Raw genomic sequence first — 520,638 nt, 5'->3', positions numbered from 1 at the left:
TGGGAGCACGTTGAGAAGGCTTTTGAATAAGCAAGTACGCATTAATCTGGGTTCTCTACCTAAGATTGTCCATCGTGGGATGGGGGTGTGGGCAAGGCCAAGGCTGCTGTCGCCACCCTCTCTGGCCCCGACTCTACCCTTCCTTGGCCTGCGTTTAATATCAGAACCATGGACAGCGCCAACTGGGTTGGCCAGGAGGCGCTGTCGGCCGTGCTGAAGTTTCGCTTCTTTCCTGGCCCTGGTGGAGGCAGCTGTACGACAGGGGGCCCACGGGTGTCAGGTGCGTGCTCCGGAAACAGGAGCTCTGGTCGGTGAAGTGGATTCTGTCCTTCCTCTGCCTCCAGCCCGCTCATGCTCCCATCTCATTCCCAGTAGCCCACAATCGGCACCATCACCTCCCCCGCGCTCACTCCGCTCGAGCCTCACAGGTTTCCCCACTTCCCCGACCACAGCAGGCACGTTCCCACCTCAGAGCCTTCGTGCTTGCTCTTCCCTCTGCCTGGAACGCTCCTCCCTCCACCTCTGATGTTTGCAAGGCTCCCTCCCTCCTTCATGCCTCATCTCCGGGGCCATCTCCTCAGACAGAACTTCCCTGACCATCTTCTTTAAGTTGCAAACCGTGTCCCCATCCCATAGTCGTCCCATTGCCTTCTCTAGCTTGAGTTTTCTCCTTACCACTTATCAATATTTAACATAGCAGAATCTCAATCTCCGACCTAAATCCTTGATCTCAGAGTTTGGAAGTCAATCTTTTTCAGATTTTCAAAAGGTACCGTAATGTTAATACTGTGTATCGCATAACCCCCCGAGGGGGGCCTGGATAACATCCCCAAAATCAAGCAATTTATCTGCAGCGCAACAAGAATATTCACGTTAAATAAATAAGAGCTATACATAACCTCATGTCACTTGAATCAGATTTTTCCCCAAATGCATTATGAAAAAATTTTTGGTTTTCAGAGCTTTTTGGGATTTGGAGTTGTGGCTCTGTATAAAGTGTATTTATCTTTTTTACTGTCTCTCTCTCACACAGTAGAATGTGAGCTTCATGAGGGCAGGAATTTGTGTCTTAGCCCCTGTGCCTAAGGAAACAGCACCTGGCACACAGTAGGTGCGCCACAGTGTTTGAATGAAGGAATGAATGAATGAGGGGGGCAGGGAAGCAGACTCCCCTTTCCTGGTTCCTGGGTGACTCTGTGCCCTGATTGGCCTGTCTGAAGCCCCGGAGAACCCCAGTGGGGGGGGGGTGTCAATGACTCCCTGCCCCTCCTACCCTCCCTGGTCTGCACTGGGTCCTCAATCGTTGGGACTCAATACAAGCTCATAATCAGAACTCCTGCTCTCATCAATGGCTGAGCACCACTCTCTCCACTTTATTAAGAGGTGGGTTCTATTTTCATTTATTCCACAGCGCTGGGACAAGGTGGAGGTAAATAAGGCTGAGCTGTGCACGGGCAGCCAGGGGTTTGGCTAGAGGTTCTGATGCCCTCAGCATCCCCTTTTGCTATCAGGACCGTCAGGGCCCCCTCACCATATGCCCTGTGCCCTGGCTGTGGTCAGAAGCAGGCCAACTGCTGGGGGAAGACAGTCACATGAGGCCCCTCACCGTGTGCCTTACATGTGGCTTGTGGGGCTGTCCGCATTTGACAGATGAAGAAACAAGGGCACAGAAAGGGTAATTAACTTTCCTGAAGCCACACAACCAGGAAATGCCGAGCCAGGACTTAAACCCAAGTCGCTGGCCCCACACTGCATCTCCACAATCGCCCTCAGACACCCTGGGACAATACACCGCCACCCAGCCTCACCGACACCCAGACCCATGATTAAAGACCTCCACATCTCACCACCCAGGAGAGGAAGGCAGGTGGCCACACTTCTGTTACAAACAGGTCTTTATTAAAGAGGAGGAGAGGGCAGGAAGGGGGGGCAGTGTCTCTGCTGCCCACTGCCTTTGGCCGCCTGCGGTGAGGGAGCCCTCTCTGCCCCCCCGCCATGCCCCCTGGGATGGCACATCAGCAGGAGGCTGAGGCACGGGGGAGCAGTGTGAAGAGCACAGGGGGTCCCAAGAAAAAAAAGTCCTTTCCCACAGCCATAATAAATAATAGAAGGGTTTGGGGGGACTTGGGCACAGGCAAGAAGAGAGACAGCACCCTGAACCCCAAAACCTTTGAAGTGGGGCAAGCCCTGCCTAAGTAGGGAGTTAGGAGGGACGGGGGAAGAGGGTGCATGTCGGGGAGGAGCTGGGGGAGAGGGGTGCCCCGAGGTCCCTGCCACGGGGGAGCCTGCCCCCCACCCTCTGGCTGGACTCTCTGATGCTGAGGAGAGAGGATGAGATGACAAAGGATGACCCATCTCCCTACTCTCCTTTGCACAGGCTTAGACATGGGCGGTCCCCCATTGACTGGAATCATACCCACCCACCCTAAAAATTCTGAAAACCAACGACTCCTATTGGATGTTCAGATGCCCAACACTGGCTGGAGTTGCCCTCTTGCCTGAGGATTCTAAGAAGTGAGAGGGAGGCTCCCATTGGCTGCAATAAACTCCTTTTGGTTAGGATTCTGAGAACTGGGGGCTCCCATTGGCTGGGCGATGGCCAATGGGGTCAGGCTTTGGACTTTAAAAGGGCAATCCTAGGGGCAAGGGCCCACCTCCCAGTTATGCCCACTTGGGTGTCCCAGGGGGCAAGAGAGGCAGGGGGTCCCCCAGGTGTCCTGCCAACCATCCTCTTATGTCTGGGCCTGGCTGGTTTGGGGACAGGGGGCTTTGGCACTCACACGGCACACGCACACACACGTGTGGCAGGGAAGAAATGGGGCCGGGGCAGATTCTGGGTGGGCGGTCGGGCCTCACAGCAGGTGGTCGCGGCTGGCGAACAGGTATGGGCTGAAGTTGTCCCGGTGGAAGGGGGACGGATAGAGTCCACTAAGGGTGTACAGGTCCCGCAGGAGAGGTGTGGGCAGCAGCAGCTTCCGGCCACGTCCGCCACCCCCACCTGGCCCCCCAGGCCCAGGGGAGGAGGGCGAGGGGCCCTGGCTGGGGGTGGGCGCGGGCAGTGGCAGGGGCAGCGGCAGGGGTGTGGGCTCAGACCTCAATCGAGGGCGGGGCACACGGGGCGACGAACACATGGCTGGAGCCCTGGAGGACACGCAGCTGGGGATCAGGTGGCCACGGCGGGCGCAGTTCTGCGGCTCTAGGGGTCAAGAGTCAGAGGTCAGGGGATCAGAAAGCTTGGCAGGGGACCACGAGTCAGAGGTGAGACCCCTGCGGCAGTGACTGCCATCTGGAAGTCCCCCCGTTTATCCTCCCACTCCCTCAACACTCACTGGATGGGGTGAGCCGTGCCGGTGTCGAATGCGGCCTGCAGGCCTCGGGTTCCTGAGACAAAGAGGCAGAGGGAAGGGGCTAGTGGCCCCCTCGGGCCCCGCCGGCCACAGCCACGAGAGGTTCAGCGGGCAGTGAGCCCAGTGGAAAAAACAACCAGAGTTCTCAGGGTTAAGCATGTCCCCTTGGGAGGGAGAGAGAGCCACACCCTCCTATTCTGTGGGACTGTCCCCCAGGATGCATGTCCACAGAGATGAGTGACCTCTTCACCTCCCCAAGGCCCTGAGACCCCCACCTCTTGCCTGACTTCCTGCCTCCTTGGTCCCCCTCCACCCACCACCCTCTCCAGCCGGGAGCGGCCCCCGGCCCCCCTTACCTGGGCTACACTTAACTTTTCGAGGGGGTTGTCCATGGTGGGGGCTTGGCCCAGGTCCTCCCAGGGGGAGAGCCTTCGGCCAGAGGGTGGCCGGCTCTGGAAGTTGTGCACGACACAGGTGACCTGGGACAGAGGGAGAGGGGGCGTGTTGAGGCCCAAGGCCAATAAGGTAGGAGTTGTATAAATGCCATGCCCATTTTTCAGATACAGAAACTGAGGCTCAGGTTTTCAAAAACTTTTTTTTTTTTTTTTTTTGCTGAGGAAGATAGGCTCTGAGCTAACATCTGTGCCAGTCTTCCTCTATTTCATATGTGGGTCACCACCACAGCATGGCTGCCAACAAAGGGTGTAGGTCCATGGCTGGGAACTGAACCCCGGCTGCTGAAGCGGAGTGCACCAAATGTAACCACTAGGCCACTGGGCTGGCCTCACAGCTAACATTTTTACAGTGTTTACCACGTGCCAAGCACTATTTTCTCCACTTTACTAAGAGGTGGGTCCTATCATTGTTTATTCCACAGGGCTGGGATGAGAGGGAGGTAAATAAGGCTGAGTTGTGCAGGGCAGGATCTGAGCCTGTCTTTATTTAAATATTTCATATTTGGTACATTATGGGTTTTTTACATTAATTTTGATTTTTTTAAATGTTTCATGAAAATAGTATTTATCTTGATTATTGAGTGTTTGGGGGCACCCTTAAATTTGACACTCAAAGCAAGTGCCTCCCTCGCACGTGGTTCCAGTCCTGTTAACCACTTCACAGATGAGACCATCCAGGCAAGGTAAGCTTAAGGGACCTGCCCAAGGTCACAGAAAGTCCACACCCTTCACCATCATGCAGTCCTCCCTCTTGGGAGCTGATGGAGTGTCTCCCATACTGGGATGAGTGGGAAGAGGGCTCACCAGAAAGGTGGCGATGGCCGCCCCGGTCAGGAAGCCGGCCAGCACGTCGGACCAGTGGTTGCGGTACTCGGCCACGCGGACCACGCCCACCAGGAAGGCAGGGCACAGCAGGGCCAGGCAGAGTGAGGGTTTGACCAGGCGCGAGCCCTTCACGCGGAACACGAGAGTCACGTACATCTGCGGGAGCAGGACTGGTCAGGGGCCACGTGGCAGCGCAGTTGCTGACCCCAAGTGGCCACTGCATTAGGGGCCAGAATCCCCAGGAGCAGCATTGGGCTGGAGGCTGTGGCCAGGGGCTCCAGAGAACTGAGCCAGCGGGACAAGAGTTCAGAGGATGGAGTCACGGACTCCCAGCGGGCCCTTGCAGGGCTGGGGGCGTGGCTAGAGCACCAAATAGCAGTAGACAGGGCCTGGGGTCCAGGTCTCCCTTGGACCAGTCACAAATGGGGGAAAGATGCTTGTTGGGTTAGGGGTCGGCCAAAGAACCAGAGGGTGGAGTTACTGCCAAAGGGGCGGGTGCAGGAGCCCCAGGAGGTGGAATCCCCAAACCCCAGGGGACCACCGACAGGGTGAGAAGTCCCCACACCAAAAAAGAAGTCAAAGCAGCAGAAGATGTGACCAGCGAACAGCAGGGACAGAGTCAACAGTCAGGGGCGTGGCCAGGCCAACAAAGGGCGAGAATGGGTGGGGCGAAGACTCCAGGAGGCGGAGTTGAAAACCCATCAGCCCAGAGTCTCAGCTACTATCCAGGACCCTTAGCATCCTGGGGACGTGACTAGGCTCCAGGGAATGTATCCTGGTCCCACAGGGCGGAGCCAACAGCCTCCTGGGGGGCGGCATTACCGGGTCAGGAGGCATGGCCAGACACCAAGGCGCGCAGTCAAGACCACCTCAAACCAGACTCGGGGGCGTGGCCGAGGCCCGAGGGGAGGAGTCAGAGCCTCTAGCGGGCAGACTCCGCCCTCGGAGTGGTGTCACAGCGCCGGGGCGTGGCCTCGCCCCGCCGAGGATTGGAGGTTCCAGTCCAGGTGGCCTCCTCCCCGCCCCCCACCCCCACCGCCACGCCGCCAATTTGGGGCTCACCGCCGTGTAGGTGACCGCGTAGGCGCAAAGGGCCGCGTCCTTGCAGGGGAAGGCGCGGCGTGCAGCGGCCACCAGGCTGGGGCTGCCGGCGCAGGCACCCTGGTCGGTGACGAAGCGGTCGGGCCCCGGGCGGTCGGGTGAGGGCGGCGGGCAGCCTAGGGCCGTGTAGTTCGGGCGGCACACGGACAGGAAGTGCGGCGTGGGGTTGCCGGTCACCACCTGCCCCGCGTTGGCGAAGATGGTCGTGGTGAAGAGGCCGAAGGAGTAGACCCCTGGGGGTGGGGTGGGAGAGGGCGTTCATGCCCGGGGCCCTCATGTCCCAGTGACCCTCCTCCTGTGAGCCCCCTTAAGGCCCATCTGGGCCTCTGATTTACAGCCGTCTTCCCTTGGGACCACCACGTTGGCACTCTGGGCCTCTTGCCCCTGGGACCCTCATTACAGTACGCCGGGCCTCTGTTCCTCTGGGATTACCACTATGTCACCAGTGGGCTCTCCCTAGAACCCCATTTAGGTGGGCTGGGACCCCTCAACAGCATTACATCAGGATTGGGCCCATGCCAGGACCTCCTAGGACCACCCGATGGCATTTCTTGGCTTCTTTATACCTGCCCCTGGACTCGCTGTTACTGAGTTGACTACATTTCCCCTAGGTCACTGATCAGCCAGAGCTGCATACCCAGCCCGCTGCCACAGGGACCACCATTACGGATGAGCTCTGCCCCTCCCCTCCCCCATGGCCTCCCCTGGGGCTAGGACCACATCTGAAGCACAGCCGGGGTCTCAAGGATAGTCTCTCCATCTGAGACTGCCATTGTGGGAATTTAGGGCCCTCCTCTTACAGCTGCCGTCATAGTTGGTTTGGGCCCCTCCCATGTCCTTAGGACCCCAACTCTGCCTGGCCTGAGCCCAAGTCCCTCTTTGTCCCTTGAAGTCGCCATCACGGTAATTCTAGGCCCTCTTCCCCCTGGAATTCTTATTATGGCTGAGCCGGGCTTACAACCCTCTGACCCCTGGCTGCGTCACTCACCCAGAAAGCGGACCAGCCTCCGCAGCGGGGGGCTGAAGCGGCAGCAGGCCCCGGACACGATGGTGCTCTCCCCGATGATGGGGACACTGGAAGGTGGCGCAGGGAAAAAGGCACGGGCCAGCTCCCCCAGCAGGATCTGTGGGCAAGACCAAGGCGGGGTCTTCTGGCCATCCAGCCCAGCCCTCCGCCCAGTTCCACCTGGCCCTGCTGCCTCCTGGGAGGTGCTCCCCACAGTCGGACTCAGGCTACCCCCCATCTCACCGTGAGGGTGGGCCCCGCTGTGACCAGGGCGTAGATGAGTGCGGGAGGCGCTCGGCTGGCAGCCTCAGGCCCGGGGTAGGGCTTGGCGTAGGTACTGTCATAACAGAAGAAGCCCTGGGTGTGCACGGGAAAGGTGTCAGTGAACTCCAGACGGTAAGCCAGCAGGACCACGACGCCCAGCAACACCGACTGTTGCCCAGCGGAGGAGGGCGGAGAGAGACGGAGAGAGAAGAAAGAGGGTCAGGCCTGAGCTGGGGCCATAGAGACAGAGACACAAAGATGGAGAGAGACAGAGATGAGGGAGAGAGACAGAGAGAGATCAAGACTGAGGAAGAGCAACAGAGAGAGAGAGAGGTGGGGAAGGAGGTGAGAGAAGGGTCGGGGCCTGGGAGACACGAAGAAAGAGATGAAGACGGAAGGAGAAGAAAGAGAGAGAGGAAGAGAGGAGATGACATTGCGGAGGGAGAGCGAGGACAGCGCCAGGGCTCAGACCAGAGAGACAGACAGTGGGTGGTGGAGGGACAGACCAACAGGGAAAGAAATAAGGCTAATAGGAGAAGTCCTAGCAGCTCCCACAGGTACAACCCTTACTGTGCGTGGGGCATCAGCCTAAACCTCTGCGAATTAAAACATTTCACCTTCAGAACAGCCCTAGGAGAGAAGGACTCTATGCCCATTTGACAGATGAGGAAACTGAGGCTCAGGAGGGTATGTGAGGTGCCCTCAGTAAGGATGGGCAGAGCGGGTTTGGAGCCCCGGAGTGACACTTCTGAATGCACCTCTTCCCCCCTGGGGGTCTGGGGAGGGACCAGCTCCTCACCTCCACGAAGACGAAGCAGGGAATGATGGAGAAACTCCTCTTCAGCTGCGGTCTCCCTCCCGCCATGGCGAAGGCCGGGCCTGCGGAGGCGAGAGGGAGTGGGGCCACCAGGGCCCGGCCTAGGGGGAGGCTCGGGACACCCGCCCCTGTGGAGTCCTCTGGCCACACCCACTAGGAGCCATGGCCCCGCCCCCTAAGCCTTCTGGCCACGCCCCTGCCCATTGGAGGCTCAGGCCTCCCCTGAACAAGAAGCTCGGCTCAGCCTCTTCCAGGGACCCCACAGATTCTCTAGCAGTCTTCTGCTCTCACAGCCTACATCAGAGATTCCCACCCCATACCCTTCAGGAGGGTCTGTCCTCCTTACCAAGCGGGACCCCTCCCCTTGCCTTTTTTCTTTTTTCCTTAAAGATTGGCACCTGGGCTAACAACTGTTGCCAATCTTTTTTTTTTTTAAGGATGGCACCTGGGCTAACAACTGATGCCAATCTTTTTTTTTCTGCTTTATCTCCCCAACCCCCCCCCCCCCACACACACACACAGTTGTATATCTTAGTTGCATGTCCTTCTAGTTGTGGGATGTGGGACGCCGCCTTAACGTGGCCTGACGAGCGGTGCCATGTCCGCGCCCAGGATCCGAACTCTGGGCCGCCGCAGCGGAGAGCGCGAACTCAACCACTCGGCCACGGGGCCAGCCCCTCCCCCCCCCTTGGGCTTTTGAAGACCTCCAGCTTAATGGGGACCCCTCCTCCACACAGAAGGGTCCCTTTAAAAGGGTCCTCGCCCCCACTGGTGTTTAGGAGACCCCATCCTCTTTCCCCATGCATTTTACAGGGGACCCCATGCTGTGTCCCCCACCCCCACCAGGCCCCTCCCCCATGGCCCACAGGCGCCTCTCTCTCCAGTCCCCATGGGCTGTGCCTGACTGGTTTGGGCTGATGGCCAGGCCCTCCTTCTCTCCCAGCTGCCTCTCCCTCTCTCCCTCCCCCCCTCCTCCCAGCCCGTCTGCCTCCCTGGATCACGAGGGGGCTATCTCCCCCTCACGTGCTCCCCCCTCCCCCAAGTCCAGCAGTGAAGGGCCAACACAGTCACACCTGCTTGACCCATTCTCCCAGCTGCCCTCACCTGTGAAAGGGCCCTATGGCTTCCCACAGGCCACTGCCGCCACACCCACAGACTCACAGCTGCTCCTGGCGGCCAGCAGGACAGGGATGGTCACCCCCATTGCACAGACGTGCAACCTGAGGCCCGGGCAAGTGAGGGCAGTCACTCTGGGTCCAGTGCCCCATCCACGCAGCTTGCTCTGTGGCATGACATAAGCGGTGAGGGTCACCAGAGATCCCAGGTGCCCACCTGGCCACGGCCCCCTTACCCTCCCAGAGACACAATCACACACACTGACACCCCCAGAGTACACAACTCAGCCACAGCCTCCATCCCAAATACCACACTCACAGCACAGTGTGCACACAGCCTGTCACTGACACCCACACAGATCAAACAACTACCCCCCCACACACACACACAGTCACAGGGACACAACAAGAGGTCCTTCACACACCTCGCAGCCCCACATCCGGTCCCCACAAGCCCTCACCCCACCACCATGAGGGACATAGACTCAGGGCTGCCAACACACTTAAGAGTCACATCAGAAAGAGTCACCACACACAATGGGGGTCATAGAACTGGTCACAGTGTCACACCCCCCAATTACAAGACACTCAATGATAGCCACACACGTTAAGTCTCTCGTCCGCACTAATAGTCATAGGAGAGACACGGTGCCATCTACAACCACAGCCACATGGCCAGCCAAGGGCACATACGTGGACCATGACACCGACTCACACACAGAAGCCACCCAGCCACACGAGAAAGGTGCATGATCACAGGCATGCACTAGAACACAAAAACGGCCCCCCACCCTCAGAAGGAACACACAACAGCAGCCACATCACAACAGTCATAGGCACACAGCCACAGAGACACCAAGACAGCCACACAATCACAGTGAGAGCAGTCACACAACACAGACACACACACCAGCACGGTGACACCCACGGCGACAGCCACACAATGACAGCCACACACACACCACACGGACACCCCCCGAAGCCACACAATGACAGTTACACAACCACACACTGACACCTAATGACAAGCACATAATCACAGTCACCCTCCCCACCGCCGCCTGGCTTCTCAAGCCCAGGGTCCCCTCCGCACGCTCCCCTCCCCCAGCCCGGGGTCCCCAAGCCTCAGCTCGCCGCCTCCCCTCCCCCGCCTCGCGCTGGACCCTCAGGGGACCGACCCGCAGGAACCCAAACCCGGGCAGACAGACAGACAGACAGACCGGAGTCAGAAGCCCGCCAGAGGGGATAGGGGTGGCGCCCCAAGCCCCTCCCCCTCACCGGATCGAGGCTGCCGCCGCGGAGCCCCGACTCCGCCTGGACAGCCCCGGCGCGGCGGGACGGACGGACAGACAGCCGACCCAGCGGGCGGACGCGGACACGGAGACGCCGAGGGCCCGTCCGCCCGCGCCGCGCAGACTCCGCGGCCGCCCGAGGGGCGGGGCCTCCAGGCGCCTTATTTGCATAGCCCCGTGGGGCGGGGCCTCGCCGCGAGTCATTAGCGTAATCCGGGGCGGGGCCTCGGCTGCTCTGGGGGGCGGAGCGTGTCAGAAAAGATTCCGGTGAGAATGAAAGAACGGAGGTTGAGACGGAGGACCTTGGGTGGGGAGGAGGCTGAGGGGACGAGGAGGGCGGGGGCGGCAGAGCGAGACCTCCTCGGAGCTCAGTTTCCCCACTTGGGCAGTAGGGGCAACAAGCCAGATCGCCACGGCCCTCCAGAAAGGAAGGCTGGTGGCTAATGTGGAAGAGCCTGTCTGGTCCCTCATACCTGGACAGATTGCCCTCTGACCTTGTCACAGACTAAATCTGGCCTCACACTGTCCCTTGACCCTAGGCCCATGCATCCCAAACAGCTCCTGGGGTCTCTGCACGCTCCCCAACACTGGGGAGTAAACTGGGGGGAGGGGGGTCCTTCCCAGGCACAGGAAGCAGCAGGAGCAACGGCCCACAGGTGGAGAAGGGTCTCGGCTAGTTTATTTTCTCTCTGAGGGGTCTTCGGGGAGAGCAGTCCCGGCTGCTCAGGCTGCGGAGAGAGAGGGTGGGTCAGAGCCTGCCCGGTCCAGGGGGCCCCAGGGCTGGAGGTCAGGGAGCAGGTGCCCAGGCTGGGAGCTGGGAGGGTGCAGACTGGGATCCCAGGGTAGGAGAGGAGGGGCAGGTTGGGGTGGGGTGGAGGAGGCTGCACACCAGGCGGGAAGCAGCGGCTCTTGCTGAACGGCTGGGAAGGGTCCGGGTCGGAGTCGGAGTCGGAGTCCCAGGAGGGGCGTGGAGGGCTCAGGCAGCGGTGCCCCTTGTAACCTGCAGGAGGGGCAGGTGTAATTCTGACCCTGCACGCACTGACCCTGAATATGACCCTTGAGTGACCTCTGAATATAAACCAGTGTCCCTTGAATGTGACCGAGTGTGACACCCAAGTGTGACATCAGTGACCCTTGAATTTGACCCCACTGATCTTTAAAAAAGATCCTAGTGACCCTGAGTGAGCCCCGGATGAAGCCGCCAGGGACTCCGTAAAGTGATCCCAGAATAAGACCCAACAGACGTGACCCCCAATATGGCTTCTGAACAGGACCTCCGTGCATGAAGCTGGAGGCTGACCCCTCACCTCTGAGGCTCGAGGCCCTGGGGCGGCCCCCCGAGGAGAGGGTGAGGCCGTCAAAGGAGTTCTGCAGCACGTGAACAGCGGACCTGCGGACAGAGGGGGAGCTGGGGCCGAGGGGGAGACTCGGCTGTTGAGGCCTGGGGCAGGGGGCTGCGGTGGGGACAGAGGGGGAGGGGAGTCTTGGGAGGAGAGCGAGGTCTGGACTCCGATGGGTTCGTGGTCGCTGCTTGATCTGACTCGGGGGAGGGCAGGGCACATGAGGGTCAGGGGTCAGAGGTGAGGGTGGGAGCTGGGCATCACCATATGTCACTCAGCTCCTTCTTGAGGTCATCCCTCCAGGAGCCATTGCCTCCTGGCGGCGTCTCCTCAGTCTCCGGCCAGTTGGATGCCTCGTACCCCTGCTGCTTCATCTTGGTCAGGACCTGGGGCCCAGGGGATGAGAGAAGAGCAAGAGTAATGACGACGATGGTGACAGGTGACCATGCCATGCACTCGTTACATGCAGCTGCCCCTTCAGGTAGGGATGTGTCGTTATGCCCATTCTACACATGAGGACACTGAGGCCCAGAGATGTGAAGAGGCTTGCCCACAGTCACACAGCAGTAAGTGGCAGAGCTGAGATTTGAACCCAGGCCTTCTAGCTCCAGTCCGATGGTGGAGGCCGGCAGAGATTCCCCCCCTGCCAGCTCATGCAGGGTCCCCGTCCTCTCCGCTCACCTTGCGGCACTTCACCTGGTTCTTCTGCATCTTCTGGATGTTCAGCAGGTTCTCTGTGATCTCCTCCTCCTGCGTCTCTGTGGGGGGAGGGGACTCAGGGGGGCAGGGCCACAGAAGCACCCCCCTCCCGGCTGTTGGCTCCGGGCACTCACGAAGCTTTTGATAGATGAAGGTCACCTCCTCCCGCACCAGCTCCAGCTCCTCCCACAGGAACTTCTTGCTGAGGGGACAGTGCAGCCTAGACCCATCCTCCCAGCCCGGCCCCTGGCCTCCCACATCCTGGCCTCCTGGCCTCTCATTTGCCCACTTACCTCCTGAAGTCTCCTCCACCTCCTATGCTCCCATCTGTTCAACCACTTGTCCCCCAGGCTCTGTTTCCTCCTCCGACCTGCTCACCCACCTTTCCCCTCCTACTAGTATTCCTCCAACTCCAAACCCCCCAGCCCCCTGTCCTCGCCTCCTGACCTCCAGCCTCCTGTTCCTTTGACTCCCATCTCCCCCCGACCTCCCATACCCCCAGCCTCTGCCCCCCTCAACCTTCCCTCCCTCCAGCTTCCCAGACCACCCCCGGCTTCCTGATCCCCTGGCCTCCCTCCCCACCCCACCTCCAGCCTCCTGTCTTCCCTGCCTTCTGGCCACCCAGTCTCCCACATCTCACCCACTGCCTCCTGTCTCCCTCCATCCCTTCCTTGGCCCCCCTGGCTCCCTTCCCCAGGCCTCTCCCAGGTCCTCCATCCCGCCTCCCCCTCCCCCTCCCTGGCCTCCCTTTCCTGCTGCAACCTCCAGGCCGCCCTCCTGGAGAGGCCCACCTGTCCCGGATCTCCTGGGCCAGCAGCTGCAGGCAGCGCGTGGTGCGGGCCCTCTGCACCTCCTCGCTCTCTCGGAGGGTCTTCTGCAGCCCCTGCAGGCCTTGCGCCAGGGCCCCGTACAGCTCCTGCTGTCCCTGCTCCATGCTCCACTTGTGTCCCTCCTTGCCCGGCTGACGGATCGTGGCGCCCAGCACCTCTGCACATTGGGTAAGACCTTGCCTGAGCCCCAAGCACAGCCCGAGCCGAGCTTTCAACCTAGTCTGCCCTAACCCTGGCCAGACCCCGGCCCTGAACCCAGGCTCTGCCACTTCCCTCGCCCTCATCCGGCTGGCCTGGACAGGACCGGCCTCCAGCCTGCCCTCGACCCTCGGCAAGTGCTTACCTTCAAGCTGTTGGATCTTGATTTGCTGCAGACAGCTCTCTTTCTCCAACATGGTCACCGAGTGGTTGAGGAACTCGAAAGCCTTAGGGGAAGAGGTCAGGCCTGGGGGCAGGAGTGGGGTAGGGGGGGCAACAGGGGCAGAGGTTGCCAAGGGTGGGGCCCAGGCGGCTCACCTTGGTCTGGGCCTGTAGCTGGCTCTTGAGTGACTCCAGTTCGCATCGCAGGAGCTTCTGGGCATCAGGAATCATCACAGTGGACTTAACTGTGGGCAGAGGTGAGGGTCAACGGAGGCTGGGAGGGGTGGGGGCAGGGGCAACGGCAGGGCAGAGGTCAGCAGAGGCTCAGGGTAGGGAGCAAGTTTAGGAGTGAGGGTCCATTGAGGCTGAGTAGAGGCAGGAATAGGAGTCAAAGTCGGGGACAATGATGGAGGGCAAGGTCAGGGGCAAGAGTCAGCTGATGAACGAGTGGCAATGGCAGAGGCCTGCCAACATTGGGGCAGAGGGTGGAAGTAGGAACAGGCAGGCAGTCTTGTTGAGAGGAAGGGTCCTCACCTTTGATTTTGGAAGAGCTGCTCTCCAAGGGCTTCTAGAGAAGGGGGGCAGTAGAAATTCATCCCTGGCTGCCTCTCCACTCACCCCAACCCAGCGTGGGGCTGTTGCACAGGAGTTGGGGCTGCTGAGTTCTGAGTGTCTCAGACCCAGAGTGCCGCCAAAGCTGCCTCTAGGCACATACATGCACCCCCCCGGCCTGCACATGCTCAGAAGGGCACTTGTGTGGCTTGTCCCCTTTGTGTGTGGGCCTGTGGGCTGCCCATGACAGCACGCACCTGTGGAGCCCCATCTCTTATTTGGGCTCCTACTTAGGGGCAAATGACATCAACAACGTTTCCAGGGGACAGCAATAGCGCCTGACACACATCCACACATGGTCATTGAAACACAACCATCTCCACAACCTCAGACACAGCCGTGCAGGCTAAGTCATAAGACCCAGAGCATCCACTCACACCCATCTCAGACACACAATCACAACCACGCAGACACACAGACAGTGACACCCAGAGATCAGACACACGATCACACATCTGTTCTATTCATTCCTTCATCTACGCATTTAAGACATTTTCAATGCCGGCCTGCTGAGTGCTGGGTGCTGTTCTGGGCGCTGAGGACACACCATGTGAGGGTTCTTGAGGAAGACACCCCCCCCGGCCCCACACCCTCCTCCAAGCCCTACAGCAGTGGATTGTGGTGCAGCAGGAAAGGGTTTCGGGGTAGGGGTGACCTTAGCGACGACGCTGTGATGTCTCTTCAGAAGGTCCCGGTCATTAGAGTGCTCCTGTGGGTCTGGGTCGGGGAAGGGGGAAGCCTCACGTGACTGCGACCTCAAGTCCCTCCCTGGCTTCCAGTCTACGCTGGTCACTGTGTCCTCAGAAGCAGCCGGCCCCAAGGCCTCTGGCTCTGAGGTCCTAGACCAGTGGATGGTATAATCCAAGGTCTTGTCTGAGGAAGAACCTGGGGACGGGGGGCTTCCTGAAGGCCAGTGCAGAGGACTCCAGGTCCTCCCAGCTCCCCACTCCCCAGGGCAGTCCCTCAACGAACCCAAGTACTTGTCACACTTCCTGTTAGCAGGTGAACCCACGTTGGAGGGAGAGAGAGGGCAGCAGTAGAGAGGCCTGGAGAAGTCTGGGTCCTGCGGTAGGCCAGCCAGAAGGGGGTTGCTTCCAGTAGAGGGGACAGGAGGCTGCCCTGAGATGAGCCCCCATGTCCTGACACTCCCAGACCCTCCCTAGTGCCCCAGAGAGGCCTCGGCCCTCAACACTGGGCCTCCCAGTTAGGGTAGGAGCCCGAACTGAGCCAGATGGAAGAGGATCTCAGCCCCAGGGGTTGGGCTGGGCAGTTAGAAGGACCCAGAAGACCCCACAGGAGGAGGTAAGGCCTCAGAAGAGCCTACAAGAAAAAAGGGATCTTAACGTTGAGCCCGAAAGGAAGGGAGCTCCTGGCAGGAGGCAGCCTGTGCCGAAGCTGGTAGGTGTGGAACCACGTGCCCTGTGTTGAGAAATTCAGGATGGTTGGAGGCAGGGCCAAGAGGAAGTGGCAGGAGGTTTGCAGGCCAGCACAAGTGGGCAGTGAAAGCCAAGCTGGGAAGTCTGGCCCTGGCTCCCCAGGTAGATGGGAGCCATAGAGTGTGGGCAGGAGAGGTAGGACATAACTATTCAATAAATGTTAGCTGAATGGAGGCCCAGGCCTGTGCTAGGTGAGGCTGGGAACAGGAAAGAACTCAGCTCTGGGTCTCACGTCCATACCCCTTGCCCTTGTTGTGAGGGCTGGCACAGATGGACAAACCTGGGGCAGGTCTGCCTGGAAAAACTTTCATCCAGGTGAAGGGCATCTCACTCTAGGTCACAGTCAGTCAGAAAGGTCACACTCTAGGCCCTTCTCTTCTTCTTCCCTTGCTGGGCTCTCTAGTATCCTTCCCCTGGCCCAGCCCTCCTGGAAGACTCGTATGTACCCTTCAAAACCCTACTTAGCATCTCCTCGGTAAAATCTTCTAGGCTACCCCTTCAAGAGTCACTGCCTCAGGGAGGCCCTTCCTTTCAGTGAGCATGTACAGCATGATGATTAAGCAAGGAGACCCTCCAGCTGGCTGGCCTGGGTTCAAATCCTAGCTCTGCCCCTTCCTAGCTGTGTGATATTGGAGGAGTTATTGAACCTCTCTGATGCCTCCCCAACTAGAAAAATGGGATGTCATACTATCCACCTTACTGGGTTGTTGTGATTAAGTAAATTAATCCATGCCATCAATGTTTGTCCTTGTTTGTCACGCTGAGAACCTGGGACCTGGGGAGGATAAGAGCCCTGGGAGGCTTAGAGGGGAAAAGGGAAGGCGCATTTCTGAACGCCACCTGCAGGCAGGTCCCAGTCGAGACCCCCTCCTCGACCGGCATCCGCCGTTCCTCCCGAAGTCCCTCCCGGGGGAATTCGGGGAAGGGGGCGGGGTCATTGGCCTGGGCCCCGCCCCCGGGGCCGTGAGTCCTGAGCCCGCCAGGCTCCCCACTCCCTTCTACCCGCACCTACCACATACCACCTGCTCATGCTGTCCCATCAGGGACCGCGAAGCCAGCCCCCAGCTGTGACGCTGAAATTTGATCCCGTGGGGACACCATCGCATCGCGCGCGGAGCCCAAAGGCAGAGTCACAGAGAGGGGTGTGGCCGGCATTTTAGCTCCGCCCCCCCGATTGAGCCCCAGGCCTCATTGGCGCCTTCCCGCTTCCGCTGCTCTCAGAGCCGCGGTGTAATTGGATAAAAGCCCACGAGGGGGCGGGCCCCCAGGCTGGCTTCTGCTAGTCGATTCGTCAATATCTAAGAGGCGGTACAGGAGGTGGCAGATCTACAATCCGATTGGCTTCGGGCTTAGCTGGGAGGCGGGACGAGTTCTTGGTCCCACGAGGGGAGGTGGCGGAGGAGGGCCGCGGGCCACCCGGGAGCGCGGGAGTGAGGCCCCGAGCCCAGTCCGTCTGGCCCCCCGGATTCGGCCTCTGGTCTCGGACTCCTGGGTGCTGCGAGTTGAGGTCCAGTAGTGGGGTCGGGTCCCCGGCCTGAGATGTGGCGTGTCCCAGGATTGGATGGGGTCTCCGGGGGTGCTTTGGGGTCTTCGTGGCGATAGCTGCGATCCTGTTGGGAGAGCAGGGGTCTGTGCTGTTAGAACTGGGTCGCCGGGGTGATATTTGGGAGTCACTGGGGTGATCTCTGAAGACGTAGGGCTGCAAGCTTAAGTTTCTGGGGCTGAAATTGGGGGTTTCGGAGGTGGCATGGATGCTGGGGTCCAGAGAGCCTGAGATCTTGGGGGCTGCCATTGGGAGAGATGGGGTCGGGGGTTGTCACAGGACTGCTCTGGGTCTTTCCAGCCCCCATTCTTGGGCTGTTGTCCCTGGATCTCTGCTGGATTGGCCGCGACACTTGCAGGCTCACAGGGTCTGAAGGCCACGGGGCAAAGGTCAAGCTCTGAGCCAGCCGCTGCCTCCTTCCCAGGCCTGCAAGATGGAGGATGGCGGGAGCTCGGGGAGCCTGACTCAGGTGGTCCATCTACTGGTCTTGTCAGGGGCCTGGGGCATGCAAATGTGGGTGACCTTCGCCTCAGGTAGGGACCCTCGGCCTGGACAACATGGGTACCGGGGTGGGGGCAGGACTGAGAGGGGGACCTGGAATTATCCTAATAGGCGTGTGATCCCCTGCCCCCCACAGGCTTCGTGCTTTTCCGAGCCCTTCCCCGACATACCTTCGGCCTCGTGCAGAGCAAACTCTTCCCTTTCTACTTTCACATCTCCATGGCCTGTGCCTTCGTCAGCTTCTGCATCTTGGCTCCACAGCGAGCCTGGGCTCAGCTCACATTCTGGGAGGCCAGCCAGGTATGCGGGCTTAGGCTCCACTACCCTCTGGGGACTCGTTCCCAGGACCCCACTGAGCACTTCCCGCCACACCTTTGTGAGAATTAAAAAAACCAAAAAGTGCCCCTTCTCCCTGGTGGATGCAAAGCTGGGCTATGGATACCCTTGAGCAGTGAGCAGCCTGCACAACCATCCCCAGCAGCCATATCTGTCCCCCAGTGTCCGGCTGGCTGCTGCTCCCTCTCTTCCCTGTGGCTGGGCCTGCTGCCAAGCTGTGGTGACTCAGCTGGGCTGGGGCACTGATCCCGGGTCATTGTTTAAAAACCAGCCTGACTGGGAATTTACAGTTCCCTACCCCCATCCACACATTTTCTCGGCCACAAGGCAAGGACCCCATCTCTGCGTCTAGTATTTCTCTATCCTGCCCTCCCCGGTCCCCATTATATTCCTCAGATGTGGGCAGGGGAGGCCGTCAGGTGTTTTAAAAATAATCCCACAGGGACAGGAGAGGATTATGGGTAACTGGAACTTCGAGGACTTTTTATTCACTCCCTGGGCTCCCAGTGTCAGCTTCTGGGGTCAGGGCTGGGGCCCCAGAGGAGACCGGCCCTGCCTTAGGCTGTTTTAGGGGAACGAGGGGATGGTCATGGTGCTCTGTCTCAATTTGGGGAAGAGGTTCTGCCCTGAGATACCCTCAGTTTGGGGGAACAGAGGCAGGGAGGAGAAACTTCTAGTGTGTTCTGGAAACTTCTAGGTGGGCTATCAGAGGAGAGGATACTCAGCAGGTTTTGGGGGCTAAGAGGTGACAGCAATGACTCTGTTCGGGGCCCCTAGGCTGGGTTGGACCCAGTGCTGTCCCGCATCCCTCTCTGGGCTTTGAGGATGCAGAAGGACCCCCCCCAGGGCCCCTCGTGCCTCCCAGGCGTGGCTCACCTGTCCTCCTCCCCCACCCCCGCCAGCTCTTCCTGACGCTCCTGAGCCTCACGCTGGCCACCATCAACGCCCGCTGGCTGGAGCCCCGCACCACGGCCGCCATGTGGGCCCTGCAGACCGTGGAGAAGGAGCGCGGCCTGGGCGGGGAGGTGCCGGGCAGCCACCAGGGCGCCGACCCCTACCGCCAGCTGCGGGGGCAGGACCCCAAGTACGCTGCCCTCCGCCAGATCTTCTTCCAGTACCACGGGCTGTCCGCTGTGTGCAATCTGGGCTGCCTCGTGAGCAACGGGCTCTGTCTGGCGGCCCTGGCCCTGCGCCTTGGGAGCCTGTAGCAGCCACTGTCCGTCTGTCCCCCGATGCTGGGGCCCCCGACGGCAATAAACGCTTCTTTGGAAATGGTGCTGTCATTTTTCTCCAACAGGGAAGCACGGGGAGGGGCAAGCCAGGGTGGAACTGGGGGGTGGGGGGAGGGGCCTCGGTTTCCCTATTCGCCGCGCGAATATTTGGAGTTTCCGCTCTTCCAGCCCCCAAGCTCCTCCTATAACGTTGAGCACCTGCTGTGTGCTAGGCGCGGCGCTAACCACTGCACTGCCACGTAAATCAGAACAATAGCTAGTTCTGATCCCTAGGGGACAATCGGATTTCCTAAACCATGGATATCGGGGGTGGCCCTGTGACTTGCTTTGGCCAATGAGATGTGAGCAGAGGCAACTCAAGTCGCTTCCAGAGAGAAGTGTCCCAGCCAGCGCGGGATTCGCCACATTTTCCTTTCGCGACAATGACCAGTGTGAGGGACAGGCAAATCTTGGATGGGGGGGCCGTGGAAGCTTGGGGGCTGCTCGTCACTGGACATATGCTGGTCCTCCCTGACTGACGCCCGTCATCGCGGTTCATCCGCGCGCCAGCCCTCGGAGCGGCTACTGTTGTTCCCTTCCCATGAAGCAATGGGGCTCAGAGGAGCTCAGCAAGTGGCTTCAGGAGGAATCAGTGGATTGGAGCCCCAGCAGAGTCTACACTGTTATAACTGCAGAGCCTCTCCTGCTGGCTTGAAGGAAACCCTGGGACTACGGCTGGGCCTGAAGGCCAAATTTCCTTGCAGTGTGGCCTCAGGCAAGGGGCTGCCCTTCTCTGATCCTCAGTTTCCTTATCCATAAAAGGGGGGTTAATTCTAAAGACCTTTAAGATAATATTTGGCAAAAGGGTGTAGCCCATTTCCCTTTGCAAACATTAACTCAGAGCAGAATCCCCACACAACCCTGTGAGGTGGGGAATCTTGTTCTGGACCCCTTCACAGTTGGGGAAACTGAGGCCCAGAGAAGTTAAGTAACAAGTCCAAAGTTGCAGAGCCCTTAGAAACACTGCCCTTTGCAAACGGTAACTCAGATCAGAACCTCCACACAACCCTGTGAGGTGGGGGATCTTGTTCTGGACCCCTTGATAGATGGAGAAACTGAGGCCCAGAGAGGGTACATAACTTGTCCGAAGCGATCGAGCTAGAAAGTGGCCTAGCTGGGATTCGAACCTGGCTCCACAGTCCACGCTCTTAACTGCTGTGCACACAGGGGCTCTCCATCGAGTCCGGAAAAATGAAATGTTTGGGGGGCGGGCTACAGACGCTGCCTGCGCCCCGCCCCTCCAGCCCCGCCCCCGCCTCCCCAAGCCCCGCCCCCGCCCGGGCGGAGCCGGCGCGGGATCCGGGTGTCTGCGGCTGCGGCGGCGGCGGCTGCGGCGGCTGCGGGCTAGGGGTCGCGGCCAAGATCGGGCCGCAGCGAGTTCGGAGGCGGAAGGCCCGCGGGCAGCGCCCCCCACGCCAGGCGACCCCCAGGAAGGGCGCTCCCCCCGCCCCGCACCTCCGCATCGCAGCAGGTCTGGGGGGCAGGGGGCTCGGGGAGGGCCCGGGGCCTGGGAACAAAGGCGGGCGGCGGGGGACGCCTCTCCCCTCGCCCCCAGCCGGCTGGGCTCCTCCGGGAGCGTTCCTGGGGCGCGGGTGGGGCGGGGAGCGCAGCTGGGGACTGGAGACGGGACCATATGGTGATGGGAGCAGGCCCCTGCGCGCCCCTGCACCGGCTGGGGCGCCCCGGAGCCAGCGGAGGGGGACAGGGCCGGGCCCGCCGGGGCCCCTTCCTTAGGGCCAGGCGCGAGGGGGGTCGGCAGATGGTCAGAAAGAGGTGGGCCCGGCTGACAGGTGGGGTGGGGCGGGGCGCCCATCCTGGCGGCCCTGCCCAGCACGGGGAAAGTCTTCCTGCCTTTTCTCTTCCCCCGCCTCGAGCTCGTTCTCCCGGAACCCGGGGTGGGGCCAGGGCTGGGCAGGAAAGGGGGGCCGACTGGGTCCTCCTTTAAAATGGAAAAAAGCCCCACGGGCCGTGGAGAAAGAGCTTGGCCAGGGGTTCCTCTGCTGGGGTTCCCTCTGCGCACCCAGGCCTTCTGGAGCTTTCCTGGGTGGCTCGGGGAGCAGCCATAGATCAATGGGGAAACTGAGGCCTCGGGAGGTAGTGAGGGCTGAGGAGGGGGGTCCTGGACCCAGATGAAGCAGCCCAGCTGTGGGGACAGATGCCAGGAAGGGAAGGACCAGGGGTGGCCGTGGGGTTCATGGTCACTAGGTGGCTGTGGTGGTTTCCTTCCAGTCGAGGACCATCACTCCAGCCTCCATGGGCTGGAGCTGGGGTGAGTCAGCTCTGTCAGGAGGGAGACGGCCCGGCCCCTTTGACAAACAGAAGGTGGCAGTACCCATTGTCCCACTGTAGGGTATAGCTAGGCTTTATACTTGGGCTGTGTCCCCTGAAGCCCCCTCCCCATCATGGGGGTCAGGGAAGGGGTTAAACTTGGCTGGGGTGGGGGCAGGGCAGGCACCCAGGTGGCCCACACCTGCCAAAGTCAACAGGCAGGCCCCGAGGGGGGGCTCTTTCCAGCTGGCAGCCCCCCTCCCCCAGCTCACACCTGGGCCACGCCAGCTGCTCACCCGGCCAAAGTCCACACCGGCACCGTCTGCAGGGGCTGGTTCCTCAGCGGCCAGAGGAGGCACCCCATGCGTGACCCCCAATCCCCAACCTGGGTTCTTGCGTTTGACGAACATCCCCATTTTCCAGAGGCCACTGAGGCCCAGAGAAAGCAAGAATGTGTCCGGGGTCACTTGGCCTCCAAGTGGCAGAGCTGGGGTTTGAACCCAGGTCTGCTGTATCCCTTGAAGCCGTTTGGGGTGTTTTATCCTTCCCGGGGCTCCCCCCTGCGCCCCCTGAGCATTTCAGGCCTCCCCGCAGGAGGCTTCCTGCCAAGATGGCGTCGGCTGGAGACCCCCCGACAGGCCCCCGGGATGCCGCAGACCAGAACTTCGACTACATGTTCAAGCTGCTGCTCATAGGCAACAGCAGCGTGGGGAAGACGTCCTTCTTGTTCCGGTACGCCGACGACTCCTTCACGCCCGCCTTCGTCAGCACCGTGGGCATCGACTTCAAGGTCAAGACCGTCTACCGCCACGACAAACGGATCAAGCTGCAGATCTGGGTGTGCCGGGGGGCCTGCCCGTGGGTCTGTGGCTGCGGAGGGCCTGCGGTTCCCCCGGGGATGTCCACGTGAGGGCATGGGGCTGTGGGGAGGGGCCCCGAGTGAGGGAGAGCCGCCCGGAATTGGGGAGGGGGCTTGGGTTCCATGTGGAGAGTAGGGGGTGTTATCCACCAGGAGGAGGGCCTATGCTCTGCCCCCTGGGGTCCGAGGGGGACAGTGCTAGCCCAAGGCAGGTTAGATGTCCTGGTGACCATCAGGGAAGAGGTTTGGGTACCATCTCAGGGGCCCCATTGAGCCTGCCTTGTCTTCAGAGCCACCCCCTTCCCGACCCAGCTGCTAACTGTTGTCATGGTAACTAGCATCACTCCAGCTGCATCACCATAGCACCCTCTGGCCCAGGTGGCTCTTGTTTGTAGTCATTAAGTTCTTGGAAATGGGGTGAAGGGGGCTTATACGTCTGTGAGAGGCCTCTGACCCCTCAGCCTGGGACCCCCTCAAGGGCAAGGCCACCATCAGCCTGGGGCTGTGAAGACAGGTCCATGCCTCCACCCTCAGACTGGGGCTGTGGGCACAGGGTGGTACCCCCCTCAGACAGGGCCCTGCAGGCCAGGGGGGACAGAGAGGGTGGCTTCCGGCAGCCTGACCATGCTGTCTGCCCAGGACACGGCGGGCCAGGAGCGCTACCGGACCATCACCACAGCCTACTACCGCGGGGCCATGGGCTTCCTCCTCATGTACGACATCGCCAATCAGGAGTCCTTCACCGCCGTGCAGGACTGGTGAGTGCTTGCTGACCCCTGACCCCCTGACCTTTGTCCTTTCCCCCCAACCCCTAATTCTTGGCCTAACGCCCCTCCAACTCCACAGGGCCACGCAAATCAAGACCTACTCTTGGGACAACGCCCAGGTTATCCTTGTGGGGAACAAGTGTGACTTAGAGGACGAGCGTGTCGTGCCCACCGAGGATGGCCGGAGGCTCGCCGATGACCTTGGTTAGTGCCCACCCTGGACCTCCCAGAACCAAACCCCCATCCCCACCCTCGGGGCCCAGGTCCAACCACAGTCAACAGCCCTTTGCCCTTTGAGGATGTGCCCAGAGAAATAGCCACATGGAGGCCACCTTCTCCATTTAATTTCAGGGCATTCACCCACAGATAGCCCCCAACACACACTGCCCTGGGAACCCAGACTCAGCAAAACCATTTCTGGAAATTTGCGAACAGCCACACCCATGTGGGAAGTCGTGAATAAATCAAATTGCAAACTGTTAGTAGAAGGGAACCTTGGCAACCCCCCAGACATCTCGCAGTGGAGGAAGCAGCCAAGCATAAAGTATAGTTCCACCATGGAATACTACGCAGCCATGAAAAAGGACGAGGGTGTTCTTTATATTCTCCTATGGCAAGATCCCTGGGCTATATGGCTCAGTGGAAAAAGCAGAACAGAGGGTATGGCTGCTTCCTTTAGTCCAGGGGTCAGCAAACCTTTTTGTGAAGGGCCGGATAGGAAATATTTTCGGTCATAAGGTCTCTGTTGCAACCACTCAGCTCTGCCTGAGAGCAGCCGTAGAGAATGCATCAATGAGTGAGTGTGACTGTGAGCCTGTAAAACTTGATTTACAAAGGCGGGCAGTGGGCCAGGTTTGGCCTGCGGCTCAAAGTTTGCCAACCCCTGCATTAGTGTATAAAAAGGGAGTAAGAATGTATACTTAGATTTGCCTAAAGAAACTCCAGAAGGATACAGAAAGTTCTAGTAAGAGCAGTGACCTGTGTGTCTGAGAACTGGGAGGTGGACTTCTCAGTCCAAGTTTTTGAATCTAGTGAATGGATTATCTATTCAAAATTTAAGCTAAACAAAAATGTTATCCTGGAGTGTTCTAGTATTCTAGGCCCTTCCAGGACTTTCCTTGTGGGAGGTGGTGTAACCACTGCAGGGGAGGACGTGTTGAGGACCCAGGCTCTGGAGCTAGAATCCTAGTCTGCAACCCACTAGCTGTGTGACCTTGGGTACATCGCCTCCCCTCTCTGTGCTGCCATTTCTCCTTCTAGGACACAGAGGGGACACCAGCCTTGTCTGTTTCGTTGGGCATTTAGAAAGGTTCAGTAAGCTAATGGCGGCCCCAATGGAACGTTAACCCACATGATTTCTCGATCACTCTGTAATCTGGTACCAGTGATCTCAGCTCCCCGGGCCCGCACTTCCTCATGTGTGAAATGGAGATGTGCCCGGCCCCACCACCTCAAGTTGTCTTGAGGGTTAAATGTCCTCAGGGATAGCGAAGTTATAACCAAGTCTGGAGCATGTGTAGGTGACATCTAAGTGTCGCATGTTTGTGAACTCTTTTTTTTTTTTGAGGAAGATTAGCCCTGAGCTAACATCTGCTGCCAATCCTCCTCTTCTTGCTAAGGAAGACTGGCCCTGAGCTAACACCCATGTCCATCTTCCTCTACTTTATACATGGGACGCCTACCACAGCATGGCTTGCCAAGCGGTGCCATGTCCGCACCCGGGATCCAAACTGGTGAACCCCGGGCCGCCGAAGTGGAATGTGCGCACTTAACCTCTGTGCCACCGGGCCGGCCCTGTGACCTCTTTTTGATGCTGGCACATAAAACTCAAAGCTCCACGGGGCCCGCAGGCCTGAAATATTTAGTCCCTGGCCCTTTGCAGAGGAAGCTCGCTGGCCGCAGGGCTCCGGGACCCCTTTCCCTTTTTCTCTTGCCGTCCGCTTGTTGGAGGAACTGGATCCCTGTTCTGTGGAATGTCTGCCCTTTGAGGTTTGACTCTTTGCTCCCTCATGGTGTCATTTAATCTGCTCCACTGTCCCCTGTGTTTTCTGGGAACTCGAACCAGGGTGTCGTTTCCACATGTGCTGGGACAGGGCCTTGATCCCCAGTTTGCCCAGAACAGGCGAAGCCAGCCATGACCCAGCTGAGGGCATACTTGCGCATGTGGCCCCCAGCTTCTTACAGAGGACGTCTAGTGACGGGGGCCGAGGGGCACTTCCCACTCTTATTAAGTTTGAAATATCGGAATCCGAAGCAGGAGATAGAATTTGATCCCAGTTTTGTAGGAAAAAAGCCACACACATGCATACATACAACCCCCCCCTTCAAACCCAACCCCAACAATTGGGTGTTTTTAAAAAAGAGTATAAAGTGAAATACCAAAATTACCAATAGACGCTGGCCTGGTGGCATAGTGGTTAAGTTCATGTGCTCCACTTTGGTGGCGTGAGGTTTGCGGGTTCAGATCCCAGGCACGGACCTAGCACTGCTTGTCAGGCGATGCTGTGGGGGCGTCCCATGTAAAACTAGAGGAAGATTGGCACCGCACAGGCTCAGGGCCAATCTTCCTCAACAACAACAATAAAAAAGAAGGAAATTATCAATAATAATTGTTTCTGGGTGAGGAGACTACAAATCGCTTTTATGTCTGTCTTGATTTCTTTTAGTAATTTCCAGCTTCTCCAGTGAATATTTATCATCAGAAAAAAAGTGTTAAAAGAAAAAAGGACTCAGATTGTTTGAGGCAGAGCCCCACACAGATAAGGAGATGCCAAATTTGCCCAGGAAGATAGCGGATGATGATGATCCCTAGGCTCAGAGTAGGAGGTCTGAGTTTGTGCCTGCCTCTGTCATTCATTCATTCATTCATTCATTCGTTCGGTTAGTCAGTCAGCAAATAGTTTCCAAGAGCCTGCTCTGTGCCAGGCACGGGGCTGCAGTCCTGGCCAAGGGGGACAGAATTCTGCCCTCTTGGAGCTGATGGAGCGGTGGAGACAGTAAACGGATGGTCACACATAGAACTATTTAATTACAATTACATTTTTATAGTGGAGCCTGACGAGTGCAGCCGTGAGGCCCGTTGACCCTGTGCTGCGTCTGTCTGAATGTCTGACCCTTCTGGGCAGATGTGGCAGGTGGGGACACATCGGGGACCATTCAGGGCCAGCTCTCTGCAGCTAGAGGCTGAACCCCCGTTTCAGGGGCACGGGAAGGGTTGTCACGTTCTCCCTTATTTTTAGGTTGATGCGCCACTTTTTGTAGCCGAGGGACCTTGGGCAAGTCCCCAGAGCGTTTGTACCCCCTCCCACCTTTGGGAGGACTGTCATCACGTTAGGGTGGTCACGAAGATGCTGAGAATACCTTCCAAGCTACCTGGCGCCCCTCCTCCGCGGAAGGAGCCAGCCTCCCCTCCCTCCCAAGGCCCACGGTGGTCCCATAGGAATATTTGGGATTACTGATTTATATCTAAAATATTTATTTAATATTCGTTGTCTATTGTTATTCGAGCCAAGGCAGTGTGGGTGCGACTCCCAGCTCTGCCACGTGTCACCTCTGTGAAGCTGGATGAGTGGCCGTTCCTCTCTGTGAAATGGGCTCTCTTTGTAGGAACCTGAGAGCATCATTAAATGAGTTAATTTACGTAAAGTGCTTAGGAAAGTGCCTGCCACATAGTAAGCACCATATAAGCACCACTATTCTTTTTTTTTTTTGAGGAAGATTAGCCCTGAGCTAACATCTGCTGCCAATCCTCCTCTTTTTGCTGAGGAAGCCTGCCCCTGAGATAACATCCGTGCTCATCTTCCTCTACTTTATATGTGGGATGCCTACCACAGCATGGCTTGCCAAGCGGAGCCATGTCTACACCCGGGATCCGAACCTGCGAACCCTGGGCCGCCGAAGCAGAACATGCGCACTTAACTGCTGCACTACGGGGCCGGCCCCAAGCACCGCTATTCTTATTCCTACCATTTTTAGTGCATTCCCAAGGCCAGGGCCTGTGTGCATCGCATGCTCTCTGCGAATCTGGGAAACCCGCTTTCATCTGCTTGACAGGTCGCAAACTGGTGGCCCCCCGGGCCAAAGCCAGTCAGTCCTCAGTCCTCTGCCTTGTTTGATCTAGAGCATGTTTTCCAGAACATGTGAAATGCTTGGCTCCCTTTAAGAAGTCCACATAAATATCTGGCTTTATGGACTTTGGTGTGGCAGAAATTGGACGGAAGATGAGCTGCACCTGCCCGGGGGCACCGCCATCCCTGCTGGGCGCTGGAGTGTTCAGCCTGGACTCTTGCAGCCACTGCCCTGTGACCCAGAGGTTCTTAGGATAGTTCAGACCAGGGCTGCAGCCACAGGTTTTCATCATGCATGAGTGCCACTGGTCCCACTTACAGACAAGCAGACTGAGGCTCAGAGAGACTGAGGCACTCAGCCAAGGTCCCACAGCTGCAGCAAAGACAGACTGGGCTTGGAACCCAGACTTGGGTGATGTCACAGCCCCGGCTCTGCCCCTCAGGGGTCTCACGGGGGTCTGTCCCCACCTTATGTCCTTCCAGGTTTCGAGTTCTTCGAGGCCAGCGCCAAGGAGAACGTCAATGTGAAGCAGGTCTTCGAGCGCCTGGTGGATGTCATCTGCGAGAAGATGAATGAGTCCCTGGAACCCAGCTCCAGCCCAGGCAGCAATGGAAAAGGCCCGGCCTTGGGGGACACCCCACCTCCCCAGCCCAGCGGCTGCAGCTGCTAGAGATGCTCCCCAGCCCTCCCCTGCCCCCCGCTGCCTCAGCAGGGACTGTGACCGAGGCATGAGCCACAAGGGCTATTTCCAAGCTCAGGGTGCCCCCTGCCCCCGCTCAGCTGTCAGCTGCCCTCCTCTCCCGCATGGCTCATCCTCGCCATGGCCACCAGCCTGCTCATGCAGCCCCGTCCCAGGCTCCAGGCCCTGGGGACTCCGCACTGCAGGCAGGGTCTGGGGACACTGGCGTGCACGAGCTTGCTGCTTTTCAGGTGTTCTCATGGGGGAACATGGGCAGCACGCCCCGCCTGATGGAGGGGCAGCCACAGTGCCTTCTGGTAAGAACCACTCCCCACGTCCATTCCATGTCGGCGTCGCTTGGAGTTCACGGGCTGCCCGGAGATGCCTCGTCTTCTCCCTCATGCAGTGCGGCTTCCCAGAGTTCACCCCTGGGGATGGGGAAGGCGGCTGCTTTCTCAGGGTCCCTGGGTCTGCTCCCCGAGCCTGCCCGTGAACTTCCCCAGACCTCAGGGCTCCAGGGCGGGGTGATGATTTTGGCCCTCGCAGACCCCTCCCTCCTGGCCTGCAAACCCTCTGCCTGTGAACGCAGTATTAAAGTAGCTTTTCTTGTTGTAAGGGGACAGGGAGTCCGAGCCCCCCGAGATTCAGGGGCCCCAGAAGTGCCTTCTGAGTTTCCCCAGAATTCCGCATCCCCCACGACCTTGCCATGGTTTCGGCTTCTCCTCTGCATCCCAGGTCCATAATTGAATTCTGGAACTGTGCGCCGCGTCGGGCCAGGCAGAGCATCGCCCAACCCCTGGCATTCCTGCTTGGGGCTTTTTGCCAGGTTAGCCTCAGAGCCAAGGGCCTGGGCCCTCCTGCCCAGACCTGCCTCCCCGGGGCCCCGTTTGGCCGGTCCTGTTTGAAGCAAGGTCTTTCCACATCTCACATCCTGCTAGCAAAGGAAATGAAGCAATGTCCCCGTAGCTGGCGCTCACTGGCGACTTTCCAATGTAAAGACTTGGGCCCTTCTAACTGGGGGACCCAGTGTCCCCTTCCAGAGCTGTGTCATCGGTGAGGCCCCACCACATGACGTTTTCTGCTAATGGAGGAGGAATTTTCGGCTAATTTTAAGGAATGCTTTGGGGCTGGGCCGGAGGGGCGAGAAGATGGCATTGTGTAACTGCTGTTGTGGCTTGTGCTTCACAGAGGCAGTTCCGGGGGTACTGGCTGGTGGGGGATGGGCTAGGGTCAGGTTCGCTGGTTGAGTTACCATCGGGGAGCCCATGAGGCTGGGGTCCCCCAGCTGCCAGGGGCTCCCGCTGGGAGGTTATGTGCAGTTTGGGGATCTACATCTTGGCGACCCCCCACCCCCACCCCGGCAACCAGCTCAGGACCCTTCCTGCCCACCCAGCTCTCAACTCCAGGGGCATGGCCCAGAACCCTAACTGACACCCCATAACTCAGCAGACACTGTGAGGACATCCCCGGTGGATGCTTTGTGTTCCTAACTCCACTCTCCCAGCCTCCTCCCAACAAAACGACTTCCTGTGGCCTTGAAGATCTCAGCCTCTTCCTTCGGGAGTGGGGAAGCCCTGGTTCAAGTGTAATGTACGTCTTATCTTTGTAGGAGCTCTAGATTGCATTTGTTTCAAGAGGGTCCCATTCACCCCATGCCAGGGGCCACCCTTAGAGCTTTAGAATGAAGATATCTTTCTACGCCAACCAATTGGATGACGTGGTGAAATGGACAAATTCTTGGAAACAAAGTGGGGGTATCTGAGCACTTGGGGTGGGTGTCAGAAATGCTAGTTTCTTTGACATAAAAGTGAAATTAAGCAGCTAAAATAGGGCTTCTTAAGATGCACCATGGCTTGTCAAGATTCTGTTGGCCAGTCCGTTTCCCTTAAGCTGCTGCCAGAAATAATGGCAGATCAGAGAGCTATTCTCTGAGGGACCAGCTGACTTGTCATTGCCTGTGCAATAAAGAACAGCTTTGGCTGCATCTTGGACCTGACCCAGCCTCAGCTTTCTCTTTACACAGGATTTTTCAACAGTCGAGCTTCAAGTAGCGACAGAGACAGCTGCATCTGGGTTCTCGAGACTGGGAATAATGTGGGAGCATTTTGTTTGTTTGTTTCTTCTAAAAATAATGCAAGTTTTTATTGTATGATGTTTTGAGGGGAGGGTTCACAATGGTCTCTGGGGAACTGAAACCGATGTCCTTGAAGATGACTGGGGGGGGATGGAGGTATGTCGAGTTTGCAAACAAAAATTAAACCAAAGGCCGTGGGAAAATCACTTCCCAACTCCAGGGAGACTGAAGTCTGGAGAGATCGCCTGAGGCTGAGAGCCATCCTTTCTTACCATGCGCTTTTAGCAGCTTGTTTTTCCACGTTAGATTTGGTGGGAAATTGCCAGACCGCAGTGGTTTGGGGTTCTGTTTCTCTTCTTTCTTTTTTTGGCTTCTCTGGGGATCGTGTTCTTGTGTCTTACTCTCCTACTCCCCTTAAAGAAACAAATCGGGTGAATTTGGTCTCAGCGTTGAAGGCTAATTCCGTTAACTGGCTTCTCCCCAACGATCCCAGAACACTATGGAGCGAGCGCTCAACCTGGTCATTCGTATCCCGGATGTGGTTCTCCTGTGTAAGCCGTTCTCTGAGGTCCACTTGTAAAAAGATGTGCATTTTTCTCCACAAGAAAAAACAAGTAAAGTGGTTATACCCAAAGGCATTTGTTCTCTTATTTCCATTTGTGAAATGCGGTTTCCAGGAAGAGGGTGATTGCATTACGGCCAAGTAAATGGTTGGTTGAGGGCCATGCGTGATGCAGCAGAACCCAGATCATCCTGGGGAAGCTCAGGCCTGGGGCTGCCTCTAGACAGGGCTCATGGCCACGGCCTTGGCCCTGGAAACTTCTGTTGCATGGAGGGGCAGGGAGGATGATGTTGCCCCCACTAATCCTAGTAAGAAGGTCTGTCCCCACAGCAGCCAGAGGGCTCCTGTGAATACCCAAGTCAGGTCACTTGCCCTCCTCTGCCCAGCACCCTCCGTGGCTCCCACCTGACTCAGAGTAAACATCTTCCAGAGGCCCACAAGGCCCTGCAGGATCTGACCTATTACCTCCCTGCCCTCTCCTCTTCCCACTTGCCCCCCCCATACTTGCTCACTCTGGTCACATTGGCCTCCTTGCTGCTATTTGCACCTACCAGGCCCCTGTCTCAGGGCCTTTTCACTTGCTGTTCCCCCTGCCTGGAACCTTCTTATCCGAGGTAGTCACGTGGTTCCCCTCACTCACTCCCTTTTCCAGGTCTTTGCACAAAGCTCACCTCATTGGTCCTCCTGTTTAGTACTGCAACCCCTCCCCCAGCATTTCTACTGTCCCTTTCCCTGTGTCCCCTCCCCATAACCCCTGGAATCTAAAATACTATGCAATGTATGCATTTCGCTTAAACAAGTGTCTCCACTATAATATCAGCTCGTCAAATGCAGGGGGGTTTATTTTTCACTGCCACACCCAGCTCTTCCTGGCGGATACAATAAAAAAAGAAACATTTGGTCTTTGTCCCTGGCTCCTGGCACACAGCTCCTAAAAGCCTTGGACTCTGGAGAGATATGAATGTGTTTGTATGCTAATGAGAGGTCCGGGGCGCTGGGGGCCCCTGGGTAGCTTCAGGATGGGGGCTGATGGCTAGAAAAACCAAACCCTGATGAGAGGAACTTTCAGCCCAGAGGGGCTGGAGATTGAGTTAATTGACCAATGGAATGGCCAATGATTTAATCAATCATGCCTACATAATGGAAATTCCATAAAAACCCTAAACAATGAAGTTCAGAGAGCTTCTGGTTGCTGGGAGGGTGGTGCACCCACAGAGCGCCTGGGAGCTCAGGGCCCCTTCCCCAGACCTTGCCCCATGCGTCACTCCCAGCCTGCTGTTCCTGAGTTGGACCCTTTATCATAAGCTGGCAACAGTAAAGCACTTTCCTGAGTTCTGAGAGTCATTCGAGTTATCAGACCTGAAAGGGAGTGGGGTTGTGGGAACCTTGTAGTCGAATCAGACAGTGTAGGTCTCCTGCGGACCTGATCCTTGCAACTGGCATCTAAATGGGGACAGTCTTGTGGGACGGAGCTCTTGAACCTGTGGGGTCTGCTGCAAACTCTGGGTAGTTAGCATCAGAAATGAACGGTAGGACGCCAGTTGGGACCCACAGAAAATCACTTGGAAGTATTGTGAGTAAAAACAGTTCATTTCTGACATACAGCAGGCACTCAATAGATGTTTGTTGAGTGAATGTATGAACTGCAGAGGCCAAGAGGGAGCTAGGTCCAGGGACTTGCATACCATCCGGGATTCTTAACTCCTCTCTCTGTGCCTTCTCTCTGCAGCCTTGTCCCCATGAGGTGGCCCCCTCTGAACCAGGTGAGCTTCGGGGGAGCTGCTCTCTCCTGATCACTCTACCTAAAGTCCCAAAACCTTGGTCCCACGCCCATGCCTGACCAATGGCTGCGGTTAGAGAGATGGAACGTGCTGATTGGCTGGCTGGAATCATGAGCCCGCCACTGGCTGAGGGACGGAAATCTGAGAGGTGGGATGGTTCCCAAGAAAACTAGGTGTGTTCTCGCCGAAAATGGGAGATGATTGCAGCGACAGCAAATATGGCACGTGCCCATTTTATGCTCCTCAAAATCCCCCCAAAAGGAGAGAATTAGATGAACCACCGTTTTGCAATCCCCAATGATAGAATTGACTCAGGCCGCTATGGCCGTCGGATGAAGCCCTTGGTTTATTGCTTCTCAGCCGTGACCATGGCCACCGCTTAGAAGCGCCTGGGTAAAGGGAAGAAATCACCACGCCCAGGCCACAGCCCCGTCCAATTAAATCAGAAGATGGGGAGATGGGGTTCAGACCCAAGGGGTTCAAACGTACAGCCAGGGCTGAGAACAAGTGACGTAGAGGCGATATGGGGGGAAGAGGAACAAGGCAAAGGCGCCACAGAGAAGCAGCAGCAGGTCCAGAAGGCAGGGCACTCCCCAGCATTCCACACTCTTTCTGCAACAGATCGAAGGTAGGCGGGGTTGGGGAAGAGGAGAAAGAATCTGGAGCCGTGTTTCTCAAAGTGTGTTCCCTATACCAGCAACATCGGCTGGGAACTCGCTAGGAATGCAGATTCCTGGGCCCCCTCCAGGTCTGCCGAGCCAGAAGCTCTGAGGGTGGGGCCCGGACACCTGTGCTTTAACAGAACATCCAGAGGTTTCTAATTTATCCTCACCCCATTCCCTTGGGGGTTAGCTTTCAATGTCCGAATTTCGAGGGGGACGTAAACATTCCGTCAAGTGTGAGCATGGCATTATGCTTGCAAACATAATATGCAAATAAATAAAGATCCAAATATATACATTTTTAGAGATATGTGCCGAACAATGAGGGGGGGAAATGACATTGTGACTTGTTTGAAAATACTTCCTCAAGGGGGCAAAAGTGAGAATGAAACAAATATGTCAAACTTTTGGTGATTGTTGAATCTGGGTGATGAGTATGTGGGGGTTTCTTTGGATGAATTCTCTTGGCTTTTGTGAACCTTGAAGATTTTTTTCACAAAACAATTTATAAAACAAAAACGCTGCATGAGAAGGAAGGCTGGGTCATCCCGTTCAGGTACTTAGAACTGAAATCGTTGCCAGCTGGTGTGGAAAACAAAACGAAGGAGAAGGAGTCAGGATGACAGGGGTTCCCCTGATAATAAAAGCATTATGAATCTCCCTCCAAGAAGCAGGTGAGTGCCACAGAAAAGTAAAAATGAGACCACTGCTCCAGCAGCCAGGTGGGTCCAGGTGTCCTGTCCTCCCCAGGTCTGTCAGCCCAGCTTGGTGAACAGCAGCAAGGTGGCGAGAATTCCTGGCAGCTGAAATGGGAGAAGAAACACTGAACCAACTTGAGGGACCTCCAAACCCAAATCAAATCAGATACACAGAGAGGGGGAGCACCCTGCTCCGGAAAGGCAAGAGGCAAGGATTTACAGATGGCAGAATGTCCTTCAGGGCCAACTTGGAGAGAATTTGGACCTGTTACCACAATCAGTCTCAGCTGTGGGTAGAAGGTGGTGGCCCATCATGATGCCCATCAGTCATTCTCTCTTTACTTCCCCCAGATCCTGTCTCCACTCTCTTCTGCCCTCCCCCAGGTCCTGCAAACTACATTTCCCAGAATCCCCTGCTCGCTCACTTCCTGTTAGGTTTGGCCAATAGGAAGCACCAGCAGGCGATGGGTGGGCTGGAGGAAAGGTTGGGGTATTTCTCCATCAGTTGCTCCCACTCTTCTTCCCATCCTGAGCCCTCCATGACCAGAGCTGTGAGCAGATGACCCCTCCTCCTTGGCTCTTGCTGTCCTCACCTCTTCAGGCCTAGAAGTAAAAGGTCCCGTGTTGCTAGCCCCTGAGTGCCTCAACATCCCTCATTTTCCTTAACCCTGCCCACGCCTCTGGAAGGAGTTCCCTGGAAGCTTCTTAGAAGGACCATCTGGGGGCTGCATTCTGTTTCCTGCTGGGATCCTGACTGTTACGACCTCCTTGGGGAAGAGGGTGTTGTATAATTTGCATATACATAATCAATATTATAAATTTGTACAATGAAAAAAATACTCACTTTGAAAACACAAATCAGACTAATGAGAATGATCCATATTTCAGCTGGTGGTGATATAATGCGTGTGTATTCCTTACAATTCCCATATACAAGATCATGTCGTCTGTGAATAGATAATTTTCCTTCTTCCTTTCCAATCTGAATGCCTTTTATATCTGTTCCTTTTCTTTCTTTCTTTTTTTTTTTTTTTGAGGAAGATTAGCCCTGAGCTAACATCTGCTGCCAATCCTCCTCTTCTTGCTGAGGAACACTGGCCCTGAACTAACATCCATGCCCATCTTCCTCCACTTTACACATGGGACACCAACCACAGCATGGCTTGCCAAGCGGAGCCATGTCCGCACCCAGGATCCAAACCAGTGAACCCCAGGCCGCTGAAGCAGAACGTGCAAACTTAACTGCTGAGCCACTGGGCCAGCCCCTTATATCTTTTTCTTGCCCAATTGTCCTGGCTAGAATCTCCAGTACAATGTTCAATAGAAGTGGCAAGAGTGGATATCCTTGTCTTTGTTCTTGATTTTAGTTGGAAAATATTCAGTCTTTCACAATGAAGTGTGAAGTTATCTATGAATTTTTCACTGATGTCCTTTATGAGGTTGAGGACGTTCCCTGCTATTCCTGGATTGTTGAGTGTTTTTATTATGAAATGATGTGGATTTTGTCAAACGGCTTTTCTGCATCTATGGAGATGATCATGTGGTTTTGTCCTTTATTCTGTTACTATAGTGTGTTGCATCAATTGATATTTGTACGTTGAACCAGCCTTGCATTCCTGGGGTACATCTCACTTGGTCCTGGTGTATAATCCTTTCTATGTGTTGCTGGATTCAGTTTGCTAATATGTTTTTCAGGCTTTCTGCCTCTTTATCCACAAGAGTTATTGATCTGTGGTTTTCTTTTCTTATGATGTCTTGGAATAGCTTCATAGAGTAAGTTGGGACATAATGCTCCCTTTTTTATTTTTTGGAGGAGTTTTTGAAAAAAATGCTATTCTCCTTTCAATATTTGGTGGTATTCAACAGTGTGGCTATTTGGCCTGATCTTTTCTTTGTAGGAAGTCTTCTGGTTACTAATTTAATTTTTTTACTTTTTATAGGTCTATTCAGATTTTATATTTCTCCTTGAGTCAATTTTGGCAGTTTGTGTCTTTCTAGGAATTTGTCTATTTCATCTAGATTATCTAATTTGTTGGCATACAACTATTCACAGTATTCTCTTATAGTTTTTTTTGTCCCCCTAAAAGGCCAGTAGTGATGTCCCCTTCTTTCATTCCTGATTTTAGTAAATTGAGTCTTCTCTATTTTTTTCTTTTCTATCTGGTTCAACTTTATCATTTTGTTGACCTTTTCAAAGAACCAAATTCTGATTTCATTGCTTTTCTCTATTTCATTTATTTCCACTCTAATCTTTATTATTTTCCCTTTTGCTTGCTTTAGGTTTAGTCTTCCCTCTCTCTCTTTTTTTTAAAGACTGGCACCTGAGCTAACATCTGTTGCCAGTCTTCTTTTTTTTTTCTTCTTCTTCTCCCTAAAGACCCCCAGTACATAGTTGTATATTCTAGTTGTGAGTGCCTCTGGTTGTGCTATGTGGGACGCCGCCTCAGCATGGCCTGATGAGCGGTGCCATCTCACACCTGGGATCCAAACCGGCGAAACCCTGGGCCACCAAAGGGGAGTGCGCAAACTTCACCACTCGGCCACGGGGCTGGCCCCCTAGTTTTCTCTTCTTTGTCTAGTTTTGTAAGGTGAATGTTAGGTTATGTATTTGAAAACTTCATTCATTTTTTAATATAGGCATTTACAGCTATCAATTTCCCTCTAAGCACTGCTTTAGCTGCATCCATACATTTCGCTTTCAGGATTCTTTTTCTTTTTAGTTTGACTATACTATGTGTAGGTGTGGGTCTTTTTGCTTTATCCTCCTTGGAATTCATGGAGCTTCTTGGAGGTGTAGATCCATGATTTTCATCAAATTTGGAAAATTTTTGGCCATTATTTCTTCCAATATTCTTTCTGCCTTTTTCTTTCTCTCTTCCTGCCCTGGAATGCCATTCTACAGATGCTTGTGTGCTTGATTGTGTCCCACAGGCCTCCGAGGCTGTGTTCATTTTCTTCATTCTGTTTTCTTTCTGTTCCTCAACTGGATAATCTCACCTGACCACCCTCAAGTTCACTGATTCCTTCTTCTGAAAACTCAGATCACATGCTGAGCCACTCTACTGAATTTTCCGTTTAATTTTCCAGAATTTCTATTTGCTGCTTCTTAAAAAATCATTTCTGTCTCTATTGATCTTCTCTATTTGATCAAACATATTCTCATCTTCTCCTTTAGTTCTTTGAATATATTTATAACAGCTGATTTAAAGTATTTGTCTAGGAAATCCAACATCTGGGCTTCCATCTAGGGCAGTTTCTATTGACTGATTTTTTTTTTTTCCTGTGTATTGGCCACACTTTCTTGTTCCTTTGCCTGTCTCATAACTTTTTGTTGAAAACTGGACATTTTAAATACTATAATGTGGTCCTTTGAAAATCACTCTCCCCTGCCCCGACTCCCCAGGGGTTTTTTCGTATTGCTGTTTGTGGTTGCTGCTGCTGCTGTTTGCTTGTTCGGTGACTCTCTGGGACTGATTCTGCAAAGTCTTTGTTGTGTGCAGTCACTGAAACTCCTGCCTGGTTAGCCTAGTGTTTGAGGTGAGAGTTTTCCTTTTTCAAAAGGGAAACCTGACTTTTGAAAGTTCAGCGATATTCTGCCAATATTTATTGCGTCATCCATTCTGCCCATGAGAAACCATACTTCATTCTATCTTTACAATCTAGATAGTGAGTGTAAAAAGTAGGGCCAATTTAATTGAAAAGAACTTCCATTTACTGCCCTGGATTATCAGTTCATTCTTTTCTCCCTGGGGCCTGTCTGGGTGGAGCTCTGAGCCAAGATTCCTCCTCGGACAGGGTCAGGGATGAGAACAGCTCTGTACATAGTGTTTCCATGGTGACTGGCCTTTGAGCATCTCTGGTGGTGTACAGGACCACCTTTCAGCCACTCCCTCACTGTAATCCTTGCCTTGAGTGGATGACAATCAGGACCTCCCTGGAGCTGATGACGATAATTTCCCAGAGTCGGCTCATGCTTGCTGATTTCCCAGAATCAGAGCATTGTGCACAGCCTCTGACGTACTCCACCTCACGAATGACTCCCAACAATTGCACAGCCCGGTTTACAAATGAGGGAGGCCATGATCCTGACTCTCAGCCAGAGAACTAGTGCGTGACATAACAGGGCTGGAGTTCTGAGCCCCAGCACTTGCCCACCCAGGCCTCCTACCAGGTAAGAGTGGGCCAGACCTGACAGGTGGATGGAGAGGGCAGATCCCCAGACTAAGCTGTTCCTCATCTGAATCAGGTCTGAGGCCCCCAGCACCCTCATGCCTTCCCTCCTTTCTGGGGGAACCATTAGTGATCACAGTAATTAATCGCCCTGCTTAAAATGAGCTCCCCTCTCCTCTTCCCAGCTGTATAGTTCTCCTTAACACATATCACTATCATATAATATATTTGCCAATTTTAAAAATCATATTTCTTGTCTTTTAGAATGTCAGCCCCATGAAGGCGGGGATTTTTGTCTCTTTGGCTCATTGCTGTAGCCCCAGTGCCTACAACATTGCCTAGACACAGTAAGTTTTCAGTAAAGCTTGTGGAGTGCAAAAGTGAATGTTAAAACCCTTCTAATGGCTTTCCATCATTTTCAGAATACAAGCCAAACCCCTCCCTACAGCCCATAAGGCTTTGTATGATCTACCCCCGTCAACTCCCTGAACTCATCACCCCCTACCATCCTCCTTGCTCACCCTGTTCCAGCTACAGGGGCCTCACTGCTGGTCCTTGAATAAGCCAAGCTTATCGCTGCCTCAGGGCCTTTGCACCAGCTGTTCCCACTGTCTTCTCCCATATATATACATGGTTTTCCCTCACCTCCTCAGGTCAGTAGTCAAATGTGACCTCCTCAGAGTGGCCATCTCTTATTCCCTTCCCTATCCCATTGCCCTGTTTTACTTCCTTCCCAGCAGAAACCTTTAACTGAATGATCATCCATCCCCCCCATTTGAATGTCAGCTTCACCAGAGCAGGGAGTTTGTCTTTTGTCACTGCTGTGTGTCCAGTGCCCAGGACACTGCTTTACACACAGTGGGTGCTCAATAAAAGAGCTCAGTGTGTCCCAGAGGGGCTGGGCCTTACCTGGATCACTGCCGCCCCCAGTGAGCCCCCGCTTAGGTTGAAACTCTGAGTCTTGGTTATTTCCAGGAGCTTGGGCAAACAGCCCTGAGGACACAAACATCAAAGCAGGCGGGACCTGGTTAGGGGCCCGTGAACTCCAAGCCCCCGTCAACGCCCACCCATCGGGCCACCCAAACTCCTCTCGGATTCAGGGAGTACAAGAGGACAAAGACACAAGGACCTTGGCTCTTTTCTCACTTGACTGCCCCCCACCCCACCCCAGCACCTTCCCTGGTATCCTTGTTCCCCCTCAACTCCAGAACCTACCACTCACTCCTCTGTATCCATCTGTGCTGACCTCCAACTGTGGTGATTAAGAGTATGAGCAGATGCCCCAAGTTATTGCTACCTGCATGACCTTGGAGGAGTCACTAGACTTCTCTGTACCTCAGTTTCCTCAACGGTAACTGGGACCAAATGGATCTGCCTCACAAGACTTTTGTGAGGATTAAAAGAAAGAATCTATATGAAGCATAGCAGTAGCCTGACACATAGTCAGCATTCAGTAACTGTTAGTTATTTCTGAGTGCTCTTTACATATGAGCAGCACCTTCAAAGCCCTTTACATGTATTTTCTCACTCATTTCTTACTACACCCCCATGAGGTAGGTACTGTTTTTTTCTCTGGTTTATAGGTGAAGAAACTGAGGTTCAGAGAGTTAAGAGATCAAACAGTGGGTGGGCGGGGCAGCCACCCGCAGGTAATGGGGCCTCCACCTGCTATTCTGCCTTCACTGAGATACTCCTCCTCCCAGGCCCCTGGCACTTCTTGCTTCTGGAAGCTTGGGCTGCCTTGAGCTCACTGTTGACACAGTTCAGTGCTCCCCTCCACTCATTAGGCATTTATCAAGTGCCTACTGTGTTCTGGGCACTGAACTGGATGCTGGCAACCCAGCCATGTACAAAACAGACGAAATCCCTGCTTTGGTGGGGCTGACGTTTGGGTGGGGAAAACAAGTAATAAGCAAGTACAGCAATACCACTGTCAGGTGGTGATCAAGCCTGGGGCAGACGCTGAAGCAGAGTAAGGAGACGGAGCGTGATGGTGAGTCAGGGGGCGGATGCTTTTATGGAGAGGAGGTCAGGAACAGCCTCACCGAGGCCGTGACCATTAAGCACAGATTTGAAAGAGATGAGGTAGGAAGACATCTTGGGGAAAAGTGTTCCAGGCAGAGGGAACAGCCTGTGCAAAGGCCCTGAGGCAAGCATGTGCCTGATGTGTTTGCATATCAGTGAGGAGGACAGTGTGACTGGAACAGAATGAGTGAGGGGATGAGTGGGAGGAGGCAAGGTCAGGAGGTGACACGCAGGTTGTGCAGGGCACACTGGGCCAGCGTGTGGCCCCATGTCCAATTCTCAAGCCCTGGCCTGGGACTTGCCCCGGCCCATTCTCTACAGCGTCTGGCTCCCAGCAGGAGCCGTTCCATGTGAATGGCTATGTCATGAATGGTTCCTATTCTTCCCTCAGGGAAGATCCCTGTGGTCACTCACCTGCAGCAGGAGTTAAAGGGAAGCTGGGGGGAGGGTTGGAAGCCCAGCTCCACCACCCCCTGGCTGTGGAAACCTTTGTTTGCCTCAGTCTCCTCATCTGGAAAATGGGAGAAGAGCAGTCCCCACCTCGAGGGGTGCGCTGGGGATCAAACTCACAAAGCAAGGGGCCCGTCGTGTGGCTGCCATCACTATTGTGAGGATGATCATGTGTCATCATTGCTGCAACTCGATTTCTGTGTGTGGCAGGCGGTGTGGCCCAGGCAGTGGACTCAGACCAACATGGATTCAAATCCCAGCTCTTCTGAAGCCATGTGACCTTGAGACCATCACGGCCCCTCCCCGAGCCTCAGTTTCCCCATCTGGGAAGTGGGAATGGCAACCCTAACTCCTCAAGGCCGTGTGGTCGAAATGAGTTGAACACACCAGGAGAGCTGCTTTCTCTCTCCCCCAGACCCTTTTGCTGGGGTCCCTGAAAATATGCCATTTCTATAACAGTCCCCAGCCCTCGGGGTCTATCGAGGCGATGCCCAGCAAAATCTCCGGTTACCTCCTGGTGGATGATGTCTGTGGACACATTGTGCCCATCACAGGCCACGGTCTGGATGGATTTACAGCAACTCCTGGGGTAGGCGTGACCCGTCATCATTTCAAAGGAGGAGCCAGAAAAATCCGTGTAGTTTTGCACTCCACAGCACTTTAGCTACAGAAAAGACAAGAAACACTTGAAGCTCCCTTTCAAATATTAAATAATAAACACAATAGAAACCCCAGTCACCATGGCTACAATATTCCAGGGCCAGCTGTGCTACATGCATACCTTACTCCCCCCAGGTCATGGCTCAGAACCCTCCATGGCTCCCATCTTCCTTGGGGTAAAAGCTGAACTCACCATGGCCCACAGGCCCAGCACAATCTGCCCTGTCACCTCCAGGCCCTCATCTCACCCCACTCGCCCTTTTTCTCAGCTCCACCCGCGCTGGTCTCCTCGCTGTTCCTCAAACACACTTATCAGGCTCAGGCCACCAGCCTCAGGGCCTTTAGACAGGCTGTTCCCTCAAACATCTTCAGGGCTCCCCCCCTCGCTTCATTCAGATCTCTGTTCAAATGTTGCTCCTCAGAAAGGCCTGCCCAGACCCGTCTTTCCAAGTTAGCCGCAACCCCTGTATCAGTCAGGCTGGGGGAAGTGATGCTGCGTAACAAGCAGCCCCTGTATCTCGACAGTTCACTTCTCCCTCATGCCACACACCCGTCACAACTTGGCAGGTGAGCTCAGTTTCTCAAAGTCACTCGGGGACTCAGGCGGATGGAGCGGTCGCCATCTGGATGGTTCCACTTTGGTGGCAAAATGGAAGAGCTCTGGAGGGGCCGTGCACTGGCCATGAAATGTGCCAGTTTGGCAGGAAGTGAGACACATCACTTCTGCTCATAGCTCATTGGCTGGAACATGTCATGTGACCCCCAACCAACTATCTGGAAGCCAGGACAGGCCATCCCACTGTGTGCTAAAGTAGGTGACAAATAGCACTTATGAGTCAACCAAACCCTCCCCTCCTATGAGCTTGTTTTTCTTCACAGACTTATCACCCCTGACCAATGTCTACCTGGTGGTTTTTTGTCCATCTCCGCACTCAAGCGTCAGCAGCACAGGGCACGGATTTTGTTTTATGCCTTCCTGGGTGCCCAGAGCCCTGAACAGGGCTCAGCGTGGGCCCCTCTCGAGCCTGGACATGACCCCACGGCAGTTCCTGGGCCCAAGACTCACAGGTGAAATAGCCCTAGAAACAGGCAGAGGCTGTCCCCTCCCTGGGTCCCAGACCCCCTCCTCAGCTGCCTGCACCAAGAGCTCAGATGACACTTGGAGGTGCTCTTGCTCCTCAAACAGCAAGACTCAAGATGTGAGTCTCAGCACCTCCCACCCAAGAGGAGGGGTACTATCATAAAAATATAAAAAACAGAGGGGCTGGCCCAGTGGCATAGTGGTTAAGTTTGTGTGCTCTGCTTTGGCAGCCAGGGGTTCACTGGTTCAGATCCCAGGCACAGATCTACACATCGCTCATCAAGCCATGCTGTGGTGGTGTCCCACATACAAAATAGAGGAGGATTGGCACAGCTGTTAGCTCAGGGCCAATCTTCCTCACCCAACAAAAAAAGAAAGAAAAAACAAGTGTTGACAAGGATGTGGAGAAACTGGAACCCTTGTGCTTTGCTGATGGGAACGTAAAATGGTGTAGATGCTATAGAAAACAGTATGGAAATTCCTCAAAAAATTAAGCATAGAATTACCATATGATCCAGCAATTCCACTTCTGAGTACAGACGTATAAGAATCGAAAGCAGGGACTTGCACAGACATTTGCACATCCATGTTCCTAGCAGCGTGATTCACAGTAGCCAAAAGGTGGGAGGAACTCAAGTGTCCATTGATGGAAGAATGGACCAACAAAATACGACGGAATATTATTCAGCCTTAAAAAGGAAGGGAATTCTGACACAGGCTACATTGATGAACTTTGAGGACATTACGCTAAGTGAAAGAAACCAGTCACACAAACACAAATACTGTGTGACTACACCCATAGGAGGTCCCGGGAGGAGTCATATCCACAGAGACAGGAAGTAGGATGGTGGCGCCGCGGGATTGGGGGGTGGGGGGAGTTGGTGTTTAATGGGGCCAGAGCTTCAGTTTTGCAGGATGAAGAGTTCTGGAGATGGATGGTGGCGATGGTTGTGCAACATTGTTAATGTACTTAATGCCACTGAACTGGACACTTCAAAATGGTTAAAATGGTATATTTATGTTTATGTCTATTTTCCCATGTTAAAAAAAGATGTAACTCTCACCTTCTCCATGACCGAGTTCCAGTCCGTGGAATAGTCATCGGGCTCGTTGAAACCTTTATAGTTCATCCTCAGGGTCACAACGTTGTGCTCCAAGCCCATGTCTTGAACCTCAAAGATAAAACAGGAAGGCATACAAAATAGCCAGGCGCCCCAGGTGGGGAGGTTTCTTGGGGACAGAGAGGGCTGGTGTGGATTTCCTTTCGGCTTCCCTCATGTTCCCTGCCCTCAGCCATGGGTCTGCGCTGGAGGCAGGTGAACCCAGGCGACCATCGCCCCCGAGAGAGGGACCCGGGGGAGAGCGTGGGTCTGGAGCCCGTGGCATCTGGTAGTACTGATCAGAAATGAGTCTGAATCATTTGCTCTTTCCAATCGCCCACACACCCACCACGCCCCCGATTTGGCTGTAACTCGATTAAAGTCTTGAATAGCAACTTTAGCAACAGCAGCTCTCTCTCTCTGCACAAAGGAGCAAATTTAATTTTCTATTTTTTAAACAAAGGTCTAAATAAAAAAATGTTTTTCCGAAGAGGTGATGCAGGCACATGGTTCGAAATTCACAAAGCACAGAAGGGGAGCCCATGCAAAGGCTCCCTCCCACCTTTTTCTCCCAGCCAACCAAGTTCCTCCCCCTCCACGACGATGACTGTCACTGTTTCCTGTGTCCCAAATGAGATCTTCTATGTGTGCCAAAGCAAAGTCTATTCTCCTTATTTTCCTTCTTGCTTTCTACTACTCTCATTGTTCTGCCTCTGCCTGTTCTTAGCAAGAGCAGCAGAGGCTCCTGGGGGCCCTGCCCAGCGTGTCCCGGTGGCCTCTGTCATTTCTCTGCGCGCCGAGCCTGGGGGCCTCTCCGGCGCAAGCGCCCTGGGAGCAGCCCCTCAAGGGATAGTCATACCGCAGCTCCCTCGCCCCTTGCTGGGGAAACAGGCGCGCGTTCTGCGTTCCATCCCAGACATCCCTCAGCAGGACTGAATCCAGGTACCCACAGGGTCACCTTTTAAGGACTGCGCTCCCTTCTCTGCCTCACTTCCCTGTCCCCTACAGGTGTTTCTTGGGATCTCCTCTCAAATAAACCAGCCTTCCAAACCTTGTCTCGGGATGGACTTCTGGGGGGGACACAAATGTGGACATGGTTCTGTGCTGGAAAATGCACCATCTCGTGCATATGGGGCCTCTTTCCTCCTTTCCACCTGCATCAGACTCCCTGGTCTGGATTCTTACACATTCAGCTTGGATGCTCACTAGGCTGGCGGCAATCTGTTGCACGTGCTGGTACATACGTCATTCTGCACCCGACCAAGCTAATCTTTGGATGAATCCGCGAGATGGGATGGTTGGGTCAAAGTGTCCAGACTTTGTCATTTTGATGCATTTTGCTAACTAGCCCCCTGTTTTGAACACATTTCAAAGCTCCAATAACTTTTACAGCTTTTCCCATTACCTCCTCCCGACCCCTCACCCCAAAGGCGGGAGAGATGGTCAAACGGACTCGGCCAGTTTCTTGAGGCCTTCGAGGGCAGGGCTGAAGTTTTCGGCTTTCACATCGTCCAGGTGCGGATCTCCGGCCCTGGGGACCGGCGGGTGGGCCATCACCGGGTCCCCAGGAGAGGCGCCCAGCGTGGGCGGCTCCAGAGGGAGGGGCGGGGCGCCTATTGATTCTGTTTATTCCTAACGCAGAGGGGGAGAAGCACCGCTGTACTTACAGTGGGTAAGAACCCAAGGACCACCGAGGTGACCCCGATTTCCATGATGAGAATGAAAATCATGAACAACGAACACTGGAAGACACAGAGGGGGGTGGGGGGGCTGCTCAGCCGCTTCCGGGAGGGGGGGCTGCCCCTCCCCTACCCCCCCCCCCCCCCCCCCCCCCGCCCCGCTTCCCCCGCTCCCAGGCCATGTGGCCTCTGCAGTCTGAAAGGACTCACGCCTGGGGCTGCAGGTATTTCTTTCCTGCCTCGCCTTCCAGCAGGTGGTACAGGATACTGGCAGTGCGGTATTCTTAGGAGCCGCTCGCTGGGCGCCCATTTCTCGCCCAGCACTTTCTGGGCGTCCAGGAGGCCTCAGTGGGGATCAGTGGGGACCTCCCGGTGAAGTAAAGGCTGAATGTGCAGACAGCAGGGGCCGGTGGAGAACAGGAGGGACGGTGGGGAGGAGAAGCAGGCCAGGAAACCTCAGACCCGCAAATGGGGGGAGAGGGGATGGGGCTAAAGGGGAGATGCGGGGCCACAGGTCGGTGGGTGCCAGGGGAAAATGCCAACATTGGCTGGCTTCTGTTTCCGCTGACATTCACATGCATGGTGGAAGATAATGGGGCATACGGCAAGCAGAGGGGACGTCTTGAAGTCATCCATGAAGAAGAAACCGCCACCCAACCTGGGCCTCGGTTTCCCCACCCGTACAACGTGGGAGTGGGACCAGCTTAAGGGATCTCAGTGGGCTCTATGGAGCTTCTGGAAGCAAAGTCAGCTCAACTCCCGGCTCCCCTTGCATCTGTTTGCGTCTATGCCTATTATCATTATTGTTGTTGTTATTATTACTAAAATCTGCTTGATAGTTCAGGCTTTGAGTGGCTGGATTGGCCAATGGCTGTGCTTGTCTTGCTTTGACACCGAGAGGCAGGAGAGCACAGTGGATGCACACCTGGGGCTGTCCCCACAGCCCACAAGGGCAAACGTGCCTTTGGGGCTTAGCAGTTGTGGGACCCCAGACGAGTGGCTCATGTACCAGACTGTGAAGATTAATAACATTCCTATCTCTCTGCCTCTGGGTGACTGAGCCGGCCCGAGGACAGATATCCAGGCATTAGCAAGCCCTGTCTGCTCCATCTTCAGAATCTGTCCCAAATCTGCCCACTTCTCACCCGCTCCATGGCCCCACCGTGTCCAGCCATCACTCTGTCCCACCTGGACCAACACAGTCCCTCTGCCCATGTCCCTCCACATGCTGTCCCCCCCACAGCCACCAGAGGGCGCCTGTAAGCACCTGAGTCAGGGCCCTTCTTCTGCCCAGAACACTCTGTGGCTCCCACTGCCATCAAAAGGACTTTGGTTTTGAGTGAGGTCTTGGGGGCTCTGAAGGGACAGATGCTGAGGGTAAAGCCGATCAGACTTGGCGATGGGTTGGACGTGGGGTGTGAGAGAGAGGACGCCTGGATTCCTCCAACTTTGACTGTGGGTAAAATAGTGTCCACATCATATTGAAGATAAAATGACATATTGCAGGCACGGGACCTGTCTGATAAATATTTGCTGAACGGATTAATTAAGAAAGAAAACAAGAGATGATGGAGCTTCAGGTGTGTGTGTGGGCTGCTTCTAACAATGAAGGTCATTTGTGCTCTGGGAGACGAGTAGAGAAGATGCTGGTGACAGATGTGGGACAATCCCCTTCAACAGGATTCTAAGGGAAATGGGAATGGGGAACAAGCAGCTGGATTTGGGGGACCTGTGTAGCCGAAGCCGCATGTGAGAATGAGTAAGACGTATAATATCTGTGCCGTGCTGTCTGCACGGTCATGCTGGAAACTTTCACACCCCGTGTACTTGAACATGTACTCGTGCACACAGGGCAACTGCAAGTGTTGTGTTTGTGGGGGACATACACATGGAACAGAGAGCAGTGGAGGACTGGATGGGCCACTCAGTAATGAGGATGGTAGGTCACCTAGCTGGGAAAAAAATAAAATAGAACCAGACCCCTCCCTCACACCACACACACAATCAAACTCTGGAGGGCTACAAAGCTAACAGTGAGGAAGCAGAACTTAAAATTATGGGAAGAAAAACTAGGAGAGCATAATGGATGACGCTGGGCAGGGGAGGGGTTTTGAATGAGACACGTCCTAAAGGGAAAGAGGGACACATCTGATGCCATCAAGTGAGATGCCATAAACACTATAAAATAGTGGATGGCGGTGGCCGAGGGCTGCAGCCTCTGCAGTGAGGGCTTTGTATGTGATGAGGGAGTTTGGGGTCCGTGTGCAGATCCAACTTACAAACAGGAGCGTGCCTCTGTTCTCTTTGGTAACCCCGTACCACCCAGTGAAGCTGAGCAGGACCGTGATGCAGCCCAACACCAGACACAGGTAGCCAACGTGATGCAGGTGTGCATGGGAGAGCCCGAGGACCCTCGTTAGGGCAGCTCCTCTGAACTTGACATAGAAGCCCAGCCCAATGAGGACCACACCAGACACCTTCAGCACAGAAATCAGACAGGGAAAAGTGTCTGTTAGTTACACACGAGCAGAACTCTCCTGGGGGTCGGGGGAGGAGGAGCAAAGGCCAATAAAATCAGCAAAAACATTAAAAAAATGATAATACCCAGAGTGAGTGAGGATGCAGAGAAACATTCTCATACATTGCAGCTAGAAACAAACTTTTGTGGGGGGAGTGGGGAAGGACAGCTTGCAATTCATGTTTAAAACATTAAAGATTTTATGGTAAAAACCTTTACCTAGAAATTCCATTTCTAGATATTCAGACTAAAGAAAATAGTCACCTATGTGCCTCAGTACCAGGATGCCCAGGAATGTTTGTTAAGGACAAAACGTAAGAAATAACCTGAGCAACCAATAATACAGAGTCAGTAGGTAAACCGTGGCACAGCCATGCAACGGGATCCTAGACAGTTGTTTTAAATGATGCTATAGGACAAGGGTTGGCAATTTTTTTTTCTGAAAAGCCCCAGATATTGTGAGCTTTGCAAGCCACAGGTCTCTGTTGAAATGACTCAGCTCTTCTGGTGTAGCTCAAAAGCAGCCAGTCACAATCCCTAAACAAATTTATTTTATTTACCCAGAAGCTTTATCTATATTTCCAAGGCTGTAGGTTGCTGATCCCTATTGCAAGAGAATGTTTATTGATTTGGAAAGAATTTTTTTTAAGATTTTATTTTTCCTTTTCTTCCAAAGCCCCCAAGTACATAGTTGTGTATTTTTAGCTGTGGGTCCTTCTAGTTGTGACATGTGGGACACCGCCTCAGCATGGCCCAACGAGCAGTGCCATGTCTGCATCCAGGGCTCGAACCAGCAAAACCCTGGGCCGCCAAAGCTGAGGGCGCAATCCTAACCACTCGGCCATGGGGCCAGCCCCTGGAAAGATGTTTTTAATGCCTTAATAAGTTTTTGAAAAAGTAGATTGGGGCTGGCCCAGTGGCATAGTGGTTAAGTTTGGTGTGCTCTGCTTCAGCGGCCCACGTTCGGTTCCCGGGTGCAGACCTACACCACTCGACCGTCAGTGGCCATGCTGTGGCGGTGACCCACAAACAAAATAGAGGAAGATTGGCAATAGATGTTATTTCAGGGCGAATCTTCCTCAGCAAAATATATATATATATATATATATATATATATATATATAAATGTCTGGAAGGATATAATCATGATGCTATTTATTGAGCAATGTGCCCATGACAGGTATAAGCCGTTTAAATGCCCTGTCTCATTTAATTCCCATCAAAATGTTACAATATAGGTAATAAGATGAGGAGGAGGAGCAATATTTGGTATCCTTCTGCTTCGTGCCGGCCTTTCCTTATACTGTTCTGCTATAAGGAGACTTCCTTCTTGAACAATGCACATTCTGGGTTACTTGTATAGTAAGAGAAAAACGTTTTGAAAAATTTAAAGGACCAAGAAAACAACCACTCCCTCCTGTCTTTCCCCCAAACAATTTAGTTTTCTGCAGGATTTGACTGGGAGCCGAGCTCCTCCCCCCCCCCCCACCCCGGGGTCCCCCAGACCACACTCCTCTGGCTCCGTTTCAGCAGCTCTGGGTCGATGGAGGTTACGCCTGTTCCCGCGTCCTGCTCCTCGTCTGTCTGCCCTACATCCCTCTTCCCTGGGGACCACAGATCCGGATGCCAATGAATTTGGATCAACTTATTTCTGTCTTCGAGGGAGCCAGCCATGGAGGAAGGGCTGCAAAGCCCCAGGGCCTGGGTTGTGACATACTTACAGCGGTGATGCCATTGAAGAAAGATGATAGCTTCTTGAAGGAAGAATACGGAGGGTGTGTTTCAGCCATGTTGGCCAGACAGGGGTGCCCTGAACGTTTAAGTCAGCATCTTCTTAAGCCTCTGGGCTGCTGCTTCCCAAGGTGGTACAGGTCTGGGGTGGGGGCCACCAAAGCTGACTTGCTCTGTCCCTCCCTCTCCTGACTGCCTGATCGTCTGCCAGGGAGGGGACCCCGTGGCTGCCCCTCCTCAGTCATCAGCCTTTATCACATCACAATCGGATGTGGGAGCAAGGCTCACGGTGTCCAGGAAGCAGGTGCCCCAAACTGCCCTCTACTGGATTCTCACCCGCAAATAGGACCCACCAGGGGTGGAGAAAAGGCTGCGTGGGGACCCTCCAGATGCCCCCCAGGCCCTGTGGGCACAGTGCTCAGCACTGACCACTCATGTGGTTGATCCCGCGCCCCGCCCCCCGCCCACTAGCCTGGGGGCTCCAAGGAGGCAGGGGCCTGGGCTGTCCTATTCATGGCTGTGTTCCCAAAGCCTGGTACACAGTGGGTGCTCAAGCATGAATGAATGAATGAATCAAGAAGCTCTATGAAGCAGGAATCTAGCTACAAACCATTTGGTCCCCAAGCCCCTGCCTACACATTAGCCCACTTGGCTCATCTGTCTCACAGGGCTCAGAGAGGCCAAGGTAACTGCCTGGGCCCACACAGGAAGCAGGGTCAAGGCTGGGCTTTGAAGCTCCAAGAGTGACATGAAGATGGCAGCCTGGGACCTCCCACTCCAACCCCAGGAACCCATCCTTTCTCTCTCTGAGGCCTGCCAGGCAAAGCTAGTGAAGCAATCGTCCTTGAGCCCATGTGGCGTTGATCACTGGGCCTTCCTTGATGGGGACAGAGACACAGAGGGCATCTCAGTGGAAAATGTGTACGTGGGCACCGAGAGCCCCCAGGTCTGGCTCCTGCAGCCCCTAGCCCGCATGGTCTCCCCGCCCCCCACCCCGTCCAGGTCCTCCGATCAGCCCTACGGCGGAGTGTGACTGTGTCCAGGTCCCAGAGGGTTCAGGGCTTTCAGAATCTCGTGACCCCCAGGGCCCAGCTCAAAGAAAGAAATACTGTACTTTACACTTGAATTCATTTAAATGTTTGTCCAATTGTCTGCTTCTTGGAACATGTCGAATCAAGCAAGATATTCACGGAGGAGTGACGGTCTCCTCCCTGGACCAAAGGCCACGTTCACAGCTCGGAGTGTGTCCTTGCACGACTTTCTCTAAAAGGTCATTTGAAATAAGGAGCCTCAGAGCCAGGGCCTGAAGGCATGAAAACGGGGCGCAAAGGAGGGCGAGAAAATGGGGGTGCAAGGGAGCATGGGAAAATGCAGGGTGCAAAGGAGGGTGGAGAAAAGGGGGACACCAAGGAGGGGTGGGGATAGAAGCACAGATGCAAAAGAGGGCGGGAAAATGGGCACAAAGGACGGCGGGAAGATGAGGGACAGCAAAGTGCGGGGAGGGTGGGAGGCAGAGAGTGGTGTGGACTTGGGGCGCGGTGGCCAGAAGTGGAGCAGCCGGAATAGTAACCGGGGGACCGAGGGCTCTGTCCGCGCGACGGGAGAGGCCCCGCGGCAGCCTCACCCTCGCCAGCCCCACCCCTCCAGCCCCGCCCCCACCGAGGCCCCGCCCCTTGCAGCCCCGCCCCTCCAGCCCCGCCCCCACGGCAGCCTCACCCTCACCGCCCCCGCCCCCGCTGCGGCCCCGCCCCCTCCCCGCCCCTCCAGCCCCGCAGCCCCGCCCGGCTTCACGACAAGGCCGCGGCCCAGGTCCTGGCCTCGCACGCCCCCTGGCGGTCGTCCGCGGAAGCGCGGACCTACGTGCGCCCCGACTCCGGCGTCTCCCGGCCACACACCCCAACTGTGCCTCTGTCCCCGAGAGCCGCCGAGATGGAGGGACAGGCCGCCACCCCGCAAGTCCCCCCAACACACTCTTTGAATTGATGCGAAGAGACAGGATTGTGCACGCATCTGGCGAATTACAAATGCAAGACCTCTGGCCAAAAAGCGTGCAGAAAATCAGTGCAATTTGTCAGACACAGTTCAAAGGTTCGAGAAAACAGCGAAAAACTGCTCTTAAAGTGGCGCCGCAGAGCCGTGAGGAGGACGCTGACATACCACTGCAGGAACGAGGGAAGCGCCACTCCCAGTGTTTCCTTAATAACGGGGCTCACGGTGTGTTGAGAGAGGCCCAGTGTATTTCTCCACATTCTCAATCTCCTTCTTTACATTTTAGATGTTTTTAAAAAGCAGGATTTCCAAGAAAATCGAGTGTCTTAAACACACACACATAGACACGGAATTTATGTCAATAGTCCATGTTGGTCTATGAGCTGCCCTTCTTAAATTCCTGTATTTGTCATCAACTGGGACACCAGAGACTCAGGAGACAGGTTCATCTGGCCGACTGTTCATGGAAAATTTGCAGCCTTGATATATTTGTGTGTTTAGGCCCCAGAAAACCTGGATCCACCCCTGACAAGCGGGCACTTTGTGGTTTAAGGTATTTTGGTAACAATCTTTGGGGAAGGCAGTGACAAATCCTAATCCACCATCTACCAGGAAGGTCTGGAGTGCAGGAAAGAAAGGCGACTGTCCATGCTGAGGCTGGTCGACTTCTTTGACATCACTCACTCGCTCTGGCGTTCCCAGGCCACTGGCTTCAGCCCTCGATGGGGATGGGCACACAGGTGTCGCCAGGTTGTGGCAGCATGGGCTGAAATCTTTGGCGAGACAGTAGAGGATCATAGTGACAATCATTGCTGCCAACTGAAAAGGAAGCAGGCAGCATTTCCTCTGTTAGGGATTTTTTTTGTTTGGCTGGGTGGTTTGTAAAGTCCCATTTGTTTTATCTTTTTCACATTCTGATCTATTTTTGAGGCTTTGTGCTCTGAGTGCTGAGGGTTTGTGGGTTAAGGGGCGACAGGGAGGCCCCTGTCTTGTAGGGACACTGACTGTTCTCCTCAGGCCTTCTTGCTTGCCACATAAAAATCTGAAATTTCTACCTCTTTGGCCATGCAGGGTCTTAGCTTCTGGAAAGGAGAGGCATAAATTAAGGAGTACCAAGAGATACTAGATGGCTATTCAAAGTACTCAGCCACAAAGTACTGCCAGACAGCAATGAGCCAGACAGAGCAGAGCGTCTCAACCCTGTAGGGCTGGGAGCCCAGGGGGGTCCTGGCGAGGGCTCAGGCAGAAGCACCCGCCAGACCACTGGGTGCAGGTGACACTCCTCGAGGGGACTCCTGTTTTTGTCAGCACACGAGTCTTGGGTTGCGATGTCCTCTCTTGATGTGGCACCTGGTCCCGGGGTGACCAAGGCTTTCTCCGTCCCGAATTCCTCAAGTGTCTCAAACACACTGAAAAGCTCATAAATAACTTCCAGGGATTTCACACCTTCCGTGTCTCAGGGAGGATCTGTAACTGCAGCAAACGGGCTATTTAAAGCGCGTGGGGAGCATTCCCCCTTCTAGCAATTTCTGTGATGGGTTTATTCAAACACGTATAGACCAAGAGTCAAGAAGAAGCTTTCTCTGGAAAGGACAGGAAATTCTGACACAGGCTACAGCATGGGTGAACTTTGAAAATATCATGCCGAGTAAAATCAGCAAGTGTACTCGTCAGCAAGGGCTGTGTAACAAAGGACCCCAACTGGGTGGCTTCAGCAACAGAATTTATCTCTCACTGTTCTGGAAGCTAAAATTCTGAGATCGAGGTGTGGGCAGGGCTGGTTTATCCTGAGGCCTCTCTCCTTGGCTTGTGGGTGGCCATCTTCTCCCTGTGTCCTCACTTGGTCATCCCTCTGTGCATGTCTGTGTCCTAACCCCCTCTTGTTATATGGACACTAGTCGTATTGGATTAGAGCCCACCCTAATGACCTTATTTAACTTAATTATCTCTTTAAAAGTCTGTCTCCAGTGGCCGGCCCAGTGGCATAGCAGTTAAGTTCACCTGCTCTGCTTCAGCGGCCTGGGGTTCACAGGTTTGAATCCCAGGCGCAGACCTAGCACCGCCCATCAAGCCATGCTGTGGTGCTATCCCAATAAAACAGAGGAAGATTGGAACAGATGTTAGCTCAGGCCAATCTTCTTCACCAAAAAAAAGAAAGAAAAAGTGTATCTCCAAATACAGTCACATTCTGAGGTCCTGGGGGTGAGGACTTCAACATATAAGTTTGCAGACACAATTCAGCCCATAACAGCCAGTCACAAAAAGACAAATACTGTCCGATTTCACTCATAGGAGTTCCCTAGAGGAGTCACATCCACAGAGACAGGAAGGAGGATGGTGGGGGCCACGGGCTGGGGGAGTTAGTATTTAATGGGGACAGAGCTTCAGTTGGGGAAGATGAGAACGTTCTGGAGACGGATGGTGGGGATGGCGGCACAGCAATATGAATGTGCTTCATGCCACTGAACGGGACACTTGAAGATGGTAAATTTTATGAGTAGCAGGAACAGAGGCCTCCTGGTGGGAACAGAGGGAGCTGAGTGGGCTCAGCACCAGTGCCATCCTTGCAGCTCCTGTGGAATGTCACCTCCAGCACCGATCACGTGGGGCCGCGTAGTGGGAGGAATATGCCCCCCCCCAAATTCACGTCCACGGGGAGCCTCAGATCGTGGCCTCCTTTGGAAACGGAATCATGGCAGACGCGGTTAGTTAAGGAGCTTGAGAGGAAATCATCTGGATTGAGGTTGGGCCCTAAAGCCGCTGCCTGGGTGTCCTTGTAAGAGAAAGGACAGGGAGATTAGGACACAGAAAGAGAACAGACGCCCATGTGGAGGCGGACGCAGAGATTGGGGTGATGCGGCCACAAGCCGAGGAACGCCAGAAGCCGCCAGAAGCTGGAGGAAGCGTCCTCCCCTCGAGCTTTCGGAGGGAGTGTGGCCCCGCTGCCACCTTGATTTCAGACTTCCGGCCTCCAGAACGTGAGAGAATAAATTTGTTTTGTTTTAAGCCCGCAGCTCGCGGTCATTTACTAGCAGCCCTGGGAAATTAACACACGCGGGAGGGGCTGGGGGCGGGGCAGAGAGTGGAGCTGCCTGTTGCGGGACAACCACGAGGACAGGGAGAAAGGTCCGCGTTCTGGGAGGGGTCCTTTCTTTCTTTCTTTTTGTTTTTGTTTTTTTTTTTTTTTTTGAGGAAGATTAGCCCTGAGCTAACATTTGCTGCCAATCCTCCTCTTTTTGCTGAGGAAGACTGGCCCTGAGCTAACATCTGTGCCCATCTTCCTCTACTTTATATATGGGACGCCTACCACAGCATGGCTTGCCGAGCGGTGCCATGTCTGCACCCGGCACCCAACTGGTGAACCCCAGGCCGCCAAAGCAGAATGTGCGCACTTAACCGCTGAGCCACCAGGCCAGCCTGAGGGGGTCCTTTCTTAAGACCAAGATGCCGTTCAGATCTGGCTAGTCGCTTTGGCTTTGAAAAAATTAAAACATTTTCAAAGGAACATCTGGATTTGGGGTTTCACTTGGAAAATCCAGAGATGCGGCCATCCTTGCACTGCTCTCCTTCCCAGTGACCACATGTGGCTGAGCCGAGTGACTGCTGTCCGCTTCCTGGAGGGGTTGTGGGGTCACTTTCCAGTTCACAGGTATGCCCCCACCTCCCTTGAACTTGCCCGCCACGTAGGCCTCTGAGTTGCGGCCCCACAGACAAGACGACCTCCGGACTGGGACGTCCGATGGGTGTCTCCGCAGAGAAGGAGGGCCGGGCTGCAGCTAGTAGAAGGGGAGAGTCCGAAAGGCCCACAAGTAGATAGTCCGGGTGACTAGAATTGCCTTCGCTGGAGAGGAGATGGAGGGTGGGATCCAGTCACCATTAAGATCATTCAAAACCCAACCGCTTTGCACCACCTTCTGGGGCCAGCCCCTGTCATCGCCCACCTGGACCAACACAGTCACCTCCTCCCTGTTCTCCTGGCTCCTGCCCCCAGCCCCTACAGACTGTTTCTCTCACAGCCACCAGAGGGCGCCTGTCAGCCCCTGCATCATTTAGGTCCATCCTCTGTTTAGAATCCTCCATGGCTCCCACCTTCCTCAGCACAAAAACGAAAGTTGTCCCTGAGACCCACAAGGCCTTGCACAATCTTCCCGTCACTTCCCTGCCTTCCCCTCCTCCCATCCTCTCCCTCCATCACTCTGTTCCTGCCACACCATCCTCCTTGCCGCTTCTCAAACACACTGGGCTCCTGCCTGTCCTCTGTCCCTTTGTGCTTTTCCAGGTTCCATCTGCTTGTCACTGTGTTCCTGCTTCTAGCAAGCCAGTCATCAGAAGACAGACCCGCAGGCAGGCCAGGGTGCTGAGATTCAAAACCGAGGGTCATTCACCAGCCGAACAGAAAGTTAGGCAGGGATGGACATACTGGCCCCACTTCTTTTTGTCAGCAGTCTCTGAAATTTTGCAGGGCCCTGTCTGCAGCCTGTAGCAGGCCAAGAGATAGATTCGTACCTTCCACGAAGAAGGCAAAGCCATTAAAATCAGCATAGCTGTTGAAACCATAGCATTTCTTCCCAAAAAAGACGAAGACGTAGTTGTGAACTTGAACTGCTAAACTTTGCTGGACTGACTCAGCAGCTAGGGGTGTTGACTCTGGGGCTGCCCCCTTGAACAACTGTAGGGGGCGCTACTCCTGTAGAAAACAAGAGAAATGGCACCTCCTGGAGCTTTCAGGCCTTCCCCCAGACACTCCCCTCTCACGGCAGGTGGATGGGTTGATCTTGTCTTCTTCTGGAAGTCCCTGGAAACCTGTCCCTGGGGAATTAAAATGTGAGGTTGAGCAGGATGTAAGTTGGTACAACTGAGAGGAAGGCAGTTTGGCACCAGGTGTGGAAGTCAGTGCCCACCAGCACTTCACCTTTCAATCTCCATCTCTCCTAAGAGCTGTTCACTGCACCGTCACTTACAAACGTGGAAACGGGAAAGCAAACTAAATGTTGTCGACTTAAAAAGCAAATTTGCGTGTTATTTTATCTCAAAATGAGTGTATCCGGGAATACCCAAAAGAATTGGATTGCGGGACACACACGCTATTGGGAACCATAGGCAAACCCAGAAAACAAAGCAGGGGAGCTGCTTTTATAGAAAAAAGGGGGAGTGGGAGGGGCCGTTCTAAATGAAAGCTCATTGGAGGGAAGTAACAGCTCAGGGTGGAAATGGCTTCTCATTGGCTGAGCTGTGGCATTTCTCATTGGCTGGGCTGTTTCCGGGTGGGGAGAGAAATCTTCCTCCCCTGGTAGAGTGGTTTTACTCCCCGTGGATGATGCAAGCTCGGTCTCCTGTTTGGTGTAGTTGACGATGTGTCACAGGGCGTGAGAGCTCCCCCTACAGGCCTTCCCGGCTCCAGTTAGTTAAGGTTTCTTTCATCAGTTTCTATGACGTCCATCAACAGGGGCGTGGTTACCACTGGTGGTTAAAAAAAGAGACTGTGTTAATTCTAATGTTATTTCTGGGGAACAGAACCTGTTGTGTGACACCGAGGAACCTTAAATGCATATTACAAAGTGAAAGAAGCCAGTCTGAAGAGGCTGTGTACTGTATGACTCCAACCATGTGACATTCTGGAAAAGGCAAAACTATAAAATCTATAGAGACGAGAAAAAAGATCAGTGTTTACCAGGGATTCAGGGCAGCGGGGAAGGAGGAGCAGGTGGAGCACCGAGGATTTTTAGGGCAGCGAAACTGTTCCGTATGATTGCGTGATGCCGGATACAGGACTTTATGCATTTGTCAAAACCTGTAGAATTTTAGATCACCAAAAGTGAGCCCTAATGTAAGTAAGAACTTCAGTTAATGATAACGTCTCAGTATTGGTTCATCAGTTGTACCAAATTTGTCACATCAACGCAAGATATTAAAAATGGGGCAAACTGTGCGGGGGGGGGGGGGATATGTGGGAAGACTCTATACTCTCCACTCAGTTTCTCTGTAAGCCTAAAACTTTAAAAAATAAGCTCTATTAATTTTTTTTTTATTTTATTTTTCCTTTTTCTCCCAAAGCCCCCAGGTACAAAGTTGTGTATTTTCAGTTGTGGATCCTTCTAGTTGTGGTATGTGGGACGCCACCTCAGCATGGCCTGATGAGCAGTGCCATGTCCACACCCAGGATCTGAACCGGCGAAACCCTGGGCCAGCAAAGCGGAGCACGCGAACTTAACCACTCGGCCGTGGAGCCCACACCTCTACTAATTTTTTTTTGAAAACTTAGGGGTGGCTTCTATTTTTTGCTCCAAACTCATTGGCACTGTTTTGACATTTAAGTTACTTTTTAAATCTTTTCTTAGTGAGGAAATATAGCATAAATACAGAAAACTCTGTAAGACGCATATGCCTGATAAAATGAATTGTGACAAAGCGGACAACATTGTCAGCACGTTTCGCAATTTTATATAAATAATATAGTACTATAGCTGTGATTTTTATCACTTGCTGGGAAGGCAGTGTGGGGTGTTTGTGGGAATCAATAAAATAAACTTTTGGGATCAGCCCCATGGCTGAGTGGTTAAGTTCACGTGCTCCGCTTCAGCAGCCCAGGGTTTGCCGTTTTGGATCCTGGGTGTGGACCTACACACTGATCATCAAGCCATGCTGTGGTGCATCCCACATAAAAGAGGAAGACTGGCACAGATGTTAGCTCAGCGACAATCTTCCACAAGGGGAAAGAGGAAGATTGGTAAAAGATGTTAGCTCAGGGCCAATCTTCCTCACCAAAAAAAAAGAAAGAAAGAAAGGACGAAAGGAAGGAAGAAAGGAAGAAAGGAAGCAAGAAAGCAAGAAAGCAAGCAAGCAAGCAAGGAAGAAAGAAAGAAAGAAAGAAAGAAAGAAAATGGAGGGATGTTATGATTTTTGTAAAAGGGCACCCAGGGGAATCGGAGGATAGACGCCCACCCTGAATGGCCATCTTCAGCCGTGGCCTCTGCAACGATGCTCCTTGCTGAGCCTGGCGGGGAAATTGGAAACCACGACCTCATCTTGGACGACGCAAGCGAGAGAGAATTTGCGGAAACACAAAACAGCTCTGACCTGAAACTTGGCCGGGACCTGAGGGGTCATGGAAAACAATCCCGCCCGGCACAGGAATTTCCTTTGCAGGCTGCGATCAGCCTGTTTTCTGTGCTTGGCTCTTAAAAGATCTGAGAGAGCTGGTGTATGCATTCCTTGGAGCCCTTGCTCCACGCCATGTGCTTCACAAATGGGCTGGAACCTTCCCTCCAGTCCTTCAAAGGAGGCACTGTTGTTACACCCATTTTACAGAAGAGAAACCAGAGGTGCGCCGGGGGAAGGTTCATGCCCCAGACCACTCTGCTAAGATCTGAAGGCTGGTCTTCCGAGGCCAAAGTCAGGGCTTGTTTCTGATGGGTGGCATTTGCCCATTCACTAATTCGTTCAATTTTTCACTCAACCAACACCCACTGAGAGCCCAGGGTGCGCCAACCGCTGTGCCAAACAAGACAGACACAGCCCCTGCCATCCTGAACTCAGATATTTTAAGGACCTGCATGTGTAAAGAGCCAATTACAATATTAGACCTGGCTTCTTTCTGAGAACATCGGGTGACGGGGATCTCACTACCTGGCAAAAGAATTTCTTCCATTATGGGTGGACTCCAGTCTGATCCCCTTATTCCTTGGCTTGGGAAGTGCTCAGCCTTCCATGAGGCAAAGGGGACTCTGAACCCACAGCTGTCCCATTCGGAAGTCCTCTACGCCATCAGCTCCCCATCCTGGGCTCAGCTCACGGTAGCCTGTGGCCCGTTGCCCTTGGCCCTTCTAATCCCCGGGGACCGGAGAGGCAGCCCCTGACGCTTTCATGTGTGTCATATGGGCAGAGGGAGCCGCCGGCGCCAACGTCTAGCTTCATTATTGAAAAACAAAATGAAATCTGGCCAGTTTTCATCACAAAATTAGCCTGTGCTCTGACTCCACTCGTATGAGCTGTCTAGAACAGGCGAGGTCACAGAGACAGAAGGCAGAGTAAAGGTCACTGGGGCGGGAATAGGAGGGCGCGGAGTTCTTGCTAAACGGGCGCGGAATTTCTGCCTGGGGCGACGAAAAATTTTGGAAATGGATGGGGGTGACGGTTGCGCGACATTGTGGATATACTTAACGCCACTGATCCATACACTTAAAAATAGTTAAAACGGCAAATTTTGTGTTAGATCTATTTTATCACAATTCAAAAGAGCATATAAAAAGTAACCCATGCTTAGTGTTAAAACATCTAAATGGTGTAAAAATTGATAGCAACTGAAAGGGAGTCCCCTTTAACCCCACATAGTCCTCCAGAGTTTTCTACCTTATATTAACCTTTATAACTTATTATTATGATTTTTAACAATCTGGGTCCTCCATGCCCCGCCCACACACACAATTGCAAGGATTCCTGTCTGCTTTGTTCGCTGCATGTCTTCAGGGCCTGGTACACAGGAGGAGCTCAATGAAGACCCATTGACTCTTTATTCAAGTTTCAACGAAATGAGAAAACTGTGTGTCTGGAGTCTGGAAATCTGGGTGGCAGCCCTGGCTGTGCCCCTCGCCGGCTGTGGGATCCTGATCCGTCGCTTGGCCTCAGTCTACCTGAGTGTCGCCTGAGAAATGGGCTCAAGAAGTCTTTCCACGTGAGGATGTGGAGAAACTGATACCCTCATAGACCGCTGGTGGGAATGCACAACGGGGCAGCCGCTATGGAAAATGACCTGGCAGGTCCCCAAAAGGTTAAATGCAGACTTACCATATGAACCATCTCGATAGGCACCCACGAGAGATGAAAACACATGTCCACACAGATACTTGTTCTCGAACATTCCGAGCAGCACTACTCACAACAGCCAAAAGGTGGAAACAACCCAGATGTCCATCGATGGAAGAACCAGTAAACAAATTGTGGTATAGCCATACAATGGAATATTATTCAGCCACGAGGAGGAACGAAGTTCTGACACAGGCTACAACGAGGATGAAGCTTGAAAACATTACGCTGAGAGTTTGTGTGGCTTTTTAAAATTTGTGTGTTTTTTTTTGGTGAGGAAGATTGGCCCCGGGCTAACATCTGTTGCCAATCCTGCTCTTTTTGCTTAAGAAAGACTGTCACTGAGCTCACATCCGTGCCCATCTTCCTCTATTTTGTATGTGGGACACCTCCACAGCATGGCTTGGTAAACGGTGGTAGATCCATGCCCGGATCCAAACCTGTGAACCCAGGGCCACGAAAGCAGAGCACGCGAACTCAAACCACCACACCACCGGCCCTGCCCCGAGTTTGTTTTTTTTCTTTTTGAGGTAGTGAAAATGTTTTACAGCTGACAGTGATAAAGGTGGCACAGATCTGCAAATATGCTAAAACCCGTTGGACTGCACACTTTATATGTGGCATTATACAGCACGTGAATTGTGTCTCAATAAAGGTATTTTGTATTTTTTCTTAAAAAAAAGAGCAGTCTTTGCTTCTGAGCTGGGGGAGAGGAGACCCCGCAGGCCGCGGGTGGCCCCAGGTCAGCTGTCCGTCCACGGGAGTCACTCTGGGAGACTGAGGAGGGAAGAGACCAGAAGAAATCCCGAAGGCTGAGGTCAGCCCACCCTGGCCCCGAACCAGGAACCATTTCCTTTGTGGCCTTGAAGAAAAAGCTGTGACCTTACTTTGTGGCCTGAAACCACAGACGAGGTTCCTGTTGTGGGATCACCCCTCCCACGTCGGAAGGTCGTCCTCACGGGCTTTTGGGGAAGCCAGTGGCTTCTGTCGCTTTGAGGTCTGGCCCTGACCCCTCTCCTCTCTCATCACTCTCGCTGGCCTGTGAACCCCAGTCCCCTGGGACCCTCTTCTTTACCCAAACTGCCTTCTGGACCCCGACATGGCTACGTATTAACTGGCCCCCACTTTAACTCAGTCACCTCTTTAGTGCTCTGTCTCCAAATACAGTCCCATTCTGAGGGCCTGGGGGTGATGACTTCCACACACGAATTTTGGGGGGGACACAATTCAGCCCGTGGAAGGAGGTGAGGCCGGGAAGGGAAGGCAGCTGGTAAAGGGGGTCCTCGGGCAGGTGACCCTCCCGGGCAGCTGGGGGCTCAGTCCTGCTGGGGGCCTCTGGGAGACAGGGTGGGACATGCCTTCATCATCTCACCTGTGGGCAGGGGAGCTGGGGTATTTACCCACCACCCCCAGCGGCCATGGGCTCAGGGCTGCCCCCAGGGGGCGTTAATTCTTGGCACCTCTCCCTGGCTCTGTGCAGCCTCCAGAGAAAACCATCTGACAAAGGTGTCCGGATGTTGGAATGGAGCCTGCGAGGATCTCAACGGCAAGGTCGGAGTCTACCGCACTCCTATTCATCCCTCAGCTTTCTGAGTCACCTCCGCAGGGAGCCCTCCTTGCTTTTTCCACCTGTTTTTGTGTGTGTGTGTGTGTGTGTTTGCTGAGGAAGATTAGTCCTGAGCTAACATCAGTGTCAGTCTTCCTCTATTTTATATGTGGTCACTGCCACAGCACAGCTGATGAGTGGAGTAGGCCCATGCCTGGGAACCGAACCCGCGAACCCAGACTGCCGAAGTGGAGCAGGTGAACTTAACCACTATGCCATGGGGCTGGCCCTCTCCACCATTTTTGTACATGCTCATCAAACCCAGGCCTGTCTGATCCCAGAATCTGAGTCCTTAATCCTGTGCCACAATTGTCCCCAAGGTCACATCAGGGGACACGTGACCACTTCTCTGAGTCTTGGCTTCCTCCTCTGGGAAACGGGAGTGATGGGCCAGTGAGAGAAGGCAGCCGGGCTAGGTTCATGGCACAGGGCTGCTCGTGGCCAGGAGTGCCTGTGTGGGACCCAGGACAATTTGCTGCCCACTGCAAGGTCTCCCTTCTGCCTCGGGGGAGTGACAAGCAGGATGGTTATGAGCTCAGGGCCAGACTCCCACAGGACTGAGTTCAAATCCCAGCTTTGCCACTTACCTGCTGTGTGGCCTTCAAAAGGTGACCTCACCTCTCTGGGCCTTAGTTTGAACAACTACTTTGTAGCAGTCTCTGTTCTAAGAATGGGGACCCAGAGGTGAGCAAGTCAGATGAGCATCCCTTCCCGCCTGGAGCTGACATCCTCGTGGTTGCCATGGTGATGAGGGAGCTCGGGGGAGACGATAAACAGATGTGTAATAAAATATAAAATGTCAAGTGGAGGGATGTGCCACGAAAAAAAATAAAACAGAGGTAAGGGAGCACCATCCTCTACCAGGGGGTGGGGGAAGACAGATCCAGGGACATGACCTTGAGGTAGAGACCTGAAAGAGGAGGCGAGGGAGGAGCCCTGTGGATACCTGAGGGAAAAGCATTCCAGGCAGAGGGAAGAGCCAGTGCAAAGGCCCTGGGGCTGAATGGCGTGTGGAACAAGGAGGCTGGTGTGGCTGTAGCTGAGGGAGTGAGGAGGAGAGCGGGAGGAGGTGAGGGCAGGGAGGGGACGAGGCAGATCATGCAGGCAGGCCCTCGTGGGCTTCGGGGATGACTTTGGTTTTTACCCCGAGTGAGGTGGGAGCCATGGAGGGTTCTGAGCAGAGGAGGGACATGTACTGACTCAGGTGCTCCCAGGCGCCCGCTGGAGGCTGCAGGAGGGGCAGCATGTGAGAGGTGAGGGCAGGAGGTTGGGGGCAGGGCAGAGGTGACAGCGGGGCCAACTGTGCAATGAAAGAGGTTGGCCCAGGGTGGGGGCTGAAACATGGTTGATTGATCTGATACACGGTCAATTACAGGCGCCATCATCCCCCCCAGCTGTCCCCACAGCCTGCTCTCCTGGCTACAGAAAACTTCCAATGACATTATCACGAGCTTGTGGCTTTCACCCAGCACCGATCGAGCAGCCCAGTGGTTAAGTTCAGCTCACTCTGCTGTGGTGGCCTGGGTTCGCAGGTTCAGATCCTGGGTGTGGACCTACATCACTCATCAGCCATGCTGTGGTGGTGACCCACATATAAAGTGGAGGAAGATTGGCACAGATGGTAGCTTAGGGCAAAGCTTCCTCAAGCAAAAAAAGAGGAAGATTGGCAATAGATGTTAGCTCAGGGCAAATCTTCCTCAGCAAAAAAAATAAAATAAAAGGATGAACCTAAAAAAAACCCCCTCTGTACTCCAGTCAAATAAACGCCACCCAATTTCCTGAATGTCCCTCCTCTGGGCTTCTGCTCATGCCATTCCCACTGCCTGGTAGGCCGTTCACTACCTGACTCCAGCACAGACTTTAGGTCTCAGCTTGGATGCCCCATCTTGTGAGAAGCCCTCCAGCTGTGTTAGACATTGCCTCAGGGGTCCCCCCATGACGGCCGTGATTACTGGGTCATCATTGTCTGCTGTTCTGCCAGTCGGCTCCAAAACTCAGAAACACCCGCAAACTCTGGGGTGTTGCCCCTTTGTTGCCAGCCCTTCCCCCCCAGCCTCAGGCCAACGCTGATCTGCTCTCCCACACTAGAGCTCTGTCTTTCTGAGAACGTCGTATAAATGCAGCCATACAATATGTCGCCTTTAGGGTCTGGCCTCTTTCACTGCGTCTGAGCATAAAGCATTGTATCAACAGTTTGTTCTTATTTGTCGCTGAAGAATATTCCATTGTACGGATGGAAGATGGACCTGAGTTTGTTCCACATTCGCCCATCGAAGGACAATTGGATTGTTTCCAGCTATTGGTGATTATGAATAAAACTGCCAGGAACGTCCCGTGCAGGCTTTTACATGGACATAAATTTCCATTTCTAAATACAGCAGTGGGATCGCTGGGGCGGACGGTGGCTGCACGTTTATTGTGTTAAGAGCCCCCCGACTCTTTCCCAGAGCAGCTGCACCATTTCGCGTTCCCGCCTGCAGCCTCTGAGAGCTCCAGTTTCTCCGCATCCTCGTCAGCACTGGGCATCGTCAGTGTTTTTCGTTTAAGCATCTTAAGAGGCATGGAAAGCCTTTTAAGGCTGACGTTGGGAGCCGAGGTGCAGGATTTGACCCTGAGCGTCTAACCACTGTGTGGTGTGCCCCCTTTCTTGGCAGAGCTGGTTTCTAAAAATAAAAGGAGATGCTGGTGTCAACTTATAAGGCAAATTTGCCCTGCATTTTGCCCTTAAAATGAGTTTATTTAGGAAGAGCCAGAAGAATTGCAATTCGGATGTGCATGCTACAGCGAACCACAGGCAAATCCAGAAAACAAAGAGAAGGAGTTGTTTTTATAGAGGAAAAGGAGGAGGATGGAGGGTTGTTCTAAAGGAAACCACCCTGCAGGAAAGTAACAGCTCAGGGCAGCAACGGCTTCTCATTGGCTGAGCTGTGGCATTTCTCATTGGCTGAGCTGCGGTGTTTCTCATTGGCTGAGCTGCTGCATTTCTCATTGGCTGGGCTGTGGTGTTTCTCATTGGCTGGGCTGCAGCATTTCTCATTGGCTGGGCTGTGGTGTTTCTCATTGGCTGGGCTGCAGCATTTCTCATTGGCTGAGCTGTGGTGTTTCTCATTGGCTGAGCTGCAGTGATTCTCATTGGCTGAGCTGTGGTGTTTCTCATTGGCTGAGCTGTTGCCGGGTGGGGAGAGAAATCTTCCCTCGGTAGTAAAGTCGTTTTACTTGCTATGGAAGATGAACCCCATCCTCTCTTCCCTGGAGTATCGATGACGTGTGATAGGGTGTGAGAGCTCCCCCTCCAGGGCTCCCGACCCCAACTTAGTTAAGGCTTCTTTTCTTAATTTCCACAAGTTTGTAATTTTGAACCATCCAGCCAATCTGTCCTTCATCTGACATTTACCTAAGGACCCTCCTGCTAGTGATGGACATGAGAACTGGATTTTCCTGGAACAAACCAGAGGGCGCCCCTGCCCCACTCCGCACCCCTCCATGGCTCCCCACTGCCTGCAGGGCTACACCCGGGCCCCCACAGAGGCCCTGCAGGACCTGGCCTGGTGAACCCAGCACCCGCCAGTCTCACCCTCTCCTCGCTGCCCTCCACACAAGAGACCTCTACTTCTGGCCATCTTTGCTTTGCTGGTCCCTCTGCCTGGAACTCCCTCCCTCTCTGACTCAGCCTGGCCATCACCCACCTGAACTTCACATCTCAGCTCTGATATCACCTCCTTCCAGAAACCCCCATGCCTGACATACAGCAGGCGCTCAATAAATGCTGATGGAATGAATGAATGAATGAATGAGGCAGGAAAGGAGAGCGACCTGGCTTACGGGGCTGACAAGGGGGTCTGTAGGGCCCAGGGAGGAGCATGGCTTCCTCCTGGGGCAATAGGGAGCCACAGCAGGCTTTCAGCAGGGGAAAGGCATGCTGGAAAATTTCTCATATTTGCAGGGGCACCTTTTTGTGCTGTGGAAATTAGTAAAAGAAACCTGAACTAAGCTGGCAACAGGAAGGCCTGCACAGGGAGCGGTCACGCCCCACCACACATCCTCCATTACACCAAATGGCAAGAGAGGACTCGCACCTTCCACTGGAGGTGAAACTCCTTTACTACCGAAGGAAGACTTCTCTCCCCACCCAGCAACAGCCCAGCCAATGAGAAGCCACTGCCGCCCTGCGCTGTTACTTCCCTCCAATGAGCTTTCCTTTAGAACGGCCCCTCCCTCCACCCCCTTCTCTCTATAAAAGCCCTGCCCCTCCTTTCTTTCTGGATTTGCCTGTGGTTTTCCATGGCGTGCACTTCCTGAGCTGCGATTCTTTGGCTGTTCCTAAATAAACTCATTTTGATAAAATAGGCAAATTTTCTTTTCTCTTCTTTTCTTTTTTTTGGTGAGGAAGATGGACCCTGACCTAACATCTGTTGCCAATTTTCCTTTTTTTTCCTCCCCAAAGGCCCCGGGTACATAGTTGTATATTCTAGTTGTAGGTCCTTCTAGCTGTGGCATGCGGGATGTCACCTCAGTGTGGCCTGATGAGCAGTGCCGTGTACGGGCCCAGGATCCCAACTGGCGAAACCCTGGGCCGCCAAAGCAGAGCACGCGACCTTAACCACTCGGCTGGGGGCCAGCCCCAAATTTTCTTTTGAAGCTGACAGTGCCCGGGGCCCTATGGTGGGAAGTCTGTAGGCGCATAAAATAAACCACATCAGGTGGTGCAGGAAAGCCGTCACAGACCCGCTCGATTGGGACAAAGTCACTGACATAGTTTTGTTGTAATGGCATTTGTGCCTCTTTCCTAACACACCCCCTGGCGAGCCTCGCGCCAGGGCTAACGCCTGCGACCGTGACACGCAGGACTGAGTGAGGGGGATGCATTGTCCCCTCCAAGTCCCTGGACCCCCCGAATTCTAGTCGCAAACACCTCGGGTGTCTGGGAACCCGGGTGAAAACCCTGGACTTTGGGATGCGGCGACAGCACCCGGAAAACGAGCAAAATTGACAAAGGTGTCACCGACGGGGAGAAGGAATGACTTCCAGGGACGACGGACAACGTCCAGACAGACAAGCCTCCGGGGCTGAGCCATCTGTTCAAAGAAAAACAGGAAGCCAGTGGCCTGCCCTGCGGCCCCTCTGGGTCCCGCCTTTGTCTTTGTGACTTAAACTCCCAAAGGCAGCCTGGACCCCCCGCCGCTCCCGCTTCCTTCCCCGGCTCCGGAAGCCACAGGAGCAACAATCTGCCAGGACCCCTGTGTTCTCTGCTCTCCTGACACCGCGCTGCCCCATCGCGGCCTCAGGGGGCACCATCCCCGCTTGACGGATGAGGAAACTGAGGTTCAGAGAGGCCCCCAGCCCCCCAGCCTGGCTGCGGCATCTGAAGCACCAGGGGGAAGGTTTCCTTGAACACGACTGACCCAGGTTCAAGGCCTGCCACTCGAAGGTCGTGTGACTGGAGCCTGGCGGCTGTTCCTCTCTCAGCCTCGGTTTCCCCTCCGGGAGGTCGACGACCTGTGGGGTTAGCTGGAGCCTGCACACAGGAGGTGCTCAGGAGATGCTTGTGGACTGGATGTCCCTTCCTTCCTCTCCCCCTACCTGAGTACCCTCCCCATTCACCTGTCCTTGTGGCCAGAAGGTACCCTGCCCGTGGGCAGGAGAGCTGGGGGCAGGGCGAGTGGCCTGGGCCACAGGTCCCCCCATCCCGCTGTGGGCCCCAGGGGACAGCAGGCATCTGCCGTCTCCCCCTTACCCACCCTGGCGCCCTCAGTTTGGGAAGCTGACTTCTCCCAGCACAGGGGTGGTGGCAACAGTAGGTACCAGGGGACAGAGAAATGTCAGGGTCCCCCGGCCCCTGGACCCCTGGACCGCTCTGCCTCATTCATTCTCTTATCGAGCACCCACTGTATGCACAGCCCTGTGCTGAGCGCTGGGCAGGCAGAAGTGAACAAGGCGGAGAAAATCTTTGTCCTCGTGGAGCTGACACCCGAGTGGGGGAGACGGGCACCACGGAAGCCGGTGGTTATAAGAAAGGGGGTCGGGGCCATGGTGGGGAGACCCAGGGGCTGGGGAGGGGGCGCCCGACCCAGTTTGAACAGGGAGAAAGGAGCTAGGAAGCTTCCAGGAGGCAGGAGATCTGAGGACTGAATACAAGTTCGTTCAGGGAAAGAATGCTGTTCCAGGCAGAGGGCACAGCCTGTGTGAGGGTCTGAGGGCAGCTGCGCCCCCGACATACATGCAGAAAGAGACGACAGCGCGTGATAACACTGCGCTGATTCAGACGGTGTGTTTCTGGAGCAAGCTCTGAGCCGCAGATCCGGAAAGAGCAGAGAGAGGCCGGAAACGGATACTGACAGAGCGCCAACGATGTGCCAGGCGCTGGGGACCTCCTGGAGACGGGCCACCGGCCCCTGGGACACGGCGTGACGGGGGCCGTCAGGGGGACACGCAGGCAGCTGGGATGTCCAGGCTGAGGTTTAAGGGATGAAGGAGGTCCAGCAAAAGGAGGGGGTGGAACAGCATTCCAGGCGCAGGGAACAGCATTGGGCAGCGGCGTGGAGAGAGAAGGTCGTCAGCTCCCTTTCAGCGCTCGCACATTCAACGTGACAGGGAGTCAGTCCGCCCAAGCCCCACTGGCTTCTGGAATCTTCTCAGCCCCGTCTCTGCCCAGCACAGTCGCCTCCCACCTGAACCGCACAGTCCCTCCTCCCGCTTCTCACCCAGCAGGCTGTGCTCCCACAGCAGCTAGAGGAGGCCAAAGTCCCCGCCGGGCCGGGCCTGTCTGAGCAGCTGCCGGGTCACCGCGGCCCCACCCGGCTGAGGCCACCCGGCCAGACTGCAGAGGACCAGCCTCGCCCATCAGGTCTGGCGGCCGGGCAGGGCCTTTGCCTGGAGGCATCTTTGAAGTGGCGTCCCCACCAAGACGGGGCTCTGAGTCCCCTGGGTGGGATCCAATCCCACAGGGCCCAGAGCTGGGTGCTCCCCGGGGCCGCGCCCCCTGCTGTGACTGACCTCGAGCCCTCCTGGAGCAGCTGAGGGAGCAGAGACTCAGAGAGGTAGAGAAGTTTACGCTGGGTCACACAGCCTGGCCTGGATGGGGACCCAGCTGGTGTTTAGAGACAACCACTCTGGGGTCTGGTTCCCCAGGTGACAGATCTGACACCGTTTTGCTGGGTGAATGGGGCAAGCCGCTCTGCCTCTCTGGGCCTCAGTTTCCTCATCTGTAAAAGAGGAAGAGGATGGCACCCACGTGTGGGAAGGGGGACAGCGTGTGCAAAGGCCCTGAGGTGGAGCTGTGTTTGGAGGAACACTGAGGAGGCAGGCAGCTGGAGGGGAGTGATGGAGGGAGAGGGGGCAGGAGGGGAGGACAGGGAGGGGACAAGGGCAGAGGAGCCGGGAGACCCGGTTTGATGGGGGCTGGACCAGAAGGAGGCGAGGGGAGGGGAGAAAGCTGTCAGTCTCCAAGTTTCCTGCCCAGCCTGGCTCCCAACAGCCCGAGAAGCGAACAGGGACTTTAGCTTGGGAGGCCAGGGTGAGGGTGACTCGAGTGACAGGCGGGGTCACACCTGGCTGGACCACTCAGGCAGGCGAGCAGGCTGCTGCCACACCTGTGCACGTGGCACAGGCCAGGCCAGGAGCAGCCCCGTGTGCCCTCACTGGCCTGGGACGAAGTGGCAGAGTGGGAGGGTTGCTCCACAATCCAGGCCTCGGTCCTGTGGGTTCAGGGTCTGACACTGCTCCAGGGGGCCGGGGAATGGGAACAGCATGTGCAAAGGCCCTACGGTAGAGCCAAGCCCTAGGATCAGGCAGCTTCAGAGTCTCCCAGGGACATTTTCAGAGCAGGGCTGACAGGGCCATCAGGATGGGTCATCTGCCCGTGTGAGGGCTTGGAGGTGACCAAGAGGTTGGCACATCCAGAGGATGCGTGGGGGCTGGGAGAGGTACAACCGGGCAAAGATGAGACCACACATGACCCAAGACGTCCCCACCTCCTCCTGCCAGGGGAGGTGGCCCAGCCAGTCCAGCCTCCAGGACTGGCTCCCTCAGGTCCCACGACCAGGTCCTCAGTCATACCCCCCGGGGGCCTCAGAGCCCGACCCTTCCTCCTCCCTCCTCCGGGACAGGGGCGCATCCCCTGGAGGCCTCAGGGAACCCGGGGATCACTCAGGCCCAGACGAGCGCGCAGACACCCGTGCCTCAGTTTACCCATCTGGACAGTGAAAGACAAGAGCGCTCCCTGTGGGTGTCAGGGCCGAGCTCAGGAACGCGGGAGGTGCCCCGGATGGCGGTGACGACGGGGATCCCCCGGCAGAAGCGGCGCCCGCGGCCCGGGGCCCGCGCCTCTCCTCCCCGGCCTCGCGTGGGACCTCAGTTTCCCCGCCGGCCGGCAGGGGCAGCACGGAGCGGCCCGCGCCACCCGGAAGGGCCCCGCCTCCGGCCCCGCCCCGCCCAGCCGGGCAGCCCGAGCCGGGAGGAGGCGGCGGAGGCGAAGGCGGCGGCGGTGGGGACGGGGCGCGGTGACTGCGGTGGCGGCGGTGGCGGCGGTGGCGGCGGGACGCGCGGGGCTCCATGGCGGCCGCCGAGCGCCGCGCCTTCGCGCACAAGATCAACAGGTACGCGGCGCGTCCCCGGCCGCCCCCACGTGTCGCAGCCCCGCCCTGGGGCCGCCCTCCCCTCCCGTCCCCTCCCGTCCCCTCCCCTCCGGCCGGGGCGCCCCCGGGCCACCCCCGTGCCCCCCGCGGGGGGTCCCGAGCGCGGGGAGGGCGGCGGGGGGCGCGATGGCGGCGGGGTCCCCTCTGTCCCCCTCGGGGCCGGGGGCGTGGCCGGGGGGCCTTCCCGGAGGCGGCGGCGGCTGGAGGGCGGGTGGCGCCCCCGCCATCTGCGCGTCCCCAGAGCGGGGACCGGGGCGTCTGCGCCTCCGGGCGGGCGGGGCCGGGGTGCTCGGCGCGCCGGGAGCCCCCAGCTGTGCGGGCGCGGGGACAGCTGGGGACGCCCCCCCACCGCCCCCCGCCGGCGTCGCGCTGGCCCGGCGACTGCGTGGAGGCGGTGGGGGCGGGGACGGGGCCAGCTGGTGGGCGGCGGGGGAGGGGCGGGCGCCGGGCGCTGCGGGAGACTAGGGGACCCGGCCGCCGAGCCTGCGCCCCGCTGGGTCCGAATCTGCTCGGGGGACCTGCCCTGAGCACCCCCACCCGGCCTGTGGGTCCGGAGCTGGCTTGCTGGACACCCAAGAAGAGGGTTCCCCGCTTGGGGGACAGATAGAGCCGGGGAGACAGGCGGGAAGCTCCATAAAGTGGACGATATGGTGGTGATAGGTTATGGGGACGCACCAGACAGAGACAGGAGAGGGGACACTTTTTGGTGGGGAGGCGGATCAGGGAGGCCTGGGTGAGGAGGTGACATTTTAGCAATATCTGATGGAGGAGGCGAGGGAGCGGTCGGTGCCCACATGTGGGGGAAAAGCAGTTCAGACACAGAGAAGGGCGTGTGCAAAGGCCCTGAGGCAGGAGCAGATCCAGTGTGACCACGGATGGACCCGGGGAGGAGAAGGGGACGCTGGGGCAGATGGTGCAGGGCCTTGCGGGTTGTAGGGTAGACTTTCACTTTGCCCCTGAGTGAGGCGGGAGCCATGAAGAGTTCTGAACGGACGAGGGACGCGACCTGGTGTCTGGGCATAGCATTGGGCAATTTTACATTCTGTTATCTCTGCGTCTCTGTCTTGGATCTTTGGCATCTCTGAGCCTGTTTCTTGGCCTCTCAGTCCCTCTGTCGTTGGGTCCCGGCTTCCACTCAAATAAGAAAGAGGGGTCCTGGGTCCCACCTTGGGGAGCAGATGCTACAGAACCCAGGGGGAGAAGAGGAGAGGAAGATCCTGGGGCCCCAGTGAACCACAAGCAAATGGCTCCAGTCTTGCAGCCAGCCTCTGACAAGGTCTCCAGAGGCGTCTGTGTGCTCAGACCTGGGCCAGTCTTCACCTCTGCAAAGTAGCTGGGTCCCTCTCGAGGGTCTGTCATGGGGAGCCCAGGACATGGGCCCCAGATTCCAGAACATTCTGGGAAACCCTGCCTCTTCCTGCTCTCATATTCACAAATGCGTTTTTTAAAAATCTTTTTAAAAAAATCGTGCTGAGTCCCCTCCAGAGAGGAGAGCACGACGTTTACAGAATAAGGATAAAGCGCCCGGGTCAGGACGGGCTGGCCCCACCCTCCTGGGCTGCCACCGAGCTCTGCCCCTCAGAAGTGGGGCTGTTTGGGCTGTTTCGAATGTTCTATAAACGGAAGCTGGTGGGGTGTCGCACATGGCGGCCCAGCCTCGTGATGTCGGGAGAGGGCTCCTCTGTGGTCAGCTCGTCCTTTTTCGTTGCTGTATAATATTCCACCAGCTGTGTGTGTTTCCCCATCTTTTGTCAAGGAACATTTGAGTCCCTTCACTTGGGGGCTGTCGCAATCGGGGCTGCAAGAGACGTTCTGGGCCACGTGTTGCCTCTTGAGCATCTATGCCTCAGAGTGGAATTGCTGGATTGGCATAGCTTCAACTTTTTTGGGGTTTTTTTTTTTGGTGAGGAAGATTGGCCCTGAGCTAACATCTGTTGCCAAGCTTCCTTTTTTTGTTTTCTCCCCAAAGCCCCAGTGCATAGCTGTATATCCTAGTTGTAGATCCTTCTAGATCTTCTATGTGGGATGCCACCACAGCATGGCTTGATGAGCAGTATGTAGATCCGCGGCCAGGATCCAAACCAGGAACCCTGGGCCGCCAAAGTGGAGCGCGTGAACTTAACCACGGCACCACCAGCCGGCCCCCGTATCTCTTCAGCTTTGCTTGGTAACTACACAGTTTTCCCAAGGACGAGGGTTCCCGTGGCTCCGTGTCCTCGCCGGCGCTCGTGTTATCTGTCTTTCAAATTTTCTGCCTGTCCCGGAGCAGGAGGCTGGGGGATGAAGAGGAATCTCTTTGGGGTTTTATAGGGATTCATATTCTTCCCTCACTTTTTGCACGAGTGGGAACACACGGCATCTGAGGCTTCTGTCGTTCTTGTTTCTGGCTCTCTCGTCCTCCTCCCCTGCGAGGATAGACCTCTGTTAATCTGGCCAGCCTTGGAGTGAGGGCCGCCGTGTCACATGAATTCCCAGTGATGCCACAGCTTCGTCTTTTCCGTCTAAATTGTCACATGGTGGGGTCGATTTTTCATCTCCGGAGGGTTTGTCTCCTCAGGAGCTGAAACCCACCACGTCATGGTAATCCTAAGGTCGCCTCCTAGGAAAACCCACTCGAATCAGCTCAACGTTTTGCCTCTGTGTGGACGCGGATGCGCACTGCGGCGGGGCGTCTGAGAAAGACAGGGGCCTGGGGGATGCCCCCGGGGTGGGTCCCGAGCTTCCGAGAGGGTGGGGCTACCCTCAGTGACAGGGAAGCCGGTGGGAGGGCAGGTGTCCCCTGGGACGGACCCCCTGAGTTGTCAGTACCGAGATGCTCTTGAAGCCCCAAGACCCCTGGACCCGCTGTGGGGGTGAGTGTGGGGCGGGGAAGGTTCTGGAACCCCTGGTCCTGGCCCTGCTCCCCGTCATGGGCGCTGTGACGTGCCCAACGCCGAAGGGCACCGACTTCGACCACCAGCCGCCCAGGGTTCGGTTCTGGGCCCCACTGCGTTCGCTGTGTGACCCTGGGTGCCCCCAGGCCCTCTCTGAGCCTCACTCATCTCTGGTAGAAAAAGCAAGGCCAGAAACCCCAGCTTCCCAGGATCCTCTTGGGGGCAGCGTGGTGACAGCGAGCCTTAATTGAGCACCGACTGTGTGCCGGGTCCTCCCCTCAGAGCAGCCAATGAGGCGGGGGTGCTGCTACCTGCCGGGAAGTCCAGAGAAGGGGTGTCACCCAGCCACACCGTCCTTGTCCCACCCTCTCCAAGGCCAGAGGCCCCGCCCCTCCCCCTGCTCTGACCCCAGCAGCTGCAGAACAGCTGGCCCCAGGGCACAGCTGGGTCCCCTGTACCGGCATCTCAGGAGTCACCCCCTTAGCCCCCCTGCTTCCCGGCTCCCAGAGGAGGCAGCCCCCGCTTTGGGAGCTTGAGGACAAATCTCTAATTTTGAACACCCTTGGAATTTTCTAGAAGCTCCTCCCTCCCCCATCCTCCCCGCAGCCTAGAGAAGCGACACTCGGGGGACAGTTGACGAGCAAATAAGTGGAATACAGGGCGAGAGGAGAAGTGAGGCCGGGGTCTCAAACTGGGGGTCCCCGCGTCGCAGGGGCCAGGGGCCCGGTCAAATCCCATGTGTTCCACGTGGCTGTGACCTCGGAGGCTGCCCGGTGTCCCCAGTCCTCCGCCTCCATCTGGTCTCCCCAGACACACTGCACACGCCCATCCCGTGGGTGACCCGGCGGCCCGTGGGCCACCGGGTTTGCGGGTTTGCGATCCTCAGCATAGCAGGAAAGTGGGGAGGGGGAGGGAGGGAGGCCCAGAAAGGTGTGCCACCTGCCCAGAGCCACACAGCTCAGAGGTCAGGGGCCTCCCACAGCTCACAGTGCATTCAAGTAAGTGGGACCAGATTCACTCATTCCATCAGAAAAATGTTTATCGAGCTCCTGCTGTGTACGGGGGCTGGTGCTGGGGCCTCTGTGGGGACCACATGGTCCTCGCTCCTGCCATCCCGGAGGCCACCAGGAGCAGGGGTCCACGCTCCCAGCACAGGGGCTTTGCGCTTGCTGTTCCCTCTGTTGGGCACACTGTTCCCGCAGATTACAGCATGGCTGTCCCTCCTTCCCAGCTCAATAGAGGGTCCGAGGGGTCCCTGTCCCCCTGGACCTGCCCCCCGTTCCTGTGCTGGCCCGCCCCCTGCAGATCTTGCCCCCTCACCCTCCTCCTCACTGCCTTCGAAGGCCAGCGAAGATACGGGCGGCCCGGGAAGGCCACAGCCTGACCTTGGTGACCGGGCGTGCTGGCCTTAGACACGGGCAGCCTCTGACTCCCTGAGAACGCGCACGTGTGGAGCGCCCACTGAATGCCAGGCCGCTGCTCAGCTCCACACAGCAGCCCGGGGTGGGGGTGGGGGTGGGGTCAGGGCAGCTCCGGGTGGGTAAACTGAGGTTCAGAAGCAGGAGGCACTTGTCCAGGGCTGGCACAGGGACACTTTCCGAATGGGGTGCAGGGAGCAGGGCCCGTGTGTGGGGGACCCCAGGGTGGGCCGAGGTCCCCGAGATGAGGAAGGGAGAGCCGGGCGTGGCCGGGCAGGACTCAGACCCCTGGCGGGGACCAGGGGGGATGAAAACAGGGCGCTCTGTTCCCCCATCGGCGCTTAGAGGGGGTGTCGGGAGGTCCCCAGCTTGGAGGCGCTGGGGGCCTGTGTCTGTCGCAGCCTGAGGTCTGCGGATCCCGAAGCCCCTGTTCCCCTGGCCCGCCGCCCGCGTTTTCCTCCCGCCGCCCGCGTTTTCCTGCCCCGACGCTCCCTTCCTGTCCCCGCAGGACGGTGGCCGCCGAGGTGCGGAAGCAGGTGTCCCGGGAGCGCAGTGGCTCCCCGCACTCCAGCCGGCGCAGCAGCAGCTCCCTGGGAGTAGGTGTTTCGGGGGCGCCCCCCCCTACCCCGTCCTGTGGGGAGCGTCCCCACTCCTGTCTCCCTGTGCCCTCCTCTCGGCAGCTGCTTCCTGGGGGGAGGCGGCAGCCCTGTGGGTGGTCTGGGGGGGAGGGGTCCCAGCCCGATGTGGCCACGCCCCCTGCTGCCTGGACCACCCGGCGGGGGTGCGGGGAGGGGAGGCTGGGGGATGGGAGGACTTCCGGCCGGGGGGAGGGGCCGCTGGACACAGGGCCTTCGGGATTGTCGCTGTCAACAGGCCTTTCCTTCCACCCTCAGTCCAGGCCTCTCCCGGCACAGGGTGTGACTTCCTGCCTGGAAAGAGGGGCGGGGACAAGCCGAGGAGGGGGCGGGGCGGCGGCTGTCACCGGCATCCAGGGCCCCTCCGCAGCTCCAGCATCCTCCATGGCTCCCACTGCTCCGGAGGCTGGGACAGCACAGGCCCGCGCGCCCCCCTGCCGCCCCTCCAGGTCCCCAGCCCCCGGGCAGGGGTCACAGCCGCTTTGCCCCGCCCAGGTCCCCCTGACTGAAGTCGTGGAGCCCCTGGACTTCGAGGACGTGCTCCTGAGCCGGCCGCCCGATGCCGAGCCCGGGCCCCTCCGCGAGCTGGTGGAGTTTCCAGCCGATGACCTGGAGCTGCTGCTGCGGCCCCGCGAGTGCCGGACCACCGAGCCCGGGATCCCTGAGGAGGGGTGCGTCCGGGCCCCGCCCCGCCCTCCGCTCTGTCCCCGAGCCCCCGGCGACACCCCCCTCCCCATCACGCTCCCAGCAGTCCCCACATTCAGCGCCTCGCTCGGCTGTGTGACCTCGGACAAGGCGCCCTCCCTCTCTGAGGCTCCATCTCTGCATCTCTGAATGAGACAGAAGGGCGGGCCCCTGGAAAGGTTAACACGGGGCCCTGCCTTAGTTTACCCCGATTTCATTTGGCGCAGGAAGCTGGATGCCCAGGTGAGGGCGGCGGTGGAGATGTACACGGAAGACTGGATTATTGCCCATAGGAGGTGGGTCTGGCTCGGAACGGTGTGGGGGACAGGGGACAGGACAGGGGACAGGAGGTGGCCTCTGAACCCAGGAGAGCCAAGTGGGGGGGGGGGTCGGCGTCCGGTCCTTCTGCTTATCTGCCCACCGGCCCTGCACGGGCAGGCGGAGTTCTGCCGTGACGCGCAGGCAGGAAGGATGGGCTGTCAGGCACCCCGCGGGGCTTGTGGGGTGTCAGGCCACCTCGGGGGTCCCCGGGGAGCCCTCGTCCCCGCTCCCATCCCGCCCCGCCGCCTCCTAGGTACCAGCACCTGAGCGCGGCCTACAGCCCCATCACCACCGAGACACAGCGAGAGCGGCAGAGAGGCCTCAGCCGCCAGGTCTTTGAGCAGGACGCCTCCGGGGACGAGAAGGCCAGCCCGGAGGACGCGGTGAGGGACCCGGGCGGGGTCCCCCAGCCCCAGGGTCGCAGGGGTCGCAGGTGTCGCGGCTCCACGTCTCAGTCTCAGGTGGCGAGGAAGGACCCAAACAGCCTTGAACCGAAAAGGCAGTGAAAAGTTAAGGGCCTTCGCTGGCCTGCTGGGTCTGGAGCCTGTATTTTGTCAGCTGACACTTATTGAGCGCCTACTATATACCAAAAATAATCATCCGCAGAATTATTGTTTCCACTGTGACTATTTTGAGATGTAGGGGGGGAAACTGAGGCCCTTCGAGTGGGGCTCTGAGACCCAAGGCCACAGGGCTGAGCCGGGATTTGAACCACAGCCGGCCAGCTCTGACCCTAGCCCAGTCTCGGAGGTCAGAGAGGGCCCCGGGCCAGCTACAGCGCGGAGGGAAGAACTCTCCCGCCCCTAGCAACAGTGAGCAAAGCCACAAGGAAGGCTCTCATTGGCTCAGCCCAGGCGAGTCCTGATTTAGAGCCAATCCCTGGGGCCGCGGATGCTGTGTTCTGATTGGCCAGATGAGGGTCACGTGAAAACCAGAACTGGAGGCTGACCTCCCCCAACGATGATGGAGGGGGGCTCCCCAGACAGAAGTTTCTAGAAAGAGGGCCAGCAAAGCCCCCCAGGTGACCCTTGTCGTGGTGACCCCAGACCCCGACCCTCAGATTCCCATCTGTAGAATGGGCCTGAGCACAGTCTCCCCCAAGGGGGATGAAGATGCATCCAGCCGGCACTCAGTACTTGCGCATCCTCGCTGGCAGGATGACCCCCGGCACTGCTCGGGGTCCCCGGATGACACCCCGCGGAGCAGCGGCGCCTCTGGCATCTTCGACCTGAGGAACCTGGCGGCCGACTCTCTGCTGCCCTCGCTGCTGGAGCGCGCGGCCCCGGAGGACGTGGACCGGCGCAACGAGGCCCTGCGGAGGCAGAACCGCCCGCGCGCCCTGCTCGCCCTCTACCCGGCACCTGATGAGGTGGGTGCCCCCCGCGCAGGCTGGGAGGCCAGCACCCATTCAGCTGCCTCCTATCCCTGTATGTTATCCCACCAGCACTTATTGGGCGCCTACTGTATACTCTGCATTTTTATTCCCTGGCTTTTTATTGGATGCCTACTATAGACTCTTCTATTTATCCAACCAGCATTCCTTGGGCACTTACTGTCTATTTTTATATTTCTTCAACCAATACTTTTTGCACACCTACTGTATAGACATCTCTTTAATCAAATAGAGTTTAATCAACCAATATTGACTAAGCAGCTACTACATATGCGTGTATTTATCCATCAACATGTATTGGGCACTTAGCGTATACCCTGTATTTTTATTCAATGGCTTTTATTGGATACCTATTATATACTCCTATATTTATGTAAGCAGCGTTTATTAGGCACCTACTGTATACCCTGTATTTTTATCCAATGGCTTTTATTTATTTTATACATACCCCTATATTTATCCACCCAGCATTTTTTTGGTACCTACTATATGCTCCTATATTTATTTAATTAATATTAATTGTGTGCCTAGTGTATAGTCCTCTGTTCAAACAGCGTTTCAGCAACTGGTATTTATTCAGCACCTACCATAGTGCCTATATTTATGCAGGCAACTTTTCTTGGGGGGCGCCTAATGTATTCACCTATGTTTTCATTCAGCCATTTATTGAGTGCTGACTGTGTACTCCTATTTTTATTTAATCAGTACTCGTTGGGTGCCTCATATATATGCCTACATATGTCCAATCAGCATTAACTGAATGCTTTCTGTATACATCTATGTTGGTCCAACCAACTTTTAGTAGGTACCTACTGTGTACCTCTCTATTCAGCTGATGTGTTTGGGTGCCTGCCGCATGGCAGGCTCCAGGGACACAGCTGTGAACAAGACAGAGCCAGTCCCTGCCTTCTGAGGTCATAGTCTGGTGGGGCAGAGACCCTCTACTGGGGAATGACAACCCGGACAGAGCAGTGCAGAGGTTGTCCCTCCCACGGCCCTCCGTGTCCAGCCGCAGGGCCCATTGCGACAGGGCATTGTGAGCACCCAGGCGAGGTGCTGCCCAGGCCTTGGGGGTCGGGGAGGGCTGCCTGGAGGAAGTGCCAGCTAAGCCGCCACCTGAATGCGAGCAGCCATCAGCCAGAAAAGGCGGAGGGGCGAAGGGCGTTCCCGGCAGGGGGAACAGCATGTGCAAAGGCTCAGAGGCAAGGGGCTGCAAGCAGTTTAGTCAGGCCAGGGGAGAGCAGGTCTCAGGCCGCGCCTCCCAAGCCCTTCTTGGAGGACGTGTCCCAGCCGTCCCCTTGGCTCTTGGCAGGACGAGGCCGTGGAACGCTGCAGCCACCCGGAGCCGCCCCAAGAGCACTTCGGACAGAGGATCCTGGTCAAGTGTCTGTCGCTTAAGTGAGTGTCTGACCCGCCATCCCTCAGACGTGCGAGGGGCCACGTGGGGTACGGTGTGGCGCACACTTGGCGTTCACGCAAACCATGCAGTCACTGTGTGCGGCCAAGACCCACGAGGCCACCTGCAGGCTCTTAGGCCTGAAAATAAGACTCCCTTTTCATTATTCAAAGCCACCAATCCTTAAGTGCCAGCTGTGTACCAGCTCTGCTCTCAGCCCCGCGTGAACATTACTGCTCTGCTTCACCACAACCTTGTGAAGTGGGCGCAGCTGGGGAAACTGAGGCACAGAGCAGCGACGTCACAGTTCCCGAGATCACACGACTTGTGAGCCCAGAGTCTGGTACTCGCTCTGACGTGTGGACCCGGGCTGGAGGGGGCGCTGGGACCCTGGGCCTGGCTTCCAGCCGCCTAAGGCCCCTCCACACGGGCCTCCGGGGAGCAGCCCACAGTGCGTGGGAATGGAGCCGACAGGATGTGGCCTTGGCCCCCAGCCCGGCCTGCCCCTCCCCACCCTGGTTCCTGCCTGGACTGGGCTGGGAAAGGGAGGCCCCAGTCTGGCTCAAGCACACGGGTTGGGAACCAGCTCATCCAGTCACTCAACAAACACTCATTGAGCGCCTGCTGTGTACAGGACATAGAACCGTGGGATGACCACCCAGGGCCCTCTAGGTGGACAACACAACACACACAAAGGCCGGGAGACATGTGGAGAGGGGAAAATGAGGCCAAGAGGTGGGTGGGGCAGGCCACGCAGGATTTTGTTCTCAGGGCAATGGTGAGCCTTAAATTTTATGTTTTAAGATGCTTCCTTAAAAGGTACACGATGGGGCTGGCCCGGTGGTGTAGTGGTTAAGTTCCCGTGCTCTGCATATGCAGCCTGGGGTTTGTGGGTTCAGATGTCAGGTGTGGACCTACACACCGCTCATCAGCCACACTGTGGTGTCGTCCCACATACAAAACAGAGGAAGCTGGGCACAGAGGTTAGCTCAGGGCCACTCTTCCTCAGCAAAAAAAAAAAAAAAAAAACAAAAAACATGTGATGGGTGGGGGCTGGTAAGGCCAAGTAAGACAGGGAGGCGACTGCAGAGGCTGTTCAGGTGAGCAAAGACGGGCCTCAGCCCAGGATGGCAGGGGTGGCGGAGACACCCCAGAGAGGGGAGACAGTGAGGCCCCGGAGTCGAGAATTTCAAGATGGGGGTAATTCTTGTGCCAAAAGCTGCCTCCATGCCACCTGAACAAGGGCCACGGTTGCAGGGGGAGCAGCTCTGCGTGAGTTATTTACTGAGAGAAGAAGGGGGAAAGAAAAAAAACCTCGGTGCCTCAGTTTCCCCTTTTGCAAAATGGGACAAGCCTTTACTGCAAGGCTTAAGTGGCAGTTCCATATGGCCCCATGGGAATCAGGTGACCCTCCACGAGGCACCAAGGCTGGGCTGGGCCTCACCCGGGAGTGGGGTGTGTGGCCAGCACGGCCTCTGCCAGAAAGCCCCTTTCCCCTACAGGTTCGAGATCGAAATTGAGCCCATCTTTGGCATCTTGGCCCTGTATGATGTGCGGGAGAAGAAGAAGGTGGGAGCCCCTCCTTTTCCCTTCCCCCACCCTGCCCCCTCCTTGTCGCAGAGCAGCGGGCTTCCTGGAGGTGGTGTCCCAGGGCGGCGGGCTTCCTGGAGGTGGTGACCAGCTGCCTCTCGTGCCCCCAGATCTCGGAGAACTTCTACTTCGACCTGAATTCGGACTCCATGAAGGGGCTGCTGCGGGCCCACGGCACCCACCCCGCCATCTCCACCCTGGCCCGCTCCGCCATCTTCTCTGTGACCTACCCCTCGCCAGACATCTTCCTGGTCATCAAGGTGCCCGCTGGGGCTGGGCGGGGGGGTGATCATGGCAGACACCACAGGTGTGGTCCCTGCTCTCCTAGCGTGTCACCAAGGGGGGCAGATCAGGGCTGTCGTGGGGGAAGCACAGGCAGCTCTGGGCCCAGAGGAGGCCCCTGGCCCAACCCAGGTCGGGAGAAATCACCAAGGGCTTCCGTGGAGAGGTGGCCGCTGAGCCAAGACACATGTGTAGGGAGCCCGAGGAGAAATGGCGCCCTGGCACTTGCGGACCGCCGTCTAAAATGGCTTTTTAAGTTGAGAGTGTTCCAGTTTATCAGGAGAGGAAAGATCTCGTTGGCACATTTGTGTGGGATTTCTGTTTCCAGGAGTGAGCTCAAATTTCCTTTCCCAAAACATTCAGTCAGGTGACACCAGTGACACTAATGGAGCACATCCCGGCAGGCTTCACGGGGGTGTCTGCCTTTAGTCCTCACAGCAGCCCCGGGAGGTGGGGCTTGCCCTGGCCCCCATCTTACAGATGGGGAAACTGAAGCACAGGAAGGGTAAGAGACCTGTTCAGGATCCTACAGCCCCAGAGTGGTCAGGGTTGGGGTCCAGGCCTAGTGGCCTCTGTGCTAACAAAGGAAAAAGTAACTGTAGGGAAAATATATGGAGGCGTGGGTTTGGGGTGGGTTTCAAGGGTGGGTGGGGGCAGCCAGCTGGGCAAGTGGCTGGCAGTGTTCAATCCCAAGGACCGTGGGAGCCATGGGAGGCGCTGGAGCGGGAGCCCCAGCTGGACGGAGTGTCGGGGGTCCGGGGGCTTGGGGGGAGGGTGGGGTTCGCGGCATCTCACGGGCCTGCGTGCCCCGCAGCTGGAGAAGGTGCTGCAGCAGGGGGACATCAGCGAGTGCTGCGAGCCCTACATGGTGATGAAGGAGGTGGACACGGCCAAGGTACCGCAGGGAGGCTGGAGCGGGCCCCCGGCAGGGCGGGGCCTGGGGCGCTGAGCTGGGCGGTCGGGGGTCTCCCCTCAGAACAAAGAGAAGCTGGAGAAGCTGCGCCTGGCGGCCGAGCAGTTCTGCACGCGCCTGGGCCGCTACCGCATGCCCTTCGCCTGGACTGCAGTGCACCTGGCCAACATCGTGAGCAGCGCGGGGCCGCCCGACCGCGACCCCGACTCGGACGGCGGTGAGGGGGCGGGGCCGCCTGGGGGCGGGGACGCAGGGAGGGGAGGGGCCACCTGGGGGCGGGGCCTCGGGGAGGGTTGGGACCACCCGGGGCGGGCCGGGGGGCACTGGGAGGGGAGGGGCCACCTGGAGGGCGGGGCTGGGACTGGGCCGCCGGGAGGAGAGGGGCCGACAGGTCGGGGGAGGGGCTACGGGGAGGGGAGCGACGCCCTCTGCTGGCTGGACTCGGTACAGGCTGAGTCCCCGCCTCTCATCTCTGTCTCCTCCATCACTGACCCCGCCTCCCCTGGAGCACCGCCCCTCCCTCCCCACTTCTGTCTCTCATCTCTGTGCCCTCCATCACTGACCCCGCCTCCCCTAGAGCGTCGCTCCACCTGGACTGACCGCCGCCGTCGGGGGCCCCAGGACCGCACGAGTAGCGGGGACGACGCCTGCAGCTTCTCCGGCTTCCGCCCAGCCACGCTGACTGTCACCAATTTCTTTAAGCAGGTGTCGTGGCCAGGGGGAAGGGCAGCCAGGGACACCCCCCCATGACTCCTCTGTGGCCACAATAGGCCCCGGGGACCCCCAGCCCCTCAGCCCCGGCTGACGGGGCGGGTCTGGTGCAGGAAGCTGAGCGGCTCAGTGACGAGGACCTCTTCAAGTTTCTGGCTGACATGCGACGCCCGTCGTCTCTCCTGCGGCGCCTACGGCCCGTGACCGGTGCGTGGTGCACCAATAAATAAGAGGTGTCACTCATGCAGTCACTCAACAAACCCATTCTGATCACCTGCTGTGCAAGGCTTTGGGGATCCAATGGTGACCGTGAGAGACAAATTCCTGACTTTAGGGGCTGGATCGCTAATGGGGCCCACAGAGGACAAACAATAGATAAGATGGATCGGTGGTAAAATGGGGGATGGTGGCCACTGGGACATGGGTCCTAGGGCAGAGTTGATCCAATATGGGGGCAAGAGACACGAGTTGAGGGCATCTTCTGGCCTTAGCACCTAAAGGACAGAGCCACCAGAGGGCGTCTGACCCTGAAGCCCAGAGAGGGTGGGGCCTGGCCGAGGGGCTCCCAGGCAGGTGCTAACCAGCTGCCCCCTCCTCAGCCCAGCTCAAGATCGACATCTCCCCGGCCCCCGAGAACCCCCACTTCTGCCTCTCCCCGGAGCTGCTTCATGTGAAGCCCTACCCAGACCCCAGGGGCCGGCCCACCAAGGAGATCCTGGAGTTCCCGGCCCACGAGGTCTACGCCCCCCACACCAGCTACAGGTATGGCCTCGGCGGCCTAGCTGGGCGCTGGCATGGGGGGGTGTTCGGGTCTCATGCAGAGGGAGGTTCCCTTTGACACACACAGACACCCAGGGGTGCTGCCACTGCTCTGCTTTAATGGGTGTGTGGGCACAAAGGGGCACATGGCCTTCCTGTTCCCCTCCTCGATGGGGCATGTCCTCTGCCTGCGTCCCCATCTGCTCCCGTCTCTGCTCCGTAGCTGGAAGCGGGGCCGAGTGCCCTGGCCGACCCGCGGGCCCAGGCGGCTCCTCCCGTGTGGGGCCGCGTGAGACCTGGAAGCATCTCTTGGTGCATGACTAGTCCTCAGTTCCGCCTGGGCAGGCTCAGGCGGGGAGCGCCGCTGTGTGGAGCCTGAGGGGGAGATGAGGCTCAGCCGAGGCGAGGGGGCCCCCGTGCTCTTGCCCTGTGCACCCCACGCCCCCAGTCCCCGCCAGGCTCACCTCTCCTGGATCTGTCGCAGCCGGTGCTCCTGGGCCGCCATCTCCTGCCTCTGCCGCTGCACATGGCCCGTGAGGACCCACACGATGTGGCTCTGCTTATCGGCGCGGGCCTGTAGGGTCAGCACAGAAACCTCAGCTGGGGGCGTCTCACCTCCCATCCATCCCCCGACCCTGCCCAGCCCCCCCCCATTGTGTCTGCGTGACCCTGCAAGTCGCTGCCACTCTCCGGCCTCAACTTTTCTGTCTGTAAAATGGGGATGAAATAGGACTGGCTTCATGGGGTTCTCAGGAGCATGATAGAGATTCTCGAGGAGTACCCAGTGCTGGGGACTTATCGGTACTCAAGAAACGCTGCCAGTTACTCTAATCGTGCGCGTTTATTGAGTAACTAAGCGCATGCACCCTGCCCCAGGCTGACTGTTTTGTCTGCACTGAGTCCTTGGCTCTGCTCTGATGTCACGTCAGTTGTTGTCCTTATTTGCAAATGGGGAAACTGAGGCATGCAAAGGGGTGTGGGTTTTGCGATGGCGCTGGAAGGCTGACCTGGGGGAGAGGTCTGTGGGCCTCAAGGTTCAGAAGCAAGTTTTGGCTGGGAACCGGGGTCTCGACTCCCCCAGGGCTGGGAGCCCCTTACCTTTAAGGCCTCCAATTCTTGGCGGGCATGTCCCAGCTGGGCGCCCCTCAGCCGGGCATCTAGCCCCTGCATGCTCTCCCGCAGCTCCTGCTGTCCCTGGGCTGCCTCCCCCAGCGCCTGGGCTGCAGCCTCTGCTTGCAGCTGTAGAGCATTCTCTTCCGTCTGGTCGATAGTGGTGGGCGTTAGTAGATTGACCTACTTGTCTTTATTTGCCTGGGACTTGCCTGATTCTAACACTGAAAGCCCTCAATTCCAGGAATCCCCTCAGGCCTGGGCAAATTCAGACAGTGGGTCATCCTAGACATAACTCCACTGCAAGACTCCTACCCACCCCGCAACGCCCCAACTGCAATGCCCACCTGCAACTCTGACAGGCTTGCTCGTAGCTCCCGGGCTGCATCCCGGCCCTGGCTGACTTCCTGCCCCAGGAGCCCTAGTGCACGGCCATAGAGGCCCAGGCTGTGCCCGGCCTCCATCAGCTGTGCCTCCGTGGTCTTGAACACGCCGTTGAGGGCCTGGCCCAGCTGCAGGGCCCCGTGGAAGAGGAGGGTCAACTCCTCCTGTTGTGCTGGCTCCTGGCCGCCCCTGGGAGCCGCAGAGACAGGCCGAGCCACTGTTGCCAGGGCGCACAGCAGGCAGAGCATGAGCATGGGCATGGCTGAGGCTCCGGGGGCGCGGCCACAGTGCCACTGCCGCCACCTTTTATGTCCCCACAGCCCCCCCAATTCCTGGTCAATTGTTAACTGGACAACCAGGTGTCCGGTGTTGTGCAAGGGCCTGGTGGTGGCGCGACAGTTGCGTTAGGTGAATGTCCACTTGGGCCACGCTGGGATCACGCCGGCTGGGGCTCGGCCAGCTGTGGGCTGAGGGCACTGGGACAGCATAGCCCAGGCCCCTGGGACCCTGAGGCTCTGAGCCTCGGTTTCCCCCTGGTTTCCCCTGAGCTGTTCCAGCTGCCCGAATGGAACAGTTCCCTCCTACAAGCCTGTGACACTGGGGTCTTTGTTGGCCTGCTCGCGAGCTGGGGGAGCAGGTGCGGGTGGCAGACACTCCCCCAAGGCCACACGGCCTGACTCCAGGACCCACACATGCCCCAGGTCAGCGCTAACTACTCGTTTGCTTCCTGGATGACTGTGGGCTGGTGCCTCAGCTTCCCTGCCTGTCAAAGGAGGTGACATTAGTCCTGCCTCCCAGGCTGCTTGGGAGAAGTCACTGAGCTGTTTCACGTCGAGTGCTTAGAACAGAGCCTGGCACACAGTTGGTGCCACATTTGTGTTTGGTGCAACTATTGTGGTCATTTACCATCGCTGGTGTTATGAAGGCTCGGTACAGAGGCTCGATGTCCTCATTGTACAGATAAACTGAGGCCCAGAGGGAGGGTGGGGCTGGCACAGAGTTGCCCCTGGGAGAGGGAGGCAGAACTCTGGCTGCAGCCCGGCCCCTACCGCCGACTCTGGCCTCAGTTTCCCCACCTGAGAGACAGGCCACATCACTCTAGTGGCCTCTCCTGGGGGAAGAACGATCCGGCCCCTGAACCAGGTGAGGGTGCTCGGGCCTGACCGCTGGCCGCCTGGGTCACCTTCTTGGAGCCATGGCCCTGAGCACCCATCTCTCCCCTGCCCTCCACCTCGTCGTGCCCCTTCGTGCCCCCAGAGCCCCCCTCTGTGCTCTGAGGGTGCCCGTCTGTCCGCCACTCTCTGCCACTCCCGTCTCCCGCCCGGTGCCCATCCTCGCCCCTCACCCAGCCTCAGTGTCCCAGCCGCGTGGCCGCTGGCCCTCCCGCGTCCCAGGCGGGGCTGGTTCCAGGGACCTGCCGCTCTGATGCGCCCCCGTCCCCGCAGGAACCTGCTGTTCGTGTACCCGCACAGCCTCAACTTCAGCAGCCGCCAGGGCTCCGTGCGCAACCTGGCCGTGCGAGTCCAGTACATGGCGGGCGAGGACCCCAGCCAGGCCCTGCCGGTCAGTGGTGTGCCGGCCAAGGGGAGGCGGGCGGTGGGGGCGTCCCCGGCGGGCCCCTCATGCCACCACCCCCTCAGGTCATCTTTGGCAAGTCCAGCTGCAGCGAGTTCACCCGCGAGGCCTTCACACCGGTGGTCTACCACAACAAGTATGCGCGATGGGGGGACACGGGGACACGGTAGGGACGCAGGGATGCGGTGGGGATGCGAGGGGCAGGGAAGAGGGGAGGGAGGGGCAGGTTCCGGAGCACTAATGGGGGATCCCAGGCAGGGGGCAGAGACAGCACTGGGGGAGCACGTGGCAGAGGGGCTGGGGCACCCAGGAGGAGCCCAGCCCCCACAGAAGCCCTGGCCCGGCTCCCCAGGTCCCCCGAGTTCTACGAGGAGTTCAAGCTGCGGCTTCCGGCTTGCGTGACCGACAACCACCACCTGCTGTTCACTTTCTACCACATCAGCTGCCAGCCGCGGCCGGGCACGGCCCTGGAGACGCCCGTGGGCTTCACGGTAAGCCCACCCCCTGCCAGCCTGCACCCCCCAACCCAGCGCTCCGGGCCCTGCCCGGCGCCCCCTGACCCCCAGCCTGTCCCCAGTGGATCCCGCTGCTGCAGCACGGCCGCCTGAGGACCGGCCCCTTCTGCCTCCCTGTGTCCGTGGACCAGCCCCCGCCCAGCTACTCCGTGCTCACACCGGACGTAAGTACCCTGGACCCCTGCCTCCCATTGCCGTGGCCCCCCAGGAGCACTCCTGCCGCATGGTCCCCCATTCACGGCCCCGCCTTGCTCCCATCAATGCCCCTGGGAGCCGTGCTGGCCTCCATTAGGGCCTCCAGGGCCCTGGCTGCCTCATCACCCCATTATTGCCTCTGCGTGTCCCACTGCCCCCCGTGTGTCCCTCCCTGTCCTCACCGTCCCAGCCTTGTTAACACCCCAGCTACTGCGCTCCCCTCCCCCCACTAGGATTCCCACGGCCTCTGGCTCCAGGCCTCCGCAGCAGAATGGCCTTGCCTGCCCCCCAGTCACTGCCCCCCAGGAGTACTTCTGGGCTGATTGCCCCCATTCATGCCCTGTCACCCTCCCACTCGCCCTCGAGCTGTTCATTAATGCCCCTGGGACCTTGGGGCCTCCTGCAATGCTGTTCCCTCCAGGAATGTTTACACCGGGTCTCTGGTCTCCATTCCCTGTTAGCGTCCTGGGCGTCCAGCCTGCCCAGTGCACCCCCGGAGTGCTCTGTCCCATGTGCCCCCCCACCCTGGGCTGGGCCGGGGCCAGGGTGCCCGGCTGCTCCCCTAACGAGGCCGTGAGTAGCCCACAGTGTCGCAATGGCCAGCTGATCGGTCACCCCATCGGTGGGGGAGGACTGGCCAGCGCCCACCGGTGCGTCCCGCCCACAGGTGGCGCTGCCGGGCATGCGCTGGGTGGATGGCCACAAGGGCGTGTTCAGCGTGGAGCTCACGGCGGTGTCGTCCGTGCACCCCCAGGTAGTGGGGGAGGGGGTGGGAACCCCGGAGTCCGGCCCCGGGGTTGGGCAGCCATTCCCGCTCCCCAGGGAGGGCTGGCCTTCGGCCGCGGACATGACTTCGGTCAGCTGCTGGGCTCCCAGGGAAGCTGCTGACTCAGGCGGGGTCGGCCGTGTCCATGGCCATCCTGGCTGGGGCTTTGGCCCTCTGTGGCCCTCGTTCGTCCCTTGCCCCCTGTGCAATCCCCGAGGCCTTCCTGGACCCGAGGCTGGCACGGCCGCTCACCCCTGGTCCCCTCCAGGACCCCCACCTGGACAAGTTCTTCACTCTGGTGCACGTCCTGGAGGAGGGGGCCTTCCCCTTCCGGCTCAAGGACGCCGTGCTCAGCGAGGGCACCGTGGAGCAGGAGCTGCGGGCCAGCCTGGCGGCTCTGCGCCTTGCCAGCCCCGAGCCCCTGGTCGCCTTCTCCCACCACGTGTTGGACAAGCTCGTGCGGCTCGTCGTGCGACCCCCGATCATCGGTGGCCAGATCGGTGAGCCCACATGGCTTCAGCCCTCAGTTTCCCCATCTGGAAAATGGCCCCTCAGTCTGTTCCTGGGTGACCACCTGTAGCCCATTTATCTCTCTGGCCTCAGTTTCCCCATCTGGAAAATGGCCCCCAGCAGCCGGGGTCCAGAGCAAGTCCCCTGGGACTCTTTAATGGCCATATGACCCCTTGAACCCTAAAGTCTCTTCCTTGGGAAGGTAGGAGGCCCCGGACCTTGACCTTGACCCCTGCTCTGCCCGGCAGTAAACCTAGGTCGTGGGGCTTTTGAAGCAATGGCCCATGTAGTCAGCCTTGTCCACCGGAGCCTGGAAGCTGCCCAGGATGCCCGTGGTCATTGCCCGCTGCTGGCTGCTTATGTCCACTATGCCTTCCGATTGCCTGGCACCGAGCCCAGCCTCCCGGGCGGTGAGTATTGGTGGGAGACCCTGGCGGACAGGAAGTATCTCGGAGGAGATATCTTAGTCAAAAGGAATAGCATGTGCCAAGGCCCTGAGGCCTCACAGGCCTTGATCGGTTTGGACAACTTGTAAGAGACACGGTCTTGCTCACTTTTGCCCTACCCTAGGGGTCTGGTCTTTGTATGCTTGACTGACAGCTGATTCAGCCAGTCAACAAGTGTCTTAGGTAGCTTGAAGCAGGGACTCAAGCTGGGCTGCCTGAGTTTGAATCCCAGCTCTGCCTCCTACAAGCGCTGTGACCCCGGGCAAGTGACTTTACCTCTCTGGGCCTGTTTTCCAGTTGTAAAAATGAGGATAATAATGGTACCCCCCCCCCCCACCGAGGGTACTGGTGATAGTAAATGACATAGTAATCTGTGTGATATGCTTCGTACAGCAAGCATGCAATAAAGTTGGATTTTTGTTTCATGTGCTACATAATTAATAATAACCCCTGGGGCCAGCCCGGTGGTGCAGCAGTTGAGTTCGCACATTCTTCTTCTCGGCGGCCCAGGGTTCCCTGGTTCGGATCCCAGGTGCAGACGTGGCACCGCTTGGCATGCCATGCTGTGGTAGGCGTCCCACATATAAAGTAGAGGAAGATGGGCACGGATGTTAGCTCAGGGCCAGTCTTCCTCAGCAAAAAGAGGAGGATTGGCAGCAGTTAGCTCAGGGCTGATCTTCCTCAAAAAAATAAATAAATAACCCCTGATCCCTGTGGGTCCTTACTATGTGCCTGGCACTGTTCTCAGTGTCTTTCCATCTCCCCAAAATCTCTGGGAGGCCACAGCCGTTGTCATACACATACAGATGAGGAACCTGGAGGCTCGGAAAAGAAGCATGACTCACCAGGAAGGGGCAGGGGGTCATCAGGACAGGTGGGCAGGTGACTGACCTTATTCCCTCCATCCTAAGGGGCCCCTCCGGTGACAGTGCAGTCCACCACGCTGGCCCGGGGGCCTGGCCGCCCCGCCAGCCTCTACCTGGCCCGCTCTAAGAGCATCAGCAGCAGCAATCCTGACCTGGCCGTGGCCCCTGGCTCCGTGGACGACGAGGTCTCCCGCATCCTGGCCAGCAAGGTAGGGCAGGGGGGCCCTGGGATCTCCAGCCTCAGTGGCTGTGGCTGCCAGGCGGGTGGGTGAAGGATCTCAGTGTTGACGGCGGACAGGACACAACACAAGCGACAGCACGGACGACAGCTTGACTCTGCAGCAGGGCTGTCACAGGCTGGGGGCTGCGACTCAGGCTCTGCGCGGGGCTTCACACTCCGAGGCTGACCCAAGGCTGGGTGGCCGGAGCGTGGCCTGATTGAAAAAGAGCCGGGTATACGTAGTGCAGCAGGTGCATGTATGTGTGTACCCCATGCACGTGTGCATGGCGCATTTACACGTGCACTCCGCATACACACGCACTCCATGCACACGTGTACACAGGCACATATACACCTGCACTCCACGAGCATACGGACATGGGCGCATATCCATATACTTGTGTACACGGGCGCCTGTACATGTGCACTCCGTGCACCTATGGGTGTGTATACACGTGCTCTCTGTGCACATCTGGAGGCGGTGCGTATACATGTGCGCTCCATGGGCGTACATACACGAATGCATATACACATGCGTCTGTGCATGTGTTTGCACACACATTTCCCAGGTTGTGTGTAGGTGCCCGTGCGGCACATGTATGGTCCAGGGCAGTGACCAGGCTTGGTGTTTCAGCTGGTTTCCCGCCCTCTGCCCATGGCTCCTGCCTCTTACCCGTGTATCTCCAGGGCATCGACCGCTCACACTCCTGGGTGAATTCTGCTTATGCTCCAGGAGGCAGCAGGGCTGTGCTGCGCCGAGCACCCCCTTACTGTGGGGCCGACCCCAGACAGGTGCCCACCCCCCTTGCCCCTGCACGCCTGTGACCGCACCTTGGCATGAGCTCTCCCACCTTCCTGTCTGTGGCCAACTAACCTAGGGGGGCTGCCTGAAGGAAGCAGCAGACCCCTCCTGCCTTTGTTTGGGGCTGTGGAGTCGGTATTATAGGCATCTCAGGGTCATCTTAATCACCTTTGGCTGCCACACAGACCACAGCCTCAGGCAGAGACAGAAGAGACAGGGTGGTATGCAAATAGCATGCAAATGATACTCAAATCCAGCCACTATAACCTCACTGCCCGCATGCCCTAATCTCTTTCTTTAATCCACTCTCAACTGTCCCCTTGACATAGCAAGGTGCCAAGGGGGCGGAACTGAGCCTCTGGGCTCCCCGACCCTGTTCCAGGCAGAGAGGGACCCCTCTGGGCAGCCCCCTTTCCTCTGCCCCTTCCCAGGCACCTGGCTTGGGGAGGAGCTTTGCCGACAGACCTGGGTCTGAGTCCTGGCTCTGCCCTGCGCCCCCAGCTCTGAATTTTCAGATGCGGGGAAGACTCAAAGTCAAGTGCTCAGTGCAGCGGTCCCGAGCCTGGGAGGGGTTGGGGCAATGAGGGCGGGATCTGCTGGAGGGGGATGGATCCTCGGCCCAGCCTCGCCCCTGAGCGGCCGGCTAGTCAGGGAGATGGACGCAGGTCCAACACTCACGGGTGTGTAAGTGCATGAGTGAAAATGCTTCAAAGGAACAAGCACAGGACCACCAGCCTCCCTCCGGGGGGTCTGGGGGGGCCCCTCTAGGGAGGTGACATTTTTGCTGGAACCTGGAGGGTGAGACAGAGCCTGCAAGAGAAGAGTGGGTGTTTCAGGGAACAGCACGTGCAAAAGGTGGGAACAAACTTGGAGGCCCCTAGGCAGCAAGAGGGGCCGCAGGGGTGGCTTTGCTGCACACTTGGCACCCGGCCGTGTCCCAGCTCTGCACCCATCACCCGGACAACCTGCGCCACATGGTGGCTGTGAGCAGTGTGCGCAAGGGGACCGTGGGACAGCCTTCTGGGATTGCTGGGCATCCAGGCTCACAGGCCCTGCCGTGCCCCCAGCAGTTTTAACAGGACTTGGCCTTGAAGAACAGATAAGGGGTGACAAGGTGGTAGGAGGGTGGGCGTTCTGGGCAGGAGGTGGCACTGATGCTGGCCTTTGCAGCTGATGGGCCATCTGGTGTGTGCCGAGGAGCCAGGGCGTGTGGCTGGGACCATGGGAGCTGGGGGGCCTCCGGGGTCGAGGCAGGGGCCTGGGCGGGTCTCAGGGCCGCTCCGTCACTGGACTCCGCTCCCTGTTGGCGGCCTCACCTCCGGCCCACCAAAGGAGGAGAGGAGAGTGGAGCTTGAGCCCCTACCCATTGCACAGATGGGGACAGTGAGGCCCAGCGAGGCCCCACGCAAGGCTGGAGGGGGCCAGGCCTGGAACCCGGGGCCCGCTCAACTGTCTCACTGCCTCTCATCCCCGTTTCACCTCTGCTGTCCTTATCTTTCTTCCTCTTCTTTCTCCTCTTGCACCTTCGTGCCCTCCGCCTCCTCCGTCCACCCCTGAACTCGCTCACTTGCTCACACTCCCCGCCCTCACCCACACTCGTGCTCACCTCGTCTGACCACTCTCTCTCTGCGCCGTCTCCTGTCCACATCCTCTTCATTGTGACTCTCATCTCATACAGCATATTCTGCCCTCCATCCACACCCACTCACCTCTGTCTTTATTAACACGGCTCCCTCTGTCTGTGCCCCTCCTGCCCGTCCACATGGACACGTCTTTCATCTGTCTCCTTCCAATCGTCTCTCTTCCTTGTCCTCACCACCTGCGCCCACGCTAACGTCCCTCGCCATCCCATCCTCTCCATCCCATCCCATCATAGGCCATCGACCACTGTTCTAGCCGACCCTCCTCCTACTTCGAGGGCTCCTCCTTGGCCCCACCAGCCACCCAGCCGAGACCCACTGTGCAGAAGGTAGTGGGAGGCAGGGGGTGGGTGGCACAATTTTGGCCTGGCCCCCAGCAGAGGGGTCCAGAGCTCCGGTTCCCCCTGAGCCCAGCAGGGTCTGGAGAGCTGGGGAAAAGGCACGTCGACCCTTTCTGCCCACCCTCTCCTCCTGCATGGCCTCCCACCGCTCTAACCCCAAGCCCTCTGGCTGCATCCTCCGCTGTCATGGCTCCAGAGGGGGGTTCGGGGCAGGCTCCTCTGCTCTCTGTGACCCCTGCCCCTGCCCCCAGCTGCTTCACGAGGAGCTGGCTCTTCAGTGGGTGGTCAGTGGCAGCACCGTGCGCGAGGCCATCCTTCAACACGCCTGGTTCTTCTTCCAGCTCATGGTGAGACGCCCTCCTCCCTGCTGGGAAGCATGAAGCCCCCAGGGAGACCCTGTTCTTGGGGAGAGAAGCCTCCTGAAATAGCCCCAAGACCCCAGAGAAATAGCCCCAAGAGGCGCCCCCCAAGAGAGAGAGATGAGGGCTACCTAAAGGGATCTCTCCCTGGAGAGACCCCCTCTACCAAGAGAAGACCCCCCCCTTCCCTCTGAGGCTGTCTGGAGTGAAAGACCGCTAACCAGCGAGGAGACCCCTCCAAGAGATATCCCCAGAGAGAGGGGGAAACCCATGTGATCAGACTTGACACCCCACAAACTCTTCAAGAGGTACCTTGAATGACCCCTCCTGGCTACAACTCACCCTCCAGCCTGCCCACAGACATCGTCCCAGGAGGCCTGCTCTAGCCCCTCCCACACCCCCTCAGCCTTCCCACCGTCCACGCTGCCTGGGACCCACTCAGGCTCTGCCCATGGCCTGCAAGCCCCGCCCACAGCCGTCAGGCCCCACCCTCAGCCCTTAATTATGGGGCTTAAGCTCCACCCAGGGCTCCTGATGCCCGCCTCCCTTGCTGCTGAAGCACCAATCAGGACTCCTCAAGCCCTGCCTCCGTCTGGCAGGCCCCACCCACCCACACCCCTCAAGCTCCGCCCCTGCCTCGCCCTGCCCCCAGGTGAAGAGCATGACGCTGCATCTGCTTCTGGGCCAGCGGCTGGACACGCCCCGCAAGCTGCGCTTCCCTGGGCGCTTCCTGGATGACATCGCAGCCCTGGTGGGCTCTGTGGGCCTGGAGGTCATCACCCGAGTCCACAAGGTGAAGGGGCGGAGCCTCAGTGAGGGGCGGGGCTCGAGGGAGGATGTAGAGCCAGCCAGGCAGGGGCGGCAATTCTGCCCTGGGCCACCTGGCTGCGAGACCACAAAGCCCATTTGCAGGATCGGCCTGTTCCTTCAGCATCTATTTCTTGAGCACCTACTGTGTGCCCAGTCCTGTGTTTGGTGCTACAGACACAGGTGTGAATAAAAGAGACCAAAATCCTCATCCTCCTGGGGCTGACTTTTAGCGGGAGGCTTGAAGGAGGCGAAGGAGCAATCTAGGTGATGTCTGAGGGAAGAGCGGTCCAGACAGGGGGAACAGCAAGTGCAAAGGCCCTGAGGCAGGACCATCTTGGTCTGTTAGAGGGACAGTGAGGAGATGAGTATGGTTGGAATGGAGTGAGCATGGGGAGAGTGGGAGTTGGTGAAGGCAGGGGTGTGACAGGGCAGATCCATTAGCCCTTACCACAGTGCCAGTATATAGTAAGTGCTCAATAAATGGACATAGAAGTTCAGAGACCTTGACAATTGTCCAGGTTCTGGATCGCTAATTCCAATGGCCGTAGGAACTAAGCAGGCATTAATAATAATGATAAAAGTAATAATATGGAGCATTTATTGAGCACTTTCTGTGTATCTAAACACTTTAGAGGGATCACATCATTAAATTTTCCCAACAACCCTATGAAGTTAGTGTTATTGTTACTTCCATTTGATTGATGGAGAAACTGAGGCAAAGAATGACTGAGTAACAACTTGAGACTACACAGCTGGGACGGGGCAGAATGGGGTTTTGAACCCAAGCCACGAGCTCACACCCTCACCACCAGCTTCAGCTGGGAGAGTGGGGCTTATCGTGGCCCAGAGGGTGTGTGCCCATTAGCCGGGGTCAGAACGTCTGATTTTTAAAGAGAAATGGGACTTCTGGATTTGGTAGGAACTTTCTAGATCTTTGAAACACCGGTCCAGCCCCAGCTGGCCCTTGTGCAATCTCGCTCGACCTCTGGGCTGGTCTCTAAGGTCTCGACCTTGTTTCCCTGGAGCCTCCCCAAGGGCCGATATCCCCAGGGGCTGACCCAGATTGTGAGGAAACCCCCCGAGGAAGGGCTCTGGGAAGAACACACCCCCTGAGAAGCAGCATCGTGCAGCTGCTGGTGGGGCATCGGGGACGGGCCACGGCTGTTTCATTCCATCACTTGACAGTTATCCAGCACTGACTGTATCAGGCTCCATGCACAAGGCAGACCCATTCTCTGTCCCATGAGGACTCAGAGCTCTGGTGGATTTTGTATTTTCTTTCTTGGGTTATGGGGAACTGAGGGCCACTGAGGCTGACTTGTGAGGCCATGGAGTGGCTCATGAGAAAGAACAAGTGCCAGCTAGGCCTTGAAGCCATAAGAGCCTCCTTGCTGTTCCTCACACTTGCCACACACATCCTGCCCCAGGGCCTTTGCACGTACTGTTCCCTCTCCTTAGAATGCCTTTCTCCCCTCGGCTCTTTCTCATCCTTTGGGCTTCTATGTGTTCTGTTGTCTTCTAAACACATAGAACTATCTGGAATCCTTTTGTTGATTGTCTCTCTCCCCCTACATGAGAATGTGAGCTAGCTGGACAAGCAGCAGGGACCACGTCTGTCCCATACACAGGGCTTGATACATAGTAGATGCTCATTAAAGGATTGCAGAGGGTGTTATCAGTTAGGGCGGAGGGTAATTTGCTCGAGCACCATCACAAGTGGTTTAAATGAGAGCAAAGTTTATTCCTGAGCATAAGTGGGCTGCGGGGGGCTCCACAGTGTGGGCCTGGCCATCGTGGTTCATGTGGCGGCAGCCACATCAGGTGTTGCAGGCAGTGGGAACCGGAGGACCTTCTGTTTAAGTGGCCACATCCCTTCTCCTCGAATCCCATTGGCCAGAATGTGGTCATGTGGTTATTCTCAGCTGCAAGGGAGGCTGGGAAATGTAGTCTCTACCCAGCTCTGAGCTCTGGTGGGGGTTTCAATTCTCGGAGAGATGGGGAGAAAGGGTCTAGCAGGGAGTCAGCCCCGATCTGTGTTGTGTTACTGGAATCTAGTAAGAAAGAAAAGAAAATAGTTTCCTGAGCGAATTCCTGTGGAGTGTAGACACCTAAGTGTGGGGATGAAAGGGACAGAGGGAGGAGGACAACCAGGAAGGCTGGGGGTGTCCAGAGCCCGGAGATGGGGGCACGTCAAGAACCCCAGGGCTTTGGGGCAGGGATGCGGCTCCTGGAGGTCTCTGGGGACGCTGGCGAGAGCCAGGCCCAGGGCGGGGACTGAGGCTTGCCGGGGTGTGCGGGCGTGGGCTGACGGGCCCGGTGTCCCCAGGACGCAGAGCTGGCCGAGCGCCTCAACGCCAGCCTGGCCTTCTTCCTCAGTGACCTGCTGTCGCTGACGGACCGTGGCTTCGTCTTCAGCCTGGTCCGGGCCCACTACAAGCAGGTAGGGATGGGCGTGGCAGGAAGGCGCCCCTGCGGGTGCCATGGCGGGTGGTAGGCTTGGTGGGTGGACATTTACAAAAAGTCGCCCGTTGACCCCTTCCTCGGCAGGTGGCCACGCGGCTGCTATCGGCCCCCAACCCAGTGGCGCTGCTGACCCTGCGCATGGACTTCACCCGTATCCTGTGCAGCCATGAGCACTACGTGACCCTCAACCTCCCCTGCTGTCCCCTGTCTCCCCCGGCCTCGCCCTCGCCCTCCATATCCTCTACCACCTCCCAGGTGGGCTGGCCTCACCCATGGCCCCTCCCCTTGACCTATGACCTCTCACTTTCAACCCATCTTCTAGGGTTTCCTCGTCTCTGTCCATTTCACAGCAAGCTACTGTCCAAGGGGCCTGACCCTTCACCTCTGACCCCTCATTCTTGGCAGTTTCCTGGGAGGACCAGCTTCTAACTTCTCACCCCTGAATCCTAACTCCCAGCCAAGCGTTCCATCTGCTGTTTCTCAGACCCCTGACTTTTGACCCCAGACCCTGTCCCCTCACAGATAGGTTGACCCCAGTCTCTCACCTCTGATCTCCAACTCGATATCCATGTCACCTCCAGATGAGCTAATCCCAATCGCTCACCTCTGACCCTTGAGCCCTGGCCCCCTGCCATTCCTGCTTTCTCGCCCCGCCCCCTGCAGAGCTCCACCTTCTCCAGCCAGGCCCCAGACCCCAAGGTGACCAGCATGTTTGAGCTGAGCGGGCCGTTCCGGCAGCAGCACTTCCTGGCTGGGCTCCTGCTCACGGAGCTGGCGCTGGCCCTGGAACCTGAGGCCGAGGGGTGAGCCCCGGCCCCGGCTGGCCCCGGGGCGGCGGGACGGTCCAGAAGCCACGTCCATTCCGTCCTGAGCACGTCCCTCTCCCGCAGGGTGTCCCTGCTGCACAAGAAGGCCATCAGTGCTGTCCACAGCCTGCTCTGTGGCCATGACGCTGACCCCCGCTACACGGATGCCACCGTGAAGGCCCGTGTGGCCGAGCTGTACCTGCCCCTGCTGTCACTCGCCCGGGACACGCTGCCACGGCTGCACGACTTTGCTGGTCGGTGGGCCGAGGCTGGACGGGGTCGCGATCCAGGGGCCTGTTAATCACACAAGGCTCAGGGCAGGAAAGGTGCGAGAGCAGGGTTAGGAACAAAAGCACGGGCGCTAGGGTCAGAGGAGTGGGTTCAAGTCCTGCCTCCTGGGGCTGGCCCAGTGGCACAGTGGTTAAGTATGCACGTTCCGCTTCTTGGCGGCCCAGGGTTCACCGGCACCGTTTGGCATGCCATGCTGTGGTAGGTGTCCCATATATAAAGTAGAGACAGATGGGCACAGATGTTAGCTCAGGGCCAGTCTTCCTCAGCAAAAAGAGGAGGATTAGCAGCAGATGTTAGCTCAGGGCTGATCTTCCTCAAAAGAAAAGTCCTTCCTCCTGGCCCCAAGCAGACCATTCACCTCTCTGAGCCTCAGGTTTCTCACCTATGAAATGGGGACAGTGGTAGCACCAACTACATCCTAGGATTATGTGAAAATGTGGGGAAGTGTCGTACTGGGGTACTGTCAGCCCACGATAAATGGGAGATGTTATTATAACATTTATTATCCTCTAAGAAGAGAAAACATGAGGAGGGGTCGAGGGGGAACATCGGGGTGAGGGTGTTGGGAGCCTGGTGGTCATTCATTCGCTCGTTTGCACGTTCGTTGGCACAACTGAGGGACGTATGTCCAGTGCTCAGAAGCATGGGCCTAGGGTATGTGGATTGATGCCCTGCATCATTTGGGGGAAATTCTCAGTCATTATCTCTTGAATTCTTTTTTCTGCCTCGTTTTCTCGCTTCTCTCCTTCGGGGACTCCAATTACACGTATGTCAGACCTTTGATGTCACACATGTCTGCTGTACCATGTTCTCTTTTCTCTGCTTCATTTGGGAAACCTGTCCTGTGCACGTGTCTTTGAGTTCACTACTTCTGTCCGCTGCTGTGTCCGATCTGCTGTCAACCGCATTCTTTGAGTTCTGAATTTCAGATGTTATATTTTTTGGCTGGAAAATGTCCCTTTGATTTTTTTTCATAGATGCCAATTCTCTGTTGAAACTCTCCATCTTTTTACCCATTTTTGTGCATCTTTTTCTCTACTTTTGCTTTTAAAGTCCTTGTTTGCTAACTTTTGGCTGTCTCCGTGCTTTTTCCCTCTTATCAATCGTATTTTCCTGCCTCTTCTCGTGTCTTGTAATTTTGTGTTGTATTTTGGACATCGTCTGTAAAAGAGCCTTCGGGATGGAAGCATTGTCATCTTCCCCAGTGAGGGTTACTCTTTCCCTCTTAGGCAGATGGGATATGGGGCCGATCACCCCCATCCAGTGAGAAGCTGAGCTAGGTTAAGCTGGGCTGGAGCTTTAGTTAGACTCAGTCGACCTTTTGTTTCAAGAATCTCTAGGTGAGGCCCATTCTATATTGTTGGCACCTCCTCTCTCTGGTGAGACTTTTTTTTTGGTGGGGAGGTAAGAGGTACTCTTTTGAGATCATAGGTTTTGGATCCAGACTGTTTAGGTTAAAATCCTACCTCTACCATTTACTCACTGGGTGACCCCAGGGAAGTAACTTAACCTCTCTGTGCTTTAGTTTCTTCATCTATGTAGTAGGGGGGATAAAAGTACTTATCTCATAGGGTTGTTTTGAAGGGTAAGAGTTAATATTTTCAAAGTGCTTAGAACAGCACCTGGCACATAGGAGATGCTCAGTGCCAATGGATGCTATAATAATAGCAACATCATTTATTATTATTGCTGTCGTTGTTGTCATTGTCATCATCTTTACAATGACTACTCCTGTGGGCCAGGCCATGTTGTAAGTGTTGAGCATGTAGCAGTGGGCAGAGCAGATACAGTCCAGGCCTCTGTGGATCTTCCCAACAATTACACAGTGAGGGTATCTAATTTCAAGGCCAATAAATGAGCTCTGGGAGTAAATAACTGGAGTCACATCCTGGTCTGGGAGGTGGTATCAGGGAAGGCCTCCCTGAGGAGGTGACATTTGAGCTGAAATTTGAGACAGAGGGATAGCAGTTACCAAGGCCCCATTCTTCTCTCCCTCTGCCCTTCCCCACAGAGGGTCCAGGTCAACGGTCAAGACTGGCCTCGATGCTCGACTCGGACACAGAAGGAGAAGGGGACATTGGAGGCACCATCAACCCCTCAGTGGCCATGGCCATCGCTGGTGGCCCCCTGGCCCCTGGTTCCCGGGCCAGCATCTCCCAGGGCCCAGCGACGGTGAGTACGGGGCTGGCCCCCAGAGACACCATCCACCCCGGTAATCGAAGTTACCCATCGGCCAAGTCTTCTCTTAATATGGAGAAAATGAAAATGTCTCTGTTGCTTCTGAGCTCCCTGCCCCCTCTCCGGCCCCAGGCTTCCCGCTCCGGCTGTCCCCTGTCTGCTGAGTCCAGCCGCACCCTGCTGGTGTGTGTGCTGTGGGTCCTGAAGAATGCCGAGCCAGCTCTCCTGCAGCGCTGGGCTGCAGACCTGGCCCTGCCTCAGCTGGGGCGTCTCCTGGACTTGCTGTACCTTTGCCTGGCTGCCTTCGAGTACAAGGTTCGAGGGGGCAGGCAGGGGACCAGGGCGCAGGAGGCAGGCCGAGCATGCATCTGGGGCTCTGGGGTGCTGTGGGATGGGGCCAAAGGGGTGGACTGTCTTCATGCCCCAGTTCCCAAAGGGAAGGGTGTGGACTGTTTCTGTGCTGGGCCAAAGAGAAAAGGGAGAGTCGTCTTCACGAATAGAATTTGGAAGGTGCCGAGAGCTTGCAGTAAAGGGCAGAACTGTGTCTTCAAGCACAGCGTCCCGAGGTCGGAAAGGGCTGGAAGAAGCAGACCAGGCTAGCCACAGAAAAGGGTCGAGTCAGCCTTGAACCTGTTCTCTGCCCTCCCAGGGGAAAAAGGCCTTTGAGAGGATCAACAGCCTCACCTTCAAGAAGTCACTGGACATGAAAGCTCGACTGGAGGAAGCCATCCTGGGCACCATCGGAGCGAGACAGGAGATGGTGCGACGGAGCCGTGGTGAGAGGGAGACGTCCCCTGCGCATGTCCCCACCCGGCTGCTCCCAGCCTGTGTCCGAGGGACCCAAAGACGGAGGCCCATCCCTACCTCTCTGTCCAGCTCACTTTTCTCGGAATGAAGTCCGTGTGTCATCCCCGTACACACGTGTGTCCGTGTTCCCTGTCTGTTGTCACGTGTCATTCCTGTCTGGCTGTGTGCATCCACTCAGCAAGCGTCCACGTCACCCAGGTCCTCACGGGTTATCCCATCTGTGTATCTCTGCCCCCGTGCGCCTCCCCTAATGACCCGCATCTTTATGTTTTCGCGCCTCTGTGGACATGGGCCTCCGCATCTCAGAGAGGAGCCCGTTTGGGAACCAGGAGAACGTACGCTGGCGCAAGAGCATCACGCACTGGAAACAAACCTCAGACCGCGTGGACAAGTGGGTGTGGGTGGGAAGTCATTCCTGGGTCACACCTGTTGACAGAGGACCAGCACCTCTGGGGCAGCCAAGGGAGGGGGAGAGACCTCAGCCGTGGGGTGGGGTCTGCTCCTGAGAGGGCCCTCAAGCCCCTCCCGTCCCCTCCAGGACCAAGGATGAAATAGAACATGAGGCCTTGGTGGACGGGAACCTGGCAACTGAGGCGAGCCTGGTGGTTCTGGATACATTGGAGATCATTGTGCAGGTAGGGCTTGATCCAGCATCTCCATGACCTCTGATGCTGCCACAGTGCTGTGTGGTCTCTGACTCTGTAATCCCCCTCTTTCTCTGACATCATAACCACCCTGGTCTCTAACGGCTGGATTTCTGACACCCCAGACGGTGATGCTGTCTGAGGCCCGGGAGAGCATCTTGGGCGCAGTACTGAAGGTCGTGTTGTACAGTCTGGGCAGTGCCCAGAGCGCCCTCTTCTTGCAGCATGGCCTGGCCACACAGCGGGCCCTGGTGTCCAAGGTGAGCGCCACTTGCCAGCCACAGTTCTAGAAGAATGGTCGCAGCTCATTTATTGAGCAGCTACTGTGTACTCAGCAACTTCATGAGGCAGACACTCGCTCCTTAGCCAGTTTACAGAGGTGGGAACTGAGGATCAGAGGGGCGGAGTCGCTCACCCAGGGTCACACAGCAAGGGCTTCAGCCCACACCTGACTCCAGAGCTGTGCTTGGCCAAGCAAGGCGGGACACAGACAGATGCCCCTGAGCCAGGACGGGGAGGGGCTGACCCGCGTGTGTCTCCACCCTGGGGGGCAGTTCCCAGAGCTGCTGTTTGAGGAGGACACGGAGCTGTGTGCTGACCTGTGCCTGAGGCTCCTGCGACACTGCGGCAGCCGCGTCAGCGCCATCCGGACGCACGCGAGCGCCTCGCTCTACCTCCTGATGCGCCAGAACTTCGAGATCGGCAATGTGAGTGGGGGCGGGGCGTGGGGGCCCGTGAGGCCCTGGGAGGCCCCGGGAGGGCGGTGGCCGGGGGGTCCTGGCATGGCAGACGGAGGGCGGCGGGGCAGAGGGGTGAGGTGACTGGGCGAACCTGTGCTGGCATGAGGGGCCCGGCCCCCAGCTGTGCCCTCCCTCCTGCCCCCGCAGAACTTCGCTCGCGTGAAGATGCAGGTGACCATGTCGCTTTCATCCCTGGTGGGGACGACACAGAACTTCAGTGAAGAACACCTGCGCCGTTCCCTCAAGACCATCCTCACCTATGCCGAGGAGGACGTGGGGCTGCGCGACAGCACCTTCGCCGAGCAGGTGACCCCGCGGCCCCCGCCCCGCCCCCTCGGCCCGCCTGTCCCCTCCCAGCACCCTCACGGCCGCCGCTGCCCCGCCCCAGGTCCAGGACCTGATGTTCAACCTGCACATGATCCTGACGGACACGGTGAAGATGAAGGAGCATCAGGAGGACCCCGAGATGCTCATCGACCTCATGTACAGGTGAGGCGTTCAGGGAGCAGATGTGTGAGGACGTGAGGAGGGAGCCGGGACAAGAGGGCAGTGAGGGGGACAGGTAAAGAGGGGCCAGGAGAGCAGACTGCGGAAGATGACCAGGTGAGCAAGCACACAGGGGAGGGGGCGGGAGGGGGCAGGGGAGGGGGCAGGTAAATGAACAGTAAAAAGGAGGTCAGAGGAACACTTAGATGAAGATGACAGATGAGAATAAGGACCAGCGAGGGGACAGGCGGGAGAGACAGGTGAGGGGATGGACAAGTTGGGGGGCAGGTGAGGAATGGACAGGTGAGGAGATGGCCTGCTCAGTGGGGCAGATGGTGGGGGGACAAGCATGGGCTGGGCGGGGGTCCAGGTGAGTCCCCCGACATCTCCCCCCGCCCACCCCGCTCCAGGATTGCCCGGGGCTACCAGGGCTCCCCGGACCTGCGGCTGACGTGGCTGCAGAACATGGCGGGCAAGCACGCGGAGCTGGGCAACCACGCGGAGGCCGCCCAGTGCATGGTGCATGCGGCCGCCCTGGTGGCCGAGTACCTGGCCCTGCTTGAGGACAGCCGCCACCTGCCCGTGGGCTGCGTGTCCTTCCAGGTGAGCGGCTGGGGCGGGGGGCGGCGGGCAGGGCGTGGCACTTGTGGGGCGGGGACCCAGCTCTGATGCCGCCTCCTGCCCCAGAACATCTCGTCCAACGTGCTGGAGGAGTCAGCCATCTCCGATGACATCCTGTCACCCGATGAGGAGGGCTTCTGTTCTGGGAAGCACTTCACGGAGCTGGGGCTGGTGGGGCTCCTGGAGCAGGCGGCCACCTACTTCACCATGGTGAGGCCCGGGGCTGCTGGGGACACGGGGCGCAGGCGGGGTGGCATCAGGGATCTGCTGATGGGGCAGTACCTGCCCCCAGAGGCTCAGGGTGAAGAAAAGGAGAATTACGGAAAACGAGAATTGCCCTCTTTACTGCCTTTCTCCCCATAAAACCCTTGCACACTGCCAGGATATAGTAAGCTTTCCGTACATCTAGCTACTATTAAAAAGTGTTTTTGGGGGCCAGCCCGGTGGCATAGTGGTTAAGCTCACACACTCTGCTTTGGCGGCCTGCGGTTTGCGGGTTCGGATCCTGAGCTTGGACCTACATACCGCTCATCAAGCCATGCTGTGGCAGCACCCCACATACAAAATAGAGAAAGATTGGCACAGCGACAATCTTCCTCAAGCAAAAAGAGGAAGATTGGCAACAGATATTAGCTCAGGGCCAATTTTCCTCACCAAAAAAAAAAAAAAAAAAGTTTTCTATTATAGAAAATTCCAAGCATATGTAAAAGAAAGTTGTACCCCCACCACCCCAACCCCCAGCACTCAAATTCAGCAACCACCTATATTTACCATCCTGTGTCATCTCCTCTTTGCCTCTGGTTTTCTGTTTTTTGTTTGTTTCTTGCTGAATTATTATTTTTTTTTGGACATCTAAAAAGACAAGATTCCGATTTTCATAAATTGATGAAACCGAACGTAACCATTCGGCTGGAGGTTTTTTAAGTCCTGGCTACTTGGTCTGAGGACCAGCAGCATGGGCATCCCTTCGGGGCTTGTTAGAAATGCAGTCATGAGGACCCCAAGCGCTCGGAACCCTGGATTTTCACAAAGTCTCAGAGATTACTGTGCGCATCAGAGTCGGAGAAGTCGCGGCTTAAAACAAATCCCAGATAACACACTGTCACACCCACAGGTTCCTCTCTGTGCAGCCCTGGCTGCTGAAGTACCTTTTATACAACTCTTATCCTGCCTGACCACGTTTACAGGAATTCTTGAGTACCAGTCCATGCTTAGAGGTCCCTGGTTAGCTTAAAGGAATTTTTTTTGTGGTTCATTTGTTTGAATCAGGATCCAGAGGAGACCCACAATGGCTGGGATGGACAAGTCTCTTAAGTCTCTTTTAATCAAAAAAAGAGAATTAAGAAATGGGGCATCAGTTCCCCTCCTTTTTTTTTTTTTTTTTTTTTTTTGCTGAGGAAGACTGGCCCTGAGCTAACGTCTGTGCCCATCTTTCTCTACTTTGTATGTGGGATGCCGCCTCAACATGGCTTGATGACTGGTGTGTAGGTCCACACCCAGGATCTGAACTGGTGAAGCCCAGGCCACCAAAGCAGAGTGTGTGGACTTAACCACTGTGCCACTGAGCTGGCTCCCCAGTTCCCTTCTTTTTGCAAAAGCGGTTTTATGCATTTCTTGTTAGGTCGGTTCTCCGGGGAATTTTATTTTCCACGGTTGTAAAGGGGTTTTCTCCTCCATTTTCCCTGTTTGTATGAAAGCAGTTGGTTTTTGTTGCATTTCACTTGCTGCAGAGCCAGGCTTTGTTCCAAGGGCTTTTCTGGCCTGCACGGGGCTGCTCTGTCCCTGTGGTGTCACTTAGCCTGTTCCTCAGTTCCTTACATTTCTGGGAACTGGTAGTTAGATCTGTGCCCCACTCCTATTCAGGGTCAGGTTTTCTCGCAAGATTTCTTTTCTGTGGTGCTGGTCCCCCTGGCCATGTTGTTTTCCTTATTGTCGCCTGGCTGGAGTCTGACAGTAGACACAGACCTTCTGACAGTCGGTCAGCAAACATTGCAGGGCGTCAGCTGTGTGCCAGGCTTGATACGGGCGCTGACGGGGGGCGAAGGGCACTTAGGAGAGGCCACTGCCACATGCCAGGAGGCAATTGGACCTGGAGGTCTTGGGGATCAGGCCAGGAGGGCTGACATTCAGGTCCTGGCCCTGGAGGGCCCCTCTGCGTCTCTGAGCTTCAGGTCCCCCTCTGAGGAATAGAAATACTCCAGCTCTCCCCACCAGTGGGTATAGTACAGACACAGCACCTGGTCCACAGTAAGCGGGTAGAGACCACAGAGGGATCTGTAGGGGCCAAGTGGAAAGGCTGGTGCCCCATCTGGGTGGGGGTGGTCAGGGTCGGCTTCCTGGAGGAGGTGATAGAGGATGGCGCCCTGGAGGATGGCTAGGAGTGTAGAGGGAGGGCTGTTCCAGGCAGGAGAGAAGACCCGGGAGGCTGCTGGGAATCCTGACGCGCCCCCACCCCCAGGGCGGGCTCTACGAGGCGGTGAACGAGGTCTACAAGACCCTTATCCCCATCCTGGAAGCCCACCGTGACTACAAGAAGCTGGCCGCTGTGCACGGCAAACTGCAGGAGGCCTTCACCAAGATCATGCACCAGGTGGGCCCAGGGTACCCTCCCAGACCCCACCCTGCGCCCTCGCCCCCTCCCCCTCCCCCGGGCTCAGCTGACTTTGAACTTCTCTTCCCCACAGAGCTCCGGCTGGGAGGTGAGTCAGCCGCTGGAGCCACCTGCCTGGGGTGGGGGGGGCCCCACGACAGCTGGTCCGCCGTGGTCAGGGACCACCAGGGGGCGCTGGAGGAGCACGGCTGCCTGGCCACATGGGCGCAGGGGGCCGTGACGCACCCCCAATACTTCCCCTGGCCCCCCCCCCCTCCCCGCCAAGCCCCAGATCTGGAGGGCAGCCCATGACTCACCCGGCTGGGCGCTCCCGAGAGTCACCCCTCCCTCGGGCAGGGCCAGCTCGGTCCCTGCCTGCAGGGGGGGCTCCAACACCCTCCCTCTCTGTCGATTTCTCTTTGTCTCTCTGTCTCTTGGGCTCTTTCTATCTCTGTCTCTCTCTCTATCTAGCTCTTTCTCTCTATCTCTGTCTGTCTGCCTCTGTGTCTCTCTTGTTCTGTCTCTCCCTGTCTCCCCAGCTCCCCCCAGAATCTCTGCTCCCCCTTTCCCGCCTCTCCCCGACTTGCGTCTATTTTTAGGCATCTCCTAGTTTGGGGAGAATGTTCTGGCCAAAGATGGCAGGAACCCAGAGCTGAGGCGGGAGGGCTGGGGGGGGCTGGTGGGGCGGGCGGGTCCCCTCCCTCCCCGGATCTCTATGATCTCTAGGCTCAGCCCGTGGAATGGTTTCCAGGGGGCCACATAACCAGGACCCTGAGGGTGGGGGCTCTGACCTCTAACCTCTCCCATGACTTTGTCTCTCTGCCCCGCCCCCCCATCTCCCGGTGCCCGCCCCGCCCTGCCCGGATCTGCCTTGGTGAGTGAACACGGAGCCCGCCTTCCTTTCTGGTGGTGGCATGACGGGGGCGGGGGGTGGGGGTCCCTCCTTCCCAACTTAGGGCTGTGGGAGGGAGGGGCTGCCCTGGAACAAGGGAGCCAGAGTCTGTCCCAGAGCAAGGGCCGGCCGCGCCTCCCTTCAGCCACTCAAGCATTGTTTGAGCTCCTGCTATATACCCAGCCTTGGGGGCATTGAGGACAGAGCTGGGAGCCACAGTCCTAATTTCACAGTGGGATCCAGACCCTGAAGAAGCACATGAAGCCGAGACGAGAATCAGAAACTGGGGGCTTGTGTTAAATGACAACAAAGATTTGGGGCAGGTGGGAGACAGGCTGGGGAGAGGGAGCGAGGGGGCGGGCAGCTGGCGGTCACCTGGGTCCATGCCCCGACAGTCTCAGGTCCCCCGCTTGTGCCTGTGATGTGACGTTCTTGGGGTCCCCCCGCCCATGCCCAGTCTTCCACACATGGGGCCCGAGGACACGCGTCTCCGGGGCAGGGGGACCTCCAGCGGGGCCCCCCCGGGCAACCACGTCCCTTCCCGCAGCCCCAGCGCGTCTTCGGGACGTACTTCCGCGTGGGCTTCTACGGGTCTCGCTTCGGCGACCTGGACGAGCAGGAGTTCGTGTACAAGGAGCCGTCCATCACGAAGCTGGCCGAGATCTCACACCGGCTGGAGGCACGGCCGGGCGGTGGGGGGTGGCCGGGCCGCCCTGGGATGCCGCGGGGGCTGCCCCTGTGCGACCCTGAACCCGCCCTGTGTCCACAGGAGTTCTACACGGAGAGGTTCGGGGAGGACGTGGTCGAGATTGTCAAAGATTCGAACCCCGTGGACAAGGCCAAGCTCGACCCCCAGAAGGTGAGGGCTCCCGGCCATCCTCCCTGGGGGACCCCAAATCCTCTTCCTCAGGGGATTTCCAGGCATCCAGACATACGGAGACCCGGGAACCCCAGACCCGGGGAGCTCCAAAGCCCCTCTCCCCAGGGCCGGGGCCCCACGGGGAGGCCAGTGCGCCCCGGGCTGTGAGCGCTGACCCCTGAGCCGCGTCGCAGGCATACATCCAGATCACCTACGTGGAACCGCACTTTGATACCTACGAGCTCAAGGACCGAGTGACCTACTTCGACCGCAACTACGGTCTGCGCACCTTCCTCTTCTGCACGCCCTTCACGCCCGACGGGCGCGCGCACGGCGAGCTCCCGGAGCAGCACAAGCGCAAGACGCTGCTCAGCACGGACCACGCCTTCCCCTACATCAAGACGCGCATCCGTGTGTGCCACCGCGAGGAGGTGGGGGGGACCTCATTCCCACGGAGGGAAGCCCAGGGACCCCACACCCGGGATGGGGAGGCGACCACCCAGTCCACCCTCCAGACCCCAGTCTGCAGACTCGAAGCTCTGCCTCCAGACCAGGCTGACCCCGGGCTGGACCACAACCGCACCAAAGCCCCCCAGAGCCAGACAAAGGCAGCTGAGCCAGGAGCCCCCACATCCTGGTCATTACACGGCCCCACAGACCCCTCTCCCTCCCCCAGCGGGCGTCCAGGCTGCGCTGGCTTGGGTCAGGACATCTTCGGGCCCCAGCCAGTGCGTGCCACCTGCCCCGCCCCGCAGACAGTGCTGACCCCCGTGGAGGTGGCCATTGAGGACATGCAGAAGAAGACTCGAGAGCTGGCCTTCGCCACCGAGCAGGACCCGCCCGACGCCAAGATGCTACAGATGGTGCTCCAAGGCTCCGTGGGGCCCACTGTGAACCAGGCACGGCCCGAGGGGCAAGGCAGGCTGCCCGGGGTTCCCCCCGGGGGCTGTGCAGACACCCTCACGAGCCCCTCTCACCCTGCAGGGTCCCCTGGAGGTGGCCCAGGTGTTTTTGACAGAGATCCCTGAAGACCCCAAGCTCTTCAGGCATCACAATAAATTGCGGCTGTGTTTCAAGGACTTCTGCAAGAAGTAGGCCTGGCCCCCATGACAGCCCCTCCCAGCCCCCCCGATGGCGTTCTGCCTCCCTGACCCCCAGCACAGCCTATCAGCTTGACCCCCTATGGCAGCCCCTCTGTACACATCCCCCTTAGGGGTCTCCTCCCTCCCTGATGCCCACTAAGGTGGCTCTACCTATCAGACCCCCCGTTCTAGCTCTTCCCAGGGCCTCCCCCACCTTCCCTCTTGCCTTCCCCCCTGAGTGTCAGCCCCTGAGCCTCTCCTGCCATCTGGCCCCCAGGTGTGAGGATGCCCTGCGGAAGAACAAGGCCCTGATTGGGCCAGACCAGAAGGAGTACCACCGCGAGCTGGAACGCAACTACACCCGCCTGCGGGAGGCTCTGCAGCCGCTGCTCACCCAGCGCCTGCCCCAGCTGCTGGCACCCACTACGGCCAGCCTCAGGTGCCTGCTCGGCCCCCCACCCTAGAGAAGGCAAGAGGAGCCAGGCCAAGACAGGCCCATGGTGGGGCTGTTGTCCACGTGCACATCAACACGTGCACTCGCAGCTTTGCACAAGCGAGTGTCTATGTGGATGCGGATGCACAGGCAGGCTCTGGGCAGCCCCTTTGGATCCTGGTGGATCAGTTTCCAGATCACGTTTCTGAGCCTCAGTCTCCACGTTTGTAAAATGGGCCCAATGCATATCTTTGGTGGTGGATTCCAAGAGAGAATCTGAATCCACAGCTGCATCAGAAGGGATATGAAAGGAATAGGGAAGAGCCTAGAAGGATCTGGAGGAGGAAGAGAGCTGGGGAGGATTGTGGAGTTGGGGGCCCTATGGCCATGTTGACCCACCTCATTCATCCCCCAGGAACTCCTTGCACAGGGCAAGCTTCCGGAAGGCCGACGTCTGAGCCCACGGGGCCTGAAGCCACAGCCAGAAGAACCAGCACCCTGGCCTTCCTGGGAGCTCCCCGCCACTGCCCATGCAGTTGCGGGGTGACCACATTGCACACAGGGCTGGGCCCTCTGTCTGTCTGTTTCCGTCTGTGCGCACTGATCCCTCTTTCCTTTTTTAATTTAAAATGGTTTTTATAAGCAGCCTGTGTGGTGTGGTCCCTGGGGGCTGGGTCACATGGGCACAGTCTGCCCACACACCCTGAGCATCGGGGGACAGACACTGAGAACCGATTGGGTGTCAGAGACACAGCAGTGACCACAGTCACAAATTCCTGCCCTGTGGGGCTGACATTCTAGGGGGGAAGGCAACACAAATGACAGTGTCACATGTTGGCATGGGGAATAATAGTAACATTTATTAAAACCCTGGCTGTACTGAATGGCTCCCGGAAAGACACCACCCCATTGATGGCCTTCCTGCCCCAGGGACCTCCATTAGGCCCCTGCCTCCCCGTGAGTCAATCTTGTCAACACCACTCTCAACGCCATGTTAGAGATGGGGAAACTGAGGCACCAAGCAGTTAAAGGCTTGGTGGGGCTGCGACTGGAGCCCAGGCCTGAGCACCGCCTGTGCAGCCTGGCGCTGGCCCAGCCCCCGCCCCACCCCGCCCCGCGGCGGGCACGCCACCGTGGACCCGGCCTGCGCTGGGCCGCTTCCAGCCATGGGCCGGCAGGGGGAGGGTGACCTCTCGCCGCCGCCGCGCCCGCCCTCCGCGCCCTCCCGGAGCTGGGCCCTGGCCAGCCCCGCCCCCGCCCGCCCCCCGCGGCGGCCCGGCTGCACCGGGCTCAGGAGGACAGCGGGGGAGACCCCGCCCCGGGGACCGGGGCACTGGGACGGGGCCGGACAGCCCCACGCGCGCGCGCACCTGCCGCCCAGGTGCAACCGCGACCCCCTCGCCTCCCGCTGCGCGGCCGGCCCGCGGGCGACCGAGGGGCGTGGCCGTGTAGGGGCGTGGCCTTCGCGGGGCGGGGCCTTGGGGGCGGGGCGAGCGCCGACGGCCGGGCAGCCGGGCGGCGGCGCGCGGAGGACGCCCGGGCGGCGGGACGCGGGGACGGCGGCGGCCGGAGCGCGCGAGGCGAGTAGGACCCGGGGTTGGTTAGGGGTTCGAGGTTCGAGTCCGGATCGGGGTTCGAGCGTGGTCCCCACCCCCCCCCCCCCCCAGTCCGAGGCGCGACCTCGCCGGCATCTCCGAGCCTCCAACGCCACCGTCTGTGCCCAGACCTCCCCGACTTCGGGTGTCGCGGTGCCCGCGGCTCTGTCCCCTCCCCTGTTCGGACCCCGTCCCCGCTTCTCTCCCCCACCCCGCCCTCCGCGCCTCTGCCCTGCCCCTCCGCCCCAGCGCTGCCTCCCCGCTCCCCCCGCTCCGGCCTCCCCCCTGCTGCCCCCGCGCTGTCCCCCCGCGCCCTCCTCCGCGGCCGGGCCGCGCCAGGCCCCAGCGGGCGGGAAGGCGGCCGGGCGGCCGGCAGGGCTGGGCCTCGGCCTGGCGGCTGGGCCGGCGTGGGGAGCCGCAGCTGTTTGCCATTAGCCGGGGACCCCCCCCCCCCGCAGGCCCCGCCCCCTCCCTGCACGGGGCGGGTCGTCCTCCTCGTCCCCGTCTTTGGGGCGGGAAGACCCCAGACACGTCCAGGCAGGTCTGGGAGGGGGGGTTTAGGGAGACCCCGTCGGACATTCGGGTCCCGCCCGGACCCCGCGAGCCTTCCGCCTGTCCCCTCTTGGAGTGTCCTGGCTCCCTTTCTCTCCATCTCTCTCTGTCCTGTGGCCCCCTCCCCGTCCCCCAGAGGTCCCCTAGAGGGACAGGGGCCTCAGCCGCAGACATCCCCCCGCACACTCCCCTCCCCGGCTCAATCTGCTTTCTCCACCTGGAGTCCACCTGCCCACCCGGAGGGCGCTCCGACGGCTGGAGACCCTCAGACCTCAGTCTTTCTGTCTGGGAAATGGGCAGAGGGTTGTGCCGTGGGGGTGGGGGTGGCTGGGCCGGCAGATTCGCCCGCCTGCGGGGCTTAGGTTCAAATCCAGGCCCAGCCACCTCCTCCTCCAGGGACCCCGGGAAGTCAGCGCGCATTTCTGTGCCTCCAGATCCCCATCTGTAAAACAGGGTGGTAGCTCGCCGCCTGGTGGGGTTGTCCTGGTGATTATTATAGTCGTTACTGTCATTCGCCCCACCCGTGTCCCTCCAGGGGCCCCCACAGGCTGTTCCAGTCCTGCTCCCTGCCTCCAGTCTCTCTCAGGTCCCCCGTGAATATTTTTTATCACGTCTCCGTTGTGGAGGAGTGAGCCTCCAGGCAGGTGGGAAACCAAAATCCCGATCATCTGGGACCGTGTGTTCCAGGCGTTGAAAGACAGAGAAGTGAGGACAGAGTCGTGGAGGGACGGGGAGAGAGACGTGGAGAGAGGTGCAGAGACAGAGACGTGGAGAGACGCAGAGAGACGTGGAGAGAGATTGAGCGGGAAACACGAGGACAGAGTGAGAGACGAGGACAGCCCGGCTGCCCCTGGAGCCCCCGCCCCGCCTTCATGCCCAGCAGGTGGCCCGCCTGGCCCATCCTCCCAGGTACCCGCTGCCCTGCACCCGCAGGCTGGAAGGGGTCCTCCCATGGTGGGATGGGCTGGGGCCTCTGCAGCAGGGTGTCTCAAGGTCAGACAGCAGAAAGGACTGGCGCAGCTCAGGCAGAGTGCTGGGGACAAAGTTCTGGCCCGACTCCAGGGCTGAGGTGGGGGGCGTAGTGAGAGGCCCTGATTGCCCCTCCCCTTTGCAGCCCCCAGGCGCCCCCTCTTACTTCCTCCCCCACCCCCACGACTTCCCGGGCCACCGCCTGCCTTCTATCTCTGCTGCGCCCCTGAGCCGGACGCGTCCTGGGGGGGCAGGAAGTTCTCGTGCAGCCCAGCAGCGAAACTGTTTATTTTTAGAGAAAATTGTTTCCATAAAGGGGAAAAGGCTTTGCTCCTCCCTGCCTCCCCCCAACTTTCCCTACCCCCCCCCCCACCCTGCCTGGCCTGCCCTGGCTCTGTTTTGGGGTCCTCTACCCTGAGGTCTATCTCTCTTTGTGACCCTGGGTCTCTGTCGTCTCTGTCCCCCCCCATTAGGACCCAGCCCCCTGCCCACCTCAGCCCCCATCTGTCCTCGGAGCCCGCTCATGGCTGGGGCTGAGGGGAGGGGGTCCAGGAAGGGTGGGACCTGTCAGGCTTGGGGCCCCCCGGCCCAGGGCCTTGTGGAGGCGGGGCTGTGGGAACAGCTGGAGCCTGTCCAGGGGCTGGACAGATGTGCGGGCGGGCCCTGAGGTTGGGTTTCTTTGTTCCAGGCCGCGGGGCCCCCCCATCCCTTTCCACAGTCAGGCTGGGGGTGTGCCTCTGCGAGGGTCCGGGACTCAGGGCGGGAGGGGTTCGGGAGGGGGACAGCTGGGGAGGGGGTGGCCACGTCCCCTCCCATCCCCCTGCAGACTCCTCCTGACTCCCCGCTCGTTGCCCCTCTCCCCAGGTAAGCCGCAGCCCGTGCTGCAGGCAGTCTGACTCAGTCCCCAAGGTGACTCTTGAGGAGCGGCTGCACCCCGGAGGATGGCTCAGGTCCTGCACGTGCCAGCCCCCTTCCCAGGTCAGCAGTCTGGTGGGGATGAGGGCCCTGCCTGCAGTTAGGGGTGGGGGGGGGGACACGGCTCCGTCCTGGAGGCCGGAGGAGGGACACAGCCCTGCTCTGTGTGGCCTGGGGGAGGGGAGAGGGCTCTGCCCTGGGGTCTGGGGAGTTGGGGAGGGCTCCGGCCCTACCTGAGGATGGGACACCTGTGCTGAAGGCCTAAATGGGGACCACCTGGCTCTGCCCTGGGGGGTCTGATCTGGGAGACAGTCTTTCAGGGAAAGGGGTAGAGCTGATCGGGGAGACAGGGCCCTATCTGGGGGCGCTGGGAGGGTAGGCACAGCCCTGCCCTCAGGGGTTCTGAGGGGGTGACAGGGCCTTGCCCTGGGTGGGGGACACAGCTGAGCGCCTGAGCGCCCAGTGGGCTCATTAACCTGGAGTCTCCCAGGGCATCGCTCTTGGCCCCAGGAGGGGACAGCAGCGTTCAGAGGCCCCGCATTTCCCCCCATCCCAGGGACCCCCGGCCCAGCCTCCCCGCCCGCCTTCCCTCCCAAGGAGCCCGACCACCCGCCCTACTCGGTGGAGACGCCTTACGGCTACCGCCTGGACCTGGACTTTCTCAAGTACGTGGATGACATCGAGAAGGGCCACACGCTGCGCCGGGTGGCCGTGCAGCGCCGGCCCCGCCTCGGCTCGCTGCCCCGCGGCCCTGGCTCCTGGTGGACGTCCACCGAGTCCCTGTGCTCCAACGCCAGCGGGGACAGCCGCCACTCGGCCTACTCCTACTGCGGCCGCGGCTTCTACCCGCAGTACGGCGCCCTGGAGACGCGCGCCGGCTTCAACCCGCGCGTGGAGCGCACGCTGCTGGATGCGCGGCGCCGCCTCGAGGACCAGGCGGCCGCGCCCCCCGGCCTCGGCTCCCTGACGCCCAGCGCGGCCGGCTCGACGAGCTCGCTGGTGGGCGTGGGGCTGCCCCCGCCGACGCCGCGGAGCTCAGGACTGTCCACGCCGGTGCCCCCCAGCGCCGGGCACCTGGCGCACGTGCGTGAGCAGATGGCGGGCGCGCTGCGCAAGCTGCGGCAGCTGGAGGAGCAGGTGAAGCTGATCCCCGTGCTCCAGGTGAAGCTGTCGGTGCTGCAGGAGGAGAAGCGACAGCTCACCGTGCAGCTCAAGAGCCAGAAGTTCCTGGGCCACCCCGCGGGGGCCCGGGGCCGCGGAGAGCTCTGCCTGGACCTCCCCGAGGCCCCCGAGGACCCAGGGGCGCTGGAGATGCGGAGCGTGGGCACCTGGGTCCGCGAACGGGACTTGGGCATGCCCGACGGGGAGGCGGCCCTCGCCGCCAAGGTCGCCGTGCTGGAGACCCAGCTCAAGAAGGCGCTCCAGGAGCTGCAGGCCGCGCAGGCCCGGCAGGCCGACCCCCCGCCCCAGGCCTGGCCACCGCCGGACAGCCCCGTGCGCGTGGACACCGTCCGGGTGGTGGAGGGGCCACGGGAGGTGGAGGTGGCGGCCAGCACGGCCGCCGGGGCCCCCGCGCAGCGGGCCCAGAGTCTGGAGCCCTACGGGGCAGGGCTGCGGGCCCTGGCGACGCCTGGAGGGGCCGAGAGTGCCCCCGTGTTCCGTAGCCACGAGGTGGTGGAGACCACGTTCCCAGCGCCCGCTGCGGCCCCCAGCAACGTCCACGTGGTGAAGAAGATCAGCATCACGGAGCGCAGTGGGCCAGCAGGTGAGCCCCAGCGGGCAGGGGAGGACGCGGAGGGTCCCTCCTCCTTCCTCTGAACGCCAGGGTCCAGCCCTGGCCCTGGCCTTCCACCAGGCCGACCACTCTGGCCCTCAGAGCCTCTGTCTCTTTCTCTGCGTGCCTCCGTCTCAATGCTGTAGGGACCATATGGAGAAACTGGATGTCTAAGTGTGTCTTCTCATGTCTAGCGCATTGTGGGTGGCCAGAAAACAGAAGGTTTTTGGGGGAGGGGTCTCGTTTGCTGGGCAAAAACCCCTCGCTGTTTATTAACTAAGTGGCAGGAACAATCTCAGACCAATTTAAGCAGTGAAAAGGAAATGTGTTATTTCTGTAACTTAGCAACAGCTTCAGGCATAGCTAGATCCAGGTGCTCGAATATCGGGACTCTTTAACTCTCTCTTTCTCCTTCTCTGCACCCTGGAGGCTTCTCCCTCAGGCAGTCAAAGGTGGCCCCACTACTCCAGGCATCTGTTTTTGAAGCTCAGTAGAAAGAGAGCCCCTCAGTCTAAATAGCACCAGTAAAAATCTGAGAGGTGGCCCTCATTGGCTGATGTGGCCATCGCTGAGCCGATCACTGTGTCCCCCACTGCCTAGCCCAGCATCCTGGGGGCAGAGGAGCCCCACCAAGTCCTGTGGCCAAGTCCTGGGGAGGAAGGGGTGCTCCCTAGAGGAAGTGCTGAGTCCTCATGCCAGGAAAGGGGATGTGGAGTGTACAGAATGGCAGCTGCCCCACCACGACCGCCCGATGCCCCTGGAGAAGCTGCCAGAATGACTCATAATAATGATGACAGCTGTACTTTATCGAACACCAGGCTGGTACTGGGAGCTACGCCAAGTGTTTCACCCATGGAGGACCTCGAGGGGGTGGGCTGTGCAGCCAGGCGACCTGGGTTCAAAGTCCACTTCTTGCTGTGTGACCCTGGGTGAGTGACTTCACCTCTCTGGGCTGCAGCTTTGTATCTGTGAAGTGACATAATAATAACCCCACTTCTAGGACTCTTGTGACTTAGCGCTCGCAGTAAGTGCTCCATCAGTGCCCGTTGCTGCTCCTGCTGATAATTTTTGGGTCAACTCTGTTGATAGCCGGGGAAACTGAGGCTCAGGGAGAAGTCACACAGCCAGGAGGGGGCTGAGCCGGGATCTGGACCCGGGTCAGCCTGACCTGCAGGAGGCTTCATCCAGCCTCGAATGTTAGGTGCCAGGAGCCCCACAGAGGGACCAGGAGCCACAAGCTGGAGGGCGGGCCCAGCTGTGTTTTTGCTTCCCCATGTTCCTGGACAGCTGCAGACACCGCCCCTCCGCTCCGTGTCCATCCAAACACCCCGCCCTGGGACTCTGGCCCCCAGCCAGGTGCCCTGCCCAGCAGCCTCCATTCCAGATGTGCCTCCCGGGGCGGCCAGGGGCCTCCTGCCTGCGGGATGCACAGCCATAGCCATGTCCCCACCTTTGCAAGCCGCTGCCGCCGAAAGTTCTTCCTCGTGTCTCGCTTACCTCCTGCACGCTGCGGCCGGCCCTGTCTCTGCCTGCTTGAGCAGAACTGGAGTGTGTGCCTTCATTCCAGCACCTTCTTGTTCCACGGAGGTTTGTCAAGTGCCTGCTATTTGCCAGACTCTTCTAGGCCCTGGGGGCAGAGCAGTGAATGAGGCAGACAAAATCCCTGCAATAAATAAGTGAAGAAATGGCCTTTCAGAGAATACGCGTTGGAGACAAACAAGGGCATGGGGTGGTTGGTGATTGGATGGGGTCGGGGCTTGGGTTAAAATTCTGGTTCCCTGCTCTCTGGCTGTGTGTCCTTGAGCAAGTTAGTTAACTTCTATGTGCCTTGTTTGCAAACCGGGGGTCCCGACAGCTGGATGTCACCAGATTCACATGAGGCTTCAATGCGTCAGGTCATGTCAAGGGTTCCATGTGGCACCAGCCACGCAGTGGGTACCCAGCGGTTAGCTCTTGGCTCTCTGGCCAAGATGTGACGGGAAGCAAGCAGCCAGGTGGCCAAGAGGTGGGAAGGAGACTGTGCCTCCCAGAGGGGGGCACAGCAGGAGCAAAGGCCCTGGGGTGAGGAGGGGCTTGGTGCATCCAAGGTGTGGAACAATCTGGAAAAGCATGAGGCCGGACAAGCGAGGTCTAGGGAGGCTGGGCATTAGGATAGTGGGTCCCGCCAGGCTTGTAGACTGGGGAGGAGCCATATGGGAAAGGAAATGGATGATATGAGGACTTGACAAGTGTTGGGACCATGTGTTCCCTCAGCTGGGTCAGCTCCATGTGTGGGTCAGGGAGGCCTCCCTGGAGGAGGCGGCAAGGAGGAACCCAACTTCTCTGCCATCTAGAATTCTCTCACTGCAGCCAAAGCCTTCTGTTCCGGCTGCCAAAGTTGGGTGGGGCCACTAGAGGACCAGAGACCCCACCAAGGCCCGTACCCCACCTGGCCAAGGCACCGCAGAAAGATGAATGGGCGCGGGGCGGCTGGGCGCGTGCATCCGTGCGATTCCTCCAGGCCTTTGACATTCCCTCTGCTCTTGCTTGAGGCGTATTCCTGTGAGTGCAATTGATATTCTTCGTGGAAGGTTTGGGGAGGTGGAAGGATCTAGAACAACAGATAACCTGCCCTAGAGCCCAGCACTGCCCGCACGCAGCTGCCGTCCACACTTGTGCTTCTTTCCTTCTGAAATGTTGAAACGCATCATGTGTAGTTTCCAAGGCCCGCGACACAGAGCTGCAGGAATTTGTTCTTGGGCTTTATTTTAGTTTTAAAAGGATTTCAGCAGCTCTTGCTCTGGGCCAGGGCGTTATTTGGCGCCCCTTTCATAGTTTAGTTCATTTAAATTCCTGTGAGGTGGGGGGTGTTTTTATGCCCATTTTACAAATGAGGAAACTGAGGCACGGGGAGGTTAAGGGGTTCGCTCCTGGTTTCCGAAGCCGGGACTTAAACTCTTTGATTTCTTGGCTTTCACAACATCCCAGCGGCATTTCTTGATGTTCTTAAAAGCTCTTGGGACGTGCTGTTTGCCTTTTAACCGCCATGCCACTCCTGACTGTCCGAGGTGCCACGCAGGCATCCTTCCTCGGGAGTCCCTCGTGTCCTCCGGTCTGTTTTCTCAGGACAGGTTTCTGGAAGGGTATTTTTGGAGGATGGTGATGTCTGTCACCAAATGGCTTTGCAGTCGCCCTGTGGGCTCGACTCCCTTCCCGTAGTGGGTGGCTGAGTGATGGATTTTTTTTTTTTTTTTGAGGAAGATTAGCCCTGAGCTAACATCTGCTGCCAATCCTCCTGTTTTTGCTGAGGAAGACTGGCCCTGAGCTAACATCCATGCCCATCTTCCTCTACTTTGTATGTGGGATGCCTACCCCAGCATGGTGTGCCAAGCGATGCCATGTCCGCACCCAGGATCCGAACCAGTGAACCCCGGGCCACCGAAACGGAACATGCACACTTAACCGCTGTGCCACTGGGCCAGCCCAGTGATTGGAATTTTTTGAAACTTCTTTTGGACTTAAGGAGCCCAAACCTGAGTTAATCTAATTCTTCACTGATCTGTGCATGAAGGTCTTCACCTTCAGTGCCGAGGGCCGGTAAATATTTTAGCTTCGCAAGCTGGACGATTTTGTTGCAATGACTCCACTACGCTCAGGTTTGTTCTTTCCAGCTTTATTGGGATATACCTAACGCACAAAAATTGCACATTTTTAACGTATATCTTTTGATGAGTTCGGTGGCTCAGTTCTGCCTTTATAGCCTGAAAGCAGACATAAACGATATATAAATGAATGAACGTGTCTGTGTGCCAATAAGACTTTGTGTCCACGCTGGGATTTCAAATTCATGTGATTTTCATGTGTCTCAAACGGAATCCTCCTTTTAATTTTTTTCCCCAACCATTTAAAAACATAACAACTGTGCCCACGGGCTGTCATTTGCCAGCCTCTGCTCTATGCCATTCACACCCTCCCATCTCATTTAATATCATTCCTTGCAATCCACCTTCCAGAAGCTTCTTTAGATATTTGAGTGTCCTTGAAAAATATGCCTTGTGTGTTTAATTTCCTAAAATGGTATTGTGCTTTAGAAAGAAAAAAAAATCTCCTTCTGTTCCGTATTTTTTCCTCTCTACACACTATTTTTGAACTCCTCACCCTGACGTTCATAAATCTGGTTTGTCACTTTTAATGACCGTGTAGATTTCTGCCCTAGGTATGCGCTGCCCTTTTCTCATCTGATCCCCCCTTGGTGGGCACCTGGGTTACTTCCAGCTCCTGGTGGCTGTGAACTGTGCTGGGGCCACCCTCCTGTGTCCCCTTCTGAGGGACTACTGGCTCACAGGGAATGCACAACTTTGCTCCAAATTTTGACTGATCCTCTCCAGAAAAGTTCCCCGTGTCCACACTCCCACCAGCCACACTTGGGTCCGAGGTGTCCATTTCCCCACACCCCCCCCCCCCCCGACATATAGCTTATGTATCCTTCTGATTTTGTGTCCATCTGACACTGGGGCAAAGTGGTGTCTCCTTGTTGTTTTAATTTACATTTCTTGATTTCTGGTGAGGTTCATCCTCATATGTATTTAATAAGATCCCTTTCTGGGTCCCTTATTTGTAGCCTTCGTCCATTTTTCTTTGGGCAGAAGTTTCTGGCACATTCTAGAATAGCCACAGCCAGCCCGCTGCCAATTTTTATACAGCCCACAAGCTAAGAATGTTTTTTGTGTTTTTAAGTGGTTGAACGATATGAAAAGAAGAATAACATTGTGTGACATGAGCAAAATTATATGAAATTCAAACTTCTTAGGGCGCAGCCACGCCCCTTCATTTACATACCGCTGACGGCTGCTTTTCCACTCTTGGCGACTGAGACCTTTGGGCCCACGGAGCCAGAAATATTTACTATCTGGCCCTTTACAGAAAAAGTTTGTGACTCCTGTTCGAGAAGATAATCAATCCTTTACTCATGCTTGGTGTTGGAAATACAGCCATGTGCCACGGAACGATGTTTCTGCCAACGAGGGACCGTGTATGTGAAGGTGGTGCCACGAGATTAGTACTGTGTGGCCTGGGCGTGGAGTCGGCTGGCCCGTCTGGGTCTGTGTGTGTGCACGCCATGAGGGTCACACAACGACGACATCGCCTAACGACGCTCTGCTGGCAACTGGTCCCTGTCGTTAAGCGACGCATGACTGTCTTCTCCCAGTCTGTATTCCACCAATTAACTTTGTCTATGAAATTTTAAAAAATCAAACAGAGAGGCCAGCCCAGTGGTGCAGCAGTTAAGTTTGCGCATTCCGCTTCAGCGGCCCGGGGTTCACCGGTTCAGATCCCGGGTGCGGACATGGCACCGCTTGGCAAGCCATGCTGTGGCAGATGTCCCACATATAAAGTAGAGGAAGATGGGCATGGATGTTAGCTCAGGGCCAGTCTTCCTCAGCAAAAAGAGGAGGATTGGCAGCAGATGTTAGCTCAGAGCTAGTCTTCCTTAAAAGAAAAAAAAAATCAAACAGAAATCTTCATGTTGGATATAGTTAAACCCATCGTATTTTCCATTTCTTTTAATTTTTAATTTTTTCCAGTTTTATGGAGATATGTGACATATAACATTGTATTTGTTTAAGATGCACAAATTATTTGATAATTGTATATATTGCAAAATGATCGCCACAAAGAGTTTAGTCAATATCCGTCATCTCACAGAGTTACAAGTTCTTTTCCTTGGGATAAGAGCTTTCAAGATCTACTCTCTTAGCAACTCTCAAACTGACAGTACACTGTTATTATTATTATTTTTTTGGTGAGGAAGATTGGCCCTGAGCTGACATCTGTTGCCAATCTTCCTCTTTTTTTTTCTCCCCAAAACCCAGTACATAGTTGTATATCCTAGTTGTAAGTCCTTCCAGTTCTTCTGTGTGGGACGCTGCCACAGCACGGCCTGATGAGTGACGTGTAGGTCTGCACCCAGGATCCGAACCTGTGAACCCCAGGCCACTGGAGTGGAGCGTGCGAACTTAACCGCTCAACCATGGGGCCGGCCCCCTACAGTGCAATATTATTAACTGTAGTCCCCATGCTGGATGTTACGTCCCCAGGACTTTATGTTATAGCTAGAAGTCTGTACCCTTTGACCCCCTTCACCGGTTTCCCCACCTCCCACCTCTGGTGACCACCAGCCTGTTCTCTGAATCTTAGAGTTCTGTTTTTTTAGATTCCACATGTAAGCGAGATCATACAGTATTTTTCATATATAGTTTGTGCTTCGAGGAATTTTTAAAGGCCTCTTTCCCCTTCCTGAGGCCCCCCCATATTCGGCTCTCTTTTCTTCCTGTAGCTTCGCGGTTGTAGCTTCCTATCGATCCCTCACTTATTTTGGGTGTGAGGTGTGAGGTAGGGGTCCGGCTTGAGTTTTCTTGGGTAGAGTAGCTGCTTTTCCCAACCTCACACCAGAGAGCCCGCCTTTTCCCACTGACTTGTGGAAACCCTGTCTCCCCGGGGTCCCTGTAGCCTGTGCTGGGCTCTCTCCCTCCTTCCTTCGGCCGTGTCTTCTGGCAACAATGCCCGCTGTTTGCATTTGTCGTGGCTTCTGAATATGTTGTCTTCTCTCGTAGGCCGGGCTCCCCATCTCTGCCCTTTTTTGTAGAACTGTCTTAGCTGCTCATGGGCTTGAGTTCTTCTGTACAAATTTTGGTATCGGTTCACCCCGTCCTCCAGTGGAATAACAATAACAAACGCTATCGGTTTTATTATTGTTGGTGTTATTTTAGCATCGCAGTGTCCGACCTTGACCTCCTCGCTGGAAACAGCCTCCGAGCTTTGGAGGCCGGGCCTGCTTTCCCTTTGGGGCAGAATGGTCCCTGTGCTGCTCTTCCTTTTTTTTTTTTTTTTTAATTATTTTTGTAATTATAATTTTTAAAATGCATATAACATAAAATTGACCATCTTAACCATTTTTAAATGTCCAGTTCCGTGGCATTTAGCATATTCACGTGTTTGCACAGCCGTCCCCACCACCTGTCTCCAGAACTTTCTCACCTTCCCAAACTGAAGCTCTGTCCTCATGAAACACTGACTCCCCCCCAGCCCCAGGCCCCACCCTCCTCCTTCCCGTCTCTGTGGATGTGACTCCTCTGGGACCTCCTGTGAGTGGATCGCACAGTGTGTCCTTCTGTGACCGCCTCCCTTCCCTCGGCGTCATGTTACTCCACCTAATTTCTTGATGCTGCCAGGTTTTTATGTCCAAAGCCCTGAGTTTGGGGCGACACTGAGATTCCGAGCTGGCCTGTCACCTCCTGACACATCCACTGGGCCACACAGGGGTATATTGGTTGATTGCTTTGGGGCGAATTTATTGACAAGGTTTAAAAAAAAAAATCAGGAGATTCCCATAAAAAGCCGGCGTGTGCTCATGGGTCCCCACGGATGGCGCTGGAACCGGCCTGGGACTTCATGGCCAAGTGTCCCGTCCATTCCACACGCTCTGCACACACTCTCTGTTCCTCGCTGGAGCCGCGTGTGGCCCTCGGCCTTGAGGAAGTGGTCCCGTGTCTGTCAAAAACAGTCTGAACCGTTGAAGGGCAGTCAGATGAGATTAGTCTGCAGAGCCCATGACCAGTGACAGGAAGGGGACGTCCTGGGGAAGTGGTGACACGGAAGCCACACGTGGCCTGGGGGGACCCGAGTGGGTTTTGAAACTCGGCCAGCCACGCCAAGTGGCCACGCGACGTTTGTTTCGGGCTGCTGGCTGGTGATCGGGGGCTGGAGCCCCCTGCCAGCCCCGCTCCCGGGTGGGCAGTGGGTACCCTCGGGGCCCGGGACCCGCACAGTCGCCTTTGTCCTCAGATCAACCTGGGTGTGTGGGGTTTTTTTTTAATTGTGATAAAATATATATATCATGAAAGTTACCCTTGTAGCCATTTTTAAGTGTCCAGTCCAGCGGCATTCAGTGCACTCCCATTGCTGTGCAGCCACCCCACCATCCATCCCCAGCACTCTTTTATCTTCCCAAACTGAAACTCTGCTGGGGTGCGGCTGAATGTCCATTTTCCAAAAGCCCTTATTGTTTATTTTTCCTGATTTGTAAAGTAACACCTGCTTCATGTTAAGTAAAGAAGAAAAAAATGAGGCTGGATATGAAATAACATCCACAACACAAGTGCAGTTTTACAAAAAAAAAAAAAAGGTTGTAATATTGTCTTATTGAAATATAGTTTAGAATTCTCTGGAATTAACAAATGTGTCTGGAGCTCTTGATGCGCAGGCCTTGTTCTCGCCCGATGCCCCAGTTACTTTCTTGAATCTGCACAACTTGCCAGGAAGAAGTAAATGTTAGCTGCCTGAGGCACAGAGAGGTTAAGTGACTTGCCTGAGGTCACACAGCTCTCTCGTGCCAGATCTGAGTCCCTACCATGAGCACCACCCTTGGCTGTAATCAAACCTAGTTTCCAGACAACACTCAGTATGATGTTGGAGGGGGGTCACAAGCCAGGATTGTGGGGTCACAGGGCCCTCCTTGTCCCTCACCGGCTGTGGGACAGGCAAGAAACCGAGGTTGGAATCCGATTCTGCCACGCGCTTGCTTGCCGGGTGACCTCGGCAGCCCCCTGTGCCTCAGTTTCCTCATCTGGAATAATCCCACTTCCTCAGGGGCTGGGAAGATTTAATGTGAGAATTAGCCCTCGGAGCTCCTGGCTCCCAGGGGTGGTTCCTAATACTGTCATTGTTTGCTGTTGTCACACACCCTGAGCGCCTCTTTCCTGCGCCTCCAGGGCTCCCACAGGCCCCCGCAGAGCCGTCCTTGTTGCCCCCGGGGTCCACAGCCACCTCCCTGGCACAGCCCGAGAAGAACTCAGGCCAGGTGCCCACCCGTGACACCACCACCAGAGAGCCCTCCAGGCAAGCGGCCTCGTGCGCGTCAGAGGGGGCCGAGGGCGCAGGTAAGCAGGGTGGCCGCCCAGCGGAACAGGGCGCTGGAGGCCCGGGCACAGGGTCTGGCTTCGGTGACACTCACGACACCACCATCCCCATAGGCGGGCCCCAGGCGGGTGTGCGGTCCATCATGAAGCGGAGAGAGGAGGCTGCAGACCCCGCGGCACACCGCAGGAGCCTGCAGTTCGTGGGGGTCAACGGCGGGTGAGAGGACCCCCCGACACCGCGTGCCCTGCCCTGCGCCCAGCTTCCCCCTCCTGTCCGTTCCGTGGGTCACTCATGCCCAGGACGCTCCCAGGACCCTGGGCTGGACCCCTCCCTCGGATCATTCCTGTAACCAAAGCGCAGTTGACAGAGGAGGAAACTGAGGCACAGAGAGGCCAGGTGCCTCGCTGGAGCTCACACAGCTAGTTGCAAGTGAGCCCGGGGGTAACTACTGCCCCACACGACCCCTCAGGAGGTGCCAGAGCGCCTGGTACAGGGAGGCCCAGGCACAGACATGCGGGTCCAACCCCCTGGGGTAGGAGCAGTGACAGAGGACAATCAGACAGTGGGGGCCTCCAGGAGGTTCTGACACCCCCAGGGGTGGCCCTGAAGGAGGGGACAGGCAGGAGCGAGCAGGGCGAAGAGTGGAGGGCGCAGTGCAGCATGGGAGCGGGAGGCATGGTGAGTGATGGTCAGGGTGGGGCCTTGAATGCCAGGCCCAGAAGCCTCTGTCCCGAGGTTGCCAGAAGCGTGAGGGTCCTCTTTGCGGGGGGGCGCGGGTCTGCATCCAGAACACCTGTGTCACTAGCAAAGCATAGGAGGCACCAAGGGGTGAGAAGGGAAAGCCGTGTCCCCCGTCCCTGGCCGCCCCCCCCAAGCGCGATCACAGTCACAGCTGGCATTTATTGAGCACTTACGGTATACCAGATGCCGTAAGCCACATCCCTGCAGCCCTGTTATCCCCATTTATCAGAAGGGGAAACTGAGGCCCAGAGGAGTCAAGTAGTCAGAGCCCCCCGCCCCTCCCCCACCGCATCCCCGCCCACCTGCAGCGTCTCCCCTACCCCACCCGCCCCCCTCCCAGGTATGAGTCCTCCTCCGAGGACTCCAGCACAGCAGAGAACTTCTCGGACAACGAGAGCACAGAGAACGAGGCCCCAGAGCACGAGGAGAGGGTTCCGAGTGTGGCTGAAGCCCCCCAGCTGAGGCCCGAGGAGACGGCGGGAGCCAAGAGCAGCCGGGAGGAGTGTCAGCTGTCTCGGGAGTCTCAGCACATGCCCACAGCCGAGGGGGCGTCGGGAGCCAACGCGGAGGAGGAGATTCCGTCAGTTTGCTGGGTGGAAGGAACTCAGGCTGGGCTTGGGGGTGACCTCTGCCTCAGCTCCCACCGTTCCTGCCCTCTGAGGGAACCTCTATCAGTCATGCACACTTTAGTCTGAATTAGCAAACAAGCACTATCTCCTTCTGGGCCTCTGAAGGTCTGGAAGCTTGGATAAAGGGCCTGATAAGGGCAATTTGGGCTGTAGGGGTTAGGATTTAGGGGGTGGGCAAAGTTTGTCCTAAGCCACTCACCTTCTTTAGGACATTTGCCCCACCTGCCCATCCTGTTTATGTCTCTTTTTGTTCCCTGCTGAAAAATCTGCTCTGGGGAAAAGATTTTCCATCTGCCACTGGCCGCTTGGAATAAGCTTTGGGCCGTGCGTCCACTTTGTCTCAGGGTCTGTGTATTCCCCGTGTCTAGCCCTTGGGGTGCAATGTAAAATCGTGGCCCTGGTGGGCACCCAGGAGCCTGAGGTGGGTGCTCCCAAGATAAACTGCCCCCTCGTCTGTCCCCGGCAGGATGGAGCTCAGTCCTGACCTCATCTCCGCCTGCCTGGCCCTGGAAAAGTACCTGGACAACCCCAATGCCCTCACAGAGCGCGAGCTGGTACGTGGGGCCCCTCCTGCCCTCCACCCCACCCCGCTCCACTCGTCCACAGTGTCACCCCAGCATCCAAGCCGGGAGTTTGTGGGGTGCTCAAGTCCCGGGCCTGGGGCGGGGCCAGGAGGTGGGAGAGGGTGCCCCGTGTGGCCTTGGCTCCTTTTTCTTTGGGGGCTCGAGGGAAGGGGCTGCCGTTGTGCGGGTCACTTCTGGGATGGGGATGCCCGCGCCTGTCCCTGGGGGGGGGGGGGCAGTCCCTGGGATCGAGGGGTCCACACGCTCCTGCGGAGTCCCCGCTGGGGTGGGGATGCCCCACCTTTGACTCGTCTGGGGCGGGACCGTCTGTCCCCACGCTCCCCGCCCGGGCTCTGTCGCCGCCCTCACGCCCTGTCCCTGCCGCCCGCGCGCAGAAGGTGGCCTACACCACCGTGCTGCAGGAGTGGCTGCGCCTGGCCTGCCGCAGCGACGCACACCCCGAGCTCGTGCGGCGCCACCTGGTCACCTTCCGGGCCATGTCGGCGCGGCTGCTGGACTACGTGGTCAACATCGCCGACAGCAACGGCAACACCGCGCTGCACTACTCCGTGTCGCACGCCAACTTCCCCGTGGTGCGCCAGCTGCTCGACAGCGGTGAGCGCGGGCAGGACGCGCGGGGGCACCCGCTCCAGGCTTGTGGTCCATGGGGGCGGCGCTGATCTCCCAGCCTGATGGGGGAGACCCTGCCCTCCCAGTCCAATGGGGGAAATGCTGCCCTCCCAGTTCTGATGGGGGTGACGCTGATCTCCCAGTCTGATGGGGGAGATGCCACCCTCATAGTCTGATGGGGGAGACGCCGCCCTCCCAGTCTGATGGAGAAGATGCTGCCCTCCTATGTGGGGAGGGAGATAGCGCCCTATCTGTGGCCGCAGTGTGCTGAAAACGCTAGGCATGGTATTCTAGAAAACACAGGGACCTTCCGCCACCCTCGGGTACACCATGTATAAAGAAGGTCGCACCTCTGGAGCTCTAGTCTGAGAGAGGGGTGTGCCTCCAGTCTGGGATGTGGAGAGAAGACGTGGTCCTCAACTGGGCAGGCAGACTTGCCCCTCCTCAGTCTGATGGGGAAGACAACCTCCCAGTCTGATGAGGGAGGCAGAGCCCACAATCTGATGGAGGAGACACAGGCCGATCTGAAGGGTGATTGGCTCTTGCAGGTTAACAGGGGAGACAGCTCCCGCTCTCAGCCCTAAATGTGGGTGCCAGTGTCGGGGGCCCCAGTCTGATGGAGGAGGCACAGCGTCCACTTTTAGGAGCCCCTTGTCTAACAGGGTGGCACAATGGACGTGGAGATCCCTGGGGCAGAAGAGGGTTGAAAAGGGAGAAATTAGGTCGCAGCAAGACTGATGGAGGAGACGTGAGCCCCAGCACTCCTTATGAGGGTGGGACAAGCTTCCAGTCTGATGGCAGGGATGTGGCCTGGTCCTCGGGGCCCTCCGCCAGCCTGAGGCGGCCCAGCCAGCATTGGGGTGAGGGCTCATGTGCTCCCGGCCCCCCAGGTGTCTGCCAGGTGGACAAGCAGAACCGAGCCGGCTACAGCCCCGTCATGCTCACCGCGCTGGCCACCCTGAAGACCCAGGATGACATCGAGACGGTCCTGCAGCTCTTCCGGCTCGGCAACGTCAACGCAAAGGCCAGCCAGGTGTGGGCCCTCCCCCTCCTGCGCCATGCCTCAAACCAGACCTTGTTCCAGGCCCGGGGGAGAGTCCCCCCTCCCCGGATGGGGAAACTGAGGCTCAGAGAAGCAGAGTCACTGCCCCAATGTCACAGTAGAGAAACGGGGACATGAACCCAGGGAGTGGCTCCAGGCCCCATTCTCTTTTTTTTTTTTTGAGGAAGATTGGCCCTGAGCTAACATCTGCTGCCATTCCTCCTCTTTTTTTTTTGCTGAGGAAGACTGGCCCTGAGCTAACATCCATGCCCGTCTTCCTCTACTTTATATGGGGGACGCCCACCACAGCATGGCTTGCCAAGCAGTGCCATGTCCACACCTGGGATCCAAACCGGCAAACCCTGGACCACCAAAGTGGAACATGTGCACTTAACCACTGCGCCACCAGGCCGGCCCCTCCAGGCCCCGTTCTTGATGACCCACCTGCCAGGCTGCCTCTGAGGCGGGACCTTCTGGTGGCCAGAGGCCAGGGGTGTGGGATGACACAGGCCTCTGCCTTTCTTAATCTTGTCCCACATCCTCTTGGTGACTCACCAAGCAGCAGCTGGACGCTGGGGCTCCGAGCTGGACAAGCAGGCACCGTCCCCACCCTCCCGAAGCTCCGGCAGCTGCCAGCATCCCCGGCGGCACGGAGGGTCGGAGCAGGTTTGGACGGGGGGCTGTGGGACGCCAGCAGGGCAGTGAGAGGGCAGTGGCGGCCACTCCTGGGTTGGGAATCTCCCATCGCCTGCAGTGAGGAGTGGAGCCAGGGGACTGTGGAGGTGACCAGAGCGTGGACAGCTGTCCCGCCATAGGAGCAGCCGGGACTCCATGGGGACAGCAAGGGGGGTGGGATTTCCGACAGCCTCAACCAGTGAAAGAGAGAAGCAGGGCGCCGTGGTGGCGTCACAGGAGCAGACCCCGCTCACTTTTTTGTTCATTTCATTTTTCTTTAACAAAAATTGGCGGGCCTGCCCGGTGGCATAGTGGTTAAGTTTGCTCTCCGCTTCGGAGGCCCAGGGTTCGTGGGTTCGGATCCCAGGTGTGGACCTACACACTGCTCATCAAGCCATGCTGTGGCAGCATCACACATAAAATAGAGGAAGATGGGCACAGATGTTAGCTCAGCGACAGTCTTCCTCACCAAAAAAAAAAAAATTTTTAGTGGTTTCTATTTTTTTAATTGAGGTGAAATTCACATGAGATTAACCCTTTTAAAGCATACAGTTCAGTGGCGTTTAGGACATTCGCAATCTCATGCAACCACCACTTTTACCTACTTCCAGAACATTCCCATCATCCCAAAAGGAAACCCTGCGCCCGTTAGCGGTCACTCCCCATTCTCTCCCCCCACCGCCACCCGGTGCCTGGCAGCCACCAGGCTGCTTTCTGTCTGCACGGGTTTGCCTATTCTGGACATTTTGTATAAACGGAATGGTATATGTGGGTTTCTGTGTCTGGCTTCCGTCACTGAGCATCGTGTTTGCAAAGTTCATCCGTGCTGCATTTCTTTTTAAGGCTGAATAATCTCCTGTGCTGTGCGTATACCGGATTTGTTTATCCATCCATTCACCGATAAACGTGGATTTAATTTTTAGGAGCTTTAACTGACGTACAGAAAAACATGCACATCTTAGCTCCATAAATTTTTACCTGTTTACCTCTGCGAGTGAGAACCTGCTTTAATTGGGCATGGGGCGCACCTCCCCGAGGAGGGGACATTTAAGCTGAGACCCGAGGGATGAGAAGGAGACAGCAGGAGGAGGGACCAGGAAGTGCAAAGGCCCAGTGGTAGGCAGGATTGGGATACAGAAGGAGGCCAGCCAGTGGGGGTGTGTTAGCATCAGAGGACTTGGGAGCCATGGAAGGTTCCGGAGCAGGGATGCCATGCTTCAGGGCCTGCACGGTCCATAAACCTGTCCCTTGCTCTGCCCAGGCGGGGCAGACAGCCCTGATGCTGGCGGTCAGCCACGGGCGCGTGGACGTGGTCAAGGCTCTGCTGGCCTGTGAGGCGGACGTCAACGTGCAGGATGACGACGGCTCCACGGCGCTCATGTGCGCCTGCGAGCAGGGCCACAAGGAGATCACTGGGCTGCTGCTGGCTGTGCCCAGCTGCGACATCGCACTCACCGACCGCGTGAGTCCCCACCTGGTGCACCCCCGGGAGGGCGGGAGTGGGTGCAGGGCATTGTCATAGCAACGGATGCCTTCCAGGACGGGAGCACGGCTCTGACGGTGGCCCTGGACGCGGGGCACAGTGAAATCGCGTCCATGCTCTACTCCCACATGAACATCAAGTGCTCGGTGAGTCTCCATCCGGCAGGGCGGAAGGCGGGGGGTGTGGGGGTGGCCGGAGGTTATGAAGAGCTGATGGCGTGTGGTGCCCATGCCGAGGACTTTACTGGCGTACCGGCCTCCACGTGTGGACCCTTTGTGCTGCCCCATGAGGAAATGAGGCTGCATGGTCATGGTCGGCATAACAGTATTCAACCCGGATCTGTCTGGTTCCGAATGCAAACTCTTTTTTGTTGTTGTTGAGGAAGATTGTCCCTGAGCTAACATCTGTGCCCATCTTCCTCTATTTTGTATGTGGGATATGGCCACAGCATGGTGTGATAAGTGGTGCTGGGTCCACACCTGGGATCTGAACCTGTGAACCCCAGGCTGCCAAAGCAGAGTGTGCAAACTTAACCACTATGCTATCAGGCTGGCCCCTAAATGCACGTTCTTAACCGCCATTTGCTCATTTGAGAAATCTTTACGGAGCATCCGCTGTGTGTTTGGCGTTGTTCTAGGCTCTGCCATCACAGCACCAAACAAAACAAAAAGGTTTCTGTCCTCAGAGAGCAGAATTCTAGTCAGAGAGACCTAAGCAAATCAGCGAATCCTAGGCAGGTGATGGTACGTGCTGGGAAGAAATATAAAATGGGGTAAGAAGGACGGCGAGTGTCCAGGCAGCCATTTTAGACCTTGGCAGAGAGGTGACAGTGGAGCCAACACTTGAGGAAGGGAGGGAGCAAGAGTGTGGCTGTCCAGGCAGCAGGAACAGCCAGTGCAAAGGCCCTGAGGCAGGAGTGTGCCTGGTGTGTTTGAGGAGCGTCATGGAGCCCAGTGGGAGGAAGTGAGGGCAGGGAGGTGATGCCACAGACTGTGCAGGGCCTCGTGGGCCCCTGTGAGGACTCTGGCTTCTACTCGAAGCGTGTCAGTGTATTAAAGGCCTCGAGAAGTCTCCCCGTAAGGAAATCCCACCCAACCACGTCTCACCCAGCATGTCTCCTATTCGACCGCAGAGATCGGGGCCGTTAAAATCACGCCTGTTGGCCAAACACTCTTCTGGAAGCATAATGGGGACAATATTGATAGGTGCTGTGTGCTAAGTGTCTGATGGAGGAAAAGCACATCCTGTCTGATGGAGGAGACAGGGCGCTCCTCATAGGTCCCCAAAACAATACCCTTGTCTGATGGAGGAGCCTATACCCTGTAGTCTGATGGAGCATGCTGTCCCCTCCAGTCTGATGGAGGAGGCCATCCCTTCCAGTCTGATGGGGGAGGCCGTACCTTCCAGTCTGATGGACTGTACTAAGTGCCCCCCAGACCTGGTTTCTTAAACCCTCCACAATAACCTGATTCGGTTGCATAAAGTCCTGTTATTTCCATTTCTCAGGTGAAGCTTAGACAGGTTCCCTCCCTGGTTCAAGGTCGCACATCCAGGAAGGGTGGAGGCCGCAGGGTCCGTCTGACTCCAGACCTTGGGCAGAAGCCTCACTGCCCCCTCCTCCTCACCCCCACCTTGCACTTGCCCTGGCCTCCCCAAGGCCTGTCTGGGGCTGGGTTCGAGGGCAGCATGGTGGGTGTCAACCACAGAGGCTCCCCACAAGGTCCAGAGAGAGAAGGGCGCTGAGATACGAGCCGCCAGTCTCCTGCCTGCTTCCTGAGGCTCCGAGTTTTTCCGGCTTCATTCCTGGGGTGTCAGGATCCTGGGCCTCAGCCGTGGCGCTCAGGGGATCAGCTCTGGGCCTCAGTTTCCTCAACTGGAAGATGAGGGTGATGGGGCTGGGTGATGCCCTGCTGTCTGATCTGTGGTCCTGAGGGACGAACCCCAACCCTCCATCACTCGCCACCTGGCCCACTGCCATTGCCTCTGTCCTCATCCCCTGGCCCCCATCCTCACTGCCCTCTCCCATCTGTTTGGAGAAAAAGCCAAAGTCATCCTTGGCACAACCAAGTCCTGCACAGCCACCCACTCTCCTTCCTCTCTCCTCGCTCACTCTGCTCCCGCCTCAGGGCCTTTGCACTTGCTGTGTTCTCTGCCTGGCATGCCCTGCCTCCTCGGCTGGCCCCTTGACATCGTTCAGCTCAGCCGTCACCCTCCCCGCCCACCCGCTGTCCACTTTCATCCCCTTCCAGACCTTCCCGCCCAGGAAAATCCTCTCCCGCATTCCTTTGTGTGCATCTCCTCCACAGCCTCGCCTTCTTGAGGCCAAGGGACGAGACCTCTTGTTCACTCCCGGCGGCCACAGGGCCAGCCAACAAAGCTGGCGCCTCGCAGGCCCGGGAAAGAATGCCAAAGGAGGAATTCAACTTCTCGTTTCAGTTCGCCCCGATGTCAGACGATGAAAGTCCTGCCTCTTCCTCTGCAGAAGAGTAGCCGTGAGGGGGCCTCTCCGCGGGGACCAGCCAGCCCCAGCGCCAACCGTCCGTCCCTCCTCCTCCATCTCTCGTCCCCTCCCTGGCCAGCCCCCACTGGTACCCACCAAGGCCCCATCTCAAAGGCCAGTGGGATTTTCTTCTGCTTCCCAGGAGGGCAGCCCCCACAGCGACAACACGCCATCGTCCCGCGGGCTTTTCCCAGCACCCAGTTCAAAGCCGCCCCAGCGCCGGCGGAAGCTGCCTTCTTCCATGAAGTGGCGCCAGGGGCTGATGCTGGGGCGTGGGCTTAACCCTGAGAACCATCGACTGACAGTTATGGACGGAGGAGGACGAGGGGGAAAGGATATGGGAGTTCTGAATCATCGGGGGAGGGGAGAGTCTTATCACTTGTTGCCAGATTTGAAAGTCCACTGGAATCGCCTCTATTCCTCTTAATCCTGAATGTTCCCGCGGGCCGGTTGTGTCTAGAGCGGCTTCAGGCCGCCCCCCCCCCACCCCCCGCCCCCGGCTCCCACATTTAATTGTCTGTAATCGCGTCTTGTCCCTCCCCGCAGCCGCCTGCCCCGGGGGGCTGTTCTTGTGGTGCCTTCACAAAACGCATTCTGCCCTGGTCAGCCAGGGCGGGAGCTCAGCGATTTCTGCCCTCCTGCTGCCACCACCCAGGTCCCCCCATTCGGGTGGGGGGCTCAGGACCCAGCAGCCGAGAGGGGCCAGCGTTTCCCCCCTGTCGGAAATTAACCAGAGAAATTAAAGGAGAAATTAACCGGAAACCGTGCCCCCCACCCCCGAGGCCCCGGCCAGGGCTCCCGTTCCTAGAAAAGCCTTCAGACGTGGATCCAGGGCGGCTGCCGAGTCCCCGGGCTGAGAAGCCTGGTGGCGGCCGTCCCTGTCCTCCCCGAGGCCTGTGCTGTTGGCAGAGCAGAGGGCGCCGCAGGCCCCACGTGTGCGTGATTAAAAGCTGGCCGTTCCCGAGGGCCCAGCGCAAACTTAAGGAGACAGGGCTTTGCCGGAAACCAAACAAGGGCCAGCTGGGTCCTTTAACCACCTCCAGGCTTCCTGGGGTTGCCTGGACCCCAGCCTGCTGGAAACGGGGCTCGCCAGACACACGCCGCCCCCCGCCCGGCCTGTCGGGTGCCCAGAAGCTGAGCGGAGTTTCTTTCCTGTTCCTTCCTTTTGTGAACCAAAAAGAAACCAGGGGTGGGTCTTGAGCTTGGACAAGTGCCTTGTGACAGGGGAGTAAGAGCCACTGGGAAGGGGGCCCCTGCGCTCTCTGGGCCGCCAGGGTGGCAGGCAGACCCCAGCAGGACGGAGTGCGTCCCCAAAGCCGCGTCCACTCAGTGAGGCGAGGTGCTGGCTTCTGTCCTGGAAAAGTGGGTTTCTCGGCTCGATGGAGGCTGGCTGTAAGGAGAGAGAGCTTGGATGGTCAAAGGAGACACCCTAGATGGTGTGTGTGTGTGTGTAACTGGAGAGAAAACCAGACCCAGGCTGAGTGACCACTGGTGTCTGACGGAAGGGAGACGTTTTGAGAAGCGGTACAAGAGTCGTGTGCCCGGGTGTCCAGCCCCGGAGTCAGTGGGTGCGTTTCTTGGGAGCTTCTAGAAGCTTCTAGAAGGATCCCTGCATTCCCTTCCCCCTCGGGCCCACGGGGCTTGGCGTGGGAGGATCCAGGGAGGACCTGCCCCATCCCAGTTCTCTTCTCACATGTATCCATGACCCTTGACCTCACTTTCTGACCACGGTACGTCCATAAAGACAGTATTACACTTAAATGAAGTATTCCTTTTTGTAATCGTTTTTAGAAAGTAAAGGAATTTAATAAAGCTGCCTTATGATAAGCTGACACGTCTGCGTCTGGCCTTTGTCTCACTGTACACCTCCTTCAGCTTTGAAATGGATCTCTTTTTCAAAATGGACTTAATTTGGGCCTGGTCCTGTGGCGGAGTGGTTAAGTTCGCGTGCTCTACTTCAGCAGCTTGGAGTTCACCAGTTTGGAGCCTGGGTATGGACTTACGCACCGCTCATCAAGCCATGCTGTGGCGGCGTCCTGCAGAGAAAACCTAGAAGGACCTATAACCAGGATACACAACTTTGTACTGTACTGGGGCTTTGGGAAGAAAAAAAGAAAGAGGAGGGCTGGCTCCGTGGCCAAGTGGTTAAGTTCACGTGCTCCACTGCAGCGGCCCAGGGTTCGGATCCTAGGCGCGGACATGGCGCTGCTCATCAGGCCACATTGAGGCGGCGTCCCACATCCCACAACTAGATGGACCTGCAACTAAGATATACAACTATGTACAGGGGGTTTGGGAAGATAAAGCAGAAAAAAAAAAAAGAAGATTGGCAACAGTTGTTAGCTCAGGTGCCAATCTTTAAAAAAAAAAAAAAAGAGGAAGATGGGCAACAGATATTAGCTCAGGGCCAATCTTCCTCACCAAAAAAAAACCACACACACACACAAAACCAGACTTAATTTGAACAATGTTTAAAGCTACGGAAAAATTACCAGGCCAGCACAATAAACTCCCTTAGGTTCTGCCCTACACATAGCTGGTGGCTACTGTATTGGGCTTCAAAGTTAGAGAACATTGTCATGGTGACAGAAAGTTCTGACAAACACCCACCTTGAACATCAAGGAAAAATCCTTACTGATTTTTTTTGCCTCGTGACAAAACAATTGATGCTGATTGTAAAAGGTAAAATTTAAACAATACAGAAACGTGTGGCTTAGCGGAGGGTGCCGTGGTCCCACTTGGTAGAAACGCCTGCCATTGTCAACACTCTGGAGTATCTCCTGCCAAACCTTTTTCTAATAGGTTGGGTCTTAAACGATCTCGTTTTGCTGTTTTATTTTTTATTGGGGCATCATATACATATATTTTGAGTACAAGTCTGTGTTCAAAAGTGTACAGCTCCATGGCTTTCCACAAACTAAACATCCCTGTGTCACCAGCACCAGGACAGGAAGTAGACCATCCTTGGCCCCCCCACCACTCCCCACAAGGGAGATCGATGATGGACGGTCGCCCTCCTGACTTCTCCCTTCCTCATTTTTCCTCTGGCTTTTTCCACCGGAGATGTGGGTGGGTTTTAGAGGTTATTGGAAGTCCCAGAAATTTCACACGAAGTTGTGTGTTTCTGAGCGGAAGGTCCAATGCTCTTGTCAGCTTCCCAAAGGGGTTTGTGAGCCAAGAAGGGGCTTTTGGGGAAAAAAAAAAATTGTTTCTCACAATTGCCAGGACCATTTTTTCCTCATCTTTGTTGTCTTGTTCAGCTCAAGCTTAAGACCCCATGGGCCCCCATCACCCAGAGTCTTACTTTGCCTTTTGGATGGAGATTTTTGTTTTTAATTGTGGTCAAACACAGATCCCATAACATTTGCCGTCTTAGCCATTTCTAAGCGTCCGGTTCCGGGGCATTAAGCACATTCACGTGGTTGCGCAACCTCGCCCCCATCCCTCTCCAGAATTCCTTCATCTTCCCAAACTGAAACTCTGGCCCTGTTAAACATGAACTTGGCACGGCCCTCCCCCAGCCCCGGCCCCCACCATCCTACTTTCTGTCTCTGAATTGAAGTCCCCTAGGAGCCTCACAGAAATGGAACCACGCTGTATTTGTCTTCCATGCCCGGCTTCTTTCACTTGGCCTAATGTCCTCACGGCTCCTCCATGTTGTAGCCCGTGTCAGAACGTCCCTCCTTTTAACAGCTGAATAATATTCCATTGTCTGGATGGACCCCATTTCGTTTATCCAGCATCCATCAGTGGACACTTCAATTGCTCCCACTTTTGCTTACTGTAAATAACGTTGGGTGTACCATTGTGTCTCCAAGGCCCTGCTTTCAATTTTGGGGGTACACACCCAGGAGGGAGACTGCTGGGTCCTCTGGGAATTCTTTTCTTAATTTCTTGAGGAGCCGCCATATTGTTTTCCATAGACTCTGGCCCACTGGACACGCCCACCAACAGTACACAAGGGTTCCCATGTCTCCACCTCCTCTCCAATGCTTGTTATTTTCTGTATTGGGTTTTTTTTTTTTTTTAAATAATAGCCATCCTAATGGCTGGCAGGTGGTTATTGATTTGTCTTTTGGAAGGGAGGTGAATGGCCTTTTTTGACAGAAGCGTTTATATCTGGCAGGCTGCAGTTGTGCAATCTCGCAGCTTATCTCTCGAACGTCCCACCCCAGCTGATAAGAGAGCTATCATTAGCCCATGGCTCAGAGAGGTTAAGAACTTGCCAAGGTCACAGGTACTGCAGAGCCAGACAGAGAACCCACGGTCTTATCTCCTCTTTATTTCACTCTGCATGGGTATATAGTCCACCACCTTCATGCACAGAAGGTGAGCCCCTGGCACCAAAGGTCACTCTGCTGATGGTGACAGAGCCACCTCAGCCAGCAGGAGGGTGAATGACGCTCGCCTTGAGCACTGAGTCTCACGCCCAGACATCGATATTTCTGCAGGAAACGACGAAGGTGCCATCACTTCTACATCCGCTAGCCACGCCATGAGACAAAGGCCTGGAGCTTCTTCACCTGACAATCTGGGGGTGGCCTTCTGGGGGCCTGAGCCAAAAGCTGCACAAAACCCAACAATGTGTGGATGTTGGGTATGTTTTTCAAGGAAGAGCCTCTCTCATTGCTTTTGTCACATTTCAAAGGGATCTGTGACCCGGAAAAGACTAAATATATGAGTCTTAAGGGTGTCCCCAGCTACATGATCACTGTAAAAATAGAAAAACACAAGCAGCTCTGGGGTCTTGGGAAGAACTCTCTCCTGGAAGCGAGCCCTGAGGAGGAAGGGGCCCCAGGCCTGGGGTTGAGGACCTGTCCGATTCCTGATGATCACTGAAATCACATTTTCCGACGGCTCCGTTGTAGCTGCTCGTCTCCCCCCACTGGCTGTGCCTTCTCAGTCTTGCTGGCTTCTCCTCGTTTCTATGATTTCTACACTTGGAGGGTGCCAGAGCGTGGTCCCTGGAGTTCCTCCTCACCATACTGTCCCCCAAGGTGATGTCATCTGATTCTGCCTGCACCCTGGCAACTCCCAGATTTTTATCCCCAGCCCAAATGTCTCTGTGGACTCCTATAGCCGAGCAACCACCACATGGACAGCTGCATGTGGCCACATCTCAGGCATTGGGAACTGCCCCCAAATTCCATTTCCTGCAGCCCCTCACCTCCAAGCCTGCCCCTCCCATTCTCAGCCACCAGCACCACCACCCATCCAGGGATTTGGGCCAAACACCCAGGAAGCATCCTCTTCCTCTTCCTCATTCTGTACATCTGGTTTGCCGGCAAGTGCTCTCAATTCTGGATGAGCTGGAGTCCGTCCACTCCCCAGCTCTCTCCTCCTTAACGCCTTCCAGTGCCTCCTGTTCCACCAGAACCAAGCTTCAGCCCTTGGCAACCCTCTCGCTCACTCTTCTCCAGCTACGCCAAACTCCTCTCTATTCCTTAAGCTAAACTCCCTCACCTCAGGGACCTTTGCACCAGTTCTGCCTTCCTCCTGGAGCTTTGTTTCCCAACATCCTTTCATCACTCAGGTCCCAGTTCATATGTCCCCTGCTCAGGGAGGCCGTCCCTGACCACTTGACCTAACGTCACTTCCCACCCCACCCCCTGACACCAACTCTAGTGGCTCGATCCTATGACCCTGATTTCCCACCTTCGTAACAGGTGTTCCTGTCTAAAATGATCCTGTTCATTTGTTTCCTCGATTATTGTGAGGTCTTGCCACCAGCAGTGGCTTTCAACTGTTTTTTGTGTGACTTACAGTAAGATACAAATTTCACATGTGATCCAGCAATCCAGATGTTACAGCTGCGTAACAAATTTCCCCCAAATTTACTGGCTTTCAACAATGGCATTGATGTTGCTCACAAACGTGCAGTTTGAGCAGATCTTGCTGGGGACAGCGCGTCTCTGCTCCTCTTGGTGGCAGCTGGGCTGGCTCAAAGGCTGGCGGCTGGAATCATCTCAGTGCTCACTCACTCATTGTCTGGTGGTTGATGCTGGCTTCCGCTGGGTCCTTATCTGGGAGCCTCTTCACATGGCTGGGCTTCCTCACAACGTGGCAGCTGGGCTCCAAGAGAGGGCATCCTGAAACTGAGAGAGAGGGAGACAGCGAGCTAGCACCTGCAAAAGATGCATCCTAGTTTCTGACTTAGGCCTGGAAGTCACACAGCATCCTTTCTGCCGCATCCTATTTGTGGCACAAAGTCCTGCTCAAGTTCAAGAGGAGGGGAGTGACAGTCTGCCCAGGGATGGGGAGTGGCAAGGTTGCACCTATTTCTGTAGCCAATTTTGGGGAAAACAACCTGCCACTCCCAGGACGCAGACGCAGAGTTGGAGTTTCCCAAAACAATCCTTAACTTTCCATACACAATGCAGTGATTTTTTTCCCATTGTGTTTTGTAGAAAACGCTGGTCGTGATCTGCTGAATTGATTTCTGCACCTCAGTTTCACAAACATGTCACAAAAGCGAGCCCTTTATTTTCCACTGTTGTAACCCCGAACACAGCATGCTGTTGGGTGCGAGGTGGGCACCTCACCGGCTGGCATCCTATGTGTGATTCACTGAACGCCTATATAGGGCATATTGAATACCGGGTACTGTCCTCACTTAATCCTCACGCCCACTCTAAAGGAGTCACTACTATGGCCCTCATTTTACTGAGGAGGAAAGTGAGGCGCAGTAATTTGCCCACGTAACGCAGCTATTAAGCGGCAAAGCTGAGATTCGAACTCCATCCACCTGGTTGCAGACTCCATTTTGCTATGTGGCCTCCTATGCAATTTACTTATTTATAATGTTTATGGTGAGACCCCCATGCACTGCAGAACGTCAGCTCCACGAGAAGCAGCCCCCATCTTCGCCCCAGAAGGCCACCTTGCACGCCACCCGCAGGCGCTGGACCTAAGCAGAAATAAACAGCTCCAGCCTCTTGCATCCGCTTACCACCCTGCGCAGGCGCAGCCGGCAGGCCTCCCGGGCGCGCCCCCTACCAGCGCCGATTGGCCGTTGCCGATGACTGACAGAGAAGCCGGCGCAGGCGCACCAGGCCAGACCTGCCGCGGCTCGCCCCCATCGGCTGATGACTGACGGAGGATCAAGCCAATGGAAGCGGGGCTCCCCGGGAAGGGGGCGGGACCCCCGGGCAGTTGAATTCGCGCGGGATTGGCCCCGCGTAGTCATGGCGGCTTTCCGAGACATGGAGGAGGTGAGCCAGGGGCTGCTGAGCCTGCTGGGCGCCAACCGCGCCGAGGCGCAGCACCGGCGGCTGCTGGGGCGACACGAGCAGGTGGTGGAGCGGCTGCTGGAGACGCAAGACGGTGCCGAGCAGCGGCTGCGAGGTGAGGCCGGGGCCCGGGCCTCGAACCCCAACCCCCACCCCCGCCGGGCCCCCGCATCCCCTGCCCTCATCCCTGGGGGGACCGGGAGGTGCGCGCTGCCCCCGCTGAGCCTCAGTTTCCCCGCCCGTGAAATGGGCTTCAGGGCACCAGCCGCCTCCCAGGGGTTTAGCGGTGATAGAGGAGCTCCATTCTGGCCCCATTCTGAGCATCCCGCGAGCGGGGGCTGGGGGCCCCAGGGTTGCAATTGGGGTGGGGGCCCCAGGGTTGCAATTGGGGCTGGGGCTGGGGGACCCGGGGTTGCATTTGGGGCTCAGGGATCCCAGCATCCCCGATTGCTGAAGTTGTTCAGATGTTCTCCTGAGCACCTGCTGCGTGCCAGGCAGAACGCCAGCCCTGGGATGGCAGCGGGGACGAAACAGACAGAAGACCTTGGGGGGTGCTGCTTTGTTGGGGGAGAGGAGAGAGGCTGAAGGAGAAGAATGGGTATGTCGGGGGGCGATGGGCTGCGGAGAAGAGCGAGGCTGTGTAGGAAGGAGCGGGGATGTTTGGGGGCGGGGTCAGCGAAGGCCTTGTAAAGGACGCGGCTGTTGTAGCCGCAAGTCGGAGGTGGGGGAGCCGGCGCTATGTTGCGGGTTAAATGAAAGACACCATCAAATGTAAGACTTTTAAAGGGGAAAAAAGCTCAGCTAGTAAATATCTTAACACTGAGAGGGCTAGACCCAGCCTCTCCCCAGGGCCTCCAACCTGGATTTCAGCTAATTTATGAGCCCTGTGGTCCCAGCCCAGTGGCGTTAAGTACGCTCCCACGGCTGTGCAGCCATCCCCACCATCCGTCTCCAGAACTTTCTCATCTTCTTAAACAGCAACTCTGTCCCCGTAAACTCCCCATCCCCCTCCCAGCCCCGTGCACCCACCATTCCAGCTGCCGTCTCTATGAATTTGACTCTTCTAGGTTCCCCCTGTAAGTGGAATCAGGCAATATTGGTCCATGGTGTCTGGCTTCTTTCACTTAGCGCTGTATTCTCGGGGTTGCTGCATGGTGTAGCCTGTGTCCGAATTTCTTTTTAAGGCTCGCTAATGTTCCATTGTATGGAGGACCACCTCTTGTGTATCCGTTCATCCATCAGTGGACTCTCAGGTTGCTTCCACCTCTGCATATTGAGTCACGCTGCTGTGAACACGGGTGTACCAGTATCTGAGTCCCTGCTTTCAATTCCTTTTCGTATTTTCCCAGAAGTGGCTCAAATGGTAGTTGGATGTTTAATTTTTGGAGGAACCGTCATGGAGTTTTCCACAGTGGTTTTGTGCCAGGAGTTTTAATGCCTTACATTTTACGAGGACGTGCCCTCTGGGTTGAAACTCGCATGACCTGGGGGCTAGCCCTGGGGTAGCTCAAGAGAACAGTGTTCCTGGCAGAGGGGACTGCAGAGGCAGAGGTCGGGAGGTGAGGATGCGCCTGAAGACTCAGGAGAAAGTGGTAGAAGGTGAGGTCAGCGGGGCCAGACCCTGCCTGGCCTGGGAGCCCCAGGAGGAGTTCGGAGGTAGAGTAAGCATGATGAGTGTCCCCGTCAGAGTCTTCCCCTCTTTTCTCCTCCTCCTCCCTCCTTCTCTCTTCTTTCTTTCCCCCTCTCTCCACCCTTTCTATGGTTGAGGAGAAGATCAGCATGACCCAGCCTGGGTTTTAGCAGAACAGATGGATTGAGGCTAGGGGAATTAGAGTCAGTGTTCTAGGGAGCCCGGACTTTGATCAAAAGGATCCAGTTTGAGGGCTGGACCGGTTGTGTAGCAGTTAAGTTCACATGCTCTGCTTCAGGGGCCCAGGGTTCATGAGTTCAGATCCTGGGTGCAGACCTATGCACCGCTCATCAAGCCACACTATGGCGGCATCCCACATACAAAATAGAGGAAGATTGGCTCAAATGTTCTGTCAGGGCCAGTCTTCCTCACCAAAAAAAAAAAAAAAAAAAAAACCCACCCCGCATCCAGTTCAGATCCCAGCTTCGCAGCTCAGTGCCTGTGGAGAGGCCACTGAACCTCCTTGGGCTTCTGTGCTTCACCTCTCAAAGGGGGGTCTGGGGTTAAGCCGCCCTCAGAGGGATGTGGGGGTGCCCTGGGTAGGGGCTCCCGGGTCACCCCGCGGCACCTTGAGACTTGCTTGTCTGTCAGGAGGGTGGGTGGGGAAGGGGCAGGAGGCTGCGGCAGAGAGCCAGACCCTCGCTCTCCCGGCAGGAAGTCAGCAGGCTCGGCTAGAGCAGACAAACCGAGAAATAGCAGCGTAAGCAGATTATGCAGAAATATGAAGGTTGTTGCCAGAGAAAACAGCGAAGAGTTGAAAGTGGCTGCTTCGGGGGCCGGAGAGCCTTCGAGAGGGGCTGGGTGTGTGGAAATTTGCACAACCCCATACAGGCGGTGCTTCGATTGAACATTGACTTCGTGGAGGTTCGTAAACATGTAAATGCTGGCCCTTTGGGGGCGTTTTCATCTGTGTCTCCTCCAAGGTGGCAGCTTTCTCTGACTCCGTGGGAAGGAGCACGGTGACCTTCTTGAGGTGTTTGCGATCTTTCGGGATGTTTTGTTCAACACGTGTTTATTCTGAGGAGGTGCTGGCGCTGTATGGCGGCTATGAGACGGCATCTCTGACTCGAGGGAGAAATAGTTGACTGTGGTAGGGGCCGTCATGGAGCAGAGTCCTGCCCCAGGAGGGAGGAGATGCCCCACTGCCTGAGTCGGGCATCTCCCAGGAGGTCTGGAAGGCTGGGAACAGTGTGCCGGCCGCCAGGAACCCCAGGGCATCCCATAAGGAAGAGCCGAGGCCCAGGACTGTGAAAAACGTGGCCTGTGAGGCGTCTCTGTGGCCACAGCGGAGAGAGAAGCACATGGTGCGGTGACACAGAGGCAGGAAGGAGGCTGGCGGGGACGGTGAAGTGCCAGAGGTGCCCGGGCCTTGTCCTGGAGACCCTGGGGAGCCATGGCAGGTCTCTGAGCAGGGAGTGACGTCACACTGGGCCTCTAATGCAGCCACTCGGGGGCAGAGAGCAGAGAGGGTTGGCAGGTTGGAACCGGGAGAGGCCAGAGAAGTGCTCCGAGGGGGCTGTTGTTGGCTCTGCAGGAACAAGGACCAGCCTCAGGAAGCAAGGGGGACCTGCCAGGCCTGGTGACCAACTGGATGCAGAAAGTGAGCCAGTCCCAGGCTTCTTGCTCAGGCAACAGGCTGGTCTGTGACATTGTGGATGAGATGAGGTGTGCGCAGAAGCACTGGGTTCTATTATCATTATTTTTTTGGTGGATTCAGATGTGTTTCGTGAAATGGAAGCACTCAGGCGAGGTTGGAAGAACCAGCCAGGGGGCGTTTGGAGACCACACAAGCAGGGCAGGGAGCTCATGGGGACACTGCTGTCGACGGGGTGGTCTAGGCTGCAGGGGGCTCTCCTGGGGCAGGGACAGCCTCTGGGGGGCTGCCCGGGGCGAGGGGTCTCAGCCTTCTCTCCGGCCTGCAGAGATCCTGGCTGCGGAGAAGGAGGTGGCCCAGGGCCTTCTGGATGCGAAGGAGCAGGCGCAACGGGGCGGCACTGAGTTGCAGCAGCTGGAGGCCGAGCTTCAGAAGGCCAGCGAGGAGGACTCCCGTCTGAAGGCCAGCCTCCTATATCCTTTCCCGCGCGCACGCAGCCGCGAGCCTCAGCCTGCCCCAGGGGGCGAGAGCTCGTTCACACTGGAAAATGTGCTTGGTGGGGCTGGCCTGGTGGTGTAGAAGTTAAGTTTGCACACTCTGCTTCAGCGGCCCAGGGTTCACAGGTTTGGATCCCAGGCATGGACCCACACACCGCTCATTAAGCTATGCCATGGTAGCATCCCACATACAAAATAGAGGAAGGTGGGCGCAGATGTTAGCTCAGCGACAATCTTCCTCACCAAAAAAAAAAAAATAGAAACGTGCTTGGAGCCGGAGGCCCTGGGCCCAGTGAAGTGGTGGTAGCACAGGGGTAGCCCTCCCTCCAAAGCAAGGGCTCCTTAACTGCCTGCTGCACTCAGCTCACCAGAGAGCTCGAGGAGCTCAGAGACATTGAGGCCGACCTGGAAAGACAGGAGAGGGACGTGGACGAGGACACAACGGTCACCATCCCTTCAGCCGTGTAGGTGCCACCAGCGCATGAGTGAGTGCATGCCTGCGTGTCTGTGTGTGTGTTCATTCCCACAGCTTTTTGTTGGAGTGGACACTGAGGTAACTTTCTCTCCTCCTTTTTGTTTTTGTCCTTGTACAGGTACGTGGCTCAACTTTATCACCGAATCAGCAAGATCGAGTGGGATTATGAGTGTGAGCCGGGGATGGTCAAAGGCAGTATCCTTTGTGGGGAAAGTGGGCCCCTGTGCAGGGTGGGCAGGCGTGTAACATGGTGCGGCCGCTGTGGAGAACAGCACGGCAGATCCTGCACATGACACGTGGGATTACCATATGGTCCCACCATGAATGCTACTTCTGGGGATAAACACCCAAAAGGTCAAAAGCAGGGACTTGAATAGCTGTTTGTGCTCCCATGTTCCTAGCAGTGTGGTTTCACAAGAGCCAAAAGGCGGAAGCAACCCAGGTGTCCACCAGCAACTGTGGGGATAGACAAGAAGTGGTCCGTCCAGGCAGTGGAATATTACGCAGCCTTAAAAAGGAAGGAAGTCTGACACATGTTCCAATGTGGACGAACCCTGAGGACATTAAGCTAAGTGACAGAAGCCAGTCACAAAAAGACAGATACTGTCTGATTCCACCCACAGGAGGTCCCTAGAGGAGTCACAGTCATAGAGACAGGAAGTAGAAGGTGGGGGAGGGGGAGTTGGTGTTTAATGGGGACAGAGTGTCAATTTGGGAAGATAAGAAGGTTCTGGAGACGGATGGTGGTAATGGTTGCACAACAATGTGAACGTGCTTAACGCCTCTGAACTAGACACTTAAAAATGCTTACGATGGTAAATTTTACGTTATGTATATTTACCACGATTTTTAAAAAAATAGTGCATTACCAGAGTTGAACTTTGGTTCACCAAAGTTTGTTTGAGTCTCCAAATGGCTGAGGAAAACTTTTTTCAAGGCAGTCTCCCCGCCTGCGGGGCTGCGGGGAGGGCCGCGGGGGCTGGCTTCCTTACATCTGTGCCCTCAGTCCATCACGGCCCCAGCGTCGCCCAGCCGCTCCACCTGGACGGCACCCAGCTCTCCAAGAAATTCGTCAGCGACTATCTGTGGAGCCTGGTGGACACCGAGTGGTAGCCAGCAGCCTTGCACGCGGCAGTCAGCACGGTGGGTGCTCGGTGCCTCTGTGCTGGGACCAGCTTAAAATGAAATATTTACCCGTCAATGAGCTTTTTACTGGGTTTCTCCCCCCGTCCCCTGCTCCCGATTTCGCCCTCAGGCGCTGCCCTGGCCTCGTCTGGGTGACCAGATCGAATGTCTTAACTGTCGCAGGCCCGTGACTTCCCGTCTCTGACAAACACCGGACACACAGCACCGCAGGAAACAGTGACAGCTAGAATCTAGGTCTTGATCACTTGCGATTCAAGTTCGGCCCCTTTTTATCTGTCCTGGGCACATGTTTCAGCGCCACTGTGTACCCAGGACTGTGCGAGGAACCCCAGACACAGAGGCAGGGCACAAGGATCCCCTCGGCCGGGGCAGGAGTCAGCAGCGATCAGGTGCCGCCCTGGAGCCGGAGCGAGTCCAGCGTGCGGGGGACCCTGGTCAGGAGGATCTCAGGGCAGCTTTGGGAAGGATGAGTCAGTCATGAAGTGTAAGGGCCCACCCCTGGCTCCAGGCTGTGTGTCAGAGACCACTGGTCACCTCGCTAATATTTGCTCTCCTCCCTCCTTACTAAGGAGAGAGTAACACTTTTAGCTGTTCAGTCAAAACACAACAGTTCCCAGCCTCCATTGCAGCTAAGTTCAGGCCAATGAAATGTAAGTGGAAGTGTTTTGAGTCTTCTAAAAGGATCCTTAAAAGGCAAGGGAGTACACTCCTTTTTTCCCCTCCCCTCTATTTTCTGGAACTTGGGTGTGATGGCTAGAGCCCTGGCAGCCACATTGCCACGCTTAAGGAGGGCACAGTCCTGTAGGGATGATAGGAGCCTGATTCCCTGATGATTGGGGGAGCCGACTATCAGCACTGAACTTTTTGGGGGCGGGGGTCTAAACTATCTTGTGTGTGCTGTTGTTATTTTGTTATTTTCTGTCACAAACAGCCAAAGTAAACCCTCACTGATTCACCACGCAACCCAGGCCTGGGCCAGCCAGTCGATGTGTTCACTTATCCTCCATCCTCAGTGATTGGGGTACTACCAAGAGTGAGAGGCTCGGAGCTCGCCTGCCTGAGGGTAGAGAGTGGGAAGTAGGGTCCCCTCAACACCACTTGCCTCCTGGATACAGCCTCGCCTGAAGCCAGCAGCTTTGTTAGTTATGTGAACCTCTGGGTGTTGGGTTGTGTGCACCTCTGTACAGCTGAGTTGTTCACAGTAAGTGTGATCAGTATTTTTCAGTCAGGGGCATTCTAGGCCGGGGGAGCAGTAAGTTCTAGCAGCACCTGAGCACAAGTGGGCACTAAAACCAGTCCATTCCGGTGACCCTTGGAGGTCCTAGGGCCAAGAAGGCTGCCTGTCAGGCTCTGGGGAGATGGCCCCCCAAAAGAGAGGTCATTAGTCCGTCTCTGAACTGCAAGAAGCCCAGTCCATTGGGCTCCTGAAGGAAGATTCCAGAACTTCAGAGGCCCTGCTTTCACACCACGGACCTGGCTGTACACGGTCAAGTCAATGTGCACAGAAGGCTTCAGGGGCTGTTTTCATTGTCAGGGTCCACAGAGTCTTTTGTGGCGCGAGATGGGAGCAGAGCCCCCGCTTCATTCCATCGGCCTCCAAAAAGACCTGACCTGGACCAGGGCTCCCCCAGCCCTCGGGCCCTTGGGGCCGGTCATCCTCTGTGGGGGCTGTCCTGGACATCGTAGGACATTTAGCAGCAGCCCTGGCCTGCATCCTCTAGAAGCCAGGAGTGCACCCCGATCACCACAACCTGGGGGCCACACACCCCAGGCTGCCCCCCCGCCTTGCGGCTGCAGCCAGAACCAGTCATTCATGCGCCGTGGTCAGCTGGCAGCTGCTGTCACCTTGGTGGCCATCCCTGAGACACAGCCGGCCTCCAGCTGCTCACCCGCAGGAGTGAGGGTGCCGGGGTGGACCTGGCCCAGCTGGGGGTCCTAGGATGGGCGAGGGGCAAATTTCTCTGCAGTTCAAACAAGCTTGCAGGCGCCGAGTGCCTGGGGAGGACACAGGCCTGGGGGTGCTGCAGCCGCCCTGGACCTGTACTCCCTCCCCAGCAGCCCCCCCGCTGTGTGCTGGGCGGGGGGCCAGGGAGGAGCTGGCCTGCTTGGTGCCCGGTCTCCCCAGGAAGAGGGGGCTCCAGGGGGCTGCATGAAGCCAGGCTCGGGGGCCAGGTCCGCGTCCCCGTGGGCAGCCCCGGGGACTGAGCAAGTGGCTGAGGAACGCGGTGGGCGGCTCAGGGAGGCGCCGAGCCCACAGGGTCGGGAGCGGCCCGGCCCTCGGCATGCCTGCGCCCTGACTCACTGCCCGGCTGGCCGGCCGCCCGGACAGCCTGCAGCCTCCCCACGCCCCGCCCCCGCCTGTCCCCCTCCGAGGGCCGGCCCTGGGGGTGACCAGCTCTTCCCTGGACCCTGGAGGCTGGCCAGAGGCAGGCCGAGCCCTGGCCCAGCCTGCAGGGGTGGGAGCCAAAATCACATCCCCAGCACCGGGTCGGGGGGGAACCAGTCACTGGCCCCGTGCCTACGGAACTCAGCCTGGGCCCCACGCCGACCCCCGTTTCTCCTCTGCACCCCCTCAAGCCAGCACCGGCCCTGCGCTCACTGTCCAGCACCATCCCAAACCAGTGAGGAGTTTCCAGTTTACGGATGGGGAAACTGAGGCACAGCATGGTCCAGCCACTCGCCCAAAGTCACAGGACAGTGATGCCCCTGGAGCCTGGGCCTGGCAGGGGGACCCTGGGCTCTGTGGCGGAGCATCTTGACGTCTCAGATGAGAAACAGCCCTGGAGGCGGCTGCCCTTGTCCAAGGTCACCCAGGTAGAGAGAGGAAGCGAGGGCTGGAATTCACGCCCGCCCCTAGTGGGGCCCCAAAGGGTGATGAAGGGGCTGAGGCCCCGGTACTGAAAGTCACTGCTGTGCGGGGCGTGGGGTCAGAAATCCATACCCCTGGCCCGCCTGCTGCCAAGGGGGTACCTGCACAGTGCCCCTCCCCCAAGTGTGGCGGGGAGAGGCTGGGGGACTGGTCATGGGGCACTGACACGATGTTTGGGTTCCTGGGCACCCTCTGGGTGTGGCCTGCGCTGGTGCCCCCTCAGGGAGGCCCCAGGCCCTCTGGCGGCCTCCCCTGAGTGACTCAGAAATGTGGACTGGGCGTCTGAGCCCTGCCAGGCCCCACTTCAAGGAGCCACACTCCAGTGGAGGCCATGACGAACTGGGGTCACGTGGGTGCCGTGTGCCCGGTCTGTTTCCTTACAGGGGACAAGACTGAGGCACAGAGAGGTCAAGCTGTTGGTATAAGGTTTCGTAGCTGATGGTGGCAGAGCTGGGGTTTGAACCGGATCCAGAGGCTGTCTCCTAAGCCCGACCTATGAATGAGAGCATCTGTTAGCCATCAACGCTGTCGCTGTTTGTGGGGAGACCGTAGGAGGCCTCAGCCCAGACCTGAGCCCCCAGGGGACAAAGTGTGGAGAGTGATCCAGGCAGAGGGAACAGCAAGTGCAAAGGCAGGCAGTGAAGGACAGCAAAGAGGCCAGCACGGAGGGAACTGCGAGGCTGTGAGGCTGGATCACGCCAGGCCTGCAGTCCACAGTGAACCATGGGAGGGTTTTCAGATTCCAGGGGGGCCCCAGAGTTGGGGTGCAGAAAAAGGGAGGCTGATGCCAGCCTCTTGACACAGGTCAGTACAGACGCCCTGCCTAACTAGGGGACCTCCCGCGATGAACCCCCAAGCTCACCCCTCTGTCCAGAGCACAGCTGGGAGGGGAGGCTGGGTGAGCAGAGCAGCCGGGCGGGGAGGGTGGGGCTCGGGAAGGAGGGAGCCCCTCGGCCAAGGGCAGGAAGCCGCGCTGAAACCCGAGCTGCCGGGAGAGGGGCTGGACGGGACCCACGAGTCCTGGGGGCCGAGCCTACTCCCGCTGCGCATTCAAAACCCTGGGCGGCTCTCCGGTCCCTGCATGTGTGGGGGGTGGGGCGGGTGGGGCGTGTGGCGCGGACCCCACCCGGGGAGGGGCGGGCGGCGCAGGGCGGGGGGTGGTGGGCCGCCCCCCTTTCCCCCGCGGACCTGGACTCAGGCCCCGGGCTCCAGCCTGACTCGCCGCAGGCAGCTGCGGTTTGGGGGGGGGGGGGCCCGCGGAGGACACTGGGGGCGTCCGACGGGGGAGCAGCTTCCTCACACCGCCCAGCCCCTGCCAGAGGCGCTGCGCCCTCGGAGACCCCGTCCTGGGGGGGGCAGACTGCCCCGCCCCGCGGGACCAGCCCCTTTGGGTGGGCGCTGGACGACGTCCAGGGGTCGCATCTCATCCGGGTGCCATCCGCGCCTTTCACTGGGGACCCCCTACGAGCCCAGGGGACCGCAGCCCGAGAGGGGATCCGCGCCCGGTGGCCCTCCCAGGCCGCCCCCTCCCCTCCGCCCGCGCGTCACACGGCCGCCCTCGCGACCCCGCGCCCGGGAAGGAGCCCAGAAGGTTCTCCGCGGACACCGGACACCGGCCCGCCCCGCCCGCCCCGGGCTGTGCCGCCTTTGCCGCGCGGCCGAGCATGAGCGCGGCCCATCGCCCGATTATCGAGCGCGCGGCCGCCCCGGGCCTGCTGGCCGCGTCCCAGGACCCGGCGGAGGGAAGGACGGAAGTGCCACCCTGTGGCCACCGAGCAGACCGCAGGCCCCGCCGCCTCCCCCGCCCGCGCTCCCAGGGCCCGGAGGGGGAAACTGAGGCTCTGAGGGGCCCGAGCTCGCCCAGCTCCACCCGGCGGCCCGCCTCGCTGTCCCCGCGCACGGTGGCCGGCTCCTCGGTCGGCTCCTGCTCTCTCCTGATGCGGCCTGTGAGGCAGGGGCCCGGGTCCCGCCGGTCCAGCAAGTGGGGGGCGCTGGTGGGGGGGCCTCGGGGAGAGGCTGCGGTCTTTCTCCCTCTTTCTGTGCCGCCGACAGTGGATCCTCCGCGGCTGCCACACCTCCTGGCTCCAGGAACGTCCCCGCTTCCTCCGCTGCCTATTTCTGGCTGCCTCATTGACCTCCGTTTGCTCTTTTAAAAAGTTATCGTTATTTAGCATTATTTTTAACTGTGGGCCAATACGCATAAAAGGTACCATCTTAACCATTTTTCAGTGCAAAGTTCTGTACACTTGGCATTAAGCACATTCACATGGTTGTGCCGCCATCCCCACCATCCATCTCCAGAATGTTCTCATCTTCCCAAACTGAAGCTCTGTCCCCATGAAACACTGACTCCCCCTCCCCCAGGCCCTGGCCCCACCTTCTCCTTCCTGTGTCTGTGGATGTGGCTCCTCTGGGGACCTCCTGTGGGTGGAATCACACAGCATCTGGCCTCCTGTGTCTGGCTTATTCCACTCAGCATAATGTCCTCCAGGGTCATCATGGTGTGGCGTGGGGCAGAACTCCCTGCCTTTTTAAGGCTGAGCAAAATTCCCCTGTCTGGCTGGACCACATTTGGTGTGTCCATCCATCCGTGGGTGGACCTCTTGGCAATTGGGGGTCACGCTGCTGTGGACACGGGCGTACAAGTGTCCATCTGAGCCCCTGCTTTCAATTCTTTGGGGTGTATGCACCCAGAAGTACAATTGCTGGATCTGATGCTAATTCTGTTTTCAGTTTTTCGTGGGACCACCACGTTTCCCACAGCGCCCACACCCGTTTGCATTCCCCCCAACAGCGCAAAGGGTTCCAATGTCCCCACATCCTCACCGGCACGTGTTATCGTGTTGTGTTCTACGTTACCGCCATCCCAGCAAGCGACAGGTGGCCGTCTGGTGGTCAGCCCTATTTCCCCGTCCAGACTTAGTTCCCTGGATTCGGTTCTTTCTGTCCAGTGACCTGCCATGTCCCTGACCTGACCCCACTGATGCACCGAGACTGTGTGTGGTTTCACTCACCTCCTGACAGGCGGGGGTCCGAAACGCCCCCGAGGCCCGGGCCCGGGTAGAGCTGGGGTGCACTAGAGGACGGGGTGGGGGGTGTGCTGGGTGGCCTGCAGGGCACGGACACCCGTGGCTCCGGCCAGATGTTCCCACGACGGAACATGGAGCCAGACCCGCAGGCACTTCCGGTTGGTGCTGAGAAATGTCTTCATTTTCTGTATCTTAGTGATGAATTCAATAGCCCCATTTTCATCCTTTGTCTTGTTCTTAAAGAACCAACCACTCCACACCAACCACTCCGGGGGCCCAAGGTTTCAAGGGGAAGAGTCCTTAGAAAGATTGCTTACAGGCTGATGGGGCGGGGGGGTCCCAGCCCAAAATCGCTCTTTCTCCCCCCAGATCCTCACCCGACCAGTTCTTATTCTTCTGGACTCAGCTCAAATGTCACCTTCTTAGAGAACCCCTCCCTAAATAAAGGAGTCCCCTCCCAGCCTGTCACTTCTCCCTCCCATTGCCGTTTAATATTCTTCTAGAACATTCTTCGAACATACAGTAATTGTGTGTATCTGTTTCCCCTTCCAGAATGTCAGCTCCTTGAGGGCACAGACTCTCAGGCACTTTGATTCACTGCAGTGTCCCACGTGCCTAGACCAGGACCTGGCACACCACAGGTGCCCAATACCTGTTTGTTGAATGAATGAATGAGCGAGACCAAGCAAAACCCTAACTCAGTGAGGCGCCCAGCAGAGCGGGAGGGAGGAGGGAACATGCCCCTAGCTGAGCATGGTGTCACCCCCCGGGGAACTGTGGCACCCACCCCGGGAGCCTGCAGCCTGTCCTGAGCTCTGGGGAGACATTCCATTTCCAGATCTTTCTGCGGGGGAGTCCAGCCCATTAACAGACGGAGGAAGGGAGTGAACAAAAGACAAAAGCAGGTTTAAGCCAAATGGTTCATTTAAGAAATTTCATCCCTCACAGGAAGACACTCAGGCTATAAAAACATTCTATACAGCGGTTCCAAAAGCGACACCGACGCCCCCAGCAACCATATATACAACACGGACCCGATTCTCCGGAGAGCAGGGCGCAGGGCGGCACGAATAACCTTTGTACAGAAAGACGAGGCATCTCGGAGACAATGAGCCCCGGGAGGTCGGCAAGCCAACGCAGCAACTGGGGTTTGCAAAAATAAATAGCTCTTTTTTTCATATATATATAAGTGATAAATGTTTCAACCAATATACAAAGTGCAAATATCACAAAACCCGCCCCCTGCTCTGGACACGGTTTATTTACAGCTTCAGACAGACAACAGGTTTCACAGTTTCCCTCGGGGTGGGGGGGGCACAGTGTTTCGTGGTTGGGTAGTGAATAATTGACAATCTCCCCCCACCCCCGTCTCTTCGGTCATAAATGCAGCCACACAGGTGACACCTGCAGAAAGAATTTTGGTTTCAGAAGTCCCGTAAAGTGACAGAGCCAAGGGACATGTGGCAGGGCTGGACCGCTGTGCACGGTTCAGATGGTCACCCATCCATGACAACAGTCATGTCGGGGAAATTAATGGCTCGAGGGCATCTGCATAGACGTGGTGACACTAGCCAGCGTCCGGATCTTGGCTTTGAAGCACTGGGTCACTGGCCCGGGCCGGTCCAAGCAAAGGGAAATAGTGCCAAGCAACCACACGGACGTCGGCTTTACACAGTGTGCGACTCTGGGCTGAAAAGTGCAAGGAGGCCCGGAGGGAGTGGGAGCGGGGGCGGGGGCCGGGCCTGGCAGCCCCCCGGCTGGGAGGATGCTGTGGGGGCCGCAGGCTGCCGTCCCCAGCGCAGGAACCCGGTGTCAGGCACTTCATAGAAGATTAAGAGCGATCGGTGGCTCAGGCTGTCTCTGGAAACTGTCGAGGTTTTGTGAATGGCTGGGGCTTAGCCGGCGCCACCCCCAGAAAGCGGGACTCAGCCACGTCGCCATCGATACTGGAGTCCCCTCCCGGCTTAAGGGGAGGCCACAAACCCGGCTGGATCTTGACCTGGGGGTGGCAGACGAGCAGCAGACTCTGGCCATCCAGCAAGACGTGCGAGGTGGAGGTGGACACGCTCACTCCTGAGTTTGGGGGCTCCGGCTGGAGGAAGGGGGCGCAGTGGCCGCCTGGGGCCCTGTGGGCAGCACCTGCTCCCCGGTGCCCGAAGCCACTTATTTCTCACTCTGTGTCCCTCCGCCCATCAGTCCCTCAGCTGGGGCCAGTGGGAGAGGCTGGAAGGTCAGACGTCCCCGGAGAGGACAGACACGCACCCCAGCTCACTCGGTTTCTCCTCTTCTCCCTCAGATGGAAAGACAGACAGACAGAAGTCCCACCCCAAGCCGTCCCGTGGGCGCCGTCGGAAGCCCGTTCTGCCTCCCAGACGAATAAATATATAGAACAAAGTTCTGGCAGGCAGCGCGGCCGCCAGCCGTGCTCTCGGTCGCATCCATCGGTGAACGAACAGGAGGGCGTCGGGGGCTCAGGAAGGGCTGGGGCAGGTCAAGGGTCCAGGGAGAAAGTCTCTTCCTGCCCTTGACCGATGGCGGTTCCGGAGGCCCAGACTCCAGGCCGAGGCTCACGCCACGTCATCCTCCAGGCTCACCATCTGCCTCTGCCAAGAGGACCAGGAGCAGCGGAAGCCATCAGGCCAACAGCCGGTAAACAGGGCCAGAGGCCACCCACGCCTCCCGCCCTGCGGCCCCACCCAGGCCTGGTCCCCTGCCCCACAGTCTGATCCCCTCACGGCCACCAGGGGGCGCTGGTGAGCACCCGAGTCAGGCCATCTCCCTCCTGTGCCAGAACCCTCCATGGCTCCCACCTCACTCAGAGCAAAACCAAGGTCCTGCAGCACCTGCCCCATCCCTTCCCTTCTCTGGTCTCCTCCCTCTTTCTGCTCCAGCCACACTGGCCGCCTCCATTCTCCTCACACACCGGGCACAACCCAGCCTCAGGGCCTTTGCACAGGCTATGCCTTGGGCACACCACACACGCCCTGCTCAGGGAGGCCGGCCCGATGCCCTTATCGACAACTGCGTCCCCGCCCTCCCAGCCCGCAAAACGCTGTCTGACCCCCTTCCAGCTTCTTGTTCTCTGTCAACATCTGGCCTAGGATCTCGTGGCTTACCCACGGTCCCTGTTCCCCCACCGTGAGAGCACCTCTGGGGGCCTCACGCCCGCTCAGGGCAGACGTGGCCTCTCACCGAGGGGTAGGTGTAGCCGTCCTGGCTGCGGCAGATGTGGACCTCGTCCTCCGTGGTCTTCTGGTACACAGGGTTGTCAAAGTGGATGCTGTTGACGTTCTTCAGCCGCCAGTTCTTCCAGAGGAGGAAGGTCCCGAAGCACAGAACGATGAGCAGCGCTGTGGGGAGGGGTGCCAGTCACCCGCTGCTCGGGGCCCCGAAACCCAACGGGTGCCCTGGCCTTTTTACTTGTTAATATTCTTTTTCACTTCCCTTTTTTTTCTTCTTTTTTTTTGGTGAGGAAGATTGGCCCTGAGCTAACATCTGTGCCAACCTTCCACTACTTCATCCATCGGATGCTGCCACAGCGTGGCTGATGAGCGGTGTGTAGGTCTGTGCCCGGGGTCTGAACCCATGAACCCTGGGTGGCTGAAGCAGAGGGTGTGAACTTAACCGCTAACCACCGGGCCGTCCCCCGTGTTAATATTTTTGTTATGAATTTAAAGCAACATTAGCCCATTGTAGAAAACCTACCTGTGAGTGTAATGCGCCTCTACCTTGAAGACTACGGCCTCGCCCCAAAGACTCCTGACGACCGAGGGTCCCCCAGGTCTCCCCCTAACCACACCCGGGCTACGACTTTTCCAGAAATGGAGTTTTTCTCTAAACACAGGGCCACGACTCACTCTTTCCTTCTGTGTGGACGAGGATGGGGCCAGGTCGCTCTGTGTCATTTAGGGCGGCCCTCAGGGCGGCGCCCCCTGTCCCCTCCCCCCGGGTTCGGACAGGCCCGACGTCCTCCATCGGACACATCAGCTGCCTCATGTTGCTCCCCGTCAGCTGCGAGGGGGCAGGATGGCTACGTCTGTCACATCCGTGTCCCCCATGCCCAGAAGCGGGCTCGGTACACAGCAGGCGCTCAGCTATGTTACATGAGTGAGGCTGGAAAGAGGGGCGCCGTGATGATGAACAGGATGCGCGGGGCTGCCCCGTTCCTGGGAGGAATGGTGGGCCAGAGCCCATAGGCGGGCAGGCGGTCCTTTCTTGGGGACCATGGACCGGGGGAGGACCAGCATGCTTACCGATGGGGAGCACGATGGACAGGGCCCCCACGCCCCGGGGCCTCTCCTCGCCGCCTCTGCCCGCAGCGTCGCCCAGGGCTGCGAGGGAGAAAGGACAAGGGGCGCTCAGATCCAGAGCCAGGGCCACGGGCCACAGAAAACACTGGACGCTTCTCATCGTCCTTCAAAGTTCAACGGAATGTGGAGCGTCCCCCAGATCTGAGATGTGTCACACTGGCCTCCACTGGGGCCTCATTCGTTAGCAACGGGGTAATGGGGTTTGGCTCGGGTTCCCAATGGTTGGTGAGGTCATGGGTGGGATTTTTCAACCTGCTTTTTTTTTTTTTTTTTTTTTTTTGCTGAGGAAGATTTGCCCTGAGCTAACATCCATGCCCATCTTCCTCTACTTTGTCTGTGGGACACCGCCACAGCATGGCTATACCACCAGGCCAGCCCTATCAACCTGCTTCGGCATCTGAGGGAAAGGAGCCTGTTCTGGATGGGGCAGGGGCCACCCTCTGACCTGTGATGCTCAGCAGTTCCAGAGCCCGGGTTTGATGGCACCAAAGCCCAGTCCTGTGCCAGCTGTCCCTGGTGGCTGAGAAATACTGCATATGGGAGGGCGGGGGACCTTGTCACGGAACCACACACGTGCATCTGGGCCAGACAACGGGAGGGCACTGCCCGAATCAGTTTACGGGCCTCCCACGTGGCCCGTGGGCTGGGCAGCCTGAATCAGCTGCTCCTGGGCCACCCGCACACCGGCGGGCTGTGACTGACATCACTGGTGATATTCAACCCCCCGGGGTCCCATTCAACCGGCTGCTGTCACTGCGTGTAAGGAGTTTATACCCAGTCCTCTGTTTGCACATATTTAAGAAACCACGTAATAAAAACACTTTCGGGCGGCAGTGGGGTCCTGAGAAGTTTTTCCCTTAAAAGGGCTCCTTGGCGAAATTCGAGAAGCCCTGGATGGGCTTGTGTGTGAAATAGTTGTGTAAGCAGCGCCCGCCCCAGCGAGCAGGGCTCCAGGCCTCCCTCGACCAGGCAGCTCCTCTTTTATCTCGTTTATGGTTGAACAAAGGCTTCAGCCCAGAAAAAAAATTGTCTGAAAATTGCTGATGTGCCTTTTTTTTCTGTCTGGAAAAGTCTATGAACTCTATTTCCGGGCTGCTGAAAAAACAGGTCGCGCGCCCTCTGGTGGACAAAGAGATGAATGGTGGGTCTTCCATTAATTGACTGAGAGCCCAGCTCTGACTTCCGTCCAGGAGGTCATGACCTTGAGGGTGTAGATCATGACCTTTTTTTTTCTTTGCTGAGGAAGATTGGCCCTGAGCTAACATCTGTGCCCATCTTCCTCTATTTTGTATGTGGGTCACAGCCACTGACGAGCAGTGTAGGTCTGTGCCTAGGATCTGAACCTGTGAACCTGGGCCGCCGAAGCAGAGCCCACAAACTTAACCACTACGCCATGGGGCTGGGCCCGAAATACCAAAATTTTTAGGAACACAGGATTCGGACTCTACACTTCCACAATCCTGCCTCATTGGACCGTGGCTTTGATCAAAACAGTATTTATGAGACCAGGGGTTCAGCCCTGAAGGCTACAGTTTGCTGATTTAATTTTTTTAAAATATCACATTAAAATATGATTTGAGCCCTGGGTTTTGTGGTTCCCGCTCAGAGGCTGCCTGGAGGGAGGAGTGCCTCACCAGCCTCACCCTGGACCTGGCCCGCTGGGCAGCAAAGGGGCTGTGGTGACATCTCAGATTCCCAGGACCGCGTCTGGAGGACTGTGGGCTAAGCCAACACTGTGCACTCAGGCCCTTCACCCGGGTTAGCCCGTGCAGCCCCGCTATTCCCGGGGGATGGGCAGGTGGGGAAACTGAGGCTGCAGAGATGCACAGGCCCGGGCAGAGACAGTCAGCACAGGAGCCAACAGTAAACCCACTCCACCTCTACACACCAAAGCCTCTGAAGGGGCTCATCTAGACGTGCATCCCGATGAACCCAGCCAGGTGTTCCCAGCCCTTACCTTGATGGGACACCGTCACTGTCTCAGCCGTGGTGAGCTCAGGGCTAGCCTTGGACCACGAGCTGGCTGTGTGCTTCGGCCCCACCACCGCCGAGCTGCCTGTCGGCCTGACCGTTGAGCTGGCCACAGGCCTGGCTGTGGAGGGCCCCCGGGTGGTCGCGACAGCTTCAGTCTCTAAAAGAACAAACGTTTCCTGGGTGCCCCAGGGCCCGAGCGCCACGCGGAGGACCCTGTGCTGCTCATGACAACGAGCAGGAGGGGAGAGCCATTGGCCACGAAGAAATAAGCGAAAACAAATGCAGTGAAAATACAAACCCACCAATATCTACGTCGTTATTGGATTATCTGTGGCTCAAAAGGGAGATCCGAGTTATGGACACACTGGCCCCCAGCCTGGACTGTCCCCAAGGATGAGAAGAATCGAGAAGAGGGCCGTCTCCTCGCTCGTTGTCTGTGTCTTAACAGTCACCTCCCGGCGTTCAAGAAAGGCCGACTACGGTTACCCCAGCTCATGAGTCCCCATCTCGGCCTCCTGGGGCCTCGATCCCCCATTGAACAGATGAGGAAAGAGAGGCTCAGGAGGGTCCAGCCAGCAGGGGGACGGAGCAGGACTTGCGCCCTCACCTGTGTGGCAGCTGCGCATGTCCTTGGCCAGCACCATGCCGTCGGGGCAGGCGCAGGTGAACTTGGGCGAGCGGGGATTGATCTGCGGGGCCGGGAGACACAGGTACTGGCAGCCGCCGTTGTGGAGGGCGGTCCTCTCACACCAGTTCACCCCTGAAGCAAAAGAGGTGGGAGTCAGGGTGAGACTGAGGTCAGAAATTTCTAGAAGTTTCTAGAAAATTCCATAAAAATCCTAGGACACCGGCAGGAAAGTGGAGGTTGGGGCGGACACCTCGTCTTTACCTCTTGGCTGCGTGAGGTTGTGGAAAAGGACAATGTCCTCTGGGGACAACAGGTTTTCTGCCATCAAGTGAATGTCTGAGCCCGTGAGGCGGTTGGCACTGAAAATGGCTTCGTTGATGATATCCGTCCAAAATACTTTATCCTGCGTGGGCATCAAGGAAGACGACGGATCTCATTAGCCACGGGGGTGGGACACAGACCACTGTCTCCCCGTCACCCCAGTCTTTGGGGTCCTCTGGGAAGAAACAGCACTAGGTAGTGGCATCGTTTTTTCTTTCTTTTCTTTTGCTAAAATTTTTAATTGTGGTCAAATACACATAACATAAAATTGACCATCTTAACCAATTTTAAGTGTCCAGTTCAGCGGCATTAAGCACATTCACATTGTTGTGCAGCCGTCCCCACCATCCGTCTCCAGAACTTTCTAACCTTCCCAAACTGAAGCTCTGTCCCCATGAAACACTGACACCCCACCCCCTCCCCCAGCCCCTGGTGCCTCCATCCTCCTTCCTGTCTCTGTGGATGTGACTCCTCTAGGGACCTCCTGTGAGTGGATCACAGAGTATTTGTCCTTTTGTGACCATGAGGTTCATCCACGTTGTAACGTGGGTCAGAGTTTCCTTCCTTTTTAAGGCTGCATAATATTCCCCATGTCTGGATGGACCACATCTTGGGTGTCCACCCATCTGTCAGTGGACACTTGGGTTGCTTCCGCCTCTTGGCTATTGTGAATCATGCCTCTTAACCCAAAATAGTATTTTATTTTTTGGTGAGGAAGATTGTTGCCAAGCTAACATCTGTGCCAATCTCCCTCTATTTTTGTCTGTGGGTCGCTGCCGCAGAGTGGCTTGCTAAGCCGTGCGTAGGTCCTCGCCTGGGATCTGAACCTGCAAAGCCCAGGTCACCAAAGTGCAGCATGTGAACTTCACCAACACACCACCTGGCTGGCCCCTGAGTCATGCCTCTCGAACACGGGTGTACGGATATCCTAACTGTGGCGCTATTTGGGGCCAGACGACCCACTGTGGGGGGACCCTCATCTCTTTATAGGGTGTTCAGCAGCATCCCTGGCCTCTCCCCACTGGAGGCCAATAGTAACCCCACTCCAAGTGCAACGAGCAGAAAGTTTCTAGAAGTTGCCAGAGGGCTGCTGGGCGGCAAGATGGTCCCTGACTGGGGACTGCTGCTTTGGACCTTTCAAGACTCTTTTGATAAGAAAATGGAAGTAACTCTAGGTCTAAGACCTCGTCAGAGGCACAGGCTTGAACGAACTGGACAGCGTGTCCCCAGTTAGTGGGACACGCGTGGCGCTCAGTGAACAGCACCTGGCGTGAACTCCCCAGCTCAGAGGCAGCGACCACGCGCTCCCAGCCCCCACCTCAAAGACGGCCAAGGAGAAGGGGTGAGCCAGCTTCTTCTTGTCCTCCAAGATGGTCTTCCGGTCCCCGCCGTTGACGTCGATGCTGGAGATGGAGTGGAGCTTGGAGTCAACCCAGTAGAGGCGGCCACCGGAAAGATCTGGAACCCACAGGGGGACGAGGAGAGGTCACGTGTCGATGCCAGAATGGCCCGGCCACTCCATTCCCCGCAGGAAGGAGACCCCGAAGGCCCCAGGGCAGCCGTGCCCAGCAAAGCAGCTCAGACACACAGACAGCACCCCCCAGGCCAGGGCGGTGTGGTTCCAGACGGTCAAACCCTCAGGGGGCTGTGTGGCCTGGTCCAGGCACGGCCCAGACACTGTCCCCTCTCCTGCAGCCAGTGCCCGGCCCCCAGGGACCACCTCCTGCGAAAGTACCCAGGGTGATGCCATTGGGCCACTGGATGTCCTCCGTCACCAGCGAGTAAATGTCCACGCCGTTCAGACCCCCCTTCTTGATCTTGGCGGGCGTCCCCCAGTCCGTCCAGTACATGAAGCTGGTGGAGAAGCAATGAGAACAGAGGGCATCAGTGGGGAGGGCCCCCCCGCCCACACCTGAGAGCCGCCACACCAGGACCCAAAACACGCCCTCGGGGAGACCCCGAATTCGTCCCCATGCTCCCCGAACCGTGCCTACCCCGGGGCTGCCCCCTGAGGAGCCCTGGCAGGATTCAAGAAGCTTCGTGAACAGATGGAGGTGTTCACCCCAGTGTCAGGACCAGGGCCGTGGAATCTGCATGCTAAACACCGCTTTCCAAGGTCTTTTATGAATTTTCTGTAATTTTTTTTTGCTCTTCAGATATATATATATAAATTGTGGTAAAATGCACAAGATGTAAAATTGACCATTTAACCATTTTTGGGTGTCCAGTTCAGTGGCATTTCGTACAGGCACACGGCTGTGCAGCCATCCCCACCCTCTGTCTCCGGAACTTTTCCATCTTCCAAATGGAAGCTCTGTCCCCATTAAACGCCCCCACCGGCCCCTGGTCCCAGCAGCTGCTTCCTGTCTCTGTGGCTGTGACTCCTCTGGGACCTTGTTATCAGTGCGAGGACAGTGTCCGTCCTTTTGTGTCTGACTTATTTCACTGATCGTGATGTCCTCCGGGTTCAGAGGCTGTGGCAGGTGTCGAGTCGCCTTCTTTGAAGGCTGAATAACGTTCCCCTGCACGGAGGGACCACATTTTGGTTCTCCACTCATCCTTGACGGACGCCCGGGTCGCCTCCACTTCTGGGCTATTGTGACTGAGGCTGCCATGAACACAGCGTACAAATGATCTATTTACGTCCCTGCCTTCAGTTCTCTTGGGTCTAAATTTACAAGCCTGTCTCCAAGGGCTTTGAAACCTCGGGAGGGACGCCAACGAGCCCCCAGGTAGCCAAATCCCAACGACAACCACACTGAAACTGGCTCAGAGGGACAGCCCACGGGTGGGGTGTGGGAGGACGGGCCCTCGGGGGCCCTCTGGCTGAGGGTCCGGTTTACAACATGTGTTTGGAAGGACAGTCTGATGCTGTGTCGGTGCATTTGCCCCCCTGAGCTAGTTATCCAATTTCTAGAATGTTCTCCTGCTGATAAACTGCAACAACTCACTTCAAAGGATTCCCAGCTGCTTTGTGACGTAGGGGGAAAAATACTAAATTTCCATGTGCTGGATAGCAGTTCAATGAATCATGGCCCACGGGGCGACAGGGGGCCAACCCCAGGTGCCAAATGGAAGAGACAGGAGGAGAGCAGAGGGCCGTGGCGGGCAGGCATCCTGGGGAAGAGACACCAGACAGGCCACACACACGCACACACACACGCACAAGCACGCACGCACGCGCACACACAAGCACAGAGTCCCCACCACTTGTGTCTAAGTGGATTTTTTCTGGGCGTCTCTCTCTCCTGGTAGTTGTGGCCCGGTTCACTGGACCGCGTGTCCCTCCACCGGATGATGGCATTAGTCCTGTGGGGGGGGACCTGCCCGGGGCCCATCTTCACCCCCAGTTCGATCCGATCTGACAAGACTGAGCCCTGGATGCCACGTGGAGGCGCCAGATGCGCCTTCTCTCACGTTCCCTCCCAGAAGCCAAAGCTCCCTTTTCTCCAACTATTGCAGCCAGAACAGGCTGTCCGCCCGGTTGTCTGCACGCCTCTGGAATTGTGAAATTCCACATGTGACGTGCTGAGGTGGCAGATGTGGTCTGACAGGTGCAAAGTTCATGGGAGGGAGCCAGGCTTTCCACAGGCCACACTGGTCCCTGTGGGTCCTGGAGCTGCTGAGTCAGCCACAGGCCCCTGCAGACACCCTCCTGGGGGCTCCACGGGGTGGCGACCTCGAAACAACTCTCAATCGACTAACGCTAGACCTGAGGGTTTTTACTTTTCTCCAGTCCTGTCCTGGTAGATGATGCTCTGCCCTTAGATACTCAATCAGAATTGAAATTTCTAATTTCTAATAAGAATTAATTTTTTTTTTTTTTTTTTTTTTTTTTTTGCTGAGGAAGATTGGCCCTGAGCTAACATCTGTGCCCATCTTCCTCATTTTGTATGTGAGCTGCCACCTCAGCGTGGCTGATGAGTGGTGTAGGTCCATGCCTGGGATCCAAACCCACAAACCTGCGCCACCGAAGTGGAGCATGTGGAACTTAACCACTATGCCATGGGGCTGGCCCCCAGTATTAATTTCTAATACCGATTTCAATCAGTAGTTTGATTTCTGATTTTGGATTCTCATTCCAAGCCCAGGACTTTTGAGGCTCCGGGTCCATCTCAGGTAACGCAGACATCGAGAGGGACCCACACCCTCCACGACCCCCAAAGGGTGGGTGGGGAAGGCCCGCCCTTCCAGGCCTTGTTCTTTTTGGCTCTGCGGCTCCGGACAGCGCCCACCCCACTTGGTCTTGCCCACCTCGGGCACAGACCTTCCCCACCCCCCGGAGCCCTAACTGGTTCTTCAGCCTCTGAGCCCCTCAGCTTTGGGGACACTCACCCGTGAACAGGGTCCACCACGATGGCCCTCGGCTTTGAGTCCTTCTCCTTGAAGAGTGTCTTTCTCTTCAGCCCCTTGGTGTCGGCCACGGAGACGGTGCCCAGGACGGAGTCGGTCCAGTAGATGTTGCCATGGATCCAGTCGACTGCCAGCCCATCGGGGGCCTGCAGGTCCTCGCCGATGACGGTGTCGTAGGAGGAGAAGCTGGGGGCTCTGTCGATCTGGGTGCTGAGGAGGGAGGAAGGGGAGCAGGAATGCGCTGGCACCAAGGGCGCTCATTTCACCCCCGGGCGGCGGGGCGTGGGGCCGGGCTCACCTGTAGATCTTTCTCTGGGACAGGTCAGACCAGTAGACCCTGTTGCTGGCCACCTCCGTGTCCAGGGCGACCACGTTCTTCAGGTTGGGGATGAGGCTGGTGTACTCGCTGCGGTCCAGCGTCATCTTCCTCACCTCGTGGCGGTTGGTGAAGAACAGATAAGCGATGGTGCCTGGGGACCCGGGAGGGATGCTCAGGGGCGTGCAAGGGACCCGCACGCCCCCACCCGTCACCCTGTGAGGTCCGTCTGAAGCAGAGGAGACACCCGACACGGCGTGGAAAGGGCCTCCCTGTGTACAAACTACGAGCTTCTGATGCTCTGACACGCGAGGCCACGGAGATCCCAGAGGGACGGCCCCTCCCGGGGCGAGCTGGTCCCTAGACATAGTCAGCGACTTCAAAATGCAAACTAACCAGCCACTGCCCCTGCCTGGTCCCCTCAGGGCCAGGGACCTGACAACCAGGGACACGCCCGGCACCCCAGAGCCGGCTGAAATCATTCCAACCAGCCAATCCCAACGGACACCCTGCCACCTCCGTTGCTTCTGGTGGAAACCACGACAGGGGCTCCTGCCCACACGTCGCCCTCAATCCTTCTGCCTTCTGCTGGTGCTTCCCCGTGTGGCCCTGCGTGGCGCCCCCTCCTCCCGGGAACCGTGAGTGACAAGCTGGCTTGTCAACGGCTGTCGTCTCCTGATCTTTAAAGCCTCACTTTAGCTGAATAATAATAACACCTATACTTTGAGCCACGTGGGCCCCAGCATTTTACAACTAGAGGATAAGGATGAAGACGTGATCATGGCTCATACGTACAGAGCAAATCCTAAGGGCAGGGAATTCTGCTTGCTGCTTTTCCTACTCATTTTTCCTCACTGATCCTTACACTCCGATGATGCAACCCCCCTTTCTAGATAAGGGGATTGAGGCTCAGAGAGGGGAAGGGACTTGTCCAAGGTCACACAGCGAGTGAGTGGCAGAGCCAGGACTCGAACGCGGGTTGCCCCAACAGTGGGGGCTGAGCAGTCACTCTGACACCAATCTTGACCAACAAACGGACCACTTCTACAACTGACCTCACTCCCAATATCGCTTCCCAGCCCCGGGGTTGAAGACCATATAGACACTGAGCCCTACAGACTGGAATGGCAGTGAAGTCTCAAATCCTGGAGGGTTTTATGAACTCAGTCCCCACTTTGCCCCAGAACCGGGACACACACAGGGATGTGACGGAGGGAGGCCAGGCAGCTGTCAAAAAGGACGACAACAGGGGACAAAGACTTATGGCCTAAGGGGCCCTTGGGGAAACGGCAGCAGGTATTTCTGCAAAATTGGCCGTCACGGGAATCACACTGCAGAAGCGGAAGATGACACAAAAAGGGGCATTTGCACGACCAGAAAACCCCGCCAGGATGACGCCTCCAAAATCACGGGGTCCTTTGATTTAGCTGATTGTAAGAATTAGCCCTCGGTGGCAGTTCCAACCTAACCTTCAGGTGGCAAAGAGACTCAGCGATTTCCACTCTCTCGTTTCATTACGAGCTCTTCTATTCTGGTCTCTCTTAAATGCACTTGTTTTTGGGGTGTAAGTGCCTTTGGTTAATAACAGCTGGGGGGGTGTGGGCTGTTTGGGGTCACAGCTTTTCACTTCCTGACCCCCGAAGCCCACGGCAGCGCTGGGGGCTGCCAGCTGTCCCCCGCGGGGCCGCCCTGGGTCTGTGGAGAAGCAGGACGGTGCGGCAGCCTCCTAGTAAGGCCACATCCTAACTGGGCTGCCCTTTCGGGGCCAGAGGCCTCGGCGACAGCTACCCCCAGGTCACTTGAGTCCGTGCGAAGTTCACATGGTGAAATCCCCGTGGCATGGCGCTCCCCTCCCCGTGCTCACCTGTGGCCTTGCAGGCCTTGGTGAGGGGGTCCAGCTGGAAACCCGCCTCACACTCACACTTGTAGCCGCCCTCGAGGTTCACGCAGAGCTGGCTGCAGGCGTCAGGGTCCTGACACTCGTCAATGTCTGCAAGTCGGGACAGAGAAGGGGGTTGGGGGCGTCTCCCCCTCTGGTGTGGATGGAGCGGCGCACTCCAACCAAAAGCCGTGCCCCCCAGTGGCAAATGGGGGACAGCACGCCCTCTCTGGGGAAGATCTGAGGCCAGGGTCTCGGTGACCATCGGGCTCAGAAATGGAATCGTGGAAACGAACAAGTGTCGTCTCCAGCAATGACCTGACCTCACTGTTCACCTCAGGGGTGCAGCCAGCAGGGCAAAAAATCTTTGGTTGCAGTTTCTTTAATTATTAACCCCAAAAGGCAAGAACCGAGGCAGCCAGTGGCATAGCAGTTAAGTTCGCTTTGGCGGCCCCAAGGTTCACAGGGTTGCATCCTGGATGCAGACCTACACACCACTCATCAAGCCATGCTGAGGTGGCGTCCACAGAGAAGAACTAGAAGGACCTACAACTAGAATATGCAACTATGTACTGGGGCTTTGCAGAGAAAAAACAAAGAGGAAGATTGGCAACAGATGTTAGCTCAGGGCCAATCTTCCTCACCAAAAAAAAAGGAAGGGGGGCAAGAACCAAGTGCTTCTTCGGGGTCCACTAGACATCCCGTGCATTGGGAATCTCATTAAATCCTCCTACTATGTGAGGTGGGGACTGCTTTCACACCCACTTGACAGGGAAACTGAGGCACAGAGGGTTTGGTCACCACATCTGGGGAAAAGGCTGAGGAGGCCCAGGGCACCCTGCTCTGCTCAGGAATCACCTTCACATCTCCGCTGGTCCACCAGCCGGAAGCCCTCGGGACACAGGCACTCGTGGCCGATCTTGAGGTCGCTGCAGATGTGGGAGCAGCCGCCATTGTTGTCCAGGCACTCGTTAGTCCCTGCACCGGGCGGGGGACACAGATCGGTCACACTCGGGCCTCCAGCCACCCCTTCCCCGTCACCCTGTGCTATTTCACCATCTTTATCGCAGTCACAGCAATGACTTGGAGGCCGGCGAAGTAACATGACCCCTAAGAAGACTGAAAATAACTCTTGTCACATGAACGCCATGGAGGAACCTGGAGGACATTCTGCCGAGTGACAGACGCCAGTCACAAAAGGACAAATGCTGTCTGATTCCACCTGGAGGAGGCCCCTAGAGGGGCCAGATCCACAGGGACAGAAAGGAGAAGGTGGGGCCGGGGGCCGGGGGAGGGGAGGGGAGATGGTGTTTCATGGGGACAGAGCTTCAGTTTGGGAAGACGAGAAGGTTCTGGAGATGGATGGTGGGGACGGCTGAACAGCAATGTGAATGGGCTTAATGCCACTGAAGCGGACACTTAAAAATGGTTAAGATGGTAAACTTTGTTATTTTTTTTACCACAATTAAAATTGTTTTTAATTATAAAAAATTAAAAGCCACACACTACTTACTACAGTTACAAATATTAACTAATTTAATCCTCCCTACAATCGTAAAGACAGTTGAACTGCAGCTGGGGAAACTGAGGCACGGCCACGTTAAATGACTTGCCAAAGATCACACAGCTGGACCGGAAGCCGGGGGGCCTGGCTGCGGACTCTGCCCTCGCCCTCCTCGGCCTCTTGCCCACCTGCCACCTGTTCGTGCACAGCCCGAAAGCTAAGGATGGTTTTTACACTTTTAAATTATTGAAAAGAAATATAAGAGTCAGCCCTGAGGGACTGGTGGTTATAGTTCGCTGAGCTCTGATTCGGCGGCCAGGGTTTGGGCCCCGGCACAGAACCACACCACCCGTCTGTCAGTAGCCGTGCTGTGGCAGCATCCCACACAGAAGAACTAGAAGGGCTTACAACTAGAATATGCAACTGTGCACTGGGGCTTTGGGGAGGAAAAAGAAAAAAAGAGAGAAGATCGGCAGTAGATGTTAGCTCAGGGAGAATCTTTCCCAGCAAAAAAAAAGAAAGAAAGAAAAATAGTATTTCAGGACATGTGAAGTTTGATGAAATCCACATTTCCGTGTCTGTGACAGAGCTTTCCTGGGGCAGAGCCACACACATTTGGTCGCATAGTTATGCGTTTCTATGGCTGTTTTCTTGCTACACCAGCTGAGCTGACTATCTGTGACAGAGCACGCGGCCTGAAAAGTCCAAAGCATCTACACAGCCCTGGATCACAGAGCACCACTGACACTTCCTGGGGGACCCACCGGCCGATCCCAGCAGCCCTGGGACGTGTGAGCAAGGCTGCCCCATCCTGCGGATATGAAAATGAGGCTTAGAAGCGGATCCACTTACCCTCATTGCCCTCACCACCATCTTTCCCCAGGGCCACAGCTCTCACGGGCAACGGCGGCAGCTGGACCCTCGAGGGACCACGGCACCCATGTCTGGTCCTACCCCCCCCCCCCCAGCTCAGCACGAGCTCTGCACCCCGAGGCTCACCGCATTGCCTGAGGGGCTCGTCCGACCAGTCCTGGCAGTCCCTGGCCGAGTTGCACACCTTGTCCAGGGGGATGCACTCGCCGCTGCGGCACTTGAACTTGCTGGGGCCCTCGCACAGGGTCACTGAGGAGCCAAGAGGAGCGTCAGGCGCCGCGGAGCACCAGGGGCCTGCTGAGCGCTCGGCAAGAGTCTAATACTGAATCCAGCCAAGAATGTCCGCTGATGGACTCACGAACCAGACATCACAGTGACTGACCCCCCGTGAACCCCCACCCAGCTTACAAACCAGAACATCGCCAAGAGCAGATGCTGGCCCCGCCCACCCGTTTGCACACTGTCTGTGGCTGTTTTCATACCACAAAGCGGAGTTGACAAGCTGCACCTAAGATGTGGCCTGCAAAGCCGGAAGTATTTACTATCTGGCCTTTTAAGGGAAAAGTTTGGGGACCCCTGACCTAGATCATTTTCACAGCCTTTGCTGTCCCGTCCGCCACCCTCTGCCACGCCCCCGGAGGTAATGATAATTCTGAATTTGAGGCTTATCACTTCCTTATTTTGTCATTAATAGTTCTATCACACATCTTAATGAATTGCATTAATTATACGGTTGAATTCTCTTCACGTGGAATTGTATTGTACATAGAACTCTGAGCTCAAAGACGTGAGCTCTGGACGCTCGACCTCGTTAAATCTCATAGTCCTGAAATAGGTGCTTTCATTATGCACATTTTTCAGATGAGTGGAAGTGAGGCTCAGAGAAGTCAAGTAACTTGCCCAAGGACACACAGCTGGTGCGGGGCTGACCTAGGAGGCTCCTGCCTCGCCTGGGATGCACCGTGCTCGTCCCCACAGGCCCAGGACCCCCTCGGCATGGAGCGCAGCTCACCATTGACGCAGCCCAGCTCGTCACTCATGTCCTTACAGTCATACTCCTTGTCGCACTGTCGGCTGCCATGGATGCAGGTCCCATCAGAGCACTGGAACTCGTCAGGCTGGCACGTGGCCACGGCTGGGGAAAGACAGACACGTGCTGGTTTTTCTCAAGGAGCTCCTTGAAAATTCACTCAAAAGCCACAGACCCAGCCGGCCATGCTCAGCAGACAGCAGTGACGCAGCCCGATCTCGACAGAGGCCGGCCAAGCACATGATGAGAAATGAGAGCAATGCCCTGAGTCTGACACAGCCGTTCAAAGGACAGAGACTGCGGACAGGAAAAGTGGCTATAAGACGACGGACGTGAAAAAAGACATTACAGTTAAAGCTCGGGGCCGCACGGGGTGACTGGATTAGGTCACTGCTGGCCACAGTACACACGTGGACCTCACGCAAGTTTGTGGCAATTAATAAAAGAAACCTTAGCTAACTAGAGCCATGAAGGCCTGCAGGGGGAGCTCTCATGCCCTGTGACACATCATCAATTGCACCAAATGGGAAGAGAGGACCTGCTTGCACCTTAGACACAAAGTAAAACTACTTTACTGGGGAAGGAAGATTTCTCTCCTCACCTGGCAACAGCTCAGCCAATGAGAAATGCCACAGCCCCGCCAATGTAAATAGCACAGCTCAGCCAATGAGAAACACTGCAGCCCAGCCAATGAGAAGCTGTTGCCACCCTGAACTGTTACTTTCCGCCAATGGACTTTCATTTAGAAGAGCCTCCCTCCCCCTTTATCCCTATAAAAGCAGCTCCCCTTCCCTATTTATTGTATTTGCCTATGCCTTGCCTTAGCATGCACGTCCTGAGTTGCAATTCTTTTGGCTATTCCTGAATAAACTCATTTTGTGCCTTTTCAGATCAACAGGTTTTTGCTTTGTACTAATTCGTTAAGCCGAAAGTTCACATTTCATGCACTTTCCTGTGGGTCATATTTCACAATAAAATGTTTGCAATTCAAATATTCGATTTCAGGATGTCAGCGAAAAGAGAGAATAAATCTGTGGGCTGAACCATCCCCCCTTCTCCTTTTAAAAACCATGCACATTTTTGGAGCTCTGCGAGTTCAAGCCGAGACTCGCTCAGCAATGATATAAGTAAAAAGGAGAGAGATCCTATTTTGAATCTTCGCATGTGTCTTTGCATTGAGGAAAAAGACAACTGGATGCAACTCTAGCATAACGAGAGCTCTGATGACAGCTAAAAAGCAGAGAATGATGAAATTTTTAGTTTTCACAGATGTGTCCTTAGAAGGGCACCCAGCCTTTCTGTGCCTCAGTTTCCCTATCTGTAAAGAGTGAGGGAAGCCTGCTCTAAGTTATGGGGATGAAATTAATTTCTGCTAATTTTCAGTATGGATCACATGCAAAGTTATCAATTGTTTTTAAAATGTGACATTTAAAAAAGTTTAATTAGGGGGCTGGCCCTGTGGCATAGTGGTTAAGTCTGGTGCACTCTGCTTTGGTGGCCCGGGTTCATGGGTTTGGATCTCGGGTGTAGACCGGCATCACTCATCAAGCCATGCTGCGGTGGCGACCCACATACTAAATAGAGGAAGACTGGCGCAAATGTTAGCTCAGGGCCAATCTTCCTCAAGTAAAAGAAAAGAGGAAGATTGGCAACAGATATTAGCTCAGAGCAAATCTTCCTCACCAAAAAAAAAAATCTAACTATATCTGCATAGTAATTACAATTCTATGAACACTGTGTATGTGGACAAAGACATCAAAGAAACAGGAAAAGGAAAGCATGTTCTAGATTCACAGTGGTTCTCTCTCACTAGCCAAGCGACAACGACGTTCGTTCAAGGAGCAGTGACACGGGGCCAATCCAGGGCCACACCTTTTATCGGCACTGTCTCCAGCACAGGCGCCACTAACCATGTGTGGCTAGTCAACTAATCAAAATTCAATAAAACTACCAACCCTGTTCTTCACTGTGCCTGCCACCTTAGTCAGCGGCTACTGTGGGGGCAGCACAGACGGGAGACAGGCCCCCCATCACAGAAAGTTCCATTGGCGGCCCTGGACTTTCCCAGGCCCGCAGAGGCCAATGCTGTTGCCCATGCTACAGGGGAGAGGACCACAGCGCAGTGAGGTTGGGTCCTTGGCTGAGGGTCACACGGGCCGGATGTCACCAGCCAGGCCTGGAGCCCAGGATCTTTTCTGGAGCAAAATAATACAGGCAGCTGCGCCTTGCGCCCCTTGTGGAAAAAGAAATGTGACTGGAAATGGTTTAACCCCCTAGAGGGGCCACGGGTCCCATACCCGGGACGCACGGGGACGGGGCCCTACCGCAGTTGTCCTCGTCGGACTTGTCCCTGCAGTCGGGGTCGCCGTCGCAGCGCCAGCTGGAGTGCACACACTCGCCGCTGCCGCAGTGGAACTCGAGGGCCGAGCAGGGGCTGTCGTCGCGCGGGGGCGCCGCGTCCCGGGCCCCGCAGCGCTGCGGCCACTCGTCCGAGCCGTCCTTGCAGTCGGGGTCGCCGTCGCAGGCCCAGAGCTCGGGGATGCAGGTGGAGCTGTTGCACTGGAAGCTGGCAGGGCCGCATGTGGGCGCCGGGCAGCTGGCCTCGTCCGAGCCGTCCAGGCAGTCGCGGTCCGCGTCGCACACGAACTCGCGCGCGATGCACTTGCCGTCGAGGCAGCGGAACTCGTCCTGGGCGCACGTCTTGGGGGCTGCGGGGCACGGGGAGACGACAGCGGCATCACCGGGCAGCCTCCAGCACCGGCCCCTCCGCAGATGGGGACACCCAGCCCAGCGGAGGCCCCACCCGGTTAGCAGACCCTGGAGAGGCGGTGCGGGTGGCGGTCACGGGTCCTGGACTGGGAACCACGGCCCCTCCCTGCCCTGCTCTTGTGCCCCCTCTGTGCCTCAGTTTCCTCATCTGTACCGTGTCTCGTCGTGTTGTGAGGAATGTTGAATTGACAGGTGCAGAGAACTCAGGTTGGGCCAGGCACACGCGAATCACTATTTAAGGGTCTGCTTATGATTAATATTAAAAGAACCCAAAAAGGCGCCCGCTGGTGGTGTTAGCAGTTAAGTTCACACGCTGTGGCAGCCCAGGGTTCGCAGGTTCAGATCCCAGACGGAGACCTAGTGCTGCTCATCAAGCCACACTGTGGTGGCATCCCACATGAAATAGAGGAAGATGGGCACAGATGTGAGCTCAGGGCCAGCCTTCCTCAGCAAAAAGATGAGGATTGGCAACAGATGTTAGCTCAGGGCCAATCTTCCTCACCAAAAAAAAAAAAAAAAAAAAAAAACCCTAAAAGAAAGTGATAATTATGAGAAGTGATGGAGGCACTAACTCACCTTATTGTGATAGTCATTTCGCAATATGTACGTGTATCAAATCATCACATCCTCCACTTTAAACTTACACAAGGTTATATGTCATTATATCTCAATAAAGGTGGAACGAGAAAAAAGAGTGGCTGGAAAAGAACACTAACTTATTTTATTCTATAACAAAGGAGTGGTTTCATCAGCCACTCATCACGCTGAGACGTGCATTTCTAAGGCAAACGAAAGCAAATACGCTTGTTTCTTAAAGACTCTTATGGGTTTTTGTGTTTTCTGAACTTGGGTTGATATGATCTTACTTATTTAAGTTTTTCCCAGTTTATTTCTTTTGGAGAGGCTTACTCCATTAAAAAAAATCTACAGAATTGAAAAAATAATAGTAATAATAAATAAAATCAAAGTGCCAAGACGGACACCCCGCTCCGAAGTGCCAGGCAATGGAAGAGCAGCTGATACCCAGCTCGGGCAGGACTCGTGGGGAACAGACTATGACTGCCGCCCGGAACCTGGTTGGGCTCCGCGGACGCGGCCAGGGCGCGCAGGCAGCCAGGTGAGGAACCACACTTACGACAGCCCTGCTCGTCCGAGCCGTTCTCGCAGTCCACCTGGCCATCACATCTCCAGAACTGAGGAATACAGCGGTTGACACGGCCGCCACAGCTGAAGTCTCCCGCCATGCAGGTGACGGACACTGTGGGAGAGACGGGAGCGGGCTGAACTCCAAGGGAAGACCCAACTGCCTCGCAGGTCCTCACTTTGCAGAGAAGACCCCAGAGAAAGAGGGTGTCCATCCCAATTCCACTTTTCTTGGTCACAAGGAAGGGCATCTAATGGAGCTTGTTAGGGGCCGACCCCATGGCCTAGTGGTTAAGTTCGTGTGTTCCACTTTGGTGGCCCAGATTCACGAGTTTGGATCCCCGGCTTGGACCTACACCACTCCTCAGCCATGCTATGGCACCAACCCACATATAAAATTGAGGAAGACTGGCAACAGATATTAGCTCAGGGTCAGTCTTCCTCAGGGGAAAAAAAAAAAAGAGCTTATTAAAAAATCAGATGTTAGGTGATATAAAGGTTTTGGAATGAGAAAGAGGTAGTGGTTGCACAGCACTGTGAATGTATTGATGATACTGAACTGGCCACTTTAAAATGCTTAATTTTAATGTTTAATTTTAATTTTAAATGGCTCAGCAGTTAAGGGCACACGTTCTGCTTCGGTGGCCCAGGGTTCGCTGGTTCGGATCCCGGGTGCGGACATGGCACGGCTTGGCAGGCCATGCTGTGGTAGGTGTCCCACGTATAAAGTAGAGGAAGATGGGCACGGATGTTAGCTCAGGGCCAGTCTTCCTCAGCAAAAAGAGGAGGATTGGCAGCAGTTAGCTCAGGGCTGATCTTCCTCAAAATAAATAAATAAATAAAATGGTTAATTTTACATTATATGAATTTCACCGCAATTTTTTAAGAAAGAGCCATTAAAGGACAGTTCCAGTAATATGTTCTCTCCCCATCTCCCAGTTCCTGGTTGAACGCATCCATGCGCTGGCCGTTTTCCCCCTCGTCTGTCTCCCACCATCGTGGAAAAGGCTGGGGTCCTGTCACGTCCCAGGGGACTCACTGCACGTCTCCGGGGCCTCGTCGGAGCTGTCGCTGCACTCGGCGCGGCCGTCGCAGACCCACTTGTAGGAGATGCACTTCCCGTCCCGGCACCGGAACTCGCGCCTCCCGCACTCGCCCTGCGCTGGATTGGGGGGTGGGGGGGAGGGGGGGCGGAGTCAGACGCGGACCGGAAGCGGAAAAGCATCTGCGTCTATTTCCCGCCAACCGACAGACTCCAGGAATAGAAACCTATCCGGACCCTCCAATTCCCTGGAAACGAAACTCACACCGTAAATTCAATTCATGACCCAGAAGGACAGAGGAGGAGGCCAAGAATGTACCGGAAAGCGAGACGTGTCGACAACGTGTAAGACTTTGCTAGAACAGTTGCTGAGTCCAGAGTCTGGGCCCACGGGGATATGGGAACAACATATCCGAACTTCCATGCATACAAATAAAGAAAATTATTTAGCATGTTGCAAACCCATGTTGGAAATAGGGATGAGGGAAATTGACCCTGTAAAACCATGAAGCTGAAGGAAAACTTGAGCTGCTCTCTCTAGTAGGTAGAGAGGAAATATAAAGAGACAAAAATTAACAGAAATTAGGGGCCGGCCGGGTGGCACAGTAATTAAGTTCACACGTTCCACTTTGGCAGTGCCGGGTTCGCAGGTTCGGATCCCAGGTGGGGACCTAGCACTGCTTGTCAAGCCACACCATGGCAGCATCCCATATAAAATGCAGGGAGGCTGGCACAGATGGTAGCTCAGGGCCAATCTTCCTCACCAAAAAAAAAAAAAAAAAGTTATTTTTTAAAAGTCCTTGAAAGATTACATACATTAGAACACCCCAGTTCTTTAAAAGGAACAATGAAGGGGAATACAGATTTGTGGAACCTCTGGGGGTGAAAAAGACTTTAGGGCTTGAAGCCACGTGAAAGCAAGACCTTAAACTGATGAAGGAAGAGCTATGAGTCTCCAGCTCACCCCATCTTTGGCCCCAATGGAAGAACTGTGGTGTCCACCTAAGTCACTGCCAAGACTGAAGCCGGCGGAGAGGCGAAGGGGGCCCACGGCCAGAGGGGAGCAGAAAGAACGGGCCTAGAAGCTTCCATTCCAAGCGCGTGAACCCACGGCCGGCACTCCTTCCTCCTATCCCGTCTCCTCTCTGCCTGTCGATCGAAAGCTTGTCCACAAGCCAGGACATGAGAGCAGCCTGGGGCACTGGATTTCCCCAGCTGCCCCGCCCCGCAAATCCGGCGAGTTACAACACGGTCCAGGCAGCATTCTGCTGCCCCTTTCGCAATGACCCCCGAGGGCGACACATCCTGCCACTGGGCCAGATCCCTTAAACGTTTCACAACCTCAGACCCCAAGTAGTTGCAGTTCCCTCTGCCTGCAGGGCCCCCTCCCGACTCCACCCCTCTGAGGCTGACCCGCCGAAAAACCGGGTTTGGGCCCCCGACCCTGTGAGCTCCTGAAACGCTAGTTTCTCACTCCTGTCACACTGTTTGGAAATCAGCTGTTTCCCTGTGTTCCTGCCAGTCTAGACTTAAACTCCGGGAGGGTGAGGAGTGTCTTTTTCATCCTTTCTGCCGACACAGCCACAGCCCAATGCCTGACAGTCGTTTTGTTCAAGAGGTGGGCGAAAATCAGGGAGGGTCCAGCACCTCGATGGGCAAAGATTCCAGGAAACGGGAGCTCTTCCACCCTCTAGCCTTTAGGAGGGTAACAGGGCAGAACCTGTCAAAATTTAAAGTGTGTGGGGCCGGCCCCGAGGCTTGGTGGTTAAGTTCGGTGGGCTCCAGTTCAGTGCCTGGAGTTTGTGGGTTCAGATCCCGGTGAGGTAACCTACACACCATCAGCCATGTTGTGGCAGCAACCCACGTAGCAAGTGAGTGGAGGAAGATTGGCACAGATGTTAGCTGAGGGCTAATCATCTTCAGCAAAAAAAAAAAAAAAAAAGGGACTAAAGTGCAAAGTCCCTGGGACCCGGAAGAAATACTAACACATGCATCCAGCAATGTTAAGTTCAGAGAGGTCCAAAGTCTTCCTTATAACAGAGAAAAGGAGGGAACAGCTGGTGGCAAGTTAAAATATGACTGCAAATTCTGTGACACTCCCTTCAAAAGAGGAGCCTAATTCACCACCCTTGGGATGTACTCTGGACTTAGTGACTTGCTTGTAAGTGGTAGAAAAAGGTAGACGTGATGAGGTGTGGCTTCTGAGCCTGGATCGTGAAGGCACCGTGGCCCCCTCTGTGATCTCTCAGATTGGACCCTCTCTGGGGTCACTTGCTCTGGGGGAAGCTTGTGACGAGGAGCCCTGAAGAGCTCCATGCAATGAGGACCCTCCCCCACAAGCCATTGAGTGCACCATCTTGGAATGGAGTGTTCGGCCCCTGTCAAGCCTTCGGATGATGGCAGCCCCTGCAAATATATATGTATATTTTTAAAGTTTTATTTTTCCCTTTTCTTCCAAAGCCCTCTGGTACATAGTTGTGGGTCCTTCTAGTTGTGGCATGTGGGATGTCACCTCAGCATGGCCTGATGAGAGGTGCCATGTCCGCGCCCAGGATTCGAACTGGCAAAACTCTGGGCCGCTGAAGCTGAGCGCATGAACTTGACCCCTCGGCCATGGGGCCAGGCCCCCCTGCAAACATTTTTTTCCCTGCAGTCATCGGATTCCAAATTTGCGAGAGCCTCTGCACCAGAACCGTCTAGCTGGGCTGCTTCCGAACTCCTGACCCGCGGAAACTGTGGGAGGATAAACGCGCGTTGTCTTCAGCCACTCCGTTTTTTGGTAATTTGCTATGAGCGAGAGATCATTAATACACAACCTGAGATGGTGTTTCTGTATCTAAATGTAGATATACAGCTGCGTGTGCAAAATCCATGTACAACGAGGACGCAGCTCCCCTATGGCCAGTGAAAAAGATGTCGGTTATCCTATGTTGTGACATGGAAAGCTGCCCAAATTACCTTGTTAAGGGGAGAAAAATGCGAGGGGCAGAAGAGTTTCTATAGCTGTGTGTCGCATAATGATGTTTTGGTCAACAGTAGACTGAATACACAACAGTGGTCCCTTAAGATTAGGACCAGACAGGGGCCGGCCGGGTGGCGCAGCGGTTAAGTGCGCACGTTCCGCTTTGGTGGCCGGGGTTCACTGGTTGGGATTCCGGGTGTGGACATGGCACCGCTTGGGAAGCCATGCTGTGGTGGGCGTCCACATATAAAGTAGAGGAAGATGGGCACGGATGTTAGCTCAGGGCCAGTCTTCCTCAGCAAAAAGAGGAGGATTGGCAGCAGATGTTAGCTCAGGGCTGATCTTCCTCAAAAAAAAAATAAAAAAGATTAGGACCAGACAACCCAGGTGCGTAGTAGGCTATCCCACCCAGGTTTGGGTAAGTACACTCTCTGATGTCCCCACAACAAGGAAAGCACCTAACGATGCCATCACCCAGCAACGCATCGATCAAATGCATGCCCATGGTTAAGCGCTGCACGACTGTCATAGTTTTCAGTGGGTCCTATTTTTCTAAGAAACAAAATCTTATCTGTGTTTCGGCCTAGGAAAGAGTGGCAAGGCGCTCCTTTCATTCCTTTCGGGGTTGTGTGGTTTTCTTCTCAGAATGCTTCGTTCTTGAAATTTTTAAAAAGTAAAGAAAAAATAACGAAGTTCTCGAATACACACGGACAGAGGGGGAAACTGACTTGGCATTTCTGGTAAAGGGGTGCAGGGAAGAAAGCCGGCCCCCTCATTCATTTCTGCTTTGATGGTTCAACCAGCACTTTCTCGGAGCTTCTCCAAGAGGCAGTGTCGTGAGGTGGTTAGACGCGCAGACCTGGGGAAGTGACTTTGCAGGCCATGACACTAGAACTGAGCCACTGAATTAATCCTTCTGGGCCTCAGCTCCCTCATCTGGAAGATGGAGGGGAAGGGTGGGTCCTATTCCCAGGAGACTGTTGTTGAGGATTAAAGAACAGAAAAGGAGCAGGTGACGTGTTCGTTCGATGGAATACAACTCTGCGACAGAAAGGGACAGATGGCTGATAAAAGCCACAGAGGAATCGCTGAAACACTGTGTCTGTGTGTCTGTCTGGCTTCTGTTGCTCAAGAGTCCGAACTCTGATTGCGTTTATGTGAAGTTCTAGTTCAGCAAAACTAATCCAAAAGGATCGAAGTCAGGTTAGTGGCTGCCTCTGGTGTGTGACGCTGGCGAATGAACTAGAAAAAAGCGCAAGGGAACTTTCTGGAAGGCTAGAAATATTCTATATCTTAACGGGAGGCGGTTACACAGAGAGACATTTAATAAAACTCACTAAACTGTTGTTCCCTTAAATATCTGTCCATTTTATAATATGTCAATTAGACCTCAATTTAAGAGGGACGTTCTAATCCAGTGGTCCTGCCAGAGGTCAGGAAACCAGTCAGGTGAGACTATGAGAGATATGAGGGGGGCCAAAAAGGAGGATAGAGCTGATAAAGATGGAGGAATACAGAGTGTTTAGGAAAATCGACAGAACTTGGTAACCGAGTTACGGGGAGGCCGTGCTCCGGGGGCCACAGTGGGGAGCCGAGTGACGAGGAGGACGAGGACACAGAGAGGGGCAAGACGGAAGCGAACGGGTCGGGCTTTGGAATGTGCTGTGTTCACACATCCTGATACCTGCATTGCTCAACTACCGATCCCAACAGATATCTCCCCCCCGGGGGCCTTAGCATACACCCCACGCCCCACTGACTCACAGCTGAATCATAATTGTGCCAAACGGGGGAAATGAGTCACTTCTCTTTGCTGCTGGCACACGGGGTGCGCAAAAAGCGAGTGAAATTGGAGGCCTCTCAGAAAAAAATCAGAAGGAAGTTCAGGCCGGGGGAATCTTGGAGGAGGGGCTTCTGTCATCCCTGTCACCTCCCGCCTCGCCACCACCAGGTGATCTCAAATCTATTGGTCTCATCTCTCAGCCTTTGCAAAGGATCCATCTTAAAAGCAAAATGTGCCACCGGAAATATTGATAACATCTTAAAGACCTTTGAAGAGGGGTAAAGATAAAGAACAATGACTCTTTCCTGGACACCAAGCCTTCCCCTGGCAACAGTTCGCCAAATATTTGCCAGCCACGGGTGACTGAGGACCTCACCAACAGGAAGAGGCTGCCACTACCTATTTTCATCAGAACAGGCCTGCCCACAGCTGCCAACGGCTCCAGACAATGTTTGTATGAAAACTGGGTGGATTTTACTGTTCCGGGCGCAGCCAGACAGCAGTCGGCTGAGAAGTGAGCCTTGCTAGGTGCAAGGCCATTGGGGACAGAGATCAAGACAAGTGAGCGCCAAGTGACAGCACATCAGACGGGTGTGCCCACAGCAGGCAACACCATCCTGAGCAAGGGGACAGAGCTGGTCCTGTTTCAACCCCACAGCCCAAGAAACCACACATTGTTCTCATTTCCTCCCTGTTGTGAAGCAACTTTGGGTGTTCCATGTCACTTTCACTTGAATTTCAGCAAAAGCAAACCAGAGCCCCCTCCCATATGTCCCCGTGCTGAGGACGCTTAAAACGACCTAAGCACGGCACCACCTCAAAATAAATCTCTAAACATAGCCCTTAGATCTCTCGTTACAAGTAACCTGTCAGGAACAAGGTTATCGAAACAGAAAAGGAGAATACACATTTCTGCTTTTTGGCCAGCACACAAATGAGGTGGTAAACGCTTTCGATGTTTTCTTTCCCACGCTCCCGAAGACACTGGTCGCCTGGGAAAATCAAAACTGCAGAGAGAATCGTTTCCTTGAAAACAGAAGTTTACCAGACGCGGCTGGAAATGGTGAGAGATCGATTTACCCGTGCTCTTTTCCAAACTAGGTAACATCAAGGTCACCCCGGGGGTGACCTCCACAGTAGATTGTGCTGCCAGCTGCTGTGGGGAGGGGTGGCCTGTCTCCGACACTGGTCACTGCTAGACAGACAGACAGGCAAAGTGTGGGTACTATGAACGTACTCAGTGCGGCTTGTGAAGGGCCGTCAGAGAGCCGAGCCACAAAAGCCTCTAGAAGTGGGTCTTCTCAGGGGAGGACCCCACAGATCCCAGCAGGACCAGCCTGGAAAGACAGAAGGAGGCATGTAACTCTCCTTAAAGTTTTCAGTCTCAAAAAAGCTCTCCTTTCTTTGGCCCGTGTTGCCCTGGAAGGAAAGGATGCCTTGCAATGTCCGGTGAGCCCCCTGGGGCACATTGCAGAAGTGGACGCGACTGCCAGCAGGAGGCTGTCCTGTCGCTAAGTCTGGGTGTGCCCTTGGCATAGTGGATACCCCACACACAACTCTTCGCTGCTTTTGATCTGGCAAAGGAAAGGCATGGGGTTCAGAGTCCAGCCACTTCCATTCCCTAAGGAAAGGGACATGACGCCCCTCCCCTGCTGCTCCGGGAAATGCTTTGAAGGAGCAAGCCGGAGCGGCCAGGGCTGCCACAAATACACAACTCTGGGGGGAATGACTAGCCGCTAGCTCAGGAGTCCGGGGACACATCAGGACTCAGAGCCTCCTTGAGCACAGAAAACCCATCACGTCCTCCACCACCCAGCAAGAGAGGAAACTAAAGCAGGCCACCCATCGTGCTCCAGACGTCCCCGCCAGGATTCTCTCTTAGGGAAGGTGGCCGTGAGCGTGTGAAGTACAGGTTAATCCGCTGTCTCTTGACCCAGCCTAGCTCCCTGCGCCTCACACCCTTGGGCAGCCCAACTCTTAGAATAACCGGCTCTGTGGGCCCACCACCTCCCTTCCTCCCCTCCCAGGGGAAACGGATGTGTCACAAGGAGCGATTCCAGTTCAAAGCCACCTCCGGGCCAATGAAGAAAGCTTCCTGCCATTCTGTTGAGCAGCCAATCTCAGGCTGGGCCGGTTCCGAGCAGGAAAAGGACCATTTATCTGTTTTCCAGGGCGAGGTCAGATGCCGCGGGCGGTCACTTACAGCCCCGGGACAACTCAGGATCGCGCACCAACCAGACTCTTGCCCGAGTCTGAGTTTGAAACGCCCTAAAGTGAGAAATCGCCCTGCGGGACCCACTGAGCCTCTGAACCCACAAGACGACCCTCAGGGGTCCCTCTGCTGTCGCTGTCCCGGCCCGGCTGAAGGTCTCCGCGAAGTGCCATTCGCGTCCGACCGAGGGGCGGGAGTTTTCGGAACAGTGTTTCAGCTCAGAAGGAACCGAGGCCCCGAGGGTGGCCCGGGGACCCATCTGCGAACTTGCCCCGGGCGGGTGGAGCGAGGGTGGCCCCGAGGACACAACGGGGACCAAGGCCTTGTCACCGATCCGGGAGGAAACCGGGATGGGGGCCAAGGCGCTCGCCGGCCGCCTCATCACGCTCGCGGAGGCGGCTCCAGGGGACCGGGACGTGTCGCCGCTTTTGGTGACAGGTGCCCGAGACGACACGACGCGTCGCCTTCTTCGCCTCCCGGAGAACCAGGTGCGGGGCGAGTGTCGCGCCAGCCCCGCCTCACTCGTGCGCAAGCCCCGCCCCACTCGTGCGCAAGCCCCGCCCACACCGCGCGCGCCTCCGCAGTCACCGCCTCCCATTGGCCAAGGGGAGTGGCTCGAGGCTCGCCTGTTCCAATCGCGCCCAATAGGAGTTCGGGGGCGGGGCAGGGGCGGGGCCGTGGGCGGGGCCGGAGGCGAGGCCAGGGGCAAGGCCGGAGGCGGTGGCTCCCGGCAGAAGCGCGCGAGGTCCCGGTGGCGGATGCCCTCCGCCGGGGCCCGGGAGCCCGCGGCGCCCTCGGGAGGCACAAAGCCCGCTTGGCCGCCGCGGGGACAGCCGCCCGTGGACGCGCGCAGGGGAGCGCCCGCAGGGCCCTTCAGGCTGAGCAGCCGGGCTTCGGGTCACCCTCGCCCCTAGGATGACTCCAGGAGGGGGTCCCACCTTCCCCAGAGCTGGCTATCCCGGTACTCCGCTCTGGGGGAGACAAGGGAGACACCTGGGGGGACAGCCGCACCCCGTTTCCCCTGCCTGCCCCAGACCTCCCCCAAACACTCGCGCCCCGCTCTGCGCTCCCTCCAGCCGTTTGGGAAGGACTTCGTGCCATTTTCCCACAAGTCTCCCCAGGATGGAGTCGCTTTTCGCTCTCTCCCCCCAAAAATTGCCAAGGTGCTCCCCGAGTTCAGGAGGCTCATCCCAAACTTGCGCGGGCGCCTGGAGCCAGCCTTACCTGCAGCCCCCACCGCGACGAGGAGCAGGGCGATGGCCCAGCGCAGCCGCCAGTCCGCGAGCCTCATGCTCCCAGCCTCCGCCAGTAACGCCCCGGCCCGGGTCCCTGTCTGCTGTGTCGGCGGTGGAAACCCGGGCTTCGCGCGGCCCAGCAGCGACTGCACGCGGGGGCCCCGTCATTTGCAGCATTTCAATGTGAGGTTTCTCGCAGGGGGAGGAGTTTGCGGTGGGGTGATTTTCAAATATCTTCGCCTCACTGCGGGAGGAGGAGTTTCGAGAGGAGGAGTTACGAACGGCCGATGTGACATGGGCCCCTTAACCCCTGAAACCCTGACTCAGATTCCAGCCGCTTCCGGGCGGGCTGCCTCATTTGTCATTTTGTACCCCAGGAGGATAGGAGTCGTCCCAAACTGGAGCTGCGTCTCCTGAAAGCGCTCCCTTAAATTTTTTTTTCCTTTCTAGGAATTGTGGATAGATTTTCACCGAGTTTAGTCGTATATAATTTGTAGATGGTTCTTCCAAATCACCGTATAAACAGTCATCAACGAGGCATTTAAAAAAAAATCCTCAAAAGTCCAGCCCCAAATGGATTTTGTTTTGTGCGAGCCAGCGCTTGAAGGAGGAGCAAAAACGTTTCTAAAGTCAGTTGACCCGATACCTGGAGCCTGATGTAAATATTGATTTCTCCTTTTACGAGAGGGAGTGAAACAGACAGAAAGGCCGTGTCCTCGCCCCAGAGCAAAATTAAAACAAAACAGGGGGCTGTCCGAGTTGGTCCTGATGCTGATGCTCAGGGCCGACGGAGAGCAGCTTTGGGGGACCAGGGAGAGCCATGTGGAATTCGTGCCCAGAAGGCACGTGTGCGGATCTTGGCTGAACCCCACAAAAAGTCTGGCCGTCTCGGAGGGGTCAACCAGGAATGAGCAGAGTCTCTGGGGTCTTACAAACCGACCTGGGCCAGCGGGGTACTAACCTCTCAGCGGGCCGATGGGGAAGCCCATGAGAGAAGGCAGAAAAGAGGCAGAAAGGGGACAATTGAACCCATAGAAAAAAAACTGGTGATTAATCCCGAGGAAGAAATTTATGAGCACACTTTGGCCCTGAAGAGCCTCGGGCGCGGAATCAGACAGACCTGGGGCGAGCGGATTAGCTTTCAAAGAAGATAATGCCTGTTCCCCTTACTTGGCAGCTTCAGTGTCAGGGTCAAAGGAAATATCAGCCACCGCCTGGGGAAATTGACGAGGATGGGCAAATTCTGGGAGTTGCGACATTTACAAAAGTGTCAGCACCGCCTTCCGCTCCTTCTACCTTGTGCTACATTTTTTTGTGTCTGTAAGAGTTCTGGGTTTGATCGCCCTTCGGAAAAATTACAAGACCGGACAAGCTCAGTGTCTGTTGTGAGTCCAACGTTCTGGCCCCAACAGGCCTGGAAAGGATTAACAGAAACGTTTTCCTCCGGGAAGGAACTTAGCGTAAATAAGATGTCTACACAGCTAGCTCGACAGAGATGTAAGGACAGACCTGGAACAGGGCCACAAAAACTCTGCAAGGAGCATTCCTCGGGTGCCAAGGCCTGCACAGGGTCTCTGGGGCAGCTGTCCTCAGTTGTCCCTTTGACCTGCCTGTGGAAATCTCCAGGTCCCTTCTGTTCCTGCCATGTGTGGATATGGTGACATGTTGCCCTGAGGACGGGGTCACGCTGTTTCTCCACTTCTACTCCTTGGAGCCTCCGTTTCTTCTTCTGTAACCAGCTCATAGGGCTGTTGCGAGGTTTAAGCAAATTGATAGACACACAGGCATGCCTCGGGGATGTCGTGGGTTCGGTTCCAGCCCACGGCGATAGGACAGATACCGCAATAAAGCGAGTCACTCGAATTTCGTGGTTTCTCAGTGCGTATAAAACTTACCTTTACACTCTCCTGTAGTCTATTAAGACTACAACAATATTACGTCTAGAGAAATAATGTGCATCCCTTAATTAAGAAATATTTTATTGCTCAAAAATGCTAACCACCCCTGGAGCCTTCAGTGAGTGGTAATCTGGTTGCTGGGGGAGGGTCTTGTGAAAAATGCATTATCTGTGAAGCACAATAAAGCGAGTGCAGCCTGTATATAGTGATTAGAACCGAGCCTGGCACATGGTACACACCATATATGGGTTCGCCTTTTTTTTTGGCTGTGTCTGTGTTGCAGCTGCATCTTTTCTTTTTTTCTTCTCTCGGGGAAGACCTTTTGCCTCGGAGCACTGAAAAATAATCCTTTCATTTGAAAGTTCCTGAGCTGGCAAAGTCACCTGAGACAACCCAGGGTGAGCGTCCTCCTCGTTCTAATGGACGGCCCACCGTTTTGGCTCATTAATTCACCAGGAGGCTCAGAGCCCAAAGGAGTCCAGCCTTTGGGCAGAGGTGTGTCATGGCAGCTGCGATCTGGCCTGTGGCCCAGCAGGCACAGAGAGAGGGTGAATAACTGCGGGAGCCTTGGTGCCTTCCGATAGGTTCGATTAGGGACCCGCCTTGACCTCGCTGCCTTCAATTATCTCCATAAAAACACCCATAAGCCACACGAGGGCAGAGACCATGGTTGCATCTGCAGTGCCTACCTGTGGTAAAGGTTAAATAAATAAATAGAAAGAAAAGAGATTGTTGGGGTGATTGCAACAAGAGCAGAGATGCACTCTCTCTGAATTCCACTTTCGTTGGGATTTTGATAGTTTGGAACTCAAATTTCCTTTTTTTTTGGTGAGGAAGATTTGCCCTGAGCTAACATCTGTGCCAATCCTCCTCTATTTTGTATGTGGGATGCCGCCACAGCATGGCTTGATCAGCAGTATGTAGGTCTGCGCCCGGGATCCGAACTGGCGAACTCTGCGCGCCGAAGCAGAGCACGCAAACTTAACCACCACGCCACTGGGCCAGCTCCTAGAACCCAAACTTTCTCCTGGGCTGCTAGTCCTTCTTTTGAAACAGAACACCAGACTGGAAAGCAAACCCACATTGAGGACACGGAGAGAGCCCTGTCAGTGGTGGGGGGAGGGTCAGAATTGACCGAGATGCCACTGTGTCCTCGAGAGCTCCAGGAGAGAGAACAGGGCAAGATGTGTCCTAAGCAACGGGCCCATGCTGTGCCTGAGGATGCCGAGGCCGCTTCCAGTAGGAGAAGTGGAAGGCCACTAGAGAAAAAGGCTGTTTTCACTTAGTTTGAATACTTGAAACATTCCCACAGTTCAAAAGTTAAAAGCCTTTTTCCCAAGATCAGGAACAACACAAGGATGCCCACTTTCATCCCTTCCATCAACATGGTATTGGCAGTTGTAGACAGTGTAATTAGGCAGGAAAAAGAAATCAAGGGTATGCAAGTTGGAAAAGAAGAAGTACGAAAGAAGTTTCATATGTAGAAAACCCTACAGAGCCCACATACACAAAAAACTGTTGGAATGAATAAATGAATTCAGCAACATTGCAGGATATGAAATCAACACACTGGGCTGGCCTGGTGGCGCAGCGGTTAAGTTTGCACGTTCCGCTTCGGTGGCCCAGGGTTTGGAACCCAGGTGCGGACATGGCACTGCTTGGCACGCCATGCTGTGGCAGGCATCCCACGTATAAAGTAGAGGAAGATGGGCACGGATGTTAGCTCAGGGCCAGTCTTCCTCAGCAAAAAGAGGAGGATTGGCAGCAGATGTTAGCTCAGGGCTAATCTTCCTCAAAAAAAAAAAAAAATCAACACACTAAAACAAGTTGCATTTCATACCCTATCAAAGAATAATCCAAAAAGGAAATTAGGCAAACAATTCCATTTACAAAAGCACCAAACAGAATAAAATACTTAGGAATAAATTTAACCAAGAAGGTGGAAGACTTATACACTGAAAACTAAAAAATGTCCTGAAAGAAATGAAAGAAGACACAAATAAATGGAAAGACAGCCCACGTTCACGGCTTAAGACTGTTCAGATGTCAATAGTACCCAAGGCAATCTTCAGAGTCACTGCAATCCCCATCAAAATCCCAAAGATGTTATTGGCCGAAATAAAAAAATCTACCCTCAAATTTATATGGAATCTCAAAAGACTCCAAATAGCCAAAAGGATCTTTTGACGCACGTGCCGAGGCCGTACAGTGGGGACTGGACAGTCTTTTCAACAAACGGTGCTGGGAAACGGTGATCTAGGTGCAGAAGAATGAAGGTGGACCCTACCTCATACCGTATACAAGAAGGAACTCAAACTCGATCAAAGACTTGAAAGGAAGAGCTTTTGAAAGTTTCATAAACTCGTAGAAGAAAACATACGGGTAAAGCTTGATGCCACTGGATTTGGCAATGATCTCTTAGTATAAAAGTATAGGCAATAAAAGAAAAAAGAGATTAACTTGGGCTTCATCAAAATTAAAAACTATAGTGCATCAAAGGTCACTATCAACAGTGTGAAAAGGCAACACATGGGATGGGACGAAATATTTGCACATCCTGTATCTGATAAGGGATTAATATCCTGAATATATAAAGAACCTCTGTGACTCAATAACAAAAAGACAAACAGCCCGATTAAAAAATAGCAAAAGACGTAAATACACATTTCTCCACAGAAGATAGAAAAAATGGCCAATAAGGGCGTGACAAGATGTTCAACATCACTAATCATTAGGGAACTGTAAATCAAAAGGACAACAAGACGCCACTTCATACTCGTCAGGATGGCCATTATTTGAAAAAAAAAAAAAAAAACGGAAACAGAAAATAACCCGTGTTGGTGAGGATGCCGTGAAATCGGAATCCTTGTGCATTTCTGGGGGGATGCAAAATGGCGCAACCACTTTGGAAGACTGCTGGGCAGTTTCTTAGAAAACTAAACATACTCTTACCACGTGATCCAGAAACCTCACTCTTTGGTATTTACCAAAATGAGTTGAAAACTTATGTCCGTACAAAAACCTGCCCACGAATTCCTGTTGCCAAAAATGCGGACTCCCAGCAGTGAATGGATAAACAAACTATGGTCCATCCAGACAATGGAATGTAAGTCAGTGTAAAAAGAGATGAGGCGCCACCCAGTGGCGCAGTGGCTGAGTTAGCACTCTCTGCTTTGGCAGCCAGGGTCTCTGGGATTCAGACCCCAGGCGCGGACCTACTCACCGCTCATCAAGCCATGCTGTGGCGGCAACCCACATAGAAAAGAGACGAAGCTGGGCACAGATGTTAGCTGAGCGACAATCTTCCTCAAGCAAAATAAATAAATAAATAAATAAATAAAATAAAAATAAAAAGAGATGAGCTCTGAACCCATGAAAAGACACGGAGGAAATTTAAATGCGTGTTACTAAGTCAAAGCAGCCTGTCTGGAAAGGCTCCATACTGTGTGATCCCCACTTGACGACATCCTGGAAACAGCAAAACTGTGGAGACCGCAGAGAGATGAGCGGCTGCGGGGGGCTGGGGTGGAGGGAGGAACAGGTGGGGCAAAGAGGATTGTTCGGGCAGTGATATTGTGATGGTGGACGTGTGTCATTCTACATTTCTCCAGACTCATAGGATGTATGACACCAAGAGGGAACCGGAATGTCACCTGTGGACTCTGGGTGCTAGTGACGCGGCAGTGTCGGTTCATCGATGGTAACAAGTGCCCCGTCCATAGCGAGCGAGGCTGCGCGTGCGCTGGGCAGGGCCCTGTGGGCGACCTCCGCATTTGCCATTCAGTTTTGCTGTGACACTAAAACTGCTCTAAAAATAGCGGGAGATGCTGAGGAAGAGATGGGGGGAAGCTGGCTGAGGGCGGGGCGCGCGTGGAAGGGGGGGTCAAAATAAAATCGGGACAGACGCCTGAGGCCTCCGCGCCCTTCGAAGGGAGGAAAGTATTTGGGGGCCGCAGAGACCGGGTGTGGCAGGATCCAAGTGGTAAACTGTGCAGATGACTCACTCTGAGGCCTCGGGAAGGGGACCGGAGAGTGGCAGTGGCGCAGGAGTGGAGTGCAAGGCAGGGAGCTCGAGAGCTTGGGAGAGGTGACACCTCTCAGGTTATACTTTATATTTAGCTCACTGGCTGCTTATTAATCGACATGAATCCCGACGTAAAAAGTTTGGTCACTAATGGTCCCCACCTTGTCGTGGGTCATGAAATACATCCATGCGAAGTGCATCACTTACAGCCTGCTCCCAGTTGAAGGGTTTCCTGAAGGGTCTGGAAATATCTGGAATGATCTGGAAGACCCCGGAAAGCTTTGGAGGTGTGGGAAGTCTGGCCAGAAGCGGGAAGGGTCGGCTCTCTGTCCTGCTGGCATCACTTCTGTGACCTTGGACACGTCACTTGTCCTTTCTGGTTCTTACTTCCTCATATTTCTTCTTCATTCAACAAACTTTCCCTGAGTGTCTGCCATGTCTCCGGAACATTCTAGGTGCTGAGGACGCCGCAGAAACAAAGATCCCACCCCTGCTGGAGGCGACGTTGTCGTGGGGGAGACAGACAGGGAACAAATCAACCAGATGGTTTCCAGGCATCAAATTCGTGAGACCCTGCAAAGGCGCGGCTCATGTGGGAGATGCCGATTTTTATGATTTTTTATTGAGATTCAGCACACAGACCATGAAGCACAGACACTTAGGTGTTCGCCTCAGGAGACTTGTTTCATGTTGTCACCTCTGTGTAGCCACCACCTGGAGCAAGATAAAGAATGTCAACAGTGTCCCAGACGCCACTGGGCTGACCTTAGAGTGTGGAAAGGAAGGGGCTTCCCTGGGGATGCGGACATTTCAGGTGAGACCTGGACAGCCAAGACGTGGCTGAGGGAAGGGCACCGTGACAGAGGGAGGAGCAACAGCGAGGTACCTGAGTGGGACTGAGGTTGGAACGTTCCAGTAGGAGGCGGCTGTGGCTGCAGGGGAGTGAGAGGGGCAGGCGAGGGCAGGGAGGGGACGGGGGCAGGTCGTGCAGGGCCTGGTGGGTGGCAGGAGCGACTTTGGCTTCTACTCCAAATGAGGTGGGAGCCATGGAGAGTTCTGAGCAGAGCAGGGAGGGGGCCTGACTCCGGTGCTCACGGGCGCCCTCTGGCTGCTGTGGGGGGAACAGCCTGAAGGGGTCCAGGACACGAGCTGGGAAACCCGAGAGGAGGAGGTGACTGCTCTGGTCCAGGTGGGACCAGGGTGGGGCCCTGGAGGTGAGGAGGAACTGCCAGACTCGGTTTACCTTTTGGCTGGGCAGCCATGCGAGTCCCAAAGGCCAGGATCAGGTTCTCATTTACCAACAACCTGTCCTTGGTTTGCAAAGCTCTGGGCTGCGGGGCCTCCCAGGCACGACCCCCGGGGGCAGAGCTGGGCTCGCAGCTCCCGGAGTGGCGGGAACAGACTGTACGTCCCTGAATTTTCGTAACTGCTGAGGGACCAAGGTTGAGAGACCGATGCGGGCAGAAGCGAAGGTGGCGGGAGGTCTCGACTCCCGTCAAGACTGCAGGTCAGCCATCGGGGTACGAGGAGTCCCCCAGAGGGGAAAGCTGAGCCCCGCATTCCATTCTGAGGAGGCGATCGGGAAGCGATGCCTTCGTTCTGCGTCCTCCTGGGATGTTGTCTTACAAGGCTCTGTCCCATTTATGGGACCCACTGCTTGTGGGATGAAGAACACAGTGAAATAAACGAGGCACAGAAAGGGTGTGATTCCACTCACAGGAGGTCCCCAGAGGAGGCACAACCACAGACACGGGAAGGAGGATGGAGGGGCCAGGGGCTGGGGGAGGGGGAGTTGGTGTTTCATGGGGACAGAGCTTCAGTTTGGGAAGATGAGAAAGTTCTGGAGACGGATGATGGGGATGGCTGCACAGCAATGTGAATGAGCTTCAATAGCCAAAACGTGGGACAACCCAAGTGCCCATCGACCGATGATTGGATAAAGAAGATGTGGTGTCTATATACCGTGGAATACTACTCAGCCAGGAAAAAGGCAAAATTGCCCCATTTGCAGCAACATGGATGGACCTGGAGGGAATTATGTTAAGTGAAATAAGCCAGACAGAGAAAGACACACACCCGCATGATTTCACTCATATGTGGAAGATAAACTCAAGGACAAAGAGAACAGATTAGTGGTTACCAGAGGGGAAGGGGGTGGGGGGTTGTGTGAAAGGGTTAAAGGGGCACATATATATGGTGACAGGTCACCACTAGACTATGGGTGGTGAACACGATGCAGTCTGTACAGAAACGATAGGCAATAATGCACACCGAAACTTACACAGTGATATACGCCAATATGACCTCAATAAAGTTTAAAAAAATGGAAGGGACAACAAAAACAACGAAAGAAAAACCATGTGACTGTGCTTAATGCCACTGAACTGTGCACCTAAAATGGATGAGACAGTTCAATTTTATGGTTGTATTTTGCTTGGATTAAAAATAAAAAAAGAGGGACCAGCGGGTGGCGCAGCGGTTAAGTGCGCACGTTCCGCTTCGCGGCGCGGGGTTCGCCAGTTCAGATCTTGCGTGCAGACATGGCACTGCTTGGCAAGCCATGCTGTGGTAGGCGTCCCACATATAAAGTGGAGGAAGATGGGCATGATGTTAGCTCAGAGCCAGTCTTCCTCAGCAAAAAGAGGAGGATTGGCAGATGTTAGCTCAGGGCTGATCTTCCTCAAAAATAAATAAATAAAAAAAGAACAAAGAAAAAAATGAAGAGGAAGAAGGGAAGGAGGGAGAGAGGGAGAAAGAAAGGATGGAAGGAAAAGAAAGGAAGGAAGAAGGAAAGAAAAAAAAGTAAAGAAAAGAGAGGGAAAAAACCCTCCTCCGAAAGCTGGAGCTCCCCCCGCGCAGGCGGCCTGGGCTCGCAGCGCCTCCTGGCGGCCGAGTGGTCAGTGTCGTTCGGTGGCGCTCGGTGTCGGTCAGCCTGGTGCCCTCACCCCTCCTTTCCAGGAACCCCGGGCTCCAGGGAGGGGAACCCCGTCGGAAACCCCCCGGGCCCGCCCGCCTCCTGCGCCCCCGCTCTGCCTGGAACTGGGCTCCCCCTCGGCCGGAGGGGCTGGAACTCGGGGTCCTGGGTGGGGGGACCAGACGTGACACCCGTGTCCCAGGTGCAGGTGCCCTGGCCACCGCCAGCGGCCTGCACCCGGAAGGCCCTGCTTTTCTTCCCACAAAACGCAACAGCGACCCTCTTCTCCTTCGGATGCTGCGAGTCAGCATCTTCATCCTCCGCCTCAGCTCGAGGCCGTCCTGACAAAGCGCCCCCCCAGACGGAGCAGAAGGGCCTGGCGGGGCAGGGACTTCCCAGGATGCCGCCTCCCGCTGCTCCTCCGGGGGCTGGGGCTGCGGCCACATCCGAGCTCGCGGAGGGGACCACGCTGCGGCCTCTGGCAGCCACCCTGGTGGGCACCGGCCACCTCCGCGCGCCGGGCAGGCGGGACCCGCGAGCCCGCCTTCCTCCACCCGCGCGGGCGCATGCGCACGGGGCCTGGCGGGCAGCGCAGGGCCGCGAGCAGGCACGTGGCTCCGGCCTGTGGCCCGGGTGGCGGACGTGAGCCTGGACTGGTCGCCTGGATCTTGTACCAGGAGCAGAGCGGCTGCACTTCAGAGGGTACGACGCGGAGCTGGGAGCTGCTGGGAAGGATGGAGATGAGGCTGGGGGCTGAGGCGGACCAGAGACATTCCGGATGGCAGCGCGCAGACGAGGAGGACATGGACGTGACGACGGGCATCCAAACGACGGCCGCCTGCCTTGTGCCTGCAGGGCGGGGGGCTCCGAGCCGATGGGCAGCCCCTGGAGGCTGGCACGGGCGCTGCACAGAACATCTGGGCATCCAGCGTGAACATCTGGGCCTCCCAGCTCCTGCTGACCCCCTGATGGGCCGGCTCACGGCGGCCTACAGACAGCCAGGCTGAGCTGCTTCAGGGGACCCCCGGCGCCCCAGGGACAGCCCCGGTCATCTTGAAGTGTCCAGCACGGTGGCATTAAGCACAGTCACATGGCTGTGCAGCCATCCCCACCAGCCGTCTCCAGAACTTTCTCATCTTCCCAAACCGGAGCTCTGTCCCCATTGAACACCAGCTCCCTCAGGCCCTGCCCCCACCGTCCTCCGTCCTGTCTCTGTGGACGTGACTCCTCTGGGGACCTCCTGTGAATAGAATCACATCTTGTCTTTCTGTGACCGGCTCATTTCACCTAGTTTAATGCCCTCCAGGGTCATCTGTGGTGTGGCCTGTGTCAGAACTTCCTTCCTTTTCAAGGCAGAGTAATATTCCATTGTGGGGATGGGCCACTTCTTGTTTATCTGGTCGGCCATCAATGGACAGCAGGGTTGCTTCCACCTCTTGGCTCTTGTGAATCAGGCTGCTGTGAACACGTGTGCAAGGACCTCTTTGAGTCCCTGCCTTCAATTCTTCTGAGTTTATACCCAGAAGTGGACTTGCTGGATCATGATGATTCTTTTTTCTTTCCTTTTTTTTTTTTTTTTTTGCTGAGGAAGATTGTCACTGAGCTAACATCTGTGCCAGTCTTCCTCTATTTTATGTGGGACGCTGACACAGCGTGGCTTGATGGGTGGTGCTAGGTCTGCGTCCTGCATCTGAACCTGCAAACTCTGGGCTGCTGAAGCCAAGAGCGTGAACTTAACCACTACCCCGCCGGGCTGGCCCCTGATAATTCCCTTTTTAATCGTTTGAGGAAGCTCCGTACTGTTTTCCACAGCAGCTGCACCAGTTTACATTCCTTTTCTTTTTTATTTAGAGAGTTTTATCCTGTTTCCAGCTCTAATGAGCCCAGTTAAAGCCACTTTCCCAGATGCCCTTGCAGCCGCCAGCATCCCTGAGACCCAGTTCTGCTGCACGGAGCAGGCGGGCATTTCTGCACCCGTAGGACGACCTTCCCTGCGCCTGTGCAGCCTCGGGCAGGTTCTCCGACTCCCCTGGGCCTGACTTCCTCCTCGGTCAAGTGGCCATGAAGACGGCTCGCTGCTTAGGACGAGCATCCAGATCAACTGAGTCAAGGGCGTTCGCTGGTGTTATTGTTATTACTGTGCGGGGCTGCCAGCCGGTCCCCCGGGAGACCGGGCACCTCGTCCCGGCTTCAGGCCTCCCGTCTCCTCTCTCAGCCTGAACTGAGTGCTGCACACTCGGCCTTGGTGCATGCTGTTCCCTCTGCCAAGAACGCCTTTCCTTCTACTCCCCTCATCTAAATTTAGTGGGCCTTTTGGGGACTTTGCCTGCCCAGCAGCCATTCTCCTGACTTCTGGTCACAAAGGGGAGGGAGGGACCATCTCTCCCTGATCCTGGGGCCATAGCCAGGTCCCTGCCTGCCAGTCTCAAGGGATTGGCCACGTGACCCTGGCCTGACCTGTTAGAATAGTAAATCACCCCCAGCCATAGAGATGGACTCAAGGATGGGCATGTGACTCAAGCCAGCCAATGAGAGGACAGGGAAAGAGGAGCTCTCTTTCTGTCAGGGTAGCTGAGTTGAGAAGGATGGCGCAATGGGAATTCATTCCATTTGGGACCACTAGGGGAGGGCCTGCCAAAAGGGAAAGCCCTGAGACAGGGAGAGACAGAGCCACAACGTGGAGTCCTGACCTCATGGCTAGACCTGAGTACCTTGATACAGCCATGCCTGAAGGCATCCCTGGGTTTTCCAGTTATATATTGCTTACCCCAGTTTGGGTTGAGTTTCTGCCACACTCAACTGAAGTCCCTGGCAGATGAACTCTTTTCCTCTAAGGCTCAGCACAGGTATCACACTTCCCTAAATCCCCACCAGCCTCTCCTCCACTGCTGGCAGCTTGGTGTTCCTCCTAGGCTCTCCCATTATTCCCCTGTGCATCAATATGGGATCGACATTTTCGGTGCCTTTTCCCATCACTAGACTGGGACCTGGTTGAGGGCAGGGACTGCATTCTTGTTCCTGTCAGCATCCCAGCTCCCAGCAGGAGCTCAATAAATAAGTGAACAAATGAACGAATCGTACATGCAATACGTCCTTGAGAAACCTCATTTGATGGTGGGGGTTTCCAAAGGCTACTCAAGAATCCCTTAAAGAATGAAAATTGTTATTTTTATTCATTTAAAATCTCTTGAAAACAAATGAAACCTTTGGCATTCATGTTCATTTTTGTTCTGGAGAAAGGGGCTCTCATTTTTTGTTTTCTTTTTGTGTGTGTGTGAAGATTGGCCCTGAGCTAACATCCGTGCCCATCTTCCTCTACTTTATGTGGGACGCTGCCACAGCATGGCTTGACGAGCAGTGCCAGGTCCACGCCCGGGATCTGAACCTGCAAACCCCAGGCCACCAAAGTGGAACGTGCGAACTTAACCGCTAGCCACCAGGCCAGATTCTCATTGTTCCTTTTGATTCTGAAGTCACCCAAGCTGGTTTGTGCCATTTGCCAACAAGAATCCTGCTTGATCAAACATCTGTCAGATTAAACCAAACCGAGGGAACCCATATCTGAGGCTGGAAAAGCCACAGGTGCCACATCCGCAAACCCTCAGCCTTATGATCTATTACAACATTCCTCAGAGGTCCATCTAAACGCCATCATTTTCTTGGATGACAGCACGGGCTTAAATCTGAAAACCTCAGAAGTAGAAAACTTAGAAATTACTGGGAAGCACCAGACACCCAGCATTGATTCACGAGCGTCACTGGTTGTATGTTATTTCTTCCAGTCTCTCTACTCATATACATGTGACGTGGACGTTTTTATAAAATGGGATTATTTTCTCTGCACAATGTGGGAGTCACCAAACTTGTCCTTCTAGGCCCCCCAAATTGCTCTTTTTGTCCCCAAGTGAAGTTCATCATGGCCAAGGATATCAGGTGGAAGTGTCACCTCCAGGGGGATGCTCTAAGTGTCACTTTCCTGTCTTGGGGACCGTGGTGACGCACATCAAGACAGGGCCTCCACGTTCCTGGGTCCCTAAGTGACCCGAAACTGGTCACGTGTGAAGAAAAAAATCACCTTTTGTTGATTTAAACCACTTGTTCGATGGGGCTGTTTGTTACGGCAGCACACACCCAGCTTGTCCTGACCGATACCATTTTTTTTCAACTTTTATTTTGAAATAATTATTGGCGCAAAAGGAGTTGTAAAGATAACACAGAGGTTCCCTGGGCCTTCCCCCGCTTCTCCCAAGGGTGGGGAACATCGCCGTACCCATAGTGCTTTATGAGACCAGGAAACTGACGTTAGCACAACACAGTTAACAAGGCTGCAGACTTTACACGGATTTTATTGACCAACACTACTTTGTAGCCCATTTCTGCCGCATCTAAGCTCTTCCTGATGCCCACAATATGATGTCTCTTCAGGATGGAACAGAGCAGGTGTCGCCACTGCCTTATTGTCGAGCTCTTTCATCCCCACCCGAACCACGGAAACGATACCCATTCACGTGTCTTCGATGGGCTGACAACCTCCTGAGAAAAAGGTCTAAACATTTTTATGTCACCTTGTCCAGTTGCTGTTTAGAAAGCCGGATCTGCGTGCAGCTGTGACTGAGGGCCCGCCGTCCCATCGCCTTGCCAACAGTGTTATCACTGAACAAGCCTTCACCGATTTGCTAAGAAAAATACTAATGATGAAGTATTTCCTCAATGTTTTAGTTTGCATTTACTCGGTGGTTATGGGATTAAACCTTTTTTTCATGAACGCGCTCGTATTTCTTTTCCGGACCTCGGTGAGGCTTCTAAAGATAACAGCAAAGAGGAAGCACTCCTCCACTGTCAGCTTCTTAGTGCGTTTTTTCAGCCAACGAGCTGGTGTTTCTTTTTCGGTTTCCATCCATTCATCTCTTACCCACATCCGCCTCCTGCTGGTTGCTTAGCAACCAGCCTTCAGGGTGTCATGGAAATAAGCTCCGGAAACACACCTTTCTGGGTGCTCCTAGGGAGGGCTACACGCTTCCGCTCCCAGCTTATCAAGGAAGGCGACGAGTGTGGGAAGGTGACATTGGAGACGAGGCTCAGAGGAAGGAGATTCGCAGAGTGAGGCCTTTGGGGAGGGATGTGCATGTGCAAAGGCCCGGAAGTGAGCAGTGTGCATTTCAGTAAGGCGATGGCGGGAGGGCTGCCAGGCTCACGTGATCAGGGCCCCACGTGCACATGGGAATCGCGAAGTTCAGAAGCTTCTGGCGCGTGGGAAGGCCAGCCTGGTGGGGAGTGAGGGTGAAGGCGGGGAACCAGGGAGGAGCTGACCACAGTGGTCCAGACCAGCGATGGTGGCCCAGGCGGGAGCCAGGGATGGAGCAGCAGGTGGACAGATGGGAGAGGTACTTAGAAAAGGCTCAGCTGGGAGACTGGCTGGGTGGTGGGGCCTGAGGGAAAGGGACAACAGCGGACTTGGATTGCTGGGGCCACTGGGGCCACCTGGAGGTGGGGACATGGGATCAGAATCAGGTGTGGGAGGAGCGTGATGAGCTGGGCTTTGGCCACCTTGTAAGTATCAATGCCCCAGAAGGCAGGAACGGCCTCATTGCAGTAGAAATCTTTTTTTCTTTTCTGCTTCATCTCCCCAACACCCCCCCCCCCCACCGTACACATTTGTATATCTTAGTTGCATGTCCTTCTAGTTGTGAGAAATATTTGAGACCACGAAACAAACTACAAACCAACTGTTCTGTTGAATTAAACACCAGTGAGGAATCAAGAAACGGTTCTTACAATGGACGGACAAGGGTCGGGGCCTCACCAGCTCCCAACTCCATCCACTTATCCCTCGCCCCCAGCGATAATGGCTGTGTGGGATGTGGTGTGTTTGGGGTGTATCCTGATGGACCTTTCTCTAAAAGTTTACATGGCAGTGCATGGTCCAGAGCCAACATCCAGGGTCTGGTTTGTGCATCAAAAACGGCATGTTGCTGGACATTTCACTGTGCAGTGTTTTTCTATGCTTAGCAATGCTCTAAAGTTCTTTCCATTAGTTTAATTGGACCTATGTCACTCGAAAAATTATTTTGGGATGTTCCAGTTACGGTTGCTACGTAGTCAATGACCCCACAGCTCAGTGGCTTGAAACACTCAGTTTATTCTCACTCCTGGTTCCTGTGTGTCAGGGCGGGTGGAGCAGTGGGGGGTGGCTGGACGCCCCCTCTCCACCGGTGGGCTCGGTGGTCTCTCAGCACAGGCTTGCTTGGGCTTCCTCACAACATGGCGGCCTCCGGGCAGTGGGGCTGTGAGATGGCGGCTGGTGGCTTCAAGAGTGAGTGTCCCAGCGAGCAAGGTGGAAGGGGTGACCCCCACTGGCAGCCACACTGTCACCTCCAGACTCAGGGTGGGGCCCAAGCCAAGCTCAAGGGACGAGAATTGGACTCCAGGTCTCGACCTGCAGCTTCCAGAAGTGCGTGTGGGAGGGAGGGCAGTCCTGCGGCTGCTCGTCACATGTGACACCCCACGCTCCTCCCGACGGCCCCCAGCGCAGCTCCCTCTCCTGCGTGCGCTGGCCCTGCGGACACAGACCTGTGCCCCACTGTTCGACCCTCACCCCCCAGGGGCCTGTGGCACGTCCTGCACCCGGGGCCTTTCCTCCAGACCCAAGCAGGTGCCAGCCCCTGAGGTCGCCTGTGCCCCCAAACCCAGGCTCACCGCTGTGTCGGCCTGGGCGAGCACCTCGTCCCCTCTGAGCCCCCCTTGTGTCATCTGTGACAAGGGAATGATGTCGCCCGCCCCTCGGGGTTGCTGGGAGACATGGGGGAGGGGGGCAGTGGCCGGCAGGGCAGAGGGAGGAGCTGGCTGCTGTCACCAGGAGCCGCGGAGTTGGGGCTGGTGGAGGCCCGTGGTTTGTGGCCTGTGTCACACGATGGCCCCACTGGTTCCAGGACCTTGAGCTGAGGTTAATGTGGGAGCTGAGCCACGTGGCTTGAGGCCCCAACCTCTGACCTCACTCACCATGGCCACGTGGCCCTGGGTCACCATGACGGGCAGGGCTTGAGAGGCACTGGTTCCAGGCCTGGCCACGCAGCATCAGGCAAATGTGTCCCTTCTCTGTGCCTCGGTTTCCTCATCAGCGAGTGAGCTGTGAGCTCACCCCTCGCTTCCTGTGTGTCAGGCCTCATGAGCCTGCTTCTCGCCTGGCCCCTGGTGCCCAGCCCCTCCTTCCAGAGCAACAGCACAACCGCAGCTGGGCACAGGCACCAGAAGAAGGCTGCGTTTCTGTTCCCCGTGCAGCCACATGTGGTCATGTGACTGTTCTGGCCAATGGGCACATGAGAGAGACCAATGTGTCAGTTTCCAGAGAGGGTCTCTAAGGGGTGGGTGGGCCTTTCTTACCCCCCTTTGTTGATGGCTGGAATGTGGAATGGATAGATGGAGCACCAGCAGCCATTCTGGGCCATGAGGTGATCTTGGACATACAGGTGGCACATACTATAGCACTAACACAGGAGCCTGAGGCCCCAACTCCAGACTCTGACATGAGACAGATCTGAATTCATGTCTAATAAGTCAGTATTATTTTGGATTTTGCTGCCATTCACCAGAAACTATCTCACACACACGCTTTTGTCATTTTCAAATTCCATGTGTATTTTTCGTTCCCTCCCAAGGAACTCATTTTTAAATTGGCCTCATCCTGAAATCAAGGATTTGGTGAGCTGGCTCTCTGTAAACATTAACATAAATCCAAATCTCTGAAAATAAAGTCGAAGCCATTCAAACAAAAGAATGTGCATTTCCACAATTACGGGTGAGAATCTTAGCAAATCCGCTCCCTAAAAGCAACAATAAACTAGAGGAGCTGTCGGAAACAACCGTTCCGGGATTCTGGAGATTAAGCAAAGGCATCTGACAATTAAGAAGCGTTTATTCACAAAAAACGCCTGGGTGGCAGGCACGAGCGGTGGAGTTGGCGGGATTTTCTGCCTGGGTTTTTGGCGCCTGCTGGCCAGGCCAAGCCCTGCAAACGCGTAGGTGACCGGACAGGAGTCCAGGGAACGAGACAGCCACAGCCGGCCCCACACAGCCCGAGGTCCAGAACACCGTGTGCACGCTCGGGAGAGCCGGAGAGAGCGCCCTGCATGCAGAAACTTGCGCAACCTGCTCGACGGCAGGCCGTGTGCCGGGCTGAGGGACGGGCACGAGCAAGGCAGGTCGAGGGGCAAACCGCCCGAGGGAGCCCAGGGCCACATGCCGGGGCCTTGGACACACGGATTGGAACACAGGCTCTTAGCCATCAGCAGCTGACCCCGAGGCCAGGCCGACCCAGGGGCGATTCGCAGAGGAAGCCAGATCAAAATAAAGACGGGAAACAGAAGATGCTTCAAATAAAGGAACGACCCTCCACAGCTAATCAAACCAGAATCAACTCTTTACTATTTAAAAAATAAATCAAGGCAAGAAGGGAAACCGAAACCCAGAGATGGGGCACAGTCACCATCAGTTGCCTGCCGTGGGGCAGACAGACCGACCGTCAGTCTGGCAATTACCAAACTAGCAAACCAACCCAGCAGCAGCACGGGTCCCTGTGGGGATTGGAGGTCAGGGCTGCTACAATCTGTTCCTTAAAATGTCCATTTATTTTTCTTTTTTGAGGAAGATTAGCCCTGTGCTAACTGCTGCCAATCCCCCTCTTCTTGCTGAGAAATACTGGCCCTGAGCTAACATCCGTGCCCATCTTCCTCTACTTTATATGTGGGACGCCCACCACAGCATGGCTTGCCAAGCAGTGCCATGTCCCCACTCAGGATCTGAACCAGCGAATGCTGGGCCACCAAAGTGGAACATGTGCACTTAACCACTGTGCCACCGGGCCAGCCCCATAAAATGTCCAGTTTTTGAACAAAAAAGCTGTAAGACATCAAAGGAAAGTGCGACTTATGCTGAGGAAAAACATAGTCAATTGGACCCTCTGAGGGGGTCCAGATGTTGGACCTTAGAGCCACCATCATAAACGTGTTTACAGAACTCAAGGTGACTGTCTCTGAAGAATTAAAGGCAAGCATGACGACAACAACTCAGGAACAGAAGACCCTAATGAAGAGCCAAAAATTACAGAAAACAACCCAAAGGAAGTTCTGGACTTGGAAGCCCTGCCCCCCGGGGCCACCACACTGCCCTGGGCTTCCCACGTCACGGCCCTGACCGCTGTGTGTGGCACCTCCTGTCTCCGTGCCCATCTCCCCACCCCGCCTTGGCTGCGGGCAAGAAGGGGGCCCAGCTGCTCGTGCCCCGTGTGACAGGGTCAGGGGACAAACGGAGAACGGCAGCAGCCCTAGGAGGGCCAAGAGCCGGAGCTTGTGGTCTGACGGTCCCTCCCTTTGCCTGGGCCTCAGTGCCCTCCGTGTGACAGGAGGACCGGCCCCCATGGGGCTCCGGGGTCCCGAACCGCCACGGCACAGGAAGCCAGGAATGAATCCACCAGAAGGCGAGGCTGTGAGTTTTGCTGTCGGTTTAATTTATTACTGTTTGACATCCAGTGACATTGACATAGCCCGCCGGGCCTGTGGCGCCCGGGCCCCGGCGAGTGTGACCTGTCCAAAAAAATACAGTACGAGGAGTGGACGGCTACAGACATGCATCCACGGCTTCAACTACAGTGACCCCAAACTGCGGCCGCATCAGCACTGCCAGGGAAGGACAAGGAAAACAGGCGTCGCGTGGGCCCCGCACGGTTCTGTCTCTCGTTCAAACACTTAATGCGTGACACGCGCGAGCGAGGCCGGGACAGGGCCGGACACAAACAGTCCTAGTCTTCTCTGCCGTATAAATATGGAAGATTCGTGTGTAGACACTTTACCCCGGGCGGAAACTACCTCTGCTGCTACCCGTTACTGCTACTGGCTAAGCCGCCTCGGCCCCGGAGCGACGGGCTCGCGGTCGAGACTGGAATGTCGGCGCTCAGTCTTCCTCGCTGCCACTTCCTGAGCGGTCCTGGAGGGGCGACAGGAGGGGAGCGGTGAGCCGGCTCTCCGTGGGTCTGTTAACTGAAACCCTGACGTGGGCAGAACCGCCTGCCCGGGTGTAAGTGAGCACACGGGCCGGAGCCGGGGGGCCTTGCCCTCAGCCCCTGCAGCCAGGGCCACACCCCAGTGTCACTCAGCTCCTGAGGACGGGTCCCTGGGCCTCCCTGCTCCCTGCTGTGTGTCTGTCCCTGTGCCCCTGACCTGCGGCTGCAAAACCTCCTTGGTCACTCCTGACCACGGAAGATCCTTGCTCCTCCAGATGAACATTCTATTGTTTTTATTTTTATCATCTTTTTTGGGCGAGGAAGAGTGGCCCTGAGCTAAGATCTGTGCCCACCTTCCTCTATCGTGTGTGTGGTACGCCGCCACAGCGTGGCCTGATGCGCCACATGTAAGGTCCAAATCCGGGATCCAAACCTAAAAACCCCGGGCCACTGAAGAGGCGCACACTTCACGGCTATGCCACCAGGCTGGCCCAGGGGGTCATGGGATTTGTTGACGCCACCTTGATAAACACCCAGCCCTCTGGGCCTCAGCATGGCAGCCCTGGCGTCCTGGGCTGCTGCAGGGGGAGCAGGGTGGGAGGCCCGTCCTGTCCCCAGACGCCCGCCAGAGCTAGGGGCACTGGCTCGAGGGACACGCGGACTTGGTTTTAAGCCACAAGCCACGTGATGCTGAGCCTCAGTTTCCCCATCTGTGGAGCGGGGCAGTCAGAGCATCTCTCCTCCAATGAGCCAGACCTCTCCCGGCCCCCTGCTGCCCCCGCCCGGGACTCGGGGCCTCACCTCCTCCTGCTCCTCCTCACTGTCGTCATCGCTCACCACTGGCTTGGCCCGGGACCCTCGGCTCGGCCGCCGCCGGGCCCCCTTCAGCCGGTCCTGCGCCTTCTCCTTCCGGCCGAGCTTGATCTTCACCTTGACCGAGCGGGCTGCAGGGGGAGAGAGAAAGAAGGCAGGCGTGAGCTCGGGAGAGCGCGGGGGACGATGGGGCGGTGCGGCCACGGGTCCCCTCCAGCGGGCGTGCGCCCCGGCCTCCTGAGCCGCCCCAGCCCGAGCCCCTGGCCCGGCCCCGGGACTCACACTCGGACTCGGAGCCTTCCTCCTCGCCCTCCTCCTCCTCCTCACTCTCCTCGCCTTCGCTGTCGTCCTCCTTCTCGATTTTCTGCCGCACGCTGGTGAACACGGACTGCAGGACGATGGAGTCTTCATAGATCTGGGCGAGACACGGGGCTTGAGTGGGCCGCGGCTCCAGGGGGACTGCCCACCCTGCCCAGCCCAGCCTGGAAAGCCCGTGTGGGGCGGGGGTCCCAGACCAAAGGTCAGGTGTGTGCATTAGGAACAGCCGTAGGTTCCTCCCTCCCTTTGAAGAATCACAGGGAGCATCCAGTTTTAAAGGCTCTGACAAGGTCTGCAGTAACATCATAAACGCATGTCCCTTGTTTCAGCCAGCAGCCCCCCAAACTATGGCCGTATAATTTCCTTCCCAGGAGGCACCTGTCCCAGACACACTCGGGAAAACTTCGCTAAGTTGAGGTTGCGGGTGTGTATGTGTTAACTCCATCAGAAGGCACATGGCCATGCAACTCCTTTCCAGGGCATCCCGAGGGAATTCACAGTAAAATTCCCACAGATATGCCGATGCTCACAGGGTCCTCCTGGGGCAGAGGACGTGAATGGGGCCGAGCCTCCTGCCTCTCATTTGCTTGTCGTGTTTCTGGTTTCTGTCAGTGAGGACACACACTTTTGTAACTGCTAAGATACTCCCAGTTGTTGGGATTTGTAAGAAATCAGTCAATTCAAAAGGGAGCCAGGGTTTGGGTTGGTTTGGGGCGCAGCCGTGAGGGTGGCGAAGGCTGGGAGTGGGGCCCTGGCCCAGGCGCCTCCTTACCAGGGAGCCCTCCAGGTTGAAGGTCTGCGCGTTCTGGCAGAGCAGCATGACGTCCTTCTCCAGGTCGTTGAGGCTGCGGTACTTGTGGTTGCGGATGCGTTCCTGCGGGCGTGGGAGGAGTGGCCTCAGCTCGGGACCCGCCTCGGGCCTGGGGACCCTGGGACAGGAGGCCCTCCGCCTCACGAGGTCACAGCCGGGGCTCGGGGACCTCCGTGCAGACTCGGAGGCCCAGGCGCCCTGAACACAAGAGGCGCAGGACGAGGCCTGGGCTGTGCGTGACCTCGAAGGAGCCCCAGATGCCGGCCACCCACTGACACATCCCTGGGACCCTCGAGGCCACGAGGAACCCCAAGATCCCACAACCGGGGCCCCGCCAAGGGCCCCCCCCACGCCGGCATGGCCCTGCGGTACCTTTATCTTCTTGAAGTCCACGGGCTTGCGGATGAGCTCGTAGTACTCGGGCAGCTCCTTGCGGGATGGCAGCTGGATGAAGACCTCGCTGAGCTGGCGTCCACTGCTACTGCAGGGGGACACTGTGTGTCACTCGCGGAGCCCCCGCCTGGGCCCCCCGCCCCCGTTGTTTGAGGGCAGAGAGGGCAAGAAATTCAAAGCAGACCCAGGAGTTATTTCCTGAACACGTACTGTCCCATGCATTCTGGAACCTTCCTGAGAGACAGCCGTGCGCACAGAGGCCCAGGATGCATCTGAGCCAGGCTCTGCGCTCCCCTGCCTGCCACCCAGGCCCTGGAGGAAGGTCGCATGCTGCACGCAGCCAGCCAGGGCCTCAAAAGAGGTGGCACCACAGCCATCTGTTCAGGACGTCAACAGCGGGCCATGTCGGGAGCAGTCGGCACTGGGGCTCAGACACCAGTTTGCACAAGCACGTGGCGTCTCTTGCGGGCAACACTCAGGAGCAGCGAACTTCCGAGAATTGGGCAAAAACTGCGGGAGAAAGATGTCTCCCAGCAGGACGCTGATGAAGGACCAACGCTGCTTTCTAGGTCTTTCCACAGGGAAAGCACCTGTTCTGCACAGGAGCAGAAGAGAGACGCAACCGCCCTCCCTTTTGTGGGCACCTGTGCGCTCGGCCACCAGGTCGCACCACCTGAGCCTGGCTGTGCCAGGGTCAGGAGCTCAGAGGCCTCGTCCCTCCTGGGCCTGCCAGAGGGAGGGAGCAGGGCTTCACGAGCCAAAAGCAGCAGCCTCAGTTTCTCTTTCTGCTCCGTCAGCCTGACGGAGCCTGGTGACCTCAATGGCTGTCTTGCTCTGCGGGTCCCCATTCACCCAGCCCCGCATGCTCTGGCCATGGTGGCCACGGCTTGACCTATGGATGGCTGGCGCAGCCCAGCGCCCATCCCGGCTCTGTATCCAGGATGCACCACTCCCGCCTTGTTTACGGTCCCCGAGGGCGGCAGTGACAACACGCTGCCAGCCGGGCTTGTGCTGGACGCCCCGATTTCACAAAGCTCCGCTGGGACCGCCTCCTGGAGGCAGCAGCGCAGGCGGTGTCTGCTTGCTGGCGTTTCTGCGCATCCCGAGGCCGGGCTGGATCCAGTCCCGGCTCCCGATCTGCCTCGGCCAACCTGACACAGCCTCTCAAACTCTGTTACTCCAATTGTTGCGATGAGGAAACTGAGGCTCCCCTCAGGGCTCAGCCGCCCCGTCCTTCCAGGCTGCCTCTTCCGCCACATCTTGCCACCTGGGGGACCCGAGCGGTTACAGACAAGGGAGGGCCTGCCCCCTTGAGGCCACCACTCCCGCCCCCTCCCCTCCCCAGGGCACAGGCTTCCTTTTGCTCCTGAACAAGCTGGTGGGTGGTTTGGCCACAGACAACTGGAATTTGCTGCATTGGTTCCAGAAGCGGACGTGGTGGCTGCTCCACTTGGGAGAAGCAAACGTGGGGGGACGGGAAAGACGTCAGCCCCCTCCGCTCCGGGGTCTCCATGCCTCCGGCTCAGGCAGGGCCTGGGCCACAGCCCGCCCGCTCCTCACAGCCTGCCCTCCCCGGGAACCTTCTAGGCATAGAGCTCTCGGCTCTCATCCAACGGCAGTCACCCCACTTTCCCGTGGCGCCGGCGGCACTCATTTCACCCCGAGCCAGGACACACCCCCGCAAAGGTGACGCGACAGCAGCTCCCTTAGGACTGCAATGCACTCAGACGTTTCTGCTCTATTCCCACCAGAAAGGCCAGCTGTGACCCACTCACCTCACTTCACAGCACGCTCGCGGGCGCAGACCCCCAGCTGGTAAAGCCCTGGCTGCGGTGCCAGGCCAGGCTTGCCCGCTGTGTGCCCCATGCTCAACCACACGAGCGGCCGGGCCTCGGGGTGCGGGGGGCCCTTACAACAAAACCCCCTCTCCAACAAAGAGGTTGTTGGAGAGAGTGAAGCACAGGGGACAGCAGGCCCCTCTTCTAGGCCTCTGGGGGACTCGCGTTCTGGAGGGAGGGGGTCCTGCGCCCTGCCCAACGGCCCTTCCCAGTGACACGAGCCCCGTGCGGCCGGCCTGGAGCTGGGTGTGTGGAGGAGGCCAGGGTGCCAGGACGCAGGGCTTGAAAACTCTCCCCGGAGACAGTGAAAACCCCTTGGGAAGCCACTGCTTTTAGGTGCCAAAGTCTTCAGATGTCGTTTTTTTGTTTGTTCATTTCTTTTTGTGAGGAAGACGGGCCCTGAGCTGACATGTGTGCCCATCTTTCTCTACTTTGGCTGTGGGTCACTGCCACAGCACGGCTGGTGAGCAGTCTGTGGTCTGCACCTGGGATCTGAACCTGTGAACCCCGGGCCACTGAAATAGAACGTGCAAACCTAACCATTCAGCCACCAGGCCTGCCCCCAGATGTCATTTTTAATCCTGGGAAGTGCCCTGGAGAGGTTCCCCACGCACACCAGGGGCGGCTGTGACCAAGAGCCGCCCAGGCCTGCTTGCCAGACCCTCACGCCCGGGATTGGAGGTGCAGACGCCACTGCCCCCCACCTCACTGGGAAGAAAACCCTAGTCCTCCCGCTGGCTGCCCGGCCCTCCGCCCTCTGCATCCCTCTCTCCACTCCTCAGCCTCCTCAGGGACCGGGACACCGCTCCCCAGAAGCCCCAGCTTCCGGCCACAACGAGCACAAGTGCCACCTCTCCCCGAGGTCCCTGAGACCCGCCCGCCTGCGCCCCCCTCATACAGAGGACACTCGAGCGGTCAGACAGGGGCACAGGCTTCCACGCCTGGCGCCCGCGCCTCCCAGGAGCACTGGCCTCTGGCACCTGGCAGGCTTGGCGTCTTGAACTTGACCTCATGGGTCCCTGCCGGCGGAGCTCCCAGGCCTGGCCGCCCCTCAGCGCAGTCTGTGAGATCTGCCCGTGAGCGTGTGGAGCAGCAGCACAGGGTCCGAGGCTGCCTCACGCCTGGCTGTGGATACTATAAGCGAGTGGCTGCGGACACTTGTGTCCAAGTGGGGGCCTCGCGTCTCCTTTGGGAAGACACTTGAGGGTGGAGTGCTGGTCACCTCGGGGGACACTCCGCTCACTCCTGGGTGGTGGCGAGCCTTCCTCGTCTTGGCTCTCCGCAGCTGCCCTGCTGCTGTGGCTCCCCCTCGATGGGGCCGCCCTGCACCCCGGGTGTGACCTAGGACCTCCGTGTGGTTTGAATCCCCATTTCCTTGGTGAGCGGTGACACTGGACGCCCTCTCCCAGGCAAGCTGATCGTCTGACAGCCCCCTCCGGCAGCGCCTGCTCCGTCGTACTCCCCCTGGAGCGCTCCGTCGGACCCGTTTATTGCCAACACGTTCTCCAGTCTGTGGTGTCTTTTTCCTCTCTGCACGGTGTCTTCTGACGAATGGATTTTAGCTGTTCGTGGTTTTTTTTTGTGAAGAAGATGGTCCCTGAGCCAACCTCTGTGCCAATCTTCCTCTAATTTGTATGTGGGATGCCGCCACAGCATGGCTGACAAGCCATGTGCAGCTTGGTGCCCGAGATCCCAACCCACGAATCCCGGACGAAGCGGAGTGCTTAACCGCTATGCCACGGGGCCGGCCCCTGGATCTGTTTTCATCCAAGTCCAACATGTCAGTGTTTCCTTTCATACTTGGTGCTTTTCTTGTCCTGTTAGAGAAATCTTTGCCTACCCAAGGTCACAGCGGTCTTCCGCTCTCTTCTAGAAGCTTTGACGTTTTAACCTTTTTACATTACCAGATAGCAGCTGGTTACCTTGCTTAGATTTTGCCCATAGCAGCTGCACCGCCACATCCTTCGTGCCTGTCTGTCTTCCCCCTCAGAACATGAGCCAGATGCCAGAGACGCTGCCTAGTTTATTCGCCGCTCCGTCTTGGGCATCGGGAACAAAGCCTGCTGGGCAGCGGTGCTTAATAACCACCTGCCGACTGAAGGCAAACTAGCTCAGGGTGCAAGTCGTGGGGTCACGGAGCACGGCTTGAACCCGGTCTCACCAAGGTTGCCTCTGGCCAAGGGTGCTTCGTCGCCCCCACCCCGAATGGCACCACCTGGGCCAGAAGACTCTGGCAGTGACTCCGAGGAGCCCGCTGCCCAGAGCGCCCCGTGTGCCTGCAGCACCTCCTGTCTTGGGACACCTGCTGTGGAGAAGCCAACGGGGCAGGGTGGCTTGGACTCCATCTGCGAGCCCTGGTCTCGTCCGGTGGCCCGGCAGGGGTGAGGACGGGAGTGCAGGAGCCAGGAAGGATCCTGAGCTGTCAGGATGAGCCCAGGAGCCCAGTTCAACACGAGGGGAGTGCCCGCCCGGCCTCACGCCTCCAGCCCGGCTGCCCAGGGCTGGGCAACAGCAGCAACACGACGAGGATGACGATGAGGACACCATTCTCCCGCGTCTCCACGTGAGCCCCCAGGGCAGGCCCTTCGCTCAGCCTCCTGCACCACCCTGTCCCCACCACCACCAGGGGCCAGGGCACGTGGGGCGGCTCAGAGTGACCGAGGCCTTGCCTGGAACCTTACTTCTGCCCCCAACTAGCCTGGTGATAATTTCTCACGGAAGGAGCTTTGTGGCAGTAGCCTAGCCCCGTGGGGGGGGCGTGCAGTGGGGGGTTTGTCTAGTCTTAGAAGCCCTTCTCCTTGGGGCCCGGGGACCCTGCTGGGGACCCTTATCATTCACCCGCCCCAAGGGCGCTTGCCTCTCTCTGGCAGGGCGCCCTCCCCCGTGCCAGCCCGGGGTTCTGGTGGGGCCGCCCAGCATCGAGCCCCCACCTCTCCCCAGGACTTGGGCGGGACCAGGCACAGCCTTGAGCCCACCTGGCCGCAGTGACTGGTCCAGGCAAGGGCCTGGGACACAAGCGAGCCAATCAGAGCCCTTCCCTGGGACTTTCCCAGGCGCTGCGATCATAGAGCTGCTCCCCTCTTGGGTGTGAGGCCTCGAGGATGGGGCCCAGAGCTGGTCTTTGGTAAGTCCTCCCCGTGCCCCCGACCAAGGAGTCCCCATTCTGCCCAAGGGGCCTAGAACTAGGTTCCCGACATGCACAGCCCCCAATCCAAACGGACGTGTCTCTTCAATTAGATTACCGGGTTTGTCCTTAAAGCAAAAGCACGACACGCAGAGGAGGAGCAGAAAGAAGCAGGAGGGCCTGAGAGCGCCCTGCACAGGACAGAACAGCTCTCAGTACCTAAGGGACCAGCCATCCACAGCCCTCTGTAAACAGAGGGAGAACCAGAGAGGTTCTGAGAGCTGCCTACAGACACACAGCAAACGCGAGGCAGGCAAGACTCGAGCACAGGTCCCCGAGGCCCCCGCCTTTCCCACTCGCTGCTCCCAATGCAGGTGAGCCAGCTTTCTCTTGAACAGCCACTGTAAATGTTGCTGGCTTTGTGGGTCACACCACGTCTGTCACGTCTACTCAATGGTGATATTGTTTCACAAAAGCAGCCACAGGCGATATGTAGGCAATGGACCTTAGCTGTGTTCCAATGAAACTTCATTTATGAACAACGAAATCTGAATTTCACAATCTCGCGTCATGAAATCATCTTTAATTTTCTCAAAATCATCTGAAAAAAACATTCTTAATTCCCAGGCTGTACATACAGGCGGTGGACCAGATTTGGTTTGCTGACCCCCGGTGTGAACCCTAAAAACCACAGAAAGGGCGTGTGTATGGGGCAGTGGTAACCTGCTGTCTGGGGCCCTCAATTCCTAATCCTCTGACCAGGGCAGACATTGCAAACGGATCACAGCACCAGCCCTTGAGCCCCAACAGCCTCAGGCAGGCAGAAGCAATCAAGTGAAGATGGCGCTCCAGATGGACCCTACTTGCAGAGCATGGAAGTGGTCTCCACCTGCCTGGAAAGGCTTCCTCTTCGTCCCTCAGCCCTGCTCTCCTGCCCAGAGTCCAGTTCAAACCATCTTCCAATGAGATCTCTCAAGGACACTGGTTAGTCCCGGGGCCATCATCCCTTTTAACTCCCTGCCCGTGAATTGGGACAGCAAATGTCCTAGATAGAAGCAGCTCGAGATTTCAAAACTGCCTTAGCAGAACATTGATCTGAAATGGAACCTCAGAAGGTCCTGCAGACAGCTGAAAATGAAAGAACGAAACACGTCCAAAAGGTTCTTTATGAGCACAAAATGATTTCCAAGGTGCAATTTTTTGACACATTACAAAGTCAGGGCTGTCTCGAGGGTTAGAAAACTGCAAAATCTGGGGAAGATCCACTCACTTAGAAATGCACAGAGCCTCCACTCGCCAGGCGTCGCCCCTAAAATGCCAGTCAGAGTGTGGGATTTATGACTGTGAGGTACAGAAAAAATTCGGACTCATGGGCGACTGAAAGAAAACGACATCCACCAATGAAGCCGCCAACGACACGCCTGTGGCCGTCAGCCCTGTGCTCTCAGCGCTCTTCTGGCAAAGGAGCAGAGTGGGGACGCCTCACTGTGGGGTCACTGTGGGGTCAGCATGCCAAGGAGCCAGACGGGCTGGGGGTTACGACGCTGACTTAAGTTTCTAACGAGCCCATGACACATCTCAGAGCGTGTTTCTCAACACTGTTCAACAAGGAAACCCAAATCTCATTCTTCAGAGAGCGTGACATCCCCTCAACCTAGGAGACCACTTAGCCTGAAACCCTCCTTTTGGGGGTGAGACCCTGAGCTTTGGAGAAGGGAGAGGCCCGGCCCAGGGTCACATGGCAAGCAGCAGAAATGAGGTCACAACCCAGGCATGCTCCCAGCTGTGGCAGCTACTCCCCGCGCGCCTGCTGGCTTCTCCAAGACCCGGAACGCCCCGAGGCTGGCGGTGCAGCCTGCTCTGCTGCAGCAGGCGCTCAGGACACATGGGCTGTGGTGACCAGCACAAAGAACAGTGCCCGTGAGCCGCTCACGGCACTGCGAAGACCATTTCCGAGGACCAGGGAGAAGGGCGCTGGGCCTGCTGGTCTACCCGGAGGAACGGGTCGGGGGTGTCCGGGGGTTGGCGAGCTGGCCACCCCCTCCGCATCTGCCAAGGCCACACACCCACTCTCTGCCTTCCCTCCTGCTAATTGTTAACCTCAGTTAACTTACACCTGACTTATTTAACTCTTAACTGATTTCCAACTGGTTTCACCTCACAAGTCCGACGTTTCTCAATTCACCTTTCTATTCTTTTATGTATCTCTTGGCTTAATTTTACGTATCTTTTGTGATTTCTCATTTATTCAACCTTGGTTTTGGACCTCTTTCCCCATCCTTTTCCTCTTTCTTGTCTTTTATTTTTAAGCCGTTTTGACTTTTGCGTTTCATGCCTCCTGTCTGAGCTGCTGTCTTCTCTTTTCGTGAACATTCCTTTACTGCTTTCCCTGTGTGCAGAGGAACAGGCGCTTGCTGAAATGCACGGCACGCTCTAGAAGGATCTCTCCCAGCCTCCGAGGGAGGCAGAGGGCAGAGTGTCAGGCATGACCCGCTCACCCAATCGGCTCGTCCCCAAGTACAGGTATCCGTTCCAGAGCCATTTTAAGGTTTCATGGACTCCTGGTGTTAAGACCCTTCTAGCCCAGCGGCCCTGCTGTCCTTGGCGTGATCCATCTCTGCTGTGGTGATCGATCCCCAGCAGGGAGGGCAGCCTGGGGGTGGAACCGGAAGGATGACAAACAGGCAGGAGAAGCTGCTTCCAGCAAATTCTGCAGCAGGCTCAGAACCTCAGCCCGGCTCGAGAGCTGCCTGGGCCAATCCTCCCTTGGCCTCGAGCCCCACTGGGCCCTCCGCCCCTGGCATCCATGTTCAGGCCAGCCCGGGCTCGGTGACAGGGACCAGCACACTCACCAGGGCATCTCACCTCGTTGTCCTTGGGCCAAAGCGGGGCCCGGGCAAAGAGTGTGACCCCAGACCTGAATCTGCAGGCGGAGGGCCTTTCTCCTTCCAGAGTGGGCTCCGCACCCAGGGCCACCGGCCTCAAGGCTGGGAAGCGAGGCCTCCCCGGCCCTCAGGAAGGGGCTCCCAGACCTGCCCCCGCCCTGCCCTCCCCTCCTGCAGGAGGAGCCGGGAGCCACTGGAGCCCTTGCGGGGACCTCTACTGCACAAGGCTTGAGGCCGCCGACCTTCCCTGAGGCCGCTACATTGCCCCAGTTTTTCCTGAAAATCAAGGTACAACCTTTCAACCCTGAAGAGCCAAGTGCTTCTGATTTTACCAGGAGTGCGGGGCTCCCGCAGGGCACAGGGACGGTGCTGCCACCACAGGGCTGGCCATGCCCTCTGTCAGCCACAGCGGATGCTGGGGGGTCTCCGGGCTGCATACCTGGCCCACGTTCTCTCATTTGGGGGCTCCTCACCCCACGTAGGGCCTTCCACCTCTGTGCTGCAGAGATGCGCGTGGAATCCAGATCTCTCTGACACTCAAGGCCCTTAGCCGCTAGAGAGTCAGCGCCTCCCGGCAGGGGAAGGAGGGCCTCGAGGGGCGGCCTGCACACACCACCACTTTTCTGAGCATCTCCTGAGAACACAGACGCTGTCTTCCGGGACCTGGGCGCCGTGGAGCTCAGGCGGCTGGCGCAGACACACCCCCACTGCCAGATGTGGTCCGCACGGCAGCCACAACCTGCCCCCGGGGCTGAGAAGCGCTGAGCTCTCCACCCCGGCCTCGTGAGCAGCCTGGGGGTCCCAGGAGGTCCTGAGGCGCCCTCTTCCTGCAGATGCACTCCTCTGAGAGCTTCCCAGAGGTGCCGAGGGGCGTGCCCTGGAGCATACTTGCCGACTGGCATCTGGACACAGTGCCCCAGTGCCTGGGTCACCAGCCACCACCCCCTAAAGGATCCAGGGACGAAGACACCAACTGGCGGCACGCAGCCCTGTGACAAGTTCCCAGCCTGACCCAGGAGCCTGTGCCCAACGGGTCTACAAGTGTGGATCTGAAAGTCAAAATCTCTACTTCCAACTTAACTTCTGGTTCCAGTTTCAACTCTGGCTGTTGCCCCACGGGTTTCTCGAGGCAATCTGAGATTTCCAACCATCCAGGAGAAGGTGCCCAGAGGCCCAGAGAGCAGGCTCGTTCCCCCTTGCCCATGACCCTGCTCGGCTGCCTGGAGTCCCGGGCCGGCTGTGCACTGGGTCTGCAGGCCTCCGCGCATGCTGTCCCCTCTGCCTGTGCTCATGCGCACTCTTCCTGGAGGCCAGGCCAGACCCCAGGGCTGCCTGTGCCAGCACCTGTCGGTGGCCCGGTATCGGGGTCCCACAGCAGGAAGTGCATTCTCACAGAGGCGACAAAGGCGGAAGACCCAACTCTGGGGGGGGCGCCACTGCCAGGGCACATGGGGCCCTGGGGAGATGGGCGAGGCAGCCCTGAATCTGAACCCACGGGAAGGGAGCGAAGCTTCCTCGTCAGGACATCACGGGTACGTGCCGGAGGATGGAAACACGAAGGCAACATACACAGGAGCCCTGGTATCTCGACACAACATGGCGGGAAGGAGGTGGAGGTATCTTGAAACGCGCAATCAAAAGCAACATTTGGAGTAGGGCCCGGGGAGGGAAGAGGGACAGGACAGCAGAGCCGGGCAGAGGCCTGCAAGCCCTCTCCCCAGGGCCACGGGGGCGTGCACAGCAGCACCACGCCCCCTGCTCGGCCCCCCTCCGAATCCAAGCGATGCCCCCGGCCTGTGATTATTCCTGGGCAGGCAGGAAGAACCGGCTGCAACAATTCATTCTTCCTCGGGAGCCACCGTGAACTCAAATACAGAGTCCAGAGAACTATGGGGTTCTGGAACGATGGCATTTTTTTTTTTTTAGATCCAAATGTCTCATTTCCTCTTCTGGAAAGGAGCCACTGGAAGTGTGAGACAAGCAAGGGCACGTCCGCTCCCTCCAATTTGATTCCACTCCGGTTCCCTTTGGGGGAACGGTGGCCAGTTCCTCAGAACCTTCCAGGGGTGTCATACAGAATTTAACCTGGCCCAGACGGAGGCCTGGCCTCTGGCCTTGGCTCCTGGGAGCTGATCTCACAGCCCCTGGAACGTCCTGCCTGACGCCCGGGCGCCTGTTTACCTGGAGGCCTTGCGCCCAGACAAAGACTGCGATTCAGGGCAGGGGCACTGGGCCCCGTGGGGTCAGCGCAGCCCACAGAGGGGCTGGAGACCAGGTGGGCCACGTGGGCACTCAGGCGCGTCCACATGACCAAGTTCCAGTAAGAACTCTGGACGCCAAGGCTGCCCTGCCTGGCGATGCTCTGTGCGGCTGTCTCACCACGCTGCCAGAGAGCCAGCACCGCGTGCGACCCCGTGGGAGAGGACGGCGAGCTGTGAGCGGAGCCCTCCTGGATGCTGCCCCGCGCCTCTGCCCTCGGCTGACTTTAACCTGTCTCCTTCCGCTGTAATAAACCACAATCGTGAGAAGAACAGCTTCCAGAGAGTTCTGAGAATCCTTCGAGAGAATTACTGAGCCTGAGGGTGGTCTTGGGCCGCAGAGACCCCTGAACTCTGCGGTCGGCGTCAGAAGTCAGAGTGGTGTAGGGACTCGCCTAACGTCACACACTTGTTTTCCTCGTGGTTTCAAGTTTTGTTTGCTAACGTCAAACTGCCCATGAAACAGGTCAACCTTGTGTCCAAACATCATCTTTGAAAGTGTCTGCCATGAGGGAACTGTTCACCCAGGACAGTGCGACTGTTGTCCTGAGTTTCTGTCCTCTGATCTCTTCCTGGGCGACCAGCGGCAAAGCAGAGAGCGAGGGCCGCGCCAGCCTAGGACCCGAGGCTGCTCAGAGCCGGACGTGGGCGCTTCCTCCGACAGTCTACTTGCCGGCCCACCTGCCCTCCTCCACCGCCCCTCCCAGCCTGAGGAAGGGCTCAGCCGGCCACGCCGGCCACGCCAGGAGGACGTGCGGCTGAATGGAACCACGCATCCAACCCTCCATCGAGGTGTCACCCCGTGGCTGTGACCCCGGCAGGGGTGCGCTCCTCAAACGGGGTCTCAGCATCCTGCAACAGAACAGTCTCCACAAGAAGTCATGGACTCCTCGGACATTTGTTGTCTGGTTTACGACCCGGTACTGCATAGGCTGGAAGAACGGTCGCTGGCAGCAGCTAGGGGAGCCGTTCTCTCTTTTGTCACATGACATATAGCTAAATATGCTCAGAAGGCCTTTTCAGTAAGTTGTAGGATGACTGAGAAGTGGACTGACACTTGACATCTTTTTTAGTGGGAAAATATTCAAGGCCTTATCAACAAGTTCCTGATGCTGTTTCCAAGTGTCTTTTTTTTGTTTGTTTTTTTGGTGAGGAAGATTGGCCCTGAGCTAACATCCATTGCCAACCTTCCTCTTTCTTTTTCTTCCCCAAAGCCCCACTTCATAGTTGTATATCCCAGGTGTAAGTACTTCTAGTTCTTCTATGTGGGGCGCCGCCACAGCATGGCTTGATGAATGGTACATAGCTCTGTGCCCAGGATCCAAACTGACAAACCCCAGGCCGCTGAAGTGGAGCACGCAAAGCTAACGACTGCCACCCGGCTGGTCCCATGTCTGCTGTTCTTTAACCACGGTGTAACGTCATACAGGAAAGTGCACATATCTTCAGTGTACACCTCGCCGAATGTTTTCAGGCACACACCCAGATCCACAGATGGAATATTCCCAGCATCCCCTCCCTCATGCCCCTTCCCTGCCATCCCCCGTCTCGAGGGAACCACTGCTGGATGCCCATCACTGTGGGTCAGCCTCTGAACTCCCTATAACTGGAAGCACACAGTAGGGACTCATTAGTGCCTGGCTTCTTTCATTCAACAAGAGCCTGCAGATTCTTCCATGGGGCAGTAGCGTGTCTGTTTCCGTGGCTGTGAGAACTCTGCCATCTGATTAGGCCACCACGGACCCATCCTCTGGGGGTGGACACGGGGCTGCTCCGTCTGGGGCCGTCATGGCCGCGGCTGCAGTGAACCTGCGTGTCCCTGTCTTTGGCGGATATGGGCGCTCGGCTCTCTCGGGTTTGCAGCTGGGACTGGAGCTGCGGGGTCAGAAGCTTCTCTGTCTGGAGGGCTTCAGGGGAGACCGCCAAGAGCTCCCGGAGGCAGCGTGAGGCCCAGCGGCTCCGGCCCCTGCGGACACGCAGAGGAACCTTGGCCATCCTGGCGGGCATCGAGGGCACCTCCTCATTTCACAGCGCATCTCCTGATGCTCTGACGTTGACGGAGTGATCCCGAGCTCCGTCTCACGCGCTGACTGGCCATCGGTACATCACCTGGGAGCTGTCTGCTCACGCCTTTTGCCCATTTGAAAGCCGGGCTGTCTTCTCCCAGCCTGCGGCAGTCTTCAGGCTCTTCATGACGGTGTCCTTTGATGAACACATGTCCTTAATTTTATGAAGTCTAATTGAGGAGTCTTTCATGGCTCATGGCGTTTGCGTCCTGTTGAAGTCTATGCCTACTTCGAGGCCACAAAGATCTTCTCCCATGTTTTCTTCTACAACTCTACCTTTCACACTTATGTCTAACATGTGTATGGCGTGAGGTGGGGTCAGGGTCACCTTCTCCGTGTGGATATCCAAAAGATCAGGACTTTCTGAAACGTCACCCGCTCCCCACCGACTTGCAAGGCTCCTCTTCAATTGGATCATTTGAAGGTCCCCTTGCAAGGATATCATTGGGAAGGAAACATCAGGGTCCATCGTTTCCACTGAAGTTTTGCATACTCCGTATTTTAAACAACCGTTAGTCTACTTTTTTCCTTGTGGAATTTGCCTTAAAGGTGAAGTCTGAATTAGTTCAATATCATTTTCTCAGTACTGACGCTAACTACGTTTTTAGACCTAGCAGTTGAACTTGAATGTGTCTTTTTCACTCCGTCATTTGTTTCTCTTCTCCTAATAAAAGACTCTTTCTTTCTGGTTTGAGGAAGATGGTCCCTGAGCTGCCATCTATGCCAGTCTTCCTCTACTTTATGTGGGATGCCACCTCAGTGTGGCTGCCGAGGGGCGCTAGGTCCGTGCCCACAAACTTAACCATCATGCCACCAGGCCGGTCCTAAAAGATGCTTTTTAAAGGGCCACCTGCATCTTTTATTTGAGTACAATCGTCACCGCCCCAAAGTTCCACGGTTGCTAAGCGTCCCTCCAAACGACGAATGTGGGCTCATGCCTCGACGCCTTTCCGTCCGACAGACTGAAACTCCCCCTTCCTTTGCTTCTCGACCAACTGCAAAGCATTAGCATCAAATCGATCTGTAAACCCTCCAGTTACGGGGACAGCCATACAGCCAGTATGGACCAGAAAGCGGACTGAGACACCAGGGAGGGAAGGAGGAGCCGCGTGCTGGGCAAGGAGCAGCTGTGCCCCGGCCACCTCCCGCAGCCCACACGTCCACCCTGTGTGGGCGGAAGGCACACTTGGCCCCTTGGGGGCTGTGGGACAGCCAGCGCTTCCTTCCTAGCATTTCCGTGGCCCTTGTGATCCGGAACTGGATCCACGGCAGCCGACAGCATGGCGTGTCCTGTACTCAGCGTGTGTGAGGGCAGAGACCCAAGGCCTGGGGCGGAGCCTGGCCTGTCTTCTCAACGTGTGGCTGCCCCGTAATGGCCAAGGGAGACCAAGAAGGCTTGTCACCCGAGCGTGGGGAGAGGGCACCAAAAGTGGGAGGGTCAGAGGAGGAGGCCGCTCACTCTCTGCACCAGCCACGCCGCCTCCCCACCACGGCCACACAGGCGCCCATCACAGCACAGACTCTCCTCTCCTTCCAGCCGCCCCGCCACTGGCCGAACCCACCGGCCCCACTCTCCCCGCAGCCGCTCCGCCACTACGCCCCTGCTCGAGTACACCTGCCTGACCTCGTCCCTCAGGGCGCCTCTCCAGTGCCACATTCCTGCCTCGACCTCCCCACCATGCTTTATTTTCCCTCCCCACAGCCGACACGGCTTGTATGCTTCTAGAACATGAATTCCACGAAGGCAGGGGCCCTGAGAACAGAGACTCAGCCACCATCTGGGCAGCAACCGAACCGACAGGGGCCCACGGGCAACGGAAGGCCGGGCAGGTCCCCCCAGGACCCCCGGCCCAGCCGCCCACCCCTCGGCTTACCTGTCCTTGTACTTGATCACGGCGTCCACGATCTTCTTCATCTTCTTGGTGAGGTTGGGTGGGTTCGGGGAGAGCTTCTCGGCAGGCGGCCGCCCACGCTTCTTCTGCTTCTTGCTCTCGTCGTCCTTGTCGCGGCTGCGGGTGCTGGTGGTCGGGGTGGAGGAGCCGGCGTCACTGTCCCGCTTGCGCTTCCGCGACGACTTCTTCTGCCGGACCTCCTCTTCGATCTCCTCCAGCGTGCCCTCCTCGATGGCCTTCAGGGTCAATAGTGGTAAAATAGGACAGCCAGCACCAAGGTCGACAAGCAGAGGCCGCGGCGCAAACCCGGGGGCTCAGCTGGGGCGGGACGCGCACGGGGGTCCCCTGGGCTCCGAGAGGGCGTGAGAGGCCAGCTCTGCGCCCCCAGCACACGCCGCCCCCCCAAGTCAGTCCTAACACATAAATGGGTGCACTTCACAAATCAAGGAGTCACATCCTCATGTGCGGAGCCCGAAGAGTGAATCCCGCCAGCCCTCCACCTGGCAGTGACACTGGCAGCACTCCCACCCTGGACCCGCCGCATCTTTTTAAAACCGCGGCAAAACACGTGACAGAAAAGTGGCCACTGTTAAGTGTGCAGTTTGGTGGCATCAGGTCCATGGACACTGTGTGCAGCCATCACCGCCATCCACCTCCAGGGCACCCTCCCCCCATGCCACGTGCACAGGGCAATCAGACCCACGCACCCATCGTGACTCATGTTTTTGCTTACTATAGCCTGGGGATGTTTCCTGTCGTTCTTCTGCAACAGAATTTGTAAGGTCTGTTTATTTCATCACATAACAGGCCTTAATGGAACCTTTCCCTGTTCCTGAGCATTTGGGTGGGTTCCATTGTTTTTTGGGGGGTGGAGACCATGCTAAATAAAGCAACAACCAACAGCAGTCTTTCCTGCAGAGAGATTCCAGGAAGTGAAACTGCTGACTCAAAAGACAGGAATGGGAACAATATTAACTTTAAAATAATCTTAATTGACTAATTCTCAATGATAACTAACTTGCACGTTTTATCCCTGGAAACAAAGGGACGGGCAGACAGGTCTCCCTGGGAGCGTGGAATCAGGAAGAAGGCAGGGCCCGGCCCTGAAGGATGTGCCTCGCATTCAGTGGCTGTGACTATCAGCCGGGCACAGGGCCGGGCACCGAGGACACAGCGCTGAGTGGAACCAGATGGGCAGCGATCACACGGACACGCCACAAACATGGTGACAAGTGGGTCAAGCGCCAGGAGGGAGGCTCTGATGGTGGAGCCAGTGTGTCCTGGTCAGGGATCGGGGAAAGCTTACCAGAGGAGGGGGCACTTAAGCTGAGATCTGCAGGGCAGTGGGAGGGCAAGGCAGCCGGGTCAAAGGAACAGCACAGAGGTCACACGGCAGGCAGGAGGGAGAGAAAGAATCGACATGTGGGAGGGCATGCACTGTGAGCCCAGGGGGCACAGGGGGTCGAAGAGTGTCCCCCAAACTCACATCCACTTGGAACCTCAGGATGTTATCTTACTGGGAAACCGAGTCTTTGCGGATGTCATGACTTAAGGATCGAGATTAGACCACCCCCTATTAGGGTGAGCCCAAATCCAATGAGAGTGCCCTTAGGAGAGACAGAAAAGGCCACAAAGAGAGTCAGGGGGGCGAGGCCGCTGAAGACGGAGGCAGAGACGAGCGATGCTGCACAAGCAAAGGAGCTGGGGCTACCACAAGCTGGAAGAGGCATGGAAGGGTCCTCCCCTCGAGCCCTCGCGGGGAACACAGCCCAGCTGCCACCCTGACTGTGGACTCTGAGCCTCCAGAGCCAGGAGAGAACTAATTACTGCTGTTCTAAGGCCCCAGCTTGTGGTAACTGTTAGAGCAGGCCAAGGAATCCACACCAGTGTCCCTGGTTCCGTGGCCCAGACACGCAGGTCAGGCAGCAGGACAGGAGCCCAGAACATTCTGAAGGGTTTTGGTACGTACGACATCAGGGTGGGTGGCAGTTACACATTCACCGCTAAGATAGCCTGTCTGGGCCAAATGCATTTCCTTTTTGCTGAGGAAGATTGGCCCTGAGCTAACATCTGTGCCCATCTTCCTCTACTTGGATGTGGGTCGCCGCCACAGCATGGCTGATGAGCAGTGTGTAGGTCCACCAAAGTGGAGTGCGTGAACTCAACCATTACACCACTGGGCCGGCCCCACACATGTATTTTTTAATTAATGTAAATTCTGTTGAGTATGACACACAAAAAGGCATGTGCTCAATGGGGAAAGGAGAGTCTTTTCAACAAATGGCGCTGGGACAACTGGACATCCACATGTGAAGGAATGAGGTTGGAACCGACCCTACACCATCCACAGAAATTCACTGCAAAAAGATCACGGACCTAAATGTAAGAGCTGAAACTCTAAACGCTTGAAATAGAACACAGGGGTGAATCTTCATGACCTCGGACTTGGCAATGGATTCTCAGACATGAGACCAAAGCAGAAACAAGTAGAGAAAAACAGATAAACTGGACTTCATCAGAATTAATCACTTCTGTGCTTCAAAGGACAATATCGAGAAAGTGAAAAGACAACAGGATGGGAGAAAATATTTGCAAATCAGACCTCTGGTAAGAGACTTGTGGCCAAAAAGCATGTGAAAAGATGCTCAACACCACCAGCCACTGGGGGAGTGCAATTCAGAACCACAATGACAGACCACTTGACGCACACTAGAATGGCCACAACCAAAAAGAGAAGTAAGGGGCTGGCCCCGTGGCGTAGGGGTTAAAAGTTTGGTGCGCTCCATCTCAGCAGCCCTTGTCAGCCATGCTGTGGTGACGTCCCACATACAAAATAGAGGAAGACTGGCACAGATGTTAGTTCAGGGCCAATCTTCCTCAGCAAGAAGAAGTAAAAAGACAGATAGAAAGTACTCGCAAGGAATGTGGAAAACCCTCCTATGCTGCTGGTGGGCATATAAAATGGTGCAGCCACTCTGGAAGTCTGTTAGTCCCTCAAAAGGTTAAATGACAATGACCACTGGATCTGCTTCTAGGTATACACCCAAGAGAAATCAAAAAGGATGTCCTCACAAAAACCCACACACGGATGTTCACAGCAGCACTATTCACAATGGCCCCGAAGTGGAACAACCCAACGTCCATCACCTAATGACTGGTAAACAGAACGTGGTCTGGCCACACAAGGGACTATTATTGAGCCAGCAAAAGGAACGAAGTTTTGATACATGCTACGATTAACCTCTAAAACATTCTGGAAAGTGAAGGAAGCCAGACACCAAAGGATCACATGACGTGTGACTTCATTCATACAAAATGTCCAGAATTGGCAAGACTCTCGAGACAGAAAAGAGCCCACTAGAGGCCGAGGGAAGAGGCTGCGAAGGGAGCTGAAGGGGACAGGGCTCCTGTGTGGGGTGTCAGGATGTCCTAACGCTGATCTGGGGTGACAGCAGCACAAGTCTGTGAAAATGCGAAAACCAGTGACCTGTACATCTCAAATGGGGGACTTCTGGGGTATATAAATTACATCCCCAAAAAACAGAAGTGTGCACAAAAATTACCACATTGTCAGCTACTTTTGAAAAGGCACCTGCTGTCTCTAAAACGTAGGACTGGTAACACCCCTGGGAGCTTGAGTGGCGGTGGGGCCCAGGTTCCTCGGGAAAAACAGGGGTCTTCTTCCTAGCCCTGGCGCCCCAGGCTGATGGCTGGGGAACGGGACACCCCGCCCGCCCACCCCGTGGTTCGCGGGGCCCCTGGCACATTGCAATGGCCTCCCTTCATGCACAGCTCAGCAGGCGCGTGAGTCGGGGGCTTCGGAGCTGCCAGCAGGGGCCTGGGGCCACCAGGCCACGCAGACTGAGGCAGCACTGGGGCCGCACTTGGTCCAGAGGGTCCCAGGCAAGCACCACCACTCATCTGGGTGTGGCGCTCAGCAGGGCAGAGCTGCCTTCTGGGAAGTGTGGCTTCAGGGACCACCCAGGGCTTGATTCTTACTCATCACCTGGGCGCTCGGAGCCCTGAGCAGGGGAGGGTCTGATTCGTCACATGACCCCATGCTGACCCTGGTGCCAGAAGCACCGCAGGGGCAGGGGAGCAGGGATGAGGCGGGAGGGCCTAGCGGGCACCTGCAGCCCTGTGTCAGCTGTGTGCCGCTGTGAGGCTGGCTACTAGCTGCTGGGGACGCACTTGCGTCCCCCAGAGCCGCCACAGCCCCGACCTTGGGGTCTCCCTCTCCCTCCACAGCCGGGTGGGTGTCCAGCTCACGGGGCAGCCTACCGGCTGTCACACCCCTGGCAGGGTGACCTGGCGGTCACCAACTGATCACTGTGCCTTCCCTCTCACGGACTCAGAGGTGGTGCCGAGCACGGTCCTTGGGCGCCCGTCCCTATGTTAGAAGCCTCGCTGCTGTTCGTGAGAACGACCAAGAGAAGCAGTGAGCAGAGGCCCGGTCACGCAGCCCCACCACGGCCCTCGCCGGCATGTACCTTGAGCCACTGCTTCTCGGTCAGCGAGTCGCTGTAGTCCACCTCCTTGCGGTGGCGGGAGCCACGGCCAAACATCTTCTCCTCCTCCTCCTCGCAGGTCAGCCGCTCCACCTCGGCGTCGTCCTTGATGATCCACGAGGGCAGCTCGTCCTCCTCCATCAGGCGCGGCTTCCGCTTGGGGTTGCGCGCCTCCTCACGCCTGCGGTCCAGGTCCATGCGCTGGGGCGCGGGAGGGGACAGAGGGAGAGAGGCGTCAGCACAGCACAGCCAGCGGGCACATGAGGGGCACGTGGACAAGGGGCTGCGTCCCTGCCGCGGGGACCGACGTGCAAATAGCACTGGGCAGTCAAACAGCAGCCCTGGGGTCTGTGCTGGCCGTGCCGGCCCGGCTTCGACGGCAGACCCCGGCTAGGGGAAAATGGGAAAGGAGGGGAAGGTCACAGAAGAGGGGCCGAAATGGGGTGGGGGCGCGAGGCCTGCCAGGGCAGAGAGCCCCCCTCTGACCCCATGCTGCCAGTGGCTTGCCCCGCAGGGCAAAGGATCTCTATGACCGAAGCCCTGATTTGCCCCTTGGACTCGGCCAGTGTTAACTCCCCATCAGCCATCGGACCCGGGAGGACAGGCAGTCGGCGGGACTGAGGGCCACAAACGGGTCAGGGTATGTGTGCATGCTGCACATGAGCACACGTGTGTAAGAGTGTGTGCGTGTGTGTGTGTGTGTGTGCGTGTCCCGCCATCTCTACGACACGCCAGGAGGTGGCAGCCAGGGAAGGAAGACGGGGCATGAGGAGGGCTCGTGGGGCCACCCCAAGGGCTGCCCCAGGCTCCGGGAGCCGCCACGGACACTCGCGTGGCTAGGAGACTGCTCGGCCATCGCCAGGGCGGGGCGCTCACCATGAAGAGGTCGAACTCCTCCTCGTGCCGGGCGATCATCTGGTTCACCGTCTCGTCGTCCGGCACCTCGTCTTCTTCCTAGAAGACGGCACAGGATTAGTGCGAGGGCGGCGGGCCGGGCTCGGAGGCGAGCGGCGGCGCTCCGTGGGAGATGAGCTGGCGGTCCAGGGCGGCTGCGGTGGACGGGAGCCACGCGGCAGCGAGAGGCACACACGCACACGCACACGCACGCTCCGTGGGGTCGGGCCCTGCTGGCCGTCTCAGCCGAGAAGCCGAGGATTGAATGGGCGTGGAGACTGAACGACCCTCTCACCTTTAGAGGTGGCTCCTCCAGGTCGGGGTTGACGCCCGCCGGCGGAGGGGCAGTGTGGGCGAGGCTGGCACTGCCGCTGCCCGCGCTGCACTGTCTGCTCTGTGGATAAATAGAGGACTTCAGTCTCCAGGGCTGTCAATCCGGCGTCTTTCACCAGCAGTTTAGAAAAAAAAAACCACTTCAAAGAAAAAGCAAGTACTCATCCTCTTTCCTTTCAGCCCACACTCCCTTTACTCCAAAGGGATGCAAAAAAAATAAGAGTGCAAAAAAGGCAAAAAAACAAAAATGAAAGCCGCTCATGCGTCCACCACTCACGCCGGGGAGGGGTCGGGGCCGGCGCTGCCCTCACCTCGTCCTGCTCCTCGTGCTCGAGAATGGCCTGCAGGAAGGCACGCCGCTCGTGGCTGGAGGACTTCTGGTCGAACATGCCGGCCTGGATCACCTTCTGGTCGACGTTGAGCTTGTACTTGGCGGCGGCCAGGATCTTCTCCTCCACGCTGTTGACGGTGCAGAGCCGTAGCACGCGCACCTCGTTCTGCTGCCCTATGCGGTGGGCGCGGTCCTGCGCCTGCAGGTCCTGGGGGAGAGACGCCTGTCAGTCCCGAGCGGCTCTCTGGGTCTTTAAGGGGAAGTCGACCTCGCGAGGCCATCAGGAGGCGGGGACCTTCCGCTTCTTGGGCGCCTGCCTCGGGCCTGGCCACTCCGCCCTCCCCACCAGCAGCTGCACGGGCTGGACGCTCGGGGCCATGGCCTGGAAGCTGCGTGGGGACCATCTGCCCCGAGGCCCTCCAGCCCAGCTGTCTCAGTGGGAGTCAACAGAGACTCGGGACAAAGCACAGGTTTGGAGCGCAGCCCAGGGGAGCGCACTGCCAGGCAGTTCCTATCACAACTGCAGGGGCCCCTCGCCCACCCCAGGAGGGCCCTGTGCTCAGCGCCGCTGTACCCCAGGGAGGGCAGCCTTTACAGGATGGGACCAAAGCCGCAGCAGCATGGCGACTCCTGGTTCGCCATGCTCACTACTTCCTCACTGTGCAACCCAGGCCTGGGCCGAACCTCTCTGAGCCTCAGGACTCGCTCTGGGCCCCCTCATGGTCACAGTCTGCATGAGAGAAGTGGATGGGCGCTGGGTGCTCGGCCCAGGGCCTGGCGTGGAATAAGCTCTGTCAGTGGGAGCCGTGTGCCACCACCTGCATCATCGCCCAGCACAGAGCCAGGAGGGCTCCCGCGACATCCTTTGTCAGGGCCCAGCAGGTGTGTGGGGCTGAACTTGAAATTGGCCCCCAGTGGGGGTGGCACAGGCCACACCTGGTGGGGGGACAGGAGTGCCTTGTGTCCAGGCTGGGCGCAGGCTTGGCCAGGGGACTTCGTGGCGGGGCCAGCGCCTGATAAGGTGCCCCAGCCCTGAAGTGAGCTTAGTGGCCTGAAGCCTCCTAGTGTGGTGGAGGCCGGGGGTCCTGGGGGCCTCCGCCCGAGGTCTGCCTTCTAATGGGGGAGGCACGCCTGACCACCTCTCAGGACTGGCCATCACATGGTCCAGACGGGACCCACTCCCAATGTTGACGGGAGGAAGGGACACTAGCAACCACCCGGGGCATGCATGCATCAGATGGGCTACGGTTTACATGCTGCTCATTAGAGCTGCCAGGCCATGTGGAAGGGCACGCTCGCACCCTGTGGATGGCAGAGAAACCTCAGGCAGCCCACTGGAGGCCACTTCAGTAGAAGCAACCAGAGTATGAAGGGCGCACGCTGTGGGTTGAGCATCTCACGGCTCAGGGGTGACATGGCTGGGGGCTCCCTGAGGGGCTAGTGGTCATCCCAAGAAACAGAAACCCAGACGCCCGCCAAGGGGGCTGTGGAAGAAGTCTGGGGGCCATGACATGCCAGGACAGCTGGCAGCTGCCGAAATGGCTGGTGGGGCCCAGGATGCTCACACAGAGAGGCGAAACAAGTCGGCTGCTAAAGGGAAGCGACGCGTGCCAGAACATGCCATCGTTGTGGCAAAGGCAGGATACGCATGTGCACACAGGCAGAGGTGGGGTAGCTCAGAGCAGAGCAGGACTGGTGGGAGGGAAAAGGGACTCCAGCTCGCGCTACTCCGAACTGTTGGTATTCACATTTCCTAAACAACAAGAATGTATTACTTTTATGATCAAATGCACGGACGGTTAAAAACCTACTTAAAAACTGCTGTATCTATAAAACACCGTATTCTGTCTCCTGGCACGGAGCCCCGTGGAGGGCATATGGATAAAAAACAAGAGAATCAGTGCACGAAGTATGTTCTGAATGTTGTTTCAGAAGCGCCCGTGGGAGCGAGCTGGCACAGAACACAGCCCACAAGGACCCGGTCACGCAAGCAGCGACCACGCCCTCAACCAATAAGACTGGGTCTTGTCCGCTTTCTTTACGCTTTTACACAATCCAGGCCTTTTTTTTTTTTACGTAACAACGGAATGTATTTTTTTCATAATCAAAACAAAAATTATTTCGTTTTGAGAGCCAGAGGAAGGGAACCCTCTCTGGGCTTCTCTCCGAGGCTCGGGGGCTGGGGGTGCTGCCACCACAGGCTCCAGGGAGCCGCGGGCATGACAACATGGCATGGCCCGAGGCTACAGACCCTGGCCCGCTCCTACCTGGTGGGGGTTCCAGTCGCTGTCGAAGATGATCACAGTGTCGGCCGACTGGAGGTTGAGGCCGAGCCCGCCGGCGCGCGTGCTGAGCAGGAAGATGAAGTACTCGGAGCCCGGCTCATTGAAGGTCTTCAGCAGCATGCCCCGGTCCTCCGCCTTCGTGGTGCCTGCCAGTGCGGGGGACAGGTTCAGCAGGGTCACCAGGAGGGGGCTGGGGGGTTGGGGTGGCAAGCAGACAGCTTCGGAGAGCAAGGACAGCGCTCACATGGGTCCCACAGGGGCCACCTGAGCCATGGCCACACTCGCTCAACACGCAGCCATGAGCTTCCATGAGTAAGCAACTTGGATTAACAACAGTGACACGACTGATGGCCACTCCCCCTACCAGGAGATGACACTGAGCCCCAACGGGCCAGCTGCATGTCCCCATGTACAAGGGCCACAGTGGGACTAAGCAAGGCGGGCACTGGAGCACAGCACCTGAGCCCAGCCGACGCCCAGCCAACAGGGCCGGCCCATCAGTGCTGCTGTCACCACCCCTGCCCGGCTGCTCCCCAGGAGACACGCTGGCTAACATCGGTCCCCACACCCCGCAAATACATGGAACAAGAACCCAGCCAGCGGCCGAGCGCCTGCCCTCGAGCCTCCCGTGACGGGCCCTCTGGGTTCACTGAGAAAACCGGCCCTAGGCAGATACCCTGGTGTCTGGGATCTGGACTCATGTCCCTCTGGGCAGGACCAGCTCCCCTGCATCGATTCGTGGGGACTCACATGTGACAGCCTAAGACACAGTCCTCAGCATCGTGAGCATCACAGGGACAACTAAGTTCCTCGGGCTGCCATCAGTTCAGAGCAAAGGGACCTCTGGCAGAATCGGGCATCATTTTTGGTGATGAAACGCCACTCGCCTACACACCTGATGCACCGTGCAGGTCTGATGCCCACTGGACCCCGGGCTCCAGATGCACCCGCAGCTGCCCCAGCCCTGAGGAGGGGCCGAGACCTAGAGGAGCAGGGCGAGGCCAGGTGGAGGGGCCCGCCTCCCGAGACGCCAGGGCTGCGCCCTCACTCTTACCCCTCTGCCACTGGAAGGGTCTACTACGCTGTCACGGAGCCCCCACCCTGTGTCGCTCTCTACCGCACCTTCTACCCACATGGCAGCGACTGTCAGAGGCACCAGGGACGCACCGGTGGCCCAGCCCACTAGAGCCCCCCTCCTTACGGAGAAAACCCTCGTCATAAAGAGAAGCGGAAAGACGGCCAGCGGACAGGCGCTGGGGGAGAAGGGAACGTTCTCCCCTTGAGGCCTCTCCTCTGGGGGCTGGGCGGTGACACGGACAGGAACTGGCACTCCCAAGGGCCGAGCCCCGAAAGACAGGCAAGGCAGCCGGAGAGGCCCGGCCATGCTGGCCTTGGCAGGGCTGTGGTTCTCAGCACCCAAGCTGCAGGAAGTACCTGAAGGAGGCGGGGGCGCAGGAGGACCCCCGAGCAGGCCTGGGTTTGGAAGGTGCGCCCCGGAGGGAACCCCAGAATGGGCACAAGGCAGCCAGGAGGGTGTGGGCTGGCCGGGGTTGGGAGGGCAGCACACAGAGAGAGTCAGCCCAGCAGCCACAGGCCCAAGGGCCAGGAAACCGCAGCTCCCCAGGACAGCCAGCGAGACACAGAATGGGGCCCAGGGGCTCGGGGCACCTGGCCATAGAGCCACACCTGGCTGCGAGCCTAGAGAAGGCTGAGAAATCAGGGGGAAAGGAAGCTGCTGACCCGTGTCTACCTCAGCGGCTCCCACGCTCACCGTTCTCCCCAGCCGTCTGAGAGGGAGGGAGGGGACACCCTCCAGGCCTTCCTGGCCCGATGACACGTGTGGGACCACGTGTGCTGCCTGCTGCCAGCGTCTCACTCAGCCCCTCCTCCCCAGAGCTCTCACGCACTGGGGAAGGCAGAAACACAGGACTTTCTGGGAGAGCACAGGGTAGCAGCCGGCGCTGTCCCGAGGGGAACCGTCACTCCCATAGCAGCTGCTTCCTGCCCTCTTTCCTGTTACTCCCAGTGCTCACGGTCTCAGCACTGATAAGCCTGACCACTGACAGCTCCACAGCACCCCCGGCAGTGGAGAGATAGGCACGTGGCTCACAGCAGCCTAATGGGAGCTAGCCCTGCCGAGCTCTGGTGGCAAAGGTGGGTTGCTTCTCTGTTGGGGACACTGAGCAGGGGAAAAGAAGCCTGGAGAGGATGCCTGAGAATGAAGCCAAAATGGAGGACAGTGGAGCCAAGAGCTGGAGAAAAGCCCCTCCAACATCATCTGGACACCTGGATCCAGCTGTGCCTGAAACCTGAGGGTCACTGTGCTTTGCTTTATGCCCACAGGATATGGGTTCCTGTCATTTCTGATCAAAACAGGGCTGTCGGATACTCCTTAACCATTGGTCCCACTGGAAAGACCACAAGCCACGTGTTGAGGAGACCTGTGTCAGATTCAGCTCGGTCACTCTCCCAGGCTGTGGGCCCTGATCCAGCCTACACACTCCCAGGGCCCTCCCTCCCAGTCCTGCAAGCCTGTCACTGAGCCCGCTGCCCTGCTCACTCCTGCCATCAGCCCTGGAGGCTCTGAGCCTTGTCCTGCCTCGTGACGGAGGGCTCACGGGCCAGAAGCTTGCGTAGCAGTGGGTAACGCAGCCCCTCAAACGGCCCTCTCTCCGGCACACTCACCATCGAGCCTGAGGTATTTAAAGCCGCGATACGCGAAGTAATCTTCCATGATCGTCATGAGGGAGGTCATCTGACAGAAGAGCAGCACTTTGTGGCTGGTGGCACGGAGTTTCGGGAGAATTCTGTCGAGCAGCTCAAACTTCCCCGAGGCTCGGTACAGGTCCAGCCTGGCAGGGGAGGGTGGGGGAAAGCACCCGGTGTCACGCACGGCACCGTGCCAAGGATGAAGCCCCCTCCCACCTCCAGGCTGCGCTGAGCTGGACAGGTGGCTGTCCTCAGGCTCCAGGGGCCCAGAAGGGGCTTCTTGGGCGGACCTACGCCCCACAGTTCCAGCAAAGCCGTTTCAACCCAAGTGGAATAAACAGGCACCCCCTTGCGATGTGTGGCCCCGTAATCATCGTCCCACTTGGACACTTAAGAGTGAGAGGACACGCAATTTCCATGACTCCAGGCCAAGCGGCGTGGACAGGGGCTGCCCCCTTGTCCCCTCCTATTACAGAACTCCCAGGAGCAAAGGCTGCCGCTAGAGAGGGCCCACGATGCACTGCACACAGGGCCGAGGGCCATCGCGGCTTTTCTCATTCACTCCAGTCAGCAACCCCAGATGACAGATGTAGAAACTGAGGCTGGGCGACAGTGGGACATGGCTGTTGACATGCCAGGGCCGGGACTCAAACCCAGGTCTGTGGGGCCCCATTATGCAATTTGGTACGAAAAAGGACACAGCAAAAGGGGCCGGCCCGATGGCATAGTGGTTAAGTTTGCGCACTCCACCTTGGCAGCCCAGGGTTCACCAGTTCAGATCTCCGGTGCAGACCTACGCACCACTTGTTGAGCCATGTTGTGGCAGTGTTCCACAAATAAAGTAGGGGAAGATGGGCATAGATGTCAGCTCAGGGCCAGGCTTCCCCCCCCCCCCCCAAAAAAGAAAAGAAAAACCACAGCAAAAGACCTTTCTGCTCCTTCACCCGATGCCTCTGCTCTGGGGAATGCTTTAACGTCCCAGAGAAATGACAATGGGACAGCCGTGGTGCTCTTAGCAAGGCCACCTGAGGTGATGACAGTGAGAGGCAGCATGCATGCTCAGCCCAGGGCCTCAGCACAGCCTGTGCTGCGCTGTGTAAGCAACTCTGGGAAAACTCGCTTAGGGCCAGGTGGGCAGCAGGCCACACAGAGTGTCCCTCTGTTAGCGGACAGGGCTGAGGCTCAGAGTAGTCAAGAAAGCAGTCAAGGGTCACAGAGCCCGGAGGTGGCAGAGAGGGGCCTCAGAGCCAGGTCTGCCTCTCGGGGTTAATGGTGGTCAACTCTAAAAGGTAGAAAGTTTTTATTCTCCTTTGGGTTGTTTATATTTTCTAATTTTCCTGCCACCAATATAGTTCCTTTGAAATCGCACAAATGGGGGCCAGGCAGCGGCAGAGCAGTTAAATTCACGTGCTCCCAGCATGGTTTGGCAGCTCAGGATTCGAGGGTTTAGATCCCAGGCACAGACCTACCCACCGCTCATCGAACCATGCTGTGGTGGCATCCCACATACAAATAGAGGAAGATTGGCACAGATGTTAGCTCAGGGCCAATCTTCCTCACCAAAAAATAAAAGAAATCACACAAATGTAACTAAAACCATCCAAAAACAAATGAGGACCACCAGCATGTGGGCCATCTGCCCCCCCACCCAGCTGGAAAACTTCTCACCCTTGGACGATGCCACCGGTAAACCCCAAGTGCTCAGAAAAGGACTCCTGGAACAGAAGGAGAGATGAGTCAGCTTGGGGCAGGACTGGCCACTTGCCTCGCGCCCCTGAGCCCTCTCGCCAGTGCTCAGCCATTGCCCACTGTGGCTCCGAGGCCACACAGGCGCTGAACGCAGCTTTTCTGTCTCACGGCCATGCCCTCCCTCGTGCTCCTCCAGCGAAGGAAAGGAGTCACAGAACAACGCTCTGAACCACCAAAACGAGCACGAGGACGGCGTGCACCAGAGCCCGTCCTTGGAGCCTGAACTGGGATCCCAGGGGCATCGGGGGACTTGCAACAACCCCAAACGGCCATGCCAGAACAATACGGACGCACATGCCTCTCAGAAGCAAGAATCCAGATCCCCAAAGGGCAGTGTGGCCCGAAAAGGTCCTGACCCAGGGGCTTTATGGAAAATCGAGGCTGCTTTCGACACACTGATCCAGGACGGCCCCCACATCCCGGGCAGGGAGAGCTCGTGCAGCGAAGAGGCAGCAAGACCCCGCCCGGTGGGAAAACGACCCCAAAAACAGTCTGGATGCTTCCGTGGTTATCTGAGGTGGGCTTCCACTTCTGTCCCATATTGCCCTATGCTGTTTGCATTCTGTATGGTTAAGTATTTGCAAACAGAAAATCAGTACTAAGAGACAGATGTGCAGACACCAGCTACTCAAATACAAAAGGTGCCGTGTGGAGGCCACCAGGGCGCGGCGAGGCGCTGTCTGCAGGCTGGGCAGGAACGGCTGCCCCGAGGGCCCACAGCCTCACCTCGATGTGCTGGAACATGTAGGGGTGGTTGCAGATCTTCCTCAGCTGCATGATGGTGTTCATCAGGGTCTTGGTGCCGCCCTTGCCCTGGGGAGGACAGAAGAGAGGCTCCCAATGGGCTCTTGTCCCAGGGGCGGGTGGGGGCAGGCGCAGGCGGCAGAAGCTTCTGCGGGGTGTGGTTGGAGGCAGAGAAATCAGGAGGAGGGGCAGGCTCCTGCGGGGGCTGCGAGGCCCGAATCAAGCCCTGGGGGAGCAGAGACGGCCTTGTACCCTGGAGGGGGCACGGTGGGGAGGGCCCGTCGGGACTGGCAAAGAGCTGAGGCTGACCCACGACTGCCTGGCGAGGCCAGCGTCGTCCTGGGCAATGGGAACCTAGGGGACCGTGGCCGCTGCACCATGATGACTTAGGAGGCTGGCTGGTGACAGGGGAAGGGAGGACACAGGCACGGGTGGGGACCAAGGGCCAGAAGTAAACCAGGCATCAAGCTGCGGCAACAGCTCAGGAGAGAAAGGGCCCGAACGAAACATCGAGAGGAAATGGGGAGGCAGGGCCAAGCTTGGGGCTCGGGGCACAGGCCTGAGGGACCTGAGGGGACAGTTTCAGTCCTGGCGAGGGGAGCTGGGCCAGGGGGGCCTGGGACCTCAGAGCAGCCCCCCTGCCCCACCCCTCTCCATGGTAAGCACCCCGAACTTCACTTGATAACAAGGTGAAGGGGGTCGGGGGCCGCGGCTGTGGAAGCAGCTCTTTCCTGGCTGGGCAGGTGGGCTCACTAGAACATTCTAACACTGCCGGGGTCGGCGCTGGGCTCCACGCTGCCCAGTGACACACACTGAGAAGCCAGCATTTCATGAGCACAGAGGACACCAGCCAGTGGCTGACTGGGAGGGTCTGGGGGACTAAGTGGCCCTGGAAACGGGCCAGGAGCCTCTGCCCCCACAGCACGGCCAAGCCTGTTCACACCAGCTGTGACCGACGCCACGGCTATCCAGTGCCCTCGGGGTCACGACCAGATCGGGCCTCGACCGCAACCAGGACCCCAAGCAGGCAGATGGCCCACTGGTGACAGTGTGCTCACGACTGCACACCCGGCTGCCCCCAACCCACCCTCCTCGGACGGCCTGGGGGGAGGGCCTAGACCAACCTTCTTGTCCTTCTCGGAGCCATCGGTCAGCAGCACGCCCTTGGCCTGCATGTGCCGGTAGAGCACACGCTGCAGCGCCGACATGTCACACTTGATGACGTACTCCACCTGAGAGGACATAGCACCGGTCAGCGCGGCTGGGGGCCCTGAGCCGAACCCCATCCCCCACGGGCTCTGATCTGCGAGCCTCTCAGGCACCCTGGGCCCCGGGCTGGGCGCTGAGGGGGCACAGGGAGCGACAGTCAAGAGCCCCCACGGCAGGGCTGTGGTGGCTGCACCAGGGCAGAGAGCACGGAGGGCACCTGTGCCCGAGGGGCAGTCGGGCCCCTCCCGGGGCCTCTCCACAGAAGGCCAGGAGACAAGGGCAAGGACAGCTGCAAGGGCAACTGTGGCCAACGGCCTCAGCCCAGCCAGCGGGGAGGGGACGGGGCCCTGGGGGCTGCTGGGTGGCTGAGTCGCTGAGCAAGAACCCAGAGCCAGCCTGCGGTGGGGCGCGGCCCAAGCGAGCCACGGCATCGGGCGACGATGAGAGCAGGTGGGATTCTGTGCTCCAGCCTACACGCCCGCCTTCCGCTTTAGAGACCTGGTGGGTGGGAGGCCGTCCCCAAGCTGTATCACCCCAGAATGCCGAGGCCAGGGCCAAGACACCATGGGCCCTGGGCCAGCAGAGGGCCACCCACTGGACCATCCTGGGGAAGCCCCGCGCACCCAGCATCGTGGCTCCTTCCGCTCATAACTGCCCCCTTACCTTTTCGGGCAGCTGAGCCTCAACTTCCTTCTTGAGCCGCCGGAGCAGGAAGGGCCGCAGCACTTTGTGGAGGCGCCGGATGATGAGGATGGTTTCCTCCTCATTCAGGTCCACCTGGCGGCCCAAGACACGCAAACCGAGAGTCACCTCCAGGGCTGGGAGGCGGGCACGTCGCGGGGGGGAGGCTCATTTCTAGACTGCCTTCTGCTCTGCGGGCCCTGGCAGGGCACCCTGTTCCTTCCAGACCTGCAAGGATCTGGGACCTTCCAGGGAATTCCTGGGACATGGAGCCGAAGGTCCCAGGACGCCATGTTTCATAGGCCTTACACAACACAGCAGGACGCTGTGTCGCTTCCCCCAAAGTAACACAGACTTGTGTGTCTGGAAACGCGCCAACGTCTCAACGACAGCTGGACAGCACGGGGGTGCCCTGGGTATGAGACATCTGGAATAAACTAGATGGTTCTCATGGAGGACTCTGTCACTGGGAGCCCCATGACCCCTCTCATTTCAGCCTTGGTGGAACGGAGAGAAAAAAAGACCGTGCTCCCAGCTTGCCTGCTACTCTGATAAAAAGGTAAATTAAAACAAAACTTGTTTCTAAGTGAAAAATAACAGGACATCTGAATTTTTCTTCCATGGGCCCCTGATAGGTTCTTGGCAAAGCTTTTACTCAACTTGAAAATAACGAAACTACAGCACTTGCTCCCAGCTCTCAGGATGGCGGTCCTGGGAGGCTAAAAGCGGGACTCCTTTCTTATGAAACTCTCGGAAAGGCCTCAGTCCCTTCAGGAGGGCTTCGGCCTCAACCCGTGCCAAGGAGGGGGTGGCTCATGGAGGATGCTGGCAGAGGCCCCCCTGTCACATAGTGTGGTGGCCGCAGCTGTCCTGCATCCGTCTAAGGAAAACCTCGTAATTGGAACTCGCTGGCTGGGGCCCATGGATCAGCAGCCCCAGGCGGGCTCAGGCCGCTTAACCTCTTTCAACAGAAAACGCAGCTGGCCTGCTGACAGTGCCACCCACCGTCATACAGACATCAAGGGACACTGGCCACAGCACTCTTTGAAAGCAAAATATACAGGGGCTGGCCCCGTGGCTGAGGGTTGGAGTTCTGTGTGCTCTGCTTCGGCAGCCTGGGTTTGCCAGTTTGGATGCCCAGCACAGACCTACACCCCTCATCAGGCCATGCTGTGGAGGCATCTCACATACAAAAAATAGAAGAAATTGGGTCAGCCCCATGGCGTAGTGGTTAAGTTCATGTGCTCCACTTCGACAACCTGGGTTTGTAGATTTGGATCCTGGGTGTGGACCTACACCACTTGTCAGTCACACTGTAGGAGACCCCATATAAAGCAGAGGAAGACTGGTGCAGACATTAGGTCAGGGCTAATCTTCCTCAAGTAGAAAAAACAAGGAAGATTGGCAACAGGTGTTAGCTCAGGGCTAATCTTCCTCAAGCAAAAAGAAAAAAGAGGAAGACTGGCAACAAAGGTTAAGTCAGGGAGAATCTTCCTTGCCAAAAAAAATAATAATTAAAAAACTTTAACAAACAAACAAACCCCAAATATACAGAATCTGGCCATGTTGTTCTCTTGACTGGAAACTTCTGAGCCTCCTGCGGCCGTGAGAGTGGAATCTGAACCCCCAGAAAGGACTGCCAGCTGCATCTTCACACCCTCGCTCCTTGCTGGCCCCACAGCTGCCTCAGGGTCACATTCCCGGAGGTGGCCTCCCTGTGCCTGGGGGCTGGAGCAAGGGAGTCCTGAGTATCCCCTGGGACCCACTCATCATCTCCGCCCTTCTCTGGGGCCCTCATGGCTCCTGCAGCCTCGGGCGCCAGGCAGCCCCGCTGCATGAAGACATGGCCTCCAGCCCCGGCCTGGCCCACTGGGGTGGGCACTCAGCGCACACCCGCGAGGGATGCCAGCTGACCCAGGCCGCCCATCAGGCCCAGCTCCTCCGCAGGCAGCCCACGCCCCCGGCTTCCCACGCGGCCCCGTGCTCCCACCTTCTCCCCGGTCATGGCGAAGGGCGCGTTGAACCACTGCTCGAAGGTGCTGCAGCTCTTGAAGATGGTGGGCAGCAGGAAGTTGAGGAGCGCCCAGAGCTCGGGCAGCTTGTTCTGCAGCGGCGTGCCCGTCAGCAGCAGGCGGCGCGGGGCCACGTAGTGCGTGTTGAGGACCTGCGTCAGCTTGCAGTGGTGGTTCTTCATGCGGTGGCCCTCGTCCACGATCATGTACTTCCAGCGGATCTGCGGGCCCGAGAGCGGGGTCAGGGGTGGCGGCCAGCCCCTGCTGAGCGGGACGCACACAGCCGTCGGGGGGAGGGCAGCAGGCGGCAGAGCGCATGGAGATGGAAAACGTGGGCGTGACCACGTCCCCTGACAAGGGACTGGCTGACTGAGGGACAGTCACATCACGTGGCCTCTATATAGCACAGGATGAGGACAGACACACAGACAGGGAGACGCGTCCGGAAGCTGCTGTCAGGCGTTCACGGTGTGGTGCAGAAAGCACTTTGGTTTCCCCCCAAAATTATATGTACTAGTATACTGCACAGAAAAACCCGCCAGATAACACACCTCTCGCTGACCAGAGACGGCCTGGGGCTGCGGCCCAGGGCCTGTCGTCGGCTGCGTGTCAGCTGGACACGGTGCATGTGAGTGCGCAGGCGGGAGCCCCAGAGTTAAAGCCGCACTGAATTGGGGTGACGAGCCCCAGAGACACCCTGCGCTTCCTCTGCCCCCTCCCAGGGACGCAGCGAGGCCTAAGTGATGCGGTGCCCGTCGGTGCCCCGGACGGAAAGGGCAGAGCTGCCCGGAGCAGGGGCCCAGCAGCCACTCCCATGAGGAAGCCCCATCGCAGGGCGCTGATGTTCATTAAAGCCATGGTCAGAGAAGCACGGGATTGTGGGAGCCCCATCCTTGGGCGCGGGATGGGCCCGGCTTTGGACCAAGTCAGAAGGGTGAGCCCAGAGCGGGAGAGCCTGCACATGGGACGCCAGCTCCCTGGTCTCGGTTTTCCCATCCATCAGCTCGGGGATGCATGTCCAGCACCCAAAAGCATCATGACAAGCCCTGAGAGGCGTGGAAACGTGTACACATCTCCTCTATCCCACATCACAGACCGCGTCCCTCCCCACACCAGGACACGAGCTTTTGGTGGGAAAGGGACCACGCCTGCTTTACACACGGGTCCCAGCACATGCTCAGCAATTCACTGATGGCCTCACTAGAGCTGCCTGCACAAGTGTGTCCGTGAGAGGCTCCCAGGCCTGCGCAGCCCCCCCGGAACGTGCTGACCCGGCAGCCCCGGGCAACAGCGCATGGGGCCTCGGAGGGCCCGGCCCCCAGTGCTGAACTGCTCTTGCTACATGGGCTATGGCGGGACACAGCCGCCAGGGAGGGAGGGCTGGGGCCTGGGGAGGGGCAGAGACGAGGCAGGATGGAACACTGCAGGCAGCGCAGACGGGCCAGCAGGCACCATGGTGACAAGGCTCTTTGAGTGAAGCCCGGAGAGGAGCTGGTCCCCGTGTGGCACAAGACAGCCCCATCTCTGGAGCTGGCCCAGGAACTGTCAGAGAGGCACACTCGGGTCAAACCTGGGCCGGGTCATTCACATGCCCCGAGCGGCCGTCTCTGCCACACAGGCATGAATCACTGAGAAATGACTCACAAGGGGCTTTGAGAAGATGGGAGGCATGATGCTCACAGGACAGTGCTGGCTTGGGCGGGCCCGTGGGCTCCCTGACAGCACTGGCCAGGCAGCCATGCACACGGGAACACTCACCTTGGCAAGGATGTGCTTGTCTTTGATGATGTACTCATAGGTCGTGAGCAGCACGTTGAACTTGCCGCTGCGCAGCTGCGGGACGAAGGCGCGTCTGGCTGCCGGAGAGCCCTGTAGGGGAGACACGCCCGGCTCAGCTTCCAGGCCAGTGGCTGGGTGCTGGGCTGTCCCCCAACCCTGACGTGCCGACTGCTAACCGCAGCGAGTGGGGAAAGGCGTGTGGGCCACTGGGCCCTCTGGGCTGCTGCCTGTGCCACGTCCGCCCCACCCCGCTGGCTGTCAGCTCCCCTCCTGTTCCCGGGCCCCATCTCAGGCCCCCACACGAACGCAGGCCACAGGGACCGCTCCCCGACGGCAGCTCCAGCCGCTCCCCAACTCGCCCTGCCCGGCCCTCCCCAACTCCAGGCCCCGGGCTGTGAGCCTCCTCCAGGCTCGTGTTCCAGGCAGACTGATCTTCCTGGGCCCCCGAGCTCCTGCCAGAACGACTTTCGGCTCCTCGAAGGTGGCACCAAGTTCTCCCCACACACGCTGCTCCCCATGCTGGGACCCCCTGCTCCTCGCCATGGGCTGAGAGCCTGGACCCCCAGCCCACGGCCAGGGCCACCGCCCAGCTCTGCCACCTTTTGGCTGGGTGAGGCCTCAGTTTCCCCACCAGGATAACAGGCACAATTAGCCCCGTTTCACAGGGTGACCTGATCTAGGCATGGCCCTCAGAGCAGCCGTGCACAGGGCCCACGTCCCCGTCACAAAGCGGCCCATAGGGGACACTCAGCAAGTGCCTACATGTGAACAGCTGTTCACCAAAGGTCAGATGAGAACAGCATCTTCTAGTGAATGCACGAACGTCCCCATATCCCACAAACTGAGTCCATGACTCTCTCAAGAAGCAAGCATCAGTCCCAACAGGAAATCAAATGAGCGATCTGGAGGCCGCATCCCCAGTACAATCCACGAGCACACACACATGCTCACGTCATGGATGCCAGCCACGCCCTCTGTGCCCAGCCACGCCCTCTCCCGCCCGCCAGGCCACGTCCCTCTCCCACGCCAGGACCTACCTTGTAGGACACCTTCACCACGGAGGGCGCCCACTTGTCAAACTCGTACGCCCAGTTTGACAGCGTCCTGTGGGGACAAGGAAGGGATGGTCAGGTTCCAGCTCTGTGGTCAAGAGCTCAGTGTCCACACCTTGGTCCACGGGGAGGAAGGCCGATGTGGCTGTGACCCTCAGAGCTGGCAGAGTAACTGGCCGTCTGAGGAAGGAGGGAAGGTGCCCCAGTGGGGGAACAGGGACGCGCAGAGGAGGCAGTGGGTTCAGGGACAGCCATCGTTGGGGGAGGAGGCTGGGTCGCCTGGGACGGAGCTGGGCCCTGTAGACCAGTCCTGTCACCACGCGGGGTGACAGGCCTATGAGAATACGTCATAGGCTGTGCACCTGCTGCCAGGGAGAAGGCACACACTCAGTGCCTCGCGTCAGGGTCCGAGCCAGGCTGGGGACAATGCTGTGGAGCCCTGGGGATGCAGGAGACACCACAGGTTTTCTGTGCCGCCTCAAAATGGAATGGCAGCACTGCAGGCCCTGCCCAGGAGGGCGCCCGCCCCGTGGGCTGAGCAAGGCCAGGAAGAGCGTGGAGAGACAGGCAGTGCTGGAGGTGGGGCGGGCAGAGGGCAGGTGACGGGGGACAGTCACCGGGACTATGCGACAGCCTCAGGAGAGGGTGACGGTGAGGAGAAAGCCCAGCTCAGAAAGGGGTGGGCTCTAAGGGGTGGGACGTGGAGTTTCCGGTGGGGGCGGGAACTCGCTCAGGAAGCCTGGACTGGGGGGTTTGTAAACACAGGACTCAGCCTAGCGGGAGACACTGCTCGTGGCTCAGCCAGCTCCTCCCTCCGAAACACTCTACTGAGTCTGGTGCTGTGTCCACCTTGCACCAGAGCTCCCAGGCTCCCCAGCAGCCAGGGCCAGCCAGGTGGCCACAGTGGGAGCCAATGAGATGGAAGCATGAGTTGCACAGGGAAGCTCTGGAAGGGGGGTGGGGAAGGTGGAGACTCAGCTGCCAGATACTCCTGCTGCCCCTGGCTGCCCATCTCGCTGGGAACCCAGATGAGATGACGGATGCATTGCAGCCATCTTGCAACCATGAAGGTAAGAAGCCTGAGGGCAGGAGTCACATGCTAAAAATAAGCAGAAAACTGCAGAAGCCTGGGGCTCGGCACCCTGAAGCCACTGGGCCCGCCTCAGGTAGCCTGGCTTTGGGCTTCCCCTTACTGAGGATCATCAAGATGGCCCTGGTTCAGCCACTGAGGGCTGGCTTCTATCGTAGGGAGCAATGGGGGACGGTTGGGGCAGCAGAGGGAAGCTATCTGGGACTTGCCACAGTGATCCTTTCAGGCAAGATTCATCTGACGGATGTGGCAAGTGCTGGAGACAGGATGATGAGAAATGGGATACTGACAATTCCTAAGTGCCTTCCCACAAGACACTGATGAACTGCGAAGGAACACTCAGGTTTACGTGGGGAAACCAGCAGGCACCACATAAGCAAGAGCGCAAAGTTACTCTCCCCTGTGCTGGGGCCTCCCAGCGCCTCATGCCTCCTGAGGCAAGGCCCCAAGAGGGCACGGCACCCCTGCTCGGGATTCTCACCAGCATGGCAGAGGCAGCACGTCACACAAACACAATCTGAGGGACAGCCTACCAATGGCCTGAGTAGAACTCAAGTGGCAAGATCACAAAGGGTGAAGAAGGACCGGGGAGCTGTCAGAGCCGTGGCACAGGGATGTGACAAGAGGTAACGTGGAATCCGGGGCCAGAAAGGGCCATGAGCGGGGAAAGGGACAAGACCCGAATCAAGTCTCCAGGCTCGTGAACAGCGTGAAGTCACTGTTACTTTCACGGCGTTGAGAACTGTCCCGGGCCTAGGAAAGATTTGGGAAGCCGGGAGAAAGCTACAAAGGAATTCTTTACGCTGGTTTTGACTTATTTATAAGTCTGAAATCATTTCAAAATGAAAAGTTAAAAAACCCCCGGCTGCATAACGACACGATGGAGAGCCATTCAGGGGGCGAGACGGAGAGAGGGGACTTGGGCCTTGGGAGGGCTGGGGAACACCACACAGACAAGTGTGGTGGGCGAGGAGGCTAGGCCACCTGTCACCGGGTGTGGGACCTGCTGTGACAGGGTGGACACAGCTCTCTGTGAAGACCCGATCCTACCCAGGCAGTCCACTTTACATTATCATGGGAAAGGGAAGGCAGGAGGAAGAAACGCACTTCTCCAAGTAAGTGCTGGGAGGGCCTTTTCCTGGGGGGCAGGGCACAAGCGCCCCATTTCCCGGTCTCCCCTCCACAGCTGATCTGAGGCCGATGCATCCCCGCTGAGTGCGGGTCCAACATAAGGGGGTTCCCCTCGGTCAGGCCCAGTGCACACACAGGCCTGACCCCACAGGAACAGACCAGCCCCCAGGCCCTGGACGGGTTTGGTGCCTAACTTGAGACCTGGGCTAGGTCAGTGAGAGCCAGCCCTCGGGCTTCCAGAACAACCTGGGGCACGTGACCCATTTTGTGGCCCATCCTGAGCTGGGAGGAGGGATGCCCAGAGCGGCCCAAGGAATCGTGGCCCCTGAAGTGGGGCCCACTGGGAAGAAGAGGCCAGTGGCGCCCAGAGGTGCTGAGTGAGAGGCAAAGCGGGAAGCGGAAACGGCGTTCGCTCACAGCGGCTTCACTGCATTCTTCTACTGGGAGGTTATCCGGCCCCTGCAACAATCTTGTGTGGAACAGGCTGGCTGTGGGGCTTGAAGAGGACCCCGAGGACATCCTGCGAGAGCTGTCCCAATGGGGGTGACGGATGGGCATGCTGTTGCCCGCCCTTCTCCCACCCTGCCCCCTGAAAACAGAGGCAGGCTGCTCTCGGCTGACCCGTGTCTCCAGCAAGTTCACACGAGGAAGCCCTCACCCCCAGGACCTCAGGATGTGTTTGGAGACGGGCTGTAAAGAGGTAATCAAGTTCAAATGACGTCACTAGGGTGGGCCCTAAGCCAACACATCTGGGCTCCTCATAAGGACAGCAAATCGGACAGAGCCATGCACAGAGGGAAGCCAAGGTGAAGACAGGGGGAAGGCAGCCACGTGCAGGGCGAGGAGAGAGGCCTCAGGAGAAACCAGCCCCGCTGCCACCTTGTCCTAGGACTGCGGCCTCCGGGAAAATGCCACCTGTCACGGAAGCCACTCAGGCCTGGTGCTTGGTTAGGGCAGCACGACCAACTATACACAGGCGTCAGAGCGAAGGCTGGGGTGCGAGGGAGCCCGGGCCCGGGGAAGGGCGACTCACGAGAGAGGCACTATGATGAGGAAGGGCCCGTTGATGCGCTTGTGCTCCATGAGGTACGTGATGAGGGCGATGGTCTGGATGGTCTTCCCCAGGCCCATCTCGTCGGCCAGGATGCCGTTCAGGTTGTTGTTGTACAGCGACACGAGCCACTCCAGGCCTTTGATCTGTGTGGACAGAGGCAAGCGGCCGGGACTGAGGCCCGGGGCGACTCCAGAGCACCCCCAGGCTGCAGAGACTCGCAAAACCAGACCCAAGTTCTGCCCTAGTCACCAACCGCGCGCGGCCATCTTCATTTGGTATTTGGCTCTGAATCGGGCCACTCCTTGTCTTCCTGAGGCCCCTCCTCAGCTACCGTTCCTATGAAATCGCAGGGCTGCTGTGCTAATAATACATGTATATACAATTTCTTTTTTGGGTACACATTTTTTTTTGGTGAGGAAGACTGGCCTGAGCTAACATCTGTTGCCAATCCTCCTCTCTTTGCTTGAGGAAGATTTTTGCTGTGCTAACATCTGTGCCCATCTTCCTCTATCCTGTATGTGGGACACCACCACAGCATGCCTTGAAGAGCAGTGTGTAGGTCCTCGCCTAGGATCTGAACCTGCAAACCCCGGGCTGCCGAAGCAGAGCGTGCAACTTAACCAGTATGCCACCAGGCCAGCCCCTCCGGTGCACATTTAGACAGCTAAGTTTCTAAATGTTAGAATGTCCATCTGCCTGACACCAAGCCATGCTGCACTCAGGGACAAACCTGCCTGCACCACGGGACAGTGGATGTGGGAAAGCATTAGGCTTCATGACTGCCTCCAAACACCATTTCAAGATTCATGGAGAGCCTGCCAGAGCCGAGGAGCTTTCAGAAATACAGGCAATTAGAAGACTGTTTTCAAACTGATATGACATCATGAGGGAAAACTCGGGAATTTTCGTAACAAATTAAGGAAGTAAGTTCTGGCCAAGTTCTGATTCCTTTGCTTACACTGGCCTCCGGAAATTTCCACTGGTCGCTGGATTCACCTCTTTGGAACCTGGTATCCACATGGAGGTTCTGAAAGTTCTTTCAAGGGAAGTCATGGCACAGGGGTCACAAGCACAGGGGAACCAGGGAGCCGTGGTCTCTGGCTGGACATATCCCAACTGGCTCCTGGGAGCTGATGAAGGAGCTTGGTGGCAGGGGGGCCAGAGGAAAAGAAATTTCTACCATGAGCAGCTCCACTTCCTGGCTGTTCTAGGCCAGGCCCTGATGAAGAGCTTTAAAGCCATCGTCACTTCAGCCTCGCGAAGGACCTGCTGGAGTGGTCGCTGCCCCACTTCCCAGAAGAAATGGCTGAGTCCAGGGCTGCTGGCTCCTGACATCTACCCTCTCACCCTTTGCTGCGTCACACTGCACAGAGCTCAGGGAACAGGAATGAGCACATGTGCGCCCACACCTGGGGCCCGTCCTGGCATGGCCAGTCCCCAGCTGTGTGATTCCGAGGCATCGCTGCACCTCTCTGTTCCTTAGTTTCCCCCACATAAAATGCAGAGGACGATGGCGCCCACTTCAGAGTAGGTGGGGATTCAGAGGCTAACAGCTTAGAAAGCGCTCCTGCTCTACCTGGCACCCAGCAGACACTGATCTCTTGCAGTTTCATTTCCTCCTGGTGACTAACCTGACAGACAGTGTCTCTGCCTTACAGATGGGGAAACTGAGGTTCCGAGGGAAGAGCAACTTGCCCAAAGACAGAATGGAATGAGAACTCGGGTCTGCCTGACTTCCACAGCCACCCACAACCCGGGAGCCCCTCTCTCGAGACCGTGACGTGGATGTGGCCCCTCCAGCCTCACCTGGTACTGCTTCAGAACGCCGTTGACCATGAGCGCCGACTGCTTGTCCACTCTCTCAGTGACGGCATGGGCCACTGCGTAATAGGACTGTAGGCCGCGAGCGAGGGCCTGGGACACGCCGTACTCATCATCAACATCCTGCTTGGCATTCCTGGAAGCAAAGAGGACCGCCATGTGAGGACACACATTCCTATTTCTAACAGTGTGCTTCTGACACAAGGCTCCTCAGAGTGGCCCTTTGTGCTCGATGGCCTGTGACCCGAGCAGTAAGGGGACAGCCTGAGCACAGGCAAGACAGCAAATACTGATCTGAGGCTGGCCTCCCAGGCGCCGCGGGTCCCTGCTCCACCTTCCCAGGGCAGGAACCACGTCACTGTCACATCACAGGAAGAGTGTTACTTGCGGCCAGAGGCTAGTCACGGGGCTGGTTCTCTCTACTGAGAGTTCATGAGTCCAAGGGGAAAATGCACTGAACGGCCTCACGCAAACCCAGAACCAGTTCTGCTTTGGCTGGTTTGTGATCCAAACAGGAATTTTAAAAAAAAAAAGGGCTGTAAACCGTTTACGTTTACTGACGTGACAGACACATGATCCCACTCATGTCACACTGTTTTATGCCGTGCTGTGCTTTCTGGTTTTACGTCTTCCTACAAATCTTTCAGGGCGGGCTCTGCGTTTTCCCAGCTCAGTGGGGTTTCTCCTGCGCATCTCTTCTGATGGACCCAAAGGCCCGTGGCTGTTCCAGTGGGCGCCTTCACGCCTACAGCTTACAGCACACCCTCCATCCTCTCTTCAGGGGCACCCACTATCCGTACACGAGCAACGACGAGATCAGCCTGTTAACTATAACTGTGCTTACAGAGCACGAGGTAAGAAATAAGCTAGCCAGTGCCCGCCACCAGGGACAGGCCACACAGACAAGGGTGTGACAGGCAATGCCACACTGCCAAACGTGCAAGAGTGACAACGCCCTCCTGACACAGTGACACAGGATGGCCCCTGAGAGAGCATCTGGTGAAAAAAGCAGGGGGCAGAGCAGTGTGCTGGGACAACTGTGCAAGTGAAAGACAAACAGATTCACGTGATGCTTACTGATGCACAGGATGTTTCTGGAAGACTATCATGATGGAAAGAGCTTACTCCTGGGAGGCGCGAGGGTGGGGCGCCTGGGCAACTGAGACAGGTGGCCTTTTGTGGTGCCCCCACTACCTCTGAAGCCCAAGACGAACCATGTGAATGGAGGGAATATTACTAACTCCCTAAAAATCCATGCCGTTTGAAGCACAGCTATTTGGGCTGTTTGTGGTCTCACATCGGCTGCCGGCTGGATGGTGCAGATTGCGTCCAGAGAGAGCCTGGGGTTCTAAGGGTCCCGCCGGTGCCACTGCAGGGAGCTGGCGGTGCAGGAGGGCGTGGAGGGGTGGCTTACTCAATGATGTGCCGGGCGTCCACCTCAGAGACGTCATCGCTGTCTGGATCTGGAATCTTCTTCTTCTCCTCCACAGGCAGCGTGGGAGGCTGGGCCGGCTGCGGCTGCTCCTCCTCCTCCTCCTACCAAGAGACAAGACCCGTCACCTCATGTCTCCCACAGGGACAGGCAGAGGACTCCCGGTGGGGGGACAAACTTCTGGGAGCAAGTGATGCTTCGACAACCCTCACATCTTCTTCCTGTCCCCGAATGTGCTGTGACTCTTCGCATCTTTTTTTAATTGCTCAGGATGCTACTATTAGTTTCCCTAGCCCAGATTCCAGATGCTTCCTTTTAAGGGTATTTTGTACTTTGTTGCTCCCGGTAGATTCCTCATCCTCCTGCACCCATTACGCAACGCAATTACTACACATTTATTCAATATTCACCCAACCTACTGAAGCAGTTTTTCACTTGATTCTCATGGATTTCTCTGAGTATTAAACATTTTAGAGCCAATTTTCAATACCCATTGCTCCCCATTTACTTTTTTACTAACATGGCTAAAATGTCTAAAATATGTCGAATAATACTGGTGATAACAGGCATCCTGGTTACTAAGAGGTTTTCTATAAACCTGTAAATTAAGTATGAGTGCTGTGTTTCATTAAAAGGAGTTTTCTGCATTGACTAAGCAGATGATACAGAGATTTCACATGACATATTGATAAAATACTCATGAATGCATTTCCCAATCAATATCAAACCATCCTTGTATTCCAGCACAAATCATACAAGATGCCAGTGGATTATTTTCTTTATGTATAACGGAACTGCTATAAAACTAAAAACAAAAGTATCTGTAATTAATCTGCTAAATAATTCTAATAAAAATCCAGTGGGGTTTCTCTTGGAGGATGTAATATCATTTTATAGGTCATTTGGAATAGTGAACAAGTGATAATAGCACAAACATTTTGGGCAAAATAACATATAACTGGTACAGGCTTATCCTAACTGATATTACCATGTCTGGGATTAAAACAGAGGTGGGACTTCTGGCTAAATCCAAGTGGGGAGGTCAGCCAATTCTCTCCTCAAAAGGCAACTTTAAAACTGGACAAGGGCCAGCCCAGTGGCGCAGCGGTAAAGTTCACACGTTCCGCTTCTTGGTGGCCCAGGGTTCACTGGTTCGGATCCCGGGTGCAGACATGACACCGCTTGGCAAAAGCCATGCTGTGGTAGGCGTTCCACATATAAAGAGGAAGATGGGCATGATGTTAGCTCAGGGCCAGCCTTCCTCAGTAAAAAGAGGAGGATTGGCAGTAGTTAGCTCAGGGCTAATCTTCCTCATAAAAAAAAAAAAGCTGGACAAAATTGGCAAAAGTAACATTTCACAGCTCTAGGAGCTGAGAAGCATTAATGCTAGAAAGACCTCTGAACTTCAGCTATGAAGAGTGGGAGCTGGCAGTGTTCCTCCTTGGGGGGCTTCCATCTCTCCTGCCCCCAGCTCCGTCATGAAGGTTCTGCCAGGGTGGGCAGGCCATGAGGACAGGCAGCTGAGTCAGACGGGGACTCAGTTACTTCGTAGCAGTGGGCGATGCCCATGTCAGCAGGACTGCTGGTGGAGGTGAGGACCTCAGCCGTGGCTGGGAAAGCACACCATTGGCTGTAGTTGTACACGTGTGCAGAGGGAATGAGAAAGTGCCAGGCAGAAAGAAAAGGCCAGGGCGGACTTGAAAATGGCGAAACTTGCAATCTGCGCCCCTGGACCCAGCAATCCATCAGCAGGAAACAGAAGCCTCGCTGGCTCTGGGTGTCTGAGCACAATCTCTGCCCGCTCTCTGGGTGACTACTAAGTTACGAAGAAACAGGGCCCACTCCTTGAGAGCCGGGACTAAAAGCAAAAATGACAATAAAACAAAAGAATAAATGGAGCAGAGAAGTCAAAGGCAGCACACCCCACGGGCAGACAACTGCATGGAGTTAGCCCAGGCAGGTTACTCAACACACACCACCAACAAAACCCCTGGGGGGAGTCAGAATCCAGAGTGGCGAAAATAGCCTGCCACCAAACACGACGAGACAAGCAGAAGCGGAAGAAAGCGTGACCGGTACTCAGGTAACAAGCAGTTGAACCCGTCTCTGTTCCCAGATGCTGGACTCAGCATAGAACCTTCAAAGCAACCGTCACTACAAATACGTCCAAAGAACCCAAGGAAACCATCTGTCAGCACGATCCATCAACACGCAGAATCTCAACACAAGACTGAAAAGATAAACTCCCCACGCTCGATGGAAAACATGAAACAGTCAAGAAACTGAACAAGCACCGAGGAGAAACACAAAGAGAAAGTTCACAGCCAACTGCGAAAAGCCAAAGACGAATCGAAATGCTTGAACGCAAGAAAGCGGAAAGCGAGTCCTCAAGCAGAGGCACAGCAACACAAGCAGTGGCTCCATCCTCGCGAAACAAGAGGCCAGAGGCAGCAAACGACGTGCCCAAAAGGAACAAGGCTGCCAACGCAGCATTCCGTGCCCAACTAAACTATCTTCCAACGTGAAGGCTAAAGAAGTACATTTCAGCCAAACAAAGAGAATTTGCTGCCAGCAGACACATTATCATAAATGCTGAAAGCAGTCGTTCAAGTTGAAAGGAAAGGAGAGCAGACGGTAACTCAAATCCAGGAGGGAAAATAAAGAGCAGGAGACGGTAAATACATGGATCAATATAAAAGACTCTGAAAGTAAGTTTTCCTTCTTTCTTCTCTACTAACTTCTTTGGAAGTCATTACATTATATAAAGGATTAATTAAAAGACTGTACTGTTGGGTTTATAACATACATAGATGTAACATGACAACAACAGCACAGAGGAAAGAGAGCAAATGAAACTACATTGCAGTAAAGTGTCTATATTTTACCAGAATGGAGTTAGCAATAAGTTAAAATATATATTGTAATCCCCAGAGCAAATACCAAAAAAAAAACACTAAAAAAGTATAGTAAAAATAAAAACCTACAGAAAAAATAGAATGGTACAACAAAAAATATCTAATGCAAAAGGCAGTAAAGGAGAAAGAGAGGGACAAAAAAGACAAAGAAAAGAAAGAGCGGGGGCCGGCTCGTGGCCGAGTGGTTGAGTTCGCGGGCTCTGCTTCGGCGGCCCAGGGTTTCGCCAGTTCGGATCCTGGGAGCGGACATGGCACCACTTGTCAGGCCACAGTGAGGTGGCGTCCCACATGCCACAACTAGAAGGACCCACAACTAAAAATACACAACTATGTACTGGGGGGCTTTGGGAGAAAAAGGAAAAGTAAAATCCTAAAAAAAAAAGCATTTAAAAAAAAAGAGCAAAACGGCAAATGTAAACCAAATCACATCAATAATTATATTAAATGTGAAACATCTGAAACTTAAAAGGCAGACCCTGTCATACTAGATAAAAAAGCAAGATCTAGTTTCTGCTGTTTCACATTCAAATGAACAGATAGGTTTAAAGCCAAAGAATGGAAAAATATACACCACGCAAATGGTAATCATTCAAAAGCTGGAATAAAGAGCAGGAGACGGTAAATACATGGATCAACCATAAAAGACTCTGAAAATAAGTTTTCCTTATCAGACAAAACAGACTTTAAAACAAGAAACATTACTAGTGACAAAGACAGATATTTAAAAATGACAAAATATAAAATACACTAGGAAGATATAACAATGAAATCTACCTACTAACAGAGCATCAAAACACGTAAAGCAAAAATTGACAGACAATTCAACAAAACTCATTAGGATTTTCCTAGTTCATTCTCAACTGACAAAATCAGCAAGGACACACACACGTGACCTGAACAACCCCATCCACCAACTCAACCCAACCACTGTCCACAGAATGCTCCACCCAAGGCTGCAGAGCTCTTTAAAAATGAACATGAAACATTCTCGAGGATGCTAAGCCATAATGTGAGTCTCAATAAATGTAAACTTATTAAAATCATACAGGGGCCGGCCCCATGGCCAAGTGGTTAAGTTCGCACACTCTGCTTCAGCAGCCCAGGGTTTCGCCGGTCTGGATCCTGGGTGCGGACATGGCACTGCTCATCAGGCCATATCGATGTGGCGTCCCACATGCCACAACTAGAAGGACCCACAACTAGGATATACAATTATGTGCTGGGGCTTCAGGGAGAAAAAAAAAAAAATCACACAAAACATCTTATACCACAAGAGAATTAAGTCAGAAATCAAAAGCAGAGAAAAATCTTGGAAATTCTCAAACACTTAAAATTTAACAAAACACTTCTAAATGACCCAAGGGTCAAAAAAATCATAAGGGAAATTAAAACATATTTTCAACTGAATGAAAACAAAAACAACATATCAAAATGTATGGGTCGCAGCTTAAGCAGTGCTCAGCGGGAAACTTACAGCTTCAAACGCCTACAACGGCAGAAAAGAAAAGGTCTGCAATCAATAACCTAAGCTTAGACTGACCTGTAATAAATGAAAGACAAATCACTAAACTACCAACATGAACAATGAAAAAGGTATCACCACCAACCCCACAGAAATACAATAAGGAATTACTATAAAAAACTTTATGCCAACAAATAACTAAGAAGAAATGGACAAATTCCTAGAAAGACACAAATTACTAAAACTGACTCAAGAAATTTAAAAATCTGAACAAAGCCTGTAACAGCTAATGGAATTAGTCATTAAAAATCTTCTCACAATGAAAAGGCCAGGCCCAGATGCCTTCACTGTTGAACTCTATCAAATATTTTAAGATTAATACTAATCCTTCACAAATTCTTCCAGAAAACAGGAGGGAACTTTTCTTAATCCATTCTATGAGGCCAATGTTAACCTAATATCAAAGCCAGACAAAGACATTACAAGAAGAGAAAACTACAGCCCAGAATCCCTCACGAATACGGATCTAAGATCAGAAAGGCAGGGATGTCTGCTCCTGACACTCCTACTCAACATCATACCAGAGGGTCTAGCCAGCGCAATAACGGCAAGAAAAAGAAATTAAAGGCACAGAGACAGGAAAGGAAGTAGTAAAACTGCGTTTATATACAGATGACATGATCTTGTATGCGAAAATCCAAAGAAATCTATCAAAAAGAAGAACCCCAAAACCTATCAGAACTAACAGTATGAGTATAAAAAGTTCACAAGAGACAGTATCAATATTTTAAAAAATCAATATAACAAAACCTGTATTTCCGTGTAATGGCAACAAAATATCCAAAGATCAAATTAAGGAAACAATTATATTCATAGTAGTATCAAAAAGAATAAACTATTTAAGAATAAATTTAACAAAAGAAGTGCAAAACTATATACTGAAAACTACAAAACACTGCTAAGAGAAATTAAAGATGATCAAAATAAATAGAGAGACATTCCACGTTCACGGGTTGGAAGACTAAATATTATTAAGATGCAATTCTCCCCAAATTGATCTATAGATTCAATGCAATAATCCCAACAAGCTTTTTGTAGTAACTGATGTGCTGATCCTATTTACACAGGAACGGAAAGGGTCTAGGACAGCCAATAAGAGCAACGAAGGTGGAGGACCAACGCTTCCTGATTTCAAAACTGGTCATAAGCTACAATAATCAAGATAGACGTACGGACCACTAGAACAGAACTGAGTGAGAAACAATCCCTTACACTTACAGTCAACTGATTTCCCACAAAAGTGCCAAGACTATTCAAAAAAGAATTTTTTCCTCAATTGGTGCTAGGTAAAGTGGATATCCATGTGCAAAAAACTAAACTCAGACCTGCACGTCAAGACCATACACAGATATCAACCAATTATGACCCTAAGTGTAAGAGCTTAAACTATGAAACTTCTAGAAGAAAACATAGGAGACAAATTTTCGTGACTCTGAGTTAGGCAAAGAGTTCTTAGATGTAACACAAAAAGCACAATTCACAAAAGAAAAAAATTGATAAAGTGGAGATTATCAAAACCTTTTGCATTTCAAAAGACGTTGCTGAGGGAAAAAAGGCAAGCAGCCTGAGAGAAGATATTGCAAATTTTGTATCTGATCAGGGACATGTATTAAGAATATTATAAAGAATTCTTACAACTCAATAATGAGAGAACAAACAACCCAATTAAAAATGGGCAAAAGGGTTGAATAAACTTTCACCATAAGCACCTAAAAAGATGCTCAACATCATTATCTACTTGGAAAATGCAAGTTAAAGCCACAATGATGGGGCCGGCCCCGTGGCTGAGTGGTTAAGTTCACACACTCTGCTGCGGCAGCCCAGGGTTTTGCCAGTTCCAGTCCTAGGTGCAGATGTGGCACCACTCATTGGGCCATGCTGAGGAGGCATCCCACATGCCACAACTAGAAGGACCCACAACTAAAGATAAACAATTATGTACCGGGGGGCTTTGGGAGAAAAAGGAAAAATAAAATCTTTAAAAAAAAAAACAAAAAAACCCACAATGAGATACCAGGATGCACCCATCAGGATGGCTATCATCAAAAAGACAGAGAATACCAAGTGCTGATGAGGACGTGGAGAAACTGGAACCCATGAAATAGTCCCAGCACTTTGGCAAACAGTTTGGCAGTTCCTTAAAAAGTTCAACTTACCATACGACCCAGCAATTCCATTTCTGGGTATCTACTAAGAGGAATGAAAACACACATCCATATGGAGACACGTAGGGGAACGCGCACAGCAACATTCTTCATGAAACCAGACAATGGAGACACCACGAACGCCCACCAGTCAGCGGAAGGACAAACTGCGGTCATCCAGACATGGAACACAACTCAGGAACGCTAAGAACGAACTCCTGATACACAGGACCATGTGGATGGACCTCAGAACACGCTAAGTGACAGAAGCCAGATACAAAGTACCACAGGCTGTATGACTCCACTTATATGAAATACCAAGAAGAGGAAAATCAGTGGCGACAGAGAGCACATTTCCTGGGGCTGGAGGAGGGGGCTGCTGGGGTGACGGAAATGCTCCAAAGCTGGTGTGGTGATGACCGCACAGCTCTGCGACTTCACCAAGAATCACTGAACGGAATACGGGCTTATGTTAATGACGTAAATTATACATCCATAAAGCTGCTAAAAATACCACAAAAGGTTATTAGCCTAAGAATCAGCAGAAGGTTAAAAGAAACTGGGGGCTGGCCCGCGGCTGAGGGGTTAAGTTTGTGCTCCGCTTCGGCGGCCCAGGGTTTCGCTGGTTCGGATCCTGGGCATGGACATGGCACCGCTCATCAGGCCACGCTGAGGCGGCGTCCCACATGCCACAACTGGAAGGACCACAACTCTAATAAACAACTGTGTACTGGGGGGACTTGGGGAGAAAAAGCAGGAAAAAAAAAGAAGAAGATTGGCAATAGTTGTTAGTTCAGGTGCCAATCTTCGGGGGGATAAAAAGAAAAGAAACTGAACAGGTAGCCCTAAAAAGACTCCAGTGGATAGAAAAACCGAATGCATCAAGTTTAAAAAACATCACAGTCAACGGGGAAGGGATGGACTAATCGGTCCACCAATTCCCTGAGTCCCACAGCTGGGGGGGCTGGTGAGAGCTACACCTCGTGCCCGACACCAAGTAAATTCCAGATGACCTAAAGTGGTAATAAGGGGAGCAAAAACAGGAGAAACCAAGAAAAAGATACAGGTGAACACTAGAGTGCTTAAAAATTCAGTTAACGGATCAGCCCAGGGGCTGATGGTTAAGTCCAGCATGCTCTGCTTCAGGAGGCGGCCCAGGTATGAGGGTTCAGATCCTGGGTGTGGACCTACACCACTCATCAAGCCACGCTGTGGCAGCAACCCACATACAAAATGGAGGAAAATAGGCAAAGATGTTAGCTCAGGGCCACTCTTCCTCAACAACAACAAAAACAAAACAGTTGAAAAACACAACTGATTAGAAGTGTGTAAATGAAACAAACCATTCACAGAAGAAATCTAAATTAGCAGCAGCCCCTGAAAAAATGTTTAACTTCTTTTTTAAAAATGTATGGAGGCAGCAAAGGTTTTTAAGGAACTTAAAAGAAAACCTTTTTTTTTTTTTAGATTGGCACCTGGGCTAACAACTGTTGCCAATCTTCTTTTTTTTTTTTTTAAAGATTGGGACCTAAACTAACAACTGTTGCCAATCTTTTTTTTTTTCTTTCTGCTTTATCTCCCCAACCCCAACCGCCTCCCCCCCACCCCCACCCCCGGTACATAGTTGTATATCTTAGTTGCAGGTCCTTCCAGTTGTGGGAAAAAGAAAGCCTTTCAAGACACTCTCGCCCCAGCTGAAGGGGGCGTGAAGGCGAACACCCTTCTGGATGCTAACAGTGTGGCAGGAACAACGCCCCGGGCATCGACGCTGCATCCCGGGCTCCCTGAGTCCTCTTTCCCAAGGATGCGATCCAGGACGGAGGCGCAGGGAGGAGTAAGGCCCTGCAGCAGAGCTTTGTCAACCAGGGACAAAGCAGCTCTCACCTTAAGGTGGCAGATTAAGTGAGTCACAGAAACACACAGTAAACGCGACCATTTCTGCTGTTTGGCAGCACGGGCCGGAACGGGTGGACGTGCACGTGATCTAGCGTTCAGACCGCAGGCCGACTGTCTTAGGGGGCGGCTGCTAAGCACTTGAAATGCAGCTAGTGTGACCGAGGACTCGAGTTCTAAGTCTATTTAATTTGACTAACTGAATTTCAAACAGAAACAGGCATGCGTGGCAGAGGATACTGAACCGGACGGCGCAGGCCCAAAGCACAACTTCCAGCCGGGACTGGGACTCGGCTGCCCCTGCCCCCCTGCGCCACCAGACGCCCAGCCAGAGCGGGCGAGGGTCACAGAGCGCAGACAGGTGACAGACACAGGGGGAGGCCACCACAACAGAGCACCGGGGGCCTCGAAAGCCGGACATGGACTCTCACCTCCTCCTCTTCGTCAGAGCCGCTTTCCTCACTGTCAGATCTCGGGGCCACCTCATACCTGGAAAAAACGTTAGTGTTTTAACAGACGCCTCCCCAGAACAGGCATGATTCACCTTCCTTAGCAAACTGGCCAGTTTCTAGATGCACGTGAGGTCGCCCCCCAGCCAGCTCCCCGGGACCCACGCGGCGCAGACCCTGGCAAGGCCCACTCACCCCGGGTTCATCTCGAGCCAGGCCTCCAGCTGCCCGGCTTTGGGGGCGTCGGTGCCCGTCAGGATCTTCCCGCTCTCCACGTGGATCACTTTCACGGGCAGGTCGCTCATCTGGCTGGTCTCGTCCAGCGGCTGCAAAAGAGTCGAATGTGTGACTCGAGGTTCCGGGGTCTCCAGACCTCGGGCATCCAGAAAAGAACAGAGCTCACCATGGCCAATGAGGGACATGCCCACCCAATGCCACACCTGGAAATCGGCACAGGAATGTGGCCAGTGGTTATGAAAACGGGTCAACTGCATTTCAGTAAAAAGATTCAGTCAAAATCTACAGCCCACTGACGACAGCTGTGTCTCTGAAGTAACTGACAGACCCGTCTTCCTTTTCATGTAGATAAGACACTCACAAAAATGCAAATTCGAGACTACAGGGTGTGGACACTCCGCCTCCGTCCCCCAGCCTGCCAGCTGCTCTCACAGGCGTACCCTTCCAGATCCATTCCACGCATAAGAAACCAGGACTGGTTTTCCTCTTTTTTACACAAATGATTATACTATTCACATTCTTCTGGCCCTTGTTTGTCCATTTACACAGTATTTGTCGACTTCATCAAGGGTGCTCACTGTTTTTTGGAAAAGAGCTAACTAGACTATTTGAAAAATAAGACTGTGAACTGCCTCCTAGCAACGAATATGGAATTCCTCGATTTCTCAGTTTCCAACTTTGGATGAGCATTTCCCCCTTCCAACTTCCTGGAGAAAACCTTCAGGGTGAGGATGACGTTTTTGGTTTGAACTTTTGTCTGCATCTTCCAGGAACTTATACCTCGCTTCCTCCCTCCAAGGTGTCACGGTCCACACAGCCCGCACAGCAGAGTGGGATGGGCCAGCCTCCCCCAGCAGCGGCCCCCGTGAATGGTGACAGCGACCCCACCGCACACGCAGGCTCTGTGGACTGCCTCAACCCCTGACTCCCACCCCAGGCTCCCTGGGAGAGTTAAGGGTGCCGATGCCGCCACCCCCCCACCCCCAGAATTCAGATTCAACTGCTCTGGGGATTTTTACAAGCCCCCCAGGGGGTTCAGATGGCCAGCCAAGGGTGAGAAGCCCTGGCAGAGAGCAAGGCCAACGGACAGCCACCACTGATGAACGCTCTGTTACTACACTGGAGCAGCAGCCACAGCGATTGCCCAACAGAATTCCCCGAACAGCACGTTCCTGCTGCACGACGGGCCCGGATGGCCTCACGAGGGCTTTGCACTACAGTTAAATGCCAACTCACATTCTTCTGAACTCAAGATAAGGTTCTAAATAAATCACACATAATACATGTGTATTTGAGCTCATCACCAATCATCCACCTCCGGGAATCTGGCCTCCAGGGAAAAGTGTGCGTCAGCTATGGACTGGACTGTCCCTCCCAAACGCAAACACTGACGCTCGACTTCTCAATGTGACCGTATTCAGGGGGCCTTTGGGGGTCACTGGAGTTACATGAGGTCGTGAGGCGGGGCCCTCACGATGGGATTAGTGCCCCAAAACACGAGACACCGGAGCTCGCTCTCCCCCCCAGGTGAGGACAGAGAGAAGGCAGCCATCTCCAAGCCAGGAAGCGAGCCCTCACCAGGAAGCCACCTTGATCTTGGATGTCCGGCCTCCAGAACTGTGAGCACCAATGTCTGCTGTCTGAGCCCCGGCTGTGACACTTTGTCACCGCAGCCTGAGCTGAGTCAGACAGCACCAAAATGTCACGTCCCAGGAGGCTCACTACAAAGACGTGAGCAAGAGGCAAAAAGGAGGGCAGAGAAACAGCCGCCAGGGGAGGAGGCAGACGGCGGTGCGTGGGAGCCACTCAGGCAGGATCTTTCTAGCAGCCCCGCCTGGGAAGCGGCCTTAAGCAGCTATCAGTCTGCACGACAAAACAGAGTCTGACACATCAACACAATCAAACCAAAAGAGAACTAATGGCTGGATGTGGAAAGTGGCCCAAGACGTTCCACACAGGGGAAAAGTCTAGCGAATGTCTACACTGACTCAAACGGTTCCAAAACCAAACAAAGAGGAGAGAAGCATAAAGACTTCTGGAAGGACAGAGCAGGCATCAGCCAGGGATCACATGCGTGCCTGTGAGGGGAGCTGCCAAGGGGACTTCAATTTTCACGTCACCGTTTAAATGTTTTGTACAAGAAGTGTCACTTTTCAGTGACGTTAGAAAGAGTAAGGTTAAGTGCACATGAGCTAACGTGGGCAGATGTCAGAGACACAATGCAGGGCTGGAAAAAGAAAACCATCGGGTGGGGTCCAGCCCCGCGGCTGAGTGGTTAAGTTTGTGCATTCCGCTTGGGCAACCCTGTGTTCGTTGGTTCCGATCCCAGGCAAGGACATACACACAGCTCATCAAGCCACACTGTGGTGGCGTTCCACATACAAAATAGAGGAAGATTGGCACAGATGTTAGCTGGGCGACAATCTTCCTCAACAAAAAAAGAAAGAAAGAAAATCATCAGGTGGCACGTGCACAGAAAAAGCCAGGAGCAAACACCCCCACGGTTTCACGGTCTAATCTGGGAAGTGGGGCTGAGGAGGGTTTGGGGAGGTGGCAGAGGAAACGCTTCTCATTCACACACCTCACTTTTATATCTCTTTCTTTCAAATGAGCATATTGAGAATGGCTGCCCTCAGGAGGCAGGCAGGAACGCTGCAGAAAAGATGGGCGAGTGGGGACAGCAGCCCCGCTCTGAGGGGCCACTGTGGACGGTTCTGACATTTGGAACCAGGCTAGTGCTTCACATACTAAATCAATCAGTGACGAGTAAATAAACACAAGCAAGAAGATGGGGGAAACCGTGGTAACGGGGCGCTAAAGGGGAGAACTAACCCGCCTAACTCCTGTGCACAGTATTTGGAGCACAGAGACCCTCGGGCTGAAGGACCCCCACAGCCCGGAACCCTCGCCAGGAGGCTTCTTTTGCAGACGGTAAGCATTAGCGACTCCGAATGTACATTCGTGTTCTAGGATTGAGCAGACAAGAAACTGTGTCATGGGCCAGCCTCAGTGGCTTAGTGGTTAAGTTTGGTGTGCTCTGCTTCGGTGGCCTGGGTTTGATTCCTGGGTGCACACCTACACCACTCGTCTGTTAGCGGCCACGCTGTGGTGGCGGCTCACATAAAAAAGTAAAAAAGAAAAGGAAGATTGGCAAAGGACGTTAGCTGAGGGCAAATCTTCCTCAGCAAAAAAAAAAAGAGAGAGAGAGAGAGAAGCAACTATGTTGTAGGTAACGGGAACCAGGTTTCAGGCTGTTACAAATATGGAAAAGAAGGACAGAGGAACCCTGCGGTACTGGATTAGAATTGGAGGTAGAGTGTGACCTCATGGTTTTTTAGGACATAACCAGCAATGCGGATGTGACGCACACATATGTCTACCTCCTAGGGCCGTCTACTAAGAGGGGCTCGTGGCAATGAGCACGCCTACATCTTGGTTTCTAAACACTCCTTTCTGATAAAAGGAACAGGGCTCCTCGGAGAAACGGCTGACCGGGGTCTCAGGCAGGGAAAGCAGAGGAGACTGGGCTAGCCTGGAGTGCGAGGAAGTCAGGAAGCCCTCCAAGAACAATGGGGACACACCAAAAGGACACAGGAGCCAATATGGAGGGACCCCTGCTGGCCCAAACTGGAATAATGTGAGCATCAAAACAAATAAGGATAGTACAGGATTAAACTAAGTAAATCCATTAAACTAAGGAAGAATCCACGAGTAGGTACCCAGAGTTGGCAAACTACAGCTCACAGGCCAAACAGAAAGAAGAGAAAGGTTTTCCCACCTTAGACAGCCAGCTAGTAAGTGCAGAAGGAATCGTGGGGACAGATCGTCACTCTGTCACCAGGCTGGCAAACCTGCCGCAGGCGGAGACCACCAATCTGGGACGCTGAGCCCAGAGGGCGGGGGTCTGAGCAGCTGCGCCACGTTCACATGGTCTCCCGTACGTCCCCAAGAGGTACTCACGAATTACAAAAGGAAAACCTGTAACCGCACAGCGGAGACGCCCTGGCGGACACCAAGGGATCAAGGTCAACCTCACCGGTGACGGAAGAAATGTCCCGGGTTCTCCTGATGTGACGCACGGGGAGGGACACAGCGTCATGTCAGGGTCTTCCCGCCAAAAACATGTAACATGCCCGAATCTAATCTAATCCTGAGGAAACATCAGTCAAGCCCGCAGTGAAGGCCAACGTCGGAGATGCCAGGCCTGTGCTCTGCAGAAATGCCAAGGCCAGAGGGCAAAGACAAAGCGAGGAGCTGCTCAAGGTCAAAGGGGATGGAAGGGAGCGCCACTGAGCGCCACCATGAGCCGGGTTTGCTGCTGTGAGGGACGCTGTGGGGACAGGCGGCCAAACCTAGTGAGGGCTGCAGATCGGCCCACAGTGTCGCATCAACGCTCATTCTTGGTTCTGACCATCGCACAGCCACAGAAGAGAATGACCTTGCTTTAGGAAACACACACTGAGACACAGAGGAAAGGCCCTCACGTCAGCATCTGACTCTCCAGTGGTTCAGGAAAGAATGATGTCGAGTGACAAGCTGGGTGAGGAGCATGCGGGGGTCTCTGTACTGTCCCCAGACCGCTCCCGTGAGTCTGCACTGACGTTAAACTACAAACTGGAAAGTAACATCATGCGCATAGAAAGAGGTCTGGAAGGAACCACTGCTGGTCAAGAACGTGCCTCCAGGAGCAGGATCGCAGGGGGCAGGGGAGGCAACACCTGGATTGTCCACGGGCGTCCACGGCCCTCGTAACTTACACAGAAAATGAGACTTACAGGCAAGAGAGCTAAGCGATGGGGCCGGGGCTGGCCTTCCCCGGGAAGGAACCCCGCCTCCTCACCTCGCCGTCGGGGCCGATGGCCGGTGTCTGTCCTTCTGCGTTCTCCGCCTTCTGCAAGGAAAGACACACACGGTCACCCAGAGCCGGCCGGGGGTGGGGCGGAGGGCGCGTCCGGCCCCCACGCACCTTCTTCCTCTTCTTCTTCTTCTTCTCCTTGGCCACCTGCGCGGCCTTGTGCTGCCGCACGAGCTCCGTGAGGTTGGCCACGTACTCATCTGTCTGCTGCAGGAGGTAGGCCAGGCGCTTGTCCTTCTTCTGGTCGATGAGCTTGCGGTATCCCTCCTCGTCCTCCGCCTGCAAGAGCGTGCGGTTGCGGTGCCAGCTCGCGAGACCAAGGCCGGCCAACCCAGGCTCGAGGCACCCACTGTGGTTGTCGCCAGCCAGCCAGCGGAGCCGCGGCCAGGGAGCCACTGTGTCACATGCAGGCCCTTCACATAACTATCGACTCCAGTCATACTTCCCAACTCCTACCCAGCGCCAGGGCCCACGGGGACCAGCTGCACAGAGGTGGGCCTGCCAGGAGCCATTTAGAGAGGCCAAGAGCAAGTCCTGGTCCCTCTGGCCACAAACACATCCCAGATCCAGATGCTTCCCTCCACCTGGTCCAAGCCATGTCGTTCCCACAGACAAGCCCCTCCCAGCTTTCTGAAAAGAATCAACTGGGTCACATCACCGCCCCCAGCACCCAGCCTCCGACGGCTCCACACAGGTCCAGAACGACATCCAAGGCCATCCCTGTGAGCTGCCCGTGGGACTCCACCTCACTCCTGCCCCACACCACGCTGTCCCAGGGGCCACCTGCTGTGCCCTGCCCTGGCTTTCTCCCACCTCAGCCCTGACCCTAGGTTCCTCTCTGCCTGGGAGGAGTTCCCCGATATCTGCACATCCGTAGTCACACCCACCCTTCCAACCCCCACCCCACCCTCAGCCTGGGGCCTTCTCTTCAGTGTACCTTCCACCATCCAAAACTGGCCTGTTTCCCCCAGGCACCTGTCTCTCGGGCCAGCATGAGCCCCAGAGGGCAGGGACTGCATCCTCCTTACTGCTAGGGCCCCTGTACACATGGCAGCTAGTGGCCCAGAGCGGCTGTCACTATCCACCCAATTAGAGAACCATCACAAACAGTCGCTAGACACACGGGGTGGGGGTGGGGAGTGGGATCACACCATCAGGGGTTCTCCCAGCCAGGAGGGAGTGCCATCTCCATCTTCCAGAAAGAGCAGAGCAGCCAGCTCAGCGGCCAGAGGCCACGCGCTCACTCTGAAGGTCAGCGTGGCTGGGCAAAGGGCTGCGGGCAGGTAGGCCAGATCCCCAACCCGTTGTCTCCCTCTGTCCCCCTCTGTCCCACCTCCAACACCAAGCACGATGCTGGCGCCTGGGGCACACACAAGGGCCCAGGCTGGGGGCAGAGTTACCATGAGCCTCCGCATCCTCTCCTTCTCGATCCTTTCATTCTCCTTCTTCTGCTCCCGCTCTGTGTTGGCGTGGTAGGTGGCCACGGCCTTCGTAAGTTTCTGGATTTTGCCAGTGACGGATCGATGATACTCTTTGAAGTCCTTGGCGTGCTGAAGAATGCTGTTGAGGTACTCCTGCAGGCATGCACACAGAAGAGCACACTGATGACCCACAGGAGTCACTGGAACCTTCCCCGGGGAAGACATCACCTGAAAGGCAGCTTGTTTCCAATCGAGAGGACACACTCAAAACAACCCCGACACACTGTCCCTGAGGCTAGAAGCTCTCTGTGTGAGGAGAGACTTGGGGCCGGCGACTGAGTGGTGAGAAGGGGCCACCTCGTGCCCAACACATGGAATGGTCACCTCGCCGGGACAACCCAGCCCCAGACATTAATGCCTCAAAATACTCCCACCCTCCAACCAAGTGATTCCACTGCCAGGAACTTATTTTAAGGAAACAGCAGAGATTGGCCCCAAAACTCAAGGATAAGAACGCCTAGCCCAGTGTCTTTTCTTTTTTTTTTTTTTAGCTTTTTCTCCCAAATCCCCCAGGTACACAGTTGTATATTTTAGTTGTGGGTCCTTCTGGCTCTGCTACAGGGGACACCGCCTCAGCATGGCCTGACGAGCAGTGCCATGTCCACGCCCAGGATCCGAACCAGCGAAACCCTGGGCTGCCAAAGCGGAGTGCGCAAACTTAACCACTCGGCCACGGGGCTGGCCCATCCCAGTGTCTTTTCTAACAAAGAAAAGTCCAGACTGGGCCACACATGGCCAAACAGGGCCCTGGATACATAAATTACCAGAAGCTGGACGTGCTGAGATGGAAGACAACATAGACGTTAAAAGTCACACTTCAACAACACTAAAAAACAGGTCAGTGTGCAGGTATTTGTGTGTGTGTGTGTGTGTGTGTGTGTGTGAGAGAGAGAGAGAGAGAGAGAGAGAGAGAGAGAGAGAGAGAGAGAGAGAGAGAGAGAGAGAGAGAGAGGGAGAGGGAGAGGGAGAGGGAGGGAGGGAAGAAGACTGGCCCTGCTGTCACCAATCTCCCTTTATTTTGTGTGGACGCCACCACAGCATGGCTTGATGAGCGGACCCCAGGCCACTGAAGTGGAGCATGTGAACTTAACCACTATGCCACCAGGCCAGGCCCACAGGCCTTTCTTTTAAAGGCACCTTTTTAACTTTTGATTACTTATGTATACAAAAAAAAGTTGGAATGACATACACCAAAATGTTAACCATGGTTAACAAGGAGTGTTGACATTTCTTATTATTTTAACTAGACCTGTAATAGATACTGACTGGAGGAAAACTTTAGAAAATATAAATGAGCAAACAAGAAACAGAATCATCCCCAAATCCTACTTGCGTAGATTCTGGTCTCCTTGACAGATCTTGTAAAAACTTACGTTGGATCAGGCCCTCTTCTACTCAGAACCCTCTATGGCTCCCAGCTCACTCAGAGGGAAAACCCAAGTCGTCCCCTCAGCCCACAAGGCCCTGCTTGCTCTGCCTGTCACCTCCCCATCCTCACCTCCTCCCACTCTTCCCCTTGCTGCACTCTGGATACACCGGGATCCCTACTTTTCAGAGGACACAGGGGCACATTCCAGCCCCAGGGCCTTTGCACCTCCCTCCCTCGGGTCTTGGACCTTCCCCAACCATCCTATGTGAACAGCTCCTCGCTCCATCCCTCTCTGTCCCTGTTCTGTGTTTCTTCACCTCCCCACATGCTGTTATGAGCATCTGATTGTGGCCTGTCTCCCCCCACCGCTTGGTTTTGTCCACTAACGGATCCTTAGCGCCTAGAAGGAACACAGACCAGACCCGCCAGGGGGCGAGCCGTGACCACCCCGGTGCGCCGCACCTGGTGCTTCTGCCGGCGCTTGCGCTCCTGCTCGATCTTCTGCTGCTTCTCCAGCTTCTCGGTGATGCGGGCCTCGCGCAGGGACTGGCGCTTGCTGCGCTTGTAGGCCTTGGCGTTGAGGGCCGTCTCGAGGGCCGTGTCCCTCCTCATGCACACCACCACCTCCTGCCGCAGCTGGAGGAAGCAAAAAGAGGTGAAAGTGGTCGTGTGCACGCCTCTCTCATCCACACAACACGCACGATGACGCAGCGCAAGCTAGGCAGCATGCCGCTGCTTCCAGACAGGTCGGTTCGAAAAGCCGTAAGCACAAAAGCCTGTGCGGAGGGTGACTGGGAGGCACCGTGGGCGGGGACAAGCATGGCCAGGGACAGCTGCTTCTGGACACCCAGCAGAAGGCCCTCGCAGCCCTCCAGATTAGCCTTAACCTCAGCCACACACAGGACATCTCTCACGGGCCAGTCACGAGTGCAGCGCCCTCAGACAGACCCTCTCACGTCTGCCCCTTCAAGCTGGCAACTGCCGTCTTCGGGAGACCCTCAATTGCTCATCACAAAACCCGCACGTCCCACCACGGTGCAGGATGTGGGGAGAGAGGAGGGGACAGCGCGCTCATGAGCGTGGGAGGGCAGGGCTGCTTTTACGGCCGAGGGCCACTTAATAAGGGCCCGGCAAGCAACTCGGAGCCCAGGCAGCCGCGGCAGAGGGCCCTCCCAGAGCCTCGGCGCGCACCCACCTGCCTCTGGAAGTTCAGCAGCCTGAGGGCCTTGAGCTCAATGGTTGCTTTGGTTCGCAGATCCCCGGCCAGGGAGCCGGGAAGGTTTTCAAGTTCCTGAATGCGGTGTGCGATGCGAGCCTGCAGCCTGGGGCGGGGAAGCAAAGAGGACAGGTGACGAGAGGTCTCTGTTTACGAGGAGGCCCCCGCTCCCTCTCCTGGGGCGGGGAGGGAAAGAGGACAGGTGACGGGAGGTCTCTGTTTACGAGGAACCCCCTGTTCCCTCTCTTGAAAGCCGGAGCCTCAGAAGAATCCAGGCCTGAGGGAGGCAGACGCTGGTCAGGAGGCAGGCGACGGCTCTGAGAAGGACGGCAGCCACAACGCGGGATACATACAGAAGGCACGGCCCCAGAGGACCCGGAGACACAGCCTACAGGACACTGAGAGGGCAGCGCTGCTGGCTTATGCTAGCAGTGCAAGGCAGCCCTGGAGTTGGGCGGGCCAGGGTCTCCATCCCAGCCCTGGGGATCTACTTGGCCCATGAGCTTCAGGGGGCCTCACTTATAAATGGGGGAGAAACCTCGCGGCCCCCTACAGCTTGGTCTTAAGTTCATATGGCCTAATGCCCTTATTCAGTCCTTCCACATGTAGTTATTGAGCGCCCACCGTGTGCCAGGGGCCGTTCCAGGGGTGCAGCCTCAGCAATCAAAGGACTAACAGGGCTGTTTGTTACTCCCATGGAGCTAACAGTCTTTTCAGGAAGACGGGCCATAAGGGAGTGAAAAAATTAAATATCTACGGTAATTCCAGAGTGGCAAGTACTTTGAGGAGGGAGCTGAAGGGGAGAAGAGTGGGCAGGGCCTCTGTGAGGAGGTAACCTCAGCAATGAGGCCTAAATGAGCACAGAGTCATGCACAGCCTGTGCAAAGGTCCTGGGGTAGAAACAAGTCGAGTCTGTTGAATGAAAAGAAAGAAGAGGGGCTGGCCCAGGGGCGTAGTGGTTAAGTTCGCACTCTGGTTTGGCAGCCCAGGATTTGCAGGTTCAGATCCTGGGCGCAGACCTGGCACTGCTCATCAAGCCGTGCTGAGGCAGTGTCCCACATAGCAGAACTAGAAGCACATACAACCAGGATGTACAACTATGTAGTGAGGCTTTGGGGAGAAAAAAAAAAAAGAAAGATGAACAGTGACAGCAGGGTGAGTGAGGACACAGCGTTGGGCAGGGGCCAAAGAAAAAAGAGGTTACTGGATGGATGATGAGAAGCCAACAGCAGGATTTGACCCGGGGAAGAGATCTAACGCAAGTTAACTGCAAAGAGACTTCCAACTGCTGTCTAGGAAACCGCGCACAGACAAGGCTGCAAGCAGGGAGCCGGGAGGAAGTGAGGACCAGGTGGCAGGGTCAACAGTGGGGACAAGGGCAATGTTCCCGGGTGGGGAGAGGGGAGCAGAGAGGGCTCACCAAGGGGACACAGAGGATGAGGGAGGGGGAGCAAGGGTCACGGGCTGTAAGGTCTGTGGCCCGCTGAGCTGCTGGCTGACAGATGCATGGGGACAGAGACAGGAGGGGAAAGCGGCGGACATGAGGACATCTGGACAGGCCACTTCAGGCCTGGAGGGGGCGCCCGGGTACAGAGGCTGGAGCTCCGGGGCCCGTCACAGTGGAGAGCCCTCTGGAGACGGTCATCAGGCCACATGCTGCATCTGGGGCCATCCGGGAACGAGGCACGGCCCTTACCCTGACCGAGGGAGGCCGGCCCCAAGCAAGGAGGTTACGAAGGTAGTGCGGAAGTGGAGGGAGGGAAGGTGCTCAGGGACAAATCTCAGGGCCCCAGCAGTGCGGGACAGGGGTACAGACCTGCGGTGCGCCAGGCGGCTCGCCAGCGCCTGGCACCCAGGAGACCTGGGCAAAGCGGCCAGCAGCTAGCGATGTCTGAGAGGGGTCCACTGCGAACAGTCGCCGTTTCAGGGCTGGCGTGCCCAAAGTTGGGTGACACGCGGTGTTGGCGAGGAGGAATGGCACTTTCAGTCCACCCCCACCCGTGCGACGTCCGCTGAGGGCGGGTGCGCAGAATCCACACAACTTCCCGGGCTCGGCCCCCGTCCCTTCCAGGGCTTTAGTTTTGTGTGCACACACACACGTGTGAAATGAGAGACATGCAAGCGTATTCACCACGATGCCGTCTGAACGAAAGATCAGGAAGAACCTGACGCCCACTCAGCCAGGCCCGGCTAACTAAATGGCGGTATGGCCACCGGGCAAAACGCCCTGCAGCCTGAAGAAAGGAGAGAGGAGCTCTTTCTGGACGGAGGGTGATGCTCTCCAAGACACGTCGCTGAAGGAGGAACAGTGCACACGTCATGCCCCACTCGGGGACAATGCGGCCACCTGTACCTGTCTGCCTACCTACAAACAGACGGCAGTTCTCTGAAGGATACACACCAACTGGGGACCCGGGAGTCTGGGGACAGAGGCGGGAGGGTGACTGCTTGTGGTGCACCCTGGTGGCCTTTAGAGCTGCGAACCACACTGACGTGTGTCAGGGCTGGCCCAGGGGAGGCCTGGAGCGGCACTGGCGCCCTCACCTGTACTCCCGCTCCTGCAGGATCTCCACGGGGTCCAGGCCCCGCGGCTTCTGGATGGGCGTGATGCGGCTCTGCTTCTGGTGCAGCGGCACCATGGGGGCGGGCTGGGCCGGCTGCCCCGGTGACTGCGTCTGGGGTGGCATCACAGGGGAGGCGGCAGGCGGGACGGCGGGGGGCGCGGGCGAGGGGCGGCCCGTCGGCTGGGGGGGGATCAGCTTCTGAGGTGTGCTCGTAGGGGCAGCAGCGTTCGCCATGGGCCCTGGGGGGAGGCAAACAGGCACAGCGGTGAGTTCTGGTTCAACTCCAGGTACAAATGAGAAGCCTGCTGGGTGCTCACTGCCCCAGGGACAGACAAACTTGTCCTCAAGGCTGCGAGGCTGCGCTGGCCCCCTCCCACTGAGCTGCCACGCAGCTTGTCACTCAGGGATCTCGGGCTTCGAGCCCCCTCTAGATCTCAGCCTGCGTAGCCCCTCCCAGAAGCCCCCACAATCCAAGGCATTGGCTCACAAGTCTGCTCAGCCACAGCCCACCCGGGTTTGGTCTTTCTGGGCTGTGGCCTCACCGGACCAGCACTTTTTTCCATCTACCTTGTTTCCAACCAAATCCTGTTTAAGTGGCTAGCTCGTTAATGCCCATCGCTAAAACTCAGGCTCCAAGAGAGTGACGAATGAGTCCCAACAGACGTGGCCCTCACATACCTACTGCCCACTATGCTGTACCCTGAGCACAGAATGCACACGGTCAGACGGAGCCCTGAGCCGCCCTGCCACCCTGCCTGCCTCCCACGGCCTTGGGCGTCTTCTCAGGAGGGAAGTGGGTCTGCTGCGACCTCCCCGTGTCCCGAAGGATCGCGTCCTTCACGCCCTGCCTCTCACGGCCCCTCGTGTGAGTCACAGAGACCAGCTCATTTGGATCCTTCTCTGCTTGTCATTGGTTTTAAAGACACCCCAGGATCACCAAGACCCACAGGACAAGGGGAGGCAGGAATCGCAGACTGGAACCAAACCCGAACCTCTGGGAAGCGACCAAGGACAGGTGAGACCCCAAGAAGACAGGAGACAGAAGCGAGGCCTTGTCCTTGGCCCTCTCTCTCTGACCAGGCGTATCTCAGGGTCTGCACAGCACAAGCTCGTGACGGGACTCAGGGCACAGATGTGTCACCGAGACCAAGGGACGTACCTTCAGGCCAGGGCTTCGGAGGGCCTCCGGGGGGCTGGCCCGGCATCCCCGGGGGCACACCTGAGGGTCCGGGGGGGGGCATGTTGGGCCCTCCCATGCCTACACACAGGGAGAAACACACAAGAGGAGAAAATGCATCCTGTGTTCGCACCTGCAACCACTGCCCTGGGCAGCCCTCCCAGGGGCCACCCCCAGAAGCCCCTCCGTGTGGCATCAGGGGAGAGGGCGGCTGGAGAAACAGCGTTCACCACAATGGCAGCCAGCTCTGCCTGACACTGCTGCCCAGACGCTAGCAGTTCACCCCGCGTCCCCCCTCCCACTCCCCCCGCCGGGCTGTGGACAGCGGGCCTTACCGTGAGGCCTGCTGTAATTTGGAGGTGCTGGGCCAGGACCAGGCCCGGGGCCGGGGCCAGGGCCAGGGCCAGGTCCCGTGGCGGACACAGAGGGTGGAGGTAGTGTTGGCATCTGCTGCTGCATCCCGGGCATGGGCCGCTTGCCCTGCACGGCCATCTGCAGGTGATCAGGGAGGGGCTGTCCCCTGGCCAGCATCTTATACGCCATGATCTGAGCTCGGAGCTGGTGCAGCTGGTTCTGGTTAAACGGGGTCGGGCCCCGGGTCTGCTGCCCCAAAGCCTGTGGGTCAGCACCATCCAGCGGGGCCCCTCCGGGCCCAGATGACATCTGTGGGCCCGAGGACGGGCCGCTGGCTGGAACCGGACTGGAGGCATGCTCGGAGCCACCCAGCGGCGAGGGGTAACCTGCAGGGAAACAGGTCCTGGGGTCACTCAGCAGCACAGTGCAGTGATTTTTAAGGCCACGACAGCAGCCTTCCCACCGGGCTTACACCAGCTCCTATCCTGAGACAGGGGACAGCCAAACCACTCCGTTCTCATGATTCAACCCCGAGGCACCTGGAGGGCACCCACTTGCAGCCTGACCAGTGGGGGCGGGGCTGGTTTGGTTTGGCCCAACTTCAGAGTAAGATGCCAACGGCCAATGCTGAGATGGTCCACAGATCCAGGCCTTCTCAGGACTGCCCTCCTGCCCTCAGGACGGCCAGGCCCCCTCCCTCCTTCCGTTCCCTGTGGGGCCCCAGGGCTTCCACTCCCTCGACTCCACCACTCCCCAAACCTCCCCCCTGGGAAGAGCCTCTGGAAGGCTTTAAGGCCGAGCCCGGGGCCCCAGGCCGAGCTTCTGACTCAGCTGCTCTGCAGTGGGGCCCGGGAGCGTGCACTGCCAATATGCTCCTGGGTGGCCCAAGGAGCTGCCCTGCCCAGCCCTAGTCTACACCCGGTGCTGAACACGGTTCCCCTCCACCAGTGTCCGCTTTTCTGGGGCTGCTCCAAGCCAAGGCGGCCTGAACAGGGCACAGCCAAAGCTCAAGCTCAACAGCCCGTCGTGGCAGGGTCTCCCACGGGACTAAACGCTCCCTGGTCCCCTCTGAATCCATCTGTGGGAGGTTCGATCAGGAAAATGACCCCAGGACCCCCAAGGAAGGGACACGAAACAATACCTTGGGAGTGCTGGTCCATGGGGCTCGGCGGGGGCCCCATCCCGGCGTGGCCCCCTGGCCGCAAGCCCATCCCCTTCATCTGGTTGTAGCGGGGGTCATCCGACATGCCCTTCTCGTGCATGGACTCCATCGGCTGCGAGGGGAGAGCGACAAGGCAGGATCAGCAAGGTGGGCGGGAAGAGGCGGCAGGGCAAAGCGCCGCCCGAGAGGAGTTCAATGTCACTGACATGTCCGCCCAACGTCACCACGGCATTTACTGAATCGCCAATACGACCACGCGGCTTAGCCTCAAGCTGTGGTCCTGACGTCTACTTAGCAGCAAAGCAGAGACATAAAATAATGCCACCCAGTGGAGGGTGATCGCCTGCAGGACTGGTGGTCGGAGGCGAGGGGACAGCTGGACCGGGGCGCCCCAGGAGGGCAGGGAGGCAGTTTCAGACTGCCAAATCCCCAGCAGGAAAGGATATGAGCTCCTGGTGAGGGACACGGGGCTCCCTGCTCATCGTCACAAGAAGGATCAGGGATCCTCTTCTTTGGGGGCTGTAAATCAGGGAGACAGAAAGAAACTGCTGCCCGGGAGCATGGTACCAATGTCAGATGTGCTGGGACTGGACATGGGCCTCCCGCATGCTGGCTGGGAGGGAGGCTGTCCTGTCCCTCCTGAGAGGCACTGTCAGACCCTGACAGAAGGACGACATCGACTGTCCCTCCTGAGGCTCAGCACTCCCCCTAAGGGAACGGCTGGTGACAGGGACACTGTCCCAGACCCTTCCACGGGCACTCAGCTTGGCCCTGGTTAACGCCCATGTCCGGACATCTCTGGGGACCTACAGTCTAATGGGGGTCCAGGAAAGAGGAGTAAGAGGGGCCTGGCTGGAGCATGAGGGGGAGCGGCACGGGCAGGGGAAGGGGGCCTAGGGTGCCGACCCAACCCCTGGGTGGGACCTGCCCTCCGCTTGCTCTTCCCTGGGCTGGAAGTGCTGCCCAGCCGGCCTGCCTCCATGCGGGTGGAGCTCTGTGCAGGCAGGGGTGTCTCGCCACCTTGAGACCCCGCTCCAAGGCTCCTAACGCTAGGCCAGGCCTGCGGCAGGCGCCTGACAGGTATGTGTCAAAGGTGTGTGAACGATTCCAGGAAGAAGAAACAAAATGGGCAGAGAGGGAAGGGTGGGGGGTCATCAAGAGCTCCCAGGAGGGAAGTGACAGATGGATACTGTACTGAAGCTGACAGGAGTATACGGGAGGAGGGAGAGTGGGGGCCGCCCTGCTGTGCTGGGGGCCGCCGAGGCGGCCCAGGCCTGGGGCATGGGGAGCGATGAGACGGCTCTGCCACCCCCCACTGAGGGGCCATCTCTCCGAGCCCCTGCTCCTCGTCCGTACAGTGAGCACTGTACCCACCTGTACCTCACGGCTGGGGTTGGGGAACGGCCAGTGGAACTGGGTGCTGACACGTGGACAGCCCTGGCAGCGGGGTGGAGGGTCGGCAGACCCACTCCCCCTGCAGGTGCCCCGCCCACATCTCCCACCACAGGCGCCTCCCAGGGTCCCGGAGGCTTGCAAGTGTCCCCTTTTCCTGTAGATGCTAACACATAGAAGAGGGTACGACCTCGTTTCCTCCAACCACCTCCCAGGAACAGAGAGAGACAGGAAAATTATCTGCAACCCTGCTCAGCTCAGCTAAGTGGTCAGACGGTGGGAAGCGGCTGCAGGACGGAGCGGGGCAGAGGGTGAGAGTTACGTGGGAGCGCAGAGCAGCCTGCGTGGAGGACCACATGCCCCGTAAGCCTTCTGTTAGGGATTTAGACATTTAAGGCATGAATCAAAGCGCACTTCAGAGTCACGTGACCACAGCGCCCACGGAGAATTGGGTGCAGGAGACGGGGCCGGCGGCTGGCCCGCAGCAGGGCCCAGGACGTGCCCTCGGCCTCTTGCCTCTGATGGTGTAGAGCCAGCTGGTCAGAGCGGTGGGCACGGGGGTGGTGTGTGAGCCAAGCCAGGCCAAGGGGAGGTCTCCGCAGGCCACCTCCAGCTAGGAGGCCCTCAGGCCAGAGGCCACCCCCGGCAGCAGGGCTGGGGGCAGCAAGGCGCGCAGGGGAGAGGGGCGCAGGGCTCCCTACCTTGTGCATCTGGTGCATGTTGTCCTGAGGGTACCCTCCAGGCCCCTGGGTCGGGATGGGGTGTCCTGCTGAGGGAGGCCCTGGGCTGGGCCCCATCATGCTGTGGGCAGAACCTGGTGAGGGACCAGGGCTGGGGCCCAACATGGCTCCAGGGGAGGGGCCGGGGCCTGGGGAAGGGCCCGGCCGAGGAGTTCCGCCCAGGGGTGGGTCTGGAGTGGACATCTTCACGGAAGCTGCAGACAGTGGTCTCCTGCTGGAAAGAAGCCCCGGTCAGTCTGGGGGTCACGGCCATCAGGTGGACGGGTCAGGGCTGGCGCGGGATGACCGCACGGTCAGGTCAGAAGCACCCATTTGAAGGGGAGCTGGTGTCTTTGACACGTGACCCTCTGCCACCCAAACCTTTCTCCTCCATTCCTCTGGGTGGAGGTAACACATCAGGCACATGAAACCAGATCCAAGTCCCTGGGGAGGGGAGGGACTCGGAGGCGGGGGGGGGGGGGGCACAGATCAGGCCCAGGTGATACTGCCCCACCTGGGGCTTCGCTTCCCCTACTAGCTTTCTGCTCACAAGGTCCACGCAGCTCTAATGCTTGCTCACATTCCCACCCAACAAAAAAGCAGAGCAGGACCGAGGCTGGAAGCCTGTGCAGCAGGCTGGGCCTGCATGGGAGTGGGCCTTCCCAAATTCAGCCCAGACACAGACTCACGGCAAGTGACGCTGGTTTTCCTTTAAGGCAGTGAGACCAAGCTTCCTTTGAAATAAGTGCATTTAAGTTTAAAAAGCAGGCTCGTTCACAGAGAAGTATTACATAAGAACAGCACCCCGATATCCCAGCTACTTCGAGAGGGATACTGCAGAGTCTAAAGTGTGACCAACATCGCAGTAGGCTAAGGACGGACCCCCAGAACTATGGCCCACAAGATCCATGAATAAGCTAAAAAGCATCCGGCGATGTTGATAAATTAAGCTCGCTCTGCCGGGATGGTGAGCAGATGCACTTTATGAATGCTCCTACGATAAGGTGCGGCGTTGAGGGGACCCTTAGTCTGCTGGGCAGTCAGATGCGGCCTTAAACACAATGCTCTTTAGGTTAAGAACCTCTTCTACGAGGAGGGAGTGATACATTCTCAGTGCTGAAATCTGGAAAACACAGAGAGAACACGGAATCTTCAAACCAGCCATCATCGCATGGGACACGGAGCCCCATTGCTCGCGGCCCCACGGAGTCCTGGCCTCCATGCGCCCAACAGGAGGGCAGGGGGAGGCGTTGGGGGGAGGGTGGGGGCTCCTCACAGGTGCTCAGAGCCCCCCAGAGCCGTGAGGATGGAGCCAGCCACCCCGGCAGGCGCTCAGGATGGAGAGCTGCCCTGGGTTGCTGCTGGGACCCCGCCACAGTCAGCGCCTCCCTTCCAGGCTGTTCCACGCACAGACAGACACTCAACAGAATTACTCAGCACATTCTAGGCGAGCTTTTCTTCACAGCATCACACCTATGATCATTTTCATCATTTAATAGTCTTCAAAACACGAATTCTAGCGGCTCCACGGCGTTCCCTCATCCTGATTCATCCTGAGTTATTTAAAAGCCCCTCTCTCAGTGGCATGTCACAAATCTGGTTTTTGTTTCTGTGGCCTTTTTGGTTTTTGGAAGGAATCTCTTTGCCCCTAAACTTTACTGGGCACTTCTGGTTGTAAGGATAAATTCCTCAAGTGTAGGAACATTTTTAATTCTCCTGATTAATAAAAAAGACTGAATTTGCGGCCAGCCCCATGGCCGAGTGGTTAAGTCCACGTGCTCCGCTTCGGTGGTCCAGGGTTTCACTGGTTCGGATCCCGGGCGTGGACCTGGCACCGCTCATCAAGCCATGCTGAGGCAGCGTCCCACATGCCACAACTAGAAGGACTCACGACTAAAGAAAACACAACTATATACTGGGGGGATTGGGGGAGAAAAAGCAGGAAAAAACAAAAAAAGATTGGCCACATTGTTAGCTCAGGCGCCAATCTTAAAAAAAAGAAAAAAAAGACTGCATTTGAAAGGTGGGGATATTTTCCTGGAAAAGAGATCAAAGCCCACACTTCCTTGTTCCAGTTTTCTGACTAAATAATTGGGGCAGAGGATCAGAAACCTCAGCAGGGCAGGGACCGCTGGCCGGCGCTCCAGCCAATCCTTAACAGAAGGGACAGCGGCCCAGCCAGGAACAGGCCAAGCGTGCGAGGGCGCCCCACCAGCCCCTGGGCGTCCCCGACTCCCTCCGCAGCTCCTGGAGCCTCCGTGCTGGACGTTAAATAAACCCCAGGGGCGCTGGCAACTGGCGTCTGCTCGCAAGCCCCGCCCCGCAAACCCCAAACCCAATAAGCTCAGGGTAAATCACACTTTAAAAAGAACAAATTCAAGGCAAATTCATTTGGGAGCACAGTCGGATCTGACTCAGCTCCACGTGCAGAGTCACACGTTTTGCTACAGAAAAAGGATCCTGCTTGATCCCCAGCCGCTGCCGGGTCCCATCGGCCTGGGCCCCCAACTTCCCTCACTACAGTGCTGACTCTGGAGTCTGAAACCTCTGGTCCAGGGCTGTGTCCCCGGGGAGGACACACCTGCAGTCACACTTCACAGGTGGCAAGTCAAGTGACACGTCTGAGGACACGGCTGTGGCCGGGAGGGGGACACGGCTCCTCGGGGCTCCCCTCTGGGGCCACAGAGCACCACAGCAAGGTGGGAAGAGGGCCGATGCCCTGCAAATACTCAAGGAATCATGCAGCATCCAGCGGCTTGTGGTTTCCTTCTCACCTGGCGGGCTCTAAGCCAAGCCAGTGACACTGACAGCAAATACAATCCCGCCACCCAGGGAGCAACACCTCCCACTCTAAAGGCGGCCATGCTGACACACAGACACTGGGAAGTGACTTTGGAATGATGGCTCAGCATCCTGAAGGTTTCGTGTCACTTCACACTTCGTGTCAGACCCTCTTCTAGCTTCTTCCATCACACCTCGTGGTGCCTCCAGAATTAAGTGCCTCCGCTTACAGAAGCGTGAACTTCATCACAACATACAGAAGCTCACCCAACACACGAGAGGGCATCGAAAAAAACTTTCGTGCCGAAATCCAGCAACGACCACTTCTGAGAAGCACGGGGTTTCACGACGCGCTTATTTAAATTGCATTTGCTTGTGAAGCTGCAGTCTGCGCCGAGGCAGGTAAGTGTGCAGAGCCACTGTCAGTAAACGGATTGAAAGCTCAGACACACACGGGGAGTGACAGTAAAGGGGACCCAAAAAGTGCAGGCACAAAGCAAACCGTCCGTGGGGGGCACAACAGAACCGGCTCTCGGTCCTCGGCACGGTGCAGAGGAGGGAAGTCCCACTGCACTGACTTGCACTAGGCTGTGGCACAGCTCAGGCCCCGATTGCAGGCACAGCCCACGACTCCTAGAGCAGACACGGCACTCACACCACCCCAGGAGGCCCCGGGCCCCCACCAGTCAGGACCACCCTCCCCGGGGACCTCTGTCCGACGACTGCTACAGATCAGTCGCACCTGTCACGGAACTGCATCTGAAGAGAGAACCACACAGTACTGTCGTCTGGCCCATCCATGTTATTGGGGACATCAGTCACTCCTCCTCCTCTATGTGACTGTGCTCCTGCTCATGGACGTCATGCTACCAGGTCTGGGCTGGCGCACAAAGGTGCTGAGAACAGTGTCACTCAGTGGTGTGGGTGCTCCTCCTCTTGGGGCGTCCGGGGTGGAAACGCTGCTCTAAGGCAGACGTGAATTCAGCTCTGGGAGACGCTGCCAGTTTTCCACACCAGGAGCACAGCCCTACACGCCCGCCGCCCCAGCTACAGGTGGGCGTTCTGGGGGCTCTACATCCACACCGACCCTGGGGTGCTCAGTCTTAACCTGTAACCGTCTGGTGAGTGTATAATCGCCTCTTTTCATGGCTTTAGTTTGCATTTCCCTGTGACTAATGGAGATGAGCACCTTCCCACACGAGGACCGGCCACTGAGCCCCCCAGTCAAGGCGCTCCGTCTCCACTAAGGTTTTCCTGGGGAAACGTGGCCGCAATTACCGTCTCCCAGGCTGGCTCGCCTTCACGCTCTCTAAATGGGGTCTTGGGATGAAGACACGTTCTTTATTTTAACGACGTCCAACTTACCATGTTTGTTCTGTTATGGTTAACGGTTGTGGGGTCCGCTGAAGAAACCTCTGTTTACCTGGGACGTGGTAAGAAACAGTGATTCGGTCTCCGCTTTCAGTTCCTGACACAGAGCTTCCAGAACCCTTGTAACTTCCTAAATGATGGGGTGACTGAAGTGTCTTACGCTGAGCCCCAAAACCCCTCTGAATTTGCCGGGTGACTGGAGACAAGAGCGTCCTGTTTTAACGAGGCGACTCTTGCCGGGCTCCTGGATGGCTTCAGGACGGGGGTTGGTCACCAGGGCAGAGCCATGGTGAGAAGCTTGGAACTTTCAGCCCCACCCTCATCCTCCAGGGAGAGGAGGGGCTGGAGATGGAGCTAATCCATCGTGCTTATGAGAGGAAGCCTCCATGAAAACTCTACACCATGGGGTTCAGAAAGTTCTGGATTGGTGAACAAATCCACAGGCCCAGAGGGTGGTGTACCCCAAGCCCGTGGAGACACAAGCTCCCACAGTGGGGACACTCCAGACGCCGCCCTTGTACCTCTTCACCTGGCTGCTCATCCGTATCCTTCATAACAAACTAGGAAACACAAGGCAATGTCTCCTTGAGTTTTGTGAGCTGTTGTAGCAAATCATCAAAACTGAGGAGGGGGTTGTGGGAGCCCCTGGCATGCAGCCAAGCTAGACAGAAGAGTGGGGAACCTGAGGGCCCACTATTTGCGACAGGCGTCTGACGTGGGCCCCGGGAAGTCCAAAGGGACCGAGCCCTTCACTGTGGGGTCTGCACCAACTCTGGGTAGTTAGTGGCAGAAGTGAACTGCTGCACACTCGGTTCACGTCCACAGAAACTTGGAGAATCGCGTGGTGTGGGAAACCCACAGGTTCAGCATCAGAAGCAGTGTGAGCAGAGGAAACAAGCTTTCCTTTCCTACCTCCAGGTCACGGGACAGAGGAAGAGGGGCTGTTTGAAAACCCAGGGGGACTGTCACTTGCCCCTGCCTCCGAGTGAGGGACACCTGCTGAGGATGTACCAGTCACAAAGAAACCACAGGGAGCACGACCCGGCCGGAGAGGGAAGCAGGGCTGAGGGCCCGCTGGTGGTGAGGACCCGGACCGACTCCACACGGAGGGAGCATCCTTGGCCGGCCAACAGAGGGGTCCCTGAGGCTCAGAGGCCACACGGCGGGTCAGCAGGCCACCGCCACAGTGCCACTTGCTGCAGTGCAGCCCAGACTCCGAGCGCAGACTGCCACCTGCCACCGACATGATGCAGGATGAGTGACCTACCCTCCTCTGTTGGCTGGAGCTGAGGCCGTCCGACCCTCAGGGTCACAGCCAGCATCACTCGAGCCAACACATGCGAGGCCCGTAGAGGCAGGAAGCGCCACCACACTGTCGGTGAAATCAAGGTCCCCATGCTGACTGAGCAGTTGCTTACTGATTGTCACCACTGTCCTAGAAGTGTCACGTAGATTAAGTCCTTCGCTCCTCTGCTCCCCAGAGAGATGAGCAACCTGGCCACACGGGTAACCACTCTGGAGAATCCGCTTCCTAAACTTAGCCTCCCATGGGACAGACCTCAAGGAATGCTCGTGTCCCGCAGGGCTCGCTCACTCGCTGGGGATCCCAGGCTGCTGTACCCCAAGGCAGAGGTGGCACAGGCTGCTGTGCTGAGGGGAGAAGCAGCGGCTGCCCGAGACCTGTGCAGCCACGGCCCACGACGAGCAGCTGACAGTGACGAGGTCCAGCCTGGCAATGGATGGGCAAGATCTGGGCTGCTGCAAACTCTCCCTTGCCCTCTGGGTCCCTCTGCCACACAGGCGGTGTCTTAGTCATCACCAAGCTCCTTTCAGCCGTCACCCTTCCTGAGGGGCGGGGGGTGGGCCAGGCCCTGCGGAGAGCTGCAGAGGCTGCGGGATGGGTACCACCGCGCTCAGGGAGACGCCCACCCAGGAGGGCCGGATAGGTTCCACCTGGAATTTCAGGAGAGGTAGGATGGGAGGCAAGGAACGCCCCTCTCTCTGGCCCCTTCTTCCCCCGTCACCAGACACCCCTACCCTTTCTATACAGGAAACTAAAGATCTGGCATTTTCAGCAAATTCCTTGGGTCCCCAAGGTCATCCTAAGGCCTTGGGGATTTCAGGGGGCTCCCGTGGCGCTGCCTGGACTCCCCAACAACACTGAAACCCTTCTCAAACCAGACAGCCACCTCAGCAGACAAGGAATACGAAGGACAAGGGCACGCAGAGGCCAAACCAGTATCACCACCAGCGCATGTGTCCTTGTCCGGGAGCCTAAGCAAGACGCACGTGGCTGTGGGTCGGTGTGTTTCGGGGGAAGTTCCATGAGGAGAGGGCGGAGCCTGGAACCAGGACAGTAACGGGAAATAAAACGACCCCAAGGCAAGAATTGAAAAGCCGAAGGTGAAGATGTTCAGGAGGCCTCGAGATGAAAACAGACTCCCAGGTTCCAGGCGCACAAGGGTCTGCAAGTGACCTGGCCATGTCACCTCGATTTCTCTGAGAAGCACCCCAACTGCCGAGCAGTCAGAACTGCCACAGGATCCATGCGGCAAAAGTCGTGGCACCTCTGAAAATGAATGGGGGCGGGGGGGCCGGCCTGGTGGCGTAGTGGTTAAGTTCATGTGCTTCACTTCAGCAGCCGGGGCTTCACAGGTTTGGATCCCAGGCACGGACCCACACACTGCTCATCTAGCCATGCTGTGGCAGCATCCCACAGACAAAATATAGAGGAAGACTGGCACGGATGTTAGCTCACTTTCCTCACCAAAAAAAAAATTAAAATTCGGGGCCAGCCCGGTGGCGCAGCGGTTAAGTTCACACGTTCCACTTCTCGGTGGCCCAGGGTTCACTGGTTCGGATCCCAGGTGCGGACATGGCACTGCTTGGCACGCTGTAGGCATCCCACATATAAAGTAGAGGAAGATGGGCACAATGTTAGCTCAGGGCCAGGCTTCCTCAGCAAAAAGAGGAGGACTGGTAGTAGTTAGCTCAGGGCTAATCTTCCTCAAAAAAAAAAAAAATTAAAATTAAACAATGAATGAGGTAGCTCCATGCACACGGACATGGAGGATGGTCCAAAATGAAGCCGAGGAAAGACAGCAGCATGAACAAGAGCTGCGCTTGGCTTGAGCCTCACTTTGTTCAAGATAATAATAACATACGTGTGCTAAAGTGAGCACAGAAACCAGCCCAGAGAAAACGCACCAAATGACCGTGGCAGTGCCACAGCTCTGTCTGCAGGCAGACGACGGGGAGCCTGCACTCTCCACATCACAGATGGGGATGTTTGTGACAATAAACATCTATTACTTTTGTCATCAGACTTTTAAAAAACACTTTGTAAGAAAAGAACCTAGATCAGAAAAACACCCAGCAAGGATGCCCAGGAAGTGCCTTTATGGAAATAAAAGAGAAAGACAAAAAGGATTTAGGACTGCATTATTTCCCATGCAACTTTCAACTTCATCAAAATGATCATTTAAAATAGAAACATCTGTCGATGTTAGAATGCGGAACCAGAGTGCTGGAGGCCCACAGGTCTAGTTTCTGCTTTCATACCACTCTTTGCGTTTCTCTTATCACAGAGGACGGCAATGGCCAGCCACTGCCACGGGACAGACAGCTAACAGACAATCAGGACCGTGGGAAATCTCCCTGCTGGGATTATGGGTTTGTCTTGTTTTCATCTTGCCTGAACCCAGCATTCTACTGCAGTCTGGCCCCAGGATATCTGCTATTTTGTTTTTTGGGTGTGGAGAAATTCGCTCACAGACATGTCACATGGGCAGATACAATGCTGCGGTCAAGTCACGGCAGGGTGCTCAAACCGGTCAACCATCAGAGGTGTCCGTGCAGGACAGCCTTGCCAAACCAGCCCTGTTCGTTACATTTAAACTACAAAAGGAAGGGCCGCCCGATGGCGTAGTGGTTAAGTTCACACGCTCCACTTCGGCTGCCCGGGGTTCACAGGTTCAAATCCTGGGTGCGGACCTACATACTGCTTATCAAGCCATGCTGTGGTGGCGTCCCACATACAAAATAGAGAGAGACTGGCATGGAGCTTAGCTCAGGGCCAATCTTCCTCAAGCAAAAAGAGGAAGCTTGGCAATGGACGTCAGCTCAGGGCCAATCTTCCCCATCAAAAAAAAAAATTTTAAAGAAACCCTACAAAACGAGACCCTCCCAAACACACACCCAATACTCTATTAAGAAAACCCTCCACGCCTGGTCTGATGGTGAACCTGGAAGGCCGTGAGGGGTGGGGCATCTGTGGGCTCAGGGAAAGTGTGGAAATGGCTTAATCAATCCGGAAAAGGCGCTCCCCCAACTCTGGCTGCTCTGTGGCATTTTCCTCGCAATATAACTAAGTAGCAACACTTTGCCCTACATTTAAAAGGGAATACATTTCAGAAAGGAAAAAACCTGTCATGATGGTAAATTACAATGTCTCCTCCCTACACCTGGGAGGCAGGAGGCAAACTGTTAGCAAGTATCATTTTTAGCCCTGGGACTATGTATCATTTTATTCATTGATTTCTCTGCTCCCACCCTTTGTAACATTGTCACTCCCTGGAAACCACTGGAGAGCACCTCCCTGACAACAACCCGGTTCTCTGCCCTTGGGGAGTTCGTGCTCTGACCCGGGAGGGAGATGGAGCGTCTACACCATGAGAATACGAACACTACCCTATCTAGCCACTAGACAGCTGTTTTTCGAACTCTTTGACTGTGATCCAGAGTCAGCCCAACACAAACACACCTCAGGTAGCTGTAACCAGTGTGGCAAATCTGTCCACATGCCTGCAAGTCACAGGAACCCTGGATCCACTCTTCCCATCTGTGGAGGCTGGGGCCGCCCCACAGGACGGACGTCACAGCCCGCTGCCAGGGCTGTCATGGTGCCTGCTGTACCCTCGACACCAGCCCGTGGAGAGGGCTGGAGAGAAGCGCCCCACGAGAGGCACGCACAAAGTATGGGAGCAGCCAAGGGTGGGCGGGGAGGCGCGGCCCCCACACCTGTCAAGCATCACCTGCGACAGGCCCGCCCAGCCACCGCCATGCCAGCCGAGCACTGACTGTGCTGAGCAGGGCTCCAGGCGCCGAGCAGCCCCCAGAGAACAATGAAGTCCCTGCCTGGTGGGACTGACAGCTGAGGGACAGGGACGAGCACACAAACAGGACCCGATGTCATGCGGGGGGCAGAAGTACTATGAAAAAATAATCCAGCAGGGTTAACAGTCCAGTCGACAGGAGGCACTCTTTCAATCACGGTGGACAGGGATGGTCTCAGTGACGGGGACAGAGCAGAGACCTGAAGTGAAATGGGAGCCACATGGCTACCTATGGCCAGAGGGACTGGCAAGTGCAAAGGCCCTGGGGTGGGACCCTGCTGGAGTGCAGCAGGAGAGAGGGGTGTGGCAGCAGATGAGGTCAGACATGGGCCAGGGCACAGATCACTGGTGACAGGGGTGAGGAGGTAGGAGTCTACTGAAAGGCAATGGGAAACCACTGGAATGTTCTGGGCTGGGCAGTGACATGGTCTGATGAAGGTTTTCAAAGATTTCTCCAGATAGGCTGATGGAATGGACATGAGGGTGAGAGGAGGAGAGGAGTCCAAGTGACAAAGTGATTAGCAGGGCCTCCGCTGGCACATGCCGTGTGACATATCAAAGGTCTCCCTTCCCTGGGGCTCAGGGGCCCTGGAGCCAGGCTTGGCAGAGCCCAGTGGGCTGTACTGCAGCCCCAGCCGCACCCCCTCGGTTCACTACTGCCATAGAGGTGCCGACTGGGGAGACGACGAGAGGAACGGGGTATTTTCTGCTCAGAGAGGTTAAATCACCTGCTTCCAGTCTTTCTGCTCGGCGGCCATCGGAGGCAGCTCCCGGAGCGTAGCGAGAGGACCCTGGGCTGCAGCGCCGCATCAGGACAACGAGGCCAACCCCTGCACCACTTTACTGGTGCTTTTGCGGCAGGTCAGGGTGGCACACACCAAACCCTGCTCTGAGTCTCCGCCTGCACCAGGTGAGGGAGCAACTGCCACGCAGGCCACCTGCTTCCTGAGCAGTGGGGTACGACCTGCTGGCGGAACTTCAACCACCCCAGGGAGCCACGGCGAAGGCCACGGCTACTAAAAGCGGGGCTGTCCTCCTTCACCACACTCACGGCTGGTGCCCTGCAGCCTGAGCGACAACTCAGACTGTTCCCAGGGACAAGCGTTCCCAGTCACAAATGAACGTGTGGCCCTTTGGCAAAGTAACCCAGGCCCAAAGCGAAGCTCTGGAAAACAGTGTGGGGCGTAGAGGCCAGGACGGGGCCAGGGCTGGTTTATGCTTAGCTACCATTGACCTGTGATCTTTTCTTTTCTTTTCTTTTTGCTGAGGAAGATTCACCCTGAGCCACCATCTGTGCCAAGCTTCCTCTACTTTGTATGTGGGGTGCCACCACAGCATGGCTGACGATGGAGCAGGTCTGCACCCCGGATCTGAAGCTGCAAACTTGGGCCACTAAGGCAGACCATGTGGAACTTTAACCACTCGGCCACGGGCCGGCCCCTTACCTGTGTTCTTAAGAAAGCCCCTTCCTGGAGGGAACTGGAGGGAAATCAACGCCTCCCCTCTCTTCCCTCTGCCCTGCAAAGTCTAACCCCCCAACAAACCCAGCTACACTAGCCTGCCCTCCAGGCCCTGGCCTGTCCACGAAGATGTTCGAGGCCAATTTCTCATACCCCACAATCCACAGCCTGAGGAATTAATACCAGCAGCATACAGCTAACAGAAAACTCCAACCAAGACGTCACCGATTGTCTGAATAAGCCTAACCCTCCTCCTTTGCGATACCTGCAACCGACAGCAACGGCAGCTCTGCTGGCCTCAGACTCCATCCTGACACCCTCACCCTCTGACATGCCCCCACCATGCCAGCAGCTGCCACCTTCCTTTCAGAGCAGGTTCTGCACATCCCTTTAATTCTATTTTTTTTTTTTTTAACTTTTATTCTCTCTTAAGTCTTCCACCAGTGTTAGTTACAAGTGATGAGGGAAATATGTGAAACCGAAAACGAACATTGGCTGGGAGCCAGCCCCGTGGCTGAGTGGTTAAGTTTGCGTGCTCCGCTTCAGCGGCCCAGGGTTCACCAGTTCGGCTCCTGGGTGCAGACCTACACACTGCTCATCAAGCCATGCTGAGGTGGCTTCCCACATAGAAGAATTAGAATGACTTACAACTACACACTGGGGCTTTGGGGAGGGAAAAAAAAAAGAGGAAGATTGGCAACAGATGTTAGCTCAGGGTCAATCTTCCTCACCAAAAAGAAAAAAAAAAAAAAACCTCCCATCCTATGGAGGTGAGGGAAAAAAAAAAAGAAAACAAACATTGGATATTTTTCAAAACTCATGCCACCAAACATACATCCCTCTTTCCAACGCCTTATGGTGAAATTGCAAAGCACACAATTTTTAAATATTAAGGAGAAAATGGAGGACTTGATTCCTTTGCTCCCGCTTTGAAAACAGAGAACTATTGCAAGGGGGCAAAAATAGATTCTGTATGTCACCCCGCCAGGGTGTTGCAGGCACCGTCATGACAAGAGCTACCAAGGGCTCAGCCCCACATGCCAGGCACTGCCCTAAGCGCTGTGCATTCATCATTTGTCACTTTGTCGTTGTTGTTTAGTCCTTGCAACCATCCTCCGAGCTGGGTACTATTACCGTCCCCCTTTGCAAATGAGGAGACGGACATGAGCAAATGAGCACAGGGCCTTGCCTGCCTGGGTGCAGCCGCACCCCCAGCCCCCAGCAGAGCCGGCTCGTGGCGGGCACTCACTGCACACTGGTTCACTATGTGAACGGGGAATGCGCAGCCGGGCCTTGTCTTGCACAACTCCAGGGGGCGCCGTTCACGTTGTGTTCTGTCTATGGTCGGGGTGAATGGGTCCTGCTGTGCCATGGCAGCCCCGATGACCAAGGCCAAAATCTGCTGGCACATCTGACTACTTACTACGGGCCGGGCACTGTCACCCCATTTCTCTGAGGCCCCAAAAGGGAAAGTGAAGAAGCCAGGAGTCCAACCTGGACAGTTGACTGGAGAGCCCCTGGTGAGGAAACGTCCCGGACTTCAGTTTCTTCACTGGCAGAACACTGTTCTCACCAGACATTCACCCAAAATACCTATCCTCCCAAGTTCCCACATGCGACATCCGCTAAGACCCCGAGCTGGGCTAGGGTTCCCTCCCAGTGTTTTGAGGGTCCACCAAGAGTGGCAAAGGCATATAAACAAGGATGCAAACATGTTGGGGTGCTTTCCACAGACAGAAAGAGTCTGGAGACCATGGCACTGCCCTCCGCCACAGCTCTGATGACGTCACCCCCGGCTCAAAACCCTAAAAGATCGACGTCTCCTGAAGGTTGGACACAAAGTGACTTCAGGTGGCACATGGAGGAACATTTACTATTGTCATAATTATGTATGCACTGATTTTAAAGAAAATCAGAAAAATATATGTAACTGGCACATCAAACCTGGGCTTCCTAAGATATCAAATGACTGTAATAAATTTTTAAACAGATTATTTAGAAATATACATACACACACAAAATGAGGAATGTTAACTTCGTCCAACGTTATCTCGCTCAACCCTCTGGACAAGAGTGTGGAGCGGCGTCACTGTCACATCTGTCTCACGGATGTGGGACCTCCTGGTCAGTGCCTCCACGGAGGTCAAGCTAGGATTGAGAGCTGGTCGTGAACGCTGAGAGGTGATTCCAGGACAAGAAGTCCCCACCGCCACCTACACCAACCGCCCCCCAACCCGGGGGGACGAGGTGTGGCAAACGCTGGCCTGGGAAGTCAGAAACCCACAGCAGCAACCCACGGCCACTGCTCACGACCCAGCCCCAGTCCTGCGCCAGCACTTCAGACCCACGTCCACTCGATGCTCCAAGGCCCCTGCTCATTCGTGCAACGATGTCCGCCAAGGGCCTACCGTGGGCCGGGCCCAGGGTGCACTGTGAGAGGCCAGGGAGACACCAGCTCTGCTGCCGCCCCCCCCCCACCCCCGAGAAGAACGGATGCGTAATTACAAATTGGGGTAACTTCTACATGGGAAAACATCACGTGATGGCACGTACAGCAGAGGCGAACAACATGGTCCAGGGCGGTGGAAATACAAGCCAGGCCATCCTCCCTGATACTGAGTAAAGGCCCCCTCTTCCATGCAGCCTCCTTGATTTCTGGTCCCTCCACTCCCATGGGCATCCACTGCGTCCTCTCAGAGAGGGGAGGGAGAATTAAATGACAGGGCGAGGGGAGTGGTCCCCACATTTACAGCCTGTTCCCCTATAAGACTGGAGGGGTTCCACAGGCCTCCATCCCCCAACCATCTCACACCCAGTAGGGACTCAACATATATTTGCTGAGCAATGACCAGACAGTAAGAATACTGTTTCCCACTCGCCAGGAACCATTTTACAGGCTTTCACCAACTCCCGTGGTGATATTATCCCCATTTCACAAAAGAGGAAACAAAGAGGTTCAGAGAGGTCAAGCTATTTGCCTAAAGTCACACAGCCAAGTGACGTACGATGCCAGGATGCAAACTCGAATCCTGTCTCAATGCAAACTGAAAACTTGTTTCAAATTCCTCCCAAGTGGCTCTCACACCTCTTCCCTACTTTCCCCAGGGATTCACTGGGGGGGGGGGGGGGGGGGGGGGAACCAAAACTAGTTGTTTTCAAGCCCGGCACAAAACACACTCCCAAAAGGTCCACGTTTTAAATAACAGCCTTAATCTAGAAAATCAACCGGGAGGAATGGGAAAGGATGCAAAATAAAAACAATGCTTTCAACAGCCAACAATTTCCCCCCTGCTTCCTCCCCCACTTGCTGCCAACCCCCCCGCTTCAGGGCAAGCATTTTGAAGTCACTACTTGCAAGATTCGGGCAGTTATTTCTCTTTCCTTGAAAATATTGACTATGTGACTTTTTTAAAATAAAATTTTAGGGCAGCTCATGCTCGTGTCCAGTTGATGCTGGACACACCCGGGGTTCTTCCTCCCGAACCCCGATCGCGGCCTCGCCAAAAAGGCAACGTTCGCGTCGGACCCGGGACAACGCAGCCAGCAAAGCCCCGAGGCCGGGCTGCTGTCGCGGCCGCGGCGGGGACGGCGACCGGGGGCCGGGCAGCCGAGGGGGCCGCGAGCTTTGTCCGGCGCCCCCGGCGAGAGCGCGCACGGGGGGCGCGCGGCCTCCACGCGGCCCGGGCCCCCACCCCGCCGGCCCGCGGATACTGCAGCCGCCGCGGCCTCGCGACGCTGGGGCCTGCCCCGCGCGCGCCGTCCCGGCCAGGCTTCTTGACCCTCGGGCGCCGCCGTACCCCGGCCCCGCTCCGGGCACCAGCGGCCCCCTCCCCCCGCGGCGCCCCGGCTCCATTCAAACCGGCCTCCCGGCCCCGCGCCGCGCTCCCCCCGCGGCCCGCCTTCCTTACCGGGAGCTGCCGGCGCCGTCGCCTTCCCAGCGCCGCCCCCGCCCCTCCGCGCGGGGCCGGGGGCAGAGTAGGCGTCTCGCCTCTCCTCACGAAACAAAGAGACCGCCGCCGAGCGAGGGTAAGCCTCGCGCGCGCGCCCGCCCGCCTCGGCCGCCCCCCCACGCTGCCCGCGCCCCCGCTGCGCGCGCACCCGCCGGCTCCCCTCCCCCCACCGCCGGCCGCTCCCGCTTCCGCCGCCCGCCCGGCCGCGTGCGCGCGCGCGCCCGCCCTTCCGCTCCCAGCGCGCTTGCGCGGCCGCACGGGGCTTGGGGGAGGTGGGCGGGGCCAGAGAGGGCCTGCGCGCCCGACGCGCCTCCCCACTGGGTCCCGGACGGTCCTGCGCCTGCGCCCCGGGGTGTCCGGCCTCCGCACGCCGCGCGTCCTCTCGCCGCCGAGCATGCGCAGAGCGGGCGCCACTGCGGCGGCAGTGGGAGATTGGGGGATGGGGCTGGGTGGCGGTGGGGTCTGCGGGGAAAGGATGGCGGAGGGGCCTTGAGACTCGGCAGCGAGGACGGGAAGCTGGCGTGAGGGCGGGAGGCGGGCAAGCTGGGCCGGGGATGAACACGGGCGGGCTGGGCAGCCGCTTGCATCCCTGGTTGGGGGGGTGGCGAGGCCCGTCCGGCGAGACCGGGCGGGGCCTGACTACGGCCGCCTTTTCTGCACAGCCTACCGGAGGCCATTCATTAGCTCAGCACGTGGTTATTGGCCTGCTGCGGTGGCCCAGGCGCAGGTGCTGGGGCCCGAGCAGACGCATCGCAGCCGCTGGGGCGCTCACGATCCGGTGGGGGAGACAGAGGGGAAGGAGGGAAAATGCATTGTGTTGAGATGGCGACTTCAGGGTCGTGGGCATTCTCAGTGGGGCAGCCAGGGGAGGCCCCGTGCGAAGAAGACATTGGAGGCAAGACAGAAAGCTGTGCGGGAGAGAGCCTTGTTGCAAGTGTGGAGGCCCTGCGCCTCCGGGCCTCTTCTCTGTGATTTGAAAGTGTCGCCAGCGTCACCTTTAGTCCCGCAGCCGGACAAGCGCTCCCCGAGGTCAGGCCCCACCCCGTGTGACTGTCTCTCCCGCTGCTTCTGGCCGGCCTGCCTGCCCTTCCTCATTTCTCAGGTCGCAGCTGACTCACCGCCTCCTGTTTAATCACTGCCTCCTTTTTCCCCTTCCTTCACATTTCTTGGGTACCCTCTTGATCGGCTGTCTTCCTCCCCTCAATTTAAATGGCAAAGATATTGTCAGTTTTAATCACTAGGGATCCCCAGCATCCGGCGTAGTGCCCCCCTCCGCCACGTACTAGATACTTTAAATTTTTTCATTGAAAGAATAATAGAGACCGACTGTCTGGTGAGTGTGTCCCACACTTGCGTCAGCAGTTGTCTTCCCACGTCCAAGGTGAGTGAGTCACTTGAAGCATAGAGCAGAGATCTTGGTTTCAAACTTGACTCCCTTATTAGTATCTGGGGGATGCCAAGCAAGTCTATGGGACTCGTCTACACGTCTGTGTCTTCACCTGTAAAATGGAAACAATAATGGCACCCGCCTCCCCTGGTGGTTATGAGGAATCGGTGAAAGCAGGCCACCTGGAGTTCTCTGAACCTTGGCTCCTAATGTGATGCGCAGTAAACGGGCACGTGGGATCCAAACCTTGCTCTCTGTCCTTCATTCAAGTAATATTTCTTAAGCGCCCTCACCACGCTCCGCACTGAGCTGGTCCTAGGCCTCCAGTGATGTGCCGAGCCGGCAACGTTCCTGCCTGTGGAGCAGACAGTCCATGAGTTCAGTTGACTGTCTCCCGTATTGATCACACTGACACGTGATAGGAAAATCGAAGTGCAGTGGAAGAAAAGCCCAGGGGGCAATGAGATCATAACATGGGGACTTCCTGGGATGAAGTCAGCTCATCCTCTCTGAGGGAGAGGCATTTATGCCAAGAGCCAAAGGAGGAGGGCACTGAGTAGAGGAGACAGGATGTCCCAGGACTCTAAAGAGGAAAAGAGCCTAGGGACAGAAAAAGGCCTGTGTGGCTCAAAGGGGGAGGCCAGGAGCAGCCACACTGGGCAGGGCCCTGTGGGCTGTGGTGAGTATCTTGAGCTTTTTCTGGAGCACAGTGGGAAGCAGTTGAAGGGTTGTAATCGGGAGAATCCCATGGCTGCAGGGTGGAGACTGGGCTGGTAGGGAAGGAGAGGAGGTGGGGAGTCCCTTTGGGCCGTTGCAGTGGCCCAGGGTGCAGAGGGGGATGGCCTGACTAGCACGAAGGCGGTGGAGGTAGAATGGATAAAATGGGAGGAGTGGACGGACTCCAGCTTTCTCTGCAGCTGGGGCAGTGGGGACATGGATCCTCTGGCAAGAAAATATCCAGAGTCCTGTTTGGACAACACGTCTGTTGGGAGTAACCCTATAGGCTGGCCATTTATGGCTATATGTTGAAATCCCTGTTTAAGCAAAATTGATGCCTTTAGTGCTTATGTTTATGTCTATGATACATTGCGAGTTAATTTTTTTTTCCCTCTCCAAAGCCCCAGTACACAGTTGTGGATTCTAACTGTAAGTCATTCCAGTTCTTCTATGTAGGATGCCACCTCGGCATGGCTTGATGAGCGGTGCTAGGTCCATACCCAGGATCCAAACCAGTGAACCCCAGGCTGCCCAGGCAGAGCACACAAACTTAACCACTAAGCCACGGGGCTGGCCACACGAGTTAATTTTTGTGTAAGGGATGAGGTAAGATTGAAGTTCATTGTTTTCCATGGGAATATTCAGTTTTTCCGGCACCAGTTGTTCCAGACTGTCCCCATTGAATTATCTTAGTGCTTTTGTCAAAAGTCATTTGACTGTTTAAGTGTGAGTCTGTTTCTGGAGTCTCTGTTCACTAATCAATGTGTCTCCCGATATGCTAAGACCACACTGTCTTGATGCCTGTAGATTTATGTCATCTTGAAATCAAGTAGTCCTCCAACTTTGTTCTTTTTTTTATTCACTGTTTTGGCTACTCTAGGTCCTTGGCATTTCTGTGTAAATTTTAGAATCAGCTTGTCGATTTCTACCCAAAACCACAAAGAGATTTTGATTGGGATTGCATTGAGTCTGTAGACCAGTTTGGGAACCATCTTAATAAAATTAAGCCTTCCAATCCACGAACATGGTATATCTCTCTGTTTATTTAGGTCTTCTCTAATTTCCATTAAACGTGCTCTTTTCGGGCCTTTCGTACTCCACTGTAGGAAATGACAAATGACTCGTGTCGAGGTCACGGGGACCTACGGGTTGCTGGCTCTGGGGGTCAGTTGGCAACAGTGGACACATTCCCTCTTCAGCGCAGTCTCCTTGCGTGGCTTCCAGGGCACCACACACCCCTGGGTTTCTTCCCACCCCTTCACCGGCTCCTTCCCAGGCTCCTTTGCCACTTCCTTCTCTTCATACTGACCCCTTAGCAATGAACTGCCCCATGACTCAGACCTGGGGCTCCTGTCTACAGTCACCTCCCTGGCTTCCAGTCTGATGACCTTAAAAAATCATCTACCTCCTAGGTATCTATCCAAAAGGATTAAAGACAGGTACTTGAAGAAATACTTGTAAACAAATGTTCATCGTTGCTGCTATTTATAATAACCAAAAGGTTGAGTCCAAATGTCCACCAGCAGACGAGTGGATAAACACACTGCAGTCTCTCAGTCAGTGGAGTCGTCACCCATCAAAGGCAGCGACGTCCTGACACGGGCTGCAGTGTGGGTGAACCTCGAGAACATGCTGAGGGAGTGGAGTCAGACACACAAGGCCACATGTTGTGTGAGTCATGTCCAGGACAGGCAGATCCAAGCAGATTGCCAGGGACTGGTGTCGGGGAGGACTACCTAACGGGTACAGGGTTTTATGTGGGATGGTGAGAATAGTTTGGAACTAGACAGAGGTGGCGCTCTGTACTAAATATCACTGAATTCTTCATGTTAAAATATTTAACTTTATGTTATATGAATTTCACCTTAATTAAAAAAAAATCTCCATGCTGGCCAGCCCAGGGGCATAGTGGTTAAGTTCCCGCACTCCGCTTTGGTGGCCCTGGGTTCAGTGGCTTGGATCCCAGGCACAGACCTACACATCACTCATCAAGCCATGCTGTGGCAGCATCCCACATACAAATAGAGGAAGACTGGCACAGATGTTAGCTCAGGGCCAATCTTCCTCACCAAAAAAATAATAATAATAAAATTAAATAAATAAGTCTATATGCTGAGGATTTCCGAATCTTTCTCTCCTGTCTGGACCTTACCCTTGAGCTCCAGAAAACTGCCTCTCAGACACCACCACTTGGATATTTAATAGGAGTTACAACTTCGGTTCTATCAAGTTCCTCTTCTGCTTAAAACCCTCCAGTGGCTCCCATCTTGCCAAGAATAAAAGGCAGAGACCACGAAGAGAATGAGAAGCCAAGCCGCAGACTGGGAGGAAACACTTGAAAAGGCACATCTGATAAAGGCCAATTATCCAAATATACAAAGAGCTCTTAAAACTCCGCAAGAAGAAAATGAATAACCCAATTAAAAAATGGACAGGGGTCGGCCCGGTGGCGTCATGGTTAAGTTTGTGGGCTCTGCTTCAGCAGCCTGGGGTTCACAGGATTGGATCTTGGGCATTGACCTACATACCACTCATCAAGCCACGCTGTGGCAGCATCCCACATGCAAAGCAGAGGAAGATGGGCACAGATGTCAGCTCAGGGCCAATCTTCCTCACCAAAAAAAAATAAAATAAAAAAGGACAAAAGACCTGAACAGACACCTTACCGAAGAGGATGTACAGATGGCAAATAAGGGTATGAGAAAATGTTCCACATCATATGTCACTCAGGAATTGCAAATTAAAGCAACAATGAGATACCACTGCACACCTATAAAAAAGGGAGAAATCTAAAACTGGAAACACCAAATGCTGGTGAGAATGCAGAGCAGCAGGAACTCATTCATTGCTGGGTGGGAATGCTGATGGCCCAGCCACTTCACAAGATGGTTTCGCCATTTCTTACAAAACTAAACATACTCTTACCATGTGACCCGGGAACCCCACTCCTTGGTACTTAACGCAAAGGGGGAGGAAAGATGTCCCCACAGAAACCTGCACGGGGACGTTCTGATGGCAGCTTTCTTCATAATTGCCAAAACCTGGGAGCAGCCAAGACGGCCTTCAGTAGGTGAACGGATAAGAAACTGTGGTCCACCCAGAAAATGGGATATCGGCGCTAAGAAGAAATGAGCTCACCAGCCAAGAAAAGGCGTAGAAGAACCTTAGATGCACGTCAGTAAGCAGAAGAGGCCCATCTGAAAAGGCTCGTTTGTGCTGGATGATTCCAGCTCTGTGGCCTTCTGGAAAAGGCAAAGCTAGAGACAGTAAAGAGATGAGTGGTTTCCAGGGATGGGAGGTGAGGGGGGAAGACGGGCAGAGGACAGAGGGGTTTCAGGGCAGTGAGACTGTTCTGTGTGACCGTGTGATGGTGGACGCGTGTCATTCTCATTTGTCCGAACTCGGGAACCCGAGCGTCACCTGTGGATGCTGGGTGATGACGCGTCCCGGGTTCATCAGTGGTCACAAGAGGTCCCCTCCGGCGGGGATGTTGACGGAGGGGGAGGCTGTGATAGTGGGCAGGGAGTGTGTGTGGTAACACTCGACGTTCTGCTCAGTTTTGCTGTGAGCCTAAAACCACTCTAAAAAAGTTTATTAAAAAAATATAAACAAATTTAAAAAGCCAGAGCCAGTCCTCACAGAGGCTACAGGCCTCCGCTCCCTCCTGGACCTGATCTCCGACTATCCTTCTCCTGGCTCATCCCTCTCCCGTCACTGGCCTCCTTGCTCACTAGTCTTCAGACCTAGGTCCTGCCCCAGGGCCTTTGCCCAGGTGCTCCTGACACCTGCCTGGCTCCTAGAGGCCCCGTGTAATGCTGCAGACGCCCCTCCTGCATTCCCATTTATTTAGTCTGCGCTATTCGTCTGCCCTGCTGGACTGTCAGCTCTGGGTCTGTCTCCATCACCCACACCTCCCCAGCACCTGGGACAGCACCCGGTGCCTGGTGCGCGGAAGAGAGGATGAGTGAGTGCATGGGCACCACGGAGGGAGTCTCAGGGTGACTCAATGCTGCCTCCTCGTACGGAATGAGGGTTTCCATTGACGAGATGCTTCCTGAGGCCTCGGGGTTATCCCCCAGCCTCTCAGATGCCAGTAGGGAGAGTGACCAGGCCCTGGCCTGGAGTCACATCGTCAGGCTCATCTCGTGCGCAGCGCCCAAGGCACCTTCCGATCGGCTGCCTGGGGCAATGGCAGCTGCCACTCCGCCTTCCCAGGTGGGAAGCAGACTGTGAGGTGCGGGGAAGGGTGCTGTGAATGCAGGGGGTGCAGAGGAGACCAGAGGTTTGCGACATCCCTCCCCACATGGCGAAAAGAACCTTCCCAGTTGGTCTTAGCCCTATCGGAGCCTGTGTCCACGTCCACGTCCTCGTGTATCTGTCACCTTGTTAGGTGGGAGTTTGTCATATTTTTGGGGTGGCTCAGAGAACGTGTTAGGGTTCTCCAGAGATACAGAATCAATAGGATGTTGGATATACATATATATGCACCCTATTGATCCTGTTTCTCTGGAGAAACAGAACATATATATATATAAATAGAGAATATACATATATATCTGATAGGTAGGGAGAGCTTTATTTTAAAGAATTGGCTCATGCGATTGCAGAGGCTGGCAAGTCAGGGAAGAGTTGATGTTGCGGTCTCGAGTCCGAATCCTGCAGGGCTGGAAACTCAAGCAGGGTTTCTCTGCTACAGTCTTGAGGAGAATTTCTGCGTCTTTGGGAAACCTCAGTCTTTGCTGTTAAGACCTTCAACTGATTGGATGAGGCCCACCCAGGTCATGCAGGGTCACCCGTTTTACTCAACTGGTTTCAACGTTATAATCACATCTAAAAATCTACCTCCACGGCAACACCTAGGCTGGTATTTGACCAAACAACTGAGGGCCATGGCCTAGCCGAGCTGAGGCATAAAATGAACCATTACAGGGAAGAATGGTCTTCTGTCTTTTGACTCAGTGTTGAGGGTTTGAAATAAAAAGCTCATGCACGTTTAGTATGTGCAAACGTAAAACGCACCCTCTTCCTTTGCTGCTGTAAAGTGGAGACTCTTCCAATAATCTCTTCAGATCTTTCTTGGAAAATGAAATCATTTATTAACCAAATGTGTATTTATTCCACAAACATGACCTACTGCCCTGAAAAATGGGCCTCACAAGAAAGCGATTTCCCCAGATGAAGCAGTGAGATGTGTAGTGCGGAAAACAGGAGGAGTCCTGCTAAATTACAAGCCCAGAGCAATGGCAGGCAGCCCTGGCTGTAATTCAACACAGTAGACAACTGGCATGTCACATAACGCTTGCACTAAAGCATGCCACTGCCGGCAACCACAAGGAGAAGGCTAACCACCCACATTTGTCATAATTTTATGGATGTTTTATTCTTACTCCAGGATGTTTTATTTTAGGTTGAATTTATTAAGCTCTTCTAGGACACTAGTCCTGAATTGTTACACTTTGGGCTTCAATCAAGAGTAATCAGGGGCCGGCCTGGTGGCACAGTGGTTAAGTGTGCACATTCCACTTTGACAGCCCAGGATTCGCTGGTTCGGATCCCAGGTGTGGACATGGCACTGCTCATCAAGCCATGCTGTGACAGGCATCCCACATATAAAGCAGAGGAAGATGGGCACGGATCTTAGCTCTGGGCCAGTCTTCCTCAGCAAAAAGAGGATTGGCAGCAGATGTTAGTTCAGGGCTAATCTTCCTCAAAAAAAAAGTAATCAACAACAATGGTTTATATATATACACACACCATACATATAATTTGATCTAGGCTTCATGTATTTAGACATTTCACCAAAGGGGATAGACAGATGGCAAATAAGCACATGAAAAGGTGTTTAGTTAGTATCACTAGCCGTTAGGGAAATGTACATTAAAACCACAGTGAGAAATCAGACCTCTCAGAATGGCTGGAATAAAAATCAGCGACAACACCAAGGCTGGCGAAGATGCAGAGAAACTGGACCACGTGGGAATGCACAGCAGGTGGGGATGTGAATGGTCCAGCCGCTCAGAAGACAGTTGAGCACTTTCAGAAGAAACTAAACAGACAGCTATCACAGGGCCCAGTAAGTGAACTCGTGGGCGTTTATCCTAGAGAAACGTAAACGTGTTCACACAAATACCTGTGCATGAATGCTCACAGCAGCTTTGTCTGTAACAGCCCAGGAATAACCGGAATCAGCCCGGGTGTCCCTCACAAGGCGCGTGGTTAAACAAACTGTGGTCCATCAGCACTGTGGATACTACTTGTCAATCAAAGGAAGCGAATGCAACAATCTGGATGAATGACTCTCTAGGGAATTATGCTGAAAAAAAAAAAGACCAATTACAAAAGGTTACATACTGTCTGATTCTGTTTCTGTAACACTTTGAAACAGCAACATTTTTTCATGTTGGAAGACACATTAGCAGTTGCCAGAGGGAGGTGGGTGTGGTTGTAAACGGGCTGAACTAGGGCTCCAGCGGTGTTGGAACTGTTTGCTGTCTTGACTGTCGGGGTGGATACGCAAACCCACACATGATAAAATTGTTTAGAACTTAATACACAGGTGCACACAAATGAGTACAAGGAAACCTGAAAGAATCGGAACAAGAGCAATGAATTGTCTCGGTGTCAATATCCTGGCTGTTATACGTCAATCGACCTGGGGGGAAAAACATAGCAGAAAAGTATATGTAGATATCCTGGCTGTGAGACTGTATATCGTTTTGTATTTGGGGATTCGAATAGATATTTGCACACCCATTTTCAGAGCAGCCTGTCTCCGAACATCTTGTCTACTGTAAATGTACAGCCAATAGCCAGTATATTTACAATATACAAACATACTCTAAATATACATCGAGAAAATGTGCAAGTAACCCAGGTGTCCATAGACAGATGAATGGACAGTGTAGTATATACAGACGATGGAATATTATTCAGCCGTAAAAAGGAAGAAAATGCTAGGGCTGGCTCAGCGGTGCAGCCGTTTAAGTTCTCATGTTCCACTTCGGTGGCCTGGGGTTCACTGGTTCAGATCCCCGGTGCGGACATCGCACCACTTGGCGTGCCATGCTGTGGTTGGTGTCTCACATAAAAAGTAGAGGAAGCTGGGCACGGATGTTAGCTCAGGGCCAGTCTTCCTCAGCAAAAAGAGGAGGATTGGCAGCAGTTAGCTCAGGGCTAATCTTCCTCAAAAACAAAACAAAACAAAACCGGGGGCGTGGGTGGGAAAGGAAGGAAATGCTAACATGTTACAACATGGATGAACCCTGAGGACGTGATCCTCAATGAAATAAGCCAGACACCAAAGGACAAATAGAAATTGCAACACGGCTACCAGTCCTCTGGGGATGTTGATAGTTGGGGGTGGGGGTGGGGGGTGGGAAATCTCTGTACCATCTGCGCAGTTCTGCTGTGAACCTAAAGCTGGTCTAAAAACTAAAGACTATTAAAAACTAGAATGTGCAACCCCAAAGGAACCCTAATATAAGCCAAGCGCTTGAGTTAATCATCGTGTATCAGTATTGGTTCTGTTGTAACAGATGTTCCCCGCTAACGCAGGACATTACTAACGGGAACCTGCAAACTGTAGGGCGGGGGCGGGGGCAGGAGATATTTGGGAACTCTTTGTACTCTCTGCTCAATTTTCTGTAGTCCTACAACTTCCGTGAAACCTAAAGTCTATTTATTTATTTATTTATTTATTTATTTAGTGATTGGCACCTGAGCTAACATCTGTTGCCAATCTTCTTTTTTTTCTTCATCTTCTTCTCCCCAAAGCCCGCCGGTACATAGCTGTATATTCTAGTTGTGGGTCCTTCTACTTGTGCTATATGGGACACCGCCTCAGTATGGCTTGATGAGCCGTGTCATGTCCCTGCCCAGGATCCGAACCCGTGAAACCCTGGGCCACCGAAGCAGAGCGCTCGAACTTAACCCCTCGGCCACGGGGCAGCCCCCTAAAGTCTATTTATATATGTTCATGATGCTCACCACGCCCTATGACGTGTCTCCTCCCATCGCCCACATGTTATTGTTGGAGTGAGGCACAGAGAGGGGTGATAATCCACCCAAGGTCCACACAGCCCTGGCAGAGCTGGCATGATTTGCACCAGGCAGGTGATCACTGGTGTCTGTGCCCTTCACCCTGCGCCCTGCCGTGTGCTGCAGAGGACCGAAGGAAAAGCGGAGCTGGAGACGGGGCGGGAGCCTGCCCTGTCTGCCGGTGGCATGGGGAGCCATGGAGGGGAGCAGACCCTGGGTGACCGTTGTCACTGTGCAATGGGCTGTGACAGGCAGTGCTGGGCTGGGGTTTTAGAGGGTCAGTCAGCGTTCTCCCAGGAGACAGAGCCGATCGGAGGAGCATATAGAGACGCGCTGTGGACTGAATCGTGTCCCCCTGGATCATATGGTGAAGCCCTAACCCTGAATGTAACTGTACTTGGAGATGGGCCTGCAAGGAGGTAATTAAGGTTCAGTGAGGTTGTAGGGTGGGCCTCGACCTGATAGGATTAGTGTTCTTATAAGAGGAGACACCTGAGGGCTCCATCTCTCCGTCTCGCTCTCTCTCACTTTCTCCAATCCCCCCCCCCCCCCTGCCCTGTGAGCACACGGCAAGGAGGTGTCTCTCTAGAAGCCGTGACTATGAAAGTGAATTTTCTGGCACCATGATCTTGAACTTCCCAGTCTCCAGAACTGTGAGAAAATAAATCTCTGTTGCTTAAGCCACCCAGTGTATGGTGTTTTGTTAGAGCAGCCCGAGCTGACTGATACGAGCTTGATTTTTAAGGAATTGGCCCAGGTGACATGGAGGCTGGCAAGTGCAGAATTGGCAGGCTGGAGGCCCAGGGAGAGCCAGGGCTGCGGGTGGAGCCCCAAGGCCGCCTGCTGGCAGAATCCCCTCTTGCCTGGGGAAGGTCAGTCTTTTGTTCTATCCAGGCTTTCAACTGATCGGACGAGGCCCACCTTTGATGAAGGGCAGTCTGCTTTACTCAGAGTCTACTGATTTAACTGCATCTCAACCAAAAACACCATCAGAGAAACATCCGGAATCACGTTTGACCAAATATCTCTGGACACTGTGGCCCAGCCGAGTTGACATGTAAAATTAACCCTCACCTCACCAAAACAGACTGGAAATGTGCAAGCACCAGGGCGTAGTTCGCTGGACACTCTCTGAACATCTTTGGTGTGGAGATGCCGACAAATTCAGTCTTCGTCCCCGGGCTGGCAGAGGGCTCCGCCTTCTCCCCTTTGCCGGGGTGCAGCTGGCCACAGGGGGCGTAGACTGAGAACATCCAAACTGCAGCCCCTCTCCCCCGTCTGCCTGGGGGTAAGCAGCAGGTGCAGGTCGGGTTTTGGCCCACACGGACCCATTTTCTCAAGGGCTTCTTAGAAGACGATCTAAGGCTGAGGGTCTCGGCCGCAGCGTCCCTGACGTTTGGGGTCGAATAGTCCTCTGTTGGGGGCCGTCTCGTCACTGTGGGGGGTGAGCAGCGCCCCTGACCTCTAGCCACCACTGAGGGCCGTAGCCTGGGCTCGCTCCCAGGTGCCACCTGGGGGCTCGGGCCTCTGTGTGGCCTTCCCTGCAGAAGCTCGCTCGGGGCCGGGGCCCTGGGCTCCTGTTCTTTCTCTTCTTTTTGGTGCTTTGCTGTGGCTGGCCACCACGTCACTGACCATCCCACTGTCCGGCAGCTGCTCACATGATGGTTTGGGCGGCAGCCTTGGCCACAGCAGTCCCCTCCAGCCTCCAGCGGGGGGTCTAGGAGCAGCGAGGACCCTTCAGAAACCTCTGCCCCCTTCCCTGGCCCTGCCCTGCCCTCCCTGCATCCCCTGGGTGCCAGTTCTAGGCTGTGACACCCCCCACATCCGGAGATCTGCGCACTGATGGGGACAGAGGCTGGGCCGACCGGGCGGGACCATCTCTGCGTGTTGAACTTTCAGGACTTTATCCGTCTACAGGACAAACTCAGGAAGATTCACTGACTCGTATTTAGTGCTGAGCTACTAGTGCAAAGTGTTCCATGTTTATGTGACTTCAGAGACTTTCGTGTGAAAAACAGCACCCTCCCCACAGCGTCCAGCATCCGGGTCCAGCCCCGGGGGGCGGGGGGCAGAGTTTGTTATTTATGCATCTGCTCTGTAGGCTTATAGGTCCCGAATCCTGGGCAAGGTTTCAGGATGCCTTTAATACTTTTTGAAATAGAAGTACTTCCCATGAAACAAAAATCACCCCCCTCCCCGAGTTCTGACAACCAGAAAATGTCTGCAGACGCGGCCAGATGTCCCTTGGAGGACAAATCGTCGCCCGTTGAAGAGCACTGATCCGGGCAGCTTCTAACCATCCTCTGCCTTCACCTGCTCATGGCCAGACCATACGGGAGTGACTCGTCACCCCAGCCCCGGGGGTTTGTACACACACACATACACACGCATGGCCAGTGGACCCTGCCCCAGGGCGTGGGGGTGACAAAACCCCAGGTGGTTGTCCCACTGGCGCTCTCCATCCGCCTCCTGTCTGCCCCTCCCCTCCCTTCTCCTCCCATCGTCCGCCGCCCTCATTCTGCAGCGCAAATTCAGCCTGGGAGTGGCCTCGGCGGGACTGTTGGCAGAACAGGTTGTCCAACCCTGAACTGGAGAAGGGACGACCTGTCTGCCCAGGGAGCCAGTGCTGGGAACCCACCGCGCGTGCGCTCCCGCCAGCAGGGTGACCTTGGGGACGCTCGAGGGTGGGGCCTCTACGCCTCTGCCTCTCCCAGGGGAAAGGTTCCCCTGTCTGGGTTTATCGGCCTCTTAGTCTCGCTGGGGCTGCTCCAGTGGCTTTGTGAACCGGAGACACACTTCCAGGAAGGCAGAGCGGCCTCTTACCACTCGGAAGTGACAACCGGCTCACACCCATTAGCGTGGCGACTACCAAGACAACAGAAAACGATGTGGGCGAGGATGGGGGGACATCGGAGCCTTTGGGCACCGTCGGTGGGAAGGTAAAATGGTGCAGCCGCCCTGGAGAACAGTGTGGCGGTTCCTCACAAACCGAGAAGTAGAATTACCACAGGATCTAGCAATTCTACTTTGGGGCATATAATTTAAAAAGTGGAAAGCAGGGGCTCACAGAGATATTTGTACTACCATGTCCACAGCAGCGTGACTCCCAATTGCCAAGAGGTGGAAACAGCCCACGCGTCCATCACAGATGGATGGACACACAGAATGTGGTCCAGCCAGACAGTGGAAGTTTGTTCAGCCTTAAAAAGGAAATTCTCTGGGGGCCGCCCCCGTGGCCGAGTGGTTAAGTTCGTGCACTTGGTGGCCCAGGGTTTTGCTGGTTCGAATCCTGGGTGTGGACATGGCACTGCTCATCAGGCCATGCTGAGGCGGCGTCCCACATGCCACAACTAGAAGGACCCACAACTAAAATGTGTAACTATGTACCAGGGGGCTTTGGGGAGAAAAAAGGGGGAAAAAAAAAGGCGGGGAGTTCTGCCCCACGCCACACCATGATGACCCTGGAGGACATTATGCTGGGTGGAATAAGCCAGACACAGGAGGCCAGATGCTGTGTGATTCCACCCACAGGAGGTCCCCAGAGGAGCCACATCCACAGAGACAGGAAGGAGAAGGTGGGGCCAGGGCCTGGGGGGCGGGGGGGGCGGAGATGGTGTTTAATGGGGACAGAGCTTCAGTTTGGGAAGATGAGAAAGTTCTGGAGACAGATGTGGGTAGTGGCTGCACAGCAGTGTGAATGCACTTAATGCCACTGAAATGGACACTTAAAAATGGTTCCAACGGTAAGTTTTCTGTTATGCATATTTTACCCCGATTAACAAAAAACCCTCATAAGCCGTAAGAAATGCAGATCGAGGGGCCAAGCTCGGCCGAGCGCAGCCCAGGTCCCAGGCCCAGCGCGGTGCCTGCTGAGACGGGCGAGTCCGTGCGCAGGGCCGCAGCCCTGGGTGATGCCGACGGCTCCCATGGCCCCGGGGCATCCTGCAGACTGTGCTCCGGCTGAGATCATGACAGCTGTGTTTGCAGGGGACGTGCAGGTCCCCATCACGAGGCTGTCGTCACCGACCCTTCTGGGATCAGTGCCGAGTCCCACAGGACAGGATGGGTGTGAAAGCCCCGCGGTCCTGGGTCAGCGCTCACTCACGGTGCCACCCTGGAGCCGGCCTGTTGAGAGTGGCCCACGGCTGGTGTCCTTTCACCATCACCTGCTGGGCCCTGTGATGTGTAGTTATCAGACATGGCCAAGTGGCCTGCCTGGGCCCTCCCAGACTCCCCAACGTGCCTGGATTTAGATGCTTCTCCGAATTTAAATCTCCCAGGAGAATAAAGTGGAAGAAGCCATGGATTATTTTTGCCAGGCAAGGTGAACACAGCGTTTCTTGCTTCTGAAATCAGAGCCTCTGGGATCTTCTTAGGCTGGAAGGACTGGACCAGTGGCTGCATTCACCCAAGCTCAAGTCCTTACAGTGGCCCACAAGGCCCGCTGCCCTCACCCCCGCCAGTCCCCACTCACTGGCTCACTCCAGCCACACTGGCCTCCTGGCTACTCCTCCAGCCTGCCAGGCACAGCCCTACCCCAGGGCCTTTGCACCTGCTGTCCTTCTACCTGGAGCATTCTTTCTCCAGATGGCTGCTCCTCCAGCTCTTTCAGACCTTGGCTCCAATCTCACCTCTCTGAACACCAGATTTAGTATTGCAGACCCTCCCAACTCCCTTACCCTGCTTTTCCATTCCTCCTAGCACTTCTTCCTTCCTGACGCACTCTCTGCTTATTTACTCCGCCTGCAGCCCGTCTCCTCTGGCCCTCATGCCCCCTCCACCAGCACTTGAGCCCTGAGAGCAGGTGCTCGGTGAACACCAGTCAAATAATTCACCTGAGCCGCCATCCACACCTAGGGTTAGGATTTAAAAGGTGTTTGGCAGGTGAGAAGGATTATCAAAGTGTGAGTGATTTTTAATTAGTTTGAAGTTCGTACATTATATAAAAACAGAACAGGCTGGCCCGTCAGTCAGCTCAAGCCCTGCCCTCCGTGCTCAGGCCGCACGCTCAGACCCGTCCTCACCTCCTCGGTTTCTCCCACCTGCTCCTCCTGTTCTTCTGGAAACTGTAGTGGTCCTGTCCTGGGATATTGTGACGCACAGTAAGAAACACACGTTGGTCTTCCCCGTCTCTGGCAGAGAGCTCCTAGGACCCTTGGAATATGCGAGAAGATGAGAGCGATGAGAGAGTCTTGATATTCAGAGCGAGCCCCTTTCCACCACCCCTGAGTTTATGTTAACGCGGTGACGAGTCGAAAGCCCTGAAGGATGGGGCTGGTTGCCAGGGGAACCATCCTTGTGACTAGAGGGTTGGAACTGTCAGCCCCACCCCCTCACCCCCGGCCTCCCAGGAAGGGGACCCGGCTGGAGGGTGAATCAGTCCTGCCTGGGTAGTGAAGCCTCCTTACAAAGGACGGGGTCAGTGGGATTCTGGGGCGGTGAACCGATGCAGCCCCACACTCCATGGGGACAGAGGCGCCTGCGTTCAGGACCTCGCCCTGTGTGTCTCTTCACCTGGCTGTTGGTTCATATCCTTCCGTATCCTGTAATCAGCCAGGAACCTAGTGAGTGAAACGCTCCTCTGAGTTCTGTGAGCCACTCTAGCAAATTAATTGAAGCTGAGGACACGGGCCTGGGAACCTCTGCTTTACAGCTGGTCGGTCAGAAGCACAGGTGACAGCCTGAACTTGTGATTGGCATCAAAGGGACGGGGAGGCAGTCTGCTGAGACAGAGCACTTAGCCCGTGGGGCTGATGGCATCTCCAGGGGAGTGGGGAGCGCTGTGGGTCTTGTTCTCAAAAAACTGTGCTTGTGGCATGAAATGACGTTCTACGTCACTGATCATCAGGGAAATGCAAATCAAAGCCACACTGAGATTTCACCTCACACATGTTAAAATGGCCATTATCAGCAAAACAAAAAATAACAAATGTTGGAGAGGGTGTGGAGAAAAGGGAACCCTCATCCACTGCTGGTGGGAATGCAAACTGGTGCAGCCACTATGGAAAACAGTATGGAGACTCCTCAGAAAACTAAAAATAGGGGCCAGCCTGGTGGTGCAGCGGTTAAGTGCACATGTTCCACTTTGGCGGCCCAGGGTTCGACAGTTCAGATCCCGGGTTCAGACATGTCACCGCTTGGCAAGCCATGCTGTGGTGGGCGTCCCACATATAAAGTAGAGGCAGATGGGCACGGATGTTAGCTCAGGGCCAGTCTTCCTCAGCAAAAAGAGGAGGATTGGCAGCAGATGTTAGCTCAGGGCTAATCTTCCTGAAAAAAACATAAAACTAAACTAAAAATAGAACTACCATACGACCCAGCTATCCCACTACTGGGTATCTACCCAAACAATTTGAAATCAACAATCCAAAGTAACATATGCACCCCTATGTTCATTGCAGCACTGTTCACAATAGCCAAGACATGGAAACAATCCAAGCGCCCACTGACTGATGATTGGATAAAGAAGATGTGGTATATATACACAATGGAATACTACTCAGCCAGAAAAAAAGACAAACTCATCCCATTTGCAATCACATGGAAGGACCTGGAGGGAATTATGCTAAGCAAAATAAGGCAGTCTGAGAAAGACAAACACCAGATGATTTCACTCACATGTGGAATATAAACAAGTACTGGGACAAAGAAAACAGTTCAGTGGTTACGAGGGGAAGGAGTGGGGGTTGGGCATGGGGGGTGGTGAGGGGAGCACTTATGTGGTGACAGTCAAGAAATAATGTACGACTGAAATCTCACATCGATGTAAACTGTTATGAACTCAATAAAAACAAAACAACAACATAAATGACATACTGGAAAAAAATCAATCAAACACAAAAGAAGGCAATCATGGAGGAGTTAAAGAAGAAAAAAACATAGAAAATACATAGAAAAAAGGAGTCCTCTGCATCTCTCAGCAAACGTTTCTCCAGCGTTGACCGTGGCTGACACGGGTTAACTTGCAGAAGTTTCTGTCGTCTTCGGGTGCATCGTCCTCCCGCCACATGGACCTGCGACAACACGCACAGATTATCGCCAACCAGGAAAGTGCACCCCGTTTCGGTGCTCTGAGTTTGTCCTGGCGTTTCACTAGTAGGAGGCATTAATGGAATTGTTCCATGATTGATTGAGTCATTGCCCACGTGACTCGATCTCCAGCCCCCGCTTGGCCCAGGCCCCATCTAGCTGATCAGTGGTTGGCCTTCCTGGCGGGGCGATCACCCACCCTGAGTCATGGCCTTGGCATTACCATCCTGGGACCCACCGTGAGTCATCGAGTTGGTGTAAACTGCCGGGTGTGTTCCAGGGGGCCCACCGTGAATACCCATTCCTGTCACTCAGGAGTCCCAGGGGTGGAGAGGCCGCCTCCCAGGAGCCAGGACAGAGGCCAGGCCTCCCTGTGGGTGATTCTGCCCTGTACCGTGTTGTACCTCAGTTTACACTTTATCCCAATAACAACTTCTCCACTAGATCAGCTGTCATAAAACTGTAGGACATCAAAAACAAAGAGGACTGTAAGAGCGGCCGGAATGAAAACAACAATCACACTGACCACGGACATTGCGAAAGTGACACTGGAGGCCAGAAGACGGGGAATCCTGTCTTCAAGGAACTGATTTTCAAAAACCAAAGTCAAGGGGCTGCCCCGTGGCCGAGCGGTTAAGGTCACGCTCCACTTCGGCAGCCCAGGGTTTCTCTGGGTCGTATCCTGGGCACAGACATGGCACCGCTCGTCAGGCCATGCTGAGGCGGCGTCCCACATGCCACAACCAGAGGCACACACAACTGGAATACATGACTATGCACTGGGGCAGCTTTGGGGAGAAGAAGAGAAAAAAAAGACTGGCAACAGATGTTAGTCCAGGTGCCAATCTTTAAAAAACAAAAAACCGAAGTCAACTTTGTGCTAAAAACAGCTTTTCAAGAACACAGTGAAGTCATTTTCAGGCAAATAAAAACTGACAGAGTTTGCCACCGGCAGACCTTCATCAAAGGAAATTCTAGGGCCAGCCTTGGTGGCCTAGTGGTTAAGTTCGGTATGCTCCACCTCGGGGTCCCAGGTTCCGTTCCCGGGTGTTGACCAACACCACTTGTCAGAGGCCAACCCGTCGTAGCAGCAGCTCACATACAAAAAGAGGAAGATTGGCAACAGATGTTAGCTCAGGGTGAATCTTCCTCAGCAAAAAAATTTTAAAAAAAGAAATTCTAAAGGGTGCTGTTCAAGCAGAAGAAAATTGATCCCAGAGGGAAAAGCTAAGAGCCAAGAAGAAATGTTGAGTGAAAAAAAGTGGTAAATGTGGGTAAATCAAAATGAATGTTGAATTTGAAATACTAGTAATAATGCAGTATATTTTGAAGTTGAAAAATAAACAGTTTAGTTTTTTGTTTTTGTTTTTGTGGTGAGGAAGATTGGCCCTGAGCTAACATCTGTTGCCAATCTTCCTCTTTTTGCCTGAGGAAGGCTGGCCGTGGGCTAACATCTGTGTCAGCTTTCCTCTATTTCATATGTGGGACCCCACCACAGCATGGCTTAGCGGTGTGTAGGTCTGAACCCAGGATACGAACCCACGAATCCCAGGCTGCCAAAGTAGAGTGCATGAATTTAACCAGTATGATACCAGGCCAGCACCTGGAACTAATTTTTTTTTAAAAGTCCTATCGTGGCTTGAGTTCGCCAAATGTTTCTCCAGCAAAGGAGACAGAGCACGTCCCGACGTCTCTGTGTCAGGTTGGAGATGCAACATGAGGGTCCCAGTGGAGGAATCGCTGTCGGGCCTCCTGTGACAGGTGCTCTGAAGGCAGTGTCTGACGAGAGGCTGGGCCCTGGGAGGGCTCCCCCCTCGAATGATGCTGCAGGTGACAGCTGTAGAAGGAACAGGAGTTCAGGCAAAGGTGGGGGACCCATAGGGGCTGTGAGAGGGGACCGGCCTCAGCACGCCGCTCTCTGGGAAGATGAGGACTCGGAGCGTCCGAGCTGTCGAGCGTCAGGAGTGGGCTCGCAGCTGGCCCCCCTCTTGCCCCGGCTGAACCCTGTGTCCGGCCCCGGGCCAGCCCATGTGCACTCAGCGCAGGTGTGTGGCGCTGCCTCTCGTGGCTGAGCGTGTGTGCAGGGGAGCAAGCCGTTTGTTTCTGTTTTAAAAGACAGATGTCGTGCTGGAGCACAGAGCGTGGAGAAGAACCGGCTCGAGCATCGCTGCCGCCTCCATACATGATACCGTCTGCCATACAATTCTGGATACTTCCTCTGTGGCCTTGAATAATTTTTTCTTTTTTTTTTTTTTTTTGAGGAAGATCAGCCCTGAGATAACATCTGCTGCCAATCTTCCTCTTTTTACTGAGGAAGACTGGCCCTGAGCTAACATCCGTGCCCATCTTCCTCTACTTTATATGTGGCATGCCTGCCACAGCATGGCTTGCCAAGAGGTGCCATGTCCACACCCGGGATCTGAACCGGCGAACCCTGGGACACCAAAGCAGATCGTGCGAACTTAACTGCTGCACCACCGGGCTGGCCCCCAATAATTTCTAATTTAACAATATGTTCTCAACAACACCAGTCATTAGGGAAATGCAGATCAAACCCACAAGAAGATACGACTTCACAAGCATACTTTTCTCTTAATTGTGGTGAAATGCACATAACATGGAATTTGTAATCATAATCATTTGTAAGTGTCCACTTCAGTAGCATTAAGCACATTCCCGCTGTTGTGACACCATCCCCACCATCTGTCTCCATGACATTTTCATCTTCTAAAACTGAACCTCTGTCCCCAGTAAGCAGTCACTCCCCATTTCTCCTCCCCCAGCCCCCGGCCTCCACCTTCTACTTTCTGTCGCTATGGATTTTCCTGTTCTACTATATTTCATCTAAGTGGAATCAAGCAGTATTTGTCTTTTTGTGTCTGGCTTATTTCACTCAGTATAGTGTCCTCTGGGTTCATCCATGGTATAGCGTGGGTCAGAACGTCCTTCCTTTTGAAGGCTGCATAATATTCCACCGGATGGACAGTCCACATTTTGTGTGTCCAGTCATCTGTCAGTGGACATTCGGGTTCCTTCTACCTTTTGGCCGCACAGGTTCAAAGCAGCATTATTCGAGTCCCTGCTTTCAGTTCCTTTGAATCTATACCCAGCAGTGTCATTGCTGGATCATCCAGTAATTCTGTTTTCAACTTTTTGAGGGACCACCAGCCTGTCGTGCACAGCAGCTGTCATCACATCTGTTTTTGTTGTCTTCTCATCAGAGCGAATGATGCTGGCTGCCGTGTCTGATAACGATAGAGATTTCCCTTGAGATGGGTGACAGTGAGCGCACAGAAATGAAACTCAAATTCTGCTCAACAGCCTGGGTTTATAACCCACAGCGGCGTAGCCCCCTGCTCTGCCTTCACTCCAGGTTGGTTTGTGGCCCAAATATGAAATTTCACGGTGGGCTTTTTCTCTTCTTTGCTTTATTTGTTTTCTTTTGCATTTATACTTAAAACTAAGGTGCAAACATTTCTGCTTTATCCTGCTGTTACTCCAGAACAAACATTCAACAAGAGGGTAGCCTGGAAGGTTTGCTGACATCCTCTCTGGTGATTTTGCATATTCCCTCTTCATGATGGTTCCAGGAGATATTTGCTGATCTGGCAGTGGAAACACAAACTAACACAGACTTTTTGGCAGTCACATATCCTAGGAGCTGCTGGCATGTTAATTTGTACACTCTTTTCGCCAGGATAATAGCTCCCATGACCGCAGCTAATAGAACCAGGCCCAGCCGTCTCCATGGTAACCTTGCACTGTATCAATGTCACATGCATCCCTCTGAGATCATGGTTCATAGGACCAGTCTCAGTCGTCTCCATGGTAACATTGTACCCTCTCAACATCCCAGCATCCCTCCAAGAACGTGGTTGCACAGGGACCAAGGTAGAGCCGGGGTGGGAGGAGATACTGGCACATTTTCTATCTCCATTTCAACAATTTCCATCTCGGTAGGTCAAGTTGACAATGTTTGAAGGACAGAAAGGCTCACATTGGGCCTTGACTCTTTTGCAAGGCAGCCTTTCAAAGCAGAGCTTCAGGGAGCAATGGCCTGAAGTCACACAGGTGAAGGGACCTTCCGCTGACCACATGTCACCGTGGAACAGCCTGCAAGCTATGGTCGCAAGAGCAGAGACAATTAGGAATCTTACTCTTTGAAAAAGTAGCACTGTGATGGCAAGAAGCCTAAATATAATCTACGGCCTCTGAGACCTAATGCCTGGCATCTAGTAGGTGCCAACTGTTGATAGTGAGTGGGCAGGATTTGTTATTTGCATCAAATCGGGCTGTCACTGTGCGGTCACCTCAGAGTCCTCTCTACAGAACATAAGGGGCAGGACGTAGATTCATTCATTTAGCTACAAATAATGACTGTCTCAATCCGTTCGGGCTGCTCTAACACAATACCAGGGACCGGGGGACGTGTAAACAACAGAAATTTAGTTCTCACAGTTCTGGAGGCCCAGAAGCCCAAGATCCAGGTGTTGGCAGCTATGATGTCTGGTCAGAGCTCTCTTCCCAGTTTATAGAGGGACGTCTTCTCGCTGTGTCCTCACATGGTGGAAAGAGAGGTAGAGAGACCTCTCTGGGGTCCCTTTATAAGGTCACTAATCCCGGTCGTGAGGGCTCCACTTCCCAAAGGCCCCACCTCCAAATGCCATCACATTAGGGGTTAGGATTTCAACACATGAATTTGTGTGTGTGTGGCGGGGGGCACAAACTTTCAGTCCATGACATTGACTGCATGTGTCCTGTGTGCTGGGCACTGGAGAGGTGGTAGTGAACAGAGAGACAGACCCCGTCCCTCAGCTCTTCATTCATTGGGGGACATGGACAGAGAAAACATCAATGAGTACTGGGAGCAAAACAAAGCAGGGCAAGAGACTGGAGAGTGATTTCAGACAGCGTGGTCAGGAAACATCTTTTTAAAGAGGTGATGCTGAGCAGGGCCCAGAATGAAGAGATGGAGCCAGGCAGGTATATGGGAGGTGTGTGTGGGGGAGCTTTCAGGCAGAAGAAGCAGCAAGTGCAAAGGTCCTGAGGTGTGTTCTTATGTTCAAGAAGAGCTGGAAACTCATGAGCAAGGGGTGGAGAGAAGTGGGAAATGAACCAGGAGGGGCTTACAGAACACTGTGAAGGCTTTCATGGTTACTGGACAATTTGTGCTGCACTCATAGACACCTGGAAAGCACTGAGCAAGTGTTGAGGGCTGAAGAAAAGGAGACCGTCTTGGCTTTTTTCCTCTAATGTAGTATGTGATAAAAACTAGTTACCTTAGGGGCTGGCCCTGTGGCCTAGTGGTTGAGTTCAGTGTGCTCTGCTTTGGCAGCCTGGGTTTGGTTCCCAGGCATGGACCTACACCACTTATTGGCGGCCATGCTATGATAGGGACACATACAAAATAGAAGAAGACTGGCACAGATGTTAACTCAGGGCTAATCTTCCTCAAGAAAAAAAAGAAGACAGGCTGGCCCAGTGGCACAGCGGTTAAGTTCACATGTTCTGCTTCTCAGCAGCCCAGGGTTCACTGGTTCAGATCCCAGGTGCAGACATGGCAGTGCTTGGCAAGCCATGCTGTGGTAGGTGTCCCACATATAAAGTAGAGGAAGATGGGCATGGATGTTAGCTCAGGGCCAGTCTTCCTCAGCAAAAAAGAGGAGGATTGGCAGCACTTAGCTCAGGGCTGATCTTCCTCAAAAAAAAAAAAAAAAAGAAAGAAAGAAACCTGTGGAACTGTACACCACCAAAATGAACCCTAGTGGAAAGTGTGGGCTCTAGTTAATAGTAATATCTTGATATTGCTTTGTCACAAATGCCCCACACTAGGGCAAGATGTTAATGATTAGGGAACCTTGGGGGGTTGGATTATATGGGCGATGTCTGTACTTCCTGGTCTATTGTTCTGCACATCTAAACTGCTCTAGAAAATAGTGCATTAATTCTAACAAAACGCAGGTCCCACCCCAAATGTCCAGCACCCAGTCCTGCTCTGTAGCAGGGCCCCAGGTCACTGACCTGGTGGTCTCAGCCCACACTGTTTCTTCCCCCCGGGATAACCCTACTTACCCTTGCTGCCTCTCCCACCAGGGCTGTGCTCCCCAGAAATCTCCCCCTTCATGATCACTGGGCCCTCTGCTTCTGGAGGCAGCTGGTGATCTGGGCGAGTTGTTGTTCTAGGGTCTGGGGAGCCCCAGTGTCATGGACGTGGGCAGGAGCTGGAATTTTTTTCCTTGTTTTTTGGTGAGGAAGATTGGCCCTGAGCTAACATCTGTTGCCGATCTTCCTCTTTTTGCTTGAGGAAGATTGTCGCTGAGCTAACATCTGTCCCAATCTTCCTCTATTTTGTGGAATTTTTTAAAGTCCCCTTTTGGGTCAATTTCTCTTGGCCCAGCCTGCTCTGGATTCACCAGAATGAGCTGATGTCATTTCCCTTAAAAAGAGGTGCGCGAGAGAGACCAGGAAATAAAGAATGAAAAAGACTTAAGAGTTCCAGCGTCACTCAGGTTTCCATGGAGACACTTAAATGGCTTTAAATGCCTGCGTGGGAACCCACCGGGACCCCTCTGCTCACATCGGAAGGCAGCTCCCTCTGCCGCTGGCAGCAGCCGCCCAAGGAGATGGCGAGACGGAGACGGCGCCCTCCATAGTGGGTCCCTCAGACCAGAACGAAACAACACGATCCCCAAGCCATTGCCCCTCCTGCTGGGCCCTGGCTTCTCACCCAGCCAGTCACGAGCATCCTTGGGCGGGGGACGGTGGCACCAGGCTGCTGGGAGATCAGCCTCGGGCCCTTGTCCCCCCTGCTCCTCCCACCACCGCGCTCGTCGCTGCGGATCCAGCGGGCGCTTCGGTTAGTTTCTTTGGGGGCAGGATTCTGGACAGACCCCATCAATGCCGAAGCAAGAAGACTCCCTGTCAATTCAGGGGAAACATCTAGTCGTGAAACGCTGGTTTTTATTCCAAAGGAAGCAAGTCCAACTTAATTTGCCCCACGAGGTTTCCAGATCAGTCCTAGTTCGGGGCAAAGACCAGATTGAGCCTCGCGCAGGCAGGGGTGGGTCAGAACACAAGGGGAAATGGCCAGGCGGCCCGCGACAGGAGAGGGACCTGGCGCCCTCTGCTGGCCACCACGCCACCTGCCGTGCCCGGCCGAGGCAACTCTGATGCCACCGGGATGCCCTTCAACAGGCGAATAGATAAACTGTGGTGACCCAAACAATGGGATATATGTGCTGACAAAACATGAGCTATGGTGACGTCAAGACGTGGAGGGAGCGTAAGCGCGTATTACTGAGTGGAAGAGGCCTCCTGACCCCAGCTCTGACGCTCTGGAAAAGGCAGAGCTGTGGCGACAGGAGAGCCCAGGGGTGGCGGGAGGGATGAGAGGCGGAGCACAGAGGGCTCCTGGGGCAGTGGCCCTACTCTGTGTGAGACTGTGGTGGGCACACAGGACCCTACGCCTTTGTCCAAACCCAGACAATGTGCGAGACCAAGAGCGATGCTCGTGTCAGCAGGGGACTTCAGTCAGTCATCGTGAGCCACTCTTGGCTCATCGGCTGGAACCAATGTTCCCACTGAAGCAAGAGCTTAACAGTAGGGAAATCTGGGCGCGGGGAGAGGGCGTCTGTGGGGACGGTCTGTCTGCTCGGTTTTTCTGTAAACCTAAAACTGGAGTCTATGGAAAAAACCCAGCTCTATTGGGGTGTAACTGACATAAAACCGACACAAAAGGACGGATACTGTATGACTGTGCTCACAGGAGGTCCCCAGAGGAGCCACATCCACAGAGGCAGAAAGGAGAAGGAGGGGCCGGGGGCTGGGGGAGGGGAGGGGGAGCTGGTGTTTCATGAGGACAGAGCTTCAGTTTGGGAAGATGAGAAAGTTCTGGAGAAGGATGGTGGGGATGGCTGCACAGCAATGTGAATGTGCTTAATGCCACTGCGCTGGACACTTAAAAATGGTTAAGATGGGGGCCGGCCCCATGGCCAAGTGGTTAAGTTCACGTGCTCTGCTTCATCAGCCTCGGGTTCACCAGTTCGGATCCTGGGCACGGACCTGGCACCGCTCATCAGGCCATGCTGAGGTGGCGTCCCGCACAGAAGAGCTAGAATGACCTACAACTAGGATATACAACTACATATTGGGGCTTTTGTGGGGGGAAAAAAAAGGAAGATTGGCAACAGATGTTAGCTCAGGGCCAAACTTCCTCATACACACACAAAAAAAGCATTAAAAAATGGTTAAGATGGTAAATTTTGTTATATGTATTGTATTTTACCACAAATTTTTAAAAAAGCTTTGAGGGGGGAAAAACAGAAATCTTACAATAATTTGAAGAAACTATGGGAAAATCTCTTTCTGAACCCTGCGTGGGAAAAGCCTTTCTAAAGCTAGAAGATAAAATATTGATAAATTCATCTACATAAAAATAAACTGTGGCCAACATCAAAAACTACCCGGAAAAAATATTTACAGCTCCGGCCACAGGAAAGTCCTCACATATTCGTGTGAAGAGATCTCATCAAGAAGGCAAGAGTAACAGCCCCAGAGGGAAAGGGCCAAAGGATGTGGCCGGTCATTTCACAGAAAGCAAGTCTAAGCCAAACCCCAAAACACAGGTGACTGTCAAGCCTGTGAGGAGATGCCCAACCTCCCCGTAAAAGAAATGCAAGATGAAACTACAATGAGCCACCAGTTTTCAACCATCACGTTGGCCAAATCCAAAAGCCAATCTTAACCATTTTTAAGTGTCCCGTTCAGTGGCATCAAGCACATTCCCATTGTTGTGCAGCCATCCCCACCATCCATCTCCAGAACTTTCTCATCTTCCCAAACTGAAGCTCTGTCCCCATGAAACACCAACTCCCCCTCCCCCAGCCCCTGGCCCCCCATCCTCCTTCCTCTCTCTGTGGATGTGACTCCTCTGGGGACCTCCTGTGAGTGCGGTCACACAGTATCTGTCATTTTGTGCCAGACTTATTTCACTGAGCATAATGTCCTTAAGGCTCGTGGTGCTGTAGCGTAGCGCAGAATTTCCTTCCTCTTTAAGGCTGAATAGTATTCCATGGTCTGCATGGACCACACTGTATTCACCCATTCCTCCGCAGATGGACCCTTGGCCACTTCCATCTTTGCTACCGTGAATAACGCTCTTATGAACGTTAGTATACAGGTACCTGCGTGCCTGCCTTCAGTTTTTGGTCACACACCCAAAAGCGGAATTGCCCGGTCGTGTGGTTCTTCCACACTTAACCTTCTGAGGACCCGCCCTGACTTTCCACAGCGGCTGCACCATTTTACATTGCCACCCACAGTGCACCGGGGCTGCAGCTTCTCCCCATCCTCGCCGACACTTGACGTTTCCCGGTGTGTGGATTACAGCCGCCCTAACGGATGTGAGCGCACACATCTTACAACCCAGCAACCCCACTGTGGGGGGCGATCTTCACCCTCTTCCGAAACTAGCTTTTGTCAGTCATCGCACGGCCTCGCCACCCCTGCCGGGGGCTGCCTCTCAGTCTCGCTCTCTTGTCAATGACTGTGGGATTCCATACGGAGGATGGACCTGGCTTTATCTATTGTTTCCTCGTGGGCGTTTACACTGATTTCAAGTTTCAGACGTTGCCACACTGCAACAGTGTACCCTTTATGTGGCTATTCCAAGAAACACAGTCTTCAAAACCTACTTGGAGAAAACCAGCGCTCACTCTTTAATTTGCTAAGCGCCACTAAAAGATCAGGGTCTGGCTATTTGCTCTCAAATCATGGTTGCATGAGGGCTCTTACAAAGACACCCGGTCTCTGAAAACTCTTCTCCAAAGTAATAGAGCTTTGGCGCCTGGACCCAAGATCCTGCTTTAACGTATCCACTAAGAGGATGAAGGTAGTAGCATCAGGCTCATCTTTGACTCCAGCCTGTGGGTCCCCAGCGCCCCCGGGCTTGGGCAGCGCTGAGCAGCCAGGGGCCGACCTCCTCGGGGGGAACTGCGAGGCCGGCCAGCGACTTCGCTGTGTTCCCTAGAACTGCTCCCAGTTTGTCTGATGTTCTAGATTTTACTGTGCAAAACTTAAGCGACGCAAATCGTATAAAGACTAACGCAAGCAACACCCGTGTACCCACCACCCAGCTTTGCCAATATAGCTGGTCCCCAGCGTGCCCCGGCCCTGTGTCCTGCCCTGCACCCCCCAGGGACAGCGACTGTCCTGGTCTGGTGGGTAGCAGCCCTGGCTCGCCTTTGGGTCATTCCAAAGAATGGGTTTCAATTTTGTGTTTTGAATGCAAGGCTTTCTGACTTTATTGATCCTTTCAATAACATGATGTTCTCTCTAAAACAAACAGAACCCTGACTGCGGGAGTGAGTGAAATTTTAACGTGAAGGGGCTGGTTCCCTCCACATATTCTTCAAGGCTCCTCTGTAGACCGCTCGGGGTGACGACCTGGGGAGGACGTCGTCCTCTCCTCTCAGCCGGCTGTTGGCTTGTCCCTCTGATGTTGACAAGTCCATTCATCACTGTCGTCCGTGTGTTTGGTTGTGTTCTGTTTCTTTCCTTTGAACATTTGCTGTCTTTGGTGCTGTTTGAACATGCTTTTAACTTTGGATAAAGCCATTGTGCCACACGCAGTAACTTCCGCTTGCCTTTATTTGGGCCTGTGTCCTGTCGGGTCAGGTGCAGAGGCATGCGGACCGGGTTCACTCGTCCTCACTGCCAGACAGCGCCTGCTGCTCTCAAGGTTTGCGGCCCCTGTGAATGCATGTGTTGGAGTGCTCGCCCCCAAAGGTGATGGGGAGGCCTTTGGGAGGTGACGAGGTCATGAGGGTGGGGACCTCAGGAATGGGATTAGTGTCCCTATAAAGGACCCCCCAGAGAGCTGCCTTGTCCCCCCACCATGTGGGGACACAGCGAGAAACCTACAACTAGGAGAGGGCCCTCACCAACTGTCCTGGCCCTCTGAGCTCAGACTCCTGGCCTCCGGAACGGTGAGAAATCAAGTGCTCTTGTTTATCCATCCCCGGACTGTGGTGTCTTATTAGAGCAGCCCAGATGGACTGACAGCACCCAGCGTCTGGACACACCGCCCGCTATCTAGCCTCAGCTTACGGACACTTCAGCACTTGCTCTGGACAGTGCTGTATCCGGGCACACCCAGGGCTTCTCCAGAGACGCGTGCGCATGCTCCCAGCAGCTGAAGATGCACGCGCCAGAGCCGCCCGTCCACCCTGCACGCACGGTCCCCAGGCAGCTGCACCGGCTTACACTCCCCTGGCTTTGAGAGCTCCTGGTTCTCCACCACCCGCCCCGCACTGGGGATTGTTAGATTTTTACTGGTTGCCAATCTGATGACCATGCGGTGGCATTTTTGTCGGGAGCCCCGGGCTAGTTTTGCAAGCTGACCCAAGTTGGCCTGGTGCTCAGGGGAAACTGACTGAAGAGTCAGGACAGGGCGGCCCCTGGCCTCCGCGTCACCAGTTCCATTGTTTCATCTGGGGCCACCAGAGGCTGGGAACTGAGGCCTCTCCCTCCATCAAGAACTCGAGGATCCATCACTGAACCAGCTGTTGGAAACCAACTGATTGTCTCTTAGCATTTCTCGTGACATCCTATCCAGCGACAGCCTATTGCTGGGGGCCTACCTACCAGCTTACTTGTGTCGATTTTGTTCCGTTGATTTCCTGCCTTTAGTATTATTAAACAAATATATTTTGAAAAGGCTCTGGTCAAAGTCTGGAAGAACATGTTAATGGGGGGATGGGATTATGGGGCCTAATTTCTTTCACTAATTTCTGTATTATTTTGATTTTAGGCAGCAAGCATATTGCTTTGGGGAAAAAGGAGAGTTAAAAAAAAAAACTTAATGGAAGAGGATAGCAAGGAAATGTCCTACACGAGCATTCACAGCAGCACCGTGCCCAACAGCCCAGAGCGGGAAACGAGCCGCATGCCCGTCCGTGGACGCATGGGTAAACCCGCTGAGGCACATCTGGACCATGGAATATTCTTCAGCTGTAAAAGGAAGGAAGTTCTGAGACACGCTACCACATGCACGACCCTTGAAGACATTATGCTAAGTGAGAGAAGTCAGACACGAAAAGCCACATATTGTAGGCTTCCATTCATACGAAATGTCAAGAATCAGAAAATTCACCGAGACAGATAGCAGACTGGGGGCCGACGGGGCTGGATGGACGGGGAGCAGAGTGCCTGCTTAAGGGGCTGGGCTGTATTTTGGGGTGATAAACATGTTTTGGAAGTAGACAGAGGCGGTGGTCACATGGTGTGAATTCTAATTACCACTGGATCCATCGCCCTGTGGTTAATTGGATGTTATGTGAATGTGACTGCAATAAAAATAAACAAAAAAGGACGACTTGCAGCCTCACCAGCGCCGACCACCCGAGCATTTTTCCTTATTCAAAGCGAGTCGCATAAGGAAAAAGGGGAGGGACGGCGGGGGACGCCTGGGACAGCTCTGCCAAAGGCAGCGGCTCCAGGAATGCTTGGCGGGCCCTCCTTGGCGGCCTAAGACGTCTGCAGTGCCCCTGGGAGTGTCGGTTCCAGCTGACCCCAGGACACGTCCCGGCTGCGTGCCCCTGATCGGGTCTCCCCTGGCCCGGAGGTGGCCGTCCCCATAGGTCCCGTTGGTAATGATGAATGGCTGTTTGGAAGAGCCGTTCTGGTCTGCCACTAGCCGGGGAAGGGACACGGCACCCTTGCAGCCGCCCTCGGGGAAATCTCAACAGGGCCAGTTGGGGACTCCTCCCGTGGATGGTGGCGAGTTCTCCAGAAGCTCCACGTGCTGGGTCTCGCTGAGTCAGCGGCAGCATGTGTGGGACGCCCGGGTCTCACCGGTTCCAAGTAAGATGGCAGCACAAAGGCACCGGGCTGCATGTCAGGGCCCCTCATGCCATGACTGATTCACGCAATGATCAGCTGACAAACCTCTTAGAAGAAAGCTGACAGGAAACCTAACGGGACGGACAGTGGGACAACCAGACATGGTATTTGTCCCGACGTGACGCAATCGGAGGCAACAGCACCCACTAGGCAGGAACGTGCTGGAGCAGTTGAACACGATCCGAATCAAGACTCTGGAGTAGTGGTGCTCAGACTGGAATATATATGGGCAACACCTGGCGACATCTGAAACCTGTGGTTGCCTGGGACCCAGCCGGCGACATGGACTTCACGGCCTGGAGAGTTCAGGTCCCCAGGCGGCCCCGACGTGCATTCTGAGCTGAGACCTGATAGAGGAACCACGGGGCTAGAGGAACAAGTTGCATGTCACGAGCTGCCAAATCCAGTGTGTGGGCCACATCTCAAGGCGACCGCACCCATGTCTGCAACAGGTCAAAGGTACGTGTGGGGGGACCGTCTCTAGATGAAAAGGGACTTAAACGACACAACCACCAAATACAATGTGGGGACCTCGTTTGGATCTGGATTAAAACAAAGCAAAGTGTAAAAAGACGTTTTTGAGACTATCGGAGAAATGTGATCATGGACTGGTATCAAATGACACTGAAGAGTTATTGTGAATTTCGTTAGGTGTGACAATCACGTTGTCATTACGTTAAAAAATGATACTGAAATCATAGGGGTGAGAGGACATGATGTCGGGGATTTGCTTTAAAATGCTTCAGCAGGGGCTGACTCAGTGGCACAGAGGTTAAGTTGATGTGTTCCACTTCGGCGGCCCAGGGTTTCGCTGGTTCAGCTCCCAGGTGCGGACGTGGCACTGCTCGTCAGGCCACGCTGTGGTGGCGTCCCACATAAAACAGAGGAAGACTGGCACCAGATGTTAGCTCTGGGCCAATCTTCCTCTCAAAGATAAACAAAAAATAAAAATACCTCAGCAAAGAAAGGAAAAACTGAGACAACTGACACCAATGTGGCACACTCTTAATTGTTGAATTGGGTGATGAGTTATGGGAGGTCAGACATCCTTGTGTATGTTTGAAACTTGTCATACAAAAGAGTGTCAGAACGCTGTGAGCTGTCCCCAGACCTTACAGTCCTACGGGTTCAGCCTCTTCTCTCAAGTGTCTCCCAAATAAGTACCTGTCACATGACCAAACCTGGAGGATGGCGATGGGCTGAGAGTCAGCAAAACGCCAGAGCCTGTCGAGGCCCCTCCACCTGTGGCCGTGAGCGTCACCTGCAGAAGCGCTTGTGGCGTCAGCAGGGATCATGGCCGGGGCCAGGGGAGGCGGCGAGGTGAGGCCTGATACAGACTTTCAGGAGGCCCCTCTCAGGGCAGCCCCTGCCCTGCCTGGCCCTGGGAGCGAGGGTCTCCTTAAGTCCCAGCCCTGGGCACTTGCCGCCGTCCCCTGGTGCAGGGCCTAGCGCGCTGGGCACCTCAGGACGACTCCCAGACAGTAGGGAGCTGGGCCAGCGCCCAGGCCAGCCAGGCGTCCGGGAAGCAGCAGGGGACATCTCAGGGGACAGGCCACCTCTGCGGACGGCAGGTGCCGGCCCACAGATGCATGTGGCCCCTCCCTCGCTGCCAAGACTGTGCTCCTCCCGCTGCCCAGCGCACAGTGGGCCTGAGGCCTCTGCCCGCCTCGAGGGGCACAGCAGCCGGCCCGGAGCGCCCACCGGAGCCCACGCCTGGACTGGCCTGGAAAGCTGAACCGATCCAAGCAACTAAAAAGAAAGTTTAAAGAAAGAGAGGCCTGAAAACGTTCGTATTCAATCCAAGTGTCTTTTGGCTCCAGGAGATGGGCACGCCCCACTCTATGGCTCTTCTCCTCCACGTCCTGAGTACTCCCCCTGGGCGGCCCTGGTCCCCGCGGCCGGGTTGCCCATCTTGCAGAGCACAGCCCGTGGGGCGCGCATTCTGGGCTGGCGTCTCCGCACGCCGCGGACCGCGATGCCCACTGAGTCCCACGTGCTCACATGTGCTTCCAGATTGTTCTTACAACTCGAGTGGAATCATCGCCATTTACAGAAAAGGAGCTTGGGGCGCAGAGAAGCTGCTTCACCTGTAAGTGTGAAAGGTGAGATTCAAACATTTTAAGAAAATACACAATACAGTATTATTAACTACAGTCACTATCCTGTACGTTACACCCTCAGGACTGACTTATCCTCTAACTGGAAGTTTCTACCTGTTGACCCCCTTCACCCATTTCGCCCACCCCCGAGCCCAGTAGTCTGGCAACTACTAATCTGCTCTCTGTGTCCCTGACCTTGTTTTTCTTTCTTTAGATTCCACATGTGAAATCTTTTGATATCTGTCTTTCTCTGTCTGACTTATTTCACTTAGCGTAATGTCCTTAAGGTCCATCCACTGTCACAAAGGCAAGCTTTTGTTCATTTTTATGGCTGAATGATATTCTGTTGTCTATGTAGACCACATTCTCTTTAAACATTCCTCAGTCGCTGGAGCCTTAGGTTGTTTTCGTGCTTCATAGGTATAGTAAATAATGCTGCAAGGAACATGGGGGGCATGTAGCTTTTAGAGTTAGTGGTTTTGTTTTCTTCAGATAAGTATCCACAAGTGGAATTGCTGGATCATATGGTACTTCTTTTTTTTATTTTTTTAGGAACCCCCGTACTGCTTTCCAGAGTGGCTGCCCCAATTTACACCCACCAGTGGCGTATGAGAGTTCCCTTCTCTCCACATCCTCACCAACACTGACTTCTTGTCTTTTTGACAACAGCGATCCTAACAGTTGCGTGAGCTGAGATCTCACTGTGGCTTTGATTTGCATGTCCCCGATAAGTGATGTCGAGCACCTTTTCATATACCTGTTGGCCATTTTGTATGTCTTTTTGGGAAAAATGTCTATTCAGAGCCTCTGCCTTTTTTTTTGCTATTGGGTTGTATGAATTCTTCATATATTTTGGATATTAACTCCTTAACAGATATGATTAGGAAATATTTTCTCCCATTCTATAGGTTGCCTTCTCATTTTGTTGGTTTCCTTTGCTCTGCAGATGCTTTTTAGTTTGATCTAGTCCCACTTGTTGATTTTTGCTTTGTTGTCTTTGCTTTTGGTGTCAAATCTAAAAAATCATCACCAAGATCAGTGTCAAGGAGCTTACTACGTGTTTTCTTCTACGAGTTTTATGGTTTCAATTCTTTTTTTTTTTTGAAGATTAGCTCTGAGTTAACATCTAGCCAATCCTCCTCTTTTTGCTGAGGAAGACTGGCCCTGAGCTCACATCCGTGCCCATCTTCCTCTACTTTATATGTGGGAGGCCTGCCACAGCATGGCTTGCCAAGCTGTGCCATGTCCACACCCGGGATCCGAAACGGCAAACCCTGGGCCGCCGAAGCGGAACGTGCGAACTTAACCGCTGCACCACTGGGCCAGCCCCAATATGGTTTCAATTCTTACATTCAAGTCTTTTATCCATTTTGAGTTAGTTTTTGTGTATGGTGTAAGATAGTGGTCTCATTTCATTCTTTTGCATGTGGATGTCCAGCTTTTCCAACACCATTTATTAAAGAAACTTTCCTTTCTCCATTGTATGTTCTTGGCTCCTCTGTCGTAAATGGACCATATAAACGTGGGTTTATTTCTGGGCTCTCGATTCTGTTCCATTGATCTGTGTGTCTGGTTTTGTGCCAGTACCATGCTGTTGTGATGACTATAGCTTTGCAGTATATTTTGAAATCAGGGCGTGATGCCTCCAGCTTTGTTTTCTCAGGATTGCTTTGGCTATTCATGGCCTTTTGTGGTTTCGTACAAACTTTAGGATTGTTTGTCCTATTACTGTGAAAAATGCCATTGAAACTTGATAGGGATTGTATTGAATCTATAGATTGCTTCGGGTAGTATGGACATTTTCATAGTATTCTTCCCATCCACGAGCAGGGAATATCTTTCCATTTAGCTGTGTCTTCGATTTCTTTCCTCAATGTCTTAATAGTTTTCAGTGTCCAGGTCTTTCAGCTCCTTGCTTACATTTATTCCTAGGTATTCTTTTTGATGTAGTTGTAAATGGGACTTTTTCAATTTCTGACAGCTCGTTATTAGTGTATGGAACACAACAGCCTTTTATATACTGATTTTGGATCCTGCAACTTTACCAAATGTTTTAGTTCTAAGTTTTTGGTGGAGTCTTTAGGGTCTCCCATATATATCATGCCACCTACAAAAAGTCACTGTGTTACTTCTTCCTTTCTGACCTGGATGACTTTTATTTCTCTTTCTTGCCTAACTGCCCTAGCCCAGCTCAGTCACAAAGCTGCTCAGTGTGACAGCTGAGATTCAGACCCTACGTGAAGGCGCAGTTCTTCCTCCCCAGACCCGGCCCCTACGGCAACGGAGGCAGTCTGTCCACTCTGCTGTCTCCGGCACTGGGCAGGGCTGAGAGCAGGGGCCTCTTCCCCTGGGTTGGCCAAAGGATGGGGAGCCAACCCCAGACTGCTACCTCCTCCCCAGCAGGACAGACCAGCTCCCACCCACACTGGGCATGCGCAGTCCTCATGCAACTCCTCCAACATCTGCTGATGCTGTGGGGTGTTTGCAGCTCAGAAATGAACAAGGAGACCTGGACCCGACCTTTGGGAGCCATCTATGTCCCAACACTGCGGGCCCATCTGACAGCTTTTGTCTGTGCCTTACACCAAACTCAGGAGACCAGAGCTACTAGAGAGGGGAGCAAAAATACAGCAGGATTCTGCCGGGAAAGGCTGACCTTCCAACCAAACATAAAGCCACGCGGGCTTCAGGCCTATCCTACGCCCACGATTCCCGTGAACACACTGAGCTGTTTAGTTTTTGCCAACCACCGTTCTGAGCTTCACAGCCACAGGGGGGCTGCACGGACACACCCTGGCTGAAAGGCAGGAGGGGCCCTGAATAACGGACTCCAGCAGTGAAGGTGTGCAGTCCTCTTTCCATGTTTCTGATCGCAGCAAGGAACAAGTCTCACTCTGATGCCAGTGTGTCTCACACCTTCCCTTGCAGTTGGTTAATCTGTCTCTCTTGAACAAAGACGTCAGGATTTAGGTCCAGAGCCTTTGGCAGGTAACGGTATAGGATTACAATTCAGTATCATTTGGCTGTTTTCATTGCGTTTTTTTTTTCTGGCGAGGAAGATTGGCCCTGAGCTAACATCTGTTGCCAATCTTCCTCTTTTTCCTTGAGGAAGACTGTCACTGATCTAACATCTGTGCCAGTCTTCCTCTATTTTATATGGGACGCTGCTACAGCGTGGCCTGATCAGTGGTGCTAGGTCCATGCCTGGGATCCGAACCTGTGAACCTTGGGCACCTGAAGCAGAGTGCACGAACTTAACTACTATGCCACCGGGCTGGCCCCTGCATTTCTTTTTTATATTCACTTATTTCTGTATTCAACTTTATGTATGGCTACCGATAACAGCATTTAATAATTTGTGGCAGGATGTCGTTAGGATCAAAGATAGTGCCACGAGTCTGAGGAATAAGTCACAGGGCTGGGAGTTAGTTTGAATCATGGCCCTGCCACAGCCTTGGAAAAATAAGGGACTTTTTGAACCTCACGTTTTCCTTTGTAAAATGCAGATCTTGACTTATACGATGCTCCCTTTCCCCAAAGGTAATGCTGTGAAAATTACCATGTGTCCAATATACCCATAGTATGAATGAACAGTCCAGATACCAAAAGTTAATGGCAAAACGCATGAACACAAGCATCACAACAAAGATGGCTGTTTCATCTCCTGGTTTTATTAAGTACCCACGGGCCACCTAGGTGACAGAGGTATTTCATTCCTGCAATATTTTAGTTTCAAAAGTATGATTACCATAACCTAGCTATGTACGCTAACATTCCCTTACAGAGGATTCCGTTTTCAGGATTAAATATAACATAACCAGAATCTATGATTCCATATAGAGTTTCACATCAGAAAATGCTTTATCCCTCCAAGTCACTTTAACATCACCCTCAATACACATATGGTAAAAGCAGGCTTTTTTTTTTTTTTTTGCAAAAAGTTTCCCTATAAAACCCACGTACTCATACCAATGTCCATCTCTTGGTTTGGTATTGCTTACGTAACACGGTTCCATTTCAGGGAAGCCAGCGGAAGGGTACCCAGAATGTCTGTATTATTTTCCCAGTTTCCTTCGAGACTATAATTATTTCAAAATAAAAAATTAAAAAAACCCAAACATGTTACTCATAGGAATAAATAAACATTTCAGTTCCAATTTTAAACGGAAATCGGAACGGTCTTAGGAGAGCTTGGGAGTCCCCCCACAAATGGGACACCTCAGTCGGGGGGACTGTGCAGCCGAGCAGTGACAAAAAGGCTCAGTTATGAATAAGGTTCATTACTGACTCCGGCAGTGGAAAACACACGGCCACGCCGCTCCGCTCCGCCTAACTCCTCGACCCAGACGGCTCTGGACCGGCTTCAGGGAACAAGGAACAAGGGGAGAGCGAGAAAGCCCCCTAATTTGGGGAACCCAGCGAGACCACAGTCCGCACGTAGCTGATCTCCGTCGCTGCCTTCGAGGCGCCCTCCCACCAACTGCCCCATCCCGGGGTCTCCCCCGGGGTCTCATCTCGCGCCCTCCGGCGGCAGCAGCGAGTCGGCCTGGCTCAGGGCAAGCTGCTCCCTCTTCTCCTTCTGCAGGACCTGCTCCTCCCACAGCGCCTGGTCCACCTGATCGTCCGTGAGCACCACCGGCCTGTACTTCTCGTCGAAGAGCCGCTCGTTGGCCTCGGAGCGCAGCTGCTGGGGCCCGATGACGCGCAGGTGCACCGGCAGGTGGAGAAACTCGTCGTCGTTGATGTCGCAGTCGCGCATGCGGGCCCCGAGCACCCACCAGCGGCCCGCGAAGCCCACGTCCAGCACCCGGGCGGGGAAGTCGGCCCAGCGGGGCTGCAGGTAGCGGCAGCGAGCCTGGTAGAGGCTGGTCTGGGCGTCGAAGGGCGCCTCGTAGACCAGCGAGCAGAGGCCCAGGCTGGCGTGGCGCAGGCGCCCGCGGCCCCGCAGCCAGAGCAGCCGCTGCACGTGCGCCTCCGAGGCGCGGTTGCGCGTGGCCGGCGCCAGGAGCAGCAGCGTCCCCGACGCGTCGAGCAGCGCCTCCTCAAAGGCCGCCTCGCCCGGCGCCAGCGCGCAGCAGGCCGCCGCGCCGCCCAGCAGCCCTGCGTACGCGGCCGCGCGCACCGGCCGGGCCCGGGCCGCCGCCGCCGCGTCCCCGCAGGCCTCGGCGTAGTCCCGGAGCAGCGCGCGCGCCCAGGCGCCTGCGGGAGAGACGCGCCGTGAGAGCCGCCCGCCGCCGCAGCCCCCGCCCCGCCCCGCCCCGCCGCCGCCGCCGCCCGCCGCTACTCACCCAACCGCGCCCACACGCCCGGCTTCGCGGCCTCAGTGCCGCCCGCCTCCCCGCGGCCTCGGGACCACAACCTCTTCAGAGCGGCCGTCGCCATCCTCTTCCGGCTTGGCGTCCGTTTCCGCAGAGAAACGCCAGGGAGGCGAAGGAAAAGGCCCGGGGAGTCTCTCCTGCGCAAGCGCCGACATTGCCGGAAGTGGCTTCCCGCCGGAAGAGGATAGGAAACGGACCGACGCCGGATGTTGCTGTCCGGTCCGAGAGGTGACGACGGCTGCGGGCAGGCGGGCCGCGCAGGCGCAGAGAGCCCGGGCCGCGCCGGCTGGAGCCGCCGCAGGTGAGCGGAGCGGGGTGCACCTGCGGGGCGGCGGCGCGAGTGCGAGGCCCGGTGGGCGCAGTTAGCCGCCAGGCCGGGCGGGCCGAGGGAGACACTCCAGGAGGGGCGCCGGGCGGGGCGGGGCGGGGGGCGGACCTGATTGACCTCTGTCCTCAGAGCGGGATGCGGTGACGCCCCCGAGCGACCATGGCAGCTGCCGACGAGCTGGCCTTCCACGGTGAGTGCGGCCGCGAGCCGGCCCGAGCCCCGACCCCCGCCGCTGGCCACACCCTCCCATCCAGGGCCCACCTCGGATCTAAGCCGGACCCCAGGCCGCTGTGAACCCGACCCAGGCAGGAAACCCATCCCCAAGGCGACCCCCGCTCCAGTCCCGAGCTCCGATCTCTAACCCGAGCCCAGATCTGACCTCTCCCAGAACTAGCCCTGAGTTGCCGTTCCCTGATAGGAGGGAGGGGACACACCTTCCCGCTCCCCAAAATTGAGAAGCCACGCCCCCAGAGGCGCTGTGGGCCAAATTGTCTTGACCCCCCAAACATACCTGTGTCCCCTGTTACTTCTCCATAGAGTTTGAGGAAGCCACCAATCTGCTGGCCGAGACTCCAGAGGCAGCCACCACCAGCAGAAGTGAGCAGCTGACTCCGCAGGGACACGTGGCTGTGGCCGTGGGCTCAGGGGACAGCTATGGAGCTGAGGACGAAGTGGAGGAGAGTGACAAGACCGCGGTGAGTCACGGAAGCCCCTGTGTCCTGCCTCCGTGCAGCCCCCGGCTGAGCCTGCCGGGCACTGAGAGCCGGCGCTGTGCAGCTCCTGCAGGAGGAGAAGCAGCAGCCCGGCTTCTGGACCTTCGGCTACTATCAGAGCTTCTTTGACGTGGACACCTGGCAGGTCAGGCCCGGGAAGCTGGCGGATGGGGCTCCGAGTCCCGCTTGGGGTTCAGCCACTGTTCACTGATCACCAGGCCTGGACAGGGTGCTGGCGATACCCGACGGAGAAGAGTTGCTGCCCAGGCTGGTAGAAGGAACTGGTGCGCTGTGAGGATTATGGTGTGACTGGGGCTGTTGGGAACATGGGGGACACATGTGATCTGTGGGGATAGAGAAAGGCCTCCTGGAGAAGGTGAGGAATTTGCTGAGACCTAAAAAAGGAAGACTTAGCCGGGCAGAGTGGAGGGAAGCATGAGTATGTTCCGGGCACAGGGAACAGCATGAGAGAAGAAGATGAGAGAAGGTGTGAACTGTCGCAGGAGCGATCTGTCACTCGATCTGGTTGGAGGTGTGAGGGGGGGACCGGCAGGCAGAAGCCAGGTCAGAAGGGGTCTTGTGAGCAATGGGAAGGAGTTTGGGTTTTATCCTGAGCGTGCCAGGGAGTCATGGAAGGGTTTAGAACGGGCGAGGACTGAGTGGAATGAGCAGACGTGCATCGTGGAGTGTCGAAGGTGGGTCGGAGGCCCCAGGCTGAGGTGGGAGATGATGATAAACCAGGGCTGTGGAGCAGGGACATGTTGGAGAGAGGTGTAGGAAGGGGATGCCCAGGACCTGTGACTGTCCTGGGGCTGGGAGGGGAGGCAGTAAGGACAGTCTTGGGCCGCCGAGCCAAGAGGAGGGGGAAGCGAAGAGGAAGGTGGCAGGACCGGAAGACTCCTTCGGGGTGGGACACTGGGGTAGTGAGTGGGGACTGGCCAGAGGGAGGGGCTCCAAGCCATGGGAACAGCTCATCAAAAACCCAGAATGGGGCCAGCCCTGGTGGCCTAGTGGTTAAGTTTGGCACACTCCGCTACGGCAGCCTGGGTTTGGTTCCTGGGTGCAGACCTACACCACTCATCTGTCAGACGTTGTGCTGTGGCGGCAACTCACGTACAAAACAAAAGAGGAAGATTGGCAATAGATGTTAGCTCAGGCAAATCTTCCTCAGCAAAGGAAAAAAACGGGAAGAGCTGAGCCCTTTCAGGCAGTGTGGAGAGAGGCGGTGGGAAGTCAGCAGAGAAGGAGCCTTTAAGGTCCTCCCAGGAGCATGGTCCCTTTCCTCTGTCGGGGGCGAGGAGCCCTGGGCAGGCTTCCATCCTGGCCCGACCTTGCCCCCCAGGTCCTGGACCGGATCAGAGGCTCGCTGCTGCCCCGGCCTGGCCACAACTTTGTACGGCACCGTCTGCGGAATCGGCCGGACCTGTATGGTGAGTGAGGTTGCGCATTCAGCTCATTCGATTATTCAGTCAGCAAACGTGGACTGAGTGCTAGGCCCAGATTTCCAGCTGAGGAGAAAGCAGAGATGCTCACGGAGGCTGTAGAACTTCCATCATGTTCAGTGACATCAAGACACACGCGGGGGCAGAGGGCGACAGGGCCGGGAAGAGAGGCTAACAGTTCTGAGGAAGAGAGTTGCCATTTTGCGTGGCTGGTGGGGGAAGGCCCCTCTCAGGAGGGTCAGGGAGTGACCCTTGCTGGTGTTGGGGTGGAAATGCACCTGAACTGCAGGACAGCACTGCCCCTGGGGCAGAGCGAGCTGCTGGGAGGTGGCAGAGGTGACAGGACAGTGGCGCAGGCTGTGGTGAGCATGGAGCAGTGCTCTCAGGGCCCTCTGGCTACTGTGGGGGTGAGTGTGGCAGCGGGGGCCCCAGGAGGGGCAACGCTGTGTGCAGGGCGCCCCGGGGAGGCCGCAGACGGCGAGCAGGTCTGGAAGTTTCCGTTAGCAGGACTGGCTCATGAGCAGTGGCCGGTGGGAGGAGAGGTGCCGAGGGTGGCCCCCAGGTTCTTTGCCTGGACTGCTGGCAGGAGGGAGCTGCATTTATGATGGGAAAAGCTGGGCAAGTTTGGGGGGAGAGGGCGCCTGGGGGGTGGCGTGGGAGATGCCCCCATGGAAACGCTGACTGCGAGCCTGCGGTTCAGGGCAGAGGCCCGGCCTCGGGGTTTGGCGTCCTCGGCACAGAGGCCGCACGAAACCCTGATGCTGCACGAGATCACCCAAGGGGGGACAAAGCAGGAGGAGGGCGGAGGGCTGCCCTGGGTGGTTCCCCGTCACAAGAGGGGCCGGGGAGTGGAAGGGGTCGAGGACCTGCCAGTGAGATGAGACAGAAACCAGGTGGAGAGGTTTCCAGAAGGAGAGGGATCATCCGGCCACATCAAAGGCTGTAGAAAGGCCGAGAAGGATGAGGACTGCTGAGCACCAGCACTGGATTCAGCCACCATGTCGTCGCTGGGACCTGGGCAAGCATCGGGGTGACAGACGGTGCAGGAGGCAGCCTGAAGCTCGGGAAGAGGCTGGGGTTCCAGCACGGTTGACGTGGGACAAGTCCACTGTCTGCGGAACCCGGGGCCCCTGACCACACCCTCCCGCAGGCCCCTTCTGGATCTGTGCCACGCTGGCCTTCGTCCTGGCCATCACGGGCAACCTGACGCTGCTGCTGGCCCAGAGGAGGGACCCCTCCATCCACTACAGCCCCCAGTTCCATAAGGGTGAGTACCGCGGGCCGGGCGCAGCCCCTGGCGGGGTCAGAGCTGCGGGCCCGGGGCTGACGGCCCGCCTCCGCCCGCAGTGACCGTGGCGGGTGTCACCATCTACTGCTACGCCTGGCTCGTGCCGCTGGCGCTGTGGGGCTTCCTGCGGTGGCGCCAGGGCGTCCAGGAGCGCCTGGGGCCCTACACCTTCCTGGAGACCGTGTGCGTCTACGGCTACTCCCTCTTCGTCTTCATCCCCACCGTGGTGAGTGGGCCCGGGGCCGGGGGCTGGGTGCCCTCGGGAGCACCTGGGAGCCAGCTGCGTGTCACCCCCAGGTCCTGTGGCTCATCCCTGTCCCGTGGCTGCAGTGGCTCTTCGGGGTGCTGGCTCTGGCCCTGTCAGCCGCCGGCCTGGTGTTCACCCTCTGGCCCGTCGTCCGCGAGGACACCCGGCTGGCGGCGGCCGTGCTGCTGTCTGTCGTCGTGCTGCTCCACGCCCTCCTGGCCCTGGGGTGTAAGGTGCGGTCCGGGCTGCTCTCGGCCAGGCCTTGGGGTGGCGGGTGGCTCAGTGGTCCCGACGCTGACTCCCGGGGTCTCGGTTCAGTTTTACTTCTTCCAGCCGCTGCCTCCGGCGCACGTGGCACCTCCACCCCGGGCCACGGCTCTGCCCCCAAGCATACTGCTGCCACCCACCTCACCATGGTCCGTGGCTACCCCGGATGGCCGGAGCTTGCAGGTGAGGGGCTGTTCCCAGCGGGGGCTGGGGGCTGCTGGTCTCCCCGAGGGGCCACTCCAGGAGTCCCTCTCTTCCAGGCCCAGCACGAAAGGACACTTCTGCCTGCCCTACCCACCCTCAGACCATGAATGAAGGCCCCCTTGACACCTCGAGATGACTCCGCTCCTTTCCAGACTTTTCTTACAAAGCAAACACTTTTATTTTCTATGCAAAGGTGATTCAGACAATTGATATAAAGGCGGGAGGGGGGCAGCCAAGCAGGGAGCGTCCAGGGCACTGTCACCTGAGGGCCACCTGCTTCCCCTGACAGGCAGGGCAGCTCCTCTGGGGCGCCAAGTGACCAGGGCCTGGGGACTCACCTGAGCGCCACCACACGGAGTTGGGGGTGTTAGAAACGGGGCAGGAGAAGAAAATGGCCTGTGCTGAAACATACATTTCCTTTTTATTTCTTTTGGAGGGACAGGTCCCTGCCAGGCCCCTTCCCAGGCTGGGGGGGCCCAAATGCCATCTTAGTAGTGGGGACTGGAGCGTCTAGGAAGGTTGAGGGAGACACACAGGCCTGACATTAGCTACAGGAAAGAGGACGCCTTCCACAACAGGTCCATGAGGTTTCTGTGTCTGCCCCAGGCCGCCACGGTGGCCCTGCCCGCCAGGCCCGGGGCCGCCTGCTCTCGCTCTTGGCGGGGTGGGGGTAGGGGTGGAGGGTAGACCTGCAGGGGCTCAGGGACAGGACAGCAGCAAGAGGCGGGGCCGAGGACGGAGGGCCTTCCCGACTGCCGGGCTGGGTTGTACATTCAAGTGTGAGGTGAACCCTTGGGGGAGGGGGCCCGGCCTGCAGACCCGGCAGGGCCGCCACCCCCAGAAAGCACCCCCCCGACGGAGCCTCTGGGTCAGGAGGGGCTGATGGCTCGGCCCGGCCGGCCTGCTTTCTCAGAGGGGCTGTGGATTGACACTGGTTCTTTCCGTAAAAAAATAAAATTAAAAAAAGCAGCACGTCACGCCCATGGTGACCAAGGCCTGGGAGTGGAAAGGGAGGCCCCGCCCAGCCAGGATGGCCCTCCCACAGGGGACGAGCCAGGGCAGGCGCCCAGGGGCCAGGCGGGGTGACAGCTGCTCCCCCACCGCCACCGGCAGCTGTCAGGCCCAGATGCGGCAGATGTCAAACCCAGGTCAGGGTGGAGAGGGCAGGAGGGGGCCGAGGGCTCCCACGACATGATCTCGTGTAAAACATGGCAGCGACACGCACTCAGGGCCAAGAGGTGGGTGGGCAGTGGGGTGGGGGCGGCGGCGACAACGACATCGTGTAAAAAAGTGTCCGAGTTCCCATAGCAAAGAGGGCTGGGGCCAGGGGTGGGGCTCCTCCAGGAAGGGCGCGCCGCCGCGGGGGCGGCTGGCTTCATTTGGTTTCCTGGTGCTGGCAGTCCGTCTGTCCTGCGCAGGTCTAGCTCCCGTAGTGCATGGTGTTGGTCGGGATGGACATGGGTGAGGCCATGGAGATGGCGGGGCCGCCCATGGTGAACTGGCTGTTGACCGCGTAGTGGGCGCTGGAGCCGCCGCCGCCACCGCCCTGGGCGCCCGACGAGCCTGTGGGGCGGCCGTGGGCACTGAGCGGCCGCTCTGCCCTCCCCGCCCGGACGCGCCGCAGAGAGAGAGAGCGAGCAAGCGAGCAGGCGAGAGGGCGGCGGCCCGGCTCCCCCGCCCGCGTTACCTTGGACAATCCCCGTGCTCATTATGGAGCCCATCCGCGAGTGCGTGTGATTGACAATCCCCGTGTTGGCTGCGCAGCGAGAGGGAGAAGGAAGGAGGGAGACGGGTCACCCGCCCGGCCTGCCCCAGCCCCGCTGCACGGTGGGCACCCCAGGCCGGGGTGCAGCGGCAGCAGAGCGAGGCAGAGAGCAAGGGACAGGGGCCTGAGCCGGGAGCCCCAGGAAGAGGAAGAGAGGACACCAGCGACCGTGTGCAGACCCAGCCCCGCCGCGCCCAGCCCCGGGACACTCACCCAGAGGAATCAGGTTGTTGTGGCCCACGCTGGAGCCGCCGGCGATAACACTGCTCAGGTCGTAGGCGGTCGGCATCCCTGTGCCCGGAGAGGGAGGTGTCAGGGGTGGGGACAGTGGCGCACTGGCAGGGGTGACCCAGACATGGCCCGCGGTCTGCCCGCCCGCTCACCGGCCACGGCCATCCCGCTGCTCAGGTTATAGGTGCTGCCCGTGTTCCACATGTTCTCCGACGGCGATGTGTAGTGGGAGCCGGGTGGGGGCGAGGGCGTCGTCCCTGTGTATCTGCGGCAGAGACGGACCGTGGGTAGGGCCGGCTGCGCCGGAAGGGCGCCCCCCGAGCAGGCGCGCCCCGCCTACCTGAAGAAGGGGTTCTTCAGGTCCAGGAGGTTGCTGGATTTGGAGCCCGTCTGGTCCACCTGGGCCACAATACTGATGTCGTAGCTCTGTCTGCGGAGGGGGCAGGGGAGGCGACCGCGAGTCAGCTGGCTGGACGGCCCCCGCCTCCCCCGGCCGCGGCGGCAGCACGCACCTTTTGTTGGCAATAAGCAGACATGTCCCTGAGAGCGTGTCCCCAGCCTTGGCGAAGAGTGGCGACTGGAACAGGCACCGGACCTGGTACCAGTGGGTCAGTGGCTCCGTCGGGGCCGTGGACAGCCACACGGTCATTCTGCCAAGCAATGACAGGCAGACGCTCGACGGGGCCGGAGCCACCACCCTGTGCACCTTGAGCTCTCTCCAGGTGCCTGCCCCCTCTGGCCGGTCCCCTGGGGCCCTGGAGCTGAGTCAGGCTGGCCGCCAGGCTGTCCCAGACACACGGCCGCATGCATGCCGCCCTCCCCGCCCCCCAACACCCTCCCCAACAGTCTTGCTGGAAGGCGAGCTCGCACTGTCTTTTGGAAGGGACAGGGGAACCTGGAGGAGTCATGGCCCGCTCTCCCAGCCCCTGGCTCGGGGTCACGACTGCAGGGAAGTCCCCAGGCTGGGCCCAGCACGCTCTGCTCGCCCACACTCACATGGAGCCGATGAAAGCGACGTCAAACCAGAAGGCCAGGCCGTGCACCAGCCCGGAATGCAGCATGTGGAATTTGAATGGGATTTCTATCCTGGGAGCAAAGGGCAGCATGAGCCACAGGGGCTGCCAGGTGAGGAGGGGTTAGCTGGGGGCAGGTCCTGGGGTACCACCCACATGCCCGGGGGTGGCAGAGTGCCCTGGGGAGCCAGAGGCCCTGACCCCTGCACAGCTGGGCCTGGAGGGCAGGCCTGGGCGCCATCGGTACCTGTGCAAATCTCCTTCTTTGGCTTCTAAGAAGTTCACCGTGTACTTGACAGACTTGGCCATCAGGATCCGGATGTCAAATGTGTCCTGGGAGAGACCACAGGTGTGACCTGGCTTTGGGTGCAGGGGCCAGTGAGGAGGGGAGAGCCCGGCCCCTCCCTGAGTCTGGCCATGGCCGCTAGGCCACTGGGCTAAAACCAGCTTGCCCTCGCCAGACCTGCTGGGGGAGGATGAACTGGCACGACACCACAGAGGGCAGTGGGATGGCAGCTCTCAAGTGACAACTGTTCACACACACTCAAGACTTGGCACTTCCACTTGTGGGAGTGTAACCTACAGATGAGCGTGGATGTGCATAGGCTTACACGCGTAATCACAGACTAAGGAGCGACACGTGGGTACCGTCGAATTAAGCCAACGGTGGCCCGTCCATAAAAGCCGGTGTCTGCGTGCAAAGGACGAAGAGGCTCCTTATGAACAGATGGGGAGAGATCTCTGAGAGGAATCATTAGCAAATTCACAAAAAAAGCAAGTTGGAGAACTGAGTGCTGACGTCCACTCGCAGCTACGATGGAGATTTTAGATCAGACTACCACTCCTGCCAAGAGCTACACGAGCCGAATGAAACACAGAGGAGGAAACAGCCCCAGCTGTGTGAAGGCGTTGGAGAGCACCCGCAGCAGCCGCGGCTTCGGGGCCAAGGTCCTAGAGAGAAGGGCGATGCTTCTGGCTCGAGCCTTTCCCCTTGGGGTGGGCCCTTGCAGGGGCCTCCCTGGGTGGGGAAAGCAACATGGGGCGCAGGGGGCCAAGATGCGAAGGAAAGAGGAAGTGTGGAAAAGGAGGTGGACATTCTGCATGCCATCTCACTGGGCGGCATCTGCCAATGTCTGGGGTGGGGTTAGAGAAACCCAGCAGAGACGGCTCTCAGACGCAACAAAGCCACAGTTGAGCAGCGTGTTGCTGCTGGGAGGCTGGGACGCGGGGCCCTGTGGACCACCGGGCGGGCTCCCTGCGACCGTGAGGGCCACGCCCTAAAGTAGTGGTTCTCAAAGCACGGTCCCTTCAGAGCAGCCTCAAGGCCAAAACTGTTCATAACACTAAGATGTTTTCTGCCTTGTTCATTCATTCAGGCAAAGCTGACATTACCACAGACTGAATGCGGAACAAATCCAACTGTCTTCTATTAAGCCAGAGATTAAAAGATTTGCAAATTAAAAATGCAACTATTCTCACTGGAAAGTTTTGGAAAATATATATTTCTTAAAAATGGTATTTATGGGGCTAGCCCAGTGTTGCAGTGGTTAAGTGTGCATGTTCCACTTCAGCGGCCCGGGGTTCACCAGTTTGGATCCCGGGTGGGGACATGGCACCTCTTGGCAAGCCATGCTGGGGTAGCTGTCCCACATAGAAAGTAGAGGAAGATGGGCACGGATGTTAGTTCAGGGCCAGTCTTCCTCAGCAAAAAAGAGGAGGATTGGCAGCACATGTTAGCTCAGGGCTGACCTTCCTCAAAAAAAATGATAAATAAAATAAATAAAAATTTTAAAAAATGCTATTTATGTTAACATGTAATGGGTTTACTGTTATTTTTAAATGAATTAAAATAAGTCAAAATGAATAAATGAATAAAAATATGTCTTTTTAGAGCCAGCCCTGATTGCCTAGTGGCTAGATCTGCATGCTCCACTCTGGTGGCCCAGGTTCGGTTCCCGGGAGCGGAACCACACCACTCGTCTGTCAGTAGCCATGCTGTGGCGGCTCACACAGAAGGACTTTTAACTAGAATATACGACTGTGTACTGGGGCTTTCGGGAGGAAAAACAAATACGTATTTTTAAGTTTTTTGGGCTCAGTTTTTAATACCAATAGATACTAACGGTATATCAATAGATATACTGGATTAGATATAATGGTATACCAATAGGTATATCAATAGATATAACACACATTCACGAAAGTTCTTTGGGATCCTCCATTTTTAAGAACTCAAAGGGGCCCCAAGACCAAACAGTCTGAGAACCCCTGCTCTACAGGGAAGCTGGAAATAGACCAGCCAAGCGGAGCCTGAAAGCAGCCCCCACACACCTCAGTGCCTGCCAGGCCCGTGTGCTGCGTCCATGTGGCTGGCACTGCCTGAAGCACCGCCAGCCTGGGAGGGAGCCTCCTGCAGGGCTGCTCCAGTGCTCAGTACCAGGCACAGCGAGACAGAACCAGAGATGGAGAACCAAAACCCAGAGGATGAACAGAAGACGGGGGTACACTTACCATTTACCCAGATACTGAAGTCATCAGAGACTTACAATTACTGTGTGCAAGAAAAAAGGTGGAAAAATGGAGAATTTCAAGGAGAACCGAAATAGTGAAAAATACGCAAAATGAAATTCTATAACTGAAACTAAGAAAATCAGATTAGACACAGCGAAAAGAGGACCGGAACTGGAAGGTGCATCAGTAGAAAATAAGAAAATGAAGCAACTGAGAGAAAAATGGATGGAAGATACAGAAGAGAGTGTAAGAATCATCTGAGACTGCTGAAAAGGTCTAATGTACACGGAATCAGAGTCCCAGAAGGAGAAAGAATGGGGCACGGGGAGGGTTTAAGGACATACTGCCCAAGAGCTTCCCGAAACTAATGAGAGACGTCAGGAGGGGGAAACAAGAATATATACCTCGTTAAAACAAAAGAAGGCAAGAAAAGAGTTAAAAAGAAACAACAGTCAGAATAAACAGAAAAATGGTAAGATGACAGATTTATACCCATATACAGACCAATAATTACATTAAATGTAAATGGTCTAAATATTCTAATTAAAAGATAAAAAACATCAATCTGGTTAAAAAACAAGACTCATATATATGCTGCTTATCTGAGAGAAAACTTAAGTAATAAGGATACAAAAAGGCTGAAAGTAGAAGGATGAAACAATATATTGTACAAAGGTTAACCAAAAGAAAGCCAGAGTAGCTGAACTACTATCAGAAAAAAAGGAGACTTTAAGGCAAGAAGTACTCCTAGAGATAAGAAGAGGCACTTTTCATAATGACAAAAGGATCAATCAACAGGAAGATATAATAATCCTAAACCTGTATGCACCTAATAACATAGTGTCGAAAAATATAAAGCAAAAACCAGCAGAACTAAAAGGAAAAATAAGTTAGTGATAGGACAAGTAGATCAAAAAGTCGGCAGAGAGAGAGACTGGACCGACACGATTCCCAGCTGTGACCTTATGGCATTAATACCACACTGTTCTCAACAAGTGACTAATACACTTTTTTCTCATGTACACACAGAACACACACCAGAGAGACTACACACTGGGTGTAAAGCAACTCTCAACAAATTTCAAAAGACTAAAACCATACATTGTATGTCCTCTGACCACAGAGCTAGTAAGAACTGTATGCTGATTATGCTATCTTTTGAAAGGAAAAAAGTCCAAATATCTATCTATTTGTATATGCACATTTAGGTAGAAAACTTCTGGAAAGACAGACAAGAGATACTGTTTGCCTCCCAGAAGGAGGACTGTGTGGCTGGGGACAGAAGTGGGAGGCTTTCCCCTTGTAAGTTTTTGGTTTTTGAACCTTGGTCTGTGTATCACTGTGAAAACCTCAATAACTGAAAATCCATCACCATCAGTCCACAGGCTGATCCACGTGTCTGGGGTCCATGTGTCTGGTGACAGCTCGCGTGTACCGCGTGCTTCCCACATGCTGAGTGTGTTACCTCCAGCATCCTCTGTGCTGGGGCGGAAGTGAGAGCTCCGAGAGGGGCAGTGGCTTCCTTGGGGATGCACAGCTTGCTCCCCTCGCGTCACCCCAGAGGAGGGCCATGTCCCACACGAACTGCGACAGCGCCCGGGCGCCCCACTCACCACCACAGGCTGCCGGAAGTACTCGTCCACTGCGGCGCCTCGGAGGGCCGACAGGTCCACGCCGTGGAAGGAGGGCTGGTACCTGTGGGAAGGCCCGCCCATGGCGAGGTCACCGGCAGCTCGTCCGGCCCGTGTCTCAGGTCCCACGGAGGAGGAGGACAGGCGGCCGGCCGAGCAGGCGGCCCCGGCGCACTCACCAGAAGTTGGCCTTGGTGAACTGTTCCATGTAGAGCTGCTCGTCCGTGAAGGGCGCCAGGTGGACGTCACCGATGGTGGGGAACATGTTTCCTGGGAGCGAGGGGCAGGGAGGGTGCCAGTGTCAGGGTGGGACATCCCACAGGGCCTGGGAGAGCCTCTAAGGGGCCCAGGACCCCCCACCCTGGGCCTTCCTGGCCTCTCATTCATTCATTCATTCATGTGACACAGAGGTCCTGAGTGCCTGCTCGCCAGTGGCCCCAAGGAGCACGTGAACTGCAGCACCTCCCTCAGCCTGAACAGCCAGCGGGGAGGCACGAGGCCCGGCCGTGTGGCCCATTACCGGGGCAGGGAGGCGGGAAGGCTCCCCGAGGCTCGGGGGAAGTGAGTGGCGCCCAGGGTGTGGCCAGGACTTGGGGGCCTGCCATCCACAGGGCAGTGCCTCCCAGGCACTGTTTCCCTTGGACACCCGGGCAGCCGGGACAGCGAGGGTGAGCCCCAAGCTACGCCTGCCGTGACCTCAGCTGGGGCCACAGGCTGGTGGGGATCTGGCCGCACCCCCACCACAGGGACTGCCCAGGCTCTGGCAGGCAGGCGGGGGCCGCTTGGGCCTCCATCAGTGTGACTCAACGCACAGACAGATGAGTCTGGGCCAGCGGCGGGAGAGCCAGGCTTGGGAGGCCCCGGTCACCTGGCCACCAGATGTGGGCCTCCCCCTCCCTCCCTCCTCTCTGCGGGGGAGGGCCCTGAGGCGCTAGCGGGAATCCACCTTCTCCTTGAGCCAGAAGCCTGGGCTGCAGCCACTGCGGAGGATGGAGACGCTCCCTCTGGCTGGAGGCCCCCTGCCAGCCTCTGGGGCAGCCCCCAGCCCTGAATCCCCCCAAAGAGCTTTCTGAGATTGACTGGAGCCACACTCCTGCAGGCTGGGGCAGCGCAGGCCTGGGCCTCATCCTGGGCAGGCTGCTTGACCAGCAGGGTCTGTCCTCACATCCTGTGAGGAGCAGGCCACTCTGCTGGGGCCGCATCCCCGGCCCAGCCTGGCCCAGCCTGGCCCACGGGCAGGGCGGGATGGGAGGAGAGCGAGTCCAGGACAGTCCCCGGGCGGCCTCACTTTCCACACTCATGCCCAGGACGCAGGACACAGACACAGCACACAGCCGTGGGGAATGGCAGCCACCAGCCCCCCCAGGGAGGCGAGTGCGGGCAGGGTCCTGCAGCCTGCATCCAGGAAGGCTAGAGGGCTGAGGCGGGGGCCCCCCACAGACCCACCCACCCCCGCCCGCCACATGCCCCAGCGGGAAGTCTGCCGGCTTCCCACGCTCTGCCCCTGCTGCTGCCCTAGCCAGTGACCCCGTGCCCCATGCACACACGCACACACACAACTCCTTGCTTATACATTAGTACTCAGACAAACCCAGAAGCGAGCAGAGAACCGACACACACCATGCAGATGCCCAGGGCTGTGCAGACACCCAGGGCCGTGCAAAGACCGCTCCTCCCAGTGACCCAATGACCCAGGAGCACAGGCAGGCAGGCAGCCACAGATGGGCACACTGGACAGCTGCCCCCAACACACGAGGACCCCCACCCCCGTCTCCTTGAGGGCCAGGTCCACAGCTGGGGATGAAGGGAGAAAGACGACAAGTCAGCCCCTCGGGAAGAGGCCCCCACGACTTCCCTGCAGCTTCTATACCACCACCTTCATGCCGGACACTGTCCCCCAGACACCAGGGCACGAGATGGCAGGGGTGGCCCGAGGCTCTCTGGAGGCGTGAGCAGGCCAGGCAGGAGGCTGTCTGGCCTGCTTTGGGGTAGGGAGCGAAGGCCCAGACGCCCCTTGCACCGCAAGCCGCCGCCGAGGCCAGCAGGCAGCCGGACCACAGTCGTGCCGGAGGCGAAGTGCCCAGGGCCTCTCCAAAGGTACCCTGGGCCCAGCAGCCACAGGGCTACTCACCGCCAGGCCGCAGGTACTTCTTGGCGTGGAGGTAGCTCTCGAGCATGCGCTCGTTGAAGAGCATATAGCCCATGGGCTCCGAGATGATGATGTCCACCTGCTCGGGCAGCGAGACCTCCTCCACCTTCCCGGGGATGACCACGATGCGGTCGGTGAGGTTGTTACTCTTCACCAAGACCTGCGGGCGGGCGGGCGGGCGGGCCAGGGGCGTCACTGGGAGTCCCTGCGCCCACCCGCCATGGGGCCGTCCACATGTGGCCACCAGACGCCCTCTGCCTCCCTCGTTGGATCCTAACCACAGCTGTGATCAGCCGGCGCCCTAAGAGCTCGCGGCGGCCCCAGCCCTCTCCTGGCTGCCCTGCCGCGGCTGCCCGCCCCTGACATCAGCTTCACCCCGCGGGGACAAGTGCTGACGGGAGCAGAGACAGGGGCGGGAGACTTTGCTCCAGCCACCAGAGCAGAACCTGGACACACCGTCCCGCCCAGGGATTCCAGGGCCAGGAACTTGTCCTGGGGACAGTCACGCAGGGCAGAGGTGACAGTGTGTCAGCATTCAGTACAGCGCTGGTCTGCAGAGACTGCGAGCAGCCTAAGTTCGCCAACACTCTGTGTCTACACAAAAGATGCTCTGCAGCCACGGGGAGGAGCGAGGAGGCTCCATACACGACAACACAGCGGAGACAGCAACGTGGGGCCGAGACGGCAGGGCTGCTGGGAGCCGGGGCAGGGTGCGTGGGGGGCGTCTTCACTCGTTACCCTTTTGTAGCTTCCAGGTTTGGAGCCTTGTGAACTAAGGTTTCAGTGCATTTTTCCCCAAAGAGAAATGGAAATGACAGCGGACACCCATAAAATGAAATCCTGAGGTGAAATGCATTTTGCAAACGGAAGTGGGGTGCAGAGAGGGTGACCGCTGGCCCGGGGCCTGTGTGACTGCACAGTCTACCCCCTGTAGGCCCAAACCGCCCCTGAACCCCGTGGGTGACTCCCAGTCATGGAGGGGACATGGCCCCAGGGTCAGCAAGCCCCTCTCCCTCCCAAAACCATTCAGTTTGGGGGACAAGAAACTCAAGTAGAGAAGTGATGTCCCCAGGCTCCCCTGATCTGGGGGCAGGTCTCCTGGGGCCTCCCAGCAGGGCCGGCTTCCCCAGGCTGGGAGAGGACAAGGACGAGGACGGGCCGGGAGGCCCTGCAGGCCGCTGACCTCGGCATGCTGGGCCATGGTGCTGGCCTCCACCGCATAGATCTTCCTTGCTCCGGCCTGGGCGGCGAAAAACGACAGGATCCCAGAGCCACAGCCCACGTCAAGGACGATCTGGGGAGGTGGGGTGGTGAGAACAAGACGCCAATGAAGGGACAGACATCACCAGTCTGAGCCCTGCCAGACAACCCCACTGGGTGTGCCCCGTGCTGCGAGGAGCACACGAGCCCCAGCTCTGGGTCTGAGGGCAGCAGAGCGGGACTCGCACAGACGGCGAGGACGGGAAGCCCATTACACGCTCTCGGACCCGAGAAGGAATGGTTTGGGCTGTGGGCTGATGCAGCATGGGGGACAGCCTGTCACTAGTGTCACGGTGCCCAGAGTCTCTCTGGGAACAAGTGCTTGCTAGGTAAGGGCATTCTGAGCCCGGCTGTGTGACCACTGAGGCTTGGCCTGACCAGGCAGGCCCACCTGGCGGGCACCAGGTGGGCAGGCTCCGGCTCCAGGCCCCACAGGGCGTCAGCACGCTGGGAGGGGCCCCCGGGCCTCTGGGTCAGCTGGGCTGAGGACCAGCTCGGCAGCTGAGTGTGTGCTCCCAGGACCTCTGCAGCCCTCGCAGGGACCAAAGGGGCCCAGGGGCCGTCGGCGGAAGCATCTCCTGGCTCTGTGCTGACCCTGCCTGCAGAAGTGGCCAGTGGCTTGGCTGGGCGCCCCCTGAAGAGCTGCCGGCCCCTGTGCCGTGGGCTCTTGGAAGAGTCCAGGCCGGGGCGTGGTAGACTGTCCCACGTTCTGGATTCGTCGGATTGCTTCCTCACAAGCAGCATCAGGAGAAAAGTTTCTGGGGTGACAGGCACGCTCTAACAGAGAACTGCTCTAGGTGCAGAATGAGCGCCCAGGGGTGCTGGGACCGTCACATGGGGGCCTCGGGGAGCCCACTGGAGCTCTAGGTGAGCCGAGGAAGGGATGTCTGTCCTGGGGGAGCTCGCAGGGACTTCGCTGAAGGAGCGTGCCCCTCCTGGGGCTCAGCGCGGCCTGCTCAGGAGGCCACCAGGCCCGGCGAGGACAGAACCTCCCCAGCTGTGGGCTGGGTCCTGAGGGGATTCCAGCACTGCTGGGGGCATGACCAGGGCACCAGCTGCTGAGGGCGCGGACCTGTGGAGAGCCCTGACACACGCTGGGAAGGCACAGGCTCCCAGGGGGTCCAGAGACTCCAGGCCGTGGGAAGAGAGGGAGTAATCGCTCACCTCTGATCACGCATACTCTGCCCTGCTCGCTCCTTCTAGTCACGAGTATGCGTCACTCGGCAACGTTAAGATTTTAAAAGGAACCGGGGAAATAACTAGGTAAATTACACTACATTCATGGGACTCAGTAATAAGTCCCAAGACGTCCCATTAGGCGGGGTAGAAGTATTTTGCAAGAAGAGCACATAGACTACAATCCCATTTTGTGAAAAAAAAAAAAAAAGGTTGAATGAAATAACTCAAAAATATATACACTGGCAGCCAGCCCGGTGGCACAGTGGTTAAGTTCGCACATTCCGCTTCTCGGCAGCCAGGGGTTCACCGGTTTGGATCCCGGGTGTGGACATGGCACCACTTGGCGCGCCATACTGTGGTAGGCGTCCCACATATAAAATAGAGGCAGATGGGCATGCATGTTAGCTCAGGGCCAGGCTACCTCCGCAAAAAGAGGACTGGCAGTAGTTAGCTCAGGGCTAATCTTCCTCAAAAAAAAAAAACGCTGGTACAGTCATGCACCGAATACTGACATTCGGTCAATGACAGACCGCGTATCCGACGGTGGGCCCATAGATGAGTCCCACGGAGCCTGGGTGTGTAGGGGGCTGTCCCAGCCAGGCTGGCGTGAGGACGTGCTGTGATGTTCACACAAAGACAAAATAACCTAACACATTCCCAGAACACAGCCCTGCTGTTAAGCGATGCGTGACTGCATACAATGGGGAGAAACCTGGAAGCGACCTTCACTGCTGCCCGCGGTCATTCTGGAGGGAAAGGACAGACCTTCCATGGCTGTATTAGACACCCTGGGTCCTGACACAAAGATTTTGCTTTTGTAATCCAAAAAAAGTAAAAATAAAGTCAATGAGCAAAAAAATCCTGGAGACAACTGGCAGCGAGGTGGGCGCGGCGGGTGGAGGCGTGGGAGGCGGGGCGCCTGCGGAGCCACTCACCTTGTCCTTGAAGTCCGTGTGGTTCTGCAGGATGGCGCGCTGGTAGGTGCCCGTGCGCACGTAGTCCTGCATCATGTTCTGCTGCTGGGACAGGTAGCCGTAAAACTGCAACAGACAGGCACCAGTGGCACAGGGCGACAGACACAGGTGGCCGAGGCCCTGGCCGGCCAGCGACATGGGGGCCGCCTCGGACAGAAACTTCCATCTAGAGGCCGTCTCCCCGCTACCGCCAGCCTGGCCCCCAGGAGGGACACCGCCCACCGTCCCGTGGCCAATGCAGCCTGGAGCTGGAAGCCAATCGGGAGAACTCAAGACTTGCCCCGGGCGGGGTTCTGGGATCAGGGGCCCCAAAGAAGCAGATCTGACAGAACCCAGAACTCAGAGCACCAGGTGGGCGGGGTGCTGGGGTCTCTGTAAGACGACAGGCACTGGGAGGCCGTGTGGCCCGGGCGGAGGCCCGGGCCTCGGCATCGGGCAGACCTGGCCTCCCACCTTGGCTCTTGTGCATAAGAGCTGTATGACTTGGAACAAGTCTGAAGCTCCCTGAGCCTCAGTTTTCTCATCTGTAAAATGGGGACAATAAGAGTCCTTCCCTCCTCGAGTCGTCGGGAAGGAGGCGAGGCCTCTGTGCGTCTGACGTATGTGGACCAGCGCCGGCCGCCCCACCCGCTGCGGACGTTCCGGCCACACTCGCCTTCCGCACAGTGCTCTCAGCTCTGAGCAGCAGCTGCACTCTGATCCTTGCAGCAGCCCCTGGGCAGACACTGGCATGTCCATTTCACAAACACGGAAACTGAGGCCCAGCGAGTGGAGGAGCCCTGCCCGAGGGGACGAGCTGGTGGGGGCAGAGCCAGGCTGGGCAGCCGGTGGCCCTGGGCCACGGCCGCAGGGACCCACCTGGAAATACTGCACGGCGGAGGACTCCTCGGTGCGCTCGCTGAACACCGAGCGCTCCAGGGTGTGGCCCCGGCAGGTCTTCAGGATGTTGTAGAAGGAACAGAAATCTGCAGGGGAGAGCTGGGTTATGCGCAGCCGTCGCAGGGGCGCGGGGACCAGAGGGACCGGGGACCCCCTCTCCAAAGAGGTGCACACCCGACTTTTCCACCTTGAGCACATGCGACATGACGATTTCTTTTTCCCAAATATTTAAATTTGGACAAGAAGAAGGGCAGCCGAGCCTGCCATGTGGCTGCTGACACGGGAGGAGGCAGGTGTCCGCACTGGGGGCCGGGGTGCTCCACAGGGCGGGTGGCGGCGGGCCTGGGCGCTTCCTTGTCAAAGGAAGTGTGGCGAAGCCTCCGGAGGGCACACGCCCACTGACCCGGGCACAGAACCTCTGGGCTTCGCCCCAGCAAATAACCACTAGCCCACCGAGCGGCTCACAGCGTGTCTGTGCGTGGCAGTGGACACAAGGGACGCCATGCCTCGGTGACAGTAAGAGGGGACTGAGAAACAGTCAGAGACGCCATCACCGCGGGTCTGCGGGACTGATGGTATGCGGCCCTTTAAAAGGAACTGTGTTTATTAACACAGACGATGGCTGCTGAATTGCATCAAGCAATTCAAAATCCAGAGAGACAGGAAGGAGGAGGTGGGGCCAGGGGCTGGGGAGGGGAGGGGGAGCTGGTGTTTAATGGGGACAGAGCTTCAGTTTGGGAAGATGAGAAGGTTCTGGAGCCGGCTGGTGGGGACGATTGCACAATAATGTGAATGTCCTTAATGCCACTGAACTGGACACTCAAAAAGGGCTCAAATGGGAAGTTTTTTGTTACGTATACTTCACCACAATTTAAACAACAGATAGGATCGAAAGGGGAAAAAGCAAAATACAAATATTCACACAGTAGAAAAAGACTAGAAGGGGCCAGCCCCGATGGCCTCACAGTTAAGTTCGGCACACACTGCTTCGGCGGCCTGGGTTCAGTTCCCGGGCACAGACCTACATACCGCTGATCAGGTCATGCTATGGCAGCATCTCACATACAAAACAGAGAAAGATTGGCACAGATGTTCACTCAGGGCCAATCTTCCTCAGCAAAAACAAACACATACTAGAGGGATCTAAGCCACCAACTTCCAATGGTTAACCCTGGTGGTGTTTCCTCTCCCTTTTTTTTAACAATGAACTTAAGTTATTCCTGGAGGAAACGGGCTGTAGGGCTCAGGTCCCTTCAGGGGTCTCCAGCCCTGGTCATCCCACTGCCCCCACTGCTGCCCCTGCCCCACGCCACCAGCAGCGCTCGCCTGGGGCTCGCCAGCCCCTCCGTAACCTCATGTGTCCACTCGTGTCCCGTACGCGCGTCTGCTCAGCACCTTCCGGTGGCTTCTCTGCGCTCCGCCCGCCCCAGCCCCTCGTCCTGCCCATCCTCCAGTGTCGGCTGGGCCCAGCCCAGACCCTGACGGCCTCCTCCAGGGGCCGCGGCTCTGGGAGGAGGGAACAGGGGCCAGGCCCGCGGGGCGGGAGGGGGATCGTACCGTTGGGCGTGGCGAACTGGATGAGGACGCTGTTGCAGCCGAGCGTGATGATGAAGGACTGCTTGCCCACGCGGCTGCACTCGGTCTCCCGGGACACGGAGCACTTGAACACGCACACGTCTTCATCTACAATGACAGAGGCGGCGTGAGCCACAGGTCCCAGGCTGGCCATGAGGCTCTGCTCAGCCGCCTCTGCCTGAGCCATGTCCCTGCCACCCTCACCCACTCCTCTCGGCTCCCAGATTCTTCCGGGTGTTGTGAAACCGCCCTGCACGCGCTGCCGTGTGCCCTGCCTGTCAGCCCTCGCTGAGGACGAGGGGGTGGCCGAGCAGGCGACAAGGACGTAGGAACAATGCCTGTGGGACAGGAGGCCAGGTGTGCCAGGGCCACCAGGGCTGTGACGGGGGTGCCAGGCGCTGTGCGGCCCAGCGAGGCCTCTGGGCCCAGGGGCGCCTCTGCCAGGACACTGCCTCCTGGTGCACCTCCTGGCGCCAGGCCCCTGTGCACCCAGCGGGCACTGCGGTAGGGAGACATAGCCACCAAGGGCAAGGTTTGCAGGGTCAGAGGGTCATGGGAGCCGCTTCCCAGCTGAGGGAGGTGGGCATGCATCTGCCAATCCTTCTGGGTCACATGGGGGATCACTGGCCTTCATAGCTGGGGGAGGGTCAAGAGGGAATTCCCAGGGCCCTTTCTAGGTTCTCCGGCTGAGCCCTTCCTCCCTGTCCTGGGGCAGCATAGTGACCGTGAGCCTGGCCATTGGAGGACAGCCTGGGCTCATGCCCCGTCCACGCCACTCAGTGTGTCCCTTGACCTCCCTGAGCCTCGGTTTTCTCATCTACCAAATGGGACTGACGGCGGGGGGCAAGCAGAGGGCCCAGCACATGACAGTCCTGCATCCCGCGCCCCCCGCCACGACTGTTTCCAGTCATTCCTTCAACAAGCACGTGGTGTGCCCAGCTCACAAAGCGGGGCACTGAGTGCCAGCAGGAATAGGATGAACCACACGACGCTGCGGCCCTGAGGCAGTGCAGCGGGCAGACGCCGCGTCGGTGTCGTGTTCTTGGCAAAAACGTTACCCTGGTCCCATCACAAGGGGACAACAGCCAGGGCCAGGTCACGGGGACAGTCTGCAAGACAACCTGGCTTGTCCCCTCTAAATGGCAATGTCAGGAAAGACGACCATTGCTGGGAAGGGTCCCAGAGTGAGGGAGACAGGAGCCGCGCCCGTCACATGCTGAGTGACCTGGGACTGGAGCCTGACGAGACGCTCTCCAAAAGCTACGGAGGCCACATGGAGAAATGTGAGCATGGACTACAGGTGCGGTCATTTTAAATGATGTGATGACAGCATTGTGGTCTGCAGAAGAACACCCTTATTCTTAGGAGACTCGCGTGGAAGTATGTAGAGAGAATTCTCGTGATGTCTGCAACTTATGCTCGAACAGCTCACAAATCAATCACAACAATGACGAAATAGATGCATGGAGAGAAGCATGTGTACAGATGGGCAGAAGTGTTCCCAACCGCCCCAAGAGAGCCAAAGCAATCTTGAAAAAGAGCAAAGTTGGAGGACTCACACTCCCAGATTTCAAAACTTACTACCAAGGTGCAGTAATCAAAACAGAACAGCATGGCCAAAGAGAGACAGAGATCAGTGGGACAAACTCAAGAGTCCAGAAGTCAGCCCTGTCGTTTACAGTCAGGTGATCTTTAACAAGGGTGCCAAGAGCATCCAACAGGGAGAAAATATTCTCTCCCACAGCTGGTGCTGGGACGAGCGCTCTCCACGTGCTTCTGCAGGGACCCCTACCTCACACCACACACACAACCCAACTCAAACGGGTCGGGACCTAAATGTACGAGCAGCAACTGTAGAACTCCGAGAAGAAAGCACAGGGGCAAATCTTCAGGACAGTGGGTTTAGCAAAGGACTCCTAGATTCGACACCCAAAGCAAGAGTATCAAAACAAAAACTCGATAAATTGGATTTCACCAAAATCAAAAACTTTTGTGCATCAAAGGACACTATCAAGAAAGTGAAAAAACCTACTGGACGGTGGAAAATGTTTGCAAAGCACATACCTGAGAAGGATCTAGCGTCTGGAATATATAAAGAACTCTTAACAAAAAAGATAAACAGCCCGAGTCAAAAAGGGGCTAAGGGGGCTGGTCCCGTGGCGTAGAGGTTGGGTTCGGGGCACTCTGCTTCAGCGGCCCAGGTTCACGGGTTCGGATCCCAGGCACGGACCTACACCACTCCTCAGCCACACTGTGGCGGTAACCCACATATAAAAAATAGAGGAAGACTGGCACAGATGCTAGCTCAGGACGAATCTTCCTCGACAACAAGGGGCAGAGGACTTCAACCGACATTTTTCCAAAGAAGACACACAGATGGCCGAGAAGCACGTGAGAAGATGCTCACCATCGCTAATCAGCAGGGAAATGCAAATCAAAACCTCAGTGAGCTACCACTGCACACCCACCACCATGGCTGTAATTTAAAACCAAAAAGGGGAAAAGAACAAGTGTCGGTGAGAGGGAAATCGGAACCTTCACACCCTGCTGGTGGGAACGTAAAATGGTGCAGCCGGCATGGAAAACAGGTGGTTCTTCAAAAGTTAAACATAGAATTACCGTTTGACTCAGCAACCCCACACCGAGGTACAGACCCAAAGAACTGAAAGCAGGTACTCAACACACACTCGTATGCAAATACTCAAAGCAGTGATGTTCACAAGAGCCGAAAAGTAGAAGCAACTCAGATGCCCACCAGCCGAGGAGCGGCTAAACCAAACGTGGTAAATCCATACAAGGGCATACAATTCAGCCACAGAAAGGCAGGCAGTCCTGACGCTCGCTACCACGTGCACGGACCTCAGAAACACGCCGCCAAGGGAGAGAAGTCAGACACAAGAGGTCACACATTTGTGATCCCACTTAAATGAAACATCAAGAAATTGGTAAGTCCACAGAGACAGAAAGCAAATTGGTGGCTGCCAGGGGTTAGGGGAGGGAGAATGGGAGCGATTGCTTCATGGATACAAGGTCTCCTTTTGGGGTGACGACATGTTTTGGAACAGGGCAGAGGTGACGGTTACGCAATACTGTGAGCGCACCAAACAGCACTTAATTACACACCCTGCGCGGGTTTGTTTAACACTATGTAAATTTTATCTCAATAGACAAAGATCACCGTTCGATGTGTGAATCTGGAGCTGAGGGGCCTCAGGCTGTGCACCGCGGCCTCGCTCTCCGCCTGTGTAGTCTGAGCACTGGGCCGGGGCCAGGCCGTGGAGGAGGGCTCCTGGGCCACAGCGGGGCACGGTAACCCTCCTGGCCACGGATGGGAGGGAAGCGTGTCCTGGCCACTACGGCCCCAGGCTCACCCACAGGGGACCCAAGATAAGGGGCTGCCAAGTCCAACAATAAGCAGGTCCCAGGAAGGGACCCCACACCCTGGCATGGTGGCCATGCCCACACCCCTCCTGGGGCAGGAGATAAAGCCGATCTGTTGGCTGCGCCAGGGTGACAGTGAGACCAGAGAAGGCCTCTGTTTACGAAGCAGCCTGGCAACCCAACCAGTTGCCCTGGGCGCCCCCTGCCACCTGGCGCCGGGCAGGCGACCACAAGAACCTGTGGCCGAGCGCAGGCTGGCTGCGTCCAGAGAGGTTGGGCTCAGGCCAGGGAGGCCAGCGCCGAGGGTGACCTGACCCGTCCAATCACGGCAGGGGCACCCACCACCCAAGGAGGCAGGCTTTCCTAAGAGTCACGGCTATGCCACCCCCAGGCCAGCCCCGGGCACCCAGGAGACGCTTGGTAAATATCTGACAAACCAAAATGAAAAGCTGGACCACATTCCTAGAGCTTTTCAAAGCTTCAAGAGAAGCCCAAGCTCTGGGGCTGGCAGTGCAGGCCTGGCACGACCATACTCCTCGCTCATCAGTCTCTCCCCTCCCCAGCCCTTCCCCGCGGGCCAGCTCCGGCCTTTGCACATGCTGTTCCCTCCCGCCGTCCCCCTTTTGCCAGCACGAGCTCTCAGGACAAAGGGCGGTGGTGCCCCTATCTGCCAGTGGACAGCACGCACAGGGCTCTGCTCACTCAGTGGCCTGGGGCCCCCGAGGCCGGGCAGAGCTGGGATGCACACCCCACCTCCTGGCTGCGGATGGCTCCCAGGGGAGAGAGCTTGCCCCCCAGAAAGTGCCTAGGGCCCAGACCCCACAGGGCCTGGACCCAGCAGTGGTGGTCAGGTCCCCCCAGCAGCGCGGCCCTGGGGGCCAGGAAACCGCCTGGCAGCCTGGAAGGCGGGCCCCTCCCTCTCAAGTCACCATGACATTCAGCCATCAATGGGTGACCCTGAAGAGGCGGGAACTTGACTGTGTCCGGCCTCCAGGAACCAACCAGAGAGCACCCCCCCTATTCTGGCAGCCAGCGTGTCAGGAGCTGTGGACACACAGCCGGCCCAGGGAACCAGGCAGCAGAGAGGGGCTGGCGGGCCACTGGACCTCGAAGGGGGTTGTGGGCCAGAGGCTGTGCCAGGCTCCCGGTTCCTCTCTCTGCAGCAGGACGCACAGGCTGGAGGTGGGCAGAGCAGAGGCTCTCCTGAGGCAGGGTCCAAATGGGGGGCAGGGAGAAAAGGACTCCAGAGTGGGAGCATCCATCACGCCAGGACTGTCTGCCCCACTTCCAGACCCTGCCGGGTGCCGCGAGCTGGCCTCCCACCCGCCACGCTGCCAGTCTGTCCTGCAGAGGCTCTGGGTGGGGGGTGAAGGGCCACCACGGCCAGGGCCAACCCTGCAGGGTGAGCAGTGCTTGGGACCCCGGGAGGACAGGAAACCACCCCACCTGGCTTGCTCCCGGGAAGCAAGGCTCCCGAGCACCCATGTCATGAACCCCAGTCCCCATGGGGAGCTGGGCCCGGCACCCGCCCACACTCCGCTGAGCCTGGGATGGGGCTGAGATGTCAGACCACGAGGACCAGCACTTTCCAGGGCCAGGCTCTGTTCCTGCGCTTTCCCCTGACTCCTCATAGCACCCCTGGGAGTATCTACTGTTACCGCCCTGTTGGCTCGAGGAACCGGGGCTCAGAGAGGTTAGGTGTTTCACTCAAGGTCACACAGTGAGTGAGTGGCCGAGCTGACTGCTCCAGGGTTTGGGCTCCTAAGTAACGTGCTGGACAACCTCTCTGTGCTTCCAGGAGTGGGGATGGCCAACTTTCTCTGTAAAGGACCAGAAGGTAACTATATTTGGCTTTGCAGGCCATATAATCTCTGCTACCACGACTCAACTCTGCCAGAGACAATAAGTAAAGGAGTGAGCGCGGCTGACTGCCAGGAAAACTTCGCTTACCAACGCGGCCGAAGCATCTGGAACCACAGGTGCAGAGAGGAGGGCACGAAGCTCCCTCCGCACGCGCTTCCTCATGTGCTCACCGGACACCGGGAAGCGGAGACGCCCTCCCCAGCCCAGGGGAGGCGGGAACAGCCGGGTGGCCCGAGTGACAAGGATCCCCAGGTTAGGGGCACGGAGCCAGGGGAACACGGACACTGCAGGGGGCTCGAGATGGCACCTGACCCAGCCCGGGGGAGAGACCAGGAACAAACTCTCCAGTGAGAGGGAACAGCACGTGGAAGGTAGAGGGAAAAGGAGGCTGTGATATTCACATTTATAATAAAAAATAGGTATTCGGTCTTCGTCCCAATTCCCGGCACGGAGCTCCTAAAACTCAGGGAATTTCCTGCTAAGAGCCATGCAGGTGTCTTTTGTGACTCACAACGAGCCCCCTCAACCCTCAACCACTGCAGGTTGCCCAGAAGCACAGGTGACAACCCAGACTTGCGATCAGTGGGGGTGGGGGATGGTCCTGCGGGACTAAGCCCTCGACTGCAGGATCCGACGGCCTCTCCAGCTAGTGTCAGCACTGAGCGGAACCGTAGGACACCCAGCTGGCGTCAGACAAGCGCGTGGTGTGGGGACGCCCCCAGCGCCTGGTGACAGCAAGTGTTCTGCGTGAGAACTGAGAGTAAGGGCGACACGCAGGAGGAGCGTTGCCCTGGAGGGGCCCAGGAGGGAGGAGGGAGCAATGGGAACAGCGGGGCTGGGAGTCTGCCCCACAGCCACAGGCAGCACTCTGTGGGACCCCCGTACTGGGTGACAGGAGGGTGCTGGGTGACAGGCAGGCGATGGAGACAGGGCAGGCAGCAGATGAGTGAGGCTGGGACACGGGCGCCTCTTGGGGACAGACTGCCTGCTCCCCACCCACACAGAACCAGCCCCCCGCCATCCCCTCCTGCCCATGGGATCCAGGACAACAGAACTGGGGGACCCTGAGGCACAGGGGCTCCCAGGTCCCAGGCTTGAAGGAAACGCCCTGCTCGCCACCCCACTGCTGGGCCTGACCTGGGCCGGGCACCCAGGTGGGCTCAGCAGAGCTGGCTGACTCAGAGAGGTGGACACAGGGCGCCCTGTCTCAGGCCCTGACCAGATGGTCCCAGGGGATGCGCCGAGCCTCCAGTCACCTCCCAGCCACAGTGTCTGCTGCGGTCTCCCACCTGCTCACACCCCTCCATGGTTTCCCAGAGCCTTCTGGAACAAGTCTAAACTCCTTAGAGGGTTCAGGAGCTCCCTGCCAATGTCTGCAGCCTTGTCATGCCCCTGTCATCTCTCTAGCCAAGCCACATCGACTTCGCCATGCCCCGAGACCACGGACAGAGGATGTCTCTCCAGGCTCTGTGGCTCCTGAGACCTGGAACACCCTTCCCCTCTTCTCCTGCGTCCCTGTCACCTCCTCCAGGAGGTCCTCCAGCACCCGCCCTTCTCGCCCCCCGATGACCAGGTGAGGCACAGATGAGGGCTCTGCATGCGGCCCGCACCTGTGGGATGCTGACCCACATGGCAGCCTCGGGGCCCGAGGTATGGGAGGCCAGCCCCTCCCCTACAAGCAGGAGGCAGCCAGCAGGGCTCCAGGTGCACAGGCCCTGACGGCGTGGTGCCCTAGGGAAGGTCACTAACTACTCAAGGCGCTGGGCACCGGGGGGCGCCGCACGCTACCGTTCCCCCTCGCTTCTGGAAAGAACAAAACAAGGGCCCTTCAGGCCGGGCAGACCTGGGTCAGAAGGGCTCAGTGGAAAAGGACAAACGCTGGAGGCAAACTCTCCTCCCGCGGAGCCTTCCATCCTCGCGCAGGGTGAGCCGCTCCTGGCCTCGTGGAGAGCAGAGGTGGAGGGCCTGACGGGAAAGGAACCCCCGGCTCCGGAGGGAAAAGGAAAAAAAAAGGCCACATTTCAAGTCCTTGCCTCTCTGGCGGGAAAACAAGCAGTGCCACCAAAGGAGGAGTAATGAAAGCTATTTATCTTGGCAGACCTGGGGGGAGTCAAAGCGCTCGTGCGAATGGGAGGTCTCTTACTCAGTCGCCTCCTACCGCCAAATAAAACACGGCTGCTCAGCTTCCAGAGGAAAATATTCCACGGGAGAGAGGAGGGTCAGGTGAAGCCGAGGACGAGGCATGGAAAGATCTAGATGCTTCCCTCTGCCCACCCAGCGGCATCCTCTGCTCGGGGCCATCGGCTCCCCGGGCAGCTGTGTGCCGAATGTGGGCTCTGGGGCCAAGCAGCAACCAGACTGCAGGGTGACAAGAGCTGGAAGGAGGGAACTCGGGAGCATGGGGGCGACAGACTGCCCCGGGGAGACGGTGACATCCAAGTAGAGCCAGGCCCTGGGGGATAGAGGGCTTGCCCTCTGGGAAGGGCCTGTCTCCCCGAGGCACAGGCCCCACTGCCCTGGGTGGCAACGTGTTGTAAACTCTGCGCAGGAAGCTTCCTCTGTCCCTGTGAGGCGTGCGCCCCAGGGGCCAGGACAGGGAAGAGAGCATCCCGGCTGACCCAGCAGGCAGGCCAGGCAGGCCAGGGGCTGGATGTTGGGCCTCCAGGAAGGCCACACCTGCCCTTCTTCAGCTGTGTGGCCCTGGGTCTCGGTTTCCTCATCTGTCCAATGGCGGTCATGACACAGCCCCGGGGCTGAGAGGACACACCCACGCAGAGGGACTGCCTTCACCCCTGAGCTCAAGAGCCCGTCTGGGAAACAGGGACCAGACCCCTCGCTGCCGTGAGGGTCCCCGGAGATAACGGAGGCAGCAGGAAGTGTACTGAGTACTTGGGGACCGGGAGCAGCCACTGTCCCCGTCCTCAGATCAAGGCCAGTCTCCGTGTCAGAAGAGACTCCCACCCCGGGAATCCTCACCCCGCCTGGCCTCCCTCGCCGGTGTAACCCGAGCCGGCTGCTCCTGCGCTGTCCTGGGAGATGCTCCGGGCAGCAGCTGCCACACACTGCCCAGCCCCGGGTACTGGGTGACCATGAGGTCACCCTGGGCTCCTCTGCCCGGCCCTGGCCAGGTGAATCCCAGCCCCTGACAAGCCCCTGAGCCCGTGTACTGTGGCACCTCTTCCGGGCAATCGGTCGGTCAGACCTCCGCCCAGAAATCCCCTTGCGGGGTCTTACCCTACAGCTCTGCTTGTAAAGGTCATACGCAGACACAGGAGCCCTCACAGTGGCAGAAAACCTACATCCCCTGCGAAGGAGCAAATGAAGGTGCGGCCAGTGAAGACACCGACTGCCCCGCTGCTAGGGACAGAACATATGCACAACAGGCACAAAAGCGACAGAGGCCGGGGAGGGGCCAGGCGCACCGTGTGCCTGAGGCTTGTCTAGAAAGAAACACAATAAAATGACTTGGGTGGCTGCCCCTGGAAGGTCCTTCTCGGTGGGCATGCTCCTCTCCCACTGTGCAAACTGCAGAACTCAGAGCCCGGTGGGCTCCTGGGGAGAGATTGATGCACGCATGCCTGAAAAAACTGTGCAGGAAGGTCACACCAGAGGACCAGCGGGGTCGGGGACAGGCCGGGATCCGGAGGGAGGAAGACACGGACTTCCATGTTACACCCTCCTGCAGGGTTTGCACTTCTGCCCTGTACACGAAAGATAACCAGACAAAAGGCCCTCGGGACGGGCGAGGCCTAGGGTCTACTCAGGCCATCTGGTCCTCCTAGTGAGCAGGTCTGACTAGGTGCCCCCCCAACCCTGCTGGATGGTGGAGGGTGGTGGCAACATGCCTGTCCTCTGCTGGGGAGGCTCTGTGACCAAAGGACCCTCCGAGGGCTGGGATGGAGGACACGCTCTCTCCCAGAGCAGGCCCGCACCCACCCCGCCCCCGCAGTGGGTGTGATGGAGGAGGGGCAGACAGCCAGGCCAGGGTTCCCAGGGCCACCAGTGGCTCAGGTTTCTTCAAGCCCGGGGCAGCACAAGTCCACATTCCAGGCAGCTGTCACCCGGGAAAGCCCTGTCCTGCGGGGAGGCCACCGGGAAGGGGGAGGTACCGCTCTCAGAGTGAATCCAGGCTCTGCCACCTGGGCCCTCACCCCCCGGCCCCCAGCCTCCTCTTCCCTGTCTAGAAAAACAAAATAATAACGCATCGTTCAGTGCTGTCATAAGACCTGACACACCGCGGGGCCAGCCCAAGAGCCATGAGCGCACAGGGCCCCCATCTCTGCAAGGCACCCCGGCCAGAGGCGAAGACCGAGAGAGGAGTCCTGGAGAGAATTCTGGACACAAGGCCACACTGGACCCAGACTGGGAGTCTGGCCCTGTCCCCCAGCTGACAACTGGACCAACACAACTAGAAGGCTCTCGGGGGCCTCAGGGACCCAGGAGGAGCCATCTGGCCCAGCTGGAGAGCCACCAGCTTCCCACAGCTCTTGGGAATGTCTTGTTTTGGGCTCCAAAGGGTCCTGGCTGGGTCTTCAGGTCGCCTCAAAACGGCCCCTTCTGAAGGCGGAGCACCAGCGGGTGGAACACGGGACCCCCCCTAGGGGAGACGAGCTGGGAGGGGGCAGCGTTCTCTGGGCAATGTTTTATTTCTGAAGGTGGGGGTGGCAGCGCACAGGCCTTCGCCACTCTACCCTTCATTCCTTTAAAACTATTTCACAACAGCTCCACAGCCAGCTGCCTCTGCTGGCACGTTGGGGTTCCGGGTTGGCAATTTACGGGCAGCTCACAAAGTCAAAAAGTTCAATCTACTTTAAAAGGGGCCCTGCGAATACAGGTTTCCCAGGAGGACGAGTCATTTCCAAAGTCACCCAGTGACAGGGTGACAGGACACGACGGGGGGGCAGGGCCGAGGATGGAAGAGGCCCCCAGTCGCAGAGGTAGCCAGGCAGCCATCTGGGGGGGCAGAGACCCCTCCAGGGTTTCCTGTTGGTATCTGGGGAAGGTCCCCAGCACAACTGGGGCCACAGGCCTGCCTGCCTACTGCAGGACCTGAACTTGGAAGCCAGCTGGAGCTGCTTCTGGGGGTGGCACCCCGGGAACGGCCAGGCAGGCCCTCTGTGCAACCCCGGGGCTGACCCCAGGCTGGAGGAGGGCTGGCCCCCTCCAGCACTGGAGAGCCCTAGAGCTCATAAATCAGCAATGGCTTCGGGAGCAGAGGCTGGGGGGTATCCTGCAGGGGGCCTCTCCGTGGGGGACCATGGGGGACAAGGAGGCTGGCTCTGCCTTAGGGGATTGAAGGCTTCGGGTCCTGCAGGCCTGGTCTGGAGGGGCCTGAGGATGAGTCGAACTGTGGGGTGTGCGGAAGGGCAACCCCGAGGACAGGTGGACCAGACAAAGAAGGCCTGGCTTTGCTGGAAAGCCTACTGGGGGCGCCAGCTGGGTGGGAGCTGTTACATGCAAATGCTCCCCGCCATGCTAATGAGCGCAGCCCGGGCCTTTGTGAGCCACAAAAGGGCCAGCAGATGTGTCGGGGCCTCGCCCTGCACGGGGAGCTTAGCGGATAATCATGGGGGGCGGGCAACAAACCAGCCGCCCCACTGGCCTCCATCACCCGGTCTTTCTTCTCTGGCCGTGACTTTGAAGCAAACAGCTAATGCTGTACAATGCTCCCGGCCACCTTCCAGGGCACACTTAGCTCAGTTTCAAGAGGGGAAACTGAGGCACACAGAGCCGACATGCTGGGAGCAGCTAAGCCTGGGGAGCCGGCAGCTTGGGGCAGATTGTGCCCCAGCCTTCGGGAGGAGAGCTGGGCCCAGGAGGCTGTCAGGGCTGCACTAGGGCGCTGGGCAGGATGTGGGCTCTGGGCCCGGGCACAGCCAGGCCTGGCTGGCTGACCACGGCTGGCAGGCACGTCCCGGTGAGCCTCACCACCACAGGGAGGTGCTGATTCTGCTCTGAGTGTCAGCAGGGTCCCCATCACCCGCGACACATGGCAGGAGCTGAGCAAGCCGAGGCGGGCAAGGGAGGCCCCTGGCAGAGGGGACGCTTCGCGAGGCCTGGGGGGCCGGGTTGGAATGAGGCATGTCCGGGAGCAGCAGGAGGACCCCAGGCTGTGCAGGGGGACCCAGCCTCAGAGCAACCAGTTGGTCCCTCCATCTCTGGCTCCTGCACTGCTCAGTGCCGAAAGCAGAGCTGTTCACAGGTCTGAGCAACTCGAACGTGGCTCCCAGGACGGGGCTGCCCTCGGCCAGCTGAGGGGCCTCAACCTGGGGACCAGGGTGGCTTCAGAGAGCCCACACGGGAAGAGGTGGGGGGACAGGGCAGGGTCAGCCTCGGTGGAGACCGAGTGATGCAGGAAACCAGCCTGGGGGCTGAGGCTGACCTGGGGCCCATCTTCACAGAAAAGTTTTGACCACTGGCCCAGAGGTGACACAGGATGTCCTGTGGCTGCGGTGCTGCCGGAAGGGCCTCCGCCAGGCCCCTGGGGCTCCGGGAGCCCCTCTGTGCCCGAGGCCGGCCTCGGAGAACAGGATGTTTGAGTTAGGAGGACGGGCGCACCAGATGTGACTCCAGATGTGGCACAGGCGGGAGGGGACCAGAAGGGAATCAGCAACCAGACAGGAATGAGGAAAGACTGGCTTTGGGTTCCAGAGGAGGCCAGCAGCGTCACTGCCCTGATACAGGACAAGGACCAGAGGGGCGGGGGGTGGGCGCCTCCCCACGCCAGGGGCTGAATCTCCGTTTACAGCACTGACCCCTCGGCAGGGCTGAGTGGAGGCCCAGAGCCCACAGGGTTGGCATCGCGATTCTGCCACCCACCTCTCAGCGCCTGTTTCCTCGCTTATAAAATGGGCAGGGAGCTGGAGCCACTGCGCCTCCCCGCGGGGCGTGCGTGGCTTGGGTGGCAGAGAACGGGCTGGTCCCACCCCGACTGGCACCTCCACCAAGCGCCCTTGTGCCAACTGTGCGCAGCGGCCAGGTGCCCCTCGGGGCTGCTGGGATGGGCAGGCGAGTGAATGAACGTAAAGCCTGGCGCGGCGCCCCAGGCACACGCTCGCTCAGCGAACAGCAGTGACGGTCGGCCCTGCAGGCGGTAATAACCAGGGCATAGGGGTAGGGGGGTGTGCGAGGGGACTCAGAGCCAGCGTGCCTGCCCCCGGGGCTCATCCCACATAGGGACCAACCTCCGGTCACATCAAGGGCTCCAACTAGAGCCAGGCTCTGAGAGGACGGGGGACCCCCCAGGGCACACGTGGAAAGTCTGGAAGTTCGGCCTGCCTCTGCTCTCCCCTCCAGCTCACAGAAGAATGTGGCAAATTCTCTGGAATGTCCCTCTTGGGTCTGTAAGAGGCCCCCCAGTCTGTCTTTGATTATTTATTCCCATGCCCGGGGGGAGGGGGGGCAGGGGTCACAAGAGCACCCTTTTTCATTAGAGCACCGATCAGCCAGGGTCCTGCCTCCATCCCCCCCAACCCCCCCCACCCCCGTCTCCCCGTGCTGCACTGTGGGGCAGCTTTCCGAACGTAAAACCACTCTGTTCCGACACGGGCACCGCATCCCACCTCCAGCCACAGAACACAATTAGCAGGGGAGCAAAGCCAGCAAGGATCTTAAAGAAAAACAGCCCCGAGCCACTCTTGCCAAAGCCGTGGGTGATGAATCGCTTAAAAGAGACAGACAAAAAGAGGGCATAAAGGGGGCTCTCCCCTCTGTGCAAGGACGGGGGGTGGGGAGGAGACAGCCCCCCCACCTTGACCAGTCTGGACCTGTTTTTGAGAATGTTCCGCCTGGCAGAGGGGACAGACCGGCCTGATGGGACAAAAACTACCCAGAGGCCACGGGACAAGTTCTAGGTCTGGCTTTGGGTGGCAGTTACGCAGGGGGACACAATTGTCAAATGCACCAAACGGCACACCTACGACCTGCGCATCGGTGCGTGCTGACAAAGCAGCGATTGAAATAAATAAGTCATCAGAAGAATAACCCACCAGAGGAGACACATGGGAGCCAGAGTCCCCACATCCAACGCCTGCAGGCCTGGGTGGAGCCTGGGCTCAATTGTCTCCGCACGTAACTGGTTTTCGGGGAACAAAGGGAGGTGGGGAAGTCGGGGACTCCGACTCTTCAACCAGAAGTCAGAGCTGCAAAGCGTGACAAGCATCCTGGCAGGTGCCGTGTTTCTCAGGTCAATGGCAAGGGTGCCAAGGGCCCGGCCCCGCACTGTTACCGGGACCATGACCCTCAAGCTTCCCAAGCAAGTCCCGGAAGTGAGACAACGGGAGGGCCACCGCACAAAGCCGCAGGGGCTCCCTCCTGAGTCATCCGGGACCAGAGGAGGCTCGGGCAGGCTCTCTGGAGGCCACCTTAGTACCCTCCCCAGCTGCACCAGAACCTGTCCCAGGGTTTAGGATCAGCCCCTGCCCTGGGCCACATCTTCCCTTCCAGACCTCACAGCAGTTCAGGAGACCAATGACACATCACACCGTGTGCCTGTCACCATTGTGTGCGCTGGGCCAACACTCGCCCTCAAGACCGCCAGGAGGAAACTGAAGTGAGAAGCAGGGTCACTCAGCCAGGGTCACAAGGTCAAGTCAGGGCCAGGCCCCACAGCCCAGGCTGCTCCTGACCTCCAGCAGCTTCTGCCCCACAGAGGGCTGCTGTGCTCTGGGAGGAGGAACAGAAGACACTCCAGCCATGGAATGCCAAGTGCCTGTCCCTCGGCCTGCCGGAGAGACGGGGACCAGGACAGCAGGAGGGCCGACCCAGAGACACTGCCGACCCCAGCTGCCCCAGGAGCAGGCTGGCACCCCAGCTGAGCCACTGCCTACTTGTCCCCACAGCTTCCCTCCTTCCCCCTCAACTCTCTCTCTGGCGGAGGGCCTCCTGTCCCCGCTTAGCTCCGCGGCTGCCACCCTCTCCTTGCTGCCTCCGGGTCACTGCCCGTCCAGGGGCGCCACGGGGTTCTGCGGCCGCCTCCTCTCTGCTCCCCAAGACCAGGAGTGTGCTGGGGTGGGGATCGCACCTGACTTGTGCAGGGCTGTGCCCACAGTCCAGGCACAGGTGTCCGCCCTCGCCAAGGCCACCTGGCACCAGCTAAGACCCTCCATGGACCCCCCCACTGCCAAGGAAGCTAAGAGTCGGGAGACGAAGTCATTCACCCAGGATCACCCTGCTAGGAAAGGAGAGGGGACAGATGTGGGCTTGAGCCGGGACACAACCACAGGTGTCACCTCCCTCCCCAAGACCCTGGAATACACGCAAAGCCCATTGCTAGGGCCGGGCCGCCCCTCCTCCGGGCCGCCCTGCTCCAGCCCCGCTGGCCGCTGGCTGCCCTTGACCGCGCTGGGCCCACAGGCTCACTCCAGGAGCGGCTCTGCCCGCCTGCCGGCCAGGGGACATTATTTTAAGCACTTTACTTCCACTAGCTCACAACTCACGATGACTCTCCAAGGTAGATGCTATCAAGACCCTTGTTTGACAGTCGAGGAAACTGAGGCACAGAGAGGACACACAGATGGTGAGGCATGGAGGTGGGACTTGGCCCCAGGCCCCACTGTGCCTTCTCCTGGAGGCTCCAATGCCCGACCCTGAGCAGGGGGCCACCTCTGACCACCTCCCACCCCGTCCTCCCCCTCTCCCACCCCTCCCCCAGCATCCTCAAGCCTCAGCTCCTACCACTAAGCACTAGGTGTTCAGGTGACTGCTGACAAGGCCAGTCACACCTCTTCCCCTCCATAAATGGGGGACCCTGTGCTCGTCTCCAGTGTCACTGTATCCCCTGCTCCTAAAACAGTCTCTGGCACCCGGCAGACGCTCAGCAAAGCTGTGCTAACTGTTTCAAGTCAGAGGAGAGGCATCCACCGCAATAAAAAGATGCAAGTCCACTCTCCACCCGTGTTTCCAGATGAATGAATGAAAAGCGGGGTCGGGTCTCCCCATCCTTGAAGAACTGATGGTGGGCCCTGCTGCCCTGGCTGAGGCCGGCTCCCCATCCTCCCCCAGACCTGCCATCTGGCCATGTCCCCTCCCCCAGCCCAGCCCTCCAAGGGGGCTGCCCCTGCTGATGAGAACCCTCTGACCTCCCCTTGGCTCTCTAGCTCGCTCTGACCTTCCTCTCACTCCTGCCCTTTCAAAGCCCATCCAGGCCCCGCCTCGCTCACCAACCACCCCCGCCCCTTACAAGCCGGGGCATCCACTTCACCCCACAACCTGGCGCTGTCCTCCAGAGCTGTCAGCCCTGCTCCGCTCAGAGAGCCCTCCGAGGGGAATCAAAGGTGGGGGATCTTCTTCGGGGGGGCTACGGCTCGGTGAGTAGCAGCCCAGGGGCCCCAGGTCCCGTGGGATGAGGGCCAGGCCCTAGAGCCTCCCTAGACAGCTGGTGAAAACATTTTCCTAGCATTAAAATGGTTTCCATAACAACAACAAAAAAGTGGGGGAGCCATTCCCCAGAAAAACGCATAGAGAACCAACAGCAACGCCACGCACAGTTTACAGGGTGCACACGGAGCCAGACACACAGAGGGAAGCATCCTACGTGCTCCCTCCAGAGAGGGGCCACTGTCATCCCTTTTCTACAACCAAGGGAGCTCGTCCGAGGTCATAGCCACCGACTTTTGTCCTATGCAAAACTGCATACAATTTCAGGGGCTCATGGGACCCCCGAGGGCCGTCCACAACTTCAGGTTAAGAGCCCTTGCTCTGAGGTGCCTGACCCCCGCACCTGGAGCAGCTCCGCCTGGCCCAGGCCTGGCCCTCCACCTGTCCTCCTGGGATGGGCATCTCCCCGGTTCCTGAGCAGATCCAGACACAGTTCCCTCACCGCCACCAAGGGCTCCTGGGCTCCCCAACTCTGCACCATCTGACCTGGGCCAAGGCCTGGCACCTACAATCATGTATGAGCTCACGCCACACTCCTCCTTCAGGCAAAAGACCCTGCACGCCCACCTCGTCCAGACCCCCACATGTCGTGCCCGCGCCTGCCCGCCAGGCACCAGCCCCTTTCCACCTGCGATCTCACAGATGGGCCTGCAACAACCCCAACGGGGCTCCCCGTACCTGAAAGACACGGGCCCAGGGTGTTTCAGAAACGAACCTTCTGGATTTTTACAGAGGCAACAAGGTACAGAGAAGGCAAGTTATCCCCACAGAGCACGGGCAACCCCTGAAACCAAGCCCGCTCTTGCATGAAGTGTGTTGACTGTCCTATGACACTGGGTACGCAGAATTACGAGGAGCCCCGCGCAGCAGCTCGGGTGGGATTCCGCTGACTGAAGAGCTAAATTTTGCTATCAAATGAGTAGCGAGTCCACTCATCAGAACTTCTGGATCTCCCAATTGCCAGTGAGGGGCTGGGAGCCTCGGGGGCGCAGGTGGAGGTGAGAAAGGGGAGGGGCCTGGAGGTGGCAGGGGCGGGGCCCAGGACTGGCAGCCAGGCCAGCTCAGGACCTGGTGGTTCATAGACATGCCTTTCTATTTTAAGATATGAGACACCACAAGTCAGAGGACGAATGGCCACTGGCGAGAGGCCTCTGTGTCAGGGTGGCGGCAAGCAGGGAGGGGACGCTGGCCAGCTGGGGTGGCATGCCCCTTCTGAAGGCGGCACCACTAGCCAGCACAGCTTCAGGGCTGCAGGCCCAGGGTTGCCAGACCTTCTGATTTTTCACAAGCACAAAGTCAGATTTTGGTGTGAAATCACCCGATTAAAAAAATATCAGGAGTCTACTTTTATTTTCACCACATAACCAAGCAAACCCTGCAGGCAGGTCACCCACGACACCCGGCCACGGGTCAAGGCCTCTGCCACTCTGTCCCCAAGGCCCTGGGCAGAATTCACTTCTTGTCCCATAACACAACTGCTGGCCCTCCGACACGCTTCTGAGGCAGGCTAAGGTCAAACTACTCGGTTACATGCCTGTTGTGTTCTCTAGTCTGGAAGCTTCCACAGGCTTCTCGCTCCCTGCTCCTGTCTACACCGTAATGTGCTGCTGGAAGAATCTTCAGAAATACCATTTTTATCATGTCAGGCAGGCAACACCTGACCATATACAGGAAAAGGCCCTGTCACTTGTATAATGTGACTCGTGCCCAACCTTGTCACAACTCCCCTTGGCTGCTGCTCCACTCCTAAGAGGGACCCCTCTGCTCCAGGCCAGGCTGCTGTCCTCACCCCCACCCATGTAAGCACCTTTCCACAGACCAGGAATATCCCTCCAAACACTCTGGCTACGTCCTCAGCCTCCCCACTGTGGCCAAGGCTACCGTCTCCCAGTGTCTATTCTCCCTTTCTCCCAGAAAGAGAAACCCTGACATTAGCTGAGCACATGGTCCCTTAGACTAAAAAACTACATTTCCCAGTTTCCTTTGCAGCTGGTAGTGGCCATGTGACTGCATTCTAGCCAATGAGATGGAAGCAGACGCACCCAGAGCCAGCTTCTGGGAATCTTCCTCACCAGACACCTGGCCTGTGCCCTTGGCACTCTGTCCCTTCCTTTACTCCGCTGTCTGGAAAGCAGGGTGCAATGGCTGGACTCTAGCTGCCACATTGATCCTCGATGACAAGAACACAGCCAAGGAACGGCAGAGAGGGGTTAGCTGGCAGGACCTGGGTCCGTCCGAGGACGTCCTGAAGCAGAGCCTGCACACAAGCCCTGTCTGCCAGCCTCCAGACTTCAGCATAAGAGCAGAAGAAAGAAAAGGCCACCTTGTTTAAGCCATTGCTACTCTGGGTCCCTGTTATGCACAGATCAGTGGAATCCTGACCACCTTTTGTCGCTGAACCACTCTGCAGTAAGACAGCGGGTCCAAGAGCCGCGAACGCCAAAGCCAGCTCTGCCGCCTGCCAGCACGTCGCCTGGTGGAGCCCTCCCACCTCTGTTTTCCATGAATAACACAGGACTGGAGTCCCTGACCTGCCAGGACTGTTCTAAGGACTAGCGGTAACACACAGCCAGGGCCACACCTGTCAGGCTAACTGGCCACACGGTCCAGAAAGTGTACTCGACCTGGCCTGAGCGACCAGGACGTGCCACCATCAAAACAAACATGGACACAGAGAAGGGCTGTTCCTTTCTCTTGAAGCTGTGGCGGGTCTGGCAGCCCGGGGGGTCGGGGGGGCGGCTCCACGTCCCCTCCCACCCCTGCCCGCTTCATTCACGGACCCTGGGGGCCGTGGGCTGCTTCTGTCGGGGTCAGAGCCAATATTTTCGGTTTTGCAGGACACTATGGTCTCGGTGAATATTCTTCTTTGGGTTTTTGGTTTTTTAAATCACCCCTTCAAAAATGTCCAAACCTCCCTTAGCTCTTTTTAAAAATAAGCTGCAGCCCCGGTTCGGCCCATGGGCCCTGATATTTACTGTTATCCTTCCCCCAGCTGCCCCAGGGTTGAGCATTTGAGTCTGTGAACACATGTATGCAGAGCCTGGTACACAGTAAATGCTCAATAAATGCCAGCAGCCAGGAGCAACCTGCAGGCCACTGAAACGTGACTGGCCTTCCAGTGGTACCAACTTTCTCGATTGTGGCCCCAGATTGACGCTGAATGTCCTAAAGGCAGGACCCACGACAAACTTCTGTCCCCCTCCCCGGCCCCTGCATCGGGGGGGTCCCAGGCAGGTGAGTGAAGGAAGTCACGGGCTCCCGATCCTGCGGCAGCCCGCCATTCTGCACCTTGTCTTCACAAAGGGTTTTTCTCTGGGGTTTCCACAGCCTGGCACGCCCCCCCAGACTGAAATTTAGCCCCTGTGGGAGTCGGCCCTGCTGTACGTCCTTCCCAGCCAAAGGGGTGGGGACTGCAGAGAACCAGCCAAATCGACTCACACTGACCAAGAAAGAAAAGTGACACAGTCATCTCCAGAAAGGCCGCCACGGACTGGGGAATTGAGAGTCTGTGCTGCTCTCCCTCCACAGTGGGCTTGCCGGAGAAGCTGCTTTCTTCCGGGGGTGGGTGGGCAGCCCATGTCCCAGAACTCCAGAGGCCGTGCCAAAGCCTCCTCGGGCCTAGGACGCCCGCACCTCTGCCCAAAGAAGACGGCCTGGGTTTGGGAGCTGCCATGTGGCCAATGCCATGGACGCAGGCCAGGGTGACTCCAAATGGCAAGAAGGGCTGGGGGGGTTACCGTGCCCTGCAGGGTGACTGGGACAGAGCCTTGCACAGCTGTCCTTTCCCACGTGGAGGGCAGACATCAAGGAACAGGGCCTGTGTCCGGCTCCTCACACCCACCTCCCGGCTCTTCTGCGAGAGACACAGGTGGCAGCTCAGGGGTCCCTCTCCCACCTGCTGGGGGTGTGAGACAGCTGGACAGCCCTGCAGCATAAGGGGCTCCCTTCTAGAAAAGCCACTTCACCACTCCACACCAATAACATTGCTGTCAATAATACCTACAGAGGGGCCGGCCCCGTGGCGTAGTGGTTAAGCTCGGCACACTCTACTTCAGGGCCAGGGTTTGCGGGTTCGGATCCCAGGCACAGACCTACACCACTCATCAGCCACGCTGTGGCAGCGACCCACATATAAAGTGGAGAAAGAGTGGCAGAGATGTTAGCTCAAGGCTAATCTTCCTCAGCAAAAAAAATAAAAAAAGAAACTATAGAAATACCTATGGCTTACTGCCAGGCACCCTGCCCCACACCCCCATGGTCCACTTCACCCACCTTCCCAGGCCCCCAGTGGCACGACTCTCATGGCCGACAAGGAAACCGAGGCTGTGTGCAGGTGAGTGTTGCCACAGGTAAGGATACAGGCTCAGGAGGTGGAATGCTAGTTCGCCCACACGGCTGGTGCACCACTCCAGGTAGGCTCCACATTCAGAACCCTCGCCAGCACCCAAGGGCACCTCGGGCTCACCTCCCACATGGCAGGCACCGGGAGATCCCTGCGGGTGTCCTGGCCAACCCTCCTGTCCCCACCCACACAGAGACGCGAATCCCGGGGGTCTGGAATCACAGGCAGCACACAGGACCCCATCTTGCAAGGGGCAGATGAGCAGAACATGGCTCCTAACCAAAGCATTCGGGTCCCAGAAGGTTCCAGGTTGGAAAATGCTGAGGCCAGGAAAGGAAGCTCATCCTGAGGGAAGGCCTCAAGCCCCTAGCAGCCAGGTCGCCCCCTAGTCATGAAGGGGTGCTCCTCCCTAACCTGTCCAGCTGCCACATCCCCGTGCATTGCCCCTGTGGCTGGACCACCTCTGCCCTTTCCCAGGGGACTGTCAGCCAGCACCCAGCGCTCTGGGATCCAGGCGGGAGCCACACGCCCCAGCCAAGGGACTTTGCACTCCCCAACCTTGGCACACTTGAGAGCAACCCCTCCTCGCGCACCGCGTGCTCCAGGCCGCTCAGGAACCAGGGCCACCTTGCCCTGAGCAGTCACCCAGCCAACCTGGAGGCCATCACCAGCCCGTTATGGGAGCAGGTGTTCCCGCCAAAGACGTGTTCGTTCATTGAGCAAACACGCTGTGCCACACAGTCCTGTCATCTGCCCATTCCACCAAGGGGGAAACTGAGGCACAGAGACCCACAGCGCCGGACAGGGTACCGGTGTGGCCCACGTTGTAGACTCTAAAACATATGCCCAAGCCCTAACCCCCTAGAACCTGTGAAAGTGACCTTCTCTGGAAAAATGGTCCCTGAAGATGTAATTAAAGCTCTGAAAAATAAGATCATCCTGGATTTAGGGTGCGCCCTAAATGCAATGACAGGTGTCCTTAGAGGAAAAGAGACAGAGGCACGGGGGAGGAGCCATGTGGAGACAGAGGCAGAGATGGAAGACCTGCTGCCACCAGCCACGCGACGCATGGAGCCAGCGGAACCTGGCAAAGGCAAGAAATGCTTCTCGTCCAGGGCCTCTGCAGGGAGGGTGGCCCTCGTGACACTCATGTCAGACTTCTGGCCACGACTTGGGAGAGTACATTCCTCTGGTTGGAAGCTACCAAGTGTGTCCCGGCGGCGCTGGGAAACACACACAACCAGCGTCCGCCGACACTGGAACTCACACCAACATTATCCGAGCATAAAGGGGAAAAATCCTTCAACTTCTGAGGCTGGATCAGCCCAGACGGAGAATCGCAGTTTGGGAAATGCAGCCTTTCTCCTCTTTGCGAACGCGTCAGTTATGAGTTACCTCGAGAAGTGTTAGCTTTCCCACAAAACAAAGACACAGAAGCCAAAACTCTCCTGGAGAAAAATGTGAAGACTCAGGGAGATGAGGTGCAGAGTCTACGAGAACTCTCTGTCCTGTCTTCCCAAGAATTCCATAAATCTAACGCTGGTCTAAAATCAAAAACAGTTTATTTACAAAAGAATAACTGACCCTCCGGGAACTCCTTTGAGGATCGGCCCTGGGACCCTGGTTTGAGAAACGCTGCCCGACTTTACCCTGTTCCCTGCTGACGGTGGCCGGCTGCTGGCCATTCTGCGGATCTGGGGGAGCCTGCTGAGAGTAAGAGGCTGCTTCAGCATCTGTCCTGGGCCCTGATGCCCGCCCGGCACACTTCTCCCCTCTCCACATCTGGTCCCAGAGAACCAAGCTCTGCCCCAGCAAAAGACACAGCTCCTTTAGTTGAAATTTCCCAAGTTGAGGTGGGGGGAGAACCCTGTGTGAACAACGGCTCCGCGCACTTTCCTTCCAACACTGCGTTCTCAAAGCAGCCAAATATTCACCCAGGAAAGGCCTCCTCTTGGCCCCCAGAACATCAGCGTAGGAAACCCTGAGCCACACAGCTGAATGAAACACAGTAGCAAAATGTGAACGGAGAACTCGGGCATCAGAGAACAGACCGGCGAGAGGAACAAGAGAAAGAAAAAGGACCAACTACAAAGACTCGGGGTCCTTGGCCAAGCCACTTGTGATTTCTTTTTTCCACGGAAACGTCAGTTGTGAAATTAGCTTGTGAACAGATACCCAGCTTCTCACATCCCCCAAAAGGAAGATCGGGGGACCGTGGCGGCGGAGGGGGCTGGGTTGTCTCTTACTCCGGAGCCAGGCATCAAGACGGGGCCCTCCCCGCCCACGTTTCCACCAGGGGCCCTCTCCCCAGATCTAGAAGTTTCCCAGTCGGGGGGTCCGCAAAGCCAAGTCCTCCAGATGGGTGGAACCGGGTCTTCCAGGCCGCCCCAGACTGGGGACCACGTTCTGACTGTCCGTAGCCGTCCAGGGGGCCCCTGAGATGACCAGAGGCTGCCCACGCCCCCCTCCTCCCCGCTGGGGCGGCCACACCCGACCCCCCGACTCCCACCTCCCGCACACCCCGGCCCCCTCCCCTGCCCACCCCCTCACCCCGGCTTCCTCCCGATTCACCTTCCACTCTCGGCCCCCCACTTCCTGCCCACCCCTCCCAATCTCGGGGCCCTCACTCCCCGTTTCCCGCTTCCCTCCGTACTCCGGCCACCTCCGGCCACCACGCACGCCCTCTTTTCTCTCTGTCCCTGACACCGTCTCCCCGCACCCCTCTCTTGGGACCGCCGCCCAGCTCCCCGGGCTCGGCCCCACGGACCCAGGCGGGCCCCCCGCTCCGGGCCCCCCGCCCGCCGGCCTCGTGCGCAGCCCCCGCGCCGCCGCGCCCGGGGCCCCGCACTCACGGCTGTAGAGGGCGATGCCCGCCGCGTCCGGGCCGGCGCGCACCTCGAGGCGCAGCGCCTGCTGCTCCGCGTGCCGCTGGATCTCGCCGTTCGCGTCGCCGATGGTGAGGAGGCGGGCGCCGGGGAACACCGACACGGCCGAGCAGGGCCCCGCGCCGACCGGGCCCGCCACCCCCGCGCCGCCCGCGCCCGGGCCCGCCGCCGCCGTCGCCGCTGCCATCTTAGATCCGGCTCCAGGCCCCGCCGCCGCCGCCGCCGCCGCCGCGCCCGGGCCCAGGCCGCCGCCGCCGCCGCCGCCGCCGCCGCGCAGGCCGAGGCCGACGCCGAGCCGGGCAGCGCCGCCTGCCGGCCACCCGCGCCTCGCCGCCACCGCCACCGCCACCGCCGCCGCGGCCCGGCCCCGCGGCGCTGCGCCCCCTGTCGGCGGCCCTGGCGCGGGGCGGAGCGCGCGGGGGGCGGAGTCGGCCCCGCCCCGCCCCGCCCCGCTCGCACCGTCGCCGCTTTGTGAGGTGGCGCCGCCGCCCGGGAAGAGCGAGGGCGGAAGCGTACGTCAGGGGGCGGAGCTCCGCCGCGCGGACACGCCCCTCGGCCCGGGCCCCGCCCCCAGGCCCGCTTGGCTCGAACCGCTGCGCTTCGTAAGGTGGTGCGGCTGCGGGGTTCGGAGACCGCGGGGCGAGAGCCCTCGTCAGGGGGCGGAGCTAGGCCGCGAAGACACGCCCTGGACCCCGCCCCGCGCCAACGGACGCGCTTCGTGAGGTGGCTCCCGGGCCCGGGAACCGCGGGGCGGGTCTGAAGCGCGCCGGCTCCGACACGCCCCCGAGGCCGGGCTCCGCCCCCTGGCCCCGCCCGGCTTTGTGAGGCGGCACGCGGAGGGGCGGGGCCCAGCCGCGGCGAGGCCCCGCCCCCATTCCGGTCCTGCTCCCTCCCATTGGGCCTCGCTTTGTGAGGCACCTCACTCTCCGGGAGGGCCGGAGTGAGGGGCGGGGCCAGGAGCTAGGGACACGCCCCCAGTCGGTGGCCACGCCCCCAGGCCGCAGGGCTGGGAGCGCAGTTTGCGGTGGGTCTCCGCCTCTTGCGGGGCGTGAGCCCCCTGGGAAAGCCCCCTCCCCCGCGCTGACCGCGCCTTCTCTCTTCAGCGTCATCTCTGTCCCCTTCCCGCAGTGCCCTCCTCCTGCACCCTCGGCCTTCACTGTCTCCCCCACGGAACGTTCTTGGGCCCCTCCCTCTGGTCCCCTGGCTTAGCCCCTTCCCTCCCCCAGTCACTCTCCCTTCCCCCGAAGATGGCTGGCCAGTGAACCCAGGAGCAAGGCCGAGTCCCCCTTTGCATCCACACACACACACATCTTCCCTCCAAGTCCCCCTCCACTGCTCCAGGCCCCATTCCCTTTGCGGGGACGCAAAGAGGCTTGCGGCCACTTTCCGTCTTGCCCACCTCCTGCCCTCCCCTGGACCTCCTCATTTTCTACTCCTCCCCGGGTCCCTCTGCGCCCCCATCCTCATCTTTCCACCTCCTGTACCCACCAATGCAGGGACTTTAGCAGAGTCCGGGTGGCGCTGCCCCCCTCCCCACACCCCGACGGCCCTCCCCATACACCACCCTGGCTGCGGGCAATGGAGGGGTGCTCCCCTCGCCCCCAGGCATCCAGCGATTGGCCCCCGAGGTCCCGGGCTTGAAGGATTACAGTCCACAGAGGCCTTGGGAACAGCTCAACACGTGTTTTAGTTAATAACTTAGGCAGACCAGCAGGGCAGACACACAGGACACACCCCCAGGTACCCCATGCTCCAAAAACCCAGTCGGGTTGGCCAAGTCAGATGTGGGGGCGGGGTGGGGTGGCAGGGTGGAGGGAGTGGGGGGGGCGGGATGGAGGTGGGGGGCGGTGGAGGGGATGGATATGTGTCCTTCCCTCGTCGTCTGAGAAATGGGGAATCCAAAAAGATTTCCTGCTTTCTGTCCAGCCTCCAGGCCAATGCCGGTGCCCCGGCTCCCACTCCTGCTCCTCTGTGAGGTAGGTCCCAAGGCCAGGGGTCCCCTTCATCTCCTCTGTTCAATTCCCTGAGAAAGAGGCAGACGGAGCCCCCCAAAGTAGGTGGAGGGACCTCGGGTGCGGCGCACCGGCCAGCTGAAGGGAGATGGCTGAACGGGGGGCGCACAGATGTAAAGAGACGGAGCCCCGATCCTCGGCCTCACTGGCAGCCCCGGAAGGTGCTGAATTCTCGGGGCTCCGGCGAGGATGACATGGAAGAGGGCCTGTTCCGGGACTCAGAGTGGCCAGGCGTCACAGCAGAGCCTGGGCGAGCATCCACGGTGGCTGCATCTTCTTCTGAAGTCATTTTCTTTGTTTGTGGAAGAAAAATAGAGAGCGGGCTGATTTGGGGTTTCAGGATCTAGGATTTCCCCGTGTCGTGGCCTGAGACTCCCCCAGGCCATCAGATCTCATCTCACCCCCCACACACAGGCACCCACAGCTTCAGGTCCCTGATCCTGCCTTCTGTCCTCATGCCTCCCTCGCTGCTGAACAGGGGACCAGACACCCTGGGTTCAAATCTCAGCTCCACCTCATCCTAGTGGTGTGACCTCAGTCGAGTGACTTAACTCCTCTGTGCCTCAGTTTCCCCTTTTGCACCATGGAGAGAAAGTTAGTACCTCTCTCCTGGGGTTGCTAGGAAGCATGAAGGAATTAGATAAAGAGCCAAGTGTTAAGTGAACAAAGCGATCACTACCATCTCCTTCTCCTCTCCCACTCCCTCTAAACCTTCCTCAAAAGTCCACCCCCACCTCCGCCGTGGAGCCTCTGGCCCTGAATGCCGAGCCAGAAGTGATGAACTTGATAACACTGAACTCGGCTGATGAGAGCAGCCTGGGGTTCCACTCCCAGTCCCGCCCGCCCCTCCCCAGCTGGGCAAGCCCAGTGAGACCCATAACCAGCTTCAGTGTCCTTGTTCGTTAAAACAAACAGTCAAGTCCACCTCATAGGGTATCATAAAGTGACTAGCAGACCTTCAGTGCAATAGCACAGTACAGCTGCTTCGTTTCTGTTGTCTCAGCCGACAGCACAGCTTTCTGATGCTTCAAAAAGAAACTGGAATTGAAAGCAGGGACCCCAACAGATACATGCATCCCCGTATTCAGAGCAGCATGACTCACAATAGCCAAAACGAGGAAGCAACCCAAGTGTGCACCAGCAGACAACTATGGTCCAGACATACAGTGGAATATTACGCGGCCTTAGAAAGGACTGAAATTCTGACACGTGTTACAACACGGATGAACCTTGAAGACATTATGCTGAGTGAAAGAAGTCAGTCACAAAAGGATCAAAGTTGTATGGAACAGAATAGACAAACTCATAGAGACAGGAAGGAGAAGGTGGGGCCAGGGGCTGGAGGGGTGGGGGAGTTGGTGTTCGTGGGGACAGAGCTTCAGTTTGGGAAGATGAGAAAGTTCTGGAGACAGATGGTGGGGATGGTTGCACAGTGATGGGAATGTACTTAATGCTACAGAAATGGACACTTAAAAATGGCTCAAATGGTCAATTTTATGTATATTTCCCCACGAGAAAAAAGGAAACTAGAAAAGATGACTAGAATTTACTGTTAAGGAAAAGAAACGCTGTGCATAACCGTGTGGCCGGCACGCTAGCACGTGTGTTCAAGGCTGAGGATAGAGACGTGCTGTTTTCACCGTGCTGGCATTTTCGAGAAGCTCCCAGGTGGTGGGGAGACCAGTGGGTGGAGAGGGCTTAGTAATCAAAGAAAACTTTACTGTATATACATTTTGACATATGGATGTATTTCATCTTCAAAAAAATTTTAATTAAAAACATATTTTTAAAGTCACCAAGACTAATACTGAGAAATGTTATTTCTCTCCTTGCTGTTCTGATTTCCATTGTTTCATGCTTTAAAAAAAAAAGGAAAAATAGCCAGACTGGTGCCTTGAGCAGTGTGGCTTCTCAGAGAAAGTTTTAGAATTTGCCCTGCCTGCCGGGTTTTTCTTGACAGCTCAGGGTTTGTTCCCGGAGCTGAGCCCTCAGAAGGCTGAGCAGGCGGGACCGAGCCCCTTCGCTCCCACCTTCTGCGGCCCAGCGCCTGGGGGCCGATCTGAACGTCCCTGCTCCCCCGCCGGACTCCACACTCACGGCTCCATCCGCTCCTGCGCATCCCCGGGGAGGTGGCCCGTCACCCGTCCCTCCGAGCCGGCCCATTCCCAGGCCTCTGCCACGCCGCCTCTTTCTCCCCCCGCCCACTCATCCAACCCAAAGTCAGCGCATCGTTTCCCACCCGCTGAATCCACCCGACCTGCATCCGGGGTTTCCTCCAGCTCCGCTGCCGACTCGCTGGACCAAACCACCCTCCGCTGCGCGCGCCTGAACCAGCGCTGTCGCCTCCGCCGGGGTCCCCCGGCTCCACGCCTCCCACGGTCTATCCTCCCCGAAGCCGCCAGAGGGCGCCCGGGAGCACCTGACTCGCGTCACAGCCTCCTCGGCTCCCAACCCTCCTGGCTCCCACCTCCTCTGGGGTAAAAGGCAAAGTTCTCCGCGGGGCCCCCTTGATTCCTCCCCCTGTTCCACCCCAGCTCTACTGGGCCGGGCCAAGAACGTGTCCTGGTTCTGGATCAACCCTCCGCAGCCACCTCTGGGACATCCTGGATCTCCCATCTAGGTGACAAGCGAGCGTCCCGGTCCCTCCCACCCAGGCTGGCATCGTCTGTCTCCTGCACAGAAATCACAAGCTCTGAGGAAGGAGGGGCCGCGTCTGGTTCTGTGCCAGACCCCCAGAGAGGGGCTGGTGAACGGGTCCCACCCTCCCCTGGCCCCCCATCATGGTGCCCCGAGCCGACTCCACCCCAGGCTCCCTGATGGCAGTCCCGAAGCATCCACGTGTCCAAATGGGACCTCTGAGGCCATCGTGAGGGAGGCCACCGTGGAGAGGAGCTGGCTGGTCAGTTCCTTGATCCGTGGTCTCCAGGGGTCACATATCTCCAATTTAGTAAAAAAAATTATAATAAAGTACAAACCCCAAGTCCACCCCACGATGCGGCTGTGCAGCGGAGTCCCAGAGACCCAGGTTCACATCCCAGCCGGGACACCGTGTGATCGGGGGAGCAGCACCCCTTGCCGAGGGGTGGGGATGTGGTGAGACCCCGCCCCCCAAAAGGGAAATGCACAACTGGGACATTCCAGCGGAAGTCCTTGAAACTGAACACCACAGTAGGCTTTTCTTTCTACCAGGAGGGGACCACAGTGTGCATCAGACTGTCACAAGTCTCCATGACCCCAAAGAAGCCACCAGGTTGCCCTGAATCCCCTGTTACCATTCTGGGGGGCTGGCCTGAGTACAAAGCCGGCGCTGACCCCGACAGCAAGCACCCCCGGGGGGCCTGCCCCTTGCCACACGAAGGCCTGGACAGCGTGGCCACCTGCGACCCCCGGGGACTTGTCAGAGCCACCTCTCAGCTCGCAAACCATCCCTGCTCAGTGATTCCGGGCTTTTCCAGGGCCCCGAAGTTCAGAGACAACAGGTCGACCCAGCCGGGGGTGGTCCGCGCCCTCCCGTGGTAAGGACAGTCGGCAGAAAACCAGGACCGAGAAACGGAACGACTCACCGACGAGATGGCAAACAGGGAGTTATCAAAGGACATGTCTGCAACAGAGAGAGAGGTCAGTTTAAACTCCCTGCTCACCGCCCGCGCCGGCCCCGCTCCCGAGCCCACAGGCCGCGGGTCCCCCGTCGGGAAGGGCATGGGGTCCATCTCCCAGCGTCCTCTTTGCTCCTTCCAGCCCGATCTGCAGGGAGCACCTTGCACCGCTGCAAACGGAACCGTGTACCTCTTCCCCTCAGAGCCCTTCTTCAGGGGCCCCTCGCTGCCCCCCGGAAAATGGGTGCCTTGTCCCAACTCCAGTTTCTGGAACACCCCTCAGCTCCTCCCCCGCCCCAGGCTCTCCCCGAGTCGCCCACTCTTCACCCAGCCCCTCCCTGCTCCTCCCACAAGTCTCTGCTTAAACATCACTTCCTCTGGGGACCACCCTCCCAGCCCCAGACAGGGTCCGGCCCCCCCCATCAGCTGTTTCCCTACTGGAATACGGGGCTTGGCGGCAGAGAGCGCCTCTGTCCTGGTCATCGCGAGAACTCCCCCTGCCCTCAGCTCTTAGCACATAGTTGGTGCTCAATAATGTGTGAGCCAGCAAAAGAAGTACAGAGAATGGAGCTCCTCCGCTTGGGGTCCCTTCGCGAGCATCGCACATCCCCGACTGGCTGCCTCCCTCTCGCCCCCTGGTGGAAGCCTGCAGAACGACACGCTCGGGACCACAAGTGGGGCCCCATCTAGGGCGGAGCCCGGGGGACCAGACAGGCGCGGTCTGTGCCCCGTGGAACGGACCATCCAGCGGTGGAGGCGAGTATGACGTATACAGCAGGCAACGATAACTTCAGTGTGTTTCTACTGGGGGGTACGGAGATGCCAGGGTGCTGGGGACCTGTGGCTAGAAAGCGCAGAGCCTGCCTAGGGAGTCAGGGAAGGCTTCCCGGAGGAGGTGGCCTTTAGCCTGAGGCTGGAGGGAGGAAGAATGTTCTAGGCAGAGAGCAGAGGGAGTGAAAGGCAAAGAGAGAAGGCGAGAGGTCAAACCTGGGGGCGAGGGAGGAGGGGAGAGAGCAAGGGGAGGACGGGGTGATCTTGACCCTCGGGGAAGTGAGCGGCCCCAGAAGAGGTTCGGTAGCCAGAAATGAGACCCCATACGGTTCTGAGGTGGTGACCCTGCCCCGGCGGGGGACCGCAGCCCCGAGGAGACACAGACCTGTGGTGTCGAAGTTCATCTGGGCCCAGCAGGACTCTCGCTCTCTGCAAAGGGATGGGAGGAGAGTGACGGCCCGCCCACTGCCCGATCCCGGGGAGCCCTGGCCCTCAACTTGGCCTTGACCCCCCGCCCACCCTCGTGTCCCCCCTGAACCCCCTCAGATGGAAATTCTCTCGCAGGAGCCCCACAGCCAGCTCAAGTCCGTCCCCAGGGCTGCTGCGGGCTCTCTGCCACCAGACAGCGGGGTGTCCACCCCTCTCTCAGAGGGAGAAACTGAGGCTGGAGCCAGCTGGGACATCCTGATGCCCAGGAACCAGGGCCACCGCCTGCAGGCTGCAAGGTGGGCCCGGCACAGCCCCCGGGGACGCCACTCGCCTCCTGCCACCATGGATTTCTGGAGTCATTACGATCATTTGGGGCAGCTGGTGGTCAAGGGACGTGGGGAGGGCTCGGCCACCTGCTCCCTGTGTGATGGCCTGAGCCTCGGTCTCCTAGTCTGTCAAATGGAGCTATTTAGGGTGTCTATTCCCAGGCCCGCTGCGAGGATAACGGGAGCCCCGGCCGCAGAGTCCCCCGCATACCATAGGCGTCTCATAAATGGCACCTGTCCCTCTTGAGCGGCCCTCCCACCAGCGCCTGCCTGTCCTGGGACCAGGTGGCCCTGTCTGGAACCGCCTTCAGGAAGCTCCTGCGCCGGGCCTCTTTCTCTCCCCAAAACACCCTGGGAGGGGCCCCAAGGCCCGGCTCACCTTTTCTTCTGCAATTTTTTGACTTTAACTGGGAACAAAAAATAAATAAGCATTTGTTAGATTTTGGCCCTGGTTGCAAAGAAGCCCAGAAACCACCACCTGCCCCCCACCTCCCCCCCACTTCCTCCCCCCCACCTCCTCCCCCCGATGCTGGAAACTTCTCCCGCTCAACAGGGAGCCTGAAAAAACATTTCCCCCGACTGCATGAGCGATGGGTGTTGCTAAGACCTCTGAATAAGGCGGTGCATGTAAAGTTGTTTTAAAAAAATCTATTAATAAATTATATAAGTATTATATTAATTGTATAATTAATTAGTTATATTAATTTCAGGGCGTGGGTGAGGCCGATGGGGAGTTGGTGTTTCAGTCTGGGGAGATGAGAAAGTTCTGGAGGTGGATGGTGGGGAGGGTGGCGCAGCCACGTGGCTGAGCTGAATGCCGCTGAGTGGCCGCTCAGAAAGGGCTCAAATGGTCAATTTTATGTGGTGTAGATTTTATCACAGTAAAAAGTGTCTATCTCCATTTCTGCTGCCCACCACCCTCATCGCGCTTCTGGAGGGTTCTTCCTTACTAAGTTTTGGAGTAAGCCCTTCCCAAAGGATGCGCCTCCGTGTTCCTAAGGCACGGGTGTGAGTGTGAGGGCATTTGCACACCCCAGGGGTTGCACACTGGCAGACCGTGGGCCATGCTTTCTCTGCCTGCTGTTACCTTTCCGGACCACCACGGCCAAGGTCACCAGCCCAGCGAGGAGGAGGAGGGCTCCAGCCAGGCTCAAGGAGAGCACCAGGATCCTAGTGGACCCTAGAGAAAAGTGGGGAGACAGAGAGTCAGCAGGTCATGGAGTTGGGGGGGGACACCTGTCGTTCCTCCAGCCCTCCCCCCGTACCTCCAACCATTTGGCTTCAGTGTAGCTGGACCCTGGGGCTCTAGCAAACCTTGTGTCTGGCCGGTTAGCATAGTCCCTCCCCCTAGCCATTGTGATTGGTTCAGGGATGGGCATACGGCCCGAGCTGAGCCAATGAGAGCTAATTCTGGGACTTTGGTTAGACCACTGGGAACAGAGTTTTACTCCTCTGGGCAGCATTACAAAGCTGGAAGGATATCCATCTGAAGCTGCTGGGCATGATTTTGACACCGTGAGTGGGGAGGCCTGCCTGAGAATAAGACACAGAAAAAAGCAGAGCTGAGAGGTAGTAAATGATTCCTGACATCTTTGAGCACCTGGATCCAGCCATGCCTGAAGCCAGTGCTGTCAATTAACTTCAATTCAGTGAACCAAGAAATCCCCTTTTGTTGCTGAAGCCAGCTGGAGTCAAGTTTTCAGTTCCTTGCAGCCTGAAGAGTCCCGCTGGTTTCAGCCTGGGCACCTGGAGGTCAGATGACATCCATGCCCAGCCACAAAGTGGACTCTGAGGCCCACACAGAGGTCAGCCAGAGGAGCGTAAAGCCTCACTCTACAGTTTACTTCTCTGCCAAAGACCCGGCTGCCCCCTCCTGGAGAGCGAGGGGTCTCCCAGGGGAGCTGGGAGGAGGCGCCCTGACCCCAGTGGAGGTGAGCCCGGCGGGGACACAGACACACACTGTATTCTCACAGTGTTAGTACTTGTTCATTCATTCACTGGGGCCAGGACGGCTGTTGTCGCCTCCCCCCTCTGAGACCACAGGACCCAGGTGGGAGAAGAGGCCCTTTGACGGTGGAGCTCAAGGACACAGAGACAGTTCTGTCATCACCACCTGGGGGCCTCTGCTGCTGGCAAAGCACTCTTTGCAGCTGGAAAATTCTGATGGATGGGGACACAGAGATCCTCGGCGCCAGCTCCCTGCCCTCGTCTTCCCTGTTTTCCTCCTTGCTCACTATTCCTCACTATTCCAACGGCTGTTGGGGGCACCTCCGTGTTGCTCAAACACTCTGGGCGGGCTCAGCCTCAGGGCCTTTGCACAGCCTGCTGCCTCTGCCCAGAACACTCCTCCCCAGACCCCAGGTGCCTGGCTCCTCGTCATTCAGGTCTTGGCTCTAAGAGAGGCCTTCCCTGGCCACGCTCCTCTGTCTGTAAAATGACTCCCTTCGCCAGGCCATGTTTCATCCCTGCCACTCTCCTTGTCCCCTGCTGGCAGACTGAATATGTCTCGGACTCCTCGTTATCGTCTGAGCCCATCTCCCCGGAATGTCCGCTGTGGGAGGGCAGGGACATCATTGTCTATTTCATTTGCTGCAGAATCTGCGGTGCCAAGGACTGTGCCCAGTGCCCACGAATGTTCTGTGGCCGGGAGGGGAGGGTGCAGCCATGGCGAGGTTTAATGCCTGATTTTGGAGGCCCATGGAACCCCAGCTCTGCCACCTGCCAGCTGTGTGACTTTAGCAGGTCCCTTCATCCCTTGTGCCTCAGTCTCCCCACTCACAAAATGGGGACACTTGCTGTACCCATCGCACTGGATGACCGTGACGATTAAACAAGGAAAGATGAGGACGTCCTGGCCAGTTGGAAGCCTGGCTTGTCCTGTGATGACTTCCAGGCAGGAGGAACAGCACGTGCAAAGGCTCGGCGGTGAGAAAATGGGGCCCGGGGCAGCGGGGCCCCCTGGGAGGGCCTTACCTGGGGGGATGTCCACGGTGTCGCTGTGCTCCGACAGCTGGGGCCGCATGTGTTCGCCGAGCACGCCATACTGGCAGTTGAAGGGTCCCCCAGAAGGGTCCCTGCTGCCGCCACTCAGGTTGAAGGTGACCTTGAACTGGTCCGCGGGGGCCTGCAGGAGCTGGACCACATGCTCCCCTTGATACAACGTGAAATTGGCCCCTGGGTAGCCCTCGGGGGCCTCGCACTCGATGTAGATGGGGTCCTCTTGGCTGCTGGGATGTGGGGACACCAGCAGAATGGTCGGCGCTGGGATCGCCAAGGAGCCTGTGAGATGCGATAAGGGAGGCCAGGTGGCTGGGTGTTTAGAGCGGAGGCTGACCTGGCTGTGCAGCCTCGGGCAAGTAGCTCACCCTCTCTGGGCCTTGGCTTTTATGTACCCCTGGAGGCTAGTGGTCCCTACCCCACTGAGATGCTGAGAGGATGGAGTGCCTGGCACCAGGTGAGGGGTCGCTGCGGACGAGTCACTCTAGGATCATCACAGTGGTTATTACATAGCAATGCAATGACCCTCATTATTTCAGTCCACAGCACTGACTACAGGTCAGGTCCTGTTTTAGGCGCTGAGGATGGAGCAGTGAACGAGACAGACAGACAGACACGCCTGCCTCGGGGAGTGGACGCTCTCGAGGAGACGAGGAGTGCTGTGCTGCGCCGCAGACACAGTGATGGGAAGGCTGTGCTGGGTGGCGTGTCCTGAGGAGGTGACAGAGGCAGAGTGGGGGACAGCGTGCCAGGCAGAGGGAACAGCATGGGCAAAGGCCCAGAGGATGGTGGGGTGTTCAAGGAGGCCGGGGTGGCTGCAGGGAGGAGCGGGGGCGGGGGGGAAAGGGGAGGAGGGGAGAGCAGAGGGGGTCTGTCTTGTTTCCCAGGCCGGGATGAGGAATTTGGGGCTCGGGGTACAGCTTCCTGCAGGAGGGACCAGCGGCCCCCGCGCTCCGGGGCACAGTGTCTGGTGCAGGCGAGGGTCCTCCAGCCTTCCTGGTCCAGACCCCACCTCGCCTCCAGCAGATCATCCTGCGGCCCCAGCCCCAGAGGCCAAGTAGTGCTGAGTCACAGGGCGTGGGCCCCGCTGTCACCTGCACGGTGGCAGTTCTGATGCCCTTGACCCGGGGGTGACAAGGAGCTGGAGCGGAGACAGCCGGGCTCCTTGGGCCTGTCCGAGGCCCTGGGGCGAGTGGGTCAGGGCTCCCTCCTCCAGGCCCCAGGCCGGCAGCCCCGCGCTGGTTTCTGCCCCCAGAGCGGAGGCCAGGTGGGGGGAGTGGGGAGGGGGCCGGGGGTTCCAGGGGGTGACAGCTCACCGGCTGCAAAGAGCAGGACGGTCCAGGGCATCTCTCCTCCAGAGTGTGGCCAGGCGACCTGGCTGAGGCCAGCTCCTCCTGGGCCAGAGCAGCGAAAGCAGAACCAGGGCGGATTCAAGGGTTTCCTCACTGGCAGGAAGTTGCACACACACACTTGGGCATCGACAGGGACACTCTGCTGTCCCCACCCCTTCCACGGCCGCACGGCAGATCCTGGCGCCTCTCTGCGGCTTGGTGGCCACGGCTCTGCAGATGGGACGGAAAAAGGGGCCAGATGGTCGGGGGGGGGGCATTTATTTTTTTCTCCCCCAAGAGAACTCCTGGGCATGAGGAAGAGTAAGGACTGTGGGCTGTTTGAGACGCTCATGCCCACGACACTAACCACGGCCCACCCAGGGCCAAAGTTGAAACTTGTGGGGTGGAGGTGCTTGGGCATGGTGTTTACGGCTTGGCCTCTGTGACCTCAGGCAAGACATGGTCCTTCGTTAAGCCTCAGCTTGCTGCTCAGTAGAATGGGGCTAAGAGTAGCAGATATTACATCCAAAGGACTCATGAAGTGCAATGCTTAGTGGGGAATGAACGCTCCCAACCTGAAGCCACAGGGAGGAAAAGCTTCAGGTTCCAAGAGAAAAGCTCCTTTCAACCTCGGGTCCTTTGCACATGCTGTCTCCCCTGCCCGGGGCACAATGCTATCAACCTGGTCAAACCCCACTTCTCATTCGGGTCTCAGCTTAAATATCACTTCCAGGAAATCTTTCCAGATCCCTCTGGACTTAGAGAAATCCCCTTGCTGAATTCTCCCCTGGTGCCTTGTCCCTTGCTTGTATTGCAATTAGCATGCTTGTGTTTTCAAGGAATTTGTCCATTTCATCACAGCTCTTGAGCTTATTGGTATAAAGCTGTTTGTGTCCCCTTGCTAGCCTTTTAATGTCTGTAGGATTCGTAGTGATGTCCCCTCTTCCGTGCCTTGTAATAATAATTTGTGTTTCTTCTCTTTTTCTCTTGATGATTCTTGCTAGGGGTTAATCAGCTTTATTAATCTTTTCAAAGTACCAACTTTTGGCTTTGTTGTTTTTCTCTATTCTCTGTTTTCTATTTCTTTGCTTTTGGCTCTCATCTTTATTTTTTTCTTTCTTCTAGTCACCTTGCATTTCATTGGCTCCTCTTTTCCTACCGTCTTAATGTGGAAGCTTAGATCATTGAGTCTAAACCTTTATCTTCTAATATAAGCATTTAAAACCATACATTTCCCTCTAAGAACTGCTTTACCTGCACCCCACACGTTCTGATATATTGTGCTTCACAATCATTAAATTAGAAACATTTTCTTATTTCCCCTGTGAATTTTTTCTATGACTCATAGAAGATTTAGAAGTGTATCACTTAATTTCTAAACATTTGGGCTTTTTTTTAAACATTTTATTTTATTTATTTATTTACTTACTTTTTCTCCCAAAGCCCCCCCGGTACATAGTTATGTATATTTAGTTGTGGGTCCTTCTAGTTGTGGCCTGTGGGATGCTGCCCCAGCGTGGCCTGATGAGTGGTGCCATGTCCACGCCCAGGATCCGAACCGGCGAAACCCTGGACCGCCAAAGTGGGGCGCATGAACTTAACCACTTGGCCATGGGGCCGGCCCCCATATTTGGGCTTTTGTGATAGCTTACTGTTCATGGTTTTTAATTTAATTCCTTTGTGGTCAGAGAATACTGGCGTGTATTCTCTGACCACAAAGGAATTAAAACGCCATATAATTTCAATCCCTTAAAATGTATTGGTACTTTTTGTATGGCCCAGCGTGTCTGGGTCCACATTCTCTGAACACGTGAAATGAAAGTACACTCTTTAGCTTGTTGGTACAAATCCAGTAAATATGAACTCGATAAGTCAAGGTTGTTCACAGAACATGCTGGAATTTATTGAATTCATCCAGCTCGTCCTCTAGGAAGGGATGGGGTCTGTCTGGTCCCCTGCAGCTTCCCATTGCCCACCACTGAGCTTGGCACACAGCGAACCATAAATATTTCTTTTTAAATTTTTTAAATTGAGGTCACATTGGTTTATAACATTATAAGTTTCAGGTGTAAATTTCAGGTGTATATCATATTCCGACTTCCGTATAGACTGCACTGTGTTCACCACTGAGAGCCTAGTTGTCACCGTCACTGTACATATGTGCCCTTTTACCTCTTTTGCCTTCCCCATCCCTTTCCCATAAATATTTGTCGGGGGTCTGACTTGAAGGCTGAGAAGCACACATTGGGTCTATTTTTTTTTTTTTGAGGAAGATCAGCCCTGAGCTAACATCTGCCAATCCTCCTCTTTTTGCTGAGGAAGACTGGCCCTGAGCTAACATCTGTGCCCATCTTCCTCTACTGTATATGTGGGATGCCTGCCACAGCATGACTTGATGAGCGGTGCCATGCCCGCACCCAGGATCCAAACCGGCGAACCCTGGGCCGGCAAAGCAGAACATGCGCACTTGACGGCTGCGCCACCAGGCCGGCCCCGCTCCAGGTCTATTTTTGTAGCTCTGTCTTGCATGTGTAGGAGACATACTCCTGGATTATTTATTCCACTGACTGTTTACTGATGTCACCAGGAGCCCAGAACAGTGCTGGGTGTCAGGGACGCCGTGATGCATGAGGCAGCTCCCTTCCTCCAGGACTCCAGAGTTTGTGTGCGAGTCAGACAAGCAGCCGAGAGTCCAGCTGGTGAAGCGCTACGATGGAGGCAGCCACCGAGGCGGCTCTGAACCAGCTTCAGCAGCTTCTAGGAAGGCTTCCTGGAGGAGGTGGTATTTGACTCTAAAAGCCTGAGAAGGAGATTCTGGGCATTCTAGCCAGAGGAATAATATGTGTGAAGGGCCTTGGATGTATGTGAGGATTTCGTCCTGGGAGCATCTAAAATGGGGCAGGAATCCATAACCTGGAATTTCGGATTCAGAAAAACAGCCACACAGACCTGTACCGGTCAGCTATCACCGAGACGCACCCTTAAGAGGCACGATGAGGAGTCAGTGGCAGGGGGAAGGGAACTCAACAAGGGGTGGGGACTCCCTGGGGTCCAGGAGCCAGTCTGCAAACTCCCCATGGTTGTTCGAAGCCCATGCTGCTGTGAGGCCAACGCTACAAAGGGAAGGGGGACCCCACATGATGTGGCCTGTGCTGAGCGCTCCCCACCCCATCTCCCTTTGCCCCTGGAACCCTCGGAGTGCCTCTGACCTCAGGGCACTGTTCTCTCTGCTGGCCTCCTCTCCCTTCTACTTCGAGTCTCAGCTACCATGCCACCTCCTCAGGAAGCCCTCCCTGATTTCGCCCAGGCAAACCGAGCCACCCCCCTGCCACCTAGCATTTACTTCTTAGTGCCTACAGCTTCCTGAAATCCTCTTAGTGCTGACCTTGCTTGTGTCTGGTCTGGCTCCCACACTGAGATGACAGCTCCACGAGGACGTGGACAGTGTCTGTTTTATTCACAGTGTCAGTAAACATTTCTTGAATACTTGGAGAGTGTGTTTGTTTACTGGAGAGAAACAAGAATCACCCATTCAGAATCCAGACTTCAGCGAAAGTGGCGGAGTCTGTAACTCCAAGGGCTTGTCCCTCCAAGGAAAAATTGACAAATCGAGCAAAAATGGTCAGAATCAACTTTATCGGAACTCAATAAAACAGCCAAAGGGTTATGCCAGCCAAGCGAATGCTGAGTTGAGAAGAAGGCAACTTGAACACGGCAGGAAAGGTTCGCCGCGTTCTCCCCGCTCTTCCCTCGTCTCCATCCAGCAGGGCGGACGGAGGTCTGTGCTCCCAGGATGGGGCCCTGGTCCCCGGCTGCTGAGGGAGCAGAGCGACCCTCATTCTCACAGGATTGTGTTCCTCTGTCCTGATGTGTCTGGGGGCTGCTGCAGGACTGTTTGAGACGCCCATCTGTTGAACTCAGAATGCGTTCCTGCCAAACACCGTAAGGCACAGGAGGAACCCACAGTTGCCTGGGACAAAAGATGGCAACTGCGGACAACGACAGACGTGGCAAAAGCTGGAAGAAAAAGTTTCTCTGGGTAGTTAGGGCATTCAAAAGCACCCATATATACTGGGGAGTTTAGAATGCAATATGCATGTCGAGGGCAGGACAAATGCTCAGAGGAGGCCCGAGGAGACCCTAAGCTTTCATCTCTGGCTGATTTCCAGGCTTGGTGCAAACAGGAAGCGAAAGCTATGGCAGAGTTGTAAACGCCCGGGCGAAGCATTGAAGAAACACCGGCTTAGCTCTGTAGAGAGCATAAGAGGATCTTCTTTCTTCTTTTATTCTTTTTTTTAATTATATGAGTTGCCCTTTCTTTTATGCTTTTTTTTTTGGCTGAGGAAGATTGGCCCTAAGCTAACATCTGTTGCCAATCTTCCTCCTTTTTTTCTTTTCTCCCCAAAGCCCCAGTGCATAGTTGTATATCCTAGTTGTAAGTCATTCTAGTTCTTCTATGTGGGACACCGCCACAGCATGGCCTGACGAGTGGTGCGTAGGTGTGGGCCCAGGATCCGAACTGGTGAACCCCAGGCCACCAAAGCAGATTGTACAAACTTAACCCCTTGGCCACAGGACCAGCATGAGGGGATTTTCACTGTTCCTTGTTGCTTTCTTCCTTTTTTCTCTCCCTAATATATAAATAACTCATAACTCAACAACAAAAAGACAAACAACCCAATTTTAAAATGGGCAAAAGACTTGAATAGACCAAAGAAGACACACAAATAGGCAGGAAGCACATGAAAAGATCCTCAACATCAGGGAAATGGAAACCAAAACCACAATGAGATGCCATTTCACACTCCTCAGGATGGCAATAATAAGAAATACAACGGAAACTAACAAGCGCTGATGAGGATGTGGAGAAAGTGGAACCCTCATACGCGGTTGGTGGGAATGTAAAATGGTGCAGCCACTGTGGCAAAGATTGGCAATTCCTCAAGAAATTAAGCATAGAATTATCATGACCCAGCAACTTCCTTCCCACGCACAGAAACAGAAGACCCAGAAGCAGACACTCACACAAATACAGTCATGAGCCGCATAACAACGATTCGGTCAAAGACGGACCTCATCTATAGGGACTGTGATCCCATTAAGATGAGTATCTTGTAGCCTGGGTGTGTCGGAGGCTGGACCGTCTAGGTTTGTGTAAGGGCACTCTATGATGCTTGCACAAGGACAAACTGCCTAGCGACTCATATCTCCGAATATATCTGTCACTAAGCGATGCATAACTATACACGTACACACGTGTTCTTAGCAGCACGATTCACAACTGCCCAAAGGTGGGAACGACCCAAATGTCCATCAACAGGTGAATGCATAAAATGTGGTCCATCCATCCAAGGGAGTACTATTCAGCCATAAAAAGGAACTGCGTGCTGATAGATGCCAAGGTGATGAAACTCGAAACATCATGCTAAGGGAAAGAAGTCAGACACGATGGTCACATCTCCATTTATACAAAATATTCAGAACCTACCGGATTTACTAATCCACAGAGGCAGACTGGCGGTGGCCAGAATCTGGGGTGAGCGGGACTGAGGAATCACTGCTTAACGGGCACAGGGTTTCCTTTGGGGCGGGATGAAAATGTTTTGGAAGTGGTGGTTGCACACCCTCGTGAATGTACTAAACGCGCCGAGTTGTCCACTTAACCGTGGTTAATTTCACGCCACGTGACTTTCACCTCATTAAAAAAAAAAGAATCACCCTTTCTCCTCGGCTACTTCAAAACGTCGGAGGAGAAACACCTGGAGAGAAAGGCAGTACGGGCACGACCTCACACAAACGCTGACATTACGAAGTGGTGCTGTTTGCCCAAGTTCTCGCCGCGGGAAAGAGCTGACAGCCACCAGCTGTGTTTGAAGAGTCACTGTCACCAGCTGCCAGCTCCTCCCCAGCCTATCTTTAAAGACTCAACATTTCCGTCTAAATATTTCTTCTTGCGTTTACATGGAATCACCAGGTAGAGCCCATTCCTCCAGACTTCTTTGCCTGTCTGTCCGCTTCCCCGAGGGAGGTCGCCTCCGAACCATCTAAGCACCTGCGGGAGAGGTTAACTGGGGGGCGACGAACCTGGACCCTAACACATGATATTCACTGAGCGCCCGCGACGTGCCAAGCACTGAACCAGCATCCTCTCATTTAGTCTTCACAGCAGCCCGATGAGGTGGGTCTAGCATCACCCCCATTTTACAGATGAGAACATAGAGGCCGGCAGGGTGACTGCGAGTAAAGGGCGGGGCGAGGCCACGTGGCTCCCAGGCCCACACTCTCCGCGCCTCGCTTCTCTGCGGACTCTGAGCACCTGGGCTGTGGTGTTCCTCACCCTGGACCGCTCCGATCACTCTGTTTACCCGCCGGCCCCCGAGTTTGAGACCCTTGCGTGAAGGGTGGGCCACGCCCCTCTGCGGACTCACTATGGGCCAGGCCTCGTCTCACTCAGTGCTCACCATCCCCAATTCACAGACGAGGAAGCACATAAATGATGGTGCTAAAGCGCAAAAGCAATGAGGCGTCGAGCTCGAATGTGGGACCACGTTGATACGAAAGGGTCTCCACCCCGCCCCACCTGAGCCTTTTTATAGGCCGGCCCTACGGGTCGCGCGCAGGCCCATGCCCAGCCGCTATTTTGGATCTGCTCCAATCACACTGCATCGCCCAACGGTCGTCGCGCGCGGTGTACTCTGGGAAAAACCGTAGAGAGGCGCCTTAAAAAGACCCGGCCGCTTCCACCTTAGTTATCTTAACTTTTGCCTGAGAAGAATGTACCACCATGGTGCTTATTTTTGTCATTTTCCCCCACCAGCGATTGAGACCAGAAGTGGACATCTGTCAGAAAGACTTCCCTAGAAGGTTGAGTGTTTTTAGGCGCATCAGGCATTCATTCGGGCAGCTAGACTCTCAGGGGGTCCTTCACTCTTAGCTCTGCTGGTTTCGCACGACGGGCAGAAGCGGCTGCCAATGAGCTCCGCCGAGTAGCAGAGGGGGCAGGGCTAGCCCTTAAAGGAGCCGCGACCCGTTAGCAGACCGAGGGTGACCCGGATGATGGCGGCCGGCGCGGCCCTAGCCTTAGCCCTGTGGCTACTACTGCCGCCAGCGGGGGTGGGAGGGGCAGGGCCCCCGCCGATCCAGGACGGCGAGTTCACGTTCCTGCTGCCTGCGGGGAGGAAGCAGTGTTTCTACCAGTCCGCGCCGGCCAACGCCAGCCTCGAGACCGAGTACCAGGTAGAGGGTCGCGGGCCCGGGAGCGAGCGGGGCCACGGAGAGGGGGCGTGGCCACGCGGCCGAAGCGAGGCGGGCACTCAAGAGGGAAAGGGGAGGAGCCCGTGCATAGGAGCGCGGGGGCGGAGCCAGGGGAGCGCGACGGAGGGGGCGGGGCCAGCGCGTGGGAGCGGAAGGGGTGGGAGCAGTGGAAAAAGGCGGGTCTAGAGGGAGGCCGCCCGAGGGGGCGGGGCCACCGGAAGGAGAGGGAGTCTCCAGAGTGGAGGCATCTCGCGCGTGGGCGTGGCCAAAGAAACGGGGTTGCGCGGATTGTGGGAGTTGGTGGGCGTGTCCAGGACATGCCCCCGAAAGGGCGTGGCCAATATGACGCTTTCCCGGGGGTGGGGCTAAGGGAAGAAGGCGGGGCCTCTTTTGCCTTACTTTGGGCGTGGCCAAGTCAGGGCGTGGCCAGGTAAACGTCGATCAAGGACTTCGGACTGGGACGTGGCCAGATGAAAGAGCCGATCCCGAAGCTGTCTTATCAATGGGCACGCGGCCGAGGCGAGGGGCGCGGCCAGAGGGACCGGTTGGGGCAGGACTGGGTTCCAGGGGTAGGTGTCAGGCTCAGGTAGGCCCCGAGTCCCGCCCTTGTTCTACCGTAGCCCTCCGCCCTCTTACCTGCCCCCCAGGTGATCGGAGGAGCCGGGCTGGACGTGGATTTCACGCTGGAGAGCCCTCAGGGCGTGCTGCTGGTCAGCGAGTCCCGCAAGGCAGACGGGGTGCACACGTGAGTTCAGTCCGCTGCCTGCCCTGCTCGATTACAGCCCTGCCCCGCCCCAGCGGCCTCGGGTTACCGCCCTGCCTGCCTCGCCAAGTCCGCCTGGCTGGCCGCTCAGGGTCACGTCTGTGTGTCTGTCTGCCTGCCCAGGGTGGAGCCCACGGAGGCCGGGGACTACAGGCTGTGCTTTGACAACTCCTTCAGCACCATCTCGGAGAAGCTGGTGTTCTTCGAGCTCATCTTTGACAGCCTGCAGGACGATGAAGAGGTGGAGGGCTGGGCAGAGGCCGTGGAGCCCGAGGAGATGCTGGACGTCAAGATGGAGGACATCAAGGTGCGCCAGGCACAGCCGGGGCCACTCCTCCCAGATGGCTGGCATTGGGCAGCAGTGTGCCCCTGCCCTGCCACCTTGACTTGGGTCCCCCTTGGCCTGACCCAGCCTCCCCTACATATTGGTGCTCCCAACTTAATTCGAACAGTAGCAGCCCCCAGTTAAAATTACAGCACATTTCTAGGTGTAAACCTTGTTTTAAGGGCTTAAATAACTCCCTAAATCTCCATAACCACCCTATAGGTAGTGTGCTCTAATTATTCTCCATTTACAGTTGGGGAAACTGAGGCACAGGATGCCTAAGTAACTCTCCAAAGTCCACACAGCCAGCAACTGGCAGAGCCAATATTTGAACCCAGACAGTCTTGCTTCAGCAGCTGCTACTTATTAACCACTAGTAAATACATTCCTTATACTTATTTAAGCATTCAATTCTCACAGCAATTCTGAGGCCCAGAGAGGTTAACTAACTTGCTCACAGTCTCACAGCCAGGGAGTGGCAGAGTGAGGATTTAGACTCAGGCAGGCTGGTCACAGAGTCCGTGTTCCCAGCTGTCTCTGCCCCGTCCCCCCAAACACGAACTCTCACCCCATCCCGCAGGACAGAGCCCTGACCCTCCTCCTCTCTCTGCCCCCTAGGAGTCCATCGAGACCATGAGGACCCGGCTGGAGCGCAGCATCCAGATGCTGACGCTGCTGCGGGCCTTCGAGGCGCGTGACCGCAACCTGCAGGAGGGCAACCTGGAGCGGGTCAACTTCTGGTCGGCCGTGAACGTGGCCGTGCTGCTGCTGGTGGCCGTGCTGCAGGTCTGCACGCTCAAGCGCTTCTTCCAGGACAAGCGCCCTGTGCCTACGTAGCCCCCGCCCCGGAAGGACGACCAGGAGACAGGAGGGGAGCGGGTGCACGCGTGTGAGATTTGGGGTCCCTTCCCCAAATTAGTCTCCCAAGGGCCAGGAGGCTCTGTGGTCTGGGCGTGGAGGGGGCCCCCTGGCAGGCCTGGCCCTCCGGGAGGGGGCTCAGCGGCTGCGTCTGTGTTCCTGGAGATGGTGCGTGGGGGCTCCGCCGCGTTGGAACGGACCCCGTGGATCTGCCAGCCCTGCCCCTGTCCCCTCCTGAATGTGCCTTACCCCGAGTCTTCAAGGGGCACCGGCCCTGCTCGGTGCGGGACAGGCCCAGGAGGCAAACGCCCTTCCCCTACTGGCCCTGGCTGCCTCTGGGCCCCGTGCCTTCCTTCCTCTCTGGTGGCTGCTGCCTGGGCGCCTGCTCGTGCCAGGGGCTGGCAAGAAGATGCGGCCGAAGTGTTCTCGCCAGGATGGTTGCTTTATTCACAGGAAGGGCCCGGGTCCCTCGGCCCAGCGGAGGGCAAACTGGGTGTGAGGTCAGACCACCTGGCCCTCCCACCCTCCAGCAGGAGCCCCAGACAGGGCTGAGGGGTGGCCGGCCAAAACCTGCACAGGGCTCACGGAACAGAGGGCGGTCTGGCCTGGGCACCGGAGTCAATAAATTATGGTCAAAAAATCCCAGAGCTTGGTGACTGGGGCTCAGGGACACCAGCCGGGACAGCCCTGTCCCCAGGGGGCAGCCAAGCAGGCGGGAGGGGTCTCCACGAAGCTCAGAAGAAAGGTCGGGCAGGAGCCGATGGAGGTGGTCGCCTGGGCACAAGAGAAAAATCAGAAAGCCAACTTCAACCGTGTCCCCAGCTGGGCCAGAAGGCCTGGGCCCCCGAGAGGGCAGAAGGGGACCGGGGGCAAGTCCTCAGGACTGCGGGGGTGGGGAGGGGGCCTGCCGGCCAGCACAGTGTCCGGGGCACGGCCAGGCCTGTGTATGTGGGGGCAGTGGGGGCGCAGGGAGGACCTGCCCCCACTAAGGGAAGGAAGTGGCCTCCCCTCTAGAGCATGGTTCCCTCCAGAGGCAGCAGAGCCCCCATGAGTGAGGGGTGGGGACCACGTGGGAGGGACAGGGCCCTCCGCAGAGGCCTGCTGGGGGCCGGTGCGCAGCCCACGCCCTCAGTCTGAACGCAACACAAAAGGCCCAGCAGCCGCTGCCAGAAGCTTCTTCCCTTTATTTTAGTTTATTAATAGGACAGAGTGCAGGCACTTACAGTGGTCAAACCGAGCGAGGGGTGAGCGAGGAGGTCTGCTCAGCGAGGCCGCCTGGGGCCCACCCCGTGGGGAGCCCAGAGGCCCCACCCACTCAGCCCTGAGCCCAAGAAGCCCTGGGGACCGGGAGGAGGGGCTGAAGGAGGGGAGAGCGAGGACGGCCAGGGCCGAGGGTTGCGGCCCTGGCAAAGGCACCTCCGGCAGCCAGGGCCAGGCTGTGCTCGGCCCAGGAAGGAATATGTACAACTCGGGCAGGGCCGGCGCCACCGTGGGAAGACCGGGCACAGGCACCCTGGGTGCCCAGGGTCAGAGGCCTGGTCTACGCGGGCTCTCCCGGCTGGAGAAGCGGCCCACCCCAGCCCGGTCCTCGTTCAGGATGGCCCTCGGGGGCCGCTCCCTCGGCTACCCAGGCCCCCCTCCCGCAAAGTGCAACGCCCGGCTCCCAGCCCCGCCCGGTGCCGTCCAGCTGCGGGGAGCTGCAGGGAGCCTGGTCCTGGGGGCGCCCAGACCACCGAAGCTCCTGCCCGAGCGCACGCCCATGGCCTAGTCGAGCAGTGATGGCTCGGCGGGGCGGATAATGGTGGGCCGGCTGGGCGCAGCCGGGGGTCTTCTGCTGCAGAGAGAATACAGACACACGGGGAGGGGAGAGCGAGTGAGGTCGAAGCAGGGCAGGCCAAGCACCCAGGCCCCCAGCCCGCCCCAGGGTGCCCCCGGTGCTGGATGCTCCGAAGCCTGCGGGGGCCAGGAGGGAGGCTGCCAAGCCCAGGCGTTGGCCCCCGTGGTCACTTGCTTGCTCCGCAACCCTGAGCAAGTCCCCCGCCCGCTGTGACCTCAGGTTCCTCGGGGGAGAAATGCGGAGAAGAGCCCGGCCCGCAGGGCGGGGTGAGGTGGGGCAGGGGGAGCCATGGCTGAGCATGTGTGTCCTCAGGAAGGAACAAGGGTCAAAACCAGGAGAAGGGGCCCCGTGTGAGGGGTCCCGAGCTGTGGAGGGGCCACCTGCTCAGGCAGAGGACACCCTGACTCCGCTGCTCTGTGAGTTTGGGCAGGTGACTTGGCCTCTCTGGGCCTCAGTTTCCCCACCAGCCCACTGGGGATGCGGTGGCAGGGTGCAGGCTGCTGGCTCTGGAGGCAGGCGGTGGGGGGCCAGGCTTACCTGGGCACTCCTGGGGGGATGCCGGGTGGGATCCGCGCCGGCCGAGACGGGATCTGAGGCGGGGCCGAGAAGGGGTCATTGTTGGCGAACACGCTCTGGGGGCCTGGTCGGGACGGGATGGGGGGCGCCGAGAAGGAGGCTGCTGCGCCCACGGGCACGGGGATGAGGGGGGGCCCCGGGGTGGGGCCCCTCACTGCGGGGGGCCGGCCCGGGGGGTGCATGCTGGACACGGGTCGGCGCTGTGGAGTGGGGCTGTGGAGGAAGGAGACAGTGTGAGCTGGCCGCGGGGGCCTCCTCTGTGACGCGGGCTGGCATCCTCCTTCCCTCCAGACCTACTAAGTGACGGCCCTGCTCCCACCCAAAACCTGAGCCAGGGCTCGGCACCTGTCCCATGTCCCTCTGCCCTCGCTCCCACAGGCATCGCTCTCTCACAGATCCTTCCAGAGCCCAGCCCCGCCCTCCAAATCAAGTCCAAGTGCCCTCAGAGGCTGCAGGGCCCGCGGCCCCATGGCTCCCCCTGGCCTGGGCACCCCACTCCCCACGCTGGACACTGTGCCCCCTCCCTAGGGAACTCCATGGCTCGGAGGTCTCGGCAGGGCTGGCACCCTCTACGAGATTTTCCTGACCGACCCTCTCCTGCCACCACCTGCCCTGTCACTGGTTAGGGGTCCCCGCTCGATGCTCTGAGCTACCCGTACCGGTCTCATTTCCATCTAACAGCTCTGGGGTGGCCGTGGGGAGGGAACATCCTGGTTAGGGCCTCTGGAGCCTCCCCACCCCCACCTCTGGCGGGGCTCTGTGCTCCAGGACCTGTCGCTGGCGTCCCTGGGCCTCCTGCCTTCTCTGGTTTCCATCTGGGCTTAACCCATAGAAGGCACCAGAAGACAGCCGAGCCTTAACCCTTCTCTCTGGGCCCATCAGGCCTAGGTGGGGCAGCAGCTCCCCCTGGGGGTAGCCCGGGCACTGCGCCATCCGGGGTCGGGCTCCTCCACCCCACCCACATCTGGGGGACACACGGTGGGAGTTGGGGCCCCGCAGGCGGCAGCCCCTGCAGCACACAGGTGACCAGGCTGTCCGGACCTGTGGCTGCTGGCGCTCTGGAGCCAGGTGTCGTCGACAGGCGGGGGCACGGGCGTGGACACGGTGCTGGTGCTGATGTCCCCGATGATGCTGAGCGCCTCCTTGAGCGCGTGGTACATGCGCAGCATGTCGTCCCGCCGCTGGGCCTGGTCGGCCGACTCCTCCATGAGGCTGCTCTGGTCCGACGACGAGTACAGGTAGGCCAGCAGCTCGTGGTGGATGAAGGCCTTCGTCTGGGGGAAGGGGCGGCGAGGTCAGCACGTGCCCCACACTGACTGCAGACCCAGACGGCCACGTGCCTGGCTGCACACTCGGGGGTGGGGCGCTCTGTCTGTGACTTACTGTCGCGCACAGACGATGTTTAGGACATCCCACCCAGCTGTCTCCCGAGTCCCTCAGGGGCACTTTCAACTGTTCTTCCAACCTGTCTCCCGAGATGCTTACTACATTTATTCCGAGACTCTTCCCTCTTTTGTTGCTATCTTTTCTCCTGTTGTATCTTCAAAACTGGCTTTGTTAAAAAACTACTAGTTTCTGTTCATTAATCTGATCCTTTGTTCCTTCCTGAACCCTCCTGTGGCGTACGGTACTTTCCTGGGGTTTCTAGTACCCGTGTTCGTAAGTACACAAGCTCCTACGAACAGGGACAGTGTTTCCCATTCGTTGTCAGTGTTCACGCCTCTGAATTATTTTTCTTGTCTGCTTTGGTCAGTAACTCTATGAGAAAGTTAAAGGAAAGTGGAGACGGCCCCCTTGTCCCTGATTTTAGAGAAGATGCTTCTAGAACCCCACCATTAAGCTTAAGACCAGGGCTTTGAGACCCACGTGCACAGATTCAATGGCTGTGTGACAGCTCATGACAGAAGGCCCCTGCTGGGCCTGGCGTGGTGGTTCGCCGGTTCGGATCCCGGGTGCAGACATGGCACCACTTGGCAAGCCATGCTGTGGTAGGCGTCCCACATATAAAGTAGAGGAAGATGGGCATGGATGTGAGCTCAGGGCCAGGCTTCCTCAGCAGAAAGAGGACGATTGGCAGTAGATGTTAGCTCAGGGCTAATCTTCCTCAAAAAAAAAAAAAAAAGGCCCCTGCTACAGTTGCCTTTTTAAGAACGGATATTGAATTTTCTCAAACATACTGTCAGCATCTGCCAAGATGACCGTGCTCGATAGTTCTTGATGTGGGAACCATGTGAATGCATTAGCAATTCAAACACTTAAATTCTGAAAAACCGGTAAAAGGGAAAATAAAATAAAATCTGAAAGTACCAAAAAGCACAGGGAGAACGGCTTTGTCTGCTCTGGCCTCCTTCGCCCTAGGTTCTAGGAAGCAACTGCTCTTGCCAGGTGCTTGTGCAAACTTCCAGAGATTTCTATGCATGTATAATTTACACATATATATATATTCTCCTCCCTTCCTACACAAATGGAGCCTTCCTGTATATTCTGTTACGCTCCACACCTTTTCCACTTAACAATGAAAGTTATTACAGACCTGGAGACATCCCTCATTCTTTTTCTTTTTTTGCAATAGAATGGATATTAATTAAATGGATTCTACTAAATGGCGAGATTTCCAATCTTTGGCCACCATAAAACAATGCTTAAAAGAATAACCACGCACGTGCTCATTTTGCATGAAGCAAGTGTCTCTGGGGGAAATTCCCGAGTGGAGCCGCTGGGTCGAGCAGACACGTGAAATTTTGCAGTTGCAGAACCATATGCATCATGACTCCCACCCCTGGGGGAGGCCATGCCAGGACACCCGTGAACCCTAACACTGAGGAGGAGACGGCGAGGAACGGAGTGGAAGGGACGAGACTTGGGTTTTTGCGTGAGATCCTGCCATATTTACAGGGTTGACAGTCCCAACACAAACCCAACCTGGTCTACAGGCTTTCTAAGTGCCTGGTGCTGAGCCGAGGGCCTCAGGGGCGAAGCCCTGAACCCTCCCAGCAGCCTGGAGCCGAGACATGAGTGCAGCTGTGTTTCACCACAGAGGAGCCTACAGCCCTGAGAGGCCGGGAGCCCTGGGGAGGAGGTAATGCCCTGAGTGAAGGCGGGCTGGGCCGCAGGCCACCAGGAGGCCACAGCTCGGGGCGGAACCAGCCTGGGGTTGAGTGCCACCTCCCACTCTTCTGAGTGACTCAGGGCAGGTTTCTTGACGTCTCTGGGTCTCCATTTTCCCATCTATAAAATGGGGATGAGAGCAGTCCCTCTCTCAGGGTTATCATAAGGCTGAAAACATTTAGAGAAAGCAAACACACATGGTGTTTGCTTCAACTAACTGATGAAATGGGAGTGCAAGCCCCGTGGGGCCTGCACTTCCAATTTCCCAGCAGGCTGGGAATCCTGATTCTGATGTTTAAAATGTGGTGAGTCTTTTTTTTTTTCCTGAGGAAGACTGGCCCTGAGCTAACATCTGTGCTAATCTTCCTCTATTTTGTATGTGGGTCGCTAACACGGCATGGCCGCCAACGAGGGGTGTAGGTCTGCAATCGGGATCTGAATCTGGGCTGCCAAAGTGGGGTGCACCGAGCTTTCCTACGGACTGTGTGGGGGAAGCTCTGGGCCGGGCCCTCCCCAGGATGGGCACTCACGTTGTTGATCATGAGGTGCATGATGGTCTTTGGCATGAGGTCGCGGATGGACTTGTTGATGATGGCCACGTACGAGTCCACCAGGTTGCGGATAGTCTCTACCTGCCGCTCCAGCTGTGGGTCCATGGAGAACGTGTTCTCCTGGGCTCCGTCCTCGTTTTCCGCCTGCACAGGGAGCAGAAGCATGAGGGGTGACTGGCCTGAGGCGAGCAAGGGGACCCCCTTCTCTGGGAACTGTTTGCCCTGTCCCACCCACAGCCGACCCCTGGGGCTGGTCCCTGACGGCCGCGTGGGCACTGTGGGGCCCTGCCAGCCCCTTGACGAAGCGCATGGGATCCCAGGCCCTGTGCCTGCCTGTCCTTGGCTTCAGTTGCAGAACCTTCTGGGCCCTGAGAACAGGCCCCACTCCCACTTTTTCTGCTTCATGTGCTCAGGAGGGTCTGGGCCACGTGCCCTCAGAGTTCTGGCAAACACGCCTGGAAACGACCCACCCCTGCCTCTCGCAGGTGGGGTGAGCTCTGGCCGAGGTGAGCGAGGCGGGCGGGCAGCCCCTCACCTGGTCCTTCTCGGGGTAGACCCCGGCTCGGAGGAACGAGGCCTTCCAGCTGTCCACGTCCTCCTGGGAGTCACAGGCCAGCTCGATCTGCCGCAGGTCCTTGTAGACGTTCCTGTGGGGGGGGGCGGCACTGCTGACCCTGCCTGTGGGCCCGGTGGGCGCAGGGAATTCACGCCTGACCCAGGCACTAGTGCCCGGGACCCCACTGGGCAGATGGGAGCAGTGTGTTGGCGCCCACAGCACCCAAAACCGTGCCGAGAGCAAGGCTCGTGCTCAGCAATGTCCGATCAAGCAGCATCCGGGCTGTGTCGATTTTGTGGGCTCAGGCGACCCCTCTCCTTCCCCTGGGAGCTTGCCCGTTCCCGCCTCCCTGCTCTCCTGTGGGGGCCCTCCAGAAGCGGCAGGTGTCCCATGACACCCTCCCTGGGTGGGGGCTCCCATCGAGGTGTTTTCAGAGAGGCCACAGCGATGTCCAAAAGAACTTTGCGGGATGGCGGAAACATGCTCTGCCCGTGCTGTCCACCGCGGTGGCCACAGTCACAGGTGGCTTCTCTCTGAGCACGAGGAAGGGGCCAAGGGCCAAGAAAGTCAATTTAAAATTCTAATTTCCATCAATTCCTATTTAAATAGCCACACACACCAGTGGCTACTGCCCTGGACAGTGAAGGTTTAGAATGTGTCAGATTCCTGGGGGCTGGGGGTGTGGGGCCGTCCAGGGATGGGACCTGGACTCCCAGCAAAGGCTTCTGAGATGCTGGGCAAATGTGTCTGTGAGCCCAAGAGGGGTGCGGAGCCACAGGTTGGAGGAAATTGGATGGACAGTAACCAGAGCTTGCAGACAGTGTCCTACAGGCCAGGAACCGTGCCACACGCACACTATCCCGATTCACAGGGCAGGTGTGGCCACGCCATCTCAGCCTTTGGGCAAGACCTGGGTTTGAGGTTAGGCATGGCCTCACAATGGGTCTTCCTCCTTCCTGGAACATCATCATGATGGCTGGAGTTTGGGCAGCCATCTTGGACAAAGAGGAAGAAGGCTGAGGAATAAGGAGGGGCGCCTGGGCCTGGAGGCCTATGGAGCTGCCCCCCCTGCCCTCAATGGTAAAGTCTAAACTTGATTTACATAAAAATACCAAACTCTGATCTTGTTTCCACTACTCTTATTCCTGGTTTCCTGAACTCACTCCTAAATGATGTATCAGGTAGTATCTTCACCCCCCTGCACAGTGGCTCACAGGGCCAGGAAGGTGGGACAGCTGCCCAGTCACACAGCCAGGACGAGCTTCCCAGCAGGCTGTCCCACCTCAGAGCCCAGGGTCGCCAGTGCACCATGGGGGGTGGGGGTGGGGTGGGGAAGGAGGAGTCTGAAAGAGCTATAAAGGGTTTTGGAGGCAGCAGGTGGCCAGCCTGGGGCTCAGAGCTTTAGGCCAGGACAGAACTTCTCTCATGCAAACCAGGAGGCTTGGCTGGAACTGGGGGGTGGGGATGGGCAGTGGGGCAGTTGGTCGTGGGATCAGTGGTGAGGACGTCAATGCCTGCTGGCCGGTCCTGAAAAGTCACCAGGCCTGGGCTGACCGATACCCCTGACTCTGTGGTCCCGGTTCCTGAATGGGGCAGGTGTGAGTCCGGGCAGGGCCCCTGGTCCCCGCTCGGCTTCCTCCTGCTCTCGGACCAGCTGCCACCCAGGTCTCTCCCTGAGCTGAGGAAGGCGTCTTGGCTTGTGCTCGTGTCTCCCACCAGTGCCCCAGGGATGGACTCACCAAGGGCCTTCTGGGTCCTTCTCTTCTCTGTCTACACTCGCCCAGGGATTCGGCCCAAACACCAGACCCCTGTACCACCCAGCTGCCTCCCTGATGCCCCTGGTGTCCCAGCAGAGCCCCACCCAGCCTGACTGTCCCAGACCTACCCTGCCTCCGCCCTTCCCACTTGCGGGAGCTCAGGGTCGCCGGTGAGGCCTCTCACCCACCCCGACCAGGCGGAGCTGGGTCGGCTCTGTCTGAGTCTACCAGAATCCCCCACTTCTTCCAGGGCTCCCTTGGGTCCAGCCCCAGCAACATCACCCTGGTCTCCGGCCCCCCTATTCCGCCCAAGGCCACCAGAGCGCGCCGTGCGCACAGAGCCGGGTGCCCCCTCCTCTGCCCAGAGCCCTCCCTGCGCACCCCCTTTCTGGAAGGTGAGCCCCAGGCGGGGGTTGTCCGAGGTGGAGTCTGGCGGCCTTCACACCCTCCCCTCCGGGCCCGGGGCCCACCTCTGCTCTGTGTTGAAGATGGCGAAGACGTGCTTGTTGGACATGAAACCCTTCTCCACGTCGCGGATTTTGAGGTTGTCCAGAGGCAGCATGTACTTCTTCTCTTTCTCCTGAGGGCAGAAAGGGAGTGGTCACGCCGGGCTGTTTCACTGAGGACCTGCGATGCCCCGGATGGGACCCCACCTTGAGGGCCATCACCAACGCTGGTCACTCTACTTGGATTAACTCACCTGCTACCACCCTCCCTCTTGATTGCGCTGCCTTGGCCATGCTGGCCTCCGTGATGCTCCCTGCACATCCCAGAGGGCTTCCACCCCAGGGCCTTTGCACAACTGGGCCTCTGCCTGGAGTGGCCCTCCCCGCAACGCGCCCAGGGCTCCTTCCTGGCCTCTGTCACATCTCTGTGCACAGGGGACCCTCCTGGCACGGCCCACCCTGACCCCACCCCGCACGCTCTCACGTCCCTCCTTCCCCGACATAACACAACACACCACTTAGTGACCTGAGTCACCCTCTGTCACCCGGACTGACTCGTCACTTCCTGAGGGCAGGGCAACTGTTTTGGTCAAAGCTGACACATGGTGGATGCTCAGAACGGGCCAGTTCTGACTACCCCGAGTCCAACCCCTTCTCCCCTCCAGGCCGAGCAGATGGAACCGTCAACTCGGCTACGGCTTCGCAAGGAGCCCGAAAGCGAGTCACCACTGCGATCCCGCTTCACAGAGAGGGAGACTGAGGCACGGGGGGCGGGCGGCAGATGGGGGCGGGGCAGGGATTTACGCCTGGGCAGCTGCGGACAATCCTGGAGCTGGACAGCAAGGCCCCGCTGAGCCGATGCCAGAGCCCCAAAGCCGCAGAGGGGTCCCTGCTTCCCAGGGGCAGCCGCGTTCAGGAAGCGCCCAGCGAGCATGGGGCAGGGCGGCCCTGATGGCGAGTGCGGGGCTGGCAGTCGTGTTCCAGAGCCCAATGCTCACCCACCGCCATTGGCTTGGCACCACGGGGCTGGGCCTGCAAGCGCATCACTGCTAGTCCTCACAGGCGCTGTGTGTGTGCGTGCGCATTAACCAGGTTTCCTAAATCAGGAACGAGAGGACAGCGTCCAGGCCCCCTGCCCCCCATGCCCACCTGGCCCACAGCAGCTCTCAACGACCACGCGCAGCTGCTCATCCACCAGCTCACGGAACTGCCCCCGGTCGCCGCCAGGGAAACGTCGCGCACAGAGAGGGAAGCTGGCTGCCCAGGGCCACAGCAGACCTCCAGAAGCCAGGCATGGGGGACCCACCGCCAGGGTCTCTGCACGGCCTTCTTTCACCTCTGGGGTGGCTCTGGAGGGGACACGTCTGCCCCTCAGTCGGCAGCTGGCTTTGTCGTGTGTGTCCTGTCTCTGTCCACTGGAAGGCCCAGAACGCAGCCCCACATGGTCGCCACCTCCACAGTCAGGAGCAGACCCGGTGACCGAGGGGAAGTGGCAGGGGGTCCTGGTGGGGGCTGGCTGAGTCTCAGGCCCATGGGAAGGGAGGGGGGAGCGGCAGCCGGAGCTCACCCGGTCTCGGCACCTCCGGCCATGTGCCCTTGGGGGCATCACCGCCCCCGTGTGCCTCAGTTTCCTCATCTGCCAAAGGCAGACAGGAGTCCTGCCCCCAAGTGCAGAGTGAGGATGGAGGTGAGCATAAGAGGTACTAGGGTTTTCTTTTGTCTGTCTTTGTCTGTATGTCTCGGCTCCGAGGTCAGCCCATCGGGCTCTGGGCAAGCACGAAGGACAGAGTACTTCCCCAGGTTGAGCTGTGATGACGCAGGGACAGGGGCCCGGTGGGCAGAGAGGTGGGAGTCCTAGGGAGGGAGGGCAGCAAAGGAAGGGTGGGCCCAGATCCCTCTGGCCTCGGGAAGTTTCGGGGGGCTTTAGAAGGGGCCAGGGCAGGGGGCAGGGGTCGGGCTTCCTCCCCGGAAGTCGTGCAAGGGGCTTGGCTGCCCCCACCCTGTGGCGTGCGGAGGCAGGAAGCTTCCAGCCGGCTGGCCGGGCCAAGGAACTGAGTCACGGTCCTCTTGGGCCCCAGCGAGCCGCCACATCTGGAACTGTTTACAGAGCGATCCCGCCCCGAGCGTGGCGGCCGCCTTCCCGATGCTGCCGGCACACACACCCGCACACCCAGGGCACAAACACACCCCGGAGACACACACCGAGGCGTGCGTGCGCCCTGCCCCACCCCGACCCCCAAGGGGCCCTTCTCCTGCGCACAGAGGCCAGGGACCTGGGCCCTGCGGCCCGCCCATCCCACCCGCCTCCCCCAGCCCGGGCTTAGGATTTCCTGAAAACCCACAGCTTGCTCCAGATGCGAGCAGCCCTGCCACGTCACAAGAGCCGGAGCGACGGTCGCGAACGGAACAGCGGCCTCCTCGCCCGCTCGGAGGTGGAGGAGCAGTGGCCCCGCGGGGGGCCACGGATGGACAGCCGGCCCCGCCCGCCCAGTGTTCAGACTACCTGTTCAGGGGGCTCCGAATGTGTACAGTAGTCTGCACATTGGTTAGGCTGGGCCCGGGCAGCGGCGCGGCGACGGCCCCCCGAACTGGCCGCCGCCTCACGGGGAGGCTGACCCGAGGTGAGTGCCCTGGCCCAGCACCCCGTCCCCCGGGCTGGAGACGTGGATGAAAGATCTGGAGTCAAGACGGGCCTGGGGGGAGAAGAGGCTCTGGGATGGGCGCACGGAGCCCTGATGTCCGAGTGGGGGCCCCGCCAAGGGTTCCCCTCTTCCTGACCCCCGCTGTGCCTGCCTCCCCGCAGTTACTTTTTAAATAAAGGAATACAGACACCTGGCCTCTCTCTGAGAAGTGGGTCTGGCCCCGGGGGCCAAATGTGTGACTCTGAGGCCCCTGTGGGCATCCTGCCTGGGGCAGGGGGACAAGACTGCGCTCCTGCCCCCTCCCATCTTCACCGCTTGTGTCAGGGCCATGGGGCCTGTCATGGGCATCTGATTCTTACAACCCGGCGGGTGCTCGACCCTCCTCCCAGCGCCTCCCCTGCCTCTGGTCTGGAGCCCAAGGGAGCGTTGGGGGCTCCCACTTCCAACCCCCAGAGGAGGGAAAAACGAAGGGCCCCTCCTTAAGTGAAAGAAGAGAAGCTCCTAGAACTGAGTCGCAAGGGTGTCGCACAGCAGACCGACCACAAGCCCCTTGACAGCTGCCCAAGGCTGTCGCCAAGCTGGCGCTCCTGCCCTGGGGACCCCAGCGCCCAGAGGCGGGAACCAAACCTCAGTTGCCCCACAGCTGACACCCCACAGAGCAGACTGGGTTCCAGACTGTGGGGGCAGAAAGGGAAAGACGTGTGGCAGCATCATCCCCACCCCAACTCCGGCCATTTTGAGGAGCAGATCGGGCCACCCGGGGTCCTTGAGGAATGCCTGGTCTCGCCACTCTATATCCCAACCCCCTGAGGCTTGCTCGCTCTGGGGTCCTGGACACCATCCCCCGCACGCCTCGTTTAGAAACAGTCACCCAGGCAGGGTCTCTCGGCGGCTCGGGCCCGTGAGGCTCTAGAAGGTTCCAGGGATGAGTCTCTGGCCTCGTGTGGAGTGGGATGATGACATTTCACCCCAGGCATCCTCCGTCGTTGGCTCCACATCTGGCCTGGCCACGGGGGCGTGGTCCAGGCCGGGTCTAAGGTGTCTCTGGGATTAGGGAGTGCACGCCCTGTACCCCCCACCTGGGGACCCTTTCCCGCTCTGTGACATGGGGCAAGTCACTGCTCGGAGCCTCAGTTTCATCCCTGACAGACAGAGTGTCAAGATTTCCTGAGGAGGGGGAGGAGGGTGCCCTCCGCGTGAGGCCTCAGTGGGCTCTCTCAGCCAGAGAGCCTGGTGCAGGGCAGGGGCTTCATAAACCTGAGGGCCACCCTGGGGTCCCCACAGAGCTGTCCCGGCCTCCTCTCCAAGCCTGGGTGGAAATTCACCCGGTTGGGCTGGGGCAGTCTCAGCTGCCAGGGAGACCCTGGGTGTGGGCCTCAGGGGCTCCCCCAGACCCCCAAGGGGAGAAGAGCCGGGCAGGGTGGATCAAGGTGTGAGCATGGAACCTGGCTCCTCCTGTGAGGGCCCCAAGGCCATGCTGGTGGCTGTGCCATCCCAAGTGAGTGACACACAGTGGCCAGGTGACTGGACTCTGGTTGGGGGTGCGGGAGCAGAGCCCTCCTTCCCTTCTCTGGACAGCGGGGGCGAGCCCCTGCCCACGGGATCCTGGAGCCCCCATCACAGGGCGGCAAGCGGTGCTGCCCCTCCACATACAATTCCTGCTCCCAGGGACCTCCTCTGACAAGGACAAGCACATGTGAGATGTTCCAAAGACAGACATGAGAGCTGCGCACCTCACAGGAGGCGGGGGCCACCGCAGATGGGGAAACTGAGGCCCCAGGAGGCTAAGGGTCTGGCTGAGCCCATGGAGGCTGCAGACAATGGAAGCCCTGCGCCCCAGCAGCCTGGCTGTGAGCCTGAGACCCTGACCCAGGCGGTGCCCCCCTGAGAGCCATGGCCTCCCTCCCCGTGACTTTGCAGGCTGGACCCTGCAGGGGGCTGTGAGGGGCTGGGGCGTGATGTGCGTGCCTGGCCCAGCCTCCAGCCCCCGCCCGTCACCATCCCCACGGGGAGATCTGAGCACAGTGGCGCTCAGGGAACCTTTCTGGAAGGAACGAGGGAGCGCCCGCCCGCTCTCTCCCGAACACCCCACCTCCGCTGGCCACTCACCTCCTCATCCTTGTACCAGGACAGGGACTCGGCCGTCAGCACAAACCAGTACTCCTTGGAGCCGCCCTTCATCAGGCTGATGTTGTTGATGGTCAGCCAGCCCCTGCGGATCACCTGGAGGAGAGGGCGCGGCTCAGCGGGGACGGCGCCCACCGCCCAGCCCGGCCGCCCCAAAAGCAGTGCACAGCGCCCCAGCCAGCTGGGAAGCCAGGGACCACGACAGACACCTCCAGGCTCCCCAACTCCGCGTTGCCCCAAGCACCTTCTGCTGGAAACCAACACCCAGCCAACTTCCCATTGGAAACCAGCAGCCATCACCAGCCCACTCCCAGCCCTGGGGTGATGGAGAACCACCCAGGAGCCCACAGGGGCACGGGGATAGGCTGAGTCAGCACAGGCAGCAAGAGGGATGCCCGGCCCAAAGGGGCCCAGAGGAGGGGTCCCGGCTGGAGCCGCCCACAGTGGGGCGGCTCTCTCCTGTTCCGGCTGAGTGGCACAGGCTCCACATGCGGCCTCGACTCTGCTGCCTGCCCCGGGGCTTCCTGCCCCACAGGCTCTTTTCCGAGTATAAGGATGAAGACGCGCCTCAAGGGACCCACAGGAGGTCCCGCTTCCAGCCTGGCAGGCCCCCTTTTCTCTGACTGACATGTAGGGGTTCTGGGCTAGGAGACCCCGGATGGGGCTCGTCCGGCTGTAGCTGTCATCTGAGCGGGAGGCAGAACCCAGGCCTGCACGGGGGACTCACCGGACAGCTAAATGCAGGCAGCCTGGGGACCACGTTCCCCTGTTTCCTGGGCCATGGAGACACGTGGGGGCCAGAGCCGCCACCGCTCTGCACTGGGGACCCTGGGGCAGCGGGAAGCACGAGGAGGCACAGACACAGCCGCCTGCGGCCAAAGCAGCGACAGACTGTGCCAAGCTACATGGTGTGCTCTGCGTGGCCATGGACAGCTGGGAAGGGCTGGCGTCGACCCCCCAGGGTAGGCAGGGCAGGAGCATCGGGGATGCCTCTGGGGCCCCCGTGCCTTCCTACAGGGTGGGCCTCAGCAGCGGCTTCAGCCTGCCTATCCCAACCTGCCCCAGGCCTCTCAGACCTTAACAGGGCCACCAGCTGGACGCCCTGGTCTCTCCTGGGCCTGGACATGGGCTCCGAGCCTCAGAGGCCATGAAGGCGGAGGTGGCCAGAGAACCTAGGGACCCCTGAGCTGCACTGAAGGCCCTGCCCAGGTTGGCAACAGCATGCGATGCCACCTGGCAGCTCGTTAAGGCCAAGGGCACAGCCCACCCCTCCATGGGATGACGAGACAGGACTGGGGAGTCTCACGGTCTTTGGCACCTGCCGGACCATGGCTGCCAGGCGGGCGAGGTCAGTCTCTTCCCTGGCAGCGGGGTGACCAACTCAACCCCAATTGCTCAGGACGCCCAGGGTTACCACTTAAAGGTTCGAGTCCTGGGAAAGCCCCCGTCCGTGAAGCAGGATGCCTGGTCACGCCGAGGGCAGGGCTGGTCCCCAGACTCAGCCCCGAGGCCGGCTCTCAGAGCAGCCACGAAGGAGCCCCTGCTTCTGGCAACTACTGCAGCCCACAGCTGCACGGGTCTCTGTTGGGGTCTGCTCCTGTACTCCCCCCGGGGGCCGGGGGCTCACCTTGTCCCAGCCCACCCCGGGCACAGAGCGGATGCTTCCCAACGGCAGTCACTGAGCAGGGGAGGGAGGGCAGAGGTGAAGAAACCGCGGGCCCAGCCTGCTTCCCGAGGGGGCAGAGGTGCCCTGACTAGCCCTTGGAGGCCTGGCTTGCCAGCGGCCACCCTCGGTTAGTAGCAGTCAGAGCTGGCTGGTGGGCTCCGGCTGTGCTGTGGGGCATGTGGCCATGGGGTGGGGGCTCTGCGGAGGCCACGCTGGGAGTGGCGCACCTTGGGGCAGGAGGCTGCTGGTTAGGCCTGGAGGAGTCCTGAAGTCCCCTTCCTCTCAGGCCATCCTGAGAGCTGGCCATGTGGAAGCCCAAGTGAGGTCAGAGATGAAACCCCACCTGGGGGAGGGGCCGGCTGGGGGCGGGAGACCCAGGGTCTAGTCCAGAGGAAAGTGAAAACCAGATCTGTGCCTAAGGGCACTGAGCTTAGACGGGAAGGCTGGGGGACAGAAGAGGCAGGCCGGGCCCTGGTGCTCCAGGACGCACAGCGACAGGCACACAGGCACGCTGCGGGCAGGCAGGAGGGCCGCCGGGGCAGCAGGCAGGAAGCGGCACAGCTGGGCCCCCGGCAGGGGAGGCCAGCCTCCCCCCTGGGCGAATGTCCCAGCCTGAGACCCCAGGCAGGGGTGGAAACCACGGCTGGGACACCAAGGGACCACAGCCACGCACATGGCAGGGCTGGGCTTTGTGGCCAGGGGAATAGGGAGATGCAGGCCCCTGGGCTGCTAGAAGGGGGAACACTCCTCAAGTTCAAAGGGCACTGGGGGCGACGCAGGGGGAAAGCAGGAACCATGGGCCCAGGGGCCGGTCATTCCTCCCGCCAGCACCCCCCGCCCCAGCAGGTCCTATCCGCAACTTCTGGGCCCTGTCAGAGGACAGCCGTGGGCCACCCAGCGCCTCGGGGGCTGGCAGTGAGAACATCCTGGAGAAGGGGCCTCTGTCAGGGCTGCGGGACCAGGCTGTGCTCTCCGAGGAGGAGAGCTGGGGCTGAAGCCAGCTGCACGGAGGTGAGCCCTTGAACTGAGCTCAACTCTCAGATGCGAGCAGCACCTGCTCCCCACAAGGTGGGGCCACCCAGAGAGAAGTTCCCTACAGCAGGGATGGCAAATACCATTCATGTGGGGAGGGGCACGCCCATCAACGGATAGGAGCTGCCCGAGCACCGTGAGAATTCCAGCCACAGAGGGACAAGGATGCTGGGATCAATTAGTGATGTCTGCCACTGGTAAAGGAGAAGGGAAGGGGAAAGTGGAACAGAATGGCCTAATCAGTCATCATATCTGCCACAGAGGCAGCAGAGAGTGGCAGCATCCGGGAGTGAGTTCCCTAACCAATTTGTCATGTCTGTCATGGGTATAGGAAAGGTGTTACATGCAGAGCTCTCCCGTGGAAAAAAAAAATTCCTTGATCAGTTAGTCACGTCTGCCACAGAATGGGGAGTGGCTGCATGCTCAGAGAAGAGTGCCAGGATTGATTAGCCATGTCTGCCATGGGCACAGGACACGCGAGAGGCACAAGGGAAAGCGAGCTGGATCAATTAGCAATGTCTGCTGTGAGCACAGGCGGGGAAAATTTCTGCATGGTGATGTCTGCATTGGAGACAAATTGGTGGCAGTGGCAAGAACAAGTTCCAGCAGGGCTTGAGCAAAATTTTCCCTGGCCGGGGATGTGAGGAGAGGGAGGTGGGGGGTGTTAGCTGAGTATTTGCCAACCCTGACCTACAGGAAACTAGGTCACTCTGTCAGGAATGGGCCGCATGGGAGGTTAGTATCTGTCAGTCTGCTTATGCCCAGGCACAAGCCATGCCCAGCATGGGATGCAGCACGGGGTTTCCAGTTAGCTTGAATTTTAGTTGTTCTGTTAATCTGGGGGGTAGGGAACGTTACGGGGTGGCGGGGTCTCCACCACCACTAAGCTGTCTACCATTTGCTACCACGCTAGGTGGGTACTTACCAAGATCTCCCCCTTTGAAATGCAAAGTTAGGATTGTGGGTAAATCAAAGAGGAGCAGGCGGAGGAAGAGAGACGTAAGGGACGTGAGGGGACAGAGAAAAAGCAGAGGCACAAAAATGGGAGGAGAGAAGAGCAGGGGGGAAAAAACAGCAAAAGAAAAAAAATTACATGCTATTAATTATATTCATGGTGTTAATATTTAATTCATTATCATCTCCCGAAACAAAAAAGCAACAACGTATGTATTACCTATGGCAAGCGCAAAATAACCATGCAGGGGCTGCGTCCTTCGTTTCTAGAGGGCTCTAGGATCGTGCGAGCTGAACAGCAGGGCCCCCGCCCCCACCCGACGGGGAGAGGCAGGGACGCTGGCAAGAATATTTGCAGAGATGACGTGTTTTCTTACAGAAAAATCACAGGCACCTACTGCTGGCATATATAAGGCTGCTCGTGTTTCACGAGGCCTCTGGCGGGGGCATGACATCAGGGAAGAAAACTCTTTGCGTTGCTCTGGCTTTCTCCAGGTTTGGGGCTCACAGCACCCCCAGGCCCCCCAGAAGTGCCTGTTGCCACACAGCCTCCACCTGGCCCCTTCCCACAGGCTCCGAGTCTCTGGGGCCAGGACCCCAATTGGCTGCAGAAACCACGGGGGCTCAAGCTGCGCCCCTGCTGAGGTTCACGTTCTAACTGTCAGACCGGGCAGGCAGAGGGGTGAAATCCGCTCCGCGGCCCTGCCAGAGCTTCGGCTCAAAGACGGGTTTCCTGGAACCTCCAAACCCGAGGGGCCTCGAGAGGCTGGGGCCTGGGGAGCCGGCGGGGCATTGCGCTGGGCTCAGGGTCCCTCCGTGCCCTCCCGCCCCCAGGGTGGAGCTGCGGGCCCTTCAGGGGGCGCTACCTGGTTGGGGATGGCCCTCTTCTTGTTCAGCTGCGTGCTCCTCTGCTGGGCGCTGAAACCAAAGCACAGAGAGGGCTCATGCGGCGAGACGCCGGGAGGGACAAGGAGCAAGCGGCCCTCGAGGCCCAGATGGGGGTTCTGTCCCTCGGGGGCCCGAGTGACCAGCTACGGGCAGAGGTGGAGAGAAGCCGCCTGCACACACAGGCCTGCCCCAGGGAAACAGCTCAGGCTCATGGAACAAGCAGAGGTATCGAGTCAAACGGAGGCTTCCAGGCCCTGATCTTGACCGCTCCTGAGGGTGCCAGCCAATCCCAGGGGTCAGTGATCCCAGGGCCTCCAAGAGGGGGCAGGATTTCCAGGTAGCTGAAAGGCTGCCCCGGCGGCTGCAGGGCAACCTGGGTGCCAGGCTGTTTGCGGGGAAGACTTGAGGCTTTTTCCCGCTCTCCTCCTATCCCTGACCCCGGCACCAGGTGCTAAGTGGCTCTGACCACGGGGTCGTCAGACCCGGGAGAACAGACGTGGGACAGCTGCTCGCCATGAAAACACCATGGCCTCATCTGGGATGGCTCCTGACCCAATGCTGAGGACACTCAAGGTAAACAGGGCGTGTTTCTACAAGCTCTGTTATTTGTCTAGTCCTGATCTCTTTTCTTCTCATCTATCCTGTTTCCTAGCTACGCACATGAAGGCCACGTATTTTGTACGAGGTACCTACAACCTCCCTTGTTCGTCCTAATGTATTTTCTACTATTTCCACCTGCAAATGACTGGTGTCTCCTGGGACTCAGACGTCCTATTTTCTTTTCTTGTCGTATTGCATTAGATGGAACTTTCGGAACAATAGGAAAAGGCAAACCACTTTGTTTACTCCTTTACTGACTGCTTCTGGGGACTTACTGTTGGATACGGTAGTGTGTGTGTGTGTGTGTGCACGCGCCTGTGCGCATGAGTAAGGAAGCAGGCTTCTGGTGTCTGTGTGTGTGTGTTAAGGAAGCAGGCTTCTGTTCCTGGATCAGTAAAGGCTGGAACATTAAGAATGGAGGCGGAATTTACCCGACGGTTTCCCCAACATTCACTGAATTTATTTCAGGGCTTTTTCCCGGGCCCTGTTTTCCGTGTTTAGCGGCAGTGAGAAGCACCCCAGAACAGCAAAGCTCAGGAAGGAGCGTGGTCAACAGTGTCTGAAGCAGACAGGACCAAACTATGCCACACACAGCGATGGGTGGGTGCCGCTGACATCCTAGGGGCTTCCTGACTCCCACCCTCACTGGGCAGCCCACACGGCTATCCCTGCCCTTGCCTGGATCCTATGGGGGATTTCCTGCTGCCTGGCGGGGGCAGTCCTGGGTCCTCCCCGGCCTGCAGGGCCCTCCTGGGATGAGCCTGGCCTCGTGACTCCACCATGCCTGCTCTCCCATACTCCTCAGCCTTCCTTCTGCCTCCACCGCTCTCTGGGGTCCTCGCCTGTCACCTGGCTGGCACGACTTCCTCAGGAAGGTCTCTCCAGGCCACATCCCTCGATCCCTTCTCACAGACCCGCACCTACTCTCCTTTCCAAGTCTCATCTTTGTGACAATCTGCTCAACGACAACGTGTCCGTCACCTCTGGGCTCTGAAGGGGCAGGGCCCAAGGCTGGCTTGTTCAGTGTCCCGGTCCAAAGGTTCCATGGCTATTTGGAGGGCCCCCGGACGTCCCCCCAGGGCTGAGGCCTCAGCTTGTACCTGGGCCGGGTGGAGCCTGGCACCTGGGGCCCCGCCCCCAGCCAGGGCGCCCCGCTCACACACCAGGGAGAAGGCACACAGCAGGCAATACCCACCCGGTCACCAGCTGCTCAGTATAGTAACAGCTGGGGGAGGTGGGAAGGCCCAGAAGTCCAGAGGAAAGAGTGGAGTGGTCAAAGGAAAAACAGGAGAGATTGTGAGAAGGAACTGCGGATGAAGTGTGAGAAGCAGAGACATCGCCGTGAGGAAAACAGCAGTGAACCAAAGAGGGGCCCGGCGTTCTCAGCCCACGCACGCCCGGCTGTGGGGGACAGGAGCGTGGGGCGTGGGGGCCCAGGCTCTGAGAAGCCCACCTGAGGGGCGGCCCGTGGCCAGGAGCCTCCCCCTCCCCTGACGAGAGAGCCCAGCCGGGGCCCTGGCCTCAACTGGGCTGGGGGGGGGAACTCCTGATCATGCCCCAATTCGCTTGCTCACTCACTCACTCACTCATTCATTCATTCATTCATTCATTCCACTCACCTACCAAGCACCCAGCACAGAACAGCTGCTTAACCAACCGTGTTGGTGCACTGATAAATACTCCACTCCGGTAACGACTTAACCCAGCAGAGACCCCCGACAGAAAGACTCCCTTGCCCCAGCCTGCCAGCCCAACACTGGGCTCTAGCAGGTTCCGCCTCAAGGAAGGCAGTCCCAAGGCCAGGCCACGAGGCCGCCCTCTGGACCCCCACAGGCCTGCCCAGCCCCCGCCCCAGCACTAACCACTCCGAGCCTTAACCGCCGGGGTGCACGTCTGTCCCTGGCACGGGGCCTTCCTGTGAGCTGGGGACCCGGGTGAGCGCCAGCTCACTGTGTCGGGGCAGGGAAGGCGCACCAGGAGTATGTGCTCACTAAGCACCAGGAAGCTGGCGCCGACGATCTGTGATTCTATGGGGCTCAGGCAAGAAGGCCTTTGTGAGCGGCCAGGACAATCTGTGTGACACCCAAGGCCTCTGAGGGGAGGGGCTGATGGAAGTGGGCAGTGGGCCATGCCAGAGACCACTAGCACTTCTGTCTACATCCTCCGAAGTCTGAGCTCCCTGCTCTGGCCCTCCTCTGGGGCTTTGGAAGGTTCCGGTTTTAATCTACAGTGCACGGATGGAAGCCATGGAGATCCGGCGGCACTTCCCAAAGAGGACCCCTGGAGCCCTGAGCCCGCGAGGCGCTCTGTGAGAGGCCAAGTGCGTGCGGGGGCCTCTGGGAAAATGAAAGCTCTGAGAAGTTCTGCAGGGAAGGAGGCGCCAGATGCAGGCTAGCCTCGCCCTTTGCCCACGAGTGTGATACAGGACTGCACTTGTCTCCTTAAACCAAGCACTGGGGATGGGGCCACTACTGGCCCAGGAAAGCTTCCAGAACTCTCCGATGGCTCCGTGCCTCACCCCGGGACCCCTGACAGGGAGCCCCTCATGCCCCAGGCCGCTGAGGGAATCCTGACTGGACTGCCTCCCTTGGGGCCTGGTGGCCACCGGGGCCACCCCGCCAGCCGCGGTCCCGAAATGCACATACTTGGCGAATCCGATGAAGTCCTCGTGGTTCGTGTTGATGTAGGACTGCTCGATGTCGATCAGGAGAAGAATCTGGGGAGCAGAGATCGCCGTGAGGAGCGAGCGAGCGGGGCAGGGAGGGGGAGCCCGGGCCCATGCTGCGTCCCAGGCAGGGAACAGACGCCACCCCACCCCCCCACGCACCCTGGGGGCATCTGTGGGGATCATGGGGGCTTCCAGACATCAGGGCTTCCCAAGGAGGGGAGACTGGGTCCACCGAGCAGAGCCAGCAGCCCGGCGTGCTGGTCACGGGCACGGCCAGTGCCCAGCTGTGTGACCCCGGGCCTCGTGTCACCGAGCTGTGGAATGGGGCAACAAGAGGTCCGACTGCAAAGGGTCAAATAATTCCCACTAGGTAACATGTTTATAGAGCTGTGCCTGGCAGGTATTACTGCCTCATTAAAATGGCAAAGGCAACTTGGCCTGGCAAGGACAGGAAAATGAAACACACACACACACACACAAGCCAGCTGGGATGTCATTCAGATACAGGACAGGCCTCCAAATGGCGCGCTGCCCCTTCTGGTCACCTCACTGTGCCTCTGAGTCCTCAAGCATCAGAGGTTCCAGCACCCGGACCCTGTGGGGTTGACAAAATAGCAGGTGCTCCGTCTGTGGGAGCTTTATGAGGTCCAGGTCCTGTTGTCCCGGAGCCCGCAACTAAGCCTGGCGGTGTGGATGGGGGCCAGCAGGGGCTGCGGTGTGGACGGAGGGGACAGAGCATTCCAGCCAACGACAACAATGTGAACTGGAATCTCTCGAGCTTTCGAGAAAACGACCAGGCGATGGAAGCTATGAGGGCAGGAGGCACAGGCTGACTGGGGGACCTTCCGAAGGTCAAATGAGCTGCTTCCTTCTCGTCAATGTCAAGGGGAGAGGGACCGTTCCAAACAGGACGACACCACAACAAACAGAACACATCGGCTTGTTTGGATTCTTGTTTGAGCCAACAGCCGCCCAGAGACCACAGCGGACAGCCGGGGACAAGTGACTCGGAGCAGGTGTGGGGCCGTGTGAAGGTGGAGCGACGGCCCTGGGCTCGGCAGGTGACAAGTGAGACTGGCGCTGTGGCTGCACAGGGGCGTCCCACCCTCTGCCCCTGTGTGTGCTCAGACAGTCTGTACAAGAAAATGTTAAAACACAAAAGCATCCCAAACGTGCTTCGGCGGGCAGAGGGATAAAGAAGTTGGGGTCCACGGTATGTGGACCGCCACTCAGTGGTCAGAGCCATGAACCAGCACACAGCCCAAAAGGGAGGACTCCCCAGGGCGTGATGCCACGTGACGGAGGTCAGAATCAAGAGGCCACAAACCGCAGGAGACCATTCCCAGAACATTCTGGAAAAGGCAAAACTGTAGGGCCAAGAGCAGCTCAGTGGGTGCCAGGGCCTGGGGGCTGGGAAAGGACTGACAACAACGAGGACAAAGGACTGGAATTGTAGGGGTGATGAATGTTCTGTGTCTTGACTGAAGAGGGGGTTACGTCACTGAACCTGTTTGTCAAGACTCCAAAACTGTACACTTGAGATTTATGTGCGGAAATGAAACGTGAACATTAAAACAAAGGCCCTACCTGGTCCTTGGTCCTCCCCTCCCGTTCCCGGATGTAAGTGGTGACAATTCGCTCCGTCTCCTCTCGCAACCGGGGGTAGGAGCTGAGCTGGGGGGAAAGCAGAGTGGTGGCAGCGTTGGCTGGGTCCCCACGGCCTGGGAAGCCACGTGAAGCACACAGAGGATGCAGGGGGAGAGGGTGACGTGGGGTGGGCCCACCGAGGCCCCACCTCCTCCTGTCTCAGAGCTGCTCCAGCTGGGAGACGAGGGGGCCAGTGGGGGCTGGTGGGCCGGAGTGAGCGATGGGGGCCCAGGCACGAGTGCAGACGCTTTCCGTGGATGCGATGATCGCAGGTGGAAGGTGCAGAGAAAGCGGGTGGCGTGTGTGCTGCCCGGCGGGGAGGCCAGCCCCTGCCCGCCCAGCGCTGGGTGACAGCGAGGACACGAGGTGTAATGAGAGCCACAGGGTCATGGGGCGAGGGTCCTCGCAAGCGCATCGCGCCTGCTCTAGGGTGACGGGGCAGCATCTGGGCATCTACCTCGGAGGGACCCCCTCGCGGGAAACTCTTCCCCCATCATTTCATCTGTGGACTCCACTCCTCCAGCACCCCCAGTGCGTCAGCCTTTGCAGCCACAACAAACCAAATGCACAATTTGGGGTACATCCCTGAGTTGCAGGAAATTGTGCAGAGTCAAAATCCACTGGGGAAAGTGTCTCACGTGCCCCGTGACAGCAGATCACGCAGGTCTGCACGCTGCGTGACGTGATGGTGACGGGTTGGAAGCCCCTTCTCGAAGGGGTCCAGGAAAGGGTGCCGACTCTCAGCCCCACTGCCTGTGTAGCTAACACATTGGCGACACCAGAGGCCTCCCAGCTCCGCCAACAAAGGTGGGCTATGCGGGCGGGACCACTTTCTCCGTTTCGCCTGAGGATGTAAAGTGGCAATGTCGCTAAGTGACAACCGGCCCACGGAAGGGGGTCCGGGCGAGGCAGTGTCCCAGATGCGCAGGTGAAGACTAACGGAGGGAGGGGACGGCGGACAGGTGCGTGGGTGGGAGAACGAAGCCTCCGTTACCTTCTCGGCACACTTTTTAATGACCGTGGCCAGCTCTGAGACCACGAGGTCAACACACTTCAAACTCGGCTCTTTGAGTTTTACAATCTGTTTTTTCACAATGGCTTCAAAGGCCATGTCGGGGGTGAAGAGCCCCGTCCTGGGTCGGGTGGAGGGCGGGATGAGGTAGGAGGACACCCAGGGACAGTGCAGGCCACACGTGTGGGACGGCAGGCAGAGAGAGAGAAGAAACGAGAGTCAGCTGGTTAGTGGCATGCACGAGGAGCCTGGCCCGCATTTGCCCCACAAGCTGCTTCGGATCAGAGGCGTCCTGGGCCCGGGGGGCCTGGTGTGGGGTTTCAGGATAGACGTGCTGTGGGTCGCTGTCATCGGACGGACGGCTAAGTGGGTGCGGGGGCCCTGAAATGTCACATCTGTGACACTGGGTTTGAAAACGCTCATCTCCAATCCATCTGGGGTTTTGTCCCCCTCCCTTTTCCATTCGAAGAAGCTTAAGAAGCAAATGTGGGCTTTGCCAGACTGCGAAGGGGAGGCTCAAGCAGCAGCCCCCTGCCTCGGAAGGCCGCCCAGAGCCCCGCGGCTGAGGGCGCGCAAGCAGACCACCCAGCGGGAGGCGCCTCAGCTGCTTGGCCAGAGGTGGACGGCAGCGGCCCGTGAACACTGTCACCCAGGGGTCGTGACCTAGAAGATCTGAGGACGGGCTGCCTGGCAGGACGGCAGGGGAGCCGCCTGAGCCAAGACGCCTTTGTCCACGTGGCACCCAGGACAGACAAGTGGTGGCATTTGTCAAGAAGGGGTGACAGCCAGAGAGGCTCTGGGAGTTCGGCCTCCAGCAGCTGACGCGGGGTCCCCCTCTGCTTCCCAGAAGGCAGCAAAGCGACAGCCCAACGAAACCCCCACTTCCATGGACACATGCTAGGCTCGGCATCAGGGCCCCAGGGAGCCCTGCCCAGCAGTCTGGCGAGTTCTGGAGGCCTGGCACCCCTGGCCTCTGGGCAGAGGCCACGTTCTTGGAAACTGAGGCAGTGTGGGGGGAAAGGCACCAGCGGGCACAGGCTGAGGCAGTCCCCTGGGAGCCTGATACCAAACCCCTGTCCCCCAATTCCACAAGGCCAGGAGTCCCCCTGCCGAGGGTCCAATACCTTACTGGTACACTGCCTAACTGTATTGATTAGCTCCTGGATAACCAGGTCGACACATTTCAGACAGGGCTCTTTCAGCTTGACGACCTGCTTTTTCACAATGGCCTCGAATGCCAAGTCCGGGGTGAACAGCCCGGTCCTAAAAGCATCCGTACCCAGGGGCGGGGGAGATAAGTCAGAGAGAAACACAGCAAGGTCAGCATCTCCAAGGCGTGGGCTGGGCCCCGAGAGCGAGCCAAGGGCATGCAGGGCTGGCACTGGCCGCCTGCGTCCCCTGCCTGGAAAGCCCAGGGGGAGCTGAGGACCCCGTGGCGAGGCGAGGCTGGATGGGACCGACCACATTTGGTGGAACATGGAGCGGACCCAGGAGGCTCACGGCGGGCCCGGGATGGGGGCAAATGCTGGCTTCCTGTGATCGTGACTCGGCTCGGGCTCCCTCCGACCCCCCCAGGGCAAACACGCAAGGAGGCTTTAGCTGACCACAGAATCAGGGCACATGCCAACCGCCTGGGTGGTTTAACCAACTTTTAACCCAAGGGCGGTGGACAGCCCCGTGGCAATGACAGTCCACACGGGATGGAGCATGGTGCCCTCACTGGCCCCTGGAGACCCACAGGGAGAGACTGAAAGCCACCCAGAAGCCGCCTCAAGGCCTCACAATCAGGGGCCCCCGAGGCTTGGGGGGGGCAAGGGCACGGCCCTCCCCGCGGAACCTGCCTGACTCCGTGGATGTTCTTGATGGCGTAGCTGATCTCCCGTCGCAAGTCCTTCTCGTCGAACTCCATCTGAGGACAGACAGACGGACGCATGCAGGGAGAGCCTGGGGCTGCCCCACAACACGTCTGTGTTTGGGGACTGTCACCTCCTGCGGGCAGTTTGGGTTCACGTGACAGAATATTTAATGGGTCAAAAAATTTAAAAATCTTAAAACCCAGTTCCAGCAAGGATGCTGTGAAACTCACACTCTGGCTCTCTTGGAGGGAACATGAATTCCCATTACTTGTGACGGGCTGCCTGGCAGTGCAAATTAAGCACCTCCCAAAACATACCTATACTGTCATCTGGTAGCTCAAATGAGCTAGAAATTTCTCTCGAGGGAGAGATAAAGAATGAGCTACAATCAGAACTCTTCACAACAGCTGAAACATGTGACAACAGCCCAAATGTTTCAACAAAGGGAGACTGGTTAAATGATAGGACATCCAGAAAACAGGATGTCGCTTGGCCATTAACAATGCAGGGAATGGGGGCCAGCCCCAAGACGTAGCAGTTAAGTTTGTGCAAGCCGCTTCGGTGGCCCAGGATTTACAGGTTCGGATCCTGGGTGTGGACCTACACACCGCTCCTCAAGCCATGCTGTGGTAGGCGTCCCACATAGAAAGTAGAGGAAGATGGGCATGGATGTGAGCTCAGGGCCAGTCTTCCCCAGCAAAAGTGAGGAGGATTGGTGGCAGATATTAGCTCAGGGCTGATCCTCCTCAAAAAAAACCAAAAAACACAGGAAATGTGTATTACTAGTTTGGAAAGATGGCCACCATGTGAAAAAAGCAGGGTACAAATACATTTATGTGCACACGAGAATGGGCGAACATACGTGCTGTGTGTGTGCGGGGCGCTTAGCCATCTGCAGAGAAAAAGCTCTGAAAGGACTCACGTCCAGAGCTAAGGGCATTGTCTGTGGGCATTAGGATGATGGCTGTTTCCTCCGTTTAGCTTTTGTTCTTTTATGAAAAAGAATTTTACTGGTTTTTATAAAGAGGGTATGTGCTTGCTATAAAAAGTCTAAACTTCAGGGGCTGGCCCCGTGGCCGAGTGGTTGAGTTCGCGCGCTCCGCTGCAGGCAGCCCAGTGTTTCGTTAGTTCGAATCCTGGGCGCGGACATGGCACTGCTCATCGGGCCACGCTGAGGCGGCGTCCCACGTGCCACAACTAGAAGAACCCACAACGAAGAATACACAACTATGTACCGGGGGGCTTTGGGGAGAAAAAGGAAAAAGTAAAATCTTTAAAAAAAAAAAAAAAAAAAAAGTCTAAACTTCAAGCAATTAAAAAAAGAGAGAAATCTCAAATCCCAGGGCCTGGAGCTGACATTTTTGCGAACATCCTTGTGGATCTGTCTTTTGCAAAGATGCACATCTAGAAATGCGTGTATGATTTCATACGAAGGATGTTACGAATGTCTATACGTCATGTTGGACGTGCTGGCTTCGTAATCCGCTTTTTTCCCTTCAACAACATGCTGGGGGCACTTCCCACGTGAATTTACCTATATTTTCTATATATTTTGCAAAGAACGTGTACTGGTCTCAGTCAAAGGAAAGAAATGGGCCTGTGCCCACAGTCCTGCCTGCTGGGGGAGGACCCCTTGGGCCTGGAGGGGGAGCCTGGGGCCACGGGAGGCCTGGCCGCGGCGCTACCTTCACCAGCTCGAAGGGAAAGCGCTCGTGGAAGATGCGATTGATCCGGGCGCCCCCAGAGAGCTCCAGCGTGTCCACTTGGTCTCCGGAGCCCTCAATCCGCTTTTCGAAGTCCACCCCGAACTGCTGGACCATCCTGCAAGGAGAAGGAGAATCCGCACGTCAGAGCGGAGCTTCCCACAGCCAGGGAAGCAAGGCCCGAGTCGAGCCACGCCGACTTCCCTCCTCATTTTTCAGCAGCAAGATCTACATGGGGGTCAAAATAAAGAAAGAAAATACAGGAGCCGCCACCGCCAAGCACTTGCCACCCGCCGGGCCTGCTCTCTAGGCCCATCACGATGACTCCTTCATCGAACTGAGGGGCAGAGAAATTACTCCCACTTCTTGGATGACAAGAGCCAGCGGTGGGGGCCCCAGCTTGGCACCTGCGGCCCTGAGGCTTGGCCTGGCCCAGTGGGACCACGGGGTGACAAGACAGCCCCCTCACAGTTCAGGTGGCTTCCGCTGGTTCCCGCCACCTCCCAGCCTGCTCAGGTGGGGCCTCCGGCACTGACGAGCCGGGAGGCCTGGGACAGGTGGCTTTGTCCTGAGCCTCAGTTTCTTCATCTGCAAAGTGGGTGGCCCTAACAGCGCCGCCACACAGGGTCATTGTGAGGACTCACGGGCTTTCTAGGTTTCGTCAGCTCTAAGAAGGCATCCATCCTCAAGGCGCTAAGATCAGTCCACGCTCCCACAAGAAAAAAGGCTGCCAATTAATGGTAGTTCAGTTAAAACGTTTGAATTCAGCGAAGTTGAAATGTTCTTTTTTTAAAGCGCTCACGTAATTGACGAAATGTGGTAACGGCACATGTGGCCCCTTGGAACCCAGCTCAGCCCTTAAAAAGTGTCTCTAAATGTTACTGATCATGACTGTGATGACATGAGCAGTGGAAAACGAAAGCGTTGATGAGCGTTTCGGTTCTCTCCATTTCTAATCGCTGCCCTCAGTCCCCGGTGCTGTCTACCTTAATCACTTCCTCACTGCCGCCCCAAGTCTGTCATCTCCTCCAGTACTGCGTGGAGCTTCCCCTGAAGGGGAGCTGCGCCAGTCAGGCGTGGCCCTGCTGGGCCTGCAGCGTGGGACCCGCGGAGCCCCCGCACAGGGAAGGCCTGCTCCTCTGGGCAAAGGTGGCTGATGCCCACAGGCTGCTGGGGTGGCCGGGCTCAGCCACAGACACACAGGGTCCTCCCCAAGCCACTGGGGAGGAGGTGGCACGAACAGCGTGTCCCAGACCCCAGGAAGCCCTTGGCCCACATGAAACGGATGGTGTGCAGACTAGATTTCTTTCCTGGAGACACACAAAGGCCTATGTTGATGCCACACCTGCAGTGGGGGCCTCGAATGGTGAGCCAGACCGGGGCCAAGGCTGGAAAAGGCACAGGCAAGGACAGACAGCAGAGCAGCAGAGCGGTTCGGGACCAGGATGGAGACCCTGGGCCACGTGCCGCCAGCCTTAGAAGGGAAGGACGCAGGGCGCATGGGCACCAGCCTCCTGGGGCCCTGGGTCCCAGCTCCGCTCGCAGAGCATCCTCACCGATGGTCCCGGGTTGAACTGTGTCCCCCAAAATTCTGTCAATGTCCTCACCTCTGGCATTGCAGACGTAATTAGTTAAGGTCAGACTGGATGGAGGAGGGTGGCCCCAGGTCAATGTGACTGGTGTCCCTTAGAACAAGGGGCAATCTGGACACACACAAAGGGGGAATGCCACACGAAGAGGAAGGCAGTGACGGGGAACACCTCAGACTGCCAGGACACCACCACAAGCCCGCGGAAGGAGCCGACCCTGCCGACACCCTGACCTCGGACTGCTAGTGGACAGACTGAGGGACAATCCATTTCTGCTGCTCACACTATGTCACAGCAGCCACAGCAGGTGCAGAAATGCCCGCAGGTCCCCTGTGGGTGTTGGGTCACGTGACTAACCCAGGGGCTCGGCCAGGCGGCCCGGGAGATGGAAGGCTCTGGATGCCGCTGTAATAAGGGCACAAGAGCAGAACCGGGGAGAGTGTGATGTCAGTGTTCCCACGCCCTTGTCAGGCAAGACCGCGAAGACGGCAACTGGGGCGCAGAGGAGCGAGGCACTGAGGGCCTCGGCCGACCTGGCACCACGTGAAGGGCACTGCTTTTATCCTAAAGGCCGAACGAGAAGTCACGCCACCAGCCATTCAGGGGAAGGCGGGAGCAGGGCCCTCGGCTTGCCTGCGTGGCCTGCACGCTGCAGAGGACCCGGGGCCCGCAGAGAAGATGCTGAGGAGGCAGGCCCAGCCCCACTGGGGGCCGCAGAGGACAGCAGCGCCCCTTCACTGTGATGGCAAAACCCCGTCCCTCCGGTGTGCCCCTGGGAGGGGTCTCCCACCATCAGCCATATGAGCTGCCAGCGTTTCCCCAGCCCACCCTAGGCAAGCCCTTCAGTGCCCAGCATCCCTTGCAGGCCAGAAAGCGGGGGTCCAGAGGCAGGAGGAGCGCCGAGAGGCCCTGGGATTGTGCGGCACACCCGTTCCCCACCACCCAGCTGGGTGGCAAGCACCAACCCAGAGTCAGGAGCAAGACTCCAGGAGACCCAGCGGACACAGCTGACACAGGGCCGGCTCCCATCCCCGCCCCCCGTGTCTGTCCTCCTCGCAGCAGCCAGAGGGCGCCCAGGAGCACCCGAGTCAGGCCACGTCCCTCCTCTGCTCAGAACCCTCCATGGCTCCCATCTCACTCAAGAGCAAAACCAAAACCTGCCTCCGGCTATGGTCCACAGGGCCCTGCACACTCTGCCCTGTCCCCTCCCTGCCCTCACCTCCTTCTCTCCTCTCGTTCACTCCTATCCAGCCATCTCTTCCAACATGCCGCAGGGCCTTTGCATGGCCAGGCCCCATCCCCCAGGATTCTGCATGGCTCCTCCCTTCCCGCAGCGTCCCTTCCTGATCACCCTGTTTTAACTGGCACCTCCACGCCCACCCAGCACTCTCTAGCCCCCCCCACTTTGATAGTTCGCCCTTTAACACACCCTACATTTTCTTCCTGACTTCTTTCCTGTCCCGTCCCTGCTGGCTGGCCTTTCTGAGCACAGGGGGCAGGGATGGGCAGCTGTTCCCAGTGCTCAGGACAGGGCCTGGCGCACAGGAGGAGCGAAGGGATGGAAGAGCGAAGGGACGGCGGAGCGGGGACCAGCGCGCAGCAGAGGCCTGGGCACCCGGCTGGGGACACGTACTGCAGGAGCGCCTTGGTCTTGCGCGTGGGGTCATCGGGCCGGAAGTTCTTGTACTCCTCCACCTCCTTCTCCAGGGACAGCAGCTGGCTCTGCAGCTTGCTGCGCAGTGTCGGCAGGGACTCCCGGATGTGGTTGGTCAGTTGCTGCGGGAGAGAGGCCAGAGGTCAGAGGTCAGAGGGCAGCTCTGGGAAGGGGCAGGCCTGCTCTGCCCAGTGAGGGCGCACAGGCCTCGAGGTCCCGAGCCCAGCACACCCCAGGCTCAAGGGAAAGCCACAGAAACAGCCCGCAGGAGCCACACCGGCACAGGGGCGGCCTCGGCAGGGCAGACCCATCGCGGTGTCCACGTCATGGGCACACGCAACTGGGGGCAGCGGCTGGTGTGTGAGGAGGAGGGGGGAGGCAGACAGACAGCATCAGCCTCCTGGCCCCGAGACTCTCGAAGCAGCTCAGGTTCGGATCCTGGGCACAGACATGGCACCACTCGCTGGGCCATGCTGAAGTGGCGTCCCACATGACAAAACTAGAGGGACCCACAACTAAAAGTATACAACTGTGTACTGGGGGGCTTTGGGGAGAAAAAGGAAAAATAAAATCTTTGGGGAAAAAAAAAGAGAGAGAGACAGAAAGAGAAGGAAAGCACAAGACAGAAGCCACAAAATCACTAACACCCCAAAAGAGAAAAGCAGGCATTGCTGCCATCGTCAGCCTGGGGATGAGGCGGGAAGGAGGCCCACACTCCCGCACGGATCTGACGGTCCCCCAACATCCTGTGTGACCCAGCAGGTCTCAGGGTGGGGGGCTCGGCTCTGGCCTCCACTGGCACCCAGAGCACTGGAGTCGCCCCGGCTCCTGGAGGCACCACGAGGGGAGGCCAGGCCCCCAGGAGGCCCTGCCGCCTGCAGGGAGCTCCACTCCCCCCAGCCCAGGCAGCCCCACTTCCTCCTCGGGCCCTCCCACAGGACACTTCCTTCCCTCCTCCGCCTCCCACTCTGTGCTGGCTCTCTTCGCGGCCCTGGGCCCCACCGACTGCTTGAGCCAGCGTTATCTGGTGACCTGGACTGAGTCTGTCCCCCTGATTAGAGATATGCAGGGACAGGGCCCTGCTCTCCTGATGCCACTGTGTCCCCAAGGCGTGCATGAAGGCAAGACTCTCGGACTGTCGCTCTGAGGCCCTGCCACCATCCAGGAACTACCCTAAAGCATGGAGGGGGGAATGCCTTGCAACCCCGGTCACTTCAGACAGGCAAACCAGGACAGCTCCTAAGGACGGCCACTGCCTGTGACTGTGTGGCCACATAATCCCACATCGGGGCTCTGCTCCCCAGAGAAACTGGCACATACACACAACGGGGTTAGCCAGATGAGGGCCTGGGTGCCCAGGGACTCCTACACAGCCAGGAAAAGGAGTGGGGAGGGCCCTCTGGCACATAGACGGAGCTCCAGGAGAGACTGCTGAGCTCCTGTGACTACGTCATCATTTATGCTAAGAAAGGGAGAGGGGCCAGCCCGGTGGCGCAGCGGTTAAGTGCACACGTTCCGCTTCTGGGCAGCCTGGGGTTCGCCAGTTCAGATCCCAGGTGTGGACATGGCACCGCTTGGCAAGCCATGCTATGGTAGGTGTCCCATATATAAAGTAGACAAAGATGGGCATGGATGTTAGCTCAGGGCCAGGTTTCCTCAGCAAAAAGAGGAGGATGCTGGTGGCAGATATTAGCTCAGGGCTGATCTTCCTCAAAAAAAAAAAAAGAAAAAGAAAAAAGGATGCTTTCCTTCTGCCAGAAAATTCAAAAAAAAAATCTAAAAAACAACAAGAAAAGAAAGGGAGAAAGGGGAGTCTGGAAAGTCCTTTTTGCTTTTACGGGCAGAACGAAACTCAGCGTGACTAACAGTGGTGCCCTGTGGGTTGGGGCACAGGGCAGGGGACGGTGCTTGACTCTTTGCTTTTTAAAACTGGTTTGGTTTATGAACGCTGGGAATACGTTACCGATAGAAAAAGGACGATGGGAAGACAACGAACTCCCGGAGCTGCTGGCATTTGAGACGAGCTGCGTCTCAGGCAGCACGCGCTCTGAGCACCCAGCAGACACCTGCCCCAGGGGGTAGGGACGGTGACGATTCATGACTGACGGACAAGGGGAGGCTGGGCTCCTGGCCAAGGGCCAGCTGAGCAGAGGCTGGGCCGGGCTTTTGGACCCAAGAGGGTCAGGCTCCGAAGTCCTCCCACTTAGCTGCTGTCTAGTGCCGCCAGCTACCCTACCCTGGTTCAGGCCAGGCATTCGGAATCCAGGTCACCAACCTCAGGAACCATACGCAAACTTCTGGGTATGTGATTAAATAATTATAATAGTAATTAAAGTAACAGTAATAAATAATAGCGATGGTAATAATAGTACTGGCACCAACTTATTGAACACCCTCTTTACCAGGCCCTGAATCAAATGTGGATTGAACTCATTTTGCTAACACAAGAGCTGCTCTGGACCAAGGCCAGCACCATTGTGGAGGGCAGCTATTGTGCAGTGCACAGCCTGTGCAACTGCACAAAACCCTGGCCATACCTGATTCAGAGTCTTCTGCAGATGCGGGGTGCCCATGCGGTCAGCCATGTGCCGATAGGCTGGGTGGGAGAGGAAGAACTTCCTCTCAGCCGCCAGTGCCGCACGGATGTCCTTCTTGCCCTCGATGTCCTTCTGGCTGCGGTTCACCACGCCAATGTAGCCTGTGGGGAGAGAGGGTCGGGATGGGCCAGTGTCGGGCAAGCCACGGCGCCTGGCGCCCACTGCGGACCAGGCACAGGGCTGGGCAGGGTGCAGGCGTGGACATGGATCCTGTCCCCACAGCCTGGGTCACGAGCTGTACGCATTACTCAGGGACAACACAGAGGACGCAAACGCAGACGGCAATGCCAAAGAGCAACGTCCACGTTGGGAGAAAGGAGAGATTACATCCGGCCTGGTGTGAGGAGGGGACAGAGCAGAGCTCTGGGCAAGAGGAGATCCAAAAGCTGAGCTTTAGGGGCTGGCCCGGTGGCACAGAGGTTAAGTTCACGTGCTCCACTTTGGTGGCCTGGGGTTCGCCGGTTCAGATCCCGGGTGCAGACAGGGCACTGCTCGTCAAGCCATGCTGTGGCAGGCGTCCCACATATAGAGAAGAGGAAGATGGGCACGGATGTTAGCTCAGGGCCAGTCTTCCTCAGGAAAAAAAAACCAAAAAACGAAAAAAACAACTTTAAAGATAGGTAAGAAAAAAATCTCAAAAGGAAGGGCAATAGGGGCCAGCTCATCTTGCCCAGTACTGACAGCTACTGTCAAGCTCTCATATTTGAAGTTTGGGTATCCTGGGGCATGTGGGTCCAGAGAGATGAATGGAACAGAATGCAAAGTCCCAAACCACGCCCAGTGGCAGGCGGGAAGGACCGGTGAACACTTCACATTCAACAGGAGACAACCTGGGTTATCCCACAGTCGCTGCTGGCAACGAAACGAAGTTGGGGGCCCCCCAAAGTTAATTCTCGAGGGGTCACAGGTTTACACAGAAAACAAGGCACTACAGAAGTACCTGAAGAAAGCCCGGGTGAGTTTTAAAAATGCTTGTATCTGGGTTAAAATTTTCTGAAGGAAACAAAGGAACGGTTAACCGTGAGGACATGAGAAGCAGGGCCTGAGGGTGGGGGGCTGCCTAATGACAGCCGTGGGGGAAAGTGTGAAATGTTTTTTAAACACGCAAAACAATTTTTAGGATAAAAGCACTAGTCTGAAGAAGATTTGCAGTATTTGGTGATAAAGGAATTGGGAGAGGAGAAGGGGAGGGGGGAGTGTTCAAAAAGCCAGTAGAGCCAGAAGGCCCTGAGCGTGGACACGAGGCACCCAGCGTAGGAATGGGGACCCTGGGAAATAAGAACTTCGCCCAGTGGCTGACGCATGGCAAGTGCTCAGAAAACAGATGTGGTTCCTGTTGTTCATATAATTAGCACCTGCCTGCCCTTTTCCTGGCAAGTCTGGTGCTGATATGATTGTTTTTCATCCTCTTCATATCTATCATTATGTCTTTTTTTTTTGTTTTTTTTTGCTGAGGAAGATTCGCCCTGAGCTAACATCTGCTGCTAATCCTCCTCTTTTTGCTGAGGAAGACTGGCCCTGAACTAACATCTGTGCCCATCTTCCTCTACTTTATATGTGGGAACGCCTACCACAGCATGGCTTGATGAGCAGTGTGTAGGTCCGTGCCTAGGATCCAAACTGGCGAATCCTGGGCTGCCGAAGCGGAGCACACGAACTTGACCGCTACGCCACGGGGCTGGCCCCTCGTTATGTCCATCACCAGTATCACAGGGAGCAGAAGGAAACAGCAGGGGAGGGAAAGGCAAATGGCTTGGGGTTTGGTTCCTTTAAAGGTGAAAGAGTTTTGTGTCTTTTGTAAACCAAGAAAAGGGCTCCAGCTGGCGGGATTCTGAAAGTCACAGGGCGAGAGGAAAAACCAAGGACAAGAGAATGTGAGGTCCTAAGACGGGAGCAAGCGCAATGGCACAGAGAGAGGAAGAGCGGCTTTCCCGGAAACAGGAAGGCAGAGGAGGGGGACGGTAACAGCGAGTGGAGAGGAAGGAAACTGAGGCGCTCTGTGCCATCGGGACACTCGGGTGGCAATGCTGAGCCCAGCTTGTGTCCCTCAGGGTCTAAGATGAGGGCCTAAGACGAGTGCAAGGGACCATGGGGTCAGGGTGGCTGGGGAGGGCTTGGGGACGGCAGGGTCTGCTCCCCTCTGTAGCACCGACCCTTCCTTCTTAAACCTCTGACACGATTTGCTCTTTACCCCCTGATCCTCACAGCCAAACAGGTTTTGGGGTTCTGCCCCAACCATGCATCTCTCCTGATCAGGGCCACCTCTCACCACGGGATGGCCCAGCAGCGCGGGGGGAAGGTGGTAACCAGGGTCTGAATGCTTTCCCCATGGCTAGCCCAGACATCGACAAGGGCACCCTGGGAGCAAAAAAAAGATCTAAATGGTGCCAGCAAGGTGTAAGGGCCAGAAGGTGCCCACAGTGGACAGCTGATCCCAGACGGAAGGGACAAGAAAAGAAACGGAAGCAATCAGGAAATAAATGGCTTTAAAAAAAGCAAATAAAAACCTAGATGGACATTCAACACGGCACCACAGAGAAAAACGGGAACCAACCTAAGTGTCCAACAAATGGGGATCAAGTAGCAGCCCATGCACGCCATATAAGGGACTCCACAGGACCTTCAGATGTCACCTTGAAGAAGGTTTACCTGTCACGGGGAAGCGTTCTGATATTCTAGTGAAACGGAAAAGCAGGTCAGACAGCAGCAGGTGCTGGAGAGCTGGCGTTCAAAACCAGCTCCGCCACTTGTGAGTTCTCTGAGCGGGGCCTCAGTCTCCTCCTCCATCAAATGGGGATGAGAAGAGAGCCACTGGGTTGGACTGTGATCAGGATTAAACGGGCTCTTACACATCAGGAGCACAGAACAGTGCCTGGTACAAAGCAGACACTCACTCAATGTTTATTCTCACTTTTTGAAAAGAAAAATATTTAGGCTACTCTTGTCAGGAGACCTGAATGTGCACGCGAACCGGAGCCTACTCAGGCCTCCGTCCAGATCCGGCGATCCGTTTACAGGGATCCACCACTGGCCAAACCCTGAATGGGGGCCTGGTCTGGTTTCTTCCACAAATAAATGGTATAGAAGGAAACGAAGGAGCTGTGAGGGGAGTGGTTTGGACAGAAATGTAGGTATTGGAGACGAGGCCTGGGATTTGTTCTATAATCCCCCAAGAAGAAAACACCACCAGGATGGGAGGTCACGTGGGCGTTCAGGATCAGCCATTTGTTGGTAAGCACCGAGGCTGGGTCCACGGGGGCCCCTCGCATTGTTCCCTCTACCTTCCAGAAGGTTTGAAAAGCTTCATACCAGAAAACAAGTAAGAAAATTAGTGCAAGTTACAAATCCCAGAGAACCTTCTGGAAGGAGGGCCACCAAGTATTAAGCAGTGGTTCTCTGGGGGAAGCGAGGCGGATTCTAGTTTCTTCTTTCTATGTATTTGTTTTCTGATGTTCCAAACGTGAGCAGGTGTGAACTGCGTAACTGAAAACCAAATACACACAAATCAGAAGAGAAAGACACACAGTTCACTAAGAGGGAAAGTGAGAGGATGCGAGCGGAGCAGGGAAGCCGTCACTTCTGGGCGGGGGGGAAGCGGGGACGGTGACCGTGTGGGAGCACTGGCCGGGCTTCAGGAACGACAAAAACAAAAATATTCTTCTCAAAATATGCCGCTCAAGTCCACCCACCAAGAGTTGCTGCCTCCCTGGCCTGCGTCCCCCAGGCTGCCCCTCCCGTCCCAGGGTCCCAGCCCCCTCCGCACCTCTCCTCAGGGGCAGCAGCTTGTTCTCCAGGATGTCCCTGGCGTCGGTGCCTTCATCCATCAGGTCCAGCTTGGTGATGACGCCGATGGTCCGCAGGCCTGAAAGAGCCCAGAGGTCAGAGGGCGCCGCCAGGAAGGAGCGTGGGCCGGTGGCCCCAGGACACCTGGGCCAACTGGGACCCCACATCAAGGCTGTGTGGCCTGGGACAAGCCAGCACGGCACCTGCCTGGACCCTGGTCTCCCTTGGGGGCCTGTCCATGAGGATAAACCTGGTGCATGGCAAACATTCCATCAAGAGATGCTGCCACTGTCACTGTCATTCGAATGACCTGCAATAGCATCTTGCTGCTGTGGCGTCAGGAGAAAACCTCACGGAGCCCGGATCCTGGGCATCCTGCACACTCTTGAGCTGCGTGCAAAACCCCAACATGACACACACACTTGTGGCGACTGTGTCTAACGTCACCTTTCACCTGAGTGACCAAAATTCCACTCTGGAAACCAGCCCATTGAAGTCATCCTCTCCCCAGGCGCACTCCCAGCAAAGCCATGCGGCTGCAGATCCATGGCTTCTGCAGGGTTGAGGGCCGCCGTGTGCGTGTGTGACACAGGGGACAGAGGGAGGCCCAGGGAGACCTCTGGGCGGCACCAAGATGGGCGCTGAGGGGTGACAGCTGTGCCCCCTCCAGGCCCCTGCCGTGAGTGTGAGCTGGCCTCACCGTTGCGGAGCGCACGGGAGCCACAGCTCTAAACACCACGACGCCGGGGCAGGGCAGGGAGGGGACAAGCAGGGGGCAGAGGGACGTGCCTGGGGAGGGGGCCTAGGGGTGTGGACTCTGCTGGGAATGTCCGATCTCACCGGAGCATTCTTCATGAAAGACGAGACGCAACTCTGCTTTTTAAGAACAAAGACAAGGCAGGAGTGGGCCGCCAGGGGCGCCAGCATCGAGTTCACGCGTGGCGCTTAACTCTACTCACTCGGCTTTTCTCACTGCCTTATGGTCACAGACAAACACACGTTACAGAAAAATAAAAAAAGATCACCCCTTTATTGAAAATGTGAACAAACTCTGAAAGAATATTTGCCAAGAGTGGCCACCAGAACCTCTGTGGGCAGAGGGGCTGTCATTTTTAGGTTCTATGTTTTACAACGGTGACAAATATTTGGGGGCAATGATCGGGAATACTTTTGAACGCAGAAAAATACTTTTTTTAAGAAAGAACGCCAGCATCGAGTTCACGCGTGGCGCTTAACTCTACTCACTCGGCTTTTCTCACTGCCTGATCAAGCCTCTGCAATCTGTCACAGTTACACCCCATTTCACGGGACCGGCCTGGGGGGCAGGGAGGCAGTTGGGGCTGTGGGCAGGGGTGACCCCTCCCGGGAAAGCACACCTGGGATGACCCTGGGGAGGAGCTGCCACAGCCTGTCGGTTGCAGGACAAAGATGCTTGGTGCACAGCCCGGGGCTCTGAGGACCTCACGGGAAAGGGCCACCAGCAGCCACCCTGTGTCAACTGTCCCCAGGCCTGAGCCGGGGCTGGAAATGGGGTGCGTGAACCACAGAGCTCCCTCCAGCTCCCTCCAAACCACTCTGGAATCAGGCAGTTGGAGCGCATTTGGCAGAATGTATTTTCACGTGTGTGATACTCTGCCAAACCTGCACCGCGCCCCACGGCAGCCCACAGGCCTCGCTGACCAGCCCGGCCCCCGCTGCCCTGCCCTCAGCTCGCTCTGCTCCAGCCACACCATGCCGGTGTCCTCGCTGTGTCTTGGGCACCTCAGGCCCAAATCCCACCCAGCCTATTTAGCATCCACTGTCCATTTTCCTGGATTTTGCCTCCTTTCCTCATTCCGGTCTTGCCTCAAATCTCACATCTTCAGAGGCCCTTGACCCCCTCCCACAGCAGTCACTCTAAAGGGCTCTGTTTTCCTCCAGCGCTTACCTCTCCCTGAAATTACCCCACTTGCTTATGTCCTTGTTGGATTCTGTCTCCCTCACTGGCATATCAGCTTCCCAGTGGCAGGGACTCTGTCAATTTTGTCCCCTGCAGGGTTCCCAAGGCCAAAACAGAGGCTGGCACACAGCAGGTGCTTAACTGACATTTCCTGAATAAACAGCCACTGGAAAAGTTTGACCAGGAATGCCCTGAGCCAGAGATGCCACAGTCCCCACTACTCCCTATTGCCCCAACTTGCTTCATTTGCTTGTCACTCTTTCTCCTTCCCTGCCTGGCCCCTGAGCTGTTATAGAGATCTCTCCAGACTGCTCAACAGCTCTACAGGCTGGGTTTGCTGCTCCCGTTTCAACAGAGGGCGGGCCAAGAAGTGGGGAGGGTAAGTAACTTCTGGAGGCGGGATCTGGACTCACACCTGTGCCCCGAGAGGGCTGGCCTCTTCCTGGTCCCCTAGACTAGGTTCCTGCACAGGCAAAGTGGGGGCCACCGTGCCTGAGGAGGAATGCCCAACTGCCACACAACAGCTTCCTGGGGGACGCCCTCTGGCACTGTCAGCCCTCCTGGCAAAGCTGTGTCCCAGGAGGACTTTTCCCAGGGAGGCCACATGCAGAAGAAAGCCAGCATGACTTGGAATCAGGGACGCTGAGCAAGCCGCAATGCCCGAGGTTCCCACAAGGGGGCGCCGCTGCGCAGGGCCCGGCGGTTACCTTGGGGGTCGACCTCCTTGGCCAGTTTGAGGGCGTCTGAGTTGGCCAGGTCCATGTTGGCAGGGGTGACGGCCAGGATGAGGCTGCTCTCCCGGCTGATGAACTGGAGGATCATGTCCTTGATCTGGTACTCGATGTCTGGGGGCTGGTCCCCCACAGGTACCTTGGTGATGCCCGGGAGATCGATGAGGGTCAGGTTCAACACTGGGAGGGAATCAGAGGGCAAGGCCGTCAGGGCCGGGGTAGTGGAGGGGAGGCCCGCACAGCCCGCAGACCAAGCTCAGCCCCCAAGTGCGGGGGAGGGGCTTGGGCAGGCCTCAGGACATTTGCACCTGCAGACCGCAATCATTCTAAATGGCTAAATAAACCTCAGCCCCTCCATGCAGCCAATACTAAGGAGCCACTAAACTTGCTTTAAAATGATGATACTCTGATAAGAAATATACTCTGAGATGCATTCATACAAAAAAGAGGCACAAACCATTTTTATATTATGCTCCAATTTGAGTCAAAGTGGTGAAACATACATACATGATCTACACATGTATGTATTCATAACTGCTTATCTATGCATTATATGTTATTTGCAGAACTTAAAATATATTTGCAATGTGTGCAGCCAGGTAGGGTTTTGCTGTATATTCTTTCGTAATTTTTTAATGTGAGCCAAAGATAGGCATCATTTATTCAAAGACAAATTTTAAAACTCATCACAAGGGGGCCCTATTGAGGAGTTGAGAGTCTGCTGGAATATTCCCCAAGTGCTATCTGAGCTAGCCATCTGTGGCCTCTAGGCCAGAGGCCGTCCACGGCTGCAGGCTGCTCTGTTGAAATGATGTGGTTTTAAAATCAGGATATTTTGCAGAGAAGGCTGGCTTCCTGGCTCCTCTCGAGGAACTGGAAGACCTGGCTGTCTTGGGCTGTGTCACTATGTAGCCACCATCACCCAGGAGTCAAGCGGGGGCTGTCCCTTTCAGAGGAGCATACAGTTGTACTTTGCCCCAGTCCCCACCACTCCCAACAGTCTTGCTGGCAGGCTGTTATTATTTGTGAGCATGAGGCCGACCCAAGCCCTGAGAGGTCCAGTCAGCTCTCCTTTGCCCCAGACATGACGGGTCGCGCCTGTGCCGCCTACCGTGTGGCGAGTAGACCCGCAAGTTGATGGGCACTGGGGAGATGCCTTTGTTGGTCCCCGTGACCCTGTCGGTCTCTGCTTCGATCTCCTGTCGTACTTCATCAAAGTCTGTAAACTTTTTGGACTTGCAGTGCAAAAACTCGGCATATTCTGAAACAAGGAGAAAGATGCTCAATGAGAAAGAACAGGCTCACAGCGGGCGGGGAGCAGACGGCCTTCTGGGACAGGCGCTTGGTCGAGCAGAGTGAGGAAGCTGTCACGGTCGCTCCAGGAATCTGGGGAGCAAGAGATTCCTTCTCGTGACAAGTACTAGGGGCGCTCCAGACCTCGGGGATCCCAAAGGGAACGAACTGGCTAAGATCCCCATGGAATGGATACTCTCCAGAAGCATTTTACAAAACGACATGTCGTGACATATTGTGAATCCAAAAACATATCAACAGGTGAGTGTGACTAGCACTTATTCTTTGTTTTGTTTTGTTTTTTTGAGGAAGATTAGCCCAGAGCTAACATTTACCACTGATAGTCTTCTTTTTTTTTTTTTGGAGGAAGATTAGCCCTCAGCTAACTACTGCCAGTCCTCCTGTTTTTGCTGAGGAAGCCTGGCTCTGAGCTAACATCCGTGCCCATCTTCCTCTACTTTATACGTGGGACGCCTACCACAGCATGGCTGCCAAGCAGTGCCATGTCTGCACCCGGGATCCGAACCAGCGAACCCCGGGCCGCTGAGAAGCGGAACGTGCGAACTTAACCGCTGCGCCACCGGGCCGGCCCCTGATCGTCTTCTTTTTGCTGAGGAAGACTGGCCCTGAGCTAACATCCGTGCCCATCTTCCTCTACTTTATACGTGGGACGCCTACCACAGCATGGCTTGCCAAGCGGTGACATGTCCGCACCCGGGATCCGAACTGGTGAACCCCGGGCCGCCTAAGCAGAACGTGCGAACTTAACTGCTGCACCACTGGGCTGGCCCTATTCTTTGTTTTTGATGAACAGAATACAAGAGGAAACATCAGCATCCATCACCCACTGCGTGTGTGACGTCCGCTGGATGAAGCTTCTGCAATGGTGTTTGTCATACATGAGACTGAGGCCTGGGTCTGAGGGACAACCGCCCTCGCTGTGGGTCATGGTCAAAAGACACAAGCCGCTGTCCCAGGGGGATCCTGAGCCGCCAGCGATCTCCAGCTCGGCGACATCCCCGGGGGCGGGTCCCGGGGACACATTCACCATGTTCCCTAAGGCGCCTGCACAGGGTGGGGAATGGGGCCACTGCTGGCCTCACCCAAGCCTGTCTCACTGTCCCTCCTCCCCTCCTGGATACTCAAGGGGCCCCCCCATCTAGACACGAGCCCCTCAGGAGAAATGCTTTCTGGGCAGGGCCCGAGTGGATGTACGAGGCCTCTTCATGCCTCCTGAGCCCAAGGTGTCTGAAAGGCGTATTGATGCTGAGATGAAAAGCATCAAAAAAGTAACTAATGTGGAGCCAGCCCAGTGGCTGAGTGGTTAAGTTCACGCACTCCACTTCAGCAGCCTGGGTTTCGTGGGTTCGGATCCTGGGCACAGACCTATACACCGCTCATCAAGCCACGCTGTGGTGCATCCCATGTAAAATAGAGGAAGACTGGCACAGATGGTAGCTCAGTGACAATCTCCCTCAAGCAAAAAGAAGATTGGCAACAGATTATCAGCTCAGGGCCAATCTTCCTCACAAAAAAAAAAAAAAAAAAAGGAACTAATGAGGTGGTGCTGGCCCTATCATCGGGCTGGAGAAATTCCAAGCACAGATACGGGATAAGGCAAGAATAGGAAATGTCCATTGTAGGACGTAGGTGCTGAGCTGGCGTTCGCTGTACAATTCCTCAACTCTTCCCCTAGGTTTGAATTCTCACAGTAAATGTTGAGGAAGGGGGACCTTCTAGGCTCAGAGATCAGGGCTCCTGAAGGACGCTAAAAAGAAGAGGGAAGTAAGTCACGCTGGCAAACAGCCCAAAGAACCAGACCAGCACAGAGATGCAAAGATGGGCACGGCCGCGCCGTTTCTGCGAGTTAAAAATGGAAATCGCCTCGATGGCCAGCAGGAGGAGACCTGGCTCCTTGAACGACAGCACGGACACACCATCAGCTGCCACCAGAGAAAGGGAGGAGATGGAGGCCCGTGACACAGAAAACCCAGCAGGTCTAGACTCTCCCCAGACGAGTAACGAGACAGAAAGAAATGTGGGCAAGGCGGCTCGCCACCCCATGGCTGTCATCCGACAGACTGCGCTGACCTTCGGCCCTGGCTCACTGTGGCTCGGCCCTGCACATGGCCTGTCTGCTCCTCACAAGTGAGCGCCCAGGCGGGCAGGCGCCTCCGTGATGCCTGTATCACAGACAGGAAACTGAGGCCCGAGCTCAGCGGCGAACCTGCCATTCGGAGCTGAGATCCTTTGTCCCCAGGTGGTGAGTCCCACGGGCTTTGTGAGGCCACCAGCAGTCCTTTAGCCTCTCGGAGCCTCTGCTGTGGGGGTCGGGGGCTTCGTGGGCTCAGACCACTGAGGACCTCGTCCAGCAGGAGGCCCGGCTGCTCAGGAGCAGGGGCAACAGGGACGCGGCTGGCAGATCCAGGCTCAGCCACCCCACCCCCATCGGCTGACCCCGTTCCCAAGGACAGTCACGCTCCAGCCCTTCACAGGGACAAGAGGAAACACTCGGCTGCTCTTCCTGCAGCAGCCACCAAAAATGGAACAGTCCTCCACCCGCCGCAGCAAACCTCAGCTCTCTTCCGGCTCAGCGCCCGGCCTCAGCGCCCACGAGAGACCACCGCCCTTCCAGGAGAGCAGGGGCTCTGCGACGGGAAGGCGCTGGGGGCCGTGGCATGGGACCTCTGCACCCCCAGGCCTGGTGCCCGGAAGGCCTGGCCCCACTGCCTCTTCCAGGAAGCCTTCCCTAACTCCATGCCACCCGGCACCCATCCTGCATCTTAGACCTCCTCACCCATCAGACCCAGGCCACCCTGGATCACGTCTATGGGACCAGGCCCTGCCGGCTGTGGCCCCCAGAGCCCAGTGTGCACCGGCAGCCTGCGTCTGTGTGGGGGAAGGACATACAGGAGACAGTGTGAGAAACCGCAGCTTCTTCCCCAGCAGGTCAGTGCACAGCACAAACCACATCCTCTGTGCCAGACAGGAGGGTTCAGGAGCCAGCCAGACCCACCCCTCACCTCCTGCCTTCTCTGCTGGGCTCCTTGTCACGTGTGCTAGACTCCAGGGTTATTGCAAAGTGAAAAAGTGTCCACCAAGCCTGTTTTCCCCCAGTACCGACCCTCTTAAAGCCAGGCCTCCGTCCTCCTCTCCTCAGAATCCTCCATGGCTCCCACCTGACCCGAGAAGAAGCCAAAGGCCTCACCCCAGGCCCCAGGGCCTTACAGAATTCTCTTCCCCAACTTCTGACTGCACTCACTGCCCTCCAGCCACGCTGGCTTCTCTGCTCGTACTCCAGGCTCACTCCTGCCTCGGCCTTTGCACTAGCTCCTCCCGCTGCCTGCAGACGCCACCATGGCTCCCTCCCTCGCTTCCTTCAGGCATCACCTTCTCTGGGAGGCCTGTCCTGATCCCCACCTGAGATGACAAACCTCCCTTTCCTTATCATCCTTGTCATCCTCAAGCACACTAAGATCATTTACCTTGTCACCCTGTGTCTTTTCTCTGGTTCCCCGCTAGAAGGTCAACCCCACACGGCAGGGAGCCGAATCCATGTTGTTCACTCTGTGTCCCCAGGGCTCCCTCTGGGTATACAGTAGGTGCTCAATAACTACGTGCACAATTAAATGACTCCACCGGACAGATAATACCAGCCCTGCTTCAGCTTCCATGAGGTGACCCATCTTCAAGGCCACTAAGCTGGATATACGGGAGGCTGGACAGGGAGCGGGTCTGGAGGGGCCACCTGTCCTCCCCTCCCGCCCTCCCTCTTCTCCAAAGCCAGGCTCCTGATCTGATGGCGAAGATGCACACTGCACAAGCGTGTCACAGCAGGTGCCACAGGCACTCAGAAAAGAGCCCAAACACACCAGGAGCCAGGAGGGATCTCCTGGAGGGGCGGCGGCCCAGCTTCAGCCCCGGCCCACCCCAAGATGAGGGAGCTAGGCAAGGTGGGTGGCCAGAGAGCCCTGTCCGTGCCATCTGTCTGAAGTGGCGACCTTTCCCCATGCCCTGAGCATGACGCGGGGGAGTCTACAGGGAAGGAGAGGGGTTGTCCATTGGCCGGGGTCCCCTCTGTGCCTCAGTTTCCCAACGAGAATAAAAACATGAGAAATTGAAGGGAGAGCTCAGTCCGGGGCTCCACAGGCCTGTACATGCTGGAGTACTGGAAATAATTTTTTTTCTTTTTTGTGATGAGGAAGATTGGCCCTGAGATAACATCTGTTTTTTTTTTCTCCCCAAAATCCCAGTACATAGTTGATATTCTAGTTGTCAGTCCTTATAGTTCTTCTGTGTGGGACACCACTACAGCATGGCTTGATGAGCAGTGTGTAGGTCTGTACCCAGGATCCAAAGTAGAAAACCTAGGCCACCACAAGCTTAACCACTTGGCCATGGGGCCAGCCCCAGGAGATAATTTTTTTTAATGATCCACTGTCTCAAAGAATAAGTCAGAGGCCTGAAGGCTGAGCTTGTCACCTGTGACACCTGGAGAGCCCCGTCAGCTGGTCCCCAACAGGTAACACCAAGCCATGGCCTGCTCTGCCACCCACGTTCCCGTGTGGAACTACACCCCTGTCCCCGGCCCAGCTGCCGTGTCTGCAAACCGTCCCTGCCCCTGGCCCCGGGGCAGCCACACGCACCCCCCGCACCGCCCTGCCCTCAGAGCCCATGGACTCCCCGGAAGCAGGGGCAGTTGTGTGACCAGGCCCCGGGCTCTGCGGGACCCAGCCCAGAGCCTGGTGCCCAGCAGGAATCGACGACTAAAGTGGGTCCTCGGCCAGCGGTCACGCTGCCAACCCGGGATAGCCAGCACCCTCCCCCACCACAGGCCCCTGCCCGCACCCTACCTGGGGGTCCGTGAAGGCACTTGCAGGGCTGTTTCTAGAAAGAAGTTCTGCCCTCCCTTGAGGACTTGCTCCTCATTCAGGTCTTGGCTCTAAACGTCCCTCCCCGGGGAGGCCCACCTGACGCCCGGGCTCCAGCAGCCCCGGCCCCTCATTTTACGCTCCTCACACTGGCGCACCACGTGCTCAGGTGTCGCCTGCTGACACCGGAGCTGCAAGAGAGCTGACACCCAGTTTTGGGGCCTGGTCCACAGCAGCTGCGCAAAAAACTTAATGACGGGTGACCCACTGCAAAGCATCAGGGGCTGCAGCCTAGAAGGACATCATTCCCCTGACCCCCCAGGTGGGTCCTCACTGTGCTAAACAGCCAACCCCCACCTCGGGCATCCCCTGGACCCTTCGACATGGTGTCCTCAGAACAGAGGCGACAAGTGCAGGCCGCCACCTCCTGGGCGTCGGCGCCCGGGGTACCAGGAAGCAGCCCCATGACAGAGGCCAGGGTGCCCTCAGGCCTGGCTCCCCTCGAGGCCCGTTTTGAAGGAGCTTGCAGAAGGCAGTGTCAGCGCACCCTCCCCAGCCCAGAGTCACAGCAGGTCATGTACCCGCGGCCCCTGCAGTGTTTCCCCAGAATTGTGAAATGCGAGGCTCTACTGGGGCAGCCTACCCTCAGCCCAGCCCTTCGGGCCTGGAAAGAGCAGGTCGGGCACCACAACACGATTCCAGGAGGTAACAAGGAGCAGAGCAGGTGGTGGGAGCGCCTAGCCAAGCCAGCTCGGTTCCAGCCTTTCCCCCCGTGCCTCAGTTTGCCCACAATGAAATGGGACAACACAGAGCCCACGGCAGGAAGATGTGAGAAAGCAAGCAGCTTCCGCAGTGCCGGGCCCACAGGGGACACACAGAGATCATGTGCCCATCTTCGGGGCCCTCGCGGGCTGTCTGGGGTCTCAGGGCTCTTCCCGGAGGCGCTCTGCCCTGACCTGCACGGACACGGCCCACCCCCTGCTCCGCTCTCAACCCACAATGCGTGGCGGGAGGCGGCGTCCGCCTTCCCCAAACCCAACGGTGACAGCTTGCAGTCTGGTTGACGAGACCCAGGAGGCTGGCTGGGGGCCACACAGCCGGTCGGATCCAACTGCGAGGGACCCTCCAGAGCCTCCAGCCGCCCAGGCAGCGGCACAGCCCGTGACAGCTCCCCAGTCTGCAGGATCCGCGAGCTCCCTCTGATCTGAGACCAGCTGTGAACATCTCTGATTTCGGGACACGCTGCCACTGGGCGGGTGGGATATGTGACGGACAGTAAGAAACACACGTTGGTCTTCCCCGCCTCTGGCAGAGAGCTCCTAGGACCCTTGGAATGTGCGAGAAGATCAGAGCAATGAGGGAGTCTTGATATTCAGAACGAGCCCCTTTCCACCACCCCTGAGTTTATGTGAACAAGCTGCCTAGGAAAACGCTTGAGGATGGGGAGGGTTGGACCGTTCAGCCACGCCCCTCGACCCCCGGGGAGGGCACAGGGCTGGAGGTTGAATCCACCACCTATGGGGAAGGATTTGAGCGCCCAAGGATGAAGAAGCCTCCATAAAAAGCCAAGAGGCCGGGCTCAGAGAACCTCGGCCCAAGAGCAGGCGCCGGCGGCGAGTGCGTGCTCAGAGGGCTGGGGGCTCCGCGTGCTCTAGCCCCGGCCTGCGCATCTCTTCCATGCGCCTGCTCCCGAGTCAGGTCCTTTTACAGTAAACTGGGAATCGAGTGAGTGAAATGTTTCTCTGAGTTCTGGGAGCCGCTCCAGCAAAGTAATGGAACCTGAGGACAAGGCTGTGGGAACCTCCGCTCTACAGCCAGCAGGTCGGACGCACAGGTGACAACCTGGACCTGCAGTCCTGTGAATGGGGCCCTCACCCTGTGCCATCTGACAGCAGCTCCCGGCAGGGGGTGTCAGGACTGGCTTAAGTTGCGGGACAGCCAGTCAGCGCCCGCCAAGACCTGGCAAACAACTTAGTGCTGCCGGAAAAACACGCGTGGAGAAGGCGCCAGCCCCCAGCTCGGTGCACACTGGGACCTCTGCGGAGTCTATGGGCTTTGCAGAAAGGGCCCTGCCAGGGCCAGGCTCACGGGGAAGGTGCTGGACAAAGAGCCGCTGATACTCCCGCCCACAGGCGAGGAGGGCGCAGCAGCAGCCCCGAGGGCAGCCCCAGTACCTGGCCAATTTGGATGAAGCACCTATGGGAGCCAGGCCCTGTGCTGGGGACAGGGGAGAGTGGTGGGTGGACAACACACCCCTGCCTCCCTGCCCCCGTGGCACGGAGGTTCACGCAGCGGGAGAGAGACCATTAGGAGAATATAAGACGGGGCGGCCCTGTGGCCAAGTGGTTAAAGTTCAGTGCGCTCCATTTTGGCACCCTGGGTTCGCAGGTTTGGATCCCAGGCATGGACCCGCTCCACTCATCCACCATGCAGTGGAGGTGACCCACATACAAAGTAGAGGAAGACTGGCATAGATGTTAGCTCAGGGCTAATCTTCCTCACCAAAAAAAAAGAAAGAAAGAAAGTATAAGAACAGGACGGTGTCCTGTTAGGAGGAACCAAGGCAGCAGTGACTGGGGGTGGGGGGTGGGGCTCGCCCAGGGGAGGAGGAGGAGGGGAAGGAGGATGAGGGGGAGGAGGAGGATGGGGCAGGTGTTCTGGGCCAAGAGCACAGTGAGGGCAAAGGCCTGGAGGCAGGAACAGATGAGCTGGTCTTGAGGATGAGGAGAGAGACTGGCTGCAGCCGGGAACCAGGAGGAGGTGAGGTCCCAGGTGCCAGCAAGGCACTGCGTGGGCCTCAAAGCCACGAGAAGGAGGCTGGGAACCAAGTCCTGACATCCCCTCTCTGGCTGCTGTGAACACCGGCCGAGGTCAAGGTCAGGAGGGGAGGCCCCGGTCATCCACATTCCACACACGAATGGTCCCCAGCACCAGGATTACCAGGCCCAGGGTGGGGGTGGGGGGCTCCCAAGGAGGGGCAGGGTTCACTCCTGAGCCACCAAACTTCCTGGTGGCTGCAATCTGAGGTAACTTTTAAACTAAGCCAATTAAAAGTACTGGCTGGGGCCAGCCTGATGGCACAGCAGTTAAGTTTGCACGTTCCGCTTCGGCAGCCCAGGGTTCACCAGTTCAGACCCCAGGTGCGGACATGGCACCGCTTGGCAAGCCATGCTGTGGCAGGCGTCCCACATAGAAAGTAGAGGAAGATGGGCAGGGATGTTAGCTAAGGGCCAGTCTTCCTCAGCAAAAAGAGGAGGATTGGCAGCAGACGTTAGCTCAGGGCTAATCTTCCTCGAAAAAAAAAAGGAAAAGGGGTCGGCCCGGTGGCCAAGTGGTTAAGTTCGCGAACTCTGCTTTGGCGGCCCAGGGTTTCGTCAGTTCGGATCCTGGGCACAGACATGGTACCGCTCGTCAGGCCATGTTGAGGCAGCGTCCCACATGCCACAACTAGAAGGACCCACAACTAAAATATGCAACTATGTACCTGGGAGCTTTGGGAGAAAAAGGAAAAATAAAATCTTTAAAAAAAAAAGGAATGGCTCCCTGAGACCTGTCTGGACGAGGAGAAGCCGGCCCATGGGGCCTCTCCTGCCAGAGAGGAGGACCAAGGCCCAGCCTCCCAGCTGTGTCGTGGAACTCTGGACCCCACAGGAGGGGGCAGCCATGCCACACCACATGGGGTGCTGTGGCCATGAGGGGGGGCACCACCATCACCCCATTTCACAGATGAGGAAACTGAGGCAGAGAGAGGGAAGCTCCTTGCCCGAGGCCCTGGATGGCGAGGGGTGGCAGCCTGGCTCTGGAGCCCCGTCCCTGAGAGCCAGCTGGACGAAGGCTCATCTCAAAGAGCAACACAGCCCCACGTCACCCCCAGAGGGCTCGTGAGCGCCAACCAGCACCACGTCCCCGACAGCGCTCAGCATCCCCCCTCCTGTTAGTGAGGTGTCTCCCCATCCCCCGCCCCATCTCCCCAGCTGTTCAAGGCCTCTGTGATCCGTGCCCAAACTCCGCACCTCGGGGTTACTCTAGACCGCCCTTACCCCGCTGGCACCACCCTGGGCCAGGCCCACCACTGCTCCCTGGTCTGCCCACGAGTCCCCCTGTCCCTGCCTGTCCTCCACCCGCAGGCGGTGGGCTGAGCCGGCTCTCCCCACCCCACACGTCTGAATCCCGCAGCATGGTCTGCCAGGCCGTGCCACCGCCTCCTGCCGCCCGGCCTCCCTCCTCCCCAGTCTCCCTCACAGCCTCAGACACTCTACTGCCCCTGCCTAGAACGTTCTCCCTGGGCCCCTGGCCCAAAGTAGATCCAGGCTCCAAGATACTCTCCCCCGGTCCCCTGTGCTTTCCCCTCTCGACCTGACCATAGCGATCCCACATCTGCCACCCCTACCAGGCCAGGGCTCAGGGAGGGCCAGGCCCCTCAGGGTGCTCACACGGCCTTCCTGGCACCCAGCCAAGGCCCGGCACTGGGAATGCCAAGGCCAGGCAGGGGAGGGGGAGTAAGTGAGCTGGGGACACAGCAAGGGCCACTCCCACGTGGGACAACCCAGGCGCCTCTCCCCCACCCCCTCCCCACCCCGAGCCCAACAGGATCCAACTACATCTCTGTCTCCACGGCTGCCACCCTGTCCCCTCCTGCCCCCGGGTCGCCCTGCCCCTGCGCTGGTCCCTGTGATCTCTTCTCCACCAGTGGCCACAGGATCTGGTCAAGTCATACCTGGGCCACACTCCCCAAGAGTGAGTCTAAGGGTGGGATTTCAGATGACCCCCCGGTGCGCCCTGAGGCAAGCGGCTTCAGCTTGGAAGCCTCAGTTCCCTCAAGTAAGTGGGGCGGACAGGAATGAGACTTCCATGTTAGTCCGCGTCAGGCACCGGGCAGAGGTGCCCTCCCAGTTGCTGCCCTCAGTGTGCCCGCAGCACTGTCACTCATCATGTGCTTCTCTTCTCCCCTAGGAGGAATTTCAGTTCCTCCGAGAGGCCGTGCTGGGCATCGCCCCTCGTGTCCTCACACACTGCTCTCTGCTGGGAAGCAGAGTTCCCCTTCCCCGACACAGCCCAGCGCCCCCGGCAGCCCCAGCTCAAACGTCACTTCCTGAGAGAAGGCCCTCGACACCCACCCTCCTGTGTGTCTCCTTCCTGGTCTCACCCCAAGTCTCCGCCTTTAGTCCCCTGGCGCTAATGGGAGCCCAGGAAGGCAGGGGGCAGGTGGTGGTAGCAGCCCTGGCCCAGCCTGTGGCATGCAGTGCTCAGTGGACCACCGCCGGGGGACGGCCACTGTGGAGCTGATGGGAAGGCCCTCCCGCCATGACACGGTCCGTGAGCTTTCAGGGCAGGAAGGCAGCCAACCTGTCTCCCCAGCAAGCTGTCCCCAAACAGGCCAGCAGCAAGCACAAAACTGCAGCCGCAGGGACAGCATCACTCAGCAAGGGCCGCAGGCGTGCCAGCCACCGTTCTACGGGCTGTACGTGGATTGGATAACGAGGTCTTCACAGCCACGGACCAAAGCGGCACTATAACTATCTTCACTGTCCCGACAGGAGACACGGCTGTGTGCGGCGGTCCCTCCCCAGGGGCCAGACAGGCAGAAAGCTGCAGAGCCAGGATTTGAACCCGGGCAGTCTTGGCGCCCAGCCCCCACCCACGGGGGCAGAGGTTTTCCGGGTGTGACCAGAGGCCAGAAACCTGAGCATCGCCTGGGAACTCATTCAAGATGCAGACTCTCAGGCCCCACCCCCCGCCCTCCTGCTGAATGGGAAACAAAGCCAAAGGCCTGGCCCAGCTGATTGGACAGCTGAAACCAGAGAAGGCAGCCCACTGGCTCGCCCGTGGCCAATGACATGGCAGAGCTCAAAAAGAGGAGCTGCTGGGCCAATCGGCTGCCGCGTCGCACTGGAGCCACGCCCCCCGGGGCTGGGCGGAGTCAAAGATGAACGGGAGAGGGTCAGACCCTGCACTGCTGAGAGCTGGGTCTGAGGCCGACCTCAGATCCCAGATCTGGCGCCGTCAGAAAGGCAGGCAGGCAGGTAACCTGGCTAGGCCTCAGTTTCCCCCTCTGTAAAATGGGAGCGTGTCCGCTGCCTTCGCAGCGTGGGGGTGTTTAACCCGGCCGGGCGGTGAAGCTGACGCACATCAGTGCTGGAGCGACCAGGGCTGAGACTGCAGGTCTGTGGGGAAGCAGGACAGAGACCCGGGGGCTCCGGAGAGAGAGGCCCCGTCCCCGACGGCTCCCCTCTCCCCTTCCAGCCTCAGACCCCAGACGCTCTCCGAAGAGGCCCACGTGGGTTTCCAGCTGGGAGACGTGCCCAGGTCATGTCAGACTTGTGTGGGAAGAACAGAAATAAAGTGAGGCCACCCAGGGGAGGACAGAAAAAGTCCACATGTGGGCCATTCTGTAGTCAATGGGCAGGTCTCTCCCAAAAGTCAATGTCGTGATTTAAAAAGAAATGAAAGCAGGGGGCCTGCCTGGTGCCATAATGGTTAAGTTTGCATGCTCTGCTTCGGCAGCCTGGGGTTCACGGGTTTGGATCCCAGGCGTGGATCTACACACCACTCATCAAGCCACACCGTGGTGGCACCCCACATAAAATAGAGGAAGACTGGCACAGACGTTAGCTCAGGGCCAATCTTCCTCACCAAAAAAAAAAGAAGAAGAAGAAGAAACGAAATGGATGCTGGAAAAGGAGACGCAACAATGGAGCGTAGCATGGGACTGATGAGAGCAGCTGTAAAACCGGCCTGGAAAGCTCTGGAGCACAAGTGGCAGGGCGAATATGGACTGGGCATTAGATAACACACAGGAGTGGGTGCTCTTCCTGGGTGTGGCTCTGTGCATGTAGGAGGGTGTCCTCATTGCAAAGGGAAGCACGCTGAAGCATTTCGGGTTGACGTGTCACAGTGTCTGCCACTGATTTTGAAAGTGTTCAGCAAAAACGTGTGCTCTACGACACAGCAAACACACATGGCACCTGGCGGCCTGGTCATGGTTAAGGATGCTCGGGTGGGCGTGGGGGTCACCGGATTGGGCTTCAACCTCCCTGCTCCCGTGGAAACCGTGAATTAAACCCCAGAGCCCAAGACGCGGGACCCCAGCCGCAGCCCCTGACCTGCGCTCACTTCCCACTGCAGCTCCGAGGCGCCCAGCGTACCTGTTTTTGAGTAGATGAGTTGCAGAATGAGAGGCCGCCGGGTGACGATTCCTGAACCTCGGGGAAGGAAGTCCCTGTGGGAGGGGAAAGGGACAGAAATTACTCATGAGGCCAGCCTATGGGGCAGGAAGTGTGACCACATGTGGTGGCGCAACCCCCACTTGCAATTTGGGCCACCTCGGCAGAGACACCGACGCCATCGGGGCACTGGGGACGGCTCCAGCCTTGGAGGGTCCCGAAGCCACGGAGGGGCGGGGGAGGGCCTGGACTGAAGGCTGGTGCCTGTGCTCCGGCCCCAGCACACCCAAAGGGCCCTGTCCTTGACAACTTTTTGTGTCATCTCTCCCAGACCCCAGAGAGATCAGTACATTTGCTACACGTTTTAAAGTAACGTAATGCTATAAAGACTAAATAAAAGGGAAGAGGTTGATGGCAAAACAGGACCTGTTTCATGGCCTGAAAAGATAAATCGACAGAGGCAGGAAGTGCATTAACGTTTGCCCTGGGGGTGGGAAAAAGAGAGGACAGAGCTTTCTGGGGCGGTGGAAATAATTCTAAAACTAGAGTGTGGTGATGTTGACTAATTATTTACTATAAGCTTATTACAAACCACTGCATCGGAAATGGGTGCACATCCTGGCATGGAAATGGCCCCTCAATAAAGCTGTTTAATAAAAAATACATGCTGTGTATTTCACTACGGAAACACTCAGGCATGACCCGCCCCGGCTCACCCTGATCCCCTGGACTTGCGCAAAGCGGGAAGACCGGAAGCCACCCCGGACCATTCAGAAAGGAAAGAAGATGAGCAGGGCTCCAGGTGGGCCCCCAAGCAGAAGCAGCATTTTTAGAGACTACTAAAGTCGTGCAAAGGACTCTGCTGTTTCCTGTAAAATGGCAAGCTGCCAGCAAGTACCAGAGCTGGAGTGGATGTGCCCAGAGTGGCGGGGGGGGGGGGGGGTGCTGGAGGTCACAGTGAGGCTGGTCATCGTTCTTAGAGCGAGGCCACCAGATAGGGTTTAGGGACAGCCAGATTATGGCCCTGTGTGCTTTTAAAGGTGCATCGCCTTAAAAGCCCCCTCTGGGGGCTCCAGAGGTGAAGGTGAGGGTCGAGAGGTGGGCAGGAGGCAACCGCATTGGTCCACACGCACGATGACAGGGGCTGGACCCAGGATGGGGAGGGACATAGAACACAGTGGACACATACTGGACAGAGCCCAGAGCAGTTCGGGAGATGGACAGCCATGACCAGGCACCGGCTAGACAGAGAAGGACCTCGGAGGCCGGGAGGGGCCAGAACAGAGGAAAAAAGGCCCCGTGGACAGGTAGGAATCCTGGAGGGTGAAGCCCGCAGCCCCTGGCGGCACAGCCAGCCCTCCACACTGAAGGTGACACCCGTGACATCAGGGTCCCGAGGACGACTCAGAGCCCGGGGCCACGCCTGCCCTGCACGGAGCATCTCATGCCCACTTCACACCATGTGACTCCGAGTGGTGTCCCATTCTCCCCTCTGGCGGATAAGGGGACTCAGGTGGAGCTGCTATGTGACGCGGCCGAGGCCACACGCTTGTTCACTCAAGTATTACGCACACCTACTGAGCACACTGGAGATGCTGGGGACCCCAGCGCTGACATCTCATGGAGACCCCGTGAGATGGGGGTGGGGACAAAGAAGACACACTATGGGGTAAGAGGACTTAGGGGCTGGGATGGTCGGGCAGGTCTCTCTGAGAAGGCGAAATGAGGGGCGAGCCACTGTAGGGGTGCAGAGTGGGCAGGCCTGGGAGACAGAAAGGGCCACATGCTGGTCTGCAGACTCCAAAGTCAGCTTTTCACCATGGCCCTCGCCACAGGGGGCACCCGCCGTCTCCAGGAGAGCAACGCCCCTTCGCGGGGACGCCAGGCTCTCCCAGGGACACAGTGGGCCTGCTGGGGCTGTTAACCTCTCAAGCATCCACGTGGCCGGGGCCTTGGCTCACAGGCAGGGACCTGAGAGGCAGGCACAGGAGGCACCTTGCCCACCAGAGACGAGGCATCTCAGATGCCATCCGACACAGAACCACCAACAGCAAGGGTGCCAGTGTGCACGTCCTTCACAAGAACACCCCCCCCAGGCCCTGCCTCTTTGACACAGCGGAACGTGTCAGCCACCCAAGAAGACAGAAGCAACGTGTGAATGAACCCTGACCCTGCTGGGCGGGAGGACAGCTGGTTGTCATCGCTGACCTGTGTTCCCCAGCACAGATGGACCCCAGGGTGTCCGTCCGCTCTCGCTCCAGTTGATGGGACATCCCCAGTTTGGGGCCAGTACGAATCCAGCTGCCACCAACATTCTCATAGGAGGCTCTTGGGGACACATGCCCTCGTTTCTCTTGCTGAGTCATACAGACGAACTTGACCAGACAAACTGGTCTTGGCGATAGAAATCAGAGGCATCAGTTCGCTCTGAGGGAAGTGAATAGAAGGGGCAGGAGAGAAGTTTCTGGAAATGATGACAACATCCTCTATCTTGACCTGTGCTGTGTGCGTGCATCTGTCCAACAGCTCAAGGTGTGTACTTAAGATGGGATTGATTTCCTGGATCTAAGTGAAACCTCAGTAAAGGTCCCGGGAGGCCAGGCTCAGGAAGTCTGCGGTCGAAAGGACAGCAAACGCTCCATTGAAACGTGCCCACAGAATTCTCACAATCTTGTTAGTTTCCCAGTCAAAAGGACAGTTCAGATGGAAGGAACTTGAAAGACTAAATAAATAAATTACGGCTCATCCATGCCACTGTGCAGCCCCCCCCAAAAAAGGGAGAAAGACCTTTTGATGTACTGACATGGAACTTCCTTCTGGGTGGACCAAGTGAGGAAAAACAAAGGATGCAGACGAGGTTTTTCTGTGTTTTCTGACTAAAGAAAACGAAAAAGCAACAAAACAGAGCCCAGGGAGGCTGGGGCCTGTTGGGAGGGAGAATGATCGAATGTTCTGGAACATCTCTGAATTCTGCACCAGCCATGTGGATTAGTGACGGCAGAACGTTGTGTGTTTAGAGAGTAGCTAACAGCTGTGGGGTGCTCAGGAGTGCCAGGCAAGGAGCTGAGAACTTTCCATGGATTTCACTCGTTTAACATGACAAGATCCAGCAGACAGGTCTGCGAGCGCCACTTCACGGTTGCAGCGAGGCCCAGAGGTGGGCACCTGCCCAAGGTCACCCGGCGTCCAGGAGTGACAGCAGTGAGGACTCAAAGCCATGGGGTCTGAGCCCCTGACCACAGGTCACCAGCCTCTGGGCCACACGTGTGACTTGGAGCCGCTGGCATCTCCCCTGCCAGGGACAGGCCTTCGGCCACTGGGGTTGGCACGGGCTGTCCTATGACTGCTTTGGGCGTGTCTGGGGGACCAGGCACTGTGAGCACAATGGTGACAAGGGACAATGACAGCCTCAGAAGAGCATGAGGGCCAGCGTGATGCCCGAGAGAACCCGAGAGCGCCAGGCGCACGCAGGGGAGACAGTTTTCCAGGCAGGGACTTGGTGGCGAGCGAAGGAGGAGTCGGGGGTGCAGGCCGGCGGGGGAGGCAGAGCCCGGCGGGAGGAGGCTGAAGGACGAGGCTGGACAGCGTGCACGGCCTTGCACACCAGGCTGGGAGCGCCCGGAGCCCTGAGTCTTGTCCCACTGCGCTTCCAGGAGCTTCCGACTGCTGAGCAGAAAGGGCATCGACACCCACCCTCAGCTCCAACAGCCCCCCAACAGCAGCCCCCAGGACTCTCCCAGGGCTTCCAGGAGGAAGGGCCTGTCCGGCTGTGCCCCGAGGCCACCCGCAGGGCTTCCTGGCACACGGAGCAGGAGCGCTCTTGGGGCCTTCCTGCCTGCCTGGGGGAAGGAAACGGAGTCCCCAGTGGCTCTGCCCAGAACGCTGACTGTCCACGTATCTGGGGGCGACATCAAGCCTCAGTCATCTGCTTCCTCCTCCCTGACCCCACGTGCCACAGGGTCACCAAGTCCTTCCCTGTGACTCAAAGCGCCCACCACTCTCCTCATCTCTCCTTGCCGTTGCTGCAAATGACCACTGTGCACCCAGGGTGGCCTGCGTTCTGGTCCTGGCTTGGCCGCCTCTGTGCTGTGTGACCTTGAGCCGGCTTCCCTGCCTCTCTGGTCTAGGTTTCCTGGTCATGAAGACAGGGTAACTCCACCTACCTCGGAGGGCAACTGGGTGCCAAACACGACAGGCGCCCCATGCCTCGCTGCCCACAGCTCTGGCTCAAATGACCCCTCCCTAGAGAGACTCCGCCCACCCTTATTCACAGCTCCAACCGCCTCCCTCCTGGCCACCTCCATCTTTCTCCAGAGCAGTAACTGTCACTTATCTGTTCCTCCCCCAAAGTCAGCTCCCCAGGATAGGATCTCCGGTCTGTCTTGTTCCCTGGCACACAGTAGGTGTTCAGTGTTAACTGTGATCATTCCAGCCCCTGGCCTCCTTCCCACCCAGCCTGCTCCTGGGTTATCTGTTATTAGCTTTCTTTCCTTTTTTAAAGATTGGCACCTGAGCTAAGAACTGTTGCCAATCTTCTTCTTTTTTTTTTTCTGCTTTTTCTCCCCAAATCCCCCCAATACATAGTTGTATATTTTAGTTGTGGATCCTTCTAGCTGTGGCATGTGGGATGCCGCCTCAGCTTGGCCTGATGAGAGGTGCCATGTCCGCGCCCAGGATCCAAACCAGCGAAGCCCTGGGCCGCTGAAGCAGAGTGCGCAAACTCAACCACTCGGCCACGGGGCCGGCCCCTGTTGTTAGCTTTCTAAATCGAAGACCTGAGCCCCAAGCCTTCCTCCCACAGAGTCCACAGGACCAATCCCAGGTCTGACAGGGTCCCCCACCTGCCCATCCCACCCCCCAGCGCCCCCGACCCGGCACCCCAGGCCTCTGGGATCCCTCCTGCACTTCTGGCCTCCAAGACTTTGCAGGAGCTGTCCCCTCTGCCAGGAAACCCTTCCCCGCAGGCCCTGCCCACACTCCGTGGGCAGATGCAATGGACGGCACCCCTCCTTCCCAGATGCATGCCCCTCCCGCTCCCACCAACGTGGCCCCCAGCAGAGGTCTGGTCTGGGGACTTCTGCGAGGACTTCTGCACCCGGCCTGGTCTGCTGCATCTCCAGCTCCTAGAACAGAGCCTGGCATACAGCAAGTGCTCATTAAATGTTTGTGGAATGGCCGGGAGCAACAACGACTCTGGAGCCAGAAGCCTGGGTTCAAAGCCCAGCTCTGCCTCCATGAGCTGTGTGGCCCTGGGCAGGGCTCTGCCCTCTCTGGGCACTGGCCCGGCCATCTGTGGGATGGGAGGACACCACCCACCCACATGGAGCGCCCGGCTGGCCGTGTAACCGGCAGTCCTTTCAGCCCCTGGCGCCTCAGTTTCCAAGCTCTAAAATGGGCCACCTCCCCCTGGAAGCTGAGGGCGCTGCCGGGGGCAAGGAGAGGCGGGCACGCCAGGAGGCGGCACCACGGGCAGACCAGAAGCCCAGGCTGTTTATTTACTGTCTGTGGACAGAGTACAGGCCCCACCAGGAGCCCTTTGACTGGCTTCCAGCCCCGACTAGGGCGGACGCCTGAGTGCAGGGAACAATGGGGGCCAAAACCCCAGGGGCACGGGTGGGGGAGGGAAAACAAACAGACAAGGCAGCAGAGGATGAGTCCGCTGGAAGGCTGACCCTGAGCTGGTGAGGGCCCAGGCCACCCTGCGCCAGGGCAACCTGGTGGCAGGAGGCCCAGCCAGCGCCTTGGGCTGGATCCCTTCCTCGTCACCATATACTCGCAGGGTCACTCAGAGCCCCAGTGTGGCTGGGAGGCCTCAGCACAGCGCCAGCCACAAGAGGAGTCCCCAGCAGGAGCCCCAGGCCCCAGGCCCCAGGGCCCGACCATGCCTGGCCCGCTCTCTTGGCTCTGACATGAGCCTATACAGGAAGTGCCAGCCGCCTGCCTGGCCCGGCCCTAACCCCATCTTGGGCAACATCTCGGGAAACTTGAGTGACACCAAAGGCATGACGTAGGGCCGATGCTCCCATTTCACAGACAGGGAGACGAAGGCTCGAAGTTTCAGGACCGCCACAGGCCACTCAGCAAGGAAGGAGCAGGGCTGGGATGGGAACACAGTGGGACACCAACGAGGCAGAGGCCCCAGTCACCCCCACCCACCTGGGGGGCCTCCTTTGTGGTTTTGCTAGAATAGAAGCAGAGCTCATCACGCAGCCTCGACATCCAACCACACACCCCACTGGATCCCGGCCTCATCCCTGCCTTGTCTGCACCCCCTGCTGACACCATCAAACAGTAACCACTGGTCCCCTGGAACCCAGCCCACACTCAGTGTCACCGGGCAGATGCCACTGCATCCTTGTGGCCACTCCAAGGGTCAGCAGAGTGGTTATGCCCCTGATTCGGACCACAGAGCCGGGCTCCTCCCACATCTCAACCCGACCCTGCCCAGCAGCAAGTCCTGCTGGCTCCACCTCCAGATGGAGCCTGAATTGGCCCCTTCCTTGCCACATCCAAGGCCATGAGGCCTGCCCACTGGCGCCTGCCTGGACCAGTGCAGGGAGTCCTCTCAGGCTGCCCACCCTCACCTCCCACCTCTGGTCTCCCCAGGGTGGCCAGAAGGCCCTGCATGGTAACCCCAGTCACCTCTCTACCCTCTCTCTTCCTATTCTCCCTGTCGTTCACGTTTCTGCCACACTGGCCTCCTCCATGTTCCCCAAACACAGCAGGCATAGTCCTGCCTCAGGGCCTTTGCACTGGCTGTGCCCGCAGCCTGGAACCCTCTGCAGCATTCACATGACCAGCTGGCAACTCCCGGCCAAACTGTCTCCTCCCTACGCCCCAACCCCAAGAGGAAGCAGCTCCCTTCTGTCACACACCATCCAGCTCAGTCCTCAATTCTACTCATAACCGGCATCTTCCACTATACTGACTGGTTCACGTGGCTGCAGTGTGCCCCTTCCCGCCCTCCCATCCACACAGAGTGGCAGCCTCATGGGGTCACGGCCCTCTGCCTGGCACGTTCTCGGGGCTCTTCCTAGCTCCCAATACGGAGTCAGGTGACCGAAACTTGCATGATGGAGGCCCAAACGTGCCACTGTACAGGAGAGAAGACTGAGGCAGCCGGGGCGAGACAGGATGGCGCCTGGCCGGCTTGCACAACCCCCTCCTGGGTGCCGCCCCTTCACCAAATTCCCAGCAGGCCCCTCCCTGCGCAGGAATCCTGCAGGTTCTGAAGTCAGCCCCACCCCTGGCACTCAGCCATAGTGTCACCTGCTCTGTGGTCTCATCTAGCAGCCAGGCCAGGGGCAGAAGCAGGAAAGTGGCCCATGGCGACAAGCCGCCTGGCCCTGGGCCTCAGACCCCAACCAGAATCCAGAGGCTGCCATCTCCTTTCTGGACAATCTGTGCAGGGCAGGTCATCTCTTGGTGCCTCGGTTTCCTCATTTGTTAAGTGGGGGTCACGTCACCTGCCTCAGAGGGCATTTGGAAGGGTTTGCAAAGTTCTTTCCACGGAGCCCAAAAGACCATGTGCCCCATTCGATCAAAGGGAAACTCAATACAATTTAAGTCTGATCATGTCCCTCCTTTTCTCCAAAGTGTCCCCAGGGCCTCCGAGGCCCTGAGCAACTGTTGCATCACCTCCCTACCCTCAGCCCCCACCTCCACCTTGCTCACTCCCTCCAGGCATACTGGAGGTCAAGGTACGCAAGGAGGCCAGACCTATTCCTGCCTCAGGGCCTTTGCACATCCTGATGCCCTGTCTGGAATGATCGTCTCCTCTGAGCCTTTCCACAATCCCGGCTTCCTCTGGTCACGCAAGACTCAGCTCAGAGGGCACCTCCTCCGAAAGGCCTGACTGTCCCTGACTGACCCCCCCGCCCCACGTCACCCTGTTTTCATTCTCCTGAGTGGGTCTGCAAGGACAGCCAGTCCCTGCGGCAGTGCTGCCTGGAGTGAAAGCCATGAACCCCCCAGCTGCCCACCAGCAGAGAGCGGGCCACATCAACCCCAGAGCTGGCCCAGGAAGCAGGCCAGGCCGCGGGGCTGAAAGCAGAGTGCGTGCGCAGAATTGATCAGGACCCCCAACTCTGACTTTTTTAATTCTTGTGCACACTGCCTGCCTGTGCAGGGACAACAGGCGTGGAGGTGACGCCCTGAGCCCTGGATGGGGGCTGTCTATGAAGCGAGGACGAAGCCTTCCCATTTTATAGTCTCCGACGCCATCTGAACGTCGCTCTTTTATAACTTTCATATGCCTTTACAGCCGGCAAATATTAACCTGCAACTTTCCGGGTGGACTGACAAGCCCAAGGCCAGTGGTCAGCCAAGCAGCACGGCCCAGGGTGACGTGGAAACCGCTGGTGTCTTGGGACCTGAGCCCTCAACTCTGCCCCCCCGGGGGTCCCCCGAACGACGTCCTCTCTGCTCTGCCCTGCAGCAGAAGGCTTGAGCCACACTGTCACCTTGGCGACAAGATCACTCCCATCCTGGGCTCTGTGTCCTCAGCTGTAAACAGGGTGTGGCAGGGACGGGAGGGGACAGCGCAGGTGCCTGTACGGGGGCTGGCCACACATCCGTTCCCAGCTCTGCAGATGTCACCACCCTGAGGGCCAGCTGCACCTGGAGGCAGGACGTCGGTAAAAACCCAGGCAGGAAGCCGGGCGGCGCCTCATCCACTCCCAGTGTCCTCGGACCATCCTTGCAGGCTCCTCCCTTGGAGCAAGAGAGTGGGCAGTGGCCTCTGGGGACAAGCACAACACCCCCGCCTCCTTCCCAGAGCCTCAAGCAGCATGATAGGGTGCCACCACGAGGAACCATGCAGGAGCACCGGGCGCAGTGGCACAGGACCCGGGATGGCCCATCTCCCGGCAACTCCTGTTGGTACTGCCTGGCTCTGCTGTCACCGTGCCCTTCTCCCCTGCTCGGTCCCAAGCTCCTGAGGCGAAGTCCCTGGTCACAGCCACACTGCTGCCACCTCGCTGTCCCTGCCGCATGTGTTCGCAGCCCAGCAGCCAGGCAGAGCTTTCCACACTGTGAGTCAGACCCCGCTGCACATGCACTGAAAACCCACCCGTGGCTTCCAGCGTCCTCCCTGAACCCACAAGGCCCTGCACCAGCATCCTGTCACCACCCTGCCACTCCCTCGGCCTGGGCTGCTCGTGCCATCAGATGCCCCACAGTGCCCTCCATTCCTCCTTCGCACCCTGGCTCGATGGCGCCTCCTGGGAGAGAGCCCCCCAGCCCAACTGCCCCCAGGCCCAGCTCTGTCCCCTCCCCCTGCACGCCCTCTGCTGTCACCCCAGCATCTCTGCTTCCTTCCTCCTCCTGGGCCCCTTCTGAACTGTCAGCCCCGCGAGGACAGGGATTCTTGTCTGCTTTGTTCACTGCTGGGTTCCCAGCACCCAGCATGGTGTCTGGCACACAGCAGGTGCTCAATAAATGCCTGCTGAGGCATGAACAGCAAGAGCAGCTGGCATATGACACACAGGCCACACGCAGAGCTCCGTGCACATGAGGCCCTTTTTCACCCTCGCAGGGGCTCTCGCCAACTCCATTTCTCAAACGGGGAAATTGAGGCAAGAGAAGCTAGGTCACCCGGACCAAAGCCACACAGCTAACAATGACACACAGACCCAACCCACCTCATTCCTGTCCCCATCTGCCGGCACCATCCCGGTCACTGCACCGCATGTCTAGGAACAAAGACAGAAAGGAGCCCTGGGCTCGGGACAGGAGGGCAGTCACGGCCCTGTCAGGACAACCTGGAGAGCAGAGCCTGCGGCCAGACGGAGACCTGGACAAGGGCTGTCACGTCCTGCACCTTGGTTTCTCCGTCAGTAAAATGGGACAATAACAGTGCCTACCTGTCAGGGTGTTGGCAGGACTAGGGGACGAGTCACGTGAAGGCCAGCATACACGGGGCCCTATTCCACAAGACAGTGCACAAGGGTGACAGGGAAAGGGCACCTACCCTGGGCACCTCGAGAAGGACCCTGGCACGGCCTTTCCTGGCAGGACAGGCAAGATGATTCTAGATCCGCCTCCTCTCCAACCCAGCAACCCCCTTCCAGGGTCAGCCCTGGGCCCAGCACACGCACAAGCCTCCCGGCCCCAGGACTCTGTCAGGAGCGGAAACTAGAAATGACCTAAAAGCTCATGGAGGAGTGACCAGACCTAGTGGGACAAGGAATACTACACAGCCATAAAGCAAGCACAGGGCAAAGAAAACACAGGCAACTCAACGGTGATAGCTGGAGACGTCAACACCCCACCTTCAATAGTGGATCGAACATTGGACGAAAGGTCAACAAGGAAATAGAAAACGTGAACACCGCCATAAACCAACAAGATCTAACAGACACAGAGCGATCACCATGCCCAACGTCAGCAGAACACACGTCCTCATCCAGGGCACAAGGAACAAGCTTCAGGAGAGGCCGGATTTGAGGCTGGGCCATAAGACAAGATTCAATAACTGGGAAAGGGCTGAAATCATACAAACTATGTTTGCTGACCACAATGGAATAAAGTTAGAAATCCACGACAGAAGGGAATTTGGGGAAATTCACAAGTATGTGGAAATTAAACAATCATTCCTAAATAACCAATGAGTCAAAGAAGAAATCAGAGGGAAATGAGAAAATACTTTGAGATGAGTGATGAAAACACAACATACCAAAACTCATAGGCTACAGCTAGAGCAGTAGACAGAGGGACATTTACAGATGTAAGCACCTATATTAAAAAAGAAGAAAGACTGCAAGTTTTTGTACGTCAATTATACCTCAAGAAAGTTTTTTTAAAAAAACTTTAATTAGAAACAAAATTTTTTTTGAGGAAGATTAGCCCTGAGCTAACATCTGCTGCCAATCCTCCTCTTTTTGCTGAGGAAGACTGGCCCTGAGCTAACATCCGTGCCCATCTTCTTCTGCTTTATATGTGGGATGCCTGCCACAGCATGGCTTGCCAAGTGGTGCCATGTCTGCACCTGGGATCCGAACCAGCGAACCCCGGGCCACCAAAGCAGAACATGCAAACTTAACCACTGTGCCACTGGGCCGGCCCCAGGAACAAATTTTTTACTTTTTTAAAAAGAAGATAGATTTCAAATAAAAATTTAACCTTCCATTTAAGAATCTAGAGAAAGAAGAGCAAGACCAATAAACAAAAATCAGGTATATTACTACACACCAGCAGTGAACAATATGAAAATGAAATTAAGGAAACGATTCCATTTACAATAGCATCAAAAAGAATAAAATACGTACGAACAAATTTAACAAAAGAAGCACAAAACATTTACAATGAAAACTAAGAAACACTGTTGAAAGAAATGAAAGACCTAAATAAATGAAATGTCATCTTGTGTTCATAGACTGAAGGACGTAATATTGTTAAGATGGTAATAATTCCCAAATTGATCTACAGATTTAATACAATGCCAATCAAAATCCCAACAGCATTTTTTACAATAACTGATAAGCTGACCCTAAAATTCATAGGGAAATGCGAGGGACCCGAAATAGCCAAAACAAGCTTGAAAAAGAAGAACAAAGTTGGAGGACTCACTCCCCAATTTCAAAACTCATTACAAAGGCAGAGTAATGAAGCTGGTGTGGTACTGGCATCAGAGTTAACATAAAGATCAATGAAATAGATTTAAGAGTCCAGAAACATCCTCTTGCGCTTCTGGTCAACTGATTTTCAAACCAGGTGCCAGGACCATTCAATAATGAAAGAATAGTCTTTTCAATAAATGGTGCTGGGCACCTGGATAGCTACACGTGAAAGAATGAAGCTGGACCCCTACCTCACACCATATATAAACTCAAGATGGATCAGAAACCTAAATGTAAGAGCTAAAACTATAAAATACTTAAAAGGAAATTGAAAAGTAAATCTTCATGACCTGCATGGATTGGGCAATGGTTTCCTGGAGATGACACCAAAAGAAAAAATAGATAGATGAGACGTCATCAAAACGTAAAATGCTTCTGCTTCAAAGAAAGTGAAAAGACAACCCACATAATGGGAGAAAATATCCGCAAATCATTTATCCTAGAAAGGACCGATCTTGATACCAGACGTAAAGAACTTTTATGAATCAACAATAAAAAGACAAATAACCCAATTAAAAAATGGACAAGGGATATGAACAGACATTTCTTCAAAGAAGAGATACGAATGACCAATAAAAACAAGAAAAGATTATAGTTAGTCATTAGGGAAATGAAAAAGCCAACAAGGAGCAAAATACTACTTCATACTCAACAGGAGGCTGGATTTAAGAAGACACGTGTTTACAAGTGTCGGCGAGGATGTGGGGCAAATGGAACCCTCCGCTGCTGCTGCTGAGAATGTAAAATGGTGCAGCCACCGTGCAAAACAGGCAGTGGCAGCAACCCAATCATCCATCAACAGATGACTGGGAAACAAAACACGGTCTAGCCGCACGACGGAGTATTATTCAGCCACAAAAAGGAACGACGTTCTGATACGTGCTGTGATAAAGAGGAAGCCTGAACACACTCTGCCAAGTGAAAGAAGACAGATGCAGAAAGCCACCAGGTGTGCGAGTCCACTTAGATGAAACATCCAGAATGGGCAAATTCCTAGCGAGAAAGACGAGTGGTTGCCAGGAGCCGGGGCGGGCAGTGTCCTTGGGGACATGAAAATGTTCTGAAACGAGAGAGTGGTGACGGCTGCCCAACTCTACGCATGCGCTAAAAACCACTGAATAGTCTACTTGCCAAGGGTGAATTTTATGGTGTGTGAATTATATAAAGATGTTATAATAAAAGAAAAGTTTTAAACCGCACAGATGCAACCCATGTACCAGCCGGGAACAGGTCCATCATCCGTCTTCAAGATAAACCCACTGCGGAGCCACATAAACCCGCCGGCTGCCGGCGGCCAGCCCTCAGCCTGCCCTCCCCAGCCTCGGCCCCTCTGTGACCTGGATCTTAGCCGAAGCCTCCACTTCTCTGCGGCATGGTTGATGAGCGTGTGACCACCAGCCGCGTGGCAGCCCAGGCTTGGCTATCTCTGCTGACTGAGTCCCGCTAAGTGACTGAGACACGGGTAGGAGAGTTGACACGGAGAGGGGGACGGGGTCTGGAGCATCTAATACACATGAGGCACCGTGCCAGGGGCCGGGGCCGACCCAGGAGCAAGGCCCCGCCATCAGGCATTCACCTTCTACTGGGTGGAGACGGTCAATGAACCAAATAAGCAGGCAGGACGATGACGGGGAGTGACAAATGCTTCCAACAAAAATTAAACAGGACAAGAGGATGGGGTAACAAGGTGGGGGCATGTTAGCAGAGTGGCCACGGAGGGCCTCTTGAGGATTCATCTGAGCACAGAGGCCTGATGGAGGTGACGAATGAGCCACAGGGCTATCTGAGGGGAATAGCTTTCCAGGCAGTGGAACCAGCTTGTGCAAAGGCCCTGAGGTGGGACTGTGTCAGAAATGTTTGAGGAACAGTAAGGAGCCCAGTGTGGCTAGAAGAGAGCAAGTAAGGCAGGAGTTGGGGGAGAGGAGGGGAGACAAGTGCTGGGGTGGGGAGGGGAGAAGGAGACCATGCAGGGCCTTCTGGAGGCAGTGAGGACTTTAGCTCTTACACTGAGGGAGCTGGGAGCCATGGCAGGTTCTGAGCAGAGGGGAGGCAGGTTCTCAACAGGCTCTTCTGGCCATCGTAGGGAGAACGGCCCGGGGTAGGGGGGAGTGACTTAGGAGGAGGCGACTGCACCCGTCCAGGCGAGTGGCAATGTCGGACAGAATAACAGTTATAAAAACTAACAGCGAAGCTCTCCACGTACTGACACACACAGATCTTTTTTGGAGAAATCAACAAGCTGACGCTAAAATTCACATATAAGGCAAAGGAACTGGACTAGCCAAAACAATTTTGTAAAAGAAGAACAAAGCAGACTCACCCGGCCTGATTTCAAGACCTACTATAAAGCCCCAGTAATAAAGAAACGTGGCTTTGGGCAAAGGTCAGACACACAGAATGGACCCACGCAAATAAGGCCAACTGATTTCCGACGCAGACGACTCCACGGAGAAAGAGGGGTCTTTGCAAGAAATAGGACTTGAACAACTGGACATTCACATGCAAAAAAAAAACAAAACTGTAAACCTCAACCTACACCTCCTAAGGCGTACAAAATGAACTCAAAACGTCTTTCTGAGCCACACGGGAACCTGCACATGAATGTTTATATCAGCATTGTTCATAATCACCAAAAACTGGAGATGATCCCACGTCCTTCAGGGGGTGACAGTGAAACAGACGGCGGTCCAGAAATACTGCTCATCTATAAAAAGGATCGAACTGTCGATGCCCACAGCCTGATGGCTCACAAACGCGTCATGCAGAGAGAAACAAGCCAGACTCAAAAGGTCGCCTGAGTTCATTTCTGGGACATTCTGGAAAAGGCAAAACCATAGGTGGAGAAGCGATCGGCAGGTGGCAGGGGCAGGAGATGGGAGAGGGGTGACTACAAAAGGGCACAGGAGGATTGTGGGGGGTGACGGAGGCGTTCTACGTGCTGATGGTCGTGGCGGTTACACAACTCTCTGCATTCGTCAAAACCTGCAGAACTGTGTGCTAAAACGGGCGGTGTTTACTGTATGTAAATTACACCTCGAGGGAGGGAAAAAAGATGAACGAGCTCTCTGTGTGTGGATACCGAAGATCCCCAAGAAATACTGTGATGTAACAGTGGAAACTGGGTGTAAAGCTGTGTCCGGGGGAGGGAAGGAGAAAAACACACACTCGAATTCTCTTTATTTGCACTGAGCACCTGGGAGGACGCACAGGAGACGAGGAAGAGGCTGCCACCGGGACTCTGCAGGAGCCGCCGAAGCCTCCTGTCTGAGAGTCTGGAACTCGGGGCCATGTTGCACATATTTCCCAGTAAACAATTACATTCAAAAGAACCTTCGAGGGGCCGGCCCGGTGGCGCAGCGGTTAAGTTCGCACATTCTACTTCGGCGGCCTGGGGTTTGCCAGTTCAGATCCTGGGTATGGACATGGCACTGCTTGGAAAGCCATGCTGTGGTAGGCGTCCCACATATAAAGTAGAGGAAGATGGGCACGGATGTTAGCTCAGGGCCAGTCTTCCTCAGCAAAAAGAGGAGGATTGGCAGCAGATGCTAGCACAGAGCTAATCTTCCTCAAAAAACAAAAAAAAAACCCTCGAGGCTTTCAAAGGATAGTGCAGGAAAAGGAGAAAAAGTAACTCAGCACTGGGGAAAGCTGGCAGACGCCACCTTAACCCAGAGACCAAGGTCAACGGAGAGACCAAGGTCAGCGTCACCGGCGATAAGCCTTGTTGATGTCACAGACCCCTGAAAGGGGGCGAAGAGAAGGACACCTCATCTCCGTGGTCTTCTTCCCGAAACCCCAGAGCCTCGGTCTAACCATCAGAAAATACCAGATAAACCCAAACTGAGGGACATTCTGCGAAACAGCAAGGTCGTCAAAGCAAGGAATGACTGTGGCGCTGCCACAGATGAGCAGAGACTGAGGAGGTGACGATGACATGCAATGTGGGGGATCCTGGATGGGGCCCTGGGACAGAAAACCGTGGGAGAGCTGAACAAAGTCTGGCTGCTGTTAACGATGACAACATTCCAAGGTTCACTTCTCAGTTGTGAGAAATAGGCCACGGGAAGGGGTTGACATCAGGGAAAGACAGGTGGGGTATACGGGAGCCGTCTGTTCTATCTCTGCAACTCTTCCGTAAATTCAAAGCTTATTTACTTTCTGTAAATCTACAATTATTCCCCAAAAAAGGTTTACTGAAAACAAAATGAAGGCAGGGCCAGCCTGGTGGCATAGTTGTTAAGTTCTTGCACGCTCTGTTTTGCGGGCCCAGGGTTCGCCGGTTTGGATCCTGGGTGCGGACATGACACAGCCTGACAAGCCGTGCTGTGGCAGCGTCCCACATAAAATAGAGGAAGATGGGTACAGATGTTAGCTCAGGGCCAATCTTCCTTACCAAGAAAAAAAGAAGAAGGTGGCGGCAAAACCCCTTTAGACAGTAAATAGCAGGGATTTGGCACGAGGTGGTCACATTCTGCTGAGACTTCAAGTGCCAAAGATGGACTTATGGAGGCATTGGGGGGGACAGGGGACACTCACACACAGAAAGCTGGAGGAAGGATGTGACAAGAGTCACAGGCTGATGGGAGTGGCTCTAGCAAAGGGCAATAGGAAGCTCGGCCTCGCTCTGTGCCCGTCCTGCAGAGGGGATTTTTTTTACAATGGGTCAACATTTGAATAACTTGTAATTCACGAAAGAGTTGAAAAATCAAGCTGGCATGTCCTTTTTCATCTGGTGCTGGCAGTGTGTTCCAGTGGGACCTCCCAGCCTCGGAGAGCGGCCTGCCCTGAGCTCCCTTGTGACCTGTGCCAGGCGGGGCCCCAGGACAGACGCCGCGGGAGCTGGCCTCCGTCGCAAGGGCTTCCGCCCAGACAAGGGGAACTGGGTGTTGCGAGACAAGCAGGCATGCCAACCCAACCACAGGAAGGCTCCTCCAGCTGAGTCGGGGGCTCACGGCCTCCAGTCACAGGCCCCTGATCTTGATTTAGACATCCCTGGCACCCCATCCCCCACCCCGTAGAAAACTTCTGAAGGCCTTGTCCTCCAAGCCAGCTGGGGGCCTCCCGGGCGAGGAGGCTGGGACCCTCCAGAAGGACCCTGCCCAGCAGCACAGAAGACACGGGCCCCGCGGCCTGGGACAGACGGGCCCGTGTCCCCGACCTGCCACGGGGCTTCCTCTGGGAGTGGCCTGGCCGTGCCAGGGCGTATCACCCGGCAGCCGGGTGTCACCCCAGCTGGGACTGCTCCTGCCTGCTCCACTCGGCTGCCAGCCCCAAAAGACTCTTATCACTGAGAAATGTGTCACGGGGCAGTCTCCGGGATGCCGCCTGCCACGGCTGGGCGTGGGGGTGCCCCCGGGGCCCTGGACGGTTCTGCCGGCCGCCCACTTGTCCACAGCCCACGTCTGCGGTCCAAGCAGGCTCAAGTTCCCTGGAGCCGCAGTGCTCCACACCGCGGCCCATGACTGGAATCCCCCGGAGTCTGAGGCCGGTCTGGGAGGGTCTGGCACTGGGCTCCGGCATTTTATGACTACTCCCTGTGGTGGATCCGAAGGGGCTGCCAGGGCTGAGAAGCAATGACCCCCAGCACCTCGTTCTTGGTCTGGGAGGGCACCTGGCATCCATGGGAGGAGGGGAGGCCTGCGGCCTCGGGGATGCTCGAGGACCCGGGCCGAGCAGGGCTCACTCCTGACCGGGCTGCCTGGCACCGAGGCAGCAAGTGAGAGTCCAGGGCCCCCACTGGCAGCTGGACAGGGCATCCGTCACCGCAGCCTGGGGAGGGCGCCCTCTTACAGCCAGGGAAGCCAGCCCAGAGGGACACCCATGCCAGGCCAGCCTGGGGGTCTTTGTCTAACACGGTTATTCCTCCGTGTCAGCTGGGCGAACCACAGCCCTCCCCGGAAAGAAGATGCACTGGCTGCTGTCCCCGGAGCACCCCTGCCCCTCGGCTGGCCATGGTCCTGCACGCCCCGGGCGGGCTGTGAGCCCCCAGGGCCGAGTCTGGGGCCGTCTTCCAGCCCCTTCTCCATGACCGTGAGTGCAGTGAAATCAACCCAAGTCTGGTTTCTACGGACATTCATTCAACAAACACACGTGCTCCCACTGTGTGTCAGGACAGGAGGAACATGGAGAGCAAACTCTGCCCGTGAGGACTAACGTTCTGGGGGAGCAGGGAGGCAGAGAGGAAACAAATAATGCACGATCATTTCAGGCGTGAAGAACGCGGGGGCCAACATGGCGAGGCCGGCGATCGGGGGGAGGGAGGCGATCTCAGAGACGCAAGGTTTGAGCAGGGACCCGAGAAGAGAGGGGCTGGTCGGCTAGAACTCTGGACAAAGAGGAGCTGCAGAGGAAGGAAGAGAAAGGCCCCTGGTGGGAGGGAGCCTGGGGAGTGTAGGTCGTGGCCAAGAGGCTGGAGGGATGAGCAAGGGGGAGAAGGGGTGGAGGTGTTGGGGGCTGCAGGAAGACATAGGTGGGCTTGTACCCTAAGGGAGGTGAGAGTCATGGAGGGTGGTGGGCAGAGGAGGGTGACCTGTGGATGCTGTGAGGGCAAGAGTAGGAGGCAGGGGACCAGGGCAGAGGCGACTGCATGGGTCCCAGCCGTGGAAGAGGTGGGGAGGAGGGGAAGCGCGGCCAGGACGTGCTGATGCGGGAGCATCAGAGAGGACTCTCCAAGCAGTTCCAGACCCACTCTTCAACCCCAGTGAAGCCGCTGCTTGGCGGTGTCCTGGCCACCACACCTGGGGAGGTGAGGGCCACACACCCAGGGTTGGCCACCAACCTCCCCACGTCCTCCTCTCCCACATTCTACACAGAGGTCCCATGTCCACGTGCAAATCCTGGGACTGGATGACTGGAAACAGCCTTAAGGTCCCCCACCAAGAGGTGGGGAAATAAACAAAGGCGCCTTGTGCCGTGGAATACTACGCAGCCATGAAAAAGAAAAGACAGCGCCCTGTGAATAAAAGGCATGAACCCCAAGCTGGTGGGTCCCAAGCCAGGTGGGGTCTGCTTCCAGCCAGCTCCTGCCCAGCCTCCTCACCTCAGCAGGAAGGCCTGCCGCCTCCTCCCAGAAGCATTCCCTGACCACCATTCCTGCCCCAAGGCTCCCTGTCGGGGCCTCCATCTTCCACAGGCCTCCACCCACTTCTCACTGGCACATGCCTCCTGGGAGGACGAGGACCTCTCAAGGCCTTGCTCACAGGGACATCCCCATCTGAAGCAGCCTCTACCACTTACTGTGGAGGTGCCATTCTCCACCACAGACAAACCCTGGCTGAATGAACGAGTGGGTAGGACAGGGGTTTGGAGGTCCCCACCTGCCTGCCCAGCCCTGCCCTCAGCTGCTTCATCTGTAAAACAGGCCTGCCCTGAAATGGGGTACAGGCAGGTCTCTGCCTGGCACACGGCAAGGGCACCAAAGACACAGAAAGCCCACCCAATTGCCCCCAGAGGAGGCAGACTGAGTGGCTGAGGTGCCCCGGTGAGCACTGCAGGGTTTAGAATATTAAGTCAGGGTGAGTGCGCTCTCTGGGGACAGGCCAGCAGACCCGGGGCAAGGCTGGCCACTTGAAACCCAGCATCCTTGGGGAAGCCTCTGTGTCTCAGTTTCCTCATCAATAAAAGGAATCAACGGACCGGCCTAGTGGCATAGTGGTTAAGTTTCTGCACTCCACTTTGGCGGCCCAGAGTTCGCTGGTTAGGATCCCAGGTGCAGACCTACACACCGCTCATCAGCCACACTGTGGTGGCGTCCCACATACAAAATAGAGGAAGATGGGCACAGATGTTAGCTCAGGGCCAATCTTCCTCAGCAAAGAAATAAAAAAATAAAAAACGGATCAAGCCCTGGCCTCAGAGTGGGTGAGGCCCCTTGTGCCAAGCCCCAGCGAGGATCACGGTGCATGGACAGAGGGTGCTGTCCCCTCTCCTCAGGACGGCCACAGCAACCCCCCCACTGGCCCCCGCCTCCACTCCTCACCCCTCTGGGCAGGTCAGGAAGCTCTGAGCAGCAGGTACAAACATTCCAACGTGGAAAGACCTCCAGGATGTGTCCAGCGGTTGGAAAAGAACGAGGTTCTGGAAAGCAGACACATCACAAAAGCAGCAGCCCCTCACGGCACTGGGCACTTTCTGGAGGGCCCGGCATGGACGCGTGTACAGAAGCACACGGGGGTCAGGCAGCAGACACCCCAAACTGACGTGGGGGGAGGGAGGGGTGGGTGGGCGGTGCGTTCTCCTCATGGGTCACGGTTTCCTTTGTACAAGAACCCTGTCTTCAGGGTCCGACTTGAAGAGTTAAAATTTTGGAAAAGTGGCATCTGAGGGCAGCTTCCTGACCCCCACGTGCCCACCGGCTCTGGCCTCCGTCTTGGCCCCCTTGCCACGTCCGCGGCGGGCACCCGCAGGCTGGCGTGCACAGGGCCCTCTTTCTGCCTCCCCTCTGCCCGGCACGCTCCTCTCTGGAGGCTTCGAGGGGCAGGCTTCGTGGCGAGCGCCCACCCCACCCGCCCCATCGGAAGCAGCCCCAGCCACTCTCCCCCCAGCATTTCCACTGCGCTTCTCCATCTTCAGAATGTTCTTGCTCATTTAATCGTTTACCCCGTCTCTGTCCGTCCCAGTCCCTGCTGGTCCCCAGCGCCCAGCACAGAGTAGGTGCCACTTCAGGCACGCCAGTCAGATGCCCAGCTGCCAACCTCGAGCAAGCCTGAGAGCCGGGAGGCGTTGCATCCGTGACCTCAGCCCCAGCACCGTGGCGTCCACTATTCACCCTAGCCTCCAAGCCACGGCCACACCTTCCAACCCTGTGTCCCCAGACGTCTGGCTCTGCCCCCTCTCTGGCCTCGGTTTCCCCATCTGCAAAGCAGGGATGCTAAGAGAGCACGTGCCCCCCAGGGGGGCTGGGAGCCCGGGGTCAGGTTTTAGCCCTAAGTCCCCCAGGGGCGACACAGGACGCTTCTCCACAAACATCAGCTCTTACTGTGTCACAAACATCAGGCGAAACTGAAGGGGCCACCCAGCTCCCTATCCACACTGAGGGTGACGCCAAAGGAAGAAATCCGCCCCCCAGCAGAGACCTTGCCGCCCACACTAACAGGAGCCCCAGACGCACCCGAGGACAACAGTCTTGTCTCCCCGGGGCCACCCTACTTCGGAGGAAGGGCAATTTTTTCTTTTATTCGGATCGTGGCTAGTGCCCTATCAATATCTCATTATTGGCTTGATTTTTCCAAAGCTTTAACACAATGAGAGCTTAATGACAGCATGCAGTTGGCAACCCTCGTAAATTACGGGTTAGCTGCTGTTTTCCTGCAGTCGAGGAGCCTGTGATTTCGGCATTTTCATTCAAATCGGGCAAAAGCTTGGCAGCAGCGGCTCTGAGCCAAAGGCGAACACCCACAGAGACGCAGGCTCCATGTGGCGCCCGGCCCCTTCCGCCCGCGCTGCCTTTGAAAGCTCTCCATCGAGAAGCGTCCACGAGGCCGTCCTCTGGCCTCAGCCAGGAGCGACCCGGCTTATTACCAGGGGATTTCAATCTGCGGACCTCGCGAGGGCCATTATCCCCAGGCGAATAGCTCTGAAAACAGCACTTGAGCGGCCCAGAGCCGAGCTCTAGAGAAATCTGTCTTCCTGGGAATAAAGAGAATCCGCAAAAGCGAACCAAGAATCACGTGGGGAGACAACCCACCTGTGGGGATCGGGGGCGCACATCTTCCTGGGCGTTTCAGTACGAAAAGACAACTGTTTTGAACAAGCTGGCATCACAAGTCCGCTGGGTTTGGGACCCAACAGCCCTTCCACGGCCATCTGGCTCAGTCAACCCTCTTCGACATCACTCTGTGCGGCTATTTCACAGTCGGGGGTCTGGATGCGTTGTTATCTAGCCAATTCGCAACTGCTGGGCACTCTGGCCCCCAACTTCCCACCACCACATTCAAAATGGGCATAAAGAGCTCTCCCGGCCAAATATGCATTCGCAGCCACCTTGCCACTTAGAAACGAACCAGGACCAGGCTCCTGCCAGCATTTCAGGCCCTGGGTCACAGCTGGTTCCGGCTGTGTCCCCAGAGTGGGGGACAGAGCAACCTGCCCACATGGACAGGCACTGGATTTGCATTGATGCCAGAGGAGGTGGCACTGATATTAAGAGTCATCAGGGGTTCCTTTTCTTTAAGGGAAAAGAAATTAACACCGCATGTCAAAGTCCTGCCCCAGGGCTATCACCACGCAGGGGCCTATTATTTCACAGGGATTATCTCATTGATCCTCAGCCCTCCCAGGAGGAAGGGACCATCACGCCCCCATTTTGCAGATCAGGAAACTGAGGCCCAGAAAAGTGAGGTCCTTCAGCTGACATGCGGCACCGCCACACACCTCTGGGCTCTCCCCATTCTAGCTGGCCCAGGGACTTAGACTACACAGGCAAAGGCACTTCAGTTTTGCCCAAAAAGGGTAATAAAAATGGGAGCTGTCACTTCCAAGTGGCTTTGAACACCTAAGATGTGTGAAGGGACAAACCGGCCCAAAGGGCCAACCGCATGCCCCTCAGTGTGGCAGGGACACAAGCCAAGGGTCTGGCACCTGCTGTGTGCCAGGTGATAGCCCTGGGGCACAGCCACATCTCCCTAGAAGGACATGCCACCATCACCAAATGGCAATGCAGCTGGAGACAGGAAAGCCCCATGGGCAGCCGTTTCTTGTCAAAAGAAAAATGGCACCAGGCCCCTCCATGCGTTCACAGGATTTGTTCACTGACAAAATCTAGGTAAACCTGAAAATCAAAGGCAGCAGCCCTCAGCTTGCCCAGGACCAGGTCCAGAAAGACAGTAACAGTGTCCCTGGCGGCTTTCCCTCTGCTCAGAGCCTTCCCCAGCCCCCAAGGCTCTGCGTGGCCTGCACCCTGCCCCACCGCAATACCTCCCTAACCTCATCTCCCCCACTCTCCCGCTATACTGGCCTCCATGCACACTCCTGCCCCAGGGCCTTTGCACTGGCTGTTCCCACAGCCTGGGACCTCTTCCGGCAGATCTCCACTGGTGGTTCCTCCCTCATCTTAAGTGACCCTCCCCAGGAGGGCTTCCCTAACTCTTCTATTTAAAACTGACGCCTCCCCCCAATCCCCCACGCCCTTTCCAGAATCCGGCTCTTTTTTCCTGTGACAATCTTCTACCTTCCTTCTTCTTTATCTGCCCGTGCTGGAATGCCTCCTCCCCCAGGGCAGAGGTTTTGAAATCTCGCTTGCTGGGGACTCTGTCTGCAGCCCTGGAACAGGGCCGCCGGGCACAGAGTGAACGGACTCAGAAAACAATTTCAACGAGCGAATGAAAAATGCACAACATTTTAAACACTTTTTCTGCGCCAGACACGCCTCGAAGCACTCGAAATGGTCTCACTTAATCCCTCACTCCATCCTCAATGACAGGCGCCTGTGACTTTATCTGCCCTAAGAGGCGAAACACACCCAACCTGGTCGCCTGAGTGGGGCCCATGAGTAGATACTGTTGACAGCCCCACTTCCCAGCTGGGGAAACCGAGGCACAGAGAGGTGAGGCTCATAGGATCAAGCCAGCGCCTGGGGGACTTGGAGCTGGAGGCCTCAACCTCAGCCTCCTCCTGCTCTTCTCCCAGGGAAAAATTTCCCAAGCCCCTCCCTCGTGCCAGCTCCTAAAGCTAAATGACACGGTTCCGAGGGAGCCACATCCTCCCCTCTCCTCAGGGCCACAGGTTTATCTGCTGGCAGAGGGGGCACAATCCAGGAGTCTTAAACTCAAAGGTTTCCAGAGCCAAGGGGCTCCGGGCAAATGTGAAATGGGCCTGGGTGAGCATCAGGGAGTGGTGGGGTCTGTGGCAGCTCGAGCAGACTGCTGGTCTGACAGGGCAGCCAGCAGCTGCTGCTTCTGAGATCCAGGCACTAAGTACCAAGCGAGACACTGGCCCAGGAAGGCCAGAGCACGATGATTTCAACAACAGCCATGGGTACAGGGTCCACGCCCCAGGGAGGGTCTGGTTATCACTCCCATTTTACAGAAAAGGAACCTGAGTCCACTTGGCCAAAGTCACACAGTCAAACAGGGAGCCGGACCTTGGGCCCAGGGCCTGTGCTAACCACTAAACTTGAAAGATCCTTGGGTGTTTGCTAACACTACAAAAACCGAGATTTTGATGCAAAACCTAATTTTTCAATGTTGGCAGGTAATTTTTTTTTTAAACACCGTGCAGGTGAAATAAAAGATGCAACAAGAAGGCTTGGGCCCCCAGGGCCACCGACATGAGTTGACTGGACCATTCCCACTTGGACCACATTCTTAGAAAATCCACAAGGAGGAGGCAATGAAACGGAGCGGCCCGCGCTGACCCTAAGCACAGGCCCTTGACACGCGCTTTCGTCAGCTCCCTGAGACCAGCGGGATGTCCCCCGCACAGGTCAGCGCTGCACAGTTGGGCCAAAGTCACAGAAAGAAGTAGGGGCTGGGATTCCAAGTGAGGCCCACCTGCCGTGCCCCTGGAGCAGGGCTCCATAGCTGAGAGGCCTCACCCACGTTCCAGAAAGAAAAAGAAGACAGCCCTGTGCACCCCATCCCCAAAGAGAGGCCTTTTTACAACGCTGGTCCTCGGGCCCTGAAGGGATCTTTGTAACGACCCAGGTCGCTTTGCGGGCTTCTGGGAAGAGGCTGCCACACGGGCCAGCTCGGTAGTAGCTGGCTGTCGCCAGATGCCAGGGTGGGCAGAAGAGAAAGGCCAGGGGCAGAGGGAGCGAGGAGAGGTGGGGAGAGGAGAGAACCAGGGCTCCCAAAGCCAGAGCCCCCAGTTCGTCACTGAACAGCCTCAAGTAAGCGTGCTCGGCTCTCGGAGCCTCAGTTTCCCGCTCTGTAAAATGGGAGCCCCAGCACTGCCAGCCTCAAAAGGCTTCAGTGAAGCCCAGTGTGTCACTTGAGAACCCTTCGTCCTAATTAGCTTGTGTCATCGATAGGAGAGGTACCAGCCCGGTGAATAACAGCCCCGTCCATGTAGGCCTACTGTGTGCTACAGAGGCGCTTTCAACACATCATATCGCTGCAACCTTGCAACAGCCTTGTTGAGGGATCATCACCCCACTTTTAGGAGGGGAAACTGAGGCACGGAGAGGTCAAATAACCTGTGCCAGGTCAAAGGCAAATGAAACAGACAGAGCTTTGCAGACGCCCACTGGAAGCCTGGGCGGGCAGGAAGATGGCCACGCACAGGCGCCCACGGCCCGGCTTGAGGACCAGCCAGCCCCGGCTGACCCCAGGTCCACAACTTTCCGCCACAGTCGACAGAGGGCAACTTGCCAGAGGCCAGGCAGCAAAGGAGGAAATTCGTGACACTGAGAGCAAAACCTCAGGCCTCTGGGAAAGCAGGGGCGGGCTGGGCACCCGGCTGGGCTCCAATGAGCGCCAGCCTGGTGGCCTTGGGCAGACGGCAAGTTCCTTCTGAGCCTCCCGCCTCATCTCTAAGGTGGGGGTAACAGAAGCCTGCACCCCACTCGCTCACCGATGGATTCAAGATACTGAACCAAGAAAGAACTCAGCCCTGGGCCGGCTGGACGAACGTGACCCCTCAGCACGGCTAACAACAACAATAACAATAACGATGAGAATGCTGACTATGTTATCGTTTGGCAGCCACAGTCACAAACGGAGGACTTCCCAGAATGGAGAAGGGGCCGCCCATCTGGGAGGCAGAAGGGCAAGAGGTGGGGGAAGGGAGGGGGTGAACCAACCGGGCTCGGCGGCCTCCGGGCCGCTTCTCATTCATTAGCTTCCTGAATTCTCGACACAGCCCAGAACAGTGGGGTTCACCCACTGGACAGATGGGCAAACTGAGGCTTCTCAGGGCTGCCCAGAGAAGGGTGTATTCCAGTTTTCCCCACTCAGGCCTCATCAGGCAAGAAGTTCCTTCTCAGGCCCCAAGGAGGGCCCTCAATTTGCAAGCTTTAGCTTGGGGGCTGGCCCCTGTGTTCCGGGGCCCCGGAGCACCCTGACACGGGCCAGGAAAGAATGCTGGAGAAAGTTCCCCGGAGTCCTCCTTCCAGCTGAGAAGGGGGAGTTCAAGGATCATGCTTCCACTCCCTTCTCCTCTGCATGCTGCCACGAGCCCCCCCACCCCCCGCCCACAGAGGTTGTCAGACAGTTGGGGGCTGCCAGGGCACTGATGGACAGACCAGGAGAAGGACAGACAATTGGACACAGAGACAAAAGCAGCCACTTGGAAGAGAGGAGCCAGCGTTCGCCAGGGACCACGCTGAAAACAGCCCCAGGGAGCCAGACTGCAGGGCCCCTTAGGGCAGAGGGCAGCTGGGGTGACCCCAAAGACGGCTGGCTAAGTGGTAAAGCCTGTGAGGGGCACGGATGGACGGCCAAAGAGCACAGGTCACCCTGGACAGCGAGCTAGACAGCAGGGGGCTGCCCTGCGGGACTGGCCAGATGGACAGCCAAATGGTGGTGGCAGGGAGGCCGACCCAGGACAGAGAGACAGCCAAGCAGACGGCGGCGGCTGCTCCAGATAAAGGAACAGCCAGCCAGACCGCAGGGGTCGGCCCGATGGAGATCTAGGCGGCAGGCTGCGGACAGACAGAGCAGGGGGACAACCCCCGACCCCCAGGCCACCAGATGGGACATTTCACCCACTCAAGCCGGGTCCCCCGCAGTCCGGGCCCGCGCCCCGCAGCCCGCGAGACGCCCCCGGGGCCGGGGCCGGGGTCGGACCGCCAGCCCCCGCAGGGCCCGCCTTCCCGTCCCCGTCCCCGCCACGGGCACGCAGGCGCCGCAGTTACGCCGGCGGCGCAGGGCGCGCCATTCCCGGTCCGCCCTCCGCCCTAGGCCGCCGCCCGCCCGCCGCCGCGCCCGCTCACCGGCCCACGAAGTTCTCGAGCACCGAGCTCTTGCCGGCGCTCTGGCCGCCCACCACGGCGATCTGCGGCAGGTCCAGGTGGCAGCTCTGGCCGATGGAGCTGAAGGCGTCCTGCAGCTTGTTGACCAGCGGGATCAGCTCCTCCATCCCCCGGTTGCCCATGGCGCCGGCGGCCCCCGGCCCGAGCGCCCTGCGCTCCCCGCCCGCCCCGGCCCTCAACGATGCGGCCCCGCGGCGTCCGCGGCCGTTGCTCCCCGCCCGCCCGGGCCTCGGCGCGACGCCCGCTCCCGGCTCGGCCTCACGGTCGCCGCCTCATCCGGTTCTCAGCCGACACCCGACCCGAGCGACCTCCCGCCGGGGCCCCGGGGCTGCGCCCAAAGCCGTCGCGCCGCCCCCAATTGGCCGGCCGCGCTGCCACTCGTGCCCACGAGCCAATGAGAGCGAGGCACGGGCTCACGAGTGAGTGAGTCTTCCCCCTGGGGACCTTCTCGCGGACTGATAGGACGCAAGAGCTGTCGCTATTGTGTAAGAGCCAATAGCGGCGGGAAGTGAGTTGTCAAGGCTGGGAGGCGGTGTTTCGGGAAAAGGCGTGTTGGCCCCGCCCACTGGGGGAGTTCCCGATGGGGGGCGCAGAAAAATCCTCCAGTCTTATTGGCAGAAAGACACGCCAGTCAACAAAGCTGGCCAATGATATTAGGGATCGATTCTTAGACACTGGTTTGTCACTTCACGCTACCTAGTTCCCTAAAAATTTCCCATTGGTTTATATAAATATCACTCCGTTCCATCAGCCAACAAACCGAGAGAGGGCGGGCTTTAACATCCGAATCCTGACTCTGACTGAAAACTATGTTTGTCAATCAAAGAATCCCCCGTTCTGACTTGTGATTGTTGTCTTTCGGAGTACAGGGTAAGGCCCACCGTACTCGCTGCAGGGCGCCACCTCGTGGTGGGACCCGGTGGTGACCGTCACCTGTGAGTTTCCGGGCTCTAGAGAAAACTACAAGTCCCAGGATGCATCTCGGCCCCGGGCTCGCAAACCACCTCTCCGCGCGGGGTCCTGCCGCGCTTTCAGGGTGAGAATCAGGCGATGTTAGCGGTTCTCCCGGAGAGGCGGACTAGCCCTGCACCGTTGGCTCCCACCTTCCTTACCATAAAGTCACGCCTCCACGCCTTTGCAAATGCCGTGCCCTCTCCTAGGAATACTTTCCGCTCACGCCCCGTGTTGATGCGGCTCACGCTCCGTTGTCGTTCCCCGGCCCCTTGAACCTTTCTGAGTTCCAGCGAAACTCAACGGATCCTCTCCCCCGGAAAAGGCACGTGATTATGCAGGCAACGGTGGGGGTTCTGGGCACTGAGACCCTTGACCTCTTGGAAGAGAGGCGGGGCTGGGTGGAAGAATTTTAAGAAAAACGACCCACAAGGTTTGGCATTGCAGCCTTGACCACAATCACAGACCCTGGAGACACCTAACTGCCCGACATGGAGCTCGTAAATACTATGCAACAGCTGCAGAAAAGACTGAGGAAGTCTTCGTGTACTGATGTGTAAACAATCTGAGATATACTAAGAAAAAGAAAAAACTAGCAAGGGAGAATACTGTATGTAAAGGACGCTGCCATTCATGAAAAGAAATGTACCCATGGACAATTTCTGGAAGAATACACAGACTGAACAAAGTAGCTGCATTTTTATGCTGTTTGAATTGTGGATCCTACAATCCTATTACTTCTCAAATGAAAAACCTTTCTTCTAAGAGGACTCGGTCTGTAATTGGTCCTATCTGGGTTAGATCCTGGACCTATTTATTTTGTTGGGTGATAATGACTACGTGACTTCATTCCTCTGAACCTGTCTCATCTGTAACATGGGAAACGTAGCTATACCTGTATCATAAGGTGGCAAGACTTAAATACACGACAGCTTTTGAGAACAGTGCATTGCACTGTCATCATCCCTGTGTTTACTGACGGGACGATGAGGCCACATGTGCCAAGGGTCAAGGCAAAGAGCATGAGCTACTTCTTCGGTGGTGACCTTGGGCAAGCGACTTCCCCTCTCTGGGCCTGCTTCCTCACCCGTAAAAAGGAGAAGGACAAGGGGGTCAGCCCGGTGGCACAGTGGTTAAGTTCACACGCTCTGCGAGCTAACAGATGTTAGCTCGGGGCCAATCTTCCTCACCAAAAAAAAAAAAAAAACAAAAGGGAGGAAGACAACAGTGTCCACCCCCATGGTGGCTGGGGGGGCTTGAGCCACAGGAACAATGCAGGTCCCACTCTGGGGTACTTCCTACATGGTGACATGCATGCTGGGCTGTGCCAGGTGATTTCCAGATACCAGCTGCTGCTATAGTTACTTGTCATTATCAACCAGAGGGGGAAATATCAGCCTCAGTGACACTCAGACCAGGAAGGGGACCAAGACAGGCCACCTCCCCAAGAAGGCACAGACACACTAAGTTATAATAAAAAATGCGAATCCTTCAATATCTTCCATCCCCTCCCTCCCTCAAGCTGGGTCATGCCAGCGTGATGCCCACAGAGGCCAGGGCTTCCGTGGCCCAGGTGGGACAGAGGGTGGGGTCCCCGTACATGGTGCCCATGAAGTGCCGCACGAAGTCGGGGAAGCGCTTCTCCACGATGCTGGCGCGCACAGCGCTCATCAGCTGCAGCTGCAGGGCGGGAAAGGTGTCAGCGTCGCCGCAGGCACCCGACCCGCCACCCCCCGCCGTGCCCGCCCGGCCACCCGCCCACCTGGTAGGCGATGTTGTGGACAGTGAGGTGGTGCAGGGCGGCGGTGTTGTCGCTGTGGAGCAGCGCGTGCAGGAAGGCCCGGCTGTGCCTGGGGACAGGAAAGGGGCTCAGCATTACAAGGGTCCTGCCCCCTCCGCGCCCTCCCCCGACCCCCAGTCCCCATCCTCCCTACGTCTGGCAGGTGGGACAGGCACACTCGGGGTCGATGGGGCGGAAGTCCTTCTCATACTGCTTCTTCTTCAGCTGCAGGTTCCCTGTGGGGACCAGGGCGGAGCCGAAGCGCTGCGGGGGAGGGGGGCGGGGAAGGCGGGTCAACGGGGTCTTGGCCCCCCCACGCCCCCCCCATCTTGGCACCTAGGCCCCCGCCCCTGTCTGCCCCCTGCCCAGGGCCTCACCGCCGTCCGCGTGGGGAAGACGCAGTCGAACATGTCGCATCCAAGAGCCACGCAGACCACCAGATCGGTGGCATAGCTGGGGGTGGGGCCGTGGGGGGAGGGGAGCAGAGTACCTCAAGCCCTCATTGCACACCCAGCGCCCACCCCCAGACTCCCCCACCCCCTCGGAACCGCCCTCAGGGGGAGGACCTGTCCTCTGTCCCCTCCCAGGCAGGCCTCCATCCTTCCCCTCCCCCAAACCCGGGGTGGGGGTGGGGGGGTAGGGGTGCCCAGGAATCCGCTCCCCAGGGTGGCGCTGTCTCCCCTCTCCCCCACATACCCGACCCCCATCAGGTAGCGGGGCTTGTCCCTTGGCAGCCTCGCTGTGCTCAGCGCCACCATCCTCCAGAATTGGTTCTTGCTCTCACCCCCGCTCAGGCCCCCGATGGCGAAGCCAGGCACGTCCCTCTTGGTCATCTCTGCGGGTACAGGGCGAGGTGAGGGGGACCAGGCAAAAGGCAGGGTGTCCTCCCCCTTGCCCAGGGCAGACCCTGCCCACCCAGTCCTCCCCAAGTCCCTCAGGAGGAGAGAATAGGACTGTGTGTGTCAGTGAGTGAGTGTGTGTGTATGTCGGGGGGGCTGCCACCCAATGAAGTGCATTCCTGGGCGATCCGGATTTTAGAAATGGGCCACAAGGGGCCTGCCTGGTGGCCCACGGGTTAAGTGCGCACGTTCTGCTTCTCGGTGGCCTGGGGTTTGCTGGCGCGGATCCCGGGTGCGGACATGGCACCACTTGGCAAGCCATGCTGTGGCAGGCATCCCACATATAAAGCAGAGAAAGATGGGCACGGATGTTAGCTCAGGGCCAGTCTTCCTCAGCGAAAAAAGGAGGATTGGCAGCAGATGTTAGCTGAGGGCTAATCTTCCTCTAAAAAAATAAAATAAAATAAAAAATAAAAATAAATTTAAAAAAAAACAAGAAATGGGCCATCACGCTCAAGCTGCAGAGAGGGGACGGCAGTTTTCATCTAGCCTGAGGCCACATATGCCAGAGGCTGGATTCAAACCCGGGTCTGGCCTCAAAGCCCAAGCTTGTCCCTGGCCCAGGGGCCCAGTTCAACCCAGTGGAGGCCCCAGCACCCAGCAGGCAGGCCTGGTCTGGGACCGGCTTTTTTTGTTGTGTTTTCTGGTGAGCAAGACTGTCCTGAGCTAGCATCTGTGCCCACCTTCCTCTATTCGGGCCAGGTGTTGAAGCCTGAGTGCGCAGCAGAATCAGCTGGTTCAAATGCAGCTTCCCAGGTCCCCCTCGCCCCCCAGGGCCACCCGGTGGTTCGCAGCACTGTGAGAAGCGCCGTGGGGGCAGCGAGGGGCACTCGTCACACCGCAGGTGGCTGAGCAGTGAATTTAACGGGGCTCGATGGGGTGGTTGTTTTTTTTTAAATGAAAGAAAACAGAAAATACCAGAAAGCAAAAAGTCTGTCACGTATAAGGGTGATGTTTCACGGAACCTTGGTTTCTGCTGTCATCTATGTCCATGCGGACGGAGCAGCACGTGAAATGAATCTCTGACTGTGGGACTCCGTTAAAAAGACTTTCTGGACTGGGGAGCTGGGTGGGGGGCGGAGTACAAGGACAATCTTCCCAACGGCACACAAGGTGCCAGCTGCAGGCGGGAGGACGCTTTGAAGAGTTTCCCAATTATTCCTCCCTTTGACCCCATGACACTGGGAGAATGTTCCCATTTTACAGAGGGAGAAAGTGAGGCTCAGAGAGGCCAAGCCACTAGCCCAAGGAAGCACAGCCACGTGGGAGCAGATCAGAGGTTTGGATCCAGCCCGACAGACTCCAGAATCCAGAGTCTTGCCCATGACACCTCACTTTCTTTGAGCCCCATCTCTGCCCCCACCTCGTCTCCACGGCCACAGCCCTGGTTCAGGCCTCACTGTCACCCTTCTGCTGGGCAACTAACTCCTCCAGTCTCCTGCTTCCGGTCCTCCTGGGATGGTCCTGTGATGCTCCTGGGTTCCTGTCACTCTCCCACTCAATAGCGCTCCATGGCTCCCCAGCACCTCAATGTGGGGTTCCAGGCCCCCCGCTGTCAGCACAATGTTCCGGGCCCAACCCCTCGCTCCTGACCCTGTGTGTCTTACTCCCCGGGGAGAGAAGAGGACCATGAATCGGTTAATGCCGTAAGTTCTAGAGCCCAAGGCCTGGTTCAAATCCCACGTCTGCAACATCCAAGCTGTGTGGCTTGGGGTAAGTGGCTGAACAGCTCTGGGCCTCAGTTTCCCCTTCCGTAACCTTGGGAACCTCATAGTTCCCACCTTACAGGATGGTGATGAAAAGCCAAGGGGTCGACCCGTGCCGGGCATTTGGCACGGAGCCTGGGGGACACCTGAGAACAGAGAGCTACTGGAATTACTGATATTCTGCACTCTCTACTCCATTCTGCCTCCAGGCCTTTGCTTCGGCCGCTGCTCCCGCCTGGACGGCCCTTTCGCCCATTAACAACCACCGTGTGAGTGCCAGCCCATGCCAGGCCCAGGTGGGGCCCTCTGCGATGGAGGAGCCCCGCTCCACGGGGGCTCGGGGGGCACGTGGCTCTACCTTCGAGGCAGGTGGCGCGGAGATGCGCGTCCAGCCCACCCTGGATGATGGCGAAGAGGTTCTGCTGGTCCGGCCGCCGATGGGCCGCGATGCACCGGTCCAGCCAGCGGATCGACCTGTAGGAAGGCCTCAGTCACGACCTGTAGGAAGGGCCTGGCGAGGGCTGGGGGGACACGGCTCCAGGAGCAGGACCCCTCCCCTGACACACGCACACACCTGAACATGGCCTCCTCCACGCGCGGCCCCGTCACCGTGCTGCTGACCACGTCGTCCAGCTGCATGATGATGTCCGAGCCTGGAGGGGGCGGGTGACATAGGAGCTCTGTCACTGGGAAAGGCCCCCTCCTAATGGGGACGGGCTGGACCCCAGAAGTCCGTCACCGGGTCCTGCAGTCTCCCACGCAGCCCCCGATCTGGCAGCCAGTGGGAGCTTTTCCAAACGCACATCCGATCTTGCCTCCCTCCAGCTGAAAAGCTGCCTGGGACACAGACTAAAACCCCACTCCATGGGGCTGGCCAGGTGGCACAGCGGTTAAGTGCACACGTTCCGCTGCTTGGCAACCCAGAGTTCGCTGGTTCGGATCCCGGGTGCGGACATGACACTGCTTGGCACACCATCCTGTGGCAGGCATCCCATGTATAAAGCAGAGGAAGATGGGCACGGATGTTAGCCCAGGGCCAGTCTTCCTCAGCAAAAAGAGGAGGATTGGCGGCACATGTTAGCTCAGGGCTAATCTTCCTCGGGAAAAAAAAAAAAATGATGTGTGTACCAAGTGCTTCATCGCACTGTAGCAGCCAAAGCACAGTGGGAGCCCGAGCATCTGGCAACAGGGGTCTGGTTAAATAAACACAGTCCAGCCCTTCACGGAAGGTTCCTTTCCCATATTTCCAAAATCCGGGAACTTCTCAAATTCAAAGGCTTTTTCTTATGCCTATGGCACACTCATTTGGCAGGAAAACCCAAGCCAGTTCTGATCTTTTTTTAAAATTGGATTTAGTATGAAGATTCATAAGTGTTCATGCGATAAAAGTGAAGTGTAGGCCATATGATCCAGCAACCCACTTGTGGGTGTACACCCACAAGAATTGAAAGCAGGGTCTCAAAGAGGTATTTGCACACCCATGTTCATAGCAGCGTGATTCACAAGAGCCAAAAGGTAAAAGCAACCCACGTGTCCTATGGCAGATAAGTAAAATGTGATATGGACATACGTGGAATATTACTCAGCCATGAAAAGGAACAAAGTTCTGGCATATGCTACAACATGGATGAACCTTGAGAACATTATGCTCAGAGAAATAAGCCAGACACAGAACGACAAATACTGCACATTTCCACGTATATGAGGCCCCCAGAGGAGTCAAATTCAGAGTAGGACGGTGGGGCCAGGGGCTGGGGGACGGGGGGAGGGAGTTAGTGTTTCATGGGGACAGAGTTTCTGTTTGGGAAGATGAGAAAGTTCTGGAGACGGATGGTGGGGATGGTTGCACAACAATGCAAATGTCACAGAGCTGGACACTTAAAAATGGTTAAGATGGGGGCCGCCCCCATGGCCTAGTGGTTAAAGTTCCATGCGCTCTGCTTTGGCAGCCTGGATTCGCAGGTTCAGCTCCCGGGCACAGACCTACTCCACTCGTCAGCCATGCTGTGGATGTTACCCATATACAAAACAGAGGAAGATAGGCACAGATGGTAGCTCAGGGCAAATCTTCCTCACCCAAAAAAAGAAAAAAGTTAAGATAATAAATTTTATGTTATGTGCATTTTACCACAATCTTTTTTTTTTTTTGCAAGTTTTTTTTTTCCTGAGGAAGATTAGCCCTGTGCTAACATCTGCTGCCAATCCTCCTCTTTTTGCTGAGGAAGACTGGCTCTGAGCTAACATCCATGCCCATCTTCCTCTACTTTATATGTGGGATGCCTAGCACAGCATGGTGTGCCAAGCGGCGCCATGTCTGCACCCGGGATCCAAACCGACGAACCCCAGGCCGCTGAGAAGCGGAACATGCACACTTAACCGCTGCGCCACTGGGTCAGCCCTACCACAGTCTTTAAAAATGTGAAAAAATGGGGGCCGGCCCCGTGGCCGAGCAGTTAAGTTCGCGCGCTCCGCTGCAGGCGGCCCAGTGTTTCGTCGGTTCAAATCCTGGGCACAGACATGGCACTGCTCGTCAAACCACACTGAGGCAGCGTCCCACATGCCACAACTAGAAGGACCCACAACGAAGAATATACAACTATGTACCAGAGGGCTTTGGGGAGAAAAAGGAAAAAATAAAATCTTTAAAAAAAAAAATGTGGAAAAACAAAAGTGAAGCGTGAGATCACAGGGTGTTGCCCCAGACCCCACTGGGGTGCTGTGTAACAAATGGTATGTCTTCCTAAAATAGGAAAATTCTGAATTCTGACCCCACGAATTTCAGATTAGGGACTGTGGACTTATATGCTATATGTCAGAAAAGCTGAAGGAACTATTGCGAAGATGTATCATTATGGGAAAAAAGCACAGTGTACCACGCTAGCCAAAGACAGGGCAATCTGAGAATCAATAAGGATTTTAAGGGCCCAGCCCGGTGGCATAATGGTTAAGTTTGTGTACCCCGCTTTGGCAGCCTGGGGTTTGTGGGTTTGGATCCTGGGCGTGGACCTACATACAGCTCATCAAGCCATGCTGTGGTAGGCATCCCACATAAAACAGAGGAAGATGGGCATAGATGTTAGCTCAGGGCCAGTCTTCCTCAGCAAAAAAATAAATTAATCAAAAAAATAAGGATTTTAAGTGCAATGGGACACATCAAATATGTTTAAACCCATGAGTCACGGTGATTCTAAAAAACTAAACACTAGCTTGTCACTGCTCGACGATGCTATGTAATCAACCCATGAAAACTGGTTAAAAAAAAAAAAAAGGAAAAGAATGAATCCCACTTTTCCTATATGAACAGAACTACTTGTTCTCCCAGGAGTAGGTGAGGGATGTTTTGCTTAACAGAAGTAATCTGGCTAAGAAATGAAAAGAGAGGGGCTGGCCCAGTGCACAGTGGTTAAGTTCATGTGCTCTGCTTTGGTGGCCCCAGGGTTTGCCAGTTCGAATCCCGGGTGCAGACCTACACAACACTCATCAGTCATGCTGTGGCAGCATCTCACATACAAAATAGGGAAGAATGGGGACAGATGTTAGCTGAGGGCCAATCTTCCTCAAGTAAAAAGAAGATTGGCAACACATGTTAGCTCAGGGCCACTCTTCCTCACCAAAAAAACAAAAGAAAAAAGAAATGAAGAAAGAATGACAGAGTTAGAACATCATCATTTTGGAACTCCTAATCCTGGTCCGAGGCAAGCAGCAGGATGGCCCAACAGGAAAGACAGACACTAGGCGCCCGATGGAAATACACACTGTAGCGACGTCTCGCCAAAAGGAACAAGAACTTGAATCTGGCTTCAAACCTCTAGATCCAAGTTCCAACCTACAGGAAAGCTGGAGGGCGGGGAAAACTGTTACACGACACATGGGGACGCGACCAGCAAAAGTCAGGCTCTGTGAACCACCACAGGGCAAAGGAACCATCTTCCTCAAGAAGCAAATTGCCTGCCTGCCTAACAGGGGGTGGGGGGAGAAACTATATATTTAATGTATATAGTATATATTAAAAGAGACTTCAAAGAGCTTTCAAATAATTGCAGTATCTGCACATTATTTGGATCCTGAAACAGATGGTAAAGAAATTCTGACAACCATGAAACAACTGGAACTTTGAACACTGGCCAGGTGTTTGATGACGTTAATGAATTATTGTTAATTGTTTTTGGGTGAAATGATGGTATTGTGGTTATCTTTTATTTTTTTACTTTTATTATTATTTTTTTTTTTGGAGGAAGATTAGCCCTGAGCCAACTGCTGCCAGTCCTCCTCTTTTTGCTGAGGAAGACTGGCCCTGAGCTAACATCCGTGCCCATCTTCTTCTACTTTATATGTGGGACGCCTACCACAGCATGGCTTGCCAAGCGGTGCCAGGTCCACACCCAGGATCCAAACCGGCAAACCCCAGGCCACCAAAGCAGAATGTGCACACTGAACCGCTGCACCACTGGGCCGGCCCCATGTGGTTATGTTTTAAAAAACCAACTCCTGGGGCTGCCCTACGGCTGAGTGGTTAAAGTTCCGTGCGCTCTCCTTCAGCAGCCCAGGTTCGCAGGTTTGGATCCCAGGTGTGGACCTACACCACTCATCGGCCATGCTGTGGCGGCATCCTACATACAAAGTGGAGGAAGACTGGCACAGATGTTAGCTCAGGGCCAATCTTCCTCACCAAAAAAAGAAAGAAAGAAAGAAAGAAAGAAAGAAAGAAAGAAAGAAAGAAAGAAAAAATTTAAAAGAAGAATATTGTGACCAACTATATGCCCCGAACATTGAAATAAAGTTCAAGGAATGATCAAATTCCTTCAAAACTCCAACTTTCCAAATCAGACACAAGATGAAACACAAAGTCTGAATAGCCCTATCAACATGTTAAATAAATTGAATTCGTCATCAAAAATCTTCCCACAACAAAACCACAGGCCAAGGGCTTTTACTGGAGAATTCTACAAAACATTTAAAGACGAAATGACACCAACCTCAGACAAATTCTATCGGAAAATAACACTGGAGAAGAAAGTGGTCTGAGACACTGATGAGGCATGATGGCCGTGACCTGGTGGTGGGTGATGCAGGGTGACAGGTCACTGGGGTTGGATCCATCCTGGTATATACTTGAAATTTTCCATCATTAAAAAAAGTGCAAGTACAGAAGAATGTGCCATAAATAACACACTCTCCGAATGGGAAAAATCAGAATAGATTTGAACTTGCTTGGATTTGCATAAGCTCTGGGAGGATATAGAAGAAACCAGATACACTGGTAACTTATGAGGGTGGAGGAGATAGATAAAGGATGAGCGTGGGGAGGGCATGGTTTGCAGTTCACTTTTTTTTTTTTGGTGAGGAAGATTGTTGCTGAGCTAACATCTGTGAGCGTCTTCCTCTATTTATATGTGGGATGCGGCCACAGCATGGCTTGATAAGCGCTGTGTAGGTCCGTGCCCAGGATTGGAACTGGCGAACCAGGCCATCGAAGCAGAGGGCACAAACTTAACCACTCAGCCACCCTGCCGGTCCCTTTTTCCCCTTTGTAATTGTGACATTTTCACCGACGCCTGTCTCCCTCATAGCCTGGAAGTCCCGCGGATGGCGCACACCAGCATGCAGCCCAGAGCTGCAGCGGAGGCCACAGAATAAACGCTGGGGCAGGGCTGACCTGTGTTTCCAGAGCCCTTTACCAGACTGAGAAAACCTTCACTGTCACCATCGAAGCCGCCCCATCGCCCTGGTCGCCTCCATTATTTCAACATGTTTGCTCAGTTACGAGGCTATTTAAGAGAAATAACAGTAATAACAATACTAATAAACGCTCCGACATGCCAGGCGCCTTGCGAAGAGATTTACCGACGCGACATCATTATCCGTGTGGACTATCCGCCGACGCTCAGCGAGGGGCAGTGACTTGCCCAAAGCCACGCAGCACAGGGGAGCGGGCCCTCCTCCCCTCCGCGCCGGGGGCAGGGGCAGGGGCAGGGGCGGCTCCCGCATGCGCTCACCCAGCGCGTTCTGGATCTCCACGGACCTCTCGGGGCTCAGAAGGGTCTCCTCGCCGTCGTAGGGGGAGCGGAAGCGGACGCCCTCCTCGGTCACCTCGGACAGGGACACCAGGGACACCATCTGGAAGCCGCCGCTGTCCTGGGGGGAACCCCCCGCGGGGCTGTCAGCGGGGTGGGGGAGGATCTCCACCTCCGAGAAGTGCCCTCGGACCCCGGCCCCGACCCCACCTCACCGTCAGCAGATTGTGGGGCCAGTTCATGAAGCCGTGGAGACCGTGGGCTTTCTGGATCAGCTCGGGGCCCTGGGTTCGGGGAAGAAAGGGTCAGGTTACGGTTGAATGCGACCCTGGGGCTCATGTTAGGGGACACAGCTGGCCAGCTTCGCTCCCCGCCGTTCCCTCACGCCCAGCGCAAGGCCTGGGCCACCGGGGATGCTCAGTACGCGTTTGTTGACTGACTTTGGGAGGCAGGCCCGGGCCCAGGGGCTGCCCCAGGGCCCCGCACCCTCCGCCGCCGCCCCGCCCGGGCAGAGCCCACCCACCGGCCTCAGACCCAGATGGTAGGTGTTGCCCAGGCAGATGCGGCAGCCCAGCGCATCCAGCTGCTCGGCTGTGATGCCCTTCATGGTGGCCTGCGTGCCCACTGGCATGAACACCGGAGTGGCCACCGGCCCGTGCGGCAGCCGCAGCTCGCCCGCCCGGGCCCTGGAGCGGCTGCACTCGGCCACCAGCCGCATGATCCGCGGGGCCGACTCCATGGAAGACGGGCTGGCCGCCGCCGCCATCTTAGCTGCCGGAACCACGTGGGCAGTGAAGCACCCTGGGCGGCGCCATATTGGCTCCGGTCACGTGACGCGCGCCGCAGGCAGAAGCTCCGGGAGAGCGTCCGAGGGACCATGGCAACGGACGGCGGCGCGCTCGTCCCCGTGGGGCGTCCCGCACGCTCCCACCGCCTGCGCGCTCCCGCGAAAAATCAAAAGGGTCGTGGGTTCGAGTCTCATGCCTGCCACTTCTCGTTCTGCCATCAAAGCCTCTCGAAGCCATCATTTGCTCGTCCATAAAATGGGGCGAATAATAGTATTTGGGCACAAGGATGTTATGAAGATTGAATGAGAAAGACTGACGCAGAGAGCTTCCCTCGGCGCCTGGCACAGCCGTTTGGCTTGTTCATTGCTTTGTCCCAAGAGCTTAGAACAGGACCTAGGACCAAGTACCTGCTAAATAAACATGAGTTTATTTCATGAAAGAAGGAATCCCAGATTGACAGAAGGGGAGACTGAGGCCCAGAACATGGCCACATTTCTTCGTTCATTCATTCAACGTACACCTGCATGTATATCCCCATTAGCGCCGGCCTCCATGGCGCACCGGGCTGAGAGAGGCTGACACACGGATTTATTGAGCGCTAGTTGTGTTCCACGGAATAATAATATAAAATATTATATATTATAATAGGATGTAACATACAATAATAATCGTTAATGTTGGAAATGGAGCTGATATCTGTCCTGGCCAGCAGAGGGCGATATTGCCCAAGAATCCTTCCTTTCAGGACCACTGGCCTCAACTGGGCTGATGTGAGCAAGAGTCTGACCTTCTGTGATCCTTGGGCTGATGATGCCAACTTCTCAGGATGGTGAAGAGTCCTCATTGAGGCGGCGTCTGGAAAACATCCACCCAGGAGGCCCACCTCAGGGCCTTTGCACTTGCGGTTACCTTTCTCTACAACACGCTTCCTTTCTGATTTCCCCACGGCTGGCTCATATTTTCACCGTCGGTTGCTCCTGACTCCCCCAATCTTAGGAATGCTCCACCTCCCATCATTCTATATCACATCGCCTGGAACTAATATTACTTTTTTACAAACCTCTACACATTCTCAATTTTTATTCTCAGCAGAGTACACTCTCGTTGAACTCCCAAATCCTCTACAGAAACCTCCTTGACATTCCCACTGGGTGTCTACAGGCAGCCAAACCCTACATGTCCAAGCAGAGCTCCTGACTGTCCCCCCACCTCCCCAAGCTTGCCTGTCCCCCTCCACCTTCCCCTTCTCAACAGTTAGCAGCTCCATCCTTCCAGGAGCTCAGACCAGAAACCTCGGGATGGTCCTTGAGCTCTGGCGGCTCGTCTCTCCCTCCCTAGATCTGATTTCTCAGCAAACCCTGGCTGCCCTGCTTTCAAAATTCATCCCGAATTGACCACTTCACACCCACCTCCAGAGCTCTCACCCTGGTCCAGAAACTGGCATCTCGTGCCTGGATTATTGCAGAAGCCTCGTCAGTTGTCCCCTGGCTTCTGTCCTTTACACCCTACACTATATACCTGTAGGCATTTTAAAAGAAACGCTTTCAACATTTCACCCCATGTATGCTGTCTGCTGTACGTTTTTTGAAGATGTACCATATCAATAAAGCAAGGTGCTTTCAATTCCTAGTTTGCTCAGAGATTTTTAACACAAATCGATGTTTATTGTGCACTTTTTCTGCACTTATAGACATAAGTATCTAATTTGTCTCAGTTAATTAAAAATGCCCAATCACATAAATTTATCTTCTAATTTATTATATAAATTTGATTTCCATCCCTGGGATAAACCCAGCGTGGTCATAGTATCTCTCTCTCTCTCTTTTTTTTTTTTTTTTGGCTGAGGAAGATTCGGCCTGAGCTAACATCTGTGCCAGTCTTCCTCTATTTTGTATGTGGGACTTTGCCACAACATGGCCACTGATGAGTGGTGTAGGTCCATGCGGGGGAACCCAACCTGGGCCACCCAAGAAGAGTGGCCCAAACTTAACCACTAGGCCATGGGGCTGACCTCCCATAGTATCTTTTTACATATTGTAGCATTTTTTATTGATATTGTATTTAGAATTTTTGCATCGCTGTTAGAAATTATATTGGTCTATAATCTTCCTTTCTCAAACTGTCTTTGCCTAAGTCCAGCGTTCAAATAATGCTCACCTCATAAAGTAAATTGAGGAGTGTTTCTACTTTCAGGGAGAAATTGTGCAAGAGTGGAATGGAATGATCTGTTTCCAGAGTATTTTATTGACCTCACTTATAAACCCACCTGGCTATGTTGTTTTCCTTGTAGGAATATTTTTAACTACTGATTTAAGTTCTGCAATGATTATAAAGGACTATTCAGGTTTCTATTTCTTCTCAAGTCAATTCAGGTAAGTAGCATTTTTCTGAGAATTTATTCATTTCGGCTAAGTTGTCAAAGTTATTGGTCTACAGTTGCTCCTAATATCCTTTTTATTATTTTATTTGTTTTAGTATTTTATTCCCCTCTTTATGGATCTCAATGCAGAGGCTTGAGTTATTCTAGTCCTTGACTGATGGCAATCAAGATGATTGTGATCTCAGGAAGCCCTCTCCTTCCTTCCTTCTGTTTAATCCCCACTCCCCCATCTCCACAGCCTAGGGGCTTATGTATATCTTTTTGACATTAAAATAACTACTCTAGCTTCCTTAGGTTACAGAAACCCTTAAATGTTTTTGCATACCCCATGACTTTGAAATTTTCCACCTCGTTTAAGCTGTGTCTTTAAAAAGCAAGGAGGAGGTAGATTTTGGACTTTTTCACCATTCCAATAATCTGTGCCTTTTTATTAACAAGTTTAGTCCATTTACATTTATAATACCTACTGATATATTTGGATCTGTTTCCATCTTTTTACAGGCTATTTGTGTAGTTCTTTGATTTCTTCGTGCAAACAGAAGCAAATACAAAGCAAAATATTCCTATTTATCCATTTTTACACAAAAGGAGGCTTGCTGGTTACCCTGGTGGGACACACTTTGCATTTTACCTACACTTCAGAGACCATCTCATGTCAGTACCAAGTGTCCTTGTTCTTTTTAACGGTTGCCTCGTTTCCCAAAGTATAAGTGGAGCATCATTTGCTTACAAGGTCTCCTCTTGATTCCGCTTGAGTTGTGTATAATCTTTTGCTTCTATAAATAAGGCTGCGAAGAAGAATCTTGTATTTAAATCATTTCACATGGTATAAGGATATCTTTATAGTTAAACTATATCTAAGTATATCTTTAGGGAAACTTTCCAGCAGCTGACTGGGTCCAAGAGTATAATACTGTAAGATCTTAAAGATTTTATTTTTCCTTTTTCTCCTCAAAGCCCCCCAATACATAGTTGTATATTTTTAGTTGTGGGTCCTTCTAGCTGTGGCATGTGGGACGCCGCCTCAGCATGGCTTGATGAGTGGTGCCATGTCTGCGCCCAGGATATGAACCAGCAAAACTCTGGGCCGCTGAAGCAGAGCATGCAAACTTAACCACTCGGCCAAGGGGCCAGCCACGATACTGTAAGACCTTACCAAATGCCCTCTATAGGGCTGTGACATTTGCATCAGCACCAGCAATTAGTGTCCGGAAGGTGCCCCTGGAAGGGGGAAGCGGTACATACCTGTTTCCCCACAGCCTTTCCAACGCAATGTCGCCTGCCCACCTGACAGGAGAACTGCAGTAACTCCGTGCCAGTTTTAATGTGCATTTCTCTTGTTCCCAGTGAGGTCTGGCATCTATTCTTCACTCCCACCTTCTTGCAACATTGTGTTCCTATAGCTTTTCTGGCCTCTTCTCCTGATTTAAAATTTTTTTTTTTTTAGTTCACCCGAATAATAATAATAGTATGATGATGATTAAGAGGAGGTGCCAGGGGCCGGCCCCGTGGCCGAGTGTTTAGGTTCACGCGCTCTGCTTCGAGGGCCCAGGGTTTCGCCAGTTCGGATCCTGGGCGCAGATCTATCACCACTCATCAAGCCATGCTGAGGTGGCGTCCCATGTCCCACAACTGGAAGAACCCACAACTAGAATATACAGCTGTGTACTGGCGGGCTTTGGGGAGAAGAAGGAAAAATAAGATCTTTAAAGAAAAATATAGAGCAGGTGCCAGTGTGTGCCGGGTGTCTGTCTGGTCAGCCCTCCACTGTCATTGCCTCATTTGACTCGCACAGTACAATGAGGCGGGTACGATTGGTATCCCCACTTTGTGGATGAAGAAACTAAGGCAGAGATATTTACTGACTTGCTCATGGTCACATGGCTAGTAGTCAAGGGAACAGGAACTGAAACCTAGTGCTGTCCAAGTTCTGTGAAGCCAGCCTCCTATACGCTTTCTTTCCCGAAGGAGAAGGCAGTATTAGGGATTACAGCACAGAGCAGGGGTGAAAAGGTTATAGCCAGAGGAACCTGGGACGGGGATTCAGGCTCTGCCACTCAGAAGGCAGATGACCTTCGTCAGATGAGGGCCATTCTGAGTCTCAGTTTCTTCATCTTTAAATTGGGGCAGAGGGTCATTATGAAGGGACACTGGGCCTGGCACACAGTAAGTGCCCAAATACACACACACATAGACATGCAATAAACATTATGGAGTGCCCGCTCTGTGTCGGTCTGTCCTCACTGCTGGCAACACAGCGGTGAACAAGCAGACAGAAATCCATGCTCTGGAGGGGTCAACAAAAAAAATTGGGAAAACTTGTGTCAGGTGGTGATGACTGCTTGGGAATAAAGAGGGCGGGGGAGGAGAGGAGGAGTTGGGAGGTGACTGTTTTAAGCAGCCACGATGAGATCTGAGAGAGCATTTCAGGCAGTGGGAGGAGGAGAGCAAAGGCCCCAAGGTGGGAACCCGCTTGGACGGTTTGCGGTGCGGCCTGGAGGTCAGGGTGGCTGGAGCGAGGGAGGCGGGGAGAGGCAGATGAGGGTGGAGGGTCCTGCAGGGGCTCTGGTTTCGGAGGCCTTTGGCTTTCGCCTCAGCTAGATGGAAGGGCGGAGGCCTCTTAGGGGAGCGTGGAGTGAAGCGAGCTCTTTCTATCACCAAGAGGTCAAGTGGGGGCTGGCGGTGGAGTGCAGCCGAGGTTCAGTGGCGTCTGTTTCGGGGCTCTGGCGCCGCTCAGCAGGGAGGGCTGGGGGCGCCCTGAGGCCTTCCCTTGAGGAGGCGCTGGAGGCGCGGGTTCAGCACAATGGACAGCGCCACTCCTGTTGCCTGGAGACCAGGGAAGCGGCCGCCCCGGGGGCGGAGCCTGAGACGTAGTCCGGTAACAGGCGGCACGCTGTGCGCACCCTGTGGGCGGGGCCAGCGGAAGCGTCCAATTAGAAGCGCTTGCTACGCCACAGTGACGCGGCGGGGCGGCCGGGGGCGGAGCCTGCGAAGCGCGCCTATGCGGAGCGCAGCGCCACTGGGAGTGGGCGGGCGGCTCGCAGCCCGCGGGCCCAGCGGCGGCCACGCGACGGTTTGCAGAGGCGGGTTTCCGCGCCCCTCAGCTGGAGGCCCGCGCTCACCCAGGTACGTGACCCAAATGGGGGGTTCTTAGTAAATCCCCCAACCTCTCCTTGCTGGGATCGCTGCAGCTGCCCAGGGGAGCCCCCAAACCAGGGAGTGGGCCTTAGGGAGTGGGTACCGAGGTCCTGGGACCCAGAAGGGCAGCAGTGGGATTTCTGGAACCTCGGTGGGAGAGCTGGGGGCTTCCAACACCTCTGCCATTGAAAAGAGGGGTCCTTGAAGCCCTGGGGTCGGGCGGTTGTCCCAGGAGCCTGGAGGATGTTTTCTCTGGTTTATCCAACCCGCGGTAAGGGCTCTCCTGTGCTATTCTCATCCCCCACAGTCCGAGTGCCAAGAGGCTGAGCCTAGGAGCCAGCTTTTCTTTATTTTTATTTTTTGTGAGGAAGATTATCGCTGAGCTAATGTCTCTGCCCATCTTCCTCTAGTTTGTATGTGGGTCGCCACCACAGCGTGGCCTGAGGAACGGTGTGTAGGTCCACACCTGGGATCTGAACTGGGGGACCTGGGCCGCAGAGTCAGAGTGCATGACCTTAACCACCACGCTGAGCCAGCCCCAGGAGCCAGTGTCTTGGGAGACACTGGGAAGGCCATAGGCCCAGGACTTGCAGCCTCTGGGGCTACTCCCTGCACATCTGCTTGTCTGCCCCCAGCAGAGGGCAGGGCCATGAGGTGCCCCTGTCCGTCCTGTGTGCTGAGGCAGTGCAATGCTCCTCTCTGGCCCATCTGCTGTCTGGGACACGCGGTGTTTACCTGTCTCGGGGCTGGGAGCTGTTCCCTCACCAAGGCCAGTGGACCATGCCACCTAAATCACTCTGAACCTCAGCTCAGATGTTCCCACCCGCAGCCCCTCTGCTGGTCTCCCAGCCTCCATTCTCCCCTCTCCTGCACATGTTCTCTGTCCAAAGGCCAAGTGGACTGTTCTGAAGCACGACCCCGCCAGGTTCTCACAATCCTGCCCCCTGCCCTCCGGAGGAAGGTTACAACCCCTCTGCTGGGCAGCAAGGTCCTCACTGGCTGGCCCCCACTGATGTCCGGCCACACTTCTCCCATGCTGCAACCAAAATACTTCACGCACTGACTTCAGCTCCTTGAAGTCCATTCCCACCCCCGAAGGAATTCTGCCAGCACTGTTCCCTCTGCATGGCACACCCTTCACTCACCCTCCTCAACCACTCCTGGGTCCAACTCCTCCCTCCCGTCTCACCTGACTCCCTGGCCCCCTGGGACCGGCCCCTCTTGGTGCCTGAAGCCCCCTGAGGGCAGGGACCAGGCTCGCTGCCGTATTCTCCCAGTGCCCCATGCACGACTGAGACATAAACACCCAATAAATACATGTGGAGTGAACGAAACAATGAACACATGAAGTTTCCATTTATTCTGGGATGGGTTAGAATGAGCATCCGGGCCAAGAAGGCTGGTTGCCTTCTTGCCCCAAATCGTGTCCAGAGGTCTAGGACGGGCCTGCAAAAGGAGCGGCCTAGGTGACCAGGCCTGAGTCCTTCGGGGCGGGGCAGGCCGTGCCAACTACACAACGGTCAGCGGTGAAAGGGAGAGCGAAAGTTCCCCTGCCCAGGTGAAGGGTAGTCGCACAGCCGGCTGGTGACTTCCAGGTCAGACTGGACCCCAGTGACACTGCTAAACCTAGAGAAATCCTGCATCTGTGCCCCTCTTTACTGCTCTGAGGTGCCCTTTGGTCCTAGGTCACCAATCCCCAATACTGCCCCCTGGGATCAGTCCAAATTCCCTGCAAGGCCATGCCCCTCCCTCTGACGTCACCTCAGCCCACCATGCACATATCCAGCTATCCTCCCAAGTCAAGAAGACTTTCTCCCCTCCAAAGGGATCCTGAGCCCTCCGGGTGGAGTGTCCAGTCCCAGGTCACTGACCCCCAGGGCCTATCCCCAAGTACCCTGTCCTGATCAGCTTGCTCAGTAAGTGTGTGGGCCGCTGGTCCTTCCTGCTGACACTCCTGGTGATCTCTGCTGGCGACAAAGTCACAGGACACCATCCTCCATCAGCACATGGGCCACGGCATCACTGCTGTTCATCACAGGCCTGGCCCGGGAAGGCCTCGCTCAGCCATGAATGGGTGACATGTCAGCACCCAGGCCTTCTCCAGGCTCGAGGTGTCTGCCACATCTTCCTGAACACAGCGTCCTGGGTGGCAGGTCCTGAGGGCTGGGATACTGCTGCCGGCCAGCTGAACCACATGTCCACCAGCACCAGGGAGGTCCCCAAGCACAGTGAGAAGCCCGGAAACCTGCGCTCATAAACTGTCACCTCGAGACAGGGACCCACCATACTGCCGGCTCTGCGCCGTCCAGACCCAACCACGAGGAGCCTGCCTGTGGCTGACCAACTCCCAGGGCGGTTCCAACTGGGAGTAAAACCCTCACCCAGCCCTGCAGTGGGCCAAACACTGTCCCCCCAAAAAGGCGTGTCCCAGTGCTAACGCTGACACCTGTGAACGGGGCACCATTTGGAAGCAGGGTCTTCGCAGATGTGATTACAGATCTCGGGACGAGCTCCTCCTGGATCGGGCGGGCTCTAAATCCAGTGACTGGTGTTTTCAGAAAAAGGAAGGAGATCTGAGACGCAGAGACTCCCAGAGAAGCCGTGAGCAGACGGAGGCAGATCTGGAGAGGTGCTGTCACAAGTGAGGCGTGCCCGGAGCCGCCAGACGCTGGCAGGCAGGAAGGATGCTGCTCCCTGGACGCTGCTCTGCGGCCTTGGCCGCGGCCATCTCTCAGGTCAACACCAGTCGTCCTGGCCCGGGGAGCGACTCCAGCATCCACTCAGAGACAGGCCACGTGGGGCCCTGCCCTCCCTCACGACAGGGACTCCCAAGGCCCAGCTCCCTGAGCACTTGTCTCCACATCCGGAAGGCCGGGGACAGCGTCTCCACTGTCTTCTCCCTCGTGGTGGGTCTGCCTGCGGAAGTCCGAGTGTGAAGGTTGCTGCCTGGGAAACTGATGGTGAGGAAACGAGCTTTCAAAACACAGTAGAGACTGAAGACGTTTGGCAGGTGGGCCAGGGCATCGTCCTCGTGGGTTTCTGAGGGCTGCAGGTCCATCCACAGCCTGGATGCTCTCATCTCAAGCACAAGGTCCCAAGGATCTCGAGTGGGTCTTTGTCCTGGCCCCCGGACATGTCCGGGAGAGGAGACAGGTCATGGCCACTGCCCATCCAGGTCAGGGCAGGGCTGCGTCCCTCAGGTCTCTCTCGTCTGTCTCCTCTGGGGCACACCGAAGGGAGGGACCCCAGGGCACTGCAGGCTGAGCCAAGCGTTCGCACCGTGTCACCTCTCAGCTGAGCCCCACACGGCCTCTCTCCCTGGGCTGGACTGGGTGGTATCTGGGGCCTCCTCTGCTCCAGCAGCAAGCCAGTCTTGAACGCTCTCTTTTATGACGCAGAACAACACCTTTTGCCCCTCCAAGAGAGCAAATCCTCGTCCTCTGAAGGCACACTGGATTTTCTGCATCAGCCGTGTGATTCTGAGTCAGTGGTTCCCACCTCTCCAAAAGGCCGTGGTGAACCAGGCCCAGGAGGCCAGCGGGCGGCCAGAGGACAGAGAAGCACCGAACAGGGAGGCCCTGCGAAGGTGCCGCCCTCCACCCGGGCTGGGCCAAGCCGATAGGGGCTGCCGGGGAGGGCCCTCCGCCTCCGCCCCGCTGACTGAAGCGTAGACGTGGGCAGCATCCTGGCCTCTGCCTGCTAGATGACAAACATCTCCCGAACGCCACCCAGTTGTCCAGGATGGAGAAGCACTGCTCCAGGGAAGCCCACCGGAACCGGGCAGGGCTGAGCAGAGCCCCAGCTGCACACCGCGAGCCCCGGTGGGCGCCCAGGAGGGCTGGCACGCCGGTCCAGCGTCAATGGTTCTGCAGCCGGGCTCTCCCAGATCCAGGACTTCAGCCAGATGCAACTGGCCATTTTCAAGTTAGGTGACAGGTACCAAACCCACGACGACATTTTACTCCATGGTGATGTGAAACTGCACTGAAAACTACCCCAGGATTCAGGGAGCAGCAAGCCAGGCACGCTGAACAGTGCGAGCCCCCCGGCGCAGCAGCGTGGGCCGCCAGGAGCCGCTGCGCTGACCCGGGGAGCCCACTGGGTACCACGGCCCTAAGACCCCAGGACCGGGTGCCAGCCTGGCCAACCTCGGAGGAAAGGCGTCCACAGGCCCGGCGCTGGGCCTGCTCTGGTGACCAGGGACCATCCTGCCACCCCACCCTGCTTTCCTGGGCTGGGAACAGAGTGGAGGAACCTGCCTGTCGCACTGCTGGCGGGTCAGACACCCAGGCCTACGACGGGCGCAGAGTTTTGTTTCTCTTTATTCATCTACATTCAGCTGAATTCAGATGTACTGCCTGAATGATCCAGACATACAAAACCCCACTCTTTCCCACTGGTTTTTAAAATAAAATCTTCACTTATAAAACTGAAACACTAAAGCATTAAAATACAGAAAGCTGTTGAACTCACTTCACAAAAGCAGGAAGAGATGACGCATCCCCTCCGGAACTATTTAGAGACAAACCGAGTTAACACTAACACCAAGTGTAAATAGACAGAGGGAGACCGAACTGCGAGAACTCAAAACTACTCAGACAAAGTGGTAATGGCCACTAACAGACCACTGAAGACACAGAGTCCCAAACACGGCTAGATACGGGTCACAGGACGGGCCACGGGCGTGGCCAGCTGTACCTCACGACACGGCAACGTGGACGGGGCGGGGCGGAGGGGCCGGCTGACATGTTAACTGTGGTGCGTGAAACTGGATCTTCCAACGGGGTGAGTGCAGACGGACAGATGCAGGCGCCCACGGCTTTATCTGTACTGGTAGCTCATGCTGTGCTCTGCGTTCCTGCCGTAGCCGCCCTGTGAGGACTGGTAGGAGCTGGGGGGGCCGCTGTAGCTCTGGCCGGAGCCGGGTGAGGTGTAGTTGGACTGTGACGAGTAGCCTCCTGGCGGAGAGAGGGCGGGTTAGCAGGGAGGCCTGGCACGGCCAGCACCTGGGCCGAGTCCCGCGACAGCGGCTCAGCTCTACCTGGCTCTGCTAAGTGCCTTCCGCGCCATTGGGCCTGGCTGTCACCCACACCCTGTGCAATGGGACCGTGGGACCACGGGACCTGGGCTGAGGAAGGGTGGGCATCCACCCAGGCACGGAGCACAAGGCTGAGCCCGCGCCTAACTGGAGGCCCCAGGCCAGGCTCTGCAGGGCCGACTTCGGGAGCGGTTTCGGGATGTGGGGCTGCAGAAAAGCTGAGGAGGTGGAGGCTGCGTAAGGCTGCGTCCTCGCAGGCTCCTGGGCCCGCCTGCGCCTCCCACTCCTGTTGTCCCACACGTGGAAGCCACGTGGCAGCTGCCACTGCAGCTTGCCCCCTACACGGCCTCTGTGCACCCCGCTGGCTCCGAGCTTGGGCCCCCAGTGCCTTGCCGCCTGCCGCCCCAGGCCCACCTTGTTTGCCTTGGTATGACGAGCCGCCCCCAGAACCGCTGCCGTAGCCCCCGTGTGACCCTGGGTTGTAGGATGACCCGCCTGAGCCGTAGCTGTTCCCGCCGCTTCGGCCTCCACTCCCACTGTAGTCTGGGGGAGAGAAGACAGCAAGGTTATGGGGCCCAAGCCAGACGTGGCCAGGGCGGTCCAGGGTCCTGGAGCTGCGGCCCTGGAAGCGGGGGCCCTTGGCCGAGACTCTGGGCCTTTGCAGATCGCCCTATCCTGAATGCTTACATTCAGCATACGTCGATCAACCACCGAGTGCCGGAGCTGGCCAGAGCCCCTGCAAGGTCTCCGTGCCCCGGGCCAACCCAGTGCCCAACTTCTGAAGCCTGTTCCACCCCGGGCATCCCAGCAGTTCAGGAACGCAGCAGCAGCCTCCCCACGTCCCTCCAGCAGCCAGTGCCGCCCCTGCCGACAGCACAGCTGCTGCTGCCTGCAGTCCTGTCATGGAAGGCCAGGCACACCCAGACTCGCCCAGCTGGGCCAAAAGAGCAGCCGCGGCCTGCTGGGTCTGCGCGTGGGGCGAGGGCGGCAGGGCAACACATCTCCCTCTTTCAGGGGCTGGATGCAAGTGTCCAGAGCCCATCCCTGAGGTCCCCTTGCGGCGGCGGCCCCAGGCCCAGACTCAGACTCTACCCTTGGGCCCCAGCCTCAACCCACAGCCTGCGGGGCCTCCACTAGACCTGCCTCAGAAGAAGGCGACAGGAAGGGACAGCAAGGACCTGGGCCAGGGGGACTCTGCCTCCAGGTGTTTCCCACGCCCGCCCTGCAGCCAGCACCGGACTGCTGGGGCGCAGGTGTGGTGCGCCCGGCCGACTCACTGAATTTGCTCTCGTAGCTGTAGTCGGCGCCACCGCCGCCCCCGGGTGAGCTGTAGGAGTTGGAGTAGGAGTAGCTGCCCTGCCCGTGGCTGTAGCCCTTCTGCTTGCCCTGCGGCGGGCCGTAGTTGCTGTACTGGCTCTGGTTGTAGGGCTGCTGCTGGCCCTGGTGCGACTGGTAGCCCGAGCCATAGGAGGGCTTCTGCTGGCCCCCGTGGGGCTGCTTCTTCCCAGCGTGTTTCGGGGGCACCGGTGAGTTGTAGTTGTCGCCTTGGTAGTAGGAGCCGTAGCCCGAGGAGCCACCACCGCCCCCACCGCCGCCACCACCGGCATTCCCAGAATGCCCTCCATTGCTGTAGAACTGACCTAGACAGGAAGGCAGCAAGTCAGGCACAGGGTCAGGAGCTGGGGCGAGGAGCAGAGGAATGGCAGCTGTGGGCCCTGAAGGCTGACCCACAAGCCGGCAGCGCGGCCGGGACCAAGGGAGGCGGCGGGAGAGAGGAGCAGGTGCTCCGGTCCTTGGAGCAGCCTGGTTCAGGCGGCCCAGCCTTCAGCTCCACTCACCCGTCAGCTGACGACAACAATGGATCTTTGCCAAGCAGCGGCACCACAGCACGCCGGCAGCAGCATTTGCAGCGGATGTCAACATGACAATGAGATGGGCTCCGAGCGTGGTAGGACATTCAGCACTAGCTGACTGCTACCCAGATGTCCCCAACGGTGACAGGAAAAGCGAAGCCCCAGAGAAGCAGCCAGCCCCCTCCCCCGCTGTGCTGGGAAGACGCTCTGCAGCCACAGACCTGGGTGCCCTGAGGAGATGCTCTTTAATGAGGCCCCTAAAACCCATGTCATTCCTGAAGACCAACTGGTCTGAGCTGGTCTCGGAGGAGCCACACGGCCTGGCCGTCTCCCTGGGGTGACTCGTGCAAACGCCCGGCTTAAGGAGTGACTCCACAGCCCCATGGGAAAAGGAGACTAGCTACGGCTGAGATTAAAACGTCCAGGTGGGGCCTCAGGTGACAGCCTCAGGGGTCCCCCAGGATGGCCATTCCTTGTTCCCAGCACAGTTGCCGGGTGCAGGCGGGACCCAGCAGCAGGACTGACAAGCGTGCAGCGAGGCCGCCACATCCTCATGCCTCGAAGCTGCGAATGTCACGGTACAGGCCCCCTCCAGGCACTAGGTAAGGGACCCCGAAGACAGGGTGGTCAACACCCGGCCTCCACCAGACATTCAGGCGGACTGACGGGGGTGGGTCAGCTGAGGCGAGGTGAGGCGAGTGCGGGGAGGATGGGCCACAGAACTCCTGGCCTGGAGGAGGCAGGCCCCGGCACACCATGACTGGCTGGCAGGGCAGGTGCCCAGTCGCCCCGGAGACCCAGGGGGAGGGGGAGGGCAGAGGACCCTCCCACACAGCCTGTCCTCACTTCCTGTGTTCAGCACCTGGGGTCTCCCGGCTCTCGGGCGCAGTAACCTGGCACTCCCCACGTGCCTTCCACCCGCTGGGGATGTGTGCCCACACTGGTGGCCCTGGGCCCCCTGAGCAGTGATTTGGATAGAAGTGACCCGCCCCATCAGTTTATCTTCTTCAGGCGGGCGGCCCCCACCCCCCCCACCGCACCGGCCTGTCACGCGCCGTGGAGGCCATCCCCGCCACCTGCGCTGCCCCGAGGCCCGCCCGGAGCGCCTCCTTGGCCCTCCTCGACCGTGGGAATGAATGAAGACGCCAAGTCCTGGGGGCTTCTTACTTTAACATGTATTGATTAAAAAAAAATAAAGGGCAGGGGAAGTTTTCAACGTCATTCAGGATAACTATTTCCTGGTAGAAAAAGACATTATTCTCAAACAATAACTTTCTAAAAAAAAAAATACACCATGCAATCAAAGTTTTAAAAAGTTTCACTGAATGTTTCAAACCTCTGGGAACAAATTATGTAGTAACCGTTTTTGCCTGAATAAACGCAAAATCTTGCAAGTCAATGCAGAGGCAGGCTTTGCTGCAAAAAAAACTCTGCTGACGAGAGCCCAAACTCTACTCACGTCCGAGGGCTCCCGCCAGGACACGGGAGTCTCAGTCAAGACCGAAATGCCTGCCCAGGCCTCTGCACGCAGGCAGGGGCCACCAGCTCAAGTGTGCACGCTCAGGCGAGAAGGCGCAAGCTTCTAGGCCTTCTGGAATGTGCTGCGGCCGCGCCAGCGACACAGGCCTGCGAGGCCAGCTCCTTGCTGGAGAGATGGGCTACACGGCAGGCTTTCTCTGCTTGATTATTTTTAAAGCCCCATTTAAATACAAAACACAACAACACAACAGCTCTCTAGACTCCCGTGCATCTGTCACCGTGAGCAGGACTTGCAAAATTCCACGTTCTTGCCCTCAAAGCCTGTCTGCGGCGTGCGCTGGCGATGGAAGCCCAGCTGTGACACCTTTGAGAGGTCACCTCTAGCCGACCCAGCACAGGGTACCGCGTCCCCACACAACACCCACCAGAGCGTTTACAAAAAGGCGGGACAGGTTCACTTCGCACAATGTACAGTTCTCCAAGGTTCCCAACATTTTACATGCTTATAAAAAAAAAAAAGCCGGTTGCTCTGGATTCGGATGTGGTGAAATCGTTTTCGTTACTGTCAAAGGCATCAACCAGATTGGGAATTTGTTAAAAGGTTAAAAATTCATACAAAACCTGCTGTAAATTAAGACAAAGGTAGATTAAAATGCGTCACTGTCTCTTAAATAAAGTAATGCTTTCCATAAAAAGCAAAGGTGGGCTTTTGCCTTGATGCTGACCACGCTGGCGCTAGAATTCTGTGCAACTCTGCACAAAAAGGCATTCTCTGAAAACTGTTTTCCACTTATTGTGAACTTCAATGTGACCAAGTTCAAAGGCAAATCACGATAAAAACTGCCATTGTCTTAAATTCTGCAGGCTAAGAGTTTCAGACAAGCTGCGGTGACAAGCCACGGTTGAGAAACCCAGTGAAGCAGAGGGGCACAGCACGGACACTTTGGGTTTTGGAGTTCGAGAAAATTGGAGTAAAAAGTTGATTTTGTGTGCAATACTTTTAGATGTTCTAGGAGGACCCAAAATCATGATAGCCGTAGCAGTCTGTGAAAAAGTCACCTACAAAAGGGGGAGACAGAGCAGAGAAAACAAATTAGAATCCTTTGGAAAAAGGGCACAGAGGGCCACATTTGAAATTCATGTTTTAGATTTCTCTGCTCCTGTAACCCCCCAGTGAAGGCTCCTTCTCAAGACAAGAGCTGTGCACTGTCCACAAAAGCATTTCACAGCACTGGTGCTTCGCACGGCTTAAAGCAGAGAAATTTAAAATTTTGACTTCTAGGGCACTTTCAAGTCCCACTCGCGTGCGTGCTAACATCTACGGAGGACAGCGCGCTTCTGCAGGACGGGGGGCTGGAGGACTGACTGACCCCTCGCCGGGAGCAGGCGGCTCAGGGAAGCTGCTGCGGGTGGGCCGCCCTGCCCTAACTCAGGCCCGGGAGCTAAGCTGCAGCTTCTTCCCCAGTCAGACAAGGAGAAACGCACACTTACTGTAGCCGGCGGTCGCCGAGTTGCCTCCATACCCGTAGCTGCCATACCCGGCGCCTGGAAGGGAAGAGACAGGGTTACCGAGGCCGAGGTGGGTATGCCCGGCCCTGGGGCCCCCCACACCCTGAGAGCAAGCTGGGCCACGGGGCCAGCACAGGACAAGGGTCCTCACCAGCATTCATGTAGCCTCCGTGGTTGGCGCCACCGAATCCTCTCCCTCTCCCTCGACTGCGGATGTTCCCTCCTCTGCCCCGCCCTCGGAGGTTTGGGGGCGGGGGCACTTCGTTGTGCATGGGGCCCCCCATGCCAAACCCAGGGTTATGAGGCTAGATGGGAGAGAAGACAGACAAGTCACCTTCGCCTCACACCCAGGGCACGGGGGACTTCGCGCCAAGGCCAGAGAAATGAGGGGGGCGGCTGACCTTAGCAGCAAACTTGGGTCCACCTCTGACAGGCACAGGGGCCCTCTTCTTCTTGTTGGCCTCGAGAGAGAGCGGGGCGTCGGGGAACAGCTTCTCGAGTGCAGCCAGGGCAGCATACGCTTTGGCCACCTTTTTGTTCGAGCCAGCACCTTGAAATTTCTGCCCATCCACCTCGACCTGGGAAGAGTAGATGTGCGTCAGGGGTGGCCAGACGCCTGCCTCCGGGGTGGGGGCCGCTGCGTGGGGGCCGCCCCGCCGCTCACCTCCATGACAAAGCGCTTGTCGTGGCTGCCCCCGGTCTCCGAGATGAGCTCGTACTTGAGGCCCCGCCTCTTCTCGTTCAGCTCCATGACTGGGTTCTTGCCATGCTTAGTGAGGATCGGCCCCTGCTGTTTTACGTTCTCAGGGAAAACAGAAAAGAAAACCAACGACCTCAGTTAAGGGCTCGCGAGCCCACCTCACGCCTCAGGCCCTCCACTCTGTCTGCCCTGCTGTCCTGCGCCAGCCTCGCCTCTGGAACTCATGTGTGGGCCCCGCGAGGGGACCACCTCCACCCATACCCTCTCTCTGGGGGACAGGCTGTCTGACTGAAGGCCACCCTGTGCAGCCCTGGACGCTGGGCCATCAGCAGCCGGGCCCTCTCAGCAGTGGCGCAAAGGCTCACACCCAGCTCCTGGACACAAGGACCACTAGCTGTCCCAGCACCCAGGACACAGCTGCCTGCTCCACCCTATCGGGCCCTCCAGCGCCCACCACACGCTCACCTCAGCGGTGGGATCTGAGGGGAAGGCCGCGCTGGGGGTAGAGACGGTCTCCACCACAGGGGGCGGGGCCACCACGGCCGGCTTCGCCTCCGTCTCCTCCGCCGAGTCCTCGCCCTTGCTGGAGTCCCTGCCCTCGGCACCAGTGGGCAAGCCCATGTCCTGCAGCACCTTCAGCAGAGATACCCGTAGGGCCAGTCACCACGAGGGCTTCCAGCCCGGGGTCTGAAGCTGGAAGCTCCTGGGGGGCTCCCGGCAATTGGGAAGGTGTTTTGCCCGTTAGCTCCCAAGAGACCCACTGCCCAGCTGGGTCTAGGGACACCCTATGTGTCAGCCACAAGGACCAAGGCATCATCGCCACGTGTGACCTGGCAAACATTTGAAAGTCTAACGGTTGCAGCGCTCGCCCGCCTGGGCTCCTACCCCAGGCCCCGTGCTGTCTGCATTGAGCGCCTCACAGGGAGTCGGGGGCCGGGGGCACTCTTGCTGTTTGGAGGACATGTCCCATCGCAGGGCCGCGGCCACACTCACCTTGACGGCCACGTGCAGCTTGGCGGTCTTTTTGGACGGGCCCGAGGCCTCGAACGAGTTGCCGTCCACCTCCACAGACATGGTGAAGATGGGCGCGTGCACCGGCCCAGTCTGGGAAACCAGTTTGTACTGCAGCCCCGGCTTCAGCTGGTTGAGCCTCATCAAGGCGTTCATCGCCTGGGGCGGCTCTGCCTTCTCCTCTGGAGAGAGAACAGCGACACTGTTCTGCAAGGTCGGTCAGCTGAGCCGGGGAGGGGGCACGTCTGCCGGCCTCCTGCCCCACAGAACAGTGGCCCGGGTGCTGCGCGCACCACGGCCTCCCCGCCCTTCACAGGCATACCCACCCCACCTGTGTTCCCTGCCCGCGCTGTATTTAGTCATTGAGAAAAAGGACTTCAGTATCGCGTCCGAGCAAACGCAGCAACAGCAGGCATCTTGTGCACGAGGTGGTGGGGGATGGGGGGTGCTAACCCTCCCTGGAGCCAGGGCAGGGAAGCTGGGCTGGGAACGAAGGCCCGCACCTTTCTTCTGGATCTTCTTCTTCTTTTTGCTGGGCGACTTCTCCTCCCCGTCCTCCTCCATCGGGCGCTTCATGGGCGTAATGGCGTAGGTGGTACTGGGGGGGATTTGAACTGAGGGAAGAGCGGGACAGGGCGGCTGAGTGCAGCCCGGCCTCTGCTGCGCGTGCGCCCCGCCGCGCCGCCTGGCCCTGTGCGCTCACCCGTGTAGTCCACCGGAGTTTCGTTCTTTGGTTTCTTGGGCATCTTAGAAGGCAGAGGGTCCATCCCCAGGACTTTATGGAGCTGGCCAAACGCAGCAAGTCGCAGAGCATGCTGGAGAAGGGGAAGAAGACTCTGACTCGGCCGCCCTGCGCTCCCAGCTGAGGTGTGTGCGCTTGCTAATGCCTTCTGGAAGGGGCGGGAGCTGGGGCGTGCTAACGGTCTCCCCTACTACAACAAGGGGTCCCCCAACAGCCAGGGGAGGGCCTGACTGCCAGGGCCCAGCCTCGCTGTGGGGGAAGGCCAGCCTGTGACCACCCCCCGAGAGGAGTACAGGAGACCCCATCCTGGGGACTGGTTGCCACACGGAGCCACGTGGTAGGCCTGCAGGGGAAGGAGCCCCAGAGCTGTCCACACAGCAAGTTCGTCTCCCCGCTAAACTCGGTGTCCGAAAACAGCACTCGAGCCGGCCGAGGGGGCAGGCGACAACCACGCGTGGCGCCAGGGGAAAGAAGCAGCCCAGGCTGGGGCGCCCTGTACCGGGCGCGAGCCCTCTCCTGCAGTCCCCGACCTGAGCCTAGTGTCTGTGGCGGCCCTGAGAACGCCCAGTAACGGAACTGAAGCCGGTGATTACACACTGGGTCAGGGCTCGCGGTGGCAATGGCAATGGCGGCGACTATACCTGCGCACTCTGTGTGATATCTTCCCGTTGCTGTCTGTCTAGATGCCCAATAGCATCAGTGGCTTCTTTTTCACAAGGGTCATAAATGCCAGAACCATCTGAAGGCAGGAAACAAGGAAGATATGCAGAGGATTATCTTTTAGCATCTCGGAAGAGCTGTGCTGGCTGAGGGAACCAGGTGCGTTACCCCCCGCGCCCCATCCACACCCAGCTCTGGAAAACACGCCGAGCTCGGTGACCCACTCGGCGGCTAGCCCATGAGGGCAATAATCCATGTGTCTCAGAGCAAGGAGCTCGCGTGGGAGTGGGCCACCACTGCCCCGGGTCCGCCCTGAGTCACACTGCGGAGCCGGCACAGGGCTGGATATGATGGTGCAAGAGGGTAGTCACATGCTTCAGCCCTAGGGGGACACGGGGTTGCTGCTGCCCTAACCCGGTCAGGGGACCCGCCAGGAAGCGGCCTCGGGGCCTCAATCCCTGTCCTGTGCCTGTGACTTGCAGCGCACAGGGCCCCACCTGGCATCACGATGCCCGAGGCCAGGCACTCCAGCACTCTGCGCAGGGCCTCGCCGGCGCCCATGGGCCTGTTGGCCGTGCCGATGGACTTCTCGCACAGCAGCTCGAGCGGCTGGAAGGCAAGGGGCACGGTGAGCCAGCGCCCAGGGCACAGCCACTGGGGCCACACCAGACACCGGACCTGTCTCCTTAAAGAGCTGGGGGAGGCCTCTCGGCTCTGCGGGCCCAGACGCAAAGTCGAGGCCATACTGGAGGTACTTATATTTAAGATGCAGCCATTTGAAAGCATGAAAACCCTCCTAAGTCCAGGCTGTCAGAAAGCAGGCAGCTGGCCAGGAGCAGCCACAAACACTGCTTCCTGGACGGACCCGTGAGAGGAAGCACACGGCCTGGCCCGCCCTCCCGAGGCTGCATGGGCTCTTTCCACAGAGGACCTGGTCTCGCTTGCACCCCTACCCAGGGGGTGGCACACAGTAACTGCTCCACAAGCCGCCATGACAGGGATGCATCAGCCACACCCTGAAGGACCACTGCAGCCCGGACACCATGATACATGCCCGGGATACGGGAGGAGGGCTCTGTGCACACAACCCCTGGGGGCCGAGGCTACGAGGCGCCTTACCCATCCTCTGAGGGGACCCCAGGTGGGCACACGGGTGCACAGGTCCCTCAGGACCCGGATGACAATGACACACGACTTCAGCCCGTTGGCTCTGGCCTAAAGGAACAAAGCACAGGCTCTTTAACCGAGGCTGCTCCGCGCACACAGGCACACATGAACACGAGTCTCAGGGCGCTGCTTTGTCCAGGGTACGTGGTGAGCGTTCGCCACCACAAAGCGCGTGGTCAGTGGCAACGTCACTGTGCAGACAACAAGGACAGTACTCGTGGCACAAAGCAGCAGTGGCCCACCTACTAGTCACAAGCCTCCTGGGGGTGTCAAATTTGTGCACGCGCGCTCCTTTAGCAACCGCACGCCGGCGGCTGCTAAGTTCGGCACGGTGGTCTTCATGGTCCCGAAACTTTACGGTGCAAGTTAGCCAAGTTAAAGCTTAGGAATTCTCTACCGAAAGACAAATAGAAGAACAAAATGCAAACCTGGAACCACTTGGCGTGTCGGAGGGACGCCAAGGCAGCAAGGCATTTGTGCCTGTCCAGAACGTCCGGGGGGTCGTTGACTGAGGGCGCTTCTATTCATGGGCGGAATAAGAAGACAAGGCAGTTTGACCAAGGGGTTTCTGTCGGGTGGGAAGGGGTGTGGCGGCTCCCTATGGGCAGCCGAGGCTCCCGGGGTCTCAGGGCATCTCCGCCCTGGGCCAGGGAAGGAGAAGCTGGAGTGCGTCTAATTCTGCCCTGAGAGGAAATCAAAAAAATCAGAGGCCCCTCCAAAAAAAACCAAAAACAAAACCAAAGGTGGGAAGTTACTCTAAAAGGCACCATCCCATGGGGGAGGGGACAGATAGGTGGCCCCTATCTTCTAAGAGACTGTTACCTTGCTTCCTCCCCTGGATCTCCCAAGAAATGAGCTATGCTAAAAATTTCAATAGAAAAAAAAAAAACAAAAACAAAAAGGTGCGGGGAGTGGAAATGAACTCCCTCTCTGCGCCCACCAGGCTGACTGCCCTGCCCCAGCCCTTGACAGAGAGAGTCCTGTTGGTCAAAGGTCCAGCGTCCCTAAATGGATACACGAGAAGGGCTCTGCTAGCCGGAAGCAGACGTCAGAACGGAAAGGAATGCAGAGCGCCGGCCGGGCCGCAGTGCCCGTGCTGCAGCAGAAGAGGCCGTGTCCCCCGCCGCGCCAGGGCTTCGGGGAAGGCCCACGACCCTTCCTCCATGGCATGAGGAATGTGATCAAGACACATCGCGTGAAGAGCCGCGTGAGGGGCCCAGGGTGGACCTCGAATCGAGAAAGCACTATTAACGCTTGAGGTTTTGGTTTGAGAATCGCACAAGTGCTTAAAACTTGACCCAAACTCCGCACCAGCTGGGTCCCTCACCGCGGCCGATCAGCGTGGCCAGGGGAAGAGGACACACGAAGGAGCCCTCGGTTCTGCTGCAGCACAAGCAGTCGGCCCCACTCCAGCGTGATGTTCACGCAGAAACCATCTGCTGTCTTCATACTTGAAAAACCACAAAATCACCAGGGACACGCTTGTCCAAGGCCAGAGAATGGCTCAACCGAAGTACCCAGTTCAACACGAGAACATTCCAGGATTACGAGCAACGCCAATGGTGCAGCCCTCTGTGAAAAGTGCTACTCACTTTCAGTGCGAGCATTGTGTGAAGCTCCCTGGGAGCGACACCGCAGGGAGCTGCGATCTCGGAGCAAAGGTGGCCAAAGCCACACCGAGCGCCTTGCCTCAGAGCACTCTAAAACTGAATAGCACATTTGAATGGCGAGGGAACACCCCGTCTCTGAGGTCCTGCAGGCCTGCCTCAGCCGCCCTACCTCCAGCTAACACCTTCTCCATTTCTTCTCTGACAACAGGGGACGTCAGGTGGATGGTCAGGGACAATGGAGGCTCTTTCGTGTTTTTTATCACAATCGCAGCGTCATCGACAGACTGGAGGATTTCGTACTTGTCTTCTGTGACAGCCTACAAAAGAAAAGGCAGCCTGCAGCACACTTTCTTCGCGGGGTAATCGGCAGCGCTGGGTGGCCTGCTGGTCACTACGGTCGAGGCCGCCTTCTTGGGGGTGAGGTGACAGCAGTGCCTTCCCCCCAGGGGGTCAGGACCTCCCTCTTGCCATCCAGGTCTTTGTCACTTTGCGGGCACTGCAGAGAGGAGGGGACCAGCTCCGCAGAGAGAGCAATGACTGCCACAGGAAGCTTTATAAGGCAACGGGAAGGGCTGAGGGTCTGGAGAGGAGACTAGGGCCCGAACCCTCGTTTTCTCCCTTGCGACTCGCGTAACTTTAGGTAAGTCTCTTGATCGCACTACGATCGTGGTTTCTAATCCGTGAAATGGACAAAGCGATGTGACCTCTAGCACAAGGCTGCAAGAGGCTTGCGTGGGCCCTGGGGGTCCAGCATGAGGCCCAGCAGCGGGCATCCAGACACCGCTATTTCCACCCCAGGAGGAGCAGCCCTCAGGGTGGAATGACAACCACGGGGAGTGAGAGCGTTTACAGCCTATGAGGCACATAAGATCATGGACTGGCTGCAGTACACACGTCTATAAATGGATGTTCCCAACAGTCTGACCTCCTCTTCCTTTATCAGTTTACATGCCTTGATGAGGCAAATTCCAGCTCTTAGGATTTTTGTTATGGAACGCACAGTAAATATCATGCCGGGGGGGGGGAACAAACGCGCCCCAGCAAATCGAAAGTGCGCTTTCTCCTCAGCACTCCGGGCCGGACTGCGCCTGCTCGCGGGGCTGTCTGTGCACTCTAAGATGCTTAGCAGCATCTCTAGCCACCGAGTAGGAGCCAGTAGCACCCAATTCTCCCATGGTGACAACCAAAACTGTCTCCAGCCAAATGTCCCCTGGGGGCAAAATCACCCAGCAAAGCACTAATCTAAAACGATAAAATACACTTTATTCGCATCTTTCTTCAAAGACGGACTCTGCAGAAATAATCTTTCCTTTAGAAACATTTACATCAACTTCATTTCTTCAATTAACATACTTCTTATAGTTAAGGATTAAAATTAGCTTAAAAATTACCACGAAAACAGAAAAGTTTAGGGCTTCGTTCCCCTTAAACTGCCCCTGAAAAGAACCTCTGGCCCTGCGTCAGCACCACCTCTCAACGCCAACCCACCAACCCCAGACCGTCACCGCACAAGACGGAACGCGTGTTTCTGGGTGAAGTGAACACTGTGTCTCCCTCGAAGGAAGGAGATTTGTGTCTTTGTCTTTACTTTCTTCTTTCGCTGATCCTGTCCCTAAATGCAGGGTGGACCCATCCCAGGGAGGCAGCATGTGGCAATGGGGCATGGAGGCTCTGAAGGCGGAGAACTCGCCAGCCGGGGATGCTGGGGTCATTACTCAGCTCCCTGAACCTCGGTCACATCTTCCAGAACACTGAGATGATAAAGCCCTACCTCAGAGGGTCGTTACGAGGATGAAATGATTCACGTAAAGAATGCGTCTGGCCCAGAGCCTGGTGTAGTCAAAGCTCACGAAATGTCAAAGGCTAGTATTTATGCAACACTTTGGTAACGAGACAAATCAACTGGTTTTAAAAAAGCTTCTCTGTCCAGGTTCGGATCAGGAGGAGCGTCAATAACTGTACTATCTAGTCATCCATCCACCCGACGCCATGTGGATGTGAAGGCCAACCGACTGCGGCCCTGGCACAGTGCAGCTTGGCGCCTGGCAGGCACGGGGTCCTTCCTGGCTGCCACTGCAGCCAGCAAGCCACCATCCACAGAACTTCAGTGGCTCCGTGGCATCCTGCCCATTAGCCATCGAGAATACCAGAAGGCCTGACCACAGCAAGTGCAAGGTGGGTCTGGAGGGTGCCTCGGCGCCCTGCACAGCTGGGCGTGGCCCCCTCTGCCCCGCGTCCTCCACAAGCACCCCGACCCCGTCCCAGGGGGCGCTGCACTCACAGCGAGCTGGATGGCCAGGTTGTCGGCCACTTTGTCCAGGAGGGCGGTCGTGGGCTTCTCCTTGCACAGCAGCACCAGCTCGAGGTCCAAGTCCCCCTTGAGCAGCAGGCCCTTGGCCACGAGGCCAACACGCATCACCCCACGCAGGGTTCTGGTCATGTGCTCCGTCTTCTGCTCCCTGAGGACAGACCACCCACCTTCAGGGAGGCATCCAGTCCGCCCAGAACCCAGAGGCCCTGGAAAGGCTGGAATCCCTTAGAAAAGGAGATGCTCACCTACACTGGCCAGTCTCCCCAGGAAAGCAAAAGGACCCCAGAGCTCTCCCACTTACCCGGCGCCTTCTTTGCTCTCATCCTCCGGGGGTGCATCCATGCTCTCCGACTCGGCATGCTCACTGCTGCCTTTCTCCTGCTCATCGATCCAGTCGGATACGGCTTTGAGAGCCCGTTCCGTGTGCGACACCATGTTCTGCACCGCCTCCAGCTCCTCTTGGGTCGGATAAACGGACGAATGCTTTGCCATCACGTGGCGATCATCATTCACAAAAATTCGCACTGGACGCTGGAAACGCAAAAACTCAGTCAAAAACAACGCAGAATCCAGGCAACCCACCGCTTATCTTTTAAGCTGCACAACTCAGAATTATGTATCAGCATTTGTGTGAAAATAAGACTCTGAACATGATGGAGGGTTTGCGACCAGGACAACCAAACCTAACAGTTGTGCCTTGTCTAGGCAGTGGGAAGGGGGCACTTGCTTCACACATTTCGATGTACAGTAGTCCCCCCGGATCCGTAGGGGTACATTCCAAGACCCCCAGTGGATGCCTGAAACCGCGGATGGTACCGAACCCTAGAGACACGCTGTTTTTCCTACACAGACGTGCCTATGACAAAGCTTAAGTTAGAAATGAGGCACAGTAACAATAAACTAGAGCCACTCTACCACCGCCGTAAGAAGTCATGTGCATGTGGCTGCTCTCAAAGATCTTAGCGCGCTGTACTCACCTTTCCTCTTCTTCTTGTGACGATGTGATGATGACACAAAGCCTACGTGATGAGATGAAGTGAGGTGAATGACTGCATCACGCTACTCAGAACGGCGCGCAATTTACAACTTAGGAACTGTCTACTTCTGAACTTTCCACTTAATATTTTCGGACCGCAGTTAACCGCAGGTAACTGACACCGCGGAAAGCAAAACCACGGATAAGGGGGGACTACTGTATTTGAACTGTTACACTATGCAGTATTTTATAATTCAAAACCTCTCATGACAGTGGTAATAGAACCAAACGCTTAAAAAGGGCAATGCTACAAACATTTTTGTACATAAACGAAGAAACAGCATCTATGATTTAAAAAAAAAAATTCTTACCATTTTTACTTCTTTTTCTGTAGTGTCTGGAAATCAAATTTTTGCTTATCTTTTCAAATTGTGACAGATTTCCTTGGTGTTATCAATACTTCAACTATCTACAAGATCAGAAAATCCTTTTAGTTTCAAATATTTCACAGCTGGATGAATTTTATCGCCCAGACAGTCGGCAGTATGCAAGCCGGGGTGCCGCCTCCCGAAGGAGCCCATTGACACAGCAGGACGCATCTGTACTTCCAAGTAACCACACTAAGCCAAGGCACAAACAACTACAAAATCCCCTCAACATGCCAACAGCTGGTTTCTAGAAGCCACATCTGATTTCAGGCCCACGCTCATGTAATTTTTACTTTTTCTACCTTCTTCCATCAATTTTTACATAAAGTATGTCAATTTTTAAAAATATAAAAAATAAATATATTAACAAGCCTCCAAAAAATGGTACAGGAAGAAATATTTGGCAAAATCTTGGTGTCTGGAGAAGGGAGAGTGAGTGAAGGAACTCTGGACCCTGAGGGTAATGAAGAGATGGAAGGAAAGCAGGAGACAGAGGACCCCAAAAGACTTCTGTAACCTGCACAGGTAAGAACCTTCTGCAACGTCAGGTGGACATGACCACTGCGCCACGTGGATGGACAGACCTGTGGGTTCAACTCCAGAGACGCTGAGACAACTGAAATGTACCACAGAAGTCTTCAGGACACATGTGGTTATAACTACAATTTTGGACTCATTAAATAACATGCCAACTACAACCTACTCAATTCCCACTCTGTGCCAACAGTCTGGTCCACACTGAACTCTTCCAACGGAGCCGACAAAACCCCCATCCGAATGTGTGTCAGATGAATCCACCCATTCCATCCAACCACGTAACAGCCAGCCCCCTCAGTCTACGCCGGGTACCAGCCAGAGCAGCAAAGGCACCCGCTTCAAGAATAAACGTTGACATGATTGGCCAAAACAAGAATTTCCCACAATGCTTCAGGACTACCTAGCAATCTAATTGAAAATTTAAAGGTTTCAAAGTAGAACTTGAAAATCTAAGGGTGGAATGGGAGGTGACACCTCCGCAGAGCGCGGAGAGAGGACAGGCGGGGTCAAACGCTTCATGGTGGGGGAGGGGGAGGGGAGGGAGAAGGGGAGGACCAGGCCCTGGGCTCAGCTGCGGGCTGGGCGTGGGCCCTTGGGGAGCCACTGGGTTGTCACCAAGTGGAGCCTGAATCCTGCCTGCCCAGCCATGCGGCCTTGAAGTTTCTTTGGCGCTTCCTCCTCCTAACCTGCAACATGGCAGCTGTCCCTCTAGCTCTCAGGGACACTGTGAAAATTCAATGAGTCAACCCATGGGAAGCATGCAGCACAAATCCCACAGACCCTCAAAGTTGACACAGACTTCTCCTACATCATCGGGGTGCTGTGGGGCCGAGTGATGAGTGACGTGCACCCACAGTGCACCCCGTATTAAGGAATGAGCATTCATTCAGTCAGGAATGAATGATATTGCAGCTGTATCTGAAAATAACAGCTTTAGCGGTATACCTTTTTTGGGGGGTGAGGAAGACTGGCCTCCAGCTAACATCTCTCGCCAATCTGCCTTTTTCCGCCCTCCCCAAAGCCCCAGTACATAGCCGTATATCCTAATTGTAAGTCGTTCTAGTTCTTCTATGTGGGACGCTGCCGCAGCATGGCCTGATGAGCAGTGTGTAGGTCTGCTCCCAGGATGCGAACTGGGGAACTCTGGGCCAAAGCAGAGCGCCCGAACTTAACCACTATGCCTCTGAGCCAGCCCCAAGAATGTCTTTATCTGTTGGATGCACAATGAAGATAGACTTATAGCTGAAAGTGCATGTCTGGTAACTGCTATACAATACTCCAGTGAGGCGGGGAGTGGGGAAAGAACAAGGAAGGAACAAGATGGCAAAATGGTGACAGCTGTTGAACCTGGGGGTGGGTATATTGGGACTCACTTGTGCGTGTTTGAAAATTTCCATAATAGTTTTTTTTAAACGCATAATACACTTACGCACTCTTCAAAATGGCAGCTATAGCAGGCAATCTACAAGTTAAACCAAAGCTCAGAAACCCAATTTTAACCCGACAAGAAGTGGGCCATCAGAAATCACAGCCTCACAGCAAGGAGGAGCCTGTGAGAAAGAGCCACCAGTCCTGGCCATAGCTATGCTGGAACCCCGTCAATCTGATAAGGAAGGCGGACGCTGAAAGCCGCATTTACTGATCCGACCAGAATTCAGTGTACACCTCCTGTGTGCCAGGCGCTGGCCAAGATGCTGGGGCACGACAGACATGGCAGGCAAGCCCCTGTTCCTGCGGCCCAGGCCAGCCGGTGTGCTCTAAGCAAGGCCAACCCTCCCGGTCCACCACGGCACAGGAGCAACGCCCGCTCACTGGACACCTGTCAGTGCTCATCTTATGCTGCCCCCACCACAAAGAGCCAACGAAGAGACTTCACAGTCACACAGAACCGAAGCCCCGGCCCCGGGGACCACAGCCTTTCCACTAAGGGCTCTGCCAGACGGGCAGTGTCGGAACCGACTACAGGAGCTCCTCGGAGAGGCGGTGGACTCGGCACCTGACAAAGGAGCCGCACCAGGTGAGCCCGGGCCACGCTGCGCGCCAGCCAGCAAGCACGCGCTCACAGACTGACGCAGGCTCGCACAGAGGACGGGCGCTGACTGTGAGGGCTGCCACTGGCCACACTTGGGGCAATGGAGTATCCAAAGAAATAATGCTTCCACCTCCATGAAGTTCTAGAACAGGCGAAACTAACCAACGATGGGAGGGAACTCAGAACAGCAGGTGCCTCTGGGGATGGTGGCGGGACACCTGAGAAGGGGCCCAGGGAGCTCTCTGGGGAGAGGGCCAGCGGCTCCACCTTGGTCGGGGCTGGACGTACGCAGTGGTTAGAACTCCCTGAACGGTATGCTCCAGACCTGCGCATTCCTTCAAAGAAAAGAACTAACGGTAGGCAAATGCTGGACTCTAGCTCATATTCAGAGGGAAAACTGCAACTTTCTACTACTTACTTTGAAACCCATCTTAAACATAAAGTGGACTGAAGGAAGAAGAGAACAGGTGGATGGACAGATGTGTGACACAGAAGAGTCAACCGTCAACGACAGCACCCAGGGAGGGTACACGAGGTGAGGCGGTGTTCCCCGCAAAATTGTGTCACCTTTTGTATATTTTGAAAATATAAGTGTTTCAAATATATAACTAAAATTAATTCAGCACATTGAACTTACACAAATCCACGAGTCCATAATGATACTTAAAAAACAAAAACCGAAAACCCTAGTTTGCCACCCTCGGAGCTGGCTACAGCCCAACTCCACATTCAAAATCATTCATAGGACTGAAGTTCACCCAGCTGACGTGGGGAATCTACCAAAAGCGCCATCTGACAGAGAGAAGTGAGGAGCCAAAACCCTTCCTTCCATGGCTGGGGAACAAGATACTCATTGTGTCAAAACATCAGCCCATCAAAAGTGTCCCAATGGGCCGGCCCAGTGGCACAGCAGTTAAGTTCACATGTTCCGCTTCCACAGCCCACGGTTCCCCGGTTCGGATCCCAGGTGCGGACCTACACACCCTTTGTCAAGCCACGCTGTGGCAGGCGTCCCACATATAAAGCAGAGGAAGATGGGCATGGATGTTGGCTCAGGGCAAATCTTCCTTAAAAAAAAAAAAAAAGTGCCTTAAGGACGTGCACAGGCCCCCAAACACATCTGTCTTCAGCCAATGCGCTGCATGTAGGTTTCCATCCACTGTCTTCACTGTTTATAATGTGGAAACAGGGCGGGGCCTTGGCTCCGCGGCTGCCTCACTTGCTGGACCTCTGCTCAGAGGCGCAGGCCCCAGGAGGGACCTCTGCTGGGACTCATTGGGCTGTGGCCAGTCTGACCACCACACTTGGCCCGACTGGTCCATTCATCCCAGGCCCTCCTGAGGGCAGGCCTTGGTGGCAACGCCTCCTGATCCAGGTGGACAAGCGAACACGAGCACTAATTATCTGAACTAAAGCAACTGTTGGAAAACTGGTGTCAACACTCCCTTCCAGGGCAACAAAACTGGCCTTGCTTGTCTCTAGGGAGGCCAGGTCTGCCATCCAGGCCTCCGGGAAGCCAGCTGCCCTGGTCCTGAACACCAAGGAACCCCTCTCATTAAGGAACACCCGGGTCTTCTGGGTGAGCAGAAACCTCCTTCTAAAGATTTCTGGGGGGACTGGCCCGGTGGCACAGCGGTTAAGTGCACATGTTCCGCGTCTTGGCAGCCCGGGGTTCACCGGTTCGGATCCCGGGTATGGACATGGCACCGCTTGGCAAGCCATGCTGTGGCAGGCATCCCACATATAAAGTAGAGGAAGATGGGCAGGGATGTTAGCTCAGGGCCAGTCTTCCTCAGCAAAAAGAGGAGGTTAGGCAGCAGATGTTAGCTCAGGGGTAATCTTCCTCAAAAAATAAAAATAAATAAAAACAAAGATTTCTGGCGAAGAGCACAGCACCCGACGCGCACCCTGCACCGCCCCTGCCAACCTAACTCCAGACAGAAGCTGTCCAAGGCTGCACAGTCGCTCCTACAGCTATGTTCGGGAGTCAAACGTGGGCACCAGCAGAGCCCGAGTTTTACCAGCCCAGCCTCTGAAAAGAAACCCCAGGAAGGAAGGAGCGGAGACAGCAGGATCAGGATTTTGACCAAGCCCACCCTGAGGCCTGGGATGATCTAACATGCAGGGGTCAGGTTTCTGTTCTTTGTTCTGGAAACCAGCCCACCCACAGCATGCAGCGGTAAAGGAGGCAAAGCCACAAACATTCTGCCTGCGGTGCGATGACCATCTTTCTGACCTCTCACTAATTACACTGACGTCCAGGGCACTTGCTGCCGGGAAAGAAAGGCCCAAGTTAGCCTGTGTGGACCAAGAAAGGTTTGGAGCATGAACGCCGGTGGAGTGGCAACACCCTAAGAGGGATGGCCCCATCTGTCTTCCAGGGTGGATCTCCCTCCAGGGTGCTCCGCAAAACCTTACAGCTGTCCCCACCACTCTGGGGAACAGTCTGGAGAACTGGCCTGATGCAGACAGACGATAGAGACCGAATCACGCTCCAAAATGTACCAGGACCCAGCCGAGCTCCTGCTCCCCGACCTCTGCAGCTCCCAGTCCGGGTGTGAAGTGACGTGAGACTCGCGCTACCCTTCAGTGACCCCTTCAACTTCTACTGATTCAGACTCACGTCATTCAAGGACTCATGGACAATAATCTTGACAAGGCAACCCAGCCAGAAGATGCTCCTCGAAAATCTGGTTATGGATGCCATGCCGAGAAACTTCTAAACTCAACTCAAATCTAAAGGCTAGAGCAACGGGTCCTAGTTCTGTCTGCAGGAGTGTTTTAACTGGTCCACAGGGAGGTGTAAAGTTAGGAATAAAGACTTTCACAAATATTTTCAATTTAAAGAACTGCCCTTTAAGCTTATTTTCTTCCTATATTTTCAGCATTAAAATATCCCTTTTTCTTATGAAAAGGTGGAAATGGAATACAGTGACAAAAGGATATTTTCTTTGACAAAATAAAAAGTCGGCAAATACAGACTGTTTCTCAAAATGCTTCTGGAACTCCACCTGGTGTGGGAGACCCAGGACTCCAGGCCCTGTGGTACGTGGAGCACCCACGGGTCTTGGGGACAGAAACCCCAGGTGTGTGTCCCACCCTGGACCCCCCAACCTGGCAGCTGTGGGACCTCCAGGAAATTACTTACCTGTTCAGAGCTGGGTCAAAAATGAGATGAAAACACCAGCTAGGCCTAAGAGTTGCAAACAGTCAGGATGAAAGGTGACTGTGGGAAAATGCTCTAACTGTGAAAGCGTACTACACTGCAAACGCAACGTCTTAGGGTAATCTCAGCTACTCTGGGATGAACCAAAAGAAGTGCCTTAAAATCTGCTTGTGAGGGCGCACTACCACAGCACAAGGTCCAACGCGACTCCAGGCGGGAATCCCCAAACCCTCTTCCCAGCATGCTCTTCAGGCCGCGGACAGGGCAGGGGGCAAGCATGGGGACCCCCCACACCCGGTGAGGGGCAGAGGCACCTCGCCCATGGAGCCCACTAGGAAGCCTTCGATTTTTTTTTTTAACTTAATTTAATTTGTTTACTTCTCCCAAAAGTGTTTTCTCCCTAGTTAAGGGGGGAAAAAAGAGACAGTCCCTCAAAGGCTGTTAACTATGAACACAGAGATGTATGATTTCTTTTAGTGGCTAAGGATCCCTTTTTTTTTTTTTTAAGATTTTTTTTTTTATTTTTTTTTCCTTTTTCTCCCCAAAGCCCCCCGGTACATAGTTGTGTATTCTTCGTTGTGGGTTCTTCTAGTTGTGGCATGTGGGACGCTGCCTCAGCGTGGTCTGATGAGCAGTGCCATGTCCGCGCCCAGGATTCGAACTAACGAAACACTGGGCCGCCTGCAGCAGAGCGCGCGAACTTAACCACTCGGCCACGGGGCCAGCCCCCTAAGGATCCCTTTTTAAATGAAACTTTTTGTTTTGAGATTAACTGCAGCCCCGTGTGCAGCTGTAGGAAATCACAGATCCAATATACTCTTTAGCCAGTTTCCCCAATGGTAACATCTTGCCAGCTAGAGAACAATATCATAAGCACAACGCTGACGTCGATACAGCCGGAGACAGACCACTGCTGTCACAAGGATCCCTCGCTCCTGCAGCCCTTGGAGAGCCACAGTCACCTTCCCAGCAGCCAGCAGGCCTAACCCCAAGCAATCACCAACCCATTCGCCATGGCTGTAATGTTGGCATTCCAAGAATGTTACATAAACGGAATTACCGAGCATGTAACCTTTCCGGATTGGCTTGTTTCATGCAGCGTAACTGCCTCAAGATGCATCCAAGATATGTAGCAACGGTTTGTTCTTTTTTCTCACTAAGTAGTATTCCACCGTGCGGGCATACCATTGCATGTTTAACCATTCGCCCACAAGGGACAGCTGGGTGGGTTTCAGTTCTCGGCTCTTACAAATAAAGCTGCTCGGAACGTCTGTGTCTAAGTCTTCGTGTGAACACAGACGTTCATTTCTTTGGGATAAATGCCCAATGGAGAAACTACTGGGTCATATGGTACGTGCCTGTTTCGTTTAAGAAACTGCCAAAATGTTTTTCCAGAGTTGAAGTGTTAGATTTTAAAAAACTCACTCAAGTCACTTCACTGAAATCGACCCAATCCCCCTCCTCTCCGGCCCCCGCCCCCCCTCCCCCCCCACCCTGTGGTCACTGGTGAGCTCTCCCTGGGCAGCGCACAGACCTCCCTGTTCACAAGGCAGCCCGCCTGCTCTCCTGGAAGGATCTTGCACAGGTCACCCACAGGACAAATATTTAAGTGCCACTGTGAGCCATGGGGCTGGGCTGGTTATTTCCATATTGCTGACATTTAAGCTTTTTTTTTTTTTTTAAATTAGGAATACATAGCAAGGATTACTAACCTGTAAAAAATCTCAACGTACTACTAAGAAGCGAGCCTAACTTGCAACGTTTCATTCTTTAAACAGACACACACACACACACACACACAGATAAGAGAAAGAAAGCAGCTCAGAGGCAAGCAGCAGAAAAGCAAGCGCCCGGAAGATGATCCCAGTAAGACCTTATCCTTGAGCTTGAAGCACGACCCTAAGGAAAAAAGCAAGCAGCAAGGTTGTCTGGACCGTTCAAGGAAAATTATCCTGGATCTCAAAGAGCCGACAGCACTTCTTCTCACAGATCACCTAACATTATCAAAATCATCTGTAACAAATTCAGACACTGATAATAAAAGCACGCACATCCAACTCTGTAACTAATGGTCCTTGGTGATCAACATGTGGCCCACAAGAAGATGGCCCTTGGATAATAAACTCCCTTTCCTGTTAAAGGTGGCGGTTACGTTTTCAATTTCTTCATTATGTGGACAGTCAACGAGAAGAGAAAACAAATTAAATTTCAACTGGACATTGCTTTCTCAAGATAGAAAATAGCAGATGTCAGCAGTCTGTCTGAATTTCCAACTGCAACTGATAATGGGCTCACCTATAAGGTGCTGCCCGGGAGGAATCTCTCAGGGATCTAACAGAGCATCAGCATGGCAAGGACCCATTCAGCAAGTCAGTGCACTGACAAGGCTCCCGGACAGCCACCTGGCCACCGCGCTTCTACTACCCACTCTGTGACGCTGCCAGCACCACGGAGAGGCAGCACCGACTCACCCTAAGTTATAAACCTCAGGCAGCGAGTCGTCCGTCCACACAGAACTGTCACTGGCTGCAGCAGGTGTCTGAAGCCGCCTTGTCCCTTCAGGGCCACGCCCCCTCCACGAACAAACTGTGTGTCAGCTCCGGTCAGATTCCTACTTGTCTCTAATTCCCAGCCCGGCTGCTGGAAACAGAAATCAAATCTTCCTCTCCCGGGACTTCGCTAAGATAAAAAGCATCCACCATACAGAGCCCAGAGCATCCTCACTCCTGAAGGTGCAATCAAAGCAGGATGCAAATCAGGGTCACCACTCGGCGACACACAAGCCAAGACCGGATGGTGACATTCACACAGCTTCTGAAACTGCACAAGGTCCATCAACTCACTGACGAAATGCGGCAGGAGGGCAAGGCCACGCAGGTGCAAACCCGAGTTTCTTGGGGAAAACAATAAGTCCTCTGGGCCATCAAATGCAATCCGGATGGGGGCGGCAGTTAAGAGAGCGCTGTCCCAGGCCCAACTCCCCAAGCCTGTCCAGAAGCGAGCGCACTTCCACCCTCACCTCTTGCTGAGGTCCACAGACGGACAAGATGGTGCCCGCTGTTGACCCCAAGGGAAGAGGCCCATAGACTGCAGAAGGCTCCTTCCTCCTCACTGGCTCCACCTGGAAGACTGAAGCAGGGGAGCCGGAAAACGAGCACCAGATAGCGATAACAAAGTAGCAGCGGCCTCTGGCCAATGTGGCATCTCCACAGGACGATTTTAAGAAAATAACAGACACCTAGAAATATGAGCCTCCAAAATAATTCTAAGTACTAAAGGAATTTTTGCCAATAGGCAATAGTCTAAGTTCAATCAGGGCAAAACAAACAAAAACTGCAAACAAATTAGGCACCTCTGCTCCAGAAAGAGGGTGATTCCCAAGCTCGCCCAAGCTCCGGAAGGTAGAGAGACTGATAAGTGAGCACCCAGTGCTGGCAAGGCCAAGCCTGGCAATAATTGCCAGGCTCCAGACAATACTAGGGCCTGCACAGATTCCATTCACAAATCCGAGACCAGGACCTGCCCACATGGCCAAGAGACAGCTCAGGGGCAAAGACCTGAGGACTAGGGACCGGAAGAGTAGCACCTGCCCAGGCCCTGGCGCCTTTTGCCCCTTTTCCAGCTGTGAATGAGCCTCTGGTTCCCACACTTCATTCACAGCCTGAGCGGCTACTGTAGCTGCGTCCCACGAGACCACACACAAAGCATCACACACAAAGCATAGTGGCAGCACTGTGAGCCATCCGTGGAGACTCCCAACCACAAATACCTGAGGAAGACTCAAAAGTCCTAAATTTGAATCCTAACTTCGGGCGGAACCTGGCGTTTTCCCATGGACCCCAAATATGCCACCAGACCACTTATTTGAAAGAGGGCAGAATCCCAAGCAAGCAGAAAACCAGATTCAGCATCGCTAGAATACCTGAGTCCAGAAAATGTAGGCTTATCACGGAAAGTGATGCTTTCTTGCTGATCCATCATGCCCCCTAAAGCAGAACAGCAAACCACTGTCACTCAATTTTGGAAACACTGAGGAGAGACGGCTTACTCTCCCCCAAGCTGGGGGAGGACATGTTGATCACTGTACACCCCAAACAATTCATCCAGGCGGAAGATTGAGCAGGGCAGAACCTCAAGAACAAACCCAAGAATCTCGGCTACTCAACCACTTGATGAAACCAGCTAGAATAGGGTTTCCAGCGCTCATGTCTGGATCTCACCCTTGGAGACCACAGTGTACCCCAAGATCGCACCACATCACCGTTTTGGGGGAGCACGCAAAGCCTAAGCAATCTGGAAAGAAGATCCAACGTCTGTAACCACCTGGACTAAAAGAGCAAGCCTCAACCCTCCCCCAAGTTTGGATCCTGATCTGCGGGGAGGCCTGGTGGTCCAGAGATTCGGGAACCCCGTGAAGCCACAAAGCCCTCCACTGCCGTTCGCGTAGAGACGGGGTTCCAGGGAGGGGGTCCACCTCCCCGCGCCACGTAAGGACAAAGGAGGCGACATTTCCCGCCTCGGGAACCTGGGACCCTCCCGGAAGCCGGGGAGGGCCGGGCACAAAGAGGAGGGGGCGAGCAGGGGGGTGGCCGCGGCCGCGCAGGCCAGGATGCTCCCGGGCCGAGGGGGTGTGTGCTCCCGGCACGTGCGCGCCGGGCGCCGCAACAGACAAAGCGCGGCCCGCGGGAGCCGGCGGCGGGCCCGGTGCGCGCGCACCCCCCGCGCGAGGCGCCGCCGGCGGCGAGGGGCCGCGAGGGGGGGCGGATGCGCGCGCACCGGGCCTCGCCGCCGCCGCCGCCGCCATTTTGTTTCCTCGGCACAATGGGGGAGAGTAACGGCCGAGCGCGGGAGCGAGGCTGGCGGGGGAGGAGGGAGCCGGGCGCCGGGGCGAGGGGCCCGGGCGGAGGCGGGGAGCGCGGGGCGCCTCCGGCCCGGCCACCCCGACCCCTCCGCCGGGCCCGCGCAGAGCGGGAGGCAGGGCGGGGGAGGGGGAGAGGCGGGAGCGGGCCGGGCCGCCACCACATTGACGCTTACCTTGTCGGCGTCCCCTTCCCCGACCGCAGCCGCCGCCGCCGCCCTCCTGCGACAGCCTGCCGGGGTCTCCCCCCCTAAAAGCCACGCGGTGCGCACCGGGCTGCCGAGTCCCAACTGCAATGGCGAGAAGAGGAGGAGGAGGAGCCGGGGCCGGGGGCGAGCGGGCGGGCGGGCGCGCGCCGGGGAGGTGCGGGAGCACGTGACCGGCCGGAGCCCCGCCCCCTCGCCGCCGCGTTGCCGCTCGACGCAGGCCCAGCCCGAGAGGGAGGGAGGGACGGAGAGATAAGGAGGCGGGCTCTGGTCACGTGACAGGAGCGTGGGCGTTGCGTGGCCCGTCACGTGGCGTCGGAACGCGTCCCTCCCCTTTGAAGGGCTCCTCTGGATCATGTGACGGTGGCGGATTCTGAGTCCTCCTTGGGCACGTGACCAGGTCCTTGGCGCCTTCCCTTTGCCGTATTGGGAGGCCTGCATCACGTGACCACGCCGCCGCTCTTTTTTTTCAATGGCGGTTTCGGAGCGGCCGTGACCACGTGACTCCGGGCGAGGGGCGGAGCCTCCGTGCGGCTGCGACGGTGTGCGCCTGCGTGGGCGCCATCTTACCCCCGTCGCCATGAGGACGTTGGCGGAAACGGTTGTGAGAGGCGGGCGCGTGAGCGGCTTCCGAGCGGCCGGATCTCGGTCTCGGAAGTTCGGCCTCTGTCGGAGGCCGCCCCGCGGGGCTTTCTCCCTCCTGCCCGCATCTCCCGCGAGAAGCCGAGGGGACCCGAGAGGCGCGTGCGAGGAGCGGCCGGGCCGGGCTCCCCGCTGCCGCCCGGGGCCGGCGCCGGAGCCTCGGAATGGCAGAGCCGGGCTGCTCGGGATCCTCCGGCCCCCTTCACCCACATGGAGAAACTGAGGCCCAGGCAACACAAAGACCTGCGTCGAGGGCTCACGGCCCGGGCCCGGCGCCTGTCGGATGCCCGGCGTGCGGTCTCCCTCCCGCCGGGGTCGGGGTCGGGCCGCTCGGCAGGCGGTGCGCGGGGGCGAGGCTGCAGGTGGGAGCAAGGGGCTGTCCCGCCTCCCGAGGGGTGGGAAGGCCTGGAGACTCACGGCTCTTCCTGTCGCGGAGCTTCCCCGCCTGGCGCGGGGGCAGTACGTTCGCGTGTGAAGGATGCAGGATGCTGAGCCCCCGCGGTGACCGCGGCCCGAGCCTGTTTCCGTGTCTGCAAAACGGTGATGAGCTTTTTAAAGGAGCGCTCGGCATGACTCTTTGGGCGGAAGAAATGCCCCCAAATGATAGCTATTATCCGGGAGGTAAGAGGTGAAAATGTGGTTCCAGGAATGGGTGCATGCCGTGCTTCCCGATTTTCTTTTTCATTTACGCTTTACTTAGGATTTTGAGCCGATCAGGTATTGCCATGATGTAAATGTCAGATGTGCAAAAGGATGTGAAAGGACAAAGTCAGTCTTCCTCCTTGTCTACGTGTCTACGCTCCTCCTTGGCAGCCAGCGTCAAGTTTTTTGTGTCTCGCTGCAGAGATGTTTTACGCCTAAAGATGCTAAATTGTGTTTTTATGGCCTTTTTTCACGTAAATAAGACATTCTGCATCTTACTGTTTTTTCCCTTACTTGCAGATCTGTCTTAAACGAGTAGAGGTTGAGATTGAAGAAGGGTTTGGTAAAAGTAAGGGGGCGTGTGTTTAGACGAGATGGGTTAAAGTAAGTTTCGGTGGTTCAAGGTCGCCGTGACTGTGAGAATGATAACTGGCTTTGACATTTAAGTTAGAGCCCAGCGGTGTCTGTTTGACACACGAGGGCCGGACTCAGAGGCTGGGCAGCTTGTCTAAGCCCACAGCGCTGCCAAGTGGCAGAACAGGGACAGTCCTTCGTTTCTGACTCCAGGTCCACAGGCCGTCCCTGGGAGGGGCCCTCGCGTGCATTCCTGAAGAACCTGGTTTTGAGGCTCTCGCTCCTCTGAGGCAGCGCTTGTCACATCCGTTTTGCAGGCACAGATAGGATGGTAATGACAGCCGTGAGACTTCAGATCAAACCACGACCTCCTTGGAGGAGCCCAGGACGGACTTGGACAGTTTTTCAACCTCAAACGGTTGCCGGTGTGGCGGGCGTGTTGCGAGGGCTGGAGCAGCGGCTGTGGACGTGCGTGTTGCTTGTTGGCCTCGTGCCCGTCCAGCCTGGCTTAGAGTGAGACATCCGTGGGGCTGCAGTGGAAATGTCAGGAAACCAGAACTCCCTTAGAGGTGCCTTCTGTGTGCACCCACCCCTTCCCCACCCGCCGGGAGCTGCTGGAGGAGACGTTTCCAGCTGCAAGCTTCTGCCTTCCTTGTCCGTGCTCTCTCTCGGGGCGCCATCCAAGATGCAAGACCCCACATGCCATCTGCTTTCTCCCTGCGTATCCGCTCTGGCCCAGCCTCCCACCTTTCCTCTCCACTGCTCCCTGGTTAACAGCTCCGTGTGTGCACAACCGCACTCGCACCTCCTTACCTGACTTGACACCCCGCATCGTCTGGCTGTACCCCTCTTCTCCTCATTCCACAGTCCCCCTCACTGGGTGAAGACTGAGGTCTGTCCTCACCTCTTGCAGTCCCTCTGTCCAAACAGGTTCCGCCATCCTCTGGGATGTCAGTGTCCGCAGGGACTTGCTCTGCCCTTGCCTTCCTCATCTGCAGAGATTTCTCCCCCTAAAGCACCCCTCCCCAGACGCCCCCGATCACATCCAAGAACTCCTCCCCTTGAAAGCTTTCTGACTGTGTTTGCTGCCTCCCCCTCAGTGGAGTGGCATTTGGTTGACCACAGTGCTTTGGGGGACCACCCCTCTCCCTCGCTTCTCTGTAGTTGAGTTGGCAGGTCCCCACTGCCTGACGCCAACACTAGTCACCAAAATCAGGCAGTCGGAGCCAGTGAGCATCAGGCCTGGGCCTTTGGGGCAAGAGAGGCCCTCATGTCTCTGATCGTCAAGGCAGGTGTGGTCGGAAGACGGGGGTATACCCTGATGAAAAAACGTGATAGAGAATGAAGCAGTCTGGAAGAAACCTGAGCCAAAAGATAAAGTGAGAACAGTGTCGTGGTTCTTTAAAAGACTAGGCAGAGAATTATCATATGACCCAGCAATTCTGCTTCTGGGTGTGTGCCCAAAAAGAAATGAAAGCAGGAACTTGAGACACTTGTATCTCCATATTCATAGCAGCATTACCCACAATGGCCAAAAGGTGGAAGCAGCCCAGTGTCCACTGATGGATGAACGGGTACACGAAATGTGCTGTATATGTACAGTGGAATAGTATTCAGCCTTAAAAAAGGAAGGGAATTCTGCCAAATGCTATGATGTGGATGACCCTTGAAGACTGTGCTCAGTGAAATAAGCCAGTCACAAAAGGACAAATAATATATGATTCCACTCACAGGAGGTCCCTAGAGGAGTCACATTCACAGAGACAAAGTGGAATCATGGGGGTCAGGGGCTGGGGGAGGGGTCTTTAATGGGGACAGAGCTTCAGTTTGGGAAGATGAGAAGCTTCTGGAGATGGATGGTGGGGATGGCTGCACAGCAGTGTGAATGTGCTAAATGCCACTGGACTGTATACTTAGAAATAGTTAAAATGATAAATTTTGTGTATTTTTTGACACTTTTTAAAACTAAAATAAGAAGATGGAGCAAAAAGTGAAACCAAGGCACAGCCACATCATTTGAGCCCCAGGATGTTGCGACTTGTTGGGGAAACACGCACATAGCCACAAACATTGAGGCTGTCGTTCGGGCCGTGCGTAGGACCCCAGGCCCCTTGAGTCAGTCATCTCTGCCTGCCGGGACCCTTGTGGCACCCTCACATCCCTGCTGCTCTTGCTCTTCCCATGGAGCAGTGTCTGCGGCTTTTGCCTGTTGGGCCTCCACTCCCTCTTTGTTCTGAGGACCAAGACTTGCCTTTGGGGAGCCGCCTCTCCCCCGCTTTATTCCTGCCTCCCAACGTCTGCCCTGGGCCTCACCCATCAGAACCCCACTTCTCCCTCGGCCCAGTGACTGGTTCAGCGATGGCGTTTCACAAAACGGGCCCAAGGAGAGGCAGCTCTGGGACTGCTTGTGATCGTCTGAGAAAGAGCTGGGTCTTTCTGCTGGGGCCGCTGGGCTGGGAGGATGTAAGCCCAGGGTATACAGCTCGATGTGTCCTTTCACGTTACTCCACTCATTCATTCAAGCGCCCTCACCTCAGGGCCTTTGTGCTGGCTGTTCCCTCTGCCTGAAATGCCCTTCCCTCAGTCTTCACAGCTCCCTCCCTACCTCTCTCAGCTCTCTGCCCTGTGTCACCTCCTCAGAGAGACCCACCTGCCCTAACCACCATGTTCTATTTCTTCCAAGTGTTTATCACTACCTACTCTATATTTAGTTATTTGTTATGTCTCCCTTACTCCCTTGGTGAAGTCTGAGATGGGGAAACACAGTTCTTGTTCACTCCCGTATATCTAGCCACGAAGTGCCTGGCTTAGAGGCCTGGGAAAATCAAGAGTGAATGAGTGAGTGGACGTGTCAGCCACCACACCTGCCCCCCACTGTGCCCAAGGCAGTTCGGCCTCATGGATAGGTGAGCCAGAAGGGAGCTCCCCCCATTCCCCTTAATCCACTTTGAGGTCTAGCATCCGCAGTCCTAAGTGCATAGCTTGGTAAATGCTTACAGAGTCTACATCTGTGCAAGCACCACCCCAGTCAAGGTAAGGAACATTGTCACCACCCCAGAATGTTCCCTCTGCTCTCTGTAGCCAATTCCCGGCCCTCTTGTTACATCACCAGGATTCACTTTACCTATTCTAGAATGTTCCAGAATTGGAAGCATCCAGCATGAACTTCTTTGTGTCTGTTAGTTGCCTGGGCCACTGAGCTTTCTGGCGGCCTGTACCTGGCCAGCACGCCTGTGCCTGCACCCCTCGTTTCTAAAAGGGCAGCGGGGCCCCTCCTGGCCTGGCCTCGCTCCACATTCTCTGGATCCGTAGCTCTCAGAGTAGCAGACCACGAATATGGACGCTGGCCAACGCAAGCAGAAAAGAATTTGAGGACAGCCTGCTGCTAACAGACCTCCAGGAGGGCCGGGAGGAGCTGGCCTTGAAGGCTGGGCAGTCCGAAGCAGCTGCCGGGGACACAGTGACACCACCATGCCCTGGCCCTGCCCTGGGGAGGCGGACAAGAATCAAGCAGAGTGTGTGCTGTGTCCCATGGTGGCGAGTGTGGTGGACGAAAAGAAAACCAGGGCTGCCAAGCTGGGGCAGGCGATTTTAAGTCAGGCGGCGCCCGGGAAAGTCACGGGGAGCTGAGGGACTGAGGCCAAGCCGACTGCTGGGAGAAGAGCCTTCCAGGCAGAGGAAACAGCCGGTGCAAAGTCCCACAGGTGGGACCGTGCTTGTGGACGAGCAGCAAGGAGGCCCCAGGGGCTGGAATGGGGCTGGGGAGGGCAGAGGGGAGAAAGGGACATCTGGGAACGGGCGGATGGGTCCAGCGGGGACCCTGGACCCATGTGGAGACTGGCTTTCACCTGAGTCTGTTGAAAGCTGTGCGAGACCTCGGGCAGCAGAGGGAGGGGATCGCTCCGGCATCGTGCCCTTGCCCAGGGGACTGCTCGAGTCCCTACGCCTCTCCATCAGGCCGGCCACATCCAGTTCTGCCCGCGCCTCCCGCAGCCCAGCGTCCCTGTTCGTGGGGCGCTCTCCCACGCGGTGAGCTGGTTTCCCACGCTTTCTGTCTTCTCACAGCTTCCACCCTCTCCGCATGCTCCGCTCTGAGCTGCTGGCCGCCTGATTTCACAAGGAGATAGTCACTCCCAGCCGTGTCCTCCCACCGCAGCCACCAGCACCTGTGGCGCCTTCCACATAGCTCTGGGCACCCCCTGTGGCTCTCTCCTCCCCAGGCCTCACCTCGCCTCTCTCGACACTCACCCACAGGCGACCCCAGCCAGTCCCTCAACTTAAGGCCATCAGAGCACTGAGCCCTTCCGTTGCCTCCCTCCAGCCTGGCTTTCCCCCCTGAGGTCCAGACGCACGTATCTGACCATCTATATCACAGCTTCCTTTGGAGATTTTGTATAAAGTGGGTGCAAAATAAACCCACCTGCCTGGATCCCTTCCATCCATGTTATTGTTTCTTTGCATCTCTACAAGCGTTTTGTCTGCTTTTGCACAAGCGCCGGCACCTGCAGCTCTTTTCAGAGAACCACCCCTGGGCTCTGGACCACGCGCCAGCATCCCTTTGCCTGCCCGCTCAGAGCATCAGAAGGGCCTGGGAGCTTACGTTCCCCCAGGGCAGCCTTTAGGCAACGACTGACGAGTGTGGACAACTCGGAGATGGAACACCGTCCAGAGCTCACTGCGGGATGGACTATGGGCCCTGGCAGGACTCCGCCTGAGCTTGCTCCCTCGCAGCCCTGCTTCCCCGGCTCCTCTTTCTTTCACTCCACACATGCAATCCATCAGGTCAGCTCCATCTTCAAATTATATCGAGAATCTGCACGCTTTCGTCACCTTCACCAAGACCACCTGAGTCCAGCCCACCATCAGCACGGACCCGGACCAGTGCGGTAGCCTCCTCATTGGTCTCTGCTTCTGCTTTTGTGTCGTACAGTTTCTTTCTGCACAGCAACCAGAGGGCTCTGAGCATGCTTTTTTTTTTTTTTCCGCTGAGGAAGATTCACCCTGAGCTAACATCTGTTGCCAGTCTCCCTCTGTTTTGTATGTGGGTCACTGCCACAGCATGGATGCCCACCAGTGGTGTAGGTCCACGCCCAGGAACCAAGCCCGGGCCGCCCAGCAGAGTGCACTAAACTTAAAACCACTAGGCCACAGGGCTGGCCCCCCTGATAATAGTCACTAATACTGTGCACGTTGCCAGGGCCAGGCACCATGCCAAGCTCTTTATATTCATTTGGCTGTGCTGGGCTGTATCCTGGGTGCCTGCTGTGCACCAGGCACTCTGCCCTGCCTGGGGTAATGGGGTAAAGAAGAGGAAGATCTTCCTCTGTGAGCTGACACACTGGTGAGGAGGCTGACAGCGAGCAAGTGAAATACAAATAAATAATGACAGGTTTGACAAGTGCTATGAAGAAAATCAACAGGGTGATGCGGTCATCACCAAGAGAGGCCAACTTTAGATGAGCAGGGAAGGCTTCCTGGAGGAGGTGACCCCTGAGTGGAAAGCAGAGGATGATGAGGAGCTAGCCACGCAAAGAGCCAGGTGGAGTGCATTTCAGGTATAAGCGCTGGGGCCAGCGTGGTGGGTGAGTCAGCGAGAGGCGGGTGGCAGGGCGGATAGGCCAGGGCCTGTGGGCTGCAGCGAGGACTTTGGCTTTTACTGAGTAAAGTGGGAGCCATGGAGGGTTCTTGAGCAGAGAAGGAGTGTGAACACACTCAGCTGTTCACAGGCGTCCATCTGTGCCTTTGGGGTATGACCGAGGGCCTTCCTGGGCCCGTTCAGCTGACCCCATCTTATCAACAGTGTAATTAAGAGTGGTTTTTCAGGAACTGAGAAACGACCTCTCGTCCAGTTCAGGCCAGTCGAGGCCACCAGCCCATCAACTGGGCCTGCACAAATGTCCGAGAAGTGACCCTTTTGACATCAAGGGGCTGGAAACTCCCCCCTCAGAGCATGCTAATGTACCTATATTGTGAACACGCGTCCTGCGAAGAGCCATGGAGCGCGACCACGCTTGCGCAGACCCTCAGTCACCTCACCTCTCTCAACCTCCAATCATCTGTCTCCACACTTCAGACCGCCCTGCCCTTCCTCCCACAAATTCGGATCGGGGAGACAGACCGGAGAGCACGTGCCCCCGGCTCCTTACCGATCCATCTAGCAATAAAGCTGATGCTGTAATAATTGGCTTTTTTAATGCGCATCGGATAGGACCCCATCTTCGTGCGGTAACGGGGGAACAGTGGAGGAGGGGAGGGAATAGCGAGGGCCAGGGACCAAGGAAAGAGACTGCACTGTCCAGATGAGTGACAGTGGGAGCTGAAGACGGGAGAAGTGGGCAGGTTTAGCGGCTATGTTGGAGGCGGGGCTAACAGGAGGTGGGGCGGGGGGCGGGGTGGCAAGGAAAGAACAAACTCTGAGGGTGGAGGTGAGCGGGGTACCCAGAGGGCATCAGCACAGGGTGTGGGATGAGGGCTTCGGGGTCAGACACCTGGGTTCCAGCGCCTTCTCTGCCCTTTTTCCTCTGGGCAACATTCAGACACATCACCCAACCTCTCTGCCTTAATTTCCTCCTCGGCAGAATGATGAGCGTCCTGGAACGCGGATGGAAAAGACTCAAAACAGCATGGCTAATTAAGAAAGAATTCCGGGGCGGGGTGCGGAGGGAGGAGGGCAGTTAGCATGCAAAGGCGGGCAGCCGGCACCAGGGGGCAGCCGCGAGCCTCGGGGCGGCCGCGCCCTGCTATGCAGGGCGGCTCCCAAGTGGCTGGACTAGACTGTGGCGCTCAGGTGCCTGGGCCCGAGGACAAAGCAGGCCTGGTGGCACGTGTCCAGCCGTGTGACCGAGGAGGTGGGCGGCCATCGCCGCCTTCTGGAGTCTGGGGATCAGAACCTAATAATGGACAATTGTTCGAAAGAAACCTGAGCTGCCCGCGTGCTGGAATTCAGGCGCAGACGGGGGTGCGGGGAGCAGACTCCTAGGGGAGTCGCCCGGACTCAGAATCCCAGAGCAGTGGAAGCTGGGGTTCCCCCTCCCAACCTCCCACTCCCTCACAAACAGTCCAGGCCCCGCTCTGTTCAATAGGCACTTTATTAGTGGTCGGAATGCAGTTACACGCAGGGCTGTGTGGACAGAACCAGGGGCGGGAGGGCTGGGGCAGGCACAGGAGACACAGACCCCAGGCTGGCATTTCTGCCTCTCGGGGATCGTGGAACGGTGCCGACGAGCAAAAACGAACTCGGGGATGTTGGGATATGGCGAAGGGGGACCCGGCAGACCAGGCACCCTGAGTTCAACAAGTTTGGCAAAAGAATCCTCAAGGCGAAGTGGCTGGGCCGGGGGGCCCGGGCTGGCCGGCATCTGCTCCCCACTCCTTCCCCTGAAATCCTCCCCTGGGTGGATTCAGTTTCTTGTCTCTTACAAAGAGAGCTGTGTCAATAACTGGCAGAGGAAGGGCGAAATTCGGCCGACTCCTCCAGCCAGCCAGCCAGCCAGCAGGTTTCCATTAAGCAGCCATTAGCGGTCTCCTCCCCCTGCGCTGGGCGGTCCGCACAGCCTGCTCCCGACTGCCTCCCCCAACAGTCTCTCTCTCTCCTCCCATGCCAGGAGACACCCCCACCTGGGCACCTACGGTCCCACGCCAGCCATGAAGGCGCTCCTCAGCGGCCCCCTCGACTGCGGAGACAGACAGAAAAAGCTCATAGACCCTTTAATGCACGTCCAGGTTAAAAAAAATAATACAGAAATGCCCGTGGCAGCCGCGAGCCAGTTGTTCAGCCATGAAAAGAGGCTGGGGCCTGGCCGGAGTAGATGCAAGTCACCGGGGCCCTCAGGAGCTGGAGCTTACTGCAGCCGCCGCTCCAGCCGACACAGATGCTGTCCCGTCGTGACGGGGACAGGAAGCGTGGGGCAGCCCACAGAGGTCGGCCCCATCGCCTGCCAGACATCAAGGGGCCTCAGTGGACTTCTTCCCACGCAGGCCAGTCACCCAAGGCTGGAATGACCTGCACAGTCTTGAAAAATATGACTGCCCCTTGGCATGGGGAGGAGATGCCCCAGGTCCTTTAGGTCCCTGGAAACTGGTGGTAACCAGATATCGGGGCATGGGGGCGGCAGTGATAGGATTTGGGGTGAGCCCAGTGGGCTGGGGGTTCTGACCCAGCTGCTGAGCACCCAGTGTGAGATTTTCCAGGGAGGCGTGGGAGGGTGGGGCCTTTAGGACT

At 56.8% G+C, this 520,638-nt stretch overlaps 21 protein-coding genes and 2 long non-coding RNA genes across 131 annotated transcripts in view; 9 read left to right on the top strand and 14 right to left on the bottom strand.

Annotated features, from left to right (window-relative positions):
• Positions 1-1,872: 1,872 nt before the first annotated feature.
• Positions 1,873-10,362, bottom strand: PLPPR2 (phospholipid phosphatase related 2). 7 transcript variants are annotated; one of them, XR_006516297.2, is made up of 11 exons: positions 10,209-10,350; positions 8,977-9,097; positions 7,798-7,877; positions 6,978-7,166; positions 6,717-6,852; positions 5,690-5,961; positions 4,607-4,783; positions 3,720-3,826; positions 3,330-3,381; positions 3,094-3,196; positions 1,880-2,928 (listed from the first exon to the last, which is right to left on the bottom strand). XR_006516297.2 is itself a non-coding variant. In XM_070492055.1 (11 exons), the coding sequence occupies exons 3-11, from the start codon at positions 7,861-7,863 to the stop codon at positions 2,853-2,855; spliced, it is 1,194 nt and encodes a 397-aa protein (XP_070348156.1). In that variant the 5' UTR covers positions 7,864-7,877; positions 8,920-9,097; positions 10,209-10,360; the 3' UTR covers positions 1,880-2,852. The 7 variants fall into 7 exon arrangements, 6 of the variants coding, with proteins under 6 accessions (XP_014720976.1, XP_044608380.1, XP_070348156.1 ...); XM_070492055.1 differs by having other exon boundaries at positions 3,704-3,826; positions 8,920-9,097; positions 10,209-10,360; XM_044752447.2 differs by having other exon boundaries at positions 3,704-3,826.
• A 448-nt stretch (positions 10,363-10,810) lies between these two features.
• On the bottom strand, positions 10,811-16,952 carry CCDC159 (coiled-coil domain containing 159). 29 transcript variants are annotated; one of them, XM_044752455.2, is made up of 13 exons: positions 16,512-16,811; positions 15,036-15,126; positions 14,719-14,948; positions 13,986-14,019; positions 13,608-13,696; positions 13,435-13,516; positions 13,053-13,248; positions 12,396-12,463; positions 12,244-12,320; positions 11,827-11,948; positions 11,530-11,612; positions 11,112-11,222; positions 10,811-10,950 (listed from the first exon to the last, which is right to left on the bottom strand). In XM_044752455.2, exons 1-13 carry the CDS (start codon positions 16,527-16,529, stop codon positions 10,946-10,948), a joined length of 1,206 nt encoding a protein of 401 aa, XP_044608390.1. In that variant the 5' UTR covers positions 16,530-16,811; the 3' UTR covers positions 10,811-10,945. The 29 variants fall into 29 exon arrangements, 28 of the variants coding, with proteins under 28 accessions (XP_044608390.1, XP_014720980.1, XP_044608386.1 ...); XM_014865494.3 differs by having other exon boundaries at positions 16,519-16,737; XM_044752451.2 differs by having other exon boundaries at positions 16,522-16,737.
• TMEM205 (transmembrane protein 205) lies at positions 16,867-19,151 on the top strand. 4 transcript variants are annotated; one of them, XM_014865497.3, is made up of 4 exons: positions 16,867-17,006; positions 17,343-17,575; positions 17,680-17,843; positions 18,782-19,151. In XM_014865497.3, the coding sequence occupies exons 2-4, from the start codon at positions 17,476-17,478 to the stop codon at positions 19,085-19,087; spliced, it is 570 nt and encodes a 189-aa protein (XP_014720983.1). In that variant the 5' UTR covers positions 16,867-17,006; positions 17,343-17,475; the 3' UTR covers positions 19,088-19,151. The 4 variants fall into 4 exon arrangements, with proteins under 4 accessions (XP_014720983.1, XP_014720984.1, XP_014720982.1 ...); XM_014865498.2 differs by having other exon boundaries at positions 16,869-17,006; positions 17,401-17,575; XM_014865496.3 differs by having other exon boundaries at positions 16,874-17,006; positions 17,467-17,575.
• Positions 19,152-20,424: 1,273 nt separating this feature from the next.
• Positions 20,425-30,499, top strand: RAB3D (RAB3D, member RAS oncogene family). Its single transcript, XM_044752665.2, has 5 exons — positions 20,425-20,621; positions 22,013-22,256; positions 22,917-23,035; positions 23,124-23,248; positions 27,595-30,499. The coding sequence occupies exons 2-5, from the start codon at positions 22,029-22,031 to the stop codon at positions 27,780-27,782; spliced, it is 660 nt and encodes a 219-aa protein (XP_044608600.1). The 5' UTR covers positions 20,425-20,621; positions 22,013-22,028; the 3' UTR covers positions 27,783-30,499.
• A 2,793-nt stretch (positions 30,500-33,292) lies between these two features.
• On the bottom strand, positions 33,293-49,041 carry TSPAN16 (tetraspanin 16). 2 transcript variants are annotated; one of them, XM_014865540.3, is made up of 7 exons: positions 48,973-49,041; positions 47,013-47,210; positions 44,722-44,796; positions 43,019-43,126; positions 40,725-40,877; positions 38,648-38,731; positions 33,293-33,673 (listed from the first exon to the last, which is right to left on the bottom strand). In XM_014865540.3, the coding sequence occupies exons 1-7, from the start codon at positions 49,039-49,041 to the stop codon at positions 33,626-33,628; spliced, it is 735 nt and encodes a 244-aa protein (XP_014721026.1). In that variant the 3' UTR covers positions 33,293-33,625. The 2 variants fall into 2 exon arrangements, with proteins under 2 accessions (XP_014721026.1, XP_014721028.1); XM_014865542.3 differs by lacking the exon at positions 44,722-44,796.
• A 20,773-nt stretch (positions 49,042-69,814) lies between these two features.
• Positions 69,815-109,063, top strand: DOCK6 (dedicator of cytokinesis 6). 9 transcript variants are annotated; one of them, XR_006516242.2, is made up of 50 exons: positions 69,815-69,973; positions 74,812-74,899; positions 75,434-75,609; positions 75,850-75,918; positions 76,197-76,326; positions 77,100-77,312; positions 78,649-78,734; positions 80,235-80,301; positions 80,433-80,582; positions 81,419-81,499; positions 81,581-81,734; positions 82,095-82,222; positions 82,342-82,435; positions 82,828-82,990; positions 85,927-86,044; positions 86,122-86,192; positions 86,409-86,547; positions 86,634-86,735; positions 87,434-87,520; positions 87,801-88,032; positions 88,291-88,452; positions 89,400-89,563; positions 90,262-90,366; positions 92,253-92,345; positions 92,609-92,704; positions 93,369-93,509; positions 95,853-95,966; positions 96,074-96,244; positions 96,653-96,792; positions 96,880-97,049; positions 99,098-99,258; positions 99,397-99,579; positions 99,914-100,040; positions 100,378-100,462; positions 100,610-100,706; positions 100,841-100,975; positions 101,270-101,422; positions 101,603-101,761; positions 101,844-101,944; positions 102,352-102,544; positions 102,629-102,772; positions 105,021-105,152; positions 105,247-105,261; positions 106,598-106,723; positions 106,814-106,903; positions 107,098-107,334; positions 107,580-107,802; positions 107,888-107,994; positions 108,263-108,424; positions 108,834-109,063. XR_006516242.2 is itself a non-coding variant. In XM_044752300.2 (50 exons), the coding sequence occupies exons 1-50, from the start codon at positions 69,930-69,932 to the stop codon at positions 108,874-108,876; spliced, it is 6,342 nt and encodes a 2,113-aa protein (XP_044608235.2). In that variant the 5' UTR covers positions 69,815-69,929; the 3' UTR covers positions 108,877-109,063. The 9 variants fall into 9 exon arrangements, 7 of the variants coding, with proteins under 7 accessions (XP_044608235.2, XP_044608237.2, XP_044608236.2 ...); XM_044752300.2 differs by having other exon boundaries at positions 107,659-107,802; XM_044752302.2 differs by lacking the exon at positions 90,262-90,366 and having other exon boundaries at positions 107,659-107,802.
• Positions 83,020-85,899, bottom strand: ANGPTL8 (angiopoietin like 8). 2 transcript variants are annotated; one of them, XM_070492052.1, is made up of 4 exons: positions 84,445-85,899; positions 84,086-84,247; positions 83,452-83,561; positions 83,020-83,351 (listed from the first exon to the last, which is right to left on the bottom strand). In XM_070492052.1, the coding sequence occupies exons 1-4, from the start codon at positions 84,739-84,741 to the stop codon at positions 83,315-83,317; spliced, it is 606 nt and encodes a 201-aa protein (XP_070348153.1). In that variant the 5' UTR covers positions 84,742-85,899; the 3' UTR covers positions 83,020-83,314. The 2 variants fall into 2 exon arrangements, with proteins under 2 accessions (XP_070348153.1, XP_070348154.1); XM_070492053.1 differs by having other exon boundaries at positions 83,023-83,362; positions 84,445-85,896.
• A 779-nt stretch (positions 109,064-109,842) lies between the features above and the next one.
• Positions 109,843-133,216, top strand: KANK2 (KN motif and ankyrin repeat domains 2). Of its 2 annotated transcripts, XM_070492050.1 has the most exons (13): positions 109,843-109,998; positions 111,253-111,474; positions 112,399-112,512; positions 113,006-114,214; positions 122,974-123,141; positions 123,235-123,337; positions 124,203-124,442; positions 124,958-125,045; positions 125,450-125,669; positions 126,575-126,717; positions 128,663-128,863; positions 128,941-129,030; positions 131,321-133,216. In XM_070492050.1, exons 3-13 carry the CDS (start codon positions 112,476-112,478, stop codon positions 131,372-131,374), a joined length of 2,553 nt encoding a protein of 850 aa, XP_070348151.1. In that variant the 5' UTR covers positions 109,843-109,998; positions 111,253-111,474; positions 112,399-112,475; the 3' UTR covers positions 131,375-133,216. The 2 variants fall into 2 exon arrangements, with proteins under 2 accessions (XP_070348151.1, XP_070348152.1); XM_070492051.1 differs by lacking the exon at positions 111,253-111,474 and having other exon boundaries at positions 109,882-109,998.
• Positions 133,217-138,527: 5,311 nt separating this feature from the next.
• On the top strand, positions 138,528-144,984 carry SPC24 (SPC24 component of NDC80 kinetochore complex). Of its 3 annotated transcripts, XM_070492046.1 has the most exons (6): positions 138,541-138,729; positions 142,227-142,371; positions 142,755-142,859; positions 142,989-143,065; positions 143,877-144,013; positions 144,126-144,982. In XM_070492046.1, exons 1-5 carry the CDS (start codon positions 138,570-138,572, stop codon positions 143,981-143,983), a joined length of 594 nt encoding a protein of 197 aa, XP_070348147.1. In that variant the 5' UTR covers positions 138,541-138,569; the 3' UTR covers positions 143,984-144,013; positions 144,126-144,982. The 3 variants fall into 3 exon arrangements, 2 of the variants coding, with proteins under 2 accessions (XP_014720988.1, XP_070348147.1); XM_014865502.3 differs by having other exon boundaries at positions 138,528-138,729; positions 143,877-144,984; XR_011496156.1 differs by having other exon boundaries at positions 138,539-138,729; positions 142,755-142,880; positions 143,877-144,977.
• A 5,832-nt stretch (positions 144,985-150,816) lies between these two features.
• On the bottom strand, positions 150,817-180,455 carry LDLR (low density lipoprotein receptor). The gene is made up of 18 exons (XM_014865504.3): positions 180,238-180,455; positions 172,054-172,176; positions 171,007-171,129; positions 169,427-169,810; positions 167,085-167,207; positions 166,199-166,321; positions 164,554-164,673; positions 163,681-163,806; positions 161,799-161,970; positions 161,483-161,710; positions 158,883-159,001; positions 158,466-158,605; positions 157,088-157,229; positions 156,806-156,958; positions 156,182-156,355; positions 154,168-154,245; positions 153,107-153,264; positions 150,817-152,517 (listed from the first exon to the last, which is right to left on the bottom strand). Exons 1-18 carry the CDS (start codon positions 180,302-180,304, stop codon positions 152,482-152,484), a joined length of 2,589 nt encoding a protein of 862 aa, XP_014720990.1. The 5' UTR covers positions 180,305-180,455; the 3' UTR covers positions 150,817-152,481.
• An 18,108-nt stretch (positions 180,456-198,563) lies between these two features.
• Positions 198,564-282,513, bottom strand: SMARCA4 (SWI/SNF related BAF chromatin remodeling complex subunit ATPase 4). 24 transcript variants are annotated; one of them, XM_070492021.1, is made up of 35 exons: positions 282,374-282,513; positions 267,722-267,974; positions 265,608-265,740; positions 264,448-264,852; positions 264,095-264,193; positions 262,916-263,174; positions 260,351-260,477; positions 259,618-259,791; positions 257,706-257,879; positions 256,417-256,584; positions 256,291-256,341; positions 251,409-251,539; positions 251,196-251,253; positions 242,273-242,394; positions 240,844-240,994; positions 239,017-239,180; positions 235,748-235,814; positions 234,690-234,800; positions 232,910-233,152; positions 230,902-231,015; positions 230,154-230,261; positions 229,012-229,098; positions 228,205-228,251; positions 226,513-226,679; positions 223,810-223,973; positions 221,523-221,750; positions 221,174-221,272; positions 220,861-220,938; positions 219,967-220,185; positions 215,459-215,712; positions 201,393-201,501; positions 200,982-201,083; positions 200,174-200,306; positions 199,880-200,022; positions 198,564-199,062 (listed from the first exon to the last, which is right to left on the bottom strand). In XM_070492021.1, the coding sequence occupies exons 2-35, from the start codon at positions 267,941-267,943 to the stop codon at positions 199,030-199,032; spliced, it is 4,944 nt and encodes a 1,647-aa protein (XP_070348122.1). In that variant the 5' UTR covers positions 267,944-267,974; positions 282,374-282,513; the 3' UTR covers positions 198,564-199,029. The 24 variants fall into 24 exon arrangements, with proteins under 24 accessions (XP_070348122.1, XP_070348123.1, XP_070348118.1 ...); XM_070492022.1 differs by having other exon boundaries at positions 201,393-201,498; XM_070492017.1 differs by having other exon boundaries at positions 215,459-215,722; positions 219,968-220,185.
• Positions 281,832-311,955, top strand: LOC123278671 (transcription initiation factor TFIID subunit 4-like). The gene is made up of 2 exons (XM_070492043.1): positions 281,832-282,491; positions 311,395-311,955. The coding sequence occupies exons 1-2, from the start codon at positions 281,916-281,918 to the stop codon at positions 311,746-311,748; spliced, it is 930 nt and encodes a 309-aa protein (XP_070348144.1). The 5' UTR covers positions 281,832-281,915; the 3' UTR covers positions 311,749-311,955.
• On the bottom strand, positions 289,598-299,570 carry LOC139041292 (uncharacterized). Its single transcript, XR_011496155.1, has 3 exons — positions 299,446-299,570; positions 297,581-297,710; positions 289,598-290,832 (listed from the first exon to the last, which is right to left on the bottom strand). It is a non-coding gene; the product is annotated as an uncharacterized lncRNA (long non-coding RNA).
• An 850-nt stretch (positions 311,956-312,805) lies between the features above and the next one.
• Positions 312,806-316,066, top strand: LOC123278672 (uncharacterized). Its single transcript, XR_006516198.2, has 3 exons — positions 312,806-312,944; positions 314,499-314,587; positions 315,137-316,066. It is a non-coding gene; the product is annotated as an uncharacterized lncRNA (long non-coding RNA).
• Positions 316,067-318,233: 2,167 nt separating this feature from the next.
• On the bottom strand, positions 318,234-320,182 carry TIMM29 (translocase of inner mitochondrial membrane 29). The gene is made up of 2 exons (XM_070492044.1): positions 319,873-320,182; positions 318,234-319,783 (listed from the first exon to the last, which is right to left on the bottom strand). Exons 1-2 carry the CDS (start codon positions 319,964-319,966, stop codon positions 319,095-319,097), a joined length of 783 nt encoding a protein of 260 aa, XP_070348145.1. The 5' UTR covers positions 319,967-320,182; the 3' UTR covers positions 318,234-319,094.
• On the top strand, positions 320,068-324,522 carry YIPF2 (Yip1 domain family member 2). 4 transcript variants are annotated; one of them, XM_044752125.2, is made up of 10 exons: positions 320,068-320,203; positions 320,360-320,420; positions 320,768-320,925; positions 321,008-321,088; positions 322,286-322,373; positions 323,536-323,652; positions 323,733-323,899; positions 324,004-324,153; positions 324,239-324,370; positions 324,448-324,522. In XM_044752125.2, the coding sequence occupies exons 2-10, from the start codon at positions 320,390-320,392 to the stop codon at positions 324,496-324,498; spliced, it is 975 nt and encodes a 324-aa protein (XP_044608060.1). In that variant the 5' UTR covers positions 320,068-320,203; positions 320,360-320,389; the 3' UTR covers positions 324,499-324,522. The 4 variants fall into 4 exon arrangements, with proteins under 4 accessions (XP_044608060.1, XP_044608058.1, XP_070348143.1 ...); XM_044752123.2 differs by having other exon boundaries at positions 323,971-324,153; XM_070492042.1 differs by lacking the exon at positions 321,008-321,088.
• A 23-nt stretch (positions 324,523-324,545) lies between these two features.
• CARM1 (coactivator associated arginine methyltransferase 1) lies at positions 324,546-362,668 on the bottom strand. Of its 2 annotated transcripts, XM_044752121.2 has the most exons (16): positions 362,374-362,668; positions 339,541-339,666; positions 337,963-338,069; positions 337,066-337,170; positions 334,875-334,985; positions 333,674-333,851; positions 331,722-331,812; positions 331,525-331,606; positions 327,648-327,733; positions 327,384-327,473; positions 326,900-327,037; positions 326,728-326,817; positions 326,540-326,652; positions 326,370-326,447; positions 326,079-326,147; positions 324,546-325,954 (listed from the first exon to the last, which is right to left on the bottom strand). In XM_044752121.2, exons 1-16 carry the CDS (start codon positions 362,591-362,593, stop codon positions 325,812-325,814), a joined length of 1,827 nt encoding a protein of 608 aa, XP_044608056.1. In that variant the 5' UTR covers positions 362,594-362,668; the 3' UTR covers positions 324,546-325,811. The 2 variants fall into 2 exon arrangements, with proteins under 2 accessions (XP_044608056.1, XP_044608057.1); XM_044752122.2 differs by lacking the exon at positions 326,079-326,147.
• A 1,605-nt stretch (positions 362,669-364,273) lies between these two features.
• On the bottom strand, positions 364,274-381,927 carry C20H19orf38 (chromosome 20 C19orf38 homolog). 2 transcript variants are annotated; one of them, XM_014865508.3, is made up of 8 exons: positions 381,759-381,927; positions 373,854-374,099; positions 372,514-372,819; positions 370,628-370,720; positions 369,920-369,947; positions 369,171-369,214; positions 367,982-368,019; positions 364,274-364,710 (listed from the first exon to the last, which is right to left on the bottom strand). In XM_014865508.3, the coding sequence occupies exons 2-8, from the start codon at positions 373,882-373,884 to the stop codon at positions 364,561-364,563; spliced, it is 690 nt and encodes a 229-aa protein (XP_014720994.3). In that variant the 5' UTR covers positions 373,885-374,099; positions 381,759-381,927; the 3' UTR covers positions 364,274-364,560. The 2 variants fall into 2 exon arrangements, with proteins under 2 accessions (XP_014720994.3, XP_070348117.1); XM_070492016.1 differs by lacking the exon at positions 364,274-364,710 and having other exon boundaries at positions 367,695-368,019; positions 381,759-381,906.
• TMED1 (transmembrane p24 trafficking protein 1) lies at positions 380,576-383,806 on the top strand. The gene is made up of 4 exons (XM_014865509.3): positions 380,576-381,104; positions 381,770-381,867; positions 382,009-382,192; positions 382,829-383,806. The coding sequence occupies exons 1-4, from the start codon at positions 380,922-380,924 to the stop codon at positions 383,045-383,047; spliced, it is 684 nt and encodes a 227-aa protein (XP_014720995.1). The 5' UTR covers positions 380,576-380,921; the 3' UTR covers positions 383,048-383,806.
• Positions 383,807-384,235: 429 nt separating this feature from the next.
• DNM2 (dynamin 2) lies at positions 384,236-463,095 on the bottom strand. 15 transcript variants are annotated; one of them, XM_070492009.1, is made up of 22 exons: positions 462,802-463,095; positions 436,297-436,370; positions 424,099-424,248; positions 422,964-423,167; positions 420,298-420,396; positions 416,475-416,635; positions 413,917-414,059; positions 410,677-410,812; positions 408,977-409,044; positions 408,260-408,398; positions 406,064-406,150; positions 404,454-404,524; positions 403,004-403,033; positions 401,187-401,238; positions 400,292-400,303; positions 396,651-396,764; positions 391,924-392,033; positions 389,676-389,787; positions 389,120-389,284; positions 386,523-386,755; positions 385,443-385,694; positions 384,236-384,899 (listed from the first exon to the last, which is right to left on the bottom strand). In XM_070492009.1, the coding sequence occupies exons 1-22, from the start codon at positions 462,960-462,962 to the stop codon at positions 384,833-384,835; spliced, it is 2,640 nt and encodes an 879-aa protein (XP_070348110.1). In that variant the 5' UTR covers positions 462,963-463,095; the 3' UTR covers positions 384,236-384,832. The 15 variants fall into 15 exon arrangements, with proteins under 15 accessions (XP_070348110.1, XP_070348109.1, XP_070348108.1 ...); XM_070492008.1 differs by lacking the exon at positions 408,260-408,398 and adding an exon at positions 407,118-407,256 and having other exon boundaries at positions 384,236-384,902; XM_070492007.1 differs by having other exon boundaries at positions 384,236-384,902; positions 462,802-463,094.
• Positions 463,096-465,259: 2,164 nt separating this feature from the next.
• On the bottom strand, positions 465,260-475,009 carry QTRT1 (queuine tRNA-ribosyltransferase catalytic subunit 1). Of its 2 annotated transcripts, XM_070492006.1 has the most exons (11): positions 474,714-474,995; positions 474,406-474,474; positions 474,173-474,311; positions 468,751-468,829; positions 468,535-468,650; positions 466,659-466,733; positions 466,268-466,406; positions 465,949-466,024; positions 465,726-465,835; positions 465,554-465,641; positions 465,260-465,471 (listed from the first exon to the last, which is right to left on the bottom strand). In XM_070492006.1, exons 1-11 carry the CDS (start codon positions 474,954-474,956, stop codon positions 465,319-465,321), a joined length of 1,287 nt encoding a protein of 428 aa, XP_070348107.1. In that variant the 5' UTR covers positions 474,957-474,995; the 3' UTR covers positions 465,260-465,318. The 2 variants fall into 2 exon arrangements, with proteins under 2 accessions (XP_070348107.1, XP_044608035.2); XM_044752100.2 differs by lacking the exon at positions 466,659-466,733 and having other exon boundaries at positions 474,714-475,009.
• A 6,824-nt stretch (positions 475,010-481,833) lies between these two features.
• On the bottom strand, positions 481,834-511,008 carry ILF3 (interleukin enhancer binding factor 3). Of its 13 annotated transcripts, XM_070491999.1 has the most exons (22): positions 510,750-510,861; positions 509,638-509,701; positions 499,924-500,021; positions 499,554-499,595; positions 498,878-499,107; positions 498,547-498,724; positions 496,435-496,582; positions 495,084-495,175; positions 494,608-494,703; positions 493,986-494,097; positions 493,470-493,567; positions 492,790-492,901; positions 492,590-492,700; positions 492,069-492,268; positions 491,541-491,708; positions 491,040-491,177; positions 490,777-490,953; positions 490,527-490,680; positions 490,358-490,411; positions 486,812-487,174; positions 485,949-486,077; positions 481,834-485,454 (listed from the first exon to the last, which is right to left on the bottom strand). In XM_070491999.1, exons 3-22 carry the CDS (start codon positions 499,924-499,926, stop codon positions 485,318-485,320), a joined length of 2,742 nt encoding a protein of 913 aa, XP_070348100.1. In that variant the 5' UTR covers positions 499,927-500,021; positions 509,638-509,701; positions 510,750-510,861; the 3' UTR covers positions 481,834-485,317. The 13 variants fall into 13 exon arrangements, with proteins under 13 accessions (XP_070348100.1, XP_044608026.1, XP_044608027.1 ...); XM_044752091.2 differs by lacking the exon at positions 509,638-509,701 and having other exon boundaries at positions 510,750-510,938; XM_044752092.2 differs by lacking the exon at positions 509,638-509,701 and having other exon boundaries at positions 491,040-491,165; positions 510,750-510,938.
• An 8,479-nt stretch (positions 511,009-519,487) lies between these two features.
• Positions 519,488-520,638, bottom strand: part of SLC44A2 (solute carrier family 44 member 2 (CTL2 blood group)) — a 23,735-nt gene continuing 22,584 nt past the window's right edge. For all 4 annotated transcript variants that reach the window (XM_014865518.3, XM_070491998.1, XM_014865519.3 and 1 more), the window contains exon 22: positions 519,488-520,638. This exon is cut by the window's right edge. The gene's annotated coding sequence lies outside the window, so the exon portion shown is untranslated.

This window comes from Equus asinus, chromosome 20 (genome assembly GCF_041296235.1).
Source record: "Equus asinus isolate D_3611 breed Donkey chromosome 20, EquAss-T2T_v2, whole genome shotgun sequence".
In the NCBI taxonomy this organism is placed as follows: domain Eukaryota; kingdom Metazoa; phylum Chordata; class Mammalia; order Perissodactyla; family Equidae; genus Equus; species Equus asinus.
The sequence above is the reverse complement of the archived record's forward strand: the minus strand, read 5'-3'. Positions and strand labels throughout refer to the sequence as shown.

What these genes read in the sequence shown, in the direction of transcription:
- LDLR (XM_014865504.3), bottom strand. Translation starts at nt 180,304, where the DNA reads ATGAGGCTCGCGGACTGGCGGCTGCGCTGGGCCATCGCCCTGCTCCTC. An exon ending in TCCCAGAGAAAGATCTACAG is followed by an intron (nt 161,711 to 161,798) that starts GTGAGCCCGGCC and finishes CTCCCTCCTCAG; the next exon opens with CACCCAGATCGACAGAGCCC. An exon ending in CATGCGCAGCTGCCACACAG is followed by an intron (nt 156,356 to 156,805) that starts GTGAGGGCGCAA and finishes TTGTTCTTTTAG; the next exon opens with AGACTGAAGCTGTCGCGACC.
- SMARCA4 (XM_070492017.1), bottom strand. Translation starts at nt 267,943, where the DNA reads ATGTCCACTCCAGACCCACCCCTGGGCGGAACTCCTCGGCCGGGCCCT. An exon ending in GCTCTGACGAAGAGGAGGAG is followed by an intron (nt 242,395 to 251,195) that starts GTGAGAGTCCAT and finishes GTCTCTTGGTAG; the next exon opens with GAGGAGGAGGAGGAGCAGCC. An exon ending in GCTCCGAGAAGGACAAGAAG is followed by an intron (nt 229,099 to 230,153) that starts GTTGGTCTAGGC and finishes TGTCCTCCCCAG; the next exon opens with GGCAAGGGCGGCACCAAGAC.
- C20H19orf38 (XM_070492016.1), bottom strand. Translation starts at nt 373,884, where the DNA reads ATGCCCTGGACCGTCCTGCTCTTTGCAGCCG. An exon ending in CGTCCTGCTCTTTGCAGCCG is followed by an intron (nt 372,820 to 373,853) that starts GTGAGCTGTCAC and finishes CGCATCTCACAG; the next exon opens with GCTCCTTGGCGATCCCAGCG. An exon ending in GGCCGTGGTGGTCCGGAAAG is followed by an intron (nt 369,948 to 370,627) that starts GTAACAGCAGGC and finishes TTTTGTTCCCAG; the next exon opens with TTAAAGTCAAAAAATTGCAG.
- SPC24 (XM_014865502.3), top strand. Translation starts at nt 138,570, where the DNA reads ATGGCGGCTTTCCGAGACATGGAGGAGGTGAGCCAGGGGCTGCTGAGC. An exon ending in TGCCGAGCAGCGGCTGCGAG is followed by an intron (nt 138,730 to 142,226) that starts GTGAGGCCGGGG and finishes TCCGGCCTGCAG; the next exon opens with AGATCCTGGCTGCGGAGAAG. An exon ending in CGTCTGAAGGCCAGCCTCCT is followed by an intron (nt 142,372 to 142,754) that starts ATATCCTTTCCC and finishes TGCCTGCTGCAC; the next exon opens with TCAGCTCACCAGAGAGCTCG.
- RAB3D (XM_044752665.2), top strand. Translation starts at nt 22,029, where the DNA reads ATGGCGTCGGCTGGAGACCCCCCGACAGGCCCCCGGGATGCCGCAGAC. An exon ending in TTCACCGCCGTGCAGGACTG is followed by an intron (nt 23,036 to 23,123) that starts GTGAGTGCTTGC and finishes CCAACTCCACAG; the next exon opens with GGCCACGCAAATCAAGACCT. An exon ending in GAGGCTCGCCGATGACCTTG is followed by an intron (nt 23,249 to 27,594) that starts GTTAGTGCCCAC and finishes ATGTCCTTCCAG; the next exon opens with GTTTCGAGTTCTTCGAGGCC.
- DNM2 (XM_070492008.1), bottom strand. Translation starts at nt 462,962, where the DNA reads ATGGGCAACCGGGGGATGGAGGAGCTGATCCCGCTGGTCAACAAGCTG. An exon ending in AAGACCAAGGCGCTCCTGCA is followed by an intron (nt 410,813 to 413,916) that starts GTACGTGTCCCC and finishes TTCTCCTTGCAG; the next exon opens with GATGGTCCAGCAGTTCGGGG. An exon ending in GACTTCATCGGATTCGCCAA is followed by an intron (nt 403,034 to 404,453) that starts GTATGTGCATTT and finishes CACCTCCCCCAG; the next exon opens with CTGTTACTATACTGAGCAGC.
- PLPPR2 (XM_044752445.2), bottom strand. Translation starts at nt 9,019, where the DNA reads ATGGGGGTGACCATCCCTGTCCTGCTGGCCGCCAGGAGCAGCT. An exon ending in CCTGCTTCGTCTTCGTGGAG is followed by an intron (nt 7,167 to 7,797) that starts GTGAGGAGCTGG and finishes GCTGGGCAACAG; the next exon opens with TCGGTGTTGCTGGGCGTCGT. An exon ending in CGGCCATCGCCACCTTTCTG is followed by an intron (nt 3,827 to 4,606) that starts GTGAGCCCTCTT and finishes CCTCTGTCCCAG; the next exon opens with GTCACCTGTGTCGTGCACAA.
- TSPAN16 (XM_014865540.3), bottom strand. Translation starts at nt 49,041, where the DNA reads ATGGCTGAAACACACCCTCCGTATTCTTCCTTCAAGAAGCTATCATCT. An exon ending in ACAGAGGCACGCTCCTGTTT is followed by an intron (nt 44,797 to 47,012) that starts GTAAGTTGGATC and finishes TGTGTCTTCCAG; the next exon opens with TGTTCGTTGTTCATGATTTT. An exon ending in TCCTTGGGTTCTTACCCACT is followed by an intron (nt 43,127 to 44,721) that starts GTAAGTACAGCG and finishes TTTATCTTTGAG; the next exon opens with GTTCAAGACATGGGCTTGGA.
- TIMM29 (XM_070492044.1), bottom strand. Translation starts at nt 319,966, where the DNA reads ATGGCGACGGCCGCTCTGAAGAGGTTGTGGTCCCGAGGCCGCGGGGAG. An exon ending in GGGCGTGTGGGCGCGGTTGG is followed by an intron (nt 319,784 to 319,872) that starts GTGAGTAGCGGC and finishes TCTCTCCCGCAG; the next exon opens with GCGCCTGGGCGCGCGCGCTG.
- TMED1 (XM_014865509.3), top strand. Translation starts at nt 380,922, where the DNA reads ATGATGGCGGCCGGCGCGGCCCTAGCCTTAGCCCTGTGGCTACTACTG. An exon ending in GCCTCGAGACCGAGTACCAG is followed by an intron (nt 381,105 to 381,769) that starts GTAGAGGGTCGC and finishes CCTGCCCCCCAG; the next exon opens with GTGATCGGAGGAGCCGGGCT. An exon ending in TCAAGATGGAGGACATCAAG is followed by an intron (nt 382,193 to 382,828) that starts GTGCGCCAGGCA and finishes TCTGCCCCCTAG; the next exon opens with GAGTCCATCGAGACCATGAG.
- ILF3 (XM_044752091.2), bottom strand. An exon ending in GACCCAAGTTTGCTGCTAAG is followed by an intron (nt 490,681 to 490,776) that starts GTCAGCCGCCCC and finishes TCTCCCATCTAG; the next exon opens with CCTCATAACCCTGGGTTTGG. An exon ending in CGGAGGCTACATGAATGCTG is followed by an intron (nt 490,412 to 490,526) that starts GTGAGGACCCTT and finishes CTTCCCTTCCAG; the next exon opens with GCGCCGGGTATGGCAGCTAC.
- KANK2 (XM_070492050.1), top strand. Translation starts at nt 112,476, where the DNA reads ATGGCTCAGGTCCTGCACGTGCCAGCCCCCTTCCCAG. An exon ending in CGTGCCAGCCCCCTTCCCAG is followed by an intron (nt 112,513 to 113,005) that starts GTCAGCAGTCTG and finishes CCCCCATCCCAG; the next exon opens with GGACCCCCGGCCCAGCCTCC. An exon ending in AACGCGGAGGAGGAGATTCC is followed by an intron (nt 124,443 to 124,957) that starts GTCAGTTTGCTG and finishes TGTCCCCGGCAG; the next exon opens with GATGGAGCTCAGTCCTGACC.
- YIPF2 (XM_044752123.2), top strand. Translation starts at nt 320,390, where the DNA reads ATGGCAGCTGCCGACGAGCTGGCCTTCCACG. An exon ending in CGACGAGCTGGCCTTCCACG is followed by an intron (nt 320,421 to 320,767) that starts GTGAGTGCGGCC and finishes ACTTCTCCATAG; the next exon opens with AGTTTGAGGAAGCCACCAAT. An exon ending in TCCTGGCCCTGGGGTGTAAG is followed by an intron (nt 324,154 to 324,238) that starts GTGCGGTCCGGG and finishes GTCTCGGTTCAG; the next exon opens with TTTTACTTCTTCCAGCCGCT.
- CARM1 (XM_044752121.2), bottom strand. Translation starts at nt 362,593, where the DNA reads ATGGCAGCGGCGACGGCGGCGGCGGGCCCGGGCGCGGGCGGCGCGGGG. An exon ending in GGGCATCGCCCTCTACAGCC is followed by an intron (nt 339,667 to 362,373) that starts GTGAGTGCGGGG and finishes CTGTCATTGTAG; the next exon opens with ATGAAGACGTGTGCGTGTTC. An exon ending in CTGCTTATTGCCAACAAAAG is followed by an intron (nt 326,818 to 326,899) that starts GTGCGTGCTGCC and finishes CCCCCTCCGCAG; the next exon opens with ACAGAGCTACGACATCAGTA.
- QTRT1 (XM_070492006.1), bottom strand. Translation starts at nt 474,956, where the DNA reads ATGGCGGCGGCGGCCAGCCCGTCTTCCATGGAGTCGGCCCCGCGGATC. An exon ending in CGCTACCTGATGGGGGTCGG is followed by an intron (nt 466,025 to 466,267) that starts GTATGTGGGGGA and finishes CCCCACCCCCAG; the next exon opens with CTATGCCACCGATCTGGTGG. An exon ending in TCTTCCCCACGCGGACGGCG is followed by an intron (nt 465,836 to 465,948) that starts GTGAGGCCCTGG and finishes CCTCCCCCGCAG; the next exon opens with CGCTTCGGCTCCGCCCTGGT.
- CCDC159 (XM_070492057.1), bottom strand. Translation starts at nt 16,605, where the DNA reads ATGCGATGGTGTCCCCACGGGATCAAATTTCAGCGTCACAGCTGGGGG. An exon ending in CAAGATCCAACAGCTTGAAG is followed by an intron (nt 13,249 to 13,434) that starts GTAAGCACTTGC and finishes CCCAATGTGCAG; the next exon opens with AGGTGCTGGGCGCCACGATC. An exon ending in CTTCATCTATCAAAAGCTTC is followed by an intron (nt 12,321 to 12,395) that starts GTGAGTGCCCGG and finishes CTCCCCCCACAG; the next exon opens with AGACGCAGGAGGAGGAGATC.
- ANGPTL8 (XM_070492052.1), bottom strand. Translation starts at nt 84,741, where the DNA reads ATGCCCATGCTCATGCTCTGCCTGCTGTGCGCCCTGGCAACAGTGGCT. An exon ending in AAGAATTGGAGGCCTTAAAG is followed by an intron (nt 83,562 to 84,085) that starts GTAAGGGGCTCC and finishes CTGACCCTACAG; the next exon opens with GCCCGCGCCGATAAGCAGAG. An exon ending in CTGCGACAGATCCAGGAGAG is followed by an intron (nt 83,352 to 83,451) that starts GTGAGCCTGGCG and finishes GGCTCCACACAG; the next exon opens with CGGCGCTCCCCGCCTGAGCC.
- TMEM205 (XM_070492080.1), top strand. Translation starts at nt 17,061, where the DNA reads ATGGGGTCTCCGGGGGTGCTTTGGGGTCTTCGTGGCGATAGCTGCGAT. An exon ending in ATCCTGTTGGGAGAGCAGGG is followed by an intron (nt 17,127 to 17,466) that starts GTCTGTGCTGTT and finishes CCTCCTTCCCAG; the next exon opens with GCCTGCAAGATGGAGGATGG. An exon ending in GTGGGTGACCTTCGCCTCAG is followed by an intron (nt 17,576 to 17,679) that starts GTAGGGACCCTC and finishes TGCCCCCCACAG; the next exon opens with GCTTCGTGCTTTTCCGAGCC.
- DOCK6 (XM_044752300.2), top strand. Translation starts at nt 69,930, where the DNA reads ATGGCGGCCGCCGAGCGCCGCGCCTTCGCGCACAAGATCAACAG. An exon ending in CGAGCCCAGCCTCCCGGGCG is followed by an intron (nt 88,453 to 89,399) that starts GTGAGTATTGGT and finishes CTCCATCCTAAG; the next exon opens with GGGCCCCTCCGGTGACAGTG. An exon ending in TGGGCTGCGTGTCCTTCCAG is followed by an intron (nt 102,545 to 102,628) that starts GTGAGCGGCTGG and finishes CTCCTGCCCCAG; the next exon opens with AACATCTCGTCCAACGTGCT.
- LOC123278671 (XM_070492043.1), top strand. Translation starts at nt 281,916, where the DNA reads ATGCTGGACACACCCGGGGTTCTTCCTCCCGAACCCCGATCGCGGCCT. An exon ending in GAGACCGCCGCCGAGCGAGG is followed by an intron (nt 282,492 to 311,394) that starts GTAAGCCTCGCG and finishes TTTTGATTTTAG; the next exon opens with GCAGCAAGCATATTGCTTTG.